This window comes from Pristiophorus japonicus, chromosome 10 (assembly GCF_044704955.1).
Source record: "Pristiophorus japonicus isolate sPriJap1 chromosome 10, sPriJap1.hap1, whole genome shotgun sequence".
NCBI lineage: Eukaryota > Metazoa > Chordata > Chondrichthyes > Pristiophoridae > Pristiophorus > Pristiophorus japonicus.
In genome coordinates this window covers 171,944,677-172,456,371 of record NC_091986.1, presented here as the reverse complement: position 1 = coordinate 172,456,371, position 511,695 = coordinate 171,944,677, and the positions used below count along the sequence as shown (strand labels likewise).

General features: G+C 44.7%; 2 protein-coding genes across 3 annotated transcripts; one reads left to right on the top strand and one right to left on the bottom strand.

Moving 5' to 3' along the window:
• The first annotated feature begins 22,154 nt into the window (after positions 1-22,154).
• On the top strand, positions 22,155-34,615 carry LOC139274851 (zygote arrest protein 1.S-like). Its single transcript, XM_070891554.1, has 4 exons — positions 22,155-22,838; positions 27,420-27,512; positions 33,788-33,862; positions 34,450-34,615. The coding sequence occupies exons 1-4, from the start codon at positions 22,155-22,157 to the stop codon at positions 34,591-34,593; spliced, it is 996 nt and encodes a 331-aa protein (XP_070747655.1). The 3' UTR covers positions 34,594-34,615.
• A 27,455-nt stretch (positions 34,616-62,070) lies between these two features.
• On the bottom strand, positions 62,071-501,404 carry fryb (furry homolog b (Drosophila)). Of its 2 annotated transcripts, XM_070892324.1 has the most exons (63): positions 500,689-501,404; positions 454,328-454,527; positions 441,151-441,204; positions 410,506-410,645; positions 409,115-409,205; positions 408,046-408,125; positions 407,873-407,953; positions 402,942-403,110; positions 395,496-395,588; positions 395,307-395,405; positions 387,692-387,793; positions 386,809-386,912; positions 376,177-376,285; positions 370,422-370,508; positions 367,866-368,037; positions 357,523-357,655; positions 346,348-346,455; positions 335,717-335,972; positions 326,808-326,963; positions 326,007-326,093; positions 321,397-321,656; positions 320,757-320,946; positions 318,876-319,000; positions 305,394-305,451; positions 293,167-293,258; positions 290,779-290,951; positions 276,153-276,313; positions 246,801-246,911; positions 245,449-245,603; positions 244,436-244,535; positions 242,527-242,698; positions 239,965-240,221; positions 229,913-230,059; positions 223,554-223,722; positions 221,354-221,444; positions 218,053-218,138; positions 214,933-215,083; positions 184,928-185,031; positions 182,301-182,486; positions 180,786-180,984; positions 172,252-172,373; positions 167,166-167,353; positions 165,629-165,723; positions 162,404-163,011; positions 154,962-155,059; positions 154,692-154,862; positions 149,036-149,176; positions 146,421-146,600; positions 144,486-144,647; positions 144,230-144,304; positions 124,895-125,068; positions 115,032-115,232; positions 111,563-111,724; positions 99,643-99,791; positions 99,136-99,343; positions 98,058-98,207; positions 88,346-88,444; positions 81,305-81,403; positions 79,506-79,589; positions 75,424-75,441; positions 71,531-71,641; positions 67,268-67,470; positions 62,071-63,867 (listed from the first exon to the last, which is right to left on the bottom strand). In XM_070892324.1, exons 1-63 carry the CDS (start codon positions 500,756-500,758, stop codon positions 63,609-63,611), a joined length of 9,135 nt encoding a protein of 3,044 aa, XP_070748425.1. In that variant the 5' UTR covers positions 500,759-501,404; the 3' UTR covers positions 62,071-63,608. The 2 variants fall into 2 exon arrangements, with proteins under 2 accessions (XP_070748425.1, XP_070748426.1); XM_070892325.1 differs by lacking the exons at positions 75,424-75,441; positions 88,346-88,444.
• Positions 501,405-511,695: the final 10,291 nt, after the last annotated feature.

The window sequence follows — 511,695 nt, the reverse complement described above, 5'->3', positions numbered from 1 at the left end:
ACCTGCTTTCTTTACTGCCCGCTATACCTACATGCCTACCCTCAATGACTGATGCACCATGACACCCAGGTCTCGTTGCACCTCCCCCCCTATTAATCTGTCACCATTCAGATAATAATCTGCCTTCCTGTCTTTGCCACCAAACTGGACAACCTCACATTTATCCATATTATACTGCATCTGCCATGCATTAGCCCATTCACCTAACCAGTCCAAGTCCCCCTGCAGCCTCCCAGCATCCCCCCCCCCGCAGCTCGTACTGCCACCCAGCCCAGCGCCATCTGAAACCTGGAGACACCACACTCAATTCCTTCGTCTAAATCCCCAATGCACATTGTAAATAGCTGGGGTCCCAACACTTAACCCTGCGGCACCCCACCAGTCACTGCCCGCTATTCTGAAAAGGACCCGCCCATTCCCACTCTCTGCTTCCTGTCTGCCAACCATCCCTCCATCCACGCCAATACACCACCCCCAATACCATGTGCCCTAATTTTGTGCACCAATCTCTTGTGTGGGACCCCGTCAAAAGCCCCCTGAAAGTCCAAATACACCACACCCACTGGCTCTCCCCTATCCACTCCACTAGCCACATCCTCAAAAAATTCCAGAAGACCTGTCAAGCATGACTTCCCTTTCATAAATCCATGCTGACTTGGACTTGCTGCTTAAAGAGAAAATGTATCAAGCTCATACATTTAAATCTGTGATTCTTCTGATATGAAACTGAGTTGGTATGAGCATCTCTAGCTTCTTGTATCCCAGAAAAATGGATAAAATGTTTGTTACCAACATTTCACTCAAACAGGCTCAGATTGGAGTCAATTAAGTCGACATACATGACACATAAAATTTTGATTTATCTTGGAGTTTCATGAGAAGCAATGGCATCTAATAAGGCAACGTTAATTGCAAATAGTTCTTTCCCTCAACTCACATTTTCTGGACTGCTTCAATGTTACAGATATAATCATTTTAAAGAGCAAATGGTCTACCCAGCATCTTTGCATAACTCACTGACTGTTCTCTATGTGGCACAAATCAATGTATGTTGTATATATCCATCTCAAAAACAAAAATAAATTGTTTCATGTTTACAACTATTTGTTTCCATTAAAAAAATGTGCTGTTAGAAATCAGGGGTTCAAAATGTATAAAACTGATAAAACGAATGAAGAATACTATGTTTAAATCGTTGATAGCAGTACGACGTTCTGGTCTGTCACTGTTGGGGTTGTCCATGAGGGTCCTGATGTTCCAGGACCCGAACTTAATTTTAAAGGGTAGAAGATGCCTGTGCGTGAATTGTTTTAACGTGGGATGTTCATTGCACACCAGCTACCACACAAACTTGACAGAAGACGGTCTTGGTCCAATGGCAAGGGGTTCCAAGATGATTGGCGACCAGGTTCTGCTGCATGGGCCTAGTACACACACACACACACACACACACACACACAGTGTTCCTACTGACCCCCTCCCTCCCTCAGGTCCTCTTTCCCTGGATTTCAGAGATCGCAGTATAGGTGAGCGTATTAATCTTGGAGCAGCTTGCGAATTTGTCCATAAAATACTGACACTGTACCCCGGGCCGCCCAGCTCCAGTGCGCTGCTCTCCTGTGCTTTTCCACTATCTCCCCAGCCGATGACGCTTTGGTCATTGGTTCTTTACTAGTGACCACCCGTATTCTGGCCTCGTATCCCGACCACCCCTGGGATGGACCTTCCCTGGGTCCCGACATCGCTGCTGGCCCACGCTGAACCTTTCCTGGGTTCCAACCTTCCTGCTGGTCTGTGCTGAACCTTTCCTGGGTCATCGCCGCCTGCCGATCCTCGCTGTCCACCAATTCCCGCCAGTCCTCCAATCCTCCGATTCTCGCCGCCCGCCGATTCCCGCCAGTCCTCCGATTCCCGTCGATCTTTCGACTCTCACCGCCTGCCGATTCCCGCCAGTCCTCCGATTCCCGCCGATCCTTTGACTCTCACCGCCCGCCGATTCCCGCCGGTCCTCCGCTCCTTCGATTCTCACCGCCCACTGATTCCCGCCAATCCTCCGCTCCTTCGATTCTCACCGCCCACTGATTCCCGCCAGTCCTCCGATCCTTCGATTCTGACCGCCCGCTGATTCCCGCCGATCCTTCGATTCTCACCGCCCGCTGATTCCCGCCGGTCCTCCGCTCCTTCGATTCTCACCGCCCACTGATTCCCGCCAGTCCTCCGATCCTTCGATTCTGACCGCCCGCTGATTCCCGCCGATCCTTCGACTCTCACCGCCCGCTGATTCCCGCCGGTCCTCCGATCCTAGCAGCCCCGCCCGCAGTGCCTCATTCTTTACTGGCTTCCTCGACCCTCGCCGCCCGATGTCGCCGGATTGGGGACGTCCGGTGGTTTGGTCGCCGCCATCTCAACATCGCTGCCCTGAGCTAGACACGGTAGGCAGGAGAAGGTCAGCTCAAGGAACAAGGTGGTGGATACACCTTCTTCTGGAAAGGCAAACCAGAAGAAGAACACCGTCTCTATGGGGTTGGCTTCGCCATCAAAAATGAGCTAGGTTCGCGCCTTAGAGACTCTCCCTACGGGATAAATGAACGCCTCATGACCCTTCGGCTCACACTAACCTGGAACCAGTATGTTACGGTCATCAGTGCATACACCCCAACCCTGGAAGCTTTGTATTATGTCTGTAATGTACTTAGGAATGACTCCACGAGGCAATGTGTTGTACGAAAACTGTAGTGACCTTGGTCCTTTATTCCAAAGTCCAGAGTGAGGTACAAGCATTGTGTGCAGCCTTTTACACTGGGCCCTGCCACCAGGGCAGGAAACCCCCGGTCTCCACCAGTTGCACCCTCTAGTGATGCCAACATGTATATACACAGTGTAAACCTTATTGATAGTACATGAGGTAAACAAGTCTCCATCTTATGCAACCACACAGTGACTACACAAAGAGTACATCCATAGTCTGCAAATACAATACTTCGGACGAGGCCAAATAGGAATTCTACTCCAGCCTTGAACAATCCCTGTCCCGAGTCCTAATGGGCGACAAACTGATTCTCCTTGGTGACTTTAATGCCAGAGTTGGAAAGGACACAAACCTATGGAGAGGGGTGATTGGCATGGGGTAGGGAAAACCAACTCCAATGGTATCTTTCTCCTGACGAAATGCTTGGAACATGGTCCTGGCATAACCAACACCTTGTTTCATCAGAAAGACAAGTACAAGGCCTTCTGGCAACACCCTCGCTCTAGGTACTGGCATCTGCTAGACTACGTCATTGTCCAAGCGAGGGACCGCAAGAACGACCGCATCACTCGCGCCATGACAGGAGCTGACGACTGGTAAACTGACTACCGCTTAATCCACTCTGCTATCTCCCATCAATATAGCCTCAAAATGGCGGCGGCAACAGAAATGCTGCTGCAAAAAAATCAATGGTGAAGCACTCAAAGACCCTGCAAAAAAAGCCCTATTCAGCCAACGCCTCACAGCCAACATGACTGTCATTTATGTAACCAGCATACTACTGTAACCCTTATACGATTGTAACCCTCAGGTTACCACTACATACTGTACATACTTACTAGAAATGCACACCTTGACCACAGGGGGTGTACTTGTGGGAGACACTCCTTACCTGGAAATTCAGGTATATAAGGGGAGGTCCCTCGCAGGGCCAGCTCTCCTTGGCCCAGGTAATAAAGGTGAAGGTCACAGAATAACTGTGTCTGCAGTACGTGCCTCGTGCGATTATGTTTAAGAGTTAAAGACTCAACACCTGGCGACGGGAAACGGGAATCACTGAACCCAGAGGATGGCCACCGGTAGCTCAGAGGAACGTTATTGTGTGGGTGAAGACTGGGATGATTTCGTGGAGAGACTCCAGCAGACCTTTGTCACGAAGGACTGGCTGAGAGAGGATGCATCGGACAAGCGGAGGGCGCATCTACTAACAAGCTGCGGGACAAAAACGTATGTGCTGATGAAGGACCTGCTCGCACCCCACAAACTGGGGGACAAGTCTTTTGAAGAGCTCAGCCAGCTGATCAGCGAACACTTAAAACCGGCGAGCAGCATACACATGGCCCGGTACCGGTTCGACACACACCGACGTCGGGAAGGGCAAAACATCTCGGACTTCGTGGCAGACTTGTGGCACTTGGCCAGCCTCTGTAAGTTCTCAGACGTCTGCAGGGGGGAGATGTTAAGCGATTTTTTCATTGAGGGCATTAGCCATGCTGGGATCTTCAGGAAGCTCATAGAGACCAAGGATTTATCTCTAGAAGGGGCAGCATTGATAGCTCAAACTTTCATAGCGGGTGAAGAAGAGACCAAGCTAATTAACGCAAGTAGTCCTGGGTCCAACATGGCGACGGACCAAGGAATTAACGTGATAAACGCGGCTCAAGATCTCGCAGTCAGGCAAAGTCATTTTGAAACTGCCCAAGCTGAAACCGACTCTAAGGTGGGCCCCCGACAGGGACAATGGAGAGGGGACCGGCAATTCACGCCATCAAGGGGACCATTAACATCCACCATCAGAGTGTTCAGAAACAACCAAGGGAACAATCAGAAAGGAATGCTTGCTAACAGTCCTTTTGTGAACAACGATCTCAGCCAATGCTGGAGATGCGGGGGCAGACATTATGCGAAAAGCTGCAAATTTCAGCAGTTCGTCTGTAGGAATTGTAATGCCAGCGGACATTTGGCTAGGGTTTGCAAACAGCCGGTAGCGAGTCTAATCTATGAAACAGAGGAATCAGGCGAGGGGCTTGCAGTGCAGGACAATGTCTGGGGTGAAGCCATGGATGCTGAAGTTCAGAGGGTTCATGTGGCTGACGTCCACAGCTCATACACCAAAATGCCACCCATGATGATGAAAGTTTTATTGAATGGCATCCCAGTGTGCATGGAGCTGGACACGGGAGCTAGCCAGTCCCTCATGAGTGCACAACAATTTGAGAAACTATGGCCACACAGAGCTAGCAGGCCCAAACTGGAATGAATTAATACGCAGCTACGGACGTACACCCAAGAGATCATTCCAGTGCTAGGCAGTGCAAACTTGGTGGTAACACACAATGGGTCACAGAACCGTCTGCCACTCTGGATTGTTCCGGGAAATGGCCCCGTGCTTTTAGGAAGGAGCTGGCTAGCTGAGATGAACTGGAAATGGGGGGATGTGCACGCCATTTCATCTGTGGAGCGAAGCTCATGCTCACAGGTACTACAAAAATTCGGGTTACTGTTTCAACCCGGTGTCGGAACGTTCAACTACAAAAGTAGTGATACGCATCACCCCGGACGCCAAACCAGTGCACCACAAAGCCAGAGCGGTGCCGTACATGATGCGTGAGAAAATTGAAAGTGAACGGGACAGGCTGCTCAGAGAGGGCATAATTTCGCCCGTTGAATTCAGTGACTGGGCAAGTCCCATTGTTCCTGTCCTTAAAGCAGATGGCTCGGTTAGGATCTGCAGTGACTACAAAGCTACCATCAACCGAGTGTCCCTGCAGGACCAATACCCACTCCCGAGGGCGGCGGACCTTTTTGCCACGTTGGCAGGTGGCAAGCTGTTCACTAAATTGGACCTCACTTCAGCCTACATGATTCAGGAACTGGCTGAAGAATCCAAGCTTCTGACCACCATCACGACGCACAAGGGTTTATTCATCTACAACAGGTGTCCTTTTGGCATCCGTTCGGCGGCTGCCATCTTTCAGAGAAACATGGAAAGCTTGCTGAAATCCATTCCCGGCACAATCATATTCCAGGATGACATCCTAATAACGGGTCGAGACACCGAGGAACACCTCCACAACCTGGAGGAGGTGCTACATCGACTGGACCGGGTAGGTCTGCAGCTGAAGGTGGCCAAGTTTGTGTTTTTGGCCCCAGTGATTGAGTTTTTGGGCAGGAGGGTTGCCGCAAACGGGATCCGGCCTACCGAATCCAAAACGGAGGCGATCCGTCCTGTGCCCCGGCCCGGCAACACATCAGAGTTGCGATCGTTCCTGGGACTTTTGAACTATTTCGGGAACTTTCTGCCGAACTTAAGCACATTGTTGGAGTTGCTACACGTGCTCCTGCGTAAGGGTTACGAATGGTTTTGGGAGGACTGTCAAAATCGGGCTTTCAACAGAGTGCGGAACCTGCTTTGTTCCAACAAACTGTTAACGTTGTATGACCCCTGTAAAAAACTAGTTTTAACATGCGATGCATCATCATATGCGGTTGGGTGTGTGTTGCAGCAGGGTAATGGAGACGGACAACTCCAACCGGTGGCTTATGCCTCCAGGTCGCTCTCCCAGGCAGAGCGTGGGTACGGCAATATCGAAAAGGAAGCACTCGCTTGCAATTATGGTGTGAAAAAAATGCACCAATACCTTTTCGGCAAACCGTTCGAGTTAGAAATGGACCACAAGCCGTTAACTTCTCTGTTGTCCGATAGCAAGGCGGTCAATGCAAATGCATCAGCTCGCATACAGCGATGGGCTCTCACGCTGGCTGCGTATGACTACACCATATGGCACCGGCCAGGCACCGAAAACTGCGCTGACGCGCTCAGCAGGCTTCCCCTTGCCACCACCAAGGGGACAGCGGAGCAAAGCGCTGAGATGGTCATGACCATTGAGGCTTTTGACACCACAGGCTCCCCCATCACAGCCCGCCAGATCAAACTCTGGACCAACAGGGACCCCCTCCTATCCATGATAAAGAAATGTATCCTGACGGGGGATTGGGCGCCCATGCACGGGGCGTGCCCCGAGGAGGTCAGACCGTTTCAGAGGCGGATGGATGAGCTCTCCATCCAAGCTGACTGCCTGCTATGGGGCAGCTGAGTGGTCATGCCCCAGAAGGGGAGGGAAGCATTCATCAGGGAACTCCACAGCGAGCACCCTGACATCTTGTTAATGAAGGCCATTGCCCGGTCACATGAATAGTGGCCGGGATTGACTCAGACCTGGAACACTGGGTTCGCAGGTGCACGACGTGAGCCCAGCTGGGCAATGCCCCCAGGGAGGCCCCGCTCAGCCCGTGGCCCTGGCCCATCAAGCCTTGGTCACGCATTCACGTGGACTATGCGGGCCCGTTCATGGGAAAAATGTTCTTGATAATTGTCGATGCATACTCGAAATGGATCGAGTGCATCATATTAAAATCATGCATGACATCCATCACCGTGGAGAGCCTGCGCATGGTTTTCGCGACCCACGGCTTACCGGACATTCTGATCAGCGACAATGGCCCGTGTTTCACCAGCCATGAATTCCAGGAGTTTATGTCGGGTAATGGCATCAAACATGTCCGGACGGCGCTGTTCAAGCCGGCTTCCAATGGCCAGGTGGAACGTGCGGTCCAAGTCATAAAGCAAGGCATGCTCCGCATTCAAGGACCCTCTCTGCAGTACCGCCTATCGCGCATCTTGCTGGCCCATAGGTCCCGGCCACACTCGCTCACGGGAGTTCCACCAGAGGAACTCCTCATGAAACGTACGCTCAAAACGCGGCTGTCCCTCATCCACCCAACCCTGGCAGACATTGTTGAGGGCAAGCGCCAGTCCCAAACCAAATGCCACGATCGTAACTCAAGGGAGAGGTGTATAGAAATGGATGATCCAGTATTTGTACTTAACCATGCATTGGGATCCAAATGGCTGGAGGGCACCATAATTGGTAAAGAGGGAAACAGGGTCATAGTGGTCAGACTCAATAATGGGCAGATATGCCACAAACACTTGGACCAAGTAAAGAAAAGGTTCAGCATAGACACCGATGAACATGAAGAAGAGCATGAGATGTCAACCACACCACTGCCAGTGGACGAGCAACAAGGACAATCATCAGCATGCACAGTCCCTGCGGCCAGCCCGGACAGGCCGGAATCACCTCAGGTGACAGAAACGCATGCCAAGGCTCAGCCACCAGAGCCTCAACTGCGGTGCTCCACGAGAGAACGTCGACCACCTGATAGACTTAACCTTTGAGTCAAAAAGACGTGAGGGGGGAGGTGATGTCATGTATGTAACCAGCATACTACTGTAACCCTTATACAATTGTAACCCTCAGGTAACCACTACATACTGTACATACTTACTAGAAATGCACACCTTGACCACAGGGGGTGTACTTGTGGGAGACACTCCTTACCTGGAGATTCAGGTATATAAGGGGAGGTCCCTCGCAGGGACAGCACTCCTTAGTCCAGGTAATAAAGGTGAAGGTCACAGAGTGACTGTGTCTGCAGTATGTGCCTCGTGTGATTATGTTTAAGAGTTAAGGACTCAACAATGATGACTTCCAATGAATCAGAGCCGCAAAGTGTCCATAATGCCTGGTCTGCCCTCAAGTCCATCATAAATAGCACCTGCGAAGAGATTCTTGGTTACTCTATCAGAAAACATCAAGACTGTTTCGATGAGAATGACCAGGAGATCCAGAAGCTAATAAACCGCAAATGCAAGGCCTTTTTGAATTGGAAACAACACTACAACTTGAGTGAAAAAAAGCAGATCTATCGACAACTGAAGATCGAGGTCCAACAAAAAACTTGTGACCTAAAGAACAGATAGTGGGTGGAAAAAGCGCAGGAGATCCAGCAACTAGCTGACAATCCCGACGTCCGTGGATATTTTAGCGCAGTCAAGACCACCTACGGCCCAAGCACTCAATGTCCTATTCCACTGAGAGCCAAGAATGGAGAGGTGCTCATCAAGGACAGAGAGGCAGTCAGTGCCCGCTGGAAGGAGCACTTCGAGGAACTCCTCAACCAAGACTCTGTCTTTGACGTGAGTGTCCTTGACTCCATCCCACAGCATGCCACCCCACCACCTCGGCACAATCCCAGCCCGACATGAGGTTGAAAGGACCATCCGACAGCTGAAAAACAAGGCCTCAGGAGCAGATGGAATCCCCGCAGAAGTACTAAAGCATGGCAGAGAAGTATTGTTGGCATGAATCGATGACCTCATCTCTCTTATCTGGAAAGAGGGGAGCATGCCAGAGGATCTCATAGACGCCATAATCGTGACCACCTTCAAGAAAGGTGACAATTCCGACTGCGGTAATTGCAGAAGAGTTTCCCTGCTGTCAGCTGCATGGAAAACCATTCCAAGAATCCTCCTCAACTGTCTACTCCCAGTGGCTGAAGAGCTCCTCCCAGAGTCGCAAAGCGGATTCCGCCCACTAAGGGGCACAACGGATGTGATCTTCACCGTGCGACAAATATAAGACAAATATAGGGAGCAGCATCAACATGGTTTTCTTTGACCTCACAAAGGCCTTCGACTCTGGCAACCGTCAGAGATTATGGAATGTCCTTCTCAAATTTGGCTGTCCTCAAAAATTTGTCACCATCCTCCGTCTGCTTCACAATGAAATGCAAGCCGTGATTCTTACCAATAGATTCACCACGAACCCAATACAAGTGTAGACCAGGGTCAATCACTCTGTGTCATCGCACCAACGCTCTTCTCAATCTTCCTTGCTGCAGTGCTTCATCTCACCTCTAACTAGCTTCCTGCTGGAGTGGAGTTAATCTACTGGACAAGTGGGAAATTGTTTAACCTCTGACACCTCCAGTCCAGATCCAAGGTTGTTCCAACCTCTGTCATTGAATTACAATATACAGATGACTCTTGCGTCTGTGCACACTTGGAGTCCGAATTCTAAACCATCATTGACACCTTCACTGAAGCGACCGAGAATCTGGGCCTTACATTAAACATCAGTATGACAAAGGTTCTTTACCAATCTGCTCCCGCCATGCAGTACTGCTCCCCAGTTATCAAGATCCATGACGAGACCTTAGACAACATGGACCACTTCCCATACCTTGGGAGCCGACTATTAGCAAGGACGGACAGCGATGACGAAGTCCAACATCGCCTTCAGTGTGCCAGTGCAGCCTTCGGCCGCCTGAGGAAAAGAGTGTTCGAAGACCAGGATCTCAAACCCAGCACCAAGCTCATGGTCTACAGAGCAGTAGTGATACCCGCCCTCCTATATGCTTCAGAGACATGGACTATGTAAAGTATGCACCTCAAAGCACTGGAGAAATACCACCAACACTGCCTCCGCAAAATCCTGCAAATTCATTGGCAGGATAGGCGCACCAGCGTCGGAGTTCTGCAGGTTGTGTTGCCTGCTCGGTGCCAGGGTTAAGGATATCTCATCGCGGCTGGAGAAGAACTTGGGAGTGGGAGGGGGAGGATCCAGTTGTCGTGGTCCACATAGGAACCAATAACATAGGTAGAACCAGGAATGAGGTTCTGCTGTGGGAGTTTGAGGAGCTAGGATTAATTAAAAAGCAGAACCTCAAAGGTAATAATCTCTGGATTGTTACCTGGGCCATGTGCAAATAGGGACAAACAGATCAGAGGTTTAAATGCGTGGCTCAAAGAGTGGTGTGGGAGGAAAGGGTTTCAGTTCATGGGGAACTGGCACCAATACTGGGGAAAGAGGGTGCTGTTCCGTTGGGACAGTCTCCACTTAAACTCGGCTGGGATCAGTGTCCTGGCGAACCATATAACTAGGGTAGTAGACAGGACTTTAAACTAATGAAGGGGTGTGGGGGGTGGGAGGATTCAGGAAAGAGTAAATTTAAAAGCAGCAAGAGAAATGTCAAGGCTCTGGAGCAGAGTAGAGTTTTGGATAAAAATAAGCAGAGTGGGTCAGTAAGGGACAAAAAGAGCAACAAAGGTAATAGGGCATCGATGACTAAGGTGACATCTGAAAAGAAAAGAAATAAGTCAAAGCTAAAGGCATCAAGGGCTAGATTTTGTGCAGATCACCCAAAAATGTGCGTTATTTCCGGCGTGGGTGGTAAAAATGGGTTTTCAGATCGCTGGCTTGTTGCCCATTCTCAAAGCCCCTAATCTCTATTTTTGTAACTGGGCGTTACCACGAACGAAATGAAATGGTTGGTAGCGTTAAATCTCTCTGACATTCTGCTGTAAAGTGTGACCGTCCTTAGCAATGGCATGGCAACGCTCGATTCCCGCGATTCAGGAGGTCAAGGGTCATCATGACATGCGCAGAAGAGGAGACACAGAGAGACAGAACTGAGAGGGACTGAAAGCGTATGTGGCTGTGGTGTGCATTTGTTGGCTGTTGTGGGGGACACGAGGGAGATTCACCAGCAGCAAAAAGCCTACTAAGCACCAAGAACATAGTTGGCACTGAGTTTTTGTCCAACAAATAATATATAACGTGGAAGGGATGGAGGAGGCCCTGGATCTGATAGCTAGGAACTCTGGTGGCAGAGGGCTTCCAGTGGTCCCGGAGCACGGCATTGCACCCCAAGGTGCCGCACGCCCATTACCAACGACACGAGAGCCAGGAGCAACATCTTGCTTCTGGCTCGAAGCACGTTCCCACCTCGGGACCGTCCTCTCCCATATCTGTCCAAGCAGCTGTTTGGCCGTCATCCCCTCCGCCCCAATGAAGCATTGCCTGAGGAGTTCCTCGGCCAGGCGGCTTGAAGTCAGGAGGGGAAGGGGAAAGGGTAGAGGTGGGGAGGAGAAGCGGGGGGGTCGGGGGGGGGGGTCGGGTTAGTTTTTACAGAAATACTTATGATTTCAGACAAATGTTCGGTTTAAATGTTTTTTATTTAACAAAACCTTGTTGCGTATTGGCTCAGATCATTGCACCATTACACGCTGGAGATTCCTTAACATCAAAGGATATTATTGCACAACTTCAATCAACTTAAACTTTAACTGTCACCAAGGTGATGCCCACCATTGATGTATAACCTACACACCCAGCAGTGTGTCAGCTTTGTAACTACCATTAACGTTCTTTCAGGCAAAGCGCTCATTGATGAGCACCTGACGTAAGAGTCTTGCAGCGATCATGCCACCATGGGCCCTTTCATGCGATCTACAGGGGGGGCAGGGGCATGGCTTCAGCATCAGCCTGATTGTCTGGGCCGATGTCAGCATCCGCCTTCTCATCCTCCTCTTCCTCTCTCTGGTGAGGTGGACTGTCAGACTCTTCAGGCAATTCTTGTCCCCTCCTGATAGCCAAGCTGTGCAGCATGGAGCACACCACCATGAATTGAGCTACCGGCTCAGGGTGGTATTGAAGCTCGCCTCCTGAGTGGTCCAGGCATCTAAAAGCGCTGATTAAGCACTCCAATGGTTTTCTCCACGATATTGCGAGTGGCTCTGTGGCTTTCATTGTATCGCTTCTCGGCTTCAGTGTGGGTGTCACGCAGAGGGATCATCAGCCAGGTGACGAGGCCATATCGTTTGTCACCAAGCAGCCAGCATTGACCTTGTGGCTGATTGTTAAACAAGTCAGATACAATGCTCTCACGCAGGATGTGAGCATCATGGATGCTGCCCGGAAATTTAGCATTCATTGCCATAATAATTTGCTGGTGGTCGACAACAAGTTGCATATTCAGGGAGTGGAATCCCTTGCGGTTCCTGAAAACTTCTGCATCCTGAAAATGTGCCCGCATCGCGATGTGCGTACAGTCTATTGCTCCCTGCACTTTGGGGGAAGTTAGCAATTCGGTAGAATCCTAAAGCCCTCTCAGTCTGAGCCTCCCTGGTCATAGGGAAGCGGATCAAGTCCATCCTGCGTGCGTACAGGGCTTCAGTGACCTGTCTAATGCAGCAATGCGTGGTATGCTGAGACAGACCGCAAATGTCGCCAGCTGAGGCCTGAAAAGAACCCAACGTGTAGAACGACAGTGCCACTGTGACTTTGACCTCGACGGACAGTGATGGTGCTGGCAAGCTGCAGATCTCCCCTTAGGAGCTGGCATACCTCAGTGATAACCTCTTTGTGGAAGTGCAGTCTCCGAAGGCAGGTGGTGTCGGACAAGTTGAGGTAAGACTGCTTCTCCCTGTACTTGCGGGGGGTGTAACGTCTGGTCCTCCTCATCAATCTGGCATGTCTTACATTGGGCACATTATGCTGTGGAGCGTACCTTAGGCCATCTCGAGTGCAGTATGTAATTGGTCATCAAGAGAGGGTGAGAAAGGACAGGCTCCATTGTAATAGCTATCTGTTTTCCACCGATTGGTCACAAAGAATGAATGTCCCGATGAAGACACCTATTAAATTCCAATCGTTCACAGTATGATAAAGATGTTTGTTCAGATGTTCACATCACCTCCAAAGACCTCCAGAGTACACCCGAGCTCCCCCGAGGTTGAAGCAGAGCTGCCTTTTCAATGATGCGACATGTGATTTAGAACATGGTGTCCATACCGCTGTGAGTAGTTCCAGTTAGTTCCACTTTATCCGGGCGTTTTTTTGGGTGAGCGATATTGTGGCCAAGATGTGTGTGAGGTGGTGAAAGTGACGCTGGGTGATCTCCTGGGCATTAGTTTTGGCAAATGTGATCTTTACGACAAAATAAAGTGGGCGGTCGGTATTATTGCATCTCGGTGTTAAGTACGTGCGTAAATTAACGCTGGGTGATATTATGGCCGTTGATTTCACCCATTCTGATGAGTCCACCCAAAAAAAGTGGGCAGGCGGTATTATTTTTTCCCGCATTACGCACATGGGGAAAGTAACGCTTGGCGATGTGTCCGAAAAATGCGCGTCAGTTTCCATTTTGTGGCTAAATGGGTGATATCTGGGTGTAACATGTCATTTCAGCGGTAAAATGGACGTTAAGTGGGCGTTAAGCAAAAAATCTAGCCCTATATCTGGAAGCATTTGCAACAAAATAGATGAATTCATAGCGCAGATAGAAATTAATAGGTTTTATCGAATAGCCATTACGGAGACATGGTTACAAAGTGGCCAAGGTTAGGAACTAAGTATTTCAGGATACTTAACTTTTTGAAGAGGTAGGCAAAATGGAAAAGGAGGAGGGGTAGTGTTGATAATAAAGGATAGGATAAAGACAGTAGAGAGAAAGGATCTTAGCTCCGAAAATCAAGTAGTAGAATCAGTTTGGGTGGAGCTAAGAAACAGCAAGGGGCAAAAAAACATTGCTGGGAGTTGTTTATAGGCCCCCAAACAATAGTTCGAATGTAAGGCAGAGTATAAATCAGGAAATTAGAAACGCATGTAATAAGGGTCATCATCATCATAGGCAGTCTCTCGAAGCGAGGATAATTTGCTTCCACACCAAAAAGGGATGAGTTCACAGGTGTTTCAATGAAGGACCTAATATTCCAGATCCAGAACTACATCTTGAAAGGTGGAAGATGCCTGTGCTTGGATTTTTTTAATGTGTGGTGGCCGTTGCACACCAGCCACCACAGGGCTTGACAGAGCTAGGTCTTGGTCCAGTGGCAAGGATTACCCAAGACGACTGGAGACCAGCTCTGCTGCACAGACATAGCGCGCACACATATCGCAGTGTGGGCTGGCCCGTGCTGCCCCTGGGCCTTTGCCTCTTCTGGGCCCTCTCCAACAATGCAGCATTCTCTCAGTACTGCACTAAAATAAGGATAATACAGTAATCATGAGAGACTTTAATCTACAAATAGACTGGTCAAACCAAATTTGCATTAATAGTGTTAAGGATGAATTTATGGAATATATACAAGATGTTTTTCCAGATTAGTATGTTGAGAAACCAACTAGGGAACAGGCTATTTTAGATCTAGTATTGTGCAGTAAGAAAAGGTTAATTAATAAGCTTGTAATAAAGGGGCCTTTAGGGAAGAGTGACCATAATATGATAGAATTTTATATTGAGTTTGAAAATGATTTAGTTGAATCTGAAACTAGGGTCTTATATCTAAACAAAGCAAACTACGTAGGTATGATGGGCAAGTTGGCAAAGGTAGATTGGGAAACTGCATTAAAAGGTTTGACGGTAGACAAGCAATGGATAGCATTTAAAGAATTAACACATAATTTACAACAAATATACATTCTTTTATGGCACAAAAACCCCACAGGAAAAGTGGTCCAACCGTGGCTACCAAGAGAAGTTAAAAATAGTAATATATGAAAGGAAGAGGCTTATAATATTGCCAAAAAAAGAGTAGTAAGCCTGAGGATTGGGAGGATTTTAGAATTTAGCAAAGGAGGATTAAAAAATTGGGGGGAAAAAAGGAAAATAGAATACGAGAGTAAACTAGCAAGAAACATAGGGCTAGACTTTCCACTTTGTGGCTAAGGCCGGAAAAAATGGGCCTTGTTCCAGCGATGCGGGACCTATCGCTCGTGCTGATCGCCGGCTCAAGGCCCATTTTTTTTTGTTGTGATTTTCCACTCGCCCTTAGCCCAGCGATGTCAAATGGGCAATGTGATTTCTCGGCGATCTCACGATCGCCCAAAGAAAACGGAAGTAAATGAAAAAAAAAGCTTCCTGAGCAACGCATGTGCAGGTTGATTTTTTTTTCAGGTTGATGCTCCTTCCTACGTTTTGAGAGGTGGGGGGTCTTCACACATGCTCAGAAGCTCTGTGTGGGTCTGGGAGAGAGAGAGAGAGAGAGAGGAGAAAGGAAGCAGGTTATTTAGTGCTATTGAAAATACAGATACATTTAAAGAATGGAGGGAGGTGCAGGAAAGAGAAGGGCCAACCCTTCAGTGAGGAGGCAAATGAGGTCCTGGTGAATTGTGTCAGCGCAAGGTGGGAGGATCTGACACGGGGTGGGCATGGGAAACCTCCACCCCATGCATATCGGAGGATTTGGGCAGAGATTGCTGACGTGGTCATGTCGGCATAAAATGAAGCCCGGACCAGTGCCGGAAAAGATGGAACAGTCTACTGGCGGCTGCAAAAGTAAGTTGAAATTTAAATTAGAAATCATACATATTTATTATTTAATGTTGTATGGAAAATCTAATTAGAATCTGCAATGTTATATTGTAATCTTTAAGCATGACTAAGTAACTAAATTAGGATTAAATTATGATTACATTCATGCACCGCAACATAAATCTTAATGTTACAGTATGAAATATCTTCCTATGCAATGTATTGCAAACTTGAAATTGAACTTATAAATCTGTCAGTCCTAAATGTTTATTGCCAAATCCATCTGCTTATGCCGTGCAATGTTACCTTATCTATTACAGAAGAAGATTTCCCTCAACCAGCGGGAGCAATGCAGGACGGGCCGGGGCTGTGCCATGCTGCAGTCGCTCAATGCGTACGAGGAGCTTGCAGTGGCCTTGGTGGGGCCAGAAAGCCGTTTGGTCACAACCCGTGGTGTGGCCGAACCCACCCTAGAGTCACGTGAGTAATGAGAACTGTGCATTGTGCAATGTGTGAATCAATAGTAAATATTTGTTACGCGGGTAATCCTATGCAATGATACTTTAATTTGATATATAATTGAGTTATACTACTGAGATGTACTATTGATCTTCAAATGAGGTCATGTTAGGCCTGGTGACCGCTTGTACATATGGGCTAATGGTAATGTTTTGAGTTCTTAATTGAGATGAATTGATTTGCATTGTTAAACGTTGTTTATAACTTCCATTTGTCTTTCAAAGGTCAACAAGTACTGAAGGAGTTAACGGACACGTCCACTGACCAATCGGGACACTCCCAGGAGGACGAGCCAGAGGAGGAGCCAGTGCAGACTCCAGTTGCAGCTGTGGGAGAGCAGGAGGAGGAGGAGCAGGAGGGGGAGGAAGAAGAACAGGAGATTTATTTTGTGGTGGGGGAACAACCTGCAGCCATCGCTTTTGAGACAGATGAGGCACCGGGACCAAGCGGTGTGCAGGTGGTGACGCCAAGGTGCGTGACATTGCAGACGCTGACCCCACGGCGGTCCGGTCAGCGTGATATGCACTCGCCTGCCACGGAGGACCAGACGGAGAGCCTACTTTCCCTGTGCAGGGAGACGGTCGCGATCGGTTGTGACTTATCCAGGGGTTCGCGGGTTTCTCAAACAATTGGAGCCAGTTCTCCACATCCTGGAGCGAGTTCTGCTCGCGCTTCTCCAGCTGGTCTTCTGAGCAGTCACAGACTGCTCGGAAGTCGGTGGAGGTGATCAGGGAGCAGACAGCCGCAACAAATGCCCGACGGCATGCATTGCTGGCTGGACACGGCGCTGCACCCCAAGCTGTCATGTCCGCTCGCAGCGAGACCCCAAGCACAGAAGCGAGTATGGAGGATACAGTTCCTCTTGACTCGGAAGTAGAGCCTGAGGCTTCTGCTTCTGCTCCGTTATCTTCACCATGGCAGGAAGTCTTGTCGTCCCACTCGGCACGATGTCTTGGTGTCGGTCTGCGGAGACCAAAATGGGCGGGTGGAGTGCGAACAAGGGGTGGGACAGGATCTGGAGGGAAACGTGGCCGCAGGTAGGGAGGGGGGAGTGTTTCTCAATAGTTCACTTGTTTTAAAATATTCACTTGTTATTATCACTTTATCACTTTATTATTCTCTTGTTATTGTTATTGTTACTAAATTGGCCACTTGTATTCAATAGTTCAATGTTCACTTGTTATCATTACTTAACTGTTCACTTTCCATTCTTTCTGAAATGGTCACTTGTTATCGTTACTGAAATGGTCACTTGTTAGCATGACTGAGATGGTCATTTGTCATCATGACTGAAATGGTCATTTGTCATCATGACTGAGATGGTCATTTGTTATCATGACTTAAATGGTCACTTGTTATCCTGACTAAAATGGTCACTTGTTATCATGACTGAAATGGTCACTTGTTGTCATGACTAAAACGGTCACTTATTACTTAAATGGCCACTTGTTCTTTCAAATGTTTAATTTCTTCTTCTTCTAACGTTTTGGGGATTTTGAGGGAAGGGTGGGTTGGTGCGGGGGGTGGGGAGTTGGAGGGAGGGTGTTGTTCATTAGTTCTTAAAAAAATTCATGTTTCTCAATTAAAAAAAAAATTTTTCTACAACTTTTGTACCTTCTCTCTTACTTACATAAGTTTTACAACGTACAGTTTTTCACGCATATTTGTTTGTTTATTCTGTTTCCCCATGGAAATGAAACTATTGTTTAAACGTAACTGTAATTGAACGTTTGAATATCAACAATAATAGTTCATGCGAAACGTTCATTAATGAGCTGCTGACGCAAAAGCTTAGCGGCCGTGTAACTGCCACTGGCTACTGGTCTTCGGGAAGGGTGTGGTGGTACCCGTGCTGGATCGCCATGCTGATTAAGCTCCCCAATGTTCTCAATAAACTCTCGGTCTGTGCCTCCCTGGTCATTGGGAAGCTTTCCATCCTGCGAGCGTAAAGGGCTTCAGTCACCTGTCGAATGCAGCAGTGTGTAGCGTGCTGAGAGATATGGCAGATGTCGCCAGCTGAAGCCTGAAAAGATCCCGATGCGTAAAAGGCTAGAGCAGCAGTAACCTTCACCTCAACAGACAGTGCGGTTCTGATGGTGCTGGAAGGCTGCAGATCATCCTTGACGGGTTGACATATCTCATCCATGACCTCCTTCCGGAATCGCAGCCTCCTAAGACAAGCATTTTCAGACAAGTTCAGGTAAGATTGCTTCTCCAAGTACCTTCGTTGGCTGTATGGTCTCTCCTCTATCTTCGTCTCCATCTACGCATTACTGTGCCACCTCTTCGATTGATTCTTTCAGTAACCAGTGTGTGAGCAGTTGCAATTAAAGGCAGGGAAAGCGTAGGCCCCATAATCACTATCAATATCAATAATTACTTTCACTGATTTTAATAATCTCTGCACTCTATACTCTCTAATCACTGTAGTCTGCCCTTTCTGTAGTCTCTAAGCTGCATACCAGTCAGTTTGATAGGCACCAACAATATCATTAAATAACTTCACTATGTAAAAGCTATTTACTAAATAATTCCAATATATGAGATCTATTTAGCATAAATAAGTTGATAATACCTATTTATATTTCCTGTTCCAAATTTGTGAGTACAATTTGCTTCAATTTTACTCTCTAAATAACTCAGAATTAATTCTCCACTCTTGCTCAGAAGCTAAAAATGGCGTCCGTAGTGCCCATTTCCCTCTCTAAGACCCTGAAAAAGCAACTATTTTTGAGCACCCTTTTGGGCCTTGCATCGGCCCAGCGAAGTGCATGCTAGGTGCCGAAACTTGGGATGGGCCTTGTGTGGGCGATCATTTGAGCGATCATCTCGGCGATCAAAGTGGAAACTTGGGGGCCTATTTTTCCGGCAATGTTTTGGGCCTAGTTTCCACTTTTTGTTCAAAATGGGTGATAGAGGTCCGTTTTGGGCGATAGATGGGCCTTAAATGGACGATGTGAAGTGGAAAGTCTAGCCCATAAAAACAGACTGTCAAAGCTTCTATAGGTATGTAAAAAGGAAAAATTAGCAAAAGTAAATGTGGGTCTCTTACAGGCTGAGACAGGAGAAATTCTAATGGGGAATAAGGAAATGGCAGAGAAATTAAACAAATACGTTGTGTCTGTCTTCACGGAAGAAAAAGTAAAAAATTTGCCGGAAATAGTGGAGACCCAAGGGTGTAGCGAGAATGAGGAACTGAAATAAATTAGTATTAGTAAAAAGATGGTACGAAAAAAATTAATGGGATTGAAAGCTGATAAATCCCCATGACTTGATGGCCTACATCCTAGGCTTTTGAAAGAGTTGGCTATAGAAATAGTGGATGCATTATGTCATCTTCCAAAATTCCGTAGATTCTAGAAATGGTTCCCGCAGATTTGAATGTAGTAAATGTAACCCCACTATTTAAGAAAGGAGGGAGAGAGAAAACGGGAAACTACAGACCAGTTAGCCTGACATCAGTAGTAGGGAAAATGCTAGAATCTATTATTAAGGATGTGGTAACAGGGCACTTTGAAAAGAATAATAAGATTGGGCAGAGTCAACACAGATTTATGAAAAGGAAATCATGTTTGACAAATCTGTTAAGAGTTTTTTGAGGTTGTAACTAGCAGAATAGATAAGGGGGAATCAGTGGTTGTGGTGTATATGGATTTTCAGAAGGCATTTGATAAGGCGCCACACAAGAGGTTATTAAACAAAATTAGGGCTCATGGGATTGGGCGTAATACACTAGCATGGATTGAGGATTGGTTTAATGGACAGAAAACAGAGTAGGAATAAACGGGTCATTTTCGGCTTGGCAGGCTGTAACTAGTGGAGTACCTCAAGGATCAGTGCCTGGGCCTCAGCTATTCACAACACATATTAATGATTTGCATAAGGGGACCAAATGTAATATATCCAAGTTTGCTGATGATACAAAGCTCGCTGGAAATGTAAGTTGTGAGGAGGATGCAAAGAAGCTTCAAGGGGATATAGACAGGTTAAGTAAGTGGGCAAGAACATGGCAAATGGAATATAATATGGAGAAATGTGAAGTTATTCGCTTTTGTAGGAGAAATAGTATTTTTTAAATAGTGAGCCTGGGCGTCATGGTACATCAGTCATTGAAAGTTGGCATCAGGCGGTGAAGAAGACAAATGGCATGTTGGCATTCATAGCATGAGGTTTTGAGTATCGGAGCAGAGAGGTCTTATTACAGTTGTACAGGGACTTGGTGAGGCCACACCTTGAATATTGTGTACAGTTTTGGTCTCCTAATCTGAGGAAGGACATTCTTGCTATTGAGGGAGTGCAGCGAAGGTTCACCAAACTGATTCCCAGGATGACAGGACTGACATATGAAGAAAGACTGGATCGACTAAGCTTATATTCAATGGAATTTAGAAGAATGAGAGGGGATCGAATAGAAACAAATAAAATTCTGATGGGATTGGACATGTTAGATGCGGGAAGAATATTCCCAATGTTGGGGAAGTCCAGAACCAGGGGTCACAGTCTAAGGATAAGGGGTAAGCCATTTAGGACCTAGATGAGGAGAAACTTCTTCACTCAGAGAGTTGTGAGTATGTGGAATTCTTTACCACAGAAGGTTGTTGAGGGCAGTTCGTTAGATATATTCAAAAGATGTGGCCCTTACGGATAAAGGGATCAAGGGGTATGGAGAGAAAGTAGGAATGGGGTACTAAAGTGCATGATCAGCCATGATCATATTGAATGGTGGTGCAGGCTCGAAGGGCTGAATGGCCTACTCCTGCACCTATTTTCTATGTTTCTATGTGAGAGATTGGGAAATGATGGTGTTCAGAGGGACCTGGGTGCCCTTGTAAACCAATCACTGAAAGTTAACATGCAGGTACAGCAAGCAATTAAGAAAGCAAATGATATGTTGGTCTTTATTACAAGAGGATTTGTGTAGAAGAGTAAAGATGTCTTATTGCAATTATACAGGGCCCTAGTGATTCCGCATCTGGAGTGTTGTGTACAGTTTTGGTCCCCTTACCTAAGGAAGAATATACTTGCCATAGAGGGAGTGCAACGAGGATTCACCAGACTGATTCCTGGGATGGGGAGATTGTTCTATGAGGAGAGATTGAGTAGACTAGGCCTATATTAGCTAGAGTTTAGAAGAATGAGAGGTGATCTCATTGAAACATATAAAATTCTTACAGGGCTTGACAAGGTAGATGCAGGGAGGATGTTTCCCCTGACTGGGGCGTCTAGAACCAGGGGCCACAGTCTCAGAATAAGGGGTCAGCTGGCACACTCGAGGCCTTCCGCGATCAGTGGGCACTGGAGGAACTGGAGTGCATCATCACCTCTGGGAATGGAATTTTAATTTCATTTCTTATGTGTCCTTTAAATTTTTCTTGTTAAGTTACAGTCTTTATTGGTTGTGCCCCTTTAAAAAGGGCGCATGTACCTAACTTTAAATAGCTGGAGAGAAAGAAAAACTGACCTGAAATGGGGCCGTCCGTTTAGCCTCTCAACCAAAAGACAGAACAGAACAGCACTCCCTCAGCACAACACTGAATGGAATCAGCTCGAGTCTCTGGAGTGTTGCTACATGCTACCCAGCGTCATCCTTTTTGGTCTTAACCAAAACAGATTATCTGGTCATTATCACATTGTTGTTTGTGGGAGCTTGCTGTGCGCAAATTGGCTGCCGTGCTTCCCACATTACAACAGTAACTACACTTCAAAAGAACTTCATTGGCTTTAAAGTGCTTTGAGACGTCTGGTGGCTGTGAAAGGCGCTATATAAATGCAAGTCTTTCTTTTTCTATCAAATATAAACAATTACATAATTAGTTCATCAATTAAAAAATCAACTTTGAACCTGTTTGCAGTAATTGACACCTATTGACAGGGGACTAAATGGCTCCTGTATAAAAGGATATCTTGGCTTCTTTTGGTCGACCTGTGTATACTGATTCTCAGGATGGAGGGGTTTGTTTATTCACCCCTGAACACATACAGTTACAACAATCCCAAACCGAGGCAGCAGAACTGGAGGCAGAAAAGTTACCCTCAAGGTAATGTTGAAACTGTCGAGTACTTGGACAGCTACAAGCGGGCGCAGCTGAAAGCTATTCTCTCCCAAGTGAACCCCAACCTGACTCCACGCCTGAGGAAAGCAAATACTAAAGAGATCGGGATCCAGGTTAACCCGAAAGTAGATGCTTCTGTACAATGCTCGCTGGGCCCCAGGACCCTGCCCCGTCAGAGGCGACGGGTTGGGGCTGAAGGAGCAGCCCCAAGAGCCCGATCGCCATCGCCCAACAGTGCCGTGGAAGGCAGCAGTGACCCCGAGGCTGTGGGAGCGACATCGCGTCCGGCAACTGTCGTGCGGTTCTCTCGCCCCATCGCTATCTCCATCTACTCGTCTGCCTTTGACCGGCGCATGGTGAAGAGCCCAGAACAAGACAAGCCCGAGGAGCAGATTCCCCCAGACAACTGTGAGGAAGATTCCGCTCCAGCGCAAGAACAGAAAGTGGAAGCTCCTCTTTCTGAGCTAGAGGATCCGGATACCGCAGAAGTGAAGGAAGAAGACCAAGGAAAGACCGAGCAGAAGGATAATCCAGAAACTAAGGCAGGCGAAGCCAACCAAAAGTTCCGATTTCAGGTAAAAATACATTTTTGTCCTTTTTTGATAGAGGTGCTCAAAATCATGAGGTTTCTAGACAGAAACATAAGTTTATAGCACAGAAGGAAGCCCTTTTGTCTGCGCTGGCTGACAAAGAGCTGCATGGCCCTTTGTCAGCAGCCCTAAAGGTTACATACAAACCCAAGGCAAAGAGCAACCAGTCTGCCCCACACAACTGCAACACCTTGTGCTAAAAACATCTACACTCCTCCCCAACTGGAGCCATGTGATCGCCTGGGAGAGGCAAAACCCAGGCCAATTTCGGGACAAAAAAATCTGGGACAATTCCTCTCTGACCCATCCAAGTGATTGAAACTAGTCCAGGAGAACACCTTGGCCGTATTCTATTCCCTGCAGTACTTACCATTATATCTGCCAACCAGCAAAAGGTCATCCAGTCTAATCCCAATTACCAGCTCTAGGTCTGTAATCCTGCAGGTTACTGCACTTCAAGTGCCCATCCACCACTCTTCCAGGCAGTGAGTTCCTGATCCCCACAACCCTCTGTGTAAAAAAAAAAAGCCCCCCCCAATATCTCCTTTTAAACCTTCCACCGACCACCTTTAAAACTATGCCCCCTCCACCAATGGAAATAGTGGATAGTAAGGGTCTATGTCCAGGCCCCTCAATATTTTGTGCATCTCGATGAGGTCTTCTCTCCACCTCCTCTGTTCCAATGAGAACAAACCCAGCCTATCCAATCTGTCCTCATAACTAAGATTCTCCATTCCAGGCAGCATCCTTGTAAATCTCCTCTGCACCCTCTAGTGCAATCACATCCTTCCTCTAATATGGTGACCAGAACTGCATACAGTACTCCAGCTGTGGCCTAACCAAAGTATTATACAATTTGAGCATAACCTCCTTGCTCTTATATTCTATGCCTTGGCCAATAAAGGCAAGCATTCTGTATGCTGCCTTAACCACCTTATCAACCTGGCCTGCTACTTTCAGGGATCTGTGGACAAGCACGCCAAGGTTCCTTTGTTCATCTACACTATTAAATGGCTGCCTGCTTAATGTGTATACCCTTTCCTTATTAGCCCTCAGTGCATCACCTCACACTTTTCTGAAATTAAATTCCATTTGCCACTGCTGCCCACCTGACCAGTAGATTGATATCCTCCTGCAGCCCATGACTTTCCTCTTTATCAACCACACAGCCAATTTTAGTGTTGCCTGCAAACATCTTAATCATATTTCCTATATTAAATCTAAATTGTTGATGTATACCACAAAAAGCAAGGGACCCAGTACTGAGCCCTGCAGAACCCCACTGGAAACATCCTTCCAGTCTCAAACATCCATCAATCATTACCCTTTGCTTCTTACCTCCAAGCCAATTTTGGATTCAACTTGCCACTTTGCCCTGGATCCCATGGGCTTTAACCTTCATGACCAGTCTACCATGCGGGACCTTATCAAAAGCCTTTCTAAAGTTCATATATACTACATCGTACGCACTACCCTCATCGACCCTCTTGGTTACCTCCTCTCAATTCAATCGGGTTAGTCCCTTAACAAATCTGTGCTGACTGTTGCTAATTAATCCTTGTCTATTCAAATACAGATTTATCCTGTCTTTCAGGATTTTTTCCAATAATTTTCCCACCACTGACATTAGGCTGACAGGCCTGTAATTACTCAGCTTATCCCTTGTTCCCCTCCTTAAATGAGGGTACTACATTAGCAGTCCTCCAATCCTCTGGCATCATGCCCATATTCAGAGGACTGGAAAATGATGGTCAAGGCCTCTGCTATTTTCCCTCTTACTTTGCTCAACAACCTGGGGATGCATTTCATCTGGGCCTGGGGACTGATCTACTTTCAAAGCTGCTAAACCCTTTAATACTTCCCCCTCTATTTATTTCATCCAGAATATCTCACACTTCTTCTATAGCGGTATCTGCATTACCTCTTTCCTTTGTGAAAACAGATGTGAAGTATTCATTAAGAACCCTACCAACATCTTCTGCCTCCTCACAAAGATTACCCTCATGGTCTCTAATAGGCCCTGCTCTTAGTTACCCTCTTATTCTTAATATATTTATAGAACATCTTGGGGTTTTCCTTTAATTTTACTGGCCAAGAATTTATTGTGCTCTCTTAGCATTCCTAATATCCTTTTTTAATTTTACCTCTTCTTTCTATATTCCCCTCGATTCTAAAGTATTTAGCTGTTGAGTGGCATAAGTGTCCCTTTTTTTTCTTAATTCTCCCCTGTAAGTCACTAGACATCCAGGGGGCTCTAATTATTTTTCCCAGCTTTTTTTTCTTTAAAGACACATGTTTGGCCTGAACCTTTTGGATCTCTTCCTTTTGAATGCCTCCCACTGTTCTGATACTGATTTACCCACAAGTAACTGTTTCCAGTCCACCATGGCCAAATCACGCCTTAACTTAGCAAAATTAGTTTTTCCACCATTTCTCTGAACTTTTATTCCAGGCCTATTCTTGTCCTTATCCATAACCAACTTGAATCTGACTGAATTATGGTCACTGGCACCCAAATGTTCTCCCACTAATACCCCTTCAACCTTCATTCCCCAAAACTAAATCCGAGACAGCCCCCTCTCGTGTTGCGCTTGCTACATACTGACTCAAAGTTCTCTTGAATGCATTTCAAGAATTCCGCACCCTCTATACCCTTCACACTAAATTTGTCCCAATCAATATTTGGCCAGTTAAAATCCCCTACTATTACTACCCTATGGATTTTAGACTCTACAGCAATTTGCCTACATATTTGCTCCTATCTCCTTCCCACTTTTGGGGGGTCTATAATACACTACCAGCAGTATGATTGCCCCTTTTTTAACATTTTCAATTTGACCCATATGGCCTCAGTTAATAATCCCTCTAACATATCATCCCTCCTCACTGCTGTAATAGTTTCTTTAATTAGTACCACAACTCCCTTTTTTTAAACCCCCTTCTCTATCTTGTCTCAATCCTGTAGCCAGGAATATTATTCTGCCAAACCTGCCCCTCTTTCTTCCATGTTTCTGTAATGGCTATACTGTCATACTCCCAAGTGTCTCTCTGCTCTTAACTCATGTGCCTTATTTGTTATACTCTGCATTAAAGTATATAACATTCAGCACTGGAAAACCTCCTGGCTTACTATATACTAAGCCCTGTCTTAGATTTGCTTTCTACATTCTTGCTATTCAACTTCTGCTTTACTTCCCTTTTTGAAGTCGTTCTCTGGTTCCCATCCCCCTCCCAAGCTAGTTTAAACTCTCCCCAACAGCACTAGCAAAACTCTGGATATTGGTCCCAGTGCTGTTGCAGTGCAACTCATCTGATTTGTACAGGTCTCATCTCCCCCAGAAATGGTCCCAGTGCCTCAAGAATTTAAAGCCCTCCCACCTACACTAATTTTCCAGCCATGTGTTCATCCCCTCTATCCTTCTATTCTTGTACTCATTAGTACGTGGCACTGGTAGTAACCCAGAGATTGCTACCTTTTTGAGGTCCTACCCTTTAAATTTTCTTCCTAGCTCCCTAAATTCTTCCTGTAGGACCTCATCCCTCATTTTACCTATGTCGTTGGTTCCGATATGGACCATGACCTCGAGCCCCACCCCTCCCCCAGATGCCCTGTGTCTGCTCTGTGACATCCTTGACCCTGGCACCAGGGAGGCACAATCATTCGGGAGTCATGTCTATGGCTGCAGAAACGCCTGTCTGTTCCCCTAACTATAGAATCCCCTATTAATCGATTAGATAGAGAAACTGTTACCATTGGCAGAAGGATTGAGAACCAGAGGACACAGATTTAAGGTGATTGGCAGAAGGACCAAAGGCAACATGAAGAATTACTTTTTTTAAACAGTGAGTGGTTAAGATCTGGATGCACTGCCTGAAAGGGTGGTGGAGGCAGATTCAATGGTGGCTTTCAAAAGGGAATTTGGTTGGACTAGTTCAAGTGCTCTTGCAGAGGGCTGGCATAGGCTTGACTGGCCAAATAGCCTTGTTCTGTGATGTAACCATTCTATGATTCTACCCAAACAAAAGTATGGGTAAATAATGGAATACAACTAATGGGGATCATGAAGCAAACCGATGTATGTGGGTTGGTTTTGTACAGGAGCTGTCCACACCTGGAGTGAACCTACTCAAACCTAGGTAGAAGTTACTTTTCAGTGAGGTGAATGAAAATGTTAAAACCAAAATGAAACTTGACTAGGTTGCTAAAACCTTCCTGTAATCAATGCGAAAGAACACAAAGCTGAAAATATGGTTTTGGTGTTGAACTTTCTTTACACATTAATATTTCTTTATGCATTCTCCTCCCCTTTAGTTCCTGCATACTTGTTTGAGGCTGAGATGGGGTTCTACACTTGCCTCATCCAGGTGTTGAATTGATGATGTTGGCATTTTGCCTGCTCTATCCAGAAGTGCTAAACCCAATTGTGCCCTAATGCCAAATTAAGAATTCCAACCTCTAGACAAATGGCCATTGAATTTGTGCCCTTGGTTTGCATAGGTCAGCTGCATGTTTAATTGATCAATCCACTGTTTGAGTTTTGTAAGACTAATTAATCCATCTTTCAGTTTCTGGAACAGAAATATGGATATTATCACTGCAAAGACTGCAATATCAGATGGGAAAGTGCTTATGTCTGGTGTATTTCAGGAACAAACAAGGTAAGCATCCACTAATAGTTTTGAGTGTGGTTGGAGACTTGAATGTTTTTAAAGCACACCTGCACTTCAAAAAGGGGTGGGGTAAATGAAAGCTGTTGGCTAAATATTTGAAATCAAAGATTTGGAGCACTGGGACTTGTTTTGGATTGCTCTCGCAGAGATGGTGGGCAAAATGGCATTGTAAACATCTATGGCTCCATTTCTTCATTTTAAATTAGTAGATCTTGAGATGCAAATGCAGCTGTTTAACATGGGAACAAGTGTAAGCCATTCAGCCCCTTGAATCTGTACTGTTGTGCAATTAGATTATGCTGATTCTGTACTTCAACTCCTTGGCTCATAATCCCTTTAATACCCTTGCCTAACAAAAATCTGTTGGTGACAGTCTTGAATATTTCAATTGACTTGGCATCGACAGCCTTTTGGGGGAGCAAATTCCAGATTTCAATTACCCTTTGTGTGCAGGGGGAAAGGTGCTGCCTGACTTCACTCCTAAATGGCTTAGTGCCAATTTTTAAGATTATGGCCTCTTGTTCTGGATTCTTCCATGAGAAGAAATACTTTCACTATCTAACCTACTGAATCCTTTGATCATTTTTAAAAGCTCAATTGGATCACTCTTCCACTTTCTAAATTCAAGGGAATACAAGCCAAGATTATGTAACCCTCAGTCTTTGTATAATTCTGCTAAATATGTACTATATCCCTTCCAAAGCCAATATATTTCCAGAGTTTGTGCCCAACACTGAATGCTGTCCTCCAGATTGGGCCTGATTAAGGCTCTACAACTGAAGTATCACTTCCTTGCTTGAATTCTAATTCCTTTTTTTTGAGGTCAAAATTCCATTAGCCTTTTTTGATTTACTTTTTTGTATCTGTATTAACTGATTTGTGTACATGGACACCTAATTCCCTTTGCTCCTCCACAGCTCCTAATATATCAAATATTCCATTGTTTGCCTTTCTCTGATCCAAAGTGGATGATGTTACACTTTCCCACATTGAATGCTATCTGCTATAATTTTGCCCACTCCATTTAGTCTCTGTCCCTTTGTAGCTTCTTAAATAAGAACATAAGAATTAGGAACAGGAGTAGGCCATCTAGCCCCTCGCGCCTGCTCCGCCATTCAACAAGATCATGGCTGATCTGGCCGTGGACTCAGCTCCACTTACCTGCCTGCTCCCCATAACCCTTAATTCCCTTATTGGTTAAAAATCTATCTATCTGTGATTTGACTACATTCAATGAGCTAGCCTCAGCTGCTTCCTTGGGCAGAGAATTCCACAGATTCACAACCCTCTGGGAGAAGAAATTCCTTCACAACTCGGTTTTAAATTGGTTCCCCTGTATTTTGAGGCTGTGCCCCCTAGTTCTTGTCTCCCCGACCAGTGGAAACAACCTCTCTGCCTCTATCTTGTCTATCCCTTTCATTATTTTAAATGTTTCTATAAGATCACCCCTCATCCTTCTGAACTCCGAGTAAAGACCCAGTCTACTCAATCTATCATCATAAGGTAACCCCCTCATCTCTGGAATCAGCCTAGTGAATCGTTTCTGTACCCCCTCCAAAGCTAGTATATCCTTAAGTAAGGTGACCAAAATTGCATGCAGTACTCCAGGTGCGACCTCACCAATACCCTGTACAGTTGCAGCAGGACCTCCCTGCTTTTGTACTCCATCCCTCTCGCAATGAAGGCCAACATTCCATTTGCCTTCCTGATTACCTGCAAACTAACTTTTTGGGATTCATGCACAAGGACCCCCAGGTCCCTCTGCACTGCAGCATGTTGTAATTTCTCCCCATTCAAATAATAATCCCTTTTTTACTTTTTTTCTTCCCAAGGTGGATGACCTCACACTTTCCGACATTGTATTCCATCTGCCAAACCTTAGCCCATTCGCTTAACCTATCTAAATCTCTTTGCAGCCCCTCTGTCCTCTACACAACCCACTTTCCCACTAATCTTTGTCATCTGCAAATTTTGTTACACTACACTCTGTCCCCTCTTCCAAGTCATCTATGTATATTGTAAACAGTTGTGGTCCCAGCACCGATCCCTGTGGCACACCACTAACCACTGATTTCCAACCCGAAAAGGACCCATTTACCCCGACTCTGCTTTCTGTTAGCATGGATTGAGAATTAGCTGGCTAATACATTTCCTCTGACTCCACGTACCTTTATCTTCTGCAGTAACCTTTTGTGGCACCTTATCGAATGCTTTTTGGAAATCCAAATACACATCCATCGGTACACCTCTATCCACCATGCTCGTTATATCCTCAAAGAATTCCAGTAAATTAGTTAAACATGATTTCCCCTTCATGAATCCATGTTGCGTCTGCTTGATTGCACTATTCCTATCGAGATGTCTCTCGATTTCTTCCTTAATGATAGTTTCAAGCATTTTCCCCACTACAGATGTTAAACTAACCGGCCTATAGTTATCTGCCCCCTTTTTTAAACAGAGGCGTTACATTAGCTGCTTTCCAATCTGCTGGTACCTCCCCAGAGTCCAGAGAATTTTGGTAGATTATAACGAATGCATCTGCTATAACTTCCGCCATCTCTTTTTTTTTTAATACCCTGGGATGCATTTCATCAAGACCAGGGGACTTGTCTACCTTGAGTCCCATTAGCCTGTCTAGCACTACACCCCCCTAGTGATAGTGATTGTCTCAAGGTCCTCCCTTCCCACATTCCTGTAACCAGCAATTTTTGGCATGGTTTTTGTGTCTTCCACTGAAGACCGAAGCAAAATAATTGTTTAAGGTCTCGGCCATTTCCACATTTCCCATTATTAAATCCTCCTTATCTTCTAAGGGACCAACATTTACTTTAGTCACACTTTTCTGTTTTATATATCTGTAAGCTTTTACAATCTGTTTTTGTTTTGCGCAAGTTTACTTTTGTAATCTATCTTTCCTTTCTTTATTGCTTTCTTATTGCATTCTTTGCTGTCGTTTAAAATTTTCCCAATCTGCTAGTTTCCCACTAACCTTGGCCACCTTATACGCATTGGTTTTTAATTTGATACACTCCTTTATTTCCTTCGTTATCCATGGCTGGTTATCCTGTCTCTTACCGCCCTTTTTCACTGGAATATACTTTTGTTGAGCACTATGAAAGAGCTCCTTAAAAATCCTCCACTGTTCCTCAATTGTGCCACTGTTTAATCTGTTTCCAGTCTACTTTAGCCAACTCTGCCCTCATCCCACTGTAGTCCCCTTTGTTTAAGCATAGTATGCTCGTTTGAGACACTACTTCCTCACCCTCAATCTGTATTACAAATTCAACCATACTGTGATCACTCATTCCAAGAGGATCTTTTACTAGAGATCATTTATTATTCCTGTCTCATTACACAGGACCAGATCTAAGATAGCTTGCTCCCTTGTAGGTTCTATAACATACTGGTCTAAGACAATCCCGTATGCATTCTATGAATTTCTCCTCGAGGCTATCCCGTGCGATTTGATTTGACCAATCGATATGTAGGTTAAAATCCCCTGTGATTACTGCCGTTCCTTTTTCACATGCCTCCATTATTCCCTTGATTATTGCCTGCCCCACCATGAAGTTGTTATTTGGGGGCCTATAAACTATGCTCACCAGTGACTTTTTTCCCCTTGCTATCTAATCTCCACCCAGAATGATTCAACATTTTGTTCATTAGAGCCAAAATTGTTTCTCAACTGCCCTGATATCATCATTTATTAACAGAGCTACCCCACCTCCTTTCCCTTCTTGCCTATTTTTCTGAATTGTCAGATACCCCTGTATGTTTAATTCCCAGTCTTGGCCACCCTGCAACCATGTTTCTGTAATGGCCACCAAATCATACCCATTTGTAATGATTTGTACCGTCAACTCATTTACTTTATTTCAAATGCTGCGTGTGTTTAGGTAGTGTTTTAATACTAGTTTTTAATCCATGCTTTTTAGTTTTGACACCCTCCTGCAGCCCCTTTATATTCAGTGGCCCTCTGTTTTTTGCCTTGGGTTTCTCTGCCCTCCACTTTTACTCATCTCCTTTCTGTCTTTTGCTTTTGTCTCCTTTTTGTTTCCCTCTGTCTCCTGCATTGGTTCCCATCCCCCTGCCATATTAGTTTAACTCTTCCCCCAACAGCACTAGCAAACACACCCCCTAGGACATTGGTTCTGGTCCTGCCTAGGTGCAGACTGTCCGGTTTGTACTAGTCCCACCTCCCCCAGAACTGGTTCCAATGCCCCAGGAATTTGAATCCCTCCCTGCTGCACCACTGCTCAAGCCACGTATTTATCTGAGCTCTCCTGTGATTCCTACTCTGACTAGCATGTGGCACTGGTAGCAATCCTGAGATTACTACTTTTGAGGTCCTACATTTTAATTTAGCTCCTTAAATTTGTCTCATAGGTAAAAAAGGGATGAGGTCCTATATCGTTGGTACCAATGTGCACCACGACAACTGGCTGTTCACCCTCCCTTTTCAGAATGTCTTGCACCTGCTCCGAGACATCCTTTACCCTTGCACCAGGGAGGCAACATACCATCCTGGAGTCTTGGTTGCGGCTACAGAAACGCCTATCTATTCCCCTTACAATCGAATCCCCTATCACTATCGCGCGCTCTTTTTCCTGCCCTCCTGTGCAGCAGAGCCAGCCACGGTGCTATGAACTTGGCGGCTGCTGCTGCCCTCCCCTGATGAGTCATCCCCCTCAACAGTATTCAAAACGGTGTATCTGTTTTGCACCCATCCACAGTTTGCTGTACCTCCTAACTTGGATATATGATTCTCTCTCCCTTCATTCAAATCCATAATATATTGTGAAAAGTTGATGCTCTGGTACATTTGCCTGGGAACTATCACTTGTCACATCTGTTATATATGAAGAGTCTGACTGGATACTGTGAGCTCAGTGAAGTGTGACTTTAGTCTTTTATTGCAGGTCAGAGTGCCTCTCCAGTCTGAAGCCTTGTTAAATACCTGTGCTCCCAAGGGATTGTGGGATTCCTTGGGTGGCTGTACAAGATCTATACAAGTTCACATGCATAACAACATCCATTATCCTTGCTGTCTCCTTCTCAACTAGTTTATGACCCTTGTGCCTAACCAACTGGAAGTCCATATACACACACTTATCCACCATGGTAGTGACATCATTTTTATTAAAAAAAAAATCAACCATGTTAGTCAGACATGACCTCCCTTCACCATTCCATGATGACTCTTGATCAGCTGATTGTCCAAGCCTATAGTCATTGTTTGAGATTCCAGTAACTTCCCCCATATTGATAAACTGACAAGTCTGTAGTTTCTAATACCACCCTTAAATTGCAAATGTCACTATTTATTTTTCAAATTGACAGGCATGATTCCTGAATCAAGAGCACTTTGAAAAGTTGACTAAGCATCTGCAATTTCCTCCCTGTTAATATTCAAGTAATCAAGTCTTGGAGATTTGTTTCTTGAGCATTTACATTTCTCAACACTAATTCTAATGGAATACTTCCAACTAATTTTGGTTGGGGTGGTGAGGTGGATCATTTATTCACAGTACATTTGAAAAGATCTACCATAACTTGAAATACTTCCTACAATTAAGATGCTAATTAAATGCATCTACTTCTGATGAACTTTTTCTTGTCCCAAAAAGTCAGATCCAGTAAGTAATTGCATTTAAAATGGCACTGAATGTTTTGGTAATTTTAAATATACAGGTAGTGACTTAATGGAGTAGACTCTGCTTTTCCTATAGCTGCCCCTTTTGTAGAGTTCTGGAAGTATAATGCCTGTACTATCATCACAACTGCTGGACATATGTATATGTCCATCAAAACTGTCAATGCACATTACATGATGGATCTGACTTGCAAGTTTTTCCACAATCCTGGACTTTTTTTTTTTTTCTTGAGTAGGGCTCCATTTTGTTCTGCCCAAAATGGATCTGATGGGCAAAGAGCTACTGGACACTGTTGTACAATTTTTGTTGGGGCTTAATTTGATGCTGCAACGTCTGCATAAAAGGAATAATTAAATCCTTACAATGGGGAAAGAATGGAAACAAGACATGCTTCTAGTAAATAAAATATTGCCAAAACCATTACTAAAGTTGCTGTGACTTGGTGACAGATGTAGAAACCTTGACTCTGGTCCATTTTGTGATTGTGGTAGGTCATCACTTTTGACTGATCAGCAACTGCTGTAAAATGGCTTTGACCTAATCCTAGCATTCAGTAGGGGCAGGGAAAAGAAGCTGGCTTAGTTGATAAAGCACTTTCTAACTTTTCAGGTTTACTTCAAGCAATTTTGTCGCAAGTGTGATAAGGGGTACAATCCTTACAGGGTGGAAGCTATTCTGTGCCAGGTAAGCTAACTGTATAACTGTGTTCTAGACTTTCAAACTGGTTATAACTAAGCTATAAACGTTCCAAAAAGTTGGAGGTGGTAGCAAATGGCTTGTCTGAAATTAGGACAAGGGTTCTGCAAAGTGCCTTCATCCTCCAATGCCACTGGCATGCATCAACAAGACACTAAGCAAACTGATGTCATGTACCCTTCCACTACTTGAAACTTGGAATTGTATTGATCACAATTGAAATAAGCATGGCTGGGAACAAGCCATGTTTTAATGCATTAATGTGCAGCACACTATTATGGTGTTAACCACTAATTCAGTGGCTAGATTATTTAATACATTGTTTAGGAACAATAGTTGGTTTAAGTGTAATGCATGCAGTTTGAATAGACTGCCTGAAACTATCTCTCTTCCTTTTGATGGAATGGTTACCAACCTTTTTGAGCCCAGCTGCACCTGCGGGGTACTTGTGCACATAATGTAAACTATCAATGGATTTGTGGAGGTCCTGACATCAGTCGGATCACAGGAAATAATTTCTTCAGCCAGATGGGAAATGTTCTTGCTTAGATGTTAATAGTACTATCTATTTTCAGACTTGCTTCAAAACCCGCTGCATTTGTACTCAGAAGAAGCGACACATTGACCCAAAGAGACCACACCGCCAGGAATTATGTGGCCGTTGCCGGGGAAAGAGGTTATCCTGTGACAATACATATAGCTTCAAGTATATTGTCTGAAATATTTAACATTCTTGGTTTGTGCAGTTTCATCCAAAATATTGATCTTGTATGGTACTAAGGCTACTGACCTGGCATGGATAATGGATTTTTTTGTATTACTACATAGCCTAATTGTATACAGTGTAAATGTGCAATATGAATTAAATTATTAAAGCACTTATTCAAACTTTGTGGTATCTGAGCATTGAATGAGTTGAGGAGAAACTGCTGCCTTTAAAGTAACTCATCTAGTTTCTTAGCCTTGGCCCAATCACAAGTATTTCCTTTTTTCATAGTGGGTTCTGTGATTTCATCCTCTATTTTGGTTTGACCATTTAGTATTTGGAGTAGGTAGGAGCAGATCCAACATTGGGTCATGCTGTGCACTTTTGTGTGCTTACTCTTGCTGAAAAGGAAGTTTCATCCAATGAATGTAAAATAGGGATTGGAGAGGGACAAGGCCCATGTAATATTGAACTACACCATTTTCCAACCCAAATTCAAATGTTATTTTCCCATTCAACAGTCATTGGTTACTGCTTGGCTAATTTGTTGTAATATCTAAACTATGCCCATCGCCTTTTAAATCAAGGTTTTTGAGAAGGAGCAGATGGGCCTCCCTTCCAGGCTACTGCATTCAATGGATAGGTAGTGTCCCATCTGTCAACTTCAGATATGTTGCACTTGTATTCCCTAAATCTCTCGACCAATAAATAGTGCATCTAATGTACTAACTGGATATAGGTGATTAGATGTCCAAGCACTGTACAGAATTTAACACATTGAATAAAATGGGTCCTCTGGGTTGTATTTGTGATTCAATGAAAGCTATCTTTTTTAAACTAGCCAGCATGAAAAGTTGTAGGTCACCTAGACTTTTTGATTTGGTTAAACTGCTGTTGCTGAATATTTTTTGTTCATGGAAAGTGGGCATCCTTCAAGGCCAGCATTTATTGCCCTTAGAAGGTGGTGAGCTGCCTCCATGTACTGCTACAGTCCATGGCAAAGATACACCCACAGTGCTGTTGGGTAGGGCATTTCAGGATTTTGACCTGACAACAATGGAGGAATGACTATTTCCAAGTCCCGATGGTGTGTGAGACTTGGAGGGGAACTTTGAGGTGATGGTGTTCCCATGTGTCTGCAGCCCTTATCTTTCTAATAGTACAGGTCATGGATTTGAGAGGCGCTGCCAAAGAAGCCTTGGGAGTTGCTGTAATGTATCTTGTGGATACAGCCACGATGCACCGATGGAGGGAGTGAATGTCTAAAGTAATGGATGGGGTGCCAATAAAGTGGGCTGATTTGTCCTAGATAGTGTTGAGCTTCTGAGTGTTGGTGCTGCACTTATCCAGGCAAGTGGAGAGCATTCCATCACACAGCTGATTTGTGCCTTGTAGGTGGTGGAAAGGCTTTGTCACTCGCCGCAGAATACCCAACCTCTGACCTGCTCTTGTAGCTGCGGTATTTGTGGCTGGTCCAGTTAAGTCTCTCTCGTCAATGATGACCCCAGGATGTTGATGGTGGGGGATTTGGCTATGGAAATGCCATTGAAGGTCAAGGGGCAGTGGTTAGACTTGTTGATGGTCAATGCCTGGCACTTGTGCCGCAAATGTTACTTGTCACTTATCAGCCCATGCCTGAATGTCATCCCAGTCTTTCTGCATGTGGGCATGGACTGCTTCATTATCTGGAGTTGCAAATGGAACTGAACACTACTCATCAGCAAACATTCCCCACTCCTGACCTTGATAGAGGAAAGTTCATTGAAGCAGCTGAAGATGGTTGGACCTAGGGCATTGCCCTGAGGAACACTTGCAGTGATGTCCTGGGGCTGAGATGATTGGCTTCCACCAACCACAACCATCATCTTTTGAGCTAGGTGTGACTCCAGCCCAGTGGAGAGTGTACCCCCACCCCCCCCTCCATTCCCATTGACTTCAATTTTACTCCTTGATGCCAAGGGCAGTCACCCTTGCCTCACCACCTGGAATCTAGCTACTTTGTCCATGTTTGAACTAAGGCTGCATAATATGGTCTGGCACCAGTGGTCTTGGCAGAACCCAACCTTGCTTTGGCAGCCCAACCTATCTAATGGGTTCAACTTTGCTCTTGTGCTGTGTCAAAGACTATATTCTGCATCTCTTGAGGATTCAACTTTGTCTTGTGGATGACGTGGCACCAAGGGCTTCTTTATATGCAGACCAAAGTAATCTTGTCTCAATCTCAACCAATAGCAATGCTTAAGGAGGTTAAGACTAGCTTGGGAGTTATGCCATTTGCTTGCCCTAGACCTGGAGTCTCTTTCTACCAAGCTACACCATACTACCAGTACTAAAGTTGCTTCCTTTTCTGATTGTATGAGCCAATTGGTCATGAAGGAAGTCACTGCTGTCACCATTTATAGGCAGTCCCTTGAAGACTTGCTTCCACTTTTAAAGTGAGTTCTTTAGGTGATTGAACAGTCCAATACGGGAATTAGTCTGTCACAAGTGGGACAGACAGTCGTTGAAGGAAAGGGTAGGTGGGGAGTTGGGTTTGCCGCACACACCTGCTGTCTGCGCTTGCTTTCTGCATGCTCTCGGCAACACGAAACTTGGTGCTCAGCGCTCCTGGATGCATTTCCTCCACTTAGGGTGGTCGTTGGCCAGGGATTCCCAGGTGTATGTGGGGATGTTGCATTTTATCAAGGAGGCTTTGAAGGTGTCCTTGAAATGTTTCCTCTGCCCACCTGGGGCTCGCTTGAAGTGTAGGAGTTCCGAGTAGAGCACTTGCTTTGGGAGTTGTCAGGCATGCCTGACACATGTGGCCCACACAACAGCTAGTTGAGTGTGGTCAGTGCTTAGATGCTGGGGATGTTGGCCTGATCGAGGACACTAATGTTGGTGCATCTGTCCTCTCGGGATTTGCAGGCTCTTGCAGAGACATCATTGGTCTTTCTCCAGCGATTGGAGGTATCTACTGCATGGTCCATGTCTGAGCCATACAGGAGGGCGGGTATCACTGCAGCCCTGTCGACCATGAGCTTGGTGCCACATTTAAGGGCCTGATCTTTGAAAACACACTTAGGTGGCCAAAGGCTGCACTGGAGGCGGTGCTGAATCTCGTCACTGCTGCATTGTTTGCTTGTGCTGCCTGGTTCATAACACTTGTGGATGAAGTGCATAAACATGAGCAGCTCCTGCATTTTGTTTGACTGGCATTACTTTAACAAATGCAAGGTGCTATTAATTGCCATGTTACTCACTACCCAGGAAATTGCCATGTTTCTTTAAATAGTTTACAAGTGATGGATGGCTGATCCGGGTACCCTCTGCAGCAGTGGCAGACTCTGCATTGGATCCCTAGGACTGATTACTGATCGAATTAGGCTTATGCTGGCAACATCTTTTGACTGCCACCATAAATAGTTCCATCTTCAGTCCTAAACACATTTCATTCTGCACATTTATACTTCCACTGGTCAAAGATTCTCTTAAAGCAATTCTTCTCCACCCTCCCCTTTAATGTCAATGCTAATGAAAGCTTGTTCTGACAGTTGCCTACCACGCTGGGTCCACATGGTATCTCCAATTGTGTTCTGCTTTAACCATAGCCTAATTTCCCCAATTAGGTTTTGAAGTGGTTGGCTAATCTTTCCTAGCAGGAGACTTGATTATAGCCAAATGAGCTTCAGCAGCCAGTGTCTTTGCTGCTGCGAGGGCAGCGTAACCTTGGCCACACTTGCAGGCATCTGAGAGTATCAAATCTACCAAGCCATTCTTGGGCACTGATCAAGACAAAAGCTGACTGGACAGTATCATATCAGATGTTTGAAGCTCTGAGATACCTGTTATGTATTCCAGATTCAATTGCATTGATTCAATGTACGACTGCCCCTGCTTACCTTGGTTAATCTGGGGAGATTGTTCAATTTTTTCCAGCATTGAGTGGCCAGCCAGGGGTTGCTGCAGGTGTCACTGACCTTCCATTGCACCTGCACCATTCTCTGGGCTCTTTCCCTCTACCAAATAACTGCAGCCTTGTAATTGCTGACAATACCACCTACTGAAGAGCCAGAAAATCTGGGATTTGTGATCAATTATCATTACTGCAACTTGTTTCTGGCATAAAATGGCTAGCCTGGTCCTCTAAATTGGTTATAACTACTTAAATGCCATAGCTGTGCCAGATTTTCCTCACTTTAGAGGTGAGCTTCCAATAGAGTGCACAACTCGTGCTCAGGGCCCACAGACAATATTAACATGAAACTTGATATGTCCTTGCTATACAGTATAAATGCACATGAGGCCTATACGAGAGAAGGTCACTGAATAGTTACCTTTATTGCCAAGACCTCAAGTGATGAAGGTGGGTGGAGCTTCCCCTTTTATATCTGAAAGTCCAGGTTAGGAGTGTCTCCCACAAGTTCACCCCCTTGTGGTCAATGTTCTCAAGGTGTACAACTTAGGTCAGCTTATACATGAGTTACAATGATAGTTGAATACATGACATCACCTCCCCACCCCCCCCAAAGTCTTATGGGATCACAGGTTAAGTCCCTCTGGTGGTTTACGCTCCCTTGTAGAGTGCCTGAGTTGGGGCTTCGGTTGTTGGGCAGTGGCCTGAGTGTCTGCTGTTTGCGGTGCCTCAGGCCTGTCCGGACTGCCCACAGTGATTGGGCTCTCCTCCACTTGGTTCCGGTGTTCGGTCACCGGTGGTGGAGTAAACTCTACGTCGTGTTCTTCCTCTGCTTCTTCTGTGGGGTTGCTGAACCTCCTTTTAGTTTGATCCCTGTGTTTGTGGCAGATTTGTCTATTGGTAAGTTTAACTACCAAAACCCTATTTCCCTCTTTGGCAATCACAGTGCCTGCAAGCCATTTGGGCCCTGCAGCATAATTAAGGACAATAACAGGATCATTGACATCAATACATCGTGCCCTTGCATTCCTGTCATGGTAGTCACATTGTTACTGACGCCTGCTCTCAACAATTTCTTTCATAGTAGAGTGTATAAGGGATAACCTGGTTTTGAGCGGGTGGAACCCCTGTGAGCGAGTATGGTCGGGATCTATTGCCCAACAGCGGCTTTGTAGGGAACCCCCTTGGATTCTGAGCATCCCCTGTTTGATTATTTGCACTGCTCATTCCGCCTGGCCGTTTGAACGGTGCTGTTCTGACATGGTTGCTTCCATTGCCTGCCATGAAGTCCTGGAATTCAGTGCTTGTGAAGCACGGGTCATTGTCGCTGACCAAGACGTCCGGTAGACCATGGGCAGCGAACATTACCCGTAGACTTTCTACGGTGGCAGAGGATGTGCTTGAATTTAAAATGGCACACTCAATCCATTTGGAGTAGGCATCTACTACAATCAAAAACATTTTTCCCATGAAAGGACCTGCGTAGTCCACGTGGATGCGTGACCATGGCTTGGCGGGCCAGGACCAGAGGCTAAGGGAGGCTTCTCTGGGTACGTTGCCCAGCTGAGCACACGTGTTACACCTGCGAACACAAAGTTCCAGGTCTGCATCTATCCCTGGCCACCAGACGTGTGACCTGGAAATTGCTTCATCATGACAATGCCCGGGTGCTCATTGTGGAGTTCTCTGATAAACACCTCTCTGCCCATCTGGGGCATGACTACTCGGTTTCCCCACAGTAGGCAATCGGCCTCAATCGAGAGTTCATCCTTGCGCCTATGAAATGGTTTAAATTCCTCAGGGCATGCCCTGTACGTGGTTGCCCAGTCCCCATTCAGGACACATTTCTTAACTAAAGACTGTAGTGGGTCTTTATTTGTCCAGACTTTAATCTGACGGGTTGTCACAGGTGAGCCTTCGCTTTCGAAAGCTTCAACAGCCATGACCATCTCAGCATCATGCTCAGTTGCCCCCTCAGTGGTGGCTAGTGGGAGCCTGCTGAGTGCACCGGTGCAGTTTTCAGTGCCCGGTCTGTGCCGAATTGTATGGTCATAGGCGGCTAACGCGAGTGCCCACCTCTGTATGCGGGCCGATGCATTCGCATTTCTGGCCTTGTCGGCCAAAAGGGACGTTAGGGGTTTGTGATCTGTCTCCAGCTCAAATTTCCTGCCAAACAGGTACTTGTGCATTTTTTTTACTGCATATACACATGCTAGTGCTTCCTTTTCTACCATCCCGTAGACCCTTTCTGCCTGGGACTGACTTCTGGAGGCATAAGCTACCGGCTGTAACTGACCATTGGCATTCACATGCTGCAACACACACCCGACCCCATAGGACGACGCATCGCACGTTAAAACAAGTTTCTTACATGGGTCATATAATGTTAACAGTTTGTTGGAGCATAATAAATTGCGTGCTCCATCAAAAGCCCTTTCCTGGCTGTCCCCCCAGACCCAATCGTGACCTTTGCGCAGGAGCACGTGCTCAATTTGGGAAGAAAGTTAACAAAATAGTTCAGGAGCCCCAGGAACAAATGCAGCTCCATCGTGTTATGGGGTCTGGGTGCTCTCGGGATCGCTTCCATTTTGGACGCAGTAGGTCTGATCCCATCTGCTGCTACCTTCCTCCCCAGGAATTCTACCTCTGGAGCTAAGAAGACGCACTTCGCCTTTTTCGCCCTACCCGGTCCAGTCTGCATAGCACTTCCTCCAGGTTGTGGACGTGTTCTTCAGTATCGCGACCCGTGATGAGGATGTCATCTTGAAAAACCACCGTCCTTGGAATCGGCTTGAGGAGACTTTCCATATTTCGCTGAAAGATCGCGGAAGCGAACGAATCCCGAACTGACATCTGTTATACTCAAACAACTCCTTGTGTGTCGTGATGGTGGTCAACTTCTTTGACTCACTCGCCAGCTCCTGGGTCATGTAAGCTGAGGTCAGGTCCAATTTTGAAAAAAGTTTGCCACCGGATAGCGTCGCAAAGAGGTCCTCCGCTCTTGCTAGCAGGTACTGGTCTTGGAGTGACACCTGATTGATGGTGGCCTTGTAATCGCCATATATCCTGACCGACCCATCCGCCTTGAGCACCGGCACGATCGGGCTCACCCAGTCACTGAATTCAACTGGCGAGATGATGCCTTCCCTCAGAATGCGAATTGGACCGCCTACTATCTTTTCCCGTATCACGTACGACACCGCTCTGGCCTTGTGGTGTACTGGTCTGGCGTCCGGGTTTATGTGAATCACTACCTTGGCCCCCATGGAAGTGCTGATGCCGGGTTGAAATAACAAGTCAAATTTGTCCAGGACCTGTGAGCATGATACTCGCTCCACAGAAGAAATTGCATTGACATCGCCCCATTTCCAGTTGACAGCAAGCCAACTCCTTCCCAGTAGTGTGGGACCTTCCCCCGGGACAATCCAGAGTGGCAACCTGTTCCCCGAATCTTTGTAGGTCACGACTACCGTGGCACTGCCTAGCACCGGAATTATCTCCTTTGTATATGTCCGTAGCTGTGCGTCAATCGGCAATAATTTTGGCCTCCTGGCCTTGGACACCCACAACCTTTAGAACTGTTTGATACTCATCAGGGACTGGCTGGCCCCCGTGTCTAGCTTCATTAACACTGGGATGCCATTGAGGAGCACTTTCATAATTATCGGTGGCGTCCTGGTATATGTGCTCCACATGAACTCGCTGAACTTCAGCTTCCAGCGATTTCCCCCAGTAATCATTTGGCCTCTTACATCGGGCCCGTCCTCCTCGTACATCAACCTGCACATACGCGGCAAGTGACCGCTGACGTTGCAGTTTCTGCAGGTATATTGCTGATACCTGCAAGCTCTGGATGGGTGTTTGCTTCCACACCTCCAGCATGAAACAAAAGTTCCATTACCAGTCGATTGTCTCTGACTGTCTCTGTAACTGTCCTTAAGCGCACCATTAACAGGTGTTGATGGCCCCATTACTGGCCGCATTGTCCATTGCGATGGCATGAATCGCCGTTCAGCTAGCCATTGTCTCTGTTGAATTGCCCCTTTGGGTTCGACTACATGTTGGGGCATGTCCGATTGCCCTTGTCTGTCTAGAGAACTGTGTGCCGCATTAACAATGTTGACTTCCTGGTCGTTTGCCGCATTTGAGCCAAGATTTTTGTCATACATCATTCTGGTCTCTTCCTCCCCTGAGATAAATGTCTGGGCTATCAGAGCCGCTGCTTCCAAGGTCAAGTCTTTGGTTTCAGTTTCCTGAAAACCCCAGCGTGCCCGATGCTCTCAATAAAAAAGTCTCGCAGCATCTCCGCTCTGCATGCATCTGGGAACTTACATAGGCTCGCCAGTCGCCGGAGGTCTGCCACGAAGTCTGTAACGCTTTGCCTTTCTCACCGCCGGTGCATGTAAAACCCGTGTCTCGCCATGTGCATGCTGCTCGCCGGTTTAAGGTGTTCCCTGAACAACTTGCTGAGCTCTTCGAACGTCTTTTCCGCCGGCTTTTCTGGTGCTAGAAGGTCCTTCATCAGGGAGTACGTTCTGGATCCACAAACCGTCAGGAGATGAGCCCTGCGTTTGTCGGTCGAATCCTGTCCCAACTATTCCTTAGTGATAAAACTTTGCTGTAGTCTCTCAATAAAATCGCCCCAATCATCACCAACACAGTACCTCTCTTCTGTGCTGCTAGTGGCCATGCTCACGTGGTTTAAATCCCAATTTCTCGTCGCCAATGATATGTCCTTGCTATACAGTATAAATGCACACGAGGCCCATACTTGAGAGAAGGTCACTCTGTGACCAGTTACCTTTATTCCAAGACCTCAAGTGATGAAGGTGGGTGGAGCTTCCCCTTTTATACCTGAAAGTCCAGGTTAGGAGTGTCTCCCACAAGTTCACCCCTTGTGGTCAATGTTCTCAAAGTGTACAACTTAGGTCAGCTTATACATGGGTTACAATGATAGTTGAATACATGACAAATCTGATCCAGGAAAATGGAATGGAGCCACATCAAAGGTAAGCCCACCACAGGAAAATCTCTAGTCTGCAGCCAGGTGGACAAGTCCACTGTACCTGATGGCTTGCATCCTAGGATCTTAAAAGAAGTGGCTGCGGAGTTCGTGGATGCATTAGTTGTAATCTACCCAAATTTTCTGGATTCTGGGGAAGTCCCAGCGGACTGGAAAACCGCAAATGTAATGCCCCTATTTAAAAAAGGAGGCAGACAAAGCAGGAAACTATAGACCAGTTAGCCTAACTTCTGTCGTTGGTAAAATGCTGGAGTCCATTATTAAGAAAGCAGGACATTTGGAAAAGCATAATTCAGTCAGGCAGAGTCAGCATAGTTTTATGAAAGGGAAATCATGTTTGACAAATTTGCTGGAGTTCTTTGAAGATGTAATGGGCAGAGTGCATAAGGGGGAACCAGTGGATGTGGTGTATTTGGATTTCCAGAAGGCATTCAATAAGGTGCCACATAAAAGGTTACTGCACAAGATAAAAATTCACAGGATTGGTAGCAATATATTAGCATGGATAGATGATTTGCTAACTAACAGAAAACAGAGGCGGGATAAATGGGTCATTTTCTGGTTGGCAAACAGTAACTAGTGGGGTGCCGCAGTGATTGGTGCTGTGGCCTTAACTATTTACAATCTATATTAATGACTTGGATGAAAGGACCGAGTGTAATGTAACCAAGATGGGTGGGAAAAGAAATTGTGAGGACACAAAAAAATCTGCAAAGGGATATATATCAGGCAAAATGAGTGGGAAAAATTTTTGGCAGATGGAGTATAATGTGGGAAAATGTGAGGTTATCCACTTTGGCATAAAAATAGAAAAGCAAATTACTATTTAAATGGAGAAAAATTGCAAAGTGCTGCAGTGCAGAGGGACCTGGGGGTCCTTGTGCATGAAACACAAAGTTAGTATGCAGTTACAGCAAGTAATCAGGAAGGCAAATGGAATGTTGGCCTTTATTGCAAGGGGGATGAAGTATAAAAGCAAAAGTCCTGCTACAACTGTACAGGGTATTGGTGAGGCCACACCTGGACTGCTGTGTACAGTTTTGGTCTCTGTATTTAAGGAAGGATATACTTGCATTGAAGGCAGTTCAGAGATGGTTCACTAGGTTGATTCTGGAGATGAGAGTGTTGACTTATGAAGATAGGTTGGACCTGTACTCATTGTAATTCAGAAGGATGAGAGCGATCTTATCGAAACATATAAGATAATGAGGGGTCTCGACAAGGTGGATTCAGAGAGGATATTTCCACTCATAGGGGAAACTAGAACTAGGGGCCATAGTCTCAGAATAAGGGGCAGCCCATTTAAAACTGAGATGAGGAGGAATTTCTTCTGAGGGTTGTAAATCTGTGGAATTCTCTGCCCCAGAGAACTGTGGAAGCTGCGTCATTGAATATATTTAAGGTAGAGATAGACATATTTTTGAGTGATAAGGGAATAAAGAGGTATGGGGAGCGGGTATGGAAGTGGAGCTGAGTCCATGATCAGATCAGCCATGATCTTATTAAATGGTGGAGCAGGCTCGAAGGGCCAAATGGCCTACTCCTGCTCATGTTTCTTATGCATCTTTTCAATCATGAGACAAATATTGTCAGCCCAGAGAAATATTGCAAATATGCTGTTGTAAAAATGAGTTGGCGCTTAAAGGAATAACAGGAAATTTATTCATTGTCCAGAGCAAGGCAAAATTCTTCACACCAGTTTTTTTTATTAGCCACAATTTCTTTTTAAATCTGTTTTTTCTCTCCTCCATTTCTTCTGAATGTGTTGACTCCTTGCTGAAGTACAGTTCTACAGGTGTCTCTCACCTGATATTTTGCTTAAGTCGGTCATTATTCGATGAGCCTAGGCAATGCGTTGGCAGGTATATGATTGATTATGGAGGACATCACAGTTGATCACAATCCTGTCTTGTTTTCACCCACACACTTCCAGCAATGATTACTGTATAGCAAGCAGGAGTGAGAACTCTGCCTCAGTTAATAATTTTAATGCAGGAAAGCTTAAGAATACAAGAAATAGCAGCGGTAGGCCATTATGGCCCCTCGAGCCTGCTCCACCATTCAATGAGATCATGGCTAAGCTGCATCAACTCCTCAACTCCACTTACCCACCCTATCCCCATATCCCTGGATTCCCTTAGTATCCAAAAATCTATCGAACTCAGTTTTGAATATACTCATCAACTGAACATCCACAGCCCTCTAGACTAGAGAATTCCAAAGATTCACAACCCTCTGAAAAAATTTCTCCTTTTCGCAGTCCTAAATGGCCAACCACTTATCAGAAGACTGACTCCTAGTTATAGGGCTAGAACCTCCACTTTTTTTGCATGCTTAACGCCCACTTAACGTCCATTTTACTACTGAAATGACGTATAACGCCCATATAGCGTCCATCTTGGCACAAAATGGAAACTGACGGGCATTTTTAGGAAACTTATTGCCGAGTGTTACTTTCCCCATGTGCTTAACGCCAGGAAAAAATATTACCGCCCGCCCTCTTTTTTTGGGCGGAATCATCAGAATGGGCGAAATCAACGCACATAATATCGCCCAGCGTTACTTTCTGCACGGAATTAACGCCAAGATTGAATAATAACGCCCACCCATTATTTTTTGTCGTAAAGAGCACATTTGGCGAAACTAACGCCTAGGAGATTGCCCACCGTCACTTTCACCATCTCGCACACATATCGCCCACAATATCGCTCGCCCAAAAACCGCCCATAAAAAGTGGAACTGTTCTGAACGAACGTCAGTGGTGTGGCTGACATTTTTAAAATCGCAGGTCATTTCATTGAAAAGGCTGCCTCAACTTCGGGGGAGTTTGCATTGACTCTGGAGTTCTTCTCAGGTGAAGTGAACATCTCAACAGACATATTTTCAGACTCTGGACTATTGGGGCTTTACTCCAGGTGTATTTTAGTGAGGAAATCATTGCTTCTGATCAATCGCAATTATACTTTCAATGCAATGGGGCCACCAAACAATAACTGTGCTTAAGCATCGCTTCAGATGTCTTGACCACTCAGGAGGAGAGCTACAATACAACCCTGAGCAAGTAGTTAAATTCATGGTCGTGTGCTCGATGCTGCACAACCTGGCTATCATGAGGGGACAAGAATTGCCAGAAGGCACTGATGCTATGCCTCAGGAGAGAGAGGAAGAGGACGACGAGGGGCTGGACGCTGACCTAGGGCCAGACAATCAGGTTGGCTATGCAACCATGCCCACGACCCCTCCAGACCGCAGGAAAGCGCCCGTGGTGGCTACATAGCTGCAAGACTCTTACGTGAGGAGCTGATATCTGAACGATTTGCCTGAAAGAACATTGATGTGAGTGACAATGCTGACACACTGCTGTGTGTGCAGCTCAGACATGAATGGTGCCCATCACCTTGGGGCTAGTTAAAGTTTACGTTGATTGATGTTAAGTTGTATTTAACCCTTTCATCTGCAAAAGGACATAGACAGGCTAAGTGAGTGGGCAAAAATTTGGCAGATGGAGTATAATGTTGGAAAGTGTGAGGTCATACACTTTGGCAGAAAATAAATCAAAGAGCAAGTTATTGTTTAAATGGAGAAAGATTGCGCAGTGCAGCGGGACCTGGGGGTACTTGTGCATGAAACACAAAAGGTTAGTATGCAGGTACAGCTAATCTTAGAATAAGGGGCTGCCCATTTAAAACTGAGATGAGGAGAAATTTCTTCTCTCAGAAGGTTGTGGATCTGTGGAATTCACTGTCTCAGATAGCTGTGGAAGCTAGGACATTGAATAAATTTAAGACAGAAATAGACAGTTTCTTAAACGATGAGGGAATAAGGGGTTATGGGGAGCAGGCAGGGAAATGGACCTGAGTCCGTGATCGGATCAGCCATAATCATATTAAATGGCGGAGCAGGCTTGAGGGGCCATATGGCCCACTCCTGCTCATATTTCTTATGTTCTTATGTTAAGGAATCACCAGTGTGTAACGGTGCAGCTATCTGACAATGTTTCAGATTATGTTCAATAAAATAAATGTTATACCAACATTGGTCTGAAATCATATGTATCACAGGCATTGACACCCAACCTCCGCCCACACCCCACTTTTTCCACCATTGACATCAATCAAATGTTCAACATGTCCAGCAACACAGAATACAAAGGCAAAGCAGGAGTGTGGTCCCCAGCCCCCATACATTACAACAAATTGCATACACCTGATGGAGATATAACACAGCCATCACCTGCGCACATGCACCTCACTTTCCTTCCCTCCTCCCCTTCTTCTCCCCACCTCTATCCCTTCCCCTCCTCGCTCCACAGCGCCTGGCCGAGGAGCTCCTCAAGCAGTGCCTCAATAGGGGGTATGAAGGCAGAGGCAGTGGTTGCACAGGTACGGGAGCAGAGGGTGCCGAGGGGGGAATATTCTCTGATGCAGAAGCAGGATCTTGGTCCTTGCTCTCATCTGTCGTTCGCAGTGGTGGTGCGGAACCTAGGGGTGGAGTGCCGCGCTCCGGGACCACTGGGAGGCCTGTGTCAGCAGTGTTCCTGGCTAGCGCATCCAGGGACTCTGACATCTGCGAAACGTACTCGGTCATGGTGGCCAACTGTCGGGATATGCCCTCCAATGCTTCGATGAGCTGGTCACCAATGCCTACAGTCCTCCTGGACAACTGTACCATCGCTCCGCTGTCATGTGGCGCTCGTGGAACAGACCTGCCGCCGTCCACGAGACCTCCGCGGGGTTGGCGCCATCCTGGGGACAAATGGGGTGCCCTGTGGCGAAGTGCTTGGGGCCGGTACCTCCAGAGTAGAGGCAGGAATGACCGGAGGACCACTAGATGGCCTTGGGGTGGAATGGCTTCTGGAGCATGGCGATGCAGGTTCCTCGAAGTCTGTGCTCTCATCCGTGGAAAACAGACCCAGTGGATTAACGGGCGAGAATCGGAGCTCCTCAGCACCAGATGTTGGATCGTCCGGAGAGTCGGGCCCCACGCCCTCACCTTCTGGCCTCTGTGGTCTTACCTTGGGATGTGCTGCTGGCTGAGCTGCAAAACACAAATGAGGTTATTAGAGGAGAATGCGGTGCTAGGGTCACAAGGTGAGTCCAGCGCTACACACAGCATATGCACGACAAAAGCACCACTGCTATCAAAATCATCATAGACATCACATTTCATGACCGTCAACATATTTGCATTGCAATGATTTTCATTAGGCCAACATTATTTCTATGACAATTTTAGAAATCATCTATCATATATTATTGTTCGGATATGAGTGGGTGTGGCATCTATTGACTTCACCACGCAATTGTGTAACCTTTACTCACGTGGCATCACTTCAAGGTCAGCAGATGCGTCCGTGGCTGTCCGGGTGTGCTTCCCCACGAGTGCAAGCACCCGCTCCTCCATTTCAGCTGGAGACTGGTGGCCCCCCACCCGTTCACCTCTGCACGGACCTCATTGTCGATAGTTTCTTCTGTAAAAGGTGACAGGATGACATGGCATGAGATCATGGCATGAGATCATTGCGTGATATCATTGCTAGGTACTGTCACAGAGACTGATACAACACATAACCGACTGATGTAATCATGATTATGATGAAAATTATCATTCTTTACCTAAAGACGTACACCGTGACCGCGGGCTATGAGTAAAACATTCCCGGTGAAAGTGAAAGACCTCACATCTGCTGATAGTCACTCATGACTGTTACAAATCAAATTATATAAATACATAAGCACATGTAAATCAATGTAATACTTACTCTTGCAGATCCCACAAGGTCGTTCCATCATTTGCGGCATTGGTTGCCCTCGAGAACCTCGTTGGTCGCCGACGAGACCACCTCTGCTATCTCAGTTCATATCCTCTGGTAGGCCTTTGGGGTGGGCTTCCCACACCCTCCCTGTTTCAAATCACCCCAGCGTGACTCGAGCTCCTGCAGGAGGGAGGCATTTGCCTCGTACGAGAACCTCCAGGCTCTTTTGCGCCCTCCATTGTGCTCCTCTCCCACCTCACTGCTCCCCCCAGCATTAGTCTCCACAGCGTGCTGTGATGCCTCCTCCTCTTCTCCATTATCGGCCAAATTCGAGCAAATATGTGGCTGGTAACAGCTAATTTTTGTTTGCTTACTTACTGTGAAGGTCTCAAGTCTTCCTCCTTCCTTCCAAAACAGCCACGCCATACCCAGGCACGCCTTCAGTCCCTCTGAGCTCCCTCTCTCTCTGTCTCCTCTTCAGCGCATGTCATGATGACTCTTGCCTTCCTGAATCGTGGGAATCGAGCATTGCCATGCCATTGCTAAGGACGGCCACACTTTACGGCAGAAGGTCAGCGAGATTTAACGCTACCACCCATTTCATATCACTCGCGGTAACGCCCATTTTCAAAAATGGAGACTAGGTGCTTTGGGAATGGGTGAGAAGCTGGCGATCTGAAAACCCTTTTTTACCGCCCACGCCGGAAATAACGCCCATTTTTGGGCGATAAGCCCAAAAGTGGAAGTTCTAGCCCATAGACTCTCCAGCCAGGGGAAACAGCCTCATAGGGCTTGAAAGGTAGATGCTAAATGTTTCAATGAGATCACCGCTTATTCTTCTAAACGCTAAGAGAATATAAGCCCAGTCTAGTCAGTTTCTCCTCATAGGACAAACTTCTCATCCCAGGAATCAATCTAGTGAACCTTCGTTGCACCCCCTCTAAGGCAAGTATATCCTTGGGTAAGGATCCCAAAACTGTACACAGTACTCCAGGTGTGGTCTCACCAAAGCCCTACTCTAACCCTTTTGCAATAAAGACTAACATACCATCTGTGTTCCCAATTGCTTGCTGTACCTACCTGTTAACATTGTGTACAAGGACCCTCAAATTCCTCTGACTACCAACATTTACTGGTCTCTCACCTTTTTAAAAATACATTTTACTTTCCTATTCTTCCTATTAAAGTGGATAATTTTCCACTTACACACATTATACTCCATCTTCTTGCCCAATCCTTTAACCGGTCTATATCCCTTTACATCTTCCTTACAGCTTACTTTCCCATCTAGCTTTGTATAGTCAGCAAACTTGGATATATTACATGCGGTTCCCTCATCTAAGTCATGGATATAGATTGTAAATAGCTGAGGCCCAAGTACTAATCCTTACAGCACTCCACTAGTTACACCCTGCCATCCCGAAAATGACCCGTTTATTCCTACTCTGTTTTCTGGCCGTTGAGCAATCCTCAATCCATGCTAATATTACCCCCAATCCCATGAGTCCTAATCTTGTTACAACCTCTTGTGTGGCACCTTATTGAATGCCTTCCGAAAATCCAAATAAACTACATCCACTGGTTTCCCCCCCCAGCCCCTCGCCCCGTGCCCCCATCTACCCTGCTAGTTACACATTCCAAAAATGAAGATTTGTCAAACACTATTTCCAGTTCATAAAACCATGTTGACTCTGCCTAATCATACTGTCATTTTCCAATTGACCTGTTACCACATTCTTCATAACAGATTCCAACATTTTCCCTACTACTGATGTCAGGCTAACTGGCCCGTTTTCTCTCTTCCCTCCTTTCTTGATCAGCGGGGTTACATTTGCTACCTTCCAATCCACAGGGACTATTCTAGAATCTAAGGAATTCTGGAAGATCAAAACCAATGCAGCCACTACCTCTGCAGTCATTTCTTAAAACCCTAAGATGTTGACTATCTGGTCCAGGGGATTTGTAAGCTGTTAGTCTCATTAATTTATCCAGTACTTTTTCATTAATATTACTTTAAGTTCTTCACTCTCTTTAGACCCTTGGTTCCCCATAAATTCCAGTTATTTGTGTCTTCTGCTGTACTGTGAAGACAGACACAAACTATGTGTTTACCATTTCTGCCCTTTTCCTTGTTCCCCATTATTTCTCCTTCTTTGCCTTTAAGGGACCCACATTTATTTTTGCTAATCTCTTCCTTTTTACGTACTGGTAAAATTTCTTATAGGTTCCCTAATGGTAATCAGTGTTGATTTTATCGATTTGCTGTTTTTATATTTCTTGCTAGTATAATTTCATTCTATTTTCTCCCCCTTTATCAATTTCTTGGTCATCCTTTGCTGAGTTTTAAAACCCTCCCAATCCTTAGGCTTACTATTCTTTTTGGCAACATTGTAAGGGGCCAATATTGCCCACCGTTGTAAACGGGGTGCACCTATCCTGATTCAGCTGTTTTTATCGGCACGGTTGATGTGGTGGTCTTTTGAGCGAAATTCCGCTCTGTGGAATTTTTTTTCCCGAGTGGACCGGAAGTCGGTCATAATGGGTGCGGTGGTGAACAGATGTTCGCACACTTGGGGAGCGGGCGGCGTGTCCGCCACCGTTAGTCATCAGCGTAGCGCTGCTGATGTCATCATGGTGCCGCAACACCATGTCTCTCCTTCACTTAAAGGAGGGATCGGTGCAATTATTTAAGTTCGGTCCACTGGGCCACCAGGGCTTCGGCTGGGCCAGTGGCCCGGCACCCAAGAGGAAGTGCCAAGCTGCCTGTTAGCGTTGGCTCGACCTGGGAGTTGGCCGACAAAAAAAAAGATCGCTGCTATTTTAGAAGCACTCCAAGCTCAGTGCACCGGCAGAAAAAGCTGCCGGCACCGAGCAGCGGTGGCAAGATTTCTTCGGTGGAATTTCAACATGGGGGGCAGGGGCGGGGGGAAACATTGGCGGTGCACACTCTGATGACACACTTAGGATGGATTGTCAGCAGTGGAGCGGTAGTGAGGGGAGCAGGTCATCACCGGGATACCGCAGGAGCGTACTTTTCAAAATGGCAGCCATATCACGAAAAATCAGTGGCCATTGCACTCCGCAGCGGGACCGCTGATTTCCGGTGGTAAGAAGCCTTAAGGAAAGGAGCAATTTTGGCCCCGAAGCCTCTTCTTTAAATCTAATACTATCCTTATCTTCTCTAGTTAGGCATGGTTGTACCACTTATCCAGTGGAGTTTTTCTTCAACAGAATGTATATTCGTTGAGAATTATGAATTATTACTTTAAATGTTCGCCACTGCTTATCTACCATCATATCTTTTAATCTAATTTCCCAATCTACCACAGCCAACTCGACCCTCATGCCTCCGCAATTGGCTTTCTTTAAATTTAAAACCCTAGTTTTGGACTTAACCCCATCATTATCAAACTTAATATGACATTCATTCATTATGATCACTCTTCTCCAGAGGATCCTTTACTCTAAGATTACTAATTAACCCAGTCTCATTGTACAGTACTAGATCTAAAATAGCCTGTTCTCTAGTTGGTTACGCAACATATTGTTCTAGAAAACTGTCTCGAATGCATTCCATGAACTCGTCCTCCAAGCTACTTTTGCCAACTTGGTTTGCCCAGTCTATGAAGATTAAAGTCCCCCGCGATTGTTGCATTACCCTTGTTACATGCTTCAATAAGGTGCCACACAAAAGGTTACTGCAGAAGATAGAGGTACGCGGAGTCAGAGGAAATGTATTAGCATGGATAGAGAATTGGCTGGCGAACAGAAAGCAGAGAGTCGGGATAAATGGGTCCTTTTCGGGTTGGAAATCGGTGGTTAGTGGTGTGCCACAGGGATCGGTGCTGGGACCACAACTGTTTACAATATACATAGATGACCTGGAAGAGGGGACAAAGTGTAGTGTAACAAAATTTGCAGATGACACTAAGATTAGTGGGAAAGCGGGTTGTGTAGAGGACACAGAGAGGCTGCAAAGAGATTTGGATAGGTTAAGCGAATGGGCTAAGGTTTGGCAGATGGAATACAATGTCGGAAAGTGTGAGGTTATCCACCTTGGGAAAAAAAACAGTAAAAGGGAATATTATTTGAATGGGGAGAAATTACAACATGCTGAGGTGCAGAGGGACCTGGGGGTCCTTGTACATGAAACTCTTTTGGAGTTTACCTGAAAAAACATAAACATTAAACTGTGCCACCCACCCTGGATGACACACTAGACATTTACAAGGCCCTTTTTTTTCTTTTTTGTGGGTTTTTTTTTGTGTTTTTTTTTTTGGCCACTAAAATCACATTTTTTCCTCCAGTGCCCCCTATAAAAGGGGAGGGGGACACTAAAAGCACCGGCAATTAAAACAAATTAAACTTTAAAACATAAAATCAAATTAAAATTTGGTTGCCGGGCGTGACGATGCACTCCAGTCCCTCCGGTGCCCACCTCTCGCGGAAGGCCGCGAGCGTACCGGTGGACACCGCGTGCTCCATCTCCAAGGACACCCTGGCACAGATGTACGCGCGGAAGAGAGGCAGGCAGTCAGGTTGAACGACCCCCTCGACCGCCCGCTGCCTGGACCGGCTGATGGCACCCTTGGCCGTGCCCAGGAGCAGTCCTACGAGGAGGCCCTCGGACCTACCCGCTCCCCTCCGCACAGGGTGCCCAAAGATCAGGAGAGTGGGACTGAAGTGCAGCCAGAATTTCAGGAGCAGCCCCTTTAAATAATAAAACAGGGGCTGCAACCTCGTGCATTCCATAAAAACATGGAACACGGACTCTTCCAGACCGCAGAAATTGCAGGCGGCCTGGGAGTCCGTGAACCGGCTTAAAAATTTGTTGCACAGCACTGCTCCGTGCACCACCCTCCAGGCCAAGTCCCCGATGAATAGTGGGAGGACCCCTGCGTAGAGTGCCCTCCATCGGGGATCCCCGCCTCCTCCGGACGGCAAGATGGTACGCCATGGCGTGTCCGGATGGCCGGCGAGGATGGCAAAGTTGAGAGTGTGCAGGAGCAGCCCGTACAGAAAACCCCTCCGCGCGGAACTGAAAGGCACGGAGGGGATTTCCTCGAGGCGGCTCAAGTTGTGAGGCGCCGGCTCCCGAGGGAGGTTCCGGGGTTTGGCGCCAATGAGGAATTCCGTCCGGACGGGGGTCAGTTCGGACGGGATCTCCCCACGTGCTTGAGCCTCCTCGATGCACCTAACGGAGTCAGGGCCCAGAGCTGTTTTTAGCGACTCGATGGCTTCGGCCACGCGGCAGACGTTGGCTGAATTTAGGCACCGCGCCAGCGTGCCTGGCGCCATCCAGCCCGCTCCTCCGCCATCGAGCAGGTCCCTGACCCTGGTCACCTCGCCAGCCACAGCCCTCTCTTCCGACCGCCACATAAAACCTCGGTCTGGAGGTACGGATTCCCGAGCAGCGGTTCCTGCAGGACGGCCGCCACTCCAGCCGGCGGAGAGCTGCGCTTGGTGGAGACTTTGTTCCAGACCCTGGTGAGTTCCTTGTAAAAGACAGGCAGCTCCTGGAGGGCGGTCCTGACACCCCCCAAGTTCACAAACAGGAGCTGCGTGTCGTAATTGAGGTCGCGCTGCTGGCGGAAGAAATACGTCGCCAGAGCACACCACCTAGGAGGGGGCTCGACGTAAAGGTATCTCTGCAGGGTCTGAAGACGGAAAGTCGCGAGCTGGGCGCTGATGCACACCAACGACTGACCGCCTTCCTCAAGCGGGAGACTCAAGTCCGCGGCAGAGACCCAGTGCTTCCTGTTGTTCCAGAAGAAGTCCACCAGCTTCTTCTGTATCTTGGCGACAAACGCAGGAGGAGGGGTCAAAGTGACCAGCCGGTACCACAACATTGCGGCCACCAGCTGGTTTATGACTAGCGCTCGACCCCTGTAGGACAGCACTCGGAGCAGTCCTGTCCAGCGCCCTAGGTGAGCGGCGACCTTGGCCTCCAGCTCCTGCCAGTTCGCCGGCCAGGCTTCCTCGTCGGGGCTAAGGTAGACTCCCAGATAGAGGAGATGGGTCGTGCTCCAGGCAAAAGGCCTGAGCTCCTCCGGCAGGGAGTCCACCCGCCACTGACCCACCAGGAGTCCGGAACATTTTTCCCAGTTGATTCTGGCAGAGGATGCCGCCGAGTAAATCTCCTGGCACTCACGCATCCTCCGCAGGTCAGCGGGATCCTCTACCGCAAGGAGCACGTCATCGGCGTAAGCCGAGAGGACGACCTCCACGCCCGGCCCTTGCAGAGCCAGTCCCGTCAACCTCGTCCGCAGGAGCCGCAGGAAAGGCTCCACGCAGATGGCATATAACTGGCCGGACATGGGGCATCCCTGGCGCACCCCTCTCCTAAAGCGAAGGGGCGCCGTCAAGGACCCGTTAACCTTAATCAGACACTCCGCGGCGGCGTACAAAAGTCGGATCCGGGCGACGAAATGCGTCCCGAACCCGAAAGCGCGCAGAGTTCCAAGCAGATAGTCGTGATCCACCCTGTCGAACGCCTTCTCTTGGTCGAGAGATAGGAAGGCGACCGACAGACCAGCCTCCTGGGAATGATGGATGAGGTCCCGGACCAGATGGATGTTATCGTGGATTATCCGGCCTGGGACCGTGTAGGACTGGTCGGGGTGGATCATGTGGTCCAGCACGGTGCCAAGGCGAGCAGACATCGCCCTGGCGAAGATTTTGTAGTCCGTGCTGAGGAGGGAGACCGGGCGCCAGTTCTTAAGGAGGTGGAGATCGCCCTTCTTCGGCAGCAGGACGATGACTGCTCTGCGCCAAGAGAGGGGCATCTCCCCGGTCGCCAGACTTTCCCCCAGGACCCGCGCGTAGTCGCTCCTCAGGACGTCCCAGAACGCCCTGTGGAACTCCACGGTCAGCCTGTCCAGCCCCGGGGATTTTCCCCTCAAGAGCCGGTCGAGGGCACCGGTCAGCTCCGCCAGGCTTAGCGGAGCTTCCAGATTTTCACCGCCCTCCGGGCTGACTTTCGGCAAGTCCTCCCACAAAACTCTACGCGCTTCCTCGCTGGACGGATCCGGAGAGAACAGAGCCCCGTAATATTCACGGGCCCTGTTGTTGACGCCCTCCGGATCCGAGATGAGAGAGCCGTCGTCGGCCAGCAGCGTCAAGAGCTGCTTACGGACACTCTGCCTTTTTTCCAGCGAGTAGAAGAAGGGGGAGCCGCGGTCCAGATCCTGCAGGAACCGGATCCGCGACCTCACGAACGCGCCTTGGGACCCGACGAGCTGCAGGTCCTTCAGCGCGGCCTTCTTAGCTTCGTACACCGTCCGCAGGACCGGGTCCTCGACGACTTGACCGAGACGGGATTCCAGGTCGAGCACCTCTTTTTCTTGGCGCCCGACTCCGGCCGCCCGCCTCTTGGTCGACCCCCTCGCGTACTCTTGACAGAAGACGCGGACGTGAGCCTTGCCCACGTCCCACCATAGCCTCAAGGAGGGGAAGCCCCCCTGCTTCCTTCTCCAGTCGGACCAGAATCGACGGAACGAGTCCTGGAACCGCACGTCCTCCAGCAGCCGGTTGTTAAAGTGCCAGTACGCGGACCCCGGCCTCGCGCGGAGCGAAGCGAGCTCCGCCCACACCAGGTGGTGGTCCGAACACGGCACCGGCCGCATGGAGGCCGCCGGGACGCAGGAAACGTACGCCTGAGACACGTAAAGGCGGTTGACTCTGGACCATCCTACTCCAGGCCTCACCCAAGTAAAGGCGCTGGAGTCGGGGTGGAGATTTCGCCAGACGTCCACCAAGTCGAAGGACCCGACCAGGTCCCTCAACTTCTCCATCGCCGTCATGCTCTGCGGGGCACCGGAGCGGTCCCTCGCCTCGAGGGTGCAGTTAAAATCCCCCCCGAGGACAATGCAGTCGCCGACGTCGACGGAGCCAAAAAGAGCGGACACTTCTTCGAAGAAGCGCGCCTGCTGCGGGCCGGGCTGAGGGGCGATCACGTTCACGAGATGGAGCGGCACGTCCCCCAGGCGAACCGTTACGTGCAGCAAGCGGCCTGGCACGGGCTCCTCGACCCCCAAGATCTCCGGCTGAAAATGCGGGCCCAGCAAGATGGCCACCCCACTAGAAGTGGCGGTGAGGTGGCTCATGCGGACCTCTCCTTGCCATTCCAGGAGCCACGTGGCTTCGTCTCCCGGAACGGTGTGGGTTTCTTGCAGGAAGCACACCGCATATTTCCCCTCCCGCAGGAGCGAAAAATTGTCAAATCTACGACGTGCCCCTCTGCCGCCGTTGATGTTGAGGCTGGCTATGGTTATCTTCATGGCAAAAGCATAGTGCAACCTCTACCTTAACCTATTGCGGGGGAGGGAGCGGAGTCTTTTGTTGACCTCCACTCCTTCAGCAGCCCAGCGAGGAACTTTTTGAGCCGGCGCAGCTCAAGGCCTTGCGCCCTTGATAAGGGCCCGCCCGCGGCCATGGTTTTAGCGGCGACGCGGACGGAAGCGATGAGCAGCCCCGGCTCGGACCATCTTTCCCGGGCCAGATGGGCTCGGTTGCAGCGACCCTGGCTCTCGTCCAAAAAGTCCCGGAGATCCTCTACGGGAATGAGGGGGGACTCAGCGGCGGGCATGAGGAGATCCACCGCCTCACTGGCGATGGACTCGAGGTCTTCACCCGCGTCCTCCACCGAGTCCCCGTCCTCCTCCGGGAGGTCGCCGCTAGCAGCCGGCCCGTCGACCGCACGAGGTACGGCAAACGGCCCGGCCGTTCCATCCGGCCCTGGCTCTGCCCCGATCCCACCCCCAGGATCGTCGGCAGAGGAGTCCCCACTGGGCTCTTTTAGAATTGGTGCTGGGTCGGGAAGCGACAGCGGAAGGGGTTCCTCCTCCGCCCCAGGAACCGGGGAACAAGGAGAGACCCGGCCATAGAAAATCCCCAGGCCCTCCAAGCGCTCCAGCTCCAAAGTAGGGGGCGAGGGTGGGTGTTCCTCCCCCTCCCCGCCGCCACCCCCCGGCCCAGCATGTACAGATTCATTAAAAGTGTTAATACTTTGTATTTCTGCCGAGTCGAGCAAATCCCGGGGGAAGTTGGATATTGGCTGGGCGGTCTCAGGTTCGGCCTTTTCGGCCCCGCCCGCCTCAGTGCCCGGGACGCTCGACCCGGCGGCTACGCATTCTTCTGCTGGCCCCACGCCCCCCACGACAGGCAGATCTTTCACGCCCTCCCCGGGAGGCAGCGGCTGGGCAGCCTCGACTGCCTCACCCTCCCCTGGGACAGATTCCTCGTGCCTATGGCGCAGTTTGGGGGCGCCGGTGGGGGACGCGGGACACGCGGCGGGCACCGACTCCTCCGCGGAGGGATGTTGTTCCCCCCCCGCCTCATTGGAGCGGCGCCTCCTTTTTTTCCTGGGGGGGCACGGAGACAGGGAGACACCCGTGTCTGCCGAGGCCTCCCGCTCCACTCCCCCCTTTTTCTTATCTTGCCCGCGCCCGAACCCCTCTGCGGTATTAGTCAAGGGCTCGGGCACGGGCTCAGGGCACCCCGCGCTCGCCGGTGACGGGGTTGGGCCGAGCGCGGTGAACAGCTTGTCTGGCGCACTAAGGGGACCCGCCTCTAGGTGTTTCGCCTTCTTCTGCGCCTTCTTTCCGGCTGGACGCTCTCCCTCCCCCCCGCCGGAGGCCGTGAAAACAAAGGCCCCCGACGATGCCCACGCACCCACAGCTCCCGGCACGCGGATGCTACTAGGGGGAGGGGTGGCGGCGGCGCCAGCCTTGTCCGCCCTCGGTGGTTTGGCGGCTTTGGAGGCGGGGCAGTTCTTGCGAACGTGTCCCACCTCCCTGCAGGCATGGCACCGCACGCCGTCCAACGTCCAAAGAACACGGTAGGCAGTCCCCTCGGTGCACCACATTAAAATTGCCCTCTGTCGTCTCTTCCCGCGCCAGCTGGACAAAGAGCTGGCGGCGGAAGGAGAACACATGGCGCAGGCTGTTCTCCCTGAGGCCAAGTGGTATGGGGTTGATCCCCGACCTTACCTCCCCCAGTTGGTGTAGGTGAGGGAGGAGGAGCTCAGCGGGAACAAAGGGCGGGACGTTTGATAGAATGACCCTCTGCGCGGTGGCCTCGAGAGGGTCCACCGGCAGGAACGCCCCGCCCACCGTGAGCCCCTTTTCAATGGCCAGGGACACCGCCCGCTCCGACCCCAGGAAGAACACGGCCTTCCCAGACATCTTGGAGGCTGCGACAATGGCCGAGGGGCCGACTACCCCAGCCATCGCCCGCACGCACTCCTCAATGCTCATTGTGGGGTGAGTGTAGCTCTTGACCCCGTGTTTCGTAGTTATAAGTCTGAATGGTGGCAGGGCAGCAGGTGGCGCAGGAGGTGCCGTGGATGTGGATGCTGCCTGCGCATAAGTCCTAGCTGGCCCTGCCACCGGCGTAGATGGGGTCGCCATCACAGGGTCCCTTTAAGGGCTACACCCACCCCAAAGTCACAGACCTTAATGGTCTTTAAATGGCCTCGTTTAATAGACTGAGCAGAGGAGCTCTTAATGATGCACACCTCTTCCCTAGTTGACAATTGGGGAGGGGCCTTGCTCCCTCTGCTTAGTTGTCTTAATTGTTTTACATTTTTCCAATCAATTTGGGAGGAAAAGGGCTCTCAGAGAGAGAGGGGAGAGACAGAGAGTAACAGAGAAAGAGAGAGGGGGGTGGGAAGGGGGGAAACTGCGAGGGCAGGTCTCCCCTCGCAGCTGTGGGTGGGTGCAATCCCCAGATGGCAAACAAAAATAGTCTTTGGGGTGGTCTTCGGGTGAGGGGAGAAGATGTCTTCACCTGGTGCAGCTGGAGCCACACAGGCACACACTCCCAACAATGTTAATTAGGGTGGATTAATTGTTTCTTCAGCCTGGTAGCTCCAGCTATCCCAGGCTAGGCAATGGGGGAGGGGTGCTTCAAAGGTGTGTGGGGCCTAGTTGTAAGCAAGGCCCCCACACACACTTCCACACACACACACCCCCCGCGATGTTCCGGCCCCCAACTGGTCTTCTTTCCTCCCCCCACCGATACAGCAAAGTCTTTTAGGGACTGCACCAATACACCCACCTGTAGAATGGTAGAGTCTCCCTCCTTCCACACTGGATGTTGTTGTTGGTCTTTCCCCCTCTCTCCAACTCTTTGTAGAAATGGTGAAGTTGTTCAAGTTTTCTGCTTTTTCCTCCTCTCCCTCTGGGTGAAAGTTGGTGGTGAAGCCCCTTCCTTTCTTCCTGGGCTGATTCACAGGCCCAGCCAGGAGCAAAGGCAGCAGCTCCTTCTCTCACTGCTCACAGCTCCAACTGTTTAGGCCACGCCTCCACTGCTCCACAATTGGCCCAGGTGCAGCAGCTAATCAGGAAGGCGAATGGAATGTTGGCCTTCATTGCGTGAGGGATGGAGTACAAAAGCAGGGAGGTCCTGCTGCAACTGTATAGGGTATTGGTAAGGCCGCACCTGGAGTACTGTGTGCAGTTTTGGTCACCTTACTTAAGGAAGGATATACTGGCTTTGGAGGGGGTACAGAGACGATTCATTAGGCTGCTTCCAGAGATGAGGGGGTTACCTTATGATGATAGATTGAGTGGACTGGGTCTTTACTCGTTGGAGTTCAGAAGGATGAGGGGGGATCTTATAGAAACATTTAAAATCATGAAAGGGATAGACAAGATAGAGGCAGAGAGGTTGTTTCCACTGGTAGGGGAGACTAGAACTAGGGGGCACAGCCTCAAAATACGGGGGAGCCAATTTAAAACCGAGTTGAGAAGGAATTTCTTCTCCCAGAGGGTTGTGAATCTGTGGAATTCTCTGCCCAAGGAAGCAGTTGAGGTTAGCTCATTGAATGTATTCAAATCACAGATAGATTTTTAACCAATAAGAGAATTAAGGGTTACGGGGAGCGGGCGGGTAAGTGGAGCTGAGTCCACGGCCAGATCAGCCATGATCTTATTGAATGGCGGAGCAGGCTCGAGGGGCTAGATGGCCTACTCCCGTTCCTAATTCTTATGTTCTTATGTCTAATTTCCTGATTTATACTCTGTCCAACACTGTGATGACTGTTAGGGGGCATATAAACTACTCCAACAGTGTCTTCTGCCCTTTGTTATTTCTTCGCTTCACCCATAATTATTCGATATCCTGATTTTCTGGGTGAAGATCCTTTCTCATTACTACCTTTATCTCATCCTTTATCAGGGCTACCCCACCTCCTTTCCATTTTGCCTATCTTTTCTAAAAGTCAAGTACCCTGGAATATTTAGTTCCCAACCCTGATCACCCTGTAACCACATCCCAGTAATGGTTACTATATCAAACCCATTTATCTCTATTTGTGCCATTAATTCATCTATTTTGCAAATGCTTTGTGCATTCAGGTATAGCGCCTTTAATTTTAACTTTTTACAATTTTTCCCTGGACCTTCGATGCTAATGCCCTATTACTATTATTAAACTCTGACACAATCTGCTTGATTTTACCCAAATAGCTACTTTGCTCTATGGCCTTGACTTTTCTCTTCAAACTTATAAATTTACCCATACCTGAACCCTCCCTCCTCCTCATGATAGCTTCCTGATGGTGAGATCAGGTAACTGAGTAGACCAGAGATTAAATGTACAACCTTGCTGATCTACGTAACTCTGCTCCTCAACTAGCAGAGTAATTGACTAGGTTACTTGATAACTCTTATGCAGTTTGAGAAATTATTTTCCATTTTCTCATGTGTCTGGTACCTAATTTGAAAGGCAGTAGCTATTCTAGTTCACTTGTGGTTATGTGAACCGTGGTTTTGGTGAATAATACACATTGAAATCACAGTGACTCAAACCAAACTAATTTATAACGCACAAAATTTAATGAGATATAGGTCAGTTTGGGAGAAATACATCCTGATTGTTTTCAATTACACTTCATAGAATCCTGCACCATTCAGATTTATAGTCCCACCCACCCGAATTAGGAAGCTGAGTTTCAATAAAGGTGTAATAGAAAAGCAGCTAAAGTCATAGCTTGCCACGTTAAGTTTTTTTTTTACTGGAGATTTTATGGACCAGTTGAAGTGTAACAAGTGCAATGGAAAGCATTAAATAAAAGCTCACATTTCCACAAGGAATAACATCACTCGACATAGTTATATGATATATTGCAGCTGTACGTACAGTGCATGAATTTACAGAACAAAATGCAAACCTAAAATACTTCACAGTAGCTGTAAAATTATTTACATTATATGGATAATCCTAAATATGTTATTAAATGTGCAACAGATTTGTACAGGTACATGCAAAAAATTGGTATAGCTTCTGCACAACAAAGTGTTTCAGAAATGAGGAAAAATCCCAGCATGAGAAGAGCCCCCACCCACATTACAAATGCAGAGCTACATGGCTTAATTTAGAAAGTTAAAGCAGAGATTGTTGATTTTCAAAATGTTTCAATACAATTTATATTTTACATATAAATGTGCATGCTTGGCAGTTCAGCAGGCATTGACCAACAGGGTGTTAAAGTCATAGCCTCATCTACAAAACTATTTAAAGCAGCCTTTTCCTATTATTTATAAATAAATCCATAAATGCTTCCATCTAGTAGAAAAAGCAGCTAATACCCAAATATCTCTCATCTGGACTGTTCACAGTATTTCAAATACCTGTACAGTACAAATCCCATTGGATGGCCCAGTAAACACATTCTTAGACAACAACTAAGTGATAGTTTTCTAACAAAGGTGTGCTTTATAGCAGCTCAGTGTGAACAAGTACTGATATAGTAACTATGCTGCTGTTCATAGCATACAATAAAGTTTTTAGCCTAAAAAAAGGTTGAAACACACAGGCTTTCAGCTTAACAAAACTGCTTCCTAGTGCATTGCATACAGCTTCATGTTGCCTGATATTGTCATTTATTAAGCAAGTTGGTACAAACTACACATTTTATCCATAGCATACAATTTGCAACAATTCAGTGACAGTAGTATCAGTTGTTTACACCTTAAAGTAAAAGTTAAGTAAATCTTTGTCAAAATATTTCTTCAGGAATAATAACTTTAATGTTTGCTAGCCTTTGGTATCCTCAGTTAATGTATGAACTTGTATCTTGTCAGCTTAACATAGTTGCCCAATGTAGGAATAAATGTGTGCTTTGAAAATAAGCTATTTTTATATCCGACTGGGTGTTTTATTTTACTTTTGGTCTTTTGGTATTGCTGCACATTTTTAGATCTTCCCACTTTAGTTTAATGAAACTGTGAAGTGTCACAAATGTGAAAATAGCCTGGCCAAGTTTTTCTAAGGTTGAAAAGACACTGAAGGACTTCTGACCAGCATTGCAGCATTTCCAGTCGTAAACAAAAGGGAGACAGAAAACTCCTGTCAGAGACTAGTGCTGGCAGTGCTGGTGTCTGGAAGATAAGTACTGATGACACGATAACTCTGAGCTTTCCGAATCATATCTTGAATCTCTCCATTTAACTCCATCAGCTTGGAACTGATTTCTGATAGATCATGATTGGAGCCCAGCAGTGCAAATGTGCCTGTTTGTCCCAAAGTTTGATGCCTGAAGTAAATGTTAAGAAGTGTCTGGACCTCATCCTCCACATTACTGCCAAATATATCATTGGGCCATATGGTCCTGTAACAACATATTAAAGCAAGAGGGTTAGGTTAGTGTATCAAATAATAACATATCATAAAATACATATTTGCATTGATTTTCCAATTGATTACAGAAAATTAATAGGTATAAAGTAGGCATAACCAATCAGGAAGATCTGCTCCGCCTGGTTTCCACCCATTTAGCACCCCATCTAATTTTGCAGTTGGGTTTTGTATTGGCACTAGAAGTGCCTGCCAGTTTGTAGTTAATTCTAATAAAATTAGCTTCCATTGGAATAGATGTTCGGTCATCTATCCTACAGTATAAAATAGGTATTCATCATTCTTAGGTGTGCTATTTATGTAAGTACATTTAAAAAGCCCAATGACAAGATTTGTAGTAGCATTTTGAAACTATTTCTGAACTATTTTTCTTTTGTTTCTTTTCCATTTCCCTTTAGTCCACAAGGCAAATTTGTGCCAAGTGTTCTAGAATGCCATACAGCTTCATGTTGCCTGCTAGTAAGTCATTTTATTAAGCTAGTAGTCACAAACCACACATTTATTTTACCTATAGGGTATAATTTGCAACAATTGTAACACAGGTTCTGGTCAGCATATAGCCAGATGTTGAACTGTGCTATCTGCGAGGACACTTACAGTTAACACATAGCATTGGGTCAGTTGTCCTCATTCTCTGCTACCATCCAGGCGTGCTGAATTGCTGTCCTATGTGATCATGCCCTGGAATGGAAAAATGGGCCAACCTCCTCACTACGCTGGAGAGCTACCCTCTAAACTAGTACCTCATTCTGTACCACCTCACTTCACTAGCCTTCAAATAGAGGATTAAAGTTTTATGCTGCTCCATTACTTTGCCACAGACTCAGTTTCCTGCCTCCTCATTTCATCATCATCATCATAGGCAGTCCCTCGAAATCGAGGAAGACTTGCTTCTACTCTAAAAGTGAGTTCTCAGGTGACTGTACAGTCCAATATGGAAATTACAGTCTCTGTCACAGGTGGGACAGACAGTGGTTGAAGGAAGGGATGGGTGGGGAGTCTGGTTTGCCGCAAGCTCCTTCCGCTGCCTGCGCTTGATTTCTGCATGCTCTCGGCGACGAGACTCGAGGTGCTCAACGCCCTTCCGGATGCTCTTCCTCCACTTAGGGCGGTCTTGGGCCAGGGATTCCCAGGTGCCGGTGGGGATGTTGCATTTTATCAAGGAGACTTTGAGGGTGTCCTTGAAGCGTTTCCTCCTTATTTATTGCGCTGGTCACTGGGTTTTGCCAAGCATTGTTGTTACCCTGACAACCTTTGCAAAAACTTAAGTATATTATATATTAAAATATTAGCTTTTGTAATTGTCACTAACAACTTTACTCTCAAATGTAGCCATTTACCTTTAAGTGACCGGATCTCTCTAAATTTACCCAACACCACTTATAAACAGTACAAGGCTGCTTACACATGATTTCCTGGTTCTCTCTGGCAAGTTCCCAATGGCAGACCTAATAAAGGATGGGAGCTTGTTTACACTGTGTAAAGAACCTGATTCTGCAAAATCATGTAGAGTCAGCACAATAACGGTTAGGTGGGTCCTATTAATGCATCGCCTGACTAATGCCCAATTGGAAAATCTACTCCAAGAGGTTCATAATTCTAATTAGAAGGTGTAAGGCCATACTATTTCAATCAGGTGTTACATATTAATAACATATTTACTTTTAACATGAATGTAGCATTTTAAACTAGAAACTATGGCCTAGAAATTGGAATGTACCACACCTGTTTTACAGGAGTAAAATGGGCAAACGGTACAGTTTAGTGGGTGACTTGTGGCACTCATTCTGCACCATCTGTCGTATTGGTTAGGGCTCCTCTGTAGGTGTCCAGGGCACATTCCTGAAACATGCAAATAGGGGGCCTAATGCCTGTTTCAAACCTCTTTGCAAAATTGAAATGACTGCAGCATGTGCCTTGCATGCTGCTGTCAGTGTCTTCAGATGCATAGAAGCCAAATCAGCGGTCCTTAAAAGGACCGTTGGTGGTTGCCACCCAAAAGGTAAGTTTTAACTTTTTTCACTTACCTTATTGTAGACACAGCTGTCGATCATCCCCCACCCATTTGCCTCCTCTGCTGAGGCCATCGGCCGGTACCCAAGCTGACTGAATTTGCTCCTTCTTCACGGCCAGTGTACTGCCTCTGGGGCCGTGACTGGTGCCCACAGCTCGCCGGCAACAAATAAACAAGGTCGCTGGACCAATTTGCTATTGTCCTGCCACTGGTCCAGTTAGGCGCATATAGCGTGGGCTACATCCGCTCATGCATGATCTACTCTTTAGGCCTATAATTCTTGCCAGCATAAATATAAGAACATTCAACCCAGGGCTGAAAATTTTGGGAAATATAGAGCTAATGATTATTGCTGACCGATCCTATTTTAAATAAAACAGTCACAGGCGTGTCAAATCCAAATGGTATTTTATTTAAATTGGTATTTTTCTTCTAATAAGTCCTCTTTTCCTGTCACATAACACCATAATCAGAGCAATTTAATTACAACTACTGTAATATAATTTTCTTGTCAATTTGTCTCTACTCTCCTGAACGTATTAACTCTGGGGTATGGACCCATGGGTACTGATCACCCCCTGGGACAGCACTCATGTAACCAACCTATTACGCCTGTGACTGTTTTATTTAAAATAGGATCGGTCAGCAATAATCATTAGCTCTATATTTCCCAAAATTTTCAGCACTGGGTTGAATGTTCTTATATTTATGCTGGCAAGAATTATAGGCCTAAAGAGTAGATCATGCATGAGCGGGTGTAGCCCACGCTATATGCACCTAATGAGGCCAGTGGCAGGACCATAGCAAATTGTAGGCAAGATTGATCCTGACAGCACCCAACACATACATACTTCCAGCAGTTATTTCTGGATATCAATTAGGAACAGGGAATCTTGGCCTAACCCAGGGATGCTGAAGCAGAAGATTGAAGTTGGGATCTTCATGCACTGGATGACTCATGTATGTTTTTGTAAAGGTTTTCATTTCCACTTACAAGGCTGTACTCACTTGCACTATTATTGTTCGGGAGTTATACTTTTGACTCATTTATGAAAATAATAAGTCCAAATTTGGAAGAACAGTGGTATTTATTATAGCTAGTTAGTCAGAAGTTAAACACTGAAGAGTATTGTTGATACTAGCATAGTCTATCAATATTTAATACATAAGAAAATAGAGTGCATTTCCTGAAAAATCAAAGAAATATTAACTAAAGAATTATGTATTTTTTCATTAAAAAATGTCCTTGTACTTGCTTAAGCTAAAGCAATCAAGAAAAATAGGGCTATTATACAGTATGAGAGGTTAATATAAAAAGCAGGCATTTATGAAATTACAAACAGTATATCCAAAGTCTAACCTGCAATCCCTGATTTGCCGCAGGGCAGTTATAAGATCCCTGTTTTTCAGACACTCCAGCATGGACTGAATAGCAGCTTCGGAGGAGGTTAATGTGAGGCCATGTAAACTGGATTCATCTTTGAGGGGTTCAGCTGCTATTAGAGCTGAAGCTTCCTTCAGGTTATCCCTCAAATCATTCAGTTCTTTTGACATATTCAGTAGCTAAATAAACAAATATTAGTAAGATACAAATCAGAGCAGTTTTCTTTTTAACCATTTCCCTACCATCATACTCTAGCATCCTGGTAGCATTTCTATATCACTGAAAAATATGTGGTTGTAAGTTTATTTACAACAAAGATTCACGGCAGCATGATGGGATAGCAACTTCATGCTCAACTGTAATGTACCATGGAGCAAAAGTTGATTTTTAGCATGTTTTTGGGGAAAGTGCTGAGCAGAAGCTAGTAGCTTTCCACAGGAGGGGAGGGTAAGCTATCCCCAGACCACTTGTATATCTGCTCCTTGCAAACTCCAAACTAAATTGGTGAAGGACTAGGGTCATGTACTTCATTTCTTGCTGCAAATGGCCTAGCAAAACCATATGCAGAAAACAGACTTAAATAACAAGCATTCCATTCTCTCTTCTAAATTTACCTTTCATAGTGATTAGAAAGTTGAGAAAACCTAATACTTTGCAGCCCTGAAATTCAAAATCACATATTCCTTACTGTTTCTGGGAATTGTTTGTAATACATCTCAGGATGAGTTCACTCCCTCAATAGGGTCCAACTTTTCAATTTGGGTGGGTTGTTGAGCTTGTCAAATTTTGTTGTAAATTAGACTGAGTTTAAAATGATACTAAAACAAGACTGGATACAGGTGCTGATGATTTGTAGTTGGCATGGAAAGAATGGTTAACTGCACAAACTGGGGCATTTTCAGAGGGGTAATGACTGTGAACGCTAACAGTTCGCCATCATTACCCACTACAAAACCTGGGCCGTTATCTATAAAATCTGTTGTAATAGTCTGGTCTCTCTCTTTCTCTTGTCTGACATTCCTCTGCTGCTCTTGCTCTGCAATCTCCTCTCCCCAGGTATGACTCTGACTATGGCTGTGTCCTGGAGTCTCTCCTCTGGACATCCCATGGATGGCAGCTGCAGCCTGAAATATTGACTGCCTTGTACTATAAGGAAAGGGTTAATCAGACTGTCCCGAAGTCTGTTAATGTTATTCGGCTATTGATTTCTCTTTATATTGTAGTAATAGTAACCTTTAGCTTTTGCTTGTTAAGTAAGGAAGTATAAGTTAATTTAGATGCAGTGACCACTGAACTGTTGAATTAAGACTGACCTTGAAGCAATTTCCAGCATTTTTTGTTTTTATATTGGGATAGTTTAGTCACTTCAGTAAACTTAATTAAAAGACATTCCTGTGCAAATTGATCAATGTATTTCAGAGGACTTGACGTAATTGATAACAAGTTCTGCAGAGGAAATATCTATGAATGCATCATCCTTTTTAGAAGCAAGAGATTGGTATGGAATGGTACAGACTTATAATTAGAAGGTTCACTTGGTAGAATGACAATTACATGTACCAAGAGTGAAACAGCCGATATGAGTTGTATTTGTCTACAGAAAAATAACTCATTAAAACTAAAGTTATTGATAAGGGACAAGTTAATTAAAATTCTCCATATATGGGGCTGGATTTTCGAGTTTTTGGGCAGAAATGTAAGCGATACGTGAAAATTACCATTTTTGCTACTTTATCAATTTTAGGTCAAACTTTCGGCCTTTGTGTCATCGCAAAGGGAGACATTGCACAATTATTTGCGGCGCAAAACGCGATCCTCACCAACTTTAGTGTGGGGTCGGGAGCGCTGCGAGAGAGGCCTTGGGAGGGGGGGAAATTTTAAAAAAAAATTCAAAAAACATTACCAAGACTCTTATCTAATAAATTGCTGCAAACCCCCCCCCCCCCCAAAAAAAAACTTTAACTTACCTTTTTTGCAGGTTTTCTAACTTACCGCTGCTGGCAGGGCTGCACCGACAGGTTTTGCCTGTCGCTGTTCTGGGTACGAGTTGGAAGAGTGCCGAAACTCAGATGGTAATGCAATCCGCGTTGTTACACGTCCAGCGCAGCTTTCCCTGGTGGTACTTCCCATCGCCGCCGCAAACAAGGAGCCGAAGATCGCACCCAGGCTTTGCCACCAGATTTTTGCCACGGAGGGTCCAAACGCGGCAAAAACCCAGTCGCAAACCCCTCGAAAATCCAGCCGCATGGAGTTGTATTATGTAATGCAGAAATGTGTGGATTATCATGTAGGGTGGGTAAAAAAAAAGGGTATAAAAAGTGGCTGTTGGAACAGATATTTAGGATTCAGTAAGATCTGATCAACCTGTATACCGAACTCGGAACTGTGACTCTCCCGATTAAACCTGCAAAGTTTTGTCACAAATACTACTTTTAGTGTATGTTTAAGTACTGCTTACTTACCGAATCTGTGACACCTGACATTTAATGCTTATGAACCCTGTAGATTTGAGGAGTATCACACCTATCCTCTCTAATAGTACCAGTACATCTCCCACACCATACCCCAGCTCAGCCCCTGCAGAATGTAGTATCTGTTACAGTGCTATGGACTCAAGGAATTCAAATATTGAGGTATGCACATATGCAGAGTGACTTGCAGGTATGTGCAAAAGCACTTTTTTTAAAGAGCTGTTGGAAAATAGGTCTGATGCTATCCAATTTTTAATGAAGGAAATTACCCTGTAGTAAGCCAAAATAGGGCCCAAGTGTCTCCAGGAGTTGCTCTGTTTTTTTTGGAGCAACTAAATTTTTTTGGAGTAACTTAAAAATCGCAATTCTCCCATTTAAGTTGTTCCAGTGTAAGTGAGTTAGTTAGGTTTTTTTTTTAGTTCAGTTTTTTTTTCAAAAGGGGGTGTTACGCCTGTTTTAGCCATGTAAGCAAGTTTAGCCAGCTAAGACTTACTCCAAACAAAGTCAGGCCAGAGTAACTGGCCACTTTTGTACGTTCTGAAAAACCCTGCGGCGAATTAAGAGATTAGGTAACCTCCAAATGACAGTGTTATGATAGGAATGCTAGTTTTGTTTAAAATCCCAAGCAGCAAGACTGGTGCTATCAGCCTGATTAAACTGCGTATATTTTTAGTAAAGATAGCTAGATATTAAAGCACTGGAAAATCTTTGAAGATTCTTTTCACCCCCCCGCCTGCCTGCTCCTCCATCAAAACTCTTCCCCCCAACCTGTTTCTTGTAGCCCTCAGCGCGGGAAAGCAGCGGCCGGCCTGTGCGGCAGGCCACTCGGCCCGGGATAGGGACGGTGAGCGTCGCCCCCTCCCACACAGCCTGCATCACACACACTCAGATTCTGGGGGCTAGGAGCTACTGTGCATGCGCGCACACTCTAGCGCGCATGTGCAGAGGTCCCGGCACTGTTTTCAGCGCCGGGACCTGGCTCCGCCCCCGAATCCAGTTGCCACGCTACGCCACCATGGAGGAGAGGCTGGGGAGCGGCCAAACTCGGCCCGAAGATTTTTGGCGCTCTTCGAGTTCTACAAAAGTGGCGCACCTCTGGCGAGTGCGCCAGAAATCTGTACTGGCCAAATTTGGGCTCTAAGACTGTCCAGTTCAAAAACTACTGAGTGGTCAACGCACTTGGTCTGTGTTAACTTCCTTTACATGGTCATTTATTTTCAATGGCAAGGTCTTTGGTAGAATACCTAGTGGTTAATTTAGGTTAGAGAAAACACAATTCATTTTTAAAATTGTAATACTGCAGTGCATTATTGCAGCAATTTGTGGTGCAGAGATAAGATGAGATATCATGCCCACAGTTGCCCATATAAATACAGTCTGAGTCAGGTTCTAGGCTAAATGGAAGCTGTGCACTTAGTTGCAGGGAGGGAGATAAAATCAGGGAATCATCACATGCCATTCTTGTACCCATTCTAGTGGATGATTCAAGAGTAGCACTCGTATTGCCTTAGGAGCAAGTCACTTGTCCACCCTTTGGATCTCTCCACAACAAAATACACCCCCAAAGAGGAAAGAAACAATAAAATAACAAAAAAAGTAAAAATATGATTTAGTAGTTTTGAACCACAAACAAATCACTATCAACTATTGCAGTCAAAATAACAAACTCCCATATAAGGCCATTAGCTATTAAATGCTACACTATTACATTACATGTATCATACCCTAATATTCACTCTGGTGTCAATCATAATAGAACTTATTTTACCTCCGGCATTGAGCTGACAACATGGATCTGTCCAATTAGTTTATAGTAGGACTGAAAGAGCAGCAGCAGCTGAAAGTGGAGTTTGTATAGTCTTTGACACAATTCAAGTTGCTGTGAAGGGTAAAGAAATCAGACAAACGGTTTAAAATAAGCATCAATAATATTGGGACTATATTTCTTTCCAGTTCTGTAAATACTTAGCCATTAAACAAAGAAAGAAAGTTATAAATCAGAGATTACGTACAGTCTAAAAGTGATTAATTTTGCTGAATACAATTACATATCTATGCAAAGGTTATCCATTACTGCAGTGCAGTGCTTACCCATCACTTAGTACTCTCTTCCTAAGGACAGGAATTAAAATAAGTAAATTATTAAAAAATGCACTATATTTTTTAAAGACTGTAATCAATTATTTATAAGGAAGCTACTTTTCCAGAGAGTATATTGTTATTAACTAGAATGAAAGAGGTGTTATTTGATACCTCTAATTTGGAAAAAATTACCAGGAACAATTTTCTTCTAGGTAAAATAACTGCTTTTTCAAACAAAAATTCCAATCATTTGAAATTCTCCCTAATTTATTTTAATGTAAGTAACTCAGTTCCCCTGAATATCTGATATAGAACCTTATTACTCTGCATACCACCAGTAGGTAAAGTTAGGAGTTTTGAAGCTTCTGGCTCTGAGAACCAATACCTTTGAACAACTCTGAGAAGTATTCACTATCTGTTCCAATCAATGTAGAGTTATAAGCCATTGCTTGTAATTAATTGTTTATCGGTGTTTTACTCTAAACTAATGTTTCATTTTGCTATTAACATTAAAGTCAAAAAGCTTTGGCTAAATCAAGTACATAAAAGTCATTGTGCTTTAAAAGTCATTCACTGTGCCAAGCCCTCGAGATGTTTCAACGTGATAAGGCATTACATAAATAAAAATTTCACTAAGTTAAATGTCATTCAAAACTATGAAATATCAACATTTTTAAAGCATTTTTTAATTAATACACGTTCAAAACATCTCTGCAGAAATGAAGGATAGATGGTAATCTGTCAGTGACATTCTGTGTAGGACTCGTTCTTTTTAAATATAATACATTGAGTTTGCTTTATTAAAATTGTACAACTAAACAAGTGTATTGCAAATGAAGAAAAGGTAATGCATTGTTTTATTTTTTAGCAAGATTCAGAATTTTACACTGTGCGTTTTCTTCAGTTTTATTTAAAATGCTAATGTTTATATATTTATATTTTTGTTCTTCATTATTTCTTTAGTTTTAACCATAACAGGATTTTATCATTTATAGGTATCATAACATTTTGAACCTATGTACCACTATCAGCTTGTAACCTCAGGTAATTTTTATGCTGGTCCAATCTGTACATCGGACTCCAAAGCAAACATACTTAGTGATCTGGCAGCAGGATATCAGACTGGAGAATCCATGTTTTAAAGTTTGGTAGACAGCAAGGGAGCTGGTCTCCATCAAAATGAGAGATTCATATTGCTGATCTTTGAGGGGAAGGAGTTCAGATAAATTTATTAAGACCAAAGATTCTGTGTCCTTCCAGCAGAAGGAACTCAAACGAGACCAAGATTTGGATATGCTGGGTTCTGAACTCCCCTGGCTGTTTCTGTGGGGTATTGTTAGGGGCAGAGCCTCCACTCATCCCCAAATAATGCCAGTGGCATAAGAGAGGCTCCCAGGCCAAGAGTTTCCTCACCTTGGTCTGGTGAAACATGGATGGGTTAGTAAGCTAAGTGAGATTGTGTGTACCAGCTCACCGAATGGCGAAAATGGGGTCCAGGCATGGTTCCCAAACCACTGAAAAATGTTGGTAAATTTATAAGGGGCATGTTGGGTACAGGTAAGGCATCTTTCTAGGGAAGTGTTTGGGGGAGTGGGCAGAGCATTCTAAACAGGATTTATCAACCTGTTCTAGCACCTGCTGCCATTATTTAATTTAGATGATCTTCCCTACAAACTTTGCTGGAGCACTGGAGTACAATGGTAGGCAGATCCCAGAAAAATCCTGGCCTATATCTTTGCATTATTAATCATATTATTGCATATATCAATTTTTCAGGTTTGTAAGTGTATTATTTAAAAGGATAATGACGATCCTTTAAAAATCTCCATCAATAATTTCCAAGGGGTTCTCCCGATTGACCACTATAACTTTGGCAGAAAATCTGCCTAAACGCTGGAAAAACAGCAGAAATGCTGAAGTGATGGTGGTCAATCAGGATGAACCCTGCAGAAATTCAACCCCTTATGTTTTAGCAATATAAGCTGTAAATAGATCATGTTCTGAATTTTTCATTGTAGGAATGCTAAATAATAAAAACAAATCCTTCTACAGATTGAAAAAGCTTTTCATAATTTTATGAAATTGGAATAACATTTTTAGAACAGAACTAATCAATAAGCAATAAATAGTTGAATTACTTTAAAACAGAAAAAATATATTTTTATGTGTTTAATAGTGCACATAAAACTCTGTAAATATTAGGAATATAGAACCAGGTAAAATGGGTGCAACTAGGCCCAATTGTGGGGACCTATGTTCTGTGCCTCAAGAAGCCTGAAAATCATTCGACCCAAAATTGAGTTGGGCCATTTTTTAGACAACCAGGATGACCACCTAAAACAGGCGTTAGACCCTTGCATACGCTAATGAGGAGCCAAATGCCTGTTTTAGGTTCCCTCTGAAAAATTGGGCTGCTCTGATTAAAGGAGGTGCAGGCCAACTCTGCTCAGGTTATCTGGATGCGCTTGCGGCCTAGTCTGTGGCTGCCACCAGTGAAACCGCATTGTGTAATACTGGGCCATAAATTGCAGCCCCTACGGGTATGTACGAGGTGCACACCCGCCCATAAGGGCCGCGCAAGTTCCGGGTTTAGGCATGCACTGCGCATGTGCCTAAACCCGGCACTTGCGATGTCAAAAAATCTTGACAGATCGCACGCATGCGCTATTTGCCCAACTCCTGCCCAGTGAATGAAGTTCAAATTCTTATGCTGGTAAAAGCAGGTGTAAGGTCTGCTTTTACCAGCATAAGAGTTTAAAAAAAAATAGAAAAATAAAATGTTATCATTCATTTATATATAAAAAACCCTGTCCATTAAGGCAAGTTTATTTTTAGCCCTGTTAAAACATATAATTTCAAAAAGATACATTTTTGTATTAAATATTTAATTAAATTGCATTTTAATTAATTTTAAATATGTAATGTCTCTTTAAAATTTATTTTCAGTGTTTGTGTGTTTTTGGGGGTATTCCATTCCTATTAATATGAGCTCCGTATATACGGAACTCACAGTCATATGAATGGGGATCCCCCTTCTCTGATAGGTTGGGCCAATGCGCGTGATCCCAGACATCCGTAGGAAACCTGTACAATCCTGGGATATGTGGACCCCTATGCTGGCCTTCCTGTCGAGCCCCAGGACCTCAAGTCGCTGAACCTCCGGGACCACCAGGTACTTTCGTAGAAATTATTGTGGTCGGAGACATCCATCCGTGGGAAGCCTCCGACCGGAATCTTTGGCCCCTTATGATTATTCCTGTCTTCCATGTTGAGGTTGATTTGATCAAAGGTATTATCATTCAAATAGGTAGAGAAAGAACTCTTGACATTTTCTATTTCATAGCTATAAAGGTTTCTCCTCAATCTAGTTATCGTCATACTAATTAAAATTGGAGCTTGTATAATGAAATATTGTAAAGAAATCAAGTTGTATCAGTACTGAAAACTGGAATAACTTTGAAGTAATTTATATCTATCATGTTACGTACAAAGAATTCATTAGTACTTGAGATGTGTATATGTTAGTAAGCAGAATTTAACAATCTAATCGTTAGAAAATATTCAAGAATTGTAACTTACTGCAAGGGATTCCATTTGCTACACAGCAAGCATGTCACAGGAGCAAAAAGCCAAGAAAACAGAGTATAGAAGATCATTGTAAAACATGCGTTAAAGTGCACAGTACAAGGCATAACCATAGGAGTAATTATATTTGAAGGAAACAAGATTAAAACAGCTGTCAATCCAGTATGTTTTTTTCCAGTTCAGAGTAATTTCAAATATCTCTAAATACATGGGCACGTGCAATTAATTCAATTTGCATCTGAATTGATTGTCCATTCAGAGATGAACATATGGTAGTTAATCAATTCTAGATTTTATGAAGGATTATTTAGAACATAAATTATACAAACTACAGTCTAGAAATTATTGAGTGATACTATCATATGAATGGTATGATAGTATCACTCAGGAAGAATAGAAAAACAGAATATTTTTTAAATGGTGAGAAACTTAAGTATTGGTGTTCAGAGAGATTTAGGTCTCCTCGTACAGGAAACACAGAAAGTTAGCATGCAGATACAGCAAGCAATTAGGAAGGCAAATGGCACGTTGGCCTTTATTGCAAGGGGGTTGGAGTATCAGTAAGGAGGAAAGGATGCAAGAGAAAAGAAAGCCATCCATGGCTAATTAAAGAAATAAAGGACGGTATCCAATTAAAAACAAAGGCATACAAAGTGGCCAAAACTAGTGGGAGGACAGAAGATTGGGAAGCTTTAAAAAGCCAGCAAACAATGACTAAAAAAACGATTAAGAAAGGGAAAATAGACTATGGAAGTAAACTAGTACAAAATATAAAAAACAGATAGTAAGAGTTTCTATAGGTATATAAAAAGAAAAAGAATGGCTGAAGTAAATGTTGGTCCCTTCGAGGACGAGACCGGGAATTAGTAATGGGGAACATGGAGATGGCATAAACTCTAAACAAGTATTTTGTATCAGTTTTTTACGGTAGAGGACACAAACAATATTCCAACAGTTGATAGTCAAGGGGCTATGGGGGGGTGGAGGAACTTAACACAATCACAATCACTAAGGAGGCGGTGCTCAGTAAGATAATGGGACTAAAGGCAGATAAATCCCCTGGACCTGATGGCTTGCATCCTAGGATCTTAAGAGAAGAAGTGGCAGGGATTGTGGATGCATTGGTTGTAATTTACCAAAATTCCCTGGATTCTGAGGAGGTCCCAGCAGATTGGAAAACTCCAAATGTAATGCCCTATTCAAAAAAGGAGGCAGACAAAAAGCAGGAAACTATAGACCAGTTAGCCTAACATCTGTGGTTGGGAAAATGTTGGAATCCATTATTAAAGAAGCAGTAGCAGGACATTTGGAAAAGCATCATTTGGTCAGGCAAAGTCAGCATAGATTTATGAAGGGGAAGTCATGTTTGACAAATTTACTAGAATTTTTTGAGGATGTAACGAACAGTTTGGATAAAGGGGAACCAGTGGATGTGGTGTATTTGGACTTCCAGAAGGCATTTGACAAGGTGCCACACAAAAGGTTACTGCACAGGATAAAAGTTCATGGGGTTGGGGATAATACATTAGCATGGATAGAAGATTGGCTGACAAACAGAAAACAGAGAGTCGGGATAAATGGTTCATTCACTGGTTGGCAATCAGTAACAAGTGGGGTGCCGCAGGGATCAGTGCTGGGACCCCAACTAGTTACAATCTATATGAACGACTTGGAAGAGGGGACTGAGTGTAACGTAGCCAAATTTGCTGACGACACAAAGATGGGAGGAAGGAAAATGTGTGAGGAGGACATAAAGAGGCTGCAGGAGGACATAGACAGGCTAAGTGAGTGGGCAAGAATTTGGCAGATGGAGTATAATGTTGGAAAATGTGAGGTGATGCACTTTGGCAGAAAAAAATCAAAGAGCAAGTTATTATTTAAATAGAGAAAGAGTGCAAAATGCTGCAGTACAGTGGGACCTGGGGGTACTTGTGCATGAAACTCAAAAGGATAGTATGCAGGTACAGCAAGTGATCAGGAAAGTCAATGGAATCTTGGCCTTTATTGCAAAGGGGATGGAGTATAAAAGCAGGGAAGTCTTGTTACAGCTGTACAGGATATTGGTGAGGCCACACCTGGAATACTGCGTGCAGTTTTGGTTTCCATATTTACGAAAGGATATACTTGCTGTGGACGCAGTTCAAAGAAGGTTCACTAGGTTGATCCTGGGGATGAGTGGGATGACTTATGAGGAATGGTTGAGTAGGTTGGGCCTCTACTCATTGGAATTCAGAAGAATGAGAAGTGATCTTATCGAAACGTATAAGATTATGAGGGGGCTTGACAAGGTGGATGCAGAGAGAATGTTTCCACTGATGGGGGAGACTAGAACTAGAGGGCATGATCTTAGGATAAGGGGCCGCCCATTTAGAACTGAGATGAGGAGAAATTTCTTCTCTCAGAGGGTTGTGAATCTGTGGAATTCGCTGCCTCAGAGAGCTGTGGAAGCTGGGACATTAAATAAATTTAAGACAGAAATAGACAGTTTCTTAAACGACAAGGGGATAAGGGGTTATGGGGAGCGGGCAGGGAAGTGGAGCTGAGTCCATGATCTGATCAGCCATGATCTTATTAAATGGAGGAGCCTTATGGCCTACTTCTGCTCCTATTTCTTATGTTCTTATGTACAAGAGTAAGGAAGTCTTACTACAATTGTATGGGGCTTTGGTGAGGCCACACCTGGAGTACTGTGCACAGTTTTGGTCTCCTTATCTGAGAAAAGATATACATGCCTTAGGTTTACTAGATTGATCCCTGGGATGAGAGAATTGTCCTGCGAGGAGAGATTGAGTTGATTGGGCCTATACTCTCTGGAGTTTAGAAGAATGAGAGATGATCTCACTGAAACATGTAAGATTCTGAAGAGGATTGACAGGGTAGATGCTGAGAGGTTGTTTTCCCTGGCTCTAGAGTCGAGAACCAGGGGGCACAGTCTCAGGATAAGGGGTTGGCCATTTAAGACTGAGATGAAGAGGAATTTCTTCACTCAGAGGGTTGTGAATCTTTGGAATTCTCTACCCAATAGGGCTGTGGATGCTGAGTTGTTAAGTATATTTAATGCTGAGATAGATAAGATTTTTGGACTCTCGCAGAATCAAGGGATATGGGAGTTGGGCAGGAAAGTGAAGTTGAGGTCGAAGATCAGCCATGTTCTTATTGACTGGTGGAGCAGGCTCGAAGGGCTGTATGTCAGCTATGGCTCAGTGGGTAGCACTCTTGCCTCTGAGTTAGAAGGCTGTGGGTTCAAGTCCCACTCCAGGACTTGAGCACAAAAAAATCTAGGCTGACACTCCAGTGTCGGAGGTGCTGTCTTTCAGATGAGACATTAAACCGAGGCTGCTCTCTCAAGTGGACATAAAAGATCCCATGGCACTATTTCGAAGAAGTTATCCGTGGTGTCCTGGCCAATATTTATCCCTCAATCAACATAATAAAAAAAACAGATTATCTGGTCATCATCACATTGCTGTTTGTGGGAGCTTATTTGTGCGCAAACTGGCTGCCGCGTTTCGTACATTACAACTGTGACTACTCACCAAAAGTACTTAATTGGCTGTAAAGCGCTTTGAGACGTGCGGTGGTCGTGAAAGGTGCTATATAAATCCAAGTCTTTCTTTTTTCTTTCTATGGTCTATTCTTATGTTCTTATGCTTAATGTGCTCTCTGCTATTTTAGCGTAAAATTAATTTCAATGAACAGAAAATCGCAGGAAGTGCACCTGTGATTTTCTGATATGCACTGGATGTGTGCGAGGCCCTGCTGGTGGTGAGGATATTGCAAAATTTACTCTATTGTACAAAAAGGTTTGATGGCCTTGAAGTAATTAGGCTCACAGTATATCAGCAAATACAAATAGGATGGGTATTATATGCACCAGGATTGATAGTCCTTTTAGCCATTGTGTGCAATAAAGTAACAAATTCAAACTTGTTAAAATTGTAAGCAAATGCTCGGCTCACAAAAGCAAGATTTGACAGATTCCCAAGTTTTAAGTTGCAATATAGAGAGTTGTGATAAATTATAAATCACACCATGTTTAAACATAATTTTATTAACATGCAAAAAGGAGTTCCTACCTTTTCCTCCGAGTCCCCTGGCTGGTTTGTAATCACTGTGTCGCCTATACTTCCAGGAAATGATGCTTTACAGTTTGCCAGCCACTATTTTCAAAGAAAATGTAAATAGTATTTCAAACGAATATATTTTCTTGTGCCAAACAAACATCTTTATAAAATGCATATTAGAGCATATTAAACAAAGCAATAATATCTAAAAACAGACTGGTGGGCCCCTATATTTCTCAGCATGACAGCTAATGGGTATTTGTTTCTGGGATGTTAAGGCGTGGAAAAAGGGCAGATAACCGTGACCCTTTGTACTTGCTTCATACTTCCTGAGGAATCCCTGCCGTGGATGGGAACCTACTGCTTGAAACATAGATGTGGAGGGACCATTTAAATCTTTTGTAAATGACAGTAGAGTTATATCATAATGGGACTAATTTAAATAATATAACTATGTAAATGTAAGTTTGGTTGGTTTGTAGACCTACCTTTCGCCCCCAAAATCACGCCTCACAAAATAAGATGCGTTGAGGTCAGGGTTCAATTTTTCAATCTGTGCCACTGCTCGTGCCTTGTAAAAGTAGCCCTTACATTGCTCTATAGTGCTATGGTCAGACTTGGATTTGGTGTATGAGCCATGGTTTAGTGAAGTAGGAAATGTGCAAGTTCCTTTTGACTCTCTTGATCTCGGTCAGTTCTGTTTCTGCCATCCCCTTCCCCCTGCCCTATCCCCCCTCACTAAGGTGATAAGTGCTGCAGAATAGAGACATTTTCTGCTTTTGATGCTTAATATCAACATCAAGCACTATTGCTATCAATTAAAGAATATATATTTCAAGCACTATTGATGCAGATTCAGGTGTCTACTGTATGCACAAAGGAAGCAGGCCTGGTAACAGTTATCTACCCTTTTCCCCTTGCTTAACATGCCTTAATCAATAGAAAAAAATATTTGAGCTGCACCAATATGAATTTTTTTCCAAATACAGTATTGGTCATCTCTTGAGGTCTCTTTGAGTGAGACTGGCAATTAATTGTAAGTTAACAACAATTTTGTGTGACACTCTCCAAATTCACATATAGTACTGTTACATGTACTGGAGACTTTCGCCCATCGATCTGGATTGGATTCCAACTCAAGACCCTGACAGTGTGCTAACTTACTATATCACACTGAACTATATCTATCCTGCATGTATTTTCATTAACTAACAAGCTTATTTCTGAAATTAACATTTATTGTGTTAATACAAAAAAAGAACGTGTTCCCATTTTAGGCATTAAAGTTGCCCAGGCCACGCATATCACAGTTAGATGCAGGATAAAATTCCTGTTGTTTAACAATTTGTACAGTTCTAACATCAGAGGATAACCCTTTCTGTACCAGTGTAACATTTTTCCATTAACAATACCAGTCATTCTGTAGCTCCTTCGAGTGAGATTTCCAAGTTAGTGTCAAATTAGGCACAATTCTGTGCTGGAGATCCATTAGGGGCCACATTGAAACTATCCAAACTCATTTCATTTAGAACGCTTACAGATAATGTGACTTTTTTTAAAACATATTTTAATATTACATGTAAATCAACTAGGCATTGTCAACAGGAATTTCTGGCTCATGTGCCAGAAATGACCAGATGTTAACAAACCCTATTTGGCAAAGAAGAGGGGGAGAAAAGCTAAAAAAGAGAAAAGCACATTTATAATTAGCGTTATAGCTAATAAAAAATATCAAGAGTTTTAAATTCTCAGTCAACATTTAAAAATGTAATATCAGAGTATTCTTTGATATGTTCTGAAAGCTGACTAACCAATTGTGCAGCTTCTTTCTTGTTGTTGTATGTGTCCAAATATTCCTGTAGTTCTAAGACATTGAATTTCAGCCTTTCAAGAAGCCCACAAGAAATCAGCTGGAGAAAAGAGGGTTGCTATCAGTATACAGTATTTTGAACATATATACATAAATCATAAAAATACAAACCTTGTGCTTATAAGTTTTAAGTATTACCGTTTTGCTGAAAGTATTAGGGTCCTATGAATTTAATGTAGTAAAGTTAATTAAATGATTGTGATTTATTTTACACTTGCTCAGTTATACAGAGAATTGTCAATGGTAAACCACTGAATCCAGAGACCATCCTACAAGTGAGGGGATTGAATAACATGGAGCTCACTGAATTGTGTGTATTCCACTCACAAATATGATTGTCATATCTTTAGAGAGCAACACATCACACACTGATGTGCGTCCACAGTGTGGAGCTACAAACATTACACTTCTCCCTCCTTAATGAAGAATTATTCTAACAAACAATCATACATGATTATACATAACAAAGGACATGGACTTATTTTGCTATATTTACAAATCAAGCTTAACCACTTGTTTTCTTTTTCGAAGAGGATACCTTCGCTCTCGAACAGAACCTTCCAAACATGGTGTCAAATTTAAACTCATTTGAGGCTGATTCTGAGGGAAGTTTTCCTTCAAGGGATGTCCTTGATTTCCATTTGAACTCTCTCTAACTTCAGACTCTTTGTTTTCCTGACTTGGACTCAAGAATTAAATTCTGACTTTCTCTTGGATTTGTTTCCAGTACATTAGATGTAGGATATGCTACTGGTGTATCAAAACTATCTGATGAGTCAGAAATAATGGAATCACTCCCACCTTCAACTACTTCCATGTCTGTGGGTAAATATGATCAATGTAAACAAACCTAACCTGTCCATTATCAAACATCTTGACCAAATATGTGCGAGGACCACATATCTTCACCATTCTTCCTGGTAACCACTTTACCCATTTATGGTGATGGTTCTTCACTTTCAACTTCTGATTTAATTTCACACTTCTCTCTTACTCTACCTCTATCATGATTCTCTTTCTATCTTAATTGTGTCTCTTCTATGGACTGTGCCAAGTTTGGTTTTAACAATGAGAATCTGGTTCGTGGCTGTCGTTTGAGAAACAACTCTGCTGGTGTTCTACCAGTAGTTGTGTGAGGAGTATTACGATACGTTATTAGAAAATTAGCCAATTTGTGGTCCAATGACAACTGTCGTTTCTTTGGATTTGGATCCAACATTTGTTTGATGAGGGCATGTTTTACAATTTGTACAGTGCGCTCTGCTGCACCATTCAAAGCAGTGTGGTATGGTGGAACCGTGATATGTTTCACACCATTTTTGCTCGTGAACTGTGCAAATTCTTCTGAACGAAATTGTGGTCCATTATCCGAAACAATTTCTTCTGGGAGGCCAAATGAAGAAAATAATCTTCGCAAAATGTCTAATATTTTACTTGTTGTTATTTTCCACATTGGAAACACCTCGACCCACTTCGAATGGCTATCAATCACAATGAACAATTGTTGTCCTTTTAGCTCAGCAAAATCGATATGTAGCCTTTGCCACACCCTGGGAAGCAATTTCCATGGCTGTAATGGTACTGATGGTAGTTGCTTGCTTACCGATTGACATGTCGTACACTGACTGACAATGTACTCTATATCTTTATCAAGACCTGGCCACCATAAATAACTGCGTACAAAACTCTGGTCAAGCACATTCCCAGGTGCTGGTCATGGAGGTCTCCTAATAATTTGTACCTGAATTTATTTGGTATAACTACTCTTCCACCCCACATGATACAATCTTTATCGACTGATAATTCATTCCTACGAATTAAGAATGGATGAATATCTTTGTCTGTTACCTGGTTTGGCCATCTGTTTGCAATATAATCATACACCCTTGACATCACCGGGCCACGTTTGGTTGCTCTACCAATCTCTTCAGCTGTGACTGGTAGTTCATCGATGTATGAAAAATAGAACACCTCTTCCCTATTGGGTGTAACTTGTGATGGGAAACGCAATCTGTGATCAGCTGATCGTCTGTATTCAATATCATATGTATATGTTGACAAAATCAAAGCTCATCTCTGCATTCGGGCTGCAGCTAATGTTGGAACTGGGAACTTTGGATGGAGGATTGCTGTCAGGGGCTTGTGGTCCGTAACGAGAGTAAACTTATGACCATACAAGTATTTGTGGAACTTCTTGACCCCAAAAATTAATGCCAAAGCTTCCCTTTTGATTTGCGCATCATTACACTCACTGGCACTGAGAGTGCGTGAAGCAAAAGCAATTGGTCTCTCCTCCCCACTACGTAATACGTGAGAAATTACTGCCCCAACTCCATACGGAGAGGCATCACATGCTAGCTTGATCTCCTGAGATAGTAAACTAACATGGTGCTCTCTACCAAGCTGCTGTTACACTCCTTGAATGCTGTATCGCATTCTTTTGATGACTTCCAATGGACCTGTTTTTTCAATAGGTCATTCAGTGGATGTAATACTGTAGCCAAGTTTGGTAGGAACTTCCCATAATAGTTCAAAAGACCAAAAAATGATCGAAGTTCAGTGACATTCTTGGAAGTGGGTGCATTTCTGATTGCATCCAGTTTTTCCTTGGTTGGATGTAAACCATCTTTGTCTACTCTATACCCCAAGTACTCCACTGAGTTTTGAAATAACTCACTTACGAGCAGCCACTTGTGCTTCTCTAGCCGTTGAGGACTTCATTCAATATGTTATTATGAATTTGCTTATTTGGTGCTGAAATTAGTATGTCATCTAAATAACATACTACCCCTTCAATACCTTGCAAAATCTGGTTCATTACCCCTTGGAATATGGCAGGAGCGGAAGACACTCCAAATGGTAACCTATTAAATTGATATAGGCCTAGATGAGTATTTATAGTCAAGCATAACTTGGACTCCTCATCTAGTTCCAGCGGTAAGTAGGCATTCGTCAGATCCAACTTTGAGAAAACCTGACCTCCTGTCAGTGTTGTGAATAAATGTATATTCGGCAATGTATTGGGGACATTACCCTCTAGAATCTGGTTTATGGTTACTTTATAATCAACACACAATCTTACCTTACCATTGGACTTAGGTACAACAACAATGGGTGTAGCCCAATTACATTGATCTATTTTAGAAATAATGTTCTCAGTCTCTAGTCTTTTGAATTCTTGCTCAACTTTCTCTCCTTGAGTGCATATGGTACGGAACGTGGCTTGCAGTAAACCGATCGAGCGCCCTTCTGTACCCTGACACTCGCCTTGAAGCCTTGGATCGGACTGCCCGTTTCACAGAACACCTTCGGATAATTCTTGATGACAATATCCTTTGACTCAAATCTCGTTTCAACACGAAAAATCTCATTCCAATCCAGCTTCAGTGATCCTAACTTGTCTCCTGCCACTACTATTAGAGGCAAGCTCTGAACTTGATCCTTGTATTTCACCAGTACGGTGATATGACCTGCCACCGGAATGTTCTCTCCTGAGCAGCCTCGCAGCTCTATCTTGGCTTTCTCCAATGGGAAATCCCGCAATTTGTCGCAGTATAGCGACTCCGGTACTACGCTCATGGATGCACCAGTGTTGATTTCCATGGGTATCTTGAATCCTGCAACATCTATATGGATTATGATACTTTTCGAATCGCCGTCTGTTAACCTGGTACTCCTGATGATATTTAACTCTAACATCTCCTCGTCCGGTTGTTGTTCTTCCATGCTATGTAGTCTCTGGGGATTTCTACTCATAGCTTTGAAATTTGGTTTACCCTTCAGTCGGCATGCCTTCGCAAGATGCCCAGTGTTACTGCAGACGAAACACTCTGCCTTCACATATGGATAACTTTGAGCAATGTGTTGTCCCAGGCACCGATAGCAGGACGTCAATGCTCTGTTCCCATTTCCAGTTTCTGAGACTTTGGGGCCCCACTGCCTTTTACTTTGAACCTGCAGGCGATTCACCTCAGTTGTCTGATGACTGATATTAGTATGAAATTCTTGGGAATATTGGTCGGCTATGCTCATCGATTTAGTTGTCTGAAAAGCTAAATCAAAAGTCAAGTCAGGCGTTGTCAATAACTTTCTTCTGATCGCATCATTTTTCATCCCACAAACAAAGCGGTCATGCAATGCTCGGTTCTGAAAGTCTCTGAAATTACAGTGAATAGATAGCTTTTTTAATGCTACAATGTACTCACTTATATTCGGCCTTCTGATTTTGTATTCCGAAACGATAACTTTCAGCAATTTCTAATGGAACGGGGCTGTAATGTTGTTCTAGCTTAGGTAGAATCTGTTTCAGTGTTGTATCCTTTGGCTTGTCAGGCACAAGCAAATTTATCAGCGTTTCTTACAACTCGGGCACAGCCTCAGTTAAGAATATAGCTCTTTTTCGTTCCAACACCGCCCAGTTATTGTCTTCATTACTGGCAATTTCGATGATATTATTTGCAGTGAAAAACATTTCTATCCAATCCACATTCGCTCTGAAACTTTCAAGGTTGCATTGAAATTCTCCCACATGCCCTATCACTCCCAAAGGGGCAGCTATTTTGACTCTGGCAGTTTAACCAAGTGTGTTCGTAATTACCTCAGATTTGTAGCTGTTTCCAAAAACAGAGAAGCTCTCAAAGTCTCTCTATCAACTGGTTGAATCCTTCACCAACAAAAATTTCAGCTTTGTATTATCCTATTAGACCCCATTCCTGTCGCCAATGTCATATCTTTAGAGAGCAACACATCACACAGCCTGTAAAATGGCTGCAGGTTCCGGTAACCTGTGACCTGCTGGTCAGGTGACCTGCTCTTTCTTAACAGCACTAGCTGCAGTAACACAGGCATCCACAGTGTGGAGCTACAGGCATTACCCTAGCCACTGAGTCCAGCGACCATCCTACAAGTGAGGGGATTGAATAACATGGAGCTCATTGAATTGTGTGTGTTCCACTCATTAATATGATAAACTCTATAATCAACAGCTTTTATTTACACTAGAAGTTGGTAAAATATGACAAATTCAATTACGTTTTATTACTCTATGAATTGTGTTTTTGTGGACACTTTAATATCTTCTTTATCTATGTGAAGTGGCTGAGATCATTATTTAGAAGATTTAATTTACCATTTTGAAAATGTTGTTAGCAGGATATGCACACCTAACTGTGGGTTCAATTTTCCCCGTTCATTTGTGCCGTTTTTTTGGCGGGCGCAGTTTTGTTTGGCGTATTTATTTTTTTCAAAGTTTCCCCCTGTGATCTGTGCCGGCATCACTGACTTAGTTACGATTTTTTTAGGCCAGTTTTTTTTTACGTCATAGGGGTTCCCACATATCTGCGCCGTTTTTTTCAATTTTTCGCAGTTGGTGCAACATTTTTTTCTCTTAGGTCGGCGTATCTAGCCACTCCCGGAACACCTTCTGGTGAGTTAAGTAAACCAGCGCATGTTCACAAATCTGCACTGAAAGATGCCATTGTTTTTAAATCGAAGATTTTGGAGGGAGTCAAGAAAACTGTCAAAATCAATAATAAACTTCAACTTTTTTTTTACCTGACAACGTAGAAGTGTAAATTTGTTGGATTTCAGAAGTTCTCTAATTTTTTTTACTCACTCGCATGCCACCACCGAACGTCTTGAAGCAGGTTGGAGGGTTGTAGGTTTGGCCGGAAGAGTCGGCCCCACGCCCGGACACAGTGGCTCGGGGTTTGGCTACAAAACAACCCGGCGGGTGGAGAAGAGAGAGAGAGAGTGCGAGGTGGCGATCGGAAGCTTTGGAGCCTGGGGAGGGGGAGGGAGAGAAGTCACAAGACTCCAATTAGTAAAGGGGGAGGGGGTATGAGAGAGAAGTCACCAGACCTTTGGGTGTGGTCCATCCATACAGACCTGGAGAGAGACAATTGCGAACCTGTGCTGCCTGCTTTCCTGCCATTTTGAGTTTCTTTCTTTTTAATTAGGGGGGCAATACTGAAAAATGCCATATCTTGTGCGAGCCTTCTGCATCATGGTGCGACGTAGAAGACAATTGATTTGACTTCATCGCATCAGGAACATCAGAGCCCATAGGGTGCTGGACAGGAGGCCTTGCCCACCTTGGGTATATCGAGACAGGCGTTCGTACCTCCATCTGAGTGATACAGATTGTGTCAGAAGGCTGCGTTGCCACAAAAGAAGTTGTAAGAGATCTATGAGTTGGTCAAAGCAGACCTGCATCCTAGAAGCATTAGGAGGACTGCTTTGTCAGTTAAAGTGAAAGTTACAACTGCACTTTCATTCTATGCCTCCGGATCGTTTCAAGCGACAACTGGGGATGTGTGTGCCATCTCTCAACATGCAACACATGGCTCCATTCACCAGATCATGGCTTCACTGCACGCACATAGGATTAACTTCATAAAGTTCCCCATGACCGCCTAAGCAATCCATGACAGCGCTGTGGGCTTCTCCAGGATTGCTGCCTTCCCGAAGGTACAGGGCTGCATTGATTTTACCCACAGCGCCTTGCGAGCACCTTTGAAGGATTCCGAGATGTACAGGAACAGAAAAGGTTTCCACTCCATGAATGTGCAGCTCGTGTGTGATGACATGCATCATTACCATGTCAGTCAATGCAAGATACCCTGGCAGCACCCATGATGCGTTCATCCTACACGACAGTGTTATATCTGCCATGTTTCAGCAGCAGCAGCCAGAAGGGCAGAGCTGCCTACTGGAGACAAAGGGTACGGCCTTGCCACCTGGCTCATGACGCCCCTATGTGCAACCCGGACGGAAGCTGACTGTCAATACAACATGTCGCACATTGCGACGCACATCACTGAGAAGACAATTCGCATATTGAAACAGCGTTTCCGATGCCTGGACCATTCCGGAGGCTATTTGTTGTCCTCCCCTGAGATTGTTGGTCAGTTCACTGTTGTGTGTTGCATGCTGCATAACTTAGCCATCATGAGGCAGCAGCATTTGGTAGTGGAAGACCCACCTGCGGTGAGAGTGGGTGATGATAATGATGTGGAAAATGCAGGTAACGAGCAGGAAGAGGAGGAGGAGGACAAGAAGGATGAGGAAGCCATGTAAGTGTCTGAAACATAGAAACATAGAAAATAAGTGCAGGAGTAGACCATTTGGCCCTTCGAGCTTGCACCACCATTCAATAAGATCATGGCTGATCATTCACCTCAGTACCCCTTTCCTGCTTTTTCTCCATTCCCCTTGATCCCTTTAGCTGTAAGGGGCATATCTAACTCCCTCTTGCATATATCCAATGAACTGGCATCAACAACTCTCTGCGGTAGAGAATTCCACAGTTAACAACTCTGAGTGAAGAATTTTCTCCTCATCTCAGTCCTAAATGGCTTATCCCTTATCCTTAGACTGTGTCCCCTGGTTCTGGACTTCCCCAGCATCGGGAACATTCTTCCTGCAACTAACCTGTCCAGTCCCGTCAGAATTTTATATGTTTCTATGAGATCCTCTCTCATGTTTCTAAACTCCAATGTATAAAGGCCCAGTTCATCCAGTCTCTCCTCATATGTTAGTCGAGCCATCCCGGGAATCAGTCTGGTGAACCTTCGCTGCACTCCCTCAATAGCAAGAGCGTCCTTCCTCAGATTAGGAGACCAAAACTGAACACAATATTCCAGATGAGGCCTCACCAAGGCCCTGTACAACTGCAGTAAGACCTCCCTGCTCCTGTACTCAAATCCCCTAGCTATGAAGGCCAACATACCATTTGCCATCTTCACTGCCTGCTGTACCTGCATGCCAACTTTCAATGACTGATGTACCATGACACCCAGGTCTCGTTGCACCTCCCCCTTTCCTAATCTGCCACCATTCAGATAATATTCTGTCTTTGTGTTTTTGCCACCAAAGTGGATAACCTCACATTTATCCACATTATACTGCATCTGCCATGCATTTGCCCACTCACCTAACTTATCCAAGTCACCCTGCAGCCTCTTAGCATCCTCCGCACAGCTGAAACCGCCACCCAGCTTAGTGTCATCTGCAAACTTGGAGATATTACACTCAATTCCTTCTTCTAAATCATTAATGTATATTGTAAATAGCTGGGGTCCCAGCACTGAGCCCTGCGGTACCTCACTAGTCACTGCCTGTTATTCTGAAAAGGACTTGTTTATCCCGACTCTCTCCTCCCTGTCTGCCAACCAGTTCTCTATCCACGTCAATACATTACCCCCACTATCATGTGCTTTAATTCTGCCTACCAATCTCTTGTGTGGGACCTTGTCAAAAGCCTTTTGAAAGTCCAAATACACCACATGCACTGGTTCTCCCTTGTCCACTCTACTAGTTACATCCTCAAAAAATTCTAGAAGATTTGTCAAGCATGATTTTCCTTTCATAAATCCATGCTGACTTGGACCGATCCTGTCACTGCTTTCCAAATGTGCTGCTATTTCATCTTTAATAATTGATTCCAACATTTTCTCCACTACTGATGTAAGGCTAACCAGTCTATAATTACCCATTTTCTCTCTCCCTCCTTTTTTAAAAAGTGGTGTTACATTAGCTCCCCTCCAGTCCATAGGAACTGATCCAGAGTCGATAGACTGTTGGAAAATGATCACCAATGCATTCACTATTTCTAGGGCCACTTCCTTAAGTACTCTGGGATGCAGACTATCAGGCCCCGGGGATTTATTGGCCTTCAATCCCATCAATTTCCCTAACACAATTTCCCGCCTAGTAAGGATTTCCTTCAGTTCCTCCTTCTCACTAAACCCTTGGTCCCCTAGTATTTCCGGAAGGTTATTTGTGTCTTCCTTCGTGAAGACAGAACCAAAGTATTTGTTTAATTCGTCTGCCATTTCTTTGTTCCCCATTATAAATTCACCTGATTCTGACTGCAAGGGACCTACATTTGTCTTCACTAATCTTTTTCTCTTCACATATCTGTAGAAGCTTTTGCAGTCAGTTTTTATGTTCCCAGCAAGCTCTTCTCGTACTCTATTTCCCCCTCCTAATTAAACCCTTTGTCCTCCTCTGCTGAATTCTAAATTTCTCCCAGTCCTCAGGTTTGCTGCTTTTTCTGGCCAATTTATAATGCCTCTTCCTTGGATTTAACACTATCCTTAATTTCCCTTGTTAACCACGGTTGAGGCACCTTCCCCGTTTTATTTTTACTCCAGACAGGGATGTACAATTGTTGAAGTTCATCCATGTGATCTTTAAATGTTTGCCATTGCCTATCCATCATCAACCCTTTAAGTATCATTCGCCAGTCTATTCTAGCCAATTCACGTCTCATGCCATCAAAGTTACCTTTCCTTCAGTTCAGGACCTTAGTCTCTGAATTAACTGTGTCACTCTCCATCTTAATAAAGAATTCTACCATATTATGGTCACTCTTCCCCAAGGGGCCTCGCACAACAAGATTGCTAATTAGTAATTTCTCATTACACATCACCCGGTCTAGGATGGCCAGCTCCCTGGTTGGTTCCTCGACATATTGCTCCAGAAAACCATCCCTAATACACTCCAGGAAATCCTCCTCCACCGTATGGCTACCAGTTTGGTTAGTCCAATCTATATGTCGATTAAAGTCGCCCATGATAACTGCTGTACCTTTATTGCACGTGTCCCGAATTTCTTGTTTGATGCTGTCCCCAACCTCACTACTACTGTTTGGTGGTCTGTACACAACTCCCACTAGCATTTTCTGCCCTTTGGTATTCCGCAGCTCCACCCATACAGAGTCTACATCATCCAAGCTAATATCCTTCCTTACTATTGCGTTAATTTCCTCTTTAACCAGCAACGCTATCCCACCTCCTTTTCCTTTCTGTTTATCCTTCCTGAATGTTGAATACCCCTGGATGTTGAATTCCGAGCCTTGGTCACCCTGGAGCCATGTCTCCATGATGCCAATTATATCATATTTGTTCATTGCTGCCTGCGCTCCTTGCATTGAGGCACAGAGCCTTCAGGCCTGTCTTTTTAACACACTTTGCCCCTTTAGAATTTTGCTGTAATGTGGCCCTTTTTTATTTTTGCCTTGGGTTTCTCTGCTCTCCACTTTTACTTTTCTTCTTTCTATCTTTTTCTTCTGCCCCCATTCTACTTCCCTCTGTCTCCCTGCATAGGTTCCCATCCCCCTGCCATATTAGTTTAACCCCTCCCCAACAGCACTTGCAAACACTCCCCCTAGCTATCTGAGCTATCCTGCAATTCCTACTCTGACTTGCACGTGACACTGGTAGCAATCCTGAGATTACTACCTTTGAGGTCCTACTTTTTAATTTAACTCCTAGCTCCTTAAATTCAGCTTGTAGGACCTCATCCCATTTTTTACCTATATTGTTGGTACCTATATGTACCATGACAACTGGCTGTTCACCCTCCTCCTCCAAAATGTTTTGCAGCCGCTCCGAGACATCCCTGCACCAGGGAGGCAACATACCATCCTGGAATCTCAATTGCGATAGCAGATAGCAGAAACGTCTATCTATTCCCCTTGCAATAGAATCTCCTACCACTATAGCTCTCCCACTCTTCTTCCTACCCTCCTGTGCAGCAGAGCCACCCATGGTGCCTGAACTAGGCTGCTGCTGCCCTCCCATGATGAGTCATCCCCCCCCCCCCCCAACAGTATCCAAAACGGTGTATCTGTTTTGGAGGAGGATGACTGCAGGGGACCCCTGCACTACCTTCCTTCCTCTGCTCTTCCTGCTTGTCTCCCATTCCCTATCTGTCTGTGTAATCTTTACCTGCGGTAAGACCAATTCACTAAACGTGCTATTCATGTCATCCTCAGCATCGCGGATGCTCCAGAGTGAAACCACCCACAGCTCCAGTGCCGCAGTGCGGTCTGTCAGATGCTGCAGCAGGATACACTTCCTGCACATGTAGTCGTCAGGGACATTGGAAGCGTCCCTGAGTTCCCACATAGCACAGGAGGAGCGTGACACATGTCTGGGCTCTCCTGCCATGACTTAACATAGAAATATAGAAACATAGAAAACAGGTGCAGGAGTAGGCCAGTCGAGCCTGCACCACCATTCAATAAGATCATGGCTGATCATTCCCCCAGTATCCCTTTCCTGCTTTCTCTCCATACCCCTTGATCCCCATAGCCGTAAGGGCTATATCTAAATCCCTCTTGAATATATCCAATGAACTGGCATCAACGACTCTCTGCAGCAGGGAATTCCACAGGTTAACAACTCTCTGAGTGAAGAAGTTTCTCCTCATTTCAGTCCTAAATGGTCTACCCCTTATGCTAAGACTGTGTCCCCTGATTTTGGACTTCCCCAACATCGGGAACAATCTACTCGCATCTAACCTGTCCCGTCCTGTCAGAATCTTGTATGTTTCTATGAGATCCCCTCTCATCTTCTAAACTCCAATGTATAAAGTTCCAATTGATCCAGTCTCTCATCATATGTCAGTCTAGCCATCCCGTGAATCAGTCTGGTGAACCTTCGCTGCACTCCCTCAATAGTAAGAACGTCCTTCCTCAGATTAACCTTAGATTACTTAATTTGGCAACAATGTCAAAGGTTACTTACTGATAACAAAATAAAAAGAAAAAAAGATTCAATACTCACCAGTCCACCAGCCAATCACTTACCCACTTGCCTGTGACGTCACCTTTCGATTTCTTTCTACTTCTTTGTTTACCTTCTGCCCCTGCCCCTGCACCAGCTAGCCTCTCCGAACTCTCGGGCCTTTATAGGCCGCTCGACTCCCCGAACTCCCACTCCTGTGGCTGCCTCTCCGAACTCTCGGGCCTTTATAGGCCGCTTGACTCCCCGAACTCCCGCTCCTGAGGCCGGAGCACGACGGCGGAGGAGGGCGGGCCATCATGCCCCTTTAACGATTGCTTGAGTCTTGTGCCAGCAGCTCATCTGTGAACGCTTTACTGATGCCTGAGGGCTCAGCGACAACTATTCCACATGGACCATGTTTACTGTTCGGAGCTGTTCCATAATGTTGTGTTGTGTTAATGGAACATAATTCAGTTTTAATGTAAAATATATTTTATTCAAGAGTTTACAATGTACTTAACTTAACTTTAATAAAATCATTCTTGTATGAAACTACTTTAATATCACTCTTTAAGATCACTGATAAATTTGTAAATTTACATAATTAAAAAAAACTTTTAATTTGAGAACAGTTACAACAGTAACAATAATAATAACAGCAGCAGCAGCAAAGAAAGGCTGCAACCATCTCTCATCCCCCTTATTCTAAGACCGCCCGCTGCACTTGGTCTTGGACACACCGCCCCTGCCCAAAGGTGGTGGCACAGTGTTTCTGGGCTTGGTACCAAGCTTATTCTTTCTAACATCTTGGGTACTGCGCACCTCAAAGGTGGGATCGTCAGCGTCAGGCGGCAAGTTGGAGGGCCCAGGTGGAAAGTTGGAGGGCCTGGCTTTGGGCTCTTCAGAGGCTGGTGTGGGGATTGGAGTGGGAGTGACAGGCGTGGGATCTGGGCGTGTTCCCTTATTGCAGCGGCGAACTCCAACGTGCCGTCCCTCATGCGCCTGACAGTTTCTCAATGACCTGCAACATTCTCTCCCTCATGTTGAGCAAAACTACCTGCAACATTCCCTCCCTCATGGTCAGTGACATGGTTTGCACTACCTCTGACATTCCCTCCCTCATGGCCACTATTTCCTCACTGATGGTCCCAGATATCGTTCCCATTTCTCGTGCCATTGCTGTTACTTCTCCCGACAGTCCCGCTACCTCATCATTCACCCCACTGATGGCGTCCAGGAATGATCAGGTAAGGTCAATGCTCTCCGCACTCAATGATATCATCTGAACCACATCTGTTAGATTCTGCACCTCAGGCGAGCGCTCCTTCCCCTCCTCCCCGTGGTTGTGGCTCGCACCCCAACACTGGGACCTGCAGCTTGAGACGGTGGGGCCCTGGGTGTGCCTCGCTGCACCCCACCAGTGGGACCCGCAACCTCAGAAGGTGTGAAACCATGGAATGTCCCACCAACACTCAAACCACGAGACACGGAAGGGGCTGTCATCTCCATGAGCGGCACCTCCTCCAAAGTCAGTACAACAGCGGGAGCTTCATCCAGCTCCATTCCCTCCCTCTCACCCCCATGTTCTTGGTCTGGAGGATTGGATTGGAAGATGTTCTCCCCTTCAGGCTCATCCTTGTCTGAATCTTCTTCTGCATCGTCAGGTGGCCTCAAGTTCTGCAAAAGATAACAGAACAGTCAAATGGGGCATGAGTAGGTCCACACATCACAGGCCAGGCAGCAGGCTGATTTGAAGGACCATGATGAATTTGCAGGACTTACCCTCTCCCTCAAGTGTGGGCCCAGCTTGTGCAGTACTGATTGTTTTTTTCCAGGCAGAATCCATCAAAGCAGCGACCCTCTCTTCCAAGGATATCAGTGGGTGCAGATTTCCGGGCCTCCTACTGTTCGAGTTCTTTCCCTTTTATTATGTGCCACCTTCCTCTGCAAAAATGAAAATGCAACTTTTTAGATAGGGTGTCTTTTTGCTGGGTGGGACATATACAGCTGGTCACATTTACAATTGCAATTCCATTGAATATTAGAAAATATTACTTACACTAACTACTTGACCAAGGTCCTGTCACTTCTTTTTACACTGGCCTCCAGATCTCGTGGGTCACCATTGCACAGTAATCTTCTGCAACTTGGTTCCAGCGTTTCTTCATTTCTTTGGGTGGAACTTTTATGTGACCTCTGCTGGTGTCCAGCTCCTGCCATCGGTTCTCAATCACAGTAACTAGTGCCTCCACTTCTTCCTGTAAGAAATTCTTGGTCCTTGCACCGCGTTGCATCTTGTATTGCTCCAGCTATGATTTTTCCAATGCTCTCACACAGCATTCCTTCTCACACACACAACTGGCTCTTTAAAAATGGCCGATTGCAATATCCGAGCTGTACTGAGCATGCGCATCCATTGGAATGACGTCAAAAACGTAACTTTTGTCCCCCCGCGCATGTGCAGAAGATGCGGCTTCGCTTTTTGGCGCAGACAACAGGCTCCACCCCCCGAGGTGACTGGACACGCTGCGTGGCGTCAAATTTCAATTATACATCGGGGAAACTTTGGCAAAATATTTCTGGCGCATTTCTGGCCTAGAAAAACGGGTGTAACTCTGGCAATACCCCAGAAAATGGGCTTGGGGAAAATTGAGTCCATGTATGTTGTAATAACTTGCTTATTTTAATTTCTAGCTCCTTCAGTTTATCTGTGTTGAAATATTCCTTTTTGCTAACTATGCTCACTGATTTAGTTATATCTTCAAGCTGCAATTTAAAATATATATATTTATCGTCCAAATAGAAACAATTATTAAAATATATCCTGTTTTTAGAACATTAACTGAGTTAGCCCCGATGATTGATTGTAGCTGGAAAGGTACCCTTGTTCCTGGACCTGAATAAATTATACAAATAACTATCAGTTCAATACGAAAGACAACAGTGTATCCAATGGTTTGTTCCTTCACTTCGGGTCTTAAATAAAGATAACGTTAGTTTTGATAGAGTATGAATGGCATAAACAGGAGCATATCTTATTGTATAATTTAGCCCTACAAATGTCCTGGCCAATATTTATTCCTCAATCAAATCACTAAACAAAAAGATCATTTGGTCATTATCACATTGCTGTTTGTTGGAGCTTGTTGTGTGCTAATTGGCTGCCGTGTTTCCTACATAACAAAAGCGACTACACTTCAAAAACGACTTCATTCGCTGTAAAGCACTCAGGATGTCCGGTGGTTGTGAAAGGCACTATATAAATGCGTCTTTCTTTTTTTTCTTACAAATGGTTTAGAAATGAGGGAAAGTTACATAACTTGAGATTACTTTTATTTACACACATCATCTATTGTATTTTAAATTTTAATGCTGATCAGTCAGGATCCCTGAAAGCCTATTCGCTATCTATAAGGCTCATAGAAACATAGAAAATTGGAGCAGTAGTTGGACACTCGGCCCTTCGAGCCTGCACCGCCATTCAATATGATCATGGCTGATCCTCTATCTCAACACCATATTCCCGCTTTTTCCCCATACAAGTCAGGAGTGTGATGGAATACTCACCACTCACCTGGATGGGTGAAACTGTGACAACCCAGGATAGAGCAGTTTGTTTAATTGACTCCCGTGCCACGAGATTCAATATCCAAACCCTCCATCATTGGTGAATTGGCTACAGTATGTACGACGTCCAGAATACAGTGCAACAATTCACCACAGTTTTATCAATAGCACCTCCAACCTCTACCACCAAAAAGGACAGGATCGGCAATGTTATGGGAACATCATTGCCTCCAAGTTCCCCTCACTGTTTTTTCATTGTAACTGAGTTAATATCCTACTTAATATCATTATGGGAGTATTATCACTTCAAGGACTGCATCAGATTAAAAAGACCATCACCTTCGCAAGACAACTAAGGAGAGACAATGATTGTGGCCTTGTAAGCATTGTCAACACTCTGAGAACAAATTAAAAGAAAAGTTTAAACTGCATTATGGCCAAAACAAAGCTCGTTTTCTCTCTGAGGAGTGCTAATAAGGAGTCTCTATGAGATGAGTTGTTGTTGTTCCTTTGTGTATCTGCATCATAAATGCATTTGTGAAGATCTTCTTCGATATTTCTAGCTAAATAATAAACAGTAAATAAAAAAGGAGGCATTTTCTGTCCAAACTTAGGTAATTCAAATTTTTCTAAAAATTAATCATATTTCTTCAACAAGGAGAAGTATGCTCCAGCAATAATTGCAACATTATAATTGATCTAGTTTTAATTGTCTAAACTGGGTAGCTGTGATTTACATTTATATTATTACTTCAATTTCACAAAAGCTTGTGGGGGATGCTAACGGAGCGCAAACGACTTTTCGCCCGGATGCGGCGCCGCTATTGACTGCCGCAAAATTCTGTGGGAGTTTAGCTGCGGCGGTAACCGGTAGCAACCTGGGCCGCTGCGCCGGCAATGACGACGTCATCACCATGCGCAGCGACCCGTTTTCGCATCGGAGCGGAAATTTGGTAACGCCAGCATTGCGTGGCGCGTACCGGGCTGTGGACCGCTCGCGGGGCGAAAATTAAAGGGGAGGTACAGCAGTAAATAAAAAAGGCCGACTTATAGGTCGTGGCCTTCTTTGTAGATCGTGATCTTGCAGTCCAGCACAACGATTGTGTGCTGGGCTGTTGCCACGACACCCCACTCCCTGGTGGTCCAGCGATGACCCCGTTTCCCGTTCGTAGAGTCGGCAACTTGGCTCTCTCCTTTAATGGACAGGGATTTCCCGCCAGTGCTACGCGTCCCACCATGTAGCGCTGGAAAATTTGCCTTCCTTTGCGCCCCGGTCCACGAGATTTTGCACTGTAGTTCCTTTCGGGGGCGAGACATCCGCGCCTGCCGCAGGGTCTCCCGCCTCACAGCTGGTACCGCTCCCAAAAGGGTTTTAATACTATTTTAGGTATTTCCTGTTTATATTAATAGTTTGTAAAATCATATTGTTAAACATTTGAAAAGAAGCATATATAGACTACATTGAATGTATTTCTACTTAAAAGTAAATTGAAAAGAACACACTTATTTATGAGCAGAGTTAAAAGCTTCAACAGTCCTCAAATAATAAAACAGTAATGATCTTGAATGTTAAATAATTATATGAAAAAATGATCTCAGTCATCAGATACTCACAGTTTCAGCATCTAGAAAAACTGTGGGACAATCTGAGCATGAGGTGAGTACCTCTGACGAACTCATAAATTTTGATCCTATTCCTCGCAGACTATCCCCAAGAAAACTTGCCGCATCCCAGGTTAGGGAGCAGAATTTCTTCTGAATACACTGGAAGATAATTCATATTATTTAATTACTACTGTATCTGTTTTCAATTTCTGGTTCAATCAATTTATATTTTTTAGCAATTATTTTTTCATCCTTGAAGTTGACAATGGGTTTTGCCCATTAATTATGTTTTAATTTTATTTAGAATTGAAGTACAGGAGTAGAATTAAGACATAGCGCATGGGAGCATTCCATGTAGGGTGTTCATTCAATATGGTAATTTATCAGTTTCAGTTGTGCTAATTTGGAATGGCCAGGTGCTTCTTTCACAGAGAGTGAAGAAAAGACATCTTAAGTCACTGGTGGAACCTGCAACGACCCATGTGGAGGCCGGTACACCTTACCTCACTGGCCATACCAGCCGCCACAGACGTGCCAGTTCCCGACTGAGCCACTAGAGCAGGATCTACTGGTGTGGGGATCTCCATCCCTGGCTTTGCCCCAATAACATTTGCCTTGTAAGAAGTGGGTTTCATTTACAAGGCAAGTCACAAGCTCCAAAAAACAGTGGCGACTAGTGGTCGGGGGATTGGGGGGTTGATTTGGCAGATTTAATATTCCAGCACGTTACAATAAAAAACCATAGTAAAATTAATTATGACAGTATACATCTAGAAAGGCAAACATTGAATGTACTTAACTTTATACATTCAAAAGCAAAGAAATATCAAAAGTAGTACTATTAAAATGTTATGGAAAATGCAGAAAAAAGTAAACAATTTTCTTTTCAATAAAGGAATTACTTATATTTATTATCTGTAAATATTAATAATTTGGTCACCTTTTAAGGTAGAAGCAATACCTTCAGTTTTGCTATCCATTCCTAACATTACAAAATTGGAAATAATCTCTATGAATGCATGTATTCAGATATGATATAAAGTAGAAGTACTTTAAAAAATATGTAGTAACCAAGATCGATTCTCACCTGAAACAGGGAAGAGAACACATGAAAAGTATGGACTGCACATGAACCGTCAGAATCAGACATGAGTTGATTAATATGGGTGCGCCATGCCTCTTCTGCGTCTTCACATGCTTTAGGCTGAAAGGCTGCAAGTATTGCAGAAAAGAAAGGCGAGGGAGGGGGTGATGCACGGAGCTCATGAAGTCCATCCCTGTCTCCTTCAGCAAAGCTGCAAGAAAGTAACAAACATCATGTTGTAAATTTTACATTAGAAAATGGAATTCAAAAAATTAAATAAATCTAGTGGATGTTCCTTGGGGCTGCAGACCCACTCAATCCTGCTCCAGCTGGGGGCTTTCTAGTCTCTCCACCAGTCTTGGATTGCTCAGCTCAACTTGTCAGTCCATGCTTTAGCCTCATGCCCTGTATCAACTATTCACATCACTAGCTACTATGTTGCCAAGTTTACAACATTAACAATAATCTTAAACATGAAAATGTACTGAAGGAAATGTGGTTTAATTAAACCTTGAAAGCCCTGACTGATCGACATCTCCATCACCCTTTTCTTCTGGTTCTGTTATCTCAAGGCTGAAGCTATCATTGCCCTCAAGAGCTGATGGAAGTTCACTTGTAGATCCAGAAAGTTCATCGTCCTCAGTCATGAATTCAATGTCCTAAAAAATAAAATTTGTAAAGTTTAAGAAAAGAATTAGCAACACCAAATAAAATAAAAAAGCGTATTGTATACTTTAGAATGCTGTGTTATGCCAAGTGAAAGGTAAAATCTAACATAAAATACAAGCATACATTCAACAGCATTAATGTTATCAAAACACCTTGTTATTAGCAATCATTTTAAGATCTATATAGCCTGCAAATTAGTGAGTGATGATAATATATGAACATTTAACACAATTGTATTAAAATCTCTCCACTACTATAATGGGGATGTTAAACCACTTAAAATAAACATGTTTGCCTCCCTGTCAAAGCATTTAGCATTTGTACAATAACATTGTAATTTCTAGGATTATATTTTGGTAATTATCATCTTTCAAGATTTCAATTAGATCGCTATGCCAGATCAATAACATAAATCTCCAATATGTCTCAGGTCAACCAAAAGCATTACTTTTACTATATTACATTGAAATAATTAGATACTATGAAATTTAACAAAAAGCTAAGGAATTTTCTCATATTTGAAAATAAGTCTTTGGCATAGGAGTGGTAACTAAAACTTGCATAAACTAAAGTTATGCTATATCTGTATTACACTGTGTATAGAGTTTACTGACGTGTGGCATAGTACATTAGAGCTCAAATACATTGTGCCATGATGTTAGGATTCACTAAATCCGATCGTGCTGTGAAGGGGAGATATTAAATAGAGAAAAGGGCCTAAAAATCTAATTTGTTAACAGGCGTGAGGCACGTAATGAACGCACCTGTTAATGTGGGTACAGGCAGTATGCAATATTTGTGCTGCTTGATCATTTTAATCATGCAGGCATGCAGCCAGCGCTACCAGCACTACTCATTGGCTGCACGCTGATTGGGGAGGCTCAATATAGGGCTTCTCTGATACCACTTGAAGTCAGCAGGCACCTCTTAAAGGGAAGGTGCACTTTTGCTGCAAAATGGAGTGACACTAAAAAATAATAAAATGGCTGCAACAAGTACTGAGAGCGTGCCAAGGTTCTCGGATGCCTTGGAGCCACTGGTGCAAGTAATGGACAGGAGGAGAGACATCATCTTCCACCTGGGGGCACCAACTTAGGAGGCAGATTGCAGAGCATGTCAATTACACGAGTTTATCACCCAGGACATGGCTGCAATGTCAGACAAGGTTCAATGACCTCACTAGAGTTGTCAAAGTAAAAATATTGCTCTCTTATTCTCTGCTACCCCACCTCCAGCTTCACTACTCACAATACTCCCTTCCTCTGTTCCCGTGTTCTGACGAAGGGTCATTGACCTGAAATGTTTCTCCACAGATGCTGCCTGTCCTGCTTTCCGGAATTTTCCGTTTTTATTTTAGATTCCAGCATCCGCAGCATTTTGCTTTTGTACTCTCTTCACTACACCCCTTTCTCCGCAGACTCACATACTCAAAACTCAAATCCAACACATGGATTACCAGCTATTCCACCATGAAAGGCAGATTCTCCAAACATCTCAAGACATTCTTCTTTCTTGCAGGAGGTCACACACAACTACAGACGGCAGGCTAGCACTGGAGGAGCAAAGAGCCCCATACACATCCTCTTCCCCCCTCGAAGAAAGCGCACTGACCATCATGGCCAGGGGCAGAGACTTGGCCCTGGCAATGCTGGAGGAGATGTCAGACAGGTTTCTTCCTACCTAATCCTCTTGTTACCTTCTGACCTCTGCATCACCCCACACACTCTGCAAGACAAACTATCTAGGATAGGAAATCAAGCACACAAAACAGGCATTAAGGGCTTGCACATGGGTTATTAGCCATTTTATTGTTGTCAATGCTGACATTTCTTTTGGAAATAGATCAGTCCACATACTAATAGGATAATGGGGCTGAATTCACGGCCTCTAGGGGCGCGTATGAGGTGCGCACGCACCGGTGGGGGCCCTGCAAGTTCCAGGTTTAGGCATGCACTATGCATGCTCCTAAACCTGGGACTTGCGATCTATCAAGAGTCCTCTTGGCAGATCGTACAAATCTAACAGAAATCGGCATTTGCTGGTGGAGATTTGGGCTATTTCCCCATGTTCTGCACAGTGGATGCCCATGAAATTCTTGTGCCATTTATAGCGGAGACATTTAAAGGACAGAAAAATAAAACAATGTCAATAATTTAAGCATTTAAAAACCTGTGAAATTAGGTAAGTTTATTTCTAGACACTTTAAAATATGTACATTTATTTTTCTAAATTTATTTTTGAAATAATTAATTAAATTCCATTTTGATTAATTTTAAATATGTGATACTTAAAAAAAAAATATTAAGTGTGTGTGTATTTTTTTGGTATTCCCATTCATACTTATGTTGATTCCATATATATGGAACTCACCACAAGTATGAATGGGAATGCCCCTATATTGATTGGTTGGGCTGGCCCACGTGATCCCAGGGACACTTGAGGAACGTTCATGTCCCTGGGACATGTGGGCCTCTATGCAGACCTACACATAGAGGCCCAGGACCGTAAGTCTCTGAACCTTCTGGACCACCCAGGTAAGTTTGTAAATTTTTGCAGGTCGGAGGCATCCGGAAGCCTCCGACCACAATTTCTGCACCATTATTGTCACCCCATGTGGGAGATGGAGGAGGAATTAAGGGTTTGGAGAAAAAAGCCTACAAGGATTAATACAAATAGAAAAACACAGATGAAATGGGATTGATGCTGGACAATTATTTTGGAATCAGTTAGGTTAAATGTTGTGCTTTGAGAATAACAGGAAAAATGTTTCTTTAAACCCACATCCAAGAGTGGAGGAGAAGTAGTCAGTTTGGTTGATAGGTCTATTGGTGAAACACTGAATGGGGCAGAAATTAGGTGACAACCTTACCACTTGCTGGGAACATGAAGGGAACAAATAACAAGTGTAATGTATGTACATAAGGTCTGCCCACCAACAGGGGGCACTACCGTCGGAGGTCCTAGGGTCATAAGTATATTCGTGCTAGGCCTGGTATATAACCTGAACTTCACGTTTGTATCTTCATTTCTGGAAGCCATTAAAGACTGACCAGGTTACACCTAATCATTGGCTCACAGTACGGAGTTCATTGTATCATTTCATACACTACAACTGGCGACGAGGCAAATATGAACCCTCGCAAAAGTATGGCGTGCACAGCACGATCGAGTACTGTTGGAATTCTCGAGAGATTCAATGAGGGAGAGGAATGGGGAGATTTCACGGATCGTCTTGACCAGTATTTTGTGGCAAACGACCTAAACGAAGACAAAGATGCAGAGAAGCGCAGGGCAGTTCTTTTCACCGTCTGTGTCACCACGACCTATGCACTCATCAAGAATCTGCTCTCATCCACTCTTCCTACAAAAAAGGATTACAAAGAACTGTGTGCTCTAGTTTGGGAGCACCTTAAACCCACGGAAGGAATCCTCATATCCAGATATTGCTTCTATACGCACGTTCGTCTAGACGACCAGGACGTAGCGGCATTTGTTGCCGACCTGAGACGTCTTGCAGGGCCTTGCAAATTTGGGTCTGTATTGAAAGACATGCTGCGTGATTTTTTTCATGATCGGGGTCAACCACAGGGCGATCTTAAGTAAGCTGCTGGCTGCGGAGACGCCGGACCTCAGCAAGGTCATCACCATCGCCTAGGCTTGTATGTCCACGCAGAAAAGCACGAAACAGATATCGCGACAAAACAGGAACTCCACGGCAAGTACTGTGTACAAAATTGTATCGACGGCCGGTAGAGCTGCACATGGCAGGGCCTACTCGACCGCGTCTGCAAGACCGGGAGCCGCTCAAAGTTCGCCATCGAGGGCCTACTCGACTGCGTAGGAGAGAACGGGAGCCGCTGAAAGCCCGTCATCGGGTGCAAATCCGAGCTCAACGTGTTGGCGTTGCGGGGGCAATCACTGACCACATCAGTGTCGCTTCAGGCAGTATGTATGCAGAGGGTGGGCAAAGACGGGGCATCTTCAGCGGATGTGTCAACAGCAGAGCAAGCGAGCTGCGACACACCACGTGCATGATGATCAATTCAGCGTGGATCTGGCGATGCAGCCCGAGGCAGTTGAGAGCTCCGAGGAGGAAGTGTATAGCATACGTGCGTTCCTAACAAAGAGCCAACCGATAATGATGGAGGTAAAATTACTAACAGAGCCAACCGATAATGATGGAGGTGAAATTAAACGGCGTGCCGGTATCCATGGAATTAGACACGGGTGTGAGTCAATCGATAATGAGCCCGAGGACTTTCGAAAAGCTGTGGGAGACCAAGGTAGAGAGATCCAAGCTGAGTCCGATAAATGTGTACCGACACCAAAGAGCTCATACCAGTGATCGGTAGTACAGCAGTAAGAGTGTTGTATGAGGGAGTGGTTCATGATCTACCGTGAAGGATTATCCCAGGCAACGGCCCGTCTTTATTCAGCAGGAGTTGGCTCGAGAAAATAAAATGAAAATAGTACAATATTAAAGCTTTGTCATCAGCGGATGATGATTTTTGTGCTCAAGTGCTGAGCAAATTTCCCTCGCTGTTTGAACTGGGAATTGGCAGCTTCAAGGGAACCAAGGTGCAGATTCACCCAGGCCCAGAAGCAAAGCTCATCCATCACAAAGCCAAGGCGATCCCGCACATGATGAGAGAAAAGGTCGAACTCGAATTGGACAAGCTACAACGCGAGGGGGTCATCTCATCGGTTGAATTTAATAAATGGGCCAGCCCCATTGTTCCGGTGTTAATGAGCGATGGCATGGTCAGGATTTGTGGAGACTACAAGGCCATGATCAACCGAGTTTCGAAACAAGATCAGTACCCGCTACCGAAAGCTGATGACCTATTTGCAACACTAGCCGGGGGAAAATCGTTCACCAAATTGGATCTAATGTCGGCCTACATGACACAGGAACTGGTTGAATCATCAAAGAAACTTACATGCATCAACACACACAAAGGACTGTTTATTTACAACAGGTGCCCTTTTGGCAATCATTCAGCGGCAGCCATAGTTCAGAGAAACAGGGAGAGCCTATTGAAATCTGTCCCCAGGACCCTGATATTCCAAGACAACATCCTAGTCACCAGTTGTGTCACCGCCGGGCACCTGCACAATCTGGAAAAGGTTCTGCGTCATCTGGACAAAGTGGGACTCAGGCTGAAACGTTCGAAATGCGTTTTCATGGCACCAGAGGTTGAATTCCTTGGACGAAAGATTGCTGCAGACGGAATCAGGTCTACAGACGCAAAAACAGAGGCCATCAAAAATGCACCCAGGCCCCAGAATGTGACGGAGCTGCGTTCGTTCCTGGGTCTTCTCAACTACTTCGGTAACTTCTTACCCAAACTGAGCATAGTATTAGAGCCTTTGCATAAGCTGCTCAGGAAAGGAGATCACTGGGTGTGGGGTGAACTTCAAGATAGAGCCTTTGAGAAGGCCAGAAATCTGTTGTGTTCCCACAAGCTACTGGTACTGTATGACCCATGCAAGCGTCTAGTTTTGACCTGTGATATGTCGTCCTATGGGGTTGGTTGCGTACTCCAGCAAGCCAATAAGTCAGGCAAACTACAACCAATTGCATACGCATCTCGAAGCCTGTCCAAGGCAGAAAGAGCCTATGGCATGGTAGAGAGAGGCTTTTGCATGTGTTTATGGGGTAAAAAAAATGCACCAGTACCTGTTTGGGCTTTGCTTCGACCTGGAAACTGATCGCTTATATCGTTGTTCTCGGAACATAAAGGTATCAATACCAACACGTCGTCCCACATCCAGAGGTGGGCGCTGACATTATCTGCCTATGATTATGCCATTCGCCATAGACAAGGCATCGACAACTGTGCTGATGCATTGAGCCGGTTACCGTTGCCCACATCGGAGGTGGAAACGCCAAAGCCCGCAGAGCTACTCATGGTCATGGGTGCCTTTGAAAGTGAAGGGTTGCCTGTCACTGCTCAAAAGTTAAGACCTGGACCAACCAGGATCCGACCCTCTCGGTTGTAAAACGTTCTGTTCTTAACGGGGACTGGTCGAACATCCCCAAGGAAATGGGTGATGAAACCAAACCGTACAGCCGTCGCAAAGATGAGCTTTCCATCCAGTCCGACTGTTTACTGTGGGGTAATCGTGTTGTAATGCCCAAGAAAGGCGGGCGAGATTTGTACGGGAGTTACATAGTACACATCCCGTTATTGTCATGATGAAAGCCATCGCCAGGTCTCATGTTTGGTGGCCTGGCATTGACTTGGACTTAGAGTCATGTGTGCATCAGTGCAGCACTTGCATGCAGTTAAGCAATGTCCCAAAGGAAGCTCCGCTCAGTCTGTGGTCATGGCCATCCAAACCGTGGTCTAGAATCCACATCGACTTTGCGGGCCCCTTCCTCGGTAAAATGTTTTTTGTGGTGGTGGATGCATACTCCAAATGGATAGAATGTGTGATCATGTCATCCAGCACTTCCACTGCCACCATTGAGAACCTGAGAGCCATGTTTGCCACACATGGTCTGCCAGACATCATTGTCAGTGACAACGGACCGTGTTTCATGAGCCTAGAGTTTCAAGAGTTCATGAAACGCAATGGCATAAAACACGTGAGGTCAGCCCCGTTCAAACCCGTGTTCAATGGTCAAGCGGAGCGGGCAGTTCAAGCCATCAAGCAGTGCCTGAAACACATAACTCATGGTTCCTTGCAGACACGCCTGTCACGCATACTGCTCAATTACAGGACAAGGCCACACACGCTCACCGGGGCCCCGCCTGCGGAACTATTGATGAAGAGAGGCCTCAAAACCAGGCGCTCTCTAGTCCATCCTGACCTTAACGATTATATCAAAACCCGATGTCAACACCAGCAGTGGTATCACGACCACACCGCAGTGTCACGCGACATATCTGTAAATGACCCAGTGTATGTACTTAACCATGGTCAAGGGCCCAAGTGGCTCCTGGGCAATGTTACGGATAAGGAAGGTAACCGGGTGTCTAAGCTCAAGAATGGGCAGATGTGCAGGAAACACATTGATCAAATCAAGCTATGACACACTGACGAACCGGAACAGTTGGAAGAAGACACCGTGAGCTTAGACGACCAACCAACTCACGTCCAGCCATCAGAAGAACCCACTGTGGTCAACGCCCAGCCTCAAGTCGTGAGAGACTTGGAAAGCACTGGGACTGTACTGAGACGGTCAACCAGGGAGCGAAGGGCTCTGGACTGTCTGAACTTGTAATATGGACTTGTGCCAAGAACTGTGGGGGGGGGGGGGGTTGGGGGGAATGATGTAATGTATGTACATAAGGTCTGCCCACTAACAGGGGGCACTACCAGCAGAGGTCCTAGGGTAATAGGTACACTCGTGCTGGGTCCGGTATATAACCTGAACTTTACCTTTGTATCTTCACTTCTGGAAGCCATTAAAGACTGACCAGGTTACATCTAGTCACTGGCTCACAGTACGGAGTTCATTATATCATTTCATACACCACAACAAGGGTCACAGAGGTAGCCAGTTAATCAGCTAAGTCTGGCAAGGAAGCCTGAATGAGTGAGGGGAAATAGTTAGCTAAAGCCCATATCTGGTCATGAACAGAAGGCTTGCCAGAAAAAATTAATGAGCCCACTAATAGAATAATGTGGTGTAATTTTAATATTTTCCTTGTTTGTTAGGAGGCTTCTGTAGTTAGTCAAATCAAGGCGAGATTTGACTACATCTATTACTCTGTACATTCACTTGCTGTCTGTAAAGTAAGGCAGCTTAATGATTAGCATCTGGCCTCATCTCACAAAGTATTTCAATCCATCTTTGGAAAGATCAGAGAAGCAGACCTAAGGGTATGTACGAAAGACACAATATCCAATTCAGATCACAAGGGAGGTCTATGTTTACACACCTGGATTACGCTATCATATAATTAGGTATTGGACTGTAGAAACATAGAAAATAGGTGCAGGAGTAGGCCATTCGGCCCTTCGAGCCTGCACCACCATTCAATATGATCATGGCTGATCATGCAACTTCAGTACCCCATTCCTGCTTTCTCTCCATACCCCTTGATCCCTTTAGCCATAAGGGCCACATCTAACACCCTCTTGAATATATCTAATGAACTGGCCTCAACAACTTTCTGTGATAGAGAATTTCACAAGTTCACAATTCTCTGAGTGAAGAAATTTCTTCTCATCTCGGTCCTAAATGGCTTACCCCTTATCCTTAGACTGTGACCCCTGGTTCTGGACTTCCCCAACATCGGGAACATTCTTCCTGCATTTAACCTGTCCAATCCCGTCAGAATTTTATATGTTTCCATGAGATCCCGTCTCATTCTTCTAAATTCCAGTGAATATAAGCTTAGTCAATCCAGTCTTTCTTCATATGTCATTCCTGCCATCCCGGGAATCAGTCTGGTGAACCTTCGCTGCATTCCCTCAATAGCAAGAATGTCCTTCCTCAGATTCGGAGACCAAAACTGTACACAATATTCAAGGTGTGGCCTCACCAAGGCCCTGTACAACTGCAGCAAGACCTCCCTGCTCCTATACTCAAATCCTCTCGCTATGAAGGCCAACATGCCATTTGCCTTCTTCACTGCCTACTGTACCTGCATACCAACTTCCAATGACTGATGTACCATGACACGCAGATTTCGGTGCACCTCCCCTTTTTCTAATCTGTCATCATTCAGATAATATTCCGCCTTCCTGTTTTTGCCACCAAGGTGGATAACCTCACATTTATCTACATTATACTGTATCTGCCATGCATTTGCCCACTCACCTAACCTGTCCAAGTCACCCTGCAGCCTCTTAGCATCCTCCTCACAGCTCACACTGCCACATAGCTTAGTGTCATCTGCAAATTGGAGATATTACATTCAATTCCTTCGTCTAAATCATTAATGTATGTTGTAATTAGCTGGGGGCCCAGCACTGAACCTTGTGGTACCCCACTAGTCACTGCCTGCCATTCTGAAAAGAACCCATTTATTCCTACTCTTTGCTTCCTGTCTGCCACCCAGTTCTCTAGCCACGTTAATACGTTACCCCCAATACCATGTGCTTTAATTTTGCACACTAATTTCTCGTGTGGGGACTTTGTCAAAAAAAGTCCAAATATACCACATCTACTCGTTCTCCTCTGTCCACTCTATTCGTTACGTCCTCAAAAAATTCTAGAAGATTTGTCAAGCATGATTTCCCCTTCATGAATCCATGCTGACTTGGACCGATCCTGTCACTGTTTTCCAAATGCGCTGCTATTACATCTTTAATAATTGATTCCAACATTTTCCCCACCACCGACGTCAGGCTAACCGGTCTATAATTCCTTGTTTTCTCTCTCCCTCCTTTTTTAAAAAGTGGGGTTACGTTAGCTACCCTCCAATCCATAGAAACTGATCCAGAGTCTATAGATTGTTGGAAAATGACCACCAATGCATCCACTATTTCTAGGGCTACTTCCTTAAGTACTCTGGGATGCAGACTATCAAGCCCTGGGGACTTATTGGCCGTCAATCCCATCAATTTCCCTAACACAATTTCCTGATTAATAAGGATTTCCTTCAGTTCCTCCTTCTCGCTAGACCCTCAATCCCCTAGTATTTCCAGAAGATTATTTATGTCTTCCTTAGTGAAGACAGAACCAAAGTATTTGTTCAATTGATCTGCCATTTCTTTGTTCGCCATTATAAATTCACCTGATTCTGACTGCAAGGGACCTACATTTGTCTTCACTAATCTTTTTCTCTTCACATATCTATAGAAGCTTTTGCAGTCAGTTTTTAAGTTCCCAGCAAGCTTACTCTCATACTCTATTTCCCCCCTCCTAATTAAACCCTTTGTGTTCCTCTGCTGAATTCTAAATTTCTCCCAGTCCTCAGGTTTGCTGCTTTTTCTGGCCAATTTATATGCCTCTTCCTTGGATTTAACACTGTCCCTAATTTCCCTTGTTAGCCACAGTTGAGACACCTTCCCCGTTTTATTTTTACGCCAGACAGAGATGTACAATTGTTGAAGTTCATCCATGTGATCTTTAAATGTTTCCCATTACCTATCCACCGTCAACCCTTTAAGTATCAGTCGCCAGTCTATCCTAGCCAATTCACAAGTATATGAGCACACTCCTTAACACAAGGCGCTTGGACCATGGGTTTGTTTCAGGCTACAGTAGGAGCTATCAGTGACATTTCCCAGTTTGCTGTTCACCATTGTATCGGGGTGACCGAGGCTCTCTGCAGTAGTAGGAATAGTTACATTACTTTCCTAATAGGCAGAGCGAAGCAGGATAGGAGAGCACTCGGCTCGACTGTATTACAGGCTTTCCCAGGATCCAAGATGCATAGACTGTATCCACATTGCCTTGAATACTCCCCATCACCATTCCAGCATCTTTCTAAATAAAAAAGATTCCACTCCCTGAACATCCAGCTTGTTTGTGACCACAGACAGCGCAGCATACAGGTCTGTGTCAGGTTTCCCGGCAGCAGTCATGATTTGTTAATCCTGCGCCATCCCGTGTGCCGCCTTTATTCCAACCAGGCCGTCAAGTTATATGCTGGATACCGGGCGACGAGGTGTATCCCCTTCAGACATTGCTCATAACTCCTGTCAGAAACCTGAGAACAGTTGCAGAGCTAATGTTCAAAAGAGCCACATCACCACCAACTGTTGGCATGCTCAAGCAACGCTTCCGTTGCCTGGATTGTTCAGAAGGAGCTTTGCAGTTTAGTCTCGACTGTGTTTCCAGATTTCTGGTTGTGCACTGCATGCTGCATAACTTTGTGATAATGAGGGATCAGCCCTTACCACCACCTTTGTTGCAGACAGCAGTCAGATTTCCTATTGGGTGGATGAGCATCCGAATAAATGAGTTCTTCACTTTTAATAAAATGCTGGCAGAAAGCAGCACAGAACCCCAGTAATCTAATATAATATTCAGAAAACATCTCAATGCAGCATCAGCCTGCTATATATGTAGGATGAATAAATAAGAAATAATAGAAAATAACTATAAATTACACATTATTAAATAAAATGTTAAATATGGTTATACTGTAGTTTAATTGCCAATTGTGCAAGTTAAAAGTAACTTGGAATAAGAATAATGCTTCAATATGTTTTTATCTTGGAATGACACACTTCCCTTAATTTTTTTTACAATACATCTTAATAGAGCAATTATAAATTAGAGTTTATTTCTCACCAACCTTCATGTCAGAAACAGTAACCATGACCTCATAGGACTGTTGATTGTATCCACTTGTGTGTGAAATGTCATTGGTAATTTTTGAAGAGCCAGGGTGTAATATTTTGGTTGGATACCAACAAGCATGGCCTTAGAGCAACCTGCACAACTAGATAGTATTCTCCCAGACACCACCAATTCAATATTGCACATGCAGATATCCACCACTTTGATATGAACATACGGTTAACCAGATAAACAACAGCCTCAACCCATTCAGATTTTTTTTAATGATCATAGCAGCTTTGCAAAACCAAATTTTGTTGTAAAATAAATTAGTATAAATTAGCAACAGGCAATTTCTAATAATTACATTTTTAAAGTGCAAACTCCTTAATGATCCACGCCCACTTCCAAGAAAAGTTGAGAAAAAGAATTTAAAAAACATGCATATCCACACAAGAACTGGCCACCTTAATCATACCACTTACTCCCAAAATTATTATAAATGTATAGAAGAAATCTAGAAATACTTATTTAAAATGAACATTCATTGGCTTGCCACCAAAGCTCCTTCACCTTTGACCTTGCAGGCAACTGCTGGTTTGTTTCATCAGCCAGAGAAACCTCCAAACTAGGGGTCCTAGTGTTTACTGAAAGTGGATCTGCGGAGGCTGTGTCACCTGAGGTTGATAGTGAATCCATGTGATTTGTGTCTTCAGTGGGTGCAAAATTCATTATCTGCAAAACACAAATTTAACAAGAAAATATAAGTATCACATTTATGAAATATTTACTGTATAAAGTACTGCAGCATATTGCACAGTATAATTTGAAGACCCTTGGAAGAAATTTTAAAAAAATTAAATTTTGACATGTTAAAATGTCAGTATACATTTGATGAAAATTGTGCACACATTTTGTAAAAAAATGATGTGATGTCTTTATGAGCTAAAACTCTGTAAAAGCATTTAACAAAACTAACAGTGTTTGAGTTATTCAACAGAAATAGTGGTGTTCTCCCAGGTGCAATATTATGATGTTGGTTGCTTTATAGCACACAATTGTGTTTTTCATTAAATTACTAAAATTTATCTTTTCAAAATTGGATTAAAATTCTGTTTCGGAACATAGGAACAGGAGTAGCCCATTCAGGTCCTTGAGCCTATTTCCCCCATTCAATGAGGTCATGGCAGATCTGTATCCTAACTCCATTTACCCACCTTGGCTCTATGTCTCTCTAGCAAAAATCTATCGATCTCATATTTAAAATTATTAATTGAGCTAGAATCTACTGTTTTTTGTGGGAGAGAGTTCCACATTTCTATCACCCTTTGTGTGAAGAAATGTTTCCTAACCTTCTCCTGAATGGCCTGGCTCTGATTTTAAGGTTATGTCCTCTTATCCTAGACTCCCCCATGAACAGAAAAAGTTTATTTCTATTTACCCTATCAATTCCTTTCAAAATCCTAATAACTTCAAACAAATCACCCCTTAACCTTCTGTAATGCAGGGAATACAAGCCTAGCTAATGTAATCTTGCCTCATTATTTAACCGTTGGAGCCCCGGTAACATTCTGGTGAATCTGCCCTGCACTCCTTCTAAAGGCCAATCTATCCTTACTAAGGTGCGGAGCCCGGAACTATACACAGTACTCCAGATGTGGTCTAACCAGAGCTTTGTACAGTTGTAACAAAATGTCCTCCCCTTTTATTCTAGCCTTCTAGATATAAAGGCTAACATTCCATTAGCCTTTTTGATTACTTTTTTCATATCTGACCACTACATTTTAGTGATCCGTGTACATAGACCCCAAAATCTCTTTGGACTTCTATTGGTCCTCGCTTTTCACATTGAAAAAAACTCAGATTTTTCCGTTTTTGGTCCAAAATGGATGGCCTCACACTTACCTGCGTGGAAATCCATCTGCCACAGTTTTTCTCACTCACTTAATCGATCAACGTCTCTTTAAAATTTTAAGCTGTTGTCTACACTACTTACTATGTCACCAATCTTTGTTTCATAGACAGACTTGGATATATGGCTCTCTATTGTGTTATCTAAGTCATTAATAAATATAGTGAATAGTTAAGGTCCCAGCACAAATTCTTATGGGACTAGTCACTTCCTTCCAATTTGAGTACATACCCATGATCCATATTCTGTGTCTTCTACCACCTAATCAATTTCCTAACCAGGTCAATAATTTGCCTTCAATTCCATGAGCTTTAATTTCAACTAACAGTTTTTGATCTGCCCAAATGTATACAAAATGTTAAGATTGTCATAGCTGTAAAAACACTGTTTTATTGGGCGCTAATGGGTTTTGGATCTTGCTGTAACTGGAGGGTATGTAAAAACAACTATAGTTGAGGTACTTTCTTAACTTGACCAGAGCTGACACTAGACGGAGGCAAGTAAATGAGGCTCATCTGTTTATCCATCGTGCCTCAAAATATCCCTATTTGTCCCACCAGGAATCAAAAACCAGTTTTATCTATACTAAGCTGCACATGGTAAGGTATATCAAAATGGCTGATATTCTTACTCCAGCTCTTCAGTGTAAACTCAGTCTAACTTTCTAACACTTTTTTCACATACATTAAAGATTTTGGAAGGACAAAATTTGGCATTTAAAAATGTGCTTCAATGTGCTTCAAACATTGGGGTTATTACTGTATCTTGGCTTTTGTCATAACTGGTAAATATGGTATTAATAGGTACAAAACTAAATGTTATATTGAGTGCGATTCTGTAAAATTGCCCCTGCTGGTATTACTAAAGGAGGTGACGAGTTCATAACAGTCAGAAATAGCAGCTTCATGGTGAATAAACAGAAAAGTTACATGCATTGCAATATTAGCAAATAAATATGGTTCAGCAGAACATGTGGTCCTAAAATTTCACAAGGTTATTATTAATGTTATGTTGATGTAGTTTCTTCATGATTGTGAAAGATCACTTATCAATGTTTTAAGTGTGAGGATTTTTACTATCTTTAGTACAAAGAAATAAAACATTTTTAATTGATCAACATAGATGTGATGCAGAGGACACTCAAATGGGACTGCGGAGTAAATTCTCCATCCCAGTTCCCCACTGAATAATTTGTTTATGGATGCAATAAATTGATAATACGACATTTAATATTTAAGCTATCCTGCAAAGAGAAATATTCTGTTTGCCCGCTCGCTTACTTTCTTGGCAGGCATTTGTGTGTGGTGTGTGTGGAGACCTAGGGCCCGAACTTGGTGGCCTTACCGCCCACTGCCGCTGGCTGCCGCCGGGTTTTTTGGGTGGTCTCCCCTCAATGACAATTTCCTCGAGGCCTCCTGCCGGCGGGAGGGGAGGACCGCTGGGAACTGCCCGCTGATGGCTGCTAGCACGCAAGTGACCTCCTGCTCGCCGAGCTGCCATTTTGGTGCGGGCGGGAGTCGGCGGTAGCAGGGGGAAGGACCGCTGTGTGAAGGCAGGTCTAAACCCAACGGTAAGTAAGAAGACCTGCAAAAAAAGGTTAGTGAACTTTTATTTTTTTTCCAGCTATTTATGTGGATGGGGTCCCCTGAAGGTGTTCCAGTGGTTTTTTTTGGTGTGTAAATTTTTATTTTTAGCTGTTGCCCCATCCCTGGACTCAACTCAATCCTCGGTGGCACTTTGGCGAGGATCGCATTTGCCGCCGAGATTGGGAGCTCCCGCCCGCTGCCGCCCAGATTCAAGGCGTAAGTCGTTTTTTGCCAAGCGGTAATGGTATATCTTTTAGAGGAATCTTCCTGGCAAAGTACCGCCAGGTCTCTTGGCGGTCCTTAGCTTTCACCAAGTTCGGGCCCCGAGAAAGGAAAAAGGAGAAAATACATACAAAAAGAAAAATTGTATTTCAAACTCAAATATATATTTACTTTAAGAATTCACTTTAAATAATTTAAACACAATGTTTTATGAGTCTGGGTTCTGATGGAAGATGCTGCCAAAATTTTTAACTTATGTTGTGCATTTTATTTTTTAGTTCTTATCACAATCTGCATGATAAATTATAATGCACTGACATACTAGTTGTGATCGTGTCAGAATTTGGCTTGCTGTGAGTGCCTCCTCTTCAGAGGACTCATCTGAATCCTCATGATTAATTTTATTTAGACTGGGTGTGCTTCCTGAAAGTTGGCTCTCCTCCAGAAGCTGCATATCCCCCTTGTCTAGACTGTCGAGAGAGCGCCTCCGTACTCCCCAATTAAAGGTATCCATACTCTCACCCTGAAAGAAAAGGAAAATGCAACATCATTTTCAAAAAATACATGCAATCAGCAGATCATAACATACTATATTTAATCAATAAATATTTGTATGAAAAATAAAAGACTATTTAAACGTGATTCTAAAAATGACTTATTCAGAAGTACAAATCCAGATATTGGTATAACTTTTTCTACCACCTTAGGACATTTGTTTCCACAGATCGTAACTTGCACTAACTTATTTTACTAGCTGCAAGTAGCAGTTAATCTGTACTATTAATGGGCACTCAGATTTCCCTTTTCACCAATAATAGCAACAGAGAGCTATTGCTGGAACATAAATGTGCAGGCTAGTAAATGGGTTGGTGGCAGTACAACTGATCCACAAATTGATATGGGATAAGCATTCTCTGGCCACTATGGTGGACTATCTGTAAATTAGGTGTGCGGTGGGCAGGGTGTCCACTATGCCTGCCCATTGACATTGGTGCAAGGCCTGAACATTTCCATGATAATATCGGGGGACTGGCAGCGCTGACAGACAGCTTGGACCCGAGCCAGAAGTGGAGCAGTAAGGGGAGAAGGCAGAGGGACCGATAGTAGTCGGGAAGATTTTGGCGTCATTGGCAAAGCTTTTTTTATTATTTTCCGAATGGCCTGTAGTGAACCGCTGGTTCGACCACTCAACGTTCAGTTCCACTGCCAACTGGGAGATCAAAATTGTATCAGAGTCCTAAATACGACTTAGAACCCCGATAAAGTGCCTCGCTGTAATTTACAGCTCACTACCGTCCAGTTGCCGCTTGAAAATGGGGCAAAACTCGTCCCTTGTGTATTGTGACAAGGTAAATGCATTCATGGTTATTTGTTGTCCTTCATGAAGGATGCAGGAAAGACTATTTATAGGGTTGAAATGGAGAGGAACTGATACAGGTCTTCAAATCTAGTGTTAGGTCTCGCACTTGCTGGTGAGGCCAACGACAAATACAACAAATAAAGTAATATTGCTCATATTAAGGAGCTTGGTTCTTTCATCAAGTGAAGGAGCACGTTTTCCTTTCTCTACCGCAATCAACTAGTATAGCCTTCCTCAGAGACTAAGCATGATCTGAAGGATTATGAAAAGCTTCAGAGGAACTGAGTGGGATTTTCTTTTCATCCATCATTCCTCACTTAATAGTAGTGGTTGTTCATTGTAATCTCTCTTTTAAAGTACAGTATGGATAAGCTACATGTGTATCACAGGATTCTTGGTCAAATTTCATGGCGCTTACATGATCAAACAAAATAAATTTAATGCAACAAAATACTTAAATTTTGAAGCCTAAAATTATAAGGAAAGCCAAATCATTTCAATGAAATGAAATTCCTCAGGTTTTATAAAGGATGGGTGATCTGCCCGCCATATTGCCACCTAGACAATGAAGATAAAAAGCTATTCCATAGCATCCACATTAGCACGTACAAACTAGTGGGTTGACAAAGAGTTGATGGTGGATAGGCAATGGCAAACATTTAAAGATCACATGGATGAACTTCAGCAATTATACATCCCTGTCTGGAATAAAAATAAAACGGGGGAAGGTGGCTCAATCGTGGCTAACAAGGGAAATTAAGGATAGTGTTAAATCCAAGGAAGAGGCATATAAATTGGCCAGAAAAAGCAGCAAACCTGAGGACTGGGAGAAATTTAGAATTCAGCAGAGGAGGACAAAGGGTTTAATTAGGAGGGGGAAAATAGAGTATGAGAAGAAGCTTGCCGGGAACTTAAAAACTGACTGCAAAAGCTTCTACAGATATGTGAAGAGAAAAAGATTAGTGAAGACAAACGTAGGTCTCTTGCAGTCGGATTCAGGTGAATTTATAATGGTGAACAAAGAAATGACAGACCAATTGAACAAATACTGTGGTTCTGTCTTCACGAAGGAAGACACAAATAACCTTCCAGAAGTACTAGGGGACCGAGGGTCTAGTGAGAAGGAGGAACTGAAGGAAATCCTTATTAGGCGGAAATTGTGTAAGGGAAATTGATGGGGTTGAAGGCCGATAGTCTGCATCCCAGAGTACTTAAGGAAGTGGCCCTAGAAATAATGGATGCATTGGTGATCATTTTCTAACAGTCTATCGACTCGGGATCAGTTCCTATGGACTGGAGGGTAGCTAATGTAACCCCACTTTTTAAAAAGGGAGGGAGAGAGAAAGCGGGTAATTATAGACTGGTTAGCCTGATATCAGTGGTGGGGAAAATGTTGGAATCAATTATTAAGGATGAAATAGCAGCGCATTTGGAAAGCAGTGACAGGATCGGTCCAAGTCAGCATGGATTTATGAAGGGGAAATCATGCTTGACAAATCTTCTGGAATTTTTTGAGGATGTAACTGATAGAGTAGACAAGGGAGAACCAGTGGATTTGGAGTATTTGGACTTTCAAAAGGCTTTTGACAAGGTTCCACACAAGAGATTGGTGTACAAAATCAAAGCACATGGTATTGGGGGTAATATACTGTCGTGGATAGAGAACTGGTTGGCAGACAGGAAACAGAGAGGCGGGATAAACGGTATCTTTTCAGAAAGGCAGGCAGTGACTAGTGGAGTGCCGCAGGGCTCAGTGCTGGGACCCCAGCTCTTTACAATATACATCAATGATTTGGATGAAGGAATTGAGTGTATTATCTCGAAGTTTGCAGATGACACTAAACTGGGTGGCGGTGTGAGTTGTGAGGAGGACGCTACGAGGCTCGAGGTTGACTTGGACAGGTTAGGTGAGTGGGCAAATACATGGCAGATGCAGTACAATGTGGATAAATGCGAGGTTATCCACTTTGGGGACAAAAACACGAAGGCAGAAAATTATCTGAATGGCGGTAGATTAGGAAAAGGGAAGGTGCAACGAGACCTGGGTGTCACGGTTCATCAGGCATTGAAAGTTGGCATACAGGTACAGTAGGCGGTGAAGAAGGCAAATGGTATGTTGGCCTTCATAGCTAGTGGATTTGAGTATAGGAGCAGGGAGGTCTTACTGCAGTTGTACAGGGCCTTGGTGAGGCCTCACCTGGAATATTGTGTTCAGTTTTGGTCTCCTCATCTGAGGAAGGACGTTCTTGCTATTGAGGGAGTGCAGCGAAGGTTCACCAGACTGATTCCCGGGATGGCTGGACTGACATATGAGGAGAGACTGGATCAACTGGGCCTTTATACATTGGAGTTTAGAAGGATGAGAGGGGATCTCATAGAAACATACAAGATTTTGACGGGACGGGACAGATTAGATGCGGGTGGATTGTTCCCGATGTTGGGGAAGTCCAGAACCAGGGGACACCATCTTAGGATAAGGGGTAGGCCATTTAGGATTGAGATGAGGAGAAACATCTTCACTCAGAGAGTTGTTAACCTGTGGAATTCCCTGCTGCAGAGAGTTGTTGATGCCAGTTCTTTAGATATATTCAAGAGGGAGTTAGATATGGCCCTTACGGCTAAGGGGATCAAGGGATGTGGAGAGAAAGCAGGAAAGGGGTACTGAGGCGATGATCAGCCATGATCTTATTGAATGGTGGTGCAGGCTCGAAGGGCCGACTGGCCTACTCCTGCACCTATTTTCTCTATTTCTGTGTTAATACAGTTGTTGTACTGTGTATAACTTTCAATTGTAGCACGAATGTAAAACTTGCAGTATTGGATCAGGCACCCGTTATACACCTTTCTTTCCAAAGTCGAGCAGGGTATATAACAGGCAACCAATCCAGTTTTATGCTCCCACTGTAGTTGAAAGTTCCACCCATTTATTGTATTTTTGGAATTGTTATTTAATAAGTCTTTGACAATCCTTAAATAAAAAGTGGCAAAAGAAATGCCATTAGAAATTTCTACAGGGTTTCTCCAAAGACTCAGTGCATTTTGTGTGGTTCTGAGCCACATACATCAAGAACATAAGAACATTAGTAAATACAGGCTGAGAAGGCAGCATCCAGCCCATCAATTCTGTTCCATTCATAGTCCATCTATGACTATTCTAACCTTTTTCCTATACCATGAATTTCCTTCCTCAGGAAAGATGTTGTTTAATACTTCTATAACCCTCTTGTCCCATGCTTGCTTCTTGATCTGTATCCAAGTTATCAAGTCTCACTTGCCCATTACATCTGTCCTCACGAGCCTGCATTGGCTCCCGGTCCTCCAACGTTCAAAATTTCAAATTTTTATCCTTGTTTTTAAATCCCTCCATGACCTTGGCACTCCCTATCTCTGTAAGCTCTTCCCAGCATACAACTGTTCCTGAACTCTTTGTTCCGGCCTCTTGTGCACCCCCCTTCCTTAGCAGCACCATTGGCAACCATGTCTTCAGCAACCTAGGCACTACGGTCTGGAAATTCCCCTCTAAAGCCTTCTGCTTCTCCACCGCCCTCTCTTCCTTTAGGATCCTCCTTAAAATCTAAATCTGTGACCTTTTAATCGCTCCTTTGCCTCAGTGTTTTCCTCACACTATTTTGGGTGTGCCTTGAGATTTTTAAAAAAATGTTAAAGCTGCTAAATGAATGCAAGTTGAATTAATTGTAGGTTATCTCAGCTGGGATAGTGAGGACACATTACAATTGATCTCAGTGTCCCTCAGTGAGCTAGGAGACAACAAGGTTCCCACACCCAATTGTTGGAAAATTTGCTTCTGTAAATGGGAGGGATCAGTAAGGCGCTATCTCTTCCTAAAGACAGCTATTACCTAGGGCCACATGAAGAATGTACACTTAGGGAAGGTGCAGAAGAGGTATTTACACAGGTATAAATGTAGCCAAGCAAGAGTTACTGTTTTTAGGAGAGGACCACAAAAATTGGGAAGAAATGTCACCAAATACTTCTAAGAATTCTTAATGTAAAGGAATAATTATCCTTTAACATAGGTCAATTTTAAAAATTTTAACAGTGTATTTTAAAACTCTCAGGTATTGCAATGTAGTTGCAAGAAATATAACAGCAGTTCTGGTTAACAACAAACTGGTATTTTTACCAGGAGAGCTACTGACAGATCTTACCACAGTAAGCACAATTTGTTACAAATATGCTAACAAAGAATTCAACCATTTAGCAAAATAAAAGCCAATGTTGCTAAATGGCATAATACAGCTTAAGTCATTACCACATTGATGGTATTACGTAACATCATCCATAGGAATAGCGTGTTGTTGTCAAGCAATACCAAAGATGGCAGTGGAATGCTAAAGCCTATTGAAAATTTTACAATTAATATTTGACAACTTTGAAAATACAGGCTTAATATGACAGCCTTTAAAAGTTACTCATGCTTTTGAATCAAAATCATGGCAAAGTCTGCTGTTATCACCGTTATTACCAGAATACCTGCCCTGAGCAAGCACAAATGAAAAGGTGATGCTATCCTTGTAAATGTTGTACAAACAATGGATTCTGCTTTACATGCATTTAAAAAATTTCCCCAATCTAGCGTCGGAATTCATGAGGTAATTTACAGTACATAATGCAACAAGCTGATGAATTGCAATGCAGCACAACATTCCACTTGCAGACTGCAACATATCAACAAAGCTGCACAATGGAATATCTTACCTGAAGTTCCTAGACAGCAATAAAGAGTAAAAAAAACACATTATAACACTTAGTTTCTAAGAAATGAATATATTTTCACTTTCTATAAAAGCAAAATTCCTTTTTTAGGCTGTCCACTGCTGTCTTGTTTTCTCTTTCAACAGAATAGCTGACAAACCCAGCCCCTTCCAACATCACACTATTGCCTGACAAGAGATGAATTTCTGTGTCTTCCTACTTTTTATTTTCCCTAGAATTGCATCATTGTGTCACTAGATATTGCTCTATTTAGTTTCCCAGTCAATGATTGATTAACCTGGTTTGAATGTCAGTAAAAGCTGCTAGTCAAGACAAAATATTAGGCTTTTGAGTTCTACTTAATCTTTGCTAAACTGTTTCTTTTTAAATTTATGAGATTAATGCATACATTTGAACTCTGCTTTTCCTGAAGCATTTACTTAAAAAGATAACCGTGAACCAATTGATATTATTTTGAACATTTTGATCCTTTGCTGCTAAACATTTTCTACATTATTACTTCACAGACTATATATAGTAGCAGTAAAGCTTCAAATGTTAAAGGGGGCAGGTGTATAAACTTCCTTTGGCATCTAACATGGTAGAGAGAAAAACTGAGTTTTTGGAGCAAAATGTTTTGAAAACTTGCTAATACACCCATTATATCCCTCTCATGGATTAAGTTAAGTTAAATTCCAATAAACCTATTTCCGGTAAGTGATAAACAAAGATAACAATTAATCTATCCGAATTTAATAATAACAAACCGGACGGTCTGCACCTGGGCAGGACCGGAACCAATGTCCTAGGGGGAGTGTTTGCTAGTGCTGTTGGGGAGGATTTAAACTGATATGGCAGGGGGATGGGAACCAATGCAGGGAGACAGAGGGAAACAAAAAGGAGGCAAAAGCAAAAGACAGAAAGGAGATGAGGAAAAGTGGAGGGCAGAGAAACCCAAGGCAAAGAACAAAAAGGGCCACTGTACAGCAAAATTCTAAAAGGACAAAGGATGTTAAAAGAACAAGCCTGAAGGCTTTATGTCTTAATGCAAGGAGTATCCGCAATAAAGTGGATGAATTAACTGTGCAAATAGATGTTAACAAATATGATGTGATTGGGATTACGGAGACGTGGCTCCAGGATGATCAGGGCTGGAAACTCAACATCCAGGGGTATTCAACATTCAGGAAAGATAGAATAAAAGGAAAAGGAGGTGGGGTAGCATTGCTGCTTAAGGAGCAAATTAAGGCAATAGTTCGGAAGGACATTAGCTTGGATGATGTGGAATCTATATGGGTAGAGCTGCAGAATACCAAAGGACAAAAAACGTTAGTGGGAGTTGTGTACAGACCTCCAAACAGTAGTAGTGATGTTGGGGAGGGCATCAAACAGGAAATTAGGGGTGCGTGCAATAAAGGTGCAGCAGTTATAATGGGTGACTTTAATATGCACATAGATTGGGTTAACCAAACTGGAAGCAATACGGTAGAGGAGGATTTCCTGGAGTGCATAAGGGATGGTTTTTTAGACCAATATGTCGAGGAACCAACTAGGGGGGAGGCCATCTTAGACTGGGTGTTGTGTAATGAGAGAGGATTAATTAGCAATCTCGTTGTGCGAGGCCCCTTGGGGAAGAGTGACCATAATATGGTGGAATTCTGCATTAGGATGGAGAATGAAACAGTTAATTCAGAGACCATGGTCCAGAACTTAAAGAAGGGTAACTTTGAAGGTATGAGGCGTGAATTGGCTAGGATAGATTGGCGAATGATACTGAAGGGGTTGACTGTGGATGGGCAATGGCAGACATTTAGAGACCGCGTGGATGAACTACAACAATTGTACATTCCTGTCTGTCGTAAAAATAAAAAAGGGAAGGTGGCTCAACCGTGGCTATCAAGGGAAATCAGGGATAGCATTAAAGCCAAGGAAGTGGCATACAAATTGGCCAGAAATAGCAGCGAACCCGGGGACTGAGAGAAATTTAGAACTCAGCAGAGGAGGACAAAGGGTTTGATTAGGGCAGGGAAAATGGAGTACGAGAAGAAGCTTGCAGGGAACATTAAGACGGATTGCAAAAGTTTCTATAGATATGTAAAGAGAAAAAGGTTAGTAAAGACAAACGTAGGTCCCCTGCAGTCAGAATCAGGGGAAGTCATAACGGGGAACAAAGAAATGGCGGACCAATTGAACAAGTACTTTGGTTCGGTATTCACTGAGGAGGACACAAACAACCTTCTGGATATGAAAGGGGTCGGAGGGTCTAGTAAGGAGGAGAAACTGAGGGAAATCCTTATTAGTCGGGAAATTGTGTTGGGGAAATTGATGGGATTGAAGGCCGATAAATCCCCAGGGCCTGATGGACTGCATCCCAGAGTACTTAAGGAGGTGGCCTTGGAAATAGTGGATGCATTAACAGTCATTTTCCAACATTCCATTGACTCTGGATCAGTTCCTATGGAGTGGAGGGTAGCCAATGTAACCCCACTTTTTAAAAAAGGAGGGAGAGAGAAAACAGGGAATTACAGACCGGTCAGCCTGACATCGGTAGTGGGTAAAATGATGGAATAAATTATTAAGGATGTCATAGCAGTGCATTTGGAAAGAGGTAATATGATAGGTCCAAGTCAGCATGGATTTGTGAAAGGGAAATTATGCTTGACAAATCTTCTGGAATTTTTTGAGGATGTTTCCAGTAGAGTGGACAAGGGAGAACCAGTTCATGTGGTATATTTGGAATTTCAGAAGGCTTTCGACAAGGTCCCACACAAGAGATTAATGTGCAAAGTTAAAGCACATGGGATTGGGGGTAGTGTGCTGACATGGATTGAGAACTGGTTGGCAGACAGGAAGCAAAGAGTAGGAGTAAATGGGGACTTTTCAGAATGGCAGGCAGTGACTAGTGGGGTACCACAAGGTTCTGTGCTGGGGCCCCAGCTGTTTACACTGTACATTAATGATTTAGACGAGGGGATTAAATGTAGTATCTCCAAATTTGCGGATGACACTAAGTTGGGTGGCAGTGTGAGCTGCAAGGAGGATTCTATGAGGCTGCAGGGCGACTTGGATAGGTTAGGTGAGTGGGCAAATGCATGGCAGATGAAGTATAATGTGGATAAATGTGAGGTTATCCACTTTGGTGGTAAAAACAGAGAGACAGACTATTATCTGAATGGTGACAGATTAGGAAAAGGGGAGGTGCAAAGAGACCTGGGTGTCATGGTACATCAGTCATTGAAGGTTGGCATGCAGGTACAGCAGGCAGTTAAGAAAGCAAATGGCATGTTGGCCTTTATAGCGAGGGGATTTGAGTACAAGGGCAGGGAGGTGTTGCTACAATTGTACAGGGCCTTGGTGAGGCCACACCTGGAGTATTGTGTACAGTTTTGGTCTCCTAACCTGAGGAAGGACATTCTTGCTATTGAGGGAGTACTGCGAAGGTTCACCAGACTGATTCCCGGGATGGCGGGACTGACCTATCAAGAAAGACTGGATCAACTGGGCTTGTATTCACTGGAGTTCAGAAGAATGAGAGGGGACCTCATAGAAACGTTTAAAATTCTGACGGGGTTAGACAGGTTAGATGCAGGAAGAATGTTCCCAATGTTGGGGAAGTCCAGAACCAGGGGACACAGTCTAAGGATAAGGGGTAAGCCATTTAGGACCGAGATGAGGAGGAATTTCTTCACCCAGAGAGTGGTGAACCTGTGGAATTCTCTACCACAGAAAGTTGTTGAGGCCAATTCACTAAATATATTCAAAAAGGAGTTAGATGAAGTCCTTACTACTAGGGGAATCAAGGGGTATGGTGAGAAAACAGGAATGGGGTACTGAAGTTGCATGTTCAGCCATGAACTCATTGAATGGCGGTGCAGGCTAGAAGGGCCGAATGGCCTGCTCCTGCACCTATTTTCTATGTTTCTATGTTTCTATAATGGAGGATCTGTCAATCATTCTGGCATCAAAGCAACAGTATGCTTTTAATTTATGGTTAATAGTTAGCAGAAGAAAATAATTACCCATATATTTGTTAGAAAAACTAGCCTATATCCTTTCTTCCAAAATATTAAGTATAGATTTTTTTAATGCAATTGTTAATAAAACCCCACCTCTCCATCCTCCAGTTCCACATCCAGGAAGTCAAAATCTCTAAAAACTCTGAATTGTTGTTCACTTGTTGTGTCATCCATATTTTCTTGATCCCTTGGACCGTCTTCAGAAGATGACACCAAGCTTGTCTGATGCTCAATAAGGTCAAGATCCCCACTTGAAGAGAAAATAACCTAAAACAGATAATATCCTCATCTCAGTTTAAAAGTATCTCATACATTTAATGAAATGCTTACTTAGTGTAAAAGATTACTAATATAAACTACACATACTAAGGGTATTTTTAGATATTTATAAGAATACCAAACAATTATTTATTTAAGAGAGCTGCTTTGCAGTGTTCTGATAATATTTGTACAAGGGATCAATGTTATCTGGTAATACTATTTCCATTGTGAAAATCCTTTCACTGGTCTTCCTAAATCTTACCACCCAATCAAATGCATTCAGATATATTTACTTGAAAATTAATTAAACATTGCAACTAATTAACTTACCAATTATGCTAACTGCAATTTATTGCTTGATATAAATAAAATCCAAATAATGATATAAATAAAATCCAAATAATGATCTTCACAAATATGACCTTTAAAGTATTATGTTTAATAAATAGCTTGAAAGAGCTTCATACGATCCTTTGAAAGTGAAACAAGAGTTGGCTGTGGTGTGAGGACTGAGTAAACAATGTGACCTTAATTAATAGCAGGAAGTTGTGTCATTGTTTTCCTGTATGCTGTGTGAAAATGGAGAATTTGTTTTAAACCTGTTTTTTTAAACGGAGAAACATTTTAAAACTTCATATTCTGTTTTCAATTTCTGATTTGAACTCAAGATAAAAGCTACAATAATAACTCAATGTATCTGTACACTAAACTTAACACAGATGTTTTATGTATATTTATATAGACACACAAGTTGAATTCATGAAATATCAACAAAAATAACAACTTTTATTTATATAGCACCTTTAACGTAGTGAAATCGTCCTAAGGCGTTTCACAGGAGTATTATGAGATAAAAATTTGACACCAAGCCGCATAAGTAGAAAATAAGTGCAGGTGACCAAAAGCTTGGTCAAAGAGGAGCGTCTTGAAGGAGGTTTTAAGGAGCGTCTTGAAGGAGGAAAGAGAGGTAGAGAGAAGAAGAGGTTTAGGCAAGGAGTTCCAGAGCTTGGGGCCTAGGCAATAGAAGGCATGGCCACCAATAGTTGAGCGATTATAATCAGAGATGCTCAAGAGGGCAGAATTAGAGGAGCGCAGACATCTCGGGGTGTTGTGGGGCTAGAGGAGACTACAGAGATAAGGAGGGGCGAGGCCATGGAGGGATTTAAAAATAAGGATGAGAATTTTGAAATCGAGTCGTTGCTTAACCGCAAGTCAATGTAGGTCAGCGAGCACAGGGGTAATGGGTGAGCGGGACTTGGTGCGAATTAAGACATGGGTCATCATCATCATCATCATAGGCAGTCCCTCGGAATCGAGGAAGACTTGCTTCCACTCTTAACACGAGTTCTTAGGTGGCTGTACAGTCCAATACGAGAACCACAGTCACAGGTGGGACAGATAGTCGTTGAGGGAAGGGGTGGGTGGGACTGGTTTGCCGCACGCTCTTTCTGCTGCCTGCGCTTGATTTCTGCATGCTCTCGGCGACGAGACTCAAGGTGCTCAGCGCTCTCCCGGATGCACTTCCTCCACTTAGGGCGGTCTTCGGCCAAGGACTCCCAGGTATCAGTGGGATGCTGCACTTTATCAGGGAGGCTTTGAGGGTATTCTTGTAATGTTTCCATTGCCCACCTTTGGCTCGTTTGCCGTGAAGCAGTTCCGACTAGAGTGCTTGGTTTGGGAGTCTCGTCTCTGGCATGCAAACAACGTGGCCTGCCCAGCGGAGCTGATCACGTGTGGTCAGTTCTTCAATGCTGGGGATGTTGGTCTGGTTGAGGATGCTAACATTGGTGCGTCTGCTCTCCCAGGGGATTTGTAGGATCTTACGGAGAATCATTGGTGGTATTTCTCCAGTGACTTGAGGTGTCTAATGTTTCTGAGCCATTCAGGAGGGCGGGTATTCCTACAGCCCTGTAGACCATAAGCCTCAGGTGGCCGAAGGCTGCACTGGAGGCAGTGTTGGATCTCGTCGTCAATGCCTGCTCTTGTTGATAGGAGGCTCCCGAGATAAGGGAAGTGGTCCACGTTGTCCAGGGCCGCGCCGTGGATCTTGATGACTGGGGGACAGTGCTGTGCGGCGAGGACAGGCTGGTGGAGGACCTTTGTCTTGCTGATGTTTAGCGTAAAGCCCATGCTTTCGTACGCCTCAGTAAATACGTCGACGATATCCTGGAGTTCAGACTCTGTGTGTGCACAGATGCAGGCGTCGTCCGTGAACTGTAGCTCGACGACAGAGGTTGGGATGGTCTTGGATCTGGCCTGGAGACGGCGAAGGTTGAACAGGTTCCCACTGGTTCTGTTGTTTAGCTCCACTCCAGTGGAGAGCTTGTCGACTGTGAGGTGGAGCATGGCAGCGAGAAAGATTGAGAAGAGGGTTGGGCGATGACGCAGCCCTGCTTTACCCCGATCTGGACGTGGATTGGGTCTGTGATGGATCTGTTGGAAAGGATCACGGCCTGCATGTCATCATGGAGCAGGTGAAGGATGGTGACGTACTTTTGGGGGCATCCGAAACGGAGGAGGACACTCCATAGACCCGCGCGGTTGACAGTGTCAAAGGCTTTTGTAAGGTCAAAGAAGGCCATGTATAAGGGCTGGCACTGTTCCCTGCATTTTTCCTGCAACTGTGGCGCTGCAACAATTATGTCTGTTGTGCCCCGTAGGGGATGAAATCTGCACTGCGACTCCGGGAGGAGCTCCTCGGCCACAGGGAGAAGACAGTTGAGGAGAACTCTAGCGACTGATAGCAGGGAGATTCTTCTGTAGTTGCCGTAGTCGGACTTGTCCCCTTTTTAAAAGATGGTCACGATCACTGCCTCTCTAAGATCTCCCGGCATGCTCTCCTCCCTCCAGATGAGAGAGATGAGGTAATATATTCGCGCCAACAGTGCCTCTCCGCCATACTTCAGTGCTTCAGCAGGGCTAGCCGAGTATTGGTTTATGTAGGGTAGAATGTGGGAGGCCAGCCAGGAGGTGCATTGGAATCGTCAAGTCTACAGGTAACAAAGGCATGGATGAAGGCGTCAGCAGCGGATGAGCTGAGACAAGGGCGGAGACAGCCGCTGTTACAGAGGTGGAAATAGGCGGTCTTAGTTATGCTGCGGATATGTGGTTGAAAGCTCATTTCAAGGTCAAATACGACACCAAGGTTGCGAATAATCTGGTTCAGCCTCAGACAGAAGTTGGGGAGAGGAATGGAGTCAGTGGCTAGGGAACAGAGTTTGTGGGGGCTACTGAAAACAATGGCTTCGGTCGTCCCAACATTCAATTGGAGAAAGTTTATCCTCATCCAGTATTAAGTCCTGACTCTGATGTACTGACTTACACGAGACACATGCTGAAGTCAAGGTCACTCAGGACCTGCACCTTTAATTTCAGCTCTCCAGTGCTGCACTTGCCTGAGACCTCCCTTTATGTACCATAGTGGGACAGGTATGGAGTGTCTCCTGCAAGTGCACCCCTGGTGGTAAGGTATGCTTATTGTTACAGGTCATATCCAGTTACAGTCATGTATAGCATGGTGAGATAGTTATATACAGTAATGTGAGATACATGACATCACCCTCCCCCAAGGTTTATTGCCTTTATAGATTCAGTCTCTCAGATGGTCTGCGCTCTTGCGTGGAGCGTCTTAGTTGTGGTTCAGTTGTTTGCCTTGGTGCCTGTTTTTCGTTCGGTGTGATTGCTGGTATCTCGCCTGGGCTGTCTGTTTCGTTTGGTGTGATTGCTGGTATCTCGCCTGGGCTGTCTGTTGAGACTGCCCTTTCCTCAGGTTGTTTCACCTGTCTGTCCACCAGGTGTGGTGTGAGTTCCACATTGTAGTCTGCCTCTGGTTCTTCAGCGTTATCAGTGAATCTACTTTTTACTTGGTCTACATGCCTCCGGCAGGTTTGGCCATTGTCCATTTGTACAACCAGTAGCCTGTTTCCCTCTCTGTCTGTTACTGTCTCTGCAAGCCATTTGGGACCCCAGCCATAGTTTAGCTCAAACACTTTGTCCCCTATCTCATTCCATCTCCCCCTCGAATTTCGGTCATGGTACTCAGTTAGCTTTTGACGCTTAGCCTCACCAATTTCATACATGTCTGGGAGGATTAACGAGAGTCTGGTCTTTAAGGTTCGTTTCATCAATAGTTGAGCGGGGGAACCCCAGTCAACGAATGCGGACAAGATCTGTATGCCAGCAGCAGTCGCGACAGGCGGCTCTGCAGCGTGGGACCTGGGATTCTGAGCATGCCTTGTTTAATGATCTGCACTGCTCGCTCCACCTGGCCATTGGATGCCGGTTTGAAAGTTGCCGTCTTAACGTGATTTATACCGTGGTCAACTATAAAATCATAAAATTCTGCGCTGGTGAAGCACGGACCACTATCACTGACCAATATGTCAGGAATGCCGTGCATTGCAAACATGGTTCTAAGGCTCGCCACAGTGGTGGAGGTGGTGCTCGAGTTTAAAATGGTGCACTCGATCCATTTTGAAAATGCATCAACGATTATGAGGAACATTTTGCCCATGAATTGGCCCGCATAGTCTACATGCACCCGCAACCACGGTTTGGTGGGCCAGTGCGAGGGGCTTAGGGGAACTTCCCTGCGGCATTACTGAATTGGGCACAAATGGTGCACCGATGGACGCAGAGCTCCAAGTCCGCGTCAATGCCAGGCCACCAGACACGAGATCTGGCTATGGCCTTCATAAGGACGATCCCCTGGTGCTCGCGATGGAGCTCCCGGACAAACGCCTCCCTACCTCGTAAGGGCATAACTATTCGGCTGCCCCACATCAGGCAGTCTGCCAGTAGTGAGAGTTCATGCATGCGCCTATGGAAGGGTTTGATCTCCTCGGGGCAGGCATCGCGAGCCTCTGCCCAGTCACCGGTTAAAACGCATCTTTTAACGAGAGATAACGTGGGGTCACTGGTCGTCCAGGCTCTGATTTGGCGAGCCGTCATGGGCGAACCTGTGGATTCAAAGGCATTGATTGCCATGACCATCTCACAGTCCTGTTTGTCAGACCCTTCTGTGGTCGCCACGGGTAGCCTGCTAAGCGCGTCGGCACAGTTGTCTGTGCCTGGTCTGTGCCTTATCGTGTAGTCGTAAGCTGCCAGCATGAGAGCCCACCGCTGAATGCGCGCCGAGGCGTTGGCGTTGATTGCCTTGCACTCGGATAGTAGGGATGTGAGGGGTTTGTGGTCGGTTTCTAATGCAAACTTGGCCCCGAGAAGGTATTGGTGCATCTTTTTGACACCGTACACGCACGCGAGCGCCTCCTTTTGTGGGGAATGTGACCTGGAGGCATAAGCAACGGGCTGCAATTTATCCGCATCATTGACGTGCTGTAAAATGCACCTGACCCCGTACGCTGACGCATCACACGTAAGGACTAACTTTTTACCTGGGTCAAAAAAGGCTAAAACACTCTTGGAACATAGAAGGTTGCGTGCCTTATTGAAGGCGCGTTCTTGGGTGTCCCCTCAAAACCAATCGCACCCCTTTCTGAGTAGCACGTGGAGTGACTCCAGCAGCGTGCTCAAGTTCTGCATAAAGTTCCCAAAGTAATTGAATAGCCCGAGAAAGGCGCGCAGTTCCGAGACATTCCGGGGCCTCGGTGCCAGGCGAATCGCTTCGGTTTTGGATTCGGTTGGGCGGATTCCATCAGCGGCAATCCTTCTGCCCAAAAGTTCAACCTCAGGCGTGAGAAACAGACACTTGGATTTCTTAACTCTTCGGCCTACCCAATCCAATCGACTTAGTACTTCCTCAAGATTGCGGAGATGAGAGTCGGTGTCCCTGCCCGTGATGAGTATGTCATCTTGAAACACAACCGTCCCCGGGATGGACTTGAGCAGACTCTCCATCTTGTGCTGGAATATAGCAGCTGCCGATCTGATGCTGAATGGGCATCGATTGTACATAAAAAGGCCTCGATGTGTGTTGATGGTGGTGAGTAGCTTCGACTCTTCGGTCAGTTCTTGCATCATATACACAGATGTGAGGTCAAGTTTCGAGAAAAGTTTTCCTCCAGCCAACGTGGCATATAGGTCCTCCACTCTGGGCAGCAGGTATTGGTCCTGTAGGGAGACTCTGTTTATGGTAGACTTGTAATCCCCACAGATTCGCACGGATCCATCAGGCTTCATGACGGGGACGATGGGGCTTGCCCAGTCGCTGAATTCCACTGGAGAAATTATGCCTTCCCGCAGAAGCCAGTCCAGTTCGTTTTCAATCTTTTCCCTCATCACATCAGGCACAGCTCTAGCCTTGTGATGGACTGGTCTGGCATTCTGTGTGATGTAGTGTAAAGTCCTGTCCCCTCCGTACAGATTCACACGAGGCATGCAGTGAAGTCAAGGTCACTCTGGACCTGCACCTTTATTTCACAGCTCTGGAATGTTACACTTGCCTGAGACCTGTCCTTATATACCGGTCTCTTGCAAGTGCACCCCTGGTAGTAAGGTATGCTGGTGGTTACAGGTCATATCTTATTACAGTCATGTATAGCATGTGAGGATACAGTTATATACAATAATGTAAGATACATGACATCACCCTCCCACAAGGTCTTATTGTCTTTATAGGTTCAGTCTCTCAGGTGGTCGACGCTCTTGCATAGAGCGTCTGAGTTGTGGTTCAGTTGTTTGCCTTGGTGTCTGTTTTTCTTTGGGTGTGGTTGCTGGTATTGCGCCTGGGCTGTCTGTTTCGATTGTTGTGATTGTTGTTGACTCGCCTGGGCTGTCTGTTGGGATTGCCCTTTCCTCAGGTTGTTCACTCTGTCTGTCCACCAGGTATGGTGCGAGTTCCACATTGTCATCTGCCTCTGGTTCCGCAGTGTTGTTGGTAAATCTGCTTTTGACTTGGTCTACATGCCTCCGGCAGGTTTTGCCATTGTCCATTTGTACTACCAGTAGCCTGTTTCCTTCCTTGCCCGTTACTGTCCCTGCAAGCCATTTTGGACCCCTGCCATTGTTTAGTACAAACACTTTGTCCCCTATCTCATTCCATCTCCCCCTCGAATTTCTGTCATGGTACTCAGTCAGCTTATGGCGCTTTGCCTCAACGATTTCGTGCATGTCTGGGAGGATTAATGAGAGCCTTGTTTTTAAAGTCCTTTTCATCAACAGTTGCGCGGGGGGGATCCCAGTCAGTGAGTGCGGACGAGGTCTGTATGCCAGCAGCAGTCGCGACAGGTGACCCTGCAGCGTGGGACCTTGGATTTTAAGCATGCCTTGTTTAATGATTTGCACTGCTCTCTCCGCCTGGCCGTTGGAGGCCGGCTTGAACGGTGCCGTCTTGACGTGATTTATGCCGTGGTCAATTATAAAGTCTTGGAATTCTGCGCTGGTGAAGCACGGCCCATTGTCACTGACCAATATGTCAGGGATTCCGTGCGTTGCAAACATGGTTGCGAGGCTCTCCACAGTGGTGGAAGTTGTGCTCGAGTTTAAAATGGTGCATTCGATCCACTTTGAAAATGCATCTACAACTACGAGGAACATTTTGCCCATGGATGGGCCTGCATAGTCTACGTGCATCGGCGACCACGGTTTCGTAGGCCAGGGCCAGGGGCTCAGTGGAGCCTCCCTGGGGGCATTGCTGAGTTGGGCACAAATGGTGCACCTTTGGACGCAGAGCTCCAAGTCTGCGTCAATACCACACCACCAGATGTGGGATCTGGCTATGGCCTTCATGAGAACGATCCCCGGGTGCTTGCGGTGGAGCTCCTGGACAAATGCCTCTCTGCCTCGCTGAGGCATGACTACTCGGCTGCCCCACATCAGGCAGTCTGCTTGTAGTGATAGCTCATGCATGCGCCTGTGAAAGGGTTTTAATTCCTCGGGGCAGGCATCGCGAGCCTCTGCCCAGTCACCGGTTAGGACACATCTTTTTACTAAGGATAACGTGGTGTCGCTGGCCGTCCAGGCTCTGATTTGGCGAGCCGTCATGGGCGAGCCTGTGGACTCAAAGGCATTGATTGCCATGACTATCTCACAGTCCTGTTCGTCAGACCCTTCAGTGGTTACCAGGGGTAGCCTGCTAAGCGCGTCGGCACAGTTGTCTGTGCCTGGTCTGTGCCTTATGGTATAGTCGTAGGACGCCAGCATGAGTGCCCACCGTTGAATTCGCGCCGAGGCGTTGGCGTTATTGCCTTGCTCTCGGATAGGAGGGACGTGAGGGGCTTCTGGTCGGTTTCTAACACGAACTTGGCCCTGAAAAGGTATTGGTGCATCTTTTTGACACCGTACACGCATGCTAGCGCCTCCTTCTCTACCATTCTGTACCCGCGCTCCGCCCGCGAAAGTGACCTGGAGGCATAAGCTATGGGTTGTAATTTGCCCGCACTATTGACATGTTGCAAAACGCACCCGACCCCATACGCTGACGCATCGCATGTGAGAACTAGCTTTTTACCTGGGTCAAAGAAAGTCAAAGCACTGTTGGAACACAGAAGGTTGCGTGCCTTATTGAAGGCGCGTTCCTGGGCGTCCCCCCAAAACCAATCGCACCCTTTCCTGAGTAGCACGTGGAGAGGCTCCAGCAGCATGCTTAAGTTCTGCATAAAGTTCCCAAAGTAATTGAGTAGCCTGAGAAAGGCGCGCAGTTCTGAGACATTCCGGGGCCTGGGTGCCAGGCGAATTGCTTGTGTTTTGGACTCTGTTGGGCGGATTCCATCAGTGGCAATCCTTCTGCCCAAAAATTCAACCTCGGGTGCGAGAAACAGGCACTTGGATTTCTTGACTCGGAGGCCTACCCGATCAAACTGCTTTAGTTATTCCTCTAAATTACGGAGATGGGAGTCGGTGTCCCTGCCCGTGATAAGTATGTCATCTTGAAATACAACCGTCCCCGGGATGGACTTGAGCAGACTCTCCATCTTGCGCTGGAATATGGCAGCTGCCGACCTGATGCCGAATGGGCATCGATTGTACATGAAAAGGCCTCGATGTATGTTGATGGTGGTGAGTAGCTTGGATTCCTCGGTCAATTCTTGCGTCATATACGCAGATGTGAGGTCTAATTTTGAGAAAAGTTTACCTCCAGCCAATGTGGCAAATAAGTCCTCCGCGGGTACTGGTCCTGTAGGGAGACTCTGTTTATGGTCGATTTGTAGTCCCCACAGATTCGTACGGATCCATCAGGCTTCATGACTGGGACGATGGGACTTGCCCAGTCGCTAAATTCCACAGGTAATATAATGCCTTCCCACAGAAGCCTGTCTAGTTCGTGTTCAATCTTTTCCCTCATCACATAGGGTACAGCTCTGGCCTTGTGATGGACCGGTCTAGCATCCTGTGTGATGTAGATTTTGACTTTGGCCCCTTTGAAAGTGTCCACACCTGGCTGAAAGAGATGTTCAAATTGCTTTATAACTGTTGAGCAGGAGGTCTGTTCCTCTAATGACATGGCATGGACATCATCCCATTTCCAGTTTAGTTTTGCCAGCCAGCTTCTCCCCAGTCTCCTGGGACAATCCACAGGGGAAGTCGGTTCACTGTCCCTTTGTGTGTGACAGAGAGCATGGCGCTGCCGAGGACTGGTACGATTTCTTTGGTATAGGTCCTTAGTGTGGTGTCGACCCTTGTGAGTTTTGGTCTGTCTCTTTTATGCGGCCACAGTTGTTCAAATTGTTGAGCGCCCATGAGAGATTGACTCGCTCCCGTATCCAGCTCCATGTTGACAGATATCCCGTTGAGTAGGACCCTCATCATTATAGGAGGCGTCCTGTTGTAGGAGCAGCGGCCATTGATCGTGTTGACCCGCTGTACATCGGTGTCCCAGGTACTGTCCCCACCGTCTTCTGGTCCGCTTTCCGATGCATCCGATTCGTATACCAGCCGAGCTGCCGTTTTTTTGCACATGCGGGCCAAATGCCCTGTATATTCACAATTTCTGCAAACAGCCTGCTGAAATCGACATCCCCTTGATGAATGCCCATCCCCACACCTCCAGCACAGACCTGTTCCATTGTTCAAAGTGTTTCCAAAGAATGAGCTGCGTCTGGCTGATCTCTCTTGAGCTTCTCTCAGTTTATAGTTGATTGCTCGCATTGTGGGTTGATGAGGTGTGAACGGCCGTTCCTGTGGCCCTTGATGGCTTCTGCCTGCTGTTGAGAGCCTGTTCTCCCGGTTTTGTCTGTGTGTCGGGGTAGCAGCTTGTTTAGTGCTGTGAACTTCTTGTTCTGATATTTCGTTAGTTGTTGTACCTGCATTGTAAATCAACCTCGTTTCTTCTTCCCCTACCAAGAATGTCTGTGCAACCAGTGCTGCTGCCTCTAAGGTCAGGTTCTTGGTCTCTATGAGCTTTCGGAATATGCCTGCGTGGTCTATTCCTTCAATGAAAAAGTCTCTCAGCATTTCTCTCCTCAGTTCATCGGAGAACTCACATAAACTAGCCAACCTCCGAAGTTCCGCCACGATGTCGGGTATGCTCTGGCCCACACAGCGTCTGTAGTTGTAGAACCTATGTCTGGCCATGTGTAGGCTGCTCGCTGGCTTCAGGTGGTCTCTTACCAGTGTGCTCAATTCTTCAAACGACTTGCTTGCTGGTTTCTCGGGTGCCAACAGATCCTTCATTAAAGTGTATGTTTTCGAGCCACAGCTGGTCAAGAGATGGGCTCTTCTCTTGTCTGCCTTACCGTCACCTAACCAGTCTTTGGTTACAAAGCTTTGCTGGAGCCTTTCTATAAAGTCCTCCCAATTGTCTCCCGCATTGTACTTTTCATCTGATCCGTTGTTTGCCATTCTGTGGATTCTGTAATCCCATAACTCGTTGCCACTGTAAAGTCCTGTCCCCTCAGTACAGATTCACATGAGGCATGTAGTGAAGTCAAGGTCATTCTGGACTTGCAGCTTTATTTCACAGCTCTGGAATGCTGCACTTGCCTGAGATCTGTCCTTATATACCTGTCTCTTGCAAGTGCACCCCTGGTGGTAAGGTATGTTGGTGGTTACAGGTCACATCTTATTACAATTATGTATAGCATGTTAGGATACAGTTATATATAATAATGTAAGATACATGACATGTAGATTCTAACTTTAGCCCCTTTGAAGCTGTCCACACCTGGCTGAAAGAGATGTTCAAAACGTCTTCGAACTGTTGAGCAGGAGGTCCGTTCCTCTGATGACATGGCGTGAACATCATACCATTTCCAATTAAGTTCTGCTAGCTAGCTTCTCCCCAACAGGGCTGGAAGATCCCCGGGGACAATCCACAGGGAATGTCGGTTCACCATCCCTTTGTGTGTGACTGAGAGCATGGCGCTGCCAAGGACTGGGACGATTTCTTTAGTATAGGTTCTTAGTTTGGTGTCGATCTTTGTTTGTTTTGGTCTGTTGCTTTTGTGCGGCCACAGCTGTTCAAATTGTTGACCGCTCATGACGGATTGACTGGCCCCCGTGTCCAGTTCCATGTTGACGGGTATCCCGTTGAGTAGAACCCTCATCATAATTGGAGGCGTCTTGGTGTAAGAACAGTGGACATTGATCGTGTTAACCCGCTGTACCTAGGCGTCTCGTGCACTGTTCCAACCGTCTTCTGGTCCGCTTTCTGACCCTTCCGATTCGTATACCAGCCGAGCTGCTGTTTTTCTGCACATGCGAGCCAGATGCCCTGTGTAGTTGCAGTTTCTGCAAACGGCATGCTGAAATCGACACACCCTGGTTGAGTGCCTTCCCCCACATCTCCAACACTGACCGTTTCCATTGTTTCTGAAGGATGAGCTGTGTCTGGCTGATCTCCCTTGAGCTTCTCTCAATCTGTTGTTGATTGCTCGCATTGTGGGTTGATGAGGTGTGATTGGCAGTTCATGTGGCCCTTGATTTTGATGGCTTCTGGCGCCACTGTCTGCTGTTGAAGGCCTGCTCTCCTGCCTTTGTCTGTGTGTGGGGGTAGCGGTTTGTTTCACAATGTGAACCCCTTGTTCCGATGCCTCATTGGTTGTCATACCCGAAGTATAGATCAGCCTCGTTTCTTCTTAGCCTGCCAAGAACGTCTGTGCGACCAGTGTTGCTGCCTCTAGAGTTAAGTTCTTAGTCTCTATAAGCTTTCGGAATATGCCTACATGGCCTATTCCTTCAATAAAAACGTCTCTCAGTACTTCTCTCCTTAGTTCATCGGGGAACTCACATGAACTAGCCAGCCTCCGAAGTTCCGCCACGAAGTCGGGTATGCTTTGGCCCACACAGCGTCTGTGGTTGTAGAACCTGTGTCTGGCCATGTGTAGGCTGCTCACCGGCTTCAGGTGGTCTCTCACCAGTGTGCTCAACTCCTCAAACGACTTGCTTGCTGGTTTCTCGGATGCCAGCAGGTCTTTCATTAAAGCGTATGTTTTCGAGCCACAGCTGGTCAAGAGATGGGCTCTTCTCTTGTCTGCCTTATCGTCGTCCAGCCAGTCTTTGGTCACAAAGCTTTGCTGGAGCCTTTCTGTAAAGTCATCCCAATTGTCTCCAGCATTGTATTTCTCATCTGAGCTGTTGGTAGCCATTCTGTGGATTCTGTGATCCCATAACTCATTGCCACTGTTAAGTCCTGACTCTAATGTACTGACTTACACGAGACACATGCTGAAGTCAAGGTCACTCAGGACCTGCACCTTTAATTCCAGCTCTCCAGTGCTGCACTTGCCTGAGACCTCCCTTTATATACCTCAGTGGGACAGGTATGGAGTGTCTCCTGCAAGCGCACCCCTGGTGGTAAGGTATGCTTAATGTTACAGGTCATATCCAGTTACAGTCATGTATAGCATGGTAAGATACAATTATATACAGTAATGTGAGATACATGACATCCAGAAATGGATGTCAGACAGGAGGGGTCGTGAGAAGTGGTAGTGAGGTAGAGTTGGGTGTCATCAGCGTACATGTGGAAACTGACGCAGTGTTTCCGGATGACGTTGCCAAGGGGCAACATGTAGATGAGAAATAGGAGGGGGCCAAGAATAGATCCTTGGGGGACACCAGAGGTAACGATGCGGGGTGGGAAGAGAAGCCGTTGCAGGTGGTTCTCTGGCTATGGTTTAATAGGTAAGAATGGAACCAGGCAAATGCAGTTCCACCCAGCTGGACGCCGGTGGAGAGGCTTAGGAGAAGGATAGAGTGGTCAACTGTGTGAAAGGCTGCAGATAAGTCAAGAAGGACGAGGAGGGATAGTTTGCTTTTGTCACAATCACAAAGGGTGTAATTTGTGACTTTGATAAAAGCCATTTCGGTACTGTGGCAGGTACGGAATCTGCATTGGAGGGATTCAAACATGGAATTGTGCTAAAGATGGGCACGGATTTGGGAGGGGACAACACGTTCAAGGACTTTGGAGAGGAAAGGGAGGTTGGAGATGGGGCCGTAATTTGCAAGGACAGAGAGGGGTGATGATGGCAGATTTGAGGTACAAGGGGATAGTACCTGAGCTGAACGAACCATTAACAATGTCAACTGACATGGGAGCCAGAAAAGGAAGTTGGGTGGTCAGCAGTTTGGTGGGAATAAGGTCAAGGGAGCAAGAAGTGGGTCTCATGGACAGGATGAACTCGGAAAGATCATGAGGGGAGATCGACGAGAAACTGGAGAAAGATGTGAGGACAGAGCATAGGGCAGGGGGCTTCCGTAGAGGAAGTTTGACACGGTGGGCTCGGGGAAGGAAGGGTAGAGGCAGAGGCGGCTGAACGGATGGTCTCAATCTTAGAGACAAAGAGGTCCATGAGATCCTCACACTGTCGAGGGTGGAAACTGGGGAGAGGGGCTTAAAAAGATGAAATTTAAAAATCTGACCAAACATATTTGTGATCACAGAACATATACAATGTATTTCTCTTCTTCTAATGATTTGGAAAGAGATTGCGTGGTTTTACTTAACTTTAAAATAGGTGCTAATTTTACATTTTAATTTGATCCCTTTCATTGGTTAATTCTCCCCCTCTTTGTGACATACACTATTCCCTCTCTCTGAAGTTTCAGGTCACCTATAACAAGGTTACCTATAACAGCTTACCTATACCAGGCCTATAACAAAGCTATCCTTCATTTGATTGCTGGAACTTATATTTATATAGCGCCTTTAATGTAGTAAAGCTTCATAGGAGTATTATGAGACAAAAAAATTGACACCGAGCCACATAATAAGAAATTAGGGCAGGTGACCAAAAGCTTGGTCAAAGAGGTAGGTTTTCATGAGTGTCCAAAAGGAGGAAAGAGAGGTAGAGAGGCGGAGGTGTTTATGCAGGGAATTCCAGAGCTTATGGCCTTGGCAACAGAAGGCATGGCCACCAATGATTGAGTGCTTATAATCAGGGATGCTCAAGAGGGCAGAACTAGAAGAGCGCAGACATCTCGGGGAGTTGTGGGGTTGAAGGAGATTACAGAGATAGGCATAGGCGAAGCCATGGGAGGGATTTGAAGACAAGGATGAGAATTTTGAAATCGAGGCATTGCTTAATCAGGAGCCAATGTGATGGGTGAACGGGACTTGGTGCGAGTTAGGACATAGGCAGACGAGTTTTGGATCACCTTAAGTTTACGTAGGGTAGAAAAACAACATAAGAAATAGGAGCAGGAATAGGCCATTTGGCCCCTCAAGCCTGCTCCGCCATTCAATAAGATCATGGCTGGTCTGATCATGGACTCAGCTCCACTTCCCTGCCCGCTCCCCATAATCCTTTAGTGCAATCAAACAGACGCAACATGGATTCATGAAGGGGAAATCATGTTTAACTAATTTACTGGAATTCTTTGAGGATATAACGAGCATGGTGGATAGAGGTGTACCGATGGATGTGGTGTATTTAGATTTCCAAAAGGCATTCGATAAGGTGCCACACAAAAGGTTATTGCAGAAGATAGAGGTACGCGGAGTCAGAGGAAATGTATTAGCATGGATCGAGAATTGGCTGGCTAACAGAAAGCAGAGAGTCGGGATAAATGGGTCCTTTTCGGGTTGGAAATCGGTGGTTAGTGGTGTGCCACAAGGATCGGTGCTAGGACCACAACTGTTTACAATATACATAGATGACCTGGAAGAGGGGACAGAGTGTAGTGTAACAAAATTTGCAGATGACACAAAGATTAGTGGGAAAGCGGGTTGTGTAGAGGACACAGAGAGGCTGCAAAGAGATTTAGATTGGTTAAGCGAACGGGCTAAGGTTTGGCAGATGGAATACAATGTCGGAAAATGTGAGGTCATCCACCTTGGAAAAAAAAACAGTAAAAGGGAATATTATTTGAATGGGGAGAAATTACAACATGCTGCGGTGCAGAGGGACCTGGCGGTCCTTGTGCATGAATCCCAAAAACTTAGTTTGCAGGTGCAGCAGGTAATCAGGAAGGCGAATGGAATGTTGGCCTTCATTGCGAGAGGGATGGAGTACAAAAGCAGGGAGGTCCTGCTGCAACTGTATAGGGTATTGGTGAGGCCGCACCTGGAGTACTGCGTGCAGTTTTGGTCACCTTACTTAAGGAAGGATATACTAGCTTTGGAGGGGGTACAGAGACGATTCACTAGGCTCTTTCCGGAGATGAGGGGGTTACCTTATGATGATAGATTGAATAGACTGGGTCTTTACTCGTTGGAGTTCAGAAGGATGAGGGGTGATCTTACAGAAACATTTAAAATAATGAAAGGGATAGACAAGATAGAGGCAGAGAGGTTGTTTCCACTGGTCGGGGAGACTAGAACTAGGGGGCACAGCCTCAAAATATGGGGGAGCCAATTTAAAACCGAGTTGAGAAGGAATTTCTTCTCCCAGAGGGTTGTGAATCTGTGGAATTCTCTGCCCAAGGAAGCAGTTGAGGCTAGCGCATTGAATGTATTCAAATCACAGATAGATAGATTTTTAACCAATAAGGGAATTAAAGATTATGGGGAGCGGGCGGGTAAGTGGAGCTGAGTCCACGGCCAGATCAGCCATGATCTTGTTGAGTAGCGGGGCAGGCTCGAGGGGCTACTCCTGTTCCTAATTCTTATGTTCTTTACTCCTTTATCGATCAAAATCTGTCTATCTCCGCCTTAAATATATTCAATGACCCTGCCTCTCTGGGGCAGAGAATTCCATAGATTTACAACCCTCTGAGAGAAGAAATTTCTCCTCATCTCAGTTTTAGATGGGCGGCCCCTTATTCTAAGATTGTGCCCTCTAGTTCTAGTCTCCCCCATCAGTGGAAACATCCTCTCTGCATCCACCTTGTCGAGCCCCCTCATTATCTTATAAGTTTCAATAAGACCACCTCTCATTCTTCTGAACTCCAATGTGTATAGGCCCAACCTATCCTCATAAGTCAACCCCCCTCATCTCCGGAATCAACCTAGTGAACCTTCTCTGAACAGCCTCCAATGCAAGCATATCCTTCCTTAAATACGGAGACCAAAACTGTACACAGTACTCCAGATGTGGCCTCACCAATACCTTGTACAGTTGTAGCAGGACTTCTCTGCTTTTCTACTCTATCCCCCTTGCAGTAAAGGCCAACATTCCATTTGCTTTCCTGATTACTTGCTGTACCTGCATACTAACTTTTTGTGTTTCATGCACAAGGACCCCCAGGTTTCTCAGTACTGCAGCACTTTGCAATTTTTCTCCATTTAAATTATAATTTGCTTTTCCATTATTTCTGCCAAAGTGGATCACCTCACATTTTCCCACATTATACTCCATCTGCCAAATTTGTGTCCGCTCATTTAGTCTGTCCATATCCCTTTGTAGATTTTTGTGTCCTCCTCACAATTTGTTTTCCCACCCATCTTTGTATCATCAGCAAACTTGGCTACATTACACTCGGTCCCTTCATCCAAGTCATTAATACAGATTGTAAATAATTGAGGACCCAACACCGATCTCTGCGGCACCCAACTAGTCACTGTTTGCCAACCGGAAAATGACCCATTTATCCCGACTCTCTGTTTTCTGTTAGTTAGCCAATCCTCTATCCATGCTAATGTATTAGCCCCAACCCCGTGAACTTTTATCTTGTGCAGTAACCTTTTATGTGGCACCTTATCGAATGCCTTCTGGAAATCTAAATACACCACATCCACTGGTTCCCCCTTATCCACCCTGCTCGTTACATCCTCAAAGAACTCCAGCAAATTTGTCAAACGTGATTTCCCTTTCATAAAACCATGCCGACTGCTTGATTGCATCATGCTTTCCCAAGTGTCCCGCTACTTCTTCCTTAATAATGGACTCCAGCATTTTCCCAATGACAGATGTTAGGCTAACTGGTCTATAGTTTCCTGCTCTTTGCCTGCCTCCTTTTTTAAATAGGGCATTACATTTGCGGGTTTCCAATCCGCTGGGACTGCCCCAGAATCCAGCCAGGTGTGCATTGGAATAGTCAAGTCTAGAGGTAACAAAGGCGTGGACGAGGGTTTCAGCAGCAGATGGGCTGAGGCAAGGGCGGAGAAGGGCGATGTTACGGAGGTGGAAATAGACGGTCTTAGTTATGCTGTGGATATATGGTCAAAAGCTCAGTTCAGCGTCAAATATGACACCAAGGTTATGAACCGTCTGGTTCAGCCTCAGACAGAAGTTGGGGAGAGGGATGGAGTTAGTGACTATGGAATGGAGTTTGTGGCAGGGACCGAAAACAATGGCATTATTCTTCCCAATATTTAATTGGAGAAAATTTTGGCACATCCAGAACTGGATGTCGGATAAGCAGTCTGACAAATCAGAGACCTTGGAGGTGTCAAGAGAAGTGGTGGTGAGGTAGAGCTGGGTGTCATCAGCAATCATGTGGAAAATGACGCTGTGTTTTCGGATGATGTCGCCAAGGGGCAACAGGTAGATGAGATATAGGAGGGGGCCAAGGATAGATCTTTGGAGAGGACCAGAGGTAAGGTTGCAGGAGTGGGAAGAAAAGCTGTTGCAGGTGATTTTCTGGCTACGATTAGATAGATAAGAATGGAACCAGACGAGTGCAGTCCCACCCACCTGCGCAATAGTAGCCTGGGTTAATTTGCCATCTGAATTTTCTCCTACTGGAAAAATACCTCACCTCAGTTTGATAAATTGTTCTGATGATCCAGCAGACAATGGAAAATTATAGGAGAAAACCTATGTCCAACTTTTCCATTGTACTATGTGTAGGTGCACTAATCTGACATGCTATTGGGCCACTGCAAGCTTCGTGAATTTTTTTGGGAGTTTGTGCTAGATCCATCACAAATCATGTACAACTAATGGGCAAGACTGGAGTAATGCATAAAACCTAGAAAAACTTATTTTGGCGATAAAATTATGAATAAGCCAAAACTAAAATTGGGTAATAGATATCCCGAAATCCATACAAATTATGAAATGTACATGAGAAAAATGTTCTAATTGTTACTTGCTTAATTATCTAATGCTGATTAGGTATAAAATCAACAGTTAAAGCCATACAAAATGAAAAAAATTGCTTTGAATATAAAAACAGAAAATGTATTTGAAAATAGCAACTTTTAAAAGAGTGGTATATCTTGATTGGTGTTGACAGTTGATTTCCTAATTTTACAATTAAAATATAAGATAAAAAATTATTTGGAAAAATGAATGTGACGAGCATTCCTGCCGTTCCACCGTCTCAGCAATATGGACAAGTTGAAAACACTGGAACTGTGCATGCCCACCTAAGTGAACTTTGACCCTTATTTCCATGGCAACAAGTATGGTAATGACAGATGTGATAGGCTCTTGCTAATGCCTCTTTTACTGCAGTTGATTCGTATTGAAGTAGAAACTGGATAGATTAAAATGTAACTGATTCAGAAAGTAACTAATTCAGAAATTAATTTCTTAAAATGATTTTGAAGTTTAAAAACATTCTCCAGAGGGATGGGAACTCACCCATACTTTTATTCAGAAAGTAACTAATTCAGAAATTAATTTCTTAAAATGATTTTGAAGTTTAAAAACATTCTCCAGAGGGATGGGAACTCACCCATACTTTTATCCCAGGCTACAAAACACAGATCATTTTGTGCAGAAATTGCATTCCTATAATTCAGACATAAACATTCAAACCAAACAGTAAACTTGCATACTTGATCTAGTTATTATTTTTCTAAAATGTAAATAGTTAAATGAGTCAAACTTGCATATTTAGCTGGTTTAGTGGTAATTATGCAAAAACTTATTATTATTTGTGTTTGATTAATTTCTTATAGTTAAATAGTTACTAACATAAACAAAGTGATCAACTTACAGAAGGATTTTTGGTTAGGCCTACTTCCTGACCACACAACGTAAGAACATTCACCAATTTTTCTCGTGTTCTTTTCTGTAAACGAAGCCATGGTAAAATTAAAGCAATATGTCACTTTCTCATTCCTTCTCTTCATATGTTTTTTTGCTTTTTATGTGACCAGTATACATCACACAACATTTCACTTAGAGATTCAATTAAACCAGAACAAAGAAAGTGGCTGTGACACATAGCTGGTTAAGTATTTCAAGCATACCTGGGAGAACTGGGGTCTCTTCCAGCTCACAGGGACCAAAACATTTGAATTAGAGCTCGATGAGGTGGATGAAGTGCTTCGAGTGACAGCTATTGCCCTAGGTTTTCCATCCCTCCCAGAGGGACCATGCAGATCATCATAACTTCTTCCAATCACAGGAGTCTCCAAAAAAAACAAGAAAATTGTACATCAACCTCATCCCACAAATCACTAATTAACTGACTTTAATTTCCTGTGTTCATTAAAAAACAATCTACAAACTAGGAAGTGGGTCTTAACAGATGATATCTTGAGGATATTCATGATCTCTATTCAGCATTTTATAGCAAGAGACAGCAGGTAATGTTTAAGTTACATATAAAATAACCAAAAAAGAACTAGAAAAGAATAATTTTTAAAAGCTTGATGATATTAAAAATGGAAATTGTTCATCAGCTTGTTTTATGGGTCAATGGATGAGCCATCAATATTTAATAGAAGCAATCAGTGTTTATTTCATGACTCGGAAGTGATCAATATGTACTCTACCAACTATAGACTCAAGCTCTTTTCAGGCGTAAATGCTTAATAATATATTACTAAATTTGCTAACTATACAATTTCAGATAAAACAGGCATCAATTTCATGATCTGAAAGTAACATCTAACAGGGACCAAATTTACTCAATACAGTGTTGCAATTTGGCATTAATATGATCTGAGGCCACAGCACTGAATAATTTCAGTTAAAAATAAAATAAAAAATTGACACTTGTTTTTATGAAAGATATATATTCAGTTTTTGTTTCAAAAACTTGTACTACTATAATTATTGAGCCCATTGTATTGATTATATTTAGCAATAAATGTTTTCTATGTTCCAGGGACCCATAAAGAGGCTTGATAAAATTTTGATTTTTCCATTTGATTTTGTGCTTTTTTCACTCACAGATAAAACAACCATTTATTCCAGATAATAACTGATGTTTGAGAAATGTTATTTCCCTCAGTAATAAATAAGTTTAATTAAATACAGCAAAGGATTAAAAGTGTTTCGGTAGTATTGTTCCCATTGGCCATGGGCCCGCAGTACAAAATTATCTTTAATTGGCACTAACTGCTAATTTCACTCAGAAAGACCACAAGATCGCTGGTGTGGGAAATGAAAAATCTGTAAACGGGGTTTCCACCACACCTTTGGTGAAGTAACGTTGGCAGAGTGGGAGCAGCTCTGAGGAATACAACAGTTAAATACAACAACTTACATTTATATTGTGCCTTTAATGTAGAACAATGTCCAAAAGCATTTCACAGAACCATAATCAGACAAAAATGGATGCCAAGCCAGAAAATGAGATATTAGGAGGGGTGAATACTTAGTCAAAGAGGGGGGTTTTAAGGAGGATCTTAAAGGAATAGCAGGATATGGAGAGGCAAAGAGATTTAGGGAAGGAATTCCAGAGGGTAGGAATTAGATAGCTTAAGAGAGCTTAAGAGTGAAGAGAGGAGATGGTTATGAGGTAAGAGTCTGAGAAATGGAGAGTTCTGCTGGTGGGGGGGGGGGGCGCAGGGGGCGGGGTGGGGGGGCGGCGGCCGGGAGGCAGTTAGAGTTTGGAGGGCTAGAGGAGAATATAGAGATAGGGAGGGGCAAAGCCAAGAAGGGATTTAAACACAAGGATGAGCATATTAAATTGGAAGTATTGATGGACTGGAACCAATGTCGGTCAACAAGGAAAGGGAGATTTGGATGAGTTTATGGGGGTGGAGAATGAGTGGCCAGCAGGGAGAGCACTGGAATAGTCGAGTCTGCAGAAGACAAAGACATGGATGAGTGGGGTTTCAGTAGCAGATGAACTGATGCAGGATAGAGTTGGGTGATGTTACACAGTAGAAGTAAGAGGTCTTTGTGCTGGAAAGGATATGGGGTTGGAAGAGCAGCTCAGAGACAAAAGATACCTCAGAAATGTCAAAACGAAACTCCAATGTCTTCCCTGGCAATTCTTTCGAAGCATTTTTCCACATTCGATGCATATCTACTTGAGAAGGATCACTGTGTTGACATGATGGCAAGACCAGACTTGCAGATCGATAGACTACTAGCTTAAGAATGTTTAAGGCCTCCTTCCAATGAGCACTCTGTAAAGGTAAAGCTAACGTGAATTATTTTCAAGTATTTATGGTTCACTAAAGATGAATACCAAGTCTGTAATCCAAACTGGTACAAATATTGACATCATGTCCACTTTCATTTATTGTTCACATATCATGCTGTGGTGTGGATGTTTTTCCCCTCATGTTTCTCTACTTGAGTTCCCTTTGGGGATGGGTGTCTAAAGCTTCTATCCAAAGTTTGGTCGGTAAATCTGGCGGACGCATTGCGCATGCGCGGAACTCCGAATCAGACCCCGGCAACAGCCGAGTCTTAAAGGCGCAGCATAGTAATGCACCTATTAAAGTTTTCAAAATCACTTGTTTTCAACCTATCCTGTTATGTCTGTCTGCCAGCACAAACTTGGGAGGCTCACGCACCGTGCTTTGTATAAACGTTGCACTGACAGTGACCTCAGAGGGAAGCGCTTCCTCACCAGTTAAGTAGCCATCAGTTAACGACTCTGCAAGCCTGTACTGACTATTTTTCCAGACGTTGTTCTTGGCGGCCGATAAATGAGGCGGCCACATCTAATTTTCCGACCAGGGCGCAAGCGTGGGCATTGCAGCAGGAATACGTCATGATTGGAGTGATCGTCAGCAGCCAGGCGCTACTGGTTTGCGCCCCCGGTGAGCCTCGAACAAATTTTCGGTTGGGGCACTAAACGCTGCGCTTCTGGTCGGTAATCTCTTACGCTCGCATTAACGCCCCCTCTGATCACTAACTGAGGCTTTAGGTAACCGAAGATCCAGCCCAAAGACTTTAAAAATATACACATTTGGCCTTCAATGGCCATTCTTGCAGCTCCTTTGTTTTTTTACCTTAAGTTCCAATCAGGCTTTCATGAGCGTTGTGCAGTTGTTGTTATTTATTTATTTTGCAGGTATGCAGTTAAAATGCCCAGGATTACTTACCCGCCCTTCTGGACAGCCAGCCAACCTGCCTGCCCAAAGCCATGGGGTCATCATTGACATATGCAGATGACGTCATCGGGATCCGACTGCTAAATTAATGCTGGCCTGTACGTGGAAGCCGCTGGGGCTTTCTCACCAGGTAAAGTCAAGGAACAGAGAGGATCCAGGACCAGAAGATACCATGCACGGTACTTTAAAAAAAAACTTCCCTTTTGGGGCCAGGAGGAGCAGGAGTGCTTCTCTGGGCCCCACAAAGAAAGTTTAGGCCTCCCCTGCCCCAGACTTCTCCCCTTCTCTCCCACAAGCCACAGGCAACCATGGGCTATACAAATTTCCAGAGGCCAGCAGGATGTGACAAATACCCAAGTGCAGAAGCTCAATGAAAGAGGACATCAATCAAGTGGTGCCACTAGTTCATCTTCCTCAGGAGATAGATGTTGTTGCCTCCTCTTTATTCTTCTTTTACACTGGTGCCTGCTGATTATTGGTAAACTGCCTCTACTAGTTGCAATGTTGTGCGACATCCAGAGCACTGTCCCCATTTTGGCCACCTAAATATCTGCTTGTGTGTGCCAAATTTCTGCGTGATCAGCACCCTAGTCCAAGAATGTGGTTCATTACAGCACCTCAATCTTGGTGCATAGCTTGTGTAAAGTCATCATGAGTCATGGTTGCAAAACAGTGGCCACATTGCCCAGCTATTAGCCATTAAGCCTTCAAACCCTTGTAAGAGCTCAGTAACGTTAGATGGCTGCAGAATGATTGTCTACTTGGCATCAACATACATATTCGACATTGGTAATCACATACTATCTGCATATTAAGAAAGTGAAAGTTATTTTGATTTATGTACACAAAGGCATTTCTGAAAGTGCTTCAATAGCGATATAGATACAATCAACTATTTGTGAATCCTAGGGAACTGTGCAAGTTTATTTTGGAGTTGGTGGATATTTAAACTTTAAAAGGCCAATTTTTTTACTACAATTGATTACCGTTCCTAACCTTTTCTTAAAATAAGGCACTTTATTTTTTAATCTCTTCTGCTGAAACTGCGGGCCCAATTACATTGTGGCAATGGTCTACAGTTGATTTCCTTCCTCAATCTGTGGTCATACAGGTGTCTACCTGAAATATGTAAATACTCCTGACCTGGAAAGTGAGCCAATGTCGGGTGCAAATACTTGGCGGAGAGAAGTCCCACCCTGCCGAGGATTCATTGCCATTGTGGCAGGGAGGAAATTTGAGTCCAATAGCTCCAATTCAGCTCAGCAGTAATGCTCACCAATGAAGAATTTATTGCAACCAATGGAACACAATACGAAAGCCATGTTAACAGTCAATGACAACTCCTTAATTGTTAAGGAGTGGGTGTTAAAGTAACAGCATGGAAAACTTACAATGTTGAAAGTATTAAGTGACTCTATTGTTATCTTTGTCTTGCTATTTTGTCACCAACTTCCATGAGAGTCAGCAGCAAAAACCACAGCTGTTGGTTAGTATTTTACCTGAATAAATTTTTCAATAATCTTCAGGACTTCCATGTTAAGTTGCTTGACAGGTATAGATGATAAGTCTACATGGCTCAGAAGGCTGTGAATGATCTGCAGTAATGATTGTTGCATGCTGAGAAGACCTTTATCCAACAACTGTTAGGTCAAAAGTGCATTCATTAACTCATTTGAAAGTTGATTTAACCTTTTGTTATTCATGCCATTATAGTCAAGTTACTAATTTAAATGAATGCTAAATATTGCTAAAATTGGATTAATGCATGTATATAAACATCAAATCTATCTACCTTATACATCTACATCTATACTCTTGTATATATTCCCGAGTAAAATCAAACCATTTTCTGAGCACTCATTTTAGTAAATTTGGACGATTGATTTAGAGGTCCACAATATGGACCTCCAAACTAATTGCCCCATTTTCAGAGGCCCATTAGCACCTCCGGGGGGCGCTAACAGGGTGCAAGACACTTTTTGCCTGGGCGGGGGGGGGGGTGGCGCCACTATCTGCTCCCGGGGAATTGCTTGGGGGTTTGCGGAGATGCCCTGGGCAGCCGCGCAACTAGCAATGACATCATTGCCGTGCACGGCGACCCTTCAGCGCGCACGCGGATCCCTTACTGCCTCGCATGTGAAATTGCCTGTAAGGCTGGCCAACATCCGATCACGGGGCAGATGTTAAAGGGGAGGTTGCCAGCGCTTCACGCCGCCATCTTACTTTTTTTGCCGACTCTTGGGTCAGCTAGCCTATCTGATTTTGTCTGAGGTCTGGGCTGCCAACTTGCAGCCTGGCACTTTGTTTTGGGTGCCGGGCTGCACGCTCAGTACTACGCTGCCGTGGTGGTCCAGCGGAGGCCATCAGAGGCACTGCAGAGTGCACATCGGCCCTCACCTTTAGGCGAAGGGGAGGGGCATTGGAGCGCGTCAGCGCTATGCAGACCATCCACGTAACACTGCACAACTCGTCCTGTTAACGCTGCTGGAACCGCCCCTAAAGGAAGTGAACTGCGCTAGATTGTGCTCCAATTCCTTTGAGGGGCGGTAAGCCCAATTCAGCATCCGGAGCTGGACTTCTGCGCCGGCTGCAGGAAGTACTGCCCCGAGCGGGGTACCACCCCCAATCGGGACACAGTGTAATTTCGCCCCCTAAATCTGAAACATATATAGAAACATAGAAAAAAGGTGCAGGAGTAGGCCATTTGGCCCTTCGAGCCTGCACCACCATTCAATATTATCATGGCTGATCATGCAACTTCAATATCCCATTCCTGCCTTCTCTCCATACCCCTTGATTCCTTTAGCCATAAGGGTCACATCTAACTCCCTTTTGAATATATCTAATGAACTGGCCCCAACAACTTTCTGTGGTAGAGAATTCCACAGGTTCACAATTCTCTGAGTGAAGAAGTTTCTCCTCATTTCAGTCCTAATGGCTTACCCCTTATCCTTAGACTGTGACCCCTGGTTCTGGACTTCCCCAACATCGGGAACATTCTTCCTGCATCTAACCTGTCCAATCCCGTCAGAATTTTATATGTTTCTATGAGATCTCCTCTCATTCTTCTAAATTCCAGTGAATATAAGCCGAGTCAATACAGTCTTTCTTCATATGTCAGTCCTGCCATCCCAGGAATCCGTCTGGTGAACCTTCGCTGCACTCCCTCAATAGCAAGAATGTCCTTCCTCAGATTAGGAGACCAAAACTGTACACAATATTCAAGGTGTGGCCTCATCAAGGCCCTGTACAACTGCAGTAAGACCTCCCTGCTCCTATACTCAAATGCCGTTTGCCTTCTTCACCACCTGCTGTACCTGCATGCCAATTTTCAATGACTGATACCATGACAACCAGGTCTCGTTGCACCACCCTTTTTCCTAATCTGTCACCATTCAGATAATATTCTGCCTTCCTGTTTTTGCCACCAAAGTGGATAACCTCACATTTATCGACATTATACTGCATCTGCCATGCATTTCCCCACGCACCTAACCTGTCCAAGTCACCCTGCAGTGTCTTAGCATCCTCCTCACAGCTCACACTGCCACCCAGCTTAGTGTCATCTGCAAACTTGGAGATATTACATTCAATTCCTTTGTCTAAATCATTAATGTATATTGTAAATAACTCTGAATTCTATGGCTGGGCGAAGTCATAAGAACTAAAGTTCTTCATTCTTTTGGGCATAGGGACAAATCTCCTTTGTGCTAAGGAAAATTAATAAGATCTGCTACCATTTCATATGCTCCTTGAGGTGGATGAAGCCACTATTATAGAGTTTGGTTGGATAACCAGGCAGAAGTTGTATACTTCTCTCCTCATACAAGAAATAATTGGATGCATATTACCACAAGGCTTCACATCTTTGTCCTCGCTAGCATCAGCTCCTAGCATTCACAATACCATCTACCCATTAAACCAAGAGGGATAAAAACATTTTAAAATCAAAAATAGTATACACTTACCTTGTCATTGTATCTTAACCGCTGGTGGTAGCTGATCATATGTTTTTAGTCAGTATGTAGCAAGCCCAACTCAAGAGGGGGCGGTCTTGGAGTTAGTTTTGGGGAATGAAGCTGGGCAGGTTGAAGGGGTATTAGTGGGAAAGCACTTGGGTGCCAGTGGCCATAATTCAGTCAGATTCAAGTTGGTTATGGATAAGGACAAGGATAGGCCTGGAATAAAAGTTCCGAATTGGAAAAAAGCTAATTTTGCTAAGTTAAGGAGTGATTTGGCCATAGTGGACTGGAAACAGATGCTTGTGGGTAAATCAATGTCGGAACAGTGGGAGGCATTTAAGGAGGAGATCCGGCAGACTCAAGCCAAACATGTGCCCTTAAAGAAAAAGGCTTGGAAAAATAATTCTAGAGCCCCCTGGATGTCTAGAGACTTACAGGGGAGGATTAAGAAAAAAAGTGACGTTTATGTCATATACCACCGGCTAAATACTGTAGAATCTTTAGAGGAATATAGAAAGTTCAGAGGCAAAATTAAAAAGGATATTAGGAATGCTAAGAGAGAGCATGAGAAATTCTTGATCGGTAAAATTAAGGAAAATCCTAAGATGTTCTATAAATATATTAAGAGTAAGAGGGTAACTAAAGAAAGGGTAGGGCCTAATAGAGACCATGAGGGTAATCTTTGTGTGGAGGCGGAAGATGTTGGGAGGGCTCTTAACGAATACTTTGAATCTGTTTTCACAAAGGAAAGGGGCAATGCAGATATTGCTATTGAGGAGGAGTGTGATATTCTGGATGAAATAAATATAGGGAGAGAGGAAATATTAAGGGGTTTAGCAGCTTTGAAAGTAGATAAATCCCCAGGCCCGGAGGAAATGCATCCAAGGTTGTTGAGCGAAGTAAAAGAGGAAACAGCAGAGGCCTTGACCATCACTTTCCAGTCCTCTTTGGATTTAGGCATGGTATCGGAGGACTGGAGGACTGCTAATGTAGTATCCTTGTTTAAGAAGGGAGAAAGGGATAGGCCGAGTAATTACAGGCCTGTCAGCCTAACCTCAGTGGTGGGAAAATTATTGGAAAAAATACAGAAAGACAGGATAAATCTACATTTGGAAAGGCAAGGATTAATTAGGGACAGTCAGCATGGATTTGTTAAGGGAAGATCGTGTTTGACTAACCTGATTGAATTTTTTGAGGAGGTAACCAAGAGGATCGATGAGGGTAGTGCGTACAATATAGTATATATGGACTTTAGCAAAGCTTTTGTTAAGGTCTCACACGGTAGACTGGTCATGAAGGTTAAAGCCCATGGCATACAGGGCAAAGTGGCAAGTTGTATCCAAAATTGGCTTGGAGGTAGGAAGCAAAGGGTGATGATTGGTGGATGTTTTTGTGACTGGAAGGATGTTTCCAGTAGGGTTCCACAGGGCTCAGTACTGGGTCCCTTGCTTTTTGTGATATATATCAACGATTTAGATTTGAATATAGGGAGTATGATTAAGAAGTTTGCAGATGACACTAAAATTGGCTGTGTAGTTGATAATGAAGAGGGAAGTCATGGGCTGCAGGAGGATATCAATCTACTGGTCAGGTGGGCAGAGCAGTGGCAAATGGAATTTAATTCAGAGAAGTGTGAGGTGATGCACTTTGGGAGGGCTAATAAGGAAAGGGTATACACATTAAGCGGTAGGCCACTTAATAGTGTAGATGAACAAAGGGACCTTGGAGTGCTTGTCCACAGATCCCTGAAAGTAGCAGGCCAGGTGGATAAGGTGGTTAAGAAGGCATATGGAATGCTTGCCTTTATTGGCCGAGGCAAAGAATACAAGAGCAGGGAGGTTATGCTTAAATTTTATAATACTTTGGTTAGGCCACAGCTAGAGTACTGCTTGCAGTTCTGGTCGCCGTATTATAGGAAGGACGTGATTGCACTAGAGAGGGTGCAGAGGAGATTTACTAGGGTGCTGCCTGGAATGGAGAATCTTAGTTGTGAGGACAGATTGGATAGGCTGGGTTTGTTCTCATTGGAACAGAGGAGATGAGAGGAAACCTCATTGAGGTGTACAAAATATTGACATAGTGGATAGTAAGGGCCTATTTCCATTGGTGGTGGGGTCTATTACGAGGGGGCATAGTTTTAAGGTGGTTGGTGGAAGGTTTAGAGGGGATTTGAGGGGAGACTTCTTTACGCAGATGGTTATGGAGATCTGGAACTTGCTGCCTGGAAGAGTGGTGGATGCAGAAACCCTCACCACTTTAAAGAGATTGTTGGATGGGCACTTAAAGTGCAGAAACCTGCAGGGCTACGAACCAAGAGCTGGTAATTGGGATTAGACTGGATGACCTTTTGTGTGGCACAGATATAATGGTAAGTACTGCAGGGAATAGAATACGGCCAGGGTGATCTCCTGGACTAGTTTCGATCGCCTGGAAGGGTCGGAGAGGAATTTTCGCAGATTTTTTCTCCCTAAATTGGCCTGGGTTTTTATCTGGTTTTTGCCTCTTCCAGGAGATCACATGGCTCCGGTTGGGGTGGAGTGTAGAATGTTTCAGTATAAGGGATATTGCAGTAGTGTGAGGTGGACTGGTTGGGCTGGGTGCTCTTTGCCTTTCTGTCATTGTTCATAGGTTTATATGTAACCTTTAGGGCTGCTGACCCCAAGGGCCGTGTGGCTCTTTGTCGGCTGGCGTGGACACGATGGGCCAAAATGATCTCCTTCTCCGCTGTAAATTTCTATGTTTCTATGTAAACACTATCAGAACAGGATTTTAGCTAAAACAGCAGTACCAATGCACAGTACATAATTTTATTGCTCACTTGACCAAATTTGAGCATTCAACAAATTAATCTAAACTTGTCAAATTGAGGTCAGTTTGGGTTTGGATTCACTCTGCATTACTACTCATTATTTAAACAAAGGTGCTAAAATAGATACAGAGAAAAATTCTACATATCTGAAACAAAATACAAAAAGCTGGAAATGTACAGCAGGTCAATCAGTGTTTGTGGAGAGAAAGATGGAGCTGTCTTCAGAACTGTACAAACTCAAAACATTCAATTGTCTATTCTGCTACATGTTTCCAGCTTTTTTGGGTTTTTTTTCATGCTAAAATAAAACCTGAACACAATACTGAACAATGTGCATCGAAAGAATACAAAATAGTATCCACTAATAAAACATATTATACACACCTCTGCCAGGTACGTAACCAGGTTCAAAGTGATTTCAGCAAAGGATTCATGAAGGTAACGACAAACGACATTAACCCATGTAGCACAATCTCGTGTATAGCTGTGAGTCTTGTATAAAGTCATTACATGTGCTAGGTTGGAAAGCTTAGGGTTCTTTTCTTCCATACAAACCTAACATGGAAGTAATATAAACATATTAGATATTTAGATTTTAAAACATGATTGTTAAAAAGATTTCTGCTTGCTAAATGTACTACCTAAACTACAAACCTGGGCTATCCGCTCTGCAGTATCCTTGCAGAATTGGGTAGGGTTATCAAAGTGCTGAATCAAATGTGGAAGGAGGCAGAGAACATTCAAGGGGAATCCTGAAATAGACAAATAATGGAAAGATAATTGAACTACAACTGCATTCGAATCAATTTCTAAAGCTAATTTCTTGACCACTTTCTAATAATAATCACTCAAACTTAGTTACTGAATTTATTAATCATAATTATTTGGAAAAGATAAACTTTTTGATCGTGTATTGCCATAAATTTAAATATTTTACAATTTATAACAGTGCAGTTGTCTTAATTTCTTCAGCAACGAGTTTCTACTTCCTTGAAAACGAAAGAATTGCATTTATATAGCGCCTTTCATGACCACTGAATGTCCTAAAGTGCTTTACAGCCAATGAAGTACTCTTTGAAGTGTAGTGACTGTTGTTATATAGGAAACGTGGCAGCCTATTTGTGCACAGTAAAATCTCACCAACAGCAATGTGATAATGACCAGATTCAGCGTCATCGCCCCAACCCTCTTCTCAATCTTCCTCGCTGCCATGCTCCACCTCACAGTCGACAAGCTCCCCGCTGGAGTGGAACTAAACTACAGAACCAGTGGGAACCTGTTGAACCTTCGCCGTCTCCAGACCAGGTCCAACACCACCCCAACCTCTGTTGTCGAGCTACAGTATGCAGACGACGCCTGCGTCTGTGCACATACAGAGGCTGAACTCCAGGACATAGTCGACATACTTACTGAGGCGTACGAAAGCATGGGCCTTACGCTAAACATCAGCAAGACAAAGGTCCTCCACCAGCCTATCCATACCGCACAGCACTGTCCCCCAGTCATCAAGATCCATGGCGTGGCCCTGGACAATGTGGACCACTTCCCATATCTCAGGAGCTTCCTATCAACAAGAGCAGGCATTGATGACGAGATCCAACACCACCTCCAGTGCGCCAATGTCGCCTTCGACCGCCTGAGGAAAAGAGTGTTTGAAGACCAGGCCTCAAAACTGCCACCAAGCACATGGTCTACAGGGCTGTAGTAATACCCGCCCTCCTGTATGGCTCAGAGACATGGACCATGTACAGTAGACACCTCAAGTTGCTGGAGAAATACCATCAACAATGTCACCGCAAAATCCTACAAATCCCTTGGGAGGAAAGACGCACCAATATTAGCGTCCTCGACCAGGTCAACATCTCCAGCATCGAAGCACTGACCACACTTGATCAGCTCCGCAGGGCAGGCCACATAGTTCGCATGCCAGACACAAGACTCCCAAAGCAAGTGCTCTATTTGGAACACCTTCACGGCAAACGAGCCAAAGGTGGACATTGGAAACGTTACAAGAACACCCTCGAAGCCTCCCTGATAAAGTGCAACTTCCCCACTGACACCTGGGAGACCCTGGCCAAAGACCGCTCTAAGTGGAGGAAGTGCATCCGGGAGGGTGCTGAGCACCTCGAGTCTCGTCGCCGAGAGTGTTGTGTATGGAGAAAGAGTCAGACTGCACACTGTGAGCTCAAAGTAAAATGTGACCGTAGTCTTTTATTGCAGGTCTCCAGAGTGCCTCTCCAACCTGTGAAGCCTTCTTAAATACTTGTGCTCCCAAGGAATTATGGGATCCCTTGGGACTCCAGGGGATGCACCCTCTGGTGGCTGTACAGAGTAAATACAAGTATACATATATAACAATATTCCCCCTCAAAGTCAATAGTGTAACTATTTACAATGTGAGTCGATCTGGGGCCCTTCTTGCCCTGGTTGATCGTCTCGGTGTGAAAGCTGGTGTTGTTGAATCATTTGTTGGGCCCTCGCTGGGCTGCTGTGCAGCTGGCCTTGCTGGGCTGCCTGTTGTGTTGGGGCCCTGCTGGGCTGCTGTAGATGATGGGTTCTGCTTTGTGGTCAACCGTGATGCTGGTTACCACTGGTGTCTATGTTGGGGGATCAAAAAAGGTAGGGTCCAAGGTGGGTTGCTCAGGATAGTCTGTGAATCCGAGTTTGATTTGGTCCAAGTGTTTCCGGTGAATGAGTCCATTTGAAAGTTTGAGCTGAAACACCCCACGCTCCCCTCTTTGGCCATGACAATGCCGGGAAGCAACTTGGGACCTTGTCCATAATTTAATACAGATACAGGATCATTGATTTCAATCTCGCGTGACACATTTGCGCTATCATGGTACGCACTTTGTTGAAGCCGCTGCTCTATACCTGTTCACGTAGATCAGGGTGAACTAACGAGAGCCTTGTCTTAATTGCTCTTTTCATGAGCAGTTCAGCAGGTGGGATCCTAGTGAATGAGTGGGGTCTCGTGTGGTAGCTAAGCAGGACTCGGGATAGGCATGTCTGCAGTGAGCCTTCAGTTATCCTCTTCAAGCCTTGCTTGACGGTTTGCACTGCTCTTTCTGCCTGACCATTTGACGCTGGTTTAAAAGGGGCAGATGTGACATGTTTGATCCCGTTATGGGTCATGAATTCTTTGAACTCAGTACTGGTAAAACATGGCCTGTTGTTGCTCACCAGGGCATCGGATAGGCTGTGTGTGGCAAACATGGCCTGCAGGCTTTCAGCAGTGGCAGCGGACATGCTAGCTGACATTATCTCACATTCAATCCACTTGGAGTACGCGTCAACAACCAGAAGGAACACTTTACCCAAGAACGGGCCTGCATAGTCGACGTGTACCCTAGACCACGGTTTGGAGGGCCAAGACCATAAACTTAGCGGCGCCTTCCTAGGTACATTGCTTAACTGCGAGCATGTATTACATCTGTGAACGCAGGACTGTAAGTCCGCATCGATACCGGGCCACCACACGTGGGATCTGGCTATCGCTTTCATAATTATGATGCCTGGGTGGGTACTGTGGAGATCATTGATGAAGGTGTCTCTGCCTTTCTTGGGGACCACTACTCAAATGCCCCACAGAAGGCAGTCTGCCTGTATAGACATTTCATCTTTGCGCCGCTAGAACGGCTTTATCTCTTCCTGCATTTCCATTGGGACACTGGACCAGCTCCCATGAAGCACACAGCTTTTGACTAGAGATAATAAGGGGTCCTGGCTTGTCCAAGTTTTGATCTGCCGGGCAGTAACGGGTGATTGCTCACTCTCAAATGCTTCCATAACCATGGCTAGATCTGCGGGCTGCGCCATTTCCACCCTCGTGGCGGGCAATGGCAGTCTACTGAGAGTATCGGCGCAGTTTTCTGTGCCTGGCCTGTGGCGGATGGCGTAGTTGTATGCGGACAACGTGAGCGCCCATCTCTGGGTGCGGGCTGAAGCGTTGGTATTTATCCCTTTACTCTCGGAGAACAGGGATAAAAGTGGCTTATGGTCAGTTTCCAATTTGAATTTTAGCCCAAACAGGTATTGATGCATTTTATTTACCCCACAGACACACGCTAACGCTTCTTTCTCAATCATGCTGTAGGCTCCCTCAACCTTAGACAGACTCCTGGATGCATAAGCAACCGATTGCAGTTTCCCGAAATCATTAGCTTGTTGCAATACACACCCGACACCATATGATGACGCATCACATGCTAATACCAAACGCTTACATGGATCATATTTGTTTGAGCATAACAATTTTCTCACTTTTCTTGGCTTTTGCCCCAAACCCATTCGTCCCCTTTTCGTAGTAAGACATGTCGTGGTTCTAACAGTGTGCTGAGAAGCGGTAAGAAGTTACCAAAGTAGTTCAGGAGTCCCAGAAACGACCGCAGCTCCGTCACGTTCTGTGGCCTCGGTGCATTCTCGATTGCCTCTGTCTTCGCATTGGTGGGCCTGATGCCATCCGCCGCAACCCTCCTTCCCAGGACCTCTACTTCAGGCGCTAGGAAAATGTACTTTGAGCGTTTTAACCTGAGCCCCACACAGTTGAGTCGACTAAGAATCTCCTCCAGGTTCTGCAGATGCTCGACTGTGTTCCGACCTGTGACCAAGATGTCGTCCTGGAAGACCACGGTGTGCGGGACCGACTTCAGTAAGCTTTCCATGTTTCTCTGGAATATCGCCGCCGCCGATTGGATTCCAAACGGGCATCTGTTATAAACAAAAATACCTTTGTGCGTGTTGATGCAGGTGAGGGCCTTCGATGATTCCTCCAGTTCCTGCGTCATGTAGGCTGAAGTCAGATCCAGCTTCGTGAACGTCTTTCCTCCCACCAGCATTGCAAAAAGGTCGTCGGCCTTTGGTAGTGGGTATTGGTCTTGCAGGGAGAAACGATTGATAGTTACTTTGTAATCGCCACAGATTCTGACAGTGCTGTTTCTCTTGAGGACTGGGATGATAGGACTGGCCCACTCGTTGAACTCGATTGGGGAATGCCCTCTCTTTGCAGCCGATTTAGCTCGATCTCTACCCTTTCTCTCATCATGTACGGTATTGCTCTCGCCTTGTGATGGATGGGTCGCGCCCCCGGAATTAGGAGGATCTGCACTTTTGCTCCTTGGAATTTCACGATGCCTGGTTGGAACAGCGAAGGAAATTTGTTTAAGTCCTGGGTACACGAAGTGTTGTCAGTGGACGATAGCGCTCGGACGTCGTCCCAGTTCCAGCGTATCTTTCCTAGCCAGCTCCTGCCGAGCAGCATGGGACCATCGCCCGGTACCACCTGGCGTGGTAGCTTGTGCACCGCTCCATCGTAGGAGACCTTTACGGTAGCACTGCCAATAACAGCAATCAGTTGTTTCGTGTAAGTTCTTAGTTTTGTGCGAACTGGAGTTAAGACTGGCCTTGAGGCCTTGTTGCACCACAACCTTTCAAAATCTTTTTGCCCATGATGGACTGGAATGCGCACGTGTCCAGCTCCATTGACACCGGGAGTCCATTTAGTTCAACATTCAGCATTATCGGGGGACAATTCGTGGTGAATGTGTGCACCCCATGTACCTCTGCCGCCTCGATCTGAGGCTCTGATTCATCGTGATCCTCTGTAGATCTGTCCTCCTCTGCAACATGGTGGTTTGCAGGTTTAACAGGCTTTGCAGCTCGCCTGTACACTCATTGGAGGAGTCTCATTGTTCCACAGCCCTTCCAAACGTACTCTTTGAATCGGCATGAATGGAAACGATGATCACCCCCGCAGCACCAACAAGGTGTTAATGGCATTGCATTCATCACCCCTGATGGTGGACTCTGAGACATCTGCGGATGTGTAGCTGCAGGTATGTGTGACCTGTCCTGTACATTACGATTCAAAAACTACATCACTTTGTTCACAGTACTTGTGTGCTGAGAGATTTGCTTAGTGTTGTCACAGGTGGCAATGAATGCCTGGGCTATTGCTATGGCCTTACTCAAGGTTGGGGTCTCTACAGTCAAAAGTTTGCGAAGTATGGCTTCGTGGCCAATGCCAAGTACGAAAAAGTCTCTGAGCATGTGCTCCAAATGTCCTTCAAATTCGCAATATCCTGCAAGGCATCTTAGCTCAGTGACATAACTCGCCACTTCCTGGCCTTCAGACCGTTTGTAGGTGTAGAACCGGTACCTCACCATTAGGGCGCTTTCCTTTGGGTTCAAATGCTGTTGTGCCAATGTGCACAAATCGTTGTACGATTTCTCCGTGGGTTTCGCTGGAGTGAGCAGATTCTTCATGAGGCCATACGTTGGTGTCCCATAGACGGTGAGGAGGATCACCCTTCGTTTGGCAGTGCTCTCGTCCCCATCTAGCTCGTTGGCCATGAATTATTGGTCGAGTCGCTCCACAAAAGTTTCCCAATCATCCCCCTCTGAGAATTTCTCCAGGATGCCCACTGTTCTCTGCATCTTTGGGTTCGCTATCTGTATCTCGTCGCCAGTTATTGTGTATGGAGAAAGAGTCAGAGTGAACACTGTGAGCTCAAAGTAAAGTGTGACCGTAGTCTTTTATTGTAGGTCTCCAGAGTGCCTCTCCACCCTGTGAAGCTTCCTTAAATACCTGTGCTCCCAAGGGATTATGGAATCCAGGGGATGAGCCCTCTGGTGGTTGTACAGAGTAAATACAAGTATACATATATAACAGAGAGCATGCAGAAATCAAGCGCAGGCAGCGGAAAGAGCGTGTGGCAAACCAGTCCCACCCACCCCTTCCCTCAACGACTATCTGCCCCACCTGTGACAGAGACTGTGGTTCTCATATTGAACTGTATAGCCACTTAAGAACTCATGTTAAGAGTGGAAGCAAGTCTTCGTTGATTCCGAGGGACTGCCTATGATGATGATGAATGACCAGATAATCTGTTTTTTAGGGATCTTTCCGCTGTCTGCGCCTGATTTCTGCATGCCAATCCTGCAGATTGTTCTGGAGTCTCCAGGAATTAAATATTAATCTCCTGGAACTGTTGCAAGCAACCCGGGGAAGAATAATAGGGGCAATGGAAGGCAATTTTGTCCCCTTAGTTTGGAGGATCCATATTGTGTACCTCTAAATCCATCGTCCAAATTTACTAAAATGAGTGCTCAGAAAGTGGTTTGATTTTATTCAGGAAAATATACAAGAGTATAGATGTAGATTTATAAGGTAAATAGATTTAATATTTATATATAAATATATTTTTTTCATTTAGTTTGAATACTTTTGTTTATAAATTATAAAAATATAGTATGTGGGAGAAAAAGGGCAGTTTGACTGAGTAGTTGTAAGCGGGAGGGAGGTCATGTGATTAAACTTCCAGGAATATTTCCAAGAGTTGATAACCCCATTAACTCTAACGGAAAAGAAAATCAGGCAGCGTGTATAATGGAAGGCCAATCCACTACTGCCCATTTTGTGTGTTCGCCAAAGTTTGATTTTATCACCCCCACAATCTTTTACAAGCGCTTTTCAGGAGAGCCTGTAATTTGATATGCCTCTCTGTTAGGCTTAAGTAGCACTTCTTGTCCTACAGATGCTCTCCTCAGATATGCAGTTAGTATTCTGCTTGTATGTCCAAACCTACTGTTTGGCCCATTTTTCCTCTGAAAGGATCATGGCTACCATGATAGGTTGCTGTTATCTTGCTGAATTTGCCATTTAGTCCTATTCTGAATTTGACTTATACCCCCTTCCCCATGTATGCATACCATATAATTATTTGGAAAATGTACTGTGGATACAATTAATTGGATCTGCTCTTCCCCAGTTAACAGTGGTCTTAATCACTACTAAAATCATTACTTCAGATTTAAACCCAGTGACAAAAATTAGAACTAGCATCTCCACTGCATAACAGAGACTAAACCCAGTATTGCATTTGTCAGTAATTTGTCAGTAAACTTACCAACAGATGGAGAATGGTCCCTATTGTGGCTAAGCCTTTCTTAAATATGACCTAGAATTTTCCTTCAAGCAATTAGTAAAAATTAAAAACACTCAATAAATGAAAGTCACATCAACATAAAAGGCCAAAAGCATTTTCAATGGAATTCTACAGTACTGTTTCATGATTAGAATTATTCCATGCATTTACCTATTGCTTGAGTTAAATCTATCACTGGTATTCGAGAAACAGGAGTCAGTTGGCTGAAGAGCTGTAGAGTTAGGTCAGTAGTGGATAGGGAAGTAAATCCTTTTAGCAACAGCTGCTGTAACCCCGAGAAGTTCGTCCATTTCAGCTGCCCTTGTAGTTTTTCAAGTTTTTCCCTAGTTTCCGTTTTATCCAAAGGAAGATGAATCAGAAGTTTAGTTAACAATCGCTGTGCCATTTGGTATTCAAACTCAAAATCTGACTCCATCAGTGCTACAGCAGACCAGAAAATAGTGGCCAAAAGATTCATGGGATTATTAATATTGGTTGGGTCAATTATACTGTCTTTAAGAGAGGATGAGCTTCGGGTTTTTGACACAATGACTTGTTGTCCATTTGCCTGGATTCTGTCCAATGTAGCACTACGAGGAGGATCAGAGGATCTGTCTGAAACACCAAACTTCTTTGGCACAGAAAAGCTCCTCTGGTGTCTACTGCGTTCGGCAGTAATTCCACCGCTGTTCAATATGCCTGATGTTAGATTTAGCTGCCCAGTGCTCTTCCGGCTTGATGCCAGTTTGGTATTCATCATAAAATCAGGAGAGGATGACCTGATCAAAACAAAATAAGAAATGAATATAGCATGATTCATAGCGAATTACTTCTAGGTGCACAAAGTAATTCTGATTGCAAAAAACATTCCTTATTTACACTTCCATTATTTATGTTGATTGTAAATATATGTATCAATCTGTCTGTTATGTATTTCAACTTGGCAAAGCTGAAAGAGTAATTTGCATCAGCAGGACCCCTTTTAAATAATTATGGTTAAATCAGGCACTTTTTTTTTGCTTCTCTTGATCTTGCAGAAGTTAATTTAGAGTTTCTTCACACTATTTTGCTCTGTGACTCCTCCAAGCCAATTCCCTGTTTATACCATCAGTATTCATTATTTAAACAACACTATTTTTTCAAAATTTTGAGAAACAATTAAAAAGTTAGAGTTAATCATATTTCTTCATACCTGATTTTTTAAAAGGGTGCTGATACGTAAACTTACTTCATAAGATACAGGTTCTATAAGAGATTGTGTCCAATTTCAGATGCCTTACTTTAGGAAGGATATCACGGCCATGAAAGAGATGTAGAAGAAAATCACTAAGATGATCCCAGGGCTGAAAGACTTTAATTATGAAGAGACTAGAGAAACTGGAGCTTTTTTCAATAGAACAATGAAGGCTAAGAGGTGATCTAATGGAGCTATTCAAAATTATGCAACATTTTGAAGTAAATTGTGAAAAACTATTTTCATTGGTCAGTGAGTTGGTAACTAGAGGGCATCAATTTAAAATCATCGACAAAAGAATGAAGGGAGAGGAAACCAGTTTTTTTTTAATGCAGAGGCTTGTTAAGACATGAATGCCTTATTGGAAACAGCGGTAGAAACATAATCCATTAAAGCTTTTAAAAAGGAAAGATAATTATTTGTAAAATAAAATTTAAAAGGACATGGCGAAGAGCAGGGGAATGGACTAATTGGATCACTCTTTCAAACAGCTGGCACAGGTCTGATAGGCTGAATGAGCTCCTTCTGTAATGTAAAAATCTATATATTACATAATAGTATCATAAACCAACATAGGATTTGTTTGATCTCCAATTCTATGTTAAAATAGAACATATGCTTAATGTTTGAGTCCTTACGCTAGAATATGTTGCTAACAAGGGATGATGCTGTTAAATATACTCCTGATGAAGCAAACCTCAAATGATATCCATGCAGTAAATAGTCTGCGATACTAATTTTCTTCCCTCACTAATATTTTGTCGACCCTTTCCCTCCTCTCCTGAAGGCATTGACTCCTTTCTGGGGTACAGTTCTACGGATGCTGGGTGCTCTCCTGTGCCTCACCCAAGTGGCCATTATTCATGTGCGACCCTGGTCAGTGAATGTTAACAGATTGCTTGACTGTGCAGTCCTCACAGTGGAGCCTGATTGTGTTCTGGCCCAACATTCATGCACAAACGCACACACATCCAGTAGGGGCTGCTGCATAGTGATCAAGAATGGGAACTGTCACCATTTTCCCCTCCCTAACCAGGAGCACCGAGACCAATTGTAACAGCCCTACTACTGTTATCTCAGGACTTATTGGATTAAAGTGGCTGAACCATTGGGAGCATTCATAGTGTGAATGCTTTAATCCTTGGGCCATATTAATGAAATCACCTATCCTATTCTTATTTTTGGTAATCTGAAGTACAACACTGATTAATATTCTTTAAAGGAATTTATGCATGGTTTGGCATTTCCAGCTTTCAAATTATATTTGGAAACATCACAACATTCGTACAAAAAAAATTCCCAAGTTATCCAGGCTCAGTCTATCCACTCTCTGTATCCATACTATGCAAAATCTCCCAAACAGGCTAGAAACAATCTTCACCATCTTAGGCTGATTCATGTACTGTAGCAGTGCCTTAACTGCTGGAGGAACACACAAGTACACAGCCAACTGCACAGCCAATTTACTCACAATGTTAGATAACTTAGTAACAGGCAACTGTGAAAGCTGTAAGAAAAACTGATACATTTTTCTTATAGATAAAACAGCTGCAATGATCCCTTATTCTGTTTCTCTGCTTTAGATCCTCCCATGCAATGCACTGGTTCTGGACAAAAATGCAGATGGGGCCTGCTCCCCCCATGTCAATCTATAATCAGTCATTAATCTATATTATCTGTAATCTTCTTTGGTAGCCAATGTTTTATCTCATGGAGCCTTTATAAAGACTTTTTAATATTCCCACATTTTATATAGTGCTTATAAAGACTTTTAAAATTATATTCATTAGTACAGCCTTTATAAAAGCTGTACAAATTTCTGTCCCCATATTTGTGGCCACTTACTTTTAAGAAGCTGCATCCCTCTTAATTTTCCAAAATTGCAATGTCAGCAGCTCTATTTCCTATTCTCCTACCCCCTCTAGTGAGCTCCCAGTACTAGACCCAATATGGGCTCGGATCCCATCTGCATATATCTGAATATATTAAATCATTTGCGTAAGAAATCCTGTGAAGTTAGTATTTGGTCAAAGCAGTGGGTGGTAAAGCATCACACTGGAGTCCTGCTGCTTTAGTTCTGGAACAAAAATATTTTCCTTGAAATATCATACCATACATTTAAGACATCACATAATGTTCTGTAAGGGGTAAAAAGATCTTACCGAGACAGAACAGCTAACAGATCACTGTTCTTCAAACAATCTGCCAAATTGTCAATGCCTGATTCCAGTGTAAGGAGTGCTTCCATTACGTAACCCTAGCATAACATAAGTCATAATAATATTTAAAATTAGAGTTTTGTAAGTAGCACTTTCTTATAAGTACAACTTGACAGATTCCACTGAATCTTTTTTTTCTAATAATTACACTTCTAAATAAATTGGAAAGTCTTGAGGATTATACTACTGAGAAAAGCTTGATGAATAATTATCATAGAGCAGTTAGAGGTTCCAAAATTCAGCAGGAAATTTTTCGGAGAGGGGATTGATCACCTTCAAAGGTGACCAAATAGCACCTTCGGGAGATGCAACGTTCCATGGAGCACAAACTTCAGCTAGAAATGGAATGCTAGTATTTATTATATTGGAGAATTCTAACTTCACTTTTCAACTTAAACATTTTTAAAATAGTGAAAACCCAAATATATTTAATAATGTGTTGTGTGATTTTGTAAACACAGTAATAGTTAATAGAACTATGTTATTGTGCACAATGAATATGAATGGATATGAATCCTTCCTAATGTAATAGACTTTTAGTTTCATAAATGAGACCGGATCAAAAGCAATGAATTTGAGAATAAATTTAGTGTAATCTCATGGGTGTTAGTCAAACCTATAATACTTGGTGGTGAGATATTCAGTATTCTGTTTATAACATTTAAGCATGTGATTACCAGTAGATTTGTAGATTTTTTTTTAAACCAGTCTTTACATTTCCTGCTTCTTCAATCCAGAGGCAGGGAGCTCCTGGCAACTCTCAAGGAAGGGAGTTGGATAGAATAATGAAGCCAATCATTGTCAACTATATTATGAACAGTGGGCACCAGAATTCTCGTTTTGATAATAGTGACAGAAGCGCAGGAAGTGGATTGTCATTTGACCCATCAAGCCTGTTTCTGCCACACACTCTGCATGACTTCTTTTCAAAAAAATATGTTGCCTTAAGTTCTTGAGCAGATATTAAAATAATCATATAAACCATGTGTACAGCCAAAAACTGAAAGACAATTACAAATTATAGTAGCTTACTGTGAGCGTGACCCAAAACCATCTGCCCAGAAGAAATTCAAGCCACAATGATATTTATTTTCAGTTTTTAAAAACAGTAGTAAGCCCAAGTGGCATGTGTGAGCCCAGACGGTGATGTTTGCTGGCTACTTGAACTTGGTGGTATCAGCCAAGCTTGACCTTATTCTCACTTGACATCCACAGAAGTACGTTTTCCAGAAGGATTCAATGTACAGTGGTTAAGAGCTTTTGCAAACGCTAGCTGAGGAGACTAAAGCCAATTACAGTGTATACTTAGTTACTCAAGTTGAAACCAGAAATCAAATCTGAGACCTTCTTGGTTTGCATGTCTCAGTCCCACACCAGGCACGCAGTGTATGTAACCACTGAACCTTGAGGGAAAATGTTCAAAATTCTAGTTTCTGTTACTGTAACTTACGGAGCGTTGTATCAGCCATGAAAAGTGTACCTGAACCTCATCACCATGTTCTCCTATAACTTCTACCAGCCTTGAAAGTAGGTCCGATAAGGCATGTGCAGACAGAGGTTGCTTCAAAGCCCTGAAGATTTGGAACGAGCGACCTGCATAATGCCTTGAAGAGCTAGAAAGTGCTGTTTGTAGAGCAACCTCACTCAATCGCTGTTCCATACAGCACCCTAGGAAAAATGGGGAGATATTATATTTTAACTATTATAAAAAGTTACAATTTTAATAAATAAGGACTGCAAACAATATCAAAAACATTATTGTAAATTAAGTAACAATGTAGAAAAAACACTAATTTCTCATAAATGAAAAATAAGCCTTGACTTTAACTAGGTTAATTGGGTGGGCTAGGACAGGCAACAGCCCACCCTGACCTTGGCAGTGTGACCGTCATCTGCAAGCCCAGACAGCCTCCCATCCAAAACTGGCAGGAAGCAGCACATTGAGGTAGGGGTTCCAACTCAAGTGAGCTTCCATTTCTCTACTTCTGGATGTCATGTATATATGACCATTAAAAAAATATTTTTTGTCCTATGTTACAGTAAGCATCTGTAATATATTAAATTCATTATGTGGGGCATATATTTCATCAAGTTCCTATGAGCAAACCTCTTTCAAGTACCTGAAGTATCTTTAGGTGGTGCTGCAAGGAGTTTTCAATGAAAGGTTGTTACATAGGGCTCATGGGTTTGGGGTAATATATTATCAGGGATAGAGGATTTTTCAAAGGACAGAAAACAGAGAACATGAATAAACGGGTGATTTTCAGGTTGTCAGACTGTTATTAGTAGGTGCCCCAAGAATCAGCGCTGGAGCCCTAGCTATTTAAAGTCTATATTAATGACTTGGGTGAAGGGACCAAGTGCAATGTTTGCTGACATAATAAAGCTAGGCGGAAAGTAAGCCGTGAGGAGGACACAAAGAGTGCAAAAGGTTATAGACAGGTTAAGTGAGTGAGCAAGAAGATGGCAGAAGGAGTATTATGTGGGGAAATGTGAGGTTATTTACTTTGGTAGATACAGAAAATGTTTCTAATGGTGAGAAACTATCAAATGTTGGTATTCAGAGGGATTTGAGCGTCCTTGTACACGAAACACAGAAAGTTAACATGCAGGTACTGCAAGCAATTAGTTAGGGAAATGGTATGTTGGCCTTTATTGTAAGGGGGTTGGAGTACAAGAGTAAGAGGGCTCATAATTTGTTTCCCCAGAAAATGGGCGCAGGGATCGTGATGCACTGTCAACCCACTAACTTTGGGCTGCCTACTGATTAACATGATTGTGGCATTCAGCTCAGCGCTGAATGTGCTACTGAGTGGCTGAATGTTCAGCAGAGTTGTGCGAGGCTAGCACCAATTAAAGCTACTCTGCACTTCTTAGAGGCAGTCTGCACCTCTTAAAGGGGAGGTGCATTCTATCTGCAGCAGGTCATTCAACTGGCTGGGGAATATAGTGAGAGCAGGAAAAAAAACGATGATGTCACAACAGGCGAGAGAGCAAACTCCAAGGTTCTCCGATGCAGCACTGGAGGCCTTGGCCAACATGAGGAGAGAGGTCCTGTTTCCAATTAGGGGCCAGGAGGCCCTCTCGGTAAATACGTAAAATCCAATCGGAGCAGATTGGTGATCATTTTCCAACAGTCTATCGATTCGGGATCAGTTCCTGTGGACTGGAGGGTAGCTAATGTAACACCACTTTTAAAAAGGGAGGGAGAGAGAAAGCGGGTAATTATAGACCGGTTAGCCTGACATCAGTGGTGAGGAAAATGTTGGAATCAATTTATTAAGGATGAAATAGCAGCGCATTTGGAAAGCAGTGACAGGATTGGTCCAAGTCAGTATGGATTTATGAAGAGGAAATCGTGCTTGATAAATCTTCTGGAATTTTTTGAGGATGTAACCACTAGAGTGTACAAGGGAGAACCTGTGGATGTGGTGTATTTGGACTTTCAGAAGGCTTTTGACAAGGTCCCACACAAGAGACTGGTGTGCAAAATCAAAGCACATGATATTGGGGGTATTATACTGACGTGGATAGAGAACTGGTTGGCAGACAGAAAGCAGAGAGTCGGGATAAACAGGTCCTTTTCACAATGGCAGGCAGTGACCAGTGAAGTGCCGCAGGGCTCAGTGCTGGGACCCCAGCTCTTTACAATATACATCAATGATTTGGATGAAGGAATTGAGTGTAATATTTCCAAGTTTGCAGATGACACTGGATGGTGGTGTGAGCTGTGAGGGGGATGCTAAGAGGCTGCAGGGTGACTTGGACAGATTAGGTAAGTGGGCAAATGCACGGCAGTTGCAGTATAATGTGGATAAATGTGAGGTTATCCACTTTGGGGGCAAAAACACGAAGACAGAATATTATCTGAATGGTGGTAGATTAGGAAAAGGGGCGGTGCAACGAGATCTGGGTGTCATGGTTCATCAGTCATTGAAAGTTGGCATACAGGTACAGCAGGCGGTAAGGAAGGCAAATGGTATGTTGGCCTTCATAACTAGGGGATTTGAGTATAGGAGCAGGGAGGTCTTACTGCAGTTGTACAGGGCCTTGGTGAGGCCTCACCTGGAATATTATGTTCAATTTTTGGTCTCCTAATCTGAGGAAGGACATTCTTGCTATTGAGGGGGTGCAGCGAAGGTTCACCAGACTGATTCCCGGGATGGCCGGACTGACATATGAGGAGAGACTGGATCAACTGGGCCTTTATACACTGGAGTTTAGAAGGATGAGAGGGGATCTCATAGAAACATACAAGATTCTGACGGGACAGGACAGGTTAGATGCGGGTAGATTGTTCCCGATGTTGGGGAAGTCCAGAACCAGGAGACAATCACAATCTGGCCACTCAACATACTTCCGGTGCGTGCTCCTAACGCCCGCCCTACTGCTCGCACCAAGATGTCGGGTCGGGGCGGGGTGGGGCGGTGGGTCGGTTCGGGATGGCGGGACTGCAGGTCAGGGCAGCGGCGCAGGTCAAAAAAGTATGATACTATCCCACAGGTTCAAGGAGTCTGCGCATGCGCGGAAGGATAGGGGCCGAGTTCAGATGGACGGTGGTGCGCATGCGTAGGCGTCGGGGGCGGAGTCCAGAGTGCGCAGGTGCAGAAGGATGCACAAAAAACAAGTACAAATAATTACTCTGTAAACTAAATGGTACAATTTTAAAGGGCCTGCAGGAAGAGAGAGACCCGGGAGTGTATGCATACAAGTCTTTGAAGGTGGCAGGACAAATTGAGAACACTGTTAAAAAAGAAAAGAGGATCCTTGGCTTTATAAATAGAGGCACATCAAACAAAAGCCAGGAAGTTATGCTAAACCTTAATAAAACATGGGGGGCTGCAATTGCCCCCCTCCTAAGGTCCATTACCTAAGAGCCGATAATGGGGCGCTAAGGCCTTTCCGACCGGGGGCAGGCGGATGGGCCAACCCATCAGAAATGGCCCCGGGCCGAGAGCAACGGAAACAGGTTTCCGCCCCGCCCGTGTTCCCGCGTCAAGCACGTGGTGAGCCCTTACAGCCCGGCAGCGACCCCTTTCCGCCCCGTGAGGGAAACTGCCCTGTGGAAGCGGATCGGCTGCCGGTTGGTGCCCCGACAGCTTTTCTCAGTGGGAAGCTGCCAGTGGCTGGCGGCGCATCTGTCCTTAAAGGGGAGGACACTCACCACGGCTGCCATGTTTTATTAAGGTTTAGCATAACTTCCTGGCTTTTGTTTGATGTGCCTCTATTTATAAAGCCAAGGATCCTCTTTTCTTTTTTAACAGTGTTCTCAATTTGTCCTGCCACCTTCAAAGACTTGTATGCATACACTCCCGGGTCTCTCTCTTCCTGCAGGCCCTTTAAAATTGTACCATTTAGTTTACAGAGTAATTATTTGTACTTGTTTTTTGTGCATCCTTCTGCACCTGCGCACTCTGGACTCCGCCCCCGACGCCTACGCATGCGCACCACCGTCTATCTGAACTCGGCCCCTATCCTTCCGCGCATGTGCAGACTCCTTGAACCTGTGGGATAGTATCATACTTTTTTGACCTGCGCCGCTACCCTGACCTGCAGTCCCGCCATCCCGAACCGACCCACCGCCCCACCCCGCCCCGACCCGACATCTTGGTGGCCACAGGTTCGGCCGAGCCGCCAACAGGCAGCCTGGCACCGGGCTGTTGGCCCGGCCGAAACCCTCCCTGGGCGCCACTAAAGTGGTTGTAGAGCTTGTAACAGCCCTCCCCTTGAACTGAAGGGGAGGGACGTTGCTACGCGCTGATCACACCGCCTGCCTTCCGTCCCGCTCCCAACCCGCCCCAAGCACTGCCCGGAAAAATGAAAAAATTTAAAGATGCCAATTTCACTCTACTCTCCGCTCCAAGAATTGGGACGGAGAATAATCATTTATTTCAAAATGTGCGCCCCGTTTGGGGCAGATTGCAATTTTGGCCCCCGGGTCTCCAGCTGGAATACTGTGGCCTATTCTGGGCACCACACTTTCGGAAGGATGTCAAGGCCGAGGACGGGGTGCAGAGGAGATTTACTAGAATGGTACCAGTGAATGAAAGATTTCAGCTATGTAGAGAGACTAGAGAAAATGGGGTTGTTTTCCTTAGAGTAGGGAATGTTAAGGGGAAATTTGATAGAGGTGTTCAAATAGAGTAAATATGGCGGAGCTGTTTCCAGTCGCAGAAAAGTTAGTAACAAGGGGACACAGATTTAAGCGAATTGGCAAAGAAACCAGAGCTGACAAGAAGAAAAATATTATGCAGCATGTTGTTATGGTCTGGAATGCACTGCCTGAAAATGTGGTGGAAGCAGAATTAATAATAACTTTCAAAAGAGAATTAGATAAATGCTTGAAAAGGAAAAAATTGCAGGGCTATGGAGAAAGAGCTGGGGAGTGGGACTAATTGGACAGCTCTTTCAAAGAGCTAGCACAGATACAATAGGCTAAATGACCTCCTTCTCTAGCTGTATCATTCTATGATTCCGTGATAAATATGAAAATGTATAATCATTGATTTTACATACGTTTAATATTGCTGGAACTGTAAATTTCTTGAAATAGTAAAGTAAAATACCTGATTTCACATCTTTGAATACAGACACAACGTGACGTAGGAAGTTGGTTAGCTCTTCAGCACTTTTAGAATTGTGGTTTTTTGGAGTAATGTCTTCATGGCACCAAAGAGGTCCAAATGTCCTATACAAAACAACTTTATTCTGTAACTGAGTCTATTAAAAACCATGTAATTCACATTTTGGACTCTTGCGATCTGCATTCAGAACCATGTAATCACTTCAGTCATAAGTGTATTGATATAAATTATGTTCTAAAATTAAAATATTGTAGCGTTTGGTTTTACTGTTCATTAACTTAATTTACAGGATAAGGAGAGCGTGGAAGAATACTTTCAGTATAAAATACTTACCAGTTTATGTAGAAATGAACATCTACCTTTTAAAATATATAGGGTAGACTTTGACTGCGTTTTAGATAGCTACCCAATAATCTCAATGGCAGGCCTGGTCCATTTTGAGGGCCAGGCCTCATTAGCATAGGGCTGGTGAGCAGTGGGCGAAAAATGAATGCTCCAGGGCAGTGCGCTGTCTTTGCACCGCCGCAATAATGGTTACCACAAAAATAAAATAAAACTTACTTGCTGGTCTCTTCTGCGGCTGGACCACTAGTTGGTATTGTGCGGAGATTGTACGGTGCCCGGTCCACCTTGTATTATCCTAAAATGGCAGTCAGGGGTCCTATGCATACTATAGGATCCCTATTTGCTTAATACAAGACCCTACCTCCTTACTCTGTCACAGGGGAAGATAGGAATGGCCGCAACATCAGCAGAAACAAGCCAGGTAAGTAGGCCTTACAATCTCCTCTGTAGTCCATTTTATTATTGTATTGTTTTGGATCCTCGCTTCAATCTGGTTCAATTACACAGATTACACGTGTGTCAAGGAAAGATCAGTGTCTGGGACTGACCTGAGCACCTAAACCATATAAAGTTAGTGTTAACAGTGTGCAGTTGACAAACTTTTCCAGATCAATCAAACACTGCTTTTCCAGTTTTGCCAGGCAACCACTCCCTGAGATGGTCACTACATCACTGTAATAGCTCCCTGGTGTAAGAGGAGATCTGAAATGGTTTATTTCATGGTATGGGGGCAATGAATCAATAATGAAAATAAATTTCTCCCACAAAGAAGTTCTTTTTTCCAAATAATTGTGTGTTCCACTTGAGGTACCTCGCCCATCAGTATCAAACACTTTCAGATTAGTTCCAGCACAATTAGATAAAAGAGTAAAGCTTCCTCTATGCTTGTCCAACAATGTGTTTAAGCCCCCAACAAATAACAGCAACTCTCATTGCATTTCAGCATTATATTTTCCAATTTTCCACACGAGCATCTGTAGTTTGAGTGAAATTGATACTTTGGTACCAAGTTAGAAGTTTTGTGATGAGTAGCCTAATGGAAAAAGACAGACTGATGAAGTGGCCAATTTAAACTTGGATTGCCACTGCCTAAACTCATTAAAAATAGGATTCTCAAAGACTTAGAAGTGACTTGGGAAGTTTTACCACGTGAAAGGCACTATATAAATACAAGTTGTTGTTGTTATCACTCTGGTCTGGATTTCAAATCAAGTCACTGACTCTGAAAGTAAGTGCTTGACCTACCAGTGGATGTGGTGTATTTGGACTTCCAGAAGATATTTGACAAGGTGCCACATAAAAGGTTACTACACAAGATAAAAGTTCACGGGTTTGGGGGTAATACATTAACATGGATTGAGGATTGGCTAACTAACAGAAAACAGAGAGTAGGGATAAATGGCTCATTCTCGGATTGGCAATCAGTAACCAGTGGGGTGCCGCAGGGATCAATGCTGGAACCCCAACTATTTACAATCGATATTAACGACTTGGAGGAGGGGACTGAGTGGAACGTAGCCAAGTTTGCCGACGATACAAAGATGGGAGGAAAAGCAATGTGTGAGGAGGACACAAAAAATCTGCAAAAGGACATAGACAGGCTAAGTGAATGGGCAAAAATTTGGCAGATGGAGTATAATGTTGGAAAGTGTGAGGTCATGCACTTCGGCAGAAAAAAAATCAAAGTGCAAGTTATTTTTTAAATGGAGAAAGATTGCAAAGTGCTGCAGTACAGCAGGACCTGGGGGTACTTGTGCATGAAACACAAAAGATTAGTATGCAGGTACAGCAAGTGATCAGGAAGGCTAATAGAATCTTGGCCTTTATTGCAAAGGGGATGGAGTATAAAAGCAGGTAAGTCTTGTTACAGTTGCACAGGATATTGGTGAGGCCACACCTGGAATACTGCATGCAGTTTTTGTTTCCATATTTACAAAAGGATATACTTGCTTCGGAGGTAGTTCAGAGAAGGTTCATAAGGTTGATTCCAGAGATAAGGGAGTTGACTTATGAGGAAAGGTTGAGTAGGTAGGGTTTCTACTCATTGGAATTCAGAAGAATGAGAGGTGATCTTATCGAAATCTATAAGATAATAAGGGGGCTTGACAAGGTGGATGCAGAGAGGATGTTTCCACTGATAGCGGAGACTAGAACTAGAGGGCATGGCCTTAGAATAAGATCCAAAACTAAGATGAGGAGAAATTTCTTCTCTCAGAGGGTTGTGGATCTGTGAAATTCGTTGCCTCAGAGAGCTGTGGAAGCTGGAACATTGAATAAATTTAAGACAGAAATAGACAGTTTCTTAAACACTAAGGGAATAAGGGGTTATGGAGAGCAGGCAGGGAAGTGGACCTGAGTCCATGATCGGATCAGCCATGATCGTATTAAATGACGGAGCAGGTTCGAGGGGCCGTATGGCCTACTCCTGCTCCTATTTCTTATGTTCTTATTTTCTACTACATCACAAAGACCTGCAATATCATCAATATTAATTTTCATGGTTATATTTTGAGGTAAGTTTTTTTTGTATTTTATATAACCTCGGCAAGTACTGTAAATGCGATTGATGCGGCATTCAGCAGAGCGGCACCTGGCAGGGCCTATCTGGCTGCGTTCGCGAAAACTGTGGCTGCCCAAAGTTCACCAGCAGGAATGTATGCGAATTCTCCGTGTTGGCATTGTGGGGGAAATCATCGGCACCAGCAGTGCCGATTTAAGCAATATAGTTGCAAAGGCTGTCTGAGAGTGGGGCATCTCCAGTACATGTCTGCAGATGAGCAAGCGGGCTGCGACACATCACGTGGAGGCTGAGAGCCAGACTAGCGCAGATCCGGATACTCAATATGAGTTGCCGGAGGAGGAAGTGTATGGATTGTACTTCATAACCAAGAGTAAACCACTTTTGATTAATGTGAAGTTTAATGGGATACCGGTATCAATGGAACTGAACACAGGGGCGAGTCAATCGATCATGAACGAGAGGGCATTTTATAAGCTGTGGGATACTAAGACTGTGAGGCCCAGGCTGAGCCCTGTTAACGCCAAGCTGCGCACGTACAACAAAGAACTGATAAAGGTGATTGGCAGTGCACAAATTAATGTGTCATATAATGGTGCGGTTCACGAGTTACCGCTGTGGATTGTTCCAGGCAATGGCCCAATGCTGCTCGGCAGGAGCTGGTTGAAGAAAATCAGATGCGACTGGAACGACATAAAGGCGTTGTCATCGGAGGAAGATACATGTGCCCAAGTATTGAGCAAGTTCCTCTCGCTGTTCGAACCGGGTATCGGCAACTTCACAGGAGCCAAGGTGCAGATCCACGTGGACTCAGATGCAAGACTGTCCATCAGAAAGCTCGGTCAGTGCCGTATATGATGAGGGAGAAGGTCAAAATTGAACTGGACAGACTCCAGCATGAAGGGATCATATCACCGGTCGAATTTAATGAATGGGCCAGCCCCATTGTTCCTGTGCTGAAAAGTGATGGCACAGTCAGAATCTGTGGAGACTACAAGGCTACGATCAACAGGGTTTCGAAATAAGATCAGTACCCGATACCGAAGGCTGATGATTTGTTTGCGAAGCTAGCTGGAGGGAAGTTGTTCACAAAACTGTACTTGACGTCGGCCTATATGACACAGGAGTTGGTCGAGACGTCGAAGAAACTTACGTGCATTAACACGAATAAAGGACTGTTTATTTACCACAGGTGCCCGTTTGGAATTCGCTTGACTGCAGCAATATTCCAGAGGAATATGGAAAGTCTACTGAAGTACGTTCACAGAACCGTCATGTTCCAATATGACATCCTAATCACCGGTCGTGACTCCAAGGAACATCTGAATAACCTGGAAGAGGTTCTTCTGTGTTTGGATAGAGTGGGACTCAGATTGAAACGCTCGAAGTGCGTCTTCATGGCACCGGAAGTTGAATTCCTCGGGAGGAAAATCACCGCTGATGTCATCAGACCTACTGATGTGAAAACCAAGGCCATCAAGAATGCAGCCAAGCCGCAGAATGTGACGGAGCTGCATTCGTTCCTGGGTCTACTCAACTACTTTGGTAACTTGCTACCTAAATTGAGCACCTTACTAGAACCACTGCATATGCTATTGGGAAAAGGTGACAACTCGGTGCTGGGCGCATTGCAAGACAGAGCTTTCGAGAAAGCTACCAATCTGCTTTGCTCGAACAAGCTGCTGGTATATTATGACCCATGTAAACATTTAGTTTTGGCCTGTGACGCTTCGTCATATGGAATTGGTTGCGTATGAGTCGGGGAAACTTCAACCTGTCCTGTATGCATCCAAAAGTTTGTCTAAAGCGGAAAGAGCCTACAGCATCATCGAAAAAGAAGTTTTAGTGTGTGTTGTCTGGTGTTAAAAAGATGCATCAATACCTGTTTGGTCTGAGGTTCGAATTAGAGACTGATCACAAGTCGCTCATTTATTGTTTTCCGAGAGCAAAGGTATCAATACCAACGCTTCATCCTGCATCCAAAGGTGGGCGCTGACATTATCTGCCTTTGATTATGTCATTCGCCACAGACCTGGCACAGAGAATTGTGCCGATGCTTTGAGCCGGTTGCCGTTGCCCACACTGGAGGTGGAAACGCCACAACCAGCGGATCTAATGTTAATCATGGATGCTTTTGAGAGTGAAGGAGCCCTGTCACGGCTCTCCAGCCACGCATTCATCTGTCCTATCCTCCTATTTCTGTACTCACTGGCACGTGGCACCGAGAGTAATCAGGAGATTAATACCTTTGAGGTCCTGCTTTTTAATCTCTCTCATAGCTCCCTAAAATCTGCCTGCAGTACCTCATCCCTCTTTCTACCTATGTAATTGATACTGATATGGACCACAACCTCTGGCTGTTCCCCCTCTCTGCCCCCAGAATGCCCTGCAGCCGCTCATTGACATCCTTGACCCTGGCACCAGGGAGGCAACATACCATCCTGGAGTCATGTCAGCTACCTTAACTATCGAATCTCCTACCACTATTGCTCTTCCACTCTTCTTCCTCCCCCCCCACCCGCCCCCCCCCCCTCCCCGGCCCATGCAGCTGAGCCACCCGTGGTGCCGTGGACTTAACTCTGGCTGCACTCCCCAGAGGAAGCATTACCTCCACCAGTACTCAGAACAGAATACTGGTTGGAGAGCGAGATGGACTCGGGGGTCTCCTGCACTACCTACCTGGTCCTCCTCTTCTGTGTGGTGGTCACCTACTTCCTCCCCGCCTGCACATTCTTAAGCAGAGGGGTGGCCTCCTCTAGAAACGTGATACCCACGAAGTTCTCAGCCTCGCGGATGCACCGCCGTGACTTCAGCCGCCGCTCAAGCTCCGAAACCCGGAGCTCCATTTGATGTAGCTGCTGACACTTCCTGCACATGTGGTCGTCCAGGCTACGCGAAGCGTCCAGGACTTCCCACGTTACAGGATGTGCACTCCACGGGACTGAGCTGCCCGGCTATGCCTCCAGTTATTTGACTATGAACTAAACTGTGAACTATGAACTATTTGACTATGAAATAACTCTTGGTGGTGGGAATCTTACAGGGAGCACATCATGGATTGGAAATGACCGCTGATCCATGATAATGGATTGGGGTTGTGGAAAAATCGGCATGGCAAGTGGAAATCCTACCCCACCAGAACTTGGCTCCGGAGGGGTGCAGCTGTCCTTGAAATTGAAAGTACTCCTTCCAAGATATTGTTTCCCATTAATATACAACAATTATTACTTAATTACATAACAAATTAGTTTGTTAAGCAATAAAAAATACAGCTTTCAGTATGGATACAATTCTAAAAAAGGGCCAAGCATTTTCAAATCCTGTGTCTGGAAATGTTCACATCAGTTTTTAACTATTTTCTCTTGACTGAACTTCTGAAAACAAATGTAATCAAACTGTAGATGGCACTGTTCAATCATGCTGTATGGCTCAAGACAACAATAGGGCTTCTACATTAGTCTTTTAAATTGGATTTCAGGAGCCCAGCACCCATGAAGCAACTCGAGCATTTATGCTGCTAAATCTGGTTTCCATAGGCTAGTGGCAAACTTGTAGATCCAGTTTTAGCTATGGAAACTGGATTTAACAGCATAAATATCAGGGACAGGTTTATGGGCTGCAAAAGCAAAGGTGATTCGTTAATTTTTAAATCTCTCCTCTGCCACCATAGCAACACTGGCTGCCAATGGTGTTCCTATCACCCAGCATTGCTAGGCCATATTTGGGTGGATGTATTGTACATCCCATATCAATTCTGGCAGAAAATCCTGAAAGTACCAGAGGACAGCGTGGAGCTGGCAGAGCAGCTTTGGGGAAGTTTTCCAGCACATTCTGGTGGCGTTTTGCAGGGAGGTCAGTATAAAACCAATGAAAATTCCTGCCCAAAATATTAAAAGAACAGCAAACTTTGTGGTTTGTCAGACAGACTGGCAAGTATTAAAGTGTATGTACATTGCCTTACTTTGACCATTTTCAGTTTCCTCTCTCTCAAAGTTCAAATCAAGAATTGGTTGCCTTTCCTCTGTTCATAGTCTGCATAGGGTTTTCTTTAATTATTGGAAGGATTTGGTTGTTACCAGAATTCTTTGATTTCCTGTAATAAGATTTGGGTTGAATTTGGAACAAATGGAATGTGCGAATGCAATGCGAGGCCATGTTATTTGCCTGTCTTTTTCCATTAATGGAAATAATATGTATGCTAATTATTTTAACTTAAGGATGTGTCTATTTCTATTAAATGAATTGCAGCCCTTTCTCTGATTGGCTCTCCATTATCCCATGACCTATTGCTGATTGGTCACCTTGGAGGATAAGCCACACCCTGAAGTTTCTCTGGAATGTGTGAATGGAACCTTCCAGCCTAACTTTGCACATTGTAACATGATCCATTTTGACTTCAGAAGTCAAAAAGGACACATCCCTTCCCCAGCCAAAGTCCCTTATCCCAGCACAAATGCTGCCTCCCCCAGCTGAAGTCCCTCCTTACACCAGCGCAAGTGCATGACCTTAAACCTCTCCCCCACCCCACCATAGATGGGGCATCGTGTATGAATTGTTAACAGGTTTATTAGGTGTGAAGTGAATATTGACAGTGTCATGACTTCTGAATTTCATCCATTCCAACCATGTCCCTTGTAGGGGGTTGTAAGAATGTGATCCATCTTCCCTGAGTTCCCTCTCTCCCCTCTGATTCCCCCCCCCCCCCCTGGTGGCCAGGCTCTCTCGCTCTCCTACCCGCCCCCCCCCAGTCTCTGTCTCCCCCCCACCCCCCACACCCCCAGTCTCTCTCTCTCCCCCCAGTCTCTCTCTCTCCCTCCCACCCCAGTCTTTCTCTCTCTCTCCCACTCCAGTCTCTCTGTCTCTCTCTCCCTCCCCCCAAATCTCTCTCTTACCCCCCACCACCTCCAAGTCTCTCTCTCTCTCTTCCCCCCCCCCCATGTCTATCTCTCCCCGAGTTTCTCTCTCTCTTCCTTCCCCCCAGTCTCTCTCTCTCCCTCCCCCCCAGCCTCTCTCTCTCTCTCTCTCCCCCCAGTCTTCCTCTCTCCCTCCCCTCCAGTCTCTCTCTCCCCCCCCCCCAGTCTCCCTCTCTCTTCCACCCCCCTCGGCCGCCCGCCGCTTCTCCAGCCCTGCTCTCGGCCGCCCGCTGCTTTTCTCCCCGCTGGTCCTCTCGGCCACCCGCTGCTGCTCTCGGTCGCCCGTGGGCTCTCTTGGGGCCAGGTGGATCAGAGGCCCGGTGCTGCAGTGGAGGCAACAAACATGGTCGACGGATCGGAGGATGGATCAGCGCTGCAGATGATCAGAAGCTCACTCGACACAGTGGAGGCAACGTGCTGTTCGGGGCCGGTGGGGGGGAAATGGGCGGAGGGAAGGCGCATGCGCAGAAAAGGGTTAGTGGAAATTGCACTGGGGGTGGGGGCAGAGTCGGAGAACTCTCGCTTAAGCGAGAGTTAGGACAAATAATCACTCCGTTAATTTAATGGGATCATTTTCTCATAATTAGTGTAACTTTTTTTTCTGTATCATGTTTTATAATGCCAATGCAAAGTATTAAATGCTTTTCTTAAACTTTACATTAAATCAGCAACTTTCTCAACGCTGAACACAAATTGTCTTAAAGGCGTGAATAACGAAACCCATGTTTTACGCTTGTTACCTGGTTGCTAAGAACTCAATTAGCTTGTGAGCCTTCTCATTTATTTCAGCTGCTGTTTCAATCTCTTCCATCTCCTGTGAGATTTGTGGAAGGTTTCCACTACTACCTCCCAGGCTGATACTGGAAGAGGTGGAACTGGAGCTTAATCCCGAATCTGGAACTGGAGAGGACTGATAATCTCTTAAGAAGTCACAACCACCTAGTACAAGTAAACAAGATTATTTTTGTAAAAATCACTATACAAAACACATACATTCTGTAATGTAAATCTGAACACAAATATGGATATACTTTTTATTCCAAGGGTGCAAACTGCTCTCCTAACCCAATGTTTTCTTGGAACCAATTATCCCATAATATGATGCATAAAGTGATATAAGCAATTACTGCTATTTACTTTGCCGAGTAAATAATTATCAGGAAGTGAATTTCGTTGAACCCAAACATTTTGAAAAGTACAAACATCGTTTTGTCTTTTTGTGAAAAAATATCTGTACTATGCTTGGTATTTTTACAATTTTTAATTACAAGAAATTTGCAGGAATCATTATCGTAAAGACCATAATCTTCTACAAAGCATTCAATTATGGGAGAATGGTAGTTTTGTGTTTATGTTACTGGTCCAGTAATGCAGAGGCCTGGGGGCCAAAACTGCCTCTTTCTGAAAGGCCCGTTAGCGCTAATGGGGCGATAAGGATGGATAAGGGCACAGGCAGCGGAAGCGACCCGCCCGGAATTGCCCCTGGGATATCGACAGCGAAAACGAGTTTGCGCTGTGCCTATTACTTTTCGCCCTGGGCGGCAGCGCATATGGCAATGTGATCGTCGTGCGTGCCAACCCCTTATCTCCCTGCGCCATCCCTTTTACGTCCTGGGGGAGGTGGAGGGAGAAACTGCCCCACGGGAGTGAGGTTGGCGCGGAGCGATGCCACCAACAGCTTTGCGGATCGCAAAGCTGTGGTGGCTGTGGCTCCCCATCCGTCCTTAAAGGGAAGGGCCTTGCGCTGCGGCTGTCATCCTTTTTTTTGTCAGCTGACTTTGCAGTCGGCACGACAACGGTGGACGCTGATTTGGCCGGGCCACCAACAGGCAGCCAAGCATGCCCTCTTGGATGCCAGGCAGCTGTCCCGGCCAAAACCCTCCCTCGGTGGCCCTGTGGGTGCCTCGGAAGTGGCTGCAGAGTTCACAGTGGCCTTCCCCTTTAAAAGAGGAGGAATGTTGCGACGTGTCAGCACGACACGGCACGTCTGCGTCACAGTGATGTCATCAGTGCCGTGCTGGCATACTAAGCGAGCGCTGATTTACAGCGCTCCGCTCCCGCCTCCCTCCTGCTCCGAGAATGGCGGATCATTTTTTTTTAAGTTAAAGCACCCAATTCCAGGCCTAACACCAGGCGAAAAAAAAATCACTTAATTCGAATTAAGCGGCCCAATTCTACAAATTCACATATATTTATTTACCTTCCCTGAATAATTAAATTGCTACAGAATCCCTTTATTTCAATGTTACTTTTACCTGAGTAGAGATAATCTGGTGGGTACACTGGTTTTACTGTAAGTGTTTTACTTTCACCGACTTCTCTGTTAAGCAGAAGGACTGTAGCCACAGCCTGGAAATTATCATTGCAGGACAAGGCTATCAAGAGGTGCAAAAGTAATCTTTTGCTGTGTTCAAACACTTCTGGCCGATAATGATCAAGACCTAAAAAATGAATTACAGGAAAATAAATTAAGTACAACCTTCTCCTTGATCTTCAGCTATTACACTGGTAAACAAGACTTGTAATACTGATGTAAATTTGAAAATGACAACTGATGCTAATTTGTGTTACTTTTCTAGTGTATGCATGACATGCAATTATTGGAACCTGTGGGCCCCGACATTTACCGGGGTGTGAAGGTGGTTGGGGCGGGTGGGGGGAGGATTTCCGGACGGGGAACCGGTTTCTCCGGACGTCTTGCAGATTTTAACTGCAGTCTGTTTTTGATTTTTTTTCAGCAGGTTTCCTACCTGACAGCCAGCCAGCCAGAGTGACAGGCTAGCTGCCTAACAGGCGGGAAAGCAGCCAAAGAGCGGATGCCAGGTAAGTAGGAAATCACTGGGGGGAGGTGGGGGTCGGGGCATGGTGGGAGTAGGAGATCACAAGTGGCAGAGGGTGGGGGGGGGGGGCCAGTGGGAGTGAGTTGGAAATCGGGGGGGGGGGGGGTGGTGGTGTGTTGGAGATCGCCGGAGGGTGGAGGATAGTCGGCCAATTGTTGGGGGTTAGGAGGAGTCAGAGATTGCAGGGCAGTGTGGGAAGTCGGAGATAGGAGGATGGAAGTCAAAGATCGGGGGTGGGGGGAGTTCGAGATCGGGGGTGGGGATGGGCAGTCGAAGATCAGGGAAGTTGGAGTTTGGGGAGGGGGGGGGCGGTGAGATTGGCCGATCGTGGAGTGTGTAAAGAGGGATGCTTGTTGGGCCCAGAGGAAACACTCCTGTTCCTCCTGGCCCACAAGCAATGCTGCAAATTAAATTACCTCATGGGTCCGTCCCCTCACACCTTCTTTTATCTACCGGAATTCCCGACCTACAGAAAACCTGGCTTCCATGGGTTAAAATAAATAAAATGAAGGCACGCAGCCTCCTTAAAAGATTTTACTGACTGACCTGCCTCTTGAGAGCGGATAGTTCGCTTGCCTCCCTTAAAACCGGAATGGGCCAGTTGGAAGCAGGTTTGATATTTAATTTTTTAACTCCCTAATGCCTCTAACTCACCCGTCCTTGGGGTTCCCCCGTGAACTGTCTGATAGAATTTACTACAGGAAACTCTTGTTTATCCGAATCACTCGGGGATTCGGCAATTCTGGGTAAACGAATTTTCCGTTAGGGCGAGTTTACATTTTAAAGTTAATATTTGTACATATATTTAACAACTCATTGAAAATCAAAATTCCCACGGGTATGTTAGTGATCGCCAACTTAATAGTCGCTGGATCTGAAGTAACCAATTGCAAGAAGAGTTCTGAGTGGTTTCAATGTGAGAACGTGCGAGGCAAACGGTTCATGCGCGACAATCGTTGCTGCAGAAGAAAAGGGATGGAGTTGCCAGCATGCATGTACTTCCCCCGGACTGTAATCGCGGAGGGACGAATGATGCACTGGGAGTGGCTGCAGGTGGCCTCGAGGAGGAGATTGTCCAGCTCCGGGGTTCTGGAGCGCGTTCTCTAGGCTGCGTTCTGTGCCTGGAACCCGGTGCCGGCCCTGCCCCCGTTCCCAACGTCAGCGGCAGCCACGAGAGACAGCGACTGCAGCAGCGCGCACACACACACACACCAGCAAAGCAAGGGCAGAGGAGGGTGAACTTGTGTATTCAGCTTTTAGATTTTTACGGTAGATTTTCTGAGTCCTTGCTCATGGTGTGTATCACGTTGTGAAATTGTTAGCGATTTTACAACAGAAGGATCTGGATATGATATATGTCGAAGCATTACGTGCAGGGCTGCCAGCCGGTGAGAAGTGGCAAACCAATATTTTAATTTCCGTTACGGCGGGTTTTCCGTTAATATCCGTATCCGGATAAACAAGAGTTTTCTGTACTTAAATTTGGTTTTAAAATACCTGTTATATGTGAAATTATTATCTAATTGTCTTATAATTTTTCCTGTTAAGTCTGTGTCTGGTAATTCTCCTGTGATACGTAAACTAACTTGTTTTTGTAATTAACAACAGAATCCAGTTTATCTTTGTGTTATCCCTGGGATGAAAAGAAAACTTGCCTAAATGGGAACAATGCAAATATCTGGACAGAATATTCCAATAAAACAGGGGAAAAAGGTGAATGACTTCTACTTTGGTGAATTCTGAAGTGTTGGTATAGTTGGTGCAATGTTAGTCACATATAGGGTGAAATTATGCTATGCAATATTAATCAATGTATTGACAATTCATATAAAATTCTTGTCACTGCAATTAAAAATAAGCAGGTTAATGCTTTCATTAAAATACCAAACAAAGGAATTTGCATTAACTAATTTGTTAGCAATATTATACATGGTCCAACCCTGTAGTATGCTAATTGGAAATATGAACCTTTTGCACCTTTCATAAATTCATATAAACATTTCTCAATTTCAAATGCAAAAAATGTAATTTTTCAGCCTTACCCAGAAAGAGTGCATGAATCAACAGAGGCAGATGTAGCGCCCAGTCTTCTCTAACGCTGTGGTCAACCACCATCTCAGTCATGAAGATGACAGCTATATTGCACCTGTTTCCATAGAAATACAAAATGTAAGTACTGTACAATAGTACTTATAAGTTCTGCGAAGCAATGTAATTAAGATATTATTTATTTCCTTACTGGGAATGCAATTACTGATGACACTATACAGAAGATTGGTAAGTGTAAAACATGATGAGAGGCATTCTGACTGTTAAATAGTAAGTTAAGTTTTAACAGAAGGTAAGGCAGCATTTAAAGCAGGACCCAGTCTAGGGAGTGTTAGCACTGTGTGTTTTTCTGAAATCAAGTGAATGTTTGTGCGTTGTCTGATCTCTGGGGTGTTTTTGCAAATTATCTGCAGGTATGCGTTAGCTTCAGTCTCATTATACATTGGCAACTATCTCTGCATTGTCAAGTATTGCTTGAAGGCAGCAATGTTGCGTGCAGCCTGACTGTCAATGAATGGGTCAAATTACATATTCGGGCAATGCCAGGTGATTGGTGTCCAATTACACCTCGCAGCTCTCTACATTGTCTGTATACCTATGTATGATGTTGGCCCTTGTAATGTATGCATCTATGAGTATGCTCACAGGTTTGTAGAGCTGTTACATTGTGAGTGGCTTAGCCAATCACGTGATGTTCACAAGACTCAATAAAACCCCAGTCAGTGGGTCTAGGTCATCCATGATGAGGTATGCAGTATTGAGCCGAGTAGATGAACTGGTAACATGCAGTGTAATTGTTAAACCTTGTTAAGAAACCAACGATGTGCAGTAGCTCAGAGTGGGAAACCTGAGAGTTTGGTAAGTGGGAGAGTTCGTTGAAGTGGAGGTGTTGCTTTGCCTTGTTTTTCCTAACTTTTTCCGCAGAGTGGCAGCATACCCGAGCAGGAGCAGACCGAAGCCTGAAAATGAGGATAAACGCCACAGTAGACTTGCAACTTCAAGGAATCTAATACAGCCAGTGTGATCTCCTGGACTAGTTTCGATCACCTGGTTAGGTCGGAGAGGAATTTTCCCAGATTTTTTCCCCAATTGGCCTGGGTTTTTAATCTGTTTTCTTGCCTCTCCCAGGAGATCGCACAGCTCTGGGTGGGAGAACTCTACAGTGTGACATCACAGATAAGGTAGTTAAGTGATTGGTAGTGATTGTGGGCTAGGTTTTTCTTTTAAATTAACAAATAGCATATAACTAAATTCTAAAAATTAACCTTTATTTGTTTAACTAATTTAATAAACAATATAGGGTAAATACTTTGATTAACACAAAACTAATTAATTAAATAAAGTATTGGGAAAACAGGAGATGTGTTGCTGCTGCAATATGTGAGAGCTTCTGGACGTTTTGGTCCAGGGCGACTACATCTGCGGTAAGTGTTTGCGGCTCGATGAACTTCGGCTCCGAGTTGAGGAGCTGGAGTCTGAGCTGCAGATATTGCGAGACATCAGGGAGGGAGAAAGTTACCTGCACCTTTTGTTCCAGGAGGCAGCCATACCCTCTAGAAACATAGAAAAATAGGTGCAGGAGTAGGCCATTCGGCCCTTCGAGCCTGCACCACCATTCAATAAAATCATGGCTGATCATTCACCTCAGTACCCCTTTCCTGCTTTCTCTCCATACCCCTTGATCCCTTTAGCTGTAAGGGACATATCCAACTCCCTCTTGAATATATCTAACGAACTGGCATCTACAAATCTCTGCGGAAGAGAATTCCACAGGTTAACAACTCTCTGAGTGAAGAAGTTTCTCCTCATCTCAGTCCTAAATGGCTTAACCCTTATCCTTAGACTGTGACCCCTGGTTCTGGACTCCTCTAACATCGGGAACATTCTTCCTGCATCTAACCTGTCCAGTCCCGTCAGAATTTTATATGTTTCTATGAGATCTCCTCTCATTCTTCTAAACTCCAGTGAATATAGGCTCAGTCGATCCAGTCTCTCCTCATATGTCAGTCCTGCCATCGCGGGAATCAGTCTGGTGAACCTTCGCTGCACTCCCTCAATAGCAAGAACGTCCTTCCTCAGAGTAGGAGACCAAAACTGAACACAATATTCCAGGTGAGGCCTCACCAAGGCCCTGTTCAGCTGCAGTAAGACCTCCCTGCTCCTATACTCAAATTCTCTAGCTATGAAGGCCAACATGCCATTTGCCTTCTTAACCGCCTGCTGTACCTGCATGCCAACCTTCAATGTCTGATCTACCATGACACCCAGGTCTCGTTGCACCTCCCCTTTTCCTAATCTGCAGCCATTCAGATAATATTCTGCCTTTGTGTTATTGCCACCAAAGTGGATAACCTCACATTTATCCACATTATACTGCATCTGCCATGCATTTGTCCACTCACCTAATCTGTCCAAGTCACCCTGCAGCCTCTTAGCATCCTCCTCACAGCTCACACCACCACCCAGCTTAGTGTCATCTGCAAACTTGGAGATATTACTCTCAATTCCTTCATCTAAATCACTGATGTGTATTGTAAATAGCTATGGTCCCAGCACTGAGCCCTGCGGCACCCCACTAGTCACTGCCTGCCATTCTGATAAGGACCCGTTTATCCCGACTCTCTGCTTCCCGTCTGCCAATCAGTTCTCTATCCACGTCAATACATTACCCCCAATACCATGTGCTTTAATTTTGCACACTAATCTCTTGTGTGGGACCTTGTCAAAAGCCTTTTGAAAATCCAAATACACCACATCCACTGGTTCTCCCTTGTCCACTCTACTAGTTACATCCTCAAAAAATTCTAGAAGATTTATCAAACATGATTTCCCTTTCATAAATCCATGCTGACTTGGACCGATCCAGTCACTGCTTTCCAAATGCGCTGCTATTACATCTTTAATAATTGATTCCAACATTTTCCCCACTACTGATGTCAGGCTAACCGGTGTATAATTCCCCGTTTTTTCTCTCCCTTCTTTTTTAAAAAGTGGTGTTACATTAGCTACCTTCCAGTCCATAGGAACTGATCCAGAGTCGATAGACTGTTGGAAAATGATCACCAATGCATTCACTATTTCTAGGGCCACTTCCTTAAGTACTCTGGGATGCAGACTATCAGGCCCTGGGGATTTATGGCCTTCAATCCCATCAATTTCTCTAACACAATTTCCTGACTAATAAGGATTTCCTTCAGTTCCTCCTTCTCACTAAACCCTCGGTCTCCTAGTATTTCCAGAAGGTTATTTGTGTCTTCCTTCGTGAAGACAGAACCAAAGTATTTGCTCAATTGGTCTGCCATTTCTTTGTTCCCCATTATAAATTCACCTGATTCTGACTGCAAGGGACCTATGTTTGTCTTCACTCATCTTTTTCTCTTCACATATCTATAGAAGCTTTTGCAGTCAGTTTTTATGTTCCCAGCAAGCTTCCTCTCATACTCTATTTTCCCCCTCCTAATTAAACCCTTTGACCTCCTCTGCTGAATTCTAAATTTCTCCCAGTCTTCAGGTTTGCTGCTTTCGCTGGCCAATTTATATACCTCTTCCTTGGATTTAACACTATCCCTAATTTCCCTTGTTAGCCACAGTTGAGCCACCTTCCCCGTTTTATTTTACTCCAGACAGGGATGTACAATTGTTGAAGTTCAGCCATGTGCTCTTTAAATGTTTGCCATTGCCTATCCACCGTCAACCCTTTAAGTATCATTCTCCAGTCTATTCTAGCCAATTCACGTCTCATACCATCGAAGTTACCTTTCCTTAAGTTCAGGACCCTAATCTCTGAATTAAGTATGTCACTCTCCATCTTAATAAAGAATTCTACCATATTATGGTCACTCTTCCCCAAGGGGCCTCGCACAACAAGATTGCTAATTAGTCCTTTCTCATTATACATCACCCAGTCTAGGATGGCCAGCCCTCTAGTTGGTTCCTTGAAATATTGGTCTCGAAAACCATCCCTAATACACTCCAGGAAATCCTCCTCCACCGTATTGCTACCAGTGTGGTTAGCCCAATCTATATGTAGATCAAAGTCACCCATGATAACTGCTGTACCTTTATTGCACGCATCCCTAATTTCTTATTTGATGCTGTCCCCAACCTCACTATTATTCTAGATTAAATACTTTTGAATTGACACGTGGTCAGGGACAGGAGGGTGTGACTGCGAGTGAGGCAGGTACGGGGATCCAGGAGGTAGTATTACAGGAGCCTCAGTCCCTGCACTTGTCCAATAGATATGAGGTTCTTGCAACCCTTGTGGACGAGTGTGCAGACTGACCAAGGCACCGTGGTGCAGAAAGCCATTCAAGTGGGGTGAGTAAAGAGGAAGTAGGGGACGGTATAGTTAGGGGGATAGATAGGGTTCTCTGCAGCCTATAGCGTGGGATCCGAAGGCTGTGTTGCCTACCCATTGCCAGGGCAAAGGATATCGCCTCTGGGCTGGAGAAGAACTTGGAGTCGGAGGGGGAGGATCCATTTGTCATGGTACATGTAGGTACAAATGACATAGGTAGGACTAAGAAAGAGGTTCTGCTGAGAGAGCTTGAACAGCTAGGGACTAAATTGAAAAACAGAACTACAAAGGTAATAATCTCTGCATTATTACCTGAGCCACGAGCAAATTGGCATATCGTCAATAGAATCAGGGAGGTGAATGCGTGGCTCAGAGGTTGGTGTGGGAGAAGTGGGTTTCAATTAGTAGGGCACTGGCACCAATACTCGGGAAAGAGAGAGCGTGGGGGCGGACTGCACCTGAACTATGCTGGGACCAGAGTTCTAATGAACCGAATAACTAGGGAGGTAGACAGGGCTTTAAACTAAATTTGGGGGTGGGGGGGGGGGGGGGTGGTGCAGTGGAGGATGGTCGCAGTTGAGAGCAATCTAGAATGCTAAAGAGAAAATAAAAGGAAGCAATGCAGGAATGTGATTGTGGTAAGGATAACCAGATTATGTCAGGAAGGGACAGAGCACACAAACAAATGAGTGCACTAACAAATAGGGTCCAGATAAGAAAAGATAGCAATAAGACAAATAGGGCTATCGTACAAAATAAGTTAAGATGTCTAATAGTGTTAAAAAGACAAATCTAAAAGCACTGTATCCGAATGTACAAAGCATCTGTAAATAAGGTAGACGAATTAACAGCACAAATAGATGTAAACGGATACGATATAGTTGCAATTATGGAGACATGGTTGCAGGGTGACCAGGGTTGGGAACTGAATATCCAAGGATATTCGTTATTTAGGAAGGACAAGTAAAAAGGAAAAGTGGGTGATTTGGCGTTATTAGTAAAGGATGAAATCCAAGCAATAGTGAGAAAGGATACTGACTCAGATAATCAAGATGTAGAATCAGTCTGGGTGGAGTTAAGGAGCACCAAGGGACAGAAAACATTGGTGGGAGTTGTCTATAGGCCTCCAAACAGTAGTGGTAATGTAGTGAATGGCATAAAACAGGAAATTAGAGATGCATGTAACAAGGGTACGACAGTAATCATAGGTGACTTTAATCTACATATAGACTGGCCAAACCAAATTAGTAATAATACTGTGGAGGATGAATTCCTGGAGTGTGTACGAGATGGTTTTTTTAGACCAGTATGTTGAGGAACCTACCAGGGAACAGGCTATTCCAGATTGGGTATTGTGCAATGAGAAGGTGTTAATTAACAGTCTTGTTGTGCTTTAGGGAAGAGTGACCATAACATGAATGAATTCTTTATTAAGGTAGAAAGTGAAGTAGTCCAAACCAAAACTAAGGTCCTAAATCTAAAGAAAGGAAACTGAGAAGGTATGAGAAATGAATTGGCTATGAGAGATTGGGAAGATTCATTAAAAAACATGACGGTGGATAGGCAATGGCGAACATTTAAGGAACGAATGCATGAATTGCAAAAGTTATACATTCCTTTCTGGCGTAAAAACACAAAAGGAAAAGTGGCCCAACCATGGCTAACAAAATAAATTAAGGATAGTATTAGATCCAAAGAGGAATCATACAAAGTTACCAGAAAAAGTAGCAAGCCTGAGGATTGCGAGCAGTTTAAAATTCAGCAAAAAAGAACCAAGAGATAGATTAAGAGGGGAAAAATAGAGTACGAGAGTAAACTTACAAGGAACATAAAAACCGACTGCAAAAGTTTCTACAAGTACGTAAAAAGAAAAAGATTAGTGAAGACAAATGTAGGTCCTTTACAGTCAGAAATGGGAAAATTTATAATGGGGAACAAGGAAATGGCAGAACAATGAAATAAATACTTCAGTTCTGTCTTCACGGAAGAGAACACAAATGTTAGGGAACCAAGGGTCTAGTGAGCAAGAGGAATTAAAGGAAATGATTATTAGTAAGAAAATAGTGCTGGAGAAACTAATGGGACTGAAGACTGATTAATCCATAGGGCCTGATGATCTGCATCCCAGAGCACTAAAAGAGGAAATAGTGGATGCATTGGTTGTCATCTTCCAAAATTCTATAGATTATGGAACAGTTCCTGCAGATTGGAGGGTGGCAAATGTAACCCCACTATTCAAAAAAGGGAGCGAGAAAACAGGGAACTACAGACCGGTTAGCCGAACATCAGTAGTAGGGAAAATGCTAGAGTCTCTTATAAAGGATATGATAACAGAACACTTAGATAATATCAACAGGATTAGGCAAAGTCAACATGGATTTATGAAAGGAAAATCATGTTTGACAAACCTACTGGAGTTTTTTGAGGATGTAACTGATAGAATAGATAAGGAAGAACCAGTGGGTGTAGTGTGTTTGGATTTTCAGAAGGTCTTTGATAAAGTCCCACATAAGAGACTAGTGTGCAAAATTAAAGCACATAGGATTGGGGGTAATATACTGATATGGATTGGAAATTGGTTAACTGACAAGAAACAGAGAGTAGGAATAAACGGGTCTTTTTCGGGGTGGTGGGCAGTGACTAGTGGGGTACCACAGGGATCAGTGCTTGGGCCCCAGCTATTCACAATATATATAAATGATTTGGATGAGGGAACCAAATGTAATATTTCAAAGTTTGCTGACGATGAAAACTGGGTGGGATTGTGAGTTGTGAGGAGGATGCAAAGTCGCTGCAAAGCAATTTAGATAGGTTGAGTGAGTGGGCAAACACATGGCAGATGCAGTATAATGTAAAGACATAAAGACAAAGTATTATTTAAAAGATGATAGCTTGGGAAATGTCGATGTATAAAGGGACCGAGGTATCCTTGTACACCAGTCGTTGAAAGCAAACATGCAGGTGCAGCAAGCAGTTAGGAAGGCAAATAGTATGTTGGCCTTCATTGCAAGAGAATTTGAGTACAGGAGCAAGGATGTCTTACTACAGTTATACAGGGACTTGGTGAGACCACACCTGGAGTATTGTATGCAGTTTTGGTCTCCTTATCTAAGAAAGGATATAATTGCCATCGAGGGAGTGCAGCAAAGGTTCACCAGACTGATTCCTGGGATGGCAGGACTGTCGTATGAAGAGAGATTGGGTCGACTAGGCCTGTATTCATTAGAGTTTAGAAGAATGAGAGGGGATCTGATTGAAACGTATAAAATTCTGATGGGGTTGGACAGATTGGATGCGGGGAGGATGTTTCCCCTGGCTGGGAAGTCTAGAACAAGGGGTCACAGTCTCAGGATACAGGGTCGGAAATTTAGAATCAAGATGAGGAGACATTTTTTCACTGAGGGTGGTGAACCTGTGGAATTCTCTACCACAGAAGGCTGTGGAGGCCAAGTCACTGAATATATTTAAAAAGGAGATAGATAGATTTCTGGACACAAAAGGCATCAAGGGGTATGGGGAAAAAGCAGGAATATGGTGTTGAGATAGAGGATCAGCTATGATCATATTGAATGCCGTGCAGGCTCGAAGGGCCGAAGGGCCTGCTACTGCTCCTATTTTCTATGTTTCTATGTTAATAGCAATGTGTTGCTATGAATTCTTAAGCAAAGAACCCATGAAGCAAATACATTACACTCCTCTATTTATCCGCTCTATACCCTATCCTAGTGCTCCTTCAAGGTGCTCCACCTTTTGGCAGGGGTAAGTAAGTGAAGTGACTAACAGCTGGGTGCCCATGGAGGTCTCTTGCCCTTTGCTTCCTTATGCCGGAACACGAGATGGTCCTGCAACAGGCTCCACCACAGCTGCTGCTATAGCGGCTGCTTGGTATTGCTCACTTTCTGGCACCTCTACCTTAATTTGAGGGAGCAAGACTGGCTGGAATGACTGGATGTCATGTTATCTTGAGAGACAATGGCCTCGTCTTTACCTATTGTAACTATATCCTGCTGCTGGGCACACCATCAGCATGCCCAGAACTCTGCGTGGGAGTAGACCTCTGACAAACTGTCTCTAGCACGCATATTGAAACCAAACAAAACAACATCTTCGAAATTGAAACCCAAGGCCTCCATAGTTGCAGTCTGAGCATTCATGAGAATTAGTCTGACTGGGTTTAGAATCTCATGGCTCTGCTGTAGATGGCAGTGGAGTTGTTATATACTCCATGCCGGATTGCAGTTCTGTTATATGGATATGTATGACTGCAGATGAGAATAGTAGTCAATATCAGACCTTGCAAGCTGTTTGGCACCCTGCATGGGAAGCGGATAGTCACCCTCTAATCACTAACAAAATGTTGCCGATCAGAAGGCATCGTACTATTAAATTCAAGCCCTGAGGTCTGTATTCTCGGTCAGCATTCTCGGTCAGCAGGTTTCATTTCCATCTCTGCCCCTGTTCACTCATGTTCTCTGCTTTACTGAGTGTAGCTATCTCAAACGGACTATTTAAATCCATTGGGGTGGTTGCACCTTTGCTGGTGCTCGCTATACATGGAATGAGTGATGCCGAATGCTGTGATGTGCTCATTTTGTGGATGGCAGTCAGAAAGGTAACTTGTTCTAATTATACAAAACAAAACATATTACAAGCAGAGCTTACATAGCTAACAGCCTGTGTTTCATACTTCAACGTATGAGTGTGAATGATTGAGTGAGTATACAGGTGAGTAAGTCGAATAAGAATAACATTGACTAAATGATAACAGCCCAGAGGGATTGCTCCATCTTCACTGTGGCCCATTCTCTCAGGTGTCACCATATCCTGCATGGCCTATTCATATTTAATGAGGGATCTAAAATAAGGAGATTCTGCCCCAGTTCTGGTCTGCATTCCTACTGTTGTGTCATGGTACATCAGTCATTGAAAGTTGGCATGCAGGTACAACAGGCAGTGAAGAAGGCAAATGGTATGTTGGCCTTCATAGTTAGGGGATTTGCGTATAGGAGCAGAGAGGTCCTACTGCAATTGTACAGGGCCTTGGTGAGGCCTCACTTGGAATATTGTGTTCAGTTTTGGTGTCCTAATCTGAGGAAGGACATTCTTGTTATTGAGGGAGTGCAGTGAAGGTTCACCAGACTGATTCCCGGGATGGCAGACTGACATATGAGGAGGGACTGGATCAACTAGACCTTTATACTTTGGAGTTTAGAAGGATGAGAGGAGATCTCATAGAAACATATAAAATTCTGACAAGACTGGACAGGTTAGATGCAGAAAGAATGTTTCCGATGTTGGGAAAGTCCAGAACCAGGGGACACAGTCTAAGGATAAGGGGTAAGCCATTTAGGACTGAGATGAGGAGAAACTTCTTCACTGAGAGAGTTGTTAACCTGTGGAATTCCCTACTGCAGAGAGTTGTTGATGCCAGTTCATTGGATATATTCAAGAGGGAGTTAGATGTCGTCCTTATGGCTAAAGGAATCAAGGGGTATGGAGAGAAAGCAGGAAAGGGGTACTGAGGTGAAGGATCAGCCATGATCTTATTGAATGGTGCTAGAGGCTCGGAGGGCCAAATGGCCTACTCCTGCACCTATTTTCTATGTTTCTATGTTATATGCTGAGATATTTGAAGTTTAAAGATTACATCGATGAGTGACAGCAAGTGGCCACCCTGCACTGCAGCTTGTATGTGAGTAAATAAGCAGACATCATATGGCATAGTTTGCTTTGTGGGACCCCTTTTCCCAATGCTCAAGGAAAAATACTTGGAGTTTGAAGTGTTGGTAATAAAATGTTTCCTGCTGCAGTATTGACATGTGGCACAATTAAAAGTTCCCTCTAGGTCTGTTATTGAAAGTATAAAAGAGGAAACCTCCAAAATCACCAAGACCAGGAATCTAGAATTTACACGTCTGCTATTCCCATTTACACCTCTTCTAGACCCATCTTTTGTTCCTTTATTTGTACCATTACCATCTCCTTTTGTCTCACACCATCATCCCTTTTATCTTTTAAACTTGCATGCCTTTCACACTATCATAGACCTTCCCTTTTGTTCTTTCCACCCCTCTCTGCTTTCCCTGCCTCTGCACTTGCTTAAAACCTGTTATATCTCTAACTTTTTTCAGTTCTGACGAAAGGTCATCGACCCGAAACGTTAACTGTTTCTCTCTCCACAGATACTGTTTGACCTGCTGAGTATTTCCACCATTTTCTGTTTTTATTATCTAAAATTTAATGGTGGTCTTAAATAGAGTAAACAGATAGACATCACAAAAAATTGCTATTACAGCATAACTTTCTATATTTATTTAGCTTTAGTAATTGCAATTGGAAATTTTTATGATAAGGATTGCTATTTCACATTTTGTTGCCAAAGGTGACCAAGGCTGGGAACTAAATATTCAGGGGTATGTGCCATTTCATAAGGATAGACAGAAAGGAAAAAGAGGTGGGGCAGCTCTGTTAATAAAGGATGAGATCAGTGCAGTAGTGAGAAATGATATTGGCTCAGAAGATCAAGATGTAGAATCAGTTTGGGTGGAGATAAGAGAATGGTCTACGGCCCCCAAACAGTAGCCACTCTGTAGCACAGAGTATAAATCAAGAAATAATGGAGGCTTGTAAGAAAGGTACAGCAATAATCATGGGCGATTTTAATCTTCAAATTGATTGGATAAATCAAATTGGCAAAGGTAGCCTTGAGGAAGAGTTCATAGAGTATGTGCAGGATGGTTTCTTGGAACAATACATTGTGGAACCAACCAGGGAGCAGACTATTCTAGATCTGGTAATGTTTAACAAATCTGGATTAATTAATGATCTTGTAGTGAAGGATCCTCTTGGGAAGAGTGATCATAACATGGTAGAATTTCAAATTCAGTTTGAGGGTGAGAAAGCTAGGTCTCAAACTAGTGTCCTGAACTTAAATATAGGTAAGTACAAAGGTATGAAGGCAGAGTTGGTTAAAATGGACTGGGAAAATATATTAAAGGTAAGACTGTAGAAAAGCAGTGGCAAACAGTTATGGAGATATTTCATAACTCTCAGCAAAGATTTATTCCAGTGAGAAAAAAAAGATGCTAAGAGAAGGATGAACCATCCCTGGTTAACTAAGGAAGTAAAGGATGATATCAAATTGAAAACAAAGGCATACAATGTTCTGAAGGACAGTGGAAGGCCAGAGGATTGGGAAATGTTTAGAAACCAGCAAAGGATGACTAAAAAAATGATAAAGACAGAGAAGATAGCATATGAGAGTAAGCTAGCAAGAAATATAAAAACAGACAGCAAGAGCTTCTACAGGTATATAAAAAGGAAGCGAGTAGCTAAAGTAAATGTTGGTCCCTTAGAGGATGAGACTGGGGAATTAATAATGGTTAACAGGGAAATGGCAGAGACATTGAACAAATATTTTGTATTGGTCTTCATGGTAGAGGACATTAAAACATCCCAATAATTGATAATCATGGAGCTATTGGGTGGCGGAGGGGGGGGGGGGGCGGTGGGGTTACTTAAAACAATCACTAGAGATAAAGTATTAGGCAAACTAATGGGACTAAAGGTGGACGTAACCCTAGACCCGATGGTCTGCATCCTAGGGTCTTAAAAGAAGTGGCTGCAGAGATAATGGCTGCATTGGTTGTAATCTATTAAATTCCCTGAATTCTGGAGAGGTCCCAGCGGACTGGAAAACCGCATATGTAACATTCCTATTTAAGAAAGGAGGGAGACAGAAAGCAGTTAGTCTAACATCTGTCATTGGGAAAATGCTGGAGTCCATCATTAAGGAAGTAGTTGCGGACATTTAGAAAATCATAATGCAGTTAAGCTGAGTCAGCATGGTTTTCTGAAAGGGAAATCATGTTTGACAAATTTACTGGAGTTCTTTGAGGATGTAACGAACAGAGTGGATAAAGGGGATAAAGGGTGTATTTGGATTTCCAGAGGACTTTCAATAAGGTGTCACACAAAAGGTTACTGCACAAGATAAGAGCTCACGGGGCTGGGGGTAATATATTAGCATGGATAGAGGATTGGCTAACTAACAGAAAACAGAGAGTTGGGATAAATGGGTCATTTTCAGATTGGCAAACTGTAACTAGTGGGGTGCCATAGGGATCAGTGCTGGGGCCTCAACTATTTACAATTTATATTAATGACTTGGATGAAGGGACTGGGTGTAATATAGTCAAATTTGTTGATGAGACAAAGATAGGTGGGAAAGCAAGTTGTGAGGAGGACGCAAATAATCTACAAAGAGACATAGATTGGCTCAGTGAATGGACAAAAATTTGACAGATGGACTATAATGTGGGAAAACATAAGGTTATCCACTTTGGCAGTAAAAATAAAAAAGCAAATTATTATTTAAATGGGGAGTGATTACAAAATGCTGTAGTACAGAGAGATCTGGGAGTTCTTGTACATGAAACGCAAAAAGTTAGTATGCAGGTACAGCAAGGCAAATGGAATGTTGGCCTTTATTACAAGGGGCATGGAGTATAAAAGTAGGGAAGTCCTGCTCCAACTGTACAGGGCGTTGCTAAGACCACACCTGGAGTTTTGGTCTCCTTATTTAAGGAAGGACATACTTGCATTGAGGCAGTTCAGAGAAGGTTTACAAGGGTGATTCCTGAGATGAAGGGGTTGTCATATGAAGAAAGGTTGAGCAGGTTCAGCCTATAGTCATCGGAGTTTAGGAGAATGAGAGATGATCTTATTGAAACATAAGATTCTGAGGGGGCTTGACAGGGTAGATGCAGAGAGGATGTTTCCCCTCATGGGGTAATCTCGAATTAGGGGGCATAATTTCAGAATAAAGGGTCGCCCATTTAAAACAGAAATGAGGAGGAATTTATTCTCTCAGAGGATCATGAATCTTTGGAATTCTCTACACCAGAGAGCTGTGGAGGCTGGGTCTTTGAATATATTTAAGGTGGAGATAGACAGGTTTTTGAATGATAAGGGAGTCAAGGGTTATGGGGAGCAAGTGGGGAATGGAGTTAAGGCCAGGATCAGATCAGCCATGATCTTATTGAATGTTGGAGAAGGCTCGAGGGGCCAACTGAAGAAAGGTTGGGCCTATACTCATTGGAGTTTAGAAGAATGAGAGGTGATCTTATTGAAACATATAAGATTCTGAGGGGGCTTGACAGGGTAGATGCAGAGAGGATGTTTCCCCTCATGCTCCTATTTCTCATAGCAGGCATTGAGGGTCAGTGGTCCGCTGGAGTTCAGTATGGAAGGTCAGGGTGGTCACAACCATGGTACTCACCACGTGCTGGGGGAGAAGAGGCCAAGTCATCGGCGGGGAAGGAGCGGCCCAGTCGTCGCTGAAGAGGAGGAGGCCCAATCACCGTTGAGGAGGTGAGGTCCAGCACATGAGGTAGGCAAAGTCATAAAACAGCTCAAAAATAACAAGGCTACGGGCGCGGATGGAATTCCTGCTGAAGCGTTAAAATATGGTGGAGAGGCGCTATTGGTGTGGATACATGACCTCCTCTCTCTCATTTGGAGGGAGGAGAGCATGCCGGGAGATCTCAGAGATGCAGTGATCGTGTCCATTTTTAAAAAGGGGAACAAATCCGACTGCGGCAACTACAGGGGAATCTCCCTGCTATGAACCACTGGGAAGGTTGTCGTAGAGTTCTCCTCAACCGTCTTTTCCCTGTGGCTGAGGAGCTCCTCCTGGAGTCACAGTGCGGATTTCATCCCCTACGGGGAACAATGGACATGATCTTTGTAGCACGACAACTGAGGAAAAATCCAGGGAGCAGCGCCAGCTCTTATACCTGGCCTTTTTCAATCCTACAAAAGGCCTTTGACACTGTCGACCGTGAGGGCTTATGGAGCATCCTCCTCCGTTTTGGATGGCCCTGAAAGTTTGTCAGCTCCATGACGACATGCAGGCCGTGATCCTTACTGGCGGATCCATTACAGACCCATTCCACATCAGGACCGGGGTCAAACAGGGCTGCGTCATCATTCCAACCCTCTTCTCAATCTTCCTCGTTGCCATACTCCACCTCACTGCCAACAAGCTCCCCGCTGGAGTGGAACTAATCTGCAGAACTACGCAGCCTCCAGGCCAGGTCCAAGATCACCCAAAGCTTTGTCGTTGAACTGCAGTATGTGGACAACGCCTGCGTATACGCACTCTCTGAGGCTGTACTCCAGGATATAGTCGATATATTCACCGAGGCATATGAACGCATGGGCCTTACACTTAACATCCGTAAGACAAAGGTCCTCCACCAGCCTGTCCTCGCTGCACAGCACTGCCCTCCAATCATCAAGATTCATGGCACGGCCCTCGACAACATGGACCACTTCCCATACCTCGGGAGCCTCTTGTCAACAAAGGCAGACATTGATGCGGAGATTCAACATTGCCTCCTGTGCACCAGTGCAGCCTTCGGCCGCCTGAGGAAAAGAGTGTTCGAAGACCAGGCCCTCAAACCTACCACCAAGCTCATGGTCTACAGGACTGTAGTAATACCCGCCCTCCTGTATGGATCAGAAGCATGGACAATGTACAGAAGACACATCAAGTAGCTGGAGATATAGCACCAACGATGTCTCCGCAAGATCCTGCAAATCCCCTTGGAGGACAGACGCACCAACATCAGTGTCCTCGCGCAGGCTAACATCCCCAGCATTGAAGTACTAATCACACTTGATCAGCTTGGCTGGGCAGGCCACTTAGTCCGCATGCCAGACGCGAGACTCCCGAAGCAATTGCTCTACTCGGCGCTCCTTCATGGCAAACGAGCCAAAGGTGGACACCAGGAGGGCGTTGAGCTCTTCGAGTCTAAATGCTGCCAGCGTTAAGAAGTCAGGCGCAGGCAGCGAAAGGAGCATGCGTCAAATCAGTCCCATACCGCCCCCCCCTTTCCCCCGACGAATATCTGTCCCACCTGTGACAGGGTCTGTGGCTTTCGTGTTGGACTGTTCAGCCACCAAAGAACTCACTTTAGAAGTGGAAGCAAGTCTTCCTCGATTCCGAGGGACTACCTATGATGATGATTTCTCATAAAAACATAGACATTTACAGCGCAGAAGGAGGCCATTTCGGCCCATTGTGTCCACGCCGGCCGACAAAGAGCCACACGGCCCATGGTCAGCATGTTCTTATGCCACGAGGCGACAACAACATTCTGCACCTAGTCTCGCTTGAATTTCACACATTCTGCTGAATACAAACATTTTCTTGCAAAAGGGTTATATTTGCAACTTTCTTTTACAACAGGCTGAAAATCTGCCTTATCCTACACAGATTAGACAGCATAAGATGTTAAGATTAACGATAACTCTGCTGACTAGCAGTTCCATAATAACTGTCTGGTATCTGAAATTTCCATGTGTAATGGCTTGCCGAAGTAACGTAAGCACAAAGGGCTGGAATTTCAGGTCTTTTGTGCTCCGTTTTTCACCCTGGAGCGGCGGCGGCAATGAGGCGTTTTGGCTGGGTGGTTGGCTTCCCGTGCCATGCAACGATCCTCGGGTCCGGTTTTGCAACACCGCCCGGAAGAGCTGCGCCGGTGTGCAATGCCCCCGGTTGTGACACCTGCATGTGTTGTTACTTTAAATTTTTTTTGCGATTTGTGTTGTGGTGGTATGAGCAACGTTTTAGGAATGTTTTTGTTGTTTTTTTTAGGTTCCGTTCCCCCCGCCTAGGAATCTCTCGGAGCGCTCCCGGGCCGGCTCTTTAGCTCGGGAGTTTCCCATCCTCGCGCCAAGACAGGTGTACAATGCCTCCCTCAGAGCCGCATCCTCTGACGCAGAGCCCAGTTGCCCAAATTTACTACTGAGGCGCAAACTATTCCCGGGCGCTAACTTTCCCATCCACCGCCATTATCCTCCCAAAAACATAAAAGCCGAAAATCTAGCCCAAAGTTCTTTCCCAATAAACATTCATTGCTCCCTCTGGCCTTCTCTTACCCTTTTCTAATTTGGTTTGTTTTTCTTGGTATGTTATCTCTCACTCCCTTATCAGCATTCTCAATCTCTCCTGTCCTTTGATTCTAGTATCAAAATCAAGCTGTTTTTAAATAAAATTGCAGCTGACAGAAAATGAAAAGTTCTCTCAACATTGACAATAGTTTGAAATATAAATTCCCCAAATTATTTTGTTTCACCATCAGCTGAGACCCAATTTTACATAGCTGTTGTTAGCCATTGCTGGATTTCCTAGCTCTGCTTTGTCTAATGGAAAATGGCACTGGGTATTGGATGGAATGTGCGCTGGGAGTCAGTATAACGTTACTCTTCCCAAACTTGCCCTATAATGTAAAAGCACGTTTAAAGAGACTGTGCCCTACTAGTTTTTTATATGTTTGTATAAGGACATTCATTTATATGTTGAAATAGAACAAATAAGTAAGGATTAAGTTTTCAGTGTATCGGGGAAATTACTCTTGTCCATACACACAGGAAAATCACACACCTACTCAGCTTTTCAGTGACCTATACTTCATATTGAAGAAGAAAATACACCTTTGTTTCAAATTCTACAAACTGCCAGTTAGGTTTTTATCCTCAATATAGATGAGTATTTTTCCATTTAGATAAAGATCCCTGGATGACTATAGAGCTGAAATTGCTCTTTGCCTGAAACAAAGTGCATCTGCTGATTTCGAAGGGATCCGCCTGCCCCAATGCATGGGCAGATAATCCGGAGAAATTCAGGTCTTGGTGTTTTTTTTGGAGCGGAGCAGAAGTGATCTCTTCATCAAGGCGGAAATGCAGACGGGTCGAAATGGCCGTCGTCATCAGGGCGGATGTGCGGGCGGGTTGGAGTGGCCGTCGTTCCATCAGTGCGATGCGGACATGCCACATCACGCTGACACGTCACAACATCCTTCCCCTTCAGTTAAAGGGAAGGGTCACCGCGAACTCTGCAGCCACTTTCGTGGCAAACATTGGGCCACCAGGGAGGGTTTCGGCCGGGCCAGCAGCCCGGTACCCAAGAGTGCACGATGCGGTGGGAAAACAGGTGGGCCGGTTCCGTACACCGCTCCAAAAATAAAAGATAGCAATTTCCAAAATGGCAACCCCTCCGCGCCGACCGAGCGGTAATTCCTTACTGACCCATGGCCGCCTCTCTGAGGCGGTCACAGCCCTTAAAGAAAGGAACAATTTCGGCCCCACAGAGATTAAAATGAAACAGGAAAAGGAGGCTTATGACAAAAGTACAGTTAATAATACAGAAGAGACCCAAGCTAAAAGTACAGAAGAGGTAAACAAAAGGAATAAGAGGGGCAAAGAAAGAATATGAGAACAGATTAGAGGCCAACATAAAAGGGACCCCATAAGTCTTGATAAACATATAAATAGTAAAAGGGTAATCAAAGGAAGGGTGGGGCTGATTAGAAACCAAAGAGGAGATTTTCTTGCGGAGGTGGAGAGTATGACTGAGGTACTAAATGAGTACTTTGCACCTGTCTTCACTAAAGAGGACGCTGCCAATGTCACAGTAAAGGAGGTAGTAGAGATATTGGCTCGGATAAAAAGGAATTACTTAAAACATTGGCAGGCATAGAAGTAGAAAAATTACCGAGTCCAGATGGGATGCATCCTAGGTTACTGAAGGAAGGAAGCATGAGAATTGTGGAAGCTCTCGCCACAATCTCCCAATCCTCCTTAGATATGGAGTAGTGCCCGAAGACTGGAGGATTGCAAACATTACACCTGTTCAAAAAGGGAGAGGGATAAACCTAGCAACAACAGGTCAGTCAGCCCAACCGGTGGTGGGGAAACTTTGAGAGACAATAATCCAGAAAAAATTGCCATTTGTAGAATTATGGGCTAATAATTGAAAGTCAGCATGGATTTGTTAAAGGCAAATCGTGTTTGGCTAACTTGATTGAATCTTTGATGAAGTAACAGAGAGGATTGATGAGGGTAGGGTAGTGATGTGTAAATTAACTTTCAAATGGTGTTTAACAAAGTACCACATAATAGACTTCTAAGCAAAATTAAAGTCCATGGGATGAAAGGGACAGTGGCAGCATGTATGCAAAACTGGCTCTGGGACAGAATGCAGAGAATAGTGGTGAACGGTTGTTTTTCAGACTGGAGGGAAGAATACAGGGGTCAAAAGTCGTTACCGTCATTTTTGTCACCGAGATAAATTTTAGACACCGCCCTTTGTCCCCAAACGCAAAATTCAGTGTTGCCGCCTAAAGAGTGGATAGCAGTGTAAATCATGCCGTTGCACTCTTATCTGGAGGCGCTATGCTGCGCTAAGTGAGCCATTAAGCATGGGCTCAACATCCGGGAGTTAGTCAGCATTTGGAGCTGCGCTGCAGACATAGTGGCGTCACCTGGATTGAATTGAGGCGTTGATTGGGTGCCTCAACGCCTCGTGTGTATAATTGCTTCCAATGCACTCACTCAGATGGTGAGCATGGCAGACCTTGTAGCAACAGCTCGTCAGCCCTTCGGTTCACGGACACCACAGTGGATGCACTCCTTGATGCACTGGAGAGGCATCAGCAGGTGCTGAGGTCAGAGGCTGGGAGGAGATCACAACCCCAAATGTACCGAAGGCTATGGAGGGAAATAGCAGAGCACGTGTCTGCGAGTGACACAGTGCCAAGGACAGCAATGCAATGCAATGCAGAAAAAAGTGGAATGGCCTGACACGGATAGTGACGGTGAATATCTTTAATTTCAAACTTCAACATGCTATGCTGAATGTGCACTCTCTGCTCAATGTAGTGTTTCGAAATCCATGCTTTAAGTTGGTGAGGCTGTAAGAGAAATTTGGCATTAGGGGTACCAGCGGGACAAGGGTTAAAGTGCTGGTTCCTGCAATGGCCCATAAGGAGGTAAAAGGCCCCTCGTCGGCCTTGTACCAAGGCTCCAGAAGTTATCAATTCAATAATATTCTGACAGGATGCGATGTGAGAACCTAAACAGACATTGATAAGACCTTGCGAAGAGGCTCGAGGCGACTCACAGGCACCAAGGAAATGTATAACAAATTCCGACCTAATGAAGTCATTCTAGTCACGGCCTAAAGACGTCACGAGGGTCTTGGCCTGTCAATCCAAAGTAGCACTAATAAGGTAGTCCAATTAGAGAAGTAGCACTGATAAGGTAGTTCAATTAGAAATCTAGGGAGGTCTTGTCCGGGAACAGAGGGGTTTTGAAATGTATAAGAGTTGTATGATTGTGCTGTTCGGAGAGCATCTCCACTCACAGGCTACTGTGATAAGAGGTGTTCCCGGACGTTCGTAATAAAGATCGTTATACTTTGCCATCCGTCTCTGTCTACTAACTTCGAGAATTGCTACGTGGGCTGGGGCGAGCGTCGACCCTCTATATCAGTGGGCCCGCTCGTGGGAGAGGAAGCCTTTCCATCTCCCCCTTACAAGGCCATAATCAAGGTTCCCATTTGCAGCCTCACCCACAGCAAGGGCCTGCATACGCTGTTAACTTTGCTACTCGGTTCTGAAGACCCACCACTCATGTTGTTGACTCCTCAGTCTTCATATGCGTATCAAAGGCAGTAGTCTCCCCGTTACTGTTAACATAGAAACATAGAAAGTAGGTGCAGGAGTAGGCCATTCGGCCCTTCGAGCCTGCACCACCATTCAATAAGATCATGTTGAGTCCATGCAGCGAATGGTCGTTGCATCGAACTGTGAAGACTCTCATAGATAAAAATGTACTAAACATCGAGCTGTGAAGATTCTCAGAGTAGCATGTACTAAAGTATGTAAGGCACTTGGGATACACTGATTGAAGGCCTCTAACTCCGACTTTCTCCTTAATGTTACAGTCGAAGCTCGCACAAAACCGGCGGGAGCAAATGCAAACTGGTGGAGGGGAGCTAGACCTCCAAGTGCTCACTCCATTGGAGGAATGGATAGCTGCCCTGATGGGCGTTCAAGTTGGCGTGATGGCTGTGGGTGCGGCTGAGCCCCTTCGGGAAAGTGACGGTATGTTGAGTTCCTTTGCAGCGAACTGCAGGACACTTGGCCCTCACACCATTATTGTGCAGCTCTTTCTATGAGACCTGGCATTCACGAATGCCTTTCCCAATCCTGGCCTCCTCCCCTGCAGAGAATCGCTCTTGTGTGTTTGTGCTTTCAGATCAACCAGATCCACCGGGGCCTTCTTGGGCGCCTTCCACAGGTGAAGATGGTGGCAACGACGAAGAGGACGAGGAGGAGCAGGAGGACGACACCTCCTTCGATCTCACGCAGGAGGGTGTACCGCCTGAGAGCAGGGCCAGCAGCACTGCTGACCAAGGGGTGTTGGGGAAGCGGAGGTGGGTGATGCTCCAAGACCCAGTGGCCTCCAGCAATGCCACGAGGGAGGGGAAGCCCGGGGGCCAGCTCCCCGGAGGGTGAGTGCGTGCCTGAGTGATACACAGCAGCACTCTAATAATGAGCCAGACCTAGAAGTTGTCACAAGACAATCCCTGCAGTTGCACAGTGATCTGCTGGGTGCAATAGCAAGGGTGCCCCAGAGTCTCAATGCACTAGGTGTGAGGGTGGAGTCCGCCTCAACTATTGCTCATGGCTCTCAGCAGCCCACCGAGCCCATCCTTGGCAGATACCAATGGATGCTAGATGCAAATAGTGATCATGGGGTCCCAGACATGGTGGCATGGGCAATGGCTGAAGTTGCAGTGGCCAATGAGCACCAGGCCGATGCTATTGTAGGCCTCCATACACAAATGTCATCAGTGCGTGGTGTACTGAGTCAGCTCTCTGGTGTACTGCAGTCGCAGATAGTCTTGATGCAGAGGCAAATAGATTCAATGGACGCACGGACCACTGCCATCCTGTCTTTGGCCCCATCAGTTCAAGGGGGACCTAATCTTGCTGAACCAGGGCAGCAATCTGATCTCGTCCAGATTTCTGCAGATGATGATGCTCTGCCCCGGGGGAGTAGCAGCATGTTGGGTCAGTTGGAATGTGATGTCATTTCTCAGGATGACATCATTCCGCCATTGCAGCTGCCGCTCTCTGCAACCCATCCACAACAGAGTGTTGCCGTCCATGCTGAGGTTATGCAGTCCGCAGTCGGGTCTTCCAGGGCCCGAGCTGGTCGGGGACATCCTGCTAGGCCGTCATGTGTGGCTGCGGCTCCAAGTCAGCAACCTTGCTGAAGGCCCTGAGACCCCATTAAGGAGGAGCAGTAGGCATGGGAGGGGGGAGAAGGGAAGGTGTGGTAAAGCACTCTTCAAGACAAAGTAAAGACCTGTGGAAAGGTGGCCACATATACTCACCTTTTGAAGATATGAGCTTTTAAAACTAGTTGCACTTGTATGGCACACCAAACATTTGCTTGATAGTCAACAGAGATGGCTAGGTTGTTGCAATGTGAACTCATGTAAATAGGTGCACTTGGATGTCTATTAGAATATTTGAAGGGGTTTTGTGGGTATGTTGATGTGTTAGAGATGAAGTTGTTGTCTTGTGGTTGTTTTCAGCACACATGATTTATGTTTGCAATAAACCAAGTTTTGATTGTTCACATGATTATGCAGTGATTAATAAAGACTGCAGGGTGTGTAGCGATGTGTTGAGTTGATGCCCACATGTATAGGCTGACCATTTGGCACGTCAAGAGTCGTTCATTGGAATTGATGAGCGATGAGTCTGTGCCTTCTCCTTGGCTGAAGCTCCTCGTTTTCCTCCTCATCATTGTCCTCCTCTTGAGGTGGATCATCCATCCCTGGTAGTAATGGGCTGGCCCCTCATAATGGGCAGGCATGCAGCAGACAACGGTGAACATGGAGACTCCTATCAGGTGAGTACTGGAATGCCCCTCCAGAGCGGTCAAGGCAGCGGAAACACTGCTTCAGAACCCCGATAGTTTGCTCGATAATGAACCAGGTTGTGATATGGCTGCTGTTGTAGCGCTGCTCAGCAGGGGTGGTGGGATTGCGGAGGGGTGTCATCAGCCAGGTGGCCACACCATATCCTTTGTCACCCAGGAGCCAACCACGGCCCTCATGCGGTGGTTTGAAGAGTCGTGGCATAGTGCTCTCCTGTAGGATGAATGCATTGTGGCAGCTGCCAGCATATCGGGCACTGACAGCGAGGATCATTGCCTGTGATCGCAGACCAGCTATATGTTGAGGGAGTGGAATCCCTTGTGATTCCGAGAAGCTTCTCTATTGTGGAACGGGGCCCTCAATGCCACATGAGTACAATCAATGGCTCCCTGAATTCTGGGGAAACCTGCTATCCTGGCACAGCCATGGGTGTGCTCATCCTGGTCTTCCCTTGATATGCTGAACTTGATGTAATCTATTTGTTTGGTGTAGAGAGCATTGGTCACCTGGCGAATGCAGCAATATACTGCAAACTGCGTGATGTTACATTTATTGCCTACAGGAGACTGGAAGGAGCTGGTAGCATAGAAGTTCAGTGCTACTGTTACTTTCACTGCCCCACTGACAGCAAGGTCCTGGTGCCAATGTCACCACCTCCTTGCGGAACCTCAGCCTTCTTAATCACTACTCTTCGGACAACTCAAGATAAGAGTAATGCGCACGGAAAACCCTGCGTGTGTACAGCCTCCTGCCCCGCCGTCTGGGGTGTCTCCTCTGGGGTGGATCCATATTTGTCCTAAGCTGTCTCTGCAGCCGGTGCCTTTCAAGTTGTCACCGCAGGACAACGTGGTGTGAGATCACTGCCCCCATCACTTGGCAGGGGTCACAGCGAAATGCAACGTTAAAATTTTCTTAATATGGAACCCAACAATATGTCCGAGATACTAGTACTGAATCTAAAGAGTCAACAGCAGTACGACGCCAACACCCTACTCTTTGTGCGAGCATCAAACGCAACGAGATCTCTGAGCCCGGGCTGCAACTCCCTTTAAATAACACCCGGATTCATTTCTCCGCCTTGTGCAGTCCAACTTTTTCAGGTTTCATCGACGCCAGCCTTTAAGTGAGGCAGCAAAAGTGAATGTGGTGAGAAGGGCGCCAAGGAAGTGTTGTACGCGTACTGATGTCATGAGTTCCATGAACAGGCCACCTTGTCCGTATGCCAGACACGAGACTCCCAAAGCAAGCGCTCTACTTGGAACTCCTTCACGGCAAATGAGCCAAAGGGCAAAGGAAACGTTACAAGGACACCCTTAAAGCCTCCCTGATAAAGTGCAACATCCCACCGACACCTGGGAGTCCCTGGCCAAAGACCGCCCTAAGTGGAGGAAGTGCATCCGTGAGGGCACTAAGCACCTCGAGTCTTATCGCTGAGAGCTTGCAGAAATCAGGCACAGGCAGCAGAAAGAGTGTGCGGCAAATCTGTCCCACTCTCCCTTACCCTCAATGACTATCTGTCCCACCTGTGACAGGAACTGTGGCTCTCATATTGGACTGTTTAGCCCCTAAGGACTCATTTTAAGAGTGGAAGTAAGTCTTCCTCAATTCCGAGGGACTGCCTATGATGATGATGACTGACATCATGATTTCCATGGTGTTAGCCGGCAGGACATTATGTTTCAACGCCCTTAAAAAATGACCACTGAATATCGTGGCAGGCGTCAAGAGCACCCAGCGCCAGACTGAACCGCCTAACTCCGAGTTAACAGCTAACACCGGCGTTATCAGCAGGCGTTAGCAACCAAATTTTGACCCAACAGTGTTTCCCTGGGGTCATAATTAGGACGACTGCTGTTTTTGATATATATTAATGAACTGGACTTTGTAATACATGACATAATTTCAAAGCTTGTAGATGACATGAATCTCGGAAATGTAGTAAACACTGAGGAGGATCGTAACAAACTTCAGAAGGACATAGACTGGTGTAATTGGAAGACACATGGCAGACGAAATTTATCACAGAGAAGTGTGAAGTGATTCATCACAGAATCATATAAATTTACAGCACAGAAGGAAGCCATTCGGCCCATCGTATCTGTACCAGCGAACAAAGAGCTATCCAGCCTAATCCCACTTTCAAGCTCTTGGTCCATAGCCTTGTAGGTTACGGCACTTCAAGTGCAAATCCAAGTACTTTTTAAATGCTATGAGGGTTTCTGCCTCTACCACCCTTTCATGAGTTCCGAACCCCCCCCCACCCTCTGGGTGAAAAAAATTCTCCTCAAATCCCCTCTAACCTTTCTACCAATCTCCAAGTTTACAGATGACACTAAACTGGGTGGCAGTGTGAGCTGTGAGGAGGATGCTAAGAGGCTGCAGGGTGATTTGGACAGGTTAGGTGAGTGGGCAAATACATGGCAGATGCAGCATAATGTGGATAAATGTGAGGTTATCCACTTTGGTGGTAAAAACAGGAGGGCTGATTATTATCTGAATGATGACAGATTGGCAACGAGACCTGGGTGTCATGTTACATCAGTCATTGAAGGTTGGCATACAGGTGCAGCAGGCTGTGAAGAAGGCAAATGGCATGTTGGCCTTCATAGCGAGAGGATTTGAATATAGGAGCAGGGAGGTCTTACTGAGTTGTACAGGGCCTTAGTGAGGCCTCACCTGGAATATTGTGTACAGTTTTGGTCTCCTAATCTGAGGAAGGACATTCTTGTTATTGAGGGAGTGCAGCGAAGGTTCACCAGACTGATCCCGGGATGGCAGGACTGACATATGAAGAAAGACTGGATCGACTAAACTTGTATTCAATGGAATTTAGAAGAATGAGAGGGAATCTCATAGAAACATATAAAATTCTGACGGGATTGGACAGGTTAGATGCAAGAAGAATGTTCCCGATGTTGGGGAAGTCCAGAACCAGGGGTCACAGTCTAAGGATAAAGGGTAAACCATATAGGACGAGATGAGGACTAACTTTTTCACTCAGAGAATTGTGGGCATGTGGAAGTCTCTACCATAGAAAGTTATTGGGGCCAGTTCGTTAGATATATTCAAAAGGGAGTTAGATGTGGCCCTCATGACTAAAGGGATCAAGGGGTATGGAGAGAAAGCAAGAATGTGGTCCTGAAATGCATGATCAGCCATGATCATATTGAATGGTGGTGCAGGCTCGAAGGGCCGAATGGTCTATTCCTGAACCTATTTTCTATGTTTAAATCTATGACCCCTGGTTATTGACCCCTCTGCGAAGGGAAATAGGTCCTTCCTAACCACTCTATCTAGGGCCCTCATAATTTTATACACCTCAATTAGGTCTCCCCTCAGTCTCCTCTGTTCCAACCCCAGCCTATCCAATCTTTCCTCATAGCTTAAATTCTCCAGTCCAGGCAACATTCTCATAAATCTCCTCTATATCCCCTCTAGTGCAATCACATCTTTCCTGTAATGTGCTGACCAGAACTGCACACAGTACTCTAGCTGTGGCCTAACTAATGTTTTATACAGTTCAAGCCTAACCTCCCTGCTCTTATATTCTATGCCTCAGCTAATAAACGCAACTATCACGAATGCCTTCTTAACTACCTTATCTACCTGTCCTGCTACCTTCAGGGATCTGTGGACATGTACTCTGTTCCTCTACACTTCTCAGTGTCCTACCATTTATTGTGTCTTCCCTTGCCTTGTTATCCCTCCCCAAAAGCATTATCTCACACCTCTTCGGATTGAATTCCATTTGCCACTGTTCTGCCCACCTGACCAGTCCATTGATATCTTCCTGTTACACACCACATCAAATGTACTACCCTCATTGACCCTCCTCAAAAAATTCAATCAGGTTAGCCAGACATGACCTTCCCTGAACAAATCCATGCTTACTGTCCTTGATTAATTTGTATCTTTCTAAATTAAGATTTATCCTGTCCCTCAGAATTTTTTCCAATAATTTTCCCACCACCGAGGTTAGGCTGACTAGCCTATAAGTACTTGGTCTATCCATATCATTTTGGTAGGAAGTAATATCAACTAAATGATACAATTTTAAAGCAGATGCAGGAACAGAGAAACCTGGGGTGTGCATGCACAAATCTTTGAAGGTGACAGGCTGTTAAAAAAGCATATGGGATCCTTGGTTTTATTAATAGCAGCAAATAGTACAAAAACAAGGAAGTTATGCTCAACCTTTATAAAACACTGGTTAGGCTGGAGTATTGTTTTCAGTTCTGTGCACCACACTTTAGGAAGGATGTCAAGGCCTTAGAGGGTGCAGAAGAGATTTACTGGAATCTGCATTCTTGGCACAGAGCCTCAGTCACCAGGAATGCCTATTGAGAAATCATGGGCATGCTTCCACAAAATAGGTAAGACTCAACCTCAGCAATGCACATTTGGCAATTTAGCCCCATACTCTCAGATATTCCAAGAAATCAGGGATGGGGACTATCAAAAAACTATAAGGGTCAATATTAAACTCCCCAAGATGTGGGGGGGGGGGGGGGGAGCGGAGAGGGTCGGGGAGAGGTTAAAAATAAAAACTTGAGAAACACGACCTCAACCCGGTGCATATGTGCCTGCCACCATTTTTACAGAGACAGGGCACTTCATTATAATATTTAAACCAGGCTACCACAGTGCAGTTAGGAACCTAATTTGAATTTAACTGTTGCTGGCTGGTTTTCCCAGGGCTTAGGAATCCAAATAATGGAGGCTGGTAATAAAGGAACGGCAATAATCATGGGTGATTTTAACCTTCATATTGATTGGACAAAGCAAATTGGCCAGGGTAGCCTTGAGGAGGAGTTCATAGAGTGTATCCGGGATAGTTTTCTTGAACAGTATGTTGCAGAACCAACCAGGGAGCAGGCTATCTTAGATCTGGTACTGTGTAATGAGGCAGGATTAATACATTATCTCGTAGTAAAAGATCCTCTAGGAATGAGTGACCATAATATGGTTGAATTTCAAATTCAGTTGGAGGGTGAGAAAGTTGGTTCTCAAACCAGGGTTATAAGCTTAAATAAAGGAGACTACAAAGGTATGAGGGCAGAGTTGGCTAAAGTGGACTGGGAAAATAGACGAAAGAATGGGACGGTTGATGAGCAGTGGCAGACATTTAAGGAGATATTTCATAACTCGCAACAAAAATATATCCCAATGAGAAGGAAAGACTGTAAGAGAAGGGATAACCATCCGTGGCTAACTAAGGAAATAAGGGAGGGTATCAAAATTGAAAACAAAGGCATACAATGTGGCCAAGAGTAGTGGGAGGCCAGAGGATTGGGAAATTTTTAAAAGCCAGCAGAAAATGACTAAACAAATGATTGAGAGGTAAGATAAATTTTTAAAGTAAACTAGCACGAAGTACACAAACAGATAGTAAGAGTTTCTACAGGTAGATAAAAAGGAAAAGAGTGGCTAAAGTAAATGTTGGTCGCCTGGAAGATGAGACTGGGGAATGAATAATGGAGAACAGGGAAACGGCAGAGACATTGAACAAATATTTTGTATCGATCTTCACAGTAGAAGACACTAAAAACATCCCAATAGTAGATAATCAACGTGCTATAGGTAGGGAGGAACTTAATAAAATCACTATCACTAATGAAGTAGTACTAGGTAAAATAGTGGGACTAAAGGTGGACAAGTCCCCTGGACCTGATGCCTTACATCCTAGGGTCTTAAGAGAAGTGGCTGCAGAGATAGTGGATGCATTAGTTGTAATCTACCAAAATTCCCTGGATCCTGGGGCGGTCCCAGCAGATTGAAAAAGGAGACAGACAAAAAGCAGGAAACTATAGACCGGTTAGCCTAACATCTGTCGTTGGGAAAATGCTGGAGTCCATTATTAAGGAAGAAGTAGCGGGACATTTGGAAAAGCATGATTCAATCAAGCAGAGTCAGCATGGTTTTATGAAAGGAAAACATGTTTGACAAATTTGCTGGAGTTCTTTGAGGATGTAACAAGCAGGGTGGATAAGGGGGAACCAGTGGATGTGGTGTATTTGGATTTCCAGAAGGCATTCGATAAGGTGCCACATAAGAGGTTACTGCACAAGATAAAAGCTCATGGGGTTGAGGGTAATATGTTGGCATGGATGAAGGATTGGCTAACTAACAGAAAACAGAGAATCTGGATAAATGAGTCATTTTCCGATTGGTAAACAGTGCCTAGTGGGTTGCCGCAGGGATCGATGCTGGGTTCTCAACTATTTACAATCTATATTAATGACTTGGATGAAGGGACCGAGTGTAATGTAGCCAAGTTTGCCGATGATACAAAGATGGGTGGGAAAGCAAATTGTGAGGAGGACACAAAAAATCTGCAAAGGGATATAGACAGGCTAAGTGTGTGGGCAAAAATTTGGCAGATGGAGTATAATGTGGGAAAATGTGAGGTTATCCACTTTTGCAGAAATGATAGAAAAGCTAATTATATAATTTAAATGGAGAAAAATTGCAAAGTGCTGCAGTACAGAGAGACCTGGGGGTCCTTGTGCATGAAACACAAAAAGTGAGTATGTAGTTACAGCAAGTAATCAGAAAGGCAAATGGAATGTTGGCATTCCATTGCAAGGGGGATGGAGTGTAAAAGCAGAGAAGTTCTGCTACAATTGGTATTGATGAGGCCATACCTGGAGTACTGCGTACAGTTTTGGTCTCCGTATTTAAGGAAGGATATACTTGCACTGGAGGCTGTTCAGAGAAGGTTCACTAGGTTGATTCTGGAGATGAGTGGATTGATTTATAAGGATAGGTTGTGTAGGTTGGGCCTATGCACATTGGAATTCAGAAGAATGAGAGGTGATCTTATTGAAACTTATAAGATAATGAGGTGGATGCAGAGAGGATATTTCCACTCATAGGGGAACTAAAACTAGGGGACATAGTCTTAGAATAAGGGACTGCCCATTTAAAACTGAGATGAGAAATTTCTTCTCTCAGAGGGTTGTAAATCTATGGTATTCCCTGCTTCAGAGAGCTGTGGACGCTGGGTCATTGAATATATTTAAGGCCGAGATTGACAGATTTTTGAGCGATAAGGAGTAAAGGGTTATGGGGAGCAGGCAGGGAAGTGGAGCTGAGTCCATGATCACATCAGCCATGATCTTATTGAATGGTGGAGCTGGCTTGGGGGACCAAATGGCCTACTCCTGCTCCTATTTTGTATGTTCTTATGAGATGGGAGCAGCTGGCTGTAAAAGGCAAGTGCTTTTTTTAGCACTCCTTATGAGCCAGGAGGAGCAGGAGTGCTCCCCTCAACCCCTTAAGCAAATCTTCTTCTTCTCCTCACTGTTGCGATCTGATGTCTCCCCATGATCTCGAGCCGCCTTCCCCATGATCTGACGAACCCCTTCAACCCGCGATCTTTCACTCCATCCCGATTGTCGGTCCAAACCCCTCCTTCAACTTTCCTGATGAGCATATCAATCTGGCTGCCTGCTGGGTGAGAAACTGAATTTAAAAAATTATAATGAGGTCCTGCCTTTAAGTTCGTCAGGACCTCCGACTCTGGATTTCTGCTATTACCCCTCGCTACCCCGTTCTCTCCCCGTAAGTATCGGGGCCATAATCACTCTGGTTAATTGAATTTAGTGAAAATCGTAAAAGGTTGGTGACAATAGTCACATAGTGAATCAAGTTTGTATTCTAGTCATTTAGAATAAATAACCAGACTGTCATCAGTCTGTTCAAGGTAAGTTAGTTGTCACTTTTGACAAGTGTTAGTTTATGTGGTAAAGTGAGTTACTGTCTGAAAATTTACAGATGAAAGCTGGTCTTCCTTGTATCGAACACAAAATATCTATATTTTTGACACATAATTCAAATACCTTTCAAAGCATCTTGTAAAAGTATAGATAACATTTTGAAGACAATCTCCTGACCTGTGAAGTGGTCCACGAGGTGTGATGGTTTCCGGGAGGTAATCCACAAGGGGGGCCCAGCAGCCTCCATTAACAGGCATTGGCAGAGGCTGTGGTGTATTAGCCTCCACAGTTTTCATCAACCAACTAGCATAAGGAGGCATTGGGTCACCTGAGGGTTATAGAAATAACAATACTGAAGTTATCTCTCATGAAATATTAAAAACGTTCTGGACGTGAAGGTAACTCCCAGTTTATCATTACCTTTCACTTTAAAAACATAACTAATAAATTCTTTAACCACAGCTGTCTAATCACGTGTCAGGAGCTTGACATCACCTTTAGTATTAATGATAAATTTTGCAAGGTCCTGCCTTGCTTGCAGTCAATGCATATTGAAAAATCTCTGGTGTACTTACCACAATTTGCTATCCAGTGAAATTGCAGGTAGTGCAATTTCAATAATAAAAACAGAAAATGCTGGAAATACTCAGCGGGTCATTCCAGCATCTGACCAAAGGTAATTGACCTGAAACGTTAACTCTCTTTCTCTCTCCACAGTTGGAGCCTGACTTGCTGAATATTTCCAGCATTTTCTGTTTTTATTTCAGATTTCCAGCATCCACAGTACTTTGCTTTTATATGAGAATACTGTCAATGTTCTGATTGGCGCTGGCTGTGTGCGAGGTCCTGTCAGCAACAAGCAGTGTCTCATAAAATTTATCCCTAAATATGTGGACTTTTTATATCAAATTTTTTGGAATCAATGACAGAAAATAATTTAGACGCATTAAGAAATGTAATTATTTGGTCTTCTATATAAAATAGAAATTTAACTTCTGGTCCAATAGTGCAATATCACAGTGACAGATGACCTGTAGCCAGATGAACAGTCCTCACCACCTATACCATTCTCGCTGAGCACAGGCAGTTGCCTATATCGGGCAAATGGCACTAACCATTTGCCCTTACCCGCTCTAATAGCCACAGCATTTATATGGCTGGTCCAGGTGACTCCAACAATGTTGCTGGTGGGGGACTCAGTAATACCATTGAATGTTAAGAGGAAGTGGTTAGGCACTATGGGTAATGGAATTGTAAACCTATTTATAAAGAACGGGTTTAAAATTTCATTCACATCATGCACAGAGTAAATCTTCTCTCCCAACCATCACCCCACAGTAAGGACAGGATTAGGTTCAGCTACAACGTGCGCTGCATTTTTCAAGCCTGCAACTTTCCATGCATGAAGAATGATCACATAATGGAAACCAGCCAGCACATATGGAACAGACAATAGTATGAGTCACCACCTTCAGTAGATGATGAATTGGAGGGAAAATGGGAAAGAGAAAATAAATCCTTGGATATGTTGTATAACATTGTACAACAAAGTAATATCCAATTTGAATCGAATTATGAGGAACAGCTTCATAACTGAGTCAGGACTTAGTGAGCTTTCCTCAGCTGAGTATTCCATTGCTATCTGTTGTTTATCTTCCATTCCAAATTAGCAGTGGAATAGTTAACTTCACTTTTTTATATTGCATTATGGGTGTAATGTGAAAAATTCAGATAACAAAGTGCAATAGCATATTTAGCTTAATTTGTGATGGTTGATCTGCAACCAGCTGAATGGGGAATATTCATGTTTACTGCCTTGAGAATTTCCTTTTTAATATTCTACATTTTGATCGGTTATTTTGGCTATTAATCGACAGTAGCATAATTCAATATACCATGTCAGAAAGAATGTCTTTTATGTCTGACATTGCTTAAGCACATTTTATGGTTGGTGTGAACTAATCTCTGGGTTGACAGATGACTTGTGGATGATTCTATTGATGGATTGTGTTTGTTAAGAGGTATGTGGAAAGTGTGAGGTCATGCAGTTGGGCATAAAAAAAATCAAAGAGCAAATTATTATTTAAATGGAGAAAGATTGCAAAGTGCTGCAGTACAGCAGGACCTGGGGGTACTGGTGCATGAAACAGAAGGATAGTATGCAGGTACAGCAAGTGACCAGGAAGGCCAATAGAATCTTGGCCTTTATTGCAAAGGGGATGGAGTATAAAAGCAGGGAAGTCTTGTTACAGCTGTACAGGGTATTGGTGAGGCCACACCTGGAATACTGTGTGCAGTTTTGGTTTCCATATTTTCAAAAGGATATGCTTGCTTTGGAGGCAGTTCAGAGAAGGTTCACTAGATTCCGGCAATGAGGGGTTGACTTATGAGGAAAGGTTGAGTAGGTTGGGCCTCTACTCATTGGAATGCAGAAGAATGAGAGGTGATCTTATCGAAACATGTAAGATTATGAGGGGGCTTGACAAGATGGATGCAGAGAGGGTGTTTCCACTGGTGGGGGAGACTAGAACTAGAGGGCATGATCTTAGAATAAGGGGCTTCCCATTTAGAACTGAGATGAGGAGAAATGTCTTCTCTAAGGGTTGTGAATCTGTGGAATTCGCTGCCTCAGAGAGCTGTGGAAGCTGGGACATTAAATAAATTTAAGACAGAAATAGACAGTTTCTTAAACGATAAGGGGATAATGGGTTATGGGGAGCGAGCAGGGAAGTGGAGCTGAGTCCATGATCAGATCAGCCATGACCTTATTGAATGGCAGAGCAGGCCCAAGGGGCCGTATGGCCTACTCCTGCTCCTATTTCTTATGTTCTTATGTTCTTATGTGTGATTTATTTTCCACAGATTCAATTGGCTGAAGTGTATGTTTGATTAATAGGTGATCTATAGGGCCTTTTCAGGCTGCAACAACAGCTGAAGAATTTTACAGCTTTTAGAAGTTCCCTGATGACATCAAACACAGAATTCTGTTCCTAAATGGATCCTTGTGTGGAAATATGTAAGTGCTAGCCACTGTAATAGTCAGGAGGAAGTCATGGAACCAATTACTTAAGACACTCAATGCTAGGGAGAAACTGATGTTTTTTCAAGCAACATTTAACATACACTAGCATTCAATCTTGGCATAGGCACATAGACAGCATTACTGAATTCAGTCTGAGCAAACATTTACTTTGTAGAGAAGCAGTGCAGTTGAAGTAACCCATTTAGCCAACTGCTAGTTGCAAACAGCATGAGATGAACTAATAACTTAAATGTAATAAGTAAGAAAGTACTCACCTTTCTCATCATCATAGGAGCCCCCAGAGCTGTTGCTGTACCTTGATTCAAGACGAGAATGTGCTCTTATCACAACATTGTTGAACCTTAAGAAAATATGGAAAAAAATTGCCATATTGACCACATTCTAAAACAGGAATATATGGCATAAATTATTGTTTAGTCATTTAAAAGGAGAACAGTCAGCTTTTAATGGAAAACATATATGATCTTTTATTTATTAGGGAATCCTCCAAATTTCTTCCTTTTTCTCTCCTCTTCCAAAAGTTGTAATTCATGCTGCAGTATAGCTACAGTTCGATCATTCATCATGTGCATGCTTAGTTAGTAGCAGGCTATTTAACCGTTCTCACTCAGCAACCGCACCCGTGTACTTTGAAGCAAGGACACTGAATAACAACTAGGAGCTGAAACTTTGGCTAATTTTTCCCTTCCCTCACCTGGAGATATGGAGGCTCAGAATGGTGCAATTACCGACTGAGCCAGCAGTGTTTACATGCAATACCTATTTTTTTTAATAAAAGGACCAGCCAAATGACATTTTGGGGGAGAATTTCCCACACCCACCCTTGGCTTTCTTTCCTCATTGACTCCAACTGAGACATAGGTGCAAGGATGCCAGCCTTTTTCCAGGGGCTCAGCCAAGTGGTCATGCTTCATGTGAGATCTTAGATAGTGAGTGTTGACAGCTATTCCATTGTGGGAAATGAAAGTGGACCCCAATCGTATCCTCATGCAATGTCCATATGCATACACTTTCCAACTAGGGAAATGCTCATCGACATCAGTTGCTGGCCATGAAATTCAACTTCCACCTGAAATGGGCGTGAAGTCAGTGCAATGGTTGCTTCACCTGTTTGTTTGTGCCGAATCCCGAACCAAATTTGGGTTCAGGTCTCAAATGGTACCAGTGAGCTCCAGGTGCCAAATGGATGCCCTGTTGCAGCTCACTAGTTCTGGGAGCACAGGAAGTCGGCCACTTCCTACGCTGATCCGATGGGCAGATCGGGTCTGGGGGAGAGGCGACCCTGTGGTGGGGAGAGTCTTGAATGAAGCCAGAGTTTTTTTTGTGAGTCCAGGAGGAGCACTCTTGCTTCTCCTGGGACCACAAAAATAAAAGCTCAAAAACTTTGAGAGCAGTCCAGTATTCTGTTCTGAGTACTGGTGGGGGTGACGTGTCAGAAGAACAGAAGAAACGTAAGAAATAGAAGCAGGAGTAGGCCACCTGGTCCCTTGAGCCTGCTCCGCCATTTAATATCATGGCTGATCTGATCATGGACTCAGCTCCACTTCCCTGCCCGCTCCCCATAACCCTTTATTCCCTTATTGTTCAAAAATCTGTCTATCTCCACCTTAAATATATTCAATGATCCAGCCTCCACAGCTCTCTGGGGCAGAGAATTCCATAGATTTACAACCCTGAGAAGAAATTCCTCCTCATCCTCAGTTTTAAATTGGTGACCTCTTATTCTGAGACTATGGGGCCGATTTTCATCAAGGCCTCCGCCTGCCCAAGTGCCGCCTATGGCTGCCGAGGTCCCAAGATGGGGTGCCAGGCTGCCTGTTGGCGGCCTGGCCGAACCCGGGGCAATAATTGTCCGGCTGATCGGGAAGTCGGCCAGCAAAAAAAAAACATGGCGGCTGCAGCAGTGTGCCCTCCCCTGGAAGGGCCGTCGCGCTGCCGTGGCTCAAACACAAGAAACCAGGTGCACCGACAGAAAAAGCTGTTGGTGGCAACGTGCGGCGGATCAAGGATTTTCTGAGGTAAATTTCATGCGGAGTGGGATGGAGGTGCGGGAGAGCGGCTGTGCACTCTTTGATGACACAACTGATGCAGTTGGCAGCAGCGAGGTGGAAGTGGGGACCGCCCGAAAAATCCCCATGGTGAATTTGGATCATGGCGGCCAATGGAATCTGCCGCATGGCTGCCGCAAAACAGCAGTAATGGGCCTTATCCGGATTCTAAATTTTGGCTCCATTGACTCTAACAACTTTTTCTATTCGTAAAATTCTTATGCTCTTACACGATCTCAGGAAACAGGGCAGTACATGAAGTTATCACGTCAGCCTGGAGCTTCTGAATAGATGTGAGATGCTTCTTAAAAGGTACAGTATCTGGACCAGATTAGGGTTCGGGATAATTGCATTAGTTGGCCTTCACTAACCCCCACTCCAAATAATGTCAGCTATCTTTATAGACTGGAAGAAAGGCTATAATTTACTGAACATAAACCAGGTGTGTTTGCGCTGTGCCCTATCTGCGGAAATTAATCCCCAATATTTTTTAAGCTTCCACATGTAGTAGAATGTGCACAGACCATTTCAAATTAACACACCAAACATACTTCACCACATATGTTCTTATGTAAGATAAAAGCCTAAAAACATAAGAAATATGAGCAGGAGTAGGCCATATGACCCGTTGAGCCTGCTCCGCCATTTAATACAATCTTGGCTGATCTGATCATGGACTCAGGTCCACTTCCCTGCCCACTCCTCATAACCCCTTATTCCCTTATCTGTTAAGAAACTGTCTATCTCTGTCTTAAATTTATTCAATGTCCCACAGCTCTCTGAGGCAGCGAATTCCACAGATTTACAACCCTCTGAGAAAATACATTTTTCCTCATCTGTTTTAAATGGGCGGCCCCTTATTCTAAGATTATACCTCCTAGTTCTAGTCTCCCCCATCAGTGGAAACATTCTCTCTGCATCCACCTTGTCAAGCCCTCTTATAATCTTATACGTTTTGCTAAGATCACCTCTCAATCTTCTGAATTCCAATGAGTAGAGGCCCAACCTACTCAACCTTTCCTCATAAGTCAACTCCCTCATCGCCGGAATCAACCTAGTGAACCTTCTCTGAACTGCCTCCAAAGCACTTGCTGGACCTGCATACTGACCTTTTATTTTCATGCACAAGTATCCCCAGGTCCTGCTGTACTGCAGCACTTTGCAATCTTTCTCCATTTAAATAGTAACTTGTTCTTTGATTTTTTTTCTGCCAATGTGCATGACCTCACACTTTCCAACATTATACTCCATCTGCCAAATTTTTGCCCACTCACTTAGCCTGTCTATATCCGTTTGCAGGTTAGGGTTGTATCTTAGGGTACAATTTATATGCTGTAACATAGAAAAAACTTTTTATGAAGAGTATTGTACACATTTTTGCTGAACTTGAAGCCATCTGGTACTTAACCAAATCCATCACTATTTAGCTGTCACTTAACGAAGAAATACTGTACTACAATTTTTAGCACAGATAAGCTATTGATGAGATTTAAGATTTCACACAAACCTCTCCTCGGTTTCTTTCATCATTCGGCCCTCATCTATTTCTGGGAAACTTTCTTGTCCAGCTACCAGAGTGTTGGTGCTAGACGTAGTTCCTGTAACAATAATTATATTTAATCGACACAATGACACAGGTTACTCAATAATGGCTTTAACAATCTGGCAAGAGTGCGTTTTTCTGTTTAATAAAAGACTAGCATATGAATACTTTGCAAATTTGCATGACATTCCTTTGTCTGCTGTTCCAACAGAAGCATTAACGTGTCCAGGTTGTACCTCTCCAGTCTGGGAAACTTTAGTCCGGAAACATCCCTGGTCTGGCATCAGTCCCGGCGTGGACTGCCCCTTTAAGCGGTGCTGCAGCGTGCAGGCTGGGATGAACCGGGGTGCTACTGCGGTGTGTGTGTATAGCGATTGGCTGAAGCGACTGTCAATCAGTGAATGTGCGCGGCGATTGGCTGGAGCGGCTATCAGTCAGTGCAGGTTCTGCTGGTGCTGGAGACCACGCCCATAGGTTGCGAGCAGGAGCCACAGGCACGGAGCGTGCGCATGTTGCACAATGGCAATGCCTGCAGCTCGCCCTCTCTCTCTGGCTGTCCCTCTCTGAGGGGTCTGTGTCTGTGCATTGTGAAAAGCGCTCTAACCTGCTCGGGGGTCGGTGAGGGAGGCAGGCTCTGACTCTCCATCTCAGGATCCATCGCACACTCCACGCTGCAAGAACCGCTGTATGTGTATGGGCCGCCACGGTCTCGGGGGTTGTTTTGTGTGTGTGTGTGTCTCAGTGCGAGGAGGCTGCCGCTTCCACCAGTCAGGTTCTACTCACGGCTTACACATGGACTGGCGCCAGGAGTAGGATTGTGGGTATGGGTTGGCATCTCTCCTCGACTTTATCCTCCACTTTATCTTCGATCTCCAGTTTTTTTTGTGTGTATGGATGTGATTTTTTTGAGGTGTTGGTATTGGTGTCCACTGAGGTAAACGGGTCGGACAAGGAAAGAGAAGGGAAGAGCAGGCACTGACTGAGGTGCCGAAGATGGGCCTGAGGATTTTTAAAAAACGGAGTGATTCTGGACGACTAAATGCTGCGCGGTAGGCTTCTGCGCAGCACATGCGCAGAATGCGTCCAGGTCGTTGTCAGCAGCGTTTTCATCAGTTGACCTCCCGTAGTTCGAAAAATTCTCTGATCCGGCACCGGTCAGATCCCAAGGGTGTCGGACCAGAGAGGTCCAACCTGTACTGCAATTTTCAGCACTACGTCTGAGACGTTTTCTCAGATTCAATAAAGTTAGTGTACACTATTTCTTCGTACAGCTAACTAGTGATGGATTTGAATAAGTATCGATACTCATAAAAATTAAACAGAAAGAAAAATACTATAGATGCTGGAACTCTGAAGGTCAGACAGCATCCTGATAAAACACGAGTCAGTTGATGTTTCAGATATAAACCTTACTCAGAACTGACCTGCTGAGCATCTTTAGCATTTTATGTTTTTGCTTCAGATTACATTTAATTATGTTTTGTTTGAAATAAAGCAGTTCATGTCTGTGTTAAACTAATAAATAAAGAAATGTCATAGAAATATACTAAGCATTTGTATGCTAATATCACAAATAGCAATTTGGATTTTTTTTTATCTCCAACCTGATAAGGAAACAAATACCTGGGTGCCGTAATTGCCCCTTTTTTAAAAAGAGTAGTTACCATCTCAAAGAGGTGATAACGGGGTGGAAAGAAGTTTGGGCGGACTCTCCGACAATTGGGACATTGCCCTCTTGATTTTTTGAGACGGAGTAGGTATCCGCCCTGCTCCTGTGCGAGCGGTGATAATGATGTCATTGGAGCGTGCACCGCCTGGTCCTTGTCCTGGAGCGACATTGCCCTCAAACAGTCGAGCGACCGCTGGTTGGTGCCGACAGCTTCGTGCAGTGGGAAGCTGGCAGTGACTGGGCGGCATGTCCGCCCTTAAAGAGGAGGGCATTTTATTTTAATTGTTGGCCGACTCTGCAGTCGGCCCGACATTGGGGCCATGGTTTCGGGCGGGCCGCCAACAGGCATCCTGACTCCCTCTCTTGGGCGCCGGGCCGCTGGCCCAGCCGAAGCCCTCCCTGATGGCCCAGTGGGCGCCAAGTAGACCTCGCAGTGTCCCTCCCCTTTAAGTGACAGCAGTACACCAAAATCCATTAAAAACACTTTTGTCTCACCTGATGCAGCTGTGGAAGTCTTACTGCTTGCAGCAAAGCGGTAAAAAGGTGGATTATCACAGTGCAGGACAACAGGGTTTACAGGTTCTGTCTGTTGCATCTCGAACAACAACTCTTCCATTGTCTGAATAGTGTTATTACGACACAAGTAGATTACTACTTTCTTTATCTGAAACATGATAGATTCACATTTATTACAGAAACAACAATTTTGATATAATGCACTTAATGTAGAAAACGTCCAAATGCACTTTATAGAGGTGTATGGTTTTTTCAAACAAAATAGAGAGGGGGATAAAAAAGGAGGGACCATCACAATATTGGTTAAAGGAACAATTACAGCTGTGAGAAGGGATGATATGTTAGAAGGATCATCAAATGAGGTCATATGGGGGTCAAAGGAACAATTACAGCTGTGAGAAGGGATGATATGTTAGAAGGATCATCAAATGAGGTCATATGGGTTGAACTGTAGAACAATAAAGGGGCGATCACATTGCTGGGAGTGTACTACAGATCCCCATATAGTCAGAGGGAGATAAAACAGCAAATATGTAGCAAATTTCTGAGAAGTGCAAAAACAATAGGGCAGTAATAGGGGATTCAAACGACCCTAATATTAACTGGGTTAGAAACATTTTAAATGGTATAGAGGGTGCAGATTTCTTAAAATGCATTCAGAAGAACTTTTTTTAGCCAGTACATAACAAGCCCAACACCTGTACCTAGTACCTAGTTTTTCTGTACCTAGTTTTATGAAATGAAGCTGGGCAGGTGGAAGAGGTATCAGCATTTTTATTAGATTTAGCGTAGTTATGGAAAAGTTCAAAGACTGACCACGAGTAAAATTTCTCAATTGGGGAAAGGCCAATTTTACTCAGCTGAGATGTGATTTAGCAAAAGTGGACTGGAAACAATTACTTGAAGGTAAATCAGTGGCAGAGCAGTGGGAGGCATTCAACGAGTAAATATGTTACCATAATCTCAAATCTAGAGCCCTCTGGATGTCAAGCGGCATACAGGGTAGGATATGGCAAAAAAGGGAAGCTTATGTCAGATTCCCAGAGCTAAATACTGCAGAAAGCCTGGAGGAGTATAAAAAGTGCAGGGGTGAAATTAAAAAGGAAATTAGGAAAGCAAAGAGAGGGCTTGAAAAAATATTGCAAGTAAAATCAAACAAAACTCAAAGATGTTTTATAAATACATAGGAAAGAGGATAACTCAAGAAAGAGTAGGGTCTACTAGAGACCAAAAAGATAACCAGTGTGTGTAGGATGTGGGTATGGTTCTTAATGAATACTTTGCGTCTGTTTTCACAAAAGAGAGCGGCAATGCAGACATTGTCATTAAGGAGGAGGAGTGTGAAATATTAGATGAGATAAACATAGTGAGAGAAGAAATATTAAGGGGTTTAGCATCTTTCAAAGTAGATAAATCGGCGGACCCGGATGAGATGTATCCCAGCCTGTTAAGAGATGCAATGGAGTAAATAGCGGAGGCTCTGACCATCATTTTCCAATTCTCTCTGGCTACAGGTGTAGTGCTGGAGAACAGCTAGCATTGTACCTTTGTTTGAAAAGGGAGAAAGGGATAGATTTGGATTTTAGCAAAGCTTTTGACAAGGTCCCACATGGCAAACTGGTCAGAAAGGTAAAAGCCCATGGGATCCAAGGGAAAGTGGCAAAATTGGCTCAGTGGCAGGAAGCAAAGGGTAATGGTCCACGGGTGTTTTTGTGACTGGAAGGCTGTTTCCAGTGGGGTTCTGCAGGGTCCAGTACTTGGTTCCTTCTTTTGTGGAATATATCAATGTACTACAAATTGCCCCCCACCCGTTTCGATGTTTTTTATCGCAGCTGTGGTGAACTCTTTCGGGAAATTCCACTTTGTTTTTTTTTGTTTTCATCAGGAAGTCGGTCATAATGGGGGGTGGTGACTACACCTAAGGGGCAAAAACGCGGCGTTGACAACAACTGAGGTGCGGAAGTTGCGGTGGCGCGTATTCACCGCCGCGATGTTGTCATCATGGTGCCGCGTCGTCATGTCACTCCCCTTCACTTAAAGGGGAGAACCTCTGCGCTTTTTAAACTTCGGTCCACTGGGCCACCAGGGAGGGTTTTGGCCAGGCCAGCAGCCTGGCACCCAAGAGGGGGTGCCAGGCTGCCTGTTGGCAGCCCAGTTGAACCCGAGGGCATAATTGTCGGGCTGACCTGCCAGTCGGCTGACAAAAAAAACATGGCGACAAAGTCAGTGAGCCCTCCCCTTTAAGGGAAGCTGCACAGCTGCCACAAAAGGCCACAGCCTCACTGGACCATCGGGGAAAAGGTTGTTTTGGCACCGCCAGGCGGGCAGACGATTTTCCGAGGGGCATGCCACTGTCAGATCGGTTAGATCGGCGGTGCACACAGTGATGACGTGCTTAACACTGATTGGCAGCAGAGGAGCGGTAAGGATGGGGGGGGGTTTGGGGCACCGCCGGGAAAACTTGGGAGAGCAATTGGGTTAGCAGTGGCCATTCCACCAAAAGTTGGTGACCACTCCACTCCACAGCGTGGCCGCCAATTTGTGGTGGTAACAGGCCTTAAGGAAAGGGGCAATTTCGGTCCCTTAGACTTCAATGTAGGTGGCATGATTAAGATGTTTCCAGATGATACAAAAATTAGCCGTGTGGTTGATAGTGAGGAAGAAAGCTGTAGATTGCACAAAGATATCGATGAACTTGTCAAGTGAGCAGAAAAATGGCAAATTAAATTCAGTATGGAGAAGTGTGAGGTAATGTAATTGGGGATGGCTAACAAGGTGAGGGAATACACAATCAATGGTAGGATACTGAGAAGTGTAGAGGATCAGAGGGACCTTGGAGTACATGTCCATAGATCCCTGAAAGTAGCAGGACAAGTAGATAAGGTGGTTAAGAAGGCATACAGGATAATTTCCTTTATTGGCGAGGCATAGACTATAAGAGCAGGGCGGTCAGGCTTGTATTGTATAAAACACTAGTTAGGTCATAGCTAGAGTACTGCGTACAGTTCTGGTCACCACAACAATAAAGATGTAATTGCACTAGAGAGGGTAGGGAGAAGATTTCTGAGGATGTTGCCAGGATTGGAGAATTTTAGCAATGAGGAAAGATCAGATAGGCTGGAGTTGTTTTCTTTAGAACAGAGGAGGTCAAGGGGAAACTTAATTAAGGTGTATAAAATTATGAGGGGCCTAGATAGAGTGGATAGGAAGGATCTATTTCCCTTAGCAAAGAGGTCAATAACCAGCGGGCATAGATTTAAAGTAATTTGTAGAAGGATTAAATGGGAGTTGAGGAAAACATTTTCATCCAGAGGCTAGTGGGCGATTGGAACTCACTACCTGAAAGAGTGGTAGAGGCAAAAACCGTCATTGCATTTAAAAAGTACTAGGATATGCACTTGAAGTGCCATAACTTACAAAGCTATGGACCAAGACTGGAAAGTGGAATTTGGCTCGATCGATCTTTTTTAGCTTGCACAGACATGATGGGCTGAATGGCCACCATCCGTATTGTAAATTTCTATGATTCTAAGGAAAACATGGACATCATTCAAGGAAGGAGATATTAGGAGTGGTGACCAAAAGGTTGTTAAAAAGGTGGATCGTAAAGGAGGGGAAGCAGATGGCAAGGTTTGAGGGTGTTCCAGAGCATGGGGCCTAGGCAGATGAAGGCATGGCAGCCAATGGGGGAGGGAATCTAAAGTGGGGGTGGGGGGAATGCACGAGGCCAGAGTCAGAGTCTGGGAGTGGTTGTAGTAGTGAAGGAAGTTGTGAGATCGGGAGAGATGAGACTATAATGGAATTTAAATATAAGCATGATCATTTTAAATCTGAGTTGTTGAGGGACTGAGAGCCAATATAGGCGGGGATTGGGGCGGGGGGGCATTGTGCAAGAATGTGAAAGGGCATGGATGCCCACATTTATTTTTGTCTTCTAACAGTAGTCTCCTCATCAGCTCTTGTTCCAAATGGGTGGAGCGTCACCAAGATGCTGCAGTCAAATTGTGGGATGGCTATATAATTTGTATCAAAGTCAGGGGTCCAATGAGCCTAGCCTACAGCTTGCACCCGCTTTGCGCTTGCCAACTCTAACACGACATGCCAGGCACCTCAGGCATGTTGTAAACCTCGGGCCTCTGTGCTCAGTAATAAGTAGTGCCCACCATTTTACTATCATTTCTCTTCTGTTACTGTAGGCCCGGAAGATCAGTGTCAGCACAGCCAGTAATCCAGAAGAAGCTCCTTACACCATACACAAATGTATCATTCTCAGCAACATTTGAAATCACCAGCACAGCTATACACACCTTGGAAGATGCCATTAGTAAGCTTTAGGCGTTTGCACCAGATGAATCAAAGTACACAGGTCAGGAGGAGCAAATGGAGGTATTAAAGAAGGAGAAGTAACTTGCTGCCTTGAGGGCTACAGGGATGGCCAATAATTTTCTGTACTTTGGGAAATCCAGCAGTGTGATGAAACTGGGTAGCCATGTCATGCTCTTATTGCCACTCAGTGAGAAAGCAGGAGGCAGTGTTACCCCTGTTTGATTAACCATGCAGCAAACACTTGGACATTTATGGTAGAAATTTGACTGATACGGTGGATGATCATATGCTGCTTAGAAGGAAGTGGAGGAAGTGAAGTTAAGAGAGGAGTTGACTTTGATTATCAGTGGCAGCATCATCCCTATAGTGAAGGCTGGCTACAGATCTCCTTGCAGTAGATGGCATAGCTGTACCACTGACACTGTGCTGAGCCACAATTTGTGAAGGATGGGACAATGGAGGATGCAGGCAGTTCAACCTGGATGTTTTCCCTGCTATGCCTTCTTTCATCTTCAATCATTATTACTGAAACTGGAATACATTTAACAATAACCCCATCATTCACTTTAAATTGACTTGCCAAGCAGGACGGAACTCGGTAGCTCACATTTATTTACTGAGGTGGAGTGAATGTGTGTATTCTGGGATCCTCACCCTCACCACCCCGACCCCTTTGTACCCCGAGGGGGAAATTGCCCCACGGGCAGCGAGGATGGTGCCAGCTTTGCGGGCAGACATCCGCCGCCGGGGTACCCTTTAAAGGGGAGGCCAGTTGTGCCATGGGCTGCCATATTTTTCTGTCGGCCGATTCTTCTATCGGCCCATTAGTGGTGGCCCTCGCCTTAACCAGGCCACCATCCTGCAGCCCGGCACTCTGTTTTGGGTGCCGGGTTGTTGACCCGGTCGAAGGCATCCCTGGTGGCCACCAAAGGGACTGCAGAGTGTGCAGCGGCCCTGCCCTTTAATTGAAGGGGAGGGGCATTCTGCCGTGTCAACGCTATGCGTAACATCTACGTAGCACTGATGTTGCTGGCGAGGCACTGGACTCAGCATCACGCTACCGCCCCGGGAGCAACCCTCCATGGACGTGGAGTGCCTCCATTAGCGCTCCGCCACTGTTGAGGGGCGGAATTTCCGGGCCTTGCGATAAATGTCCCGGCCCTGGAATGTTACCGCCTCCAAATGGGGCGCGCGGCAAATTTGCCCTGGGTATTTATTGCAGTATTTCTTTGAGTGTGATTCAGCCTCCTCAATTATCGTTGTATTCTCGCCTTGCTGTCACTGGCGAGTTTCAGATGTGCCGTTAAATTTGAAAGGGAGTTGAAATATCGCTCCAATTGAGCAATTAACATATGTTAATAGGTAACCCTCCTCTCCTGAAGGGGTTATGCTCCCTATTTTTTCTGGTTTTCACCCCTATCCTCACCCAGACCCACGTGCTCCTCCAGGTTAAAATTCCCCCAGTGAATCAACTGGTTCTAAGTAAACATTTTATACAGACTTTGATTAAAAATAGAGAATAAAACATCCAAAAATAAATCCAGCATTTCCTGCAAAAAACAGCTAAATCTCACCCTAACAAAAAGTCCTCTATCCTAATATATATGCATTTTAACCTGAGTGAAAACTGAGAAGTTTTCCAGTGGCCACGAGGTGGGAGCACTGGTGTCTGATTTCCTGGTCTTTGTCTTTGCAAGACCAGTTCATTTAGCAGAAATTGTAGCCCATTAATTTGGATCATCAAGTGCAAATTCCATGCAATTATAGAAATATATATGAAAAGCAACATTTGATAACAACTTTGAAAAACAAACAGCATAATTTGCAATATTAATTGATTCCTAAATGAGGTGTATAAAATACAGTAATGAGTGAACTTTCATTGCTTAAAATACTAAAAATATTGCAGATGTAGATAGGTTTCTCCTGCTATGCATTATTCACCAATTGTGCACACCTGCCATTGTGAAATTAACAGTATATCATATGTATTGCTGGCCAAAGCTACTCACATACAACAGAAGAGATGTATCACTGCTAACTCCACAAAGGCTGACCAGAAATTGCAGGGCAATCCTGAGATTATTGCTCCATTTTTCATTGTCTACCAGTGCATTCCAGGCATTTTCCATCTCTGATCCAGGAACTTCATCTCCATACTGGAAAAAGAACCAAAAAAATATTGTTTTTAATTATGAGTTTAAGTGGCCGAAATTGCCCTCTGCCCCAAACGGGGTACAGAATTCAAAATAAATTATTATTCTCCACCCCAATCCATGGAATATAGAATACAGGGGGCAGAGAAATAGGATTAGAGTAGTTGAAGAGCTGGCATTGGCAGAGACATGATGAGCTGAATTGCTTCCTTCTGTGCTGGAGTGCCAGTGATTCTAAGTGCCATCAATGTCAGTGATAACCTCTCTTTTGTTTGAAGTATCTTCTGCTTTGGGCTTTGACATTTAATCAAAGGAACAATTTGTCCTTTATAATTACTGACAAATGGAACCAATCATTACTGTCTCCATCCTTCTCCCCAACTTCTCGCTGAGGCAGAACCACTGTTCACAACCTTGGTGTCATATTTCATCCTGAAATTAACTTTCGATCACATATCCGTAGCATAACTAAGACTGCCTATTTCCACCTCTGTAAGGTCGCCCGTCTTCACCCTTGCCTCAGCTCATCTGCTACTGAAGTCCTCATCCATGCCTTTGTTACCTCTAGTCTTGAATATTATCATCATCATCATAGGCGGTCCCTCGAACCGAGGATGACTTGCTTCCACGTCAAAAAGTTCACAGGTATTTCAATGATGGACCAAAAATTCCAGGTCCGAACTAAATCTTGAAGGGTGGAAGATGCCTGTGCTTGGATTTTTTTAACGTGTAGTGACCATTGCACACCAGCCACCACACGGGCTTGTCAGAGCTAGGTCGTGGTCCAGTAGCAAGGATTAACCAAGACGACTGGAGACCTGCTCTGCTGCACGGACCTAGTGCGCACACATATTGCAGTGTGGGCTGTATCGTGCTGCCCCTGGGCCCTCGCTTGTTCTGGACCCCGAACACGTGCTTCCCACATTCTACTCTATGTAAACTGGGGGTGATCCAAAACTCAGCTGCCCATGTCCGAACTCGCACCAAGTCCCACACACCCATCACCCCTATGCTCGTTGACCTACATTGGCTCCTGGTTAAGCAATGCCTCGATTTCAAAATTCTCATCCTTGTTTTCAAGTTCCTCCATGACCTCGCTCTTCCCTATCTCTGTAATCTCCTCTAGCTCCACAACTCCCAGAGATGTCTGCTCTCCTCTAATTCTGCCGTCTTGAGCATCCCTGATTATATTCGCTCAACCATTGGTGGTTGTGACTTCTGTTGACTAGGCCCTAAGCTCTGGAATTCCTTGCCTAAACCTTTCCACCTCGCTACCTCTTTTTTCCTTCAAGACGCTCCTTAAAACCTACCTCTTTGACCAAGCTTTTGGCCACCTGCCCTAATTTCTCCTTATGCGGCTCGGTGTCAAATTTTGTGTCTTATAATACTCCTGTGAAGTGCCTTGGGACATGTCACTACCTATATAAATACAAGTTGTTAAGTATTGTACATTTCTGTTCCTGGTGTTCTCCTATTTCTTTTCTTCTCCACCCACCTCCCAAACCACCATTTGAAGATAATTTTTAAATCCCTAATCCATTTATCCTGAATAAGCCGACAAGGAGACAAACTATTCTGAAGTGTTCAACAACTGCTAGGAGATATAGACAACATGTATGGGTTCCCAAATTCTCCAACCTTTCCTTCCTCCTTACATCTACTTAGAGCATCCCTAAGATTGTTTGGTTGTTTTTGGCATTTTAACGAAGAAGGAAATTTGCATTTAAATAAGCTTCATTCCACTAAATAACTTCTTTCTGCAGCTCAATAGTGTATCACTACACATTTTTTTTCGAATGGATTAGGAAGATAAGACATGAATAAATTTGGGGCAAAGCAGGTTCTGTGTCTTCCCTACTACTGGTGACTTATATGATGAGAACAGTACTGTTACCTGCCTTTAAGGCTACACTGTCTGCATACTTAAAACTATTAAAAAGAAAAATATTGTCGCTTCTGGAAATCTGGAATCAAAACAGAAAATTCTGGAAGCATTCACAACATCCAAGTAGAGAGGAATTTAGGATTAATGTTGCAAGTTGATAACCTTTCGTCAGAACCAAATTAAAGGTCATCAACCTGAAACGTTGACCCTACTTTCCTCTTTCCACAGATGGGCCGCGATTTCGCCAACGGGTGCGAGTGGCATCAGTGGTGTGCAGGGAATGCACTCCCAGCAGCAGCCCACCCTCCAACAGCAATCTTCCGTGACTGGGGCTTGTTAAGCCTGACCTGCGGGTTTCCTGGCCAATTAATTGGAAGTGGGTCTAATGACGTCATCCGATGATGCGTCATCAGCCGATTTCCTTAAAGGGACCATGCCCAACTATTTTTTGACAGTTCATCTGTCAGTCTTTTGCAGCACTGAGTTACTGCAAACACTGACAAGCACTACACAAAGGTGGACAGCTGCACCCAGGCTCTCCCGTGACTCCCTCCAGATGCTTAGGAGGGAATCACAGCACGCAGGGAGGTTCTCTTTCCCAGGAGATCAACGCAGCCTGGTTGCACATTACACATGCGGGCGCAAGCAGGGATGTTGTCTGGAGAAGCAGGGATGTCGTCTGGAGGAGCTGGCTGCGGTGGCGCAAACCTTTCAATGATCTCAGTAGATTACGAAGCGCTACTGCAAAGCCACACTCAATCTCATCCTGCTGTGCCACTCATCATAACCCGATCTCTCTGCCTTCCCTAGTCTACCCCTGCACAATCCTAACTCACACCAACTTATCTTGCACCTCCACCCATCTGTGTCTCTCTCTATCTACATTATCAGTTCCCCATTTCACTAGCCACTGCTCACACTCATCCTTGTCCAATCATACCAACTATCAACGCACAAAGGTAGGCATTCAGTCCTTTAGCTAATGTTCATGTATAGTTAATGTTGATGTGCTGTCAAACATTGAAATCTTTATTTTCAGGAGGGGGAGGGTGAACATCCAGTTGTCGTGGTGCATTTTGGTACCAACGATATAGGTAAAAAAATGGGATGAGGTCCTACAAACTTAATTTAGGGAGCTAGGAGTTAAATTAAAAAGTAGGACCTCAAAGATAGTAATCTCAGGATTGCTACCAATGCCACGTGCTAGTCAGATTAGGAATGACAAGGTAACTAAGATGAATACGTGGCTTGAGGAGTGGTGCAGAAGCGAGGAATTCAAATTCTTGGGACATTGGAACCGGTTCTGGGGGAGGTGGGACCAGTACAAACCGGACGGTTTGCACCTGGGCAAGACCGGAACCAATGTCCTAGGGGGAGTGTTTGCTAGTGCTGTTGGGGAGGGGTTAAACTAATATGGCAGGGGGATGGGAACCTATGCAGGGAGACAGAGGGAAGTAGAATAGGGGCAGAAGCAAAAGAGAGAAAAAAGAAAAAGTAAAAGTCGGGGGCAGAGAAATCCAAGGCAAAAATCAAAAAGGGCCACATTACAGCAAAATTCTAAAGGGGCAAAGTGTGTTAAAAAGACAATCTTGAAGGCTCTGCCTCAATGCGAGGAGTATTCGGAATAAGGTGGACGAATTAACTGCGCAGGCAGCAATTAACGGATATGATATAATTGGCATCACGGAGACATGGTTCCAGGGTGACCAAGGCTGGGAACTCAACATCCAGGGGTACTCAACATTCAGGAATGATAGACAGAAAGAAAAAGGAGGTGGGGTAGCGTTGCTGGTTAAAGAGGACATTAACGCAATAGTAAGGAAGGACATTAGCTTGGATGATGTGGAATCTGTATGGGTGGAGCTGCGGAATACCAAAGGGCAGAAAACGCTAGTTGAGTTGTGTACAGACCACCAAACAGTAGTAGTGAGGTTGGGGACAGCATCAAACAAGAAATTAGGGATGCGTGCAATAAAGGTACAGCAGTTATCATGGGTGACTTTGATCTACATATAGATTGGGCTAACCAAACTGGTAGCAATACGGTGGAGGAGGATTTCCTGGAGTGTATTCAGGATGGTTTTCGAGACCAATATTTCAAGGAACCAACTCGTGAGCTGGCCATCCTAGACTGGGTGATGTGTAATGAGAAAGGACTAATTAGCAATCTTGTTGTGCGAGGCCCCTTGGGGAAGAGCGACCATAATATGGTAGAATTCTTTATTAAGATGGAGAGTGACACAGTTAATTCAGAGACAAGGGTCCTGAACTTAAGGAAAGGTAACTTCGATGGTATGAGACGTGAATTGGCTAGAATAGACTGGCGAATGATACTTGAAGGGTTGACGGTGGATAGGCAATGGCAAACATTTAAAGATCACATGGATGAACTTCAACAATTGTACATTCCTGTCTGGAGTAAAAATAAAACAGGGAAGGTGGCTCAACCGTGGCTAACAAGGGAAATTAAGGATTGTGTTAAATCCAAAGAAGAGGCATATAAATTGGTCAGAAAAAGCAGTAAACCTGAGGACTGGGAGAAATTTAGAATTAAGAGGAGGACAAAGGGGTTAATTATGAGGGGGAAAATAGAGTATGAGAGGAAGCTTGCTGGGAACATAAAAACTGACAGCAAAAGCTTCCATAGATATGTGAAGAGAAAAAGATTAGTGAAGACAAACATAGGTCCCTTGCAGTCAGATTCAGGTGAATTTAGAATGGGGAACAAAAAAAATGGCAGACCAGTTGAACAAATACTTTGGTTCTATCTTCACGATGGAAGACACAAATAACCTTCCGGAAATACGAGGGGACCGAGGATCTCGTGAGGAGCAGGAACTGAAGGAAATTCCTATTAGACGGGAAATTGTGTTCGGGAAATTGATGAGATTGAAGGCCGAATAATCCCTGGGGCCTGATAATTTGCATCCCAGAGTACTTAAAGAAATGGTCCTAGAAATAGTGGATGCATTGGTGATCATTTTCCAACAGTCTATCGACTCTGGATCAGTTCCTATGGACTAGAGGGGAGCTAATGTAACACCACTTTTTAAAAAAGGAGGGAGGGAGAAAATGGGTAATTATAGACCGGTTAGCCTGACATCAGTAGTGGGGGAAATGTTGGAATCAATTATTAAAGATGAAATAGTAGCGCATTTGGAAAGCAGTGACATGATCGGTCCAAGTCAGCATGGATTTATGAAGGAGAAATCATGCTTGACAAATCTTCAATAATTTTTTGAGGATGTAACTAGTAGAGTGGACAAGGGAGAACCAGTGGATGTGGTGTATTTGGACTTTCAAAAGACTTTTGACAAGGTCCCACACAAGAGATTGGTGTGCAAAATTAAAACACATGGTATTGGGGGTAAAGTACTGAAATAGATAGAGAACTGGTTGGCAGACAGGAAGCAAAGAGTTGGGATAACCGGGTTCTTTTCAGAATGGCAGGCAGTGACTAGTGGGGTGCCGCAGGGCTCAGTGCTGGGACCCCAGCTATTTACAATATACATCAATGATTTAGATGAAAGAATTAAGTGTAATATCTCCAAGTTTGCAGATGACACTAAGCTGGGTGGCGGTGTGTGCTGTGAGGAGGATGCTAAGAGGCTGCAGGGTGACTTGGACAGGTTAGGTGAGTGGGCAAATGCATGGCAGATGCAGTATAATGTGGATAAATGTGAGGTTATCCACTTTGGTGGCAAAAACATAAAAGCATAATATCTGAATGGCGGAAGATTGGGAAAAGGGGAGGTGCAACGAGACCTGGGTGTCATGGTACATCAGTCATTGAAAGTTGGCATGCAGGTACAGCAGGCGGTGAAGAAGGCAAATGGTATGTTGGCCTTCATAGCTAGTGGATTTGAGTATAGGAGCAGTTGTACAGGGCCTTGGTGAGGCCTCACATGGAATATTGTGTTTACTTTTCGTCTCCTAATCTGAGGAAGGACGTTCTTGCTATTGAGGGAATGCAGCGAAGGTTCACTAGACTGATTCCCGGAATGGCAGGACTGACATATGAGGAGAGACTGGATTGACAGGGCCTGTATTCACGAGTTTAGAAGGATGAGAGGGGATTTCATAGAAACATACAAAATTCTGATGGGACTGGACAGGTTAGATGCAGGAAGAATGTTCCCGATGTTGGGGAAGTTCAGAACCAGGGGACACAGTCTAAGGATAAGGGGTAAGCCATTTAGGACTGAGATGAGGAGAAACTTCTTCACTCAGAGAGTTGTTGACCTGTGGAATTCGCTACCACAGAAAGTTATTGATGCCAGTTCATTGGATATATTCAAGAGGGAGTTAGATATGGCCCTTATGGCTAAAAGGATCAAGGGGTATATAGAGAAAGCAGGAAAGGGGTACTGAGGTGAATGACCAGCCTTGATCTTATTCAATGGTGGTGCAGGCTCGAAGGGCCGAATGACCTACTCCTGTACCTATTTTCTATGTTTCTGGGACTTTGCATTCTTGGACAGATTTGTGAGCTTAATGAGTTGCAGTGAATGATGAGACATAAGGATACCCCCTACAATGGTGATGAGTGTGAAAGGAATGGATTGCACATTGCAGGGATATGTAATGGAGCTGGTGTGGGGTGGTGCCAACCTGGCACATCATGTGGCAGTCAGGGTGTACAGCGTGAAGTGAAGTAAATGTGGCCATGGTGAGGCCATTACTGGCCTCCAGGGCAGCAATGTGGTCGGGTGCTGATGCCCTGTGTACTGTGCAGCATCAGGTGATTGCGGTGTTGTTGGTGATTCTGGTGTGTCTGGTAATGTTGGTGTTGGGGCTGATTGTGATGGGATTCTAAGAACCAAGGTGAGATTTTCAAGGGCCCTGATGCTGCTGGAATAGAATGCAGGTGAGTTGAGATGACTGAAGTGCCCTCTCAATGGTGAGAGAGGTTGCTCTTAGGAGTTAACTGCAAACACTTCTAAAGTGCATAGAGCTCAAAAATCTCTTCCAAAACTTGAAGGCTTCAGATTCTGACATTGTAAAGTCAACAGCTGTGAAATGGCAGCTTTTATACCACTTCTGCAGCTGTCAACTAGCCAAAGCAATAGAGAGCCATTGAGAACTCGACTCCACTTACCTGCCGTGAAATCTGAGGGATGGCTTTTAAACCTCTTAACTAGCATTTAAGTACCTTTTAATTATGTTAATTACCTGTCCCACCGTCTGCTATCCGAACGCCGACCTGACAGCCGAGAAACTCACACGGAGGCAGGTTCAGACCGAGATTCCGACCCGCTGTCAAACAAAGCCATCTTGACAGTGGGCCCACCCCCAAACCCGCACTCACAGGGCCAGGAAGATTCTGGCCATGCAGTTTTACCTGCTGCATGGTTCCAGCATTTTCTGTTTTAATACTTACAATATTAGCGAATGGTGTATATGTGCTAATCTGTTGCTGTACTGGAGAATAGTGTGGTGGGCAAGCTTGTGACTTTTCTGAGAGACTTAATGTAAATATATTTTGCTAAATGTCATACCCCATGTGAATGTGTTTGACATTTTACACTGGTGATTGTGACAAATGTTTCTGACAAGCTATTGTGTCATTATCAGTTACTTGATATAGAACTGGGTTTCAACTTTTTTTCAGTCTTCTCGGAATGATCAATAAATTAATTAGCACTGTGAGCGCTGTGATAGTTTCTAAATGCTAAACCTTTGAGAATTTCAACACTATACTTAAGAGTAATATCACCTGCAGCCTGTTCTGCAAGGGTGTGATGACTCACAAATAAAGTGACCTATTTTTATTACCAAACACTTACAGCCTAAGGGTTCATTCATGGGAGGAGCACTGTTGCAAAATAAGACATTTTTTGTGTTGTGTATCTGTAAAGCATGCACTCCCATGTTCCGCCGCCAGGGAGTGCATCCCCTGAAGTCCCAAGGGATCCCAGCATCCCTTGGGAGCACTGTATATAAGCCGGCCCCTGAGGCCTATTCCTCACTGTGGAGTGTCTTAATAAAGACTGAGGTCACTGTTACTTTAACCTCCCTGTGTGCAGTCTCATCTGTGTTAGGAACACAACAGTTTGCATCAGCAAGATCATTTAATGGTCGTTAAATATTTTATATACTGTGGTAAAGTTTATAGATATACCATGTGACCATGTTTAATATGACTGGTAAGACTTCGAGAAATCTTAAAGATATATTATACTTTATGCATATCTCCTAAGGCAACTTGGCAATGAGGGGGAGCCAAGGGTTATGGGGAACAGGCAGGAAAGTGGAGTTGAGGCCAAGATCAGATCAGCGACAATCTTATTGAATGGTGGAGCAGGCTCGAGGGGCTCAATGGCCTACTCTTGCTCCTATTTCTTCTGTTCAATCATTTTTTTGACCTATATAATTAGGTAGATTGGATTTTCATATCAGAACAGATTTTTATATAATTACTAGCAGGTTACATTAGTACAGGGGTAGGACATTGTACAGCACAAACAGAAAACTTAGGAATATCTTTGGAACTTTCAACTTCACTGGGGTTGTAAAATGGGGGCTATCAGATTGGCCACCTGTTTTACATGCTCACTGAAGTTGAATGTTCTGCTCTAATTTTTCTCTAATGTAATGTAAGTAAAAAAAGTAATATGAGGGTAAAATGAGTTTTCCTTACAGATACAGGTAAATAATGACAATATTACTGATGTTTTTGGTTATATTACACTAAAGTAAAATAATGTAATTATAACTAAAGCATAACAACATGAAAGTGCACCAGATTAAATAGGCCAGAGGGGCAACAGAAGATCAAGATTCACTATCAATATCCAAATAGACTTCAAGAAGACATAGACAGGCTGGTGAAATGGGCGGACACATGGCAGATGAAATTTAACACAGAAAAGTATGAAGTGATACAGTTTGGTGGGAACGAGGAGAGGCAATATAAACTAAAGGGTACAATCCTAAAGTGGGTGCATGAACAGAGAGACCTAGGGGTATATGTGCACAAATCATTGAAGGTGGCAGGGCAGGTTGAGAACACGGTTAAAAAGCATACGGGATACTGGGCTTCATAAATAGAGGCATAAATACAAAAGCAAGGAAGTTATGATGAATCTTTATAAAACACTGGTTCGGTCTCAACTGGAGTATTGTGTCCAATTCTGCGTGCCGCACTTTTGGAATGATGTGAAGACCTCAGAAACGGTGCAGAAAAGATTGAAGAGAATGATTCCAAGGATGATGGAGTTCAGTTACGTGGATTGAGAGGCGATTTGATCAAGGTATTCAAAATCATGAGATGTCTAGACAGAGTAGATAGAGAGAAACTATTCCCAGTGGTGGAAGGGTCGAGAACCAGAGGACAAAGATTTATGGTGACTGGTGAAAGAAGCAAAGGTGACATGAAAAAAATCTTTTTTACGCAGCGACTGGTTAGAATCTGGAATGTACTGCTTGAAAGGGTGGTGGAGGCAGACTCAATTGTGGCTTTCAAAAGGGAATTGGATAAGTGCCTGAAGGCAAAAAATGTTCAGGGTTATGGGGAAAGGGCAGAGGAGTGAGACTAGCTGAAGGGCTCTTGCAGAGAGTCGGCATGGGCTCGAAGGGCTGAATGGCCTCCTTCTGTGCTGTAACCATTCTATGATTCTATGAAATATATTATATTCGGGGCAGATTTTCAACTTGCTGCTAGGTGGAAAATGGTCACTGTGGATCTGCTGCCCATGATAGAAACCTCCTCATTTTCACTTCCATTGATTTTACTGGAAATTAAAATCAGGCAGTTTCTATAATGGGTGACTAATCTGCAATGACAACTTTATGCCTGGGTGGTAAATTGAAAATCTACCCCACATACTGTTTTATCTTTATTGAACAAAAAAGGCAACACTGCATGCTATTAAGGTAAATTTAGCACATTATGTATTATTAATGTTGAGAACACTGAACCATTTCATGCTTTATATGTCAAAATTAAATCCTTTCACAGTGTTAAAATGCACAGGAAATTGATTACATTCATGGCATTCATAATTAAGGAAAACAACACTACCTTGGCAGTCATATACATGAGGTTATTAAGAACCAAAGAAGTGGCCTGTGGAGATCCCCAGCCATTTCCTTTTAATCCATACTCCTCAATCATTTCCTCCTCATTGTAGTTAGCTTGTTCCTCAGGAGTTTGTGGGTTTGATGTTATGGGAAGAAGTCCACCATCCACAAGCTCAATGTTATGGAGCCACGGTAAAAGATAGGTGAGCATAATTTGCCGGCCATTTGGGTGAGTGGTTGGAAATCTCTGGCTAACCTCTGGTCAAAGAGATGTAAACAAAACATTGTGATCCGTCAGTATTTCTAAAAATATATTTGTAGCAATAGTAATCCTGTCTGTGCAAAATAGCCTAGAAATTACCGTGTTATCATATGTATGGTTAATGTTTAAGATACAAATTCCTTGCATTGTAAAGGAGGTGTTAACTCACGTCACATTTGTACAATATTACTCTCAGTACTTTCCAGACTGTTTGTAAGAAAATCCCAAACATAAAGGAGAAATACTGAAAACAGATATCTTGCAGCACTGTAGATGTTGCAAAAGAAAAACTATTATTCAAGTAACAATGTTTATTTTCAGGTATAAGAAAATGCATACTGTTATGATTGTCATCAGGGTTGGAACAGTACTGCTTGAAAATCATAAACCATAATTGCAGAAAATAATGTAACAGCTTTTGCCTAGTGATACAAATCATTGTGATTTCTGCCAATATTCAGATGCTTGACTTTAGAAATTTTGGGGTAGATTTACAACCAGTGGATCGGCCGCCATTTATGGAAACCACCTAAAATGAAGATTGGGCTGTTTCTATAATGGGCAGCCAATCAGCAATGCCAGTTTTACACCTGGGCGTCAGGTTGAAAGACATCGGCAGGCAGAGCTGTTCGATTACTTCCTGAATTTAAGGATTTATGTTTTGCTTAAGTAAAGCTCATAAACATTTGTGTTTTGCGATCATTCATGGTAGTAAATAAGGAAAGGTGGGATGTTGGGTGCAAAGAGAGGGTCTGAGGGCAGGGAAGGCCTAAATTTTCCTTGTAAGGTCCAGAGGAGCACTCCTGCTCCTTCTGATTACAAACACCAAAGTGAGAAAATTACCTTTCAGAAAAATGCTGGCTGCCTTTAAGTGGCGTTTTGGGTGCGATCGAATTTCTAGGTCTTTGGGTCTACTAAAAACTCATTGGGCTGGATTTTCAGTTGTCTAACGCGTCAGTTAGCGGCCAGAGGGAGCGTTAATGGGAGCATAGTGTTTAGCGCCCCGACCCAAAATTCATTAGAGGCTCAAAGGGGCGCGCTCCGATCCTGATGTATTCCTGGTGCAACGCCCACACTTGCGTCCCGGTCGGAAAATTAGGTGCGGCTGCCTCATTTAGCGGCTGCCAAGAACAACGTCTGGAAAAACAGTTGGTACAGGTTTGCAGAGTCGTTAACTGGTGGCTACTTAAAGGGATGAGGAAGCACTTCCCTCGGACATCACATTCAGCACAACGTTTACACATAGCACGATGGTGAGCATCCGAGTTTGCAGTGACAGACAGAATTAAGAGTTCAGCTTGAGAAAAAGTGATTTTGAAAACTTTAATGGATGCAATACTATGCCGCACCTTTAAGACTTGGCTTTTCCTGGGATCTGAATCAGAGTTCGGCGCATGCGCAATGACTTGGTTAAATTTAACGTCGGCATTTTTGTTAGCGTCCCCCCAGCTCTGGTGTGCAATGGCTGATTTAGCAGCACTGTCAGCGCGTCGACCGATTTTAATGAATTTCTGGGTGGGAGGCGCAAATTTTTTCAAGGCACTAAAAGTACCGCTCCACCTCGATTAATGCCACAACAGAGGCACGATCGAATTTCTCCCCCATTGGTGTTCCCCCAAACCTCTAGTCCAAAGCATTAAACCTGATTTCTAAATGCTGGTCAGTGAACCAAGCTTTCTTATTTGTTGATTGTGATATTTCTGGAAAGCTCAGTAGGTTACAGATTTGGATGAATTAAATATTTAGGCTGAAAATTAACTCCCAAAAATGGGTGGCTTGAGGTCGTGTGAGATGTTAAAACTTGAAAAATCTCAAACCTGACTCCAGCTCACCCACGGAAGCGGGACAAGGGTCAGGAAGCCAAACTGTTCCGAGAAGGCAAGTTGGCCAATTAAATATTTTAATGAGTCTGGCAGTCTCTGATTTAACCTGCTTTGCAGGTTCAACCGTGGCCAGACAGGTTTCTCAGTCCATGGGAAACACAGCAGCTGAAGAGAAGCGAGGACAGTTTTGGGGAGTAGTGCTTTCCCCCACCCCCTCAAGCTCCCACCAGTACCGCCCCCCCCCCCCCCCCCCCCATCAGACCATCTCTCCTCCCCTAGTCGGGGATCGAACACTCCGGGGTCGGGATCGGACCCCTCAGAATCGTTCACCACCCCGACCCCACAACCCGACACCCTCCCCCCGCCCCCCGGGGTTGCAACGTGCACATGTGCACTTTTTATTTGTGCTCATTATTCACTAGAAAAATATGCCCTAAAAGAACCATTGTTATCATGTATCTAATATATGAGGAAATACCTGAAAACATAGGAAGTGTGAGCTCAGGATACATTCTAGCTAATTCATTTGACAATTGAGACAATGATACAGAATACAGATGAGGTAATGGTCCATGTGTTCCAAACAGAATACTATCAGGTTTCTGCTCAGCCACTTTTTTGGAATATAGGAATAGTTTTGCTTCCAGGATCTGAAAAAAATAGATTGTAAAATCAACTATTATAGTGTACTCTAACTGGATGCACAAATACAATAAATACATTATTTGTGGGAGTCCTGGATTCATTATACAGTATTTATGTCTTCTGTTAATCTTGGACTAAAACTGCTGGATTTGTGGTTTCATTTTCACAAGGGGTTTCAAACCTAGCAAAACTCCAAATAACTTGAATCCTTTCATACAGAAGCACACAAATTAACTTCAGAAACATCTGTGTTCTGTCTGTCAGGAGTATAGAAAGTGCTGAAAGATTTAATTTGACGTTGAAAATTGTTTGATAGGACCCGTGAAAATCTTTTTGATGACTATTATGGTGGAAAAATACACACAATTTCCTCTTTACACAGCCTTTTATCATTGCAGAGGGAGAACAGTGCAAGTGACACAAAAAATGTTTTGTAAGTGATTTGCAACAACATATTGCCGTATTCAGTAACCACAAGAAAAATGTTTTACTACACACTTTTTTGAAAAGACAGTATCACTTTAAACACTGTAGATGGCAGTAAACTGGAAACATAATATTATTGTCCATACTAACACTCATATTTTGTAAATATTTTGTTAAACAGTCACATACTGCAAAATCATTACACTGGCTGTTGCTTTTGGACAGCAGATAGAATGCTCCACCACTGCTGCTGCAAACTGGAGGGATGCATAGCATGTGAACATGACCTTAATCAGAAAATAAAGGGGGGTTCAGATCATGTGAGGTAGAGTGCAACCAAAGTACCCAGTTGGAAGAATATAAACAGAAAATGCTGGAAATAATCAGCAGGCCAGGCAGCATCTGTGGGGAGAGAAACAGAGTTAACCTTTCAGGCTGGTGACCTTTCGTAAGGCATATCGGAAGCACTGATACCACCTTCCACACCAGTGCTTATGTCTTCCTTTTTCCTCAACTGAGGATTCTCCTCCACCATGGTTGACAGGATCCTTGATTGTACCCATCCCATTTCCCACACTTTTCCCTCCCTCCCAGAACCACAATAGGGTCCATCATCCATCCAACCAGCCTCACATTCAACAGATCATTTTCAGATTTCCAGCATCCACAGTATATTGCCTTTGGAAGAAAGAAGGAACATTGGTCGTTGTTGCTTTAACTGAAACTTGACTTTACCAAAAGCAAACTAGGAGCTAAACATTCTGGACTATAATTTTTTTTGAAAGGATAGGAAAAGAGAAGAGGGAGGGGGTGTAATATTACTTATTAGGAAAGCATTTGAAAAGAAACATATTGCAAGTAATAATAAATAGAGTCTCTGAGCTGAGCTAAGGAATAAAAAGGATCACATTACAATTTCGGATGTCCATCCTAGACCAGCAAATTATCAGAAATATGTTGAGATAAAATATCTGGGGAGTTTACATGAAAGGGGGGTATAAAAGGGTAGGGGTTTAAAAAAGAAACATACAACAAAGCTGAATTTTGTGTCAAAGCATCATGGGAAATATTGTAATCTACAAAGAGAAACAAAAAAAGAGGCAAGGCAAGCTAAGATGGAGTATGAAACAAACTTGTAACTAATGTAAAGAAATAGCACAGATCTTTATAAACACATTATGGAAAAGAATAATTAATAAAGGCACTCAAAGTGAGCATGCTGAGATCATTAGGGTAGAGTTGCTTAATGAATAAGGAATACCTTGTTTCAGTATTTAGTTAAAATTCTACTACATTTTACATAGGTTACTTTATACCTGCAAGAGCTGCATTGAGATTTCATAAATATCCCTGTCTGTATCAGAAGCTTTAAAAAGCACCAGGTTCAGCAGTGTCACTATATCACATGGATAGTTCCTATGAAGAAAAATGAAAACATTTCACAACTCACTGTAAGTATGCTAGCTGACTGTTAGACACAATCTCAACCTTACCAGATTAATAAATAAAAAAATCAGCATTCATTTTCTTTTTATACTGAGTAAATCTGGGAAATGTCAAATATAACTGTGTATAACCTTGGATCAGTCTACATTTTAACACCGATAAACCTTGTTGCAGGTTTTTAAAATTTCCTAATACTACATACTTACTTATTACATTCATTAATTATATAAGTTTGCTAACATATTGGGTGTCATTTTGTCTTTCGACAATAGATGAAAATGCACAATATCAGCTTGGGCACCTGTTAAACACCTTTCCTGATTTTCGTTCTATTGAAGTCAATGGCAATGAAAATCGGGAGAGGTGTTTAATGGTCCAGAATAGTTTCTGGGTTATACTTTTATGCAGCCAGGAGGAGCAGAGGTTTCCGGAGTCACCAGCCCCCCACCACCCACCACCCTCTGCATTCATCTCCCCTGATTCCCTGGACCTACCTGTGGGCCGGTGTAGTGTTCAAGCCATCAAATATTGCACCAGCCTACAGCTGGCAAACTGCAGTAGGACATCTGTTAGTACCTGCTGACGAGACTTAAATGAGGCCCAAGCTCAAAATGGCTCAGGCCTCCTCGCCCACTTGAAGGGCAGGCGGCTGGCACGCTCCACTGGTTAGCTACTCAAAAGTGAAAATCTATCTACAGTATCTGTCACGCAAAGCTATCAATATTTATCTAGCTGGCAGATTGTGAAAACAGATAAGTGACTATACAAATAGCACAAAAGGTTTTAAGATCAAGATGTGACAGTAAGAAATCACAAATACCAGATCTGATAGTATCTTCCATAACATCTGCTGGACAGTGCCTAGCAATTTGAAGTTGATTACCTGCTTCCACATACAGTAGCAATGGCTTTGAAACACCCGGATGCCAACTGATGAGATCCTGTATAGCAGCGATCTACAGCCCAATTGAAAAGATTTACTTGATCTGGATTTAGTTCCAGCAGTAATATCACAACTTCACACCCAAGCTGATGGACCTACAATATCAAAAAAAATGCAGCAACATTGTGAGAAGCTTCTTACTGTGGCCCGCAAGTTACACTATTACATATTATTCTGTAAATGCTTAAAATTGTTTTATTAAATTCCTTTGTGCGCTATTTTGAACAAACAACTCCATTAAAATAATGGACTTAGGAAGTGTACATATGATAATATTACATATTGTAATTTCCAGGCATATTCATATGTACTCAAATAAATAATGCTTAATTAATCAGTCTTGAGTGTGCAGATGTTCCTAGGTTAGCCTTTCTGTAAAACAAATGTTTATGCAAGGTCTGCATGTTAACAACTGATTGTTTAAATAGAGGAAGTCTATACATGCTTCAACTTTTAACCTTATGTGCTTAAACAAAATCAAATTTGAAAGGTCATATTAGAAAATGATTTTGTAAAGCCAAAACATTTAGATAGCTTTTTTATTTTGCAACATAAAATATAAAAGCGATATGACTATATTAAGATAACATTCCAAAACAGACTATTCATTATTATGAAGCTTTTACTGTTAACATTGACTTCTAAAGAACCCAGATGCACACAAATAGTATCCTGTGCAAATGCCAATTGCAAATTTTAACAGGTGATTCAAATAGGTATATTTTACCAGTACAGGTAGAATTGTATTATGTTTTATATAAGCCTTGTGTGTTGGTACAGTTCAAAGTACTGCTTCAATATAATTACAGAATACAACTGGCAAATTTACATTCAAAACTCACAGAAATATTGCATAGAAATAATTGTTAGATTTCTCTGATGGTACTGATGTAATAAAAATAATCCTGAATAAAAATCTTTTCTACCATCCACGGTTTTGGAATTCTTTTTAAATTGTTTGTTGAATAAATTAAATTTGTCACCTTTAATCTGTCCAATTTGTCTTTGGAAAGTTCCCACTTGACTCATATAGAATTTCAAGGTGTTGGGAAGAGGTGCCAGGAACCAGGTAAATCACTATATCTATGACTCCACAAGGTAAATATGTACAGTCGATGGCACCAAATGTGTCTATTAAAAGTCAAATATGTTCAATAGAGTGCTTAACTTCTCTTGTACATATCTGGATGTTGTATAAGACTGAGGAGAAAATAATGAAGTTCTAAACTGAAGGAATATGAATCTTCAACAACAATCTTTATTACTAAGAAATTACCTGATAATTTCCTTACCCGTAGATCATGACATGCCAAAATATTATCCAGCCATTTATAAAGGTAACCATCTGGAGAGAGACCTACATTATCAAACACTGGGCCACAGCACAGTACAGCTGACATTGCCTAAGAAATAATAATAATAAACAGAAAAAGTATTTTAACATATGACAAACCTAGCTCAATTACAAAATATTTTACGGTAATAGTTTCAATTATATGTAGACATTTTGATCTCGATATTTTTTCGAGTTCTGTTGGCCTCCTTCCGTAACTCCAATAGGAGAATGACAGAAATCCCCAGGAAAATAAAGGGGAGGAAGTTATGCTTCAGCTGCACAGAGCCAGGAAGCAATGTTTTTGCATCTTTTTTCAGCGGCCACCAGCGGTCCCTTTAAAGACCACCGTTTAGGCTGCCCTAGATCCAAAAATGCCAGTCAGGAGCCTCATTTCAATATTGAAATAAGCCTGTGATTATTTCAGGTTGTTGCCAGAGTGCAGTGGCGCAAACTTCCATGCAGACTGAGCGTAGGCTTCTGCACTTCTAAATTGGTTATTGTTGCTTTCATTTTTGGCTCATAAACAATAGGGCAGTAATAGTAGGCGATTTCAACAACCTTAATATTAACTGGGATAGAAAATTAGTGTGAAAATTATAGAGGGAGTAGAATTCTTAAAATGTATTCAGGTGAACTTTTTTAGCCAGTATGTAGCAAGCCCAACAAGAGAGAGGGCAGTTTTCGGAGAGGCGGGAGATCGAGGAGCAACATCGGGAAGCCTATAAAGGTCAGCGGGGAGTTTGTGAGGCAGTCGGAGAGGCAGGAGATCGAAGAGCAACGTCGGGAGGCCGATAAAGGCCAACGGGGAGTTTGTGAGGCAGTCAGAGAGGCGGGAGATCGAGGAGCAACGTCGGGAGGCCTATAAAGGCCAGCGGGGAGTTCGTGAGGCAGTCGGAGAGGCGGGAGATCGAGGAGCAATGTCGGGAGGCCGATAAAGGCCAGCGGGGAGTTCGTGAGGCAGTCGGAGAGGCGGGAGATCGAGGAGCAACGTCGGGAGGCCTATATAGCCCAGCTGGTGCAGCTGCAGCAGGGTGAGAAGGCAAAAAAGTAGAAAGAAATCAAAAGGTAACGTCACAGACAAGGGGGTAAGTGATTGGCTGGTGATTGGTGAGTAGTTTTTCTTTTTCTTTCTGTGGGAAGTTAGGGATGCTTCCGATGTCCCTGACGACTATGTGTGCGGGAAGTGCATCCGCCTGCAGCTCCTGACGGACCGCATTGTGGCACTGGAGCTGCGGGTGGATTCATTCTGGAGCATCAACAATGCTGAGAATGACGTGAATAGCACGTTTAGTGAGTTGGTCTTACCACAGGTAAAGGGTACACAGCCAGATAGGGAATGGGTGACCAACAGGAAGAACAGTGCAAGGAAGGTAGTGCAGGGGTCCCATGCAGTCATCCCCCTGCAAAACAGATACACCGCTTTGGGTACTGTTGGGGGGGATCACTCATCAGGGGAGGGCAGCAGCAGCCAAGTTTACAGCACCGTGGGTGGCTCTGCTGCACAGGAGGGCAGGAAAAAGAGTGGGAGAGCTATAGTGATAGGGGATTCAATTGTAAGGGGAATAGATAGATGTTTCTGCGGCCGCAAACGAGACTCCAGGGTGATATGTTGCCTCCCTGATGCAAGGGTCAAGGATGTCTCAGAGTGGGTGCAGGGCATTCTGAAAAGGGAGGGTGAACAGCCAACGATACAGGTAAAAAATGGGATGAGGTCCTACGAGACGAATTTAGGGAGCTAGGAGCTAAATTAAAAAGTAGGACCTCAAAAGTAGTAATCTCAGGATTGCTACCAGTGCCACGTGCTAGTCAGAGTAGGCATTGCAGGATAGCTCAGATGAATACATGTTTTGAGGAGTGGTGCAGAAGGGAGGAATTCAAATTCCTGGGACATTGGAACCGGTTCTGGGGGAGATGGGACCAGTACAAATCGGACGGTCTGCACCTGGCCAGAATCGGAACCAATGTCCTAGGGGGAGTGTTTGCTAGTGCTGTTGGGGAGGAGTTAAACTAATATAGCAGGGGGATGGGAACCTAGGCAGGGAGACAGAGGGAAGTAGAATGGGGACAGAAGCAAAAGATAGAAAGAAGAAAAGTAAGAGTGGAGGGCAGAGAAACCTAAGGCAAAATGCAAAAGGGCCACATTATAGCAAAATTCTAAAGAGGCAAAGTGTGTTAGAAAGACAAACCTGAAGGCTCTGTGCCTCAATGCAAGGAGTATTCAGAATAAGGTGGACGAATTAATTACGCAAATAGCAGTTAACGGGTATGATGTAATTGGCATCACGGAGACATGGCTCCAGATTGACCAAGGCTGGGAACTCAACATCCAGGGGTATTCAACATTGAGGAAGGATAGACAGAAAGGAAAAGAAGGCGGGATGACATTGCTGGCGAAAGAGGAAATTAATGCAATAGTAAGAAAGGACATTAGCTTGGATGATGTGGAATCGGTATGGGTGGAGCTACGGAATACCAAAGGGCAGAAAACGCTGGTGGGAGTTGTGTGCAGACCATCAAACAGTAGTAGTGAGGTTAGGGACAGCATCAAACAAGAAATTAGGGATGCATGCAATAAGGTTACAGCAGTTATCATGGGTGACTTTAATCTACATATTGATTGGGCTAACCAAACTGGTAGCACTGCGGTGGTGGAGGATTTCCTGGAGTGTATTAGGGATGGTTTTCTAGACCAATATGTCGAGGAACCAACTAGTGAGCTGACCATCCTAGACTGGGTGATGTGTAATGAGAAAGGACTAATTAGCAACCTTGTTGTGCGAGGCCCCTTGGAGAAGAGTGACCATAACATGGTAGAATTCTTTATTAAGATGGAGAGTGACACAGTTAATTCAGAGACTCGGGTCCTGAACTTAAGGAAAGGTAACTTCGATCGTTTGAGGCGTGAATTGGCTAGAATAGACTGGCGAATGATACTTAAAGGGTTGACGGTGGATAGGCAATGGCAAACATTTAAAGATCAAATGGATGAACTTCAGCAATTGTACATCCCTGTCTGGAGTAAAAATAAAATGAGGAAGGTGGCTCAACCGTGGCTAACAAGGGAAATTAAGGATAGTGTCAAATCCAAGGAAGAGGCATATAAATTGGCCAGAAAAAGCAGCAAACCCGAGGACTGGGAGAAATTTAGAATTCAGCAGAGGAGGACAAAGGGTTTCTTTAAGAGGGGGAAAATAGAGTACGAGAAGAAGCTTGCTGGGAACATAAAAGCTGACTGCAAAAGCTTCTATAGATATGTGAAGAGAAAAAGATTAGTGAAGACAAACATAGGTCCCTTGCAGTCGGATTCAGGTTAATTTATAATGGAGAACAAAAAAATGGCAGACCAATTAAACAAATACTTTGGTTCTGTCTTCATGAAGGAAGACATAAATAACCTTTCGGAAGGGTCTAGTGAGAAGGAGGAACTGAAGGATCCTTATCAGCCGGGAAATTGATGGGATTGAAGGCCGATAAATCCCTGGGGCCTGATAGTCTGCATCCCAGAGTACTTAAGGAAGTGGCCCTAGAAATAGTGGATGCATTGGTGATCATTTTCCAACAGTCTATCGACTCTGGATCAGTTCCTATGGACTGGAGGGTAGCTAATGTAACACCACTTTTCAAAAAGGGAGGGAGAGAGAAAGCAGGTAATTATAGATCGGTTAGCCTGACATCAGTGGTGGGGAAAATGTTGGAATCAATTATTAAGGATGAAATAGCAACGCATTTGGAAAGCAGTGACAGGATCGGTCCAAGTCAGCATGGATTTATGAAGGGGAAATCATGCTTGACAAATCTTCTGGAATTTGTTGAGGATGTAACTAGTAGAGTGGACAAGGGAGAACCAGTTGATATGGTGTATTTGGACTTTCAAAAGGCTTTTGACAAGGTCCCACACAAGAGGTTGGTGTGCAAAATCAAAGCACATGGTATTAGGGGTAATATACTGACATGGATAGAGAACTGGTTGGCAGACAGGAAGCAGAGAGTCAGGATAAACGGGTCCTTTTCAGAATGGCAGGCAGTGACTAGTGGAGTACTGCAGAGCTCCTGGGACCCCAGCTATTTACAATATACATCAATGATTTAGATGAAGGAATTGAGTGTAATATCTCCAAGTTTGCAGATGACACTAAACTGGGTGGCGATGTGAACTGTGAGGGGGACGCTAAGAGGCTGGAGGGTGACTTGGACAGGTTTGGTGAATGGGCAAATGCAAGGCAGATGCAGTATAATGTGGATAAATGTGAGGTTATCCACTTTCGGGGAAAAAACACGAAAATAGAATATTATCTGATTGGCGGCAGATTCGAAAAAGGGGAGGTGCAACGAGACCTGGGTGTCATGATTCATCAGTCATTGAAAGTTGGCATACAGGTACAGCAGGCAGTGAAGAAGGCAAATGGTACGTTGGCCTTCATAGCAAGGGGATTTGAGTATAGGAGCAGGGAGGTCTTACTGAAGGTGTACAGGGCCTTGGTGAGGCCTCACCTGGAATATTGTGTTCAGTTTTGGTCTCCTAATCTGAGGAAGGACGTTCTTGCTATTGAGGGAGTGCAGCAAAGGTTCACCAGACTGATTCCTGGGATGGCTGGACTGACATATGAGGAGAGACTGGATCAACTGGGCCTTTATACATTGGAATTTAGAAGGATGAGAGGGGATTTCATAGAAACATATAAGATTCTGACGGGACGGGACAGGTTAGATGTGGGCAGAATGTTCCCGAGATTGGGGAAGTCCAGAACCAGGGGACATAGTCTAAGGATAAAGGGTAGGCCATTTAGGACTGAGAAAAGGAAAAACTTCTTCACTCAGAGAGTTGTTAACCTGTAGAATTCCCTGCCGCAGAGAGTTGTTGATGCCAGTTCATTGGATATATTCAAGAGGGAGTTAGATATGGCCCTTACAGGGATAAAGGGGTATGGAGAGAAAGCAGGAAAGGGGTACTGAGGGAATGATCAGCCATTGAATGGTGCTGCAAGCTCGAAGGGCCAAATGGCCTACTCCTACACCTATTTTCTATGTTTCTTTGTTTCTATGTTTAGCAAATGAAGCTGGGCAGGTGGAAGGGGTTTCAGTGGGAAAGTATTTTGGTGGTAGTGAACATAATTCAGTTAGATTTAGGGTAGGTATGGAAAAGGACAAAGATAGACCAGGAATAAAAGTTCCCAATTGGGGAAAAGCTAATTTTACTAAGATGAGATGTGATTAGCCAAAGTGGACTGGAAACAACTGCTTGAAGGTAAATTAGTGTCAGAGCAATGGGAGGAGGCATTCAAGGAGGAGATAGTGAGGGTTCAGAGCAAGTATGTCCCCTTAAAGAAAAAGGGTGGGACTAACAAATCTGGATGTCAAGGGGCATGCAGGGTAGGATAAAGAAAAAAATGGAAGCTTATGACAGATACCGAGGGCTCAATACTGCAGGATCCCTAGAGGAGTATAGGAAGTACAGAGGTGAAATTAAAAAGGAAATTAGGAAAGCAAAGAGACAGCATGAAAACATATTGTCAAGTAAAATCTAGGAAAACCCAAAGATGTTTCATAAATACATTAAGCACAAGAGGATAACTAAAGAAAGAGTAGGGCCTATTAGGGACCATAAAGGTAACCTGTGTGTGGAGGAGGAGGACGTGGGTATGGTTCTTAATGAATACTTCGTGTAAATTTTCAACAAAAAAAAGAGGGACAATGCAGACATTGCAATCAGGGAGGAGGAGTGTGAAATATTAGATTAAATAAATAGAGGAAATATTAAGGGGTTTAACATAATTAAAAGTGGATAAATCCCCAGGTCTGGATAAAATGTATCCCAAGCTGTTAAGAGAAGCAAGAGAGGAAATAGCAGAGGCTCTGATCATCATATTCCAAACCTCTCTGGCTGCAAGTGTGGTGCTGGAGGACTGGAGAACTGCTAACGTTGTACCGTTGTTTAAAAAGGGAGAAAGGGATAGACCAAGTAATTACAGGCCAGTCTAAGGACAGGATAAATCTTCATTTAGAAAGGCACGGATTAATCAAAGACAGTCAGCATGGATATGTTATGGGAAAGTCGTGTCTTGAATTAATTTTTTGAGGCGATAAAAAAGAGGGTCGATGAGAGTAGTGCGTTTGATGTAGTCTATTTGAATTTTAGCTCGGCTTTTGATAAGGCCCCACATGGCAGACTGGTCACAGAAGTAAAAGCCCAGGGGATTCAAGGCAAGATGGCAAGTTGGATCCAAAATTGGCTCAGAAGCAGGAATCAAAGCGTAATGATCGATGGGTGTTTTTGTGACTGGAAAGCCGTTTCCAGTGGGGTTCCACAAGGCTCAGTACTAGGTCCCTTGCTTTTCATGGTATATATCAATGATTTAGACTTGAATGTAGGGGGTATGATTAAGAAGTTTGTAGATGATAGAAAAATTGGCCATGTGGTTGATAATGAAGAACAAAGCTGAAGACTGCAGGAAGATATCAATGAGCTGGTCAGGTGGGCAGAACAGTGACAAATGGAATTCAATCGGAGAAGTGTGAGATAATGCATTTGGGGAGGGCTAACAAGGCAAGGGAATACACAATAAATGCAGCACACTGAGAAGTGTAGAGGAACAGAGGGACCTTGGAGTGCATGTCCACACATCCCTGAAGGTATCAAGGCAGGTAGATAAGGTGGTTAAGAAGGCATACGAGATACCTGCCTTTATTAGCCTAGGTTTAGAATATAAGAGCAGGGAGGATATTCTTGAACTGTATAAAACATTAGTTAAGCCACAGCTAGAGTACTGCATGCAGTTCTGGTCACCACACCAGGAAAGACGTGATTGTATTAGAGAGGGTATAGAGAAGATTTACGAGGATGTTGCCTGGACTGGAGAATTTTAGCCATGAGGAAAGATTGGATATGCTGGGGTTGTTTTCTTTGGAACAGAGGACACTGAGGGGAGACCTAATTGAGGAGTATAAAATTATGAGGGGCCTAGATAGAGTGGATAGGAAGGATCTATTCCCTTTAGCAGAGGGGTCAATAACCATGGCGCATAGATTTAAAGCAAGTGGTAGGAGGTTTAGAGGGAATTTGAGGAGAAATGTTTCCACCCAGAAAGTGGTGGGGGTCTGGAACTCACTGCCTGAAAGGGTAGTAGAGGTAGAAACCCTCATAACATTTAAAAAGTACTTGGATATGCACCTGAGGCTACGGACCAAGAGTTGGAAAGTGGGATTAGGCTGGGTAGCTCTTTGTCGGCCGGCACGGACATAATGGGTCGAATGGCCTTCTTCTGTGCTGCAAATTTCTATGATTCTATGATTTCTTTCCATAATAAAATAGGTGCAACAATATTCAGTTTCGACCCCAAACAACTCCTCTTTTCCTTGGTCTCGATGGGGCCTTTTGGTCTGAACAATGCATCAGTCACTTCAGATTTTAGCTACATCCTACATATCCTTTGCAATAAGGGTTGCCAGTGATGTGGGGTGGGTCTGTTGGTGCCTGGGGAAAGGGGAGCCAGATTGGTCTTTTGAGTGAGTTAGGCCCTTGCTCTTTTCAGAGCTTATGGACCCACCATCCATACTTTGCCAGCACCTTGGACTAGAAATTCGGTATCGCCCATTTTGATGAATTAATCCTGTCGGGGTGGTAACTATTGTGCCCCCTGAAAGTTTGCGCCACCTACCACAAAATTAGGTTTCTGCACCCCAAGAGGGAAAGGAAGCGCTAAATCAGTCGTTGCACAATTCCCTTAGGACGGTGAAACCTAAAATTTCCAGAAGGAATGCGCTTGCTGTGAAGGCCGCTATACATCCCGTGGACAGCCAATTCTTAAAGGCGCGGTAAGATATGCACATGTGCAGTTCCAACTTCTCAGTCTGCTCAGAGTGGGAAAATGGAAGAGGAAGAGGGTTGCCAGCGTGCCCACCGCTTCTCGGCCATCGATGCATTAATGGAAGCAGCGGAGAGGCGGTGAAATGTGCTGCAATCTTCCAGTGGAAGGAGGACTGCTCCTAGAATCTTCAGGAGCCTATGGAGGAAGGTGGTCCAGCACATCTCCACCTGTAACACGGTGGCCAGTACTGCAACACAATGTCTGAAGAAGTTCAACGACCTCAATAGGGTCAGCAGCCATGCCCTGGCCATTCAATGGTCACTGATCTTCTTCTTCCCTACTCAGCCTGACCCCTCCTCACACTACCGTTTCACTCTTGATATGCGTTCGCAACAGTTCAGCCTCATCTATCATCTTAGATGATTGTCACCTAATCCCACCATTCACACAGGCACTCTGCGCAGCCCCGCAAATTCAAATGGAGATCTGCACACTTCCATACAGTAGCAGCTATTTAACTATGGAAGGCACATGTGGCACACGTTGAGCTGCACACTCACTCATACCTTCTTGTGTTTGTTAATGCAGTCGAAACTGACACACAACAGGCATGAACAGAGGCACACCGGAGGAGGGGAGCCTGACATGTGGGACCTCACAGAGGTGGAGGTGCAAGTGTATGTCCTCATGGGCACACTAGTTGGTGCAGTAGCAGTCGGCGAAGCCAAGCCCCCTGGGGACAGTGATGGTATGTTAATGCCCTTTGCGTTTTATATGAGACCCTTTACCCTTGATACCACATGCCGTATCCAATTTACATATAAATGTTCAAAGCCACATCCTTCCTCTCTGCTGCTAACCACAGTTCTGTTGCTTTATGCTGACAGATGATGAGCCAGAAGTGCAGCAGCCTGCCCATGAGCCATCCACATCGAACAACGGGGGAGATGAGGAGGAAGGGGACAAAAGTCTTGCAACAGAGCAGCATCCTCCATCAGCTGCACCGAGTGGGGATACCATGGTCGAAGACATGCCATTCCTGGGCTTTGACGAGCCTGAGGCTCCTGGCCCCAGTGGCCTGCAGCAACGCCCAGCATGAGGGGAAGCTTGGGGGCCAGCTCCCCAGCAAGTGAGTCGGCCTATGAGTTCTGTTCACAGACACTCAGATATGGACCTGGCCTTGGACGCTATGTCAAGGGAGTCCATGGTAATGCACCGCGAGCTTATGGGTGCATTGGAAAGGGTCCCGCAGAGCATGCACGCACTTGCTCTGAGGTTGGCAGAGGCCACCTCAAGCATTGAACGTGCCTCTCAGCAGCCCATCGAGTCCATCCTTGACCGGCTCTAGAGGGAAATTAGCTCAATGAGCGACAGTGGAGTCCCAGAAGTGATGGCATGTGCCATGGTTGACCTTAGTGATGTGATGCAGTCACTGGTTGCTGGCATCAACTCTCAGATTACTGCATTTTAGACTCCATGTGCTGTGAGTCAGTCTCAGAGTGATGCCATGTAAACACTGACTGCTGCTATCCCCTCTATGACGGTGCCGAAGCAGGCCAGCAATCGCACAGATTGCTCCGGATGCTGAGGCTCTGCCCCGGGGGAGTAGCAGTGGGTTGCTGGAAATGGAAGGTACTGTCCTTGCTCAAGATGACAGCATTCCAGCTCCCACCACTGCCAATCCATCTTTGCATCTGCTGCGGTCTATACCCCAGCCATCCCAGACAGTTGCCGCCAATGCTGAGGCGGTGCAGTCTGCAGTCGGGCCTTCCAGGCCCAGAGCTGGTCCAGGACGTCCTGCTAGGCCATTTGTCGTGTCTGCCTTACAAATACAGCTGCCTTAAAGCAGCCTTGCTGCAGGCACTGCGGTCCCATTAAGGAGGAGCAGTAGGTGTGAAAAGGGGGGTTAAGAAAGGGATGGCAAAGCACTGAGCAAGTCTCAATGACCATTGGCCACCATGGACAGATGTCCTCATTCTGTAAATATCATTGTAAATATATTGTTGCTGTTGTTTGATGCCTTCTATTGGTGTACGGGTTTGGGCCTAATATGGCACATTGAAGCTGGTGTGGAATTACAAATGGCCGGGGCGTTTGTACACATATTGCTGAAGTTGATTGTGTGTTATGCTGTTTCAAGGGGCATTTGTTACATTTTTTATTCGTTGATGGCGAGGGATTATCGGTATGCTGTTTGAGGTGAGAATTTTGATGCAGGTAATAAAATGTTCATTTGACCATTTGCGTTGCCGTCTTGTGTATTAATGTGTGATTTCACCGAGATGTGCCATTATCGTAGCACATAGCCCGGTCACTATCAGCTGCATCTGTCAGCTTCCTTCATTCTGACATGTGGCCCTCGCAGCAGCAGCATTGCCACGGTGCCTCCTCCGTAGCTGCTGTTCCTCCTCCTCCTCATCTGGCTGGCCATTCTGGGCCTCGCCAGGCTCCTCTTTTTCCTCCTTCGCCTGAGGTGGGGCTACAATCCCCACTAGCAATGCCTGGGTGCTCATTATAGCCAAGTTTTGCAGCATGCAGCACACCACAATAAATAGCGACATCTGTTGAAGGCAGTATTGAAGGTTGCCTCCAGAGCGGTCCAGGCATCAGAAATGCTCCTTCAGCACCCCTATTGTCTGCTCGATTATGTTACGGGTGACCACATGGCTGTCGTTGTAGCGATGCTCCGCTTAGGTGGTGGGATTGCAAAGCAGGGGCAGTAGCCAGGTGGCTAGGCCATATCCTTTGTCCCCGAGCAGCCAGCCACACCCTTCTCATGGTGGCTCAAACATTCGTGGCACATTGCTTTCACGCGGGATGAACGCATCATGTGTGCTACCAAGATAGCGGGCCTTCACTGTGAGGATGCACTGCGTGTGATCGCACAGAAGTTGCACATTCAGGGCGTGGTATCCCTTTCAGTTTTGGATGACCTCGGCATTCTGGAATGGTACTTGCAAGGCCACGTGTGTGCAGTCAATAGCTCCTTGAACCATCTACCTGCTGCTAACCTTGCAAACCCACATGACCACTCACTGTTTATCCCTGCTCATTGGGAATGTTATGAACTCCATTCTCCGTCTGTACAAAGCCTGTGTTATGTCGCGGATGCAGTGATGTGCAGCAAATTGAGAGACGCTGCATATGTCCCCTGATGCAGCCAGGAAGGAGCTGGAGGCATAGAAGGTCAGCGCCACAGTGACCTTCACTGCAATGGGCAGCGCAGTCCTGGTGCTGATGTCAGGCTGCAGGTCTAGCTGCAGGAGATGGCATATCTCTGTGAGGATCTCCTTGCGGAAGCGCAGCCTTCTGACACACTGCTCCTCCGACATATCGAGATATGAGCATTGCTCTCAGTAAACCTGTGGAGTGTAAGACCTCCTGTTCCGACGTCTATGGATCTCCTCAGTCATGGACCAACATGGCCAACAGCCCTTCTATCTTGATGCCGTCGAACAAGAGCGTGTAGAAGGCGACGCTGGCGTGCTAGTAATGCACCCGTTCAATTATCAAACTGAAGTTGCTAGGAACCTGTAAGGTCAGATAAATTTGCCACTGTAAAGGAAGAGGTTCACACACTGTGCTCTGTCGAAACTTTGCATTCACTGTGACCTCTGATAAATCTGGTTGCTCCTCCCTTCAAATAGCCTCCAGGTATTGCCTAAAGAAGGTGGGACCACCTGTTTTCTCCAGTGTTTTCAGCGTCGGACATTAAATGAGGCAGAGACACTTAATTTTGCGAGCAGGGCACTAGCGGGTAGTTGCCCGTGTACTGATGTCATGATCTGACTGAAGTTAGACTGCGAGGCGCTAGTGTTTTGCGCTGCTGGTAAACCTGAACCAAAATTTCCGGCGGGGCACTACAACCTGCGTGGCCGGACATACGCCATTTGAGACGCATTAATGTCCCTCTGGGGCGCTAAATGAGGCACTACACAACCAAACTTCTCGCCCCTATGTTTGAGTTTGGGGTGAAATCTGGATCCGGCCCATCTAACTTATCCAGCAAATGCTTGTTAAGCAAACGTGGAATGTATATACAGGTCAATCATGAAGCTACTGCTTTTGAGGAAACAATAAGTGAATTCATGCTTATGCCAATTATGAGACTGCAGACTGCAGGCTCTGGAATTTTGTGTTCTTGCAGAGTTCCTTTGATTCTTTATTCTATTCATTGAAGTGTGAGACAGAAGAGGAAACTTTCCTGGATGAGAAGCCAGCTGGGCAAGCTGACGGTCCACCAGGAGCGACAGATGACTCAAGACAATTTTATATCTTGCTGATCAGATGTCTCTTTCCACCCATTCAGTGGCTGCCCTCCTCAGTTGGCAGTTAAAATGCCAAGGGACTCCTATTTGCGTGATAGGATTTACTGAAATGTATGGGGCCACCTCCTGATTCAGGTGGGCACATGGAGCCGCCCAAAAAAGTGCTGTTGAAATCGGCATGGGGTGGGAATGAAGCGCGAAATTGACCCTTTGTACAGTTTCAACTAGGCAGAGGGAGTTAAAATTCCCCTTGATATACTGAGTGCAATAACTGATGTATAATAGAAACATGTTACTTACAGGAAATTTGTTTTAGATATACCGGGGCCGAAATTCACTGTCCCCGAAGGGACGGCTACCGTGGAGTTTGGGTGGGCGACGGAAAAAATCGATCGGCCGCCGTGGTCGGATGATTTTCCACCCTGAGCCATATTCAGCTCGGGTGGGGGGGGGCGGGATTTGAGCGGTGTGCACTTCCGCCGGAAACGGCGTGGTGAAGCTGCTGTAAAGGTGACATTCCAGCAGAGAGCTCTGCAGTATGCAGGCACCAGGACAGGGATTTTCAGCTGCAAAAAGGTAAGTCTTTTCCCAGCAGTGCCCCTGCGAGGTATTCCAGTCAGTGCTCGAACGGGACACCGCTGGAGTGTTGCCGCAATCGGGACTCTTTGGTAGGGAAATAGTTTTATTAATTTTAGTATTTTTAGTTAAGATTACAGCATCTACTGTATTTATCTTTTAATAGTTTTATTAATTATTAGTGTTTTTATTTAAGATTACAGTAGCCACTGTATTTATCTTTTAATAGTTTTATTCATTATTTTGGCTCAATTCAACCTGCTGAGTGCTGCTCAGAGGTTTGCACATACGTTTGTACAATTTTCAGATATGACTCTTTAGTGGAGTCCTGTGGGCTGCAAAGACCTGCTTGGCAGGGTTCACCCTGAGGATGGGAGGAGTGTTGGGAGGGCGACACCTGGTACAACTGCTCAGAAGCAGGGAGGCGTGTAGGAGAAGGCGTCGCTGTCAGCACCGTGCAGACAGGCAGCGGGCAATGGAGGCAGCAGCCATGATTCGTTCATTCTGCGCCAGACCAGTGTGCCCATCGTCTTCACCAGCCCGAATCAGGATTGCGATTGGCTGCTTGGGGACAAGGGATATCCTCTGTCCACTTGGCTGCTCACGCCACTGTGGAACCCCAGGACAGTGACAGAGCATGCATACAATGATGCTCATTGTACCACCAGGTGCATTATCGAGTAGTTCATAGGCATCCTTAAGCAGAGGTTCCGGTACCTGGACCACTCTGGTGACACCTTGCAGTACTCTCCTCAATAGGTCTTCATCAACGTCATGGTCTGCTGCCATCATGAGGGGACAGCCGCTGGAGATCAAGCCAGTAGTACCACCTAAGGAGGAGGAGGAGGCGCAAGAGGATCCACGTCGCCCCACAGCTAGGAGGCGTCGACCCATCGCCACTCTGGAAGGGCTGGGTGCAGACTGACCAGCACCCTCCTGGGAGGGTGCGTCCTCACATATATGGAGGTGCCTGACACCTTCCCTGGAATCTCCCTCATGCATTTACTGGTGGTCTGCCAGGTCTCCCCACGTCAAGAAACAATATTCTTCTTCTGTCCTCCGCACCATCCATCAGTGTCTCCAGCTCCATATCAATGAACCTGTTGGCTCTCCTTGTACCTCTTACACCAGCCATCCTTCCAGACTCCTTCCCCCTGCCCCTCGGGGCCTTGCTGCAAACCCTGGCCTTTTTGCAGCTGCTCGTTAGAAACCTTTACCTGCATGCTGAATTTCTCAGTGGTGATAACGCTCAAATTAAGACAGCCACACCGCTGAAAAATCCAATTTTGTGAGGGTTCATTAGCGATGGAACTCATTTGTTCACTTTTGGAGATGAATATGGGGTGGCCCAGCCACGAAAACATTTTGGCGCGAATGGCCACAAAAAGGTGGGGGGAGCACCAGCTTTCCAGCGGTACTGAATTTTGGGCCCACCATTTTTATAAGTTGAAAAATTATTGTCTCAATAATATTTGTTTAGATAACTTTGTATCAGTGAGATTGGTTAGTTTATGTACAATTTCATTTGCTTCTGACATCTGAATAAAGAATTATGGGCTAAAAATTCGGGTACTTTACGCCATTCGTTACCGTCCAAATTTAGTGAAAACATGGTGGCCGCTGGTGGTGAGCCCTGTCATTTTCCAAGGGCTGGCAATGCTGCCGGTAAAAGCAATGGCGATTTACATCACCTCGGTGAACTTGGACCTTAGCGCTGAGTTCAGCGCTGGATCCTAAGCTTGCCCTGGACACTCAGCGTTCAGCAGACTCTCAGAGGTGCTATTAGCACCTTTTAGAAGGGGCACACACATCTTTCAGGTAAGATTGCATTTAAGCTTTGGACTGGATTTTTTGGATTTTATTGAAGTGGTGGCTTGCTGCAATACATGTTAACTGTTTCTTTAAGTGTGCAGGGAGAGCTGCTGGGCGCTAGCAAGGCCTCAGATGGTAAAGGAAGGCCTCTGAGAAGACAGAAAATGTTGGAAATACTCAGCAAGTCAGGAAAATTTCGTGGAGAGAGAAATAGAGTTCACGTCTCAGATGTGATGCTGTCTGATCTGCTGAGTATTTCCAGCATTCTAGAAACATAGAAAATAGGTGCAGGAGCAGGCCATTCGGTCCTTCGAGCCTGCACCATCGTTCTGTATGATCATGGTTGATCATGCAACTTCAGTACTCCACTTCTGCCTTTTCTCCTTACCCCCTGATCCCTTTAGCCGTAAGGGCCACATCTAACTCCCTTTTGAATATATCCAACGAACTGGACTCAACAACTTTCTGTGGTAGAGAATTCTGGGTGAAAAATTTTCTCCTCATCTCGTCCTATGTGGTTTACCCCTTATCCTTAGACTGTGACCCCTGGTTCTGGACTTCCCCAGCATCAGGAACATTCTTCCTGCATCTAATCTGTCCAATCCCGTCAGAATTTTATCTGCTTCTGAGATCCCTTCTCATTCTTCTAAATTCCAGTGAATATAAGCCTAGTCAATCCAGTCTTTCTTCATATGTCAGTCCTGCCATCCCAGGAATTAGTCTGGTGAACTTTCGCTGCACTCCCTCAATAGCAAGAATGTCCTTCCTCAGACTAAGAGAACAAAACTGCACACAATACTCAAGGTGTAGCCTCACCAAGACCCTGTACAACTGTAGTAAGACCTCCCTGCTCCTGTACTCAAATCCTCTCGCTATGAAGGCCAACATGCCATTTACTTTCTTTACTGCCTGCTGTACCTGCATGCCTACTTTCAATGACTGATGTACCGTGACACCCAGGTCTCGTTGCACCTCCCATTTTATTAATCTGTCACCATTCAGATAATAATCTGCCTTCCTGTTTTTGCCACCAAAGTGAATAACCTCACATTTATCCACATTATACTTCATCTGCCATGCATTTGCCCACTCACCTAACCTGTCCAAGTCACCCTGCAGCCTCTTAGCATCCTTCTCACAGCTCACACTGCCACCCAGCTTAATGTCATCTGCAAACTTGGAGATATTACATTCAATTCCTTCATCCAAATCATTAATGTATATTGTAAATAGCTGGGGTCCCAGCACTGAACCTTGCGGTACCCCACTAGTCACTGCTTGCCATTCTGAAAAGGACCCGTTTATTCCCACTCTTTGCTTCCTGTCTGCCAACCAGTTCTCTATCCACGTCAATACATTACCCCCAATACCATGTGCTTTAATTTTGCACACTAATCCCTTATGTGGGACCTTGTCAAAAGCCTTTTGAAAGTCCAAATACACCACATCCACTGGTTCTCCCTTATCCACTCTACTAGTTACATCCTCAAAAAATTCTAGAAGATTTGTGAAGCATGATTTCCCTTTCATAAATCCATGCTGACTTGGACTGATCCTGTCACTGCTTTCCAAATGTGCTGCTACTACATCTTTAATAACTGATTCCAGCATTTTCCTCATACCGATGTCAGGCTATGTTTTTATTTCAGATTTACAGCATCTGCTCACAGAGGGAGGAGGACGACACAGAAGAGGAGGAAACAGAAGGAAGGATGCAACTCAGACAGCTTCTTTCTGGCTGGGATATCCGAATGGAATCATCTGCTACCAGTGACCACAACTCCAATTCCCCTTTCCACATTTGTCCCACACCTTACTTTCCCTCTGTTACTGACCATCACATCGTCATCTTGACCATAATGCTGAAATAAAAGCTACCACAAAGCAAAGTTTACAATCCAACATAATACATCTATCCATCCAATATGATATCAAGAAATAATCTCATCAGCCTTATGCATTCCCTTTGTGGCTGTCCTGTGTGTGCCTTTGCCTATCCTACTGATGTCATGCAGGGCTACCCCAATGGCTACAGCATGGCTGGTGGATGGTTACTGATTTTCAGTGGAGAACAATCCAAATGGCCTGGCTGGTCGACCTTTAGGAGCTGGTGGGAGTGTCAAATCAATCTTCCTCCTCTCCTCTCTACACTCCCTCTTCTTGGTCAATCACTGGTTGGGCAGGCTGCATTTCTTGGGTGTGTGAAAAGAGGAAGGCACAACGGTGGCATTGTGGTGTGAGGAGGGTGGGAAAGCAAGAAATGCATGTGAGAAGGAAGTTAACGCATGAGGATATCAGCATCTTGTATCCTTTCAGTCCCGCCTCTGGCCATGGGCTCAGCCATGCCCCTGCCAAGAATGGCCAGCACCGTCTCCTCCAAGAGGGTGAGGTAAAGCTAGGAACGGGAGGTGTGCCTCATGATTGGTGCAGATTGTTGGGAGGTGTGTGATTGGAGGGGTGAATCGTGTATTGAGCAGTGTGTGTGGCTAGTGGTGCAGTTGGTAGGAGACGGCTTTTGAAGATGCATTCACTGACCTTGACCAATGGTCTGAGGTCATGAAGCTTCTTTGGGCACTGGAGCCAGGTGGTGATTGCAACACTGCTGGCCGTGATGGCCTCACTGATGTGATCCCACATTTTTCTTTCTGGAGGGTATCCTGGCCCTTTTGGGTACAGGACCTCGCTTACAATGTTGACCTCCTGCAAAAAGCTGGAGTGCTGCGTGCGAGCCCCTGGGTGCCCTTTCCCTGGCTTGCTAAGCCATTTGTGTTAGTGCCTAACCACTTTGACCATTTTTTGAGGTGCGGAAGGGAATTAAGAGCTGAAGCCTCCCATTTAGAAACGTTTTTCAAATGTAAATTTTTTTTTTTGGAAAGACAATGGAGCTGTAAGGCCTGAGAACTGCATTTTTTTTAATTTTAATTTTTTTATCAGTCCAGAAAACATCGTTCTTTTGAGCAAATGCAATGCATTTCCCTTTTAATATCCCACAATGCCTAGCAAAACCATAACCTCGCTTCCAGAGGCTGTTGGAAACTGCAATGCCTCTTCTGGACACCACAATCGAGACTGATGCCTGGACTAACGTTACCAGGAGGCCAGTTTAGTGCTGGGATAATCATCTTTAGTCCCCAGCGCAAATTTTTCTCTCCCACTGACGCAACCATTTTTGGCGGCCGTTAACCCGAGGCTGCAGAAACACGGCACCGTTCGTGTCAGAGTCAAATTTCTAGGCCTATATTTCAGATTCATGCAACGTAATATTTTTGAATTGGGAGTGCCAAACAGGTAGTATCAAAGTGGGTTAGTGCACTAACCATTCACTTCTGGGATCTAGGTTTGAATCCAGACTAAACTCATGCGATAAAAGTATAGTTTCTGCTAGCTGTAAGGGTTCATGTAAAATGTGTTTGGCAGTGTGAAGCCAGTCTCTAGTGGACATGAATCTGCAGCACAAAACTATATATTATTTGGTACAATTAGCACTAAACTGGCAGTTTTATTTAGAAGGGCCATAAATCGCTATTGTGTGAAAATAATAACAAATTATCAGTAAGTAGTAAAATGTCTGAATACTTGGCAAGAAATATTACTATAAATCTATTGCCTTTATCTGCAATTTAAGTATCATTTATGTAAATGATTGTGAGATTTAGTTGCAGATTGTCAGTAGTAATAAGTTATTGATTAGTTCAGCATATTGAAATTAATGGTAAATGTATGCTACCAAAGATCCTGTGAAATATGCATGGGATTGAAACATATTGTGCTAGCTTTAATGTCTTTATTACCTTGAGACCCATTGTAAATTGAGGATGAAACATTTTATAGCTTTATTACAGATATACTAACTGACACGATATGGGGAATTTTAACCCCGAAAATCAGATAGGTTTGGGTCGGGTTGGAGGTTAAAGTGTTAGATATCTGAATCCGATCCCCAACCTACCTCCAACTCACCCACTTCCCAGAAGGCGAGCTGGCACTCTAATTATAATGAGCCTGCATGCCTCTTTTTGAAGCATTATTTTAAATTTAACTCTGGAAGGCTGGGTTTCCCGGGCTTTGGGGAAGCCGGAAACTAAATGAAGATAGGGATAGCTGGATCCAGGAGGAAGTGCCTTTCCCTCGATATCTGACGCCACCCCCCCACCGCCCAACATACGGCCCTCGGCCCTCGACCTCCGAGCCCCAGCCCCCGATCTTCAAACCCCTACTGCGGCCTTACAGCACCCTCCGATCCTGGCCTTCCGACCCTCGCCTGCCCGATCCTGGCATTCTGAACGCCTCCGATCCCTGCCTCCTCCGATCCAGGCCTTCCAACCATCACCGTCACCCCACCCGCCCCGATCCCGGCCTCTTCCGATCCCGGACAGCTGACCGCCCCCCACCCTGATCCTAACCTCCTCCGATCCCGGCCTTACGACCCTCCCAACATAGTGGAGGGTAGCTAATGTAACACCACTTTTTAAAAAAGGAGGGAGAGAGAAAACTGGTAATTATAGACCGGTTAGCCGAACATCAATAGTGGGGAAAATGTTGGAACCAATTATTAAGGATGAAATAGCAGCGCATTTGGAAAACAGTGACAGGATCGGTCCAAGTCAGCATGGATTTATGAAAGGAAAATCATGCTTGACAAATCTTCTGGAATTTTTTGAGGATGTAACTAGTAGAATGGACAAGGGAGAACCAGTGGATGTGTTGTATTTGGACTTCCAAAAGGCCTTTGACAAGGTCCCACATAAGAGATTGGTGTGCAAAAATAAAGCACATGGTATTGGGGGTAATGTACTGGCATAGATAGAGAATTGGTTGGCAGACAGGAAGCAGAGAGTCGGGATAAACAGGTCCTTTTCAGAATGGGAGGCAGTGACTAGTGGAGTGCCGTAGGGCTCAGTGCTGGGGCCCCAGCTCTTTACAATACACATCAATGATTGGATAAAGGAATTGAGTGTAATATCTCCAAGTTTGCAGATGATACTAAACTGGGTGGCGGTGTGAGCTGTGAGGAGGATGCTAAGCGGCTGTAGGGTGACTTGGACAGGTTAGGTGAGTGGGCAAATGCATGGCAGATGCAGTATAATGTGGATAAATGTGAGGCTATGCACTTTGGTGGCAAAAACGTGAAGGCAGAATATTATCTGAATGGCGGCAGATTAGGAAAAGCGGAGGTGCAACGAGACCTGGGTGTCATGGTTCATCAGTTATTGAAAGTTGGCATGCAGGTACAGCAGGCGGTTAAGAAGGCAAATGGCATGTTGGCCTTCATAGCTAGGGGATTTGAGTATAGGAGCAGGGAGGTCTTACTGCAATTGTACAGGGCCTTGGTGAGGCCTCACCTGGAATATTGTGTTCAGTTTTGGTCTCCTAATCTGAGGAAGGACGTTCTTACTATTGAGGGAGTGCAGCGAAGGTTCACCAGACTGATTCCAGGGATGGTTGGACTGTCATATGAGGAGAGACTAGATCAACTGGGCCTTTATTCACTGGAGTTTAGAAGGATGAGAGGGGATCTCATAGAAACGTATAAGATTCTGACGGGAGGGGACAGATTAGATGCAGGAAGAATGTTCCCGATGTTGGGGAAGTCCAGAACCAGGGGACACAGTCTTAGGATAAGGGGTAGGCCATTTAGGACTGAGATAAGGAGAAACTTCTTCACTCAGAGAGTTGTTAACCTGTGGAATTCCCTGCCGCAGAGAGTTGTTGATGCCAGTTCATTGGATATATTCTAGAGGGAGTTAGATATGGCCTTTACGGCTAAAGGGATCAAGGGGTATGGGGAGAAAGCAGGAAAGGGATACTGAGGTGAAGGATCAGCCATGATATTATTGAATGGTGGTGCAGGCTCGAAGGGCCGAATGGCCGACTCCTGCACCTATTTTCTATGTTTCTATGTTGCTATAGTGGCCTTCCGATCCCAGCCTTCTGTTCCCATACGATTTCCCACCTGCCCCCTCCCCCACCTGCCTCTGATCCCTTCCTCCATCTTCTTTGCCCCCTAGCTTCTCAATCTGGTTGGCTGCGGGCACGAAACAGAAGGCAGGGGTCGAAATTCATGGATGCCGTCTGTTACCGCGCGTGGGAGGCTGCTAACGGGTGGCAAACGCTTACTATCATCGGTGAGTGGCGTCGACACCTTGACCTAAATTCAGTCGGCTCTTTGGCAGAGGCACCAAGAGGTAACACTGCGCTGGCTAATGCCACCCGCGTGGTGATGTCATCCAGCGTACACCTCTTTGACGCCTCTGTCATGACATTTGCTTTGTACAGTTGCCGTACAAACAGGCGGCTGTACAGCCAGGAAAAGGTTGTTGGAAAAGAGTGGATCTCGGGCGGAATTGCCCAGAAAGGAAGGTAAGTTTTTCTCTATTTATTTCTGCATGTTTTCATTAGTTTTAAGAGTGGGGAAGTGTGTGTGGGGATCCAGAGAAGTTTTAGTTCTTTTTTTTCTTCTTCCCGTACTTTTTCTAGCATGGCGGCATCCTCCCGTCGGGAAATTCAGTCGGCTCCCTGAGCTCCTGCCCGAGAATGAGTGTGCAACACTGCTCTCTCATCTTTGGGCATAAAAACTGAATCTAGGACTTTGAGGTTTTGCCTAATGCTCAGCGCTAAAATCAGCACTCAAGCGGTGACACCGCCTCAAAAATGGCGCTATCAAATTTCGACCCCACAATTTTTAAAATCAGGCCCGATGTTAAATTCGGCAGGGCCTGAGGGAAACCCATTCTCCAAGGTTTCCCAACCGCAATCCAGATCCCTACCAAGCTCCAAGTTAAAATCTTGACTGATGACTGTTAGGTATTTACATGCTTTTCAAACCCTTTGAGTATAACTGAATAAATAAAAAGGGCTAAAAGTTCGATAGCCTCCAAAAACAAACACGGGGATCGCGATGCGCAATCGGCCTGCGCAAGTTGAAAGGACCATCGTGCTGCCTGCTAATTACACTGATTGCGGCTGAATGCACTGCTGAGTGGCTGAACGCATAGCAGGGGGCCCAGGTTCGTGCGATGCTAACGCCACTTCAAGCTTGCCTCCACTTATTAAAGGCAGTCTGCACCTCTTAAAAGGGAGGTGCATTCTGCCTGCAGCAGCTCACACATATATCACTGCTGCAAGCCTTACACCCACATTTCACTGCCAGCTATTCAACCATGACAGGCACATCATCCGAATACATTACATTTCACACTCACTGACACACTTCTCTCTCTCTTGCAGGGCAAGGTGGCTCATAACGATAGGCAGCAGCAGCTAACTGGCGGGTGGTGGGGGAGGTGGGGGGGACAGGCAAGCCTGCACATCCTTACACAGCTGGAGGAGATGGTGCTCAACATTACTGAGGATGTGGCGAGCGGTGAAGCTGAAACCATTGAAGGTGATGGTATGCTCATACCGAATCCTCCTCCTCCCCACATCCCACTTACCCCTCATCCCACAATCTCTATTCACTTCCAAGCTGCTGATGGTGTAAGCATGCATAATGTTGCTTTCCCCGCTCCCTTCACCACAACCTTACCCTTATGCCTTTCTCCTTTCAGATAACCAAAAACTCCAACCTGGCCAGCCAGTGCAAGAAAAGCAAGAGCAGAGTGAGCAGGCACCAGCTTAGATACTGGCACTCGCTGCTTGAGACACCCACTCCAGTGAGTACTGGAGGGCTTCTCCCAAGCAGTCAAAGCAGCGGAACTGTTGCTTCAGCATCCTGATGGTCTGCTCGATGAGGTTCCTCATGGCAGCATGGCTCTCATTATATGAATGCTGGCCACGAGTAGTGGGATTGTGCAGGGAGTCATCAGCCAGGTATAGGAGCATATAGCCTTTGTCGCTGAGCAGTCACCCTCGAGTTCTACGTGGTGGCTGGAGGATTGCTGGCACAGTGGGCTGGTGCCAGGATAGCAGGCATTCACCAGCATGATGTGCTGGGCGTGGTCGCACACCAACTACACATTAAGTGAGTGGTATTCATAGTGGTTACGATACATCTCACTATTGAGATGCGATACCCGCAAACCACGTGTCATAGAAACATAGAAACATAGAAAATAGGTGCAGGAGTAGGCCATTCGGCCCTTCGTGCCTGCACCGCCATTCAATGAGTTCATGGCTGAACATGCAACTTCAGTACCCCATTCCTGCTTTCTCGCCATACCCCTTGATCCCTCGAGTAGTAAGGACTACATCTAACTCCTTCTTGAATATATTTAGTGAATTGGCCTCAATAACTTTCTGTGGTAGAGAATTCCACAGGTTCACCACTCTCTGGGTGAAGAAGTTTCTCCTCATCTCGGTCCTAAATGGCTTACCCCTTATCCTTAGACTGTGACCCCTGGTTCTGGACTTCCCCAACATTGGGAACATTCTTCCTGCATCTAACCTGTCTAAACCCATCAGAATTTTAAACGTTTCGATGAGATCCCCTCTCATTCTTCTGAACTCCAGTGAATACAAGCCCAGTTGATCCAGTCTTTCTTGATATGTCAGTCCCGCCATCCCGGGAATCAGTCTGGTGAACCTTCGCTGCACTCCTTCAATAGCAAGAATGTCCTTCCTCAAGTTAGGAGACCAAAACTGTACACAATACTCCAGTTGTGGCCTCACCAAGGCCCTGTACAACTGTAGTAACACCTCCCTGCCCCTGTACTCAAATCCCCTCGCGACGAAGGCCAACATGCCATTTGCTTTCTTAACCGCCTGCTGTACCTGCATGCCAACCTTCAATGACTGATGTACCATGACACCCTTTTCCTCCATTGCACCTCCCCTTTTCCTAATCTGTCACCATTCAGATAATAGTCTGTCTCTCTGTTTTTACCACCAAAGTGGATAACCTCACATTTATCCACATTATACTTCATCTGCCATGCATTTGCCCACTCACCTAACCTATCCAAGTCACTCTGCAGCCTCATAGCATTCTCCTCGCAGCTCACACTGCCACTCAACTTAGTGTCATCCGCAAATTTGGAGATACTACATTTAATCCCCTCGTCTAAATCATTAATGTACAATGTAAACAGCTGGGGCCCCAGCACAGAACCTTGCAGTACCCCACTAGTCACTGCCTGCCATTCTGAAAAGTACCCATTTACTCCTACTCTTTGCTTCCTGTCTGCCAACCAGTTCTCAATCCACGTCAGCACACTACCCCCAATCCCATGTGCTTTAACTTTGCACATTAATCTCTTGTGTGGGACCTTGTCAAAAGCCTTCTGAAAGTCCAAATATACCACATCAACTGGTTCTCCTTTGTCAACTTTACTGGAAACATCCTCAAAAAATTCCAGAAGATTTGTCAAGCATGATTTCCCTTTCACAAATCCATGCTGACTTGGACCTATCATGTCACCTCTTTCCAAATGTGCTGCTATGACATCCTTAATAATTGATTCCATCATTTTATCCACTGCCGATGTCAGGCTGACCGGTCAATAATTCCCTGTTTTCTCTCTCCCTCCTTTTTTAAAAAGTGGGGTTACATTGGCTGGTACCATGGGGAAGTTCGATATCCTGGCAAAGCCACATGTGCGCTCCTACTGCTTCAAGTCCCCTCTTCTAGCTTACAGAGCCTCTGTGACCTCTCAGGTGCAGTGATGAATGGCGAACTGTGGGAGTTTGTTATGTCGCCTGTTTCAGCCTGGAAAAATCCACTGGCAAAAAAATTCTGAGCCAAGGTCACCTTGAAGGCCACAGACAGATTCGTCGTCACCCTGCTCTGAGGCTGCAGGTGGAAGAGTTCTGTGACCACCTCCTTGGTGAAGTGAAGCCGCCGAACACGCTGCTCCTGGTTTAGGTGCAGGTAAGAGACGTGCTCCTTGAAGACCTTAGGTGGGTAAGACCATCTGCTGACAGCCCTCCTCCTCCTCCTCCCTCTGCGAGCAGCTTGTCTTCTTTGTTGCCTCTGCTCCATCTCCCTGTCACACTGCAGCACAAGGGGGACTGCAACTAGAGCCCCCATGACTGGGAGCAAGTGGTGTAGCCAGAGGCCTTCCAGTAGCAGCCAACACCTTCGCAATATCTTCCCAATGTCCTGCAACACTCCCCGCACACTTTATCAACTTTTTAAATCTCTTCCAGCAACCCAGTACTCTTACAAACACTGCAAGAGCCATTGCATATCAATAAGCAACTAAGCTGCAAGTTGGATGTATCCCTCTAATTAGCGCTGGTTGGGGAAGGTGGGGATCCTTCGTGCAGCCGAATGCATGTTCAGCTGTGCATGTTTAGGAGAGGGCGTTGAATGGAGCACTGACGTCATGATCGGTCTACTCTGCATAGTGCTGGTGCACATATGTACTGCCCATGCTATCATCCTTATCAAGTTGGAGCTCAGTGCGGGCCGTGCCAGAAATGGGCGGAAATGGGGCAGACACCATGTTTTCATTCAAAACCAGCCAAAACTACGAGTGTTACAGAGCCAAATTTTGCCGCCCAGAAACCTGAAGATGTCTAATACTTGTACATTGTGGCACTATTGTTGATCCCAATCTGCGCTCACCAATGGAATGTAATATTAGTTTTAGCCAATCCATATTGTTGAATAGCGATGACCAAGAGAGAAAATTATTCAGCCACATCTTAGCATCTAAACCCCTAATGCAGGATGGACGTCGCAAATACATCAACAGCATGCTGGTATTAGAAAGCCTTATCAAACACCAACATATCTATTGCTGCTGAGCAATACATTATCAGGAAGCATGTTTACTATAAAGAATGGAGATAATGGGCTCCATGGCGTAGTGATCAGCTAAAGAAAGCAACTAAGTTAACTAGGATATGCTTGCCACCAATTGCAATAAGGATCCACCTACTAATCTCAACTGATTGCTAATCTGATTGTGTTAACTAATGATAGGCCGGAATTTTTACCTGCGAAGCAAGGTGGGTGCGGGGGCGGCGGCGTAGCGGGTCGGCTTCATGCAGCACTCTGCAGCGCGCTGTCAGCTTGTCTCTAACTGAATTGGATCAATTGAATTAGGCCTGCGGGGTTCCCAGCCAATTAAATGGAGCGGGTCTGATGACACTATCGCCTTGAGCTCAGATATTTAAAGGGGCTTTCCACACATCACACTTGACGGTTGTGGGAGGAGAATCAGAGCACTTTGGCAGAGGTTTTTTTGTTCAGAAGCTAAAGATTTTCCATCTGAGACTTGAGGGAAGCATGCATTCCCAGCGGCAAATGGCAGCGACCAGGTTCTCTGACTCCTCCCTGGAAGTCCTGCTCTTGCACCCATCCCCTGTTTTCAGGGGATGGGTGTAAGAGACCTTTCAATGAGACCAAGAGGGCATGGTTGGAGATCACAGAGGAGGTCAGCAACATGGATGTAGTCAGACGGACCTGGATCCAGTTCTGCAAAAGATTTAATGATCTCATGAGGTCAGGAAAGGCGAGTACAATGCCACATTCAACTACATCCTGATGTGCGTGTCACTCCATCCCCATCACTCTTCCTTCCCAAGCCTACTCCTGAATGTCAATCATCACACCGACCTACCTTGCAAGGTACACCCATCCCTCTCTCTCTATGCACCTACACACATCCCCATCTGACTAACCACCACTGACAACCACCCTCGTCCGAATGCTATCATAGGAAGTAACGCCACACAAGGAGGCCATTTGACTATGTCAGGCCACTTCCTCATAGTCACCCTCTACAGATTTAGCCCATCCATTCCTTACACCTATTCCATCACTCTCACTCAAAGTTCTCCTCTTTCCCTCCTTGCAGAAGAAGAGAGCCCAGAACAACAGGGAAAGTCAACGAACCGGAGGTGGCCCTCCAATTTACAACAACTTGACTCCAGCAGAGGAGGAGGTGCTGCAAATCACTAGAGTTGCAGAGCTACTAGCGGTAGGAGATGGAGAGAGGGGGAACTCCCGGCAACCTTGTGACAGAAGTAAATATCATACAGCCACATGGCCAGAACAGTCACTCATGGTGACTTGATGCCTGCAGGCAGTGAAATGTCATCATGTGCATAATGGTAACATTGTGCATTCTTATCATTACATTTCTAATTCATGTCTTTACTCTCCCACAAGTCCATCACGTGACCCTCCCCACTGTCCAGCCGGAGGAAGAAGACTCCTCCTCAGAGGAAGCTGCACTCACTGAGCATGCGCAGTCACCAGAGCCATGCACACCTAGCCCTTGCAGTTCACAAACACTCCTGATGTGGGGGTGCCTTGATGGGCACATGGATGCAGCTGATGATGCCGTGCACCTGTGGGAAGCCAGCCAGAGCCACAATGTCGAGCGCCCGCTCAGTAACACTGGCTTCATCAGTGGCAAAGTTTACATAATTGGCTGACTTATGAAACATGGCATCGGTCACTTGGGTGATGCATCTGTGGGCGGCCTACTGCAAGATCCCACAAATGTCTGCTGCAGATCCCTGGAAGAAGTCTGAGGCAAAGAAGTTGAGGGTGGCGGTGACACTGACAGCCACTGGTAAGGCGTGTCCACCAGGTCCTCTGGGCAGCAGGTCTTGTTCCAGCAAGCCGCAAATGTCTGGCTCGGGCTATTGTGACGAGCTGGCACAATAGCCTGAGCCTCCCGAAGCACTGCTACTCAGTCGTGTCCAGGGAGCTCATCCTCTGCCTGTGTATCCTGTGTTGGGGTTATCGCCTCTGGCTCGGTGCACCCCTGTGCTGATCCCCTCTCTCCTGTGGAGCATCAGGTTGCTGAGGAGAAAGCTGCTGGTGTGGTTGCTGCTGCTGCTGGTATTGTTACTGCTGCTGGTGTGGCTGCTGTTATTGGTGCTGGGGCTCACCTTGGTCTGATTCTGAGGTCACATAGACACATAGACATAGAAAATAGGTGCAGGAGTAGGCCATTTGGCCCTTCGAGCCTGCACCGCCATTCAATGAGTTCATGGCTGAACAGAAGTGAGCCAGCATAAGCGGCACCCATGCTGATCTAATAAATGCCAGGTGAAGTACAATCCTCCAATGTACTGAGAGTGACTAGCAATGTGGTGAGAGTGGTTGAAGAAATCACCTGCAAACTCCTGAAAGCTAAATCTCTGCACAAAATGGTATCAGTCAGAGCTTTTCCCTTAGGCAAGGAAACAAGCGCAAGGTGTGTGAGTATTTATGTGCTTTTTCCAGTTGTCACTTAATGAGCTTGCACAATGGCCACTAAACTTCTGCCTCCCCTTCACAGGCGAGGTTCCCAAGGCATGAATCCCATGTGCAACCAGTTAAAGTTCAAACAGGCATTAAAAAAGCAGTTAAGGGTCTGTAAATGAGCAGTTAAGAACCTCAATGAGGTCACCCGCTTTTCCCGGCATGCTTTGAAACGCGCCCGAGTGAAAGGTGGAAGTTTCTAACTCGCTGTCAATTTCACACTTTTAACCGCTAACCTGCTCCCTAACCCACAGACTCTGCAATGTGAATATTTCAGCCACAGTATTTAACACTATAAAAGGATACCTCCAGTCCCATAGCTAGTTTGGTGCCAAAACCTTTTGGATGCATGTTTTAATATTTCTCTTCCAATCATTATAAATACAAAAACATACAATTAACAGTTTATACATTTCAAAATTAAACCATCTTCCTGAGAATGGGGGAGTTGAAGTGGTGGAAGCAATCTCACGAATGCAAGAAATTATGGTAAAAACACAAGGAAATTAGAGACTGACTAATGTTTGAGACAATGGGTTATATTTTCTTCTTTCCATTAATGCTACAAAAAAGGTCAGCATGAGTTTACATTGGGGAAAACAGGGGGGACGAAATTGCCCCTTTCCTTAAGTCCTCAACACTGGAAATTGGCGGCCATGTTGCGGAGTGCAATGGTCGGCGACTTTTCGTGTAATGGCCGCTATTATCAAAATTCTGCTTCTGTGTTATCCCGGTGGTGACCCGTTCCTCACCCTCCCGCTCCGCTGCTGCCAACCCGTCCTAAGGGCATCATCAGAGTGCGCACTGTCAATCTACCCACTCCCCCCACTGATGGCGAAATTCCGCCGTGGAAATCTGCCTCCCACTGGGCGGTGCCATAATAAGTTTTTTCGCGCCGGTCCAGTAAGGCTGAGGCTTTCTGTAATGGTGGCGCGGCTCTCCTTAATGGGGAAAACCTACTGCCGCTATCGCCATGTTTTTTTTGGTTGGCCGACTCCTACATCGGCCCGACAATTATGCCCCTGGGTTTGGCTGGGCCGCCAACAGTCAGCCTGGCACTCCCTCTTGGGTGCCAGGCTGCTGGCCCGGCAGGAACCCTCCCTGGTGGCCCAGTGGACCGAAGTTTCAAGATTGCACAGGCTCTTCCCTTTAAGTGAAGGGGAGAGCCATGGTGACGTGGCGCCGTGATGACTCCGCACCCCCCCAACTTCCTTCCCTCTAGAGTGGTCACTGCTACATATCCCCCATTAAGAACGACTTCCAGATTCGAGTGAAAAAAAACAAAGAACGGAATTTTGCTCAATAGGCGACCTCAACCACTGCGGCAGTAAAAACCATAGAAACGGGGTGCATGCGCCCCTTTTCGGGTGGGGGGGGCAAATTTGGCCCCAGTATTATCTGTTAACACCAGTGAACAGAGGAAAATATACCCAAATAGACATTTAGTTTCCTTACATTTAAACGTGGACATCTTTAAAAGTTTCTCTTAAATTTGAACTCAAATTAAAAGCTAGCAAAAGTTATTGTGCAAATATAAAACTACTTTAGAAAAGGTCTTGCATTAGGAAGAGAAACAAGTTTGCAAAATGTTATTCAAAGAATAGAACAATTTTATTTAATCTTTTAAAAATCTTGCTGGATATAAAAAGCTTACTAAATTATTAAGAAAATGTAATGTGGAATCAATCAGACAAGCGAAAACATACCTTTAATGCACAGTACTGGTATCTTGTAATTTGGTGGTTTCGGTCACTATAACGATCCAAAGGAGTAAACATGACACTAAATGGCCCTGCCCACTGGCTGAACAATATGAAGAGATGATGACGCAAGCTCTGTTGTGGGAATAGGAATCTGCGGTGATGTACTACAGAGAAAAAAAATTATTAATCTCTGCTGAATGAAGAGAAGCCACATGACAGAATTGCTGGAGTGGCTAAATAATAGGTAATTTCTGTGTCATCAGTTATTTGCTTCAGATGACAAATAAGCTATTTTAAAATGTAACATTCTCATGTTAGAGCATGTTGCTTTCATAATTAAGCTTTCAGAATATTGCTATGGTATGCATTACTCCTGGCACAAATGATTTATGGTTGCCTATGTTCTGCTGTTGTGATTTTAAACTATATCAAAAAAATATATATATTTTGGCAACATGGTTTCCATATTTACGAAAGGATATACTTGCTTTGCAGGCAGTTCAGAGAAGGTTCACTAGGTTGATTCCGGGGATGAGGGGGTTGACTTATGAGGAAAGGTTGAGTAGGTTGGGCCTCTACTCATTGGAATTCAGAAGAATGAGAGGTGATCTTTTCGAAACGTATAAGATTATGAGGGGGCTTGACAAGATGGATGCAGAGAGGATGTTTCCACTGATGGGGGAACTAGAACTAGAGGGCATGATCTTAGAATAAGGGGCCATTTAAAACAGAGATGAGGAGCAATTTCTTCTCTCAGAGGGTTGTAAATCTGTGGAATTTGCTGCCTCAGAGAGCTGTGGAAGCTGGGACACTGAATAAATTTAAGGCAGAAATAGACTTTCTTAAACGATAAGTGGATAAGGGGTTATGGGGAGCGGGCGGGAAAGTTGAGCCGAGTTCATGATCATATCAGCCATGATCTTATTGAACGGCGGATCAGGCTCGAGGGGCCGCATGGCCTACTCCTGTTCCTATTCCTTATGTTCTTATGATGAAGGCCAAACAGTAAAGGCTTTTTAAAAATTTCAGATGATGATAGATTGGATCATAGCCTATTAGTGTAATCCAAATTGTATTTTGAAAGTTAGATTGCTCACTGTTATCACACTGCAAAAGCAAAATGAATACTCGTGGGGCTCAATTTTCCCCAATGATTTGCGCTGTTTTTTTTGGAGCAGAATGCTTTTTATGGCGAAAGTTAAAAAACCACAGTTTCTCCGATCAATTTGCACCAGCTCAGTTAGTTACGATTTTTTTAGGTACTTTTTTTTCAGCCAAAGGGGGTATAACCTGCCACCTGCGCCAATTCTGGCCATTTAGTGAAGTTTTGCCAGCTGAGAGTTACTCCAGTTCTTCTTAGGCCAGCATATGTGGCCTCTGCAGAAAAATCTTCTGGAGAGTTCGGGAAATCAGCGCAGATAAGTGCAGCAGGAGAGGTAAGAGAGGGGTATAGAGGGGTGGGTGGGGGGGGGAGAAGCCTTTCGTGTATAGTTAGGTGCGGGGACCCAGAGAGGGGAGGCCATTCGGCCTGGGATAAGGGCAGGGGAGCAGGACCTGCAAGGAGCTAGGGGCTGGGGGAGAGGGAGCGGACCGGGGGGCCCTTTGGCCAGGGCTCGGGGTTAGGGGTGGGTGGAGGAGCAGACTGGAAGGCCACTCGGGGCTATGAGCGGGCAGGGCAGCAGACTGGGAGGCCCTTCGGCCAGGGCTAGGGGCGGGGGAGTGGGACTGGCAAGGCACTCGGGGCTGAGGGCTAGGGACGGGCGGGGGCGGGGGCGTGGACCGGGAGGCCCTTTGGCCAGGGCTAGGGTTGGGGGAAGCAGACCGACAAGGCTCTCGGGGCTAGGGGCGGGCAGTGGAGCAGATTGGCAAGGCACTCGGGGCTAGGGTCAGGTGGGGGAAGCAGACCAGCAAGGCTCTCAGGGCTAGGGATGGGCGGGGGAATCAGACCAACAAGGCACTCGGGGCTAGGGGAGGGCGGGGGAGCAGATCGGCAAGGCACTCGGGACGAGGGGTGGGTGGGGGAACAGACCGGGAGGCCCTTCGGCCAGGGCTCGGGGCGGCAGAGCAGACCGGCAGGTCACCTGGTTGGGGGAGAGAGGGGGAGCGGTCCGGCAGGTCACTTGGTTGGGGGTGCGGTCCGTCAGGGCTATAGTACAAGATGTCTAATAATGTTGAAACGACAAATTTACAAGTATTGTATCTGAATGCACGAAGCATCTGTAATAAGGTAGCTGAATTAACAGCGCAAATAGATGTAAACGGATACGATATAGCTACAATTATGGAGACATGGTTGCAGAGTGACCAGGATTGGGAAATGAATATCCAAGAATATTCAATATTTAGGAAGGACAAGCAAAAAGGAAGAGGGGGTGGTGTGGCGTTGTTAGTAAAGGATGACATCAGAGCAATAGTGAGAAAGGATATTGGCTCAGAAAATCAAAATGTAAAATCAGTCTGGGTGGAGCTAAGGAGCACCAAGTGCAGAAAACATTGGTGGGAGTTGTCTATAGGCCTCCAAATATTAGTGGTAGTGTAGGGGATGGCATCAAACAGGAAATTAGAGATACATGTAGCAAGGGTACTACAGTAATTGTAGGTGACTTTAATCTACATATAGACTGGCCAAACAAAATTAGTAATAATATTGTGGAAGATGAATTCCTGGAGTGTGTATGAAATTGTTTTTTAGACCAGTATGTTGAGGAGCCTACTAAGGAACAGGCTATCCTAGATTGGGTATTGTGTAATGAGAAGGGGTTAATTAACAGTCTTGTTGTGCGGGGTCCTTTAGGGAAGAGTGACCATAACATGATTGAATTCTTTATTAAGATGGAAAGTGAAGTAGTCCAATCCGAAACTAGGATCCTAAATCTAAACAAAGTAAACTACGAAGGTATGAGGAATGAATTGGCTATGATAGATTGGGAGGATTCATTAAAGGGCATGACAGTGGATAGGCACTGGCTAATATTTAAGGAACGAATGCATGAATTGCAACAGTTATACATCCCTTTCTGGCGTAAAAACACAAAAGGAAAAGTGGCCCCACCGTAGCTAACAAAATAAATTAAGGATAGTATTCAATCCAAAGAGGAATTATACAAAGTTGCTAGAAAAAGTAGCAAGCCTGAGGATTGGGAGCAGTTTAGAATTCAGCAAAAAAGGACCAAGAGATTGCTTAAGAGGGGAAAAATAGAGTATGAGAGTAAACTTGCAAGGAACATAAAAACGGACTGCAAAAGTTTCTACAAATACGCAAAAAGAAAATGATTAGTGAAGACAAATGTAGGTCCTTTATAGTCAGAAACAGGATAATTTGTAATGGGGAACAAGGAAATGGCAGAACAATTAAATAAAAACTCCGGTTCTGTCTTCATGGAAGAGGACACAAATAACATCCCAGAAATGCTAGGGAACCAAAGGGTCTAGTGAGCAAGAGGAATTAAAGGAAATGATTATTAGTAAGAAAATAGTGTTGGAGAAACTAATGGGACTGAAGACCGATAAATCCCCAGGGCCTGATGATCTGCATCCGAGAGCACTAAAAGCGGTAGCCATGGAAATAGTGGATGCATTGGTTGTCATCTTCCAAAATTCTATAGATTATGGAACAGTTCCTGCAGATTGGAGGGTGGCAAATGTAACCCCACTATTTAAAAGAGGAGGGAGAGAGAAAACGGGGAACTACAGACTGGTTAGCCTAACATCAGTAGTAGGGAACATGCTGGAGTCTATTATAAAGGAAGTGATAACGGCGCACTTAGATAATATCAACGGGATTAAACAATGTTAACATGGATTTATGAAAGGAAAATCATGTTTGACAAACCTACTGGAGTTTTTTGAGGATGTAACTGATAGAATAGATAAGGAAGAACCAGTGGATGTAGTGTATTTGGATTTTCAGAAGGCCTTTGATAAAGTCCCACTTAAGAGGTTCGTGTGCAAAATTAAAGCACATGGGATTGGGGATAATGTATTGGCATGGACTGAAAATTGGTTAACTGACAGGAAACAGAGAGTAGGAATAAACGGGTCTTTTTCGGGGTGGCGGGCTGTGACAAGTGGTGTACCACAGGGATCAGTGCTTGGGCCCCAGCTATTCACAATATATATAAATGATTTGGATGAGGGAACCAAATGTAATATTTCCAAGTTTGCTGACGACATAAAACTAGGTGGGATTGTGAGTTGTGAGGAGGATGCAAAGACACTGCAAGGCGATTTAGATAGGTTGGGTAGGAAACACATGGCAGATGCAGTATAACATGGATAAATGTGAAGTTATCAACTTTGGTAGGAAAAACATAAGGACAAAGTATTACTTAAATGGTGATGGCTTGGGAAGTGTCGATGTACAGAGGGACTTGGGTGTCCTTGTACACCAGTCATTGAAAGCAAACATGCAGATGCAGCAAGCAGTTAGGAAGGCAAATGGTATGTTGGCCTTCATTGCAAGAGGATTTGAGTACAGGAGCAAGGATGTCTTATTACAGTTATACAGGGCCTGGAGTATTGTGTGCAGTTTTGGTCTCCTTACCTAAGAAAGGATATACTTGCCATAAAGGGAGTGTAGCGAAGGTTCACCAGACTGATTCCTGGGATGGCAGGACTGTCGTATGAGGAGGGATTGGGTCGACTAGGCCTGTATTCACCAGAGGTTAGAAGAATGAGAGGGGATCTCATTGAAACATATAAAATTCTGACTGGGTTGGACAGACTGGATGTATGGAAGATGTTTCCCCTGGCTGGGAAGTCTAGAACAAGGGGTCACAGTCTCAGGATACAGGGTAGGAAATTTAGGACCGAGATGAGGAGAAATGTTTTCACTCAGAGGGTGAACCTGTGGCATTCTCTACCACAGAAGGCTGTGGAGGGCAAGTCACTGAATATATTTAAGAGGGAGATAGATAGATTTCTAGAAACAAAAGGCATCAAGGAATATGGGGAAAAAGGGGAATATGGTGTTGAGATAGAGGATCAGCTATGATCATATTGAATGGCGGTGCAGACACGAAGGGCCGAATGTCTTACTACTGCTCCTATTTTCTACGTTTCTGTGTCACTTGGTTGGGGGAGAGCACCGGCAGGATTAATAAACAATCTCCTAGTAAAGGATCCCCTTGGAATGAGTGATCATAGCATGGTTGAATTTCAAATTCAGATGGAGGGTGAGAAAGTTGGATCTCAAACCAGTGTACCAATCTTAAATAAAGGAGACGACAAAAGTATGAGGCTAGGGTTGGCTAAAGAGGACTGGGAAAATAGATTAAAGTGTAGGATGGTTGATGAACAGTGGCATACATTTAAGGAGATATTTCACAACTGTCAAGAAAAATATATTCCAGTGAGGAGGAAAAGGTGTAAAAGAAAAGATAGCCATCCGTGGCTAACTAAAGAAATAAAGGATGGTATCCAATTAAAAACAAGGGCATACAAAGTGGCCAAAACTAGTGGGAAGACAGAAGATTGTGAAGCTTTTAAAAGCCAGCAAAGAATGATTAAAAAAATGATTACGAAAGGGAAGGTAGACTATGAAAGTAAACTGGCACGAAATATAAAAACAGAAAGCAAGAATTTCGATGGGAATATAAAAAGGAAAAGAGTGGCTAAAGTAAATGTTGGTCCCTTAGAGGATGAGACCGGGGAATTAGTAATGGGGAACATGGAGATGGCAGAAACTCTGCAAATATTTTGTATCAGTCTTTATGGTAGAGGACACTAACAATATCCCAACAGTGGATAGTCAAGGGGCTATAGGGGAGAGGAACTTAACACAATCACTAAGGAGGTGGTACTCAGTAAGATAATGGGACTAAAGGCGGATAAATCCCCTGGACCTGATGGCTTTCATCCTAGGGTTTTAAGAGAAGTAGCGGCAGGAATAGTGGATGCATTGGCTGTAATTTACCAAAATTCCTTGGATTCTGGGGCGGTCCCAGCAGATTGGAAAACTGCAAATGTAACGCTCCTATTTAAAACAGGAGGCAGACAAAAAGCAGGAAACTATAGACCAGTTAGCTTAACATCTGTGGTTGGGAAAATGTTGGAGTCCATTGGGGTTGGGGGTAATATATTAGCATGATAGAGGATTGGCTAACTAGCAGAAAACAGAGAGTCAGGATAAATGGTTCATTCTCTGGTGGGTGCCGCAGGGATCAGTGCTGGGACCCCAACTATTTACAATCTATATAAATGACTTGGAAGAAGGGACTGAGTGTAACGTAGCCAAATTTGCTGATGATACAATGATGGGAGGAAAAGCAATGTGTGAGGAGAACACAAAAAATCTGCAAAAGGACATAGACAGGCTAAGTGAGTGGGCAAAAATTTGGCAGATGGAGTATCATGTTGGAAAGTGCGAGGTCATGCACTTTGGCAGAAAAAAATCAAAGAGCAAGTTATTATTTAAATTGAGAAAGATTGCAAAGTGCCGCAGTACAGCGGGGGCCCTTGTGCATGAAACACAAAATGTTAATATGCAGGTACAGCAAGTGATCAGGAATGCCAATGGAGCCTTGGCCTTTATTGCAAAAGGGATGGAGTATAAAAGCAAGAAAGTCTTGCTATAGTTATACAGGGTATTGGTGAGGCCTAACGTGGAATACTGCTTACAATCTTGGTTTCCATATTTAAGAAAGGATATACTTGCTTTGGAGGCAGTGCAAAGAGGGTTCACTCGGTTGATTCCGGAGATGAGAGGGTTGACTTATGAGGAAAGGTTGAATAGGTTGGGCTTCTACTCACTGGAATTCAGAAGAATGAGAGGTGATCTTATCGAAACGTATAAGATTATGAGGGGGCTTGACAAGATCGATGCAGAGAGGATGTTTCCACTGATGGGGGAGACTAGAACTAGGCAGCATAATCTTAGAATAGGGGGCCGCCCATTTAAAACTGAGATGAGGAGGAATTTCTTCTCTCAGAGGGTTGTAAATCTGTGGAATTCGCTGCCTCAGAGAGCTGTGGAAGCGGTGTCATTGAATAAATTTAAGACAGAGATAGACAGCTTCTTAACCGAAAAAGGAATAAGGAGTTATGGGGAGCAGGCAGGGAAGTGGACCTGAGTCCCTGATTGGTTCAGCCATAATTGTATTAAATGGCGGAGCAGGCTCGAGGGGGCGTATGGCCTACTCTTGCTCCTATTTCTTATGTTCTTATGTTCACTCGGCCAGGGCTAGGGGCGAGGGAGCAGACCGGGAGTTCCTTCGGCCTGGGATAGGGGTGGGGATCGGCACCGGCATGGCGGAGGGGGGGGGGGCGGAGACTTTATTAATTGGAGGTAAGTTGCTACAATGTAGTTTAATGTGTTTTTAAGTTGCTGCAATGTATTTTTATGCGTTGTGAGCTGGTTGTATGTTTCACTTTGCAGTCTCAGCCTGCATTGTGTCCATGGTTACCGTGGCAACACGATCCTTTTGGCACAGATCAAGGCTCCAACCCCAAAACTAAAGGACAGGTTAGGCTGCGCCAAAATGAAGAAATCAAACGGGGAAACTTAGAACATTTTTTTTGGCATACTTCGGCCCCCAAAAAATGGGCGTAACTCTTCAAGTACGCCAAAAAAAAGCTTTGGGGGAAAATTGAGCCCATGGTTTGGGGAACATTTAAACAAGAAGCTAAATTCTGATGAGAATTAAAAGATACTCGTAGAATTGTTATTCTAAACTGAAAATGTTCATTGGGATATTTTAAATAGAATTCAGTTTATGGCATTTATTTTTTTATGTATTCAGTGTTTATTTTCAGTCCATTTTTGTGTTCACAGAATTGAATGTTAGAATGTTGGCATTTTGTTTCTTTTTCATTACAAAAAAGGTAAAATGAGCCTTTTTAAATGTCTTACCACCCTTCCCTGTGGAGAACATAAACATTCAGTTGGCCCAAAGAAAGGACCTGATGCAAAAATGGCAAGCAAGAACAACTCTTAAAAAGCAGATGCATATGCTGTTTTGTTGATGTTTTAACAAAAAGCCAATTTAAAAATTCTGCATTCAGTGGGGTTTGATTAGATTTTAATGGTTAAACCCCAAAACTGGATTTCTAGTCAAAATTATTAAACTTTGAAGAAGGCAAAACAGAATGATTAAAATATAACAAACCAGCATGCTGACGTGGGGGAAATCATGTTTAAGAAATGGATAAGGCTATATTGGTATTCTAGAATAAGGAATGTTAGCACACTCTGTAAAGGATTAGTGCCAAGTAAAATTTAAATGTAATTTAGCAACAATGTTATATGTCAAAATAACGTGCACTTTACACAGAGGAAATACATTATAATTGAAAATCTGGGGTGGCACTATGTAAACAACCACACTAATGGCCACAAATATAAAGGCTTGATTAGAGGAAGTCATCCATCCAGTTTTGGTGATAGTTCAAAAATGTATTCATGTCATTGATTGCAAACTTCTATGCAAGATCAAAACACACACGCAATTCTATTGAAATGAAACTGAAACTGACAAGCTGATGAGAAGAATTGAAGTACTTAGAATGGTGAAAATCTTTTAGTTTAAATTTTGTTGACATGACATATGTGCTGCAGCTTAATGAACAGGAAATGCAAACAATGAGTAGACCACTTCCAAAAATTCAGCGTTTGATCAGAGCAATTACTTCTAAAATGTAGTGAATATTTCTCTTCTAATTTTCTTCCCTTACTGCTCTTCTGAAAGAGAAGGAACCTTGGCCAAGGAACACTACAGCAAAATAATAGTTCCCCCACTGTTACCTGGCTGACACTGGCGAACTCAGCACACATCAGGGATAAAAGCTGGGACTTTCTGGATTCTGTGTGCCTCAGTACCATGTCAGTGTGTTTTTTTAAAAAGGGCATTATTAACAGGGATGATGTGGGAATATGTGAGGTAGAAAGGAGATAAGGAAAGGTGGGAACAGAGAAATAGAAACATAGAAACATAGAAAATAGGTGCAGGAGTAGGCCATTCAGCCCTTCGAGCCTGCACCACCATTCAATGAGTTCATGGCTGAACATGCAACTTCAGTACCCCATTCCTGCTTTCTCGCCATACCCCTTGATTCCCCCTAGTAGTAAGGACTACATCTAACTCCTTTTTGAATATATTTAGTGAATTGGCCTCAATAACTTTCTGTGGTAGAGAATTCCACAGGTTCACCACTCTCTGGGTGAAGAAGTTTCTCCTCATCTCGGTCCTAAATGGCTTACCCCTTATCCTTAGACTGTGGCAATTAAAATCAAAGGTAAAAATCAAAAATTCAAAAAGGGCCACATTACAACATAATTCTAAAAGGACAAAGAGTGTTAAAAAAACAAGCCTGAAGGCGCTGTGTCTCAATGCGAGGAGCATTCGTAATAAGGTGAATGAATTAACTGTGCAGATAGCTGTTAATGGATATGATGTAATTGGGATTACGGAGACATGGCTCCAGGGTGACCAAGGCTGGGAACTCAACATCCAGGGGTATTTAATATTCAGGAAGGATAGACAGAAAGGAAAAGGAGGTGGGGTCGCGTTGCTGGTTAAAGAGGAGATTAACACAATAGTAAGGAAGGACATTAGCTTGGATGATGTGGAATCTGTATGGGTAGAGCTGCAGAACACCAAAGGGCAGAAAACGTTAATGGGAGTTGTGTACAGACCACCAAACAGTGGTAGTGAGGTTGGGGATGGCATCAAACACGAAATTATGGATGAATGCAATAAAGGTACAGCAGTTATCATGGGTGACTTTAATCCACATATAGATTGGGCTAACCAAACTGGTAGCAATACGGTGGAGGAGGATTTCCTGGAGTGTATAAGGGATGGTTTTCTAGACCAATATGTCGAGGAACCAACGAGAGAGCATGCCATCCTAGACTGGGTCTTGTGTAATGAGAGAGGATTAATTGGCAGTCTTGTTGTGCGAGGCCCCTAGGGGAAGAGTGACCATAATATGGTAGAATTCTTCATTAAGATGGAGAGTGACACAGTTAATTCAGAGATTAGGGTCCTGAACTTCAAGAAAGGTAACTTCGATGGTATGAGACGTGAATTGACTAGGATAGACTGGCGAATGATACTTAAAGGATTGACGGTGGCTAGGCAATGGCAGACATTTAAAGATCACATGGATGAACTTCAACAATTGTACATTCCTGTCTGGTGTAAAAATAAAACGGGGAAGGTGGCTTAACCGTGGCTAACAATGGAAATTAGGGATAGTGTTAAATCCAAGGAAGAGGCATATAAATTGGCCAGAAAAAGCAGCAAACCTGAGGACTGGGAGAAATTTAGAATTCAGCAGAGGAGGACAAAGGGTTTAATTCGGAGGGGGAAAATAGAGTATGAGAGTAAGCTTGCCGGGAACATAAAAACTGACTGCAAAAGCTTCTATAGATATATGAAGAGAAAACGATTAGAAAAATGTAGGGTCCCTTGCAGTCAGAATCAGGGGAACAAAGAGATGGCAGACCAATTGAACAAATACTTTGGATCTGTCTTCACTAAGGAAGACACAAATAACCTTCCGGAAATACTCGGGGACCGAGGCTCTAGCAAGAAGGAGGAACTGAAGGAAATCCTTATTAGTCAGGAAATTGTGTTGGAGAAATTGATGGGATTGAAGGCCGATAAATCTCCAAGGGCCTGATAGTCTGCATCCCAAGTACTTAAGGAAGTGGCCATAGAAATAGTGGACACATTGGTGATCATTTTCCAACATTCTATAGACTCTGGATCAGTTCCTATGGATTGGAGGGTAGCTAATGTAACCCCACTTTTTAAAAAAGGAGGCAAAGAAAAAAGAGGGAATTACAGACCGGTTAGCCTGACATCGGTAGTGGGTAAAATGTTTGAATCAATTATTAAAGACGTAATAGCAGCGCATTTGGAAAGCAGTGACCGGATCGGTCCAAGTCAGCATGGATTTATGAAAGGGAAATCATGCTTCATAAATCTTCTAGAGTTTTTTGAGGATGTAACTAGTAGAGTGGACAAGGGAGAACCAGTGGATGTGGTGTATTAGGACTTTCAAAAGACTTTTGACAAGGTCCTACACAAGAGATTAGTGTGCAAAATTAAAGCACATGGTATTGTGGGTAATGTATTGACGTGGATAGAGAACTGGTTGGCAGACAGGAAGCAAAGAGTAGGAATAAACGGGTCCTTTTCAGAATGGCAGACAGTGACTAGTGGGGTACCGCAAGGTTCAGTGCTGGGGCCCCAGCTATTTACAATATACATTAATGATTTGGACAAAGGAATTGAATGTAATATCTCCAAGTTTGCAGGTGACACTAAGCTGGGTGGCAGTATGAGCTGTGAGGAGGATGTTAAGAGGCTACAGGGTGACTTGGACAGGTTCGGTGAGTGGGAAAATGCATGGCAGATGCAGTATAATGTAAATAAATGCGAGGTTATCCACTTTGGTAGCAAAAACAGGGAGGCAGATTATTAGCTGAATGGTGACAGATTAGGAAAAGGGGAGATGCAACAAGACCTATGTGTCATGGTACATCAGTCATTTAAAGTTGGCATGCAGGTACAGCAGGCGGTGAAGAAGGCAAATGACATGTTGGCCTTCATAGCGAGAGGATTTGAGTATAGTAGCAGGGAGGTCTTACTGAGTTGTACAGGGTCTTGGTGAGGCCATACCTTGAATATTGTGTACAGTTTTGTTCTCCTAATCTGAGGAAGGACATTCTTGCTATTGAGGGAGTGCAGCGAAGGTTCACCAGACCGATTCCCAGGATGGCAGGACTGACATATGAAAAAAGACTGGATCGACTAGGCTTATATTCACTGGAATTTCGAAGAATGAGAGGGGATCTCATAGAAACGGGATTGGACAGGTTAGATGCAGGACGAATGTTCCCAATGTTAGGGAAGTCCAGAACCAAGGGTCACAGTCTAAGTATAAGGGGTAAGCCATTTAGGACCGAGATGAGAACTAACTTCTTCACTCAGAGAATTGTGAACCTGTGGAATTCTCTACCACAGAAAGTTGTTGAGGCCAGTTCGTTAGATATATTCAAAAGGGAGTTAGATGTGGCCCTTATGGCTAAAGGGATCAAGGGGTGTGGAGAGAAAGCAGGAATGGGGTACTGAAGATGCATGATCAGCCATGATCATATTGAATGGTGGTGCAGGCTTGAAGGGCCGAATGGCCTACTCCTGCACCTATTTTCTATGTTTCTATGTTATCTACTTTGGCAGAAATAATAGAAAAGCAAATTAGAATTTAAATGGAGAAAAACTGCAATGTGCTGCAGTACAGAGAGACCTGGGGGTCCTTGTGCATGAAACACAAAAAGTTAGTATGCGGGTACAGCAAGTAATCAGGAAGGCAAATGGAATGTTGGCCTTTATTGCAAGGCGGATACAGTATAAAAGCAAAGAAGTCCTGCTACAACTGTACAGGGTATTAGTGAGGCCACACCTGGAGTACTGCGTACAGTTTTGGTCTCCGTATTTAAGGAAGGATATACTTGCATTGGAGGCTGTGCAGAGAAGGTTCACTAGGTTGATTCCGGAGATGAGTGGGTTGACATGAAGATAGGTTGAGTAGGTTGTGCATATACTCCTTGGAGTTCAGAAGAATGAGAGGTGTTCTTATTGAAATTTATAAGATAATGAGGGGGCTCGACAAGGTGGATGCAGAGAGGATATTTCCACTCATAGGGGAAACTAAAACTTGGGGACATAGTCTCAGAATAAGGGGCCGTCCATTTATAACTGAGATGAGGAGAAATTTCTTCTCTCAGAGGGTTGTAAATCTATGGAATTCTCTGCCCCAGAGAGCTGCGGAGGCTGGGTCATTGAATATATTTAAGGCGGAGATAGACAGATTTTTGAGCAATAAGGGAGTAAAGAGTTATGGGGAGCGGGTCGGGAAGTGGAGCCGAGTCCATGATCAGATCAGCCATGATCTTATTGAATGGCGGAGCAGGCTCGAGGCGCCAAATGGCCTACTCCTGCTCCTATTTCTCATGTTCTTATGTTAATAGGAATGAAGCTGCAAGCTGAGCCTCAAATATTTAGCCTGGCTTGGTTCAACCACCCCATTGGATGGACATGACCTCAAATGAAGGCAGCTAGTAGTTTAGTACAAAATATAAAGTTAGAAGTTACTGTGAGTGACATAAGTGGATGAATGCTTAATGTATTTACAAGACATTTCTCTCAGCCTTTTAAACCAAGTATTAACCCATCAATTTGAGAATAATGAAGGGGTCTAACAGAAAGCATTTTCCCCTGGCAAGAGAATTCAGAACAATGGATCATTATTTTAAAATTCAAGAGAAATTGGTTAAAAGCTAAATCAAAGAAAAATGTCTTCACACAAAGTTTTGCAAGAATGGGGAACCCGGCGCCCTAGAAGGCCTTAAATTCAAAATCAACTGAGGTGGTTAAATAGAAATAGACACTTATTTGGAGAAAAAGCAGGAATTCAAAAGATAAAGCTGTCATGGCTAACTAAAATGGCAGAGCAGATTCAATGTGCCAAATGTCCTACTCCTGCTTTCATGTTAATATTTAGTGGACTGAGGAATGTCATACAATTGCATTAAGTGATCCTCAACCACTATTATCTCCAACACTATTCTTTATCCTACAATTGTGTGAAGGTCACAACTGTCCACAATGTCCTTCACACAAATATAGCTGGGACCAAGAAAAAAGCCCAAATAAGATTAGAATTAAACATATGCAGAATATTATGGTTGTACAGTTGGTCTTTTTGGGCAAAGAAGTCTGAAAATTTCCAGGATTATAGCCATCTGTGCACACTAGTGATTACTTATTAACATTTATTAACTCAAATTAACAAGTCAGGACTAGCTCAATTACTTTCACCCTAGTTTCTTGCACACACAAAACAAAATTCAAGTGACCTTGGATTTTAAGCTGCATTTGAGTTCATTCTCATTCTCATAAGTGATATGTTAGTGTTCACAAGTTTAAATGTGGATAATTAGATGGACTATGTCAGAATATATTTCCTTTTGCTTGTAGCACTGGTAGAAAATTAATACAGCACAATAGTACTTCATCAAAACAAAATTACATTTCTGGACCAAATCAACATTTATGGCATCATAAGGCAATATCTAAAATACCCCCATTCTATTTACTGTTTGGAGAACTCAAAAATAAATTATACTTTAATGAATTATACATATGTACAAACCTTAAATAAAATGTATTACATTTTGTTAAATCCTGTTTATAAGGATCTTATTTAGCGTTTAGGGAAGGTTACATTTAAAAAATGAGGGGTAATTTTCTAACTTTGGAATGCTGATGGAAGCCCAACCTGCAGGGAATGCACATTTGAAATTTGGGTGCACGTTGTTTAGAATTTTCTAACCATCTGGATTAACGGTCAGAAAATTGTGTGCAGCAAGTTCTCAAATTTCTGCTACGTGCTCCCAGCAGTTGAGGCTCCCTACCGGAAATGTGAAGTCAGAAAATAAGTCCTGTTGTGTTTTCTTTAAAGCCTTTTTTTGGTAAAAATCATATAAAAAGGAGATGGGTGAGATTTAAAGTTTACTTTTGGAAAATTCTTTCAGGACGAAACTAGTCACACTGGGCTCAAGAAACCGACAACCATCCCTCAAAGTAGAAAAGGAACAGCACATGTAGAATGGCTTTACCTGGAACACACTGGATCAAATTGGCTACCATTGCACTAAAATGGGCTCGGATGTCTTTTAGAATTTCAACATCTTTGTCATTTTCTGCTTCCAACAGCATCCTGGTTAAATCGACATACTCTAAGAACAGGGCTCCCAGAGCCAAAGTATCCCGTTCTAAAGCTCCATTAGTACTAGCAAAGAGAAAGAAAACTAAGGTTTATTCAATGCGGTTGAAGACTAAAAGTCATTTATTTCCAACAATTAATTTAAACACAATGGGGGGAATTGTCATCTATTGATTTAAATTAGTTTTAAATGGCTAAGAACTGGTACAAATCTTGCTAGAATGGTAATGTGCCAATGGCACTCAGTTTTGCAGGGTCAGCCCATTTGTATAATTATTCACAACTCCAAGTGCAAATTTGGATCGGTGTAGTAGTGGTAGGAGCAGAAAACTGTGTGCATGTGAAATTGAAAGAGCTTTGGAGAATTAAAGAGAAATTGCAAAACAGGGACAAAATTTCTTGTAGCCTTTGGAAAAGTTCTAAAAGCATTTCAACCCATTGGCAGCCTTTGTAAAGACCAATGGGGGAAGGGCACAGAAGTGACAGGCAAACAATGAAGGGAAGGAATCCCAATATGTAGACATGAATCTGCAGACAAGTAATGGAGCACTTAGTACCTGACTACTTGTGAATGGTGGAGGTGGAGTGGTGTTGCGTGAGATGGTTGTAAAGTAAGCAGGTCTGTTTGCCACTCAATGGCACCATTCCTATAGGTTAGCTTTGCAATATGCCTGGAAGGAGTTGGAGGCAGGCCTGCAGTGGAGTGACCTTCACTGCTGGTGCAGCCACATGCTTCATGGTAGCTGCAGATTTCTTAGCAAAGCATGGCACAAGTCTGCATTTGGCTTTCTGAAAACCCAGAATCTATTACAATAGTTCCCCATGGTTGTTGTTGTCAGATCGTTGTAACAGTGCTTGCATATATCATTGCTGATATCTGGCAGGGAGGGACAATGCTAAGTATCGATTGTCCTGGCATGCCTTCTTTCATGCAGAACCAAGGAAAACACGACATACTGTGATTGGGGTGATTCCATGTAAGAATCATGTATTAGTTAGAGTGGCATTCACATATCTTATTTATGCCATCTGGTCTGCTGTCCCAGTTTCCTTTGGGAATAGAAGCACTCGCATGCACTGATTCTCTGCCAAAACATCACTATCTGTACTGATGGGTGGGTATGGAACATCTGTGCTGCAGCCTGACCAGTCTTGCAATACCCCAATGGTCCCCCTCTTTCTCATTGAAAAAGCCGAGATCATGGATTTGCATTGGGGAACCCATTGCTGACAGTACAGCAGTTAGAAGGACAAAAACCAGCAGAGCATTTACTACAAAGACTCATGTCAGCCTAATTAGATGCAAGAAGGTGTACAGCAAATAACTGAGAAAATTGGGGCAGAGATCACCTTAAAACTGTTCATTTAATTTTCTAACTATTTCTTAAAATTAACTTCTGCTTGCAGCTGATTCCCTGTCGACCATGGAGAGCCATTATATAGGAGTGGCGTTACCATTTAGCACTGTACTGCCATAATGGTCAGAAAGATTGTGCAGGAGATGATCAGGTGTCATTTGAATATTTTAAGAAAGCTCTGCCTGAGCTTCCTGCATCTCTCCCTAGACCCAAACATACATGCACAGTAGAAATAGAATGAAGTCAGGCATTACAGATCGTTGCCCTTTTTCGGTCGATTACCTCCTGCGAACTGGAATACTTGTGCTATGACAGACCTGAAAATCGACTGTAATTGATTCTCAGATGTACAAAATACATACATGCAAATACTTTCATTTATTTTAAATAAGAAAGCTAACAAACCTCTAAAATGTTGGTGCTCTAAAGCAATTTAATAGCGTTACATATAGTATAATCTCATGCGGTTTATCTTAAAAAGGGAACAATATAAAGTTTAACTATTATTAAAATACATTTATAGGTTATTTCTGGAATTCAGGAAATCTTATGACCAGGATAAGACGATATGTCCCAATAAGCCAGATGCTTTTTGCTCTACATCTCTCAATTTTCTCTTTCGGCAGAAAATATCTGGTCGTCTTTTTAACTCATTTATGCTGCTTGCTTTGCTATCCTTCCTTGGTAGCTTATTTCTCTCTGTGTGAAATTGTTCTCCCTGAATTTCTTCTTTATTCCAGTAGTTTTTAAATAATTACTGAGTTGTTTCCAGAGCTGCAAAATAGATCTACGGGCCTGGTACAGCTTGTTGGTTCCGTCTTGTATCTTAAGAATCATGTATCTGATATTAAATACCGAATTATATGTTGTACAAAAGAAAATGTTGTTAATATTTCTTTTCAGCCATTTTATTGCAAACTTACTTGTCACTTATAACACCAGCATCGGCAAGAAGTTCGAATATCCTTAAAAGCTGCAGTCGTAATAAATCTCGACGCTCACGTCGCTTCTTGTTCTAAAGCAGAATACAGAAAACAGAAATATACACAGACTGAATGGTAAAGAATGATTAGATTACATCCACGGAAAGTAACAGTAAATGCAGATCTAACTCTCTTGTCATTAAGTGGATTACTTGAAAACAAAAAAGCATCTGAATTTCCTCTCTGAAATTGGCATAAAGATGCCAAATGACAGGTGGGTGTGGAATTTAGTCTGGGATCCAGTTGAGTGGGTACCGTCCCTTTTTCTGCCCATCAAACTTTTTACCACAAGTTCGGGTGGTCACATACGGGTTGGGGTGGAGGAGGGAAAATTTAAAAGATACACTAGCCTCGGGGTGGGATGTAAAATTTAAGATAAAAACAGAAAATGCTGGAAATACTCAGCAGGTCAGGCAGCATTTGTGGAGAGAGAAACAGAGTTAACGTTTCAGGATGATGACCTTTTGTCAGGACTGTCGAAAGATCATTGACCTGAAACGTCAACTCTGTTTCTCTCTCCACAGATGCTGCCTGACCTGCTGAGTATTTCCAGAATTTTCTGTTTTTATTTCCGCAGTAGTTTGCTTTTGTATAAAATTTAAGAAGTTTCAGTAATGCAATCTATTACAGAGCGATTGATTATGTTACTGAAATCAATAGAAAACCATAATTTTTTTTAAATTCCTGGGATCTTTGTGGCCCACTTCCGTTGCAGCAAAGTACTGCATCTATTTTCCTTTCCCTCACCTGGAGGTGAGTGCTCTAGTGGCAAAGTGTGTAAAAAAGACAAGCCTGAAGGCTCTGTGCCTCAATGCGAGGAGTATTCGGAATAAGGTCGATGAATTAACTGCGCAGACAGCAGTTAATGGATATGATGTAACTGGCATCACGGAGACATGGCTCCAGGGTGACCAAGGCTGGGAACTCAACATCCAGGGGTATTCAACATTCAGGAAGGATAGGCAGAATGGAAAAGAAGGTGGGGTGGCATTGCTGGTTAAAGAGGAAATTAATGCAATAGTAAGGAGGGACATTAGCCTGGATGATGTGGAATCGGTATGGGTGGAGCTGCGGAATACCAAAGGGCAGAAAATGCCAGTGGGAGTTGTGTACAGACCACCAAACAGTAGTAATGAGGTTGGGGACAGCATCAAACAAGAAATAAGGGATGTGTGCAATAAAGATATAGCAGTTATCATGGGTGACTTTAATCTACATATTGATTGAGCTAACCAAACTGGTAGCAATGCGGTGGAGGAGGATTTCCTGGAGTGTATTAGGGATGGTTTTCCAGACCAATATGTCGAGGAACCAACTAAAGAGCTGGCCATCCTACACTGGGTGATGTGTAATAAGAACATAAGAACATAAGAATTAGGAACAGAAGTAGGCCATCTAGCCCCTCGAGCCTGCTCCGCCATTCAATAAGATCATGGCTGATCTGGTCGTGGACTCAGCTCCGCTTACCCGCCCTCTCTCCGTAACCCTTAATTCCCTTATTGGTTAAAAATCTATCATTATTTGACTTGAAAACATTCAATGAGCCAGCCTCAACTGCTTCCTTGGGCAGAGAATTCCACAGATTCACAACCCTCTGGGAGAAGAAATTCTTTCTCAACTCGGTTTTAAATTGGCTCCTCCGTATTTTGAGGCTGTGCCCCCTAGTTCGAGACTCCCCTACCAGTGGAAACAACCTCTCTGCCTCTATCTTGTCTATCTCTTTCATGATTTTAAATGTTTCTATAAGATCACCCCTCATCCTTCTGAACTCCTACGAGTAAAGACCTAGTCTACTCAATCTATCATCATAAGGTAACCCCCTCATTTCTGGAATCAGCCTAGTGAATCGTCTCTGTACCCCCTCCAAATCCAGTATATCCTTCCTTAAGTAAGTTGACCAAAACTGCACGCAGTACTCCAGGTGCGGCCTTACCAATACTTTATACAGTTGCAGCAAGACCTCTCTGCTTTTGTACTCCATCCCTCTCGCAATGAAGGCCAACATCCCATTTGCCTTCCTGATTACCTGCTGCACCTGCAAACTAACCTTTTGGGATTCATGCACAAGGACCCCCAGGTCCCTCTGCACCACAGCATGTTGTAATTTCTCCCCATTCAAATAATATTCCCTTTTACTGTTTTTTTTCCCCAAGGTGGATGACCTCACACTTTCCGACATTGTATTCCATCTGCCAAACCTTAGCCCATTCGCTTAACCTATCTAAATCTCCTTGCAGCCTCTCTGAGTCCTCTACACAATGAGAAGGGACTAATTAGCAATCTTGTTGTGCGAGGCCCCTTGGGGAAGAATGACCATAATATGGTAGAATTCTTTATTAAGATGGAGAGTGACACAGTTAATTCGGAAACTAGGGTCCTGAACTTAAGGAAAGGTAACTTCGATGGTATGAGACGTGAATTGGCTAGAATAGACTGGCGAATGATACTTAAAGGATGACGGTGGATAAACAATGGCAAACATTTAAAGATCACATGGATGAACTTCAGCAATTGTACATCCCTGTCTGGAGTAAAAATAAAATGGGAAAGGTGGCTCAACCATGGCTAACAAGGGAAATTAAGGATAGTGTTAAAATCAAGGAAGAGGCATATAAATTGGCTAGAAAAAGGAACAAACCTGAGGACTGGAAGAAATTTAGAATTCAACAGAGGAGGACTAAGGGTTTAATTAACAGGGGGAATAATTGAGTATGAGAGGAAGCTTGCAGGGAACATAAAAACTGACTGCAAAAGCTTCTATAAATATGTGAAGAAAAAAAGATGAGTGAAGACAAACGTAGGTCCCTTGCAGTCGGATTCAGGTGAATTTATAATGGGGAACTAAGAAATGGCAGACCAATTGAACAAATACTTCAGTTCTGTCTTCACAAGGGAAGACGCAAATAGCCTTCCGAATGTACTAGCGGACAATGGGTCTAGTGAAAAGGAGGAACTGAAGGATGCCTTATTAGGTGGGAAATTGTGTTAGGGAAATTGATGGGATTGAAGGCCGATAAATTCCCAGGGCCTGATAGTCTACATCCCAGAGTACTTAAGAAAGTGCCCCTAGAAATAGTGGATGCATTGGTGATCATTTTCCAACAGTCTATCGACTCTGGATCAGTTCCTATGGACTGGAGGGTAGCTAATGTAACACCACTTTTTAAAAAAGGAGGGAGAGAGAAAACGGATAATTATAGACCGGTTAGCCTGACATCAGTAGTGGGGAAAATGTTGGAATCAATCATTAAGGATGAAATAGCAGCGCATTTGGAAAGCAGTGACAAGATCGGTCCAAGTCAGCATGGATTTATGAAAGGGAAATCATGCTTGACGAATCTTCTGGAATTTCTGAGGATGTAACCAGCAGAGTGGACAAGGGAAAACTAGTGGATGTGGTGTATTTGGACTTTCAAAAGGCTTTTGACAAGGTCCCGCACAAGAGATTGGTGTGCAAAATCCCGCAGGGCTCAGTGCTGGGATCCCAGCTCTTTACAATATACATTAACCATTTAGATGAAGGAATTGAGTGTAATATCTCCAAGTTTGCAGATGACACTAAATTGGGTGGCGGTGTGAGCTGTAATGAGGACGCTAAGAGGCTGCAGGGTGACTTGGACAGATTTGGTGAGTGGGCAAATGCATGGCAGATGCAGTATAATGTGGATAAATGTGAGGTTATCCACTTTCGGGGAAAAAACACGAAGATAGAATATTATATGGTTGGCGGCAGATTAGGAAAAGGGGAGGTGCAACGAGACCTGGGTGTCATGATTCATCAGTCGTTGAAAGTTGGCATACAGGTACAACAGGCGGTGAAGGCGGCAAATGGTATGTTGGCCTTCATAGCTAGGGGATTTGAGTATAGGAGCAGGGATGTCTTGCTGCAGTTGTACAGGGCCTTGGTGAGGCCTCACCTGGAATATTGTGTTCAGTTTTGGTCTCCTAATCTGAGGAAGGACGTTCTTGCTATTGAGGGAGTGCAGCGAAGGTTCACCAGACTAATTCCAAGGATGGCTGGACTGTCATATGAGGAGAGACTGGATCAACTGGGCCTTTATACATTGGAGTTTAGAAGGACGAGAGGGGATCGCATAGAAACGTATAAGATTCTGACGGGACTGGGCAGGTTAGATGCGGGAAGAATGTTCCCGATGTTGGGGAAGTCCAGAACCAGGGGACACAGTCTAAGGATAAGGGGTAAGCCATTTAGGACTGAGATGAGGAGAAACTTCTTCACTCAGAGAGTTGTTAACCTGTGGAATTCCCTGCCGCAGAGAGTTGTTGATGCCAGTTCATTGGATATATTCAAGAGGGAGTTAGATATGGCCCTTACGGCTAAGGGGATCAAGGGGTATGGAGAGAAATTGGGAAAGGGATGCTGAGGTGAAGGATCAGCCATGATATTATTGAATGGTGGTGCAGGCTCGAAGGGCCGAATGGCCTACTCCTGCACCCACTTTTTATGTTTCTATGGGCCCAAGTTTCCACACACGCCTAGAACGGCGCAGTCCCAACCTGGACGCCCGTTTTTCATGCCACAAAGTGCGCCTAAAAAAATCCTCCGTATTCTCCACCTACCTGCAGGTCCTCTGGCCCTCGGCGCAGCGCAGCACGAGCTGTAGGGGGGGCGGAGCCAGGTCCCTGCGCTGAAGACAGTGCCGGGACCTCTGCACATGCGCGCTACAGTGGGCACGCAAGTGCAGTAGCTCCAGGCGCCGAACTGTGGGGGAGGGGCCCGAAGCACGCAGCCCCTAGCCCTGGCCGAATGGCCTCACTGGGGCTGCGTGAATAAGGCTCCTCCCACGGCCAGCTCTAGCTTCCCCCCCCCCTGCCTCCGGACCAGACCCGACACCCACTCCCCCCCCCCACCCCGACTGGACCCGACCCGACCCGCGCTCCTGTTCCCGCTCCCCGCCTCCCCCCGACTGGACCCGACCCGACCCGCGCTCCTGTTCCCGCTCCCCGCCTCCCCGACTGGACCCGACCCGCGTTCCTGTTCCCGCTCCCCGCCCCCGGCGACTGGACCCGACCCGCGCTCCTGTTCCCGCTCCCAGCCTCCCCGACTGGACCCGACCCAACCCGACCCGCGCTCCCGCCCCCCGACCCTACCCGACCCGACCCCCCCCCCCACTGGACCCGACCCGACCCGACTCCCGCTCCCGGACTGGACCCGACCTGACCTCCCTCCCTCTCCCTCCCTCTCTCTCCCTCCCTCCCCCTCCCTCCCTCTCCCTCTCCCTCCCTCCCCCTCTCTCTCCCTCCCTCCCCCCTCCCCCCGCCCGACCCAACCCGAACCGAACCGAACCTCCCCGACCCAACGCCACCTACCTGTAAATCTGGTGCTGGGGACGGGCCCTGCCCGAGGTCTCGGGCCGGCCCGTTCAGCCTTCGGTCCCGAAAAGCCTGCCTGAAGCACTTTCACACAGGTAGGAAGATGGTTTATTTAATCTTTTCTTGGCTTATAAATGTTTATTCAGGTTGGATTTATTTGTATAATATTTGTAGAAGTATAAATAAGGATTTATTGTAGAATTTAATGACTTCCCTTCCCCCCCCACCTCGTTCTGGACGCCTAATTTGTAACCTGCGCCTGATTTTTTAATGTGTAGAACAGGTTTTTTCAGTTCTACAAAAATCTTCACTTGCTCCATTCTACTTTAGTTTGGAGTACGCTTTCACTGTGGAAACTTTGAAATCAGGCGTCAGTGGCCGGACACGCCCCCTTTTGAAGAAAAAATTCTGTTCCAAAGTAGAACTGTTCTACCTGACTAGAACTGCAGAAAAAAAAATGTGGAGAATTGCGATTTCTAAGATAGTCCGTTCTCCACCAGTTGCTCCTAAAAATCAGGCGCAAATCATGTGGAAACTTGGGCCCATTGTTTCTATCATGAATGTTGCCAGTGCCTTCTGTGATATTTTAATGCTCCTGACCATGGGAAGTGGGATAGAGTCAGGTGAGCAAATAATAGCTGCATGGAAGTCCAGCCCCACTTGCTCTCTTACCTGCAAAGCAGGACCTGAGGCTTACTTCCACCTAGCCAATATTTTCGCACCTGACCATGATGAGGCCTTGGACAACGTGGACCATTTTCCATACCTCAGGAGCCTACTGTCAACAAGGGCAGACGTCGATGACTAAGTCCAACACCGCCTTCAGTGTGCCAGTGCAGCCTTTGGTCGCCTGAGGAAGAGGTGTTTGAAGACCAGGACCTCAAACCCGGCAGCAAGCTCAGTAATGATACCCGCCCTCCTATATGCTTCAGAGACATGGCCTATGTACAGCTGGCGCCTCAAAGTACTGGAGAAATACCACTAACGCTGCCTCCGCAAGATCCTGCAAATCCATTGGCAGGATAGGCGCACCAACAACAGTGTTCTCGCTCAGGCCATCATCTCCAACATCGAAGCATTGACCTTGCTCGATCAGCTCCGATGGATGGGCCACATCATATGTATGCCCGACACTAGACTCCCAAAACAAGCGTTCTACTCAGAGCTTCGACACAGCAAGCAAGTCCCAGATGTGCAGAGGAAACGCTTCAAGGACACCCTCAAAGCCTCCTGAAAAAAGTGCAACATCTCCACCGACACCTGGGAATCCCTGGCCCAAGACCGCTCAAAATGGAGAAGCATCCGGGAAGGCGCTGAGTACCTCGAGTCTCTTCGGCGGGAGCACGCGGAAGCCAAGTGCAAACAGCGGAAGGAGCGCACGACAACCCAAGCACCCCACCCATCTGCCCCTCCAACTGCCCCATCTATGACAGAGACTGTCGGTCCCACATTGGACTTGTCATGTATTCAACTGTCATTGCAATCCATGTATAAACTGACCTAAGTTGTACACCGTGAGAACACTGACCACTAGGTGGTGAACTTGTGGGAGACACTCCTAACCTGGACTTTGAGGGCATCGGGCACTCTGGGGTTTTCAGGAAACTGATTGAGACCAAAGACCTGACCCTGGAAACGGCAGCTTTGATGGCCCAAACATTTATCTCAGGGGAGGAAGAGACCAGAATGATGTTTGACAAAAATCTTGGTTTAACTGCAGCAAATGGACAGGGAGTCAACATTGTTAACGTGGCACACAGTTCTCCAGGCAGACAGGGACAATCGGACATGCCCGAGCATGTAGTCGAACCCAAAGGGGAAATTCAACAGAGACAATGGCTTGTTGAACGGCGATTCATGCCATCACAAGGGACAATGCGGCCTGTAATAGGGCCATCAACACCTGTCAATGGTACGTTTAAGGACAGTTACAGAGACAGTCAGAGATGATCGACTGGTAATGGACCTTTTGTTTCCAACAACGGCTCATGTAGGAGATGTGGAGCCAAACACACAGCCAGAGCTTGCAGGTATCCGCAATATACCTGCAGAAACTGCAATGTCAGCGGTCACTTGGCGCGTATGTGCAGGAAGCCTGCAGCCAGGTTGATGTACGAGGAGGACGGGCCCGATGTGAGCCCTACGAGGGCTGGAGCTATAGTCACATGGCTTTGGGCAGCCAATCAAGGTACAGTATTTTCTCATTCGTAATAATGGGAACTCTGTAAGTTGGAGTTCCCATTATTATGAATGAGAAATCCCCCCCAACACAAAAAGTCAATAAAAAATAGAAAAATACACAACATATTTAAGAATCATTTAAATTAAAGTTCTTATAAAAAATAATATTTTCCCAACTTTTTTTAAAGATGCCTTAAAATAAACTTACCGTAGTGGGGAGGGTTTTTAACAATAAAGTATGTTTTCATATGTGTTTATTTAATTTAATTTGAATGTTTTTATGTATTTTTAAACACTTGCGCCTATAAAAGTAGGCTATATGCCTGCTTTTTCAGGCGCAAGATTTTAAAGGACATTTGTAGGGCAAGATATTCGTCAATATCGGAAATCTTGCCATGCAAGTGTCCTCACTCCCGATATACGCGAGATCTGTCAAGCCAGAAACTTGACAGATCGGAAAAGCCTGTTTTCAGCGCATACGCATTGTGCGCTGAAACCTGGCTTTTCCGGTGCCTTCCCAAGTCCGTAGGAACTTCGTACATGTCATGTATTCAACCAGCAATGTAACCCATGTATAATCTGACCTAAGTTGTACACTGTGAGAACAATGACCACTAGGTGGTGGTCTTGTGGGAGACACTCCGAACCTAGACCTTCAGATATAAAAGGGGAAGTTCCACCCACTTCCAGCACTTGAGTGCTATGAAATAAAGGACAGGTCACAGACTGACCTTCTCTCAAGCATAGGCCTCGTGTGCATTGATACTGTATAGTAAGGACGTATCAATGGCGACAAGAAACTGGGATTTAAACCACGCGAGCATGGCCACTAGCAATAACAGGGGCAGTCAGGGACGATCAACTGGCAAGGGACCTTTTGTTTCAAACAACAGCTCATGCTGGAGGCGTGGAGGCACACACTCAGCCGGAGTTTGCAGAGGTGAGCAAAATACCTGCAGAAATTGCAGAAATGAACGCTGGGGGAAATCGCTGGAAGCTGAAGTTCAGCGAGTTCATGTGGAGTACATATACAGTTCATACACCAGGACGCCACCGATAATGCTGAAAGTGCTCCTCAATGGCATCCCAGTATCAATGGAGCTAGACACGGAGGCCAGCCAGTCCCTGATGAGTATCAAACAGTTCGACAAGTTGTGGGCGTCCAAGGCCAGGAGGCCAAAATTAGTGCCGATTGACGCACAGCTACGGACATATACAAAGGAGATCATTCTGGTGCAAGGCAGCGCCACGGTCGTCGTGACCCATAAAGATTCGGAGAACAGGTGGCCACTCTGGATTGTCCCGGGGAACGGTCCCGCACTGCTGGGGAGGTCCTGGACAAATTTGACTCACTATTTCAACCTGGCATTGGCACTTTCATGGGACCAAGGCAGTGATTCACATAAGCCCGGATGCCAGGCCAGCATACCACAAGGCCAGGGCGGTGCCGTACGTGATGCGGGAAAAGATAGAAGGCGAATTGGACCGCCTGCTGAGGGAAGGCATCATCTCGCCAGTCGAATTCAGTGACTGGGCGAGCCCGATTGTGCCGGTGCTCAAGGCGGATGGGTCGGTCAGGATATGTGGTGATTACAAGGCCACCATCAATCGGGTGTCACTCCAAGACCAGTACCCGCTACTGAGAGCGGAGGACCTCTTTGCGACGCTATCCGGTGGCAAACATCTTTCAAAATTGGACTTGACCTCAGCTTACATGACCCAGGAGCTGGCGAGTGAGTCGAAGAAGCTGACCACTGTAACGACACACAAGGGGTTGTTTGAGTACAACAGATGTCCGTTCGGAATTCGCTCGGCTGCCGCGATCTTTCAACGAAACATGGAAAGTCTCCTCAAGTCGATTCCAAGGACGGTGGATTTTCAAGACGACATCCTCGTCACGGGTTGTGATACTGAAGAACACCTCCACAACCTGGAGGAGGTGCTACACAGACTGGGCCGGGTAGGTCTGCGACTGAAAAAGGCGAAATGCGTCTTCCAGAGGTAGAATTCCTGGGGATGAGGGTAGCAGCAGACGGGTTCAGGCCTACTGCGTCCAAAACGGAAGCGATCCTGAGAGCACCCAGAACCTGTAACACGACGGAGCTGCGTTCGTTCCTGGGGCTCCTGAACTATTTTGGTAACTTTCTTCCCAAATTGAGCACGCTGTTGGAGCCGCTACACGTGCTCCTACGCAAAGGTCGCGAATGGGTCTGGGGGGACAGCCAGAAAAGGGCTTTTGATAGAGCATGCAATTTGTTATGCTCCAACAATCTGTTAACACTATATGACCCATGTAAGAAATTTGTTTTAACGTGCGATGCGTCGTCCTATGGGGTCGGGTGTGTGTTGCAGCATGTTAATGCCAATGGTCAGTTACAGCCCATAGCTTATGCCTCCAGAAGTCTGTCCCAGGCAGAAAGGGGCTAAGGGATGGTAGAAAAGGAAGCGCTTGCATGTGTATATGCAGTAAAAAAAATGCACCAGTACCTGTTTGGCAGGAAATTTGAGCTGGAGACAGATCACAAATCCCTAATGTCCCTTTTGGCTGACAACAAGGCCATAAATGCAAATGCGTCGGCCCGCATACAGAGGTGGGCACTCACGTTAGCCTCCTATGACTACACAATTCGGCACAGACCGGGCACCGAAAACTGCGCCAATGCACTCAGCAGGCTCCCACTAGCCATCACCGAGGGGGCAACCGAGCATGCTGCTGAGCGAAAGCGAAGGCTCACCCATAACAGCCCGTCAGATCAAAGTCTGGACAAATAGAGACCCGCTACTGCCTTTCGTCAAGAAATGTATCCTGAATGGGGACTGGGCAGCCACGTACGGGGCATGCCCTGATGAATTTAAACCATTTCACAGGTGCAAGGGGATGAACTCTCAATTCAGGCCGATTGCCTACTATGGGGAAACCGAGTAGTCATGCCCCAGATGGACTGAGAGGTGTTCATCCGAGAACTCCACAATGAGCACCCGGGCATTGTCATGATGAAGGCAATTGCCAGGTCACACGTTTGGTGGCAAGGGATAGATGCAGACCTGGAACTTTGTGTTCGCAGATGCAACACGTGTGCCCAGCTGGGCAATGCACCCAGGGAAGCCCCCCTTAGCCCCTGGTCCTGGCCCGCCAAGCCATGGTCACGCATCCATGTGGACTACGCAGGTCCTTTCATGGGAAAAATGTTTTTGGTTGAAGTAGACGCCTACTCCAAATGGATCGAGTGTGACATTCTCAATTCAAGCACATCCTCTGCCACGGTAGAAAGTCTACGGGCAATGTTCGCCGCCCATGGTCTACCGGACGTCTTGGTCAGCGACATTGGCCCGTGCTTTACAAGCATTGAATTCCAGGACTTCATGGCAGGAAATGGCATCAACCATGTCAGAACAGCACCGTTCAAGCCGGCCTCAAACGACCAGGCAGAACGAGCAGTGCAGTTAATCAAACAGGGGATGTTCAGAATCCAAGGGGGTTCCCTACAAAGCCGCTTATCACACCTCTTGTTGGCCAACAGATCCCGACCACACTCGCTCACAGGCGTTCCACCCGCAGAGCTGCTAATGAAAAGGACGCTCAAAACCAGGTTATCCCTTATACACCCCACCATGAAAGAATTTGTTAAGAGCAGGCGCCGGTCACGATGTGACTACCATGATGGGAATGCGAGGGCACGATGTATTGATGTCAATGACCCTGTCTTTGTCCTCAACTACGCTGCAGGGCTCAAATGGCTCGCAGGCACTGTGATTGCCAAAGAGGGGAATAGGATTCTGGTAGTTAAACTTACCAATGGACAAATCTGCCGCAAACATATGGATCAAACAAAAAGGAGGTTCAGCAACTCCATAGAAGAAGCAGAGGAAGAACACGATGTAGAGTTCACTCCACCACAGGTGACCGAACACTGGAACCAAGTGGAAGAGAGCCCAGTCACTGTGGGCAGTCCGGACAGGGCTGAGGCACTGCAAACAGCAGACACTCAGGCCAGCGCCCAACAACCGGAGCCCCAACTCAGGCGCTCTACAAGGGAGCGTAAACCACCAGAGAGACTTAACCTGTGATCCCAATAAGACTTTGGGGGGGAGGTAATGTCATGTATTCAACTGTCATTGCAATCCATGTATAAACTGACCTAAGTTGTACACCATGAGAACACTGACCACTAGGTGGTGAACTTGTGGGAGACACTCCTAACCTGGACTTTCAGGTATAAAAGGGGAAGCTCCACCCATCTTCTCCACTTCAGTGCTGGCTAATAAAGGTTACTGGTCACAGAGTGACCTTCTCTCTAGTATGGGTCTCGTGTGCATTTGTACTGTATAGTAAGGACATATTAGGACTCAACAGTCACCTGAGAACTCATTAGTGTGGAAGCAAGTCATCCTTGACTCTGAGTGACTGTCTAAGAAAACCTGATCCCAGCCTACTTCAGTTTTTAGATTTACTAAGTTCAAAATTCTAAATAAACTTGTATTTTCATGCTCTACATTTTACTTATTTTATCATAAGTAATTATACAATATCGTTCAATCCGAACAAACATGAGTTGATAGCTTTTAGAATGCTCAAGAAAAAAAATCAGGTTTACCAGAAACTCAAATTCTTTCTCTATTGGTATGCCATGCAAGCAGTCTCAAAAACAAACCTCTGGTCGGCGTTCAAGAGCTTCCTTCATCAATGGATGCAACTCTTCAACTAACTCTCTGAATCAAAAAAAAAGAGAAAAAAATATAATTAGTAACATTCAACGACAAGATATACAAGTCTAGAAATTATTGTTGGTGATATTAACGGATGAAGTCCACTATTTAAGCAGAGACAGCAACCTGTTTAAAGTAAATGGGTTAAAATAAATAGGTTAACACCTGTGTTTAAGTGGTGGACAAAAGAGTGTCATACAAAGGCATTAAGCCTTTGTTTGTCAATATCAACAGTAATTTCTAAGCTATAGTTTTCTAACACTAACAGAAAAATATTTAATCTATGATAACTACAACAAAGAATTAGCAATATAAAAAAATTTACATAGTTACTTTAACCTAATCTAATTTATATCGCACAAAATATATAACTTATTTACATAGTACCGTCTCGACTGCTAATAGCAGGTGTACTGGCCAACACAATTTTCCCACTACAAGGATTGGATGCTTAAACCATAATAGGTTGTACTGTACACCAATTTCCAATGTTAAGCCTCGTCATTTTGTTGCTATGCAGCAAAGCACGGTTGCTGTAACAGACTAAAGCTAGCTAATATATTCTTGACATAGAATTATTTTCAAGTCTAAAATCAAACAACATTCAGGTGTAAAGGATTAAATGGCTGCTTCTGAATTCATGGCCAGTTTGATTGTGCGTTTCTCTTCATCTCTCCCCTTTCATGGCTCTGTTTTGATGCCTGTGATGAAGGGAAGCTTCAATGGAACTTGTTTCATTCTCAGCTTAAATCCAATTTCCAAGACAAAGGGCCAATTTCACAAATATAGTAGTTAAAGGGTATGCATTTCATAAGTGCTTTACATGGATAGTAGCTGGCACAACTAATCTGTTATAAGTGGTGCCTTTGTAATTGACTCCTGTGGCACTGGCAAAAGAGTAGTGCTATTTGCACACATGGGGTTCAGCCCTTAACAAGTCTAGTTCAAGACTGCTGATCAAGCTCGTATGCACATGGGGTGCTGATCAGGCTTCAGGCTTTACAGACTCATAATGCAAGGTGACAGCACCTGATGCACAGCACCACTGTGGCCAAACAATGTATTATGTGCCACATGTATGTTTTCACATTTAGGTGTTCGTCATGGTTCAGTGGTAGCAATCTAGCCTGCGAGTCAGAAAGTAGTGGGTTCAAGTCCCATTCTAAAGACTTGAGCACATAATCCAGGTTAACATTTCAGTGTAGTACTGAGAGCGCTGCACTAGTGAAGGTGCCGTCTTTCAGAGATGTTAAACCGAGGCCCTGCCTGCCCTCTCAGGTGGATGTAAAAGATACCATGACAGTATTCGAAGAAAAGCAGGGGAGTTCTGTCAGTGTTCTGACCAATATTTATCTCTCAACCAATGTCACAAAAACAGATTATCTGGTCATTACCTCATTTCTGTTTGTGGAACCTTCCTGTGCACAAATTGGCTGCCGTGTTTCCTACTTTACAACAGTGACTACACTTCAAAGTACTTGTTGGCTTTAAAACACTTTACGATGTCTTGAGGTCATGAAAGGGGCTATATAAATGAAAGTCTTTCAGGGTTAAATTGGAAAGACCCCGAAACCGGGTGCAGTGATTCAATGTAATGCAGGCAGCAGGCCATCTTCATTATGATTGCTGCCTGCAGCCAACGCTAACCACAGTTTATTGGCTGCATGCATCAGCAGGGGACCCAATATTGTTACTTTCTAACACTACTTAAAACTAGCCTGCACCATTTAAAGCAGGCCTGCACCTCTTAAAGAGAAGGTGCATTGTGGCTGTTGGAGGTACTGAGATCATTTGGAATAGTGCTTACAACAATCAAAAATGGCTGACCATGGGAGAGTGTGTGCACCAATATTTTGCGACACTGCACTGGAGGTCTTGGTGGAGGAGGTGGAAAGGAGGAGGGATGTCTTGTATTCGCAGGGGGGCAAGAGGCCCTCTAGAAACATAATGAGAAGGTAGTGGGAACAGATAGTCATGGAGATATATGCGATAGGTTTAGCTCTGAGGACACAGTGCTGCAAGATATTTAGTGACCTCACACGAATGGTCTAGGTCAGTGAATGCATCTTCAAATGTCATATCCTACCAACTGCACCATTAGCCTCAGCCACTGCTCAATCACCAAACCCCCATCACTCAACGACCAACAAACTCTATCAATATACCGTTTTGGATACTGTTGGAGGAGATGATTTACCAGGGGAAGGCACCAGCAGCCAGGTTCATGGCACCATGGGTGGCTCTGCTGCACAGAAGGGCGGGAAAAAGAGTGGGAGAGCTATAGTGATACGGGAGTCTATTGTAAGGGAAATAGATAGGAGTTTCTGCGGCCGCAACCAAGACTCCAGGATGATATGTTGCCTCCCTGGTGCAAGGGTCAAGGATGTCTCGGAGCGGCTGCAGAGCATTCTGGAGAGGGAGGTGAACAGCCAGTTGTCGTGATACATGTAGGTACCAACGATATAGGTAAGAAGCGGGAAGAGGTCCGACAAGCTGAATTTAGGGAGCTAGGAGTTAAATTAAAAAGTACGACCTCAAAGGTAGTAATCTCTGGATTGCTACCAATGCCACGTGCTAATCAGAGTAGAGGGAGCAGGATAGTTAGAATAAATACGTGGCTTGAGCAGTGATGCAAGAGGGAGGGATTCAAATTCCTGGGACATTGGAACCAGTTCTGGGGGAAGTGGGACCTGTACAAAAGGGACGGTCTGTACTTGGGCAGGACTGGAACTGATGTCCTGGGAGTAACATTTGATAATGCAGTTCGGGAGTGTTTAAACTATTATGGCAGGGGGATGGGAACCTATGCAGTGAGACAGAGCGAAGTAATATGGAGTCAGAAACAGATGGTAGAAAGGTAAAAAGCAATAGTGGAAGGCCGAGTAAACAAAGACAAGAAACAAAAAGGGCCACACTACATCATGATTCTAAAAGGACAAAGGGTGTTAAAAAAACAAGCCTGAAGGCTTTGTGTCTTAATGCAAGGAGTATCCGTAATGAGGTGGATGAATTAACTGTGCAAATAGATGTTAACAGATATGATGTGATTGGGATTACAGAGACGTGGCTCCAGGATGATCAGGGCTGGGAACTCAACATCCAAGGGTATTCAACATTCAGGAAGGATAGAATAAAAGGAAAAGGAGGTGGGGTAGCATTGCTGGTTAAAGAGGAGATTAATGCAATAGTTAGGAAGGACATTAGCTTGGATGATGTGGAATCTATATGGGTAGTTGTGTACAGACCTCCAAACAGTAGTAGTGATGTTGGGGAGGGCATCAAACAGGAAATTAGGGGTGCATGCAATAAAGGTGCAGCAGTTATCATGGGTGACTTCAATATGCATATAGATTGGGCTAACCAAACTGGAAGCAATACGGTGGAGGAGGATTTCCTGGAGTGCATAAGGGATGGTTTTCTAGACCAATATGTCGAGGAACCAACTAGGGGGAGGCCATCTTAGACTAGGTGTTGTGTAATGAGAGAGGATTAATTAGCAATCTCGTTGTGCGAGGCCCCTTGGGGAAGAGTGACCATAATATGGTGGAATTCTACATTAGGATGGAGAATGAAACAGTTAATCCAGAGACCATTGTCCAGAACTTAAAGAAGAGTAACTTTGAAGGTATGAGGCGTGAATTGGCTAGGATAGATTGGCGAATGATACTTAAGGGGTTGACTGTGGATGGGCAATGGCAGACATTTAGAGACCGCATGGATGAACTTCAACAATTGTACATCCCTCTCTGGCGTAAAAATAAAAAAGGGAAGGTGGCTCAACCGTGGCTATCAAGGGAAATCAGGGATAGTATTAAAGCCAAGGAAATGGCATACAAATTGGCCAGAAATAGCAGCGAACCTGGGACTGGGAGAAATTTAGAACGCAGCAGAGGAGGACAAAGGGTTTGATTAGGGCAGGGAAAATAGAGTACGAGAGGAAGCTTGCAGGGAACATTAAGACAGACAGCAAAAACCTCTATAGATATGTAAAGAAAAAAAGGTTAGTAAAGCCAAACGTAGATCCCCTGCAGTCAGAATCAGGGGAAGTCATAATGGGGAACAAAGAAATGGCAGACCAATTGAACAAGTACTTTGGTTCGGTATTCACTAAAGAGGACACAAACAACCTTCCGGATATAAAAGGGATCAGAGGGTCTAGCAAGAAGGAGGAACTGAGGGAAATCAAGTGGAGGGTAGCCAATGTAACCCCACTTTTTAAAAAAGGAGGGAGAGAAAACAGGGAATTATAGACCGGTCAGCCTGACATCGGTAGTGGGTAAAATGATGGAATCAATTATTAAGGATGTCATAGCAGCGCATTTGGAAAGAGGTGACATGATAGGTCCAAGTCAAAATGGATTTGTGAAAGGGAAATCATGCTTGACAAATCTTCTGGAATTTTTTGAGGATGTTTCCAGTCGAGTGGACAAGGGAGAACTAGTTGATGTGGTATATTTGGACTTTCAGAAGGCTTTCGACAAGGTCCCACACAAGAGATTAATGTGCAAAGTTAAAACACATGGGATTGGGGGTAGTGTGCTGACATGGATTGAGAACTGGTTGTCAGACAGGAAGCAAAGAGTAGGAGTAAATGGGGACTTTTCAGACTGCCAGGCAGTGACTAGTGGGGTACCGCAAGGTTCTGTGCTGGGGCCCCAGCTGTTTACACTGTACATTAATGATTTAGATGAGGGGATTAAATGTAGTATCTCCAAATTTGCGGATGACACTAAGTTGGGTGGCAGTGTGAGCTGCGAGGAGGATGATATGAGGCTGCAGAGCGATTTGGATAGGTAAGGTGAGTAGGCAAATGCATGACAGATGAAGTATAATGTGGATAAATGTGAGGTTATCCACTTTGGTGGTAAAAACAGAGAGACAGACTATTATCTGAATGGTGACAGATTAGGAAAAGGGGAGGTGCAACGAGACCTGGGTGTCATGGTACATCAGTCATTGAAGGTTGGCATGCAGGTACAGCAGGCGGTTAAGAAAGCAAATGGCATGTTGGCCTTCATAGCAAGGGGATTTGAGTACAGGGGCAGGGAGGTGTTGCTACAGTTGTACAGGGCCTTGGTGAGGCCACACCTGCAGTATTGTGTACAGTTGTGGTCTCCTAACCTGAGGAAGGACATTCTTGCTATTGAGGGAGTGCAGCGAAGGTTCACCAGACTGATTCCCGGGATGGCGGGACTGACCTATCAAGAAAGACTGGATCAACTGGGCTTGTATTCACTGGAGTTCAGAAGAATGAGAGGGGACCTCATAGAAACATTTAAAATTCTGATTGGTTTAGACAGGTTAGATGCAGGAAGAATGTTCCCAATGTTGGGGAAGTCCAGAGCCAGGGGTCACAGTCTAAGGATAAGGGGTCCATTTAGGACCGAGATGAGGAGAAACTTCTTCACCCAGAGAGTAGTGAACCTGTGGAATTCTCTACCCCAGAAAGTTGTTGAGGCCAATTCACTAAATATATTCAAAAAGGAGTTAGATGAAGTCCTTACTACTAGGGGGATCAAGGGGTATGGCGAGAAAGCAGGAATGGGGTACTGAAGTTGCATGTTCAGCCATGAACTCATTGAATGGCGGTGCAGGCTAGAAGGGCCGAATGGTCTACTCCTGCACCTATTTTCTATGTTTCTATGTTTCTATGAAATCCTTATTAGTTGGGAAATTGTGTGGGGGAAATTGATGGGATTGAAGGCCGATAAATCCCCAGGGCCTGATGGTCTGCATCCCAGAGTACTTAGGGAAGTAGCCTTGGAAATAGCGGATGCATTGACAGTCATTTTCCAACATTCTATAGACTCTGGATCAGTTCCTATAGAGTGGAGGGTAGCCAATGTAAACCCATTTTTTTAAAAAGGAGGGAGAGAGAAAACAGGGAATTATAGATCGGTCAGCCTGACATCGGTAGTGGGTAAAATGATGGAATCAATTATTAAGGATGTCATAGCAACGCATTTGGAAAGAAGTGACATGATAGGTCCAAGTCAGCATGGATTTGTGAAAGGGAAATATGCTTGACAAATCTTCTGGAATTTTTTGAGGATGTTTCCAGTAGAGTGGACAAGGGAGAACCAGTTGATGTGGTGTATTTGGACTTTCAGAAGGCATTCGACAAGGTCCCACACAAGAAATTAATGTGCAAAGTTAAAGCACATGGGATTGGGGGTAGTGTGCTGACGTGGATTGAGAACTGGTTGGCAGACAGGAAGTAAAGAGTAGGAGTAAATGAGTACTTTTCAGAATGGCAGGCAGTGACTAGTGGGGTACCGCAAGGTTCTGTGCTGGGGCCCCAGCTGTTTACATTGTACATTAATGATTTAGACAAGGGGATTAAATGTAAAATCTCCAAATTTGCTGATGACACTAAGTTGGGTGGCAATGTGAGCTGCGAGGAGGATGCTATGAGGCTGCAGAGTGACTTGGATAGGTTAGGTGAGTGGGCAAATGCATGGCAGATGAAGTATAATGTGGATAATTGTGAGGTTATCCACTTTGGTGGTAAAAACAGAGAGACAGACTATTATCTGAATGGTGACAGATTAGGAAAAGGGGAGGTGCAACGAGACCTGGGTGTCATGGTACATCAGTCATTGAAGGTTGGCATGCAGGTACAGCAGGCAGTTAAGAAAGCAAATGGCATGTTGGCCTTCATAGTGTAAGAGGAAAATTTGGCATTAGGGGTACCAGCGGGACAAGGGTTAAAGTGCTGGTTCCTGCACTGACCCATAAGGAGGTAAAGGCCTTTCTTCTCACGCCTTGTACATTCCAGCACCAAGGCTCCAGAAGGTACTGTTATGGGTTGGGATGCCAGATAGTATTCCAACATGGAATATCAATAGGAAAGAACCTAAACAGACCGCTGATAAAGCCGTGAGAAGAGACCTGAGATAGACTTCATGGCACCAAAGGAAATGTATAACAAATTCCAACCTAATGATACCATTCTGGGAATGGTCTAAGATGTTCACGAGATCATGGCCTATCAGTCAGAGCTCATGACCTGTCAATCCGGAGTAGCACTGATAAGGTAGTCCAATTAGAGAAGTAGCACTGATAAGGTAGTCTAATTAGAGATCTAGGGAGGTCTTGCCCGGGAACAGAGGGGTTTTTGAAATGTATAAAAGTTGTATGATTGTGCTGTTCGGGGAGCATCTCCACTCACAGGCGGCTGTGATGAGGGGTGTTCCCGGACGTTCGTAATAAAGATCATTATACTTTGCCATCTGTCTCTGTCTGCTAACTTCGAGAATTGCTATGTGGGCTGGGGCGAGCGTCGACCCTCTATGTCAGTGGGCCCGCTCTTGGGAAAAGAAGCCTTCCCTCTCTCCCCTCAACAATAGCGAGGGGATTTGAGTACAGGGGCAGGGAGGTGTTACTACAGTTGTACAGGGCCTTGGTGAAGCCACACCTGGAGTATTGTGTACAGTTTTGGTCTCCTAACTCGAGGAAGGACATTCTTGCTATTGAGGGAGTGCAGTGAAGGTTCACCAGACTGATTCCCGGGATGGCGGGACTGACATATCAAGAAAGACTAGAACAACTGGGCTTGTATTCACTGGAGTTCCGAAGAATGAGAGGGGATCTCATAGAAACGTTTAAAATTCTGATGGGTTTAGACAGGTTAGATGCAGGAAGAATGTTCCCAATGTTGGGGAAGTCCAGAACCAGGGGTCACAGTCTAAGGATAAGGGGTAAGCCATTTAGGACCGAGATGAGGAGAAACTTCTTCACCCAGAGAGTGGTGAACCTGTGGAATTCTCTACCACAGAAAGTTGTTGAGGCCAATTCACTAAATATATTCAAGAAGGAGTTCGATGTAGTCTTTACTACTAGGGGGATCAAGGGGTATGGCGAGAAAGCGGGAATGGGTTACTGAAGTTGCATGTTCAGCCATGAACCCATTGAATGGCGGTGCAGGCTCAAAGGGCCGAATGGCCTACTCCTGCACCTATTTTCTATGTTTCTATGTCTACGTTTCTATCAGGACTCATACCTAACAGTCATATGCTTCAACTCACTCTCATACATTTAGTACTGTTGCAAGCCTTACACCCACATCTCACAGCATGTACACACTGCCAACTATTCAACTATGACCCAATCACACAAACATATTGCACCACACTCACCGACATACTTCCGTCTCTCTTGCAGGAGAAACTGGTGTACAACCGGAGGAAGCAAGAACAATAGCGGAAGAGGTGCGCCATGGAGGAGAAGGTGCTGGCCATTGTGGGAAGGGCCATTGCTGAGGGCATGAAGATCAATTGAAGATGACAGTATCCTCATATTTAATCCTCCTGTTCACATTTCACTTCCCCCTCATCCCACAATCTGACTTACAAGCTGCAAATGGTGTACGCATGCACTTCTTACTTTTCCCTCTCCCCTCACCACAAACTTACCCTTGTCCTTTTTCCTTTCAGATACCCAAGAACTGCCACCAACTCAGATACTGGCACTGCGCGTATCTTAGATAGCATAGAAGCGGGATCCTCATGTGGTGAGACACTGAACACAAGTGTGCTGCAGCAAGGCAGGGTTAATAATAGTGCAGGTGCCTACTCGCCAGAGGGCGAGGACGCACATGAGTTCTGCTGCAGAGGACTCAGATGTGCACTTCGATGGGGCAGGCTGCAGAAGAAGGCAGATGAATGTACACAACAAAATGTTTGGTGCATTGGGAAGACTGCCAGAAAGTCTGTGTTCAATGTCAAGGAGCATGGAGGAATCTGGCACAAACTTGGCACAGGGCTTTGTGCAGAGCTTGGAGCCCATCCTTTTGGCCCAACTCCATCAACACACTTGTGGCCCCAACCATGATGCAGCCTCTGATGGACGATGTCTCAGCTTCCATTGCAACATAAGCAGCTTCCACCAAAAGTCTGAGTGCTGCACTAATGTCATGTACAGGCAGGTTGATGCCATGCAAGCTCAGACTGCTGCCATCATGGATATCAAAGGGGCTTGCAGGGTGCCACAGCAGTTCAGCAATCTGTCCTCCAACATTTACTAGGACTGCTGAGACGCCGCCCCGGGCGAGTGGCAGTGACTCCATGGAGCAGGATCCTGCTGTCCTCTCTCAAGATGATAGCATTTGTGATTCCACCCTTGCCACTCTGCCAGATTCTTTGCTGCTGCCTGTCAGCCAGCCCAGAGCTGCTCGAGGTCGGCCTCCAAGGCCATCTGCAGTCTCTTCCACGAAAAGTCAGCAATCTTCCACCAGCCATACTGCAGCCACTGGAGTAGCACCTTCGTGGGAGCACTAGTACTGGCAAAGGCACACAGAAGACAAGCTCTAAGGGAATGCAAGTGTAATTAGTTTAAGGTTGTATGCAATATGGTATGATTTAATTTATAACTTTGTTTTGGAATGTGTATTTTGTGTTTGCTTTTATTTTTGTATTGTGGCCAAGAGGATGATGTAATGGTTACCGACAGAGGGAAGTTAAGGAGTGTGGGATTGTTGATAATTGGGGAACGGGTTGAGGTTATTGGTATTGCACTTGAATTAGTTCTTCACGTACAATCCGAGCAGAAAGTGGCTATCTAGGTTGCAGCATCCCTTCCTCTTCCTCCTCCTCATTTGCCGCTTCTTACCTGTGTTCCTGCTCCTCAGCTTTTTGCCTGATAGATGGTGGCAGGGCATGCAGCATACCACCACGAATCTTGAGACCCACTCAGCCGAGTAGTGCATGGCTCCTCCAGAGCAATCCAGGCAGCGGAATCATTGCTTCAGCATGCCAATGGTCTGTTCTATCACATGTCTTGTGGCAGCATGGATCTCATTGTAGTCATGCTGTGCACGTGTGCGTGGGTTGCAAACCGGAGTCATGAGCCATGTCATCAACTGATAGCCCTTGTCGCCCAGTAGTCATGGTTTGCTGAAATATCGCTGGCACAGCAGACTGCCGCAGAATGAAGGCATTATGCCTGCTGCCAGGATACCGGGCATTGACCTGCATGATGCACTGACTGTGGTCACACCCCAGCTGCAGGTTGAGGGAGTGGTTCCGGTATATGGTAGAGTTAACATGCGGTGCACACAAAGCAATATGTGTGCAGTCAATGGCACTCTGCAACATGGGGTAGCCTGCATTCCTTGCAAACCCTCATGCTCGCTCTACCTGCTACTCTCTGGCAAGAGAGAAAGAAATGAAGTTATTCCTCTTTGAATAGAAAGCTTCAGTGAACTCCCTTTGCAACATTGCACTGTAAACGCTAAAGTGTTGCTAATATTTCAAGCACTAGACTCATAAAAGTTCATATCTACGGTCACCTTCACAGCCATTGGCAATGTGATCCTTGCCCTGCTCTGAGGTTTGAGTTGTGGCTGTAACAGTTTGCAGATTTCAGTGATGACCTCCTTAGTGAAGCGCAGACGTTTCAAACATTGGTCGTTGCTGAGGTTCATGTAGCAGAATTGCTCCCTGAACACCCTGGGCAGATATGGCTTCCTACTGAGAGCCTTAGTCCCCTTTCCTCTCCTCCCTCTTCGAGCAGCTTGCCCTGCTCTGCATGGCCTCTGCTCATTGTCCCAGTCATGCTAGATTCCAAGAGGAAGGCCTACTAGTGCCCCATGTTTGGGAGCAACTGGTCTGTGCAGAAGCCTTGAAGTCAGCAAAAAGAACTTCAGTACCTGCCATACCACTCCCTAGAGACTTTTGAAATTTGAAACAACTATGGAAAACATCAAAAACTTGTAGAATTGTTGCAACAGCCAGAAAAAATAAACCAGCAACTAACATGTAAGTAGTTGAGGAGCCCTTTAGATAGTGATGTGTGATGTCAAGAGAATGGGTGTCAGCTGGAGCATGGAGCACCAAAATAGCAGCGTTGGTGTCAAATCAGTGTGTCGTCTTGATTTGCCTGCTCTGCATACTTCTGGCAGACATTAAGTGTGCGTGCGCTAACCTCTTTACCAAGATTTTGTCTGGTGTGCTTCGTGTCAGAGGTTGTGCACGCGCGCCGCGGCCATCATTTTGCAACCCTAGGGGCACTCATAGCACACAAAATACGGGCGCTACCGAGCCCAATTTTGCCCCCTTTCTTTTAACTGGAATTTTGATAGGTTATTTTAGATGGATGTGAGGTTACTGACATGGCTCTAATGCATGACAATCAACATTTTGAGGCATGGTTAGTACATAAAATTACAACAGTGAAAACAGGCTGTTTGGCCCATCCAGACCGTGTTCGTGTTTGTCCTCCAGCAAGCAGCAGTCCTCGGGGCCAAAATTGCCCCTCCCGACAAGGCCTCTGGCCGCCTGAAAGCGGCGGCCATGGGGCGGCATGAAATGACCGCTGACTCTCCGCGGAAGGGCCGTCATTTCGTAAATTGCCCTTCGTGAGTTTTGGAGCGGTGCCCGGGACCACTCCATCCGTTTTCCCGCCATGGCATGCATGCGCCAACCCCTTACCAACTGGCAGGGACCCCCTCGCGAAATTGCCTCTTGGGAAATGACCCATTTCCTGGTATTGTCCCAGGGGAGCGGCCCTGGCAGCCGATCGGTGAGCTCTCTGTGGCATGGCGGACCGGCTGCCCTTAAAGGGGAAGGCACACTGCCGCAGCCGCCATGCCAGGTCGGCCTGACAATTATGCCCCCCTGGGTTCGGCTGGGCTGCCAAGGGTGCTGGCCCAGCCGAAATCCTCCCTGGTGGCCCAGTGGACCTAACTTAAAAATCTGCAGAGCTCACAGCGGCCCTCCCCTTTAACTGAAGGGGTGAGACGTTGTGACATGTCATTGCAACGTGGCACATCCGCGGCGCTGATGACTGGTCGGGGCAGCGGATCCGCTGCATGGGCACTTCCGTTCCTCAGCCTCCACGACATCCGCCTCGACCAAAAATAAACTTCCAAGTGCCGAATAGCGACGGAATTTCGGCCGCATGGGTTGCGGTGGAGAAAAACTTTAAAAAGCGGAGGGTGTACCCCGTTTCGGGCGGTGGGAAATTTCGGCCCCCTAGCCCTTCTCCTCACCATGTTCCCATATCCCTTTACCCTCCTTCCCATCAATCATAAATCTAATCTATTATTAAATGTTGACATGGGGTGGAAAATTGCGGTCGGGGGCTTCCTTTGGACGAACGCCTCCGAGCCGAAAATATTTTACGAAAATACCTGGTGGTCAGGGAGGCGCCTACGATTCCGGTCGGAGGCCTTCATTCGATGCGCAGTGTACAGGGAAATGACTTCCCCCTACGTATGGAAATGCTGGAGTCACGTGGGCCTGGACCACCAATCACTAGGTAGTATTCTCATTGATAAAAATGGGATCTCTGTTTGTACGGACTCCCATTACTATCAATGAGAAAACCCTCCTAAAACAAGAAACACAGCATAATAAATTTTAAAAAACCTCACATATTTAAAATTAATTGAAATTAAATGTAATTAACTGTTTTAGAAAAAAACATATTTTGGGGAATTTTTTTAATGTGTATTAGTAGGGTTAAAAATAAACTTACCTTAATTGACAGGGTTTTTAACATTAAAATGAAGGATTAAATTTAATTTTTATATGCTTTAAAACTCTTACGCTGGAAAAAGTAAGCTATGCGCCTGCTTTTACCAGGCATAAAAGTTTCAAGGACATTCGCTGGGCATGAGTTGGGCAAATAGCCCAATCTCTCCCGCGCGAATGTCCTTTTCCCGATGATGTTTGACAGATCGGAAAAGTCGGTTTTCGGAGCATGCGTATCTCATCCCAAAAAACGGCTTTTGCGAGGCCTCAACGGGTCTGTGTGCACTTCGTATAGACTTGGCGAGGCAGGAATTTTCGGCCCATGGTACAATCTACAGCCTCACAACTCTATGTAGAAAATGTATTTTCCTCCAGTTGCCAATATGAGTAAAAATGTCAGTGGGCGTGTGAATTGTGTTTCCCTGTTTTATACTTGCACTGTCTTTTCTACCTGTGTACATCATAGGATTTATAATAATTCTAATCCAAAGAGAATCCTTTTTATTCTTATTTATAATTTTTTTCACCATAAGGCATTGCATCCTTGGAGTGCTATTCTGAATTTCCTAAAGCACAGTGGAGCAGGTGCCTCTAAAAACGCAGGGCACCTGCTCAAATTATTCAAACAACTACTTCCCTGCAATATTGCATAGACCGATGGCAATGTTAAAGTGGTACTGCAAGTATCACTCCGCAGAACTTCTGTGACCCTAAACAGATTTGTGGAAATTCTAGGCTTTTGTGGGGTTCTTTACCTTTAAAGAAATGTACAGAACACTCAAACTATAAGATAGTCAGCAAATGACTTTAAATACAAAGGTGATTATTCCATAACTGAAATTCATAATTATCACTGTAATAAGAATTGTAAAAGAGATTTCAAAGACTTGATCTGACTTTATTATAACTGCTACATTTTAGGAGGCAAAGCAAGAAAAGTGGTTTTTGAGGTACCTGAACACAAGAGAATTCGTCCTTCCAAATCCCAGTACCAGTGATTCTGTAATTTCTATGCTTTCAGCACGCATCAATGGGACCAGTTGTTTCAACAATACAGCTACAGATGGCGTTCCTATGACCTGTGCAATGATAAATAATGACAACCCTAAAATAAATTGAAGAACTTTCTGGTACAAATAGATGATTTCACTTTTTACCTTAAAGGCCTTCATTCATTTCATACCAAAAAGCAAAAAAAATGTAGCTAACTAAATATATTTATATTATCTAAAATTCATCAATGATGCTATAAAACTAATACTTCACAATCTGACCCAGTTTATTTTTTTTTGCATAATCCTTCTCTCACATATTTGCAAGACAAGGCAATATGGTGATAGGAATTTCAGATGTCTCTTTCTCTTACAATCTACAGACTTTAAAACCCACGGTTGCTGTTACCCAATAACAAATTTATCTAGTTGCTTCTTTTTCAACTTTGATGGTAATGGTTTTTTCCCCTTCACCTGTGCTCTGCAATCACAAAAATTATGATGTTCACACGATATTGTGTCACATGTAGGAAGCAACCTTTAAGTTTGGGAGTACAAAATGTTCTTTATAGTTTTCCAAATACACACCTCTCCAATTATGTAATATTTACAAAAGTTATTTTCTGTTTTTTTTAAAAACAGTATAAAACAAATATGATGAATAACTTATTTCAGGGTGATTTTTTGTTGAGACCATCTGGTCACCTTGGCCACACAAAATGTGCACCCAAGAGAGAACAGTAGAGACTGTTCCAATGAACTACCATGAAAGAAAAATAGAACTTGCAGTTCTATACAGGCAACTCTCGATTATCCGGGTCCCTCGGGGATTGGGCTATTAAAACTTTAATGAATAAATAGAATCAGCTACAAACAGTAACAAAAGATGGACATTACCAGTATGCATGTACAGGTTCTGTGCCTGGAACCTGGTGCCGGCCCTGCCCCCGTTCCCAACGTCAGCGGCGGCCGTAAGAGACAGCGGCTGCAGCAGCGCGCACACCAGCAAAGCAAGGGCAGAGGAGAGTGCTTTTTACAGTGAGTGAGAGAGAGTCTGTGAGAGAGAGAATGAGCAACTACAAATGAGCAGTATTTGGAAGGCGATTTTTCCAAATTATTTGGAGCTGTCTTTTCACTTGTTAGCAGCAGAATTTTAAATCCCATTACAACGGTTTCCTGTTGGATCAGTGTACGGATAATCGAGAGTGCCTGTACTACTTTTCATGTTATCAGGGCTTCCAAAAGTGCTGCACAATAAATTAATTATTTTTGAAGTGTAGTCACTGCTGTTGTGTAGGCAAACACAGCAGCCATGTTGGACACAGTAAGGTCCCACCAGCAAACAGGATAAATGACAATTTAATCTGTTTTGATGGTGTTGGTTGAGGAATGAATGTTTACCAGAGTACTGGAAGAACTTCTTGTTTTTCTTTGAAAGAAAATATGTGTTCAAGTCTTTTGACTCAGAGGTACAGTACTACCACTGCGCCAAGCTGACAATGAATAAAAAGACACCCAAAAATACCATGGGTTAACTCTTGTTTGTCTTCTTTCCTCTTTTCCAAAAGTAAGCCATATTTGCCTCCCTCAGCTCCTCCCTCCAGAAACAGGGCCGAGACAAGTAACTCAGCAGAGTAGATATTCAACCTACACATTTGCTCATTATAGTGCCATACATTGTTTTTTGAGACACACCCCACATCATTAACTAAAATCACTTCAAAATTAATGTTCTCTAAATAAATTAAAAAATACATCATCTCAAGAGCTTTGGTTTTGCAGTAGAAAGTTATTCAGCTGAAAAGCATTCAATTTCCCCCATGTTAAAGAAGAAAATTGGTACCTTGTTATCATAGCTATAGCTACCGTCAGGAGTGGTAGCCATGATTTCTGGAGTTGAAGCTCGAAGGTGACCAGGACTCATGATACTGGGTTTCGCTACTCCAAAGCAAAGGATAAGATAGTTCCTCCAAAGGGTCACATAATTGTCCCCAACACTTGCTGTACTCACTTTTTTTGTATACATAGGACTACTGCAAAACAACAGCAGAAATCTGAAATTGTAGTCGATCTTAAACCAATTATTGTCTGCTGGAACTATGCATAGAATTACATAAAATTTACAGACAATTCAGCCCAACAGGTCTATGTGAGTGTTTATGCTCCACCTCCCTCTGCCTGCCCATTCCATTCAACAGTGCCTCCACAAGCTGCCTTGGTTCTACAGTTTCCTGCTGATCATTCTCTTTAAGTAGTACAACCATTACATGAAAAATGTGCATTCAATCTTTGCTTAGAATCACTTAGGTCAAAAAACAAATCTTTTCATTATGCCTAGAGCTGAGACCAAGTCTGGTTTTGCTCCAAATTGCTTAAACTTGAGCAGGGCTAAGGAGAGAGGAAGGTTAGCATAATAGAATAATTCTTTCTGTGGTTTCTCGACAGCTTGAAAAAAATGCAACAATTTATTCACTATTACTTACTTCGGATCAATGTGAGGCATCAACAGCTGCAATCTGGTAAAGGCATATGGCCAGGCATAGCTAAGTGCAGTAGGACAATGCTTTGGAAGATTCTCCAGTCTGAGGAAGCTGAAGAGGCACAGAACCCAGGGATCTTTCACGGATTGTGCAAATATCCAGACATGAGAAGGACTCTTTACATCATAATGGCTGTTAACCAAAACTGCATTCCATTCTACCAGCCACTGTAAATCACCATTGTGTCCAAAGGGTAAGGTGGTCTGTACAGAATTATAATTATTAATTTTCATGAAATCAATGTTAAAGTTATGTTCACATTCAGCACAGTATTAACTCCATAAATGAGAAAGACCTTGGCCGTGATTTCCCCTAACTCAGCGGGTCTGTGGTGGGCAAAGTTATTGGTGGGTCCCAACCTCGCTGCTGGTTCCAGCCCGCTGTCCAAAATGATTTTATGTTGATGGTACGTTTGCCAGCCAATTGAAAGAAACAGGTCTGATGACGCTATTTGATGACACGTCATCAGCCGGTTTCCTTTAAGGGACCATGCGCAAATTTAGTTTGACAGTTGTACTGTCAGTGTTCTGCAGCATTGAGGTGCTGCAAACACTGAAACACTGCACAGAGATGCACAGCTACACCCAGCCTCTCCCATGACTCCTTCCATATGGTTATGGAGGGAGTCACACCATGCAGGGAGGTTCTCTTCCCTCCCAATAGGCAGAAGAGACCTCCCCAGGAGACCAACTCAGCCTGGTTGCACATTGCAAGGGAGGACACAAGCAGGGATGTCATAAGGAAGATCTGACTGCAGTGGTGCAAATCTTTCAATGATCTCATTAGATCACAAAATGTTACTGCAAAGCCACATTCAACCTCATCCTGCTGTACCACTCATCACCCTGCCTTCCCTACCTTACTCATTCACAGCCTTACTCACACCAACTTAGCTTGCACCTCCACCCATCCCTCTCTATCTACATTATTACTTCCCCATCTCGCTAGCCAGCTCTCATCCTCATCCTAGTTCAATCATACCAACTGACAACACACAAGGGTAGCCACTTGGGTGTCCATGTGGCATTTCTGTTAATGTGGTGTCAAACATTTAAAACATTATTTTCAACACTTTGCCTTCTTGGACAGATTTGTGTGCACCTTTGGAAGTGGCTTAGTGAGTTGCAGTGAATGGTGAGACATAACTGAACAGACCCGACACGCAGCGGCGGTGGAGGCAATTTAGGTAATTAAGATCTTGTTAAGGGGCTATTAAACACAATTTTGAGCTCAACTTACCATTTTTCTTGTTTTTCCACTCCAATCTGGCTGACTACAATTTTAAACTGCAAGTGGAAAGGACACCTGCTCGAAGTCTTTTCTTGGGGTCCTTTAAATATCCCGATTAGGCTTCAATTATATAATCGAGGCTAATTGCAATATTAACCTGAGGCTTGAATGGGGGAAAACAGTGATGGTTTCCCTATCAGGCCAAAGATCTTAGAAAGTAGCTCCTGGGTCAGAAGAGGCCCAGAAAGCTAAGTTAAAAAAAAAAATGAAATGAAATTTACTTGTGGGCTAGGAGGAGTTGTTGTGCTCCTCCTGGCCAGACAAGGAAACCGCGAGCTTCCCCTACACTGGGCTTTACTGCCCCTTCTCTGACCGGAATCCCTGTCGGACCTGCCTTCTGAAGACTTATTTTTGTGCTGGGACTGACTATATTAAGTACTGTATTTCACAGACCCTCATCATTTTAAAAATTAAGTTGATTCATTGTTATTACTATTTAAAAAATCTATTGTAATGAGCCCCTAACTTGTATTTATACAGCATCTTTAATATAGAAAAATGTCCCATGGCACTTCACAGACAAAAAACAGACAAGGAGCCAAAGATGGCGGAAAGGAGGAGAGTGAGGTGGAGATGTGGAGGGAACCAGGTCAGCCAGGACAGCTACGGGTGGGTGTGCGGACTTGGTGTGGGATAGGATATGGCAATTGAGAGTGGAATGGGAAGGAAAGAAGGGATAAATGAGAGTTGTTAGTGGAGAAAATAAGCCATTTTGTCTGTGAAGCCCACATTACAGCATGGTATTATTATGAAATATAACCTACCTAGTGCCTAAAACTCAGTTTTCCGCCTGACTAACAAGTCAGTTGAACCTTCAGAAGCATCTACATATGTTATCAGGGCCAATTCTGAGCTCCCATGCTTGCAAGTAGTTTATTGCTGGAAATTGTGGGCTCAAATTGCAACATGAAAGTTGATGATATGTTTCCTATAAATGACCCTCCCCACTGGATACGCAGAATCTGTCCCAGTCAATTTACCGTGATCTGGAAGTTATCCACACTCTTCATTTGTAAAGACTGATGTGAAATATATAAAAACTGCCATTTCTGATTCTCTGAAATATTTCTACTTAATTTATTTTTGAAAGGATTTACCTGGTTTTTAAACATATACTTTGCACGTATAGATTTTATTTTAATCTCTCTTACTGTCAATAAAATTATAACTTTCTATTGTCCACTTACTCCTTCTAATAACTATTTTAGTCACCCTTAACTGACTTTTCTATATAACTCGCAGTCTTCACTGCTTCATGATTCCTTGAGGGCTATTTTCAACTGCTGGCCGCCTGTTTCTCACCATAAAAATTGGCGGCCAGCAATTAAAAATAAGTAGGGGGGGAGGTGGGGTGGTGGGGGAGAGATCAGGCAGGCCGACAAATTGGCAAGCAGCCTCAAACAGACAGGAGGCTGCATAAATATGCAGGAACGGGTAGGTGGAGTGGCTGCTTTGCCAACTTGGTTCCCGTTTGGATACCACTTGAAAATCGCCCTCTTGTACTGTTTAGCCTTGGGTAGTTTCTGAAGATGTGTACACTAAGACTGGAATTTTGCCAGCGCTCAGAGGACGGGATTGGAGGCGGGTCATCTGGCAAATCTGAAATGGTTAACAGCGGGTGGGGACTCTGCTATTTTACCACGTGTCGGGTCTGTCAACACTGAACAGCGGTGGGGGAGGCAATTTAGGTAATTAAGATCTTGTTAAGAGGTTATTAAACACAATTTTGAGCTCAACTTATCTTTTTTCCTGTTTTTCCACTCGGTTCCCGCTGCTTGGGATCACATCAGGTAAGAACGTTATAAGTTGTGTCAGCATAAGTTCATTTCTTTACCTGACAGCTGCAAATGTGCTACCAAAGCTCCCATCTCACAGATCAGATCAGAAGCTCTTGCAGGCTGCAAGTCTTTGGAGCAATCTCTCTATCCAGTGTCACTTCATTGGAACAACCTCTCTCACCATTGACAAATCACTTCTGTCATCTTATGTTCACCTGCCATCTATTATATTAGCATTGGTGCCTTTGAAACTATCTCACCTTGGTCCTCAGAATCCCACCACAATCAGTCCCAACACCAGCAGCACCGGGCACACCACCAACCTTCTCCACAAACAACTGATGCTGCATAGGACACAGGGCATTCAGCACTTGACCACATTGCTGCCCAGGACTTCAGGGATGGCCTCACCATGGGCACATTTACTTCACTTGACGTTGTACACTCTGGCTGCCACATGATCTGCCAAGTTGGTACCACCCCACACCAACACCATAAAGCATCCTTACAATGCCCAAGACATTCCTTTCATACTCATCACCATTGTGGGAGGTACACTTATGTCTCACCATTCACTGCAACTCATGAAGCCACTTCCAGAGGTGCACACAGATCTGTCCAAGAAGGCAAAGTGTTGAAAATAAAAATGTCAATGTTTGACAACACGTTAACAGAAATTGTACATGAAACATTGACTAAAACACCCATGTGACTAGCCTTGTGTGTTGTTAGTTGGTATGCTTGTACTAGGATGAGGGCGAGTGTGAGGGGTGGCTAGTGAGATGGGGATGTGATAATGTAGGTAGAGAGAGAGGAATGAGTGGAGGTGCAAAGTAAGTTGGTGTGAGTAAGGATGTACAGGAGTAGGGTAGGGAAGGCAGAGTGATGGGGATGTGATGAGTGGCATAGCAGGATGAGGTTGAGTATGGCTTTGCTATAATGTTTTGTGATCTACTGAGATCATTGAAGGGTTTGCGCCACTGCAGCCAGGTCCTCCTGATGACATCTCTGCTTGTGTCCTCCTGTGCAATGTGCAACCAGGCTGCGTTGGTCTCCTAGAAGGGAAGAGAATCTCCCTGTGTGCTGTGACTCCCTCCATAAGCATATGGAGGGAGTCATGGTCGAGCTTGGGTGCAGCGCAGCACCTCTGTGCAGTGCTTCAGTGTTTGTAGCAACTCAATACTGTAGAACACTGACAGCACAAATGTCAAAATAAATTTGCGCCTGGTCCCTTTAAGGAAACCGGCTGATGATTCATTATTAAATGATGTCATCTGACACGCTTCCTTTTGATTGGCCGGGAACCTCGCTGGGTGGGCTTAACAAGCCCAATCAGGGGAAATTCATCTGGGAATTCAGCATGGAGACGGCAGCGCATTGTGACCCCGCTACCGACGTCGCCCGCCTCGGTAGGCAAAATTGCACTCTGTCTGGAAAGCACCTTTAGTCTTCGAAATTCACAATCAATAGTTTATTTGTACTTACTGAATCTGAGGCTGCTACATGGATAAAACTCTCCAGAATAGATGAACTCAACTGATCCATAACTTCAATCATTGGCTTATCATCATCCTATGTTTGGAAGAACAATTATGTCAATATACTTACGCAGATTGAATCATGCCAAGTTTAGACACAATTCTAAAAAAGACCAATTATTTTGAATATACTTTACATGAAAATGTGGCTTTCTTTATAAGTGTATCTTAAACTTTTGAGATTGAACATTCGGAACTGCTCTTGTAATGTTAGTGTAAGTATTTGGGGCTGATATTCCTTGAGCTATGTTCTACCAAAAGCGAGGTGGACTGGACTTTCCAGCCATCAACATAGACCAATGTGAAGTAGATTAGAAGTGGTAGAGTGGATTAAAGGTGTAGGCACCCATACTACTGATCTGCCCTATGGCGGGGTCATGAAATTGGAGTGCATCTTGCCATTCTGTTTGGGGAAGGTGGCCATTTCTGCGATTGACTGTTGTTCATGATAGAAAGGGAAGGTGCACTTTTTGCACCTGCCCCATATGCGTTGGAATTTCAAAACATTAATAAAAGGAGAAGAGATCCAGCATAAACAGATGCCGCCCCAAGTTCCACTCTCCCTTCCCAACTTGGGTCTTGTTCCTCCCTCCCATCCCAAGGAATGACGCTATGTCATCATGTTTGTAAATAACCAATTTTGAATTACCAGCTTTGCAATCGCAAAACCAAAGGATAGTCTTGATTATCATTTATTCATAATATGTATTATAATATTTTTCATTACAGAGGCAAGAAAAGTCCATACCTCGGACTGTCCTAAAGCTGAAAACAAAGCACGAACTTCCTTCAGGATAGCAACAGCCAACTTTCGTGTTGCAATCTGGCAACTACAAAGTAAAACGAGTGCAAATCCTTCCACAGCATGTAGCACATTTGAATGAGGACTTCTTTCCTGCTGAAGCTAATGGTTAGATCCACTTGAAATCAACTTTGTGATAATTAGATAGCAATTCACAATTATATAACATTTTCAGAATAAAAATATTCGAATTATACATTCAAATTATAACATATGGCATTCTTTTTACTCATTTTTCTTAAGCTTTATTTATAAATGATTAAAATATTTTGCAGAATAATGGATCCTGGAGAGGAATATATCATCTGAAAACTGAGATGACCTTACAGCTTTGAAATCATTCCAGGGTATCTATTATTATTTTAATATGCACGGTGAGGTTTATAGGGGCAGATTTATTTGAACAGATTTTCCTCTATTCCCACTCCAGTGTGTTTGAGTGGTGCACTCCTGCACTGCACCAATTGGAGCTAAATTTAGCCTAGAACAATATCACAGTCTAGCTAATTAGCATTCTCTGGCCTTCTCCCAGGCACACAAATATGGACACTCAAAAAACTAGTGCAAATAATCACTCTGCACAAACATCTCAGTGAATGGGTGTGCACCTCAGATCTGGGAAGGAAACCTGAGTTCTGCTGCAGGCTTTAGAGTGCTACTGTCTGCCAATTCTGGGGCCTTCTGGCTACTGTGTAAAATTAGATGGCCTACAGCCCCAGTGATTGGCCTTTAAAACAAATGCTTAGCTGTTCAAAGGTGTAAGGAAGATGTTGGCAGTCCAATCTGAGTGCAACCTATAAGGCCCATCTTCAGTGACTATACCACTGTTTGGGCCTCTGCCAGGTGCAGACCCAGGAAAATGACGTGAAAAGCATTTTGACATACAGCAACAACTTGATTTGAATAGTATCTTCAATGCAGAAAAATGTCCCAAGGCATTTTTCTTTTTTACAGAGGTGCATGGAAAAAAAATTGACAGTGAGCCAAAGAAGAGGATATTAGGAAGGATGACCAACAACAACTTGTATTTATATAGCATCAGTAATGTAGTAAAACGTCCCAAGGTGCTTCACAGGCATATCATTCAACAAAATTTGACACCGAGTCACATAAGGAGGAATTAGGGCAGATGACCAGTCAAAGAGGTAGGTTTTAACAAGAGAGGTAGAAAGGTGGAGAGGTTTAGGGAGGGAATTTCAGAGCTTAGGGCCGAGGCAGCTGAAGGCTTGGCCACAAATGATTGAGTGATTAAAATTAGGAATGCTCAAGAGGCCAGAATTAGAGGAGCGTAGATATTTCGAGGGGTTATGGGACTGGAGGAGATTACAGAGATAGGGAAGGGCGAAGCCATGGAGCGACCTGAGAACAAAGATGAGAGTTTAAAATCGAGGCGTTGCTTAACTGGAAGCCAATGTAGGTCAGTGAGCACAGGGGTGATGATTGAACGGGACTTGGTATGAGTTAGGACATGGGCAGCCGAGTTTTGGATGGCCTCAAGTTTACGTAAAGTAGAACGTGGGAGGCCAGCCAGAAGTGCATTGGAATAATTAAAACTCGAGGTAACAAAGGCATGGATGAGAGTTTCAGCAGAACATGAACTGAAGTGGGGATGGAGATGGGCAATGTAGCAGAGGTGGAAATAGGCGATCTTAGTTTTGGCATGGATATGTGGTCGGAATCCGTGGTCGATGAGCTGGCTTTTAAGGAGAGTCTTAAATGAGGAGATGGAAATGCAAAGGCAAAGGGTTTTAGGAATGGAATTGTGGAGGATAGGCCTAGGTGGATGAAAGCACAGCCACCAACAGTAGGGTAAATGGAAGAGGGCGCATATAAGGCCTTGGTGTGAGATACAATATTGGTAGCAGAGTTTTGGATGAGCTGAAATTTATAGAGGATGGGAGGCCGCCTTGAAGAACATCATAGTAGTTTGTTCTGGAGGTATGTAAAAGTGTTTCAGCAACAGATGGGCTGAGATAGCGGCAGAGACGGGCAATGGTAAGAAATTGGAAGTAGGCCACCTTTGTGATGGCGAGGATACAAGGTTAGATGCTCAGCTCGGGTTTAAACAGGATGCCGAAGTTGCAAACAGTCTGATTTAGCCTAAACAGCGTGAGGAGGTGCGTGGAGAGGCGTGAGTTCCGGGGTCGGCGAGAGGCCTATAAAGGCCCAACGCGGCAGCAGTCGGGAGCAGCGTGAGGAGGTGCGTGGAGAGGCGTGAGTTCCGGGGTCGGCGAGAGGCCTATAAAGGCTCAACGCGGCAGCAGTCGGGAGCAGCGTGAGGAGGTGCGTGGAGAGGCGTGAGTTCCGGGGTCGACGAGAAGCCTATAAAGGCCCAACGCGGCGTAAGTCGGGAGCAGCGTCGGAGGTGCGTGGAGAGGCGTACCGGTGCAGCTACAGGGAGAAGGCAAAAAAGAAGTAGAAACAGAAAGGTGACGTCACAGCCAAGGGGGTAAGTGATTGGCTGGTGATTGGTGAGTAGTTTTTCTTTTTTCTCTTCTTTATCAGTGAGTAAACTTTAGCATTGTTGTTGCTTATCTAAGGGATAAGTCATGGCAGGACAGCTTGGTCACGTGTTAAGCTCCTCCTGTACCATGTGGGAAATCAGGGACGACACCAGTGTTCCTGACAACTACGTGTGCGGGAAGTGTATCCGCCTCCAGCTCCTGACGGACCACGTTGTGGAGTTGGAGCTGAGGATGGATTCACTCTGGAACATCCACGATGCTGAGAATGACATGAGTAGCACGTGTAGCGAGTTGGTCGTACCGCAGGGAAAGGGTCCACAGCCAGATAGGGAATGGAAGACCAGCAGGAAGAGCAGTGCAAGAAAGGTAGTGCAGGGGTCCCCTGTGGTCATCCCCCTGCAAAATAGATACACTGCTTTGGGTACTGTTGGGGGGGGATGACTCATCAGGGGAGGGCAGCAGCAGCCAAGTTCATGGCACCGTGGCTGGCTCTGCTGCACAGGAGGGCAGGAAAAAGAGTGGGAGAGCGATAGTGATAGGGGATTCAATTGTAAGGGGAATAGATAGGCGTTTCTGCGGCCGCAACCGAGACTCCAGGATGGTATGTTGCCTCCCTGGTGCAAGGGTCAAGGATGTCTCGGAGCGGGTGCAGGACATTCTAAAAAGGGAGGGAGAACAGCCAGTTGTCGTGGTGCACATTGGTACCAACGACATAGGTAAAAAAAGGGATGAGGTCCTACGAAACGAATTTAAGGAGCTAGGAGCTAAATTAAAAAGTAGGACCTCAAAAGTAGTAATCTTTGGATTGCTACCAGTGCCATGTGCTCGTCAGAGTAGGAATCGCAGGATAGCGCAGATGAATACGTAGCTTGAGCAGTGGTGCAGCAGGGAGTGATTCAAATTCCTGGGGCATTGGAACCGGTTCTAGGGGTGGTGGGACCAGTACAAACCGGACGGTCTGCACCTGGGCAGGACCGGAACCAATGTCCTAGGGGGAGTGTTTGCTAGTGCTGTTGGGGAGGAGTTAAACTAATATGGCAGGGGGATGGGAACCAATGAGGGAGACAGAGGGAAACAAAAAAGAGACAAAAGCAAAAGAAAGAAAGGAGATGAGGAAAAGTGGAGGGAAGAGAAACCCAAGGCAAAGAACAAAAAGGGCCACTGTACAGTAAATTTCTAAAAGGACAAAGGGTGTTAAAAAAACAAGCCTGAAGGCTTTGTGTCTTAATGCAAGGAGTATCTGTAATAAGGTGGATGAATTAACTGTGCAAATAGATGTTAACAAAAATGTGATGTGATTGGGATTACAGAGACGTGGCTCCAGGATGATCAGGGCTGGGAACTCAACATCCAGTGGTATTCAACATTCAGGAAGGATAGAATAAAAGGAAAAGGAGGTGGGGTAGCATTGCTGGTTAAGGAGGAGATTAATGCAATAGTTAGGAAGGACATTAGCTTGGATGATGTGGAATCTATATGGGTAGAGCTGCAGAACACCAAAGGGCAAAAAATGTTAGTGGGAGTTGTGTACAGACCTCCAAACAGTAGTAGTGATGTTGGGGAGGGCATCAAACAGGAAATTAGGGGTGCATGCAATAAAGGTGCAGCAGTTATAATGGGTGACTTTAATATGCACATAGATTGGGCTAACCAAACTGGAAGCAATAGGGTGGAGGAGGATTTCCTGGAGTGCATAAGGGATGGTTTTGTAGACCAATATGTCGAGGAACCAACTAGGGGGGAGGCCATCTAAGACTGGGTGTTGTGTAATGAAAGAGGATTAATTAGCAATCTCGTTGTGCGAGGCCCCTTGGGGAAGAGTGACCATAATATGGTGGAATTCTGCATTAGGATGGAGAATGAAACAGTTAATTCAGAGACCATGGTCCAGAACTTAAAGAAGGGTAACTTTGAAGGTATGAGGCGTGAATTGGCTAGGATAGATTGGCGAATGATACTTAAGGGGTTGACTGTGGATGGGCAATGGCAGACATTTAGAGACTGCATGGATGAACTACAACAATTATACATTCCTGTCTGGCGTAAAAATAAAAAAGGGAAGGTGGCTCAACCGTGGCTATCAAGGGAAATCAGGGATAGTATTAAAGCCAAGGAACTGGCATACAAATTGGCCAGAAATAGCAGCGAATCCGGGGACTGGGAGAAATTTAGAACTCAGCAGAGGAGGACAAAGGGTTTGATTAGGGCAGGGAAAATGGAGTACGAGAAGAAGCTTGCAGGGAACATTAAGACGGATTGCAAAAGTTTCTATAGAGATGTAAAGAGAAAAAGGTTAGTAAAGACAAACGTAAGTCCCCTGCAGTCAGAATCAGGGGAAGTCATAACGAGAAACAAAGAAATGGCGGACCAATTGAACAAGTACTTTGGTTCGGTATTCACTAAGGAGGACACTAACAACCTTCCGGATATAAAAGGGGTTAGAGGGTCTAGTAAGGAGGAGGAACTGAGGGAAATCCTTATTAGTCAGGAAATTGTGTTGGGGAAATTGATGGGATTGAAGGCCGATAAATCCCCAGGGCCTGATGGACTGCATCCCAGAGTACTTAAGGAGGTGGCCTTGGAAATAGCAGATGCATTGACAGTCATTTTCCAACATTCCATTGACTCTGGATCAGTTCCTATCGAGTGGAGGGTAGCCAATGTAACCCCACTTTTTAAAAAAGGAGAGAGAAAACAAGGAATAATAGGCCGGTCAGCCTGACATCGGTAGTGGGTAAAATGATGGAATCAATTATTAAGGATGTCATAGCAGCGCATTGGGAAAGAGGTGACATGATAGGTCCAAGTCAGCATGGATTTGTGAAAGGAAAATCATGCTTGACAAATCTTCTGGAATTTTTTGAGGATGTTTCCAGTAGAGTGGACAAGGGAGAACCAGTTGATGTGGTATATTTGGACTTTCAGAAGGCTTTCGACAAGGTCCCACACAAGAGATTAATGTGCAAAGTTAAAGCACATGGGATTGGGGGTAGTGTGCTGACATGGATTGAGAACTGGTTGTCAGACAGGAAGCAAAGAGTAGGAGTAAATGGGGACTTTTCAGAATGGCAGGCAGTGACTAGTGGGGTACCGCAAGGTTCTGTGCTGGGGCCCCAGCTGTTTACACTGTACATTAATGATTTGGACGAGGGGATTAAATGTAGTATCTCCACATTTGCGGATGACACTAAGTTGGGTGGCAGTGTGAGCTGCGAGGAGGATGCTATGAGGCTGCAGAGCGACTTGGATAGGTTAGGTGAGTGGGCAAATGCATGGCAGATGAAGTATAATGTGGATAAATGTGAGGTTATCCACTTTGGTGGTAAAAACAGAGAGACAGGCTATTTTCTGAATGGTGACAGATTAGGAAAAGGGGAGGTGCAAAGAGACCTGGGTGTCATGGTACATCAGTCATTAAAGGTTGGCATGCAGGTACAGCAGGCGGTTAAGAAAGCAAATGGCATGTTGGCCTTCACAGCGATGGGATTTGAGTACAGGGGCAGGGAGGTGTTGCTACAGTTGTACAGGGCCTTGGTGAGGCCACACTTGGAGTATTGTGTACAGTTTTGGTCTCCTAAACTGAGGAAGGACATTCTTGCTATTGAGGGAGTGCAGCGAAGGTTCACCAGACTGATTCCCGGGATGGCGGGACTGACCTATCAAGAAAGACTGGATCAACTGGGCTTGTATTCACTGGAGTTCAGAAGAATGAGAGGGGACCTCATAGAAACGTTTAAAATTCTGATGGGTTTAGACAGGTTAGATGCAGGAAGAATGTTCCCAATGTTGGGGAAGTCCAGAACCAGGGGTCACAGTCTAAGGATAAGGGGTAAGCCATTTAGGACCGAGATGAGGAGAAACTTCTTCACCCAGAGAGTGGTAAACCTGTGGAATTCTCTACCACAGAAAGTTGTTGAGGCCAATTCACTAAATATATTCAAAAAGGAGTTAGATGAAGTCCTTACTACTAGGGGGATCAAGGGGTATGGCGAGAAAGTAGGAATGGGGTATTGAAGTTGCATGTTCAGCCATGAACTCATTGAATGGCGGTGCAGGCTAGAAGGGCTGAATGGCCTACTCCTGCACCTATTTTCTATGTTTTTATGTTTCTATGTTTCTAAGCTAGTGGCCAGGAAGGAGGCAATGGAACAGAGTTTGTGGCGGGGTTGAAGATGATTTCAGTTTCCCGTTGTTTTGTTGCAGGAATTGCGGCTCATCCAATACTGGATGTTAGACAAGCAGTCTGACAACAAAGAGGCAGTGGAGCTGTCAAGAGAGGTGTGAAGAGGTAGAGCTAGGTGTCATCAGTGTACATGTGGAAGATGTCCCATGTCTGAAAGTGATGTCACCATGGGCAGCATATATGAGGAAGGGGGGAACCAAGGAAGGAACCTTGGGGAACGGAGGTGATGGTGTGGAGCTGGGAAGAGAAGTCATTTGTACAGATGCTTTTTCTACAATCAGATAAGTAAGAGTGGAACTAAGTGAGGGCAGTCCCACTGAGCTAGAAAAGGAAGGTGTTGCTGTTGATCATCCCAAAGACAACAGAGAGGTTCAGAAGGATGAGGAGGAATAATACACCACTGTGACAGAGGATGTTGTTTGTGACTTCGGTAGCATTTAGTTATTAAGCACTGCTTAATTCTCATTAGTTTCTGCATATAAAATATTTAAACTGAACATTTCTTTTGTGTGGTAAAAGAGCCATCCAAAGTTGAACATAAATTCATGTCATTGAAAGTTAATTTAAATACTTCTGCTTATTTCTGACGATACCAGAAATAACCTCAGGCATGTGCATGAAGCACAAAATTGGTGAAGATCTTGTATATTGGATCTCTGCCTCCTTCTGTTTTGCAGCCCAATAATGATTAATATAGCATGCAAGGCAGAGAAAAATCTCTCCCATTCAGTTTTCATTTTTTTTGAAAGCAGCTGATACATAATGCATAAAACTATCTCCACTAATGGATTAACAATTGTGCATAATCACTACAAATTTATTTAGTGAATAAACAGCAGTTGATCATCAGGAAACAAGTCAGCATGTATTATATTACATCTACCAGGAGCATGTAAATCCTATCAATAATTCTACAATTAGAGCGGCACATGCTAAATTATGTTTAGCTGCATCTAATTTTAGTAGTTTTGAAATTGAATCATTCCTGCCATCCACCCTATCACAGACCTTTCCTTTTTATTCTTTCCCTGACCCCCTTTCCTCTGGCTTTGCTATTGCTTAAAGGCTGTGCCTCTCGAACATCTCCCAGTTCTGATTAAAGATCATCGGCTTGAAATGCTCAGGGGCCGAAAGTGCCCTTTGCTGGTGTGGGGGCGGTAATGTTCAGGGGCCGTGACCTTTACCGCTTGGCCTGGAAGTACTGCCCATGGGTGAATTTAGCTTTGCGCTCCTGAAACGAGGCGGAGTGCGGTCTCGGGCGCTCCGCGTTGTTGGAGGGGTGCTCTCGAGCTGTCAGGGCCACTATGGACTCTGCATGGCCCTTTGGTGGCCATCACTGGGTCACCAGGGAAATTCTCGATGGGGCCAGCTGCCCGGCATGCAAAAAGGAGTGCCAGGCTGCATGATGGCGGCTTGGTCGAGATGAGGGTCATCATTATCGGGCCGACGGAATAGTCAGCTGACAAAAAAAGGGTGGCCCGGGACACACAAAGCTTCTCCTGTAAGGGGCGCCCCGGCGGCTGATATCCGGCAGCTTTGCGCCCCGCGAAGCTGTCGCAGACATCAGCCTGCACCAGCCTCATGCCCCGTGGGGCGGTGAGGGGCCGATGCGCACAATGATGCCGGAGCGCGTCGGCCCGGGGCGGAAATTAGGATGCACAGTGCTACTGGCACATCGCCCCCAAAACCTCCAGGGCTACCGCTGCTCGCCCCCATGTGAAAAGGGCTTTGCACCCTGTTAGCACCTCCCAGAGGAGTTAAGGGGGCTAAAAAAAGGGCAATTTCACCCCCTCACTCATTTTTTCTCTCCACAGATGCTGTTTGACCTGAGTGTTTCCAGCATTTTTATTTTTAATTTTAGTAGATGAATATTATATGCTACAGTGGTCTTAATTGCAACTTGTACTCTGAACAAAAATATTAAATATTATTTTGTGCAAGTGAAGACATTCTCACAATATGCATGATAGAATGACTGATTAAGCAATACTTCAGCATGTGAATTTATGTTCAACTTTGTACAGCTCTATTACCTCACAAACTTGAAATATTGATCAATTTAGTTTCACTAGTATAACTGAAGCACCAGTGAAAAACGAGTAAATGCTACAGAATGAAAACAGAAAAGTTCACTGAATTCATAAATCACACATCATCATTGTTATTTCAAGGAAAGCCATGTATACAGCCGATAAATTAGAACATACCTCTGAGGTCTTTAATTTTGTTTGGTCTTGGCCCTTGCTTTGAGTCTGTATTGCAAGCTTCCACTGAGTGAGCAGATGTACCAACAATTTTAGAGAGCTATCAAGAAGATTCTGTTGTGTGTCATTCACCTCACGAAGTAGAAAGTTAGTGAAACCAAACAATACATCTTCCCTCCAGTCAGCAAAATCAACAAGAAGACTCTGAAGAGAGTTTTGTGCAATGTGGCGAAGTTCATCATCCATGTGGATGGTTAGCCTAAGTTGGAGTTAGAAAATGTAAAAAATTATTGTAATATGTAGGTTTTCCATATTAGAGATGAAATTCTGCCTGGCACACTGACAGAATGTTAAGTGGATATTAAATCTGTTCCCTGTTTTAACTCATTTTTGGAAAGACACAACTTTAGGCTGTGCAGTTTCTGGAAGTTTTACGCTCATTGTGGTGTACAAAAAGTAAACACAAATGAGTGACCAATCAGAAAGCACCTGTAATAATGTCACTGAACTAGTGATAAAGTTTGTTAATTGATATAACAAATACATAATGTGCCAATCTGTACTGTGCCGTGTACAATTTTAAGACATAATAGAGGGAGAGTGTAGCAGGTACAAACCCCAATTTTAAGATAAGTATCTATAGCTAACAGCAGATAGGTCATGCCAAAATTTCCCTGTAGTCTGAGGCAGGGAGGCAACCCACTACTGAGTACAGGGTACAGATATCATGGCAGACATTGTGCATGCTGTCATGTAGTGGCATCAACGCAAAGGAACTGGCGGACAGCCATAAAAGGTATCTAACCTGAAGAAAAGTGCAAAGTGGAGCAATTAGAATGAACGTGAATAAATGTAGATGCCATATACACACACAAGGAAATTTATGCCAATCAAAGTAACTTAGAGGTATCAGATGTGTTTGCTTGAACAGCTCAGTATGCTTAACCCAAATTGATTCAGCAATCTGCTAAAATCCCAACACAAAGACACATAACAAAGGGGTAGAAATTGCCCCCCACCCAAAACGTTTCAATGGTTTTTACCGCAGCTGTGGTTGAGGTCGCCCCTTGAGCGAAATTCTGCTCTTTGTTGGTTTTTTTTATTCGGATCCGGAAGTCGCTCTTAATGGGGGGCTACACGAGAGGGGCAGAAGTTAGGGCGGCGAGTACACATGAGGAGCGGAAGTTGGGGATGGTGCGGAGTGACCGCCGCGATGATGTCATCACGGCATCACGTCACTACAGCTCTCCCCTTCACTTAAAGGGGAAAGCCTTCACAATTTTAAAACTTCGGCCCACTGGGCCACCAGGAAGAGTTTCGGCTGGGCCTGTGGCCTGGCACCCAAGAGGGCATGCCAGGCTGCCTGTTGGTGGCCCGGCCGAATCCGGGGGCATAACTGTCGGGCCGACATAGCAGTCAGCCGACAAAAAAAAACATGGCGGCAGTGGCAGTGCACCCTCCCTTTTAAGGGAAGCCGCACTGCCATTGCAGCAGGCCTTACTGGACCACCGGGAAATAACAGGTTTTGGCATCACCGGCAGGCCAAAGATTTGCAGAGGAGAATGTTGCCGTCGTTGGGGGGGGGGGGGGTAGATCAGCGATGCTCACTGTGATGACCACACTTAAGACAAATGGGCAGCAGCGGAGCGTTGGGGGGGTGGGGGGGGGTGAATCATGGCACCGCAGGGAAAACTCAGAAGGGCAATTGGGCTATCAGCGGCCATTCGACGAAAAGTCGGCAGCCACTCCACTCTGCAGCGTGGTCGCCAATTTGCCGTGGTAACGGGCCTTAAGGAGAGGGGCAATTTTGGCCCCAAAGATTGCTGAGAACTATTCAAACAGGCCAAAAAAGAAAAACATGGAAAGATGCAGGTGTGAAAGATTGATGACCATCATTATTCGCACAGACAGCTGAGAATTCTGATGCACTTAGTCACCTCTCAAATACGCTGTAAGCAAGATACTTTACAATTTGGTAGGCATGACATGGAATATTGCACAGGTGCTTGAATGGCCCAACCTGTGCAGTTGATATTGCAATGGGAAAAGCATATCTATCATAAAAGCCTCTTAGCCTCCACTCCTGTTATTGCATATTTGATACTGAACTTGATATAGTTAAGAACACCTGTGAATTCAGTAACAGAAGTGAATCAAAAACTGGATGATGTTTGCTAACTTTTCTACCATTGCATGGAAGGAATCTGTATTGAAAAATCTGAGTGCCATCACCAATTTTACTGTTGCTGGTAGCACAGTGCTGATGGTGCTTCTTGGTTGCAGGTTTGATTCCGGGAAATGGGACAAATCATCAGTCGCTTCATTGGTAAGATATAGGTTCCTTGCACAGTGCTCCTCGGTGAAGTGGAGGTAGCTTTCTATGCAGTACAGGTTTGACCTCCCAAATCCAGAGTTCCAAAATCCGGACAACGCGCTGATCCGTGAAGGGATCGGCGGGAATCCGGAAAATGTTCCGAAATCCAGACATTTTTTAAAACGGTGATAGCAGTACTGTTGCTAAGTACCGCTAATCACTCCGTTATTTTTTGAAAGGTACAGCGGTAAAAATCAGCGGAAACCGCGGTCCTCGCCAACTTTAGCCCGAGACCAATTACCGCTATGAGTTGGCCCGAGGGAGGGGGGAAAATACACAAAAAATTTGCAAAAACCAAAAAATAAATCACAAAACATTCACAAGACACTTAACTATCGAATCACTGAAAGAGAATTAAAAAATAAAAACTTTAACTTACCTTTTTTACAGGTCTTCATACCCACCCCGCTGTCCCAGTGGCTGCAACGCAGGTTTTTCCCGGGCTTCTAACTAACTACAGGTCACCACTGAGCCAAATAGGTTTTTTCGCAACAGTAAATAATCCCCCCCACCCCACCCAGCACATGCACAGACGCACACCCCCAAAAAATTGCAAAAATTAAAAAAATAAAAATTCACAACACATTCACAAAACCCTTACCTACTAAATCGGTAAAAATTTTTTTAAAGATAATTGGCTAGATTTTCCACTTTTTTTGCATGCATAACGCCCATTCAACGCCCATTTTACCACTGAAATGACATATAACACCCAGATATCGGCCATTTAGCCACTAAATGGAAACTGCCACACATTTTTCGGACACTTGTCGTCGAGCATTACTTTCCCCATGTGTGTAAGGCCGGAAAAAATAATGCCGTCCACCCACAGTTTTAGGCGGAATCATCAGAATGGCCGAAATCAACGCCCATAATATCGGCCAGCATTAGTTTCCGCACGTAATTAACGGCGAGACTCAATAATACTTACCGCCCACTTTATTTTGTCGTAAACATCACATTTGCCAAAACTAACGCCCAGGAGATCGCCCAGTGTCACTTTCACCACCTCGCACACATCTCACCCACATCTCACCCACAATATTGCTCGCCCAAAATACCGCTCAGAAAAAGTGGAACTGTTCTGAACGAATCACAGCAGTGTGGGCCCCATTTTTAAAATCGCAGGTCGCTTCATTCAAAAGGCTGCTTCAACTTTTGCGAAGTTTGGAATGATTCTGGAGTTCTTCTCAGGTCAAGTGACCATCTCAACAGACATATTTTCAGACTCTGGACTATTGGGGGTTTACTGTAGGTGCATTTGAATGTGGAAATTATTGCTTCTGATCAATCGCTATAATAATTTCATTGCAATGGAGCCAGCCATTTCTCAGCCTGCATCATTTAACACGCAGATGCTGCAGAGTGCAAATGGCTCAATGTCTGATGCACATCATTATGTGCCCAATTTAAGACGTGCAAGAATGAGGAGGTCCAGACCATACACACCCCGCATTTATAGGGAAAAGAGGTCTTACCTCATCGTGTCCGAGCACACCTGCCTTCGGAGACTGCGCTTCCACAAGGTGGTGATCAATGAAATATGTGAGCTCATCAGGCCAGATATACAGCCTGCCATCTGGACATCAGTATTGGTCGAGGTCAAGGTCACCGTGGCACTGTCTTTCTACACGTCCGGTTCCTTGCAAGCCTCCGCGGTCGAGATTTCACCTCTGTCTCACCATGCCACCCATCGCTGCATTAGACAGGTCACGGAGGCCTTGTATGCGCGAAGGATGGACTTTATCAGTTTTCCTCATGACCACGGAGGCTCAGACTGACAGGGCCGGAGCATTCTACTGCATTGCGAAGTTCCCCAGGGTGCAGGGAGCAATACAGTGCACTCAGATCACCATGTGGGCACCTTCTCAGGACCCAGAGCTTTTTCGTAACAGAATATTTCACTCCCTGAAGGTCCAACTAGTTGTTGATCACAACCAGATAATAATGGCAGTGGATACCAAATGTCCGGGCACCTTCGATTAGGCTCACATCCTGCGTGAGAGCGCTGTCTCTGACATGTTTAAGAGTCAGCCACAAGAACAATGCTGGGTGCTCGGTGACAAACGATATGGCCTAGCCACCTGGCTGATGAACCCCTGGCGTGACACCTACACCAAGGCCGAGAAGCGATACAACCAGAGCCACAGAGACACATGCAATGTGGTCCAGAGAGCAATAACTGTGCTTAAGCAGTGCTTCAGATGCCTGGAGCACTTAGGAGGGGAGCTAAAATACAACCTTGAGCAAGTAGCTAAATTCATGGTCGTGTGCTCCATGCTGCACAACCTGGCTATCAGGAGGGGCCAAGAATTGCTCGAAGGGACAGATGGGTTAAAATTCTGACGGGTTTAGACAGGTTAGATGCAGGAAGAATGTTCCTGATGTTGCGGAAGTCCAGAACCAGGGGTCACAGTTTAAGGATAAGGGGTAAGCCATTTAGGACCGAGATGAGGAGAAACTTCTTCACCCAGAGAGTGGTGAACCTGTGGAATTCTCTACCACAGAAAGTTGTTGAGGCCAATTCACTAAATATATTCAAAAAGGAGTTAGATGTAGTCCTTACTACAAGGGAGATCAAGGGGTATGATGAGAAAGCAGGAATGGGGTACTGAAGTTGCATGTTCAGCCATGAACTCATTGAATGGCGGTGCAGGCTCGAAGGGCCGAATGGCCTACTCCTGCACCTATTTTCTATGTTTTTATGTTTCTATGCTCCACCTCAGGAGAGATAGGAAGAGGAGGACGAGGGGCTGGACGCTGACCTAGGGCCAGACAATCAGGCTGGCCATGCAACCATGCCCCGTCCCCCTCCAGACCACAGGAAAGGGCCCGTTGTGGCTACATAGCTGCAAGACTCTTATGTCAAAAGCTGATATATAAACGATTTGCCTGAAAGAACATTGCTGTGAGTGACGATGCTGACACACTGCTGTGTGTTTGTGCAACTCAGACATCAATGGTGGCCATCACCTTGGTGCCAGTTAAAGTTTACGTTGATTGACATTAAGTTGTATTTAACCCTTTCATGTTAAGGAATCACCAGTGTGTAACGGCCCAGCTATCTGAGACAATGCTCAACAAGGTTATGTTCAATAAAAATTTTTTATACCAATATTGGTCTGAAATCATAAGTATCACAGGCAATAACACCCAACACCCGCCCACACCCCACTTTTTCGACCACTGACATTAATCAAATGGTCAACATGTCCAGCAACACAGAATACAAATGCAAAGCAGGAGGGTGGTCTCCTCCCTCCATACAACAAATTGCATACACCCAGATGGAGATATAACACAGCCATCACTGCAGACATGCACCTCACTTTCCTTCCCCCCTTCCCTTCTTCTCCCTACCTCTACCCCTTCCCCTCCTCGCTCTACGCTGCCTGGCTGAAGAGCTCCTCAGGCGGTGCCTCATTGGGGGGGATGAAGGCAGAGGTGGTGGGTTGCACGGGTATCGGAGCGGGGGTGCTGAGCGGGAAACATTCTCTGATCCAGAAGCAGGATCTTGGTCCTGCCTCTCATCTGTCATTCGCAGTGGTGGTGTGGAACCTAGGGGTGGAGTGCCACACTCCAGGACCACAGGGAGGCCTGTGCCAGCAGTGTTCCTGGCTATCACCTCCAGGGCCTCCGCTATCCACGGAACGTACTCAGTCATGGTGGCCAGCTGTCGGGCTATGCGTCCCAATGCATCGAGGAACTGGTCACAATGTCTACAGTCCTCCTGGACAACTGTACCATCTCTCCGCTTTCATGTCGCGCTCGTGGACCTGACCTGCTGCATCCATGAAACCTCCGCGGGGTTGCGCTGTCCTGGGGATAAATAGGATGCCCTGTGGTGAGGTGCTTGAGGCCGGTACCTCCAGAGTGGAGGTGGGAATGACCGGAGGAGCACTAGATGGCCTTGGGGTGGAATGGCTTCTGGAGCGTGGCGATGCAGGTTCCTCGAAGTCTGCGCTCTCATCCGTAGAGAACAGACCCAGCGGATTGACGGGCGAGAATCGCAGCTCCTCAGCACCAGATGTCGGATCGTCCGGTGCGTCGGGCCCCGCGCCCCCACCTTCTGGCCTCTGGTCTTGCCTGGGGCCGTGCTGCTGGCTGAGCTGCAAAACACAAATGAGGTTATTGGAGGAGAAGGGGGTGCTCGGGTCACAAGGTGATTCCAGCGCCAAACACAGCATATGCACGACAAAAGCATCACTGCTATCAAGGTCATCACAGACATCACATTTCATGACCATCAACACATTGTGCATTGCAATGATTTTCATTAGGCCAGCATTATTTCTAGGACAATTTTAGAAATCATCTATCATATATGATTGTTCGGATTTGAGTGGGTGTGGCATCTATTGACTTTACATCACGCAATGGTGTAAACTTTACTCACGTCGCTTCACTTCAGGATCTGCAGGTGCTTGCGTGGCTGTCCGGGTGTGCTTCCCCACGAGTGCGAGCACCTGCTCCTCCATCTCAGTGATGTCGCTGGGGACTGGTGGCCCCCCACCCGTTCGCCTCTGCATGGACCTCATCGTTGAGAGCTTCTTCTGTAAAAGGTGACAGGACGACACGGCATGAGATCATTGCGTGATATCATTGCTAGGTACTGTCACAGAGACTGGTACAACATATAACCGACAGATGTAATCATGATCATCATGATAATTAACATTCTTTACCTGAAGACATGCACCGTGACAGCAGGCTTTGACTACAACATTCCCGGTAAAAGTGAAAGACCTCACATCTGCTGATAGTCACTCATGACTGTTAAAAATCAAATTATATAAATACATAAGTACATGTAAATAAATGTAATACTCACTCTTGCAGATCCCACAAGGTCGTTCCATCGTTTGCGGCATTGGTTGTCCTCATGCACCTTGTTGTTCGCCGACGAGACCACCTCTGCTACCTCAGTCCATATCTTCTGGTTGGCCTTTGGAATGGGTTCCCACACCCTCCCTGTGTCAAATCACCCCAGCGTAACTCGACCTTCTGCAGGAGGGAGGCATTTGCCTCGTCCGAGAATCTCCTCGTCCGAGAACCTCCTTGCTTTTTTGCGCCCTCCAATGTGCTCCTCTCCCAGCTCACTGCTCTCGCCAGCGTCAGTCTCCACAGCGTGCTGTGACGTCTCCTCCTCTCCCTCCATTATAGGCCAAATATCTGGCTGGTAACAGCTAATTTTTGTTTCCCTATTTACTCTAAAGCTCTAAACTCTCCCTCCTTCCTCCCAAAGCAGCAACACCACACCAACACAGGTCTTCTGTCCCTCTCAGCTCTCTCTCTCTGTCTCCTCTTCTGCGCATGTCATAATGACCCTTGACCTCCTGAATCGTGGGAATCCAGCGTTGCCATGCCGTTGCTAAGGACGGCAGCATTTTACGTCAGAATGTCAGAGAGATTTAACTCTACCTCCCATTTCATATCGCTCGCGGTAACGCCCAATTTCAAAAATGGAGACTAGAGGCTTTGCGAATGGGCGACAAGCCGACGATCTGAAAACCCATTTTTACCGCCCATGCCAGAAATACCGCCCATTTTTGGGTGATCTGCACAAATGTGTAAAATCTAGCCCAAAATCTTTAACTTACTTTTTTTGCAGGTGTTCATACCTACCGCCAAAAGTCAAAATTCGGGACATCGGAAATGCACGCTGTGTCCTGGGGCAGGCTGCTCCTCTTCTCCCCGCTGCCTCCGGTGTTCCCTCCTTGGTCGGGTCAGCGTGCTGTCGGAAAATACAGGTACCTGTACACAAAAGTTGGCCCAAGGGTTTCTGGATTCGAGACTTCAGATTTCTGTTCCAAAATCCGGAAGCCAGCATCTTCATCAAAGGCAGTTCCTCAGAGTCGAGGATGACGTGCTTTCACGCTGAAAGTGAGTTCTCACTTGACTTAGGAGTCCAATGCAGGACCTACAGCCTCCGTCACAGGTGGGGCAGACAGTGGTTGAAGGAGAGGGTGGTTGGAGAGCCTGGGTTGATGCACACTCCTTCCGCTGTCTACGCTTTGTTTCTGCTTGTTCTCGGCGATGGGACTCGAGGTGCTCAGCGCCCTCCCGGAAGCTCTTCCTCCACTTTGGACGGTCATGGGCCAGGGATTCCTAGGAGTCGGTGGGGATGTTGCACTTTGTCAAGGAGGCTTTGAGGGTGTCCTTGAAGCGTTTCCTCTGCCCACCTGGGGCTCGCTTGCCATGTCAAAGCTCCACGTAGAGCGCTTGCATTGGGAGTCTTGTGTCGTACATGCGGACAATGTGGCCCATCCAATGGAGCTGATCGAGCATGGTGAATGCTTCGATGCTGGGAATGTAGGTCTGAGCGAGAACACTGACGTTGGTGCATGTGTCCTGCCAATGGATCTGTAGGATCTTGCGGAGGCAGCGCTGGTGGTACTTCTCCAGCACTTTGAGGTGTCTGCTGTATATAGTCCATGTCTCTGAGCCATATAGGAGGGCAGGTATCACTATTGCCCTGTAGACGATGAGCTTGGTGCTGGGTTTGAAGTCCTGGTCTTCAAACACTCTCTTCTTCAGGCAACCGAAGGCTGCGCTGGTGTTAGACCTCGTCGTCAATGTCGGCTCTTGCTGACAGTAGGCTCCTGAAGTATGGAAAATGGTCCACATTGTCCAAGGCCTCATCGTGGATTTTGATAATCGGGGGATAGTGCTGTGTGGCGGGATCAGGTTGGTAGAGGACCTTTCTCTTATGGATGTTTAGCATAAGGCCCATGTTCTCGTATGCCTCAGTGAAGGTGTTGACAATGGCTTGGAGTTCAGCCTCCGAGTGTACGCAGATGTAAGCATCATCTGCATATTGTGGTTCAATGACAGAGGATGGGATGACCTTGGATCTGGCCTGGAGGTGGCGGAGGTTGAACAGAATCCCATCTGTTCTATAATTTAGCTCCACTCCGGCGGGGAGCTTGCTAAGGGTGAGATGTAGCATTGCAGCAAGGAAAAATGAAAAGAGCATTGGTGCAATGACGCACCCTGCTTGACCCCGGTCCAGACATGGATTTGGTCTTTGGTGGATCCATTGGTCAGGATCACGGCTTGCATGTCATCATGGAGCAGACGGAGGATGGTGACAAACTTTTGAGGGCAGCAGAAATGGAGAAGGACGCTCCATAATCCCTCACGGTTGACAGTGTCAAAGAGCTTTGTGAGGTCAAAGGCGGCCATGTACAAGGGTTGGTGCTGTTCCCTGCAATACCCGAACCTTGGCCCGGGCGTTTCCGAATTCGGGACGTCAGAAATACGTTCCAAAATCCGGAAATACCCGAAATCCGGAATGGCCTTGGTCCCGACGTTTCCAGTTTTCGGAGGTCGAATCTGTACATGTTATGGCTTCTCATCTCCCTGCCCTCCTCTGCTGCTGCAGCTGCACCTCCTCTGACATGTAAACAAAATTATATTTGTTGATGCACCTATGGTACTGTGTGGGATTAAACTGCCAAGTTGTTCCTCTCAATGCTTTATGCAGTGCTCTGTGTTGGAGCTTTATTCACTGTTGCCATACTACATATACTTAGGAATGAAAATTGGTGAATGTGTTTAATGGTTGGCGAGCCGATATCATGTGGTTTACATTATCGCTAAAAGTTAAAATCACCCTGTTTGAAGATGTTTCTCCTGCCCTCTGTTCTAAATCTCTTACATTTAATTCTGTATCTATGGCCCCTCGTTCTTGACTCCTCAACTGCTGAATACAGTATGCTTATATCTAGTCGGTCCCAACTATTCATAATTTTCTAAAACTTGTATTGCCGCATACTCTGCATTGTTCTAATGCAAAAAGACTAAACATTTCAAGTCGTTCTTCGTATCTGTATTTTGTCATATCAAACAGCGTCCTGCTGAATCTGCGTTGTTCCCTCTGGAAAGCCTCAATATCCTTCTTATAGCATGAAGCTCAATACTGCACACTAGTACTCTAGCTGAGGTCTTCCTAAAGGTTTCATATAGCTTATCATTACCTCTTGGCTATATTCTGCACTCTTGAGATAAAACCTAGAATTCTAGTAGCTTTTTTCCAGCCGCAACAATCTGAAATGCTACCTTTAATGGTCTGTGAACCTATACCTCAAGTTCCTCTGCTGTTCCATAGGACCATGCCTACTTCCATTCAGAGTATAATTATCGCTGTTTTTTTTTAGCAAGGTGCATCATCTGAAAGAATACAGGTTTTTAAATTGGCAATGAAATATGACTTTAATGATCCTTAACTATAATTTTAAACTGATAGTAAAACACATACCTTGCCAGTAAGTCAATCAATTCCAGTTTTGACATTCCATCGGGTATTATTCGTGGAATGGCAGCTACACTGGTCCTAAATAGGTCAATCTTTGGTTTCCTCTCACCCCTAGGTTAACGTAGAGAACAGTAAATTAATAACTTAAAACAAAAATAAATTACATTTTTTACATTTATGTGATTAACTATTTAGAAAATCGAATTCAAACAATCAAGAATTTTACTCAGATACAACAATTTAAACAGCATACATCTGTAAGAAATCCTGTCCTATTAATTAAACAACATGTGGCTAGAGCAAAATTTACTTTCCAGGATCCACACACATATATACTGTAATAGTCTTTAACATAAATATAATAAAGCAATCATGGGAATGTTAAAGAAACAATTTTGAAATTATTTTGTTGAAATTGCCTTCGCACACTTGTAATACAGTTTATCCTGCTCCTCTCCAGGTCAACTACAATGTTGGTGAATCTCTTGTATTTATAACAATAACCATAGATAACTTGTGAAATTATGCCAGATTGCAGGTGGGGATGCCCAGTGCCAAATCAGCTCAGTCAAACTAAATGCAACACGATGATAGCCAGAGTGTTCTGTTTATACTTTTCATGCATCTTAAAAAGAATACAAAAGCAAAATACTGTGGATGCTGGAATTAGGTAGGTGCTCCAGCTGCCCATTGGTAGGCCCTTGGAAAGATTAAAATGCTGTAGGGCCTTTTTATATGCTGTGTGCCATGCATGCTCCACACAATTTCAGCAGGCGGTCCAGCCAAAGAGGAGCCCAGACGGAAAGTTTTTATTTATTTTTGTGCTGTCACATTGTCAGCAGAAACTGGGCGGTAAGTCATTCCCACCTTTCTTAGAAGGCCTCAAATTCTCCCCCAATGTTCCTTTCTGTAAATGTAGTATTTGGGCAAAATTATATAAAATGTAATATTTAATACATAAAATATAAGACTGATACTTGAATAAAAAAGATATAAATGACTTCAGAAATGTTTCTAAATGTACATATAAATACTTATTCTCAGCAGGTTAATGAACACCCTGAAATTTGATTAATTTCCCCAAAAAGTGCTGGGAGGTTAAACCAAAGGCAAGTGGTGTCCTCAGAGTGAGAGATGAAGAGCTGGATGGTAAGTTAATTCAGGCTACTCTTAAACACTTCATGCCACAGGTTATAAAACAACATTACTAACGGCCAGGGGACAGGTTCCTGATAACTGTGTTGACTGAGAAAAATGTGTGGCATTGGGTCTAAAGAGAAGTGAGTAAAATTATTTTCTTTGTCAGGTCACTTTATTGTCCAAATGTGGCATCCTCCACATACACTGAAACCGGGGCTTACAAACAAGGTGAATCACAGAGGATACAGTCTCTATACAACTCATTCAAATCCAATGGTTTCATGGAATAACCCAAAGGAATTTGACACTTTCCCTAATGCATTAGTTTATTTCCAGAGGAAGCAGAAAACATGGTAATAGACAATAACGGTACATAGCAACTATAGAGACAGAAAGGAAAAGGAGGTGGGGTAGCACTGTTAATACAGGATGGGATCAGTGTGTTAGTGAGAAACGATATTGGCTCAGAGGATCAAGATGTTGAATCAGTTTGGGTGGAGATAAGGAATAATAAGCGGAAAAAGTCGCTAGTGGGCGTAATCTATAGGCCCTCTAATAATAGCTACACTGTTGGACGGAATATAAATCAAGAAATAATGGAGGCTTGTAATATAGAACGGCAATAAACATGGGTGACTTTAACCTTCATATTGATTGGACAAAGCAAATTGGCTAGGGCAGCCTTGAGGAAGAGTTCATAGAGTGTATCTGGGATAGTTTCCTTGAACAGTACATTGCAGAATCAATCAGGGAGCAGGCTATCTTAGATCTGGTACTGTGTAATGAGACAGGATTAATAAATGATCTCGTAGTAAAAGATCCTCTAGGAATGAGTAACCATAACAGGGTTGAATTTCAAATTCAGTTGGAGGGTGAGAAAGTTGGTTTTCAAACCAGGGTCATAAGCTTAAATAAAGGAGACTACAAAGGTATGAGGGAAGAGTTTGCTAAAGTGGACTGGGAAAACAGATTAAAGGGCTCAATTTTGGCCAGGAGTTTCTCCAATTTTTTTGGAGTGTCTTGGTTTTTCTGGCGTAACTTAAAAATCCCCACTTTCCGCAATCAGTTTGCACCAGTGTAACTGAATTAGTTACGATTTTTTTTATTAGTTTTTTTCTCAAAAGGGGGCGATACCAGCCACCTACGCCAGTTCTGCCCATTTAGGCAACTTTGGCCAGCTAATAGTTACTCCAAATCTACTTAAGCAAGCGTATGTGGCCACTTCAGAAAATCCTTGCAGAGAGTTAAAGAAATCGACGCAGATAGGTATATCGGAGGCCATTCGGCCTGGGATAGGGACAGGAAGGGAAGCGGAGAGGTCCTGTACCTGAAGCACCAAGCCTTACAAACCACCAAACCTTGCAAACAAAAAGTTCTAAGAATTTAATAACAAATAAAAAATTGAAGTAAGTCCTACCTTCATCTTAAAACTTGGCCCGGGAAGGCATCGGGCTGGCCGGTGCGGAAGGCCACTCGACCAGGGCTAGGGGCGCACAGGAGAACTGATATAAATCATCCAGGCAGGAGCACTATCAGTTCTCCTGCCCGCCTGCCCCTAGCCCTAGCTGAGTGGCCTCCAGGTGCGATTTCTAAGAGATCGATCGCACTGGGAGGCCACTCGGCCAGGGCTAGGAACGGGCGCACAGGAGAACTGATATAAATCATCCAGGCAGGAGCACTATCAGTTCTCTGGCCCGCCCGCCCCTAGCCCTGGCCGAGTGGCATCCCGGTGTGATCGATCTCTTAGAAACCGCACTGAGAGGTCTCTCGGCCTGGGCTAGGGGTGGGAGCGATTCCAGTGGCCGACATCGGGTCCTACAGAGCGGCTGCAGAAAGACATGGAGAGGCTGGGGATGAGGAGCTACTGCGCATGCGCGGATATTCCACTGCGCATGTGCAGGCGTCCCGGCAGTTTACGGCGCAGAACGCTGGCTCCACCCCCGACCTGACTGGCCATGCTGCGCGACTACTGGGAAGAGGCCGGACAGCGGCCAAAGTGGGAAGGAAATTTTTCGCCGCACTTCGGAATGTTGAAAAGCGGCGCAACTACGGTAAGTGCGCCGAAAAACGGGCTGGGCCAAAATTGAGACCAATGTATGGGACGGTTGATGAGCAATGGCAGACATTTAAGGAGATATTCCATAACTCACAACATAAATATATCCCAGTGAGAAGGAAAGACTGTAAGAGAAGGGATAACCACCCTGTGGCTAACGAAGGAAATAAGGGAGAGTATCAGATTGAAAACAAGGGGATACAATGTGGCTAAGACTAGTGGGAGGCCAGAGGATTGGGAAACTTTTAAAAGCCAGCAAAGAGAGTAAAGTAGCACGAAATATAAAAACAGAAAGTAAGAGTTTCTACAGGTACATAAAAAGGAAAAGAGTGGCTAAAGTAAATGTTGGTCCCCTAGAGGATGAGACTGGGGAAATATTAATGGAGAACAGGAAAATGGCAGACGTTGAACAAATATTTTATATCGATCTTCATGGTGGAAGACACTAAAACATCCCAATAATCAAGGGGCTATAGGGAGGGAGGAACTTAATACAATCACTATCATTAATGAAGTAGTACTCTGTAAAATAATGGGACTAAAGGCGGACAAGTCCCCTGGACCTGATGGCTTACATCCTAGGGTCTTAAAAGAGTTGGCTGCAGAGATAATGGATGCATTGGTTGTAATCTACCAAAATTCCATGGATTCTGGGGCGGTCCCAGCAGATTGGAAAACCACAAATGTAACACCCTTATTTAAAAAAGGAGGCAGACAAAAAGCAGGAAACTATAGACCAGTTAGTCTAACACCTGTCGTTGGGAAAATGCTGGAGTCCATTATTAAGGAAGTAGTAGCGAGACATTTGGAAAAGCATAATTCAATCAAGCATAGCCAGCATGGTTTTATGAAAGGGAAATCATATTTGACAAATGTGCTGGAGTTCTTTGAGGATGTAACTGTAAAGTCCTTACACAATACCACAAATCCACACGAGGCACATTCTATGGACAAGGTCACTCCATGACCTGAACCTTTATTCACAGGACCAAGAAGTGATGACCCTGCATGGGACCTCCCTTTATATACCTGGATGACCAGGTGAGGAGTGTCTCCCACAAGTTCAACCCCTGTGGTCAAGGTGTGCATTTCTTGCAGTGTTGTTACATAAAGGTTACATACATCCCCCTCAACATCTTATTGGGATCATAGGTTAAGTCTCTCGGGTGGTCTGCGCTCTCTCGTGGAGCGCCGCAGGTGGGTCTCTGGTTGTTGCGTGTGCGTTGGTATGCGTGTCTGTCACCTGTGGTGATTCCGGCCTGTCCGGGCTGACCGCAGGGACTGTGCATGCTGCTGAATGTTCTTGTTGCTCGTTCACTGGAGGTGGTGTGAATACCATCTCATGATCTTCCTCAGGTTCCTCAGTGTCCACGCTGAACCTTTTTTTAACTTGGTCGAGATGCTTGCGGCATATCTGCCCATTGTTAAGTTTAACCACTATGACCCTATTCCCCTCTTTGTCTATTACAGTACCCTAAAGCCATTTGGGCCCCAAAGCGTGATTGAGAACAAATACAGGGTAATCAATTTCTATACATCTTCCCCTTGAATTTTGGTCATGGTACTCGTTTTGGAGACTGGCGCTTGCCTTCAACAATGTCGGACAGGACTGGATGGATGAGGGACAGCTGAGTTTTGAGTGTTCATTTCATGAATAGCTCTGCGGGCGGGACCCCCATGAGCATGTGCAGTCGGGACCTATAGGCCAGCAGGAGGCGCGATAGGCGGCATTGAAGGGAGGGTCCTTGAATCCGGAGCATGCCTTGTTTTATGATTTGGACCGCACGTTCCGCCTGGCCATTGGAGGCCGGCTTGAACGGTGCTGTCCTGACATGGTTAATGCCATTACCCGACATGAACTCCCAGAATTCGTAGCTTGTGAAACATGGCCCATTATCGCTAACAGGGATGTCCGGCAAGCTGTGGGTCGCAAAGACCTCCACGGTGGTGGATGTCGTGCACGAATTCAAAATGATGCACTTGATCCATTTCGAGTACGCATCAATCACAATGAGAAACATTTTTCCCATGAATGGGCCCGCGTAGTCTACATGAATACGTGACCATGGCCTGGTGGGCCAGGGCCACGGGCTGAGCGGGGCCTCCCTGGGGGCATTACCTAGCTGGGCACATGTTGTGTACCTGCGAACACAGTGTTCCAGGTCTGAATCAATTCCCAGCCACCACACGTGACCGGGCAATGGCCTTCATCAGCACGATGCCTGAGTGCTCGCTGTGGAGTTCCCTGACGAATGCTTCCCTGCCCCTCTGGGGCATGACTACCCGGCTGCCCCATAGTAGGCAGTCAGCTTGGATGGATAGCTCATCCATCCGTCTATGAAACGGTCTGACCTCTTCAGGGCATGCTTCGTGTGCGGGCGCCCAATCCCCAGTCAGGACACATTTCTTAATCAGGAATAGGAGGGGATCCCTGTTGGTCCAGATTTTGATCTGGCGGGCTGTGATAGGGGAGCCTGTGCTGTCAAAGGCATCGACAGCCATGACCATCTCAGCGCTTTGCTCCGCTGCCCCCTCAGTGGTGGCCGGTGGAAGCATGCTGAGCGCGTCAGCGCAATTTTCAGTGCCAGCCCGGTGCCGTTTGGTGTAGTCATAAGCAGCCAGCGTGAGAGCCCATCGCTGTATGCGAGCTGACGCATTGGCATTGACAGTCTTGCTGTCTGACAGCAGGGACGTTAATGGTTTCTAATTCGAACCTCCTGTCAAAAAGGTACTGATGCATCTTTTTCACCCCATAGACGCATGCGAGTGCTTCCTTCTCAACCATCCCATATCCCCGTTCAGCTTGAGAGAGCGACCTGGAGGCATAAGCCACATGTTGTAGTTGGCCCTCAGCGTTACCCTACTGCAACACGTACCCAACCCCATAGGACGATGCATCACATGTCAGAATCAATTTCTTACGGGGGTCGTACAGGGTCAACAACTTATTTGAACAAAGTAGGTTCCGCGCCTGATGGAAAGCCCGTTCCTGACAGTCCCCCCAAAACCAATTGCAATCCTTACATAGGAGCACGTGTAGCGGCTCCAACAATGTCCTTAAGTTCGGCAGCAAGTTCCCAAAATAATTTAAGAGTCCCAGAAATGAACGCAACTCCGATGTGTTGCAGGGCCTGGGCGCTCGTCGAATCGCCTCCGTTTTGGATTCGGTAGGCCGAATCCCGTCTGCAGCAACCCTCCTGCCCAGAAACTCGACCTCAGGAGCCAAAAACACACACTTAGACTTCTTGAGTCGCAGGCCTACCCGGTCCAGTTGGCGTAGCACCTCCTCCAGGTTGTGGAGGTGTTCCTCGGTGTCACGACCGGTGATGAGGATGTCGTCCTGAAATATGATTGTTCCGGGAATGGATTTGAGCAGGCTTTCCATGTTTCTTTGAAAAATCACGGCCGCTGACCGAATGCCAAACAGACACCTGTTGTAAACAAACAGTCGCTTGTGCGTGGTCAGTAGTTTAGATTCATTGGCCAGTTCTTGGGTCATGTAGGCTGAAGTGAGGTCCAACTTGGTGAACAGCTTGCCGCCTACCAGCATGGCAAAAAGGTCCTCCGCTCTCGGGAGCGGGTATTGGACTTGTATGGACACCCGGTTGATAGTGGCCTTGTAGTCGCCAAAGATCCTGACCAAGCCATCCGCTTTTAGGACGGCAACAATGGGGCTCGCCCAGTCGCTGAATTCAACGGGCGAGATGATGCCCTTTCTCAGCAACCGGTCCAACTCACTCTCAATTTTCTCCCGCATCACATACGGCACAGCTCTGGCTTTGTGGTGCACTGGTCTGGCATCCGGGGTGATGCGTATCACTACTTTGGTACCTTTGAACGTCTGATGCCAGGTTGAAATAGTGACTCAAATTGTTGTAGGACCTGTGAGCATGAACTTCGCTCCACAGATGACATGGCGTGCACATCCCCTCATTTCCAGTTCATCTCAGCTAACCAGCTCCTCCTCAACAGTGCGGGACCATTGCCTGGGACAATCCAGAGCGGCAGCCGGTTCACCGATCCATTGTGTGTGACCGCCAACATTGCACTGCCTAGCACTGGAATGATTTCTTTGGTGTACATCCCTAATTGCGTCTCAATGCGTTCTAGTTCGGGTCTGCTGGCTTTGAGTGGCTTTTCGAATTGTTGAACACTCATGACTGACTGGCTCATGAGTCCAGCTCCATGCGTACAGGAATGCCGTTTAATAGGACTTTCATCATCATAGGTGGCGTTTTGGTATATGAGCTGTGAATGTTTGCCACATGAACCCGCTGAACTTCAGCGTCCATTGATTTGCCCCAAGCGTCATCCTGCCTCGCAGACCTCTCATCTGGTTCATCCGCCTCATATATTAGCCTGCTTACAGGCTTTCTGCACATTCTGGCTAAATGGCCACTGAGGTTATAATTTCTGCAGACGAACTGTTGAAACCTGCAAGTCCTGGCAGCATGTCTGCCCCCACACCTCCAGCATGAACTGAGATTCCCATTGTTGTGAACAAAAGAGCTGTTACAAGGCATTCCTCACTGATTGTCCCTTTGACAGCTCTTGAGCACCCTGTTAGTCGGTGTCAATGGCCCCATCCCAGGCTGCATTGTCCACTGGAGGGGCGTAAATGTCCGTTCAGCCTGCCGTTGTCTGTGTTGGAGACTTACTCTTGGGTCTATTGCTGCCTGGGGTGTGTCGAACTGCCCTTGCCTGCCTGTGGGGCTCTGTGTCGCATTTGGAGGCAGAATTGCGCATGTATATTATCTTGGTTTCCTCCTCCCCCGCCATAAAAGTCTGAGCCATTAACACCGCCGCTTCCAAGGTCAAGGCCTTGGTCTCAATTAGCTTTCTGAAAATCCCAGCATGACCGATGCCCTCAATAAAGAAATCCCTTAGCATCTCCCCCCTGCAGGCGTATGTGAACTTACAGAGGTTGGCCAAGCACCGGAGGTCCGCAACGAAATCCGGTATGCTCTGTCCTTCCCGGCGTCGGTGGGTATAGAATCTGTGTCGGGCCATGTGTAGGCTGCTCGCTGGTTTGAGGTGCTCACTGATTAGTTTGCTGAGCTCTTCAAAGGTTTTGTCCGCCGACTTCTCGCGTGCCAGCAGGTCTTTTATGAGCGCATAAGTCTTAGGTCCACAGCTGGTCAGCAGATGAGCCCTTCGCTTGTCGGCCTCTCCGTCTCCCAGCCAGTCCTTCGTGATAAAACTCTGCTGGAGCCTCTCAATGAAATCGTCCCAGTCCTCACCAACACAGTACCGTTCATCTGTGCTGCCGGTGGCCATTCTCGTGGGTCATTGATTCCTGTTTCTCGTCGCCAATGTAATGTCCTCACACAATACCACAAATCCACACGAGGCACATTCTATGGACAAGGTCACTCCATGACCTGAACCTTTATTCACAGGACCAAGAAGTCTTGAACCTGCGTGGGATCTCCCTTTATATACCTGGATGACCAGTTGAGGAGTGCCTCCCACAAGTTCACCCCCTGTGGTCAAGGTGTGCATTTCTTACCTATATACAGTATTGCAATGTTGTTACATAAAGGTTACATACATGACAGTAATGAGCAGGGTGGATAAGGGGGAACCAGTGGATGTGGTGTATTTGGATTTCTAGAAGACATTCGATAAGGTGAAACATAAAAGATTATTGCACAAGATTAAAGTTTACGGGGTTGGGGGTAATATATTTGAATGGATAGAGGATTGGCTAACTAACAGAAAACAGAGAGTCGGGATAAATGGGTAATTTTCTGGTTGGCAAACAGTAACTAGTGAGGTGCCGCAGGGATCGGTGCGGGGGCCTCAACTATTTACAATCTATATTAATGACTTGGATGAAGGAACCGAGTGTAATGTAGCCAAGTTTTCTGATGATACAAAGATGGGTGGGAAAGCAAACTATGAGGAGGACACAAAAAATCTGCAGGGGGATATAGACAGGCTAAGTGAGTGGGCAAAAATCTGGCAGATGGAGTATAATGTAGGAAAATGTAAGGTTATTCACTTTGGCAGAAAAAAATAGAAAAGCAAATTACAATTTAAATGGAGAAAAGTTGCGAAGTATGGGACTTGGGGGTCCTTGTGCATGAAACACAAAAAGTTAGTATGCAGGTACAGCAAGTAATCAGGAAGGCAAATGGAATGGTGGCCTTTATTGCAAGGGGGATAAAATATAAACGCAGATAAATCCTGCTACAACTGTACAGGGTATTGGTAAGGCCACACCTAGAATACTGTGCACAGTTTTGGTCTCCGTATTTATGGAAGGATATACTTGCACTGAAGGCTGTTCAGAGAAGGTTTATTTGGTTGATTCTGGAGATGAGGGGGGTTGACTTATGAGGATAGGTTGAGTAGGTTGGGCCTATACACATTGGAGTTCAGAAGAATGAGAGGTGATCTTATCGATATGTATAAAATAATGAGGGGACTCGACAAGGTGGATACAGAAAGGATATTTCCGCTCATAGGGAAACTAAAACTAGGAGACATAGTCTCAGAATAAGGGGCCGCCCACTTAAAGCTGAGAGAGTCGGGATAAACGGGGTCTTTTCAGAATGGCAAGCAGTGACGAGTAGGGTGCCCCAGGGCTCAGTGCTGGGACCCCAGCTATTTACAATATACATCAATGATTTAGATGAAGGAATTGAATGTAATATCTCCAAGTTTGCAGATGACACTAAACTGGGTGGCGGTGTGAGCTGTGAAGAGGATGTTAAGAGGCTGCAGGGTGACTTGGCAGGTTAGGTGAGTGGGCAAATCCATGGCAGATGCAGTATAATGTGGATAAATGGGAGGTTATCCACTTTGGTGGCAAAAGCATGAAGGCAGAATATTATCTGAATGGCGGCAGATTAGGAAAAGGGGAGGTGCAACGAGACCTGGATCATCAGTCATTGAACGTTGGCATGCAGGTGCAGCAGGCGGTGAAGAAGACAAATGGCATGTTGGCCTTCATAGCTAGGGGATTTGAGTATAGGAGCAGGGAGATCTTAATGCAGTTGTACAGGGCCTTGGTGAGGCCTCACCTGGAATATTGTGTTCAGTTTTGGTCTCCTAATCTGAGGAAGGATGTTCTTGCTATTGAGAGAGTACAGCGAAGGTTCACCAGACTGATTCCAGAGATGGCAGGAATGACATATGAGGAGAGACTGGATCGAATGGGCCTGTATTCACTGGAGTTTAGAAGAATGAGAGGGGATCTCATAGAAACATAAAATTTTGACGGGACTGGACAGGTTAGATGCAGGAAGAATGTTCCCGAAGTTGGGGAAGTCCAGAACCAGGGGTCACAGTCTAAGGATAAAGGGTAAGCCATTTCGGACCAAGATGAGGAGAAAGTTCTTCACTCAGAGAGTTGTTAACCTGTGGAATTCTCGACCACAGAGAGTTGTTGATGCCAGTTTATTAGATATATTCAAGAGGGAGTTAGATGTGGCCCTTGCGATTAAAGGGATCAAGGGGTATGGAGAGAAAGCAGGAAAGGGGTACTGAGGTGAATGATCAGCCATGATCTTATTGAATGGTGGTGCAGGCTCAAAGGGCCGAATGGCCGACTCCTGCACCTATTTTCTATGTTTCTATATTTCTATCTGTTAGAGCTGTTAACCGAAGAATTGTTTGTACAAGTCATTCAAATTACAAACACTTCATGCAGGCACAGACAACAGCAGAGAGCTGTAGACAACTGTGTCATTTCCCTTTAATGTTCCACATTCTTTTAAATTTCAAGGACATGCAATTTTCCATTCCAATCACTAGTGTGTTCCTTGCATATGTCCAAATCTGTACCTGGAGCTGTGAGTATTTCGGCAAATAAGTTGACCACAAATATTGAGTGCTATTAGCATATTACCATTCTGATAAACTGTGCAGCAGTTTTGAACCATTTGAAACTGACATACACCAGTACATAAAAATCAGCCACATCCTTTCACCATTCACTCGAAATTAAACTCTGCATAAATTATATGCTTGCTTACGTGATCATGTCTTCAGGTTCTTTGTTCAATATCTGTATATTAGTCAACATCATACAACGCCCAACTTCTTTATCGAGGTGCCTTAAGATGCTATCTAGGGCTTTTCGTAGTTGTGGATAGTACAGAGACATTCCTGTTGAGTTGAGGGTAAAATCTAATTTTAGAATGGTTTTGACAATCCCATTAACTAAAAGCAATGGCCCTGAATTTCCTTGCTATCTTCAGCACCTACACCGTTATTGGACTATTATTGTGCTAATAAGATCAAGAAAATTAGTATTTTAGCACAATCCACTGCTAATGCACATTTTAAACAGCCAGAGTCATCTAGGATCATGAGATTGTGAACAACAGGGCTGAGCCTGAGACAGTGAGGGAGGGGGTTGGAATTGGTGCAAATGTGGCACTGTTCAGCAATCCTTGGAGTGAGGTCCAGTGCAATCTCCCTCCAAGCAGCATGAGTAACATTCCTGGCTGACTTGCTAGCTCGCAGGCCCAGGAGTCTGTGGGGCCGAAATTGCCCTTCTCCTTAAGGCCTGTTACCACTGAAAATCGGCGGCCACGCTGCGGAATGCAGTCGCTGCCAACTTTTCGTGGAATGGCTGGTGATAGCCCAATTGCCCTTCCAAGGTTTCCCGGCGGTGCTCCGATCCCCGCCGCCACTGCTCCGCTGCTGCCGATCAGTGTTAGGTGTGTGATCACCATGCGCACCACCGATGTTCCTCCCCAACTGCAAAATACTGCTTTGAAAAGCTTCAGCCCGCCTGGCGGTGCCAAAACCTGTCTTTTCCCGGTGAGGCTGTGGCCTTCTGCAATGGCAGTACGGCTTCCCTTAAAGGGGAGGATGCACTGCTGCTGCCACCAAGTTTTTTATTGTCGGCCGACTACCATGTCGGCCCGACAATTATGCCCCCGGGTTCGGCCGGGCCGCCAACAGGCAACCTGGCACCCCCTCTTGGGTGCTAAGCTGCTGGCCCGGTCGAAACCCTCACTGGTGGCCCAGTGGACCGAAGTTTTAAAATCGCGAAGGCTCTCCCCTTTAAGTGAAGGGTAGAGCCATGGTGACGCGGTGCCATGATGACGTCATTGCGGCGGTCACTCTGCACCGCCCCCAACTTCTGCCCCTCAGGTGTTGCTACCACTGCATATCTGCCCCTCTCGTGTAGTCACTGCCCCCATTAAGATCGACTTCCAGATCTGAATAAAAAAAACAGAGCAGAATTTCACTCAAAAGGTGATCTCAACAACAGCTGCGGTAAAAATCATTGAAACGGGGTGCTTACGCCCCATTTCGGGTGGGGGGCAATTTCGGCCCCTGTCTCTCTTGTCTTCCACCTCTTACAAAAGTGCTTGCAGGTCATCCTATAAAAAAACTTGTTGCTCTTCTTTTGATGGTTCCCAGTGGGTAGAGCAGTATCCTACTGTTCATGGTGCTACAATGTACTGAAGCTCCTAGGCAGCCTGCTAATGAATCTGCACTGTACTGTCTCTGTTGCTTTAAGATTATTCCTATAGTGTGGACCCCAAAACTGTACACAGTAATCCAACTGTGGTCCTAGTAAGGTTTTAAATAGATTTAGCATTGCATGTCAACTTTTAAAATCTATACCTCTTGCCATAAAAAAACAGTATTCCATTATTTTTTTTTAACTTGAGGTACTCCTGTTATTGGGCTCAATTTTCCTGGGTCATTTGCACCGTTTTTTTGGCACGCGCCATTTTTTTTGGCGTAGGTATTTAAATCAAAGTTTCCCACAGGAATCTGCGCTGGCATCACTGAGTTAGGTACGATTTTTTTACGTTCGTTTTTTTAACGTCATGTCTGCGCACGTTTTGATGATTTTTCATTGTTTGGCTAAAAATATTTTCTGCTCGGTCGGCGTATCTGGCCACTCCCGAAAAACCTTCTGGTGATTTAACAGAAAGCAGCGCACATTGAGAAATTGGCGTTGAAAGACACCATTGTTTTTCATCAAAGTTTTTGGAGGGAGTCAAGAACTCTTTAAATATCCATAATAAATGAAATTTTTTTTATCTTTCAACAGAGTACTTGGAAGTTTCATGGAATTCTGAAGTTTTTATTGTTTTTTTACTCACACGCCACCACCAAACGCCTTCAAACAGACTGGAAGGTCGCAGCGTCGGCGGCAGAATCGGCCCCACGCCTGGACACAGGGGCTCGGGGCTCAGCTGCAAAACAAGCCTGGGGGGGAGGTGAGGTGGCAATCGGAAGACTGCACTAGACAGCCAATGAGTCCGGGGGAGGAGAAGTCACAAGACTGCAATGAGCCCGGCGGGGGGCAGGGGACGGGGAAAGAGGGGAGAAGTCACAAGACTGCTGAGACCTGGGTGTAGTCCACACACACTTTGGGGAGAGACAACAAAGAACCTGTCCTGCCTGCCTTCCTGTTGTCTTGAGCTTCTTGTAAAGGTAATATTTAACCATGGGGGAAATACTGACAATGCCATACCTTGTGCGAGCCTTCTGCATCATGGCGCTACGGAGGAGACAAATGATTCAACGTCATCACATGAGGAACCTCAGAGCCGGGAGTGTACTGGGCAGGAGGCCTTACCCACCTTGGGTATATCGAGACAGGCGTTTGTACCTGCAACTGAGTAATGCAGGCTCTTTCAGACGGCTGTGTTTCCGCAAAGAAGTTGTAACTGAGATCTGTGAGTTGGTGAATGCAGACCTGTAAACTAGAAGCATCAGGACTGCTTTGTCAGTTGAAGTGAAGGTTACAGCTGCACTTTCATTCTATGCCTCTGGATCGTTTCAAGCTACAACTGAGGATGTGTGCGCCATTTCTCAACATGCAACACATGTCTGCATTCGGCACGTGACTGCTGCACTATATGCCTGGAGGAATGACTACATAAAGTTCCCCATGACCGACCAGGCAATGCGTGACAGGGCTGTGGGCTTCTCCAGGATTGCTGGCTTCCCAAAGGTACAGGGCTGCATTGATTGTACCCACATCATCTTGCGAGCACCTTTGGAGGATTCCGAGATGTACGGGAACAGAAAAGGCTTCCACTCCATTAATGTACAGCTCGTGTGTGACGACATACATCTCATCATGTCAGTCGATGCAAGATATCCTGGGAGCACCCATGATGCATTCATCCTACGCGAGAGCATTATATCAGCCATGTTTGAGCAGCAGCCAGGAGGGCAGAGCTGGCTACTGGGAGACAAAGGGTACGGCCTCGCCAACTGGCTCATGATGCCCCTACGTGTAACCCGGATGGAAGCTGACTGGGAATACAATATGTCGCACAGTGCGACGCGCAGCATCATAGAGAGGACCATCTTGAAGCAGCGTTTCCGATGCCTGTACCATTCCGGAGGCTACTTGCTATACTCCCCTGAGATTGTCGGCCAGTTCACTGTTATGTGTTGCATGCTGCATAACTTAGCCATCATGAGGCAGCAGCAGCAGTTAGGAGAAGACCCATCTGCAGTGAGAGTGGCTGATGATAATGATGAGGAAGCTGCAAATGATGAGCAGGTGGATGAGGACGAGGAAGCCATGCAAGTACCCGAACCCGGAGCACGACAGCGGAGGAGGGTGGGCCATTCTGCCCCTTTAACGATTGCTCGAGCCTTGCGCCAGCAGTTCATCCCTGAAGGTTCAGCGACAACTTTTCCACATGGACCATGTTTACTGTGTGAACCTGTTCCATAATGTTCTGTTGTGTTAATGGAACAAATGATGGAAATGATTCTTGTTTATATCAAAAGTTGTGTCAATAATCAAACAAATAATGTAAATGATTCAGTTTTAATGTAAAATATATTTTATTCAAAAGTTTGACAAACAGTTCTTTGCACTTCAATAAAATTATTCTTGTATCAAACTTTAAAGTTTTCAGTTAAGATCACTTACAAACTTTAAGATCACTTAAAAACTTTAAGATCACTTAAAAACTTTTAAACTTATAAATTTACATAACTTACAAGAAACTTTTAATTTGTGAACAACAGTTACAACAGTAATAATAATAACGGCAGCAGAAGCAACAAAGAAAGGCTGCACGCACCCATTTCTCCTCCACCTTATTCTAAGACCGCCACTTGTTCTTGGTGAACCCACCATCCCTGCCCGCAGGCGCTGGCGCAGTGTTTCTGGGGTTGGTACCAAGCTTATTCTTTATATGATTGCGGGTAGTGAGCACTGCAACTGATTCTGTCAATGGGTGTGGGGTCTTGGTGTGTTCCCTTATTGCAGCAGCTAACTCGAAAATACCGTCCTTCATGCGCCCTGACAGTGCTTCAACGACCTGCAACATTCCCCTCCCTCATGTTGAGCAAAAGTGTCTCAACTACCTGCAGCATTCCCTCTCTCATGTTCACTAATAGTGTTTGCACCATCTCTGACATTCCCTCCCTGATGTTCACTGACATGGTTTCCGCTGACTGAGATATTCCCTCATTCATGATCCCGAACATTGTTCCCATTTCTCGTGAGATTGCTGTTACTTCTCCCGACAGTCCCGTTACTTTATCACCCACCCCACTGATGTGCCCAGGAGTGATCGAGTAAGGTCAATGCTCTCCCCACTCATGTGCTTCCCGCCATCATCTGAAACATAGAAACATAGAAAATAGGTGCAGGAGTAGGCCATTCGGCCCTTCGAGCCTGCACCGCCATACAATAAGATCATGGCTGATCATTCCCTCAGTACGCCTTTCCTGCTTTCTCTCCATACTCTTTGATCCCCTTAGCCATAAGGGCCATATCTAACTCCCTCTTGAATATATCCAATTAACTGGCATCAACAACTCTCTGCAGCAGGGAATTCCACAGGTTAACAACTCTCTGCGTGAAGAAGTTTCTTCTCATTCTCAGTCCTAAATGGCCTACCCCTTATTCTAAGACTAGATCCCCTGGTTCTGGACTTCCCCAACATCGGGAACATTCTTCCCGCATCTAACCTGTCCAGTCCCTTCAGATTCTTATACGTTTCTATGAGATCCCCTCTCATCCTTTTAAACTCCAGTGAATAAAGGCCCAGTTGATCCAGTCTCTCCTCATATGACAGTCCAGCCATCCCTGGAATCAGTCTGGTGAACCTTCGCAGCACTCCCTCAATAGCAAGAACGTCCTTCCTCAGATTAGGTGACCAAAACTGAACACAATATTCCAGGTGAGGCCTCACCAAGGCCCTGTACAACTGCAGTAAAACCTCCCTGCTTCTATACTCAAATCCCCTAGCTATGAAGGCCAACATACCATTTGCCATCTTCACCGCCTACTGTACCTGCATGCCCACTTTCAGTGACTGATGAACCATGACACACAGGTCACGTTGGACCTCCCCTTTTCCTAATCTGCCGCCATCGAGATAATATTCTGCCTTCGTGTTTTTGCCCCCAAAATGGATAACCTCACATTTATCCACATTATACTGCATCTGCCATGCATTTGCCCACTCACCTAACCTGTCCAAGTCACCCTGCAGCCTCTTAGCGTCCTTCTCACAGCTCACACCGCCACCCGGTTTAGCGTCATCCGCAAACTTGGAGATATTACACTCAATTCCTTCATCTAAATCATTAATGTATATTGTGAAGAGCTGGGGTCCCAGCACTGAGCCCTGCGGCACTCCATTAGTCACTGCCTGCCATTCTGAAAAGGACACGTTTATCCCGACTCTCTGTTTCCTGTCTGCCAACCAGTTCTCTATCCACGTCAGTACATTACCCCCAATACCATGCGCTTTGATTTTGCACACCAATCTCTTGTGCGGGACCTTGTCAAAAGTCTTTTGAAAGTCCAAATACACCACATCCACTGGTTCTCCCTTGTCCACTCTGCTCGTTACATCCTCAAAAATTTCCAGAAGATTCGTCAAGCATGATTTCCCTTTCGTAAATCCATGCTGACTTGGTCCGATCCTGTCACTGCTTTCCAAATGCGCTGCTATTTCATCCTTAATGATTGATTCCGACATTTTCCCCACTACTGATGTCAGGCTAACCGGTCTATAATTACCCTTTTTCTCTCTCCCTCCTTTTTTAAAATGTGGTGTTACATCAGCTGCCCTCCAGTCCATAGGAATTGATCCAGAGTCGATAGACTGTTGAAAAATGATCACCAATGCATCCACTATTTCTAGGGCCACTTCCTTAAGTACTCTGGGATGCAGACCATCAGGCCCCGGGGATTTATCGGCTTTCAATCCCATCAATTTCCCTAACACAATTTCCCGCCTAATAAGGATATCCTTCAGTTCCTCCTTCTCACTAGACCTATTGTCCCCAGTACAATTGGAAGGTTATTTGTGTCTTCCTTTGTGAAGACAGAACCGAAGTATTTGTTCAATTGGTCTGCCATTTCTTTGTTCCCCATTATACAATCACCTGAATCCGACTGCAAGGGACCTACATTTGTCTTCACTAATCTTTTTCTCTCCACATATTTATAGAAGCTTTTGCAGTCAGTTTTTATGTTCCCTGCAAGCTTCCTCTCATACTCTATTTTCTCCCTCTTAATTAAACCCTTAGTCTTCCTCTGCTGAATTCTAAATTTCTCCCAGTCCTCAGTTTTGTTGCTTTTTCTGGCCAATTTATATGTCTCTTCCTTGGTTTTAACACTATCCTTAATTTTCCTTGTTCGCCACGGTTGAGCCACCCTCCCCGTTTTATTTTTTACTCCAGACAGGGATATACAATTGCTGAAGTTCATCCATGTGATCTTTAAATGTTTATCATTGCTTATCCACCATCAACCCTTTAAGTATCCTTTGCCAGTCTATTCTAGTCAATTCACGCCTCATACCATCGAAGTTACCTTTCCTTAAGTTCAGGACCCTAGTTTCCGAATTAACTGTGTCACTCTCCATCTTAACAAAGAATTCTACCATATTATGGTCACTCTTCCCCAAGGGGCTTCGCACAACAAGATTGCTAATTAGTCTCTTCTCATTACACATCACCCAGTCTAGCTCTCAAGTTGGTTCCTCAACATATTGGTCGAGAAAACCATCCCTAATACACTCCAGGAAATCCTCCTCCACCGCATTGCTACCAGTTAGGTTAGCCCAATCAATATGTAGATTAAAGTCGCCCATGATAACTGCTGTACCTTTATTGCGCACATCCCTTATTTCTTGTTTGATGCTGTCCCCAACCTCACTACTACTGTTTGGTGGTCTGTACACAACTCCCACTAGCGTTTTCTGCTCTTTGGAATTCCGCAGCTCCACATCATCCAGGCTAATGTCCCTCCTTACTATTGCATTAATTTCCTCTTTAACCAGCGACACCACCCCGCCTCCTTTTCCTTTCTGTCTATCCTTCCTAAATGCTGAATACTCTTGGATGTTGAGTTCCGAACCATGTCTCCGTGATGCCAATTACATCATACCCATTAACTGCTATCTGCGCAGTTAATTCGTTCACCTTATTCCTAATACACTTCGCATTGAGGCACAGGGCCTTCAGGCTTGTCTTTTTAACACACTTTGCCCCTTTAGAATTTTGCTGTAATGTGGCCCTTTTTGTTTTTTGCCTTGGGTTTCTCTGCCCTCCACTTTTACTATTCTCCTTTCTATATTTTGTTTCTGACTCCATTTTAATTCCCTCTGTCTCCCTGCAGATTCCCATCCCCCTGCCATGTTAGTTTAACTCCTCCCCAATAGCACTAGCAAACACCCTAGGACATTGGTTCCGGTTCTGCCCAGGTGCAGACCGTCCGGTTTGTACTGGTCCCAGCTCCCCCAGAACCGGTTCCAATGCCCCAGGAATTTGAATCCCTCCCTTCTGCACCACTGCTCAAGCCACGTATTCATCTGAGCTATCCTGCGATTCCTACTCTGACTAGCATGTGGCATTGGTAGCAATCCTGAGATTACTACTTTTGAGATCCTACCTTTTAATTTAACCCCTAGCTCCCTAAATTCATCTCGTAGGACCTCATCCCATTTTTGATCTATATCGTTGGTACCTATATGCACCACGACAACTGGCTGTTCACCCTCCCTTTTCAGAATGTCCTGCACCCACTCCGAGACATCCCTGACCCTTGTACCAGGGAGGCAACATTCCATCCTGGAATCTCGGTTGCAGCCGCAGAAATGCCTATCTATTCCGCATACAATTGAATCCCCTATCACTATCGTTCTCCCACTCTTTTTCCTGCCCTCCTGTGCAGCAGAGCCAGCCACGGTGCCATGAACTTGGCTGCTGCTGCTCTCCCCTGATGAGTCATCCCTCTCAACAGTACTCAAAGCGGTGTATCTGTTTTGCAGGGGGATGACCGTAGGGGATCCCTGCACTGCCTTCCTTGCACTGCTGTTCCTGTTGGTCTTCCATTCCCTATCTGGCTGTGTACCATTTACCTGCGGTGAGACCAGCTCACTAAATGTGCTATTCACATCATTCTCAGCATCTGAAACACGTCTGTTAGATCTTGCATCTCAGGAAAGTGCGGTCGAGCTCTCCGTCCCCTCCTCCCCATGTGTGTGGTTCGCACCCGACAACTGGGACCCGTAGCCTCGGAAGGTGGGGCCCTAGGTGTGCCTCACTCCACCACACCACTAGGACCTGCAGCCTCGGACAGTAGGAAACCATGGACTGTCCCACCAACACTCAAACCACGAGTCACGGAAGGGGCTGACACCTCAATAGACAGCACCTGCACCTCCTCCAAAGTCAGTAAAACAGTGGGGGATTCATCCATCTCCATCTCCTCCCCCTCACTCCCAAGCTCTTGATCTGGAGGGTGGGATTGGAAGATCTTGTCCTCTTCAGGCGTCTGAATCTTCTTCTGCATCGTCAGGGTTGGCCTCAAGTTCTGCAAAATATAACAGAACAGACAAATGGTTAGCAGCAGAGGAGGGGGCAGGGTGGCATGAGTAGGCTCACATAGCACAAGCAGCAGGCTGATTTGAAGGACCACGATGAATGATAGCACATTGCATCAACTGAAGCGTAGCTGACGAAGACATCCCCAGGAACCAAAGCATGGCTAGCCCTTGCATTACTTAACATTTAGCAAAGCCAGACTGTGGAATTTGTAGGACTTGCCCTCTCCCTGGAGTGTGGGCCCAGCTTGTGCAGTATGGTTGTTTTTCTCCAAGCAGGACCCATCAAAGCAGCGACTCTTTCTTCCAAGTGTGTCAGTGGGTGCAGATTTACCAGGCTTCCTGCTGTTTGATTTCTTTCCCTTTTGCTATTGTGCCACCTTCCTCTGCAAAGATGAAAATGCAACTTTTTAGAAAGGGTGTCTTTCTGCTAGGTGGGACATATACAGCTGGTCACATTTACAATTGCAATTCCATTGAATAAATGAAAATATTACTTACACTAAATACTTGACCAAGTTCCTGCCATTTCTTTTTACACTGGCCTCCAGATCTCGTGGTGGTCACCATTGCACAGTAATCTTCTGTAACTTGGTTCCAGCGTTTCTTCATTTCTTTGAGTGGAACTTTTATGTGACTTCTGCTGGTGTCCAGCTCCTACCATCGGTTCTCAATCACAGTAACTAGTGCCTCCACTTCATCCTGAGAGAAATTTTTGGTCCTTGCACTGTGTAGCATCTTGTATTGCAGCTCCAATTTTTCCAATGCTCTCACACAGCACTCAACGTTCTCACACACACAACTGGCTCTTTAAAAATGGCCGACTGCAGACCTGGAGCTGTACTGCGCATGCACACCCATTGGGATCATGTCAAAAACATCCTTTTTTTCCCCTGCACATACGCAGAAGGTGCAGCATCGCTTTTTCGGTGCAGACAAAAGGCTCCACCCCCCGAGGCGACTGGACAGGCTGCGCGGCGCCAAATTTGAAAAATATGCGGGGAATCTTTGAACAAATATTTTTGGTGCATTTCTGGCCTAGAAAAATGGTCATAACTCTGCAATATGCCAAAAAAACGGGCTTGGGTAAAATTGAGCCCATTGTCTTGTGAACTTAAACTCCCAAATCCTCTGCTCTTCCATACCACCCAGCTTTGCCTCATTCAAGGTAGAATTACTACTTTTTCTTACCAAAATGTACCATCTCAGATTCACTGACGTTGAATTCCATCTGTTACATTTTTCCTTTGCAGCTTCCTTTGGTGCTCAGATATATATATTCTAGTTTATGATCATCTGCAAATTTGGATGTTAGTCCCTTTAACCTTATATCCAAAGTAGTAATTTCATTATGGCTGCTGGAGATATCTATAAAATATTTTAGAGAGAAAGAGGTGTTCTACTTACCAGAACTTCATTTTACTGGGGTAGAATTTCAAAAAGGGTTCCCCTAATCTCCCACTGTAACTTTGGAAATTCTATCCTATTGCACTAAAATACAACTTCTCTTATTACAATTTATGACTAACCTATTGTTTTTGCATCTTCTTCCGTCAGGGTTTTACTCAAGTAAGTCTTCTTCACTCTGAGTGTGTTGCCAGATGGGAGTACAGCTCCTGTGTTAGGCATTGGTGGCTCCCCATCCTTCTGTTGCAGATTGTCAGCAACCACAAGGAAGGCCCTCAAACCAATGTTCATTCTCTGTGAAACGCATTGCGAAAGTACACCGAATTAATATTTTTTTATGAAATGGCAACCTTCCTTGATTTCCATAGGCTAGGATTAAAATGACACCTATTATCATACCAATATGTGGTAATCCCCTTATTAAGGTAGTATCCAAAATGTCATGTTAATTTCTAGGCAATTTCACTTTTTTGTACCAATGATTTTCTTGGGTTCAAAGCAGTTTAGCCATAATTTAAACATATTTTTCAAATCAACCTAACAGTAAACTCAATGAAGATAGTTGATTTGGGGTAAACTGACACTTTTAAGAAAGAGCTGGCTCAACTGAGAAGGGGGAACCAAAGGTTACAGAGATAGTAACAGTTGAAAGGCAGGGATATATATAGCAAAGAGAAGTTTAGGAAGCAAGCTCTAGGACCAAGATGGCTGTAAGCTTTGCCAACGTGAGGAGCTCCAGGTGGTATAGACTCTGGATCAGTTCCTATCAAGTGGATGGTAGCCAATGTAACCCCACTTTTTAAAAAAGGAGGGAGAGAAAACAGGGAATTATAGACTGGTCAGCCTGATCTCAGTAGTGGGTAAAATGATGGAATCAATTATTAAGGATGTCATAGCAGCGCATTTGGAAAGAGGTGACATGATAGGTCCAAGTCAGCATGGATTTGTGAAAGGGAAATCATGCTTGACAAATCTTCTGGAATTTTTTGAGGATGTTTTCAGTAGAGTGGACAAGGGAGAACCAGTTGATGTGGTATATTTGGACTTTCAGAAGGCTTTCAACAAGGTCCCAAACAAGAGATTAATGTGCAAAGTTAAAGCACATGGGATTGGGGGTAGTGTGCTGACATGGATTGAAAACTGGTTGTCAGACAGGAAGCAAAGAGTAGGAGTAAATGGGTACTTTTTAGAATGGCAGGCAGTGACTAGTGGGGTACCGCAAGGTTCTGTGCTGGGGCCCCAGCTGTTTACATTGTACATTAATGATTTGGACGAGGGGATTAAATGTAGTATCTTCAAATTTGTGGATGACACTAAGTTGGGTGGCAGTGTGAGCTGCGAGGAGGATGCTATGAGGCTGCAGAGTGACTTGGATAGGTTAGGTGAGTGGGCAAATGCATGGCAGATGAAGTATAATGTGGATAAATATGAGGTTATCCACTTTGGTGGTAAAAACAGAGAGACAGACTATTATATGAATGGTGACAGATTAGGAAAAGGGGATAACCTTTTCCTAACACAACAAGACCTGGGTGTCATGGTACATCAGTCATTGAAGGTATTGCAGGTACAGCAGACGGTTAAGAAAGCAAATGGCATGTTGGCCTTCATAGCGAGGGGATTTGAGTACAGGGGCAGGGAGGTGTTGCTACAGTTGGTGAGGCCACACTTGGAGTATTGTGTACAGTTTTGGTCTCCTAACTTGAGGAAGAACATTCTTGCGATTGAGGGAGTGCAGCGAAGGTTCACCAGACTGATTCCTGGGATGGCGGGACTGACATATCAAGAAAGACTGGATCAACTGGGCTTGTATTCACTGGAGTTCAGAAGTATGAGAGGGGGTCTCATAGAAACGTTTAAAATTCTGATGAGTTTAGACAGGTTAGATGCAGGAAGAATGTTCCCAATGTTGGGGAAGTCCAGAACCAGGGGTCACAGTCTAAGGATAAGGGGTAAGCCATTTAGGACCGAGATGAGGAGAAACTTCTTCACCCAGAGAGTGGTGAACCTGTGGAATTCTCTACCACAGAAAGTTGTTGAGGCCAATTCACTAAATATATTCAAAAAGGAGTTAGATGTAATCCTTACTACTAGGGGGATCAAGGGGTATGGCGAGAAAGCAGGAATGGGGTACTGAGGTTGTATGTTCAGCCATGAACTCATTGAATGGCGGTGCAGGCTCGAAGGGCCGAATGGCCTACTCCTGCACCTATTTTCTATGTTTCTATATACAGAGGAGGCCAGACTCAGTGGACCATAGGGCACAGTTTGGGATGAGCAGCTGGGGAGGGGACTGGAGTCTACGGTGTTTTTGGCACTATCCATATAAGTTTTCCAAGTATTCAATGGGAGAAAGTTCTAGCTCATCACAACTCGGTCAGGTAGGAAGTTTGACAAAATGTAGTTAGTTGTGGAACCAAGGACGTTAATGGTGCATCACAGTCTCAATTACATTAATTTATTATTTCTTTCAATGGCAGGAAACTGGCAAACATTGTCAATTCACCACTTTAAGTTTACTGTACATTGTGACGAAAGCATTAATTTTTTTACATGAATTTGAAATTTAAATTACTGGCAAAGAGAACAAAATATTTTTTTCTATATAAATGCTATCATCCTACATTCTAACAATCTTAAATTAAGAAAAGAATATTGTGAAAGAAAGCAATAAATACCTCCGGATTCAGACTAAAGGTTTTTGGTGACTTTCCAACACTAAGAAGGTCAAATATGATTTCCTTCATAGCAAAATCTAGTCGCTCCTGAAAAGTGAAAAAATATTTCTTAAATTACTTTAAAATCAAACGAACTTTGCAAGTTGTTGCAAAATACCACAAACAACAGTCAAAATTTATAAGAAATGTACATAGAGACATGTAAACATCACACTATATAGTGACACTATATCGAAAGTCTATCTGCAGTACATATTCAAAGCCTTGTGGGGTGAAATTTGTTTTGGGAAATAGTACAAAATGGGCAATAGCACATCAGCAGTCCATTTTCCACTCTGTCCGATTTTCTTTTACATTGGAAAAAAATATCAGGCAGAGTGGAAAATGGGCTGCCAATTCATAATTGCCTATTTTGCGCTACCACCATAGTCAGATATCATAGCAATGAGTCTGTACAATTTATGTGCTAAAATAGCCTTGGGAAATGAATTTCCAGGATAATGCAGTCTTATGATACTAGAAAGTATGCAACTTGTTCCAAGATTCTCAAAGATGCAGTGGCGATTTTGTTACATATATGCTGCTCCTTATCTTGAGGTTTTGGGTACTGTTTCATGGCCAACCGCGGTGTCGATTGCCACTGGTGTGTATGTTGGGGGGGTCAAAGAAGGTACGGTCCAAAGTGGGTTGCTCAGAATAGTCCGTGAATCTGAGTTTGATTTGGTCCAAGTGTTTCCATTTGAATGAGTCCATTTGAAAGTTTGACCCGAAACACCCTGCTCACCTCTTCGGCCACAACAGTGCCAGGAAGCCACTTGGAACCTTGTCCATAATTCAATACAAATACAGGATCATTGATTTCAATTTCGCGTGACACATTTGCGCTATCATGATATGTACCGTATATACTCGCATATCCTACGATCTCATGTATCATGCGACCCCTAAATTTTTGTCCCCAAAACATGATTTTATCATATATCTCATGTATCATGCAAGTCACTTTTTTGAGATAACAGATGCCACTAGGCTAGGCTTTCAAACAAGTTTAACAAGTACCCAACATGTAACAAGTACCCTAACACATAACAACGATCGAATACAGACCTTAACAACCGAATCATGAAACATCGAGTGGATTCTGTTGTGAAAGCTGTTTGCGAATGGAACACCGATATAGCAATCATTCCAGCTGGCTTGACTAGCGTCGTTCAGCCACTTGACGTATCCATTAATAAGCCATTTAAAGACAATATAAGAAAGAAATGAAATGACTGGATGATGGAAGGAGAGAAATCATTTACGAAGGGAGGGAATATGAAGGCTCCGGATTTGCCTCTACTGTGTTTGCGGGTAAAAGAAGCATGGGCTGAGATAGATGGAGATTTGATTGTTAAAGCCTCTAATAATGCAGCAAACTTCAGAGGGAGTTGTGGGTGGCGATCTCTAGACCACAGCAAAGATACAGTACAAGTGACAATAGAGGCTGCAATCCAGCCCAGGAGATACCTGCCGAGATTCAGCGTGGATACGGTCTGCTTAACAGCCTAACAGCCTAATCTTGGCCAGCACTTCACACCCGCAAATTTTGTATCTCACGTATCATGCGACCCCCCCCAAATTTAGGTTACAATTTAGGTCTTCAAAAGTCGCATGATACGCGAGTATATACGGTACTTTGTTGAAGCTGCCTGCTCTCTACCTGTTTATGTAGATTAGGGTGAACTAACGAGAGCTTTGTCTTAAGTGCCCTTTTCATGAGCAGTTCAGCAGGTGGAATCCCAAGTGAGCGAGTGGGGTCTCGTGCGGTAACTAAGCAGGACTCGGGATAGGCAAGTCTGCAGTGAGCCTTAAGTTACCCTCTGCAAGCCATGCTTGACAGTTTGCACTGCTCTTTCTGCTTTACTATTGGATGCTGGTTTGAACGGGGCAGATGTGACATGTTTGATCCCGTTGCGGGTCATGAATTCTTTGAACTCAGCACTGGTGAAACATGGCCCGTTGTCGCTCATTGGGTAGTCCGTGCGTGAAAAACATGGCCCGCAGGCTTTCAGTGGTGGCAATGGACGTGCTTGCCGACATCATCTCACATTCAATCCATTTGGAGTACACGTCTACAACCACAAGGAACATTTTACCCAAAAACGGGCCTGCATAGTCGACATGGTTTGGAGGGCCAAGACCATGAACTTAGTGGCGCCTCCCTGGGTGCATTACTTAACTGCGCGCATGTGTTATATCTGTGCACGCAGGACTCTAAGTCCGCATCGATACCGGGCCACCACATGTGGGATCTGGCTATCGCTTTCATCATTACGATGCCTGGGTGGGTACTGTGGCGGTCACTGATAAAGGTGTCTCTGCCCTTCTTGGGAACCACTACCCAATTTCCCCACAGAAGGCAGTCTGCCTGCATAGACATTTCATCTTTGCGCCGCTGGAACGACTTTATTTCTTCCTGCATTTCCACTGGGACACTGGACCAGCTCCCGTGAAGCACACAGTTTTTAACTAGGGACATTAAGGGATCCTGGCCTGTCCAGGTTCTAATCTGTCAGGCTGTGACGGGTGATTGCTCACTCTCAAATGCTTCCATAACCATGACTAAATCTGCGGGCTGCGCCATTTCCACCCCCGTGGTGGGCAATGGCAGCCTATTGAGAGCATCGGCAGTTTTCTGTGCCTGGCCTGTGGCGGATGGCGTAGTTGTATGCGGACAACATGAGTGCCCATTTCTGGATGCGGGCCGATGCATTAATATTTCTCCCCTTACTCTCGGAAAACAGGGATATAAGTGGCTTATGGTCAGTTTCCAATTCAAATTTTAGCCCAAATAGATATTGATGCATTTTCTTTACCCCATAGACAGACGCTAACGCTTCTTTTTCAATCATGCTGTAGGGTCTCTCAGCCTTAGACAGACTCCTGGATGCATAAGCAACCGGTTGCAATTTCCCAGATTCATTAGCTTGTTGCAATACACACCCGACCCCATACGACGACGCATCACATGCTAGGACCAAACGCTTACATGGATCATACAACACAAGCAATTTGTTTGAGCATAACAATTTTCTAGCTTTTACAAAGGCATTTTCTTGGCTTTTGCCCCATACCCATTCGTCTCCTTTACGCAGTAAGGCGTGCAGTGGTTCTAACAGTGTGCTGAGACCCGGTAAGAAGTTACCAAAATAGTTCAGGAGTGCTAGAAACGACCGCAGCTCCGTCATGTTCTGTGGCCTCGGTGCGTTCTCGATTGCCTCCGTCTTCGAATCGGTGGGCCTGATGCCGTCTGCCGCGATTCTTCTCCCCAGGAATTCCATTTCAGGCGCCAGGAAAATGCACTTCGAGCATTTTAACCTGAGCCCCACGAGGCTGAGTCGACAGAACTTCCTCCAGGTTCTGCAGATGCTCACTTGTGTCCCGACCTGTAACCAAGATGTCATCCTGGAAGATCACCATGCGCGGGACCGACTTCAGTAAGCTTTCCATGTTTCTCTGGAATATCACCGCCGCTGATCGAATTCCAAACGGGCATCTGTTATAAATGAAGAGACCTTTGTGCATGTTGATGAGGTGAGGGCTTTCGATGATTCCTCCAGTTCCTGCGTCATGTAGGCCGAGGTCATGTCCAGCTTCATGAACGTCTTTGGGGGGCCATGAGGGGCCTGCCCTGTACATTGCGATTTGAAAACAACATCACTTTGTTCACAGTACTTGTAGCAGCACTCGTGTGCTGAGAGATTTGCTTAGTATTGTCAATGAACGCCTGGGCTATCGCTATGGCCTTACTCAAGTTTGGGATCTCTACAGTCAACAGTTTGCGAAGTACCATTTCATGGCCAATGCCAAGTACGAAAAAGTCTCTGATCATGTGCTCCAAATGTCCTTCAAATTCGCAATGTCTTGCAAGGCGCCTGAGCTCGGCGATATAACTCGCCACTTCCTGGCCTTCAGACCTTTTGTAGGTGTAGAACCGGTACCTCGCCATCAGAACGCTTTCCTTCGGGTTCAAGTGCTCCCGGACAAGTGTGCACAAATCATCGTACGATCTCTCTGTGGGTTTCACTGGAGCAAGCAGATTTTTCATGAGGCCATACGTTGGTGCCCCGCAGACGGTGAGGAAAATCGGCCTTCGTTTGGCAGCGTTCGCTTCTCCTTCCAGCTCGTTGGCCACGAAGTATTGGTCGAGTCGCTCCACAAAGGTTTCCCAATCATCTCCCTCCGAGAATTTCTCCAGGTTTCCCACTGTTCTCTGCATCGTTGGGTTCGTTATCTGTATCTCGTCGCCAGTTGTTATGTATGAAGAAAGAGTCTGACTGGATCCTGTGAGCTCAAAGTAAAGTGTGACCGTAGTCTTTTATTGCAGGTCTCCAGAGTGCCTCTCCAGCCTGTGAGGCCTCCTTAAGTACCTGTGCTCCTAAGGGATTATGTGATCCCTTGGGACTCCAGGGGATGAGCCCTCAGGTGGCTGTACAAAGTATATACAAGTGTTCATATATGACAGTGTTAAAATGACATTTTTATTCATTTTTGAATTCTATTTCTTGCCAATACTTTTGACTATTGCTCTTCAGCCAATCATCTCCCAGAAATAAACTGGTTAAGATTGTACCACTTGGGGAGAATGGTTATAAACCATTGTAAAAAAAGCGGTTGCTGCAAAGCCCAAACAAAAAAGGTAAGTTTTGGGGGAGATATTGGGGCCGTTTGTGCCTCTTGTTAACGCCCCCGGGACTTTTCACCCAGGCACGGCACCACTAATGACTCCCGCTAAAATCCATGGGTGTTTAGCGGTGGCGGTAACCGGTAGTGCCCTGTTCCGCCGGCGATGACAACGTTATCACCGTGTGCAGCGCCCTGTTTTCAACCCAGAACAGAAATTGGCCTGCATCCCCTGAAGCTGAAGGGTGATGACAGCGACAGCTTCAGGGAACATGAATGGAGCAGCAGGAGGCTCGCGGGCGCTAGTTAAAGGGGAGGTGGCAGGCAGGTTAATAAAAATGTGCTGACTTACTTGTCGTGGCTTGTTGCTGCTTTGAACGCGGGGTCCGTGCTATGATCTGGCACCCCACTCCCCCAGTAGGGTCCCGCAGATTTGGCAGCTTAGGGCCTCCCCTTTAATGAAGGGGAGAGCCCCTCCTATGATGTAGTGCTACGCGGTCCAGTGTGCGCTCTTTTCTTGACCCATGTGCCCTGTTAGCTCTCCAGAGAGGAAGTGGAGCGTGTTTTATGCGCTCCACTTCCTCTCGGGGGCGGTAACCCCAATTTCGAGAGCGGGATGGGACTGCCGCAAAAACTCCCGCCTCGAGGATGTTACCGCCCCCGAATGGTATGCAATGGAACTTCTCGGCCAAAGTTTTAATCAGTAAAAAAACACACTGCTCCATATCTACAATTCAGTATGCATTTGGGCAGCTCTGCCTTCCCCAACTTCAAAGCAATCTGAGCAACAGTGTGACCCCCAACAAATTCTTTATTAATATTTTGACATCTAAAATACATATTTTTTTAAATGTTATTTTTTTCCTGCTGCAACAATCTGCACTTTCCTCTAAAGTCTGCATGGCAGATCTTCGAATCTCTTCAATTATTAAAATATTTATATAAGGTCACCAATATATTATTATACAACGAAAAGTACAATAAGAATACTTCATGCATCTTGTTTATATTTATTTAAATCTACCATGTCACTGAGTTATTTCAATAATGAAGTAAAAGTAATAGAATATTAGTAGTATATTTTCCATACCTGTGCAATGAACTGTATGATTTTTACAAAAATGTTGAGAGGCATATCCCTTGGCACCACGCTGCGAGATCCTTTGGGGAAAAGTGTTGTGGTAATGCTTGCAAGTCGACTGTAAAAGAAAGAGATTGATGGTTGACCAAATTCTCTTCTCTATGGAAAATTATGGAGGTGTTACTGCAGACTTAATGACATTGACAATGAATGACTGCATTTGCTAAACACCTATACTTTAATAAACATTAATTAATCACAAAGTAAAATCTATTATTTTCACAGAATAATGAAAACTAACTGCTATAAATCGATCAAACACTTACATAAGAACATAAGAAATAGGAGCAGGAGTAGGCCATAAGGCCCCTCGAGCCAGCTCTGCCATTCAATAAGATCATGGCTGATCTGATCATGGACTCAGTTCCACTTCCCTGCCTGCTCCGCAATACCCCTTATCGTTTAAGAAACTGTCTATTTCTGTCTTAAATTTATTTAATGTCCCAGCTTCCACAGCTCTCTGAGGTAGCGAATTCCACAGATTCACAACCCTCTCAGAGAAGAAATTTCTCCTCATCTCAGTTTTGGGTGGCCCCTTATCTTAATGGTCATGCCCTCTAGTCCTAGTCTCCCCCACCAGTGGAAACATCCTCTCTGCATCCACCTTGTCCAGCCCCCTCATAATCTTATACGTTTCTGTAAGATCACCTCACATTCTTCTGAATTCCATTGAGTAGAGACCCAACCTACTCAACCTTTCCTCATAAGTCAACCCACTCATCCCCGGAATCAACCTAGTGAACCTTCTCTGAACTGCCTCCGCTGCTTTTCATAAATATGGAAACAAAAACTGAACGCAGTATTCCAGGTATGGCCTCACCAATACTCTGTACAGCTGTGACAAGACTTCCCTGCTTTTATACTCCATCCCCTTTGCAATAAAGGCCAAGATTCTATTGGCCTTCCTGACCACTTGCTGTACCTGCATACTATCATTTTGTGTTTCATGCACAAGTACCCCCAGGTCCCGCTGTACTGCAGCACTTTGCAATCTTTCTCCATTTAAATAATAACTTGCTCTTTGATTTTTTTCTGCCAAAGTGCATGACTTCACATTTTCTAACATTATACTCCATCTGCCAAATTCTTGCCCACTCAATTAGCCTGTCTATGTCCCCCTGCAGCCGCTATATGTCCTCCTCACACATTACCCTTCCTCCCACCGTCAGCAAACTTGGCTACGTTACATTCAGTCCCCTCTTCCAAGTCGTTAATATAGATTGTAAATAGTTGGGGTCCCAGCACTGATCCCTACGGCACCCCATTCGTTACTGATTGCCAACCAGAGAATGAACCATTTATCCCGACTCTCTGTTTTCTGTTTGTCGGCCAATCTTCTATCCATGGTAATATATTACCTCCAACCCTGTGAACTTTTAGCTTGTGCATTAACCTTTTGTGTGGCACCTTGTCAAATGCCTTCTGGAAATCCAAATACACCACATCCACTGGTTCCCCTTTATCCACCTTGTTCGTTACATCCTCAAAGAATTCCAGCAAATTTGTCAAACATGACTTCCCCTTCATAAATCCATGCTGACTTTGCCTGACCAAATTTTGCTTTTCCAAATGTCCTGTTACTGCTTCTTTAATAATAGACTCCAACATTTTCCCAACCATAGATGTTAGGCTACCTGGTCTATAGTTTCCTGCTTTTTGTCTGCCTCCTTTTTTGAATAGGGGCATTACATTTGCAGTTTTCCAATCTGCTGGAACCTCCCCTTCTCTCCCTTAACTTGAGTAATCATGTTCCAAGCAAATTCTAATGATTCACAGACTACTGGTTATAAAATGCAGACATAGAAAAGCACATTGCATTAAAATTTGAGTTTTTTGCTGTTGTGTGTAGTATTATGAAAACCTAGAATTGCATTTGTTTCTTTAAGAAAAATGGGAACAGTGTTAATTTTTAATTGAATTTTTAATCCACTAAAATCTGAGGGAATGTAGCGTTCAATAATGTGCAATAAAAATGGCCTTTAACACTTCTCAAATAAAACATCAACCACTTCACCACTATAACTAAAAAATGTTTGTTAATGCTGCTGTGGAATGCACAATGTTTATGCAAAATGGCAGAACCGCAATTTTCAGAAAGTCGCTGTCGCTGCATAAGCCGTAACCGCTCCTCTTCGGGCTTCCGAACCCCGGCCCCCAACACCCCCTCCCCAAACAAACCCCCACGGCCTTCCGATCCTCGGCCCCAGCCAGAGCCCCCCTTCTGTCTTCCAGAACCTGGGCCCGATCCCCACTCCGGCCTCCAATCCTCAGTACCCCAACCGCCACCCCCTCACTCCCCTCTAATGTCCGGCCTTATTACCCCCTCCCCAATCTCTGGGCCTCTCCGATCGCCTGCTGCCCTTGTCCTTTTAGGTGATGGTGATCGAGAGTTTGCGAGGTGCTGCCGAAGAAGCATTGGTGAGTTGCTGCAGATGGTACACACTGCAGCCATGGTACATCAGTGATGGAGGGAGTGAATGTTTAAGGTGGTGGATGGGGTGCCAATCAAGCAGGCTTCTTTGTTCTGGATGGTGTTGAGCTTCTTGAATGTTGTTGGAGCTGCACTCATCCAGGCAAGTGGAGAGTATTCCAGCACACTCCTGACTTGTGCCTTGTAGATGGTGGAAAGGCTTTGGGGAGTCAGGAGGTGGGACACTCGCTGCAGAATAGTCAGCTCGGACCTGCTCTTGTTGCCACAGTATTTATGTGGCTGGTCCAGTTAAGTTTCTGGTCAATGATGACCCCCAGGATGTTGATGGTGAGGGATTCGGTGCTGGTAATGCCGTTGAATATCATGGGGAGGTAGTTAGACTCTCGTTTATTGGAGATGGTCATTCAAGAAAGGAGGGAGAGAGAAAAGAGGGAACTACAAGCCAGTTAGCCTGACATCAGTCGTCGGGAAAATGCTGGAATCCATTGTTAAGGAAGTGGTGTCAGGGCACTTAGAAAATCATAACATGATTAGGCAGCGTCAACATGGTTTTATGAAAGGGAAATTGCGTTTGACAAATTTATTAGAGTTTTTTGAGGATGTAACTAGTCGGGTAGATAAAGGGCAACCAGTAGATGTGGTATATTAGGATTTCCAAAAGGCATTTGATAAAGTGCCACATTAAAGGTTATTACAATAGATAAGGGATCATGAGATTGGAGGCAATGTATTAGCATGGATAGAGGATTGGTTAATGGACAGAAAACAGAGAGTAGGGATAAACGAGTCATTTCAGGTTGCCAGGCTGTGATTAGTGGGGTGCTACAAGGATCAGTGCTATTTACAATCTATATTAATAACCTAAATGAAGGGACCGAGTGTAATGTATCCAAGTTTGCTGACGATACAAAGCTAGGTGGGACAGTAAGCTGAGAGGAGAACACAAAGCGTCTGCAAAGGGATATAGATAGATTAAGTGAGTGGGCAGTTAGGTGGCAGATAGAGTATAATTTAGGGAAATGTGAGGTTATTTACTTTGGTAGGAAGAATAGAAAAACAGAACATTTTTGAAATGGCGAGAAACTTTTAAATGTTGCTGTTCGGAGAGATTTGGGCATCCTTATGCAAGAGGCACAGAAAGCTATCATGCAGGTACAGCAAGCATTAAGCAAGGCAAATAGCATGTTGTCCTTTATTGCAAGGGGGATGGAGTATAAGAGTAAGGAAGACTTGCTACAATTGTACAGGGCCTTAGTGAGACCACACCTGGGGCTGGATTTTCGGGTTTTTTTCGGCGAAAACGGTAGCGATACGTGAAACTTACCGTTTTCGCTGCACGACTGTTTTTAGGCCGAACTTGCGGGTTTTACGTTTGGGTAAGGCGGGGGGAGGGTGTTGCACAAGGATTCGCCGCGCAAAAATGCGAGTTTCACCAAATTTAGTCCGGGGCTGGGAGCGCTGCAAGAGAGGCCATGGGAGGGGGGGGGAAAAGTTTCAAAAAACATTTACAAGACATTGATCTATCGAATTACTGAAAAAAAATTAAAAAAATAAAACTTTAACTTATCTTTTTGCAGGTTTTCATACTTACTGCTGCTGGCAGGGCTGCACCGACAGGTCTGACCCATCGCTATTCTGGGCGTGGTGTACGGGTCGGGAGATTCAACATTTAGGAAGGATAGGCAGAGAGGAAAAGGAGGAAATTAATGCAATAGTAAGGAGAGACATTAGACTGGATGATGTGGAATCGGTATGGGTGGAGCTGCGGAATACCAAAGGGCAGAAAACGCTAGTGGGAGCTGTGTACAGACCACCAAACAGTAGTAGTGAGGTTGGGGACAGCATCAAACAAGAAATAAGGGATGTGTGTAATAAAGGTACAGCAGTTATCATGGGCAACTTTAATCTACATATTGATTGGGCGATCCAAACTGATAGTAATGCAGTGGAGGAGGATTTCCTGGAGTGTATTAGGGATGGTTTTCTCAATCACTATGTCGAGGAACCAATTATAGAGCTGGCCATCCTAGACTGGGTGATGTGTAATGAGAAGGGACTAATTAGCAATCTTGTTGTGCGAGGCTCTTGGGGAAGAGTGACCATAATATGGTAGAATTCTTTATTAAGATGGAGAGTGACACAATTAATTCGGAAACTAGGGTCCTGAACTTAAGGAAAGGTAACTTCGACGGTATGAGGTGTGAATTAGCTAGAATAGACTGCCAAAGGATACTTAAAGGGTTGACGTTGGATAAGCAATGGCAAACATTTAAGGATCACATGGATGAACTTCAGCAATTGTACATCCCTGTCTGGAGTAAAAATAAAACGGGGAAGATGGCTCAACCGTGGCTAACAAGAGAAATTAAGGATAGTGTTAAAACCAAGGAAGAGGCACATAAATTGGCTAGAAAAAGTAATAAGCCTGAGGACTGGGAGAAATTTAGAATTCAACAGAGGAGGACCAAGGGTTTAATTAAGAGGGGGAAAATAGAGTACGAGAGGAAGCTTGTAGGGAACATAAAAACTGACTGCAAAAGCTTCTATAAATATATGAAGAGAAAAAGATTAGTGAAGACAAATGTAGGTCCCTTGCAGTCAGATTCAGGTGAATTTATAATGGGGAACAAAGAAATGGCAGACCAATTGAACAAATACTTCGGTTCTGTCTTCACGAAGGAAGACACGAATAACCTTCCAAATGTACTAGGGGACAGTAGGTCTAGTGAGAAGGAGGAACTGAAGGATATCCTTATTAGGCGGGAAATTGTGTTAGGGAAATTGATGGGATTGAAGGCTGATAAATCCCCGGGGCCTGATAGTCTGCATCCCAGAGTACTTAAGGAAGTGGCCCTAGAAATAGTGGATGATCATTTTCCAACAGTCTATCAACTCTGGATCAGTTCCTATGGACTGGAGGGTAGCTAATGTAACACCACTTTTTATAAAAGGAGGGAGAGAGAAAGCGGGTAATTAAAGACCGGTTAGCCTGACATCAACAGTGGGGAAAATGTTGGAATCAATTATTAAAGATGAAATAGCAGCGCATTTGGAAAGCAGTGACAGGATCGGTCCAAGTCAGCATGGATTTATGAAAGGGAAATCATGCTTGACGAATCTTCTGGAATTTTTTGAGGATGTAACTAGCAGAGTGGACAAGGGAGAACCAGTGGATGTGGTGTATTTGGACTTTCAAAAGGCTTTTGATAAGGTCCCGCACAAGAGCACAAGATATTGGTGTGCATAGTCAAAGCGCATGGTATTGGGGGTAATGTACTGACGTGGATAGAGAAGTGGTTGGCAGACAGGAAGCGGAGAGTCGGGATAAACGGGTCCTTTTCAGAATGACAGGCAGTAACTAGTGGAGTGCCGCAGGGCACAGTGCTGGGACCCCAGCTCTTTACAATATACATTAACGATTTGGATGAAGGAATTGAGTGTAATATCTCCAAGTTTGCAGATGACACTAAACTGGGTGGCGGTGTGAGCTGTGAGGGGGACGCTAATAGGCTGCAGGGTGACTTGGACAGGTTAGGTGAGTGGGCAAATGCATGGCAGATGCAGTATAATGTGGATAAATGTGAGGTTATCCATTTTGGGGGCAAAAACACGAAGGCAGAATATTACCTCGATGGCGGCAGATTAGGAAAAGGGGAGGTGCAACGAGACTTGGGTGTCATGGTTCATCAGTCATTGAAGGTTGGCATGCAGGTACAACAGGCGGTGAAGAAGGCAAATGGTATGTTGACCTTCATAGCTAGGGGATTTGAGTATAGAAGCAGGGAGGTCTTATTGCAGTTGTCCAGGGCCTTGGTGAGGCCTCACCTGGAATATTGTGTTCACTTTTAGTCTCCTAATCTGAGGAAGGACGTTCTTGCTATTGAGGGAGTGCAGCGAAGATTCACCAGACTAATTCCAGGGATGGCTGGACTGTCATATGAGGAGAGACTGGATCAACTGGGCCTTTATTCACTGGAGTTTAGAAGAATGAGAGGGGATCTCATAGAAACGTATAAGACTCTGACGGAATGGGACAGATTAGATGTGGGAAGAATGTTCCTGATGTTGGGGAAGTCCAGAACCAGGGGACATAGTCTTAGGATAAGGAATAGGCCATTTAGGACTGAGATGAGGAGAAACTTCTTCACTCAGAGTTGTTAACCTGTGGAATTCCCTGCCGCAGAGAGTTGTCGATGCCAGTTCATTGGATATATTCAAGAGGGAGTTAGATATGGCCCTTACGGCTAAGGGGATCAAGGGGTATGGAGAGAAAGCAGGAAAGGGGTACCGAGGGAATGATCAGCCATGATCTTATCGAATGGCGGTGCAGGCTCGAAGGGCCGAATGGCCTTCTCCTGCACCTATTTTCTATGTTACTATGAAAGTCCGATGGTAACACAATCCGCAGCGTTGCATGTCGGTGCTCCTCTCCCCGGCGGTACGTCCCACCGCCGCCGCAAACAACGAGCCGAGGATCCCGCCCGGGCTTTGTGACCAGGTTTTCACGTGGAGGGTCAAAGCGCGGTGAAAACCCGGTCGCAAACCTCTCAAAAATTCGGCCCCTGGAGTATTGTGCCGAGTTTTGGTCTCCTTATCTAAGGAAGGATATACTTGCCTCGGAGGCGGGACAATGAAGGTTCACTAGATTGATTCCTAGGGCGAGAGGGCTGTCCTATGATGAGAGATTGTGTAGAATGGGCCTGTACTTTCTGGAGTTTAGAAGAATGAGAGGTGATCTCATTGAAACATACAAAATTCTGAGGGAGCTTGTCAGGGTTGATGTTGAGAGGCTGTTTTCCCCTGGCTGGAGTGATTAGAACTAGGGGGAACAGTCTCAGGATAAGGGGTCGGCCATTTAAGATTGAGATGAGTCGGAATTTCTTTACTCAGAGGGTTGTGAATCTTTGGAATTCTCTGCCCCAGAGGGTTGTGGATGCTGAGTCTCTGAATATATTCAAGGCAGAGATAAGTAGATTTTTGGAGTCATGGGGAATCAAGGGATATGGAGGTTGGGCGGTTGAGGTCGATGATCAGCCATGATCTTATTGAATAGCAGAGCAGGCTCGAGGGGATGTATGGCCTAATCCTGCTCCTATTTCTTATGTTCTTATGGCCTGGCATTTGTGTGGTGCAAATGTTACTTGCCACTTATCATCATCCCAAGTCAGAATGTCGTCCAGGTCTTGTTGCATGCAGTCATGGACTGCTTCATTTTCTGAGGAGTTGCAAATGGAACTGAACACCATGCAATCATCAGCGAACCTCCCCAATTCTGACCTTATGACGAAGGGAAGGTCATTGATGAAGCAGCTGAAGATGGTTGGGCCTAAGACACTGTCCTGAGGAACTCCTGCAGCGATGTCCTCGGGCTGGGATGATTGACCTCCAACAACCACAACCACCTTCCTTTGTGCTCGGCATGACTCCAGCCAGTGGAAAGTTTTCCCCCTGATTCCCATTGACTTCAATTATACTAGGATTCCTTGATTCCACACTCGGTCAAATGCTGCATTGATATCAAGGGCAGTCACTCTCACCTCACTTCTGGAATTTAGCTCTTTTGTCCTTATTTGAACCAAGGCTGTAATGAGATCTGGAGCCGAGCGGTCCTGGCGGAACCCAAACTGGGCATCAGTAAGCAGGTTATTAGTGAGTAAGTGCTGCTTGATAGCACTGTTGACGACACCTTCCATCACTTTGCTGATGATTGAGAGAGGACTGATTGGACGGTAATTGGCCAGGTTGAATTTGTCCTGCTTTTTGTGGCCAGGACATGCCTGGGCAGTTTTCCACATTCTCGGGTAGATGCCAGTGTTGTAGCTGAACTGGAACAGCTTGGCTCGAGGCACGGCTAGTTCTGGAGCACAAGTCTTCAGCACAACAGCCAGGATGTTGCTGGAACCCAAAGCCTTTGCTGTATCCAGTGCGCTAAGCCACTTCTTGATATCACGGGGAGTTACTCGAATTGGCTGAAGACTGGCTTCTGTGATGGTGGAGACTTCAGGAAGAGTCCGATATGGATCATCCACTCGACACTTCTGGCTGAAGATGGTTGCAAACTCTTCAGCCTTGTGTTTTGCACACGTGCTAGGCTCTGCCGTCTTTGAGGATGGACTTATTCATGGAGCCTCCTCCTCCCATTTATTGTTCAATTGTCCACCACCATTCACGACTGGATGTGGCAGGACTGCAGAGCTTTGATCTGATCTGTTGATTGTGGGATTGCTTGGCTCTGTTTATAGTATGCTGCTTCTGCTGTTTAGCATGCATGAAGTCCTGTGTTGCAGCTTCCTCAGGTTGGTCCCTCATTTTTAGGTATGCCTGGTGCTGCTCCTGGCATGCTCCTCTGCACTCCTCATTGAACCAGGGTTGGTCCCCTGGCTTGATGGTAATGGTAGAGTGAGGGATATACCGGGCCATGAGGTTATAGATTTTGGTGGAATGCAATTTTGCTGCTGCTGATAGCCCACAGAGCCTCATGGATGCCCAGTTTTGAGCTGCTAGATCTGTTCTGAATCTATCCCATTTAGCATGGTGGTAGTGCCACACAATACGATGTAGGGTGTCTTCACTGTGAAGACGGGACTTCATCTCCACAATGACTGTGCGGTGATCATTGCTGCCAATGCGGTCATGGACAGATGCATCTGCAAGAGGTAGAATGCTGAGAACGAGGTCAAGTAGGTTTTTCCCTCGTGTTGGTACTCTCACCACCTGCTGCAGGCCCAGTCTGGCAGATATGTCCTTCAGGACTCGGCCGTCTCGGTCAGTAGTGGTGCTAGCGAGCCACTCTTGGTAATGGACAGTGAAGTCCCCCACCAAAAGTAAATTCTGTGCCTTTGCTACTCTCAGTGCTTCTTCCAAGTGGTGTTTAAAAAGCTTAAAGTACAACATGCACAAAACGGCAAATCATAGCACGGAAAAGGTGTGGTACCATATGACAAGAAATGACTAATTCCATATAAGAAAATAATATTTCAGTTATTTCAGAGGGAGAATTTGAAAATTGTTAAAACTGCTACTACTGAAGTGCACTATATTAGGGTAGTGGAAATTTGGAGCTCTCCTCCAAAAAGCTGTTGAGGCTAGGTCAATGGAAAATTTCAAAACTGAGATTGATAGATTTTTTTGTCAAGTAAGGGTTATTAATGGATGTGAAAACAAGGAAATGGAGTTAAGATACAGATCAACCATGATCTAACTGAATGGTGGACAGGTGCGAGGGGCTGAATGGACTACTCCTATTCCTGTACAATCAAATATTCAATATGTTGCAAAGTGTCTATACACATTAATTGTACACAATCACATGAAAGTACATGTACTAACAATAGAGTACCAAATGGTAAGTCTCATTCCGTGATCATAATGTCCTTTCTGCATATGTCACAGAGCAAGGAAAATCCAGTACGATGCATGCCTGAAAAGTATTACTGATTTAAGCACCAACTATTAACCCCTCCCATTTGAGTCATGAACCAGCACAAATACTTATACAGTGACAGAAGATCACAGTGAAGTTAAGAAGAACGTATAAGGTGGATCACTGAACGTTGATTATGAAGATATAGCAGTGCTGGAAAGTGGTGTAGAGCAATTTTTGAATTGGGTGGTCTGGTGTATGTTCCCCTGAAGACTTCAGTTTTTGAAAAATTATTTGGTACATTTTCCAGCATATTGCAATACAATTTAATATATTACTTATTGAAGATAATAGAAAATACTGAGCTGAACAGAAAACCATAACTGCAAGCTTGGCTTTTCCTCTAATCATTCAGGCCATCTTATGATTTGTGTTCCTGTTTTGTACCTTTAAAAGCCTAGATACAAAAGGTATCTACTAGTAACAGATCTGGGTGTGGTCTAGGGGTGAACTTGAGACCTGCAAGCAACCTGGGTATGGAGGAGGCCTGGAGGAGAGCTTGAGTCCGGGGGAATCCCAGGGAGAGCCAAGAATCTTGCAGTCAATGGAGAGTAAAATCAAACGGGATGTAAAATGAGCATTTGACCCAAACCTGTATTTGACCAGAACCTGCTCTGTTCTTGCTGGGCAGATTAGATTAAAATCAAGACTAGAGAAAAATATACCCTAGGTCTTCAAAATCTGGCATGTTCGTCATGGTATTTTAATAAGGTAAGATATCTATTACCTCTGTGTCACATTATTACTTTCACATTTGATCCGTATCATGTAGACCCACAATAGTCTGTACAGTGATTCCAGTGCAACACGAGCCATTTTGGGATCTTTATTCTACAGGAAAAAAGATAGTCATTAAGTTGTTTGTCTATATATTTTGTTGTTACTAAAAAGCCCGACTTGAAATAAGCTTGGGACTTTCCTTGTGTGTATGGCTAAGTACCACACGAGACAGACAATTTATCCACTAAGCAACTAGAGTGTCCTGCATTTAAAATATGTTAATATATATGAGTGCTTTTTGATCGTTGAGGCTGCTTTACTTGCTTGGTCATCATTTATTGGTTAACCGCTCCAGGATTGCAGAATAAAGCAAGCCAACCAATAACAAGCAGCTTCAACAGGACACGTCATGGCAAAGGGCGAGCAGCATCCAACCACATTCTGGATGGCGAGCAGGGGCGGGTCTGCCGCATCTCATTGTGAGAGTCAACATTCTCAGCAATCACTGTAATGGTCCAAGTACCACTTGCAACTGCTGGACAAAAACCTAGAAGCTGCTCTCTCTGTCGCATGCCAGATTTCCAAAAAGGAAGACTCCAAAGTTTTGAACTGATATTTGTTAATATACATATGAATTACATTTACCTGTATTGTTCATTAGTGATTTCTACTAAAATTAGTGGATGTGGCTAAAACGGTGTTTCCATAGTCACACCTGTGGCTAGTCCGCTATTTCTACTGGACAATGCACTAAGTTTATTTCTTTAAAGATTGCACCAGTTCTACCCTATATGCTCTGTAAGCTACATGTGGAGTATAAACAAAACAAGTCCACCCTGGCAATCACTGTGCAAGCACACAAAGAATTGACTAGAAACTGTTTTACTGACTTTGAGATTCGACAAACAATTATTCAGGAAGATATGCCATCGAATAAGAAAGAATTGCTTCTGGCTGACACAGAGGAGGCAGGTTACCAAAGGGAACAAAGCCTAGGGAACAAACAAAGAAAAATATTAGAAATAATTTGTGTATTATAGATAGATAGAGAGTACCTTTCATATTCTCAGTAGTTTCCCAAAGTGCTTCCCAGCAAGGTCCCACAAAAAAATAGTGAAATAAATGACCAGTTAGTTAATCTTTTTTTGGTGATGTTGGTTAAAGGGTGGATGTTGGCCAAGATAAGGGATGCCAATGCTGATTGGACATATTGGCTGTTTCAACACATGAGCTTCTGTTTCCAACCGCATCACCTGCATGTTCCTGCTGTTGGTCACCCAACACATCCTTCGTCACAGCCACAACAATTGGAAAGTGAACAGACTCTTTATTACCCAATTAAATGATTCATGACTGACAGTCAAACAACCTTTTTCCCCCATTTCCAATACTTTTATAACTAATAAATGAAAGTGTTCAAAGAGAATGAAAAAAATTCATTTTATTTTTAATGCACTGATGATTTTTCTCCTGGGTTGCTTGCAGCAGTATCCAGGAGATTGATCCTGGAGATTCCAGGACAGTCCAGGAGAGTTGGAAATCCGAGCCAGGACAAGGACTTCTTTGCTTCTTTGCTTAGTGCCACAGATATTTTATGTACACCGGAACACGCAGATAGTACCTTGGTTATTCGTCAGCGAATTTTGTCCAAATCACAGTGTAAAAAAGTTTACAGTTATATTACTGATCAATAGTGGCAGGTTTCCCATTCTTATCACTTAATAATGTAGGTAAGGTGGCAAACATAAATCACATTTTTTAAACTAAACAAAAATATTGATTGTGTTCATTCACAGTAATCAGCTACAGATTATCACTCTTCAGGATAACTGGTGACTTAATAATCATTAATCCTGAACGTGGACATGAGTAAACTGCCAGCGTCTGCTATGATACCTAATGATGGCAAAAATAATAGCCCGAAAACCTTCCCCACATATTTCACATTATACACATACTTAAAAATAATGGACACCTCAGTGTCACTCTTATATTTTATGATGTACTTTAGACACTCCAATTTTATATCCCACACTTCCCAGACACCCTGATAAGATTAATACTATGGGCTAGACTTTCCATTTACATCGATATCGCCCAAAAATGGGCGATTTTTTCGACGTTAGTGGTTGTATTATTTTTCGGGATCGCTGGAATATTGCCCATTTTAAAAAACGCTAGTTTCGCCTTTTTAATTTGGGTGATAGCCGTAGTGACATAAAGTGGTCCATAGCGATTTATTCCGTTGTGCAAGGCCGGCGTCCATAGCAACGATCGTTCTGTGCATGCGTGTTTTTTTTAACTTTTCCTGTGATTCATGATGTGAGGGGTCATCTGCGCATGCTCAGAAGACTGAAAGAGAGAGGGAGATAGAGAAAGCATTTCAGTCGAGGCAAGCAGAAGAGCAATTTTAAAAAAGATAGTAGATAGTACAATGGAGATGGATTATGTGGAATCGGGAGTGAGTGATGTTGGTGAGGTGGTGGAGGTGGGTGAGAGGAATGATTTGGCGGAGATGGGTGGGAGAAGGACAGCTAAAAGATTCTCCGGCGAAGCGAATGTTGCCCTGGTCCACGAGCTGAAAACTCGGCGGGCCCAATTAACACGGGGTAGTCGTGGGAACCCCCCCCCCAGTATCTACCAAAGAATCTGGGCAGAGATCGCCAAGGTTGTTGCATCGGCCCACGATGTCTGAGAGCCAAACCAGTGCCGCAAGCGCTGGAACGACCTGGTTGGGTCTGGAAGAGTAAGTATTAAATTGTTAAATTTATAATTGTAATGATGCAATGACTCATTAATTAAAATGTAAATCTGCCGGATTGTAATTAAGCTGGTAATCTTGGTGTCATGCGTTAGTTCCTAACCATGATCTTATTAAATTTATTCTCCAACCGTAGATATAACCATGCATTCAATTGCATACAAAGTATATTAGCATATAACGTTAATGATGAATAGCATGGGTGATGACTAATTGTGGATTTTCTGTGTGTTCGGTGTGTTGTGCAATAGTAATAGTATCTAGTAATATCTGTAATAGTACCTAGGCAATCAGCTTATGCCATGCTCTTGTCATCTTTGCAGAGGAAGATTTCTAAGAATAGAGCAGAACAGAGGTGGACCGGAGGAGGGCCTGCTGAACTTTCCCAGTTGACAGACCTGGAGGAGCAGGCCTTAGCACTTGTGAGTGTGCATAATAATTCGGCCACACGTGGTGGTGCTGAACCCGTTGTTGCACCACGTGAGTAATGTATAAACCATTGGTGATTTAAAATAATTTAATGCCATTTCAGTATAATATATGATTGATGTAATGTTATGTAATTAATGATGGGATCATGAACTATCATTAACTATCGTGATGTTAATTATATGTGACGTCTGTCGGTGATGTTTATTGCAGTTGTGTTGCTCCTCGTACATATGCCTGCGTAGCGTAAGCACTCTCATGTCACCATGGCCTCCCCTTCTCTTCTACTAATTTCAATTATGTTTTCTAGGTCCCCAGGTTCTGCAGGAACAATCCAAAAATGTGGATGCCCCTAGACCTTCACCACTTCTCGTACAGGTCGCGTTGACCACGGAGGAGACCAGTGAGGAGGATGATGAACCTCAAGCAGGTTGCTCTAATGTTCCTGCGGCCGTGTCTTCTTCAACTGAGGAAACAGCGGGACCAAGCCTCTTGCATCAGGGCACCCAGAGTGGTCCAATGCCTACGCCGACCCCGCGAAGGTTGATTCGGCGAGGTAGAATTGCTCAACGACAGGCAGATGTCAACCTGGAGATGGCTAAACTGTCATGGATGAGTGTCAACATTGGTCGAGAGCTCCTCCAGGCAATGGGTGGATTGACCGGTCACATTGCCGCACTGACTGCGCGTATCTCAGAGGACATGGCGCAGATGGTTGCGGCAATGCGGAGAATGGCCGATTCCGTCGATGTCATGCGGCAGGTGGTGGTCTCGGGATATGGCACTGCACCCAAAGGTGCCGTACCACCCATGTCGACAGATGTGAGTCAGGAGGAAGCAGTTGCTTCTGACTCGAAAGACATTTCTTTGAAAACGTCTTCTCCAGTTTCTCCAGAGAATGTGATTCCCCCGCCCCACCGCCCCTCCGACAGCAGCAGCAGTGCTCGAGGTGTCCTGCTGCAAGACGGCTTGGTGTGACTGCAGGTAGAAGCAAAGGGAAGCATGGCCGCAGGTGGGGGTGGAACACACATTATTCTTGTTTTTGTATTGTTCACTGTTGGGGTTGTTGTTGTTACTATTGTTATTATAAATTTGTTGACTGTTGTGGGGAGTGGGTGGATGTTTGCGTCCTGTTATATTTTAATTGTTATTGAAAAATTGTTAAATATTATTTAAAAAAAATGTCACTGTTGGGGTGGGGGGAGAGATGGATGTTTATATTCATGTATTTTTTTTCACTTTAGTTTGTTTAAAATGTTTTTTAAAAATGTTGTAATTATTAAATATTTTTTATTTAACTTAACATTGTTGTGCAGTGTCTTCTAATAACAGAAAGGTTAAACATCAATACAAGGGTTGCAAACAATGGCGAGGCCAGGCCAGGATGAAACGAAACGTAACGCAACTATAACTGTCACCAACATAACTTCACGCAAAGCATTCATTTATGAGCTGCTGACACAACAGTCTTGCAGCTGCGTAACTACCACGGGGCTTTTCCTGCGGTCTAGGGTGGGGTGGGGGCATGGGTTCAATACCAGTTTGATTGTCCTCCCCGCGGTCCTCATCCTCCTCCTCCTCTTTTGCCTCCCCTCTCCCCTGAGGTGGGCCAGAAATCCCATCTGGCAATTCTTGTCCCCTCCTGATAGCTAAGTTATGCAACGTGCAGCACATCACAATGAACTGAGCGACCTGCTCAGGGTGGTATTGTAGGTTGCCTCCTGAGTGATCCAGGCATCTGAAGCGCTGCTTAAGCACTCCAGTTGTCTTTTCAACGATATTGCGTGTGGCTATCGGCTTTCATTGTAGCACTTCTCGGCTTCTGTCTGGGGGTTACACAGGAATGTCATGAGCCAGCTGGCAAGGCCATATCCTTTATCCCCCAGCATCCAACCGTGACCTTGTGGCTGACTCTTAAACAGATCAGAGACAATGCTCTCACGCAAGATGTGTACATCATGGATGCTCTCTGGAAAATTTGCATTTACTGCCATGATTATTTGCTTGTGGTCGACAACGAGTTGCACATTCAGGGCGTGGAATCCCTTTTGATTCTGAAACACCTCTGCATCCTGAAAAGGTGCTCGCAGGGCAATGTGCGTACAGTCTGTTGCTCCCTGCACCTTGGGGAAGTTTGCTATTCTTGAGAACCCCAAAGCCCTCTCACTCTGTGCTTTCCTGGTCATAGGGAAGTTTATAAAGTCCATCCTGCATGCGAAAAGGGCTTCGGTCACCTGTCGAATGCAGCAATGTGTGGCATGCTGAGAGATGCTGCAAATGTCGCCAGCTGAGGCCTGAAAGGCGCCCGATGCATAAAAGGAAAGTGCCACAGTAACCTTAAACTCAATGGGCAGTGCGGTCCTGATGGTGCTGGTAGGCTGCAGATCTCCCTTAATTAGTTGGCATATCTCACTGATGACCTCCTTTCGGATGCACAGCCTTTTAGCGCACGTGTTATTGGACAAGTCCAGGTACGATCGCTTATCCATCGCTTATCCTGTAAATGCGTTGGGTGTAAGGTCTCCTCCTGCTCCTCAGCAGTCTGCCACCTCTTTAATTGGGCACATAATGCTCCTCAATAAACCTTCTCCCATCTCTATTCTGCAACATGTGAGTAGTCATCAAAACTGGCTGAGAAATTACAGGCCCCAAAACTAGAAATGCCCTAATATGTCTTCAAAATTATTAAATTGTCCTCTACAAATGCAATATAAACTCAAAATTCACCACAATGTGATCAGACGGTTGTCAAGATTTTAAAATGACCTTAAAATCACTCACGAATTACTTCAATGGTCCCATCAACTTGAAGCAGCCTTTTATTAAAAGGCCTCCAATTTACAAAATGGGTTAAGGGTCAGGTGAGTGCAGCTTTTCTTGAGCATCTTTTTGGGTGAGCGATCATTTCGGCGGTATACGGACAAGATGCCGAAAGTAGCGCTCGACGATAATCTGGGCGGTATTTGGCATTAGTTTCCATTATAAACAGTGTTCTGGGTGGTGCACAAGTGATGACGTCAGATTTTAATTTAAAAAATATGGGCGGGCGGTTCAGCTAATTCCCGGCAATAATTGTATGCCGAAAGTTCTGCCGGTGATAAATGGGTGATAACTGGACTTTAGTTTCCATTTATAATCAAATATGGGCAGCAAACTCAATCTCAGCGGTTAAATGGGTGGATATTTGCCGAAAGTCTAGCCCCATGAGACAATTGCTTGTACAGGTTGAGGGACCGAAATCCGGAGTTCCAAAATTCGGAATGTTCCGGAATCCGGACACTGGGCCGAGCTGTGGTGGGGTCGTCCAGAAACCGGAAAATGTTTTGAAATCCGGACTCTGCCCGCCTCGGCAGCCCGACTTCGCCCCGGCCCTCAGCGGCCCGACCTCGCCCGGCCCTCGGGGGCTCGGCGGCCCGACCTCGCTCCAGCCCGACCTCGCCCCAGCCCTCAGTGGCCCGAGCTCGCTCTTGCCCTCGGCGGCCCAACCTGGACAGGACCGGAACCAATGTCCAAGGAGGAGTGTTTGCTAGTGCTGTTGGGGAGGAGTTAAACTAATATGGCAGGGGGAGGGAGACGGAGTGAAGTAGAATGGGAGCAGAAGCAAAAGATAGAAAGAAGAAAAGTAAAAGTGGAGGGCAGTATTTGCAGTGGAGGGCAAATAGCGCATTTGGAAAGCAGTGATAGGATCGGTCCAAGTCAGCATGGATTTATGAAAGGGAAATCATGCTTGACAAATCTTCTGGAATTTTTTGAGGATGTAACTAGCAGAGTGGACAAGGGAGAACCAGTAGATATGGTGTATTTGGACTTTCAAAAGGCTTTTGACAAGGTCCTGCACAAGAGATTGGTGTGTAAAATCAAAGCACATGATATTGGGGGTAATAAGCTGACGTGGATAGGGAACTGGTTGGCGGACAGGAAGCAGAGAGTCGGGATAAACGGGTCCTTTTCAGAATGGCAGCCAGTGACTAGTGGAGTGCCACAGGGCTCAGTGCTGGGACCCCAGCTCTTCACAATGTACATTAACGATTTAGATGAAGGAATAGAGTGTAATATCTCCAAGTTTGCGGATGACACTAAACTGGGTGGCGGTGTGAACTGTGAGGAGGACGCTAAGAGGTTGCAGGGTGACTTGCACAGGTTAGGTGAGTGGGCAAATACATTGCAGATGCAGTACAATGTGGATAAATGCGAGGTTATCCATTTTGGGGGCAAAAACATGAAGGCAGAATATTATCTGAATGGCGGCAGATTAGGAAAAGGGGAGGTGCAACGAGACTTGGGTGTCATGGTTCATCAGTCACTGAAAATGGGCACGCAGGTACAGCAGGCGGCAAAGAAGGCAAATGGTATGTTGGCCTTCATAGCTAGGGGATTTGAATATAGGAGCAGGGAGGTCTTAATGCAGCTGTACAGGGCCTTAGTGAGGTCTCACCTGGAATATTGTGTTCAGTTTTGGTCTCCTAGTCTGAGGAAGGACGTTCTTGCTATTGAGGGAGTGCAGTGAAGGTTCACCAGACTGATTCCCGGGATGGCTGAGCTGTCATATGAGGAGAGACTGGATCAACTGGGCCTTTATTCACTGGTGTTTCGAAGGATGAGAGGGGATCTCACAGAAACGTATAAGATTCTGACAGGACTGGACAGGATAGATGCGGGAAGAATGTTCCCGATGTTAGGGAAGTCCAGAACCAGGGGACATAGTCTTAGGATAAAGGGTCAGCCATTTAGGACTGAGATGAGGTGAAACTTCTTCACTCAGAGAGTTGTTAACGCGGAATTTCCTGCCGCAGTGAGTTGTTGATGCCAGTTCACTAGATATATTCAAGAGGGAATTAGATATGGCCCTTACGGTTAAGGGGATGAAGGGGTATGGAGAGAAAGCAGGGAAGGGGTACTGAGGGAAGGATCAGCCATGATCTTATTGAATGGCGGTGCAGGCTCGAAGGGCCGAATGGCCTACTCCTGCACCTATTTTCTATGTTTCTGTGACCTCTGGCCTGACTTCGCTGTGACTTCGCCCGCCCCGACTTCGTCACGGCTCTCGGCGGCCCGACCTCACCCCAGCCTGATTTTGCACCGGCCCCCAAACTCGGCGGGTTGACCTCGCCCCTCTTACCTCAGCTGCCCGACCCCACCTACCTCGGCCTAGGCAAAGACGTTCCAAAATCCAGAAATACCCGGAATCCGGAACGGCCCTGGTTCCGAGGCTTCTGGATTTCGGACGCTCAATCTGTAACACATATCCTACTCCCAGCTTCCTCAAGGATGAATATTGTCACCTTTTACATTAGTAACAAGAAGATTTTACTCACCAATGAATGCTTTTTGCGTGTTGACAATTCTAGTGTTGTGTCATAGAGGCTCTCCACAAAGTTTCGAAGACATGGAACATTTACTTCATTTTTAACAGCCTTAAAAACACATGAAAAAAATTATGCTATGTATATGCAGTACAACTTATTCATCACAATTTGAGATTTAATTTAATAGACGATACTCACGGCAGCCACTGGAAATAGAATTTCCACAAAAAGGCCAGCTAGTGCATGCCTGATGTCTTTGTCCTTAACTTCCAAAAAATACTGTGCACATTCCTAAGGAAGCAAACCAACATAAAAGCAGGAGAGCTAGTTGTAAACAAAAAATACGTAGATATTTTTATTGTTCCCATTAACATTTTGCTAAAAGTCAAAGAATTTCAAGTGCAATACTACATAAAACAATCGGTAATATAAGTAATTATTCATAATATATATTTACATAATAAACTAAACCATTTCAAGTCATTTTGATCAACATAATTAGCTTTTGCTAAAAAGTTTTTTGAGACATTTTTTCAGTAAGTATTCATTGTGTATTTCAATTAATGTATTTTTAAAAATTATTTGAAATTAAACATACCAGGGGTGAAACAATGGCCCGAGGCAGATGCCTCAGATGTGAAAAATTTCTTCGAATTTACCTGGTGGTTCCGGAGGTACGGAGACTTCTGGTCCTGGGCCTCTATGCGAAGGCCTGCGTAGAGGCCCATGTATCCCAGGGACTTAAGCACTTTGTACGTGTCCCTGGGATGACATGAGCCAGCCCAACCAATCAAAGTAGGGGAATCCCCATTCATAGTTATGGTGAGTTCTGTATATATGGAATCATCATAAATATGAATGGGGATCCACAAAAATGCACAAACACTTAAAATAATTTTTTTTAAACCATCACGGACTTGAAATTCGGGTTTTAGCGATTTCGCCCGTTTTTGGGCGATAATCGCGGCGGAACTATTTTTTTAAGCACCAGGGTACCATTATTACTGGACTCAGCAAAATTAGCCAAACGGTGATTGGAGATAGCGATAAATCCTACATTGCACAACTGAATTTGCGCACCGGAGCCGAAATTTGCAATTGAAAAAAAACTAGACCTTCTGCGCATGCATGAATTTTTTTTCCTGATTTTTTTGTGCCTTTTTTTTTCTTCCCGCATTTCTAGTCAACTGTCAGGGAGTGCCCACACATGCGCAGTATACCCAGGGATGAATCAGCCATTTACAGATAGCAGGCATGATGAAAGGAGGGGAGCAGGCAGGGAGCGAGGAAGTTTAGCAATGAGGCAATTGAGGCCCTTATCACAGCTGTGGAGAGGAGATGAGGTGAATTAAATAGAGGGGTGTAAGTAAACCCCTCCCAGTGGTTCTTAACTGTCTTTGGACCAGCATATCTGAGGAGGTGTCTTTCATGGATGACATCAGAAGGATTCACACCCAGTGCTGCAAGAGGTTCAATGACCATTGCAGGATCGTCAGAGTAAGTAATATTTTTATTGATGTACTCCTTCATTACTTAAATGATAAATCTGACACATGTTGGTAGAGGTTGACTGAGTGTTGCACCTTATTTGCCATTAATGATCGTTACACATTATTAAGACTACTTTCCGAGGTCTTAAACAATGTTTCTGCACTTCGATGTCTTCCTCATGAACCACATGCAACTTCCAGAGCAATTAAACAGAGGACTGTATTAAATGCACACAGTAAGGTATATCATCATAGGCAGTCACTTGAAATCATGGAACATAAGAAATAGGAACAGGAGTAGGCCATAAGGCCCCTCGAGCCTGCTCCACCTTTCAATATCATAGCTGATCCATTGGGAGGATAGACGTACCAACAAGACTTGCTTCCACTCCAAAAATGAGTTCTCAGGTGACAGATTAGGAAAAGGGGAGGTGCAAAGAGACCTGGGTGTCATGGTACATCAGTCATTGAAGGTTGGCATGCAGGTGCAGCAGGCGGTTAAGAAAGCAAATGGCATGTTGGCCTTCATAGCAAGGGGATTTGAGTACAGGGGCAGGAAGGTGTTGCTACAGTTGTACAGGGCATTGGTGAGGCCACACTTGGAGTATTGTGTACAGTTTTGGTCTCCTAACCTGAGGAAGGACATTCTTGCTATTGAGGGAGTGCAGCGAAGGTTCACCAGACTGATTCCCGGGATGGCGGGACTGACCTATCAAGAAAGACTGGATCAACTGGGCTTGTATTCACTGGAGTTCAGAAGAATGAGAGGGGACCTCATAGAAACATTTAAAATTCTAACGGGGTTAGACAGGTTAGATGCAGGAAGAATGTTTCCAATGTTGGGGAAGTCCAGAACCAGAGGTCACAGTCTAAGGATAAGGGGTAAGCCATTTAGGACCGAGATGCGGAGGAACTTCTTCACCCAGAGAGTGGTGAACCTGTGGAATTCTCTACCACAGAAAGTTGTTGAGGCCAATTCACTAAATATATTCAAAAAGGAGTTAGATGAGGTCCTTACTACTAGGGGGATCAAGGGGTATGGCGAGAAAGCAGGAATGGGGTACTGAAGTTGAATGTTCAGCCATGAACTCATTGAATGGTGGTGCAGGCTAGAAGGGCCGAATGGCCTACTCCTGCACCTATTTTCTATGTTTCTATGTACAGTCCAATACGAGAATTACAGTCTCTGTCACAGTCGTTGAAGGAAAGGGTGGGTGGAGATCTGGTGTTCCACACACTCCTTCCGCTGCCTGCGCTTGTCCTCCACATGCTCGCAGCGATGAGACTCGAGGTGCTCAGTGCCCTCCAGGATGCTCTTCCTCCACTTAGGGTGGTCTTGGGCCAGGGATTCCCAGGTGCCAGTGGGGATATTGCACTTTATCAAGGAGGCTTTGAGGGTGTCCTTGAAATGTTTCCTCTGCCCACCTGAGGCTCGCCTGCTGTGTAGGAGTTACGAATAGAGCGCTTGCTATGGGAGTCTCGTGTCAGGCATGCGGACGATGTAGCCAGCCCAATGGAGTTGGTCGAGTGTGGTCAGTGCTTCGATGCTGGGGATGTTGGCCTGATCGAGAACACTGACGTTGGTGCGTCTATCCTCCCAATGGATTTGTAGGATCTTGCGGAGGCATCGTTGGTGGTATTTCTCCAGGGCTTTGAAGTGTCTACTGTATATGTCCACATCTCTGAGCCATATAGGAGGGCGGGTATCATTACAGCCCTGTAGAGCATAAGCTTAGTGCCAGGTCTTCGAACACTCTCTTCCTCGGGCGACCGAAGGCTGTACTGGAGCACTGGGGGTGCTGTTGGATCTCGTCGTCAATGTCTGCCCTTGCTGATAGTATGGAAAATAGTACACATTGTCCAAGGCTGCGCCATGGATTTTGATGACCGGGGGACAGTGCTATGTGGCCTTCTCTCCCTCAATCTCCCTCCCACCCCTTCCCCCACCGCACTGTTCAAGCCATCCCTGGCCCTAATAGTGGGTGCATTTCGCCCCCCCCCACCCCACCCAAAGTATATCCCTTACCTCTAAAACCCAGTATGGTAGAAGTGCTTTGATGGCAGTCTGTGTGTACCACAAAAGCAGAAGGGCCCTCTGGTAACCATTCCCATTGTCATCTTTGCAGGGAAAGTTTTCCCACAACCGCTGGGAGCAGCGACGGACAGATGGCGGTCCACCCAGAACAATGCCTCTGGAGGAGCCCAGGCAGGTCTGATCAGTGCCTCAGGGAGGTCAATTACTCGTGGGGGTGCTGAGCCCCCATTCAAAACTGAGAGTAAGTCCTGCAAAATCCCCAGGCTGGGTGGGAGCAATGTGATGCAGTGTCTTTGGACTAGGGTTCGGGCAATGTCTAGTGTCTGTGGATTAAGGTTTGGGGCAATGTGATGCAGTGTCTCTCGACTACATATAATGGAGTAGCGGCGGTCCTTCAAATGAGCCTGTGCTATGTGACCTTACTCATGTTACCCTGCCCCCTCCCCTGCTGCTAACCACTCGTCTGTTGTTTTCTATTTCCAGATAAAGAGTCGCATGCGCCATATCTTCGAATAGAAGCCTCCACCTCAGTCCGTCATGTGGGGGGGGGTCGAGGAGGGGGATGAGGGCGATGACGATGACGAGGAACCTCCACGGAAGGACCAAACTGAACAACCTATTCCGGGGGTGGTGGGGATTAGGGGGCTGATGTACTCAACACCTCTTTTTGCTGCGGCCACTAGCTTGTCCAAGGAAGAAACATTCTCGGGCTTTGAGCCATCCGCGGCCCCGGGTACAAGTGGTGTGCAGCAACGCACCACTGGGGTTGAATCCCATATGCCGTCTCTCTGGAGGGTGAGTCAGCAAAGCCAGTCTGCTGACAGACAGGCAGACGCACACCTGGACATGGTGGGACTGTCCAGGGAGAGCAACCAGCTCAGCCGACAGTTCCTGGAGATCTTGGGTGGTATTCCCGCAATATCCGCGGCTATGAGGGAGGGCATGTCGCGAAACCACCGAGGCTGTCACTGCCCACGTGCAATTGATGGTCTCAATTGTTGACTCTACAGTCCCCAGTGTCACATCCAGACCGACATCACCTGTGAGTGGTGAGGCCGAGCAACAGCCTTGCCACTCAGAAGCCGGGCCTTCCATACCCTGAGCTTCTCCAAGGGATGCACACATGGCATCTCCATTGTCTATCTCCCTTTTACAGCAGGACTCTTGCCGCCTTGCTGCACGACATCTTGGTACCACCTTGGGTAGAGTCATAATGCGAGGGAGGGGGGTTAGGATTGGGGGTGGGGTCGCAGGTAAAAGATGTTCGGTGCAGGGGTTGTTCCTTCATTGTTTTGTTGCTGTTTTGTTGTTGTTGATATTTTATAAAAGTTTGCCAATTTACAACAATGTTTAATAAATTTTGTTCCACTTTTGAGATGTTTAAATTTTATTGAAGTTAAATCTTATTCAAATTACAATGTTTAATAAATCTTATTTAAGTTACTGTATGTTAAACACATTCTTTTGTTCACCATAACCATTCTTGTGTAGTGTCTCATTTTTAGAATAAGAGGGGGATAGTCAACATGATGTGATAGAGTGGCCAGGCAACGGTCAGACGTGCAGTTCACACTTCAAGCAAAGCATTGAATTATGAGCTGCTAACCTAAGGCTTTTGCAGTGGCGAAAGCTCCACGAAGCTTCCTCTGTGGTGGTGGTGGTGGCATAGGTTCCTCGCCAGGCTCCTCATTATCCTCCTCCTCATTCTCCTCCTCCCCCTCCTCCCTTCTCTCCTGAGGTGGTCCTGCAGTCCCCAGTGGCAAATCCTGTTCCCTCATGATGGCTACATTGTGTAGCATGCAGCACACCACAATGAACTCAGAGACCTGCTGAGGGGAGTATTGCAGGGAGTCTCCAGAGTGGTCCAGGCATCGCAAGCGCTGTTTGAGCACTCCAATTGTCTTTTTGACGATGTTGCGTGTGGCGATATGGCTGTCATTATAGCGATGCTCGGCTTCTGTCTGAGGGTTCTGGAGGGGGAGTCATGAGCCAGGTGGCGAGGCCGTAACCTTTGTCCCCGAGAGCCAGCTCTGGCCTTGTGGTTGATGCCCGAACAGGCATGAGACACATCTCTCATGCAAGATGAGAGCATCGTGGATGCTCCCTGGATATTGAGCATTGACTGCCATGATGCACTGAGTATGGTCGTAGACAATCTGTAAGTTCATAGAGTGGAATCCCTTTCGGTTTCGACAAACCTCTGGATTGAGGAAAGGTGCTCGCAGGGCAATGTGCGTACAGTCAATGGCAGCCTGAACCTTGGGGATGCCAACAATTCGTCCAAAACCTATAGCCCTCTCATTCTATGCCTCCTTGATCATTGGGAATTTTATAAAATCCATCCTGCATGCGTACAGTGCAGTAGTCACCTGGCGAATGCAGCGATGTGTAGCGTGCTGCGAGATGGAGCAGATGTCCCCTGCTGATGCCTGAAACGAGCCGGAGGCATTGAAGGCAACTGCCGCAGTCACCTTCATCTCGATTGGCAGTGCAGTCCTGTTGCTGCTGGTAGGCTGTAGGTCTGCCTTTATGAGCTGGCACATCTCTGGGACCACCTCTTTTCGGAAGTGCAGTCTTCAAATGCACTGTGCCTCAGAGAGCTGCAGGTATGAGCACTGTTCCCTGTAAACTCATGGGGGCTAAGGCCTCCTCTCCATACGTCTGCGAGCTCTTTGATTACGCTCAAAATGCTCATCAATAAACCTTCTTCCAGTTCGACACTGCATACAAAAAGCAGCCAGGAATAATGGCTGACATAGTATAGACCCCATTTTAAATTTTTTTTATAAATGTCCTTAAATGTCCTTAAAATGTCCTTTAAATGAACTTAACTCAAATAAAACTTCACTGTATAAAACACAGCTTTCCTTTTTCAAAACCTTTTCTGCACTGAACTTGTGCTCCGTTTTCAAGATGGCGCCGTTAACACCGGGTGCCCCCTGGGTCCGCCCTGGATCTGACTGCTTTTTCCGGGCAGGTTTTTGGGCGGGCGATAAAACGGGTGATATCGCCGAATGTAACGTCTGTGGCGATAGTGCAGCATTGCAAGCCAACTGATGTCATAAAAACGCTTTTTAAAAAATCGGGCGGGCGGTAACATTTAGCACAAGTTGTGCGACTCGTTTATCGCCAAAAAAAATATATATTGCTTCGCCCTGGAGGTAAAACGGGCGCAAACCTGTCGAATTTCTAGCCCCACATATTTAAAATTCATCAAAATGCAATTTAATTAATTATTTTAAACAAAAATTTGATTTTTTGAAAAATAAATGTACATATTTTAAAGGGTCTAAAAATAAACTAACCTTATTTAATAGGATTTAAAATGTTTAAATTATAGAAAAAAAATTATTTTTCTGATCTTCAGGCCTGCTTTTAATAGTCGTAAGAATTTCAAGTGCATTCGCTGGGCAGAAGCTGCACAAATAGCCCAACTCTCCGCCAGCGAAGGCCCATTATTTTCAAATGCGTGCGAGTTGTCAAGAGGATTCTTGACAGATCGCAAGTTTTGGGTCGAGGTACATGCACTTCGCATGCCTAAACCCAGAACTTGCAGGGCCCCTATAGGCACATGCGCACCTTGTACTGCCCATAGGTGCTGCGAATTCAGGGCCAATGTCTACGAGCATACAGTGAAGCGGCAGCCTTTTATACCCTGCCCATTCACTTTTACATTTCGTTGTCAGCGGGGTCCTTCTTTAAATATGCAAATCGAGGTCTAATGACATAATTACCGCCGGACTACAATATGATCTCTGGCCTGAGTGGAGAAACTGCTGCAGCTTTCCCGAAAGGTGAAGGCCTGTTAGAAGATCAGAAGTAGAAGAGACTAGTCAAGGTAAATTTCTTACCACAACACTCCCGGAACCCCTGTTCCTGAATGCCCTATATTTCAGCTGGCAAATTGTTGGCTGGTGGCATATTAATAAGGCTCGGCGGTTAAAATCAGCATGACCTCATTCTGCCACAGGTACACGGGAAATTAACTGACGAGCGCAGTTTCCCACCAGAAACCCACTAGGTGTTACAATCAACCCTTGATGCCACTGTACTTTTATGCTAAAATATTATGGTGCAAGTAGTACAACTAAACCAGCTTCAGGAGTCAAACTTAATTACCTGCATAAATTGGAAAGAGGCTTCAAAGTCCTCCACAGGATACATCTTAATTCGAAAGAACTTCATACCCATTATGAGGCTAATACTGCTTTGAACTACATATGGGTTCTGTTCTTTCTGACGCAGTTCCTTAAGTTCTGATATAAATTTCTTTTTCACAGCTGGAAACCTACAAGGTGAAAGACATTTTTTTTCCATTATTTGTTTTCTGTTAATATTTTTAAAAAGATATGTATAGTAGCATTATTTTGTAAACTGTTCAGTAGCCCAGGCCAATTTAATTCTAATAGTATTTGTCATATTTATTGAGGTGAGTAAACAAGGTCTACTTTTAGTCAACTAGTTTAAAAACAATTTCAGATACAAGTCTAACAATCAATACTCATGTAACAAAGAATATCAACTCGTAAAATGAACTATTATAATTTACATTTTTTTGTAATTGAGCTCCTAAAATTCCGGCAAGAAGTATGTATAACTATTACATAGAAACATAGAAAGATAGAAAATAGGTGCAGGAGTAGGCCATCCGGCCCTTCGAGCCTGCACCACCATTCAATAAGATCATGGCTGATCATTCCCTCAGTACCGTTTTCCTGCTTTCTCTCCATACCCCTTGATCCCTTTAGCCGTAAGGGCCATATCTAACTCCCTCTTGAATATATCCAATGAACTGGCATCAACAACTCTCTGCAGTAGAGAATTCCACAGGTTAACAACTCTCTGAATGAAGAAGTTTCTCCTCATCTCAGTCCTAAATGGCTTACCTCTTATCCTTAGACTGTGTCCCCTGGTCCTGGACTTCCCCAACATCTGGAACATTCTTCCTGCATCTAACCTGTCCAGTCCCGTCAGAATTTTATATGTTTCTATGAGATCCCCTTCTCATCCTTCTAAACTCCAGTGAATACAGGCCCAGTCGATCCAGTCTGTCCTCATATGTCAGTCCTGCCATCTCGAGAATCAGTCTGGTGAACCTTCGCTGCACTCTCTCAACAGCAAGAACGTCCTTCCTCAGATTAGGAGACCAAAACTGAACACAATATTCCAGGTGAGGCCTCACCAAGCCCCTGTACAACTGCAGTAAGATTTCCCTGCTTCTATACTCAAATCCCCTAGCTATGAAGGCCAACATACCAGTTGCCTTCTTCACTGCCTGCTGTACCTGCATGCCAACTTTCAATGACTGATGTACCATGCTGTACCTGCATGCCAACTTTCAATGACTGATGTACCATGACACCCAGGTCTCATTGCACCTCCCCTTTTCCTAATCTGCCACCATTCAGATAATATTCTGTCTTCATGTTTTTGCCACCAAAGTGGATAACCTCACATTTATCCACATTATACTGCATCTGCCATGCATTTGCCCACTCACCTAACCTGTCCAAGTCACCCTGCAGTCTCTTAGCGTCCTCCTCACAGCTAAGTCTCATTAGCGTTTAGTTTGTTCTTTCCTTTTAGTGGAATATATTGTTCCTGCACTCTGCTGAACACCCATTGTTGTAATTCATCGTTTTTTGCCAATATTGTTGCCCATTTTATTTTGCCAAGTTCTATTCTCAGCCCCTCAAAATCAGTTTTTCTCCAATCTATTAGCCTGGTTTTCATCATACTTATGTCCTTCTCAATTATCATCTTAAAATGTATTATATTATGGTCACTATTGCCTAGACGTTCCCCTACTTTTACTTCTCTAATCGGCTCTGGTTCATTTCACCCAGAGAGTGGTGAACCTGTGGAATTCTCTACCACAGAAAGTAGTTGAGGCCAATTCACTAAATATATTCAAAAAGGAGTTAGATGAAGTCCTTACTGCTCGGGGGATCAAGGGGTATGGCGTGAAAGCAGGAATGGGGTACTGAGGTTGAATGTTCAGCCATGAACTCATTGAATGGCGGTGCAGGCTCGAAGGGCCGAATGGCCTACTCCTGCACCTATTTTCTATGTTTCTATTCCCCACTACTATATCCAATAGTGAATCCTCCCTTGTTGGGCTTTTTACATATTGGGTTAGAAAAAAGTCCTGTACACATTGTAGGAACTCCATTCCCTTATCCTCTTTACCTACCTCTTCTGTCCAATTAATATCGGGGTAGTTGAAATCCCTTTTGTTATCTTTTATTTCTATTCATTTGTCTTGCAGATAGCTGCGTCACTTTTTTTCTACTGCTATTATGGTATCCCTAATAAGTACAGCTATTCCACCTCTCCTTTTCCCTTTTCTATCTGTTCTACATCGTTTTTTGCCAATATTGTTGCCCATTTTATTTTCCCAAGTTCTATTGTCAAAATCAGCTTTTCTCCAATCTATTACCCTGATTTTCATCATACTTATGTCCTTCTCAATTATCATCTTAAAGCGTATTATATTATGGTCACTATTGCCTAGATGTTCCCCTACTTTTACTTCTCTAATCGGCTCTAGTTCATTCCCCATCACTCCAATAGTGAATTCTCCCAGTTTAGGCTTTTTACATATTGGTTTCGAAAGGACACATTGTAGGAACTCCATTCCCTTAATTAATATCAGGGTAGTTGAAACCATCCATGATTATTATTCTATATTTTTTACTAATTTCTCTAATTTGTCTGCATATTTCTTTTAGATGGTCGTTAGTGTGGTTATTAGTGCGGTTCAGCCTTTATTATCCGTTATCTCTATCCATATAGATTCTATTTTTGTCTTGCTGATAGCTATGTCACTTTTTTCTACTGCCATTATGTTATCCATAATAAGTACAGCTATTCCACCTCCCCTTTTTCCTTCTAGATCTTTTCTAAATATGTTATACCCTGCAATGTTTAATTCCAAATCCTGATTTTTCGGTAGCCATGCTTCAGTAATCCTTACTAAGTCTCCAGCTCCAGTGTTTTATTACAGACACTGTGTGCATTGCTGTACAGACAGTTCAACTCATTTTAATAGGATTTCCTCTCGCCTTATATTTAACCACCTTTTTAGACTCCTGTTCTCGAACTCTATTTATTCCCTTGCCATCAATGTCCTCCCTTACTTTATCCCACCCTATGCTCTCTTTTCCTATTTTGTTTATATTTAGGCAGGTTACATTTCTTGTAGATCCCTTCCCCCATCTTACTAGTTTAAAGCCTTTGCCATCTCCCTATTTACCCTTTCTGCAAGGGCACGGGTCCCATCCCGGTTCAGGTGCAGCCCGTCCCATTGGTACAGCTCCTTCCTGTCCCAGAACTGGTGACAGTGTCCCATGAAAAGAAACCCCCTTTCCCATCGGCAGCCTTTTTGCCAGCAGCCTTTTTTGAGAATGTAACTGATGGAATAGATAAGGGAGAACCAATGGATATAGTGTATTTGGATTTTCAGAAGGCCTTTGATAAAATCCCACATAAGAGGTTAGTGTGCAAAATTAATGCACATAGTATTGGGGGTAATGTACTGGCATGGATTGAAAATTGGTTAACTGACAGGAAACAGAGAGTAGGAATAAACTGGTCTTTTTTGGGGTGGCGGGCAGTGACTAGTGGGGTACCACAGGGATCAGTGCTTGGGCCCCAGCTATTCACTATATATATATATAAATGATTTGGATGAGGAACTAAATGTAATATTTCCAAGTTTGCTGATGACACAAAACTAGGTGGGATTGTGAGTTGTGAGGAAGATGCAAAGACTCTGCAAGGCGATTTAGATAGGTTGAGTGAGTGGGCAAACACATGGCAGATGCAGTATAACGTGGATAAATGTGAAGTTATCCACTTTGGTCGAAAAAACATAAGGACAAAGTATTATTTAAATGGTGATGGCTTGGGAAGTGTTGATGTACAGACCTGGGTGTCCTTGTACACCAGTCACTGAAAGCAAACTTGCAGGTGCAGCAAGCAGTTAGGAAGGCAACTGCCTTCATTGCAAGAGGATTTGAGTACAGGAGAAAGAATGTCTTACTACAGTTATACAGGTCCTTGGTGAGACCGCACCTGGAGTATTGTGTGCAGTTTTGGTCTCCTTACCTAAGAAAATATATACCTGCCATAGAGGGAGTGCCACGAAGTTCACCAAACTGATTCCTGGGATGGCAGGAATGTCGTATGAGGAGAGATTGGGTCGACTAGGCCTGTATTCACTAGAGTTTAGAAGAATGCGAGGGGATCTCATTGAAATGTATAAAATACTGACTGGGTTGGATAGACTGGATGCAGGGAAGATGTTTCCCCTGGCTGGGAAGTCTAGAACAAGGGGTCACAGTCTCAGGATACAGGGTAAGAAATTTAGGACCGAGAAAAGGAAAATCTTTTTCACTCAGTGGGTGGTGAACCTGTGGAATTCTCTACCACAGAAGGCTGTGGAGGCCAAGTCACTGAATATATTTAAGATGGAGATAGATAGATTTCTAGAAACAAAATGCATCAAGGGGTATGGGGAAAAAGCAGGAATATGGTGTTGAGATAGAGGATCGGCCATGATCATATTGAATGGCAGTGCAGACTCGAAGGGCCGAATGGCCTACTACTGCTCCTAATTTCTATGTTTCTATGTTTCTTTGTTTCTTCTGATTTTGGCATGCAGCTTCTGAGCTACCCAATTTTCATCAACCAGCTGCCTCTTTCTGCCAGAAACAGTCGAGCAGCTGACTGGCAGGATTCCAATAAGGCCTGGCAGTTAAAATCTGTCGGGCCTCCGATTCACATTCCCGTGTTGGATTACCATCTGCTGCTCCCAGATTCCGGCTGGGTGCTAAAATCGGCTCTGGGATTTATGCCGCACTTCCAGCGAAGATACAGTGGTAGAGTGTTAGCAGCTCTGAGGAAATTCCTGTCCCATTTCTTTCATTTTGTGAAGGTATTGCAGTTACTGTGATATAAAATCCTTGATAATACAAATGTAAACGATCCTTCCCTTTAATTGCATATCTGAAACTTATCATCTACTGTAAAAGTTGCACAGTACTCACTTTGATTGTGCCAGAACACCTATTACTTCTGCATATAAATCAGCTATAATATGCATATTTCCAGTGTTGGGACCAAGGTAACTAAAAAAACAAAAATGTGTATAATTAGTGTCAGCAATAAAACTATGTAAAACGTTATTGAATAAATGTATTAATGAGAATATATGTTTTACCCCTCTTTATATTTAAAGTGCTTGAATGCTAAGTTAATAACTTCATGGACCAAGTTGTCTGGTACAGGATGAAGTGAAATCTGAAAAGGAATAAAATACAGTTTTTAATCTACTTGAACAAAAGACATTGTGGATGATTTTCAACTGCCGGCCACCTGTTTCATGATGATGATAATGATGATGATCTAGCTTGAAAAATCGGTGACAAAGCAAAGGAAAATTGGGTGGGCAGCTGTGATACCCCTTTAATACCCAAGGTCTACTGATTTACTTTTCAGGCAGGTGCCCAGCACTCCCACCCAAAACAAACGGGAAGCTGTTTTAATATGCACATCAAGTTGTGGGATTCCGATTGCAATTTTCATGTATAAATAGGTGGAGTATGCATGTTGGGTTCAGTTGTGCCAAGTGTTGTGCAGTCTAACTAGTAGTCCTTAAAGGTGCACTCAGGATAGGGTGCGGTTTTGTGGTTTTTTTCAACATTTTTGTTGGGCCAGGAGGAAGATTCATGTTCTTCCATGGCCCCACCAAAATCTTCAGGCCCACTGCCAGCCCATCCTTCCACTGAGATCTGCTTGTCCCCCGTTTGCTGGTTAATACTGAATAGATCTTCAAAAACTGGCGAGCTACAGAAAATGCCTATAGCTCCCCAGTTAAATTCACAGGAGGCCCAACCCTGTTTGGGCCTCTCGACCATGGATTTGTGCAGGTGGTGTGGTTGCCCTGCCCATTTCATGCCCGTTTTCGCGCAGGTTAAAAATCTCCTTCATTGTTTTATTCTAAGCAATGGCACATGTTGCTGGAATTCCCTCTCAAGGTACAAAGGTGTTTCAATCTCCGTTCTTCATCTTCTTGAACCCAGTATTCACAGAAACAAATTACCGGATAACCATTAGATAAGTGTCATTGCATTTTTGAAATACAGCTTCAATTACCCCAACAGTAAAGTTATTTTTATGGTGGCAATTTATTGTTGCCATATTTAACATTCAAAACTCTCATAGTTGTAAAGAATGGTAAACATTGAAGACATGTAAGTATAGAAACAAAATAGAAAATTGTTACTTACCTGTTTTAAAACTTCAATTAATACTAGAGAAAAAATAAAATCAATCGCTACATCCCTTCTCTCTAGGAGATAATCCCTTTGTTGTTCATCACTGAAAGAACAAAAGTTTAAACCGAATTGTAATTAATTAAATTGTCCAATGACATACAAGTAATGGCTAGTTGAGCAAATGCAAATGCATATCATCTGAAATATAAAACTTGTATGTTTAGTATGCATTTTCTATAACAGTTCAAGTATCACACTCAAATGTCTTTGCCACGCTTCTCAAAAAAAAAACAAGCAATATATAGAGAAATTTCCCCAGGAACAGATCATATTGGAGTCAGGTTTGGCTCACTAGTAGTACTCTTATCTGTGAGTCAGAGGGTCATGGCTTCAAGTTCCACTCTTGGATCAGCACGTAATCTAGGCTGACATTCTAGTGCAATACTGAGGAAGTGCTCCATTGTAGGAGGTATCGTCTTCAGATGAGACATCAAATGAAGGTTCAAATCTGCCTGTTCACTATGGCACTATTTGAAGAAGAGGAAGGGAGTTCTCCTGATGTGTTGGCCAGTAAGCCCTTAACCAGTGACACCAAAATAGATTATTTGATTATTTATATCATTTGCTTAGGTGGGACTTTACCGTGTGCAAATTAGCATCGCATTTGCCTACATAACAACAGTAACTACACTTCAAAAGTAATTAATTCAAAGCTGTGAACTGCATTGGTATATCCTGAGGATATGAAAGGTGCTGTGTAAATGCAAATTCTTTATTTCTTAATTGAACTTGGAAATCACACAACAAAGTTGAACAAAGCCAGACTTATGACCTGCAGTTGAATCAAACTTGGAATAACCATAGGCTCTGTTTATTTAACAATGAGACTTTAAAGAGACATAGGCATACTTTTGGAGCAGGATAATACATTGTGCATTAGACAGTATAATACTCCTGTCCAAATAAAACAGTATATCATCTGACTTTCTATGAGCAACCCCACAGGGATTTTGCTAATATATATTAAAAATCTCCATATGTATACAGAACAATATGTTCCTGGTTGGATTTCTCACTAGTGTAAATAAAGGTTAAATGAGCATCTTCGATTTTACTCATAGGTTAAATCTTAGTTTGATTTGTATAAATTCTGTGTTAAATCTCCACTTGCAGTATTCTTTTTGTTGGTTCTTAAGAGAGAAAATACTGACGGTCAGGTGTCTTACCACAGTTTTATCCTTAAGGCTGTGACACTGACCTTTCTTTCCAGTTGGGTACTCCGAGTCAATAAACAATCTGAAGTTATATGTGACAAGCCCCTGAACAAGGAGCAGGGGAATAAAACCCACAAGTCAAGCTGCATGAACAGAAATAATCATCAAAATAAAGTGAAAAATAACTACCTTTTTGATTTTGTGCTTGTTCTGGGCCGATACTCGTGGGACTCATCCTCTATACCATTTTGTCTTTTATACCAATCAAAAAGTGTACGCAGAACAGAGGGTAGACAGTACTCTGCAAGTGAACTCATTGAGCTGATCAACTGGGGGAGAAGAGCACAAAATATAAAAGATTACATGCAGTTAAATACCTAACTAGTTTACAAAAAAACAATTACATTTGGATCAAGGTCTTACCAGTTAGCTTGGCTCAGTGGTAGTGCCATTGCCATTAACAATAACTTGTATTTATATAGTGCCTTTAACATAGAGAAACGTCCCAAGGCGCTTCACAGTAGTATTATGAGATAACAAATTTGACACCGAGCCGCATAAGGAGAAATTAGGGCAGGTGGAGGTAGGTTTTAAGGAACATCTTGAAAGAGGAAAGAGAGGTAGAGAGGTTTCGGCAGGGAATTCCAGAGCTTAGGGCCTAGGTAACAGAAGGCATGGCCACCAATGGTTGAGCGATTATAATCAGGGATGTTCAAGAGGGCAGAATTAGAAGAGCGCAGAGATGTCGGGGGGGCGGGGGGGTTGTGGGGCTGGAGGAGATCACAGAGATAGGGAGCGGCGAGGCCATGGAGGGATTTGAAAACAAGGATGAGTATTTTGAAATCGAGGCATTGCTTAAACTGGAGCCAATGTAGGTCAGTGAGCACAGGGATGATGGGTGAGCGGGACGGTGTGAGTTAGGACACGAGCAGCTGAGTTTTGGATCACCTCTAGTTTACGTATGGTAGAATGTGGGAGGCCAGCCAGGCATGGGTTGGAATAGTCAAGTCTAAGGGTAACAAAGGCATGGATGAGGGCTTCAGCAGCAGATGAGCTGAGGCAAGGGTGGAGACAGGCGATGTTACGGAGGTGGAAGTAAGTGGTCTTAGTTATGCTGTGGATATGTGGTCGAAAGCTCATTTCAGGGTCAAATATGACACCAAGGTTGCGAACAGTGGTTCGGCCTCAGACAAAAGTTGGGGAGAGGGATGGAGTTTGTGGCTAGGGAATGGAGCTTGAGTCGGGGACCGAAAACAATGGCTTCGGTCTTCCCAATATTCAACTGGAGAAAAAGTCTGCTCGTCCAGAACTGGATGTCGGATAAGCAGTCTGATAATTTGGAGACTGTGGAGGGTCGAGAGAAGAGGTAGTGAAGTAGAGCTGGGTAACATCAGCATACATGTGAAAACTGACGCCGTGTTTTCAGATGATGTCGCCAAGGGGCAACATCTAGTTGAGAAATAGGTGGGGGCCAAGGATAGATCCCTGGGGAACACCGGAGGTTACGATGAAGGGGCGGGAAGAGAAGCCGTTGCTGGTGATTCTCTGGCTACGATTAGATAGATAATAGAACCAGGAGAGTGCAGTCCCACCCAGTTGGATGATGGTGGAGAGATGTTGGAGAAGGATAGAGTGGTCAACCGTGTCAAAGGCTGCAGATAAGTCAAGGAGGAATAATTTGCCTTTGTCACAAACATAAAGGATGTAATTTATGACTTTGATGAGAACCGTTTCAGTACTGTGGCTGGCGCGGAAACCGGATTGGAGGGATTCAAACATGGAATTGCGGGAAAGATGGGCATGGATTTGGGAGGCAACAGCACATTCAAGGACTTTGGAGAGGAAAGGAAGGGTGGAGATGGGGTGATAGTTTGCAAGGAGGGGTCGAGGGTTGGTTTTTTGAGAGGGGCAATGACAGCAGATTTAAGGGAATGGGAGACGGTGCCTGAGGAGAGAACCGTTAACAACGTTGGCTCACATGGGAACCAGAAAATGAAGTTGAGTGGTCAGCAGTTTGGTGGGAATAGGGTGAAGGGAGCACGAAGTTGCTCTATGGACAGGATGAACTTGGAAAGGTCATGAGGGGAGAACGGAGAGAAACTGGAAAAAGATGTGAGGTCAGGTTTAGGGCAGGGGGGGATCCTTAAAGCAAGTTTGGCCCAGTGGGCTAGGGAATGAAAGGAAGAGCCAGAGGTGGCTGAACGGATGGTCTCAGAGACAAAAAGTCCATGAGCTCCTCACACTTATTGTCGGAAGTGAGGGTGGAGAAAGGGCAGAGGGGTTTAAAAAGATGGTTAGCAGTGGAGCATAGAAGCCCAGGTTTACCTTTACATTCCAGAATGATTCTGGAATAGTGAACAATTTTGGCAGATGAGAGCAGGACCCAATAATGCTTTATGTGATCCAGCCAGATCTTGCGGTGAATGGCTAAACCAGTTGTCTATCAGGGCGAAGATCAGGGCTGTACCGGGGGAGCGGCCAAAGTAACAGGGACTAGGGCATCCAAGGTGGTGGTGAGGGGGTGATTGAGCAATTCTGCAGGTGCATAAAGGTCATGGTGAAAGGAAGGGCCAAAGGCTGGACAGTCAGGAGTTGATAAGTGCAGTTGTAAGAGAGTCGGGAGAATTTTCTTTTCCAGGGACCGACAGAGAAGGAGGTAGGGTTTGGCGGGGGTGAGGGTGTGATGGGGGGGGATGTGGGTGGATAACGATACAAGGAAGTAGTCAGAGATGGCCTTATCTGCGATTGACACTATGTCAGAAGGTCAATCCTCTCCAATCACCCAGATCGCCTACTTCCGTAATATCATCTGTCCTTGACCCTGCCTCATTCATGCTTTTAGTACCTCCAGAATCGACTATTCCAATGCTCTCCTGGCCGGCCTCCCACCTTCTATCCTCTGTAAACTTCAGCTCAACCAAAGTCCTGCTGCCCATTTCCTAACTCGGACGAAGTCCCATTCACCCATCACTCTTGTGCTCCCCGACCTACATTGACTCCCAGCCCGCATTCCTGATCCTCTTTGCTCCACATTAAGGTAATTATATTTTAAAAACTTACCATGCTGGTTGCAGCCTATCAAAAGTGTTTTGATAAATACAAGTTATTTCTTTTCTTTCATGCCATAATCATACTGCTCTTTCAATCAATATCAAATAGATATTAGAAGATTGTCACAAAAGGCCATGTCGCTTTTTAATTTCAAAATAGGAAATAAAAGTTGGGTTTCTAATGGTTAAAGTTACATAGGAACGGGAAGACCATTGTTGTCCATCTGACTGGTCCCAAAGTTGAAATCAAATTCCATAATATGGGCTGGCATCTCCTTCCATTGTCAGTTTAATGTCGGAGCAAGGCGAGGACCGACGCATGTGACTATGGGTAATGTGCTTCAAATTTCTCCTAGGCTCTCACAACGTCTGCAGGATTGATCTGGAGCAGCAATACCACTCGATTGGTTTACCACCATTAGAAATGAGGGAAATTCAGAGCTGCAATGGTTAAAGAGGCATATATATTTCTGTAGATTAACAGAAATTCGTGGCTAATAGATCTGAAAGTGCATCAGCCCCTATGGTTTCAGCAACTAGATTTTTGAATGCATCCATGGAAGTCCTCTTGACTAAAGTGATAGCCAGAAGATAAGTCTGTTGGCACTGAGGCTGAAAAGGGCGATCCAGAAAGAGGCGATCTTTGATGAATACTGTTCTATTAAGTAAAAATGGCTTGCGCACATAGAGTTGAGAGTTCATTTCTGTGTATGCTTCCAACTCTTAAGGCTAGAAATTTGGTTGGAGGGTTCTTAAGGCGCTAATGTCGGGCGGTCACTAAATTTAGCTCTCACTTTAGTCAAGAGGACCTCCATGGATGCATTCAAAAATCTAGGGCCCTCATGTCTGGCATGCGAACAATGTGGCCTGCTCAGCGGAGCTGATCGAGTGTGGTCAGTGCTTCAATGCTGGGGATGTTGGCCTGGTCGAGGATGCTAATGTTGGTGCATCTGTCCTCCCAGGGGATTTGCACGATATTGCGGAGACATCGTTGATGGTATTTCTCCAACGACGTGAGGTGTCTACTGTACATGGTCCATATCTCTGAGTCATACAGGAGGGTGGGTATTACTACAGCCCTGTAGACCATGAGCTTGGTGGCAGATTTGAGGGCCTGGTTTTGAACACTCTTTTCCTCAGGCGGCCGAAGGCTGCACTGGCGCACTGGAGGCGGTGTTGAATCTCGTCGTCGATGTCTGCCCTTGTTGATAAGAGGCTCCCATGGTATGGGAAATGGTCCACGTTGTCCAGGGCCGCGCCTTGGATCTTGATGACTGGGGGCAGTGCTGTGCAGTAGGGACAGGTTGGTGGAGGACTTTTGTCTTACTGATGTTTAGTGTAAGGCCTATGCTTTCATATGCCTCAGTGAATATGTTGACTATGACTTGGAGTTCAGCCTCTGTATGTGTGCAGACACAGGCGTCGTCCGCGTACTGTAGCTCAACGACAGAGGTTGGGATGGTCTTTGATCTGGAATGGAGACGCGAAGGTTGAATAGGTTCCCACTAGTTCTGTAGTTTAGTTTCACTCCAGCGGGGAGCTTGTTGAGTATGAGGTAGAGTATGGCAGCAAGAAAGATTGAGAAGAGGGTTGGCGCGATGACCCAGCCCTGCTTGACCCCGGTCCGGACGTGGGTTGGGTCTATAGTGGATTAGTTGGTAAGGTCTATCATCGCCTCATCAGCGGTCTCTGCAAGAACAGGTAGTTTTTTTTTCATTTACCCTGATATTGTGGGCTGATGCCGGCCCGTGATAGCCCCCCTCACATTTGCCTCCCCTCCAAGAACTTACCTGGGAAGGCCCTGACCAGCGAGTTGCATTGAGGCACCGACTGGTGTCTGCAACTTGTCAGTATTATGGAAATGAGGCTTTAGGCACAATGTGGAAAAACTTTGGATCTCCATCTTTGGGCACAAGCTCCAAGTGTCCACTTCGCGCTGGAAACTGGCTGAAACCAATTCCTCCCCTTGTTTTTTTCATTGCCCCTTTATCCAAAATAAAAAATAACAGACTACTACACATTAAATAGACAATAACATCATTCAGTTAAATGGACTAAATATCCCTCTTTCTAGCTCTGTGTATGTCACAATAAAGGCACTTTGTAATGGAAGAAGAGATCAGCACGGTTTCGTCTGTCATTACTTTTTTTTATCATTTCTTCAAGTCAAAGCAGGAAGGAAGGGTGGACCTTGTAAAGGTTTCTTACTTATAACAGGAAGGGAGGAGAGTCTGGACAGCCTGTGAATTACAGACCTCATTCACACTAGTTTTAGAGCCAGTGGCGAGATGAATCCTGGCTCTGTGTTATCGTTGGAACAGATTAAATTTATGTGCAAATATGGTCTTATTGCAATGAATGCTCATTTTCTTTCATTATAAATGAACTTCATACAGTTGGTATATCACTTCAGTGTACTCATATGCCTGGTTGTCTTGACCTTGGGCTTCAACCACTAAAATACACTTGTCTGTTTAAATGAAACCCTGTGCTATTTTTACTGGCACATACTTATATAAATAAATTGAATGAAGGTTTTCTTCTTGACAGCTAACCACACATAGGATTTACATTTTTAAATCAATGTCTTTACTATATTGCCAGGTTTGTACGGATAACTCTGCCACTTGGATTTTAAAGTAGCAGTCGTCTGAATTCAGATTTTTTAAAAATTGCCATTACTTAGTTATGTAGATATATTTTTAAACTCAATCAATAAACAATGACATTTGTTGTTAATAATTGCTTAAAAAAAATTAAGTTTAAATTAAGATTAAAACTATATAAAAATTTATGATTTTATTTCAAAGCACCCCTAGTGTCGTTATAACGGGCCCAACATTGTCCAACCCCTTTTTTCGGCGCACTTACCTGAAGCGCGCCGACTTTGTGCGCTGGAAAGGGCGTCAGAAAAAAGGGGCCCCATCCTGGCCGATCTTCGGGGTCCTCGGAGTCCTGGCGTGGCGTGGAGGCTGAAGGGGGGGATGGAGCAACAGGTCAGTGCACAAAGCACTGCCAGCACCTGCGCGCATGCTCAGTGAGAGCTGTGCACATGCTCCTGCCCTCCCAGCGTGTCCTGTGGGCTGTGAGCAGGACCCGGTGCTCGCAGCCCCTATCCCAAGCTGAAGGGATGCCCGATCTCGCAGCACCCTATCTGTGGCCGAGTGGACTCCCGTAACGGCCGGCCGACCCATTGAGTTCCCGGGCAGGTAAGGACTTTGCTTTTACTTTTTATTTAGTAGCTGTGCTTGAAACTTTTGATTGGGGGGGGGTGAGGAAGAGAGTTTTTGGGAGGGGGGGGGAGGGGAGCTTTTGGGGGTGGGGGAGGCGTGTTTTGGGGAGGGGAGGAGGAGATTTTGGGAGGGGGGGAGGAGGAAAGTTTTGGGGATGGGAGGAGGAGAGTTTGGGCAGGGGGTTGGGCGGGGGGGTGGAGGAGGAAAGCTTTGGTGTCTTTCCCGGGCAGACTTTAAAGATAAGGTAGGATTTACTTCATTTTTTATTGTATTTTCCTTAATGTTTGCTGCTTGGTTGTTGAGGTCCTCTCCAGTTCCCTTCCCACTTCTATCCCTCCCCTATCCCTGCCCTAATGTCTGCCGAATGTGCGCTGTTTTTTCTTAATTGCCCGCAAGGTTTTTCAGAGCTGGCCACATACGCTGACCTAAGTGGATTTGGAGTATGTTTTTGCTGGCCAAAGTGGCATAAATGGCCAAAACTGTCCAAAGTGTCTGGGAACGCCCCCTTTTGAAAAGAAAACGGCCTAAATAAAACCGTACCTAACTGACTTACTCTGGAGCAAATTTTGGGGGGAAAATGGCATTTTCTAACTTATGCCAGAAAAAACAACTTACTCCAAAAAAATTGATGCAAGTCATGGCCAATGTTGGGCCCAACAATACTGAATGCATTTTAAAGCATCTCTTTGTCAGATAGAATGTTCTTCTTCTTCATCGTGAGCTTTAAAATTTTGCCACACCTGGTCTAATTGTATTTGATACACATAGGAAACAAGAAGGATTACTATTTATATCACCAGGCTTGCATAACTACAGACCAATTACCCCAATATAATTCATGGGCAAAATGTCAGAATCCATAATTTGAGATAAAATCAGTGAGCATTTAGAAATCAATCCAGCAGGCACTGATTTATTAAAGGAAAGTTGTGCTTGACAAATTTAGGAGAGTTTTTTTTGAAGAGCTGATTGATTGGATAAAGGGAATGCAGTTTATGGATTTTTAGGAGTCATTTGATAAGGTGTCCCACAAGAGGCTTGTTAGTACATTTCAGGGATATGGTATAAAAGGAATTGGGACAGCATGGCTAGAAAGTTGGTACACGGGCAAGAAACAAGGTGAATGGGAGATGGGTTGGAAGTGGCAAACCTAGGGGCCGCTTCGATCTACTTTTGTTCTCTGTATTAAAATGATTTGGACTTGAGAAAGCTCTCTTGGAAGTGCAACACCAATAGTATGCCTCCACTGCTGTTGGTTCTACAGAGATTGAGTCATTTATGGTCAGAATTGCCACAGTGACACAAAAATCATGGGTGTGGGGGCTGGGGGGGGGGGGGGGCGGGGGATTTTTCACTTTCACCACTTGGGCTATAAAGCAGCAGAGTGGATTACCTCCTCCGCCTAGTATAGAAACTGCCTGATTTTAATGTCCATTGCTTTCAATGGAAATATAAATCGGGTAAGTTCTATAACAGGCAGGCAATTCAATCCACCTGTTTACCACTCTTACAGTGAAGGTGAAATTCTAGCCACATAAGAACATAAGAAATAGGAACAGGAGTAGGCCATACGGCCCCTCGAGCCTGCTCCGCCATTCAATAAGATCATGGCTGATCTGTTCATGGACTCAGCTCCACTTCCCCGTCCGCTCCCCATAGCCCCTTATTCCCTTATCGTTTAAGAAACTGTCCATTTGTGTCTTAAATTTATTCAATGACTCAGCTTTCACAGCTCTCTGAGGCAGGGAATTCCAGATTTACAACCCTCTGAGAGAAGAAATTTCTCCTCATTTCTGTTTTAAATGGGCAGCCCTTTATTCTAAGATCATGCCCTCTAGTTCTAGTCTCCCCCATCAGTGGCAACATCCTCTCTGCATCCACCTTGTCAAGCCCCCTCATAATCTTATAATTTTCGATAAGATCACCTCTCCAATGAGTAGAGGCCCAACCTACTCAATATTTCCTCATAAGTCAACCCCCTCATCCCCGGAGTCAACCTAGTGAGCCTTCTCTGAACTGCCTCTAAAGCAAGTATATCCTTTCGTAAATATGGAAACTAAAACTGCACGCAGTATTCCAGGTGTGGCCTCACCAATACCTTGTATAACTGTAGCAAGACTTCCCTGCTTTTATACTCCATCCCCTTTGCAATAAAGGCCAAGATTCCATTGGTCTTCCTGATCACTTGCTGTACCTGAATACTATCCTTCTGCGTTTCATGCACAGGTACCCCCAGGTCCCGCTGTACTGCGGCAATTTGCAATCTTGCTCTTTGATTTTTTTCTGCCAAAGTGCATGACCTCACACTTTCCAACATTATATTCCATCTGCCAAATTTTTGCCCACTCACTTAGCCTGTCTATGTCCCTGTGCAGATTGTTTGTGTTCTCCTCACACATTGTTTTTCCTCCCATCTTTGTATCATCAGCAAACTTGGTTATGTTACACTCAGTCCCTTCTTTCAAGTCGTTAATATAGATTGTAAATAGTTAGGGTCTCAGCACTGATCCCTGCGGCACCCCACTAGTTATTGGTTGCCAACCAGAGAATGAACCATTTATTCCGACTCTCTGTTCTCTGTTAGTTAGCCAATCCTCTAGCCATGCTCATATATTACACCCAACCCCGTGAACTTTTATCTTGTGCAGTAACCTTTTATGTGGCACCTTGTCAAATGCCTTCTGGAAGTCCAAATACACTGCATCCACTGGTCCCCCTTTATCCACCCTGTTTGTTACATACTCAAAGAATTCTAGCAAATTTGTCAAACATGACTTCCCCTTCATAAATCCAAGCTGAATCCATCTGTCCAAATTTTGCTTTTCCAAATGTCCTGCTACTGCTTCTTTAATAATGGACTCCAACATTTTCCCAACTACAGATGTTAGGCTAACTGGTCAGTGCATTGTATCTGCAGTCCATTGTACTCCATTATGGTAAAAGTGCCATAAATTATTACTGGTGATACATGCTGGTATGAATATTTTATGTGTATTTTTGTTATGGAATAAGGAAAATCCAGTCATCATTTTTAATTAAAAAATTGCAACAGCAATTTCAAAAAATCAATGTTTTTGTTAATAAAAATTACCACCACCAGTTGGCACAGTAAATGCATTAAAATATGTTTGTTTTGCACAGGATACAATCAAGTGCACAAATCAATGTGACTCCCACTATTTTTTTAAAAGTCTGATTAGCACTTGGCAGTTCATGAACTCTGGAACTTGAGAGTCAGTGAGAATAAATTGTACATTGATATTATATGTAAAAATAGGTAGTATGTGTACATAAGGAGAGCTGAACATAGAAAACAGAAAAAGGGCAGTAGTCTTCATGCTTGAATACTTTTTGTTATGTCTCAAATAAAGCAATGTGACTGATTACTGTAGATTTGAGAAAGTGTGACCTTCATCTCTTTATTCTGACTCTAGAGTGCTGGCACAGCATGGGAGGCTTGCTTATATGCAGTGCTCCCAAGAGATGCTGGGATCCCTTGGGACTCCAACAGATGCGCCCTCTGGTGGTGGTAGAATGCTGGTTACAAGGTATTGCATACATAACATCACTCCCCCGCCCCCCCCAAAGTCAATAGTACACTTATTTACAAGGTGAGACGATCTGGGGCTTTCCGCTCCCTAGTCGATCATCTCGGTACAAACACAGGTGCAGGTGAGTTGGTTGAGCCTTCGCTGGGCTGCTGCGTTGCTGGCCTTGCTGGGGATGATGAGTTCAGCTTCGTGGTCAACCGTGATGTCAGTTGCCACTTGTGTGTGTATATCGGAGGGTCGAAGTTCATGGTGTCCTCTTCAGGTTGCTCGTGGCTGTCTGTGAATCGCAATTTGGTTTGGTCCAAATGCTTTCTGCAAGTTAATCCATTTGCAAGTTTGAACTCAAACACCCTTCTTTGGCTACGACAGTGCCAGCAAGCCATTTGGGACCATGTCCATAGTTGAGTACAAATACAGGGTCATTGACTTCAATATCGCGTAACAAATTTGTGCGATCATGCTACATGCTTTGTTGATGCCGCCTGCCATCGACATGATCATGGAGATCAGGGTGGACTAGAGAAAGCCTTGTTTTGAGTGCCCTTTTCATGAGCAGTTTGGCAGGGGGAACCCCGGTGAGCCAGTGGGGTCTTGTGCGGTAGCTGAGCAGGACTCGGGACAGGCGGGTCTGCAGGGAGCCTTCCGACATGCATTACAAGCTTTGCTTGATGGTTTGGACTGCCCGTTCTGCCTGGCTGTTAGATGCAGGCTTGAACGGGGCAGATGTGACGTGCTTGATCCCATTGCGGGTCATGAATTCCTTAAATTCAGCGCTGGTGAAGCACGGCCCATTGTTGCTGACAAGGACATCAGGCAGGCCGTAAGTGGGAAACATGGCTTGTAGGCTCTTGATGGTGGCAGTGGACGTGCTTACAGATATTATTACATACTCAATCCATTTTTAACAAGCATCCACAACAACCAAAAACATTTTGCCAAGAAATGGGCCAGCAAGGTCAATGTGGATCCAAGACCACAGTTTAGAGGGTCATGACCACAAACTTAGCGGTGCCTCCCTGGGTGCATTGCTTAGTTGAGAGCAAGTGTTGCATTGGCGCATGCAAGACTCCAAATCTGAGTCGATGCCAGGTCACCACACATGGGATCTGGCTATAGCTTTCATCATTACTATGCCTGGGTGGGTACTGTGTAGGTCACGTATGAACGTTTCCTTGACTTTCTTAGGCAAAACCACGCAATTACCCCATAAAAGACAGTCTGCCTGTATAGACATTTCGTCCTTGCGCCGCTGGAATGGCTTGATCTCTTCGTGCATCTCCGCTAGGATGCTGGACCAGCTCCCATGGAGGAAACAGTTTTTCACAAGGGACAGTAAAGGATGCTGGCTGGTCCAGGTCCTGATCTGGCGGGCCGTTACGGGTGACTTTTCGTTTTCAAGTGCATCCATCACTAAGAGTAAGTCTGCAGGCTGTGCCATTTCCACCCCGGTGGTGGGCAATGGTAGCCGACTGACAGCATCAGCGCAGTTCTCTGTGCCTGGCCTGTGGTGAATTACATAGTTATATGCAGACAGTGTGAGCGACCATCTTTGGATACGAGCAGAGGCATTGGTATTAATACCTTTGCTCTCTGAGAATAGCAATATGAGCGGCTTATGATCAGTTTCTAACTCGAACTTAAGCCCAAACAGATACTGGTGCATTTTTTTCACCCCGTAAACGCAAGACAGAGCTTCTTTTTCAATCATGCTGTAGGTCCTTTCGGCCTTGGACAAACTCCTGGACGCATAAGCGACCGGTTGCAATGTTCCCGATTCGTTTGCTTGTTGTAACACACACCCGACCCCGTACGAGGACACATCGCAAGCTAGCATTAAACGTTTACATGGATCATACAGAACAAGCAGTTTGTTGGAACATAACAGATTTCTCAAAAGCAGTTTCTTGTGATTTCCCCCATATCCAGTCATCTCCCTTGCGTCGCAACACATGTAGAGGTTCTAGCAAGGTGCTTAACCGGGTAGGAAATTACCAAAACAATTGAGGAGTCCCAGGAACGACCGCAGCTCCGTCATGTTCTGTGGTCTCGGCGCGTTCTTGATTGCCTCCGTCTTGGTGTCGGAGGGTCTGATGCCACCTGCCGCGATTCTTCTCCCGAAGAACTCGACCTCTGGCGCCAGGAAAACACACTTCGAGCATTTCAAGCTGAGTTCCACACGATCTAGCCGAATTAGAACTTCTTCCAGGTTCTGCAAGTGTTCGATGGTGTCCCGTGGATCAATATGTCGTCCTGGAAAACCACGGTGCACGGAACCGACTTTAGCAGACTCTCCATGTTCCTTTGAAAAACAGCCGTGGCCGATCGAATTCCAAATGGGCAGCTATTGTAGATGAACAGACCTTTGTGCGTGTTGATGCCTTTCGAAGATTTTGCCAGCTCCTGCGTCATGTAGGCCGAGGTCAGGTCCAACTTGGTGAACGTCTTCCCTCCTGCCAGCGTCGCAAATAGGTCGTCTGCCTTGGGTAGTGGGTACTGGTCCTGTAACGAAAAATGGTTAATCTTCACTTTATAGTCCCCACAAATTCTGACCGTGCCATCGCCCTTGAGAACTGGAACAATCGGACTGGCCCACTCGTTGAACTCAACCGGCGCAATGATGCCCTCTCATTGCAGCCTGTCCAGCTCGATCTTCACTTTCTCTCGCATCATGTATGGCACCACACGTGCCTTGTGGTGGATGGGTCGTGTACCGGGAACCAAGTGGATCTGCACCTTTGCCCCAGAGAAATTTCCGATGCCTGGCTCAAACAATGATGGGAACTTGCTCAAAACCTGGGCACATGAGGCGTCGTTGATGGACGAAAGCGCTCGGATGTCGCCTCAGTTCCAGCGGATTTTTCCCAGCCAGCTTCTGCCGAACAGTGTGGGGCCATCTCCTGGTACAATCCAGAGTGGTAGTTCGTGCACTGCTCCATCATAGGAGACTTTTACTGCTGCACTGCCAATTACAGGGATCAGCTCTTTAGTGTAAATTCTCAGCTTGGTATGAATAAGCCTCAGCTTGGGCCTTTGTGTCTTGTTGCACCACAGCCTCTCGAAGGCCTTTTTGCTCATGATAGACTGACTCGCACCCATGTCCAATCCCATGGAATTCCGTTCAGTTCAACTTTTAACATGATCGGGGTACATTTCGTGGTGAAGGTGTGTACCCTGTACACCTTTGCCTCCTCGGTTCGAGTCTCTCGTTCAGTTTGATCCACCATGTATTCGGTCTTCCTCTGCAACGTGGTGGTTTGCAGGGTTTGCAGCTTGTCTGCCTATTCACTGGAGGTGTCCCATTATTTCACAGCCTTTGCACGCATAGTGTTTGAAGTGGCATTGATGGGCTTGATGATCACCTCCGCAGCTTCAACAAAGTGTTAATTTCCTCGCATTCACACTTGATAGCGGACTCGGAGTCATCTGAGGTCGTGCAGCTGCAGGCGTGTACGTTCTGCCATATGCATTCCTGTCTGAAAACGATGTTGCTTTGTGTACAGTACTTGCCGATGCATCTTTATGCTGCAAAATATTTTTGGTGTTATCGCTGGTGGACACAAATGCCTGGGCTATCGTTATGGCTTTGCTCAGGTTCGGTGTTTCAACAGTCAATAGTTTGCGAAGGATAACCTCATGGCCAATGCCAAGCACAAAAAAGTCTCTTAGCATTTGCTCCAGGAATCCACCGAATTCGCAATGTCCTGCAGGCACCTTAGTCCGGCGACGTAGCTCGCCACTTCCTGACCTTCAGACCATTGACATGTGTAAAATCAGTACCTTGCCATCAGAACGCTCTCCTTCGGATTTAGCTCCTGGACTAGCATACACAGTTCTTCATACGATTTGGTTGGTTCACCGGAGCAAGAAGGTTCTTCATGAGGACAAAGGTTCTTGCCTCGCAGACAGAGGAGGATCGTCCTTCATTTGGCAGCGTTCGAATTCCCTTCCACTTCGTTGGCCATGAAGTATTGGTCGAGTCGCTCCATGAAGGCTTCCCAATTGTCACCTTCTGAGAAATTCTCCAGGATACCAACAGTTCTCTGCATTTTCGCATGATGGTTCGTTATCTATTATTCATCGCCAGTTGTTATGTCTCAAATAAAGCAACGTGACTGAGTACTGTAGACTTGAGTAAGTGTGACCTTAATTTCTTTATTCTGACTCCAGAGTGCTGGCACAGCATGGGAGGCCTGCTTATATGCAGTGCTCCCAAAGGATGCTGGGAACCCTTGAGACTCCAACAGATGTGCCCTCTGGTGGCGGTACAATGCTGGTTACAAGGTGTTGCATACATAACAATTTTCACATGGTATTCTCATTGATAGAAATGGGATCTCCATTTGTACGGACTCCCATTACTATCAATGAGAAAACCCTCCTAAAACAAGAAACACAGAATAATAAATTAAAAAAAAACCAGCTCACATATTTAAAATTAATTGAAAATAAATGTAATTAAATGTTTTAGTAAAAAAAATATTTGGGGGATTTTTGTGTGTTTTCATACGGTTAAAAATAAACTTACTTTAATTGACAGGGTTTTTAACATAAAAATGAATGATTAAATTTAATTTTTATACGTTTTAAAACTCATACGCTGACAAAAGTAACCTTTAGCATTATTGTTGCCAAATTAAATTAAGTTAATCTAGGAGTTAAGTCATGGCAAGAGAGCTCAGACACATGTTATGCTCCTCCTGTACTATATTGGAAGTCAGGGATGCTTCCAGTGTCCCTGACGACTACATATGCAGGAAGTGTATCCGGTTGCAGCTCCTGACAGACTGCATTGCAGCACTGGAGCTGCAGGTGGATTCATTCCAGAGCATCCACGATGCTGAGAATGACGTGAATAGTACATTTAGTGAGTTGGTCTTACCGCAGGTAAAGGTTACACAGCCAGATAGGGGATGGGTGACCAACAGGAAGAGCAATCGAAGGAAGGTAGTGCAGGGGTCTCCTGCGGTCATCCCCCTGCAAAACAGATACACCGCTTTGGGTACTGTTGAGGGGGATGATTCATCAGGGGAGGGCAGCAGCAGCCAAGTCCATGGTACCGTGGGTGGCTCTGTTGCACAGGAGGGCAGGAAAAAGAGTGGGAGAGCTATAGTTATTGGGGATTCTATTGTAAGGGGTATAGATAGACGCTTCTGCGGCCGCAAACGAGACTCCAAGATGGTATGTTGCCTCCCTGGAACAAGGGGCAGGGATGTCTCGAAGCGGGTGAAGGACATTTTGATGGGGGAGGGTAAACAGCCAGTTGTCGTGGTGCGTATAAGGTAAAAAATGGGATGTGGTCCTACAAGACGAATTTAGGGAGCTAGGAGCTAAATTAAAAAGTAGGACCTCAAAAGTAATAATCTCAGGGTTGCTACCAGTGCCACGTGCTAATCAGAGTAGGAATAGCAGGATAGTTCAGATGAATACGTGGCTTGAGGAGTGGTGCAGAAGGGAGGGATTCAAATTCCTGGGACATTGGAACCGGTTCTGGGGAAGTGGGACCAGTACAAACCGGACGGTCTGCACCTGGGCAGGACCAGAACCAATGTCCGAGCGGGAGTGTTTGCTAGTGCTGTTGGAGAGGGGTTAAACTAATATGGCAGGGGGATGGGAACCTATGCAGGAAGATAGAGGGAAGTAGAAGCAAAAGATAGAAAGAAGAAAAGTAAAAGTGGAGGGCAGAGAAACCCAAGGCAAAAAGCAAAAAGGGCCACATTACAGCAAAATCCTAAAGGGGCAAAGAGTGTTAAAAAGACAAGCCTGAAGGCTCTGTGCCTCAATGCGAGGAGTATTCGGAATAAGTTGGACGAATTAACTGCGCAGATAGCAGTTAACGGATATGATGTAATTGGCATCACGGAGACATGGCTCCAGGGTGACCAAGGCTGGGAACTCAACATTCAGGGGTATTCAACATTTAGGAAAGTTCGACAGAAAGGAAAAGGAGGTGGGGTGCGTTGCTGGTTAAGGAGGAAATTAATGCAATAGTAAAGAAGGACATTAGCTTGGATGATATGGAATCTGTATGGGTTGAGCTACAGAATACCAAAGGGCAGAAAACGCTAGTGGGAATTGTGTACAGACCATCAAACAGTATTAATGAGGATGGGGACAGCATCAAACAAGAAATTCGGGATGCGTGCAATAAAGGTACAGCAGTTATCATGGGTGACTTTAATCTACATATTGACTGGGCTAACCAAACTGGTAGCAATGCGGTGGAGGAGGATTTCCTGGAGTGTTTTAGGAATGGTTTTCTAGACCAATATGTCGAGGAACCAACTGGAGGGCTGGCCATCCTAGACTGGGTGATGTGTAATAAGAAAGGACTAATTAACAATCTTGCTGTGCGAGGCACCTTGTGGAAGAGCGACCATAATATAGTAGAATTCTTTATTAAGATGGAGAGTGACATCGTTAATTCAGAGACTAGGGTCCTGGACTTGGGGATAGGTAACTTCGATGGTATGAGACGTGACTTGGCTAGAATAGACTGGTGAGTGATACTTAAAGGGTTGATGGTGGATAGGCAATGGCAAACATTTATAGTCACATGGATGAGCTTCAACAATTGTACATCCCTGTCTGGAGTAAAAATAAAACGGGGAAGGTGGCTTAACCGTGGCTAACAAGGGAAATTAAGGATAGTGTTAAATCCAAGAGACATATAAATTGGCCAGAAAAAGCAGCAAACCTGAGGACTGGGAGAATTTTGTAATACAGCAGAGGAGGACAAAATGTTTAATTAGAAGGGGGGGGAAATAGAGTATGAGAGGAAGCTTGCTGGCAACATAAAAACTGACAGCAGAAGTTTCTATAGATATGAGAAGAGAAAAAGATTAGTGAAAACAAACATAGGTTCCTTGCAGTCAGATTCAGGTGAATTTATCATGGGGAACAAAGAAATGGTGGATCAATTAAACAAATACTTTGGCTCTGTTTTCACGAACGAAGACACAAATAACCTTCCGGAAAAACTAGGGGACCGAGGGTCGAGTGAGAAGGAGGAACTGAAGGATATCCTTATAGAGCGGGAAATTGTGTTAGGGAAATTGACGGGATTGAAGGTTCATAATAAATCCCCGGGGCCTGATAGTCTGCATCCCAGAGTACTTAAGGAAGTGGCCATGGAAATAATGGATGCATTGGTGATCGTTTTCCAACAGTCTGTCGACTGTGGATCAGTTCCTATGGACTGGAGGGTAGCTAATGTAACACCACTGTTTAAAAAAGGAGGGAGAGAAAACAGGTAATTATTGACCGGTTAGCCTGACATCAGTAGTGGGGAACATGTTGGAATCAATTATTAAAGATGAAATAGAAGCGCATTTGGAAAGCAGTGACAGGATTGGTCCAAGTCAGCATGGATTTATGAAAGGGAAATCATGCTTGACAAACGTTCTGGAATTTTTTGAGGATGTAACTAGTAGAGTGGACAAGGGAGAACCAGTGGATGTGGTGTATTTGGACTTTCAAAAGGCTTTTGACAAGGTCCCACACAAGAGATTAGTGTGCAAAATCAAAGCACATGTATTGGGGGTAATGTACTGACATGGATAGAGAACTGGTTGGCAGACAGGAAGCAGAGAGTTGGGATAAATGGGTCCTTTTCAGAATGGCAGGCAGTGACTAGTAGAGTACCGCAGGGCTCAGTGCTGGGACTCCAGCTCTTTACAATATACATTAATGATTTAGATGAAGGAATCGAGTGCAATAGCTCCAAGTTTGCAGACGACACTAAAGTGGTTGGCGGTGTGAGCTGTGAGGAGGACGCTGAAAGGCTGCAGGGTGACTTGGACAGGTTAGGTGAGTGGGCAAATGCATGGCAGATGCAGTATAATGTGGATAAATATGAGGTTATCCACTTTGGGGGCAAAAACACGAAGGCAGAATATTATCTGAATGGCGGCAGATTAGGAAAGGGGGAGGTGCAACGAGACCTGGGTGTCATGGTTCATCAGTCATTGAAAGTTGGCATGCAGGTACATCAGGCGGTGAAGAAGGCAAATGGTATGTTGGCCTTCATAGCTAGGGGTTTGAGTATAGGAGCAGGGAGGTCTTACTGCAGTTGTACAGGGCCTTGGTGAGGCCTCACCTGGAATATTGTGTTCAGTGTTGGTCTCCTAATCTGAGGAAGAACATTCTTGCTATTGAGAGAGTGCAGCGAAGGTTCACCAGAATGATTCCCGGGGTGGCGGGACTGACATATGAGGAGAGATTGGATCAACTGGGCCTTTATACACTGGAGTTTAGAAGGATGAGAGGGGATCTCATAGAAACTTACAGGATTCTGACGAGACTGGACAGGTTAGATGCGGGAAAAATGTTCCCGATGATGTGGAAGTCCAGAACCAGGGGACACAGTCCTAGGATAAGGGGTAGGCCATTTAGGACTCAGATGAGGAGAAATTTCTTCACTCAGAAAGTTGTTAACCTGTGGAATTCCCTACCACAGAGAGTTGTTGATGCCAGTTCATTGGATATATTCAAGAGGGAGTTAGATATGGCTTTTACGGCTAAAGGGATCAAGGGGTATGGAGAGAAAGCAGGAAAGGGGTACTGAGGGACTGATCAGCCATGATCTTATTGAATGGCGTTGCAGGCTCGAAGGGCCGAATGGCCTACTCCTGCACATATTTTTTACGTTTCTATATTTCTATGTGCCTGCTTTTACCAGGCGTAAAAGTTTGAAGGACATTCGCTGGGCAAAGAGCCAATCTCTCCTACGTGAATGTCCTTCTCCTAGGGATGTGGTGGATCTGTCAAGATCGGAAAAGCCGTTTTTGGCACATGCGCATTTCGCCCCAAGAACCGGATTTTGCGAGGCCTTGTGTGGTCCATGTGCACTTTGTATGGACCCGGCGAGGCCGAAATTTTTGGCCCATGGTTTCTTAATTTGAATTATTGACAACTGTGGGGCACACATGATGGGTTAGATTTTATCAGCCTCCACAGGTCCATGGTGGGTGACATTGGCAACGGGTCCCAGCCTTGCTGCTGGCTCCAGCCTGCTGTCCAAAATGATGTTCCCCTGATTGGGCTTGTTAAGCATGCCCAGCGCATTTATCAGCCAATTGAAGGAAGTGGGTCTGATGATGTCATTTGATGACACATCATCAGCCGGTTTCCTTAAAGGGAGCATGTGCAAATTAATTTTGACATTTGTGCTGTCAAGTGTTCTACAGCACTGTGGTGCTGCAAACACTGACAAGCACTGCACAAAGGTGCAGGGCTGCACCGAGGCTGTCCCATGACTCCCTCTATATGCTCAGCGTTGACAGACCCGACATTTGGGAAACGCTGTCAAAACAAACGTGTTCCCACCCGACCAGCCACCAATCCCTCCTGCTGACCCCATGAAAAATTCTGCTCGATGTCTCTGCATCTAGAACTAATACATTTATCACCAAACACGATGATCACAATCTAATTGATGCTGATGTAATTCATAGAATCATTGAATAGTTACAGCACAGAAGGAGGCCATTCAGCCCGTCAAGTCCGTGCTGGCTCTCTGCAAGAGCGTTTCAGCTCGTCCCACTCCCCAGCCCTATCCCCGTAGCCCTACAGTTTATTTTCCTTCAGGTAGTTATCCAATTCTCTATTGAAAGCCATGATTGAATCTGTCTCCACAACCCTCTCAGGCAGTACATTCCAGATCATAAGCACTCGCTGTGTAAAAAAGGTTTCCTTCATGCTGCCTTTGGTTCTTCTGCCAATCACCTTAAATCTGTGTCATCTGGTTTTTGACCCTTCCGCCAATGGGAACAGTTTCTCTCTATCTACTCTGTCTCGACCCCTTACGATTTGAAACATCTCTATCAAATCTCCTCTCAACCTTCTCTCCTTCAAGTAGAACAACCCCAGCTTCTCCAGTCTATCCATGTAACTGTAGTCCCTCAGCCCTGGAACCATTCTTGTAAATCTTTTCTGCACCTTCTCTAAGGCCTTCACATCCTTCCTAATGTGTGGTGTCCAGAATTGGACACAATACTCCAGTTGAGGTCAGACCAATGATTTATAAAGGCTCAACATAACTTCCTTGATTTTGTACTTTTATGCTTCTATTTATGAAGCCCTGAATCCCGTATGCTTTTTTAACCGCTATCTCAACCTCTCTGATTTGTGCACATTTCCTCCCAGGCCTCTCTGTTCATGCTCCCTCTTTAGAACTGTACCTCTTAGTTTATATTGCCTCTCCTCATTCTTCCTACCAAAATGTATCACTTCGCACTTTTCTGCGTTAAATTTCATCTGTCACGTGTCCGCCCATTCCTCCAACCTGTCTATGTCCCTTGAAGTCTATCACTTTCCTCCTCAATGTCCACTGTACTTTGTGTCATTTGCAAATTTTGAAATTGTGCTCTGTACACCCAATTCCAAGTCATTAATCTATATCAAGAAAAGCAGTGGTCCTTGTACCAACCCCTGGGGAACACCACTGTGTACCTTCCTCCAGTCCGATAAACAATCACCACTACTCTCCCTTTCTTGCCACTTAACCAATTTCATATCCATGATGCCACTATCCTTTTTATTCCATGGGCTTCAACTTTGCTGGCAAGCCTATTATGTGGCACTTTATCAAACGCCTTTTTGAAGTCCATGTACACCATATCAACTGCAATGCCCTCATCCCCGGGCCTGATAGTCTGCATCCCAGAGTACTTAAGGAAGTGGCCCTAGAAATAGTGGATGCATTGGTGATCATTTTCCAACAGTCCATTGAATCTGGATCAGTTCCTATGGACTGGAGGGTAGCTAATGTAACACCACTGTTTAAAAAAAGAGGGAGAGAAAACAGGTAATTATTGACCAGTTAGCCTGACATCAGTAGTGGGGAACATGTTGGAATCAATTATTAAAGATGAATCAGCAGTGCATTTGGAAAGCAGTGACAGGATGTGTCCAAGTCGTCATGGATTTATGAAAGGGAAATCATGCTTGACAAATCTTCTAGAATTTTTTGAGGATGTAACTAGTAGAGTGGACAAGGGAGAACCAGTGGATGTGGTGTATTTGGACTTTCAAAAGGCTTTTGACAAGGTCCCACACAAGAGATTAGTGTGCAAAATTAAAGCGCATGGTATTGGGGGTAATGTACTGACGTGGATAGAGAACTGGTTGGCAGACAGGAGGCAAAGAGTCGTGATGAATGGGTCCTTTTCAGAATGGCAGACAGTGATGAGTGGGGTGCCGCAGGGCTCAGTACTGGAACCCCAGCTATTTACAATATACATTATTGATTTAGATGAAGGAATTGAGTGTAATATCTCCAAGTTTGCAGATGACACTAAGCTGGGTGGCGGTGTGAGCTGTGAGGAGGACGCTAAGAGGCTGCAGGGTGACTTGGACATGTTAGGTGAGTAGGCAAACGCATGGCAGATGCAGTATAATGTGAATAAATGTGAGATTATCCACTTTGGTGGCAAAAATACGAAGGCAGATTATTATCTGAATGGCGACAGATTAGGAAAAGGGGAGGTGCAATGAGACCTGGGTGTCATGCTACATCAGTCATTGAAAGTTAGCATGCAGGTACAGCAGGCGGTGAAGAAGGCAAATGGTATGTTGGCCTTCATAACTAGGGGATTTGAGTATAGGAGCAGGGAGGTCTTACTGCAGTTGTACAGGGCCTTGGTAAGGCCTCATCTGGAATATTGTGTTCAATTTTGGTCTCCTAATCTGAGGAAGGACATTCTTGCTATTGAGGGAGTGCAGCGAAGGTTCACCAGACTGATTCCCGGGATGGCAGGACTGACATATGAGGAGAGACTGGATCGACTGGGCCTGCATTCACTGGAGTTTAGAAGGATGAGAGGGGATCTCATGGAAACATATAAAATTCTGACGGGATTGGACAGGTTAGATGCAGGAAGAATGTTCCCGATGTTGGGGAAGTCCAGAACCAGGGGACATAGTCTAAGGATAAGGGGTAAGCCATTTAGGACTGAGATGAGGAGAAACTTCTTCACTCAGAGTTGTTAACCTGTGGAATTCTCTACCGCAGAGAGTTGTTGATGCCAGTTCATTGGATATATTCAAGAGAGTGTTAGATATAGCCCTCATGTCTAAAGGGATCAAGGGGTATGGAGAGAAAGCAGGAAAGGGTGAGGTGAACGATCAGCCATGATCGTATTGAATGGTGGTGCAGGCTCAAAGGGCCGAATGGCCTACTCCTGTACCTATTTTCTATGTTTCTATCAAAAAACTCATTCAAGTTAGTTAAACACGATTTGTCTTTAACAAATTCATGATGTGAAACGGCAAAAAATGAATGCTGTGCATAATGCCATTTTTTAATAATAAAATACACAAGTTGTGGTCATATGCAATTCAATACTGGCTTTGATTTTTTTTGATGTTCCTGTTGTGTTTTGCTGTGTTATTTCCTTAAAATTTCTTAATCTGTACTAAAGGATTTTTCAATCAATGAATGACTCTGAATTAAGGTCAGTGGACTGTATACACAATTTTCCTTCACCTCTTTGGATGGAAAAGCCTAAATACATGAAAACCTAAAGCAGGAAATTCAAATGTTGAAGGCATAAGATTGGTGGTGCATTCCTAGGGCAGTCTGGAGTCATGCTACCCTAGAAAAATCTGATTTTTTTGCAGTAAAGTAATATATTCTGATTCATTTTAAGCACTTTTACACTTCATGATTAATTAACTCATAACCTTAAAAAAGGAAAAGCAAAACAACTGGGTTCTCAACTGACAACCATTTCTTTAAAATTACCTCAAAAGTCACTCTCACATTCAAACCTACCATCCCAGCTGAGACACTCCAACTACTCTGGATCCAGTTCACAGAGACACTGTACTCCATCCGTTTCCCCACCATTTCATAGCGATTCTCTGTCATTCTCCAAGCATCACAGTTCCTACTGGCATTCTTCTCCCCTTCCCCTCAATTTAACTGGCTCGTTCCTCCTCTCAATTAAATCTGGCATTCTTCTACAACCAAGTTCAACCTAATGGTCTTCTTCCAACTACCCAATTCTTCTTCCATTCTGCCATTTAAATGGCACTATTCTTCCCCTCGGTTCAAACTCACACTCTTTCCCCCCCGTAACCTCCTCAGTTCAAGCACACCCAATTAACGCTGGCACTCTCCCTGCCCCAATCTCAAGCATTACTCTCAGCTGTTTTCATTTTTCCCTTCTCTTTCCTCTTAATTTCCTACTTTCTTCTGCATGCCATTGCCATCCATTTACCATCCCCTTTATTGTTATACAATCTCCCCCTTCCATCACCCATCATTGTCATCCATTTCCCCTTCCTTTTTCTCATCATTGCGATCTACTTCCCCTTTATTTCTCCTCTTAATTGTTATCTCTCTCTCCCCATTAGTGAGCGAGCTGGTCGAGGCCTGTAGGACATAGCTGCCAGACTGGACCTATAGCAGGTGGTGAGAGAAACATCATGAGGGAAAAACCTACTTGAACTCGTCTTCACCAATCTACCTGTCGCAGATGCATCTAGCCATTTCAGCATTAGTAGCAGCAACCACTGCACAGTCATTGTGGAAATGAAGTCCTGTCTTCACACTAAGGACACCATCCATCATTTTGTTTGGCACTACCACCGTGCTAAATGGGATAGATTCAGAACAGATCTAGCAGCTCAAAAACTGGGCATCCATGAGATGCTGTGGGCCATCAGCAGCAGCAGAATTGTATTCCACCACAATCTGTAACCTCATGGCCCGGCATATCCCTCACTCTACCATTACCATTAAGCGAGGGGACCAATGAAGAGTGTAGAAGAGCATGCCAGGAGCAGCACCAGGCATACCTAAAAATGAGGTACCAACCTGGGGAAGCTGCAACACACGACTACATGCATGCTAAAAAGCAGAAGCAGCATGCTGTAGACAAGGCTAAGCGATCCCACAATCAACGGATCAGATTAAAGCTCTGTAGCCCTGCCACATCCAATCGTGAATGGTGGTGGACCATTAAATAACTAACAGGAGGAGGAAGCTCCAGGAATAACCCCATTCTCAATGATGGCGGAGCCTAGCATGCAAGTGCAAAATACAAGGCCGAAGCATTTACAACCATCTTCAGCCAGAAGTGCTGAGTGGATGATCCATATCGGCCTCTTCCTGAGGTTCCCACCATCACAGAAGCCAGTCTTCAGCCAACTCGATTCACTCCACATGCTATCAAGAAACGGCTGAGTACACTGGATAGAGCAAAGGCTATAGGCCCCGACAAATCCCGGCTGTTGTGCTGAAGACTTGTGCTCTAGAACTAGCCGTGCCTCTAATCAAGGTGTTCCAGTAACACTACAACACTGGCATCTATCCGACAATGTGGAAAACTGCCCAGGTATGTCCTGTTCACAAAAAGCAGAACAAATCCAATCGAGCCAATTACCGCCCTATCAGTCTACTCTCAATCATGAGCAAACTGATGGAAGGTATCGTCAACAATGCTAGCAAGCGGCACTTACTCACCAATAATCAGCTCACCGATGCCCAGCTTGGGTTCCACCAGGATGACTCAGCTCCAGACCTGATTACAGCTTTGGTTCAAACATGGACAAAAGAGCTGAATTCCACAGGAGAAGTGAGAGTGACTGCCCCTGACATCAAGGCAGCATTTGATTGCGTGTGGCACCAAGGAGCCATAGTAAAACGGAAGTCAATGGGAATCAGGGGGAAAACTCTCCACTGGCTGGAGTCATACCTAGCACAAAGGAAGATGGTTGTGGTGGTTGGAGGTCAATCATCACAGCTGCAGGACATCACTGCAGGAGTTCCTCAGGGCAGTGTACTGGGCACAACCATCTTCAGCTGCTTCATCAATGACCTTCCCTCCATCATAAGGTCAGAAGTGGGGATGCTCACTGATGATTGCAGAGTGTTCAGTGCCATTCGCAACTCCTCAGATAATGGAGCAGTCCATGCCCACATGCAGCAAGACAGGGACAACATTCAGGCTTGGGTTGATAAGTGGCAAATAACATTCGCGCCACACAAGTGCCAGGCAATGACTATCTCCCCAGCAAGAGTCTAACAACCGTCCTTTGACATTCAACGGCATTACCCTCACTGCATCACCTACCATCATCATCCTGGGGGTCATCATTGACAAGAAATTTAACTGGACCAACCACATAAATACTGTGGCAACAAGAGGCTGGGTATTCTGTAGCGAGTGTTTCACCTCCTGACTCCCCAAAGCCTTTCCACCATCTACAAGGCACAAGGCAGGAGTGTGATGGAATACTCTCCACTTGCCTGGATGAGTGCAGCTCCAACAACATTCAAGAAGCTTGACACCATCCAGAACAAAGAAGCCTGCTTGACTGGCACCCCATCCACCACCTTAAACATTCACTCCCGCCATCACTGGCGTACCATGGCTGCAGTATGTATCATCAGCAGCAACTCACCAATGCTTCTTCGGCAGCACCTTGCAAACTCACGACCTCCATCACCTAAAAGGACAAGGGCAGTAGGTGCATGGGAACACCACCAACTCCACGTTCCCCTCCAAGTCACACACCATCCTGACTTGGAAGTATATCGCCGTTCCTTCATCATCGCTAGGTCAAAATCCTGGAACTCACTCCTTAACAGCACTATGGGAGTATCTTCACCACAAGGACTGCAGCGGTTCAAGAAGGCAGCTCACCACCATCTTCACAAGGGCAATTAGGGATCGGCAATAAATGCTGGCCTTGCCAACAACACCCACATCCCAGGAAAAATTAAAATAAAAAATTAAATGGCGTAGCGGGCTCAAGGTGCCGTATGGCCTATTCCTGCTCATATATCTTATGTTCTTATTGGCTTCTCTTCCCACCCATGTATCTCTGGATTGGCCCAAGAATCTATCTTTATACCCCTCCTCTACCCCTTTACGAAATAATCAAAAGACTGGAGTTCAGGTTCCACATGGATGCTGACGACACCCAGCTCTACCTCTCCCTCTCCCCCTCCACAGCCTCTGTGTTGGCATACTGCTTGTTCAACATTCAGATTTAGTTAAGCTGCAATTTCCTTCAGTTAAACATCGGGAAGACCAAAGTCATTGGCTTCAGGCCCTGCCACAAACTCTGTACCCTTGCAACAATTCTATCCCCATCCACTGTCTCAGGTTCAATCAGACTGTTTGCAACTGTGGCATCCTAATTGATCTCGTAACATCGCCCACCTCTGCCTCTGCCACAGCCCCTTTCCTGCTGAAACCCGAGTGTTGAAATCTATAGCTTTATTGCCTCCAGACTTGACTACTCCAATTATCTTCTGGCCACTTCCCACCCTCCATAAACTTCAGCTCATCCAAACTCTCTGTATCTTATTCCACACCAAGTCCTGCTCACCCAACAGATCAGTGCTTGCTGATCTACATTGGGACCTGTTCCCACAATGAATCATAGAATCATGCTTTGAATTTAAAATCATTCTCGTGTTTAAATCCCTTTATGTCTTGACCCTTCCAATCTCTGTAACCTCCTTCAGACCTACAACTCTCCAAGAACTCGGTGTTCCTCTGATTCTGTCCTGTTCTGCATCTCCCATTCCCTTCACCGCATCATTGGCAAGTGCCTTTAGCCAAGCTCTGGAATTCCCACCAGGACTCTCTGCCTCTCTACATTGCAACAGTGACTACACTTCAAAAGTACTTCAATGACTGTAAAGTGTTTTTGAGATATCTGGTGGTCATGAAAGGCACTATGTAAATGCAAGTCTTTACCCAGTTCACTGACCAAGCTTTTAGTCACCTTTCCTAATAATTCATTTGGCTCAACATCCATTTTTGTCTGATTATGCTTTTGTGAAGCGCCTTGTGATATAAATGCATGTTGCTGTTGTTATTCCTACGTGGAATAACTGTTACTTAAATACAGACTATTAATGTGTTACTACAATTGTTACCTCCAATTGTGTTGCAAAACCTGTACTGTTTTTTGCTGCTTTTTGGTAAGAGTTTTCACATCACACATTTGTTATTTCTTAAGAAATAAAAGACTTCAATATTAAAACAAATGCATCAAGCGTTCATTAGCAGCAGGGATAGTGGATGCATTGGTTGTAATTTACCAAAATTCCATGGATTCTGGGGAGGTCCCAGCAAATTGGAAAACTGCAAATGAAACACCCCTATTTAAAAAATGAGGCAGACAAAAAGCAGGGAACGATAGACCAGTTATAGCCTGACATCTGTGGTTGGGAAAATGTTGGCGTCCATTATTAAAGAAGCAGTAGCAGGACATTTGGAAAAGCATAATTCAGTCAGGCAGAGTCAGCATGGATTTAAGAAGGGGACGTCATGTTTGACAAATTTGCTGGAATTCTTTGAGGATGTAACAAACAGGGTGGATAAAGGGGAACCAGTGGATGTGGTGTATCTGGTGTATTTGGACTTCCAGAAGGCATTTGACAAGGTGCCACATAAAAGGTTACTGCACAAGATAAAAGTTCACAGGGTTAGGGGTAATATATTAGTATGGATAGAGGATTGGCTAACTAACAGAAAACAGAGAGTCGGGATAAATGGTTCATTCTCGGGTTGGCAATCAGTAACTAGTGGGGTGCCGCAGGGACCAGTGCTGGAACCCCAACTATTTACAATATATATTAACAACTTGGATGAAGGGACCGAGTGTAACATGGTCAAGTGTGCTGGTGATACAAAGATGGGAGGAAAAGCAATGTGTGAGGACAAAAAACCTGCAAAAGGACATAGACAGGCTTAGTGAGTGGGCAAAAATTTGGCAGATGGAGTATAATGTTGGAAAGTGTGAGGTTATGCACTTTGGCAGCAAAACAAATCGAAGAGCAAGTCATTATTTAAATGGAGAAAAATTGCAAAGTGCTGTAGTACAGCGGGACCTGTGGATCCTGGTGCATGAAACACAAAAGGTTAGTATGCAGGTACAGCAAGTGATCAGGAAGGCCAATGGAATTTTGGTCTTTATTGCAAAGGGGATGGAGTATAAAATTAGGGAAGTCTTGCTACAGTTATATAGGGTATTGGTGAGGCCACACCTAGAATACTGCGTACAGTTTTGGTTTCCATATTTAAGAAAGGATATACTTGCTTTGGAGGCAGTTCAGAGAAGGTTCATTGGTTGATTCTGGAGATGAGGGGGTTGATTTATGAGGAAAGGTTGAGTAGGTTGGGCCTCTACTCATTGGAATTCAAAAGAATGAGAGGTGATCTGATCGAAATGTATAAGATTATGAGGGGGCTTGACAAGATGGATGCAGAGAGGATGTTTCCACTGACAGGGGAGACTAGAACTAGGGGGCATAATCTTAGAATAAGGGGCCGCCCATTTAAAACTGAGATGAGAAGGAATTTCTTCTTTCAGAGGGTTGCAAATCTGTGGAATTCGCTGCCTCAGAGAGCTGTGGAAGCTGGCTCATTGAATAAATTTAAGACAGAGATAGACGGTTTCTTAACCGATAAGGGAATAAGGGGTTATAGAAACTTTGGGCTCAAGTTTGGGCCTGAGTTGCTCCTATATTTTTGGAGCAACTAGTTTAGAATGGAGCGTCTTAGAAATTGCAATTCTCGGCATTAAGTTTGCTCCAGTTCTAGTGAGTTAGAATAGTTTCATTTAGAACAGATTTTTATATCAAAAGGGGGCGTGTCCAGCCACTTACGCCTGTTTTGCAAGTTTAGCCAGCGAATACTTACTCCAAACTAACTTAGAATGGAGTAAGTGTAGATTTTTGTATGCTCAGAAAAATCTTGCCGACACTTATAAATCAGGCGTAGGGAACGAGAGATGGGGGGGGGGGGGTTGGTGGGAGAAAGGGGGTTTACAAACATTAAACACTTCACTTTTACAAATAAAGAGCCATCATCAATAATAAATGATAAATAAAATCAATAAATCAATCAAAAAATTTTTTTTAAATAAATTTAAAAATCAATCATAAAAAAATTAAGTTTCTACTCACCTACTGCAACACCGGGAGCCCTCCAACAGCGTGCTGGGAAGGGGTCCCCCCAGTGTCTCTCTCTCTGTCAGTGTCTCTGTTTTTCTGACAGCGAGGGGTGGGGGAAGAGAGAGGGGGAGGGGGAGGGGGAGGGGGAGGGGGAGAGGAGAGAGGGAAGTGGAGGGAGGGAGAGGGGAGAGGGAGGGAGGGAGAGAGAGGAGGGAGGGAGGAATAGGAGGGGGAGGGAGGGAGAGGAGAAGAGAGGGTGGGGAGAGAGAGGAGTGGGGGAGAGAGGAGTGGGGTGGGGGAGAGAAGGAGGGAGGGGGGAGAGGAGGGGGGAGGGGGGAGAGGGGGGGGGGGAGGAAGAGGCTGAACGGGCCGGGCCGCCGTCGCCGGCAACACTTCGGGCGGGGCCCGCCCCCAGCAAGATGCCAGGCAGGAGGGTACCACCTCCGACGGGGAGTGGGGGAGTGTAAGAAGGTGGGAGGGTGGTGTAAGAAGAGGGGGGAGGGGGGAAGAGGGGGTAGGGGAGGGGGGAAGAGGGGGAAAAGCTGAACGGGAGGGATGGAGGGGAAGAACTGAACAGGAGGGAGCTGAACGGGAGGGAGGTTCGAGTCCCGATCTGTGCCCGGGGAGGCCATTCAGCCAGGGCTAGGGTCGGGTCCCTCCCACACAGCCTCGGGGGCAAGGAGCTACTGTACATGCGCGCACACTCCAGAGCGCATGTGCAGAGGTCTCGACACTGTTTTCAGCACCGGGACCTGGCTCCGCCCCGACCCCTTGTGCTGCGCCACACCGAGCATGAAGATGTCCTGAGGAGATCAGAGAATCACAAGGATGTTTTCGGCGCCCTTTTTATTCCAGAACGTTGTTGAGTCCAGTTCGTTGGATATATTCAAAAGTGAGTTAGATGTGGCCCTTACGGCTAAAGGGATCAGGGGGTATGGAGAGAAGGCAGGAGTGGGGTACCGAAGTTGCATGATCAGCTCATGGAGATGCGCCATTTTTCCAGAGGGCGGAAACTTGGGCCCATAGAAACATAGAAAATAGGTGCAGGAGTAGGCCATTTGGCTCTTCGAGCCTGCACCACCATTCAATATAATCACGGATGATCATGTAACTTTGGTACCCCACTCCTGCCTTCTCTCCATACCCCCTGATCCCTTTAGCCGTAAGGGCCACATCTAACTCCCTTTTGAATATATCCAACGAACTGGCCTCAACAACTTTCTGTGGTAGAGAATTCCATAGGTTCACAATTCTCTGGATGAAAAAGTTTCTCCTGATCGTCGACCTAGATGGCCCTTATCCTTAGACTGTGACCCTTGGTTCTGGACTTCCCAACATTGGGAACATTCTTCCTGCATCTAACCTGTCCACTCCCATCAGAATTTTATATGCTTCTATGAGATCCCCTGTCATTCTTCTAAATTCCACTGAATATAAGCCTAGTCGATCCAGTCTTTCTTCATATGTCAATCCTACCAACCCGTGAATCAGTCTGGTGAACCTTCGCTGCACTCCCTCAATAGTAAAAATGTCCTTCCTCAAATTAGGAAACCAAAACTGCACACAATACTCAAGGTGTGGTCTCGCCAAGGCCCTGTACAACTGCAGTAAGACCTCCCTGTTCCTATACTCAAATCCTCTCGTTATGAAGGCCAACATGCCATTTGCTTTCTTTACTGCCTGCTGTACCTGTTTGCCTACTTTCAATGACTGATGTACCATGACACCCAGGTCTCTTGCACCTCCCCTTTTACTAATCTGTCACCATTCAGATAATAATCTGCCTTCCTGTTTTTGCCACCAAAGTGGATAACCTCACATTTCTCCACATTATACTGCATTTGCCCACTCATCTAATGTGTCCAAGTCACCCTTCAGCCTCTAAGCATCCTCCTCACAGCTGACACTGCCACCCAGCATAGTGTAATCTGCAAACTATGGGGAGCCAGCAGGGAAGTGGACATGAGTCCATGATCAGATCAGCCATGATCGTATTAAATGATGGAGCAGGCTCGAGGGGCCGTATGGCCTACTCCTGTTCCTATTTCTTATATTCTTATTAATGATTTTGTTTTTCTTACCTGGTCAAACTGTGGGTCTTCTCCCCTTTGCAAGGATTTTGTCAATGGCTTTTCCTGTAACAAAAAACATTACAAGGTTCACCACAAATGCAGTAAGTAAATAATTATCAGGATAACACTGAAAGATAACATTCTTCCTGTGTACCTCTGCTCATTTGCACCAAAGTACAACATTCAAAACGGTTTTGGAATTTTCTGAAAATTTGTCAGCAAGGTGATGAGGACTATGCTGATGTTAAAAAGATCAGACTGATGCTGTTGAAATATGTTGCTATGTTGCAGTGTGCAGCAAAATTAATTGCTACTGTTATATTATAATTGATGGTGTTGTACCACCACTTGGTCAGGCTGCAAATGTGGTGCTCTGTGCCCACCTACAAACACCTACACAGGTAGGCATAGGTGATCAGGCATTGGTTTGCAGGTGATTAGTAAATGCAAAGGCTACTATTCACAAAGGAAGCCAGGCAGCAGACCTGATGACATCACTGGCTGTATTACTTCATTGGCTGTAAAGCACTTTGGGACATTCAGTGGACGTGCATGACAGGCACAAAAAATGCAAGTCTTCTTTCTTTCTTTGCAAAGACGTGTCAATGTATAACTAATTGTAATATTGTATTGTTCTTCAGAAGCACACCATGGACCGGATACTACTTTATTTAACCACCTTATTTCAGGCAGTTTTGAGGCAATACAACATTGGAGTAGGGAGGCTTACTGCCAAATCCCTGCCCCTAAATCTGCCCTACAAAATTTCATGCCTCCCCACTTGCAGGATTGTTGGCCAGCTGCCCTTAGACCTTCCTGCTACATTTAAATGATGGATCTGGGAACGGACCTTGGGCAACCAAACAATTTTCCTGCCTTCCTGCTGCAGTACCACTGACTCACAGCAAGGCGAGTACTGGGATGGTGGTACACAGAGTTTTACAGCACAGAAGAGATCATTTGGCATTCAGTGTCTGTGCTGGCTCTCTTCGAGAGCAATCCAAAATTAATGCCACTATGCTGCTCAATCCCCATAGCCCTGTATCTTCCTCTGCTTCAAATGTTTGTCCACTTTTCCCTTAAATGATAAATGATTCCATGCTTCAACAACCCTCTAAGGACATTTCTCCCAATGACTCTCCTCACTCGCTTGGAGACAATTTTAATTACTGACTCCCCAACCAGAGGAAATAGTCTTTCTCAGTTTATTCGGAATAAGCTCGAGAGGCTGAGTCGTCTACTCCTGTTCCTATGTTCCACAGGGAGTACAGGTCGTATCCCCCACTTTGACCTGTACTGCCTATGTATGTGGGTGGGTTGAAGAAATAATAGTAGCAGCAATGATTGACACAAAAATTGCATAATGAGCCCTGACAATGTCAGCTGATTATTATTTAAGTATTTTAATTAAGCCCCTACTCTGCTTTTCCTACAATGGCTTCCCCAGTAGCTTCAGAAGAGATGGTGGAAGAATGCTTTTGCTCATGTGGAGACTTTTGATATTCTTGTGGCCGGCAAGTCCTCAATGCTTGAGCCTCTGAGAGCCCAGTTGCAAACTGTAGAAATTCAGCTGCTGCCGGGGCAGTCTGGCCCAGTTGGCCTTCTCTGTTAAGCAAAAATTACCCAACCCCGACTAAGAGATGCATTTGCGCTTTAAATAGATCTCCGGCTGACCCACTGGATCTTGCGCTACCAATGTTGCGGGTTTACTGTTCTGTCAGGCAATTGGGTGGGAAATCCCCTTGTGAGATTATAATGAAGCTGATGAAAGTTTAAAATATAGCCCTGGTCCTGTTTTCTGTTGCAGCGAGTGAGTTTCTAACTTGTCCCGCCATCGGGGTAGAAATTTATCTCCACCCAAAATGGGGCACATCTTCTGTTTTTTGTAGTTTTTCTCCGCCGCATGGGTTGGATGCGGCGGTTGGGTCAGTACTTGGACGGGTTTGTTTTGTTGCTTGGGGCGGATGTAGTTGTGGCTGAGGGACAGAGGTGCCCTTGCAGCGGCTTGGTCGCCTCGATCACTCATCAGCGCCGTGCTTCAGTTAAAGGGAAGAGCTGCTGTGAGCTCTGCATATTTTTAAGCTCGGTCCACTGAGTCACCAGGAAAGGCTTCAGCTGAGCCAGCGGCCTGGCACCCAAGAGGGGGTACCAAGCTGCCTGTTGCCGACACAAAGAGCTGCCAGAGGTACCGTCTGGTGGCAGCGCCGCTCCTGCGTGGCAATTCCACAAAAGGGATATTTACCACGGGGCAATTTCTGGAAGTAGTCGCTGCTGGTCGGTAAGGGGTCAGTGCATACACGTCGTGCCGAGAAAATGAGCAGAGCCTTCCCGATGAAGAGCAATTTGCAAAATGGCAGCCCCTCCGCGGAAAGTCGGTGGCCATTCCGCGGCGTCCCGTGGCTGCTGCTTTCAGGTGGCCAGAGGCCTTATCGAGGGGGGCAATTTCGGCCCCTACATCTCTAAGCTTATGGGGCTGGATTTTTAGTTTTCGCGATTTCGGGGCATTAATCCTTCTTCGAGCTTGACACCGCCTGGCAATAGCATGGAGCATGATATGCTGCCAAACTAGTAATGCCCCCATTAAATTTTCTCACTTGCCTTGTCAAGGGCATTGTAATGGCAGATAAAAGTGAAGTTTGCAAGTCGGAGCTTCACGGACCATGATGTGCGCAACCGTTACATTCAATGTAACCTGCGATAGATATAGGATCCTCACCCTCCATTTAAAAATGCTGCCACTACCACCTGCTGCAATCTGGGAACGCCTGTTTTTTCAAGCGTTTCCTGGGGCGGACGTTAAATGAGGTGTTAGGGCCAAATTTTGCATCCGGGGCACTAGCAGAGCATTGCACAACGATTGACGTCATTATCTCAGTGAAACTGGAGGGCGGGGCGGTAAGTTTTTGCGCCACCACAAACCATGAGATGAATTTACCAACCGAGCGCTAAAACCTGGACACCGCTGTAAAGCCCAAAAACAGTATTTACCGCCCCACCGGGACGCAAACAGGCACAAAGGAGCCGAAAGTCCAGTCCATGGTATTTGTATTGCGAGACTAAGTAAAAGTAATGGGGTAATTTTGACTTTATGCGATAGTGTAAAATGGGTGATAGTGAACTGGCAGCACTTTTACATCTCTCCCAATTTTTAATTCCATTAAAGTCAATGGAAATAAAAATCGAGAGATGTGCAAAATGGGCTGTCGATTTCCTATCACCCGTTTTACTGTCGCGCAAAGTCAAAATTACCCCCAATAACTCTACACTGGCCCTTAAAAAAATCATGCTTGAGCAGCGTGAAAATATAGATGCGAGTATGAACAGCACTATTTTGCACATGCATCGACTTATGACTGTAGTAAACAAAGTTTTGTATATCCAGTGGTCCTGTGGTTATGTTTTTTCCCTTGCAGTTTAAGTTAGGCCCTGATACTTCCAAGCCTAGTAGTTTAGGCTGTTTCCTACATTTTTCTCGGTCTAAGTGGTTTTGTTCTGCATCACTGGCAATCTAATGGCAGGCATCCATGTTTTCGAGCAGAGTTGCGTGTGGATGGAGTAGTACCTGGGGACAGATTGATGAGTATCTATTCATAGCCCAGTGGATGAAAATGTGTTCTTTCATGGTCTACTAAGACTTATGCACAATAGCTAAAATATAGGGGTTCTGAAACCAACCAAAAAAAACAGTTTTCCTAACATCTCTTGTACTTGCCATTCTCCAAGTGTTTTGTTGTTTACACAAATTGCCGCATGTTAATCTAATGGGTATTAATGTTTGCAAATACTTGTACTTTGGAAATATCTACTACTGTGTTAATTAGTACTTTATTTTCAATAACGGATATTAAAGGTATTTTGTTTGATAAGATTTAAAACAAACTCAGTAGTAATAAATATGCAGAATTGAAGAGTAACCATAAATTCACATTTTTGAGCATAATGAAACAAGTAGATTAGTGTTCTGATGTACACAAAACATGATCCTTTTACAGTACACACAAATATCAACGATCACATCCTTTTGACGTAACATCCAAATGTTTCCAAAACAATTTATAATAACACAGCTGTCTTCTTATTGTAACTGCAAATTTTAATTTGCAAAACATTAACTTGTGCAAAAGACTTGAATTAAAAATCACTACAAGGAAAAATTTCCCCTATAAAAGTGAATCGAGGCTATCTTCCATCTAAATATCTTGGAACAATTTGATCAAGTTAGTATGTCATTTTATGCAATTGTAATTGCCACTTTTAATCAAATATATTGGCTGATCCTCAAATCAATCAACCTTGAGTGCTTGTCTTTTGACAGTCCATGGGCACAGACGATACTGGTTATTCCTTATAAATGTTCTTGTCAAAAGTTGGGCAAGTTGCCAATTTGTTTACATGTTAAGTCATTAAAGTATCAGCAATGGTGACCATGAAACTATTGGATTGTCATAAAATCTCATCTGGTTGACTAATGTCCTTTAGGGAAGGAAATCTACCGTCCATACCTGGTCTGGCCTATATGTGACTGCAGACCCACAGCAATGTGGTTGACTCGTAACTGCTCTCTGAAATGGCCTAGCAAGCCACTCAGTTGCAACAAAACTACTACGAGAAACAAGAATAAAACCAGACGGACCACCCGGCATCGACCTTGGCACTGGCTACAGACACGACAACGGCACACCCAGCCCAGTCAACCCTGCAAAGTCCTCCTCACCAACACTGGGGAGTTGTGCCAAACTTGGGAGAGCTGTCCCACAAACTAGTCAAGCAACAGCCTGACATACTCATACTCACAGAATCAAACCTTTCAGCCAATGTCCCAAACTTCCATCACCATCCCTGGGTATGTCCTACTGGCAGGACAGACCCACCAGGGATGGCAGCACAATGGTATACAGTCGGGAGGGAGTAGCCCTGGGAGTCCTTAACATTGACTATGCACCCGGTTAAGTCTCATGGTTTCAGGTCAAGCATGGGTAAGGAAACTTCCTGCTGATTACCAGTTATCGCCCTCTCTCAGCTGGTGAATCAGTACTCTTCCATGTTGAACACCACTTGGAAGAAGCACTGAGAGTAGGAAGGGCACAGAATGTACTCTGGGTGGGGGACTTCAATGCCCAACACCAAGAGTGGCTCTGTAGCACCACTACTGACCAAGCTGACCGAGTCCTGAAGGACATATTTGCCAGACTGGGCCTGCGGCAGATGGTGAGATTACCAACACAAGGGAAACACCTACTTGACCTCGTCCTTACCAATCTACCAGTTGCAGATGCATCTCTGCGTGATAGCAATGGTAGCAGTGACCACCGCATAGTCATTGTGGAAACAAAGTCCCGTCTTCACACTGAGGACACCCTCCATCGTGTTGTGTGGCATGACCAGCATACTAAATGGTATAGATTCAGAACAGATTGAGCAGCTCAAAACTGGGCATCCATGAGGCACTGGGTGCCATCAGCAGCAGCAGAATTGTATTCCACCACAATCTGTAACCTCATGGTCCGGCATATCCCTCACTCTACCATTACCATCAAGCCAGGGGACCGAACCTGGTTCAATAAAGAGTGTAGAAGAGCATTCCAGGAGCAGCATCAGGCATAACTAAAAATGAGGTGCCAACCTGGAGAAGTTGCAACACAGGACTACATGCATGCTAAAAAGCGGAAGCAGCATGCCACAGACAGGACTAAGTGATCCCTCAATCAACGGATCAGATCAAAGCTCTGCAGTCTTGCAGTCGTGAATGGTGGAGCATTAAATAATTAATGGGAGGAGGAGGCTCCATGAATAACCCCATCTTCAATTGTGGCAGCGCCTAGCACGTGAGTACCAACGACAAGGTTGAAACATTTGTAACCATCTTCAGCCACAAGTGACGAATGGATGATACATATCGTCTTCCTCCTAAGGTTCCCACCATCACAGAAGCCAGCCTTCAGCCAATTCAATTCACACCATGTGATATCAAGAAACAACTGAGCGCACTGGATACAGCAAAGGCTATGGGCCCCAACAACATCTGTCGTGCTGAAGACTTGTAATCCAGAACTAGCTGAGCTTCTAACCAAGCTGTTCCAGTATAGCTACAACACTGGCATCTATCCGGCAATGTGGAAAACTGCCCAGGTATGTCCTGTCTACAAAAACAGGACAAATTCAATTCGGCCAATTACCACCCCATCAGTCTACTCTCAATCATCAGCGAAGTGATGGAAGGTGTCGTCGACAGTGTTTTCAAGCGGCACTTACTCACCGATGCCGAGTTTGAGTTCCACCAGAACCACTTGGCTTCCAGGCCTCATTACAGCCTTGGTTCAAACATGAACAAAAGAACTGAATTCCAGAGGTGAGGGGAGAGTGACTGTCCTTGACATCAAGGAAGCATTTGATGAAGTGTGGCATCAAGAAGCCTCAGTAAAACTGAAGTCAATAGGAATCAGGGGGGAAATTCTCCACTGTCTGGCACAAAGGAAGATGGTTGTGATGGTTGGAGGTCAATCATCACAGCCCCAGGACATCACTGCAGGAGTTCCTCAGGACTGTGTCCTAGGCCCACCCAACTTCAGCTGCTTCATCAATAACCTTCCCTCTGCCATAAGGTCAGAAGTGGGGATGTTCGCTGATGACTGCAGTGTTCAGTGCCATTCACAACTCCTCAGATAATGGAGCAGTCGATGCCCACATGCAGCAAGACCTGGACGACATTCAGGCTTGGGTTGATAAGTGGCAAGTAACATTCGCGCCACACAAGTGCCAGACAATGACTATCTCCAACAAGTGAGAATCTAACCACCGCCCCTTGACATTCAACCGCATTACCATCACCGAATCACCCACCATCAACATCCTGGGGTGTCACCAATGACCAGAAACTTAACTGGACCAGCACATACAGACTGTAGCAACAAGAGGTCAGAGGCTTGGTATTCTATGGCGAGTGTCTCACCTCCTGACTCTCCAAAGCTTTCCACCATCTACAAGGCACAAGTCAGGAGTGTGATGGAATACTCTCCATTTGCCTGGATGAGTGCAGCTCCAACAACACTCAAGAAGCTCAACACCATCCAGGTAAAAGCAGCCCACTTGATTGGCACCCCATCCACTGCCTTAAACTTCTACTCCCTCTATCACCGGCGCACTGTGGCTGCAGTGTGTACCATCTGCAAGATAGACTGCAGCTACTTGCCAATGCTTCATCAGCAGCACCTCCCAAACCTGCGATCTCTACCAGCTAGAAGGACAAGGGCAGTGGGCGCATGGGAACACCATTATCTCCATGTGCCCCTCCAAATCACACACCATCCTGACTTGGAAATATATTGCCGTTCCTTCATTGTCGCTGCGTCAAAATCCTGGAACTCCCTCCCTAACTGCACTGTGGAAGTACCTTCACATGGACTGCAATGGTTCAAGGCGATGACTCACCACCATCTTCTCAAGGGCAATTAGGGATGAGCAATAAATGTTGGCCTTGCCAACGATGCTCGCATCCAATGAATGAATTTTAAAAAATTGAAGTTACATGCAGGTGATAATTAATAATGACTGATATTTAACATCCAGATTCATTTTTATATGAAATTGTTTCCTTTGCAAGCCTTTATTGGAAAGTTGCAAATGCCTTAGCCAACACATTCCACTCGTTGACATTAATGAACAGAGAATTGAAGGTAATGGATTTCAAATTTTCTAATAAGGCACCAACTTGTGCGAACCCCATCAGAGATGCAGGGCCTTAGAAATTTCTACACTTGGAGGGTAAAATTAGTCTTCAGTGGTAGCGCAAAACAAATGATAGTGAATTGGCAGGTGTTATTACAACTGGCCCGATTTTCTTTTCCACAATGGGATGCTGATTGGCAATGGAGCAAAATGGGGGAGAGCCAAAGACCAATTTCACTCCCTTGATGTTTGAGTGTAACAATCTCTCAGGCCTTTCTACATGACACACAGCAGTGGATTTTACAAATTTCATTTCCAGCTTGGAATTTCAGGTATCAAAAGGGGGAATTTGTAAAATCTCAAGTGGTATCAATTTATTCTCTTACAAATAAAAGTCTTGTTTTGCTTATAGTTAATGTAACACTGCTGGAGTTATTGCAAGTCTAACTGCTGGGAATAATAGCACTTACATGTAAGTTACATGTAATCATTACTGTATATACAATAGATAAAGGCAAAAGAAATCAGGATTGACCTACAAATATCTCTTCCTCCAAGATGTTTTCGAAAAACTCAGTTTTTTTTGACCCAGTTTGGGCTTAGTTCAGAACTGAATGTTCAAAATAATAAACAGTAATCCACTTGACACTCTCTTTGTTTTCTTTTCTAACCATCAACAAAGAAAATACAATCACAGGTGCTGCTGTTTATAGGTAGTACTGCGCACAGATGGTGTCTGTCTTAATAGTTCATAGTAGAAAACTACATTTGTTAATAAATTTACATCAATGCCAGACTTGTCAGAAATAAAGCTTTCATAATTCAATCTCCAGTTATTTTCAAAGTCTTTTGGAAACACAAAGAAGAAGGGACACAGCCTTTTACATTCTAGTATATGTTGATGCATAGCTTGAATGCTGGGAATTTCTGCAAACTGCACAAGCTTATAATCCACAGATGTGGTTAAAAGTTCTCTCCAACTGCTGTCAGCTTTTGAAAAAATTCGAAGCCTTGAAGTAAAAAACTTTTAATGGAGGTATTATTTTTACCTTCTCTTTCGGATTGATTTTATTTTCCCTTGCTGCCTTCCTTCCTAATTAAATTGACTCTTCATTTCCTTATTTTCCTGTTTTGCCAGTACATTAGCTCCAACACATTTAGGATCTCTCTTCAGAACATACCGTCCCAGGATCACCCATTTTGTATTGCCAAGCTCATTTACAGAGGAGCATTTCAACATGGAAAGTCAAACATATGTAATCTCCTGTTTTTTTACATTGTTTAAAACTTTATTTTAGAAATTAGAAATTTCAGTTACCGTGGGAAAAAGGCAGGTGACATTTTTTCCAAGATGGTTGTTGAGTAATTCAATTGGTTCATTAACAACCCGTAATGATTATGGAAATGTTAACATATTTAAGTATGGTTTTACTATTATAACTAGTTATACAGTGATTTTCAATGTTAAATGTTGACATAAAATATGTGACTTAAAATTATGACACAGAAAGTAAACTTTGTGGGCAGGACAGGTAATGGGAGTGAAAGCCAAGGAGCAAGAGCAATAAAGAAAAAAAATCCTCACTGCTCTTGGTCCTTGGGTTTCACTCCCACTATTCCTTGCTCCTCTGCTGCTTTGTTGCTATACTAGATCTGCTCATGTACATGGCTAACACCGGAGGTCTCTACGCACCTCTGCTGGACTCCTACCAACTGTCTCTTTAACCTCTCTCCTCCGCCCTCTCTACCCCCACCTCTAACAAGTGCAGGGAGCTCCGGACGTCTTTCCCACAAAGATTCAGACCATCCATTCAGCTGCATCTGCTGCTTCCCAGTTCCCATCAAGCCAAACCTTCCCCACGGCTCCCACCACCCTAGACCTGAAATTGTATCTTTCTCTAGTTAGTTCCCCCGATGCCCTCTCCAAGCTCAACTTGTCCATGAGATCCATCTTTTACTCCTTTGATTCCATTCCCAATAATGAGAAAATGGGCGCGTCTGAATTTCTAGGCCAACGTCTCTTTAACTTTTAATCCACCGTGATACGCAATTAAAATTTAATATGAATTTAACTAGGTCATATTAATAATGCAGAGTTGCTAACTCAGGCATGAGATAAAAGTGTGGCCCTATGAAACAATCTAACGCAACTAATTAACAAGATTCTGAGATCACATGAAGCGTGGGTTGATGGAGGAAGTATTAATTTCCTTATAAATTTATTTTTGAAGTATACTTGTGTTACATCACAGCAAACAGCTAATTTTCCCACTGGTAGACTTTGTCCAGCTAATGTAAAACCTGCGATCACAAGCAGACAGCCCTTTATGCCCGTTTCCCTGCACGATTTGTACTGAACAAGATCTTTTGATGTGCTGTAGCTTCACTAAAGGGCTGAAAGGTATAGGAATGTATTCAAATTACCCAGAGAAAAGATATCTCAAGTTTCTTGTTGGAATACTCTGTACAATGAGTCAGCCCATATAAAGTGGGATGGTATGTTCTGGCCTTTAAGAGGCAGATCTTAAAGATGTGTTGGAGCTAATGTACTGGTGAAACAGGTAAACAGGAAAATATAGAGTCAATTTAACGAGAAACAAAAGCAGCAAGAGAAAATAAAATCAATCACAGAGAAAGTAGAGAAGGTAGAAATAGATGAGGTTAATATACAAAATAAAAAATAATTTAACAAAAGGGATAGCAAACAGCAGGAGCAAAGGGATTGGAAGAGAAAAATCAAATTGATTAGTTATAAGCAGGGAAAAGACTTGAAGGAATAAGGACCTAGGAATTAAATTGCGCACAAAAATGGATGTGCAGAGGATAGGCATACCCTGCACATGCTTGTTAATGTCATCCCAGACAGCACATAATATTCATGCTGCATGCTCATTATCATGAGTCAGGCACGTAGCCATCACTATTCATTGGCTGCACAAATGTTTGGAGGGTGGGATGTCAGGTGTTTCTGATGCCAGTTAAAGGTAGTCACCACCTTTTAAAGAGGAGGTGCACTCTGACTGCAGATACCAGGGAAACACTTGAGAGAAATAGCTGTTAAACCAGTAGATTGTGTGCTCAGGTTTTCTAATGCTGCTTTGGAGGGTCTGGCCCAAATAGTGGACAGGAGGAGAGAGATGGAGGCAGAAAGCCCTCCAGGCAACAGCGCCCTTCCGGTGGGAAGACATCACAGAAGAGGTCAACCCCAGGAGCTTAGCTTCCAGGACATAGTTGAAATGCCAAAAGAAGTTTAATGACCTCACCAGAGTTGTCAAGGTAGCAATATTGCTCTCTTACCCTCTGCTCACACCTTCACCATAACAATACTCCCCTCTCTCGCTTCCCTGCATTCTTCTACAATCATTACACCACACTTCACTACACCTCCTTTGCCTCACACTCAAACACTCAGCACTTTTGCAACCCTCACTTCCTCATAGCTCACATCTGACACACTGCATACCAGCTCGTCCACCACAACAGGCATATTCTCTAGACACCTCACAAGACCGTAACCAACACATTCCCTTCTTTCTTGTGGGAGAAGGTCGCTCACAACTCCAGACAGCGCACTGCCTGCAGAGGAAGCTGAGTCCGCCTGTGTACCGTCATTCCCCTTGAAGAAAGTATGCTTGCCATCACAATCAGAGCTTAGTCATGTCCATATCAACTGACAATTTTAATCTCACTGGTGGGTTTTCCATCCGATTCGATGACCCGCCAGGAAACCTGCCCACTTCAAGAGCGCAATTTCCAGCAGGTCAGCCAGGAGGTGTAATTAAAGCAGGGATGCCCCTCTTAAAGCAAGGTTACACTCCCTTCTGCAAGACTTCACTGTTGGAGTGGTGCAACATGAAACTGAGTCAGCATGAGTTGCAGACAAGCTTTCCGGTTCTCCAAGGCCTTCCTGAAGATCCTGCTGGAAAAGGTCCAGAGGAGGAGAGATGTTCTCTTTCCAGTCAGTGCCAGAAGGATACCCAAAACCTAAGTCCATCCTGCATGGAGACAGATTGCTGAGGTACTCAGCTCCAGGAGCATCATCCATAGGATCTATATCCAGTGCAGGAAGCACTTCAATGACTTGCAAGTAAATCTGAGTAACAAGAGTACAGTTCATCATTTATCCAGCTCGCTCAACACATGGCAACAAATTTTCCCCCGACCCCCACCATTCTCAACAATTCCTTTCCCTCCATCAGATCCTTCACCATCCAGCACGCTATACCACTTCTCATTCCAAATACACACTCGCCTCTTTCTTGCTTCCTTCACAGCACCTACTCGCACTATTCTCCAAGGTTGCTAGCCTTTGCATAATCACCATCTTCTCTTGTGGCTCTTTCTTCACTGCACACTCCACAAACCTGCTTTAAATTCAACACCTACCCATCCTGATTGTCTCTAGCTTCTTTTCACTGTCAGCATCTGCATAACAAGCAGCAGCCCCACATATCTGCACTCTCCTTTGTACAAAACACTCACTAACTCTCACCCTCTCTCTCTCGCTCGGCAGCACAAGGCAGTGCACAACAACAGGGAGAGAAGCAAGACTACCCAACCTCATAGTGCAGTCGTACCTGAAGCAGCAAGTGCCCGAGATCAGTAACACTGCAAGAGCGTCAACACACTTTGAGGCTGGGAGCTTCTGTGAACAGGATCTCTGACTATTTCTTACATCCCTTCACGAGCCTCTGAGAAATTCACAAGCACACAGCTTGTCTACATCAACTTTCATTATGATACCTCTTATCTGCCACTGTCCAGTCTTTCAGTGTCATCCTAACTCCTGTCCCTTTCCTTGAGGTATTTCTAAAACAGCCAGCGGCCCCCCAAGTAATCATTTCAGAGGCGGAAGCACCTTCACGCACTCCATCACTCCCAAGCACCAGTGCAGAGACTCACACCTCAGCTGGGTTTGAGATTGAGATAGAGGGGTCTTCACATAGTGCAACACCTAGCACTTGTGAGCAGGGACAGCCCAGGAGACAGCTCGCTGGAGGGCAAGGTCCTCTCCCAGAGATGCGGACTTCAGGGCCTCAGTAATTAGAAGAAAACTGCTTCTTACAAGTGGTTATAGCAGCTATATTGGAAGGCAAGTGACTGAGGTACGAAGCCAAGTTCTAGCCAGGTCGACAGTTGTGCAAGGGCTGGGGAGACAATCTTTTATTAGTGCAGAGGTTGCGAGTGCTATGAATGCAGAGTGTGTCACATCCATCGGAACTACCAAAGGTCAAACTTTGTATGAATGTCAAATAGATGAGTAAAACTGGACAGTGTGGGGTGCTTCATGAGAGAAATTCAGAAGATGTTTCATCCCTGGGCCTGGGTGCTAAACCATTGGCTTTTATCTGCGAGTAGTACCAAAGAACATCACTAGTATCTTTTATCATAGCTGTAATAACATTTATGAATGGAACTACCCAGAACTCCATTTAAGAAGCTAGCTCTGGAAAATAACTGAGTTAACAAAAATCAATTTTACAGGACCAGACACTAAAAAAACCTTTGCACCCTAACTTACCAGCGGTTCTGCCATGATGATGCGAATCTTTCGTTCTGCCTGAGTAGTAAAGTTGGCAAATATGCTTTTTAAGACATATTCTCCTGACTTAATGTCAGGGTCAACATTGATGGGCATCATGGCTGGTGGACCTCTGTCACCTTGTATGCTGCTTGCAGGTGTTGCTGGTGGTTTGATGTATCCGTTGCCTACTGGAGAAGCTGGAGAAAAAGACCAAATAATCAATAAACTGCCTGAACAACACCGTCAGCATACAAACTTAAAAAAACATTTATTTTTTAGGTTTTCAAGGTTGCATTTCACTAATACAGTGGGGTAGATGGTGTCAACCATCACAGCATTTAAGCAGCAAAGAAAGAGATTTGCACAACAATTACTTCCCACACGTGTCCATTGATCCTTTTACTTTCTTTACTGGTGAAATATCTAAAAGTTTGATCACTGACATCTTCCAGAAACAAAAGTAGCAGAAGCATTAGAAGAGTTCCTCCTCCATACATTTTAGCACTTCTTCACTGAATGGAAAGATGCAGCTGGGCTCACTTGGTGAGGGTAACAGCATTGTTGTTGAAGAGATGTCACCAAGAGGATTTACAAGGGGCTCAAAAGGTGCTCAACTTTGACGTAGGGACACCTTGTCTTTTGGATTGCATGTGTTGCTCTGTGCCAAAGTTAATACACTGGCAGGCATCACAAAACAGCATGATAATTCTACCTGCCCGACAAGAATGGAGTCAGTGAGCAGTTAAAATTGGGGAATTCACTTACTGCCTCATACCCACTGTGAACTATTTGATCCTGATTTTTACGGACCAACTCATTGAGGTCAGAAATCACCTGCCAGAGACTGGTGTCTGATGAATATATTTAAATTCGGGTTCCATGATGTCATTGGGATCCCAATGCTATTTTAACTGGACAGGAAGGAAGTCACACACAGCAGCCAACCTGCTCATTAAAAGCTTGCGGGATTGGCCTCAGAAACTGACTGACACAACTGGAGCAATATTTAAAGGGGCAATTGCCTGCACTCTTTTAGATTAATACGATTTCTGCGCATTTCCACATTACTGCATTCAAAATTGATTTCAATGGAAATTAAAGTTGGGTATTTTCTGTGATGGGTGACCGAACGCTAATGCTACGTTTACATCCAGATAGCAATCTACCCCAATATATTATCAGGCCACTCTATTATGTTGATTAAATAAGTCAAATCTCAATTTTATTACAAAATAGTGAGAATATTAGTGACATTTTTGGGCTCAGATTCCATGATTATGTTCATAGTGTGTAAATTATTGGTTTTATTATATATTCATTTTAATAATGTAGTTATTTCTATCACTTTTTTTTAAAAAACAGCCCAGGATAGTGATGAAGATGATAGGGAAGATAAGTAGAAGGTAGATTGTAGGTACTATATGTAACATAGCAGGGGCAGGTGGTTTGGTAATGCTGAGTGAAGGGTCCTACAGTCAGAAAGTATGGCGTATCTTGCAAGAGCAGAAGTGTGTTGGTATTTTGATGCGTTAGGGAGGGAAATCATTGGGTGTGGGAATAGTGGGAAGGTCATTTTAGGGTAAGGTCTGGGATTTATTGGTAGTGTTTGAATGGATGAGGGTAGGAGCAGGTTGGGGGGTGGGGAGGGCTTAAAGGAGAATGCAGAATGAATGCTATAAGCCTTCATCAATTTCAACGCCACTGCAGAAGTGACACAGGGAAGCCACTGTATACAACATGCATAAAATCTCAGCCCCCCCCCCGGCCCACCCCCGACAGTAGGAAAGTCCAAAAGTTACGTTGATGACTGAGAACTGTGGGAAATCAGTGTTTGGATCAGGAAATTGGCAGTTACAATGGGAGAAAAAGCAGAGGAAAAGTTGGTTCCAATCAAGGCTAGGAATGCAGAGGGGGCAGGGGAAGGGGAAGGATAGTCGGAACAGGTGCCCGAGTGGTGGCAACAGGTTATAGAAGGAAATGGGAGAAGCCACCGTTATTTAAAGTACAAACAGATGGTACATTACAAATGGCAACATAAACATGCTTGGGGAAGCCCTTTTGAGAATCGCAGTTCTCTACTGTTGGAAAAGCCAGACTCATAATTGTGTCTGGGATCTGATTTACGTTGTCATGCACTTACTGTGCTTTTAAAAGTAGCTAAAAAAGGCACAGTGAGTGCTTTCATGACTGGAAACATGTTTTTCTGACAGGGCTTGAGATTTCACTGGGTCAGGTTGTGATGGCGTTGCCATGGTTAGATCAAGTTGGGAGTCTGGTCTGGGAATGGGCAGCAGTGAGCATAAGAACATAAGATCTCCGCAAGATCCTACAAATCCCCTGGGAGGACAGATGCACCAACATTAGAGTCCTCGATCAGGCCAACATCCTCAGCATCGAAGCATTGACCACACTTGATCAGCTTCACTGGGCAGGCCACAAAGTTTGCATGCCAGACACGAGACTCCCAAACCAAGTGTTCTACTTGGAACACCTTCACAGCAAACAAGCCAAAGGTGGACAGCAGAAACATTACAAGGACACCCTCAAATCCTCCCTGATAAAGTGGAACATCTCCACTGACACCTGGGAGTCCCTGGCCAAAGATCGCCCTAAGTGGAGGAAGCGCATCCGGGAAGGCGCTGAGCACCTCGAGTCCTGTCGCCGAGAGCATGCAGAAATCAAGCGCAGGCAGCGGAAAGACCGTGCAGCAAACCAGTCCCACCCACCCCTTCCCTCAACGACTATCTGCCCCTCCTGTGACAGAGACTGTGGTTCTCATATTGGACTGTACAGCCACCTAAGAACTCATGTTAAGAGTGGAAGCAAGTCTTCCTTGATTCCGAGGGACGGCCTAGTGAAGACAAATGTAGGTCCCTTGCAATCGGATTCAGGTGAATTTATAATGGGGAACAAAGAAATGGCAGACCAATTGAACAAATACTTCAGCTCTGTCTTCATGAAGGAAGACTCAAATAACCTTCCGAAAGTACTCGGGGACCGAGGGTCTAGTGAGAAGGAGGAACTGAAGGATATTTTTATTAGGCAGGAAATTGTGTTGGGGAAATTGATGGGATTGAAGGCCGATAAATCCCCGGGGCCTGTAGTCTGCATCCCAGAGTACTTAAGGAAGTGGCCCTACAAATAGTGGATGCATTGGTGATCATTTTCCAACAGTCTATCTACTCGGGATCAGTTCCTATGGACTGGAGGGTAGCTAATGTAACACCACTTTTTAAAAAAGGGAGGGAGAGAAAGCGGGTAATTATAGACCGGTTAGCCTGACATCAGTGGTAGGGAAAATGTTGGAATCAATTATTAAGGATGAAATAGCGGCGCATTTGGAAAGCAGTGACAGGATCGGTCCAAGTCAGCATGGATTTATGAAGGGGAAATCATGCTTGACAAACCTTCTGGAATTTTTTGAGGATGTAACGAGTAGAGTGGACAAGGGAGAACCAGTGGATGTGATGTATTTGGACTTTCAAAAGGCTTTTGACACGATCCCACAAGAGATTGGTGTGCAAAATCAAAGCGCATGGTATTGGGGGTTATATACTGACGTGGATAGAGAACTGGTTGGCAGTCAGAAAGCAGAGAGTTGGGATAAATGGGTCCTTTTCAGAATGGCAGGCAGTAACTAGTGGAGTGCCACAGGGCTCAGTACTGGGACCCCAGCTCTTTACAATATACATCAATGATTTGGATGAAGATATTGAGTGTAATATCTCCAAGTGTGCAGATGACACTAAACTGGGTGGTGGTGTGAGCTGTGAGGGGGACACTAAGAGGCTGCAGGGTGACTTGGACAGGTTAGGTGAGTGGGCAAATGCATGGCAGATGCAGTATAATGTGGATAAATGTGAGGTCATCCACTTTGGGGGCAAAAACACGAAGACAGATTATCTGAATGGTGGCAGATTAGGAAAAGGGGAGGTGCAACGAGACCTGGGTGTCATGGTTCATCAGTTACTGAAATTTGGCATACAGGTGCAGCAGGTGGTAAAGAAGGCAAATGGTATGTTGGCCTTCATAGTTGGTGGATTTGAGTATAGGAACAGGAAGGTCTTACTGCAGTTGTACAGGACCTTAGTGAGGCCTCACCTGGAATATTGTGTTCAATTTTGGTCTCCTAATCTGAGGAAGGACATTCTTGCTATTGAGGGAATGCAGCGAAGGTTCACCAGACTGATTCCCGGGATGGCCGGACTGATATATGAGGAGAGACTGGATCAACTGGGCCTTTATATATTGAGTTTAGAAGGATGAGAGGGGATCTCATAGAAACATACAAGATTCTGACGGGACTAGACAGGTTAGATGCGGATAGATTGTTCCCGATATTGGGGAAGTCCAGAACCAGGGGACAGAGTCTTATTGATAAGGGGTAGGCCATTTAGGACTGAGATGAGGCAAAACTTCTTCACTCAGAGAGTTGTTAACCTGTGGAATTCCCTGCCACAGAGAGTTGTTGATGCCAGTTCATTGGATATATTCAAGAGGGAGTTAGATATGGCCCTTACGGCTAAAGGGATCAAGGGGTATGGAGAGAAAGGAGGAAAGGGGTACTGAGGGAATGATCAGCCATGATCTCATTGAATGTTGGTGCAGGCTTGAAGGGCCGAATGGCCTACTCCTGGACCTATTTTCTATGTTTCTATGATGATGATAAGAAATAGGAGCAGGAGAAGGCCTTATGGCCCCTCGAGCCTGCTCTGCCATTTAATACAATCATGGCTGATCCGATCATGGACTCAGGTCCACTTCCCTGCCCGCTTCCCATACCCCTTATTCTCTTATCGGTTAAGAAACTGTCTATCTCTGTCTTAAATCTATTCAATGTTCTCTGAGCTCTCTGAGGCAGCAAATTCCATAGATTCACTACCCTCTGAGAGAAGAAATTCCTCCTCATCTCAGTTTTAAATGGGCAGCCACTTATTCTAAGATTATGCCCCCTAGTTCTAGTCTCCCCCATCAGTGGTAACATCCTCTCTGCATCCACCTTGTCAAGCCCCTTCATAATCTTATACATTAAGATCATCTCTCATTCTTCTGAATTCCAAGGAGTAGAGGCCCAACCTACAAAATTTTTCCTCATAAGTCAACCCCCTCATCTCCAGAATAAACCTAGTGAACCTTCTCTGAACTGCCTCCAAAGCAAGTATATCCTTCATAAATATGCAAACCAAAACTGCAGTATTCCAGGTGTGGCCTCACCAATATCCTGTATAACTGTAGCAAGACTTCCCTGCTTTTATCTTCCATCCCCTTTGCAATAAAGGCCAAGATTCCATTGGCCTTCCTCATCACTGGCTGTACCTGCATACTAACCTTTTGTGTTTCATGCACAAGTACCCCCAGGTCCCGCTGTACTGCAGCACTTTGCAATTGGAGAGGGCAACTTGGAGCTCGCAGCAGGAGGGTGTGGGGAGAGGCACGAAGCAGTAGGGACGAACTTAAGCAGCATGCACAATTTAATTTGGCAGCATAATGAAATACAAAACCACTGCAAATGCTGGAAATCTGAAAAAAAACTGAAAATGCTGGACGTGCACACTAAATCGATCAGCATCTGACAATGGGGAATTTTAACTTCCCATTAAAGCATTGTGGGCAGGCCAGCTGAAAGATGTGTCGACATTATGGTCACTTCTGGGTGGCCAGGGGTGTAAGGTACAGGACAGATAGGAGGCCAATATTAGGCCTTCTCCCTCCAATGTGGGATTGCATTCACTGCCCTAGAGCACACCTGGTGGTTTTCCTGGGGTCAGAGGAGACAGGTGGAAGGCAGGGAAATTGGGTGCACTGCCAGGCCCTGCCTTTCTGCTTTCATTAGGGTGGTAAATGGTAGCCAACGGTGGGGGTGGGGGGGGAAAGATACATTTAGATTGAAGCAGGTACGCAGTGAATGAACTCTGACTCATTTTCCAACGGTTTCCATGACTATTATACCTGATGTAGGATAGAAAGCGGAAGAAAATCCAAGCTGGTATGTTTTTCTCTGTGTGTCTATGTCCCTGTAGCAATGTTTGTCCGTTGCTCCTTGTTTCACAGCTGTCACTAATTAGAATGTTTACATTTTCTATCAACAAAATACAGGTGACGATAATCAGAACCTCTCCTGAGTGCCCGCACGCATGCACAAATGTACACACACACAGCCCACCATGACCAAATTTGAGGTTTCAAAATATTGACCTAGATTTCCCAATTGCCACCCACGGGCAGCAAATGTGGGACTGGACAATTGCTCAAGGACACAGAATGCTGTAGCCCTCTTCCTCCTGTGTCCTTCCTTCCGGCAGCAGAGGGTGCGCCCGCTTGTATAGTAAGGTTGCACAGAAATAGGGGACACTCTAAATTTCTCTGATTCTATATTATCCTTGGTGCATTTCCTGTTCTCAACGCTGAATGCAAGGGGTGCCTGTTCGGCTAAGGTGTGCAACATTCTCCTGACGGTGTTGGAGGCCCACATTTTTTTTGTGTCAGAGCCCGAGCATGAGTTCACAGAGCATTGCCTTCCACAGACCTGATATGCCACTGATTTATTTTCTTCCAATGATGTTTTGCAGATAACACAGAGAATGTCTGCATCTCCAAACTGAATTCTGCCACAGCAAAACTGTGCATCAATCTGGCAAAACTCCCCAAAAGGAGCTATAAGACCCTCCTCCAAAATACTAATGACTCGAACAAATGTTTATCAATCATAGGAAGGTGGAAGATTCTGGTCATCTGTCTACCATTTCTACATACATAATTTGGAACACTGTGTTGCACACCAGAAAGATAATTATTGGAAGCAGCCCGAGTTGCTCTCGGATATTTTAAATCCAATGCAAATATTCCAAAATGGTCACAATGTGAGGCCTACAACAACATTTTTTAATGCAAATTAAATTGAATCAGACAGTTGAATTCCTGTTTTCTTATAGCATTCTGCTCTTATTTGACATGTTCGTACAAGCATCACATGGGTAATTTGATATTGTCAGTCACTGGGTCCTTATTTAGAACAGCAGTGACTATCAACACTAAGGAAAATGAATTCATTTCATACAAGCTTGCCAGACCTGAATTCAATCTCCATGTATAAACAGGGTATTGGACTCCTTTTATTGCCGCATAAATTTGTGGAGAGTTAAAATATGCTCTTAAATATATGGCCTTTCTCTCAATATTGTAATTTTTGTCGCAGTTTCTATTCTGAAATTTTATATTAACTGCGGAACTATAACATTTTAATTCTTTTTTAATTAATTATAAATTAAACCTACTAGCAACTGCCAGGAATTATTAATGTTCAAGTATTAAAAACTACTGAAAAGTAGTGGAATAAAACCATTCTAATAAATAAATCAGACATAATCAATGAAAAGGCAGCCATTAAATAGTTTGCTTTAAATTTTGACAGATATGATTAAAAACTACAAATATATTTACTGTAGCATTCTAATAGCCACGGTGTATAGTTAATTTTCTAATTCAAAAGCAATAATATAGAATATTTGAGTTTTTAAAAATCAATTATTTTACAGTGCTTGGTTATTATATAGTTGCCTCTATTAGTAGGCATTCATTTTGTTGCTTTAGTGTTGCTACTTGCATTGCTAGATACCACTTTTTTAGAATTTTCTCTTGCCCATAGTTAACATGGCCTGTCTCACACAAACATTAAAAAGCCTATAGTGCAGAGTACCTACCAAGCCTTTTTATCAAGCTGATCACAGTGGACTTCCTCCAACAGGCTGCAGTAATCTCCATGAGCTCCAGTTTATCTGAGCAATTCAATTGCTAAAATTCTGAGCTAAAAAGATATGTATAAATATTTGTTCTACCATTTTGTCACCCATTTCCTGTGGTAAGTGACGTAGAATATGAAACTAGCCAGCATTCTTGGCAAATATATATATTTTTTTAATCAATTCTGAAGGGATGTTTTGTTGCAATGCAACCTATGCCCTTCTGCTCAGTAGTTGAGCTTTCCACAACTGAAGGTCAGAGAAAGGATAATTTTCAACTGAGGCACACGATGATGGACTACAACATGCATAGTGGCTGCATGTCTATATTTATCCAGTACTTACTAAGCTATGAATTGCTGAAATATCTAAAAGTGAGGTGGCACAACTACAGTTATCTATATAAAACTGTTAACACTCTCCAAAATGGCAGATTTGTAAATTCAATATACAGTTTAAATTTAAGAAATACCACTAAACACTAACAATTGTATATAATTATTATTGATATAACAGTAGTTAAAGTGTTAAAAATGTGCAGATGAATCAAACATATGTTGGCAACAAGCACAGATACCTCAGATTCCAGCAGAGAAAACCCCAGTATACACAGTGAGTGCCAGAAGACAGTTAAAACCACAAATTCTTCCAGAAGTATGCAGTAAACTGTTGCAGAAAAACCCTGGATGTCATTTTTGGACTTTGTAATCACAGAATGAGTTTCAAGAAAACCTTTTTTTAAAACTTATTGGAACTTTGTATGAGCAAGGATTTTTACTGGGTGAAATGAATTGCAATGTTACAACAACAACTTGCATTGATATAGCTCTTTTAATGTCGTTAAAAAGTCCCAAGGTGCTTCACAAGAGCAAACAAAATTTGACATCGCGCCATATAAGGAGATATGAGGGCAGGTGGCCAAAAGCTTGGTCAAAAAGGTAGCTTTTATGAGCGTCGTAAAGAAGGAGAGATAGGCAAAGAAGCGGAGAGGTTTACGGAGGGAATTTTGGAGTTTAGGGCCTAGGCAGCTGAAGGCACAGCCGCCTATGGCGAGGTGAAGGAAATTGGAGATATACAAGAGGTTATAATTAAAGGAACGCAGAGTTCTCAGAGAGTTGTAGCATGCTGCAGCATTTTGAAGTCACCTTTCAATTATTTTGGACATTTTTTAAACTTCCTTTTGAGAACTAGACACCAAACCTGAGGTTCAGCCTCAATAAATAAGTTCCGCCGGTTCTATCATCTCTGTGAAGCTTCAGCTCCAACGTTGTGGCAGATGAAAAGCTGTAATAGGACTGCAGAAGTGATAAATCCCAACAAATAAGCGCCAACAAAGAACTTTACATAGAGACTGAACAAGATTTGAAAAATAAGTAAGGCCGTATCAATGAGAATTGCACACAGTCATTCAACTAACCTCCGCATACAGATTATGCCATAGTGGAAAAATTGTGCTTGAGGTTTAGGGCAATTTTCATTTAGCTAGAGTCAGATTTTCAGGCAAAAGAGCTAAAATTCGGCAGAAGTCAGTTCTGCCAAATTCTTGCTCAGTTATGGCCACGTCAATATTCAAAGCAGGCTTGGGATGGGCATCTAAAGCTTCCACTGGAAACAGGCGGAAGTTTCATTACCAAATTGAAAAGGGGTGTGGAAGGGTTCCGTGACATTTTCAGCCCCTGGTGCGTGCATTTAATAAGTCCACACACTTTCAAAGTAAATGTATTATGCCTTTTAAAGGCCCTTCTTATAATATTTCTCCACTTCCAGCTGGCACTTAGGCTTTGATGAGCCTTAGTGCCAGGTGCAACTATTTATTTATTTCTGTTTTATTCATTGGCACAGAGGGTTTAGCATCAGGAATCGAGGTGATGTGTTTGGAGGAAAAGGATGTGCTGAGCCCTCCTGCCTACACCTGCACCCAAATCCCAACATCTGCAGAGAAAGATAGAAAATCCGACATTAGCAAACATTGTTGCTGGGGGCTCTTCTCCCTGATGATGGCTGTGCCAGCAGACCTCCCAGTGGCATCGCTATGAGATAAGAATGCCTGTTTATAGAATCTTACAGCACAGGAGGCATTCAGCCCATGCCGTGCCTGTGCCTGTGCCGGCTCTTTGAAAGAGCTGTCTAATTTAGTCCCACTCCCCAGCTTTTTTCCGCATAATCCTGCAAATTAGACCGCTTCAACTACATGTTCAATTGCCTTTTGAAAGTTCCTATGAAATCTGCTTTCACCACCATTTCAGATAACGCATTCCAGATCTTAACAACCCTCTATACCAAAAGATTTCTCCTTATTTATCCTTTAGTTCTTTTGCCAATTATTTTAAATCTATGACCAGTGGTTACTGATCCACTTGCCAGAGGAAACAGTTTCTTCCTATTTATTCTATCAAAACCCCTCATTATTTTGAATACCTCTATTCGATCTCACCTTAACTTTCTCTGCTCTAAGGAGAACAATCCCAGCTTCTTCAATCTATCCAAATAACTGAAATCCCTCATCCCTAGTATCATCCCGGTAAACCTCCTCTGTACCCTGTCCAAAGCCTTGACACCCTTCCTAAAGTGTGGTGCTCAGAATTGTACACAATACTCCAGCAGAGGCCTAACCAGTGACTTCCTTGTATTTGAATTCAATGCCCATAGTTACAAAGCAGAGTATCCTACATGCTTTCTTAACTACCTTATCAACTTGCCCTGCCACCTTCAAAGATTTGTGAATATGCACCTCCAGGTCCCTCTGCTCTTGCACCCGCTCAAAATAGTGCCATTTAGATTATACTGCCTTTCCATGTTGTTCCTTCCAAAGTGCATCACTTCACATTTATCCATATAAAATTGCATCTGTCATACATCAGTCTATGTTCTCCAAAAGTCTGCTACTATCCTCACTATTAACTACACTGCCAAGTTTTGCATCATCCACAAACTTGGAAATTGTACTCCCTATAGCCAAGTCCAGGACATTTATATAAAAGAAAAGCAATGGTCCTAATACTGACCCATGGGGGGCCCCACTGCATACCTCTCTTCAGACTGAAAAACATTTGTTCACCACTGGTCGCTGCCTCCTATCCCTTATCCAATTATGTACCCAAGTTACCACTGTCTCTTTAATCCCACGTGCTTCTGTTTTCCGAATAAGTCTGTTATGTGCTATTTTATCAAATTCCTTTTGGAAGTCCACGTATACATCTACTGCACTACCTTCATCGACCCTCTCTGTTACTTCATCAAGGAACTCAATCAGGTTACTCAGACACCATTTGCCTTTAATAAATCCATGCTGGCTGTTCCTTATAAACCCATGCTTCTCCCAGTGAGAATTAATTTTGTACTTGACAACATCTCTAGTAGTTTTCCCACCACTGTTGTGCTGGAAAGTCCTCCAGAAGCCTTCTAATCACAGCAAGCCATTCTTTACATGGTATTGCATGAAAGAAGGCATGCTAGGACGAATAGGAAAATGTCGCCTCTCTAGATGCAACAAATCATTTCCGTGAGCCCTGGGAAACTCACTTGGAAATGACTATGGTAAGCTGCCTTCTCAGGGTCTGGATTAGTAAAGTTACCAAGGTATGCCATCAGCTGTAAGGATACCAGCAGCTACCATGCTACATAGAACTTGCACATCTGCAGATGCAGCAATGGTCAGGTGCGGCCAGAAATTGAACTGCAACTTTTTGCAGGCATGCTGCAGTGTTTACCTATAGGATGGTGCTGCAGAGCAGCACTGAGGAACACCCTCTTCGCACCAATTTAACTTCAGCAACCATCGAAGAAGAGACAGAATGTTGGGCTGTACCGTCACATCTGCCAACTCATGCCTGCATCTATGGGTCCATTTCCTTTCATCCTAACCTGTCACTTCTTCATCCCATTCCCCTCAGCCAAGGCAAATGTTACTGATGGGTTAAGATGCTTTTAATGCTTTCAGAAGCTTTTAAAATTTTTATTTCCCTCTTTCTGACACTCCCCTTTAATTATCCCCATCCTTTTAAATTTGACTTGCATGCAATTTTTGTGTCCTACCAGTGGTAGAAAATGCCGAGTTTGCACTTGGAATTGTGAATCATTATGAATAGAAGGCTGGACACAAAAATTGCATGCAACTAGCAATTTGGATTCTGGTGAGTCATAAAGCAGTGCAAACTTGAATAGAAATATTTTATACCTAAAGATTAAAACCACTCCCCTTGTATTTACATAATGCATTTTCACATCATCAAAGCATTTGAAAGTGCGTCATACAATTACTTTGAGTGCAGTGACTGGTATGTAAGCAAAGACAGTAGCCATTCAGCAATATGCCACAAACTGCTAATCTCGGTTTTATTTGTTGGTATCAACTGAAGATGGAATACTGGCAAGGAGACATGGAGGCCACACATTGAGACAAATGGGTTTAGTATTTTCTCCTAGAATCAACAACAATTTGCATTTATGCAGCACCATTAAAACAGAAAAATGTCCCCAGGTACTTTACAGAGCTATAGACAGACTATAATGAGCGCTGAGCCAAAGAAGGAGATATTAGGAGGGGTGACCAAAACTGTTGTGTATGCAATAACTCAATAGACTGAATACTGTAAACGCTGAACAGGTACAAACCCTGGCTCTACTTTATTAGGACCCAAAGTGATTACATTACAAGATGCCTGGCCTTTTATACCTGGGCCACACACATGTGCGCACAGCCCAATGACCTCTGACAGTGGCGCCACCTGGTGGCTAGTAAACCCAAGCATACATACATGAAAATATCCCCCTTAAGATATTAGTAACGGTCTTTTTACAAATTAAGACGGTCCGGGGCTTTTTGCTCCCGAGTTGAACGTCTCAGTTCAACTCCAGCCTTGGGTGAGTGTTCTGAGTCTGTTATGACTGGGGGCTGGGTAGCCGATCTGATGGGAGTGGCAATGACCGCGTCAGGGATTGAAAGTCCAGATTCATTGACCATGTCAGTGATTGAAAGTCCAGATTCATTGATGACAGTGGAGTCCTCTGATGACTGAGGGTAGGTTGGTTGGTCACTGATTGTGTCTTCCTCAGACTGTTCCGGTTCATCCGTGTGCCGCAGCTTTATCTGATCAACATGTTTCCTGCATGTCTGCCCATTCTTGAGCTTAACGATAAACACTCTGTTACCCTCCTTGGCCGTAACAGTACTGGCAATCCATTTGGGACCTTGACCATAATTCAGTACATACACAGGATCATTGATAGAAATGTCGCGTGACACAATAGCGCGATCATGCTGACTTTGACATCTGTATTCGACACGATTATTCAAGTCAGGGAGAACGAGAGAGAGTCTGGTCTTGAGACCTCTCTTCATCAATCGTTCAGCAGGGAGACCCTGGTAAGCATATGGGGTCTTGTCCTGTAACTAAGCAATATGCATGACAAGTGAGTTTGCAGTGAGCCTTGAGTTACACGTTTCATACACTGCTTGATGGTTTGGACCGCACGTTCTGCTTGTCCATTGGATGCGGGTTTGAAGGGTGCTGACCTCACATGTTTGATAGCACTGAGTTTCATGAACTCTTGAAACTCCAGACTAGTGAAGCAAGATCCGTTGTCACTTACAATGATGTCAGGCAGACCATGCGTAGCAAACATGACACGAAGTCTCTCAATGGTAGCTGTGGATGTGCTAGATGACATGATTGTACACTCTATCCACTTCGAATAAGCATCCACCACAACTAAGAACATCTTTCCCAGGAAGGGACCTGCAAAGTCGATGTGGATCCTGGACCATGGTTTAGATGGACACGACCAGAAACTCAGCAGCGATTCTGCTGGTGCTTTACTAAGCTGCATGCAAGTGTTGCACTGATGCACACAGATTCCAGATCAGAGTCAATTCCAGGCCACCATACAGGAAACCTGGCAATGGCTTTCATCATGACAATACCGGGATATTGCACAAATTTCTCTCTGCTTTTCTTGGGCAGAACAACACGATTACCCCACAGTATACAACCTAATTGAATGGATAGTTCGTCTTTGTAACTGATGTAAGGTTTGGTCTCCTCACACATTTGCTTGGGTATGGCAGACCAATCACCACTAAGGATACAACATTTCACAACCGATAATATCGGGTCCTGGCTGATCCAGGTCTTAACTTGTTGGGCCGTGACAGGGGTTCCTTCACTTTCAAAAGCAATCATGACTAACAGTAGGTCTGCCATTTGTGGCATTTCCAACCCCAGTGTGGGCAACAGCAGATGGCTCAATGCATTGGCACAATTCTCACTGCCAGGTCTATGGCGAATGACATAATCATAGACAGATAATGTCAGTGCCCACCTTCGGATGCAAGTCGATGCATTGGTGTGGATACCTTTGTTTTCCGAAAACAATGAAATGAGTGGCTTGTGATCTGTTTCCAGTTCAAATCGAAGACCAAACAGGTACTGATGTATCTTTTTAACGCCATACACACAGGCTAGTGCTTCTTTCTCTACCAGGCTGTAGGCTTTTTCCGCTTTTGACAAACTTTTTGAAGCATATGCAACAGGTTGTAATTTGCCCGACTCATTAGTTTGTTGGAGCACGCAACCAACTCCATATGACGAAGCATCACAGGCCAATACTAAACAATTACACGGATCATAATGTACCAGCTGCTTGTAAGAGCAAAGCAAATTAGTAGCTTTCTCAAAAGCTCTATCTTGAGACGCACCCCAAATCCACTTGTCGCCTTTTCTTAGCAGCATGTGCAGTGGCTCTAATAAGGTGCTCAATCTAGGTAAGAAATTACTGAAGTAGTTGAGTAGACCAAGGAACAAACACAGCTCTCATATTCTGAGGCTTGGGTGCATTTTTGATGGCCTTGGTTTTCGAGTCTGTAGGCCTGATACCGTCAGCAGCAATTTTCCTCCCCAGGAATTCGACTTCCGGTGCCATGAAGATGCAGTTTGAGCGTTTCGCTCCGAGTCCCACTTTGTCCAGATGATGTAGAACCTCTTCCAGGTTGTTCAGATGTTCGGCGGAGTTATGACCTGTGACCAGTATGTCATCTTGGAACATGACGGTTCTGGGGACGGACTTTAATAGACTCTCCATGTTCCTCTGAAATATGGCTGCAGCCGAGTGAATTCCAAAAGGGCACCTGTTGTAGATAAACAGTCTTTTATGAGTGTTCATGCACATAAGTTTCTTCGACGTGTCGACCAGCTCCTGTGTCATGTAGACCGATGTCAGATCCAGTTTTGTGAATGACTTCCCCCCGGCTAGCGTTGCAAATCGGTCATCAGCCTTTGGTAACGGGTATTGATCCTCTTTCGAAACTCGGTTGATCATAACCTTGTATTCTCCACAAATCCTGACAGTACCATCACTTTTCAACATGGGAACAATGGGGCTGGCCCATTCGTTAAATTCGACCGGTGATATGATCCCTTCACGCTGGAGTCTGTCCAGTTCGATTTCGACCTTCTCCCTCATCATGTACTGCCCGAGCTTTATGATGGACGGGTCTTGCATCTGAGTCCATGTGGATCTGCACCTTGGCTCCCATGAAATTGCCGGTGCCTGGTTTAACAGCGAGGGGAACTTGCTCAGCACTTGAGCACATGGAGTATCCTCCTCCTCCGACAATGCTTTGATCTCGTTCCAGTTCCAGTTGATTTTTTCTAACCAGCTCCTGCCGAACAGCATTGGACCATTGCCTGGAACAATCCATAACGATAAATCATGAACCGCACCATCATACGATACCTTGATTACTGCACTGCCAATCACTGTTATGAGTTCTTTAGTGTACGTACGCAACTTGGCATTGACTGGACTCAGCTTAGGCCTCACAGCCTTCGTATCCCACAGCCCGTCGAATGTCGTCTGGCTCATTATTGATTGACTCGCATCTGTGTCCAATTCCATCGAGACTGGCACACCATTAAGTTTTACATTAATCATTATTGGTTGGCTCTTTGTTAGGAACGAATACAGTCCATACACTTCCTCCTCTGGTATCTCGGATTGCATATCCGGATCCGCGCTAGACTGGTCATCATCCTCCACGTGGTGTGTCACAGCACGCTTGCTCAGTTGCGGACATATGTGCTGGAGATGCCCCACTCTCGAACAGCCTTTACAAATATACTGTTTAAACCGACACTGTTGATGCCGATGATTTCCCCCACAACGCCAACACGGTGATACCGGATTCATTCCCGTTGGCAGACTTTGAGCAGCCATAGGTTTCGCGTACGCAGACGGCCCTGCCATATGCAGCTCTGCCAAACGACGATCCTGTCTTCTTTACAGTACTTGCCGAGTTCTGATTTTTCAGTGATATTTGCTTTAAGCTTTAGTCCGTCGTCATGCATGATTGGGCAATCGTGATGACCTTGCTTAAATCCAGCGTCTCCGCCGCCAGTAGCTTACGCAGGATCACCTCGTGGTTGATGCTGATTACAAAGAAGTCCCGCAGCATTTCTACCAATGCAGTTTCGAACTTACATGGTCCAGCTAGACGTCTTAGGTCGCCAACGAATTCTGATACATCCTGGCCCTCAGAACTAACGTGCGTATAGAATCGATATCTTGAGATGATGACGGCTTCATCTGGTTTGAGATGGTCATGTACCAGAGCACACAATGTTTCATAGTCCTTGTCCGTAGGACTTAAGGGCGAGAGGAGATTCTTTATGAGTCCATCGATTTTCGGACCGCAAACCGTGAGGAGGACCGCCCAGCGCCGAACCGCGTCTGCCTCTTTCTCCATTTTGTTGACCACGAAGTACTGGTTCAAGCGGGCTACAAAGTCTGCCCAATCTTCTCCCTCCCCGAATCGCTCCAGAATTCCAATTGTGCTCATTTTTGCATCTAAAGGTTCTTGTTACCTCATCGCCAAATGTTGTGTATGCAATAACTCAATAGACTGAATACTGTAAACTCCGAACAGGTGCAAACCTGGCTCTACTTTATTAGGACCCAAAGTGATTAGATTACAAGATGGCTGGCCTTTTATACCTGGGCCGCACACACGTGCGCACAGCCCAATGACGCATACATACATGACAAAAACCTTGGTCAAAAATGAGGGTTTTAAGGAGTGCCTTAAATGAGGATAGAGATGTAGGCAGGCAAATCACCAAAGGAATTAGCAGTGTTTTCATTAAGGCACTGAAATTATGCTGCAAGTGAGTGCATTAAGCGTGTATGCACTATTTTAAATGGGATAACACCATGGCTAAAATTATGCAGAAAATAATTTTGGACAACTACATTAAGCTTTCAAGTACTTTTATCCCACAGTGTAATTTCAAAGCAATGGATTTTTAGTAAAGTGCAAAGGTAGGAGTGTCTAATTTTGTGTAATGTCCACTTGCATAACTGTGTAATTATAGATGTTTTCTTCCAAACCAGGGGTTTGGAGTGGAACAGATGTGATTATAGGCCTGTCACTGGTACTAGTGATGCTGGGAAGAATTTGGGGTGATAAATTAAGAGTATCAGTTAAAAAAGTGGCACGATAAATAGGCTAGATTTGTGCCAATTCATAGTTAATGGGTAGAAAGTCGAGCCCGATGCATCTTCTCATGTTTTTATTGGCAATTCTCTATGTTGCCTTCTATAATACTGTATCAGAAATAAAATTACATTCACAGGAAATGTCACATAGAGTATTGAAAAATGATCTTCAGCATAGGTAGTCCCTTGAAATCGAGGAAGACTTGCTTCCAATCCAAAAGTGAGTTCTCAGAGGACTGAACAGTCCAATTTGGGAATTGCCAGACAGTTGTTGGAGGAAAGGGTGAGTGGGGAGTCTGGTTTGCCGCACGCTCCTTCCACTGCGTGTGCTTGTTTTCTGCATGCTCTTGGCGACGAGACTAGAGGTGCTCAGCGCCCTCCCGGATGCTCTTCCTCCACTTAGGGCGGTCTTTAGCCAGGGATTCCCAGGTGTCACTTTATCAGGGAGGCTTTGAGGGTGTCCTTGAAACGTTTCCTCTGCCCACCTGGGGCTCGCTTGCCGTGGAGGAGTTCCGAGTTGAGCACTTGCTTTGGGAGTCTTGTGTCCGGCATGCGGACAATGTGGCCCGTCCAACGGAGCTGATCGAGTGTGGTCAGTGCTTCGATGCTGGGGATGTTGGCCTGATCGAGAACACTGACGTTGGTGTGTCTGTCCTCCCAGGGGATTTGCAGGATCTTGCGCAGGCATCATTGGTGGTATTTCTTCAGCGATTTGAGGTGTCTACTCTATATGGTCCATGTCTCCGAGTCATACAGGAGGGTAGGTATCGCTACAGCCCTGTAGACAAGTTTGGTGCCAGATTTGAGGACCTGATCTTCGAACACTCTTTTCCTCAGGCGGCCGAAGGCTGTGCTGGCGCACTGGAGAGGGTGTTGAACCTCGTCGTCGATGCCTGCCCTTGCTGATAATAGGCTCCCGAGGTATGGAAAGTGGTCCACGTTGTCTAGGGCTGCGCCGTGGATCTTGACAACTGGGGGGCAGTGCTGTGTGACGGGGTCAGGTTGGTGGAGGACCTTTGTCTTACAGATATTTAATGTAATGCCCATACTTTCGTACGCCTCAGTGAAGATGTTGACGATGACTTGGAGTTCAGCCTCTGAATGCGCGCAGATGCATAATTAAGTAATTGAAGAAACAAGTCTCATTACTTATTCTTGGAATGGTTTTCACAGGTTATGGAAAACAAAATGGTGAAAGTGACCAACCTTTAAAGTAGAAAACAAGTCCAGATAGCACTGGAGTATAAAACGAGTATCAAAGGACCACTATGTCAGATTTGCTTTGAGATACCGTGAAATGTATGCGGGGACAGCTGTAACGCATCAGTAGATTGATGTGACAAGTGGAAAGATTTGTGTATTTTGCATCATACAATTTTGAAATAACTTAAAATTAAAATGATTGCCCTTCTAACCAAATTTCAAACTAGAAACTAGAGCCCAATTGAATGTAAAATTCGGGCCAGGTCTTCTGATCAGTAAATTAGTCAGGATACAGAGGGAGGAATCGTAATGGGTCAATTTTAACCCTACCCGCCTGGCATGAACCAGGCAGAAAGGCAGTTAAAATCGATCGGGTGACTTACCTGCTGTTGTCCCACCTGGATCCAAACATCTTCAATTTGAACCTGCTTTTCTGAGCAGGTGGCAAAGGCATCTGCCAGACACCAGCGGCATCCTTCTTTAAATATGCAGATTGGGGTCCAATTACTTCACTGGGCCCTGACTGTGATTTTGACTTCGACCTGAGCAGGGAAGCTGCTGCAATTTTCCTGCCAGGTAAAATCAACTAAGTGTATACGAAGTAGAAGAGGCCATTCATAGAAACATAGAAAATAGGTGCAGGAGTAGGCCATTTGGTCCTTCGAGCTTGCACCGCCATTCCATAAGATCATGGCTGATCATTCCCTCAGTACCCCTTTCCTGTTTTCTCTCCATACCCCTTGATCCCCTTAGCCATAAAGGGCCATATCTAACTCCCTCTTGAATATATCCAATGAACTGGCATCCACAACTCTCTGCGGCAGGGAATTCCACATGTTAACAACTCTCTGAGTGAAGAAGTTTCTCCTCATCTCAATCCTAAATGGCCTACCCCTTATCCTAAGACTACGTTCCCTGGTTCTGGACTTCCCCAACATTAGGAGCATTCTTCCCGCATCTAACCAGTCCAGTCCCGTCAGAATCTTATACGTTTCTAAGAGATCCCCTCTCATCCTTCTAAACTCCAGTGAATAAAGGCCCAGTTGATCCAGTCTCTCCTCATATGACAGTCCAGCCATCCCTGGAATTAGTCTGGTGAACCTTCGCTGCACTCCCTCAATAGCAAGAATGTCCTTCCTCAGATTAGGAGACCAAAACTGAACACAATATTCCAGGTGAGGCCTCACTAAGGCCTTGTACAACTGCAGTAAGACCTCCCTGCTCCTCTACTCAAATCCTCTAGCTATGAAGGCCAACATACCATTTGCCTTCTTCACCGCCTGCTGTTTCTGGGGTGCCAACCTTCAATGACTGATGAATCATGACATCTAAGTCTCGTTGCACCTCCCCTTTTCCTAATCTGCCGCCATTCAGATAATAATCTGCCTTCGTGTTTTTGCCCCCAAAATGGATAACCTCACATTTATCCACATTATACTGCATCTGCCATGCATGTGCCCACTACCCTAACCTGTTCAAGTCACCCTGCAGCCTCTTAGCATCCCCCTCACAGCTCACACCACTACCCAGTTTAGTGTCATCTACAAACTTGGAGATCTAACACTCAATTCCTTCATCCAAATCGTTAATGTATAGTGTAAAGAGCTGGGGTTCCAGCACTGAGCCCTGCAGCACTCCACTAGTCAGTGCCTGCCATTCTGAAAAGGACCCGTTTATCCCGACTCTCTGCTTCCTGACTGCCATCCAGTTCGCTATTCAGGTCAGTATATTACCCCCAATACCATGTGCTTTAATTTTACACACCAATCTCTTGTGCGGGACCTTGTCAAAAGCCTTTTGAAAGTCCAAATACACCACATCCACTGGTTCTCCCTTGTCCACTCTCTAGTTACATCCCCAAAAATTCCAGAAGATTCGTCAAGCATGATTTCCCTTTCATAAATCCATGGTGATTTGGACCGATCCTATCACTGCTTTCCAAATGCGCTGCTATTTCATCCTTAATGATTGATTCCCACATTTTCCCCACTACTGATATCAGGCGAACCGGTCGATAATTACCCGTTTTCTCGCTCCTTTTTAAAAAAGTGGTGTTACATTAGCTACCCTCCAGTCCATAGGAACTGATCTAGAGTCAATAGACTTTTGGAAAATTATCACCAATGCATCCACTATTTCTAGGGCCACTTCCTGAAGTACTCTGGGATGCAGACTATCAGGCCCCGGGGACTTATCGACCTTCAATCCCATCAATTTCCCTAACACAATTTCCCGCGTAATAAGGATATCCTTCAGTTCCATCTTCTCACTGGACCCACTGTCCCCTAGTACATTTGGAAGGTTATTTGTGTCTTCCTTCGTGAAGACAGAACCGAAGTACTTGTTCAATTGGTCTGCCATTTTTTTGTTCCCCATTATAAATTCACCTGAATCCGACTGCAAGGGACCTACATTTGTCTTCACTAATCTTTTTCTCTTCACATATTTATTGAAGCTTTTGCAGTCAGTTTTTATGTTCCCTGCAAGCTTCCTCTGGTAATCTATTTCCCCCCTCTTAATTAAACCCTTAGTCCTCCTCTGTTGAATTCTAAATTTCTCCCAGTCCTCAGGTTTGTTCCTTTTTCTAGCCGATTTATATGCCTCTTCCTTTGTTTTAACACTATCCTTAATCTCCCTTGTTAGCCACGGTTGAGCCACCTTCCCCGTTTTATTTTTACTCCAGACAGGGATGTACAATTGCTGAAGTTCATCCATGTGATCTTTCAATGTTTGCCATTGCTTATCCACCGTCAACCCTTTAAGTATCCTTTGCCCGTCTATTCTAGCCAATTCACGCCTCATACCGTCAAAGTTACCTTTCCTTAAGTTCAGGACCCTAGTTTCCGAGTTAACTGTGCCACTCTCCATCTTAATAAAGAATTCTACCATATTATGCTCACTCTTTGCCAAGGGGCCTCGCACAACAAGATTGCTAATTAGACCCTTCTCATTACACATCATCCAATGTAGGATGGTCATTTCTCTAGTTGGTTCCTTGACATATTGGTCTCGAAAACCATCCCTAATACACTCCAGGAAATCCTCCTCCACCGCATTGCTACCATTTTGGTTAGCCCAATCACTATGTAGATTAAAGTCACCCATGATAACTGCTGTACCTTTATTGCACACATCCCTTAATTCTTGTTTGATGCTGTCCCCAACCTCACTACTACTGTTTGGTGATCTGTACACAACTCCCACTCGCGTTTTCTGCCCTTTGGTATTCCGCAGCTCCACCCATACCGATTCCACATCATCCAAGATAATGTCCTTTCTTACTATTGCATTAATTCCCTCTTTAACCAGCAACGCCACCCCGCCGCCTTTTCCTCTCTGCCTATCCTTCCAAAATGTTGAAAACCCCTGGATGTGGAGTTCCCAGCCTTGGTCACCCTGGAGCCATGTATCCGTGATGCCAATTACATCATATCCATTAACTGCTGTCTGCGCAGTTAATTCGTCCATCTTATTCCGAATACTCCTCGCATTGAGGCACAGTGCCTTCAGGCTTGTCTTTTTAAACACACTTTGCCCCTTTAGAATTTTGCCTTGAGTTTCTCTGCCCTCCACTTTTACTATTCTCCTTTCTATCTTTTGCTTCTGCCTCCATTTTATTTCCCTCTGTCTCCCTGCATAGGTTCCCATCCCCCTGCCATGTTAGTTAACTCCTCCCCAACAGCACGAGCAAACATTCCCCCTAGGACATTGGTTCCGATCCTGCCCAGGTGCAGACCGTCCGGTTTGTACTGGTCCCACCTCCCCCAGAACCGGTTTCAATGTCCCAGGAATTTGGATCCCTCCCTTTTGCACCACTCCTCAAGCCACGTATTCATCTGAGCTATCCTGCGATTCCTCCTCTGATTAGCACGTGGCACTGGTAGCAATCCTGAGATTACTACTTTTTAAATTTAGCTCCTAGCTCCCTAAATTCGTCTCGTAGGACCTCATCCCGTTTCTTACCTATATCGTTGGTACCTATGTGCACCACAACAACTGGCTGTTCACCCTCCTTTTTCAGAATATCCTGCACCCGCTCCGAGACATCCTTGAGCCTTGCACCAGGAAGGCAACATACCATCCTGGAGTCTCGGTTGTGGCCGCAGAAACGCCTATCTATTCCCCTTACAATCTAATCCCCTATTATAGCTCTTTCACTCTTTTTCCTGCCCTCCTGTGCAGCAGAGCCACCCACGGTGTCATGAACTTGGCTGCTGCTGCCCTCCCCTGATGAGTCATTCTCCTCAACAGTACCCAAAGTGGTGTATCTATTTTGCAGGGGGATGACCGCAGGGGACCCCTGCACTACCTTCCTTGCACTGCTCTTCCTGTTGGTCACCCATTTACTATCTGGCTGTGTACCCTTTACCTGCGGTGAGACCAACTCACTAAACGTGCTATTCACGTCATTCACAGCATCGTGGATGCTCCAGAGTGAATCCACCCGCAGCTCCAGTGCCGCAATGTGATCAGTCAGGAGCTGGAGACGGATGCACTTCCCGTACACGTAGTCGTCAGGGACACCGAAAGCGTCCCTGACTTCCCAGATAGCACAGGAGGAGCATAACACTTGTCCGAGCTGTCCTGCCATGACTTAACCCTGAGATAAACTTAATTTGGCAACAACAATGCTAAATGTTACTTACTGATATAGAAAAGAAATAGAAAAACTACTTACCAATCATCAGCCAGTCACTTACCCCCTTGGCTGTTACGTCATCTTTCGATTTCTTTCGACTTCTTTTTTGGCTTCTCTCCCCGCTGCAGCTGCACAAGCTTGCCTTTATAAGCCACGCCACACACCTCGAACTCCCGCCTCTCCTCTGCCTCCGCCTCCCACTGCCGCTGGCCTTTATAGGCCTCTCCACACACCTCGAACTCCCGCCTCTCCTCTGCATCACTTTGTTCACAGTACTTGTAGCAGCACTTGTGTGCTGAGAGATTTGCTTCGTATTGTCACTGATGGCAATGAACGCCTGGGCTATCGCCTTGTTGGCGCTGCGGGGGTGATCATCATTTCCATTCATGCCGATTCAAAGAGTACGTTTGCAAAGGCTGTGGAACAATGGAACACCTCCAACGAGTGTGCAGGCGAGCTGCAAAGCCTGTTAAACCAGCAAACCACCATGTTGTCGAGGATCGATCCACAGAGGACATGAAGAACCAGAGCCTCGGATCGAGGAGGCAGAGGTACATGGGGTGCACACATTCACCACGAATTGTCCCCTGATAATGTTGAATGTTAAACTAAATGGACTCCCAGGTGTCAATGGAGCTGGACACAGGCGCGAGCCAGTCCATCATGGGCAAAAAGACTTTTGAACGGTTGTGGTGCAACAAGGCCTCCAGGCCAGTTTTAAGTCTAGTTTGCACGAAACTAAGAACTTACACAAAAGAACTGATGCCTGTAATCTACCGTAAAGGTCTTGTACGATGGAGCGGTGCACAAGCTACCACTCTGGGTGGTACCGGGCGATGGTCCCACTCTGCTCATCAGAAGCTGGCTGGGAAAGATACGCTGGAACTTGGATGACGTCCGAGCGCTATCGCCCGCTGACGACATGTCGCGTGCCCAGGTCTTATACAAATTTCCTTCACTGTTCGAACCAGGCATCGGGAAATTCCAAGAAGCAAAAGTGCAGATCCACCTAATTCCGGGGGCGCGACCCATCCATCACAAGATGAGAGCAGTACCGTATATGATGAGAGAAAGGGTAGCGATTGAGCTAGACCAGCTGCAACGAGGGGGCATCATTTCACCGATCGAGTTCAGTGAGTGGGCCAGTCCTATTGTCCCAGTCCTCAAAGGAGACAGCACCATTAGAATCTGTAGCAATTACAAAGTAACTATCAATTGTTTCTCCCTGCAGGACCAATACCCACTATCAAAGGCAGATGACCTCTTTGCAATGCTGGCAGGAGGAAAGACGTTCACGAAGCTGGATCTGACTTCAGCCTACATGATGCAGGAACTGGAGGAATCATCGAAGGCGTTCACCTGCATCAGCACGCACAAAGGTCTTTTTGTTTATAACTGATAACCGTTTGGAATCCGATCAGCGGCGACGATATTCCAGAGAAACATGGAAAGTTTACTGAAGTTGGTCCCGCACACCGTGGTCTTCCAGGACGACAGCTTGGTCACAGGTTGGAACGCAGTCGAGCACCTGCAGAACCTGGAGGAGGCTCTTAGTCGACTCAACCGCGTGGGGCTCAGGTTAAAACACTCAAAGTACGTTTTCCTGGCGCCAGAAGTGGAGTTCTTGGGAAGGAGGATTGCGGCTGACAGCATCAGGCCCACCAACGCGAAGACGGAGGCAATCGAGAACACACCGAGGCCACAGAACGTGATGGAGCTGTGGTCGTTTCTGGGACTCTTGAACTACTTTGGTAACTTCTTACCGGATCTCAGCACACTGCTAGAACCACTACATGTTTTACTATTAAAAGGGGGCAAATGGGTTTGGGGCAAAAACCAAGAAAATGCCTTTGTAAAAGTGAGAAAATTGTTATGCTCAAACAAATTGCTTGTGTTGTATGATCCATGTAAGCGTTTGGTACTAGCATGTGATGCGTCGTCATATGGCTTTGGGTGTGTATTGCAACAAGTTAATGATTTCAGGAAACTGCAACCGGTTGCTTATGCATTCAGGAGTCTGTCTAAGGCTGCGAGAGCCTACAGCATGATTGAAAAAGAAGCGTTAGCGTGTGTCTATGGGGTAAAGAAAATGCATCAATACCTGTTTGGGCTAAAATTCGAATTGGAAACTGACCATAAGCCACATATATCCCTGTTTATCGAGAGTAAAGGGATAAATACCAAAACATCGGCCCGCATCCAGAGATGGGCGCTCACGTTGTCCGCATACAACTATGCCATCTGCCACAGGCCAGGCACAGAAAATTGCGCCGATGCTCTCAGTAGGCTGCCATTGCCCACCGTGGGGGTGGAAATGGTGCAGCCCGCAGATCTAGCCATAGTTATGGAAGAATTTGAGAGTGAGCAATCACCCGTCGCTGCCCAGATCAAAACCTGGACAAGCCAGGACCCCTTATTATCTCTAGTCAAAAGCTGTGTGCTTCACGGGAGCTGGTCCAGTGTCCGTGGAAATGCAGGAAGAGATAAAGCCGTTCCAGCAGCGCAAAGATGAAATGTCTATACAGGCAGACTGCCTTCTGTGGGGCAATGGTGTAGTGGTCCCCAAGAAGGGCAGAGACACCTTCATCAATGACTTCCACAGTACCCACCTAGGCATCGTAATGATGAAAGCGATAGCCAGATCCCACGTGTGGTGGCCCGGTATCGATGCGGACTTAGAGTCCTGCGTTCACAGATGTAATACATGCTCGCAGTTAAGCAATGTACCCAGGGAGGCGCCGCTTAGTTTATGGTCTTGGCCCTCCAAACTGTGGTCTAGGGTACACGTCGACTATGCAGGCCCGCTCTTGGGTAAAATGTTCCTTGTGATTGTAGATGCATACTCCAAGTTAATTGAATGTGAGATAATGTGGGCTAGCATGTCCGCTGCCACTACTGAAAGCCTGCAGGCCATGTTTGCCACTCGGGCCATATTTCACCAGTGCCGAGTTTAAAGAATTCATGACCCGTAACGGGATCAAACATGTCACATCTGCCCTGTTTAAACCAGCGTCCAATGGTCAGGCAGAGAGAGCAGTGCAAACCATCAAGCAAGGCTTGAAGAGGGTAACTGAAGGCTCACTGCAGACTCGTCTATCCCGAGTCCTGCTTAGCTACCGCACTGAGACCCCACTCACTCACTGGTGTAATGTCTGTAAGCTTCTAATGTTTGTAGCTCCACACTGTAGATGTGGGCGTATTGTGTACTGCAAGTGCAGGGTTAATAATAAATAGAACCAGGCAGATTTCCGGAGGCTTCCGAGAGAACTGCCTGCCATGTTGGAAGCTGTGTGTGCTTGTGCTCTGTGAATATATCACATTTGGCGATTCAGATGGGATTTTTCGGATAAATTTTGTTGGTGAAGGATTCAGCCAGCTGACAGAGAAACTTTGGAAGTTTCTATCTTTCGAAAAAAGCTACAAAATCCGAGGTAAAATACAACACACGACGATGTGAACAGCAAGAGATTAAAATGGCAGGTGTAATCGGACATTTGGGGAATATAGACATGACCGGGAATGTTTTAAAGCGTATGTGGATCGGCTAGAAATGTATTTCACTGCAAATAACATAATCGAAGTTCCAGACAATGCAGTGCAGAACCGGGCTGTGTTGGAACGTAAGAAAGTGATCTTCTTATCGAAGGCGGGTCGGGCATTGTACGAAACCCTTGTAAATCTGCTTGTGCTTGATGAGCCAAAGGACACAACGCTTAAAGAGATTTTAACAAAGCTGGAGCAGCACTATAACCCCAAACTGTTAGAAATTGCTGAAAGCTATCGTTTCGGGATTTGGAATCAAAAGGCTGATGAAAGTATCAGTGGTTACATCATAGCATTAAAAAAGCTATCGATGCACTGTAATTTTGGAAACTTTCAAAACTGAGCATTACGGGATCGTTTTGTTTGTGGGGTGAAAAATGATGTGATCAGAAGGAAGTTATTGATGACGGATGACTTGACTTTTGAGATTGCTTGTCAGACAGCGAGGTCGATGGGCATGGCCGAACAATATTCCTGAGAATTAAATAATAATTACGGTCGTCAGTCAACCGAGGTAAATCACCTGCAGGTTCAACGTAAAAGACGGTGGGGGCCCAAAGTCTCAGAAACTGGAAATTCTAACAGAGCGTCGAAGTCATGCCATAGGTGCCTGGGATAACACATTGCTCAAAGTTGTCCATACGTGAAGGCAGAGTGCTTCTTCTGCAGAAAGACTGGGCATCTTGCGAAGGCTTGCCGACTGAAGGGTAAACCCGTTTTTAAAGCTATGAGTCCAGCGTTCAAAGCTATCAGTAGAAATCCCAAGAGACTACATAGCATGGAAGAACAACAACAGGACGAGATGTTGTTAGAGTTACACGTCATCAGGAGCACGAGGTTAACGGACAGCGATTCGGAAAGCATCAAAATCCACATAGATGTTGCGGGATTCAAGATACCAATGGAAATTGACACGGGTGCATCCGTGAGTGTAGTACCAGAGTCACTATACCTCGACAAATTGCGTGATTTCCAACTGGAGAAATCCAAGATAGAGCTGCGAGGCTACTCGGGAGAGAAAATTCCTGTGGTAGGTCGTATCACCGTATCGATGAAATATAAAGTTCAATTTGTTGGAACGGCTGGTTATCTCTTCTCTAACCGCCCTTCTTTTTCACTGGAATATATTTTTGTTGAGCACTATGAAAGAGCTCCTTAAAAGTCCTCGATTGTTCCTCAATTGTGCCACTGTTTAGTCTGTGTTTCCAGTCTACTTTAGCCAATTCTGCCCTCATTCCACTATAGTCCCCTTTGTTTAAGCATAGTATGCTTGTTTGAGACACTACTTCCTCACCCTCAATCTGTATTACAAATTCAACCATACTGTGATCGCTCATTCCGAGAGGATCTTTTACTAGGAGATCGTTTATTTTTCCTGTCCCATTACACAGGACCAGATTTAAGATAGCTTACTCCCTTGTAGGTTCTGTAACATACTGTTCTAAGAAACAATCCCGTATGCATTCTATGAATTCCTCCTCAAGGCTACCCCGTGCGATTTGATTTGACCAATCGAAATGTAGGTTAAAATCCCTCATGATTACTGCCGATCCTTTTTCACATGCCTCCATTATTCCCCTGATTATTGTCCGCTCCACCGTGAAGTTATTATTTGGGGGCCTATAAACTACACCCACCAGTGACTTTTTTCCCCTTACTATCTCTAATCTCCACCCAGAATGATTCAACATTTTGTTCATTAGAGCCAATATCGTCTCTCACAACTGCCCTGATATCATCCTTTATTAACAGAGCTACCCCACCTCCTTTCCCTTCTTGTCTATCTTTCCGAATTGTCAGATACCCCTGTATGTTTAACTCCCAGCCTTGGCCACCCTGCAACCACGTTTCTGTAATGGCCACCAAATCATACCCATTTGTAATGATTTGTATCGTCAACTCATTTACTTTGTTTCGAATGGTGCATGCGTTTAGGTAAAGTGTTTTAATACTAGTTTTTAAACCATGATTTTTAGTTTTGACCCCTCCTACAGCCCCTTTATATTCATACATATTGTCCCTTCCTATCACCTTGTGGTTTGCACTTGCTACTCTGCTCTGTTGCCTCCTGCCTTTTGCATTCTTTCTTGGGGTTCTGTTCATCTGAGCTCGCACCCACTCTAACTAGCTCAGAGCCCTCTCCTGGGTTCCCATCCCCCTGCCAAGCTAGTTTAAAGCCCTCCCAACCGTATTATCAAAACTCCGAGGATTGTGAATCTGTGGAATTCTCTGCCCAAGGAAGCAGTTGAGGCAAGCTCATTGAATGTATTCAAATCACAGATGGATAGATTTTTAACCAATAAGGGAATTAAGGGTTATGGGGAGCGGGCGGGTAAGTGGAGCTGAGTCCACGGCCAGATCAGCCATGATCTTGTTGAATGGCGGAGCAGGCTCGAGGGGTTAGATGGCCTACTCCTGTTCCTAATTGTTATGTTCTTATGTTCTTATAATTTCAGAACTTGCCTCCAATAGTAGTGAAAGGAGACAAGCCGGCCTTACGAGGAAGAAATTGGTTGAGCTCACTGAAGATGGATTGAAGTAAGATTTTGTGTGGAAGCGAGATTTGCATCAACGGATGAGGTTATCAAGAAGTATCCGAAGGTGTTCTGCGAAATGGGCAGTCTGATCCAAAGCTTCAAGGCGAGTGTCAGGGTACAGAAGGACGCTAGATCGGTTTACTACAAGCCACGTTCCGTACCATATGTACTCAAGGAGAAAGTTGAGCAAGAACTCAAAAGACTAGAGACTGAGAACATTATTTGTAAGATAGATCGATGTAATTGGGCTACACCCATTGTTGTTGTACCCAAGTCCAAGGTAAGATTGTGTGGTGATTATAAAGTAACCGTAAATCAGGTTCCAGAAGGTAATGTCCCCAATACATTGCCGAATATAGAAGATTTGTTCACAACACTGACAGGTGGTCAGATCTTCTCAAAACTGGATTTTACGAATGCCTACTTACAGCTTGAACTAGATGAGGAGTGCAAGTCATGTTATTAGAACATAATAACATAAGAATTAGGAACAGGAGTAGTCCATCTAGCCCCTCGAGCCTGCTCCGCCATTCAACAAGATCATGGCTGATCTGGCCGTGGACTCAGCTCCACTTACCCGCCCGCTCCCCATAACCCTTAATTCCCTTATTGGTTAAAAATCTATCTATCTGTGATTTGAATATATTAAATGAGCTAGCCTCAACTGCTTCCTTGGGCAGAGAATGCCACAGATTCACAACCGTCTGGGAGAAGAAATTCCTTCTCAATTCGGTTTTAAATTGGCTCCCCCATATTTTGAGGCTGTGCCCCCTAGTTCTAGTCTCCCCGACCAGTGGAAACAACCTCTCTGCCTCTATCCTGTCTATCCCTTTCATTATTTTCAATGTTTCTATAAGATCACCCCTCATCCTTCTGAACTCCAACGAGTAAAGACCCAGTCTACTCAATCTATCATCATAAGGTAACCCCCTCATCTCCGGAATCAACCTAGTGAATCGTCTCTGTACCCACTCCAACGCTAATATATCCTTCCTTAAGTAAGGTGACCAAAACTGCACGCAGTACTCCAGGTGCGGCCTCACCAATAGCTTATACAGTTGCAGCAAGACCTCCCTGCTTTTGTACTCCATCCCTCTCGCAATGAAGGCCAACATTCCATTTGCCTTCCTGATTACCTGCTGCACCTGCAAACTAACTTTTTGGGATTCATGCACAAGGACCCCCAGGTCCCTCTGCACCGCAGCATGTTGTAATTTCTCCCCATTCAAATAATATTCCCTTTTACTGTTTTTTTTTTCCAAGGTGGGTGACCTCACATTTTCCGACATTGTATTCCATCTGCCAAACCTTAACCCATTCACTTAACCTGACTCCACGTACCTTTATCTTCTGCAGTAACCTTTTGTGTGGCACTTTATCGAATGCCTTTTGGAAATCTAAATACACCACATCCATCGGTATGGAAATCTCTTTGCAGCTTCTCTGTGTCCTCCACACAACCCGCTTTCCCATTAATCTTTGTGTCATCTGCAAATTTTGTTACACTACACTCTGTCCCCTCTTCCAGGTCATGTATGTATATTGTAAACAGTTGTGGTCCCAGCACCGATCCCTGTGGCACACCACTAACCACCGATTTCCAACCCGAAAAGGACCCATTTATCCCGACTCTCTGCTTTCTGTTAGCTAGCCAATTCTCTATCCATGCTAATACATTTCCTCTGACTCCGCGTACCTTTATCTTCTGCAGTAACCTTTTGTGTGGCACCTTATCGAATGCCTTTTGGAAATCTAAATACACCACATCCATTGGTATACCTCTATCCACCATGCTTGACTATAAATACTCATCTTGGCCTATATCAATTTAATAGGCTACCGTTTGGACTGTCCTCCACCCCTGCCATATTCCAAGGGGTGATGAACCATATTTTGCAAGGTATTGAAGGGGTAGTATGTTATTTGGATGTGATACTAATTTCAGCACCAAAAAGGCAAATTCATAACAAAATATTGAATGAAGTCCTCAAATGGCTAGAGAAGCACAGAGTACGAGTGTCTGCTCGTAAGCGTGAGTTATTTAAAAATTCAGTGGAGTACTTAGGGTATAGAGTAGACAAAGATGGTTTACATCCAACCATGAAAAAATTGGATGCAATTAGAAATGCACCCACTCCCAGGAATGTCACTGAACTTCGTTCATTCTTGGGTCTTTTGAACTATTATGGGAAGTTTCTACCAAATTTGGCTGCAGTATTACATCCACTGAATGAAATTTTGAAAAAACAGGTCCATTGGAAGTGGTCAAAAGAATGCGATTCAGCATTCAAGGAGTGTAAAAGCAAATTGGTAGAGAGCACCATGTTAGTTCACTATGACATATCGAAGGAGATTAAGCGAGCATGTGATGCCTCTCCGTATGGAGTTGGGGCAGTAATCTCTCATGTATTAAGGAGTGGGGAGGAGAGACCAATTGCTTTTGCTTCATGCACTCTCAGTACCAGTGAGAGTAATTATGCGCAAATTGAAAGGGAAGCTTTGGCATTAATTTTTGGGGTCAAGAAGTTTCACAAATACTTGTATGGTTGTAAGTTTACCATCGTTACGGACCATAAGCCTCTAACAGCAATCCTCCATCCAAAGTCCCCAGTTCCAATATTAGCTGCAGCCCGAATGCAGAGATGGGCTTTGATTTTGTCAGCATATATATATGATATTGAATACAGATGATCAGCTGATCACAGTAATGCTGATGCAATGTCTAGATTGCCTTCCCCATCACAAGTTACACCCGATAGGGAAGAAGTCTTTTATTTTTCATACATTGATGAACTGCCAGTCACAGCTGAAGAGATTGGTAGAGCAACCAAACGTGACTCAGTGATGTCAAAGGTGTATGAGTATATTGCAAATGGATGGCCAAACCAGGTAACAGTCAAAGATACACATCCATTCTTCATTCGTAGGAATGAATTATCAGTCGATAAAGATTGTATCATGTGGGGTACAAGAGTGGTTATAACAAATAAATTCAGGTCCAAATTATTAGGAGACCTCCATGACCGGCACATGGGAATGTGCTTGACCAAGAGTTTTGCATGCAGTTATTTATGGTGGCCAGGTCTTGATAAAGATATAGAGTACGCCATGAGTCAGTGTACGACATGTCAATCGGTAAGCAAGCAACCACCACCAGTACCATTACAGCCATGGAAATGGCCTCTCAGGGTGTGGCAAAGGCTACATATTGATTTTGCTGAGTTAGCAGGACAACAATTGTTCATTGTGATTGATAACCATTTGAAATGGGTTGAGGTGTTCCCAATGTGGAAAACAACAACAAATAAAATATTGGACATTTTACGAAAATGATTTTCTTCATTTGGCCTCCCTGAAGAGGTTGTTTCGGATTATGGACCACAATTTCATTCAGAAGAATTTGCACAATTCACGAGCAAAAATGGTGAGAAACATACCAAGGTTCCACCATACCATCCTGCTTCGAATGGTGCAGCAGAGCGCACTGTACAAATTGTAAAATGTGCCCTTAGAAAACAAATGTTAGATCCAAATCCAAGGAAACGACAGTTGTCATTGGATCACAAATTGGCTAATTTTTTGATTACATATCAAAATACTCCTCTTACAACTACTGGTAGAACACCAGCAGAGTTGTTTCTCAAACGACAGCCACGAACCAGATTCTCATTGTTAAAACCAAATTTGGCACAGTCTGGAGAAGAGACACAATTAAGACAGAAAGAGAATCATGATAGAGGTAGAGTAAAAGAGGGAAGTGTGAAATTAAACCAGAAGAAGAGTGTGAAGAACCATCACCATAAATAGTTAAAGTGCTTACCAGGAAAAGTGGTGAAGGTATGTGGTCCTCGCACATATTTGGTAAAGATGTTTGATAATGGACAGGTTAGGTTTGTTCATATTGATCATATTTTACATACAGACATGGAAGGAGTTGAAGGTGGGAAGGATTCAATTATTTCTGACTCATCAGATAGTTTTGATACACCAGTATCAAATCCTAAATCCAATGTACTGGAAACAAATCCAGGAGAGAATCAGAATGAAAGTCTGAGTCCGAGTCAGGAAAACAAAGAGCCTGAAGTTAGAGTGAGTTCAAATGAAAATCAAGGAAATTTCGTGGAGGAAAATGTTCCTCAGGATGAGGCTCGAATGAGTTTAGATTTGACACCATGTTTGGAAGATTCTGTTCGAGAGCGAAGGTATCTTCTTCGAAACAGAAAACAAGTGGTAAAGTTACATTTGTAAATATGGAAAAAAAAGTTTATATCCTGTGTTATGTATAAACATGAAAGTTATGTATGATGTTTGTTATGATGGCTTCTTCATTAAGGAGGGAGAAGTGTAATGTCTGTAAGCTTGTAATGTTTGTAGCGCCACACTGTGGATGTGGACGTATTGTGTACTGCAAGTGCAGGGTTAATAATAAACAGAACCAGGCAGATTTCCGGAGGCTTCGCTGCCTGCCATGTTGGAAGCTGTGTGTGCTTGTGCTCTGTGAATATATCACAACTGGGATCCCACCTGCTGAACTGCTCATGAAAAGAGCACTTAAGACAAGGCTCTCGTTAGTTCACCCTGACCTACATGAACAGGTAGAGAGCAGGCGGCTTCAACAAAGTGCATACCATGATAGCGCAACTTTGTCACGCGAGATTGAAATCAATGATCCTGTATTTGTATTAAATTATGGACAAGGTCCCAAGTGGCTTCCCGGCACTATCGTGGCCAAAGAGGGGAGCAGGGTGTTTAGTGTCAAACTTTCAAATGGACTCATTCACCGGAAACACTTGAACCAAATCAAACTCAGATTCACGGACTATCCTGAGCAACCCACCTTGGACCCTACCTTTTTTGACCCTCCAACATACACACCAGTGGCAACCGGCACTATGGTTGACCACGAAGCAGAACCCATCGTTCACAGCAGCCCAGCAGGGCCCAACACACCAGACAGCCCAGCAAGGCCAGCTGCACAGCAGCCCAGCGAGGGCCGAACAAATGATTCAACAACACCAGCTTTCACATCGAGACGATCAACCAGGGCAAGAAGGGCCCCAGATCGACTCACATTGTAAATAGTTACACTATTGACTTTGTGGGGAATTGTTGTTATCTATGTGGACTTGTATTTACTCTGTACAGCCACCAGAGGGCTCTTCCCCTGGAGTCCCAAAGGATCCCATAATCCCTTGGGAGCACAGGTATTTAAGGAGGCTTCACAGGTTGGAGAGGTACTTTGGAGACCTGCAATAAAAGACTAAGGTCACACTTTACTTTGAGCTCACAGTGTTCAGTCTGACTCTTTTTCCATACACAACACCCACAATTACCTGAGTCCCAGTGGGTGACCAAGGGTGGGCTGAATTTTCGCACGCCAGCCACTGCTTCTCGGTTGTTAATGAAGCACAATAGTTGCCGTATTCTGCTGGATGCAGGTGTAAATCGAACTAAAAAAAACAGTGGTTTCAAACCCGCTGGCATTTAGTATCCACCCTCACCCCCCGCCACCCACCAGGTGATAATGCTTCAACCTAGTACAACTTAACAGGTCCTGATGACATATAAACACCTGCTGGACAGTCTTGTCATGCAATACTGTGCTCATTGTGCCACTGATCAATTGGGTCCTTGATCTCAGCTGGCTGACAGTTCTGTCCCCAGAGGTCTTCCCTCTGGAATATAGAAACATAGAAACATAGAAAATAGGTGCAGGAGTAGGCCATTCGGCCGTTCGAGCCTGCACAGCCATTCAATGAGTTCATGGCTGAACATGCAACTTCAGTACCCCACTCCTGCTTTCTCGCCATACTCCTTGATCCCCCCAGTAGTAAGGACTACTCCTTTTTGAATATATTTAGTGAATTGGCCTCAACAACTTTCTGTGGTAGAGAATTCCACAGGTTCACCATTCTCTGGGTGAAGAAGTTTCTCCTCATCTCGGTCCTAAATGGCTTACCCCTTATCCTTGGACAGTGACCCCTGGTTCTGGACTTTCCCAATATTGGGAACATTCTTCCTGCATCTAACCTGTCTAAACCCGTCAGAATTTTAAACGTTTCTATGAGATCCCCTCTCATTCTTCTGAACTCCAGTGAATATAAGCCCAGTTGATCCAGTCTTTCTTGATATGTCAGTCCTGCCATCCCGGGAATCAGTCTGGTGAACCTTCGCTGCACTCCCTCAATAGCAAGAATGTCCTTCCTCAAGTTATGAGACCAAAACTGCACACAATACTCCAGGTGTGGCCTCACCAAGGCCCTGTACAACTGTAGTAACACCTCCCTGCCCCTGTACTCAAATCCCCTCGCTATGATATATACTGGGGACTCCTCTAAATAGCTTTAGTTCTATCAAATAGTGAACTACATTCATTGCTTATTCGAATCATTGAACTATAACTTCGTACAGTAAAAATCTACGAAGGATTGTTTCATCTTTGTGGATTGAGTCCAACTTTATTGTTTTAAGTACAGTATTGCTATGTCTTACTGCTTCTTTTCATTTTCTTATAGTACTCATAAATAAACCTATTCATTTTAACTGATACTCATATGGTCTCTCAGTTTGCTATTTCACACCTTTCAGTGACTTTATAATATGAGGGGTGTTCTGTAACATCTCCAGTGGCTGATATCACAATGAAGTGGTAATTTTTAATCCTGGGCAGACTATCTCAGACATGATGGTCTGGAGTTTCTTCCATATTTGCGGCCACATACACACATAATCTGGGTACAAACAAATGATGTGACTTAAAAGATCGCAGAATATTGAGATGTTTTACTATGTTAAAGGTGCTATATAAATATAAGTTGTTGTGAGTTCGGCACATAATTACAATACACCCAATTTCGGCTGCACAATAAGAGGAAACTCTGGGGCAGCATGTATAAAGGTGCAGCTTTCAGTTCATTGAAGACTGAGTCTGGTTATAGAAACTATATTTTTCCCCATGAACACAAGATATAGCTGTTCAGCCACAAAAATCAAACCATAACAATAGAATATATATGTTGGGGGTAAAATTCCGGTCGGAGGCTTCCTTTGGACCAATGCCTCCGGCCCAAAATTTTTTAATGAAAATACCTGGTGGTCCCAGAGGCGCCTTCGACTCTGGTCGGAGGCCTACATTCCATGCGAAGGACTTCCTCGTACGTATGAAAAAGCTGGAGTCACGTGGGCCTGGACCACCAATCACTCTGCAGTATTCTCATTGACAATAATGGGAACTCCGTTTTTACGAGTTCCCATTATTATCAATGAGAATAAACCCCCAAAACAAGAAACAGAACATAATAAATTTAAAAAACACCTCACATATTTAAAATTAATTGAAATTAAAGTTAATTAAATGTTTTAGGAAAAAATATATTTTGGGGAATTTTTTTTAATGAGTTTTACTAGGCTTTAAAATAAACTTACCTTAATGGACAAGGTTTTACTATAAAAATGTGTATTTAAATTTAATTTTTATATGTCTTAAAACTCTTATGCTGGTAAAAGTGCAATTTATGAAGTTTAAATATGTACCATGTACGATTTAGCTACTAATGGCTAGAATATTGTTGCTAGCAGATTCTCTGCTTAACAAAAGAACCACACTCTAACTTAAGTACTCAGCTGTTATAATCAGTTCGCTGTCCTTCACTGTAGCAAAATTTGTGTCAAATTCCATTAAAACCATCGTAGGAAATATGTGCTATTCTGACAAAGTAAATTTCTGAAATGTGCTTGGCAAAGTCTTATACGAAGAAGATTTAATAGGTTTCAAAAAGGTGATGAGTACTATACTTTCCTACATAATGTTCAGTGTAAAATTTTTATTTCCTATAAAAGTCTGTACTTTCCTGCAAGCATAAACAAATATACAATTCTTATCGTTTTAAGTTACTTCTTGTACAGCAAGCATTTTGTTAACCACTCAAAAATGAAGATGCTATTGCACTGGCTGGAGTCATACCCAACACAAAGATGGTTGTGGTTGTTGGAGGCCAATCATCTCAGCCCCAGGATATCATTGCAGGAGGAGTTCCTCAGGACAGTGTTCTAGGCCCAACCATCTTCAGCTGCTTCATCAATGACCTTCTCTCCATCATAAGGTCAGAAGTGGGGATGCACGCTGATGATTGCAGAGTGTTCAGTTCCATTCGCAACTCCAGGAAATAAAGCAGTCCTTGCCTGCATGCAGCACGATCTGGACAACATTCACATTTGGACTGATAAGTGGCAAGTAACATTTACGCCACACAAGTGCCAGACAATGACCATCTCCAATAAGATAAGAGTCTAGCCATCTTTCTTTGACATTCAACGACATTACCATCACCGAATCCCCCACCATCAACATCCTGGGGGTTACCATTGAGCAGAAACTTAACTGGACCAGCCACGTAAATACTGTGGCTACAAGACCAGGGCAGAGGCTGGGTATTCTGTGGCAAGTGACTTATCTCCTGACTCCCCAAAGCCTTTCCACCATCTACAAGGCACAAGTCAGGAGTGTGATGGAATACTCTCCACTTGCCTGGATGAGTGCAGCTCCAGCAACACTCAAGAAGCTCAACACCATCCAGGACAAAGCAGTCCACTTGGTATCCCATTCGCCACCTTAAACATTCATTCCCTACACCACCGGTGCACAGTGGCTGCAGTATGTACCATCTACAAGATGCACTACAGCAACTCGCCAAGGCTTCTTTGACAGCACCTCCCAAACCCGCAACCTCTACAAACTAGAAAGACAAGGGCTGCAGGTGCATGGGAACACCATCACCTGCAAGTTCCCCTCCAGGTCACACACGATCCTGACTTGGAAAAATATCACTGTTCCTTTATCATCGCTGGGTCAAAATCCTGGAACTCCCTCCCTAGAAGCACTGTGGGAGTACCATCACCTCACAGACTGCAGCAGTTCAAGGCGGCGGCTCACCTTCTCAAGGGCATTTAGGGGTTGGCAATAAATGCTGGCCTTGCCAGCGATGCCCACATCCCATGAATTAAAAAAAAGAAAGCAACATCAAGGAAAAGTAGTTTTCAAGATCATTGTGTGTATAAACAGACAAGAGCACAATGATGATGCCTGCAATTTGATTATATTATCACATTACCAATCACATCTGCTGCTGTTTTAAAAATTAAACATGCAGTGCATTTTATCCCACTTGACCCAATTCTAAACCTGATTATTGCCATGACCAGACAACCAACTGCAGCTGCTTTCTATGCAATATTTTCTACCTTTGGTTCTCATGCTGTTTCTGTCAACACCATTTTGACTTGCAGCCTACCACAATCATTTTGAGTATGGTTAATCCTCACTGCATAACCAACCGATCCTAGGTTTTAGCTTTAAAATTTGCAGTGTATGGTACTGATAATTCCCAGGAACAATACCCATTTTCTTGATCATCCAATATCACATAACTTTTCATCGTGTGCAGTTTGCACTAGAGTGAGCACAAAAGCTCAACAGGGCTCATTTATTTTCCACAAGTCTGTCCTTGTATTTAAAGCGTCTTTCAGATAAGACATTAAACCGAGGCTCTTTCAGCTCTGTCAGGTGAACGTAATAGATCCTATAGCACTATTTAAAGAAGAGCAGGGGCGTTACCCCTGGTGTACTGGCCAATATTTATTCTTCAATGATCATCAATAAAACCTGATTATCTAGTCATTATCACATTGCTGTTTGTGGGAGCTTGCTGTGCATCAATTGGCTGCTGCGTTTCCTACAGTGACTACACTTCCAAAGTACCTCATTGGCTGTAAAGTCCTTTGGGGTGTCCTGAGGCAAGAAAGCTGCTAAATAAAAGAAAGTGTTTCTTTTATTCTTTTCAAAAGCTCAATACTTTGTTGTGAAGGGAAATCTCGATGTTCAGCTTAGGATAGAAATATTACTTCAGTCCTAGGTCCAATGAAGAATCGAGAGTAAACAGGAAACTTTTGTAAGACCAGTCCCTGAAAGACAGTAGTCAAGCCATGATCTACATCAGTTCGTATCCCTGGTGGAAAAATATCTGGAATCTCGAGGCCCAATGAAGCCTCCTCTTGCATCGATCACAAAACTACACAAACTGTTCTCTCATTGGACTCTTATCTAGCCCTGATACCAGAGAATGTTCGTCGTTGACCAGCACTCTTGCGATAAAGAATGCCAGTGATGGTAAATGAAACAATTTTCATTTCAGCCACTTGGTGTCAACATAAAACAACAATTTACATTTATATAATGTTTTTATTGTGTAAGAAATCCCAAAGCGCAATCAAACATACCCTGATCAAATATAAAACTGGCACAACCAGTGCAAAGCTCCTCCCACTCTGCCGTAACAAGGTGGCACTGCATTCAACTGAGAAAAGCATTCCTGACCGCTGTGACATTTCCATTTTATAAATCAGACATTCTTGTTATCTAGGTGGGACCGCCAATGCTGCATCAATATACATTGTACTAGGTACATTTTCAGCTGAAGATAGCACCAATTAGGAGATGGATTACAACTGCCAGGACCAATTTGAAAAAAAGACATGCACAGCTAGAGGAAAGGAGACACAAAACTTCTCAGATGGAGCTGATGGGTGTACCAATCAATTACACCATCCAGTTCCCCCTTTATTAAGTGTTGTTTTAAAGTTTTGAATGTTGGCTATTCATTATAGAATAAATAACTAAACCGGTATTTATAATGTTTTTAATAATGAAAAACTATAACTGGGAGAGAAAAAAATACAGTGCACTGATCAGGACAATGACATGTACTTTAAACTTAATATATTAGTTTGAATCAGGTATCGCAGGGTAATTGGAATGCAAGATGTAAACTTTTTCACTCCAGCTAAAATATATAGTTCAAAATTAACTCTCCGGACACAACCCAAATGACAGAAATAAATTCTAAAATGTTACCACCGGATGCTTCTCACAATTTGGGAGGCCAGGTTTCATTTAAATTCATTTTTGCAATCTTTATAGACTCTGAAGTTGAGCTTTGAGTAAGCCTGGTATGCGTTGAAACCATGAGTAGATAGGTGGTGCTGAAACAACGGTCACTGGTGTCCTACATCAGAGCAACTCTAAATAAATTTCAAAATTGGAATTAGCTTGAATCAGTGGCTGAATTGTTGGAAAGCTAGGTAAAAATAATCATAATATTGATTAAAATCAAGCTAGCTGAAAATAGGACCATAAATATGGCGGATTGAAAGACAACAACAGCACCAATGGGTACCCCGTTAATATTAAAAATTGGTGAACATCGACTACAACAACAGTGACATGCTTCAAGAAAAGATAGAAGCAAATGGAAACTTTGGATTTTTCCAGAAAACTGATCATAACATTTTATTTCCATGTGCTGATTGAATGAATGATGTAGTATCATATATATACACATATACAGGCAAGACTTCCTTGATAAATGTATATAAGTTCATGGCGCCGTGGCTGGCTCTGCTGCACAGGAGTGCAGGAAAAAGAGTGGGAGAGCGATAGTGATAGGGGATTCAATTTTTGTAAGGGGAATAGATAGGCGTTTCTGTGGCCGCAACCGAGACTCCAGGATGGTATGTTGCCTCCCTGGTGCAAGGGTCAAGGATATCTCGGAGTGGGTGCAGGACATTCTGAAAAGGGAGGGTGAACAGCCAGTTGTTGTGATGCATATAGGCACCAACGATATAGGTAAAAAACGGGATAAATACGAGACGAATTTAGGGAGCTAGGAGTTAAATTAAAAAGTAGGACCTCAAAAGTAGTAATCTCAGGATTGCTACCAGTGCCACGTGCTAGTCAGAGTAGGAATCGCAGGATAGCTCAGATGAATACGTGGCTTGAGAAATGGTGCAGAAGGGAGGGATTCAAATTCCTGGGACATTGGAACCGGTTCTGGGGGAGGTGGGACCAGTACAAACCGGACGGTCTGCACCTGGGCAGGACTGGAACCAATGTCTGAGAGGGAGAGTTTGCTAGTGCTGTTGGGGAGGAGTTAAACTAATATGGCAGGGGGATGGGAATCTATGCAGGGAGACAGAGGGAAATAGAAGGGGGGCAGAAGCAAAAGATAGAAAGGAGAATAGTAAAAGTGGAGAGCAGAGAAACGCAAGGCAAAAAGCAAAAAGGGCCACATTACAGCAAAATTCAAAAGGGGCAAAGTGTGTTAAAAAGACAAGCCTTAAGGCTCTGTGCCTCAATGCGAGGAGTATTCAGAATAAGGTGGATGAATTAACTGCGCAGATAGCAGTTAACAGATACGATGTGATTGGCATCATGGAGACATGGTTCCAGGGTAACCAAGGCTGGGAACTCAACATCCAAGGGTATTCAGCATTTAGGAAGAATAGACAGAAAGGAAAAGGAGGCGGGGTGGCGTTGCTGGTTAAAGAGGAAATCAATGCAACTGTAAGGAAGGACATTAGCCTGGATGATGTGGAATCGGGTATGGGTGGAGCTACGGAATTCAAAAGGGCAGAAAACGCTAGAGGGTATTGTGTATAGACCACCAAACAGTAGTAGTGAGGTTGGGGACAGCACCAAACAAGAAATAAGGGATGTGTGCAATAAAGGTACAGCAGTTATCATGGACGACTTTAATCTACATATAGATTGGGCTAACCTAACTGGTAGCAATGCGGTGGAGGAGGATTTCCTGGAATATATTCGGGATGGTTTTCTAGACCAATATGTCGAGGAACCAACTAGAGAGCTGGCCATCCTAGATTGGGTGATGTGTAATGAGAAGGGACTAATTAGCAATCTTGTTGTGTGAGGCCCCTTGGGGAAGAGTGACCATAGTATGGTAAAATTCTTTATTAAGACGGAGAGTGACACAGTTAATTCGGAAGCTAGGGTTCTGAACTTAAGGAAAGGTAACTTCGACGGTATGAGGCGTGAATTGGCTAGAATAGACTGGCAAAGGATACTTAAAGGGTTGGCGGTGGATAAACAATGGCAAACATTTAAAGATCACATGGATGAACTTCAGCAATTGTACATCCCTGTCTGGAGTAAAAATAAAAACCTGGGAAGGTGACTCAACCGTGGCTAACAAGGGAAATTAAGGATAGTGTTAAAACCAAGGAAGAGGTATATAAATTGGCTAGGGGATTTGAATATAGGAACAGGGAGGTCTTACTGCAGTTGTACAGGGCCTTAGTGAGGCCTCACCTGGAATATTGTGTTCAGTTTTGGTCTCCTAGTCTGAGGAAGGACGTTCTTGCTATTGAGGGAGTGCAGCGAAGGTTCACCAGACTGATTTCAGGGATGGCTGGGCTGTCATATGAGCAGAGACTGGATCAACTGGGCCTTTATTCACTGGCGTTTAGAAGGATGAGAGGGGATCTCATAGAAACATATAAGATTCTGACGGGACTGGACAGGTTCGATGCGGGAAGAATGTTCTCAGTGTTGGGGAAGTTCAGAACCAGGGGACATAGTCTTAGGATAAGGGGTCGGCCATTTAGGACTGAGATGAGGAGGAACTTCTTCACTGAGAGAGTTGTTGACCTATGAAATTCCCTGCCGCAGAGAGTTGTTGATGCCAGTTCATTGGATATATTCAAGAGGGAGTTAGATATGGCCCTTACGGTTAAGGGGATCAAGAGGTATGGAGAGAAAGCAGGAAAGGGGTCCTGAAGGAATGATCAGCCATGATCTTATTGAATGGCGGTGCAGGCTCGAAGGGCCGAATGGCCTACTCCTGCATCCATTTTCTAAGTTTCTATAATAGTTTTTTTGTAATTTTCAACTAAATCAAATGTCACTTTTTTGTATGGCATGAATCCCTCTATTTTCTCCTGAGTTGCATTTGATGCAAATCCTGCCAGTTGCTAGGAGATACACAATAGTAGAATAGTGATGATTCTCTTTCTCTTCCTTTCCATAAGGAGATACCTGGCTTCTGCACAGTACCTCCTCACAGGAACACTGCTGAAATCTGGAAGTTAACACAGGAGGTGATTGAAACTGTACATAACCATCCTATACACTAAAATATTGCATTACCATGCCACATAATTTTCTATACATACTTCAACAAGCGAATACTGAAAATTATGCATTTGAGATCGCATAACATAAGCATGATTGTAAATTTCTATGTTTAAATTTACAGCGCAGGAGGCCATTTCGGCCCAGTGTGTCTGCGCCGGCCGACAAAGAGCCACACAGCCCTCGGCCTGCAGCCCTGAAGGTTACATATAAACCTGTGAACAATGAACAATGGTGGAAAGATAAAGTGCCCCCAGCCCAACCAGTCCACCCCACACATCTGCAACACCCCTTGCACTGAAACATTTTACACTCCACCCCAACTGGAGCAGGTCATCATCATCATAGGCAGTCCCTCGGAATCGAGGAAGACTTGATTCCAATCTAAAAATGAGTCCTTAGGTGGCTGAAATGTCCAATACGAGAACACAGTCACTGTCACAGGTGGGACAGACAGTCGTTGAGGGAAAGGGTGAGTGTGACTGGTTTGCCGCACGCTCTTTTCGCTGCCTGCGCTTGATTTCTGCATGCTCTCGCCGATGAGACTCAAGGTGCTCAGCGCCCTCCTGGATGCACTTTCTCCACTTAGGGCGGTCTTTGGCCAGGGACTCCCAGACGTCAGTGGGGATGTTGCACTTTATCAGGGAGGCTTTGAGGGTGTCCTTGTAACGTTTCCTCTGCACATCTTTGGCTCATTTGCCATGAAGGAGTTCCGAGTAGAGTGCTTGCTTTGGGAGTCTTGTGTCTGACATGTGAACAATGTGACCTGCCCAGCGAAGCTGATCAAGTGTGGTAATGCTGGGGATGTTGGCCTGGTCGAGGACGCTAACATTGGTGCGTCTGTCCTCCCAGGGGATTTGCAGGATCTTGCGGAGACATCGTTGGTGGTATTTCTCCAGTGACTTGAAGCGTCTACTGTACATGATCCATGTCTCTGAGCCGTACAGGATGGTGGGTATTACTATAGCCATGTGATCTCCTGGGAGAGGCAAAAACCAGATAAAAACCCAGGCCAATTGGGGGCAAAAAAATCTGGGAAAATTCCTCTCCGACCAATCCAGGCGATCAAAACTAGTCCAGGAGATCACCCTGGCCGTATTCGATTCCCTGCAGTACTTACCATCGTATCTGCGCCAGCCAGCAAGAGGTTATCCAGTCTAATCCCACTTACCAGCTCTAGGTCCGTAACCCTGCAGGTTACGGCACTTTAAGTGCCCATCCAAGCACCTTTTAAATGTGGTGAGGGTTTCTGTTTCTACCATCCTTCCAGGCAGCGAGTTCCAATCCTCACATCCCTCTGCGTAAAGAAGCCCCACCTCAAATCCCCTCTAAACCTTCCACCAACCACCTTAAAACTATGCCTCCTTGTAATTGACCCCTACACCAGGGGAAATAGGCTCTTGCTATCCACTATATCCAGGTCCCTCAAAATTTTGTACACCTCAATGAGGTCTCCTCTCAACCTCCTCTGTTCCAATGAGAACAAACCCAGCCTATCCAATCTGTCCTTATAGCTAAAATTCTCCATTCCAGGCAGCATCCTGCATCTACATCTTCTGCCAAACTTGTTGAAAACCTTTCAACCAGCAATAGCTCTGCTGAAATTATGCCTTCATAGCTAAGTGTTTACATAAGTTTAATTAGCCATATAACAGGTTAATATCTTGTCTCTCAAATAGCCTATCAAGAAAATTTATAATTCCTCACTATTGTAATTCTATAGAAATTCAAAATCATAATCCTGTTAAATCCTAGGGAATTCACCCATTTTCTTCAATTTTTGTTCTAATATTCATAAGAATCCTGTGGATATTCTACAACGTTTTTCATTGAGTACCTCACACTTTGAATGTACAGTCTATGCTTAAAAATTCAAAGCTCTTTTCTTTTCAAATCATCCAAATATTCATATTAAATAACTCAATTAAAGTAGCACTTACCTTTTCTCCTACTCAAGGCATTCATATCAACAATTTTGAATAGAAAGGAATAAACTGTAATGCTGGATTTTTAGAGGACTACTTCTTGAAATGACAAAATGCCTTTTAATTGTTATGTTATTGTTTCATGGCTACGTATGATGTCAACAGTCTGCAAGTTAAAGATGCAAAATCAAAGATGGTCGGTGATATGAATACAGTTCTGTCATGACCTTAAAATAAAAGGTTTTATACAAAGACTCTACTTTAAAATTTTCTAAAAATATAGTTACAGGTATTGCAAAAGTTTACTAGCACAGTAACATCAATATCTTTAACTTCTGATCTTGTATAGTATCAGTTTAGGCTGTTCTAAACTGTTATCACAGTAGCTCTCAATTGCGCAACACATTAAAAACATTTTGAAGGACACAAACATCAAAGAGGTCTGATAGAATGTAAACAATTCTAAAACCAGGGTCCAGAGGTAGAATATACTAACACCGAATAATGCTTACTAATGTTAATTCTCAAATTCACATTTTTTTAAAATAATTTCGTGTGCTACAATATATAACACGCCTGTCGTTACCTGATTATTCTGTGGCAAATTACGTGTGGCCTATCTAAAACCTCCACCTTTATTTTACTAAATCAATGAAATGCTAAAAATCAGATGTATTATACATGAATGTTTTAGAACTAATTTATATATTCAAAATAAACAAATATTCAAGGTAAAAGCTTTGCGTCTACTGCACAAATGTATAATCCTACCTAAATTTTTTATTTTTTAAATGACAAAAAAATCCAAGACACTTGAAAACGATTCGGTTGCCTGTTATTTTATAGTCAATGTGGTGTTTAATATACATTATTGTTGTATGTAACTATTGCCTGGCAGAACTACGCAGTTCTAAAAGGCAATTATAAAAACAACTAGCATGGAGTCGTACCACCCTCCTGCTTGTTTTTTTTAACTGCACGGGAATTTTTTCATTATTAAGACTAAACAAAATTAAACATAGGCAGGAAATGCTACTCTGGAATGCACTGCAATTGTAGGCCTAAAAGCAGCTTGATGAGGGAATGCAATCAAGGCAAATGTTGCTTAATTCCTTTACAGCCTCTGCACGTAATCAGAACTATTTAAATCCGTGACAGTTTGATTTCAAGTGGCAGCTGGGAACAAAACAAAAACCACACTGTGATGTGCAACGATGGCAAATATAAACCAAAATCATTATTCATTAAAGAAAGTACTGTACCCAACAGAGCACACTATGGTCGGTGTTTACTTACTATTGCTCCAGGATTTCAGCAATGACTTGATGCTGATCTCAAAGAAGCCTGAATCTTGCTGGCTGGCCATATCGGCAGTATACAAAGAAGCTACTGTGAGCCTAAACAGCAATGGCAGGTACTGTGCACAATCAGTAATGAAAACAGCAGGTTAGGAGAGACAAGAGATCTCTATACAGACTCTTATTCTTGTCCTCAGCAGTCCTTTTAAAACAGCATCAGATGTCTTTAATTGGTCTCTTGGTGCCTTGTGTAGCTTCTATCTTCTCGGTATTCTGTCTGCCAATGGCTGGCATTTATCGGTGGACTGAGATGATGTTGAGGTCTGCTGTCTTTCAACATGCATTCTTTGTATGTTTGCTCAAAGCAATTGCTAGACAAATACTATTAGAATGGGTCCTTCAATAGTGTTTGAGGTGCCCTGTTCATTGCTTTTCTGTCTGACACTTAAATCTATGCAAAAAAGGGAACAGCGCTGCGCTGATCCATTGAATGCATGCGCCTCCACAGCAAACACAGCACCGACTTGGAACCACACTGAGAAGGCGGTGAAAGCTTTTCTGTAAGTCACGGGAATTTAACCGGTTCTAATATCCCTTCTTTGCTTAAAAAAAACTCTTAGTAAACACTCAGCATGTGCAGTCGTCTGATCTTTTCTTCAAGCAGAGTGCACTGAAATATATTCAGCCGCATCATGCTGCAGTAAAGCAGAACTACACCCATATATCTGGTTGCAGTGACGTTAAAAAGCCCATCAGTCAGCCCAATCCCGGGGGAGAGTGCGTGTGAATCAGCAGCAGCACGGCGTTAAGCTTGGCTTTTTTTTGTTATTCTGCCTCTACGGTAACTATCTTTGGTTCATTAAAAAAACCCTGCCAGTCAACGCACCATCCTATCATTGGATGCAGTAAGCGATCACAAAATTAAAAAAAAAACAGGTGGGATAATCTTACTCCTTTTAATTATCATACAACATGACTCAATTTAAAGGGAATAATAATATCGTGTTTTACATTAATAAATGATCTTAGTGGTCACACAGCCAATTAAATTACAGCGCTTACTACAGTCACAGAAAGACTGCGACAGCATCAATGTCCCTGTATACAATACTGCTCCTCTCAGAACGCATGATATATTTCCAGGTTATTGCACTTCCTCCTTCTATAAATGATAATACTTGCTAATGTACACACCACCCCAGAATACGATGGGCCAGATTTTGCTATTAAAATAACAAAATGGTGCTCGCCATTATTTAGGCGTAAATGGTACAGCAACTTCAGGTGACGGGTAGATGCGCTGTTAAACGCAAATATCCCAAAATTGCTGTTTGAGTTGTGCCGCTCTGCTGTTAATGGTGCAAAAACGGCATTTCGCTGTCTGCCTCACCATTGACATGCATTGAATGTTGTGAAGTTGCTGAATTTGCAGGGTTGATACAAATTAAACTCACGGCAGTTATTTAGGGCTAGTAATTACAGCATAAGTACCTTTTAAAAATGTGACTGCAAATCAACCTCTTTGGCACCAAAATTAACTATTATACGTGTGGAGTCTCATTCCTTCAGGTTGTGAATTTCTTTAGATTTTAAAAATATCTCATTTATAATAAAAATGTAATTTTCCTTTCTGTCTCTCTGTTCCTTTTTTTCAATCAATCCAATCTTTCCCTCTCTTTCATTTTCTTTCTGTGCTTGATTTGACATTGAATTCACCTTTAAGTCACCCTCCTTCTCAGTCCTTCTGCTGTTTATTTACCAATCCTTAAATCTCATTGCTTAGGATAACCTGTTGGACGTCCTGTTCATAAAGCGCCCAGATGTCCTGTTTCCCTCGCTGCACTGTTATCAGTTCACACTTTCAGCAACTTAGTATGCAAAAAAATTTGAGCTGAAGAGCGCAGGGGCAAGTCTAACGGCAGACACCGCGAGAAGCCCTACAACACCAAAATCTAGGCCATTGTATTTCTTGAGAAGAGCCCCTTTAATTGTTTACTACTATCCACGCCTATTTCCACCTCCATAACATCATCGGATTCCGCTCCTGCCTCAACTCATAAGCTGCTGAAACACTCATCCATCCCTCTGTTACCTCTAGACTTGACTATTCCAATGCACTCCTGGCCGGCTTCCCACATTCTACCCTCCGTAAACTTGAGGTTATCCAAAACTCTGCTGCCCATGTCCTCACTCGCACCAAGTTCCATTCAACCATCATCCCTGTGCTCATTGGGTCCTTGTTAAGCAATGCTTCAATTTTAAAATTCTTATTCTTGTTTTCAAATCCCTCCATGGCCTCGCTCCTCCTCATCTCTGTAATCTCCTCCAGCCCTATAGCCCTCCACGATATCTGCGCTGCTTCAATTCTGGCCTCTTAAACATCCCCAATTTTAATCGCTCCACCATTGACAACCATGCCTTCAGCTGCCAAGACTCTAAGCTCTGCAATTCCTTCCCTAAACCTCACTATCTCTATTTCCTCCTTTACGATGCTCCTTAAAACCTACCCTTTTGCCCTCATGTGGCTCAATGTCAAATTTTTTTTGATAACGCTCCTGTGAAGAGCCTTGGGGTGTTTTACTACATTAAAGGCGCTATATAAATTTAAGTTGTTGTTGAGACAAAAAGCATTCCATACAATGAAACTTTCTTCAAATTCAAAGCAACAATCATTGCTGTATAGGCTGTCCCTTGTGACATCAAGCATTCTGCAACACATTTCAACACTCCTTGGCACAATAGCAATATTTTTTCTAACATCAGTACGAGAAATCTGACCTTTGCAAACATACTATTTACCAAACCCCTTAAACAAATACCTCAAATTTTCTACAAATACATTTATATTTAGAATATGGAATATGTAACAAATAGAAAATAAATTTGGGAGCTGAGAAAATACTATTTCTCGACCTTGTCAGGTCATCAGCTAACATACTGCTATTATTTTACCACAAGGTAGGACTTTGCAATAATTAAAGATTCATACGACTTTTTACTTTGGTGCTTTATTACATTAATTTACAGCTTGTGCACATGTCTGTAGCAATGGCCTGGAGCTGCCTATGTATCTGCACCCAGAGTAATGCATAATCTGGGCACAAACCAATAACGTGGCTTAAAAGATCACACAATTTTGGGTGTAAGTTAGTTACGATTGTAACTACAATATGCCCAGGTGTCCTCTAATTTTTAATGACGACCCCTCAAACCCACTGCCATAACGAATCTCCATCCACAAAACTGGTCATGCAGCCAACTATCAAATGAGAATATCTTCCAATTGCGCCTGTTCGAAGGATCTCTTTATATTGTGACCTGATTTTAAGGCGCAACAGGAAAGAAAGTCAATCTCTGGTATTTTCATGAAATTTTTGGAGTGTTTTTTAACAAAAAAATCCTCACTGAAACCTGCTCTATATTTTCTGTTTCTTTGAATCGATCTTTATGGCATAAGTATAAGTTACATTAAAAATTAAATAGCTTCCCCAATTGCAGATTCTTAAACATTGTGTGCCTGATGTACATGAATGATGGTTAAATGAATTGAAACTTAAATATTCATATTTAAAGAAGAAATATATGGTGTGGTTTCAGTGCTTTCTCTGGACCCCATTGTTTACACTAATTTCAGCCCATTTTAAGTTCAGGCATATTATTGTGAATCATTGTTAGGTTAGTGCTAGTAAACCTGTTTTAATTTAAAGCTTTTCATTTTCTCCATGCTGCATGATCCCTACCGGGTTACATCTTCACCCCTGTCCCCAAATTTTAGTGGGTTTTTTTGGTTGCAGTTTTTTCATTCTGTTCAAATGTAGTAAGTACCGACTTGTATACACTTAGGAGTTATTCCTCAAACATTTGTCACTTTGAAAGCACTTTCTCAACCTGTTCAACTCCGCAATCAACTTTCCTTCATTTGATTTTTGCATTTCTTCTTGTCCCTTCTTCTTGTGCGGTATACATGTACTTTCATTAGTCTATAGATGTTTCCATTTTTGAATATTTTTATATATATCTTTGTAGCAACAAAATAGATAATAGTCCAGGTACTGTATTTACACTATAGTATTCATCTTAAAGATTGACTTCTAATTACAATGTGATGAATACTTAAATGGTAGGCTGTAGTGAAGCAGAAACAAAATGGTTGCTCACCACTGGGAGCAAGGCTTAAATACTGAAAGCCACAATGAACTGCCACTCCTCAAATGCACACAATTCTCAAGATAACTCAGCTAAATAAGCTGAACATGGCTATGTATGCACTGCACAGCAATGATGTGTGTGAAACTGCTGAAGAGACAGTACATGGCGATGAGAAATTAAAATAACAACAGCAGCCAGATGCTCCACTTCTCAATAACACAAATGCCATTAATTTCTGACGAAGGGTCACAGACCCAGAACGTTAACTCTGTTTCTCTCCACAGATGCTGCCTGACCTGCTGAGATTTCTAGCATTTTCTGTTTTTATTTCAGATTCCAGCATCCATAATATTTTGCTTTTGTAAATTAATGCTGGGCTCAGTTTCAAAACAGCCATGAAGCCTATGCAGTCAGCAGCATCAGAGCCAGCTATAAGCATGTGATCATTACCCAGCCATTTTTTAATTGGTTTAAAGGATGCTAACAAGGTACAATTGCCAGTATCCTCCCTAATATTACATTCCTTGGTATAATTCTTTTAGACCAGAATGTAATATTAGGGAGGATACTGCAGCTTCTGCACATTGGGAGTGGCAAGAAGACCACACAATGTCGCAAGGAATACTGGGTGCAAACTTTGACTTACTCGATGGTAATTTTTCACAGGGGTTAGCGGGCGTGTTTGGTGGCGGGTTGGGAGGGGAAAAAAATTCAGGAACCCGCTGTCAACCCGCCACCACACTACTTTCCCAGATGTCAGATGTGTCAGAGTTGAACAGACCTGACACGCAGCGGCGGGGGAGGCTACTTAGGTCATTATGATCTTGTGAACAGCTCTTTAAACAGTATTTTTAGCTCACCTTACCATTTTACCAGGTTGTCCACAGGGTTTATGCTGGTCGGGGATCACATCAGGTAAGAATGTCGGGTGTTGTGTGACCATGAATTCATTTCTTTACTTGACAGCTGCAAATGTGCTATAAAAGCTCCTATCTCACAGCTGTTCAATTTTCAAGATCAAAAGCTGTTGCTTACTGCACTTGGAAGGCAGATTGGGCTTTATGCAGGTTGCAAGTGTTTGGAGCAAACTCTTTGTAGTATCACCTCATTGGAACAACCTCTCTCGCTATTGACAGATCGCTTTTGTCATTTCAAGTTCACCTGCCATCTATTACATTAGCAATGGTGCCCTTGAAACTATCTCACCTTGGTCCTCAGAATCCCACAATAATCAGCCCCAACACCAGTAGCACCACGCAAACCAGCAGTACCAACAACAACACCAATCTTCTTCGCAATCAACTGATGCTGCACAGGACACACGGCATCAGCACACAACCACATTACTGCCCGGGAGGCCAGGGATGGCCCCACCATGGCCAGATTTATTTCACTTGATGCTGTGCACCCTGGCTGCCACATGATGTGCCAAATAGGCACCACCCTGCACCAACACCATAAAGCATCCCTACAATGCACAAGCCATTCCTTTCACACTCATCACCATCGCGGAGGGTGTCTCACCATTCACTGAAACTCATTAAGCCACTTCCAAAGGTGCATACAAATCTGTCCAAGAATGCAAGGTGTTGAAAATAAAGATTTCACATTGACAGCACATTAACAGAAACTTTACATGAACATTGGCTAAAACATCCAAGTGGCTACCCTTGCGTGTTGTTAGTTGGTATTATTAGACTAGGATGAGGGTGAGTGTGAGGGGTGGCTAGTGAGATGGAAAAGTGAGAATGTAGATAGAGAGGAATGGGTGGTGCAAGGTAATTTGGTGTGAGTAAAGGTGTGTATGAGTAGGGTAGGGAAGGCAGAGTGATGGGGATGTGATGAGAGGCACAGCAGGTTGACATTGAGTGTGGCTTTGGAATAATGTTTTGTGATCCACTGAGATCATTGAAAGGTTTGCTCCACTGCAGCCTGGTCCTCCTGATGGCATCCTTCTATGCAATGTGCAACCAGGCTGCATGGATCTCCTGGGGAAGTCTCTTCCGCCCATGGGAAGGGAAGAGAACCTCCCTGCGTGCTGTGGCATATGGAGAGAAGATAATGTGCTGAGGGAGAGTCACGGCTGTGTCCCTTATTAGTTCTATCTTGCCCCATACAGTGTCTAGTGAGAAGGAGGAACTGAAGGAAATCCTTGTTATGTTGATTGAGGGATAAATATTGACCAGGACACCGGAGATGGCAGACGGGGTCACGATTTAACGTCTCATCCGAAAGACGGCGCCTCGAACAGTGCAGTGCTCCCTCAGCACTGCACTGGAGTGTCAACCTAGATTTTTTTTATGTGCTCAAGTTCCTGGAGTGGGGCTTGAACCCACAACCTTCTGACTCGAAAGCGAGTGTACTACCAACTGAGCCACAGCTGACACTGATGGAACAGAGTTGTTTGATAAATTTGATTTTTTTTTTGTTTTGGTTGTGGTATTGGTGTTTCTATTTGTACTGAAGTGAGGGCAAGACTCATAAGGCTAGACTGAAGGAAGCCAATTGGATAGTGGTGGTAAGCATTGTGGGACTACTGGTGCCTTGGGGATGGGAGAAATTATTTAGGTGAAGCATTCTTGGATAAGCTGCTCTCAGAGCTCTGGCAGCTAGGAGCACTGGTGGCCGATGCTTCTTCTTCATGCTCCTTCTCTTCCTGCTGCACTTCTTGCTGCCCAAGTGGTGGTAAGGGCTGGTCCCTCACGATGGCAAAGTTATGGAGCATGCAACAGCTGACCACAAATCTGGATATCCTCTCAGGGGTGTACTGCAAAGCTCCTCCATAACGATCCAGACAGCGGAAATGTTGCATTGTTTGTTTGATAGCTTTTCTTGTGGCTGCATTGCTCATTGTAGGCCAGCTCTGTAGCTGTTCCTGACAGGAGACATGAGCCATGTTTTGAGAGGATAGTCCTTGCTGCCCAGTAACAAGCCTGTAACTTGAAGGTTTGGCTGGAATAAAGGCGGCACAGAGAACTGGTGCAGGATGAATGAGTTATGACTGCTGCCAGGATACTGATCTACATGATGAGTTGCCTGTGGTCGCAAACCAGCTGTACAATGAGAGCGTGGAATCCCTTTTCATTTATAAAGGTGCCAGGCTGGTGATGGGGAGCATGTCTATGACAATGTGGGTGAAGCCTATGACAATTTGCACCCTGGGGAAACATGCCATGCAGGAAAAACCTAGTGCTCTCTTGACCTGCTTTGCTGTTTATGTGGAACATGATGTACAGCATAGAAGCAGGCCATTTGATCCAACGAGCCTGTGCTGGTGTTTACACTCCACATGAGTCTCCTCCCATTCCACCTACCTCATCTCAGCCTTTCAGCATGCCTTTCTATTCCCTTTTCTCTCATGTGCTCATCTAGTTTCCTTTTGAAGCATCTAAACTATTTTCCTCAACCACTTTCTGTGGTAGCAAGTTCCACATGTAGGTGATCTTCCTGGTGTAGATAGTCTCAGTGACCTCAGAGTGAATTACAGCAGTGGACTGCATACTGTAATACCCTGTATGTCCCTGATGATACCTGCTGCAGTCTCAAAGGAGCCCTTGGCATAAAAGTTAAGGGTCACGGTGATCTTAACAGCCACAGGCAGTGCTGTCCATGCCCTGATGCGAGGCTGGAGTAGTGGCTGCAGCAGCTGAAATACCTCGGTGACAGGCTCCATGGTGAAGGGAAAATATTGTTCCTCTGCAAAGTTAATGTAGGAGAAGTGCTCCCTGAATAGCTACAGTGGGTACGGCCTCCTGCACAATGTTCTCCTCTCTTTGGCAGCTGCTCCTCCCCCTTGTCCTCCAGCCCTGAAGGCAGTCATATAAAACCACCCATGACTACAGTAAAACTATCTATGAGGTAGCCAACAACAATGCAACACCAGCAAAATCTTGATAAACCATACCAAGAAACAGGTTGGCTTCCCTCACGAAAACCTAACTCAGTTGCTCTCTCTTGAGCAACCCCTCCTAATCGCCTTCCTCTCCCGATTAGTACCCTCTCCTGATCATCTTCCTTGCCCGATCAGTCCCCTCTCCCGATCATCAACCTTTCTGATCACTTCCCTTTCCCGGTCACCCGATAGTTAGGGTAGCACACAGGCATTTCTGTGGTCGCAGACATGACTCCAGGATGGTATGTTGCCTCAATGGTGCCAGAGGTAAGGATGTTTCATAGTGGCTCCAGAACATTCTAGGGGGAGAGGATGAACAACCAGTGGTCGTGGTCCATATTGGTACCAACAACATGGGTAGAAAGAGTGATCAGGTTCTGCAGGCAGATTTTAGGGAGCTAGAAAAGAGATGAAAAAGCAGGTAGTAATCTTTAAAATTTAGACAGGTTAGATGCAGGAAGAATGTTCCCAATGTTGGGGAAGTCCAGAACCAGGGGTCACAATCTAAGGATAAGGGGTAAGCCATTTAGGACCGAGATGAGGAGAAACTTCTTCACCCAGAGAGTGGTGAACCTGTGGAATTCTCTACCACAGAAAGTTGTTGAGGTCAATTCACTAAATATATTCTAAAAGGAGTTAGATGTAGTCCTTACTACTAGGGGGATCAAGGGGTATGGCGAGAAAGCAGGAATGAGGTACTGAAGTTACATGTTCAGCCATGAACCCATTGAATGGCGATGCAGGCTCGAAGGGCCGAATGGCCTACTCTTGCACCTATTTTCTATGTTTCTATGTTTCTCCAGATTACTCCCAGTGCCACACGCGAGTGAGTATAGAAATAGGAGGATAGAGCAGATGAATGCGTGGCTGGAGAGGTGATACAGGAGGGCTTCAGGTTCCTGGGGCATTGGGACTGGTTGCACCTCAACAGGGCTGGAACCAATATCCTCGTGGGGAGGTTTCTTGGTGCTGTTGGGAAGGGTTTAAACTAATTTGTCAGGGGGTTGGGCACCAGAATGTAACATTAAAAAGGGGAAATAAAGTGCTCAAAGGATTGGGAGAGGCAGAAAGCACTTAAGTAAGAAATAGTAAGGTATTAGGTGGGGATAAACTAATAGAGAATATAGGATAGTTTAAGATGGGCTTACAGTGTGAACACACAAAGCGTAGTTAACAAGTGAGCTGCAGGCACAAATAGCCACACGGAAATATGATGTTATGACAATAACTGAGACTTGGCTCAAAAAAGGGCAGGATTGGGTATTAAATAATCCAGGTTAGGGCTCAATTTTCCCCAGTGATTTGCGCCACTTTTTTGGCGCGCGCTGCTTTTTTTGGCCTAAATTTAAAAATCCAAATTTCCCCAGGTTTTTTTAGGTTAGTTTTTAGGTTAGTCATAGGAGGCGTAACCTGATGTCTGCACCAGTTTTTCACAATTATGGAAGTTTGGCCAATTAAAATTTCTCCTAGGACGGCGTATGTGACCACTCCCGAAAAACCTCTGGGCACTTAAGAGAAACCAGCCCACATTAAAAATTCGACGCAGAAAGACGCCATTGTTTTTATGCAAAGTTTTGGAGGGAGTCAAGAACACATAAATATCCATAATCAAGCTCAAATTTTTAAAACTTAAAATGCAGGAAATGGAAGTTTAATGGAATTCTTTAAGTTTTCATTGTTTTAAAACTGACACGCCACCACCGAACGTCTCCAAGCCGGGCTCGAGGATCAGAGCGTCGGCCGGCAGAATCGGTCCCTCACCCGGACACAGGGGCTCGGCTTGAAAAGAAGCCTGTGGTGCAGGGCTGTGGAAGGCGAATGGAAGGCAGGAGAAGCCTACACTACGCTTCAAATGAAGCCCCGGGGCGGGGTGGGGGGGGCGGTTCCTGATCATTATGCTTGCTCAGACCTGGGTGTGGTCCATACTAGGGCGTCGACCTTGGGGAGAGTGAACAAAGAACCTTATACTGCCTGCCATTTTGAGCTTCTTGCAAAGGTACAATTTAATCATGGGGGTAATACTGACAATGCCGTACCTCGTGCAAGCCTTCTGCATCATGGTGCTGCAGAGGAGAGAATTGGTTTGATGTCATTGCATAAGGAACCTCACGTAGGGTGATGGGCAGGAGGCCTTACCCACATCTGGTATATCGAGACAGACATATGCAGACCGATGCAGACCGTGTCAGAAGGCTGCGTTTCCATAAAGAAGTTGTAACAGATCTGTGTGTTAGTAAAAGCAGACCTGCAACCTAGAAGCGTCAGGGGGTGGGGGCAGGCGGTAATATGGTGGGCTCAGCTTGGGCCTCTTCAGAGGCTGGTCTGGGGATTGGAGTGGGATTGGCAGTTGACTCTGTCAATGGGCGCGGGGTCTGGGCGTGTTCCCTTATTGCACATTCCCTCCCTCATGCTCACTGACAGTGTTTGAACTATCAGAAACATTCCCTCCCTCATGTTCACTGACAGCGCATCAGCTACCTGTGACATTCCCTCTCTTATTTGCACCAACATAGTTTTGGATGACTGAGACATTCCCTCACTCATGTTCCCGGACAGTGTTCCCATTTCTCGTGAGAGTGTTGTTACTTCTCCCAACAGTCCCAAAACCTCATCACCCACCCCACTCTTAGTGTCCAGGAGTGATTGTGTAAGGTCAATGCTTTCCGCACTCATTGCCATCATCTGAACCCCATCTGTGAGATCCTGCACTTCAGGAGAGCGCTGTTGAGCTCTCCTTCCCCTCCTCTTTAACGTGCATGTGCAGAAGGGGCGGCATCGTTTTTTCGGCGCAGATATTAGGCTCCACCCCCGAGGCTACGGGACAAGGTGCTTGGCGCCAATTTCGAAAAATAGACGACAAAACTTGCTACTTTTTTTTGGAGTAGTTGGATCCAAGAACTCTGGCAATTCTCAAAAAAAAACGGCATTGAGGAAAATTGAGCCCAACGTGTGCAGGAAAGATAA

Coding starts and splice junctions, on each gene's coding strand:
- LOC139274851 (XM_070891554.1), top strand. CDS start 22,155: ATGGAGGGGTTTGTTTATTCACCCCTGAACACATACAGTTACAACAAT. Junction 27,513..33,787: donor GTATTTCAGGAACAAACAAG/GTAAGCATCCAC, acceptor CTAACTTTTCAG/GTTTACTTCAAGCAATTTTG. Junction 33,863..34,449: donor TGGAAGCTATTCTGTGCCAG/GTAAGCTAACTG, acceptor ATCTATTTTCAG/ACTTGCTTCAAAACCCGCTG.
- fryb (XM_070892324.1), bottom strand. CDS start 500,758: ATGGCCAGCCAGCAAGATTCAGGCTTCTTTGAGATCAGCATCAAGTCA. Junction 144,305..144,485: donor AGAGACCCCAGTTCTCCCAG/GTATGCTTGAAA, acceptor CTTCGTTTACAG/AAAAGAACACGAGAAAAATT. Junction 111,725..115,031: donor TTCTGACACGATCACAACTA/GTATGTCAGTGC, acceptor TGTGTTTTGCAG/ATAATGAATTTTGCACCCAC.